The sequence below is a fragment of the Ceratotherium simum genome, chromosome 14 (genome assembly GCF_057802395.1).
Source record: "Ceratotherium simum simum isolate JZ-2026a chromosome 14, ASM5780239v1, whole genome shotgun sequence".
Taxonomy (NCBI): domain Eukaryota; kingdom Metazoa; phylum Chordata; class Mammalia; order Perissodactyla; family Rhinocerotidae; genus Ceratotherium; species Ceratotherium simum.
Genome location: NC_141913.1, coordinates 24,448,572 through 25,025,287, shown reverse-complemented (window position 1 = coordinate 25,025,287; position 576,716 = coordinate 24,448,572). Strand labels below are relative to the sequence as shown.

At 36.3% G+C, this 576,716-nt stretch overlaps 1 protein-coding gene across 2 annotated transcripts; it reads left to right on the top strand.

Annotated features, from left to right (window-relative positions):
• Positions 1-231,727: 231,727 nt before the first annotated feature.
• NOL4 (nucleolar protein 4) lies at positions 231,728-520,042 on the top strand. 2 transcript variants are annotated; one of them, XM_087439118.1, is made up of 10 exons: positions 231,728-231,790; positions 237,014-237,163; positions 256,515-256,626; positions 257,544-257,656; positions 264,070-264,202; positions 343,030-343,313; positions 424,536-424,715; positions 442,813-442,926; positions 476,148-476,328; positions 519,383-520,042. In XM_087439118.1, the coding sequence occupies exons 2-10, from the start codon at positions 237,092-237,094 to the stop codon at positions 519,574-519,576; spliced, it is 1,383 nt and encodes a 460-aa protein (XP_087295244.1). In that variant the 5' UTR covers positions 231,728-231,790; positions 237,014-237,091; the 3' UTR covers positions 519,577-520,042. The 2 variants fall into 2 exon arrangements, with proteins under 2 accessions (XP_087295244.1, XP_014636803.1); XM_014781317.2 differs by lacking the exon at positions 231,728-231,790 and adding an exon at positions 425,439-425,630 and having other exon boundaries at positions 237,016-237,163.
• Positions 520,043-576,716: the final 56,674 nt, after the last annotated feature.

Below are 576,716 nucleotides of genomic sequence, written 5' to 3'. Positions count from 1 at the left end.
TGTGAATACATTGTGCCACTCCATTCTTCCCTGCAAAGTATCTGCTGAAAAATCTACTGATAGTCTTATGTGGGTTCCTTTGTACATAACAAGTTGTTTTTCTCTCACTGCTTTTAAGATTCTCTCTTTATTTCTAATTTTGACATTTTAATTATAGAGTATCTTGATGTGGAGCTCTATGGGTTCATCTTATTTGGAATTCTCTAGGCTTCCTGCATCTGGATGTCTGTTTCTTTCTCTAGGTTAGGGAAGTTTACAGCCATTATTTCTTCAAATAAGTTTCCCGCCCCTTTCTCTCTCTCTTCTCCTTCTGGGACCCCTATAATGTAAATGTTATTCTACTTGATGTCCATAAGTCCCTTAAGCTATCTTCAGTTTTTAAAATTCTTTTTGCTGCTCTGATTGGGTGTTTCTCTGCCCTGTCTTTAAAAACACTGATTCTTTCTTCTGCTTCATCTAGTCTACTGTTGAACCCCTCTAGTGTATTTGTCAATTCAGTTATCGTGTTCTTCAGCTCTGTGACTCCTGTTTGGTATTTTTTTATATTTTCTGTCTGTTTGTTGCAGTTCTCACTGTGTTCATCCATTCTTCCCCAAAGTTCAGTAAGCATCTTTATGGCCATTACTTTGAACTCTTTATCAGGTAAATTACTTATGTCTGTTTCATTAAGATTTTTTTCTGAGGTTTTATCTTGTATTTTCATTTGGAACATATTCTTCTATTTCTTCATTTTTCTTGACTCTTTGTGTTTGTTTCTATGTATTTGATGAAATAGTTTCCTCTCCCAATTTTGAAGGAGTGGCCTCATGTAGGAGATGAACCTTATTGTTCAACCTTGCCCCAGCTCTTGTTTGTCTCTTGAACCTTTGTGATTGTCCCAGTAGCCTGATTTATTTTTAATATCTCTAGTTGTTGAGGGTGTACCAAGACCTGTCAGTGTCCCAAAGGCAGGATCTCATTCAGCACCTAATTTCAGGCTGATTGGAAGCCAGACCCTCAGGCAGCAGCTTTTAAAGTGTGCAAATATATAATACAGTCCTGTGGGACCACAATCAGACCCTGCTGGCCTCCAGACCAAGTGATCTGGAGGTGTTCCCTGTGCCACAGTTTCAAAAATCAGGCCTCCACACAAGTGTATAAGCTCCTTTCTGGGGGGTATTGGTAAGCTGTAGCGAGTCAGAGGGAGAGCACAAAGATGGTGTCCCCTGGCCTACGAGCACCTCATAGCCTCTAGATGTTTGGCAAACCCAAAGCCTGCCCCTAAGGCCAAAACTCCAGGACTAGTAAGTGGGCCTCTTTCACAGAAAGGCAGGGAGTATGTTTCAGTCTGTTGTCTGTGCAGTGCCCCGGGGGTGGTAGCATGCCAAGAATAATCTCTTCAATTGTCTTGGAACCCAAGAATGCAAGCGCCCCTCCCCCCCATCCCCCAGCCACCAGAGCCAGGAGACCAAGGAGCGTTCCTTATACAGCAGCCGTAAAAACTATGGCATCAGACATAAAAACTGGGCCACCAGACATGTGTAAGAGCTCCTCTCCAAGAGATACTGGCACTCTGGGGCACAGTAGAGGGACAGCATGGAGGTAGTGCTCACCTTCCAGGTCTCTGGAGAGGTTTACAGTCAGCCCTTAGATGTGTGTTTAGTTAGAAGCCTGCCCCTTAGGCTGCAGCCATGATGATAAGCTTATAGGCCTCTTTCACAGACAGACTGAGCTCCTGGGTCTGTTGCCTCTTGCGGTGCCCTGAGGGTGGTAGCTGTTTAAGAACTCTTTCTGTGGGTTATAATCTTGTGGAACCTGTGAGCATAAGCTCTGCTGGCCTCCAGAACCAAGTGATGTAAAGGAGTCACCTGGCAGTAACTGCAAAAATTGGGGTGCCAAATAAAGGTATAAGCTCCTTTCTGGGAGATATTGGTAAGCTGGAGCAAGGCAGAGGGAGAGCACAAAGATGGTGTCCACTGGCCTCTGTCCTGAAAGCACCTCCATAGGCCTCTAGGAGTGTGTCAGACCAGGAGCCTCTCCTCTGGCCAATACTGCTGGACAGGCAAATAGGTCTCCTTCTCAGAAAGACTCAAGGTGTGTTTCGGTCTGCTGTCTGTGCAGTGCCCTGAGGGAGTAGTAAGCTGGCAAGAACTCTCCATGTGATACAGTCCCATGGGACCCAGGAACACAAGCCCCTCTGGGTGCCAGAGCCAGGTGCTCAAGGGGTCTCCCCTAGGCTGCCACGGCAAAAACTGGGGCACGAGACATAAAAAAACTGGGGCACCAGATGTGTGTAAAATCTCCCCTCTGAGAGATACTGGCACTGTGGAGCATGGCAGAGGGAGAGCGCAAGGATGATGCTCTCAGCTTTATCTAGGCAGAAGAAGAGAGGGGGATGGTGCATACCCATTGGCTGTAGCAACATAGAGGGAGAGCACAAAAAAGGCGCCCACCAGCACCTCCATCCTGGAGAGTATCTCAGCAGGCCCCTGCCCCTCCAGTGTATGCTTTATGGGTAGCAAATGAATCTCCTTCACATACAGTCTGGGTGTCTTCCAAACTGCTGCCTATGTGCTGGGCCCTGGGGCAAATGAATCCGTGTGTGAGCCCTTCAAGAGGAGTCTCTCAGTTTGCTACAGTCCGCTGGGTCTCAAGGACACAAGGCCTGTTGGTTCTCAAAGCCAGATGTCTGGCAGACTTGTCCTCCAGAGCTGGTCTTAAGAGTGGGAGTGCCTGATGTGGGGTATGAATCATTCAGTCCTCAAGGAGAAGATCTGATTTGTGAGATCCCTCCCAACAGTGGGTCACTGTGCCAGGGGGTGGGATTTTTGGGGAGACCATGTCTCAGCCTCTTTTACCTGCAATGATGTGTCTCTTTTCTCATTTGATGTGAAGGAGCTGTTCAACTAGTTTTCAGGTCTTTTTCAGAAAGAATTGTTCCATATGTAGCTGTAGATTCAGTGTGTTCATGGGAGGAGGTGAGTTTAGGATATTTCTCTATTGCCATCTTGGACTACCTCATCAAAACAATGCTTTTAAATGCATAAAATAAAGTACATAGGATTATAAAGAAAATCAATAATATTAAAAAACAGTTACCAAGAAATTTTTAAAATTTGTGTCGTAGTTATGTATATGCTTCCTGATTAATACATTAAATAAAAAGATCTAACATTGAGTCCAATAACTAATTTCAAAGTATTGATAAACATAAATGATATCTTAAGATCTTAGCAACAGGGTAATAAGATAAGAAAATATGTGTGATTTATACTAGTGACAAAGTTGTAGGTTTTGTAGTTGCAAATATCCCCGTGACTTATTGCTTCCTAGACATCATTGAAGGAAATGCTAAATTTTGGTTCTCCAACTGAAATTAGTTAGTGAGAATGTAGTATATTTTTGTCCCCATCCAAGTTCATGGAACTCCTTTGAGGATAAAGAAACTGACCTGACCATGTGTTCTATAGTGGGATGTCTTTGAACTTTGGAGTGAGGTGAACCCAGTACGAAGTGGGGGAAAAACATGTTTCCCCCTCTAACACCTATTATACACAAGGCACTACGCCAGATTTTTGAATGTACATCATCCCTTTTAATTGTTAAATCAATGTTGCATGTTAGTTATTATTTCCATTTTATAGATTGGGAATTTGAAACCTTGAGAGGCAGAGTGATTTTTCCAAGTTCCTACGGCTATGAGTTTCCAACCTAGGCTATAGATCCAGGCCTGCCCCCATGCCAAAGAACATAGAATTTCATCTAGGAATCACTACGACCTCTGGGAATTTGGATAGAAATCTTACTACCTCCACAAGACTGTAAACTCCTTCATGCCAGGGTTCGAGTTGAAGTTGTCTCAGCATCCTCCACAGGCTTTGCAGTGTCTCACATGTTGCTTTAAGCCTGCTATATTTTGATTTGTAATCATTAAAATAACTGATAGCTTTAGAACACAAAATAAATGTCAAAATATTTTTTTAAATGCCTCAGTTCTTGCCATTTTTATGGAAAAGCAATACGGGAGTTGATGGGTGTGACTACAGGCGAGTCTGATCTCTGGCAAAATCCTGGATAAATTTATACTGTATTAGCTACTGAATAATATTGTGAATTAAAAGCCCGCCTGGAGTGCTTTGCCATGCCAGTGGATATATTCTTGGTTATGAATTATATACAGAAGCTATGCAAGGAACAGCATCCAAATCTCTTAATAATAATCACACCAAAAATAAACAGACTAATTAACATTAACTGTAATGAAAGTACAACTACTGTTCAATGGTCCTGATTACATAGTTTACTTAGTAAAACACAGGCTTAGAAATTTGTTTAACTTAGAGAAGTAATGGTTGTTAACATTAAATCTTCCTTTTTTTCCATTAAAATCTTCTAGCATATTAATTGCATCATCAGCCCATTTATTGATTTTAATGCCTTGCAGTTTGCTAAAAATGAAATTCTCTCTAGTTGCTTTAGGATTCCTAAAATTTAATACACACAGTGATTTGGGGATAGAGAGTTTCCACTGGCCAGTTTTAATTAAAAAATACAATACAATGAAAAATAAAACTCTAGGTTCACCAAATTACTTTTTGTTCAGTAGGGAAAAAATCCTGATAAATCAGACTTTCTTCATTTACTTTACTAATGAGGAAATACAAGCCAAGCGAAATAAATCTCCTTTTGCTGAAATGGCAATTTGTTAGCCCTGGAAGTTTTATTTCTTATTGATTAGGTAATAGATATAAAAAGACTCATTACTTTTGAGTGCTCTGACTTGAAGAATGTTAACACAAGACAACTTCAGAGAGATTTTGAGTAATTCTGGGAGTCCACCTACAAAGGATATGTGTATTCTGTTTTGTTGTTGTTTATTTGTTTTTACTACAGACATTCTGCAAAAAAAGAAGCAAGTACAATAGACAGATATCAAAATTTTCAATCTGTTTTAAAAAAATGCAATTCAGCACTAGAAAATACATTGAAAAACACTTTTTTTCTAGCAATTTAAATTCCTCAAGCTTAATGCTTGGGTTTGTTCCCAAAAAGCACGGCACATCAGATTATTGGAAAAGGTCCAGAATCTTACAGACTTGCAAACAGTCAAGTTTTCAGGTACATCCCTGTGTGAGCAGCAGTTCCCAGACTCTGAAGTAATATTTACACATACAGTGTGGGCACTATCTCTGAACTATTCCTAATGTGACATTTTGAGGAACATCTTTCTATTTTTTGCTATTTGGCAGAGTACGTGACAGAGACCGAAAAGTATTAGTCATTCTTATTTTTATTGTGCGGCTGTGTGATTCAATGGCTTGAAACAAAGCTATCTTTGGCACTGTTTGAAGAGTTCTGACTCTTCTCAGTGGTCTGATGGGACATTAGTGAAGTCAAATCAACTGGTCTTGCCTTTATTGTTTGTTTTCCAGTAGTATTCCATTGTATTACTGTAGGAAATAGGCAAGGCCGGCTGTGGGTTTCAGGGGTTACCAACCAAGGGAACTGACCTCAGTCTTTTTGATTTAGAAACCTGATACTATCAATTTATCCAAGCATCCTCAGGCTAGGGGAGCGGCTAGAATATGGCCTCAGGAGCCAGAGCCTTGTAACTGGGTAAGGGCTCTAGCTCAGGCAGATAATAGCCTCTTCACCTAGATAAATGAATAAATGAGCATACCTAGATAAGCTCTTTGAGCTTCATTTTCTTCAAGTGTGACATGGGGAGAATAAGGCGAACACTATGGGTCAGTGGTGAGGAAAAGTGATAATATGTGAATCTGACTGAATGCCCAACACATAGAAGGTGGTTATAAAGGAGAGCAGGGTGGTAGCAGGGCACAACATAAAGAGACCTGAAATAGACAATTTTAGAAAGAAAAGTCTGACAGAGCAGAGTGAAAGCTGAGGGTGGGGGGTAAATCCTGGAAGCAGAAAGGATTTTCTGCTAGACTCTGAAAGCCTAGGACAGTAACCTAACACAAAAGGCTGATTTATAAAGCGAAGTGCTAACTTGCTTATTTGTGATAAGGTAATGTCATCCTGATAAGTCACGTGTGGTTTACGAATGGAGATGTGTTCTGAGAAATGCATCATTGCATCCTTAGGCGATTTCATTGTTGTGTGAATGATTGATTTCATCCCTGTACGTACACAAACCTAGATGGCATCGCCTACTACACACCTAAGCTCTGTGGTAATAATCTTATTGGACCACTGTTGTACACGCTGTCCACCATTGACCGATACATTATGGTTATGCGGCGCACGACTGTACAGTATTTAGTTCTACTACATGTGATATTGATATTTTCAACCTTTTCTAAAAATCATTCACACAAATTATATGGGGGTACAATATAGTGTTAGTGATTTTTCAACTTAGGATCTACCCACACTTGCACTGTCATTCTGTCTCTTTGGGAAGAGAAAGAGGGATTGTGTTTCATTTGATAGTTAAATGATTTGTGTATTTCTCGAATCTAAAGGGCACTCAGATATTACTGTCATGGGCACTTTATGTAAGTGTAACATAGAAATGATACGTCAAAACAAAGTGAAGAGGGACAGGCCCTCTGGAACTGGATAATTGACATTCATTTTGCATTAGTTTTATTTTCTAGGTGAGTCTGTTTCAAGGGCCCACTCTCCCAGAGAGGGTCCTAGATTGACAAATCCATATTTTCCACTTCTTAGAGTTAACCAGATCAATTATCGTGTCCTGCTGGCAATCAGTACACATCTCCCTTGATCTATGTAAAATCACGAGGCAAGTGTTCTTTCTGGATATAATGGAAGAGTTAGTCTTCATAATCACCTAGCCATTAGCACTGAACTCACCAGCACCTTTCTCTCATATTTGGTCACAGTTAGAAGCACATCCTACTCATTGGCACTGTTTTTCACATGTGGTCCAGGGACCACCTGCTTCAGAATCATTTAAGCTGCTTGTTGAAAAAACTGATTCTGGAGTTCAATTCAGACCTTCAGAATCTCTTGGGATGGGTCCTAGGAACCTGTATAGGATCCACTGCTGATGGTGGTGGTGATGGGAAGGCTCCTAGGATCCTTCCCTCCCTCTACTGCCAAGAGGAGCTCTGAAACTCCCTGCGAGCCCACTGTATGCTGGATGTGGGATTTTTGTAGGAAGAGCATGCTGCTCTCTCCACCTAGGCTTGTGGCTCTCTCTTAGGACACATCTCCCATATGGCACATGTAGTCAATGGGGCAACACACCCATCCACGCTCATTAAGCAGAAGGATCAGAAAACACAACTAGGCCTAAGAAAGAGGAAGGAAGGGAATCTCTAGGCTCACAACTGGCCCAACTCAGGTCACAGGGGTGGGAGATTGGACAGGGTTTAGGAATCCACACTTCAGCAAGTCATAAAAGGGAGCATTTGCTAGAGAAGCAATTTTCAAACTTTTAATCTCAGTACCACTTTACACTCTTAAAAACTACTGAGGATCCGCAGAAGCTTTTGTTGATGTTCAATCTATCAATGTTTGGTGTATTAGAAATTAAAACTGAGGAAGCTTAAAAGTATTAATTAATCCATCAAAAAGACAAACTCATTGTAAGTTAACATAATTAGCACATTTTTACTTGAAAACTGTATTTTTTCAAAATAAAATAAATAATGAGAAGAGACATTATTTTACATTTTTACAAATATCATTAATATCTGGCTTAAGATAAGTCTTATATCTGCTTTTGTAATCGATCTGTTGCAATATGTTGTTTTGTTTGAAGTATATGAAAGAGAATGTGACCTCACATAGACATGTAGTTCAAAAAAGGAGAAATATTTTAATAGCTTTTTAAGATAATTGCAGATATTCTTCGACACGATACCAAAAGTAAACATCATAGTTTTTTTTGTGTGTGTGTGAGGAAGATCTGCCCTGAACTAACATCTGCTAATCCTCCTCTTTTCGCTGAGGAAGACTGGCCCTGGGCCAACATCTGTGCCCATCCTCCTCCACTTTATATGGGACGCCACCACAGCATGGCTTGCCGAGTGATGCATCTGTGTGCGCCCAGGATCCGAACCGGCGAACCCCAGGCCGCCATAGCTAAGCGCGCGCACTTAACCGCTTACGCCACCAGGCCAGCCCCTAAGTGGTAGCTTTTTAAAGCTTGGTCGTAATATGTTATGTCAAACCATATCAATGCAGCCTGCTACACTAAGACTTTGAACGGGTCTTTTACCCGTGTATGATTTTGTAACTTCACACATGGGTATTCAGAAAATGCTAGTTCACCTTAGTATACAGATCTTCTAAATGTTGACATAGTTCATCTTACAATATGAAAAAATTGCTGTATTGGGGCCGGCCCCGTGGCCTAGTGGTTAAGTTCAGCGTGCTCCACTTTGGCAGCCTGGGTTCACGGGTTTGGATCCCAGGCGTGGATCTACACCACTCGTCAGCCATCCTGTGGCGGCAACTCACATACAAAATAGAGGAAGATTGGCACAGATGTAAGCTCAGGGCGAATCTTTCTCAGCAAAAAAAAAAAAAAAAATTGCTGTGTTAATTTCTTAGGGGTGTTATAACAAAGTACCACAAACTGGATGACTTAAAACGACAGAAATTTACTGTCTCACAGGTCTGGAGGCTAGAAGTCAGAAATCAAGTTGTCAGTGGGGCCACATTCCCTCTGAAACCTGTAGGGGAATCTTTCCTTGCCTCTTTCTATCTCTGGTGGTTTGCTGGCAATCTCTGGCATTCCTTGCCTTAGATGCATCACTCCAATCCTATATCTTCATATGGTGTCCTTCCTGTGTGTCTTCACATTGCCTTCCCTCTGTGCATGTCTTTCTCTGTGCCCAAATCTCCCCTTTTGATAAAGATACTGATCACATTGGATTAGAGCCTACCCTAATGACCTTTTTTTAGCTTGATTATTTCTATAAAGGCCCTATTTCCAAAAAAGGCCACATTCTGAGGTACTGGGGGTTAGGACTTCAACATATCTTTTTGGAGGGACATAATTCAAGCCACAACAATTGCAATCATTAACATCACCACTGAACTCATTCCAAGAAATCTGCGATTATTATGAAGTAGTCAAGCTCACAGTGGTGGATACGAGTTTTCCAAAATTCTAATTTTTGCTTGGCAGCTTGCATTTGATCATTGGCATCAAATACTATCAGTTGTTTTTCTTGAAGTGACAGGCTCGCTTTGTTCTTTTTCAAGAAAATGTCTGCCAAATACCTAAGTTTCAATAACCACAGTTTGTCAGTTGTCCTTTCGAATAAAAATGGTGGTCCATAAAAAAGGAGCTAGTTCAGCTTGCAACTCAATCACTTTTCCCTGTGATATCCTTAATGGGTCAGGCTCCTGGTGAAAAACCTATGTGTGATTTTTCAGGCCTGACCATAGGCCATTATAAAGGCTTTACCTGGCAGCTTCACAGGGGAAAGCCACCCTCCCCACACAGAGTGCGTGCACAGCCAGCCAGTGCATTGCAGTCTCTGAAGAGAGTTACAGTCAAGGACACGGGCCCCTCATTCTATCATGCTGTTTGCATAATGCTTACCTTCCTAGCCTGGGCACCTTCATTCTTAGACCTCTTCATCTGGAGCCTTGGGCCAAGGTCTTCCTCAGGGACCTCTGCTTATGAGGGAGGATGGGAAAGCCTTGGAGACACTTTTCCCCACTCTGACTCGGTACCAGTACTTTTCCATTCCAAGCCCGAATGAGCCCTCCCTCCTGACCTCAGAGTCCATATACCTGCCAGAGCCTTTTGTTTGGGGGCCCCCTCAACAGTGAGACACCCCACGTCTGTGCTGATTCACCTGACCCTCCACCTGTGTGCCTTTCCATGGGGGAAAACAGAATGGGGAAGTCAGCAGTTTCTCCTGTTTCAGCCTCTTGCTTATACCATCACGGTAAATGATTAACTCTTTCATTTCCGCTAATTGCTTCAGTGGGCCACTCTGACACATGACAGCTCAGCTCTCTCCCAGCTCAGCTGGATTCCTAACACTCAAAGGGCATTTCCTTGCAACAGCTATCATACTTTGGGTGGTAGCCAATGTACTTTGTGTATGCTTTGCATTTAGTTATACAGAATATTAAAAAACCATGTACTTATGGAATGTTTAATAATATTTTAATATTTTTTACTACACAATCAAGGACATTCTTAAGTGAATTTGACTTTTTTTTTCATTGCGCATGCGTGCAGTGAGGAATACAATGACTGCCGTGTAGCTTGCTGCCACTGCCTTGATTTTTTCTAAGGCACCCAAAGTTTTACCAACCATGGTTTCTGTATCATCAGTACAAATATCAACACAGTGAAAGGCAAACAACACTTTAGTATTATTATGAAAATAGTTTTGACCTCAAGGACCCTCTGGAAGGGTTCCAGGGACCCCCAAGGATCTCTGTACCACACTTTGAGAACTACTGTGTGAGGATTTTCTCTGAGCTCTGTATCCTCCCCCTTGGTAACCTAGCAGGATGGTATTACAGAAGCTGATGGGGGCTTTAAGGATTTGGGAATTCAGGATCTCAGCTATCCTTCCATCTCTGATAGATGGCAGTTTGTCAGACTAAGTGAGTATGTATGTGCTATTCAACTTCAACTGCTAAAGCTAGGCATTTTCAAGTGTACTGAGCAAAATCCCTGAACCAAGAGATGGACTGACATGGATTTGTTTTCTTTGGGCCAAAGCCAAAACAAAAGAAGGTACACTTCCTTTTTCTTGTGGACTAAATTCTCTGTGGAAAGAGCACAGCATCTGCCGCAGGAGAGAGACTCTAGCAAATATCTCATACTGGCAAAGGTAAGGATGCTGGTTTTCCCAGAGATCACTGCAAAATCTTTCAGGGATCTCAAATTTCAGCTAAGTGTTTCCATTTGAAGTGTCTCCACTGCAAAGTCCTTGGGAACCTGTGATGACAGTAGTAGCTAGTGATCTACAATAAATATGTACAATAATTATAGACCTGACAAAGAAATGGGAGGGATTTGGGGTCTAGTATTAATATTTGTAAAACAAAAATATAGTCATTCCACTCCCTTGCTTACAATTCTCCAGGAGTGTTCAAGATGATAATCACACTTAACTGAGAACACAACACAAAGCCTTTAGCTGACTGCCATAGCCCTGATTATCTTTCCAATCTCATCTCTTTTGGGTTCCTGCCCTGGCTTCCCATGTTGCAGCCACCCAGCGCAGGACAAGTGACATTCTCTTGCATTCTTCCATCATTACCTATCCTGCCTTCTGCCTGCGATGGCTTTCTTCCACCTCCCCTGACCTCTTCAATTGACTAAACTCTAAGTCATCCCTCAGGACTCAGCTCATGCCCACTGAAAGTCTTTCTGGTACCTGCCACTTTGATTTTGTAGACATTTTGACATTCCAACTACTTGTGACCCTGGAGTATTTTCCAACACCAACAACCAATTCTATGATTCTCCGGACACCAACTGGGTGTCCTATAATTCAATTCAGTTCTAATTGAACTAGCTACCTGGAGTTAGCATCAGATCCCACAAGTTAAAGGACTCAGTCCCCAAACTGCTCCCACTTCAGACACCAATTGCAAGTCCTGGGCCACCTGTCCTTCTGACTGACCAGCTATAAACTGGGGGTTCCCACAACCTCCTCCTCAGTTTAGGTAATCTGATAAAATGGCTCACGGAACTCAGGAAGGCACTTTACTTACATTTCCTGGTTTATTGTAGAGGATACAAATGAATAGCCAGGTATATAGGGTGAGGTCTGGAAGGGTCCTGAGCACAAGAGCTTCTGTCTCCGTGGAGTTGGGGTGCACCATCCTCCCTACACGTAAATGTGTTCACCAACTCCGAAGCTCTCTGAACCCCATCATTTAGGATTTTTTATGGAGATTTCATTACCTAGGCATGATTGATTAAATTATTGGCCATTGGTGATTAACTCGAGCTCCAGTCCCTCTCCCCTCCTTGGAGGGTGAGGCTTCAAGCTTCTAATCAAGGCTTGGTCTTTCTGGCGACTAGTCTCCATCCTGAAGCTACCTATGGGCTTGCCAAGAGTCACTTCATTAGAGAAAAAGAAACTTTATCGCTCTTATTACTCAGGAAATTCCAAGGGTTTTAGGAATTCTGTTCTAGGAATCAGGGACAAAGACCAAATATCTTTCTATGATACCAAAGACCCTAAAAGTCAAAGCATTATACTTCAGCTGTATCAGTGACTCACTCAATCCCTGTGCTCAACCCATTCCCATATTTCCATATCTCAAATCAGAGCTCAGGCATGCAGTGAGATTTAGACATGAGATGAAGTTCAAGGATATGACAAAGGAGTCTATGGTGTACATTGTTTGATACTTTTGAAAAGGTGAAAATTTAATTAAAAATTTTTGACTTCGAAATGTCCATAGTCTTTAATAGTTGCATCTAAACTTCCTGCTTTATAACATAATCTCATCACCTGGTTTAGTAATCATAGTATGCATCCTGGGCTTACTTCTGTCATAGTGCTTATCATACTGTATTTTAATTGTTTACTTATTTGTTTATTCCACTGTGTTTTAAATTGGAAGTCTTCCCTCTCAATCTCCCCCAGTCTAGGAATAATTCACATTCCCTAATTTCTGCCCTATCCTCTGCTTCATATATAAATCTATCATAGTACCTGTAACATATTATGGTGATTACTTATTTACATGTTTCAAAGTTTGGTTGCTAGACCATAAGCCAGTTGATGATTTGGACCACTATTTATTGGTCTTATGTTCCCAGTGCTTGACATTTTGTCAACATTTGTTAAATGTTGGAATACATGAATTGAGTGTCTGCTTCTCTCATGTCATCACTTCCCACTTGTTTTTCCTGTCACATACTCAAGGAGCTCCCTACATACAATGTTTTATATCTGTACTCCTGGAACATAACTCCCCTCTTTGCTTCTTGGACACATGGACTATTACCTTCTCAAATTCCCTAAGACCTCTGTGCTTCTTGCTTGCTTCATCGCTGATAACTTTCTTTCTCATCGTATTATTCATTCAGCTCAGTTAGTGCATATGCGTTAATTGCCTACTACCAGACCAGTAACAAAGACTCACCAGAATGGGCTTTTCCGCATTGATCTCCTCTGTTGGCTCTGACAGACCCAGGATGTCTCCAGGACTGAGAATCTTGGAGAAGATGGACAGTTGGATGACACTACTGAAATCCTAAATAAATACACAACGGCATCCTCCTGGAGCATCCAGAGGCTATTCTAAGTAAAATTACGTCATTTTCCTTGTCTCTCTAATGGTAGTAAAGATTAGTACCAAATTTAAAAACATCCAAAGGTCATGTAACAACCAAAGTGTATTTTTGATAAAGAATTAGATGGTTCATACAAAATAATCATTGCACTTCTTCAGATAGAGGTTAATTATAAAGTCAAAGGTAGCATTGACTATAAGATTGTGTCTAAATAATATTAATGGATAATTTTCTAAGTGAAGCTTACTCACTTCTTTTGTTCCTTCCATATTTATTTATTATCTTCTACATTCCAGATGTTCTAGCAATCAAGCACTTTTCTTGCCCTCTGGGAGATCACAATGTGTTTGGCTAAATGTACATATATATTTAACTCATTATATTATATTGTGTGATAATTTTGCCATGATATTTATTCATGTATTCATTCAGAATATATTATTTACTATGTGTCAGATACTGTTGTGATATTAATAAACCGTGACTCTTGTACTTAGAAGTTATAAGGTTTTAAAATATTTGATTAGTCATCTCTGTTAAATCTCTTCATTCTTTTTTATTAACAGCTTCAAAAGTAATTAAAAATTTACTGAAATGGTACTTCACTAAGACTTCACCAGAAGTCTTAGTAAATAAGTAATAATAAGTATAAAAGATGAGTGAGATTTCATTAAGAGAAATTTTAGCTCCTCATACATTCTGTAAGGGAGAAAATGGTCTCATTGAAGAATTATTCAATTCTACTGTCTAAAAGGGGACCATGATAACATTGTCTATGAGTCCTAGAAAAAGAAAGTTATTTTAGTTGTAATATAAAACTATATTATATATAGATTTTAAAGATTATAATTCACCATGCTCTCGGCATGAAAATATTTGAGTGATACAAACAGAATTGAGGATGGCTTCAAATCAGATGGAGAAGATAGTGCATGCGTATGGCTATGAACAGTTGTTTCCTTACAGAACAAAATAAAAAGGAGGCTAGTATCTTTTTGATGTATGTACTTATTTCTTGCATCAAAGGAGAGTTCTGGTAGGAAAATAATGGTTATTTTTTCTCCCAGTGAGAAAGGACAGCTTTAAAGTAAAGAAGTGAAAATTGGCTTGATAACTCAGAATAAAAGAGAATTACCTTTGCTTAAAATATTTAGAGTCTCGGAATCAGAAACCTGGAGGCTCTAGTGCCAGCACTGTCTGGTGAAACTGGAGGCATCTGAGCCTTAAATTGGGGGGAACATCTAATGGCATTCTTCATTACAGACAAAGAAAACATAGTAGGTCACACATTGTGTGGAATATTTATTTTTAATTAAATAAGTTATTAGATAATTAAAACTACTCTGAAGTTCAAAGCATAAAATCTGTGAGAGCACCATATTCAGGAAAATAATTTCTCAGAAATGTAAGAAAATAGAACGTTACTTCTAAGGAGATCATTGACACTCTGGAATAAATTGGTCTTAAATGGAAGTCGTTAATCTGAGGTTCAATATTCCCATTTTTATAAACAATAGATTTACCCACTAAAAATCATAATTTTTATGATTTTTCATAATTGTTATAACAAAAGTCAGTGACCAAAAAGGAATATAAAGGTTTCATAGTTTTATGTAAACATTTTGACCTACTTGATTTCAGAAACCAAAGAATAAATTTGCTTTTTAATGTTTTTGGATTTATGCATAATATTGTATTCACTTCTGCCTTCTTAGCTGCTCCAATTCTATTGCCTCTGGGTTTATTAACTGAAAAGATTAAAAAAATAAATTATCATAACTGATAAAATGCTTCCATAGGCAATGTAAGAGAAAAAACTATATTTCTATGGGAACACGGTTCATGCTGACCATGCTAATTACTACTCTGACCAAAATTATGTTTTCCTTGGGTGGGCATATATTTTGTAACAGAGAAAAATAGAAATTTTGGAGGTCTTAGAACTATCCCATTACTTAATTATTCATAGCCATCATAATGGCTTGTATATTTTTCTTTGTCCATTTACTTGAATCAGGATTCAAATAGGTCACATTTTGTGATTGGTTGACAGCCTCTGTAGACTTTCCCGTAGTCTGGATTGTGCAGATTGTATCCTGGTGGAATTGTTCAACGTGTTGCTCTGTGTTCTAAATTTCCTGTAGGTTAAAGTTTGCTCTAGAGGCTTGATCAGATTTGGGTTTGATTGCCTGGACAAGACGGTGAATTCTTCCATCAGGAGGCACTCAATGTCTAGCTCTTTCTCTTTTGGTGATGTCAGTAACCATTGATACTTGGCGCCTAACCCCAATTGCTGGTTCAGAAAATGGACATTCCAAAACTACCAAACTGTCATTTTTTCTGGTCAATTTTTATTTGGGATACTTTTATAAAGATTTGTTCTCTTCATCTCATGTTCCGTTTTGGTATGGTTGATATAGGAAACACAGAATAAATGCTTGGTATGTTCACTTTATCTACCAATATTCAAGTTAATGAATATTGTCCTCCAAAGGTGACCCATTAGATTTTTCTTTATTACCCTTATTAACTCATGAAATTAACCAGGCCTGGTTTCTCAATCCCCAGAAATTATCATTTTTGGAGCTAAACATAGCCCATTTTGGGCCAGTCTGTACCTCTTTAAGCTGACTCCTAAGTCCTATTGACATGACCTTAGTACTCATTGAAAGCTTCCTTGCTATCCGATATGGCAAGGTGCTTCAGATTTATTTTATACAGTACCTACTGCAGATCTGGAATTAGCCATTTCTCTAAGGATCTGTTTCCTTTTAGTGGTAAATATATTTAGAGACCACAATCTGGGTGCTAAGGATACTCATTGCTGCCGGATTCATCACTGTTTTCAATTTTTTTCAGGGATAAAGTGAGAAAATACATACATCCAAAAATATATTATATCTAAGTATAAGTAGATATAAATATAAACATATATGTATACGTCATCATGAATTTTATTGATACATTCAAATTCAAGACTATTGTGTTTTTTGTTGTTACTGTTGTTGTTGTTTGTGTAACATCATCTATCTACACTTTTGCCCCCCACAATAAGAATAAAGAATCCTGGTTTACACCCACACCAGGACTATAACTAGAATATCACATAATTACTCAATTATTTTATTCCACAACTCACATGTAACTGTTTTAGAATAACAATATCAACCTGCCAACTACCAACACTACTGCCAACAATATGATTAATGAAAAGAGTTTAAAAGATTTTTTCTTTTTTCTTTTTAACGTGAAGTAGATATTTTACTTCCTGACAGCCATAATGCCTTCCTTGTCCACGAGTTATTCCTTAAATAAAAACATAGCTTTGAAAAATTATATCCTATTATTTTAACTAAAACAAACAAGTACTTTAACAAAGGATTGAAGTTACTTAGCCTGGAGAAAAGAAAGCAACTATGTGGCTCCATAACTCATGGACTTTTTATTGTTATATGGGGAATTAATTATTGAGACTTGTGACCAGTTCTTCATCATTATGAAGGATAAAAAGAAGGACTGGATTTTGATTTTTAAATGGATGTCTTTTTGTTTAGCTTTTTATTATTTTTTATTTTTTATTGAGGTAACATTGGTTTATAACATTATTTAAATTTTAGGTGTACATCATTATATTTCAATTTTTGTATCACTAGATTGTGTTCACCACCAAAAACCTAGTTTCCATCCGTCACCATACAAATGTGCCTCTTTATCCCTTTTGCCCTTCCCTCACCCCTCTTCCTCCCTGATAACCACCAATCTGTTCTCTGTATCTATGTGTTTGTTTGTTGTTGTTGTTGTTTTATCTTCCACATTTGAGTGAAATCAGATGGTATTTGGCTTTTTCCATCTTATTTCACTTAACATAATATCCTCAAGGTCCATCCATGCTGTTGCAAATTTCATTCTTTTTTTATGGCTGAGTAGTATATTTACCACAGCTTCTTTATCCATTCATCAGTTGATGGGCACTCAGGTTTTTTCCAAGTCTTGGCCATTGTGAATAATGCTGCAATGAACATAGAGATGCATATATCTTTTTAAATTAGTATTTCCATGTTGTCTTGATAAATACCCAGAAGCGGAATCGCTGGGTCATAATATGGTATTTCTACTTTTAATTTTTTGAGGAATCTCCATACTGTTTTCCATAGTGGCTGCACTAGTTTACGTTCCCACCAACAGTGTATGAGGGTTCCCTTTGCTCCACATCCTCTCCAACACTTACTTTTTGTCTTTTTAATAATAGCCATTCTGACAGATGTGAGGTGATATCTCTTTGTGGTTTTGATTTCATTTCCCTAATAATTAGTGATGTTGAACATCATTTCATGTGCCTGTTGGCCATCTGTATATCTTCTTTGGAAAAATGTCTGTTCAGATCCTTTGCCTATGTTTTAATTGGGTTGTTGGTTTTTTTGTTGTTGAGTAGTGTGAGTTCTTTATTTATTTTGGATATTAACCCCTTATTGGATATATGATTTGCAAATATCTTCTCCCAATTGGGGTTTCTTTTGCCATGCAGAAGCTTTTTAGTTTGATGTAGTCCCGTCTGTTTATTCTTTCTTTTGTTTCCCTCGCCTGAGGTGACATACTCAAAAAGATACTGCTAGGACCCGTGTCAAAGAGCGTACCGCCTATGTTTTATTCTAGGAGTTTTATGGTTTCAGGTCTTGCATTCAAGTCTTTAATCCGTATTGAGTTAATTTTTGGGTACGGTGTTAGATAGTGGTCTACTTTCATTCTTTTGCATGTGGCTGTTCAGTTTTCCCCATATCACTTAGTGAAGAGACTTTCCTTTCTCCATTGTATGTTCTTGGCTCCTTTGTCAAAAATTAGCTGTCCAGATTTTGTTTTCTTTTAACAGTTTTTTTTATCCTTAAATTATATCCCAAAAGGCAGTGAAATTACTGTCTTTTAATGTCACTTGGAATAGTTTCTTTCTATGTGCTTATGCCACCAGTTAGATACACATTTATTTTTATTTTCTGTTTTTAAGGATTTTTAGAATTTTAATTTCATCTTATAAGGGACACGTTTAATCCTTACAATTTTTTCAGGGGAGGAGCAAGTTAAAGAAAAAAATCAAGAGTAAAGAAAATCTAGGTTCAGCAAAGTCTAATAGATCATCCAAGTCAAACAGCTAGAATTTGAACCTACATTTCTGCAGAAGTCCAACGTTTTAACACCATATTACCATAATGACTTTTCCATATTAGTCTAAGTGAACTATCAAGTTATAGTCAGTAAGTTAGTTTCTGATTTTGGGTATAGTTATAGTTGAAAGTTTAAGAAAAGGAAAAATGAATTTTTGCTTCCCCTCTAGTGACAAAATATTTTTGTAAAATTATGCAGATTGTTATATTTTCATTGTTCTAATTTTAGATTTATAGTAGACATGCTTCGTAAGAACATGTCTTTACCATATGGAGTTTCTACTGTGCTAGATAACATGCTAGTTATTGGTAGAGAACCATAACTAAGACAATTTCCACTCTCAAGGAGATTGCACTCTAGATGAGAAGACAGAACTATATACAAGCAATTGTAATATAGTACGGTAAATGTCATACTAGAGGTATGTGCTAGGTGCCATAGGTCCATGTAGGCAAGGCCCCTGGTACAGCGGGGGAGGTAAAGTTGAGTAATCTCAAGATGCTTCACTTGGTTGAGTGCTGAAGAAGCAGATACATTTAACTAGGTTGAAGGATGAGAGGAATAAGATATTTTCCACGTAAAAGAGTATAGAGTATTAATATTTCAAAATATTATCTAATGTGGGTTTCTGCCCCTCTGATTCCTTTTCCCCTGAAGCCTTTCCAGCATTAAAATCAGATTTCAAAATAATAAAAACCTTCATGTATTATTGTTCTTAACATTAATGTTAAAAATGAGCTTTGCTAACTTATTAGAATCAGAGTTGAATTATTTTAAAGAAAAGCATTAGTGTCCTATTTTATTTTTAAGATATGTAGAAGGAAGAAAACAGCAGCATTTATTTATAAAGCATGAAATAAAGTAAGATTTGGGAATTATTCATCTAATTTCATCATTTCAGACCAGGCTGGACAGACTACAGTGATAAAATTTATTCTATAATGCCATATTATTCATGTGTCATTGCATAAGAAAGATACACTTGCTTTACTATCTTCTATACATCCTATATGTTTCCTATCATTGTACAAAAGTTCTTACAGAAAGTCTAAAATCATAATTATTTGTTGACATAATTATGTGGGAGTCAAAACCAATACGTCTCAGTGATTTATTAAACTTGTGTTCTAGTAAAGTAACGTTTGTTCATATGCTTGTGTGTATGTAAGTCTTAAAATTCTATGGACTTCAAAATGACATTTTGAATTAATGTAAATATACATATTCTTAAAAAAAAGACTTTAAGGTTTATTACCCAAGAAAAGGAGGAAAGGAACCCAAAAAGAATGAAGAATCAATTTTTTTTTATTTCGAGTTTCATTGTGTATTTTTTGATAAGTCCACAGCAGGCAGTATGTTAAAAGCAATTCTGAATTGCAAGACGTAAGCATTTGAGAAGGAAAAATGCTTTAGAATGCTAATGACTCTTCTTTGCATGTTAAGTATAAAGCTTGGCTGAATCAGGCCATTGAGTTCCATATCTTAAATCACAGAGAAGAGAAAAACGTGTAATGACAAAAAATAGTTTTCTGTTATTCAGAGAGCAGATTAAGATCCTTCTGAACTGGGGTGGAGTCTAAACAACGTTGGTTAGGATAGAAGAACATTTAGATCAGTGCAGAGTTCTGCTACCATCCTCTGGTCTCTTCTTCAGAGGGGGAACCTCGGAGAAGGAGGGGCAATTGAAGTTCTAGATATGTCTGGGGATCTGAATTCTAAGGAGAGGCAATATTGCAGCCTGCCCTAATGCCAGCAGAGTGGGGTGGTGAGGATGAGAGAGGGAGTGCCTCCTCAAGTCTTTCAGCTCCTGTGGGACACAATGGAGATCAAAAGTTCCAATGCGCCAAAGTAGGGTGCAGGAGATAGCTGAGAATTAAGAACTGCCATGCCTCTCAGGGGGTTCCTCTAGCTGAGCTCAAAGGATTAGTAATAAGAGATGAGATAGGGACTGAATCATCAGGAAAGACCAATATGTGCTAGCCTCTAACCCAATTAACACCGTACTTTATCCATGAAAAGAAAAGAGAAGTTCTTAGAGCTGTAAGGTCATCAGCAGAGGAAGCTGAGGGCAACCACTAAGACAAAGAGAGACAATCCCCCCAATAGCAAAGGCTAGCAATAGAGGATGACATGGAACCAGATGCCCCTTTCCAAATATGAGGAGGGCATATATCATTCTGGTGACAAGAAAAAGAGAAAGGCAATGGCTGAGAATTCAAGAATTGTTCTTAAACTTGAAGTCTCCTTCATAGGGTCCTTTGCTTAAAAGTAGGTACTTACCAGAGTTCTGACCCAGCCTTTTTCTCTCCTCACTTGTAAACTCCCCCTGGGTGATCGCATTCAGCACCATCCTGCACTCTCACCATTTCTGCACTAATGCCCAAATCTCTCTCTCTAGACCAGACATATCCTTTTAAATTCAGACCCATGTATACTCAACCTCTCCAAAAGGAAACTCATCTTTTCCTCTAAATCTGTTCCTCATTTCAGTGAAATCCTCTTATACCTAGGTGTCCAGACTTGCGTTATACTCTCTCACTCCATCGTCAGCCAATCAATTACTACTTTGAACATTCTCAAATACTCCCACTCTTGTCCATCCCCTTTGCCACTATCTCAATTCAGGCCAGATCTGAAGTCATGTCTCATCTACATTATTAAACAGTCTAGTTGGTTTTCTTGTCTTAGGCCTTGCTTTTTTCCCCAATATTCCCTAAACCACAATGAGAGTGATATTTTGCAAATTCAATTCTGATTAAGTTACTTGTGACTTATTCTCCATTTTCAACAACTCTGATTGCTCTTAAAACAAACTTTAAATTCTTTAGCTTGATAAAAAAGTCTGTGTGTGATATGGTCCAACTAACTTTCCATTCTTATTTCACTATTCACCACCTTAGGAGCTCCAAGTACATTGAATATCTTTTAGTTCCAGAATCCCTTGGCTTTCTGCACATGCCATTTACATTGCCTAAAGCACTCCCATAACCACCCTTCTCCACACTCACAATTAAGTGCTGCAGTTTCCCATCTCTGAGTCTTCTTTGATGTTTCCCATGCATTTTTTTTTTTTTTTGCATTCTATACTTTCCCATTTTAACACATCAATTTGAATGAGCATACCTAGAATAGAGTCTGGGACATATAATATATATATATAGTTTTCCTAAATGATAGAACAAAGGCAAAAATTATTAGCCCTTGTCTTGGCTAATGGCAGCACCAATCATCCTGAAACCGAATCAGAAACTAAGATCTTGCCTTCCTTTCACCCTTTATATTGAGTTCATCATAAAGTTTTGTTAATTCTGTCTCCCAAGCATTCCCTTTAGATCCCACTATAATTGTTCCAGTTCAGACCTTCATCATTACAGCACTGGCCGTTCAACAGTTCCCTTTATTTCTAACTTTGCTCTTCAAACTACCAGAAATGGAAATCCAATATTATTACTATGCTGTTTTAAACATACCTGCTTCACTAGCTCTCCATCACTTATAGTCTACACGCCTGACATCAAGGAAGGAAGACCTCCATTAATTCTTTTGCTTACCTCATGTCTCACTGCTTCCTCAAGGCTCTCTGCTCCAGTCACACTAAACCAGGACATGACACACTTTCTGTAAAGAGCCAGATAATAAATATTTTAGGCTTTGTGGACAAAAGGTCTTTGTCAAAACTGTTTTACTCTGCCACTGTAGCACAAAAGCAGCCATAGACGATACTTAAAGGAATGGGCGTGGATATAGTCCCATAAAACTTTACTTATGAACACTGAAATTTAAATTTCATATAGTTGTCATGTGCTATAAAATACTGTTCTTCTTTTGGTTTTTTTCTGCCAAACATTTAAAAATGTAAAAAGCATTCTCAGCTCAGAGGCTGCATGAAAACAGGTGGTGAGCCAGATTTGGCCCACGGGCTGTAGTTTGCTGACCCTTGGACTAAGCCACTCTAAGAGCACTGAATGCGCCGTGAGGTTTCCGGCACATGTTTTCTTTCCCTGTTGTTTAGACTGGAGAGCTTTAACCTAAGTGAAACTTAAATAGAAATAGCTTCATCATCCTCTTCTGTGAGGTGTTCCCTAACACTTAAACCCCAAACTGAGGAGATGTTGGTCACATCTTCTTTTATATTCTTGAAGTATCTTGTGGATACTTCTACTACAGCACTTTTCATGCTTTACTGCAACTATTTGTTTAATTGTGTGTTGCCATCACTCAATGAGAGTAATGGATTATGTTTTACCTCTTTTTAAATTTCTGGCTCCTTGGCATATAAAGCCACTTAACGTTTTTGTTCTATGGGGTCATCAAGGAAAAGGACAGCTGGGAGACTAAGTCCTGTTTTGCAGATAATCATCTCATGAGCAGAAAAATTTCAATATGTGCAGTGAGAGAAGTGTTTTGGATGGGAATAGAAAATAATCCAAATGAGAGATAAAATTAGTGACTGGATGAGTGGTATCTAAAATAAAATCGACTAGAATGTACATTAAAATACACATTCCTTTTAAACTACAGGGGAAAAACTCTTTGGAAGTTAAAATAACAACCAAAGTCTCTTCAATTGTGCAAAATTAAGTTGTGGCTCTTTATGTTTTGCTGTGTCTTGCATTTTATATTTCATCAAAAACTCATAGTCAGTTTTTGAAACTTATGTAGGTCACAGAAATAAGAAAGTAAATACAACCACTTTGGTCTAGAGTTAAATTTTTATATTATCAAGTTAGAGAAGTCATTTCTCATTTTATAAATTGAGTTTATTTTAAGTGAAATTGACAAGAGAGACAAGGGCCCGGAGACTTTCGGTGTAATTTTTTAATGGAGATGTTTCTCAATATGTAATTTAGGGTATAATATATGTAATTATGTACGGAATTTTGCAGTCTGTCAGGCAGACTGTCACACAATGTTTGTAAAAATATGTATGCTCAAGGTAGACGCCTGTTATTACACTAGCAAGCAGAGGGGCATGATTTAATGAATGCCAACCTGATGAAAATATTTATAGATAAGTAAAACATCTGAGAGAATTTTTTTCTTGTTAACTACATGTGTAATGTGATAGTTAAACCTTCTCATTATTTATAGTTTTTCTTTTCTCCAAAATTTTAGTGGAAGAAAGTTTTAAAAATGAAATGGATTTTGGCAGAGGGTGGGGCCTGAGATCACTGGGATCTTGTTTTGTATCAGATTGATATCGCCTCACATAGAGAACTACCTTATAAAATATATTCCTCTTCCTAATTTATGAGTTCCCTGAGGGCAAGGAGCTGGTCTTTTTAAATCCCTTGTTCTCCATACCAAATTTCTAACATAGAGTGGAATCTCATTGTAAAAGAGAGGTCAGCAGCAGGTTGGGGGTGACAGTTTATGTTCTAGAGTTTGCATATAAAGCAAAAATTGAACCTGTGAAAATACTCTTAAAAATATCTTATATCTCGGGGCCGGCCCCGTGGCTTAGCGGTTAAGTGCCCGCGCTCCGCTGCTGGCGGCCCGGGTTGGGATCCCGGGCGCACACCGACGCACCGCTTCTCCGGCCATGCTGAGGCTGCGTCCCACATACAGCAACTAGAAGGATGTGCAGCTATGACATACAACTATCTACTGGGGCTTTGGGGAAAATAAATAAATAAATAAAAATTAGAAAACAAATCTTATATCTCTGATAAAAAACAAAAAGCAGACACAACATCTTTCAATAATTCCAGCACAGTCAGCTTTTCCTGCAGCTTTGGAACAGATGATTGGTTGCAGAACAGATGAGGTACTTTGCTTGCATTTTAGGGGCCAAGTTGAACCCCCTAAATGTACCCTGTATGTTTATATGCTATCATGATATTTGATGGTGAATGTATAGAATTGAATTTCTCTAACTTAAATATGTATACAGTGTGACCTTACACGTGATAAAGGCTCAATGAATATTTGTTGAATAATTGATTGAAAAAATTAAAATATTACTTTTTCTAGAAGATAAATATATATTAAACAAAAATCTCTTGATAATTTTGTCAGTCTTCTCTCTAGTTCAGGGCATTAATTTACAAGGTCAGATCATGCTCCGAATAGAAAGGGTTGAGGTATTTGTTGGGAAGCCAGGTGTTATTCTGCAACTCATGAAAGCTAGGAGCTACAGTCCTCTTGAGCTATGACTGTTAATAACAGCTACAAATATGACCTCAGTTCTGCTGGCAGCTTTACAGTTGAGGGGCCACTAAATGTACGTAATTATTTCTGGTCAAACCCCATAGATTATCCCTGCCTTATGGGAAAAAGTGATGTCTTTGCAGTTTTGCTAAGATGTCCATTCCCGTCAAAGGGATCCAGATCTACACTTGTTAAATTAATAGTGCTTGGAAAATCTGACTTTTCATAATCCAGTGCAATATGGTTGGCGTGGTGCCCTTACTCAAAATGGGCTTGTTAAAGAAGTCCAGAGACATAATATGAAATCTTAATAGCTACCAATGCTGTTAATTTCTCTTTGTTATTATTCGGTGATAGAGTTTCCAAACTCATTGAGTTTATTAATGAAGTGACCATTCCCATATGGGCATTCAGGAAACATGATTCATTATTTTATGAGCAGGAGATGAACAAGACTGGCATTGAAGCCAGATGCCTCTGGAAAACTTACGGTTAGGGAAACCAATGGGATTTTTTTTCTCCCTGATGTAAAAGCAGAAAGAAAATCTGAACAAAACTTGTGATAAAGGCAAGAGTAGTCTTAATGGTAATTTTAAAAAGTATGTTTTCCCATGAAAACTTTCTTTTCCACTCTTAAGAGGCTTAGTGGTAATTTTAAAAAGAATGTTTTGCCACAAAAACTTGTTTTCTTGATTACAATGATGGATTCACAAATATGAAGATGGTGGATGTCTAGTCCACTCTTTAGAGGAAAAATAATTCACCACTATAAATAGGAAACTATCATTTTCCTTTTGGGAATTAACATCTTAGCCATGAAGCATGTTTTTATTGTCTCATATGAAGTCCTTCATAAACCTAAGTGGATTTTTTTTTATGGTGGAGATAGTATTTGAAACTGATTAACTTTGAGACAAGGAGATAATAACAATTTATAAGTTATCTCTGCCTTCAGATAAGTTCATCCTTATTAATGCAGAGACAAAGCTACTTGAAAATTCAGCAGAAAAATAATTTATAGTAAAAGGAAATCATTACTTTGAGTGCCATAAATGAGCAAACTCAGATAAGGAAAAAGAAATCTTGTAATTTTGTTGGTTTTTCTTTTGGGCAGATTATTTTCTGGTTAGGGAAATACATCTGTCACATTTAGATATTTTTCTTGAGTTTCATGAAACTAATTTCCATAAAAATAAAAATTTCACTCATATAGCAGGAGAAACAGAGATATACACATAATAAACATCATTCTCTTAATTTTTCAGTGTTATTTATTTTGTAATGGGGAATACAAAACATATAAAACACATAAAAATACTGTACAAATCATAAAGTCATTTCTATAGCTTGCATGAATCCCTTACATACATATTTCTTTTAGGATATGAGAAGATCATTTAGAAAATCAAGATGAAGTCTTTGCTGAACAAATTATGGAATCAATCATCTAGTAATAATGATATTTCATATTTATGTAGTGCTTTACAATTTACAAAGCACTTCCGTCTATATTATATCATCATGGTTTTAAGCAATATCTTTCCTTTAAAAACAAATATGTATACTAAAAGTTATCCAGGTACCACAGGTGGAAGAAATTGAAAGGAGAAAGCCAATGAAAGATGAGGAAATGAATTAGTGAGAAGATAGATGTATTAGAAGCCAACTTGGAGGATTTCAAGGACCAAGTGGTCAATGTTATCCATGTCAATTACAGGGAAGAAATCAATTAAGACTCAGACTGAAATTTGTCCACTAGATTTGGCAATTGGAAGGAAAATGGGAGGAGCATAGAGAGAAATTGTGGGCGGAGGATGTACTGTGAAGCTAATGGAGTCTAAGCATCAGGACCCCTCAGCTGCATATTCTCCTTCATATCCCTCATCTCACGTTTATATTTTGTAATCTGTCCTCTTAAAGTTGGCTTCAAAACTGCGTAAACTTTAGGTCCCCCGAAGCCTGATCCATTCCTGATTTTGGAGATGAAAGGTTGATACAGTGATTTGAAATGTGAATGGCAGAGGAGAGGACGGGATGCTGAGTGTGAGCTATTCTTTCAAGAAGCTTGCCTATAGTCAAGGGAGTTGTGTGTGTATAGAAAGAGCCGGCTGCATGTGTTTGTGTTCAGTACATTAGCACAGGGTCCCATGCTCAGAAGGGTCCTCCACTTGGGGTTTAATGCTCTTCCGTTGCTTGATATTCTTAACAACTTTATCTTTTAATTTGTTTCATAAGTGAGGGTACATCCTGCCATGTCCTGGGGCTGGGGATGGTGACAGCTGTCCTCACCTGGGCTGGCAGTATCATGGAGTATTTGGTGGGTGACCAGCCAGAGGCCATATGTCAGCAGGGACTAGCCTATAGCCCACCTCAGATCCAGGTACTTGGTGCTTCCCAGCATGGAGGTTTAAAGATCAGTGAGTTCCATTCTTTGTGTGGCTTAGAGTGACAGACTCATGGGAAAGGGAGATAACTGGCTAGACTTTCCTAGACTACGTTTCTCCCTGGGATGTAGCACATGGGTCGAGGGTGGTACAAGGGGATCTCGGCAACCATAAGGCTGGAAGGAATGTGAATGTCCCCTGTGGTGCGCCAGGGCCCCCAGGTGCCTGTGAGGGTCTTCGCTCCTGGGCTCTGTGATTGGAGGGATCTCCTCTTCCTCTTCCAACTTTTCTAATTCTGGCTTGTATTTGTCTCCTCTTGCCAGCTCAAGGCAACCTCTGGGAGAAGACATAAAATATGAATTTTATAATTTTGGTGATGGCACATACAAGTTAAATGCTCTGATACTTGCATTTAAAAGTGGAATTGCACAATATAAAGATGAATGGTAAAATTTATGCTAAAAATTTAACATTTTAGTTTTAGTGTATTTGGAATGACATTAAATAGCAAATAAAAAACAGCATGACAATTCGAGAGAGAGAGCAAGCACAGAAGACAGGAAAAATGCTTTACATGTACCTTTAACGGCAATTTTCCTCTCCTTTTTGAACAACAGACTGTATTTTCGCTTTGCATTGGGTCCTATAAATTTTGTAGCTGGCCTTGTGTGTATGTTTAGCAGAAAGAAGAAAGTTGGAGACAAAAGAGAGTTGGGAAAAGCCATCTGCTCCATGTGCTAAATTTGACTTTAATAAATTGGCACCATCACCTCTGATGGAAGGAGAGAGTTTTGCTGAATTTCCTGCTTAAATCACTCAGGTGTGTCTGTTGGTAGAGCCTAGTTCATATGTCTGTGCCCAGCTGCAAGGGACACTGGGAAAGCATGCATTTCACATTTGGTTTCTATAGTGCTAAGCAGTCTGTTTCCTACCAAGGGCCATAAAATTAGGAATTTTCCAAACCTAGGAAATAGTCCAGATGCTGTAGCAGAAACTGCAGATGCCTCACTCATACCTCTTGAACCTTACCACTTCAGTATGCTCTGGCTGACTTTGATGTCCAACTACTAGTGTCTTTGCTGGAAGGCTATTTCCACAGCCAGTAAAGGGGGCTCTGCTCATTCAAAGGACTGGCCAGAAGTGCTGCGGGGAGCTAAGTGTCTCAGAAGAAGGCCTCAGCCAACGACTGATGGGAGCTCTCTCTCTCTCCCCTCTCTTCTTCGGTGGTATAACTATGAGATGTGTGTTTTCTATCACTTCCTAGAATTCCCAAGTGGAAATTACACTCTAATCTCTCACTGTGGCAGTTGGCTTGATAACATACCCTTTATTGGCTGCCTTCCCTTCTCTGATCCAACTGCAGCCCCTGCCCCACTGCCCCCCAGTAATGTTTCCTTTACTTCCCAAATAATCACCTTGTACTTGAATCTTTTCTTCAGGGTCAGCTTCTGAAGGAACTCAAATTAAGACAGATGCCGAATAGCAAAAGAATAACAAATGTCTACTTCTCCTCATGATGTAAGTATGCACTTCTCTGCTTCAATAACAGCTATCTGTGCACATTTCTTTAATAACACTTATCTCTCTGGAGTGTAATATTTGTCCCCCTTGTCGCTTCGTTAGGGCCACAAGATCCAGGGCCATGTACTTGTGGCTGTGTGTACCCGGAATTCATCGCAGAGGCTGCATCTAACGGGTGCCCAAGAGATATCTGCCAACACACAAGTGGACAAACTGATGAATGGTTATGTGTTTGTCCAAATATGATGGTTCATGAAAGAGTTATATGAAAAAAATGTTCATTTTATTACTGTTACCTAAAATCCTGATTGAAGGGATTGTGATTATCTCTGTATTTTCCAATCTGCCCAATTTTATTTTTGGCCTGGTTGCTGTGTGGATGTAGGCATGTGATCAGCACTAATTTGTGTATGTGAGGGTGTGCAAAGAACAATGCCATACTGTGTTTTTTTTATTTGCTTGAAATTACAGAAAAATGTCTCCTAAATCTGTCTTCAACATGACAAACCATATTAAGCAGACCTAAAGCGGGTGGCAGACCTTTTTTCTCTTACCTCATACCTGAAAGTTTTTGAGAGATCCAGGAGGATGTGTATCTTATCAGAGACTCAGCTCAAACATGTTGTTCTATCCCACGAATTTGGACCAAGCATTTTCCATAGAGGTGTCCTTTAACATTTTTCTTACTGAGTTTTCATGCCGAATTTAAAGCTGGTGAAATATGCCAGCTCAGGGCTTCTCAAATCAGAGGATCTCTGTTTCCTAGAGAATAAGTTTGGCTCACAAGAGCTAATGCCACCCACATTCCAGAACCGTACCCGAATGCAGGCTTCAAGCAAATGCCTATGCATACCCTTTACCTTCCTTAAAGAAAAACATTTTTGAAAGTGTATCAATTTGAAGGTCAAATCTCCTCAGTTCTTTATCCTTTCCCTATTATTTTCCTAATTATTCTTTGTCCTCTCCTCGCTTCTCTTTCTTCTCTTCTTAAAACAATGAACAGGAAACCGTGCAGATGGCAGCGTGTGTTAAAGGCACTGAGTAAGTGTCTGTTAACATTGAAGGAAGTGACAATGAGTTTTTCAAGCACTTACATACAGAAAAATTTGCTAAAGCAATAAAAGGAAAATATGCTTCTCGGTGTTCCAAATTAGAGATGATGGCTAGTTTGGATAATGGAACATGAAAATGGTAATGGCCGGATGGGGCAGTAAAATCTCTGGGAGAGTCAAGTGTCCCCCCAAGTAAATATATGAATAGCTAAAACTTCAGTTCTAAAGGAATCAAGAATTTAAAATGAGTTGTGTAATTTTTTGAATTTCTTGCTCTGATTTAATATTTGAACATAGACATATTTTGTTAGCATATTTTTAAAAACATTGGTGACTGTATTTTAATGAAACATTATTTATATTTTTATTTAAAAATCACCAAGTTCCAAAAAAGTTTTAAGACTATATTAGCCTCCTATTACTGTGGTAATAAATTACCAAAAACTTAGTGACTTAACATAACACAAATCATCTTATAATTCTGAAGTTTGGAATGGGTTTCACTGAGCTAAAATCACAGTGTCAGCAAGATTGTGTTTCTTCTGGAGGCTATAGAGGAGAATCCATTTCCTTTTCCAGTTTCTAGAGGCTGTCAGTATTCCTTTAACTCACGGTCCCCATCCTCCATCTTCCAAGCTAGTAATGGTGGGTTGTGTTTTCATATTAAATCTCTCTGACTCTGACTCTTCTGCCTCTGTCCTTCATTTATGAGGACCCTTGTGCTTACATTGAGCCCACCTGGATAATCCAAGATGATCTCCCCAGCTCAAGGGCAGCTGATTAGCAGCCCTAGTTCCATCTACAACCTTAATCCCCCCTTGCTGTGTAACATAACATATTCACAGATTCCAGGATTAGGATGTGGATATCTTTGGGGACTCTTATTATGCCTACCACAACATGATTTATAAAAACGTATAAAAATAGCAAAATAACATATACGACAAAGAAATAAGTGGATAGGGGCATAAAATGGACCCAGAAATTAAGCCAAAAAAAAAAAACAATGCACACCGATGAGGTCCTATACACCTCCAGTGAGTTCCAAGTCACTGATTCTTAAACTCTGGGTTTAAATTATACTTTTGAATGCTATAACTTTTGGTGGCATTCGTGAGGGGATTAAAGGAATCAAAACAAGACTAATCATGTCACCAATAATTCTATCACAATCACTGCCCCAATATACCTCGCCCATTTTTATTAAAGCAACCATAGAGAACTTGATTGCCCTTAAGCAGTCATTGCTTAAGTCGGCTTGCTGTTTATACCTTATTCTCCTATGAAGTAATGAGGCAAAGCTCTTGTATGTTCTGTAAACATCTTCTTTTCGGTGCCAGCCTAATTTTTCTTTATGCCTCTTTCATCTTATTGCAGCAAGATGAACCCCGCTTTATACTCTGTTGAACATTTGCTCAGTTCAATATTCCATTTGATAAACATTTCCACGACAATAGGTATACTCAACTGTAACAAAAAAAAGTCTAAATGCTGGTCAAAATATGGGTGCACACTCACGCTATGCCAGAGGGTCAAAGCACACCAGCTCTAAGCTCTCTGTCATTAAATACAAAGAGATACATACATTAGTGTGCAACTGATCTGTAATATAATTCATAATTAATAGGATGTATAGGATAAAAGCAGATTAAATTCTTAGCAGAAGGCCAACTATTGTTGATAATAGCTAATATTCCTATTGTACTTACTGTATCTCTAATATACCTAGCACTCTTCTATGTGCCTTCACATACTTTACCTGATTTAATCTGTACAATGAGTGGCTTCTATTTCTAGTCCCATTTTACAAACGAGAAATTAAGGCACAGAGAGAAGCTGATCTCCCCAAGCTTCCTCTAATAAGTAGATAAGTAGTAGTCTGGGTTTTGAATCCAGCTACTATGGCTTTGACTCTGTGCTTTTGCCATACAACAGCGTTGCTTCTAAGAACAAAACCAAAAAAATGCATCCCCATGATCCCCATAAAGAAGACATTGTGTCAGGCTTTTTATGACACGTACTGCTTTGCGTAACTCAGTCTACTGGATATGTTTCCCAATGCAAGGGTGAAGTGAAAATGATACCTTTGTTATTGAAGAAGATCTTATATTCTTCCAGTGAGTTCCTTTGCCTAGAATACTCTCCTCTTTTCTCTCCTCCCCTCTTCATTTGTTAACTCCTTCTAATGCAGATCTTAGAACACATCTCACTTCTTTAGGAAACTTCCTGTATTCTCTTGTTTCCATTATTTAATTGCATTTTTCTGTTAAATACTCTAATAAAAATGGTGTTCTTTTCCTTCACAGCACTCAATTCTATTTATAATTAATTTGTGTGAATTTGTTGGTTTGGTTAAATTTGTTTGTAATTTGTTTTGATTAAGATATGTATCTTCCACTAGATTGTAGCGTCCATGAAAGAAGCAACCATGCCTACTGTTTGTTCCCCATTGGGCCCCCAGAACTTGTGTGGTGTCTGTCACACAATAGATGATTAACAAGCATTTGTGAAATGAGTGAATGAAATCTTAGTTTCTGTTTATTTGTCCTTCACTTCATTTTTTTTATTATAAGCAATTTTATCTCTCAAATTATAGGACTAATTAATTTGGCTGAAAAAACGATTTGAAAATATTTATTTATGAAATTCTATATTTATTACATTTAGAAAAACATATTATTTATATAGATAGGAGAGGAAGAATGATGTTGATCTTACTACTGTTCACTGTTCTTTGTACATACTCTCAAACTCCTTGCCTCTCTCTGTATCCTACACCCTTAGCTAAATCAAAGTCCAGTTAAAGCCAATACTTGGCCTCCACTGTGCCTTCCCCTGCAAAGTTGACCGATGCTGAAGGAAAACACAACCATGACAGCTGGTAAAACCTTAAATCTATGACCCCTGACTCTAAGTGCCTCTTTAATATTTTCTGGCGTTTATACCATAGTCCCTTCCCCATTCACTCATATTCTTCTGAAAGCCGATTTCGCCTCTCTATTTGAACATCTAATGCTGCTTCCCTTTTCCTTGTTTTTGACTGATATCCTGGTTCTGATTTTACTTAAAAGAAAACTCCCACACGGTCACACTACCACCTCTGTCCAGCTACGTTTGTTTGTGCTTGTACACTCTGCCTTCCCTCCTGCTACCACAGGTGGACCATCTTTACTCCTCTACCAGATCCGTTTCTCACGAGATCCTTCAAGCTCAGTCCTCCAGCAATTCTCCTTTCTCTCCTGCAACTTCAATTTTTCCCTTTTCTACTGAATCATTTGCTATTTCTTCTGCCTGGACGGTCTTCCTTCTAGTCTTTGCTCAAATGTCACTTTTCTTTTGGGGACTTCTTTCCCAACTTTGTGTATAATTGCACTCCCATACTTTCTATTCCCCCTTTCTACTTTATTTTTCTTTATAGTAGTTATCACTATTTAACAGACTGTGTATTTTACAGATTTGATTATTGTCTGACTCTCTTTTCCTTCACTACTCCAAAATTAAATTCCTCAGGGTGGTGATACTTTATGCCTTATTCACTGCTCTATCCCAGTGCCTAGAACAATGCCTAGCACAAATAGGTGTTCAATATGTACTTGTTTCATGAATGACTGAAGTAAGTCAACAATACTTTGTGTAATCATTTACAATTTTCAAGGTGTTTTTATATTTATTCTTTCATTTTAACACAACCACTCTGTGACTATAAAATGACTGGTATTATTAGTCCCACTTTATAAAAGTAGAATCTGAAGCTTAATGAGTTCCCTGGCTAATATACTGCAAAATTAGTATTAGATCCTTGGTCTTCTGCCTCCTAATTTATTACACTTCCTGTCATTCACTTATTCATCAAATATTTATTGAGTGCCTGCTGTGTACCAGCTTTATGCTGGGGGTATGGAGATGGACAAGATGTGGTCTCGACCTTCAAGGAGCCCAGAGTCTGATAAAGCTCACCACACATTCAGGTTCTAGGATGAAAATCTGAATTGGGGTGAGAGAGGGGAGGCAGAGAGAACACATGGGGAGTGGTGGCCAATTCTACCAGGTGGGATGAAGAAAGAATTGCAGGTTACACTTATGTTGAGTCTTGAAAATGAAGGACTGGTTTGCCAGGTAGGTAGGGGACAGAAAAGAAGTCTAGGCAAAGGAATGAGAATACAGACATGATTCTGCTCATTATGTTAACAGTGACTTTAAAATAGTAAACTGCAATGATTTAAATCTCTTTGGTTTACCTGTGTATAAAAAGTTTTTAAAGGATGGGAAGAAAAAAGAATAACTTTGTAACAAATATTTTAGTAACTATATTGTGAAAAGAAAGTCCATATCGGGATGTGAATAGTACTGATTTTTTTAAATCAAAAACTTTAATTTGAATTAACAGGTGAATAAGTTCTGAGAAAGGAGTTAAGTAGCCCAAGAAGAAGGTATGAGCATGTTGATCTCCGAGGGTGTATTGATTTGAGCACAAACGTGAAATCAACTTTTCTATTAATTTGTCAAAATCTGGCTTTAGCTAGGAGAGTGTAGTTGTGATTATGTTAAGGATCCAGTGTACGAATGGCTGTACAGCGAGGCCTGAAGCCCTGTGGATGGAAATATCTGCCCCCCGATACATCAAATGTTTACTTCTTTACTAGCGAAGTCCTTCCCTGTTTTGGGCCCCTTGGTGATAAATGCTGGCAAGAGCTTTGGGAGTATGGTTAGAGTTACCCAGAAGGGGCGAGGGGAGAAGTAATGCTGGATGAGGGAATAGGAAAAGGGAATGAAGACCTCAAGAAAATTGGAATTTTGGGTTTTAGCAAATGACCAGGATAGACTAAAATTCCAATGTATATATAATTCAAAATGGAGTGACTTTCTCAGTGTTTTTTTGTAAAATTTAATTTTTATTTTCATCACAGTAATACGTATTCAGAGTTGTTATTTTTTTTTAAACAAGCTTATGAAAAACAGCGGTTTGCCTGCCTCGCTCCTCCCCACCCCTAATTCAGGCTTTCTAGAGGCAACCCCTTTCATCTCTTTGAACTGTTCCTTCTGTTTTCCTCCATATTTGTAAATAATACACTCCTGTTGTTATTTCTGTATTTTTCAACCTCAGACATGTTTTATTGACTCCTTCTTTGAAAGAGGAACAATTACCCTCTTACCACTGCACCCCCCACCTACACACAACTTTGTTTTTTCCCATTTTCTAAATACAGTTATTCTGTAATTTGGGGTTAAGTCAATATTGCAGTGTTTACATTATCAGGACTGTGAGTGGGCATTTTTTTGTGTGTGTTCAAGATAGCAGTCTGTGTACACTTAATATTTGTGTTTATTTGGGATTTCAAACAATGATTCAATTTTTAATGTTATAATTTTTAAAATGTTTTACTTTTAGCTTTTAAGTTCGACTTACAAATTTTATTATTCTATTCATAATCTATTAGTATTAATAGTCATTTATAAGGGGGCCTTTTGTTAATGTTTGGTCCCATTTACAAACTTAGTTCATTAAAATCCTGTAAACAGCTTTAAATTTTATTTCTTTTTAAATATTTTTAAGTATTTCATTTTGCTGACTTATAAACCAAACCAAGAACTTAAACAATCCTAATAAATCTAACAAAGTAAACTTATAATTATGGGGATTCTCCAGTTATCTTAAGCATTCCAAAATGGCTGATATATTTTCTAAAATTATTTTATATTTTCCAACTAAAACCCTCAAGACAAAATCAAGTACTCCAGAATATTAGGACTCATCTGTTGGATTAACTAATCTGTTGGAATGCCAAATTCTTAAATACCAAATTAAAACAAATGTATTAATGTATTTGCTATGGGCTAAATTTAATATATTATTTTATACTTTATCCTAAACTTCCCAGAGTTACAAAGACTGTTACACTAAGGAAACAATGACCTCTTCCTAAGCAAATTGGAATTCCCATTTCAGTGGACTGCACTAGCCTAGGCCAAAGACTAAAATTATTATTTTTTTAAGTTAAGCTCTTAAAAATTGGTTGATCTTCTGGTCCATGTGCCTGAGATTCCAGGCTTAATTTTACTTAATTTTTAAATTTAATTGGAGTCTCTGAATCCCTCCATCCCCATCCTTCCACAATCAGTTTGTTTCATCACTTGATTGGATTTCCTGGTTGATAATACTCTAAATTCTTTTAGTATTCTTCAAGTTTGGTAAGGTCACAACATCTACAGATATTTAAATAATATCCAATTTTATTTTACATATTTCTCATGTTTCAATGTCATTCTAAATGACAATCACTGTATAAATATTACTCCAGCTGAACCACATGATGTTCTATCATTACATTTCCTATCTTGAAAATATTCTTTTTCATTGTTATTGCATTTGCTTTATTATTTTGCTCCTAGTATAGTTTATGGATTCTAAGACATGCTCTTTTTTTGTTTTACATATTAACATATCTCACATCAGAATTCTAAAAATGAAAGTTTAGAAATACCTTGATCAATTTTGTTTGTATTTCCTCTTTATATATAGTCAGTGTGATATAAATCCATGTCTACATAAGTCTAAATATTAATAAATATGAATAATACATTAGTCATAGTTAACTAGTAAACCATTTTTTTCTTCACAGTATGTAAGATGATGGTGCATTTTAGAATCTACAATAGCTTAGATTTGATGAAACACACTGTCATTTATTTATCCTAAAACTCTCTGAAAGAAGTATAAAATTCCTTTCAACAGTCCCAAGCACATGAGGTCACACATTGGCATCTCTCCCTATTCTGGTCTGATCTGGCTGTTTCTGAGCTGGCTGCCCAGCTGTTGTGGGATGCCCTTCACCTTTTCCCCTGGAACTCCCTTCTCTCTCCTATCTTAAGTTCTCTATTCCCAGGGTCTCACATCTCCTTTATCCTTGGCTTATTCCCTCATTTAGGAGAGCTCATCCCTGAGATCTTGAATTTCTGGAAAATGTTTTAGTTTAGCCTTATATGTATTATTATTAATTTTTTGGATAATTTCCACTTGTCTGTATTCTCTTTTTAAACAATTTTTATTCTATATTTTTTTCAGAACATTTATCATTCAAATGCTGCTCATCCTAGGTCGATCCTCTATTTTCTTATCGTTTCCTGTTTTCTATTCTCTGCTTTTTTCCTGTTTTCAGATTGATTTTCTCAAATTTACCTTCCAAACCTTCAACTGAATTTTTAATTTCTGCTATTCTATGTTTAATTTCCAATAGTTCTTTCTTGCTTTTCAAATAACGCTTCAAAAGACTGCGTTACTTTCTTGTTCTCTTATCTCTTTTACAACATTAAATTTATGACATGATAGAAGATTTTTCTGCTGCCTGTATTGTTCCTGTTTCATTCAAGTTGCTTTTTTTGTTTGTTTGTTTTGTAGTCGCTCACATTCAATGCTTTCTTCCAAGGTCAGGATTCTGGGCTGGCCAATTTACCCAGAGAGGAATCTTCCAACCTCTGCCTGGGGGCTAAAAGCCCACTACCAGTGATCAGGGAGCTGAATGGGGTAAGGAAGCAGGGGGTGGGGCAGGGGGCTCGGTTAATCTCACTGTTTCATCATGGTGCAGTGCATCACCCTAACCCTACCTCTGGGTCTCAGCCTAGAGCCTCTCAGCTCTGCCTTTCCAGAGAGAAAGCCTTTGTCTTTTAGCCTGGATCATCAAGAAGATACAGCTTGAAGTCAAATGGGTAAAGCCTGTGCTTCTGATGGGATATTTAGATCGAGGAGAAAGGTATAAAATACACTTTAATAAGTGAATGAAATTTTAGAGACAAATATTACTGGAGGATAAACAAGACCCAGTCATGTGTGTCCTCTTTCCTTTCTTCTTTTATTTGCTCAAGTATTTATTTAGTATTTACTTTGCACCTGTAAAAGACAACAGGAATGCAATGATCACCAAGAAGCCAGTCACAATTCCTGTTCTCATGGTGCTTAGATAAGAGAACATTAAAGAAATCATTACATAATTAATCAATTAATTAAATTTGCATGAGTGCTATGGGGTAAAAGTCAGTGCCATGAGAGTACATAAAAGGGAGAATAACATGTTGTGGTGCTTGAGTGTGTGTGTGTAGTACTAAGAGTCAACTAGATAATGTTAGGAAGACGGAGGTGGCGTGGAGGAGGGAAGACATTCCAGGCAGAGGGAATAGGAAGCTTAAAGACCAGCAGTCCAGAGGTTGGAAGAAAGTTGGCTTGTTTAGGAATGGAAAGGAAGCCTGTGTGGCTGGGAAGTAGCGTCAGAGGAGTGGGAGAGGGGCTTGGGGCAGTGTATGCAGGGCCCCCAAAGGCAGGCTAAAGATTCAGGGATGGACTTGTTCCAGTCTGTTTTTAAAAAGATTGCTCTCCTTGCTGATGGAGAATTTATTGAAGGGAGAAAATTTAACTGCTGTGTGGGTGTAAAATTATACAATCTTTCCATAAATGATTTGGGAAAATATATCTAGAGCCTTTAAGCATTCATAGCCATTGGTCTGTTGATACAACTTCTACAATTCTATCTAAAAAGGTAAAAAAAGAAAGACAAAAATTTATATACATATATATATTCATAGTTGTTTACGGAAATGAAAAACTATGTATTGACTATTCACTCTTTTGAGCTATTTAGGTATATTAACTTTTAAATTTCCTAATAATTTTATGAGATAGGTGATAATATTATTCCTATTTACAGAGAAATAATTACATAGAGAAAGCACCGAGGGGTTAAGTAGCTTTTCCAAGGTCACAGAGGTGGTGGGTAGGAGACCTGGGCTCCCAGCCTAGGCCTTTTACCACTGTGTGAAATTATTGACTGGCAACCAGTTAAGCAGCTAGTAGACCAGAGGATGGGATAGTCTGCAAATGTTGAAATGCATTCCTCAAAGAATATTTTTGACTAGGGTAAAATGTTTACAATGTAGTATTCAATGAAAAAAAATCCGACACAAAATTGGCTATGAATGCTTTTGATGATGTAAAATAAAATGTAGATACATGTGTGTCAGGATTATTGATCTATATTAGGTTGTAATTCTCTTGAGTCTTCCTCTTCTCCTTAGATCGTAAAATTCTCTCATTCTTACTCCAATGGCCTTTTTCCAAGCCCATTTCACATGATTGGCATGGATCACCCAAATCAGAAATTGCTCTAAAGACTGTAAATCTCGAAGACGGAAGTTTCAAGCTACTGATGTGCTTCATAAAAAAATATTCACAGGCTTGCTTGAGAAGCAGGTTTTTCTACTCCCTGAAAGAGTTAGAGCTGTGAAGGGGGAGAAGCAGCCTGAGAGAACAAGCAGATGGGAGGAAGGAACTGAAAGACCTCAGTCCTTGGGAAGGAAAATAGAGCCTTCATTCACAACTACCAGGAAAGTGTAGACACCGACTCCATGCCAAGCAGTCTTCTCAGCTAATTCAGGAGTTTCACCAACTACCGGCTTCGTGCCTCAAAGCATCTGTCCTCATCCAATCCATACCTGCAAGCAGTCCCCTAACTGATGGTTCTGGAAACCTGTAGGAGATTTAGCTGTCCAGCAAGGAAGGAGGTGATGGCTGGAATAGACTTTGGGCTGGCACAGCAGCTAATACACCTCTCCTATTACAGAAGCATAGAAACAAACAAGGAGAGGAAATACAGCAGAGTGTCAACCATGCTCATCTATCAGTGGTGTTTATAGGTGATTGTTGTTTTCTTCTTTAAACTTAATTGCATTTTCAAAATATTCTATGATGGATAACATTTAGAATCAGAAAAATTTTTGAAATGAAGGAAGGAAAATTTACAATTTCATCAGGATATGTGCCTGATATATGGCAACTCCATCTCCACGCTGGGTTTGGCTAAGAGAGCACCTGCAGCAGTGCCAAGAGTTCTCTTTGAAAGGCCATCTGGGTTCACCGCAATTTATAAGTAAACAAGTTCAAAGGCTCAGAGTTCTTCACTGTAAAGCACAGGCATAATGATTTTAGCTTGGACCCAAAGGCATAGTCTACAAAGAGAGGAGCAGACTGAGGGGTCCTAATTTCAAGAGAGGATGACGTTAAAATTTTTTTCTGTGTTGTGCTCTGTACTGCTGGCCTAACTTGTGGTCTATAATCTCTTCTAAGTACCATCCTCCAGAGTATTTATCCCAATTGCACTTATACTTATTCATCTGACTAATTGATGCCTGTCTCCTTCAGTAGACTTTAAACTCCACAAGAACAGAAAGTGTGATTTTCTTTTTTACCATTGAAAATCTAATTCAGAGACTATCCTTGGTGCATAGCTGTTGCTCAATAAGCATTGGTTGACTGAATGAAAACCCAGACCCCATTTTTCTATAGGGAAAGGGAGGTTTTCCCCATGATACCTTAGAGATCACCAAAGGTAAAAATAACTCTTGGAATTTCTGATTTGTGATCATGTTCCACATAAAGGTATTGCAAGGCAGGACACTAATTAATTCTCTATATTGTAGGCCAAAGAAGCCTTCCTGGAGGACTTGACACCTAAAATGAGACTTAAAGGATGAAGAAGAATTAGCCAATTAAAGCAGAGTGGATTGTAGGGTACTTAAAGCCTTTGTAGGGTGGGGTGAGAGATTTTGTGGCTAACAAGATATGACCATGTGGTGGCAGTAGTGCATACAAGCTTTATGGGTAACGCTTTGACAGGTTACGGTGCAGAAGTCCCTCACTGCAGGAGTCTATCCAAAGGCTTTGGCCACTAGGATTGCTACTCAGAAGGGGAGGAGGGCAAGAGAACTCAGGGGGGATGGGGGGTGCAGGAGAAGGAGACCAGCGAGTTGGAGAGGGGACTGACTCTGTGCTTAGGTGTTATAGCTCTGCGGTGCAGCAAATCTCCCTCTGTCAAAGAGCTCCAATGGGCAGCCACAGCTTGAGGTCTGTATGGCCTGGGGCCTAACTTATTTTTTGCCAGCAGATGTAGGGTGAGGTCTGTGGGGGTATGCAAAGCAGGCAGCCTCTAAATGGCTAAAAATCTGCTTGTTTGGGCTACTTTAAAAATAAATGGATGTATAAACATTTGAATTTGGCACCGGCTGGCTTTCGAGCTAACAGATCTCAGCCTGCTGTGAAGAAGTAACCCACCCAGGGGCCAACACACGAGGCCGTCTTTGGCTCATTTATACAGCAAGCACTCTGGGCTGCTTGGCTGATGTCAGTAGTTGGAGTTTTTGGTAGAAACGGGGTTGTGGCAGCAGAGCAGGGCGAGGAGTATGCACCAAAGAGCCTTGTGTGTCATGCTGTGACGTTTGAACTCTAGCAATACGGGGATGATAGAAAAAATTTAATAGTTCTTAACTGTCTGTGCTGTTTAAAAAGCTCTTCCTGTGACTAAAATATGTAGCTCTAGTTGAAAATACTGTCCTAGAGTTTTGCTACTCAAAATGTGGTCCATGGACCGGCAGAATTGGCATGGCCTGAGAGCTTGTGGTAAATGCACGATATCAAATCCTGCTGCAGCCCTCCATTTTAAACGAGATACCAGGCGATTCCTGGACACACTGGTCTAGAGTAAATGACCATAGGTTTACCTTTAACCTTCAAATATAGAATTTTTCAGAAGAGGTTCTCTCTGAACCATTTTTAGTTCCTTAAAGTTATATATGCATAATATTTAAGTAGTAGAGTAGTTTTATAAGACTCGTGATAAAAACGCACTAGTATCCCACCCCTTCCCTGCTTCTGGCTTCCCAAAGGCAGTCATTTCCCACTTTTTGGGGGTAATATTTCATACCCATAAAAATTATGTTTATACTTCTATTCTTAAAATTTTAAGGCTTTATCTACTAATTTTTCACTATAAGAGTATTTAGTACTCTTTTATCTCTACCTCCCACCCCACATATTCCAAATTCTCCCTTATCCTCCCTAACTAGAATAATTTGTATTTAAATCAATATTCAGTGTTTATGTCGATATGGCTGTGAAAATCCTATTTACAACTGTAGTTTAGTGTGATTTCATTTTCTTCCTTGGACTTTTTTTTTTTTGCTGAGGAAGATTTGCCCTGAGCCAACATTTGTGCTAATCTTGTTCTATTTTGTATGTGGGTCGCTGCCACAGCATGGCCGCTGATGAGTGGTGTAGGTCCTCATCTGGGAGCCGAACCCTGGCTGCTGAAGTGGAGTGTGCTAAACTTAACTGTTAGACCATGGGGCCGGCCCCTCCTTGCACAACTTTTGTTATTTCCTTGGGGTTTTGTTTTTCCATGAATGATTATTCATTCATCCACTACTCTTTTCATAAGAATAAAAGTCCTCAAACAAATCAGATATTCTCTCTCTTTCCTGCTTTCCTTGCTTAGAGTCATCTGACATGCTCTAAACTGAACTGGTTGCTCTCTAAGCCCACTACACAGCCTTCATCCCAAAGAATCCTCACAACCATCTTGGGAACACTCTCCACTTGTCTCTTATGCTGGGTTCTGTTTCCTGAATTCCGTATCTTCCTTTTCTTTTTTTCATCATTTCAGGGGCTCCTGTCATCCTATTGATGCTTGAGGAATGAAATGTTTGAAATCTCACGTCTTTATCCTACCCTAACACTTAGTTGGTAGTTTAGTCTCCTACATCCCTCTCCCAGAAGCTTTTAGAGTCTTCTCTCTATTATCACTCAAATTCTTGCAATTCCAATCACGTGCCTTGCTGTGGATCTATTTTCATCTATATTATTGGATCCTCAGTGGACCCCAATATTAGTTTCCTAGGTCTTTTATTACAAAGTAAGGGGCTTAAACAACAGAAATTTGTTGTTTCACAGTTTTGGAGGCTAGAAGTCTAAGATCAAGAGGTCAGTAAGGTTGGTTCCTTCTGAGGGCTGTGAGGGAGAATCTGTTCCACGTCTCGCTTCTAGCTTCTGGAGGTTTACTGGTAATCTTTGGCATTCCTTGGCTTGCAGATGATTCATCCAAATTTCTGCCTTCACCTGCAAAGGCCTTCTCCCTGTGTGCATCTACATCTGTGTCCAAATTTCCCCTTTTGTAAGGACACTGGTCATACATTAAGGCCCATCCTAATGACATCATCTTAACTTGATTACATCTGAAAAGGCCCTATTTCCAAATAAAGTCACATTCTCAGGTACTTGGGGTTAGGACTTCAACATCTTTTTGGGGAACACAGTTCAACCCATAACAGCTCTTTTGAACTGAAAATTCAACTATTTTAGTTCTGGAAAATTTTCTTGACTTGTTTCTTTGAAAATGTTCATACCTGTACTTTTGTCCAATTCTCTCTGGAACATCTGTTATTTGGGTCATGGAACTTGTGAGATGAGCCTCTAATTATATTAACTTTCCCCCTATTTTCCATGTCTTTATTTCAAAGTCTGTATCTTCCAATATTTTTATTTAATTTTTCACATTTTTCTATCATATACAAACTCACAATACCCCACCCACCCACACACTGTCTACTTCTGTGTTTATAATTTCCAAGAGCTCTTTTTCATTCTCTGAATATTACTTTTTATAGCACGCTGCTTTTGTTTCAAGATTGTACTATATTGTCTCTTCTCTCTGATTACATTAAAGATATGATTTGATGTTTTCTTTACCTACCATTGTTTGTTTATTCACTTCCTTTTAATTTCTTTCTTTGTTTTGCTGTATTTTCTTGTTTCTTGCTCCTTAACGGTTAGCTCATATTTAGGAGTGGGGAATAAAAAGCTGAATTAATACATTATGTGTGTATTCCAGGCTTGCCAATCAGTGCACTTCAATCTTAGATGGTCTGAGACAGTCTGAGGGTTCAATGAGGAAAGAGAGGAATGGTTTAATATTTCATTTAATTTCTCTGCTTTAAAATCTTCCAGACTTCAGCTGTACCTGGTGTTTGTTCTCTTGTGGTTGCTAGTCCCTAAAGATGCCCCCATCCCTCAATGAACCACACCTCCTGGTAGTCACATTTTTATATAATCCACTTGTCTTGAATCTGGACTGGCCTTGTGACTCTCTTCTGACCAACATAATGTGGAAGAAGTGATGTTACAGGACTTTCAACTCTATGTCATAGGCTCTTTTTAGTTTTCACCTAAGATTTTTAGAATGCTTGCTTTAAAAGAAGCCAACCTCTGTGGAAGAATTTCAGCTGACCAGAGACTGCCAAGCTGTGATGAAGACAAACTAGCTACATGGAGAGGCTGTGTGGAAAGAATAGCATCTGGCCATCCTCTAGCTGTTCCAGTCATCCCAGCCGAAGAGCCAGGCATGTGAGTGAACACTTCATCTTGGACATCCAACCCATTCAAGCCTTCAGAGACTCCAACCCAGCCACCATCTGTCTATAACTGTATTAGAGAGCCCCAGTGATAATTGCCCAACTGAGCCCAGTCACCCCAGAGAACCATGAGGCTGGTTCAAAATAATAGATGATTATTTTATGCCACTATGTTTTGGGAAGTCGTTTTCTACATACTAGTAGATTACAGAAACGTCTCTCGTTCACAGGACTCCTGTTTTATTCCTCTCCAAAGGATACATCTCCAATTTTCTGTTGAGGTGGGGCAGAGGTGGTTGCCTAGACGTGCAAAATAAGGGTGGGGACCTGAGTGTTTACTCCTTAAAGTGGCATTTGAACAATCCCCTGCTTTTCAACCACACCATTACCCTCACACCCATCAATTTCTGAACTGTTTGGAAGTTCTGTTGTTATTTCATGTTACTGCACAACTTCCACCACTGAAGCTTAGAATTCATCTTTCTCAAGTTTTCCAAGCAGCTACTCCATATGCATTTGCTCTCTGGCTTCCAGAATTCTGTTTCAGTTATTCTCCTGTTCTTTTTGTCTCTGTGGTTTTATGGTTTTTAAGGATTACCTTATTTTGGTGGAGTATCTTTAATCAAAAGTCCCTAGAGAAACCATTTTATTAAAGGACGTTACTCAGAGCAGAACATTGTAAACAAAATAAATAGGGCTTTCAAACAGATTAAAACTAATTACTTAAAAAGAGGTAAGTTCAAAGGCCCACTTTATAAAATTTGGGACATCAGCTTCAACTACTGGAGTTCGCTGAAGGTCTAGCCCAGGTCCCTTTTGAAGTCCGTACTTATAAAAGACAATACACAGACAGGCAAAGGATGTGCTTAAAAGCACCCTGCCGGGGATTCTGAATAAATATTACTTAAACTTATGATAAGATTCCAGAGGGATTCAACATGTCTCATCTTTCCCTCAATGCTTCTCTCTCCCCCTAGAATGGTCCTGCTACAGTGCAGTTCTGTGGTGCGCATATACTTAAAGTCATGCTTAGAAGTAATTTGCTACAATAATTTTGCTACTGCTTATTATGGAAGTATTTTTTTTCTGTCATGAGCAACAAAAATAACAATTTCCACCTTCTTTCAAGATGAGTCACATTTTTTGAGAACATAACCAGGTATTCTTAAATTTTAAAAATATCTTATTTTGCTTGTAAAAAGCAATAGGACTGTCCACAAATGGTTCAAGATGGCAGGGAAACTTGGGGAAGTTATGAAGGACAGAATTAGGTAGCAAATGATTTAAAGAACGTCAACCTATTAGGATTTCCCTTTGATTTTTACGTCTGAAAATATAGTTTTAGTTTACTCAAGTCCTTAATATGATTTAATAAGGAACCCTCAAACAAACTTTTACTTCTAAATGTAGTGTAACATGGTTATCATGAGGCTTTAATTTCAACTTAATTATCATAACATGCTTGTAGCTTTTATAAAATCCTCTGGAATCTCTTGGGAATGAAAGTATTACATTCTGCTGCCCCCTGGCAGACATTTTGTTTACTGAATATTGTTAACTGCCCTAAGAAAAATGAAGGCAGGCTAGAGGCTGCCCTGTCTGTACATCTCCATGGAAGATAGAATATTCTTTTAGGTGTTTGTTGTCCTATGAACAAATATTATTGCTGGAATGAAATTTGTTTGAATTAGGACTCTGCTGAGGCAGAACCAGCCCATCTAAATTCTTGGCTTCACAAAGTGGGAACAGCTAACATTAAATGAATGCTACAGAAAATAAGTGCCATAAATAAATAATAAAAGAGAAATACTACCATCACTGTTCTAGGCACTTTATCATAAATTCAACCTGTGAATCATGAAGCTGAATACAGGTAGAGTTGAGGTCCACGTATATTATCCAAGATTCCTGGGATAAAGAGCAGTTTAAACCACAAACATCAAGTATGTACACATGCTAGAAGAGAAGAGAAAACGTGTCAAGCTGGTGAGGAGAGGTACAGATATCATTGTGTGCATCATCTTGCCCATGTGAAATTGCTATTGGGACAGATAAGAAATAATGTGGGATCTGCAGACCGTCTACATGAGAATCAAATCCATGTGATCAGGGATCTGCAGATGGTTTACAAAGCAAAGACAAAATAAAATATAAAGTATTAATGTTTCTTGTTTCCACTTGCCTTTTTTTGCAAGTAGAAGAAGCAATGAGCTACCTTAGTGGTGGCAGAGGAATAGAAATTTTTCAAATTGCCTCGGAGTTGTTTTAACTGACACAATTGTGGGGAATATTTACCAAGAAGTCAAGTGGGAGATAACCTAGTTCTGCCTGAGTCTCACTCTTGTCAGGATGGTTCTGGAGCTGGGGAGGTGAGGTAAGGTTGCAGGAGATCAGAGAGAGCTCTGATTTGAATATCAGCCAGTGACTGCTGTTACCTGCTCTGGTCCATCAGGATTTTTACTGATTTCCAGATAGGAGAGAGTAGTTTTATCTTAGCTTTTGTTTCAGATGATCAGGACCTCTTCCAAACTTATTGAATCAGAATCTCTGGGGGTCAACCAGGGAATCTACATTTTAACATCTTTAGATGATATTTAGGAAAAAGTGAATCTTGGTGAAGCAATAAAATTTGTTATACTGCATATTTTCAACTCTATTGTCTCCTGGAACTTTGATGATAAAGAATATCTGTCTGATACCATATTATAGAGAGTGGCAAATTTCCTCAATTCTTCTTATGCCTCCTTGGACAAATACCAGATATGAATCCCATATGAGTATATTCAATGTAAGATCTGGTTGTGTTAAAAAAAAAAAAGTAATTGGAAATGCTATGTAGAATTATCCCTTTAACGAAAGCCATCTGAGAGATTCAGCTTGAGTTCTCATTCCAGGGCCAACATTACTGCCCTTAGCAATCTTTTTGTTTGTGAAGTTCTATGGACTGCTCTCAGAGTAATGAAAATAGGTTAGAGGGATTAGCACCAAAATTCTCAAATACTTCTTTTTATGTAGCTAGGCCTGAGTTAAAGACTTTCTGCTTTCTTTCCCCGTATAAATATAGGCACACATACCTAAATATGTTTCTGATTTATATGTATTTTGTTATCTGTGCTAATGCTGGTTTGTTTACCCTGGATTGTGTGTTACATTTTTGTTATTTAGGGATTTTTTTTGTTATTTATTATTATGTGTTTCATTTTTCTCTATATTTTGTAATATGTGTCTTGGAGAAGAGATTTATTGAGTAAGGAGGCTAACGAGATTATCTCTGAATGCACATTCCAATTCTCAGACACAATGATTGCATGGTAACTTTCAATTCTTATGAACTAGAGAATACTTCTAGCAATTCTATCGATTCTGAATAAATAGTAAGGATCATCTTTAATAGATCCTTTTTTATTTTTTATTAGTAGGCTTTATTCTGTTATAACAGTTTTAGGTTTACAGAAAACCTGCACAGAAAGTACAGAGAGTTCCCATATGCTCCCTATAGACCCCCTCCTCCCACCTCTCACAGTTTCCCTGTTCTTAACATCTTGCATTAGTGTGGTACGTTTGGTACAATTGATGAAACAACATTGATAGATTGTTATCAATTAAGGCCCGTAGTTTACATTAAGGTTCACTCCTTGTGTTGTACAGTTTTATAGCTTTTGACAAATGTATAATGCCACGTATTCACAACTACAGTATTGTACAGGATAGTTTCATTGCTCTAAAAGTCTCCTGTGCTCCACTTATACATCCATCCCTTCTTCTTTCCTCAAAATCCCTGGCGACCACTGATCTTTTTATTGTCTATATAGTTTTGCCTTTTCTAGGATGTCATATAATTGGAATCACATAGTACTAGCCTTTTTGGACTGGTTTCTTTCACTTAGCAATATGTATTTAAGGTTCCTCCATGTCTTTTCATGGCTTGATAGCTCATTTCTTCTTATCACTGAATAATATACCATTGTATGGAGTACTACAGTCAGTTTATCTATTCACTTTTTGAATGGTATCTTGGTTGCTTCCCATATTCTGGAAGTTATGAATAAAGCTGTTATAACATTATTGTGCAAGGTTTTGTGTGGACATAAACTTACAACTCATTTAGGTAAATACCTAGGAGCACAATTACTGGATTGTATGGAAAGTCTATGTTTAGCTTTGTAAGAAACTACCAAATTATCTTCCAAAGTGGCTGTACCATTTTGCATTCCTACTAGCAATGGATGAGACTTCCTGTTGCTCCACATCCTCATCAGTATTTGGTGTTAGTGTTTTGGATTTTAGCCATTCTAATAAGTGTGTAGAACATCATTCAATAAGTTGTTTTAATTTGCATTTTCCTGATGACATATGATATGGAGCATCTTTTCATATGCTTATTCGCCATCGGTATAACTTCTTTGGTGAGGTATGTGTTCAGGCCTTTTACCATTTTTTAATTGGATTGTTTTCCTTATTTTTGGGTTTTAAAAGTTCTTTATATATTTTGTACATAATTCTTTTAAGAGACATATGTTTTACAAATATTTTCTCCCAGTTTATGGCTTGTTTTTTTCATTCTCTTAACAGTGTCTTTCATAGAGCAGAAGTTTTAAATTTTAATGAAATTCAACTTCTGAGTTATTTCTTTCATGGATTGTTTCTTTGGTGTTGTGTCTAAAAAATCATCTCCATGCCCAAAATTATCTAGATTTTCTCCTATGTTATCTTCTAGGAGTTTTATGGTTTTGCATGTTACATTTACATCTATGATATGTATTGAGTTAGTTTTTGTGAAGAGTGTAAGTTTTGTGTCTAGATTAATTTTTTTTTTTTGCTTGTAGATGTCCAGTTGTTCCAGCCCCAATTTTGTTTTTTTGTGTGTGTGAGGAAGACTAGCCCTGAGCTAACATCTGATGCCAATCCTCCTCTTTTTGCTGAGGAAGATTGGCCCTGGGCTAACATCCACGCCCATCTTCCTCTACTTCATATGGGACGCAGCCACAGCATGGATTGACAAACGGAGCATCGGTGCGCACCCGGGATCCGAAGCTGTGAACCCCAGGCCACAAAAGCGGAGCACACGCACTTAACTGCTATGCCACTGGCCGGCCCCTCAGCCCCAATTTTTAAAAAGACTATTCTTTCTCCATTGAATTGCCTTTGTTCTTTGTCAAAGATCAGTTGACTATTTGTGTGGACCTGTTTCTGGGCTCATCATTTTTTTCCTTTGATCTATTTGTCTATTTTTTTTGCCAATACCACTCCGTCTTAATTACTACAGTAAATCTTGAGGTTGTCTGTTTTCCAACTTTGTTCCACTTTAAAATTGTTTTGGCTATTCTGTGTCTTTTGCCTTTCCATATAAACTTTAGAATCATTTTGTTGATATTCACAAATTAACTTGCTGGGATTTTGATTTGGATTGCATTGAATCTATAGGTCAAGTTGGGGACAACTAACATCGTGGCTATATTGAGTCTTCCTATCTATGAACATGAGATATCTCTTCATTTATTTAGATATTTAATTTCTTTCATCAGTGTATTATAGTTTTCTTTATATAGATTTTTCCATATATTGTGTTAGATTTATCCCTAAGTATCTCATTTTTTTTGTGCTAGTGTAAATGGAGCTGTGTTTTTAAATTCAAATTCCATTTGATCATTGCTGATATATAGAAAAACAATTGACTTTTGTATATTAATCTTCTCTCATGCAACCTTGCTATAATAGCTTATTTGTTCCAGGATTTTTTTATTGTTGGTTCTTGGGGATTTTCTACAAAAGCCATCATGTCACCTGTAAACAAAGCTTTATTTTCTTCTCCCCAATCTGTATGTCTTTTATTTCTTTTCTTGTCATATTTCATTAGCTAGGAATTCCATATAATGCTGAATATGAGTGGTGAGAGGGAACATCATTGCCTTGTTTCTGATTTTAGGGGAAAAGCATCCAGTTTCTCACCATTAAGTCTGATGTTAACTGTAGGTTTTCTGTACATGTTCTTTTTATCAAGTTAAGGAAGTTCTTCTCTATTCCTACTTTGTTCAGACATTTTATTATGAATAGGTGTTGGATTTTTTTCAAATGCTTTAAAAAAAATCTATTGATATGATCACATGATTTTTTCTTTAGTCTGTTGATTACATTAATAATGGATTTTTTTTTTCTGAATGTTGAACAAGCTTTGCATACCTAGAATAAATCCCATTTGGTTATGGTATATAGTTCCTTTTATATATTGTTCGGTTAGATTAGCTAATTTTTTTTAAGGATGTTTGCATCTATGTTTATGAGAGATATTGGTCTTAGTTTTCCTTTTTTGTAATGTCTTTGCCTGGTTTTGGTGTTAGGCTAATGCTGGCCTCATAGAATGAGTTAGGAAGTGTTTCCTCTCCTTCTATTGTCTGGAAGAATATGTGGAGTACTGTTATCATCTCTTCCTTAAATGTTTGGTAGAATTTACCAGTGAAACCATCTGGGCCCTGTGTTCTTAGTTTGGAAAGTTTATTACTTATTGATTCAATTTCTTTAATTGATATAGGTCTGTTCAGATTATTTATTTCTCCTTGTATGAGTTTTGGTAGATTGTGCCTTTCAAGGAGTTGATATGTTTTACCTAAGTTATCAAATTTCTGGACATAGAGTTGTTTATAATATTCTTTTATCATTCTTTTAATGTCCATGAGATCAATAGTGATAGTTTCCCTTTCATTTCTGATATTAGTGATTTGTGTTTTCTCCTTTTTTCCCTGTGGTTAGCCTGGCTAGAGGTTTGTCAATTTTATTGATCTATTCAAAGAACCAGCTTTTGGTTTCATTGATTTTTCTCTCTTGATTTCCTGTTTTCAGTTTTATTTATTTGTGCTCTAATATTTATTACGTCCTTTCTTTTGCTCATTTTGGATTTAATCTACTCTTCTTTTTCTAGTTTCCTAAGGTTAAGTTGGATTATTGATTTTAGATCTTTTTTCTTTAGAAATACATGCATCCAATGCTATAAATTTCTCTCTAAGCAATGGGGGAAGACCTAACCCCACTTTAATCCATTCTCAGATCTCTGGATGGTTTGGGCTGCTCCTCTCCCTGGATCACGGGGAGCAGAAGGTGAGGACCACAGGGGGCTGCCCTGGGGCTTCCCCAGCATGGCCTGAGGTCAGCCCCAGTTCACCTGGACCTAGGGCTCCTTTGAGGAAGACACTGTTAATTGAGCCTGCCAGGAGACTCAACTGTTGGGTTGTGTAGCTAGGCCCAGACCCTTGGCTATGGAGGGCAGTAAGGTATCCAGCTTGTCAAGTGGTCCAGAGATCCCACTGGGGCTTGGTGTGCCTGGCTATGGGCAAGTGTCTGAGTTCCCTGTGTGAGGACTCTTGATAAGTGAAAAACAGCCACCCATGGGTGAGGACTGTGAATGGGTCAAAATATGGTCTATTTTGGTGAATGTTCCATAGGAACTTGAGAAGAATGTATATTCTGCTTTTGTTGGTTGAAGTATTCTGTAAATGTCAATTCAAACCATTTGGTTGACGGTGTCAGCCAGTCTATGTATGCCTTGTATGTGGACATTGTTTATTGTATGTGGACTTTAAACTTAAATTTTTATCAATTTCTCTTTTTTTTTAGTAGTAGATTTTTATTAATTATGACTATCATTTACTTTTACTTCACGTGGTTTCTTTTTTGGTGGGAAACATGCTCAGGAGTTGGTTGCAGTTCTTGTAGAGCTGGCTTCATGGGCATGATACCTGCATGGTCACACGGGGCCCCGTGCTCAGAGGGGCTCTATTGTTCCTGTATTTAAATTATAAATAATTTTATCTTCGAACTTGTGGTTTGTAAGTGAAGTCCAGCAAGACAATGAAGCCTGTCCATGAACAGAGGAGATATGCACAATAGGCATATTTGTGTTTCCTTGCCACTTCATTGCATACAGCCTTCAAGATGCACTGTAAGCACAGAATGCTGGTGGAACCACAGTTGGTGGGATTTTAACAAGACTGAAAGAGAGCACAAGTTAAGCATGTTACATAGAGTAAGCAGGGGCACTGATGGGCGTGAGAGGTCATGCTTTCCTTTGGAATAGGAACTTACTTCAAACAGAAAGAAGGCAATGGCATTCTAAAAACAGATAACCAAGGAACCCTATCATATCCTTTCTTCCTCATGTTATCTTTCATATTAGCCAACCACTTAAAAAGAAAATGATGATATAGAGGGAAAGGCAAACATAGGGCAACCCATTGTTCCATTTCCTTTCAATCCTTCCTTACTCATCAGTAAGCTGAAGGTGGAGAATGTTGGTAGAATATGTATATATCAAGAAGCAAAATAAAAACAATTGAGTTAGTGTTGTCCATCATCTCCAGCATTTTGGTAAGAACAAAATGCATATGCTTGTATGAGCTATAAACATGAATTATGTAATTTCAATGACTTAACATGCAAGTTAAATACCCTTATATTTTCATTTAAAACTGCTATTGAGCAATATAAAGACAACAATAAAATTCACGTTAGTACTTTCAATTTTTATTTAATTAGTTTAGCAATAAATAGCAAATAAAAAGCTCCATGACAAGTTCAGAGAAACACCACGAAAGAAAGGAAAAGTATATTTTAGTACCTTTAACTGCAGCTTATCCCTGCTTTTTGCACAAGGGCCCCACATTTTCATTTTGCACAGGGTTCTACAAATAATGTAACTAGCCCAGAATTTTTGAAAAAAAAGAATTTATTATAAACAACAAAGGAGTTAGTTGTACTGAAATGAAGATTTCCTTAAAACATTTGCTGAAATTAATGACTTAACATGGCAACAATGAAGCCGTGCAAGAAATTACAAAGAAAATGAGATTTATTTGACAATTCAAAATAAAAACTTTTGTACCTAAAGAAAAAATATAAAATGAATGATGAATTGGTAAACTACTTGTAAAAATAACAGGTAAAAGGTTAATAATTTCTATGTAATGAATAAATCAATGTATAAAACATCCTAATAGACAAATTGTGGCAACACTTATCAACAGACAATTCGTAAAAGAAGAAACACAAAATGTTAATCACCACAGGAAAAAATATAACTTTACTAACAATAAAATAGTGAAAAATTTTTTAAATGAGCCTTTTTTATTTTTTGTTTTTGTTTTTATTGACATTGGCTGAAACGCAATGAAATAATCATACACATCCATTACTTGTGGACAAATCCAACTTAGTAAAGACTCATTACAGGACTGTTTTGCAGTGCATATTAGGAGTCATCAAAAACTTGTTATGCTTTGATCTATTAGTTAATTTCTAGGAATTTTATCTAAGCAAATTGTGAAAGATGTGTCTAAAGATTTTTGTGTAAGGCTGCTGATTTTTACTTTTTAATATTACAAATAAAATATGGTGATGGTTTTAAAATATGTGCACAAATTTTTCAACTCTTCCCTCCAAAAGATGAAAGCCAATTCAGTCCCCCTTGAGGACTTAGTGCCACGCTTCTGAGCAGAATATGGTGGAAATGATGATGTGTGACTAGGTTACAAAATGCATCACTGTTGCATTCTTGCTCACAGTCTCGGTTTGTTTTGAGTTGTCTGTGGATGACACTCAAGCAGCCCTGTGGAGAGGCCCGGTTGGCAAAGAACTGAAGTCTCCTGTGAAGAGCCATGTGAGTGAGCCATCTTAGACGGGAATCTCCAGCTCAATGGGTCCTCCAGCAGACTGGATACGACTTGAAATGTCAGTGATAGATAGGAATGCTGTATGGAAACTTTGTCAGGATCCTATAGATGAGTCACAGAGAAGGTTATTGTAACGTTAAAGGGATGCTTTGTCATTTACTAGGACAGAAAATTTTCTCCTATGGAGAAGCATCTTTTGGTTTGCTGCCAGGCTTTAGCAGAGACTGAACACTTGACCACAGGCCACCACGTTCCCATGTAACCTGAGCTGCTCCTCATAAACTGGTGTTGTTTGACCCACCAAGCTATAAATTCTGCACACACAGAAGCACCCCACTATCAAATAGAATGGTATACACTAAATTAGGCTCATGTAGTTCCTGAAGGCACAAGTAAGTTGCACGATGAAGTGGTCCGGATGCCCATGGCCTCTACTTCTACTATGTGTCCTTCTTTCTCTTAATCTTCTCAAGCTGTGGTCTCATAAGGAGTTCCCTATGACCAATCGACTATGGAAGAAAGAAATTGGATCTGGTTTTACAGATGGTTCTGCAAAATATACAGGCACTGCACAAAGGTGAGTGGCTGCAGCATGATAGCCCCACTCCAGGATGGCCCTGAAAGATAGTGATAAAGGGCAGAAATTCAAATTGTTCATTTTTCCTAAAAGGAGAGATGATCAGAGTTGTGGGTATATACTATATCTGGACTGTGGCTAAAGGGTTGGCTCAATAGTCAGGGACTTGGAAAGAACACGATTAGAAAATTGGTGACGAGGAGGCCTGGGGAAGAGGTATGTGGATAGACCTACTTGACTGGGCAACCAACATGAAGATATTTGCATCCCATGGGAATGCTCACCAAAGGGTGATCCCAGCAGAAGGAGACTTTAATAATTAGGTAGATAGGATAACGTGTTTTGTGAATGTCAGTGAGCCTCCTTCCTTAGCCACTCCTGTTGCGCTGCCCATTATGCTCAGGAAAAAAAGGCCATGGTGGCAGGAAGCGAGGTTATGCATGGGCTAAGCGACATGAACTTCCACTCCCCGAGGCCAACCTGGCTACAGCCATTGCTGAGCGTTCAAATTGCCTTCCTTGCTGGCAATGCTTCTGCCAAAAATACTGTCTGTAGACTTACAGAATGCCTTATCCATCATCGTGGCATTCATACAGCATTGCTTATGATGAAGAAAATCACTTCACAGCAAATGAAATTCAGCAATGGGCTCATGCTCATGGAATTCACTGATATTACCATGGTCATCATTGCCCCCAAACAGCTGACTTAGTAGAATGGTGGAATGGCCTTTTAGGGATTCAGTTATGGCACCACCTAGGGTGCAATACCTTATGTGGCTGGGGCAATGTCCTCTAGGATATGGCATATGCTCTAAGTCAGCATCCAGTATTTGGTACTATTTCTCCCATAGCTAGGATTCATAGTTCCAGAAATTATGGAATAGAACTTTGGGCTCTACTTGCTAGAGATTATAATTCCAAAGGGAGGAATGCTTCCATTAGGGGATATAATTCCAATGAATTGGAGTTGCCATCTGACTACTTTGGACATCTCATGCCATTGAACCAACAGGCAAAAAAGGGGAATACTGTACTGGGTAGGGTACTGCACTGGGGAAATTGGTTGCTACTACAGAATGAGGGTAAGAAGGAGTATATTTGAAATACAGAATCCCTGACCCCTGACCTTTTTCTTCCTTTTTAATTTGAATGCAGCTTGCACTGTGAAGATGGTGCTTATGTGTTTTGCTTTATATTTTCTTGCCATTTATTAAGCATACAATTTGCTGAATATGGGACTTCATTCATTCATTTTGCAATTATTGAATTAGTAATGAACAGGGAATTTGGAGTCAGAAGTTACTCAGCACAGTGGAATGAATCAAGTTTTGTTTCCCTAAAACCTCGATTCCTAATTTTATCTTATAAATGGCAATATATTTTCAGAGTAATAAGATAAAGTGATCCATGAACAGTCACTTCTTACCATGGTTGTTTTAATCTTGTACACATTTTTGATCCTTCTTTGTTGCCCTCAGTGCTCCTTTCCTTTATCTCTACCCTAGCAATATGGTTGCTGAACAAATTCTTCAGGCTTTTAAAGGGAGTAGACAAGACTGCTTTTTGTCATGATTAATTTCTGGGATTTATGAGGGAAGCTGCTCACGAAGTGTGGGCAGAAATCATCCACTACCCATATGTTGCTGGCGCAGATAACATGCAAAATCTATGGAGTAAGTCTGCACAATCAAGATTGCATAACTAGTAAGAACACTTCATTTGAAGGTTGGAGGTTTGTTTTATGTCCTCTTAGATTTTTCTTACCAATTATTTAGCCTCCAAAGGAATTACCACCATCTATCTTTCATTGTCTTGGAAAATATTTGTAAAATAATGTCAAATTAGGAAGAATTAAATGGATATGGTGAAAGTAAGTTGGAAAATTTGAATCCAATTCAGTTTTTAGGAAATTCATAATGTAAATCAACTTGAATTAGGTGGTAATTAGATTATAGGGAAATAAACACTATTCATTTTTTGTGGATAGAAATGTTGATAGAGCTTTTATTGACTTCATTCTGAAGTATGAATGCTATTCTGTTATTTATACCCAATCATATCTCTTATGGAAAAAATCTGACCCATGTCCTACAGGTAAAATATTCTATTCCCATTTGGAAGAGGAGACACTACTGAAGTTCAGAGAGCTAAAATGGCATGCTCACACATCACATATGTGATAGGATGGGACCTAGGATCCAGATTATTTCCGCTCATGCCCATGGTTTTGATGGCTAGTCATATTAACACTCAGGGCAGGGGACAAAATGTTTTTCTTTAATGGTTTATCTTGGATTATTTCCTAGGTTCTCACAGTCTGAGTGATTACTGTCACATCTGCCACTTGAGAAGGTACAGAGTAGAGTGACTGTGGATATGAAAGTAGGGACAGATGATGAGGAAGCTTGTTGAGAAATGGATGGAGCCCAAAGAAGGGGAGCTGTTCATCCTAGTGCATAGGTAGTTCTAGACACATTACTATTCTCTTGGGAGAAACCAACGTAGTGGGCACTGAACTAGTTTCTGAAACATGTAAGCCATTCTCAGTTCCTTAGTTGTACCTGAATTTACTACCTGTGTGATTTTGACATGAGAGGCTGTTTTCTTTTGAATCTACAAGACTGTTACCTCGTTCTAAAGAAAGCAAGCATTCAAGTGAGTGATCTTCAGGTAGACGGCTTATATTCTACACACAGAGATCAATAAGACAGGGAAAGACATGAGGCTAGGAGACAGTGTACATAAACTTTACTAACATTATAGATTTCATTTAAACAGAAAACGTTGATTAGTTTAACTTATGAGTAATTTTGCGATACAACATCTAACGAAATCATAATTTTAAACAAATGATTGAATAGAGAAGCAAAATTTAAATATCAATCTCATTATTTGGACCCCTTTGAGAACAATTGTATAGCATGGAGGGAGGTACTATAAAATAGCAGCTCAGGAACTCAGACTCAAGAGTCAAGTGGGTAATGGTTTGAATGTAGGCTCTAGCGCTTGACACCTATGTGGCCTTAGGTAAGTTATTCACCTCTCTAAGCTTCATTTTCCTCATTTGTAAAATGAGAATGATAACTACAACTGCCTCTTAAGGTTGATGTGAAGATTAAATGACAGTTTGCATTAAATATAAGATTTTACTACATTATGTTTACTTTTTGTGGCTAATGGAACATACTATTGGCAAATATTAGTAATATATTTATTCTCTTTGTGACCATAAAACCAAGATCAGATACTATGAATATTTATATCACAGGTGGGAGTGGAATATAGTCAGATGGTTGACTTGATTTAAGTTTGGAAGTTTGCAGGGCAGATACATCTAAACAAGGAGAAAGGGATTGAGCAGGATGGTGAAGAAGTGATTTATATAATGTGCCTAGGGGACTTGGCTGAATGAAGAAGGAAGTGAAGGCTTTAATGGGGTGAGATACAGGGGAATCAGAGAAGTGCGGAGACTGGATCAAACACTGGGTGGAGATTGGAGGTATGATTGGTGAGAGCTGGAAGGACAGGAGATTATGCTCAGCAGGTTGGGTACTAGTGCATACATGTTCTGAGGTGGAGCAGTTGTGCGTCATGACAAAGCCCAAGTCATGCTGAAGGAAAAGGGGGAGGCAGGAATTGGAATTAATTGTGAAGATCAAAGAACCATGAAGCCAGGATGACAGTTGGGTGGTTTATATGTTCATAGAAGTATCCAGAATGATGGCAGAAGATGGTTTGGAAAATGACCAGAAGGTGGATAAATAATATCAATGAGGAAAGATAAAGGGTATAGTAGCCAGGTAACTCAGATCTCCATGGAGGAGGGGTTGTTTCAGGAACTTGACTCAACATTTAGTAGCTAGAAGACAAGTCCTGTCCCCTTGTCCTGAGGCATTTGGGATTTCTGAAAAAGAGTCTAAATTTGAAAGAGGTCAAAATAAAGCAGTATTTTGAAGGGGAAACCAAGTTTAAGATAAGAGTAGGAGGTGAGGAGGGTGAAGGGTGATGATTCTCACCTGATTACATTAGAATCACCTCTTGGGCCTTTTAAAAATCACCTGTGTCTGAGCACTTCCCAAAACCAACTGAGTCTAATTCTCTCAGATTGGGGTTGTCAACTGTATTTTGTAAAAGTTCAAATGTACTAAATGGCATATTTAGGTGAGAAGTTGCTTAGAGCAAGAATGAATCAGGGGAGGCCGGCCCATGGTGTAGCTGTTAAGTTCGCACGCTCTACTTTGGGGCTGGGGTTCGCCAGTTCGGATCCTGGCCGTGGACCTACTCACCGCTCATCAAGCTGTGCTGAGGCGGTGTCCCATACAGAAGAGCTAAAACTGTACAACTACGACACACAGCTATGTACTGGGGCTTTGGGGAAAAAAAAGAAAAAAAGAGGAAGATTGGCAACAGATGTTAGCACAGGGCCAATTGTCCTCAAAATTAAAAAAAAAAAAAAAAAAAAGAATGAATGGGGGAGGAAGAATAGAGCAATGGTGAATGGGAGGAGAAGGAGGCAGATGACCTGAGAGACCAGCATTTGAGGCTGTAATGGGGATGAGAAACATGGAATTAACTGTTCTCTGGATGTGGAATACGACTTTAAGTTCCTCGTGCATTTTAGCTGTCTCTGCACAGCTTCCCTGGAGTTTTCTTTCCTCCCATCGGGAAATTGTGTGTGCGTGGGAGGTGAAGAGGCAACAACGGCTGAGGGTTAATGATTGGGATGGAAGGTCAGAAACTATTCATTTACTTTTATTTCCTTCATGCTCTCGTTCTCTTTCTTTCTCTCTCCCAGTTTCTCTCTCTGAAGCCCAGAGGTGGGTGGAACTTTGCTGCCCCTGTGAAATGTAAGTAGCTCTTTAGCTATGGTGTTCCTGATGGTGGATCCCGCCTCTGCTTGCACTGTTCGCTTTCCTCTCCTACTCAGATACAAAGCCCAGCCTCTTCACCAGTTTTCTCAGAATCTCTTCTCACAAAGCACTGAGCTAGGATTCTAAAACAATAGCATTTGGGTTTAAGGGTGACCTGGATGGCAGATGGAACTCCCAATAGGAGACATTTCAAGGCACCCTCTACTCCCAGAGCCATGGACACACCTCAAACTGAGAGGGAAACAATGCCAGGTGGCTCCCTGGTCACCTGGGACCCTCCCCTGCGTTCAGAGTCCTGGGCACCCACACTCTTCTCTTTGGCAGTAGCTAGTCAAGCTTTTTCATTCATATAGCTATATATATGGCTGTATGTGTGTAGCTCACCTCTCTTAAAAATCTGCCTTGGCCATAAAATTCTTATGCCCTGAATATAATTTTAAAAAGCTAGGCCTTTTATTTTCACAGATAGAATATATATTTTTTTAATTTTAATTTTTCCCCCTGGAGCTACTTTATTTTAAATAAGGCCTAATAAGTACAAGGGTCAAAGTGCCCATATGGCTGTAGCTTTCCGATTACCACCAGGGCCCTACACTGGAAGCTAATTGGAGAGCATGGATTCTGACCAGGTGCCTAGCATTGTTCTGGGGAATCTTTAGACCAATGATGGTGAACACACTTATGCTGGGACCTTGTTTATCAGGGATTTGTTCACGACTCTGAGTCATACCTTCAATAAAACCAATTCCCTAATTCCAAACTGGTGGTTCAAGTTCCCTCATAAACTGGTGTTGCCTCCCTTTATTTATCTTTCTGAATTTGCTTCACTCATGGAGAAAATTCAGGGACTCAAGTGTCTTTGAAGTTTGTGCTTCCCCAATAAAATGTGCACATAGTAATTTGTTCCAACTAAGCCTAAAACTTCCAAACCATATTTAATAGTTCTGTGTGATGGTTTGTAGCAAAAGATCTTGGTTGAAACACATGCGTGGAAGTTTTTTTCCTTTTCTATTTCAGTGTGATCAGAAATTTTAAATGTAAAAATGGTTACTCTCCAAATCACTAAATGCCTGTTGGCATATTCTCAGGACTTACTTCACCCCTTCCCCACCTCCATCCCCACAACTACACTGGGAGTGCTCTGGGCATACAGATCAAAGTGGTACCAGGCCCCCCAAAATGACCTTGGAGATGCCTTTCCATCTTCTATCCCAGATTCTTCTTTTTCCAGGAGTCATTAAATGATCTATTCAACAAATAGTTATTGAACAATTATGTGCATGGACGTGGGAAACCAGGGGTTAAAAAAAAAAGGTACAAATTCCTGCCCTATGGTGCTTATATTCTAGTGGGAAAAGTCAGACAAAGAACAAAATATTTAAGGAAAAATATATATAATATATAGTAAGTTCTTTGGGGAAAAAAATAAAGCAGGGAAAGGGATGAAGAATGTTGATGTGATTTATTTTAAATTACAGTTTAAGCTAGGGTGGTTAGGGAAGACCTCACTCAGAAGGAGACATCTAAGAAAGATTGAGGAAGATGAAAGGGCAAGGCAGGTGGGTATCTGGAGGAAGAACATTCCTGGCACAAGGACCAGCAGGTGCAAAAACTCTCCCTGAGTTTGGAGAATTTCTGGTATCTATGAGGAACAGCAAGGAAGCCAGTGTGTCTACAGTGATGTGAAAAGTGGGTAAATATTAGGAGATGAAGCCAGAGATGTAGTTGGACCATGTTGGGGGTGGGCATAGGGGACAGGGGGGAAATCAGATCATAAGGGACATGTAGGAGATTGTAAATTGCCCCTAGTGAGAGGGGAGGGCAGGGAGCAGAAGAGTAACATGATTTGTATGAGATTCATCAGGCTGCAGGGTTGAGAATAGTCTGCAGGGGGAGTTAGGGCAGAGCAGATCAATTAGGAGGCTATTGCAATAATCCAGAGGAGAGATTTTGGTGTATCGGACTGGGTGGTAGCAGTCAGGGGGGTAAGTGTTGATGAGACTATAGATATATTTTGAACGTAGAGTTGAGAGATGTTTCAGATGTGAAGTATGAGACAAAGAGAGGAATCAAAGATGTCTCCAACGGTTTTGGCTTATAACTGGAGGGATACAATTGTCTGGGACTGAAAAGTACAAAACTGAAGGAGAAATAAGTTTGCTTGGAAGGATGAAGAGCTCAGTTTTAAACATGTATGGAGTTTAAGATGTTATTAGACATCTAAGTGGCTATCTTGAGTAGATAATCAGATTTATGAATCTGGAGTTTAAGGAAGGGGTTTGAACTGAAGATAAAAATTTCCAAGTTTTCAGTGTATATTTTATTTAAAGCCATGAGACTGGATGGCATCAGGAGGTGGATGTTGATAGAAAAGGCATGATTGCCAGTTCAGGAAATGGATTCATCTGCTTAGGAGTAAACTACATCCCTGCCCAGAGGAGTGTGGCTTTGTGCTGGAACCCCCAAAACTCATCAGAATAAACTAATCTGACCTCAGAATCTTTCCCACAATCCTGTCGGAATGGTGGGTCACCAACAGATCTGTCTGTGTGGAGCTACGTCAAGCACAGATCTGTCGTCAGGCATGTCCTATCCCTCCTCCAGTGTGAGGCCAGGAGTACACCTGCATGTCCATAGAGTGTCCCCAGGGTCTCTGCTCACGATTTTTGTGATGCTAACTGTTTGAATAAAAACACAGAGTATCTAGGAGCAAGTACAGGGCAGTCTAAATCCACAGAGAGAAAAACATTTTTACAACACAGTATCAGTGTGTGTAGAGACCTAATTTACATGACTATCCAGAATATTTATTTTCTCACACTAAAACAACTGCATTTAGATTACACTATGTTGAGAATCTTCCTCAAGAAAAATCTGTTGTGCTTGTTTTAGCAAAACTTAAAGGCCCATGGTGGTGGTCTTCCAACAAAATAAGACAGTTTCTCCCATAGATATATTTAAGATAGTCTTAGGAGGCTGAAGTTTGCGAGTTGTTTAGACTGTTCCAGCTTCTTAGAGTTCTATTACATAAATGTGTACACATGTGATAAATAAACATATTCAAACACACACATACACTTCTAAGAAGTATTTGAGGTGCCTCATTTGAACTAAGGCATTTTAGAAAGAGTTGTACCATGGGTAGTGATAGAGAAATATTAGAATTTATGTAAAACTTCCTTTATTTTATATCTGATCTATGTAAAAACTTCTCTTGGATAAATCTAGTGAGGAAAGATTTTAAAATTTTTTATTAATTATGTATCAGTAAAATGCCTTAATTTTCAAATAGGATAATTAAGAGTAGGTAATAGCTGCACAAACTTGATAAGGAGTAAAAATTCTTAGGATGCTTTTAAAGCAAATTATACAAACAGAACACATAGGAAGTCTGAACTAAGAGCACCATAGAAGGAGGTCTATTGGTCACTTCAAAAAGTGTATCACACATGAGTCAGTACAGCGATTCTGTTCTTGAAAAGGTAATTATGGCATTGAAATGCTAAATGAGAATTCAGAATGTAGGAAATACTTGGCACCTTTCCCATTAGGTACTCAAAACTGTCAAAATCTCTACGTGCTCAATTCTGATTCTGTAATTAAATATGGCAATATACATGGAGAGTATTCAGAGGATGCCAACATGAGACAATGTAAACAATAAGGAAGTTAACAGTTGATATTGTTTATCTGAGGGAAGACATGACATAAGAGGTGTAATACAGTCATCAATTTGCTGGAAAAGGAAGTCCTTTGTCAAAAATGAAGCCACAGTATAATGGGAAGGAACACTGAATTTCGGAGCCAAACGAGCATGCAGTAAGATCCTGGCCCAGCTGTTAACTTTATGACTTTGGAAAAGTAATGTAACATCTCCTAGTTTCTTCAGCTGTCAATGGGGATAAAATGCAACCCGTCATGAGTTACTATAAGGATTAGATTAAATTATATAATGTAAGTAAAACACATAGCAAAATGTCTGGTAGAGGGTAATACTAGAAATGACAATGATAAACAAAAACCCTGCCAGTGGTATTGACATTCATTCTGGCTTTACTGGACAGAGGTTAAGAACATGCTTTCTGAAGCTACACTGCCTGGGTTCAGAGTCTAGCTTTATGACTTCCTAGCTGTGGGACTGTGGGCTAGTTATTTAAATTCTCTCATTTTTGTCATTTGTTAACCCAGGATTGTCCATAGAAATTTTGTGAGGATTACATTGGTTAACATGTGTAAAATGTTTAGCTCCAGAGAATATTTTTTTTCTGGCTCTTTCTCTTCCTTTTTCTCTTTCTTTTCCCCTTTCTCCTCCTCCTCCTTCTTCTTATAATTAGTATGATTCAAAGGCAATACTTTTGATAAGTTGTAAATGTGGATATTGAATGCTGCAGATTCATCAATACTGGTCTCATTTGTCTGGCCAGTCCTCCTTTCTTCCCTTCCATTCCACGTGGGGATCCCAAGAGCACTCCATAATAAACCTTCTGCATGCTGATCTCCATCTAGAGGCTACTTTCTGGGGAACACAACACTTGATAATCACCACCGCTATCCTCTCACCAATAATGACATCTGCACAATGATAATGATAACAACTAATATTTAACTATTATACACTGAACACTATGCTAAATGCTTTATGTGTATTATCTAATATAACTTTCAACAGTTAGGTACTATTATTACCTCCATTTTACATATGTGGCAACTGTGGCTCAGAGAGGTTAAGAAATTTTTCTTGGTCACTCAGTTATGAAATGGTGGAGCCAGGATTTGAAACCATGTCGTTCATTTCCAAAGACTGCACAATTTACCATGATACTATGCTGTCATTTAGTAGGTGGTCAATACATTTTTATAGAATATTTTGAGGTGCTTTGGTATTTTCATTGAGTTCTTTCAGAATCCTCTTGTGATAAATGCCAACTCTGAATGGGCCCATTATTGCTGGTAATAAATGCAAACAACTGAGTGAGTGGGTAGTAAAAATGGGAAGAGAAGCAGAGAAATGTCAGGCCAAGACAATTTCTCTAAGGGAAAAACTTTTGCTCAGAAGATAAATATATTAAGGAGTGTTGAATTCACAATAAATATAACAAAATATAAGCAATGTCACAAGTAATTGGGGAGATACCCATTAAAACAACACTGAGATATGATCAGATTCACGCAATTTGTAAAGCACTGATAATGTCAATGTTGACAAAGACATGGGAAACTGGACACCACCAAATGCTGCTGATCAAAGTTGTAATCAGTACTTTGGAGAGCAATCTGACACTATCTAGTAAATTTGAAAATGCATATACTTTACAACTTGAGAGTTAAACTCAAATACCTAGAGAAATTCTTGTACATGTGCATTAAGAGAGAAATATATGGATGCTCCAGCAGGATTTTTCGTGAAAGCAACAATTTCGAAAATATCTATCAGTAAGGAAGGGGATAAATATATTGCGGTGGTATATTTATAATGACAGAATGTTCGTAGAGTATTTAAAATGAATAAATTCAATATATATGTGTCAACATGGATAGATCTTGAAAATATAATGTTGAAAGAGGAAAGCAAGTTTCAGAATATTAAATACAGTATGATATCATTTATGTAAATTTAAAAAATAATCAACATGCATATGTTGTTAATGGATACAGCTGTGGGTTGAAAGTATAAAACTGTAAACTGTTTATATAGCAAATCTATGATAGTGTTTATCTTGGAAAGAAAGAGAGATGATGTGTAGAATGGAACTGGTGAGAGAAATAGAAGAAACTACTTTTCCTTTGAAGTTTTATTTCTCAAAACAAACTGACAATAACAAAAAAGATCTGAGGCAAATATAAAAATAAATCAACATATTCTGTTTGGGGACAATGGATTTTTACCCTTGCACTTTGCTGTATTTTATTTACGTTTTTCATAATGCATAACAGTAAAAGAGAGAACATCTGTGTAATTTTACTAATGAATTACTTGTGAGGCGAAATCATTTAAATAGAATCTAGATATGTAGGTTATTTCTAGATGGTCTTTAAAGTGTAAATATATTTTACACTGAACAAGTAGAGAATTTTCTCTTTCTTTAAAAAAGGAGTTTTTATCTCCTTGGGGGTGACTTGGAGGTGGCCTTTCCTGTGTGGGGAGAATGGAATAGATCATGGTTCCTAAACCTGGCTGATCTTCAGGATCACCTGGGGAGTCCTTGGATATGTCAAAGTGTGAACAACACCCCAGGTTTACGAACCATATTCTCTGGGGGTGGAGCCTAGAGTTTTGTTCCCTTTATTTGTGTAGTCTTTGATAGCTCCCAGGGGAGTCTGGTAATTAGCCTGGCTTGGAAATCTACCTCCAGATGTCCTCTCAAGTTTCTTTCCTCGAGATATTTTTTAAAGATTAATTAGTTCAGTATAGGAGTGGAATGGAGTTGTTTCTCAGAGAGAGACTGGAAGTGGGCGATGGAAAAAGTTTCCAGTTGATAAAGTGAGTGTATCTGCTAACTGTGACCCCACTGGGCATATTCCTCCTTACCCTGTAAGTCAGGCCAGGCTTAAGATGGCTGCTGGTGCTTAAAAGACAGATACTTCCTGTGTCCTCTTTTTTATAAAGTCCAGAATGTTTTTCTCGCTTTGTTGGTTGCTCAGTCGTTTTTTTCCTCTCTTAATCTTCAAGAATGCTACAAACATTGCTACAGTTGAATATCAGTAAGAACATTACAATTTGGGCTGCCAGGAAAATAAACATATTGCAGTGTCTGAAGCTCCTTGTCAGTACAAAAAGTAACTAGCAAGCACAGATCTTTGGTTCTGAATTGCAATGTTCTTGTTCTTCCCTTGCAGGTGCACACAACCTCCATTTGTACCACAAAATAAGAACGGGATAATGATTTGTGCCTGGGAGGCATTTTCTTTTTGAGAGAGGCCTCACTATAAATCCTTCTGTGGGTTATTGGAGGAGTTATGTGTCTTACCGTGTTTGAGACTATAAATATATGGGTCATGAAGGGAGTGCCTCCTGACAGAGACTTCTCATCTGTATCTGCCCTACAGGGCTTTTCTGAGGGCTGGAAAGAGGGAAGACAGAAGAGAAGAAAATATCAGAGAAGAAGTTTCCTTGTGGAAGCGTTGGTGTTTACTACTTTTTTAAAGACTATATCCCAGGAAGTGGCCTAAATTTAGATTTCTAAGTACATTTTCCAACATGAAAAGATAGAAGTAGCAGGTTGCTATTAAGAGTGATCATTCTGATGTTTTTTTATTATGTTTCTTCCAATCTGAGCATGGAGGCTCATTTCTGCTCTGACCTTGTGCCTTTAGCCCATGCTGATCCACACACCTTCCTCTTTGTCAATATCCAATAAAAGCGAACTTAGGGTCCCCACTGTTCATAAAGTTTTGGACCATCTTCCTTCATTTTCACTCTTGTCCTTGTCTTGCTTCTATGTTCACTCAGCTCCTGGCTTTCCAGTTAACAGCCTAATGCTTGGCCTGAGATCTAATACTAGGTTCAACTTTTCCAACTTGACCTTCAAGTCTGCTCTTACCCTCAGTTTTGCCCCCTCTGACCCCATCTGTTCTGTTTCTGGATCCTGCGTACCAACCCAGTGTTGTCTGTGCTCTTGTGACTGACCCCTGAAAAGGAAGCAGACACCCTCCCCACCAGTGGTAAGGGCTGATGGTCTAAGTGAGGGTCTGCATCAGTCCCCCAGTCGTATCTGAGTCTGTGTGGCTAGATTTCTTTGTAAATATTCATTATATATTTGCAGGGCCTTGCTTGTATTCTTATGATGTTGCCATTCTCGGAACATTTCTGAAACACCCCATTTGGGATTGCCTTCTGAACACAATGTCTTATACAACAAGAACTCGGTGTTTGTTGAATGAGTCAATTACAAATTTGTACAAGAAATTCAGTCTTGTTGCTTTATAATAATATTTCTTGTTGGATTTAAAAGAGCAGTTCCCAACTTTTATCAGCCACCTTATTCCTAACACATGTCACTAGATGACTATGGAACATTTAAAAACATAAGCAGCCCTTCACCCCGTGGCTGAGGATTTACCACCATTGGAGACTTTTAAATGCACGTGTCACAGGCTGGTAAGGAATTTCCCATGCAGGTAATTTGAACAAGTTTCAATTAATGGTGGAATTTCTAGAAGAAGTATATAATCTCTAACAATGAATTCTTTAAAAGGGATTATATTCATTTAGTTGATATGTTTGACAGTGTTTTTAAAAATCAGCCATAATATTTTATAGCCACCCTTTTCACATTGAACTTCCTGGAAATAGTGCAGTGTTGGGCCTTTGTTGACTATGGCACCATTTGATTTTATTTTTTGGAAGCCGTCAGAGCTAGAGAACAATTGCCCCCCCAAAGAAATCTCTAATCCTCGTAAAGCTATAATGAGTAACATACTCAAAGAAACCAAGTGGAGAACATTTTACTTTCCTTCTCATTTTCTGTTTTATGGGTTTTACTTGGTACCTCAAATACTTCATTCACTAAGCCACCAACCTTGCCTGAGCACTTTCTCTATTTCAGGCACTGCACTACGGTCATATAGCAATAAACAAAATCATCCCTGTCTACAAGGAACAAACGGTTGCTTTGGGAAGGATAGACACACAAACAAATTTGCAAACAATGGTAGTTACTCTTTAGTGTCTTGTCAAGAATGCTCTAGGATTACAGAAATGATCGATTGATTAGGAGACCAAGATGGAGTGATTACTTCAGAAGAAAAATGGTATTGATGTTGGTCAGAGGTTGGCAAGTTTTTCTGTAGAGGGCCAGAGAGTGAATATTTTAGGCTTTGTGGCCAGACAGTCTCTGTTCTAACTACTAAACTCTGCCATTGTAGTGTGTAAGCAGCCACAGAGCATATGTAAATAGCTGTGTTCTAATAAAACTTTATTTACAAAAACAGGCAAAGCAGCAGACCAGATGTGGTCCATGAGCCGTGGTTTACTGACCCCTGATCTAGGTGATGAGGAATGAGTAAGGTAAAGGTATTTCAGGTACAGAGAAGAGCAAGATAAAAGATCCGAAGCAAGAGAGCATATGTATTCCTGGGTAATAGCAACATGAAGATAGCCAGAATAAAAAATGCTGGAAATGAACTGAGTAAGAGTGACTAAGTCTACATTGAGAAATGCCTCATATGTCAATTTCAGGAGTTGGCTTTTACCCTGTGGGGAGTCACAAAATGAGCTTCTGTCCTGTAAAACTGGTATAAATCAACTTGTTCATCTTCAAAAGTCAGTGATGGAAAGTCTAGCAGAAGAAAAAGCACAAGGCAAATAAAAATTCTTATTTTTAACATTTTTAATCATTAGCAGTGGCTAGATTATTGGGCACATTATAATCTTTTCTCTTCAATTGTGTATAATTTTTCCCACACAGCAATTACCAAGAACCTGATAAAGGCAACATACACATATGTCAGGGATACAGCCCCTCAGCCTGTTCTGTCTTCAACCAACAACTTGTTTTTTCTACTCGCCTAGAAATAATGGAATATTTTGGAGAAAATTACTCCCTCTAATGACTTTTCTATAGAAATTAGAAAAAAAGCTACTGGAAAGAACAGCATTAAGATGAAATGCTAAAATGAGTCAACTACAGAGATGAAAAATTGCCCTGTAGCTTAGCAGATTTTATAATATGACAATTTGTCTTGAAGATAGTTTAAAAAAATAATTCTCCAGGGAAAGAAATATCTCTGAAATCAACTATTACAACCTGTAGTACTAAGAGAATCTTGGAATCTTTTTCTTCCCAGAAATTGGTTGAACTTAATAGCAACAGTTTGTAAAGAGATTTTAAAGCTATTTGATAACATATATATATATATATATATATGTTCTAAAGAGATGATTAAATATCCCTTTTAATAATTTAATAATACTTAATTTTAATAACTATTTTATATAATTTTAATAATTTTTATTTCTATGATTTTAATCAGCTTTCTTTCCATGACTTTCTAACATAAAAGGAATGCCATGCAGACATCAGTAAGAGATCACAGGAGAAGAAAAAGGGAGCTGTGGCCTGTGTCAGAAGACTGGAAGTCTAGTTTCGTCTGAGGGCCTGCTTTCTGGGCCATCTCCCTGAAGCCAGAACACACTGATTCTTTGATTGCAGTGAAATAGGAATCATGAAATACCAAGAAACTCAACCATGGAAGCTGAAGCATCAAGGATTGCTGCAGGCCTGTGAATGGGCCTGTTCAGGTACAACTGGCCGACTGCTGGGGAAGTAGAGAGATGGGGGGCAGGAATGTTCTGACTCCCTTAATAATTTCATCCAGGTGATAAATTAAGAGACCAAAATGACACTTTATAACAACCTTCTTTTTCTTGATTTGGGACACTGATCACAAGAGTTGTCCCTAATCTATATATAGGCTATATAATATCCACAGATTAAGCGGTCATAAGTCTGCAAAGGAAGGGAGATTTTTTTGCAAAGCACATTTAAACACAGTATAAAGTCAAAGAAAAACTTTTAATAATGGATTCTCAGACACTGCATGAGTCTTCTTCATCACAAGCAAGGTCTGTCTTGGAAGGTGCACAAAGACATTAGCACACTACACAAAAGCAACAGTGACAGTAATATTGACACCTTAATCTCCTTAGAAAAGAGAAAAATCATTTCACTGAGATGTTAAGAGGGTCTCGGGTCCATTTTGGGTATTTTCCCGATGTTTCCAATTGAAGTAGGGGGAAATTGAGACTTCAGTCAATATGCAGCATGAAAAACAAAACACAAATGTCTTCAGGTCCGAAACGGCCCTCAGATATTGTGTCTTCTCTGAGAGGTTTATAATCAATTGGCAGGTGACCTCAGACCTTGATGATGAAACTGTGATTGGGGAGCCCACACTGGCAGAATGCCCACAAACTGGAAGACTTCAGACAGATCAGAAGGAGCTCTGTATCATTCAGCAGTGAGACCAGTAAGTAGACCCGGGACGCTATGGCTCACACGCCACACCTTTGGTCTGTGGCAGTGTCCAGTGATGGACTAGTCCTTGAAATGGGACAAAGTGTGTTTGTCATTTGCTATTTTTTTCTTGTCCTCTTGCTGCTATCAGCCTAGTTTTCCTTTTGGGAACTACCCCTTCATTGCTGGTAGTCTTGGTCAGACCATAAGTCAAGGTCCCTGGATAAAAGTTGATCAGAAGCAAAGCTAATGAAACACTCTCTTCCAGAATTTCAACCTAGAGCAGAGTGATATAAGGACACAAAATAACTGGAACTGATCATTCTAATCGAGGAGTGCGGTGACATTTTATTCTATCTGCTCAAAAACAACAACAACAGCAACAACCCCACAACCAAACAAATAAACCAAAAATCCATCAATACCACCAGCATCAACAACACTAAAGTATTAGCTGATAGCCATGAGGACTTTGCATAAATGTGATTATTCCTGAACCAGAGTCTCGGGATGGACGCTAGCTCTAGTCACGTTCTTTCTTTTTGAAAATAATCAAAGCAATAAACTAAAATAACTTCACTTTAAAAATCACATCAATGAAAACTTTGTAGTTAAATATGAGAGTGAGAATCATTCTCACACCTCCTAGGAATATGATGGCTAAAAAAAAAATGAAGCCTCTCAGCAAGCTTTCTAAGACAGGCACGATCTTTAGCATTAAGTTTTCTGGCTTCTGTCACGATGTGTCACTCATTCTTACAAATTTTCTTCTCTTGCAATACTCCCTCAGCCTGCAAACCCACTGCAAGTCCGTGTTGGTTCATAAGGCTCTACCACATGGTGGCGCTCTGGTTGTGCCTGTAGTGAAATCGCTGGTGGTTTCTTTTTAGGAAAAGGGTGGATCAAAACATGAAGTTAAAAAAAAGCCCAAAACACCCACTCCTCAGTTTTTGATGTTCTTGGGAAAAACTATTCTCTCTAGTGTTTCCCCTGTGTTCTCTCTGTATCGTTCTCCCTCGTTAGAGGCCAGCAGGTGCCTGTGACTTTGGCTCATGAGGTTACAGCCACCGGGACCCAAAAGAGAAGACGTGGCAGCACCTGCCTGATTCTGAACAATAGGGGGCTGGTTTAAAGATACTCCCGACCCTTTCTTGTGACTGTTCCTCTCTTTGCCCGTTCAGAGCCCCTGTCATCCTCTCCATAAATGAATCACTGAGGAATTTCCAGCACACCCCAGGTTCCTGACCAATAGCTTGCTCGCTTATTCTAACCAACCTGATTAAAATGTACTAATGTGATCAAGAAAAACAAGGTCTAACGGATGCAGTCCTGGGATGAAGTCATTCAAATTTAAACTCCAAATCTGCACAAAGCACATAGAGCTATGGTGGGGAATGCTGTGGAATAGCAATGTCTCTTGCCTCTGGGGTGCCTGTGTTTTTTCTTGAGAGAAAGTCGCCTATATGAAGAGGAAATTATAAGTTGATTGTTCAAGAAGTATTTTTCGATAAAAGGCTTTCAATTATCTGTTATTTTCTCTGGTTGTGGAAGTGTGTTAGATTTCTATTGCTGTGTAACAAATTTCCATGAACTGAGTGGCTTAAAAAGTACCCACTGATTAGTTCACAGCTCTGTAGGTCAGAAGTCTGGGCACGGCGTGGCTGGGTTCTGTGCTCAAGAGTATCACGAAGTTGAAATCAGGATGCCGACTGGACTGAGTTCTCTTCTGGAAGCTCTGGGGGAAAAAATCTGCCTCTAAGCTCAATGTTTGCTGGCAGGATTCATTTCCTTGTGGTTGTATGACTGAGGTCCACGTTTTCCTAACTGTCAGCCAGGGCCACTCTTAGTTCCTAGAGGCCACTCACAGCTCCTTGCCATGTGGCCCGCCTACGCAATTCACAACATAGATTTTGCTTCTTGCAGGCCAGGCAGAACATGCCTTTCTGACTTCTTCCTCTAAGACCAGCCAGAGAAAAAAAAACTCCACTTTTAAAGGGCTTCTGTGATTGATTAGGTCATACCCACCTAGATAATCTCCCTTTCTTAAGATTGACTGATATGGGTCCTTAATTACATTTGCAAAATATTTTCACAGCCCCATCTAGATTAGTGTTGGATTGAATATCTAGGAGAAGGTGTGTGTACACCGGAGGTTGGCATACTATCTCAAAGAGTTGCTTTCTCATAGCTCCTCTCCCTGGCCCGTGTTCTGATATCACCCTATAGCAAGGCTGGAGGATCTCCCCAGTGTACTCTGCCTTGGGAAGAGTTATGGTGTTAGTCCTTATGTACCCTACTGGGCTGAGTCAGGGGATATAAAAGTTAGAGCTGGAAAAGACCTTAGAGATGGAGTCCAATCCATCCGAGACCAGGAGGGACAGGGTCAGAAACAAGTCAGGGTCGCACAGAGGGTGGTCAGTTGGGCTACGACCAACGTCTTCTGGTTTCCAGCCCTAGCCTTTAGCTTCTTCCAATCAGCCAGTGCTGCTCCATGGAGGGGTTTTCACCAGACTGAGGGGAAATGAGGAAAATAAGAACAATTTAGTAAGTTTTTAAGAATGCTAAATATTTTTTTATTTAAATAACTGTCCTTTGTTATGAAATCATATTGACTATGTTTTTTTTTTTGGTGGCGATGAGGGATGAGCTGACTGAAGCACAGAGAAGTGATTTGTATGGTTATTCATAATTCATATTTTAGTCACAAAGTCAACCTAGGTCTTTTGATTTCCAGATCACGATACAAATATGATATCGTGTTCTTCACAGTGTTGGGGAAATCGTTTAAAAGAAGAAAAAAGGAAAACATTCAGAATGAAAATATTATTTTCATTTTGTGCTTAGTCTGCTTTTCGGTTATTATTGACTATGGTTCTTAAGAAAGTTCATTGCCTTTTAAATTTTCAAATTATTTTCCAACCCCCACCTCCACGTCCCATAGAGTAAACCCTGTAGTGGTGAAGAAATTTAGGCATAGAAGAGTCAGTTATTGTCATGGGCATTGAGATTCCGGAGACTGTCAGGGTGAAGCCACAAAGCCCCTGAATTTCCAATCTGTTCTCTTACCCTAGTTTCCCACAGTTTCAGAATACATTTTGAGCATGAGAATTAGTTTCCTACTGGATTGGTAAGTGTATTTAGAGAGATTATTAAGAATTAGTAATAGGATAAAGAAAATGGATAAATATGTAAAAGCTATCATTTAGTGACTGCTACTATGTGCCACCAGGCACTCTGATATATTTTCTCTAATTCAGTCATCAACCTGCAAGGTAGATATAATCCTCTTCACTCCATATGTGGTTAACAGTTTTCAGAGAGATTAAATAACTTGGCCACGGTCAGATACCTAGGAAACGGCAGAGCTGTATTTTGACCTCAGGACTCTGTAGTCCAGGTTCATTCTGCTTCCGCATGTGTGACCATCAACCAGCCGCTTCTTCGCATGTGCATATCTTTTTACCGCTGCATGAGAATAATGTTTATTATATTCAGAAATGAGAGATTATACTGCAGCCTTGAAGCCCTAGACCTGGAATTGGGAGTGGGGTCTAGACTTGGCACTGTCAGTAACTGTGATGGGCTTGGGAGAGTCTCTTGGTTAAGCTGTCTGAGCCTCAGTTTCCTCGTCTATAAAAAAAGAAGTGATAAGATAAGGTGATTCCCACTGGTGGCTACTGACCTGAAAGGCTGGCTCCCTTACATTTAGATTAACTTGTCTTACTTTAATTGTTTATTCAGTCACTTCCTCCCTCCCACCCTCCCTCCTTCTGCTATTTATTTCCGTGGTTGTTACAATTGCCCTTGCTAATATCAACATTACTGTGGCGACTACCAATATTACTATGTGGCTGATCTCACATTTACCACTATGGTGACTTCCATCACCATATCACTATTAACTTCCAGTGCATACACACTCTTATTTGAATTCCACAATCTCTATGACACAGTTATTATTATCTCCATTTTACAACTGAGAATAAAAATGTTTGAAGAAATTTAAAAATTACTAGGTCACATTACTAATCAGTGGTAGGTGTAGAATTTAAAACTGCCTTCAAAGCCCAAGATCTTTATCATCACTACCAACATGACATTTATTAGAGTCTCCTTATCCAGTGGTTGCTTTAATAGAAAAATAATCTTTTAAACATGACTTAGAAATAAAATGGACTTTCCGGGAAGAGGTACTATGTTTATTCTGTGACTTCTCATGCTTCCTGGCACACAGGCACATACTCCTGGAGTGTGTATACCTGGATTTGAGAAACTGAGGGAAAAGGACCTAGTGCTGGGATTTCATTTATTCAGCAGATCTATACTGGATTCTGCTTTGTGACAGGCACTGTGCTAGCAACTGTGGAGGCAAAGATGAATAAGACACCGTCCCTGCCCAGTGGCAGTGAGGAAATAGACTAGTTTTCCAATAGCTGCTCTACTGGCTTTCCTGGTGGGAGGGGCCACGGAGGAGGATCCCACTTAGCGGTCTCCTGAAAAGGAAGGCTGTGAGAATTCTGCGTCACCTTCCTGTATCTCAGTGAGAGGTGTGCAAAGCAGGGTCCTCAAACCCAGCTACAGATGGACGCTGCCCAGTTCGAGGATAGTGATTTTTCTTTGAAATGGAAAATTTGGCTTTGGGGCCTAATCTGGGAAAGAGGATACGGAGAAAGCAATAGGAATGAACTTTCCCTGAGGCGCTGAGGAGAGCTTGGCTGAAGATGATTATTTTCAGTGATGAAAATGAACATGAGCTCAGAAGCCCAGCGGCCTAAAACAGGGCATAGGAAGACAGATATCTTCTCTCAGTGATGAGCCAAGGAAGTGTATGTGTGTGTGTGTATGTATACATGTGAGTGTGCATGCACATCTGTGAGTGTGTCCCTGTGGGTGTGTGCCTGTGCATGTGTGTCAGGGTATGTGTGTGCACATCTGTGCCTGTCTGTACATGTGTGGTTTGTATGTGTGCATGTTCTCGCACGTACGTGAATGTCTGTGCACGTGTGTCTTGGTGCACGTCTGTGCACTGTGTTCATGTGTGTCTTGTGTGTGCATGTGCGTGTGTGTTTGTGTACATGTGCACATACACTACAGAAGGGAATCTAACAGGATTTATTTCTGTGGATGTAGACAGAGATACCTATTTGCTCTTAGTCCAAAATGGATAGATACTGGAAAATCTATGAATGGATGTGGCTAGAACCCATAAGAGTAGAAGCAGTGCAAATTTTGGAGATTAGCAATATTTTTGATGTCTAATGTTTCCAAAAACAATTTACAAAGCTGATAATTTTAGCCACCAAGATCTACAAGGTATGTGAAGGAGTGATGTGGAGGTCAAAAGGGGTTTATTTCCTGTTATTATTTATGCTTTCCATAATGCAGTCCTCCACATCTCCTCCTGCCCCCTACGTGCCAGAGAAATTGCTTCCTTTGTCTGAACTTGTTTACAGCAGACACCTTGCTACAGCCTGGGTTTTAATTGTCCTTGTGAACACTGAAAACACAATGAAGGGAGAAAAGAACAACAACAAACAGTAGCTATCCACAAACATTTTTAAACAGAACTGAAGGACGTGGTAAATATATTTCAAAATGATTTTAGTTTGATAGGCTGGAAGCCTGGCCTTTTCCCGAAAGGGTTAAGTCCCCGGGGGCGGTGATAATTATGACTATTTGTGTTCATTATACACATAGAGCTGCAAGGATCTGTTGTCTTTCTTCCTGGTATATGGTTTCTCTTCAAGTGGGCTTCTGCTAAAACACAGCTTTTATATTTATTTCCAAAATCAATTTTAGTCCTTTTTCTTCCATTCAAAACCAAAATATTGTATTTCAGGTACTGGTTTGAAAATAGTGAAATTCCAGACCTAGAATGCAACATATTTGTTTATTTGTATCAAGAGTTTATTTTCATCTGTGCGTATGAATGTGATGTTGTGTTAAAGAGAAAGCAGCACCTTTATTTCTTCATCTACAACTGATGAAAAAAACAAAAATGCTAAGTATGAATCTAAGGTTAGAAATTATCAAGCTTTGGACACCTAATTTTTAAAACAGTCTCTGGTTCTCAGAGGGCAGTCTTTGTACACAGCTTTGACGAGACTTCTGCAAGCCCTGCTGTGGCACGATCCAGCTTTTCAGTACGAAGTGGCTCTCTTAGCCACTTAATCAGTAACTCAGATTATCCACTAATTAGGAAGAGTACCGAACACCTCCCACATTCACTTCATCCTTGCGATGGAACAAGTTAACGTAGCTTTGAATCACGTAGCATTTAGTCTGTACTTTGGTAAAAATCAATATATTGGGAAAAGGGAGGGATGCGGAAGATCTTGGCACCCCTGGGTACTGACAACCACACCTTGTGCCTTGGGAAGTCTACGATACACTGGTATTAAAGATTAACTCGGTGTGCAGCGCAGGAAATATCCTGGCCAACCAGGGCGGAGCTAGAGACTGACAGCATGTGCTTGAGGACAAGGGGCTCCAGTGAACACGGCATTGGAATCCCATTGAGGGCCCAGCTGAAAGGTAGGGAGTAAGCAGGGAGAAGAAGTGAAGAAGCGAGGTCAAGAGGGCTCTGAGGAGGTTGGAAGGCTCTGCTCTTACAGCGACATAGGAAAATTTTGTGTAAGCAAAGGAGGAGGAGAGCAAGTTGACCTTCCAAAAGGTATTGCAAGGACAAAAAGATGGGGTGACTTCCACAATAAGGAAGCTATCACAAAGGCAGGGGGCAGAATAAGTCACTTAAAATTACTGACCATCAGCAAAATTGTGGACAATTCATGGCAGTCCAGGCTGGATGAAGTATTCCCTAAGAGGGTGTCGATTTATGGCTGTTGGGCAATTATAAACAGGGAGCATGGGAGGGAATAGCACATTCAAGGAAAATGGGACTAAAACAGTGTTCAGGTTCGTGCCAGCAGGAAAGAGCCTTTCAAATGGGAGCTAGGACTCAGGTTTTCCTTCTAATCCCCATCAGGGTAACTGCTGCCTTCCCTTTGTGAGGAATTGTTTGAGGCCCAAGTCACACTGGTTAAGCCATAGAACTACGTTTCCAGTGGGTGCGTTTAGTATGAAGATATGTGAACATGGGGTGGGGAGCCATGGTGTCCTTAAATCTTGGACCTGGAGAGAACCTTACATATCATCTCATTAAACTCTTAAATCACATGTGGAAACTGAGGCTTAACAAGGTGAAAAGACTTGGCTAAAATGCACTCAATCAGGTAGTGGTGGAGATGGTGTGATAATGGGTCTCCTGGCAGTTGTTCCATTCTCTCTCTTTCCTTTTAAGTTTTCCTTTTCCCCTGCGACAAATACTACATCTCTTTTAGTGATCAATGAAATTAATTCATTTTTAAAAAACAGTCAAGACACCTGTCTAAACACAGAAAATACTCGTCTCCTCTTTTTTCCTCTGGTTCGCAGTTCCCATGCACCACATCATCCAAAATTGGGAGATGGCGTTTTCCCCGTGGAAATGACTCCACCCACACTGTGGTTTTACACAATATGCCAAACAAAGGGCAGTCAGTTGAGGAAAACCTGATCCAACAGGTGCTCCCATAATAATAGACTCATCCAATCTCCAAACCTATTTACTTGAACCTTAATCTGAGACACGACTTTTGAAACCACGTGAAACCACGACTTTTCACCAACTAATTCATTTGTTCTCTATTCACTTGAGAACATCTGAGATGCTACTATGTGCCAAGAAATGTGCCAGAGCAAACTGCAGAGATGCAGTTCCCATCCCAGACACATGACAAAGGAATATGCAGTCTGGTAGGGAGAGAGAGCCATTCATGTAAAACCACCAGTGCGTATCGGGAACACATGGTGATCAGTGCTATGAGCTGATCAATTGTTTCTGCTACAGTATTTTTATTCATGCAATATCAACATATTAACAAGCCCATGGGCTATTGGAAGGCCAGCTAGAAAGCTTAGATCCAAATAAGCAAGCTACCAAGATCATGAGTATAAGAAAGATCTCCTTTATGGCCTCTTTTTATGTGTCTCTACTTAGTGGTTTGACTTGAGCCTGGCATTTTCTACTTTCAAAGCCTCTCAAAGCACTCATACAAGCCAGTCAACTCCACAGTTCTCACAGCTCCCATCGTCCTTGTACTGTTGAAGCACCCCAGCTATTTCAAAAGCCAGTGCTTCCTCTTCCATAGCACTCAGCCCAATCCACCACCTGTGAAAATCTTGGTAATTCTGACGCTGCTTCAAGTCAGGGCATGACACCATCAGTTTACAGATCTAAGCCAGTTCTCAGACCCAGACTGATTGATTGAGCTGGAAGCAGGGTCCCCTTGAGGAAGAAGCTACTGCAATGCTACTGCAAATATATATAGTAATCATTTCCATAATCTTCCCCCCAAAAGGCCTTCAGCCATTTACTTGAGGAAGAGGAAACACTTAGAAATTTTGAGTATTTTTAGATATCACATCTGACCTGACAATCAGAAACCCAACAGTCCAACTTGATTCAGTGGTTAGAGTGATTAGTGACCAGGAGATAAACAAAGTTCTGACCTGAGTCTCTCTGATGTTGGGTTTGTTGTGTTCACGGATCCACTCTGTGGTTTTTTACTCATTCTGAGTGCATAATTGGTGAGGATATTCCTAGCAGCTGGCAGAACCCTCACGTTGGTTCCCTGACCTATGGAGTAATAGCCATTATTATAGGAAAGGCCAAGTGGAAGCCCCTGAAACTGTCTTACTGCTCCCCCAACTCCTAGCCCAGCCAAGATAGTGAATCATACCCTAGGAGGAATTTCAGAGATTAGAGCCAACATTAAAGACTTAAAGGATGCAGGAGTGGCAGTTCCCATTATGTTCTTATTTAATTTAATTGTAATGCCTCTACAAAATTTCTATGCCTTACGGCGCACAATGGTGGATTGCCACAAACTTAATCCAATGGTAGTCCTAATTATAGCTGTTGTGCTGGATATGGAATCTTTACTAGAACAGTCTCTGAAATTACATGTGTGACTATTGAACTGGCATTTTTTTCCCGATCTCATTAGTAAAGAAGATCCAAAGCAGTTCTATTATGTGGGAAGACCATCACCTCTCTAGCCCCAGAGCTCCATTACCTCCCTTGTTCTCTGTTACAATATAATTCTCGTGGACCCTGATCAATTTGATATTCTTAAGAATATCACATCGGTCTATTATATTGATGACAATGTGCTAATTAAACTTGGTGATCGGGAAGTAGCAAGTACTGGGTATTCCCTAGTAAGACACACGTGGGCCAGAAAGTGGGAGAATAACACCATGGAGATTCAGGGACCTGCAATATCCATGAAGATGTTTGGGGTTCAATGGTCTGGGGAATATTGCCATTCCCTCTGAGTAAAAGGACAGTTGTTGCCCATGTACTCCTACCAAAAAGGAGATACAGCTCTTGGTGAGATTTTTTTTTATCATGGAGGCTGCATATACTGTCCTTAGGATTACTGCTGTAACCAACTTATTAGGTGTCTTTGAAGGCTGACACTTTGGAGCAGGGCCCAGAGTAAGAGAGGACTCTGCAACTGGTCCATGTGGCCAACAGAGCCGAGGCTGTGTGCAGGCTCTGTCTAATCCAAAGAGGGGAGTCAAGGCACAGATGCCTGGGATCCTTAGGCAACATCATATAGGCCACACCTTGTGGGTCAGAGAATTACTTACCATCTGAAAAAGCAGCTTCTGGAATGCTACTGGGCTCTAGTATAGAGTGAGTGCCTTACCATGGGACATCAAGTTATTATGTGGCCAAATCTTCCCATCATAAGCTGGGTGTTATTACACCTACCAAGTAAAAAGGTTGAGCAGGTACAATAGTAATCCAACCATATGGTGGAAATAGTACATTTGGGGTTTGGCTTTGTAGGTCTAGAGACATATTAAGTAACATGAACAAGTGGGTTAGAGTCTTGTATCACTTACTTTGGTTGCGCCACTTCCTCTCTGTCTCAACCCACATCTGTGGCCTTATAAGGTGGAGTGGAGGTTCTCTATCACCAACTAACAGAGGAAGAAAAACTGAAACATGGTTCAGAAATGGATTGGCTGTATATGTTGGTGTTAACTGAAAATGGATTGCCACCACACTACTATCCTTCACGGATGGACATATGGGAGTTGACGCAAAGCATAATGACCTCTGAACTTCATGATTATGCCCACCAGAGATAATCTGTGGTAGAGAAGGCACTCACCAAACAGGGAGATGAAAAGGCTTGTCCAATGGCTATCAGCCAGTCTGTCCTTAGCCATCCTAGTGCTTTGTCAATATCATACAAATGGAGTCCAAGTGACAGGGATGGAAGCTACGCACAGGTCCCAAAGCTTGGGCCCCCTCAATAAGACTGATCTAGTTTCAGCTACTGCTGATTGCCCAAGCTGCCAAAAGCAGAGACTGACACTGAACCCTCAGTATGGCACCATTCCTTGATGGCAAGTTGATTACATCAGACTCCTTCAACTCTCAAGGAGCAGTGATTGTCCTTTCCAAGTTGAAAATATGGGTTTGCCTCTACCAGCACCATCATCTGAGAGCTTACTAAATGCCTGATTTAACAATATGAGATGCAACAAAACATTACCTCAGATAGAGGGACATATTTCACAATTAATGAGGGTATCAATGAATGCATTGGTATGAATGCATGACCATAGGATCCAATGGTCCTAAAATATACTGCACGACCTAGAAGTAGACAGCAAAATAGAATGATGGAATGATTTATAAAAGATTCCAGAAAGGCACAAGTTTGGGGACAATGCCCTGCAGGGCTGTAACACTAACCTCCAGGATATGGTATATACATTGAAGCAGCAGCTAACATTAAGGCACTGTGTTCCCAGCAGCTAGAACGTGCAGATCCAAGAACCAAAGGCTGGCAGGAGGATTGGCCTCTCTCACTATCCCCCCAGCTACCCACCTGTGAAATTTGAGCTTTCTGTCCTAGCAACTTTAGGCTCTATTGGAAAAGAATTCCTGTTTCCTTGGGAGAGGGGGATGCTTCCATTAGGGAACACAGTAAAGATTCCGGTGAACTTAAAGCTATAGCTATCACTTGGTCACTTTTGGCTTCTCGTGCTAGTGGATCTTTGGGCAAAGAAAGGAGTTTCCATATTGGTAAGGGTAATTGAACCTGATTACTACGGAGAGTTAAGATTGCTACTAGGCAGTTGCTACTAGGTCTACTTCTGAAACCCAGGGACCTTCCTGGAGCGTACCTTGGTTCTTGCACACACAATGATAAAAGTAATTGGGTGGTGTCAACAATCATGGCCCAACAGGGTAAAGCAACTAAAGGTTCTGACCTCTTGGGAATAAAGATTTGAGTTTTTCCATCAGTCAAGCAATCCGATCTCAAGGAAAATCCAAATGGGCGATGGAGGAGAAAGATATAAATATCAATTATGGCATTGGGATCAGTCACAGCAGTTGGGCCTGAAGCTTTTCCCACTATCAGTGTCTATTAAGTCTTCTGCAGATATTGCAGGTGACCACCATCTTGAAGGTTCTGTGACTGGACTTAATGGAAGGAGCAAGTGTGTCTCAGCAGTGCAAGCGATAGGCTGTCCTAGACACTTCCCATGCCCTGCCTCAGATCCTCTCTGCCCACCTTTTTATCCTAGTTGCTCTTGTGATACCTTTCAGGTGCAAGTATAATCTGACTGCTTAATTCAGCTGGACTGAATATCTCTCACTTTCTGCCGTTGGGTTCTCTGCTGCTACTACCTGGGCGTCTGTGGAATCCTCTCAGCCATCTGACGCTTATGCAAACCTGCGAGTGCAACAGGCGATCTTGAGCCCTGGGTGCAGGAGCTAGTGGATAAACATTTTCCTTTTTCCCTTGAGCAGGCAATTCTGAGTCTCATGCTATAGTTCTTCAGAAGGTCCCCAACAGGATCAAGCCCCACGTGGCCACAGTAGGAACCAGTTCCATACAATCCTTCTGCCTGGCTTTCCTTCTCTCCCTGCTTTCCCCCTGTCTGCACTCTACTCTTGTTCCCTGGGATCAGTTTTCAGAATAAACTACCTGAATGCAAGCTTTTGTCTCAGGCTAGCATTGTGGGGTGACTCAATTATGTGTCCTCTAATTTAACATTTTTCAGTTTGTGTCCCCTTTATGGAGTGTGGGTGTGAGCAGCCATTTGCGTGCTTATATTCGCTTGTCGTTACTGTGTTCAGATTCTCCTGCTCTGGCTGTGCATTTTACTCTACTCCTTTGGGTTTTGCTTTGCCTTGTATGTTCTATTTTTCTCCCCTCTCCTAGATGTTTTTCCTCCCAAGAGGCTTTCCCCCTTTTACTTCCCCAAATGCTGGGCTCTGATATCTGTGTAAAAAGTAGAACCATTTGTGAAGGTATATATGAGAGGAAAGTCCCATGCTTTCCCTTCATTTTCCACCCCTAGAAGTTACTGGAAACTGTGTATCCACTTGAAAAAGAAAAATTATTTGTAGTATATTCAGAGTATTTTAGAATTTATTAATGTACAATATTTGGATAGTCGTATAGACTCGGTGGCACTCCTAATTTAAATAACCAGCTTACCCATGCTGCAGTATGATTAAGTTTTAGAGACACAGCCTAATTCTCTATAAATAATTGTGCTGAATTGATTATTTGGGAAGATTTTATTTTATTCTAGGTGGATTTGCATCTGTTCTAAATCAGTGAGTAACAATTCAAAAGAGCTACCACTTGATTTCCAGTATCAATCAGAATTCAGAAAACCAAAGCCATACATCCCATGTAGCTACTGGTACTGATTAATAAGTTAATAGTTTTATTTAAATAGTTCGTTGGAGAGATAAAAGCATATTTCTCCATTTCTCCTTTAGCAGTATACACGTATCTATAGCGTGTGTAATGGTGTGTGTGGTAGAATCAATCTCATCCAATTAAGCTTCCCTTCAATAGCATCTTTCAAGTGATGAATACCAGAATGTGTTATAAATGGCTGATCAAATTAATGCTGAAAAGTTCTATAAGAATCTAAGTCAAATAGAATAACTTGAGATCAGATTTGAAGTATAAAATTGAAAAAAGTTTCACAAAATGAGCCCCAAAGAGACAGCTCCGAGAGAAAGGTGAGTGGGAAGATCTTATCACAGATATGTTTTAAGCTAGCAGATCACAGATGCATCCAGTATCAGTGGACTTCAGGATATGTCATCGAGTAGAAAACTTGAGGAAGGTAGCACTTTTTCCATTGCCAGTCTGTCAATTGCAAAACAAAATACAAAATGCTATTTATTAAAACATTTTAACCTTCTAACATCTTTACAGTAAAACATCAAAAGCTGTGCTTCTTTAAAGTATCTGCTAAATATTAATCTATTTTCTAAAGAGAATGATAATGCAAAGTAAACCAAAGATTTATACTCCATGTTTTTATTTGTTTGTTAAATTTAATTTTAGGTCAGATATTTGAAATATCTGTTTTTTTCTCATCTCCCTCACAGGTGCACACACACACAAGTGCATGTATATACAATATTTTATAAATAACAATTACAGTTTCAGATTTAACCAAGTATTAGATTACTATTTTCTATGACTTATACCTATAAACATATAGTTAGATTTTTTTATGAGCAGTGTAAAAAAATCCATAAAAATAAATTGAACTTTTCCATCAAAACGTAACACATTTACTGCCACTTAGTAACATTATCAAAAGATTAAAACATTCTCAATGATAGCAAATGTCCCTTTATTTCATTTTATGAATGATAGTAATTACAAATATCCTATATTATTTGAATACCAAACAATCCTCAAAAGATATCTAATTAATGTCCATATATGAAAGGTATAGTGTCAATTTTGATAATTTTTGAGGTCTCATACTTACAATGTTAGATATTTTAAAAAACATTATATTAAAATCAAAGCTTTTAAAATTTGAGTTTCATAAATAAATAAATAGAAACTTTAAGAGAAAATGAAATATTGGTTGTTTGTAGGTCTATCTCTCAGATGAACTTAAGATTTCACTAACTTGAACCATAACCTGTTCGTCTTCATGTTCCCAACAGCCAACCCAGTGTCTGACACAGAGCAGTGTTCAATGAATGCATGTAGAATAAAAGAAAACCTAAGTGTAATAATCTACAAATTATCCTGACTATAAGCACCATTTTTTTAACTTGAGGATAATTATTTATTTTTGAAATCTTCTCCCAAAATATAGAACTTGTTTCTTGGCTCGGATAGGCAATTCATTGTCTTAGGAACATGATTCCATGATGCTTAAATATACAGAAACATAATAATGCCTCATGAATCTAGAAGCCAGTCTTCATGGAAGTTGAAAGCACACGGACGGCCTGAACTGTAGGATCCCAAAAAAGGGAACCCCAACTCCAGCCTCGGGAAGGCGCGGACCCACAGACACAGAAGACCGAGCTTGATGCAAACGCAAGAGGTAAGAGGTTTATTAAGCGGAGCTCCGGGTCGACACGTGTCTCTCGCAGGAGACAGAGGAGTCGACCCCGAACCTTAAGGGGCAAGCTCTTTTATAGGATTCGGAAGCATAAAGCGGGAAAAGGTTGGCGCGGTCTTACATGATTGGCTAATTTAAAACATTTAAACAGTTACATTTTATGGCGCGAATTGCTATGGCGCGAAGCAATTATCAGGTTACACACATGCGTCCCCATCTGGACCCCCTCCACCCCGACCCTCCCAAACTTATCCCTCTGGAGCACTCTCTTGTTCTCAATTTTCCCCAAACAGTTTAGGGCGAGTCTTCTATGAATAGAGTCAGTCAGGATCGATAAACGTTCCCTCCTATACCAGGAATCCTTAGGGCGTGGAGGTGCCTGTCTCTAAGGTATTAACTTTTAAATTTTTAATATAATTTACTTCCTTCAGAACCAGACAAACAGACGCAGGCAGGAAGGACAGCTCCTGGGAAGATATTATTGAAGAGGGTGAAGAAGCTCCAAAGATTGTGTCTGACCTAACGCCACTGGTCCCTTCACTGACCCGAAGGAAACAAGTCTGAGTTTAAAGCCAAGTTGCTGGTGTAAAAGTAAAGGTGATATGAGAAATGGAAGAGATGAAAAAGAAAAAAAAATGAGGATAAAGAGGGGAACAGATAAGCATAGAGTAGAATGAATAGCAGGGAGCTAGTGGCAGTAAAGAAACTGAAAAGAGTTGGAGGCAAGTTCTAATGGCATTCCTGCTTAGCTCTGTTGTTCCCCAGAGCATCGCTGTGCCACAGTAAAGAGGGTAGGACTGAGGAAACACTGTAGGTATGCAGATGGCTTCTTATACCTCAACTGAAAACATTTAGGGAGAAGGCAAGCTAAATTCCATTCATGTTGATTGTCTCAAAGCACATCAATATTCAATGTCATGCCTAAGGCAACCTAACAGCTGTCTGTGGCCCATTCACTATTGTTCAGAGAAGAGTTAACCTTAATAGAGTAGAGTGCTGATGTTAGTAGAGCTATAATCAGGTGTTGCATATAAACTGTCCTACGCAATGATTCAAAACTTCCCCGACTGTCAGCAAACACCTCCCTTTGCACTTGATGCAAATTGAAAAGCAAAGGATTTTATGTGCAAATGCTGCTGGCTGAGCTGTGTGAGATGAAACATTAGAAGGCTAGGTGTAACTGGTTTAAAAAAAAAACAAAAACAGAGAGCCATGAAGTTACAGAACAATTTTGCAGCTTTTCCCTGAAAACAGTCAAGCTCCTTATATAATTTTTTTTTTAATGCTGATGAAATTGGCCTATTTTGGCAAAGCTTGCTAAATTCTAGCCTAGCAGGGGCCAGTAAATCAAGTGCCTGAGGGTATTAGAAGAATAAGGAAAGGCTGACTGCTATTATATGTGCAAATATTTCAGGCTTCAAAAAAATAAAACCTCTGATGATGGAAAAATTTCGCTTCTCTAGAGTTTTCATAGGTGTCACCAATTCTATATTGTTTATGGACTGTAAACTCTTTCACAAAGGGACGTAAGATTGTTCAATTCCCCTTACAATTTTGTCACTTTATTTCCTGATCCCACACCCCAAAGAGTGGACCTGAGTAACCTGTTCCCCCAGAAAAAGGGCAGAGAAGATTGTTCTCGGTGGGGTTTTAAGATTGAAAGTCTTGCATCCTGTGAAGCCATCAGTACCTGACAAACCAGGACTTTTGCTCACCCTAGTTCCTTGGTTTATTTGTCCCCTTTTCCAGGGGCTATTTGCAGATATAAGTCAGAAACCTGAGAAGTAGGGAAATGCAGTTGGTTCAACCTGAGGAGCATAATCTCTGCAAGGAAGGACTGGGTAGCCTTTTGGGTATAGGGTGGTGATTCTCAACCTTGGCTGTGCATTAGAATCACCTGGGGAGCTTTAAGACCTACTAATACCTATGCCCCACCACCAGGAGTCTTGATGTAATTGTTTTTGGGTGTGGGCTAGACAAGTCTCCCAGGTGAGTCCAATGTGTAGCCAAGATTGAGAACCATTGACATAGGGAGGCATTTCATTGTTCTCCCTATTTACCATGTCAAACTTTCAATGTGAATATATTTTGAGTTTATGGAACTGATTCTTATTTAACATGAATTACTGATAGAAGAATATTTAAATTTTACCTTATTTAATATCAATGATCACACAAAGTAGCCTGTAAGAAAGACAACATGAACTAGTTGAACAGAGTTCCCATTCTATTTTCAACAAATGAAAACAAGTATCTATTTAGTTATTAATCTGATTCATTGCAATTGAAAAATTTAAATTATGCATTTTCATGATTAAGCCTTTTAAACAAATGACCTGTTTATATTTCACATCTAGTAGTTAACTTATCTTAATTTTTTGATGAACAGTTTCTGTTCCAATTGACTATTTCCTTCAATAAGTTTCAGTCTTAGCCCACTTATGACTCAACAGAGTTATTGAGTAGGGTAATATTCTAGGTATTTAACAACCAGTAAGATACAGAATGTGACCAGTTACCAAGGGCTCGGTCCTGGCTCTAGATACCTAAGGTACCTACCCTAATGGGGTAGAATTAACTCTTTAATTGCTGAATCAAAATGCAGTTCAGAGGGTCCTCAATCACATCTAAAGGGGTACTTGGGGGGCTTTGGACAATGCTACTTACCAACCAGAGCAAAAGTTTTAAAATATTTAACAATTGATATCATTTGGCCAATTTACACCCTCTGAATCCTAGCCCTAAGCAAGAGTTCATTAAAACCTGTAGTTTAAAATGTCCACAAAGAATCTTGGTAAAGCAGATGTAAGAGAATATCAATCCCACCCCTCACTTGTTTTGTGAAACCATTTTATAGCTCTCGTATTTTGTGATGGGAAAAACATGGACTTTACATTTAGACAGACCTGGATATGAATTCCAGCTTTGTCACTTATTGCTGATAATCTTGGTAAAGTGCCTCTTTGAGCCACAATTTCCATCATTGCTTAGGTTTTGTGAAGATTAAATGGAGGCAGGGGTCTAAGATCTTATTATGTAGCTTATAAGTGTAGCTATATTTATCACAATGGTGAAAATTTTCAGCTTCTGTTGAGATACTTTTATTGCTCACTACACTGCTATTCAGCTCTAATTGCTAGAATGCTACACCTTATTATAGTTGATTGTATTTTTTGTTAAAAGCCTTCACTGTCCTTCCCCAAGGAAGGAACATTTATCTCTATTCAATTGACATCAAGCTTGACCATGGGACTTGCTTTGGCCAATGAAGTATAAACAAAAGAGCCATATATCACTTTCAGAGAGTAGCAGGAAGCACCAAAATTTGATTCTGCCTTGCTGTATTTTTTCTTTACCACAAGACTATTAATGTCTCAGATAGGGACTTCTCAACAGGCCTGGAATGAAGAACACATGGAGCAAATTGACTTACAGTGGATGTATACTGTGAATGAGACGTGTAGTTTTGTTTTTTTAAACGAAGAGATTTAGAGTTTTAGATTACTACAACGTAACATCCTACACTCTCCTATACAAAAATTGGTACCTAGAAGTGGGTGTTGCCATAATAAAAAAACTAAAAGTTGTGACTTTGGTTGCAGGATCTGGCAGTGGGCAGCAAGGAAATTGTGTTTTGAGACTGGAAAGAGGTCAACTCACATTATGCAGAGGCAATGCATTTGGTAAAACAATCCACTGACATAACTTGGAAAACAGATAATATATCAAAAGAGCTTGTGGCTTCAGAAAGGGGTAGGGGGAAAAGATTATTAGTATAGGTAGTGTGCCTTGGTTGCTATTTGCTGCTTTTAAAAGAATCTACAAGAAAGAGATGATCTGTAAAAAGAATTTGCTGCATTGAATGTGCGGGATGAAAGGGAACATGAAGAGGTCATAAATTCTGGAACATCGCTGTGCTAGAAGAGTCAACCTTTTCTCATCTTTAACTGGTAAACCAAAACCATGGGTATGGCTGTCATGCCCTTTATTAAAATCTTTTAATTGATTATAATAGCAACCAATTAATTCTTTCAGTTGGACAAAATGTCTCAGGGCAAAGAGACTGAAGGATTCGCTCTCCCATGAACTAATAGACTTATAATTAAGTCTAGAACATATCTTGAAAAGAGTTGTTGGTGTGGCAACTGGCATGTGGAAGAAAATCAAATAGATCAAAAGCTATATATTTGAACGAGTTTTACTGCCAAAGGAATACCAGCTTGGACAAAAATTGACAGTGGCCAAGACTTAAACTAACCTCAGGCCTCCAATCTTTGTTGGGAACAAAGCAGGCTGAGAAGCTGCTTAGTCCTCACAGATGTGGCCTGTTCAAGTGTGGCCAAGGAGGAAAAGAAAGGGGGACAGAATGAAGAGCTACAGAAAACAGTGGACTGGGGAGCTGCTCCCCAAACCAAACTTAAGGTCTGATCAAGGAATATTTCCCACCCTGAGAATAGGCGGCTCTTGTAACATTGCATCCCAAGATTTCAGAATTACTCTGAACCAAAGACTGCTGTGTGCCTTCCATTTTCCCTCTTTCCAAATGGGAGTGTTGATTGTGGTAATCCTGTCCTGTTTGGTGGGTGGCAGAGGAGGAGAGGGAGAATGGGGCAGATGACATGTCTTGTTAAGTAGGCCTTCAGCTTAAGTAGAACGGGTACATAAGTTGCGGTATAAGGTATTTATTAAAAGGGAATATTTCACAGCAATGGAAAAGAACTATTGCTAAACCCACAACATGGGTAACTCTCGTGGACATAATGTTGTTATATCTAAAAAACCCTAAAACTAGATGCTATGTGATTTCATTTATCTGAAATTTCAAAAATAGGCAAAACTAACATACAGCGATAGAATTCAAATATTGATTTCCTTTGGAGGGTTGTTGACTTGTGGAGGAAGCTGGGAGAGTCACCTGGGTGTGAGGAAAGTTCTATGTATTGATTTGATTGTCTGGGAAACTTTTTATCTCTCCTTCCATTTTGAATGATAACCTTGTTGGGTAGAGTATTCTTGCCTGTAAGTTTTTTCCATTTAGCGCTTTAAATATATCATGCCACTCTCTTCTAGCCTGTAAGGTTTCTGCTGAGAAGTCAGCTGATAGCCTTATGGGGTTTCCTTTGTGTGTAACTTGTCTTTCTCTTGTGGTTTTTAGGATTCTCTCTTTATCTTTAATTCTGGACATTTTAATTATGATGTGTCTTGGTGTGGGCCTCTTTGGGTTTATCTTGTTTGGTGCTCTCTGTGCTTCCTGTACCTGGATGTCTGTTTCCTTCCTTAGGTCAGGGAAGTTTTTAGCAATTATTTCTTCAAATAGATTCTCTGCCCCTTTATCTCACTCTTCTCCTTCTGGGACACCTATAACATGGATGTTAGTGTGCTTGATGTTGTCCCAGAGGTCCCTTAGACTGTCCTCACTCTTTTTAATTCTTTTCTCTTTTACCTGTTCACCTTGGGTAAGTTCTTCTAGTCTTTCGTCCAGCTCGCAGATCCGTTCTTCTGTATCCTCTACTCTGCTTTTGAGTCCCTCTAGCGAATTTTTCATTTCCAGTATCGTATTCTTCATTTCTGATTGGTTCTTTTTTATATCTTCCATTTCTTTGTTGACGTTCTCACTGAGTTCATCCATTCTTCTCCCAAGATCAGTGAGCATCCTTAACACTCTTTGTTTGAACTCTCTGTCGGGTAGGTTGCTCATTTCTGTTTCGCTTAGTTCCTTTTTTGGGGTTTTGTCCTGTTCCCTTACTTGGAACCTATTCCTTTGCCTCTTCATTTTGCCTCTTTCCCTGTGCTTGTGTCTATGTATTAGGTAGGTCGGCTACATCTCCTGCTCTTGGAGAGATGACCTTATATAAATGATGTCTTAGGAGGCCTGGCAGTGTGCTTCCCTCTCCTCTCCAGTTGCAAGTGTTCCAGGAGTGACCCCTATGTGGGCTATGTGTGTCCTTCTGTTGTGGCGGGGTTGTTTTTCCCATAGGTGCCCAGGGAGGCTGAGCTACGCCCCTGGCCAGCTGTTGTAATGCTCAGCTGCGTGTAGTTGTTGTGGGCCCTTCAGTCTCTTTATCGGGTGTGGGGTGTCCCAGCACAGTTGGCTGCAAGGTCTGATAGCACATTCCTGTTGCTGTGTTTCTATTAAGTGAGTAGGCCCCCAGCATGGCAGGTTGTTAGGCTCAGGGGCTTACAATTGCTGTAAGCCTCTAGCCTTTAGGTCCCTTGTCAACTCTTTGAGGATTGCAGCTGGGTGGGGCTGACCTCAGGCAGGAGAGCACCCAATTGTTTCAGGCTTTGGAAGGTGGGGCCAACCCCCTATGTCACTCTTTGAGAAGCACAAGTCTTCTGCAGCTGACAAGCCCCACCGTCTATAGGTCCACACACACAGTCAACACAGTCCTTCCCCATGCGTGCGCCTCAACCTCCTGAAGTCTCTCCAAGGAGGGAGCCCCACACTCTCCACCACTGCCTCATACTCTCCACCCACTCCTTGCACACACCCTGCCCTACAGAGGCAGATCCAGTTACCAGGCTGTGGAGAATCCAGGCAGCTCCCATAGCAGGCCCATAAGTTGCCCAAGGGCTTGTTGTTGGGTGGGGCCAGTCCCTAGGGTGGGCTGCTTGCCCTGGCTGAGCTGGATTCAATCGGTGCTCTAGTGGGTGGGGCAGACCCTGGGCTAGCAGGCCCCAGGGAGAACTCCAATGGCGTCTGTGTCAGCAAGCCCACCCCAGGCCACAACAATGGCCGCCGCCAATGTCCCAGTCCCTGGAGAGGTCTCACCTCTCACTGCGATGCGCTCAGAGCCTATCAGGTGAGTCTCTTTTCCCCAAAGGGCTGTGCATCTTTCTTTCTGGTGATTTTAGGTTGGTTTCCGAAATGGGTGAGTTTGTGTGTGGGCCCTTTAAGAGCAGGTTTTAGTTTCTTTGTGAGCCAGCTTTCCTGAGGGTACTCCCGAATGTTTTAGTAGCAGGCAAAGTCAGATATTATGCCACTCTTCTCGATTGTGCTGGGTCCACAAAATGCCCACAGTGGGGGCGCTCCTGACTCAGGTCCCCGCTCCTCCAGGGAGGGCTGCGGACCTGTGGGTTGCTCCCGGACGGCTGTGAAGCCGGCGTTTTTTCTCTCCAGAAGGGAGTTTCTGCCTCTTCCAGCTGGATTAGGATTGTCCTTTGTTGCAGGAGTTCCTCTTATCCAGTTTTCAGTTCTCTCTCAGGGGTAATTTTTCCATGAGTAGTTGTAAATTGGCTGTGTCTGCGGGAGGAGGTGAGTTCAGAGTCTGCCTACGCCACCATCTTGACTTCCATGTATTGATTTGGATGTGGCTACTTGGGTATAGATGCTTGTACAGTTCATCAAGCTGTATGCTTAATCTGTCTACACTTTATCATATGTAAGTTATATCTCAAAGTTTTTTTTAAACCATGTATATTTTTCTTGCCCCTTTCCCCCTTAAGCCTCATGTCATTTTGAGCTTTAACTTTTCTGAAAGTCTTCTTATAGTTTCTTAAAAACTTTTGATTTTACTTTAGCTTTTTCATGATATTTTCCATGTTATGTTCCTATTTTTTCATATAAGAATTCATCTTAATGTTATGAATGTAACCTGTCTGGTTTACTTAAACATGTATGCTTGTTTTCTTCCATTGGAACTACTCCTTCATGTCAGAATTTCATTTTAGAGATTCTCATCCTTCTTGAACTTTAGTTTCTTTCTCTTTGGCCATGAGATATACATATTTTTCTTTGAATTTTGAACTCTGCTTTCCCAAAACTTTGATTTCAGTGGACCCACAGCCACTATTCTTTCTCTGCACCATCATAAATTCCAAAGTGATATTGTAATTTTCCCGAAGAATTCTCTCACTTTCCCATTAACAGTCAATCCGCTCTCATTGGCTTCATTGTTTGTAGCACTGATAAGGAAATCAAAGGGTAGATCTGGTTCTATGACCTGTCCTATAAGGTAACCTTACAGGGTGGTAGGCTTATGCCATGGGGAAGGTCTATGTGGGTGAATCTTAGGAGCTTCAATACTGGGCATAATAGCCAGTTTTGCACTGAGTACTACATGCTTAAATGAGCATAATATAGAAATGAGAATCATCCTTGATCTCACCTTAAAGAAACACTCTGGATTGGACAGAAATTTGCATCAGCAATAGTGGAGATTACCAGAGCAGGAGGCTTTGTCTCAGCCCTAGTATCTGAGGCAAAATAGAAATCATGATGTTCCAACAGAGTAGCAGCAGCAAAATCCAGGTCTCCATGCATTGTCTGTCTTTCAGCTATGACACAGGGCTCTATCTTTGGTGGTAGAGAAAGCAGGTGAGTGGGAGCACGTTCCGGGGTAACCAGATCCTGGCAATGGTTAAGGAGTCCCTTTCCCCACTTCTCCTGCTGAAGGGTTAGATTTGAGTTCCATTTCCAGGGATGAAGTGAAAGCAAACTGAATTGTTCTTTTGAATACAAGTAAGAGTTCTGAGGGAATTTTGGACATATATGGAGAATTTTAGAAAAAGGGCATATCGAGGAGAGGCTACATTTTCTGCGCAACTGTAAATTGAAACCTCTCAGTTACATAAATAATTTGGGGCATATAAATCTTCTTATAGACTTTCTTGTTACTTCTCCATAGAATTATAAACACCACTTTCTTCACAATGAAAGTCGTGTAGTAGAGTGGTTATGAACCCATACTTTAGAATGAGACAGACCTAGAATCAACACTGGGTTCCAACTATTACAAGCTGGGTGATCTTAGATGAGTTATTTAAAGTCTCAGACTCTCAGTTTCCTTAATTATAAAATAATATGAGTAGATTAAATGAGATAGTTTATATGAAGTATTTAACAGAGTGCCTGATACATATTGGAAGTTCAGTAAGTGGACATTATTATTATTATTCCATGAAATATCTATTATCTTCCATGGTATTTGTTTACTTTTACATGTACATTTTCATCCTCTCACCCTCAAATTTCAATTTAGACATATATCAATAACCTTGATCAAGTTTTTTCCAGTTTTCATGAAACATGCATTGGCTCTTGGCATAAAATAGTTTGAATATTTCCTACATTTTGTGATACAATATGCTTAATTTAAAAAATGTAAGTCAGAAAAAAAACTTAGATTTAAGTTTTGTTTAAAGCTATTTGATAATAAAAAGAATTACTGCTATTAAAAAATAAGACTAGTTCACCAAACCAATTTAAAGTGTTTAGAGTGGTAACAAAAACGAGGAAGATCACTTTCTAAAGAAAGTGATATGTCTTTTATAATTCCTTATATATTTAAACAAATATTCATAGTGGATTTTGGTGTGATTAGATCATTGGTAATATTTTTAAATCAAATATTTATAAATGAAAAGAAAAGGAGACATGTCTTAATGTATTAGATATTTGACACATATTGATAAGTAAATGAGTGAATGAAAGAGTCTATAAATAAATAACTTTTTGTTCAGTAGGTGCAACTTACAAATATAAACCAATTAAATAAAAAGAATAAAACAATGTATATAACCAGGTACTAATGATTAATCTTGGCAATTATTGTTTAAAAATTACAAATGCCACTGTTTTAAAGGACAAACCATATCTATATAATGTAATTGTCTTTCTGACTCTATTAAAAGGGAAAATAATAAACATATACTAAACTATGATTTGGGTAACATTCAGGGCCATGTGTCTCATGAAATCTATTTGCTAAATTTATTGAGATTGGATAAGATTCAATCACTGTCTCAAGAACTGAAATCTGGATGAAAGATAAACGCAAAGATAATAATAAACGTCAATGTTTCAAGGTAAGATGTGATAGCTAATGATATGAGTTTTATGGCCTGTCTTATTTAAAATCTGTATTAATTACAGAAGGAGCAGACAGCGTGTTAATTAAACTTGCAGATGATTCTAAATTAGGAGATGCTACAAATACCACTGAAAACCAAGAAGTAATGGTTGAAGTAAAAGGAATTCATGAACAAAACTGCCATTAAATAATACCGAAAGAAAATAAATCAGTAAGAGTGAAGATTTCAAACTCTACTGCGCTCACTTTCTGCTCTCCTGAGGCAAAAACTAAGTACAAATCTTAAAACAAGCATAAAAACAATTTTTTGAGGCTAATGATTTTTTTCTTTGAAGGAAGATCATACATTATTTTATTTTTTAGAGCTCATCACTGTCAAGTGGATATTTAAAGCTATATTTGGAGAACAACTTAGAGTAGTGAATTTCACTGTGTTTGATTGAGGGGATACTAATTTGAATCTTCTGGTGCATATCCTATACCTCGATACGTAAGTCCTTGTTTTGTTGTCTAAATAGGTACTCCAATTTTCCTAAAAAATGAAACTCTGAACTGCAATCCTTGGGGACTGGGTTTCTACTACTTTTGTTTTTTGCCAACTTATCTGTCTGAACCTTTGCCTATTACCCAATCTCCAACTTGCCTCGTGCTCAAATTATCTTCCTCCTATCTCTGGTTGCTGGGCAATTTCTGGCCCTCTCATCGTTCTGGAGCTCTGTGTAGTCTCAGCATCCTACCTGTCTCATTCAGAGTGTTCAAGTGGACTAAGGCCCCCTCTGATAGCTTACAACTGCCCCTGGTCACGTCTATTTCGAAATTCTATTGTCACCTCAAACTCAATGTGGTTCTAAAGAGAATTCCTTATTTTTCTTTCTGTCCCCTAAAAAAGACCCCTCTCCTGACTTTTCTATCCATGTCAGTGGTGACAGATTTCACCCAGACCAATAGGAATGGAAAATTGTCTTTGGCGTTTTCATATTCATGACGTTCTGTATTCTATTGTCCACCCAGTCTCCTTGCATTTCTCTCCAAATTCATTTTGATCTTCCTCTTTCCTTTCTTACTTTCATTCTTCTTGTCCAGGCCCATATCATTTATATTTCTATGATCATAATAGCCTTTTTGGGGGGGTATAAAATAAAAATAATAAAAGTTGGTTTAATGTTCCTATAAAAGTAAGCACATATAACTAAGAAAAACAGATTTGTACCATCCCACCCTTTCAAAAAAGAATACTCAGATGTTCAGCGACAGGGAAAAAATAAAATGAACAAAACCAGGTCAGTTTATCACTACCCAGACACTACCTGGCGTCTGTAAGCTATAACTGGAAGCGAAGGTCTGGTTCTTGCATGGTTTTGGTCATGCATTATTGCACATTCTTGGGATAAAACCAACCAGCCTAAGGTTATCTAACTAACCTAAAGTTATCACCAAGGAGGGACTGGGCCAGTTCCATGTAGACATATGATAAAGACGTGGTCATAGTGGTGGATGTATTAACTAGTGCTACAGTGGTAATCGTTTTGCAACATATAAGTGTATCATATCAACACATTGTACACCTTAAACTTACACAATGTTATATGTCAATTATATCTCAATGAAGCTGGAGAAAAAAAAGACATGGTCATATAGGAAGGAGATGTGCAGGCACTGAGGGCCCCTCTGGGAGTGTACGCACTGCTGTGAAGTTGGTGGAGATGAGAGCAGAAAGAAGGGAAGCAGTGTTTAGTTTATTTTCATCTTTTAAAATAACAGCTAACATATATTGAACATTTATAATATTTTGAACAAAGCTGCAAACTAATTGTGTACATTTTGTCCTCACAACAACTCCATGGCATAGATGTTTTTATTAACTCCATTTTCATGGTTGATGGAGTTGAGAATCCAAATATATCCCAAATATGGCCCCTTCTCCCTGTCTATCTATGCACCACCATGGCCCAAGCTTTCATCATCTCTCTTTGCAACGTTCTCCTAATCTGTCTCCCCACACCTACTTTTGCCCTCACCAGTCCTTTCCACCAAAGCTTCTAGAATGATCTTCTAAAAATTTATATCATATCACATAATTTCCCTGTTTAAAATCTTTCGGCAATTTCCCATTGCACTTGAGAATAAAATCAAAAGTCCTGAGTAGTTGGTATAAGACTTTGTATGATCTAGTGCTGCCTCTTTTTCTTTCCACATTTCTTGTCACACTTTCCTCCTTTACAATACCTCCACCACAGTGACCTCAGGTCACTTCCTCTAACATCCAAATGATCCCTCCTCAGGGCTTTGCCCGACCTATTCCTTTTGCCTCAAACAATTTTTCCCCAAGCCTTTAGCTGGCTCATTTCTATTCATCCTTCAGGCCTCAGCTTAAACTTTGCTTCCTCAGAATGTCCTCTTTTGTTTTGTTTTTCTTTTTATAAAATGTTTTCCTTATCTGATTTTTAAAGTCTGTTTTTTGAGGTATATTTAAATACAATAAAATTCATTCTTGATGAAATTTGACAAATTTAAACGGTCATATAACCATCAACAATCAGAATATAGAATATTTTAATTGATTTCAAAAGGTTCCCTGTGCCCCTTTGAAATCAATTCCCTTTCCCTACACTTAGCCCTTGGCAACCATTCATTTCTTTCTCTATAGTTTCGCATTTTCCAGGATGTCATATGAATGGAATCATATCGAATATAGCCACTTGTATCTGGCTTCTTTCACTGACATAATTATTTTAAGATTCATCCCTGTTGTTGCGTGTATCTCTCAGAATTTGTTTATCTGTTCACCAGTGGATGTACATTTAGGTTGTTTCTAGGTTTTGGCGATGATGAATAAAACTGCTATAAATAGTTGGCACAAGATTTTGTGTGGCTGTACATTTCATTTCTCTTGAGAGATAACTAGGAGTAAAATTAGTTGGTCAGATGGTAAGTGTACATCTACCTTTATAAGAACTGCCAAACTGTTTTCCAAAGCAGCTGCACCATTTTGCACTCACACAAGAAACATATGATACATCCAGTTGCTCTTGATACTCATCAGCACTTGATATTCTCAGTTTAAAAATTTTAGTAATTTTAATAGGTGTGTGATATATATATATACTTTTAATTTGCATTTCCTTGATGAATAATGTTGAGCGTATTTTCATGTGCGTGTTTGCTATCAATAACTCTTCTTTGATGACCTATGTGTTCTAATCTTTTGCCCACTTTTATTGAGTTGTGAAAGTTCTTTACATATTCTGGATAAAAGTCCTTTATCAGACATACACTTTGCAAATATTTGTCACCAGCCTGCAACTGGTCTTTTTATGTTCTTAAAAGTGTATTTTGAAGAGCAGAAGTTTTTAAGTCTGATAAATTCAATTTATCAATTTTTTCTTTTACGGTTCTTTGGATTAGTGCTTTTGTATCCTTAACTCACCCAAGGCCACAAAAATTTTATGTTATATTTTATTTTCTAAAATTTTATAGGCTTCAGCTTATGATCCATTTCCAACTGATTTTTGTATTTTGAGCTATGGGTGTACATCCATGTTTTTGCACATGAATGTTTATGTTTTGGGTGTAAATAAATATATAACATCTAAATATGCCAGTTTGGGAAACTCTTGACTGAGTTCAGTACAGCCTACATATTATTTTTCCACAGCCAGAAAACATCAAATCTCAGCTATTCTCTCCAGTGCATCTCTATACCAGCCCTCAATTAATCTACCAAAAACACAACTTTATGTTACTTCCTTGCTTAAAAACATTCAGTGAAGAAAACAGATTATTCAATAAACGGTGTTGGCACAATTGGATTTTCATTTGACAAGAAAGTTAATTCAGATCTCTATACCTCCTTATATATACATGCACAATTCCCAGTGGATTTAAAATATAAATATAAAAGATATAAAGTATTAGAAAAATTAATTAGAAAACTGTAGGAGAATACTTTAAATATTTTTGAAATTGAAAGTGCTTTCTATGCAAATATAAAACCCAAAGACAAGGAAATGAAAACATTAACATTTTTGACTGCATAGTATAAAAAGAGCTAATTTATATATGGCAAAATAAACATAAACTAAGTTGAGAGACAGAAGAAATATTGAGAAAGATATTTGCAATATGTAATAGGAATACAGAGCTCCTATCCTTTTAAAAAATGGTTTCTTATAAATCAGTTTTAAAAACAGGCAAACACCTCTGAAGAAAAATGGGCAAAGGGTATAAACTATAATTCACAATAGAGCAAATATCCAATGAAAAAGGAAAGATGCATAGCACTACTAATAACCAAAGAATTATAAATTAAAACAGCAATTAGATATCTTTAAATTATCAGATAAAGATTTAAATATTTTATAATGTTTGATTTTAGTAAATGTTATAGGGAAGCAAAAATCTTACACACATTTGGAATATAAATTGATATACCATTTCTGGAGAGCCATCTGACAAAATACATCAAAACCTGTAACTATGTTTAGACCTTTTGAATTATAAATATGTTCATAGGAATTTCATATAAGAAAACAATTGTACGAGTGTGAAATGGTATATTTATTACAGTCAAAAAATTGAAAATAGCCTAATCATTCACCAAAAAAGTATTGATTAAATAAATTAAGGTACATCAATTCAGCAAAATAATTAGCAGCTCTTAAAACAGGGTAAAGTGTATACACACACACACACACACACACACACACACACCCCATATCATTGAATGAAAAAGCAGGTTATGATGTGGTAGATATAGTATGATCAAACCATTTTATATTTATATATTCATTGTGTGTGTGTGTTAGTGACATTTATCTTTGGGGAGTAGGATTTGGAATGAAAACAAAATTTATATTTAAACAACTTTGATATTATATAAATTCCTCTTATGAGTGCAATGATTTTTGTAACATAAATTAAAGTTATCCATATTAGTTTTAGAAAAATTGAAACAAAAAATATAATCACACAACTCAGGGATGACTACTGTTCCTATTGTGCTGCATTCCCAGCAAAATGTTTTTTTATGCTTACATTTGTGTTTAGACATATTTGAGATCTTATACAGATATTTTATAACTGGTGTTATAGGGTCTCTCATTCATCAATCCATTCATTTGACATGCATCACCTTTGTATGGAAAGCTCTGGTTCATAATGTGGGGAATGCAAGAGAAAGAAAGGAAAATTTTGAAAAGAGAAGAAATCTTCCATCCAAATACTTTTCATTTACTTAATTTATACATTTAGCAAGTATTTATTGAGGGCCTTTATGCGCCAGGCACTGTTCTAGATGTGACAAGCATGTACCAAGCAATCTTCTGTTCTTAATGGAAATAGAAATCATTGAAATCCATTTGACATGTCTTAGTTTTGGAATGAATAAAGACATGTCTGCTCTTCAGATAATCTAACAAGCATTTAGCACACTATGTTAAAATTCTTTAAATGACTCGGGTTTTTGTTCTCTTGAGTTTAAGGTCACAATTATTTAAATTTCTTTCAGCGAACATACGCTTGCAAACCCACGCCAGCTGAATTAATGAGTAGAAGATAAATGTGTCCATTGAAGGAAGAGAAGGGACCAATAAAAAGCCACATGTAGCCAGGAAATGAATTCAATGATCACCTTCATTTCGGGCGCCAAAAAGTGGGATGAAGGCAAAGACCATATGGAAGCAAATTCAGCAATTAATATCAATGATGACACAGTAACTATAAACAGATTCCTTCCTGTTTCTTGCTTTGATATTCTCAATTGCTCCTCTTTCTTGTGTTGGGGAATTGACTTCCCTGATGACAACTGCTGGTGCTGACGGGATGGATGGAGCCAGAGATCTTGGTGACCATGGGAGAGGCCATGGTCCAGCAACCAGGTAGGTCCGGGCAGGGGACTGGGGCAAGGCAATGAGAAAATTAGGCACACCGAATTTCAAAGGAGGGACTGAGGCATCAAAAAATACAGTAGGCTGTCACTATAGATGGGATATAAGATGGGAACTATGTCTCCAGAATAAAGCAAGAGTTTAGTTACTAGAGGAGAGTATGAGGCTAGGGAGATGCTAAGTTCCTGCCTTGACTCCTTTTTGGTTCCTGTTGACAGTCTGGTCCCAGAGCTACAGATGCGACTTCCTCTTCAAGTAGATATTCACCCTACTGAGCTATGGTAGGAAAGCCAAGAACTTGTAGGGAATTGTAAAATCATGGTCCTTATAGTTGCACCTTCTAGATCCTCTGATGACTAACTTGGACCAAATACCTTAGCTTTTGGGGCCTTTTTTCTCCCCACAATGTGGTGTTATTCTGAGGACACCCTTTTCCTTTCTTTCCATTTTCTTTTTAGGTTAAAATGAGAATTTTATTGAAAACATCATGGTGGTTTGTTGTTAGTGCCGTCAAGTCGATTCCAATTCCTAGCCACACTGTGTGCAGCAGAGTTGAACCCTGCCAGGCGTCTTTGTGCCATCCTCTCACCTTCCTGCACTGTATCAGACAATGCTCCACTGCTCGTTCACAGGGTTTTCGTGGCCAATTTTTTCAAAAGTGGGTGACCAGGTCCTTCTTTTTTTTTTTTAAGATTTTATTTATTTATTTTTCCCCCCAAAGCCCCAGTAGATAGCTGTGTGTCATAGCTGCACATCCTTCTAGTTGCTGTATGTGGGACGCGGCCTCAGCATGGCCGGAGAAGCAGCGCGTCGGTGCGAGCCCGGGATCCGAACCCGGGTCGCCAGCAGTGGAGCGCGCTCACTCAACCACCAAGCCACGGGGCCGGCCCCCAGGTCCTTCTTCCTAGTCTGTCTTAGTCTAGAAGATCTGCTGAAACCTGTCCAGCATAGGTAACCCTGCTGGTATGTGAAATACCGGTGGCATAGCTTTCAGCCTCAGAGCAACATGGGAACAGGGTAAAGAACCAGGGCTGTGGTGGCGAGAGCACCAAATCTTAACTGCTAGACCACCAGGGCTGGCGTCATGATGGTAGAGATCATTCATTGTATCTTGGTATTTGTGTCAAACAAAAGTTGACAACTGCTTCCTCTCCATGAAGAGTTTTAGATAATTTTATACTCTGCTTATATACTTAACTATACAGTTAACTAGATAAATTGGATTTAATAGAAAAGGCATTTTATCCTTCCCAAATAGTCTGGATGCAGAGCCACTACCTGCTCAACCCCAGGGTCTCCATTCTCAGCCTGTGGTATGTTGGGGTGCCCTGAAGTTGTACCATGTACTGCCTGCATGACTGTGCGTAGTGATCTTGTAGACTTTTATCATGTTATTGGTCAAATTTAATTTCACAAAGGTCAGAAGACTTAAATTATTTTATATTTGCATGCCTTATCCTTGAAAAGAGAAGATGGCGTTCCTCTTTCCATTTATTCAGTTTATCCTTTGGAATTTCTCAACTGGCGATAAAGAAAAATGCATGTGTTGTAAGTGGAAGGATCTTAATTGAGTGTGTTGGTTTTGTAATAGATGGCTATTTGTAAGTATGCAGAGAGCAAATGCCACCTGGGAAGTAGAAATCACTTTTTCCAGTGCAGTATTTTTAATTATGTCTTTTCACCTGAGCTCCAGGGCAAAAGTTCCATTTTTCTCCCTGCTCCTTATTAACAAAACCCACAAGGACAGGGTTTTCTAATTTCATATTTTTAAGTGAATTTAGCATGCAAAGTATTCTGAAATGACATTAGATATGTAGTTAAGATAATACCTAGGCTCTGGTGTTTCTTTGCTTCATACAAATCTTAACATCCTACCTAGATTAACTGCCCTCGTTCACATAGAAATACTTAACCAGATAATCTGCCTGTTACTGAAAGTGTGTTCAATGGCTTGTTGTGATTCTTGTTTGTATCTGCATACTTTTGAAACATATGGTAACTATCACAGGAACTATATCTATATATATTTATATATATACATATAATGTTTTTTTGGTTTAATTTGTGTTGAGTATGATTTTGTGCACCATGCAGACTTGCAACCATTTTGAAAGTCATTAACCTAAACAAAATTGAATTCACCAGTCTAGGTTCCTTAATAATATCCTGGCTAAGACATTAAATAATAAATGAGAGGAAAATGGAAGTGGCGAGATTCTAAGGAGAGAGCAAGGATTCAGGCCTCCTGAGTTTTTAATCCCCATCCTGCCATTGTTTTCCCCTGTGAACTTGAGTCTGCCATTCTTTGTTTTTGTTTCCTGGCTGTAGCAGGAGAGAAACAGCAAGTCAAGGCAGTGTTGTGGTGAGGGTGAATGAAGGCCTAAAATGTGCTTTGAGAGCCTCAAGTACAACACACTGTACCGCACGTGGAAATTATTATGAGTTCATTCTTCATGCACTTGTAGTCCCTGCCTCTAGGCTCAGACTGCCAGCCAAGGCACCAATTACTGTCGATGGGGCTGTTGGTTCTTGTGATGTGAACACCTGTCCTCCAGCAAATGAACTGAGATAATACATACCAATTTACAATGTGTGTCATATACCCTACAAATTGAATCTCCAAATACACTCTGAGTTGAATAATAAATGACACTGGGTTTAAATGACAGGAAATAGACTCAATACAATTGCTTGGGCATCTGCGTCCACCCAGGCCTTTGTCCACCCAGTCTGCTGCTGAAACGCCAAGCCAGACTTCCCTCTGCATTCTCAGAGCTGACTAAGTGGCCATCTGTATGGGGAAAGTCACTGCAGAATTTCTGGCTTCCCTGGGACAGCCTCGGGCTGATTAATTCAGTCAAGCCAAGGCTTGGCAGACCTGGCCCCATGCTGCTCATCAGATAAGACAAAATTGCAACCGGATACAATTCCAGGGGCCTTCAAATTCATATTTAAAGAAATATTCATTAGGCAAATGGATGAGCTGCCCCATACAAATCATTGCCCTGAAATTTACAGGAGAGAAAATTTCAGAGTGTAAAAGGGAAAGAAACAGTAGTATAGGATAGTGGTTAAGGGAATAAGCTTTAAAGGTCAGAGAGAAGCTGGTGTAAATCTTGGCTCCACTTTTCCTAGCTGTGTGACTTCTGGCAAGTTACAAACTATAATTTCTCTAAATTTCAGTTTCCTCATAGGTCTCTAAGCTAGGACCATACCTAACTTGCTCACCATTATATCCCTGATGCCTGGCACACTATTTGGCATACAGTAGGTGCTGAAAATCAATTGGATGGATGGAGGTTTTTCTGGAGTCATTTTTATTGCTTGTTACAGCTACTGATTTAATAGCCAGGATAGGCGATGATGGTGCACAACGATCTGTGTCAACTCACTCCTGTGCTCTCCTTGTGATCTCTATGGGAACAACCTCTGGGTGAGGGAGAAAAGAAGTTCTTCAGTATCTGGCCTGCTCTGCCTAAGTGCCCAGCCAGGAGGTTAAGCATCATGCTTACACTCATTTTGTGCAAATCAACTCTCCTCTCTCAAAGAATTTATAGTGCACAGCCAGAGCTGCATATTTTGATACATTTCACTTATTCCTATATTTATGGAATTTTGTATATGTAGAATTATGTAGAGTTTCCCCTGGCTTCCTTTCAGTTTAATAACATGACCTTCCAATAAATACGGGCCTATGTATCTCCCACAGCTGTATTTGATGTAGACATATAAGTATGTACAATTTTCCTTTTTTTCCTGCTTTAATTACGTGCTAACCAGTCAGAACTACATTGATCCAGATACTACCTATTTGCTATGGTCATATGCATTTCTAACATCCTGATCAAGGGAAAGGTGGAGAGGAGAATAAAAGCCCAGGGAAACAGAAGCAAGGCTGTGAGGACAGACAAGGGTATTACACTCATGTCAGTGTTATAGAAACAGACGTGCACTGATAATTCTACTCAGGTTTATTTTGTTGTTCTTCCTCAACTAATGCCTGTGTGACCTAAAAAGACAAAGTCTTAGGTGTCTATTTTTAGTTTCTATGTAACTCTATGTAGTGCCTTTGCTTTATTTTGTAGGCTCATCACTTGCAGTGAGGGCTGTTAACACACATGAACTCAGGGAAAAGTGCCTGTGCTGTAACCAATTTCCATCATTGAATTGGTGATGGGCACAAAGGCATGAAAGGAGGCATCTACGGATCTGCTCCAAGGGGCTCTACCTGGACCATGAAGCTGGTAGAGTCTCCCCTCTCTTAGGAAGGCTCCTTGAAGGCATTTGTGTAATGCTCCTCCTCTGTGCTTTCTTCTTATCTAAGTCTTCCTTGCCTCCACCCAGGATAAACCCAAAGAACTTTCTATTTGCCACTTCATTCCAACTTACCTCATCTTTCCCATCACTGCCCTTATCTGAATTCCCTTCCTCTATCTCATTCTTTGATTACTTTAGGACACTGCACAGGAAATCTCACATAGGTAAGTTCTCTCTTGCTTCCCCCCTGTTCTAAGATCTTCTGTATGTCTGAACATCTCTTTAGAACTTGTCTGTCAATCTGTCCCTATTCCACTTTCTCACAGCTCTGCTAAGTGGCAACGGATGGTATTTGGTTACTGTGTTAAATATAGGATAGTGGGAAAGAGGACTCTTTATTGATTAATTCAGGTTTTAAATTCTACCTCTGTTACCCACTAACTGTGTTATCTTAGCAAGTTCTCCATGCCTCCGTTTTCATTTATCATTTTTTTTCACCCTTTCTTAATGCCCTCCAATCTCTAGCCAACACCTACTTTTGGCTGAATCTAGCAGAAAGCCTGCTGATAGAGCATGCTTAGAAACACATCCTGCAGGTCTTGGCCCCCTGTGTTACAGAGGAGAGCAGGGCAAGGTTGAGGCATGGATCAAAAGGCAAACCAGCCCTGGACCAGCACACAGCATTTATCATGTTTGTTTATGGAGTTATCTCCTCTCCAAGAAAGTGAGCTGCCCAGGGTCAGGAACTGCATTTTCTTCTGCTTTGTATCCCCTGCTACTTGCACACTACCTTGAATGAAATGCAAGCTTAATAAATATCTGTTGGGTAGACTTGTTAATGGAGGTTAGGTAATATCCTTCTCAGGCAACACCTTTGCATTTTTAATTAGATAGGTCTGGACCTGTAGGAGTCCATGCTGCCAGAAATGGGTCCTGATGAATGTGTAGTGTGGTGGAGAGAGGATTGGAGAAAGGACCAACTAAGAATTATCCACAATTCTTCAAAAAGCCCTACTAAACTGGACAAAGGACAGGTTAGTTTTGATAGCAAAAAAAGAGTAATGAGGTATTCAAGAACACAAAAGTGAGAGAGGACTGGGCAGGATGGGGCAGTGTCATGGGCCTGGACACAGACATCGTGTAGCATGAGTTCCTGACATTAGAGATCAGTGGGAAAAAGGCACTTCCAGGAAAATGAAGTTACAAACTATGAAGCTGGCTTCAAAGGCAAAAACCACATTCAATTTACTTTGCAACATTGCCTGGATCAACCTCATAACCTACCCCCCACCTGCCCATTTGGTTCATTCTTCTCTGCAGCAGAATATTCTATCCCATGTTTAGAACAGTGCCTGGCATGTGAATATATATTGAGTGAAAATAATGTAGAGGGGAAGGGAATTGTAAGTGTAGAACAATGTCTACATGTAGGTTTACTTTAATCCTGAAGCTGGAGATGTAAGAGCACGTGTAGCTAACAATCCTTCTGAACTATTTTTCCTTTAAGAACAGGTACACTGTGTCTTTGAAGAACCATGGAAAACAGTCCCCAGAACACATTACTTTGGCCTTCCCAGGAATGGTCAATGTAGCTTAGAAAAGGTGAATAGGAAAATTTAGCTTCTCAAAGCCTAGACACATTGTTCTTCATATCTGTGACACATTGCATTATATACAGTATTCCTCACTCATATGTTCTCTTTCCTTTCTGCCAAGTAAACCATATACTTCTCATTCCATTACTTTCAGTTTGGTCATATGATTTGCTTTGGCCAATGGAATGCAAGCAGATGTGACATATTTAACATCTGAACAAAATTTTTGAATTTTCTTATTTAGTTTTGGTTTTGCATCGTTTGTGCCCACCCTATACTTAAGGAGAGCATGACCCAGAGAGTAGTTACTTCCTTGAACTGAGTTCCAAAATGAGAAAACTCACAGAACAGAACTGAGCAGAACCTGTTGGAGCCACAGCTGACTTGCCGACCTCAGGTAATTTGAGCCAGAAATAAGTGTTTGCCATTGTAAGCTAAGAAGGTATAGGTGTTAGTTTTCTATTGTTGCTGTAATGAATTACCATAAATTTAGCAGCTTAAACAACACAAATTTATCTTACAGTTCTGCAGGTGAAGGCCAGTATGAGTCTCACTGGTCTAAAATCAAGGTGTCGGCAGGGCTGTGTCCTTTTCTGGAGGTCCTAGGGGAAAATCTGTTTCCTTGCCTTTTCCAGCTTCTAGCGGCTGCCCACGTTCTTTGGCTCATGGCCCCCTTCAAAGCCAGAAATATTGCATTTCTCTGAACATTCTTCCATAGTTACATCTCCCTCTGTTATCTTTTTCTGCCTTCCTCTTCCATTTTTCAGGACCCTTGTGATTTCACTAGGCTCATCCAGATAATTCAGGATGTCTTTCCATTTTAAAGTTAGCTGATTAGCAACCTTAATTTCCTTTTGTCATGAATCTTAACATATTCTTGAATTCTAGGGATTAAGACGTGGACATCTTTGGGGGCAATTATTCTTCAGTATGGGTATTGCAATTAAGGATGATGCTGCTCAAAAGGGAGAGAACTTGTAATTACTTAGTAAATGAACATAAAACAGCAGCTACCTGTGGTTGTTTGGAGTCATAAGGTAAAATATATAGCAAATGTCATTGAATCTGATGACCTGGCTCCATGCCCCATACTGCATCTACCTGTAGGACCTTGGGCAAGTCATTTGATTTATTTCACTCTTAGTTTCTTCAACTGTAATATGGAAATAGTAAACTCTAGTGCTATGTATCTTTCAGGGTTATTGAATGGATCAAATCAAATAATGTAGTGTAAGGGCATATGCATGTATATATATATATCACTTCATTCTCTGTAATGATATATACACAATAGGGTGTATAGGTTGGTAATAAGGTTATCAGATGTAGCCTTGTCCCAAATTACTCTTTTAAATGGATCATGGCTTCTGTGTCTATGTATGTACATTTGTGAGCTTGTAATTGTCTTGTGAATATAGATTAGGCTAATTCACTTTTCCATTGAAAAAGTAATACAGATTCCAAAAATGCACACTTTCCTCATTTCTTCACCAATGGGAACTGTTAAAAATTATTGAGTAATAAATTGGTAAAATTAAGATACCAATTTCCATTGATTTCAAGTTCTGTGTTTTCAGACACATATGTACATGCCTGTGCGCATTTTTGTTCTACATTGTAAAAATTTTCTTTTATTTAATCTTCCATATCATATCACAGCATGGTCTTGACAATTCTAACTTTTCAGTTATCTAGGTATTTCAATAAGAAACTCACTAATCGAAAGACATGTAAAATTGCTTTGTCCTTTTGCTGGGGTTCAGCTTTGTGCTCATTGCCTGAACATCTTGGCCAGTTCTTAAGGCATCCCTGGCTATGTAGTCAGCTGTCTCTCCCAGTGTCAGCTGGAAGCTCTTCTTCCTCTCTTGGTATCTGTGGAATGGAAGAATTTATCTTATCATTCCACATATGTTCATGAGAGATCAGAATATTAGAGATACCCAAAGAGTTTGTATCTTTCTGTATCTTTTATTCTTTTTGCCTGCTTTTACATATGCTTTAATATTTATATGTTTAATTAAATGCATTCCAGTATGTATGCACTGAAGTATGCACACATGAATATATGTGCTATTATTTCAGATTAAATTATGATGCTTGTCCAGTGACAGATCCATATCTTTAACATACTGTTTTCAAGAGATCACAAATTTGTCAGTTGGAAGCTAAATTTTTTTCAGCAAAGCTATGCGATCAGAGAAAAATATTACTGGTAAAGAATGTTTTCCACATTCAAGATAGGAACCTACAACCATTCCATGGACTTTAAAATTATGCTATGCTGTGCTAAACACAACATAAGGATTAGTCCAAAACATGACACTAATAAACAAAAAGTCTCTAATACTCAAATTAGAACTTTACAAGAGGAATAATAACTAAACATGTATTATATACAGTGTGCCATAACGGTATTAAATGCCCTCAAAAGTAAAAGGATTTGATCTGAGAAAGAGGTCATCTTGAAAATTAATGTCTAATGAAATGAAAGATCTCTATTCCCTTGCCCAGTACTATTCTCTAAAATTAAATATTTTAAAATAGTTTTTGTTTCATAGTTCCTTTCGGTGTTAAATATTATATTCATAGGTTCTATAATGATTCTTCTAGTTCTTGATTTATCATATTAGACAATAGCTGTCTAAAGTAACAGAATAAGGGGCTGGCCCGGCGGCACAAGTGGTTGGGTGCGTGCACTCCGCTGCGGCGGCCCAGGGTTCACCAGTTCGGATCCCGGGCGCGCGCTTGTTGGGCCATGCTGTGGCGGCGTCTCATATAAAGTGGAGGAAGATGGGCATGGATGTTAGCCCAGAGCCAGTCTTCCTCAGCAAAAAGAGGAGGATTGGCAGATGTTAGCTCAGGGCTGATCTTCCTCACAAAAAAAATAAAAAATAAAGTAACAGAATAAGATATTGAATACATTTTAAATAAATTGAAATTACAAGCACACAATAGGAATAGTTGTCTGGGGGAAGAATGGAGAATGTAAGTGGGAGATAAAAAGGAATGCATAATTTAGAGAATGAATAAAACATGAAGAGTACTTAATATGCTATGAATTAAGGACCATGATTAACTTAACCTTCTATAGCAGGGGTTCAAAAAAATATTAATTTGTTTGCAGTTTAGTTTCTTTTGGGGGCAGTGGTTCCATTTTGGATGCAAATTATAATGACCCAAGGAGCTTTTAAAAATGCCCACGCTTGGACCCAACTCCTAAATTTTCAGATTTAATAATTCTGGAGTAGAAACTAGGCATGTGTATTTTTTGTGATTAAATATTATGAAGTGAACATGTCTGTGTACCTATAATCCAAAACATAGAACATTACTAGCATCCCAGATGCTCCTCTCATTTGGACAGTAGTACTTTTAAAATCCCCAATATGATTCTAATGTTTGTACAGAGTTGAGGACCATTCTTTTAGTTCATACTCAGGCTGATGCCTTCTTGTCTTATGCACTCTTTCTCTTGCATTTCTTTTTCTTATTTTGTAATATTCCAAGCGTCATTCATTCATAGTGGGTAGGGATGATTTGTGAACTTTCTTTGTTCTTATATCTTTAAAATGTATTTGTTTTTTCAAATTTGATTGATAGACTAACTACATGCAGAATTATTATTTAAAATCATTTTCCCACTCAAGTTTGATAGCATTTTCCACTGTCTTTGAGCATCCAATTTTGCTGAAATCAGTTTGTTTTCATTTGTTGTACATATCTTTTTTATTATCTTTTCCCTGGAAGATTTCTTGATTTCCTCTTTTTCCTTGAAGACCTCAAATTTCACTAAAATATATCAAAGTGTGGCTTTCTGCTATATACCCAGCTCAACACCTGAGAAGTTCTTTTAATAAAAATTTTTTCTATTATTTCTTTGATTATTTTCTTCCCTTCATTAATCATTAACTCCTCCTGGAATGTTTATTAGATTAACATTGGCATTCTGGAGTTGAACCTCCATGTTGTAAAAAATATGTATGTTTATTTATTTATTTTTACTTATATATAAATAAAATATGTTATATTTTTATTATATTTGTATATAATATATAATTAAATTTGTGTGTATATATCTGTATATATATACATACATACTACATCGTGGGAAATTTCTTAAACATAATTTTTCCAGTACTAAGCTTGGTCTTGCTTGATTATTCTCTTATTCAGTGCATTGACTGATTTATTTTGTAATCACAATTAAAATTTTAATTTCCACTAACTCTCATTCTCTGGTGGTTCCTTTTTTTTTTTTTTTTTATAATAATCTATTCCTGTTTTATAGATACAACATCCTCTTAAACTTCCCTGAGGAAACTAATTGGAATATTATAAACTTTCATTTTGGTTCCTAAATTATTTCTGTTTCCTATAAGGTCAATTTATTCATTTTGGTTTTTGCCACGGATACTATTCATGTTCCTCTAATATGTGGTGATCCTTAGATATAGATTTGCATTTACTGAATGAAGGATTAGAATGATTAATAGAGGTAGGTGTGTTATGTTTTTCTAACAGACCCTCCATTATGAAAGGTGTGTTTTTTATGGGGGAGAAGCTCTGTTTACATGGATAGAATGTGTCAGTTACGTGCTGCTCTCTAGGTTACTGAGCATAGAACAGTCTAGTTGACTGGGGACTTGCATATTTAGACAAAGTAAAGAGGGCTTTATTCTGGGATTAAAACTCTTTAGTGCGTATGGCTCCTGAGTGGAGCTGCTCTCCTTTGCCCTTTCTTACCTCAGCCTCTGCTGGGGTGATCTACATCCCCTGTCTTAGCTTCTTTCTTGGGCTCCTATATGAATGGCAGCTTTACTCCCTAGGCAGATCAACTCCCACTTTTTAGAAAGTTATTTTGCTCTAAGTTGGCTTATTTAATTAAAACATTATTTACAGAGCATTTTAATTAAGTGGTCCATTCCTGCTCTTTACCTTTGCTGAGTTGGAATTTGGAGTTACTCCTTCGTTACCTGAGAAGGACAGAACTTTCATTTAGCATTTAGTGCTGAGGCTTCCTCATCCTGTTTTTCCCTTCAGTCTGATCCTATTTTTAGCTAGAATTCCCTCAAACTTTCTAATATACTGATGGCTCACTTTTTTTTCAGACACTGTGATTTTCATTTATATATATGTATATATATCAGTGGAGAGAGTTGTTTGCTTTACATTTGACATCTTCCACTGAAAGTCCTGATGAGTATATGATAGATTTTCATTGACTAAAAGCAAAATGCATATAGATAGTGGTAAATTATACTACTTCAATGATGAGATTCACTAAGTTTTTGACCTAGAATAGGGCAAGATATTAAGTAACCGAAGAGTTACTTAATAGCATATTTTAAAATCAAGTGCATGAGCAATTAAAGTTAGGTTGTTTTTTTTTTTCTTAAGTATTTTATGCATTCTTGAAGCATATTCATTCACTGTTCTCTGAGTAAGGTCTTTTGGTTTGTTTTTGTCTGAATGTAATCCTTATTTCATCTTCATTGTGTTTTGTTTGCCAAAAGTCTGTATATCAACGTCATTCCTAAATGATGGCCGTGGCTGGACATAAAATTCTGGCTGGCATCTATTTTCTCTTCTTTGAAGATATTCTTTCTGCTATCTTCCAGCTTCCATTTTTGCTTTTGAGAATTTGGCTGTTTCGTTGTTCCTTCATAAAAAAATGTCTTTTCTTCCTGACTGCTTTTAAAGTCTTCACTTTATCTTTATTGATCTGCAGTTCCACTGTAGCTCCTATATTATGTCTACGTGTATATTTCTTTTTAGTAATCCTGTTGGAAATTCACCGGACTTTCTGACCCTGAGAATCAGTGTCTTTATCAGTTCTGGAAAATTCTCAGTCATTATCACTTTGAATATTGCCTTTTTTCTGGTCTCCCTATTTTTCTCTCAGGAACTCTGAATGGACATATGTGACCTTTTTACTTTATACTCAATATCTCTTAACTTCTCTTTCATATTTTCATTTCTCCATAATTTTGTACTGCATTCCAGGTGATTTGTTAAATTAAATATTCTCCTTCATGAATTCTCTCTTCAGCTAATGGTAACTAATTTGTGTTTCGCCCATCTATTGAGTTTCTCATTTTAATGATTGTATTTTTTCATTTTTAGAAGTTTTCTTTAGAAACTTTGAAAAATATACCTGGGCATTTTTGATAATCTCTTGTTCTGTATCATACTTTTGTCTGTTTTTTTTCTTTAAACCTATTTGTTTTATATTCCTTACCTGATAATATCAATATATGTCAACCTTGGGGTATTCTTCTTCAGGCTTTAAAAAATTTTTTCCTGCTAATTCTCTCTCTTTCTGATGGTAGCTACTTTCCTCATTATGGGAATTTTGTGAGACTAAGGTTTAAAAATTATTCCTTCAGAGAAGATTTGTTCCAGTTTCTGCAGGTAAATGTGGACACTAATGACCTAGGATCACTTAATGTTTGACTTATGGATTTTGTGGGCCAGATAGGCAGTGTTAGGTAATTTCTTTCCCAATCTCAAGTAAGTGTACACTTATGCTTGGGAAATTTCAAGGGGAAATTTTCTTTCTCTTTCCAGCTCTATACAGGTTGATGGCCAAACTAGGCAAATATCCTACCATGTCCCTCTGTGGGTTTTCTTTTTCCCTTCTAATTCAATCACAGAGTGCTCTGCCTTTGAGGATCCAAAGCTCTATGTGGTAGTTTCTGGTTCAAACTTCCTTTATGGAGTGTTCCCTAGACAGTAGTTTTGATTGTTCTCCATGCCTCTGGCTCATTAAAGCCCAAGCTATATGTCAACATAATGCTCCCTTACTTCTCTAGATGCCTCTAAAACTCCTATGTCCGTGCCAGTTGAGCCACGCATTTAAAAATTATTTTAAAAATATCCAATGAGCACACCTATGATGAGATTGTGGTTTCTAAATACTATTTTGGAGAAATGGCTGCTCTAGGACAGTCTCAGGGAAAGCACACAGTGAGCCTGATACGTCTTTTTTCTTTTTTTTTTATAATTTTATTTATTTATTTTCCCCCCAAAGCCCCAGTAGATAGCTGTATGTCATAGCTGCACATCCTTCCAGTTGCTGTACGTGGGACGCGGTCTCAGCATGGCCGGAGAAGCGGTGTGTCGGTGCGCGCCCGGGATCCGAACCCGGGCCGCCAGCAGCAGAGTGTGCGCACTTAACCGCTAAGCTACAGGGCCGGCCCCTGATACATCTTCTTATGCTGGAAAACAAGCAAGTCAAAGAATAGAGACATGTCACAGGGACCCAGGAACCAGTTTTCGAACAATTTGAGCATCAAATACAATAATGAATATAATTGACTGTAACCATTGAATCTATAAAAATCTGTGAACCATTGTGTTGTCAGAGAGTGAGAGATACGGTACCAATGAGGAGATTATTACAATACCTCCTTATCCTCAAAATTTGTAATCAAAAGCAAAGTTAAACATTGAGCATAACTCTTGGAGGAAGTGCAGTTCAGCACATGGTAATGAGATAGAACTCTTGTCTCTTTTTTCTCTTTATTATTTAAAAAAATTTTGGGGGGGGTGAGGAAGATTGTCCCTGAGCTCACATCTGTGCCAACCTTCCTCTATTTTGTATATGGGATGCTGCCACAGCATGGCTTGTTGAGTGGTGTGTAGGTCCGTGCCTGGGATCCGAACCCATGAACCCCAGGCCGCCATAGCGGAGTGCGTGAACTCAACCACTACACCACTGGAGCAGCCCCTGTCTCTCTTTTCTAAACAGAAGTTTAAAAATGCCACTTAACGAGAGAGGGAATGATAGAATTAGAAAATGATTGTTTTGTAACTCTTACTAAGATAATTCAGAAAATATCACCACTAGAGGCTAAAATCTTTAGAGGAAATGTTGTTGAAGAACTGGATACTCACTGAGACCAAAGTATCACTCAGAAAATCACTTGCTAATTTCAATAGGCAGGAAAAAAAATACCCTTACAATGGAGAGATCTGGGAGTTCCCATCTTGACCACATGATGAAAAGTAGTCTCAGTAATAGTGGACCACATGACATTGTCTCCCTTTTGATGAAGTATCACAGGACATACAAGGTGTTCTTGCCCAAAGTGCTACACCTGAATCAAATCAAGCCGTTATATTTAACTTCCTGACTGTAGAAAATATAGGGGTTAGAAAAACAGGAAAAATGATATCAGGAGGAAAATGTGGATCCCAGAATGTGGAACCCTGCTTACACTGGCTGTCTTCAAAATGTCAGAAGGCATAGGAAAAAGGAAAGTAGGAAGCTTGAACTTTGGTTGCATCAAAGTTAAAAAAAAAAAAAAACACGCTAAAAATATATTTTGGAGAAAACTGAACATTTGAAATAAAAATCTGACAATTTTAAAATATGATAATGATGTTTGTATTAGAGTTCTCCAGAGAAAAAGAACCAATAGGATATGTGTGTGTGTGTGTGTGTGTGTCTGTGTGTGTGTATATATATATATATATATAAAGAGCTTTATTTTAAGGAATTGGCTCATGTAATTGTGGATGCTTAGTGAGTACAAAATCTGATGGGACAGAGCAACAGACTGGAGACTCAGGAAAGAGTTGCAGTTTGAGTCTAAAGGCAGTCTGCTGGCAAACCAGGAGGAGCTGATCTTACAGTTCAAGTCCAAAGGCCTTCTGCTGGCAGGTCTGCTGCTTCTTGCTCTGGGAGGTCAGCCTTTTGTTTCAGTCAGGACTTCAACTGATTGGGCGAGGCCCACCCACATTACAGAGAGTAATCTACTTTATTCAAAGTCTACTGTTTTTTTTTATGGTATTAGGAGGTAGGACTTTTGGGAAATGATTAGGTGATGAAGATGGAGCCCTCATGGATGGGATTAGTGCCCTTATAAAAGGGACCCTAGAGAGTTCCGTTGCTGTCTTTCTGTCATGTGATACGATGAGAAGATGGCAATCTATGACCTGCAAGAGGGCCCTCACCCAACCACGCTGGCACCCTGATCTCAGACTTCCAGGCTGCAAAACTGTGAGAAATAAATTTCTGTTGTTTATAAGCCACACAGTCTTTGGTAATTTGTTATAGCAGCCCAAATGTACCAAAACACTATAGCAATTATTATTGGAAGATAAGCTGTGTGGTGTAGGAACATGATCCCAAATATATCTGTCATGGGCATCAAATGTGTGCATATACACGCACAGATATGCATGCCTGCAGGCATTGAGTGTTCAGCAAGACATGTTGAAAATGCAGGGGTGTTAGAGAAAAACACAATGGATTTTTTTTTAAATTTTTACTGACATTGAGGCAAAACGTGAGAGGTACATGAAGAATAAGGAGATAGAAATCACATTTGGAGGCAGATTTAAAGAGCTGCATTTTTGAAGAGTAGAAGTTCAACATGCTTGTTTTGATATTCTTACTGAAATAACTTTCTAGCAAAGTGAAGCATTGATCAAGTTGCAAGACACAAATATGGTTTCCCCTATCTTATGGACATGATTACGAGGATTACTGTTGTTGGTTCATGTTCAGTAGGGCGTTCCCATGAAGGGGATTTAGAGGCAGAGAATACGGAAGGAAGATAGGAGATGCAAGTTGAACTGCACAGGCTGAGGCTGGCAAAAGAAGGTTATTTCAGCCCTTGGAGACACTACCTTGCCACCAGGGCACACATCCTGTTGACACCACTTAAAAATCATCCAGTAAATTCTGTCTTCTATTTTATCATATGATTTTTCTGAATCTTATATTGTTTAATCCATTCTATGCTTTTTCTCTATTACTCTTAACAACCATTTATCTTTATTTCTTTTTCTCTTTTGACCCCCTTCACCCATTTTGCCCATCAAAGTCTACTGATTTAAATGTAAATCTCATTCAAAAACACCGTCATAGAAACATCCAGAATAATGTTTGACCAAATATCTGGGTACTGTGGCCCAGCCAAGCAGACACAAAAAATTAACCGTCACAGTGCTATAAAAATGTAGAAGCAAGTTCCTATTCTTAGCATATGCATGCAAAAATATTTAGTGATAAAATGTTATCATGCCTGCAGCGCACTTGCAAATGATTCAGAATATATGTATATATATACGCAAACACATAGACATACACATGTATATATATACATTTATACCTACAAATACATATAAACACACATGGCAAAATTTGAACAATTGTTTATTCTAAACATTGGATATAGCAAGTTAAAGCTTTGGGGAGTTTTTTTAATCTAGACTTGTTAGTTGATTAGTACTTTGGAGTGTTTTCTGGATATGTACTTTAAGATATACCCATAGCACTTAATAAGTAAATATAATTTTATTTTTAATTGTTATTGATAAATAGTCTTGTTTTATTATTTATCCAATTATTTTTAGTAATTTGCTGTGTCCTTCAAAAAATAAATTGTCAAAACCCAGTGTGTGAACTTACCTTTTCACAAAACATTAAGTTAATATTTCCATAATTTAGACTAGTTTATTGGAATATGTTATAACTATATTTTGGAGTACATGATATATGTCAAAGCATGTGTTTATGATTAATTTAATTAATATCAATCTTTCAATAAGTATGTTTCCATTTATTACATTTTGTTAATATATATGTCATTCTTTTATGTATTGTTTAAAAGCAGCAAAATTACACAATATTTAATGTACTTATATTTATTTACCCAGAAATTTAACTCCTTTTATTATAAACAAATGATATTTTATTCCACTTTGGAATATTTTTTCACATGAGAGCCTTTGCTATCTTTTTATTCTTAATTCTCTACTAACAGGGCTATGTAATTATTAAAAATATAGCAATTAATGGAAGAATAATGAGAAAAATGAATAAAAATTATATTTAGAAATTTTCCTAATCATTTGTGTTTTTAGGTATTACTCTACTGAATGTTTATAACTATTATATGAAAATTCTAAGTTCTCTGCTAGAAGTGTAAATTTCGAATATTCTTTTAAATTCCAAATACATGATCATTTCATAAATAGGCAAATATCTTTAATGATAATCCAAAAGCTTAGTTAAGACAAACACAATGAGATTTATTAATGGAGAACCTAAAATAATGAATTTCTGGTTATTTTCTATTTCAAATCTTGCCTGACAATTGATCTTTGACTCTTAGAGATGTTTGATTAAAATCACATTTAATTTGTAAGAGATTAACTTCCTTAAAACAATCAATTTTACTCTACGAGGGACTAATGGAGCACAATAAATCTAAACAGTATATTTTATGTGTCTTATTACTCTTCTTTATAATTCAGCAGATACACTTGGAGCCTTCAAGGGAAAGACATTTCAAACAGCAATGAAGTCATCTCTTTTCTCTAGGAATATCTGGAAAGCAGAATTCTAGGTTAAACACTTTATTCAAATAGATTCTATGTTTCCACTAAAGAAGGAGAATTTTGAGGCAAAAGAAAATTTTAGTTTTACCTCAGGCTTTCAATTTCTCATTGGAACAGTGACCAGTCGTAAGAACTCTCATTTATTAAGAGGTGGGAATGAAATTCATACATTATGATTCACATAATTGTGAAACAGTCAACATTCTTAAGCAAAAATAACTTCACAAATAACTTTTAGAGCAAAACAAAATCAGCTACTAGTCTGGTTTTCCTAGGAGTTTTCAAAAGCCCAATATTGGGGCAATTTTAGGCACTATTTCAAATTCAATATTTATCTTTACTAAGAATTTAGGAACAACAAGATGGTTTAAGTAGTGAGAAAAAGCAGGGATTCTGGAATCAGAAGAGCTGTGTGGTATTAGATAAGCACTCATATCAGTATCCTTATTTCTTAAAAAAGTGACGACGTTTCCTACATGTTGCTTTACAGTTCAACTTGGCAATGACTTACAACTTCATTCAATATAAAAATCCTCAAGTTATCCTTGGCTAATGCATACCTTAATACTGTCCCTGTGGCTTAACAGCTTCCATCTCATTCTCTGCTTTTTCTGCTACACATCTCCTGTCCACCAAGCTCTGATCGTTTTTTTCCTAACAAAACTATTATTCCTAAAATCTTCATTCTGTTATCACAGATGAGCACTTAGTAGCCCTCTACATTTGATTTAATGCTTTTCTTATATAGGTACCACTAGATTTTCCTAAGTCAACCTATGTGTATTACATAGTGACATCCCTAACTTTCCCTTCATGGGCCAATTTTGAACATTTTTATATTAGTTAAGGTATGAATGTTTTATGCTGTCACCTAGTGGTGATTGTGTGTCTACCAACAGCTTAATTTTGGCAGAATTGCCATTGTTATACAAATGTCTGTATAATTATTTGAATACTCTAGTCAATGAATTTTTATTGAGTGGCTAGTATATGTCAAGTTCTGTTCTAGGCACTAGGGCTGCAGTAGAAAAAGGAAATTAAAGAAACAAAGGACAAAATCACTGCCCTTGTGGAGTTTATATGCTATTGCAATTTTTTCTCTTTTCTAAATAAAAATGAGAGAAAAAATGGAAAAATAAAGAAATCTTTAACGATCTTTAATAACATGATCTTTAAAAACTAGGTGTTAAAAGTTGAAATTTTTAGACCTGGATGGATGCTCATTGGGCTGAAGATGTTCAACTATGTGTTAAACAGCCATACAAAATTCTGGAAATATATAGCCATCTAAATGCAAAATATTAAGGACTTTACAATATATTTGTCTAAATGCACTGCACACAAATACTCTATTTTAGACTGTAATTTATTTTCTGCAGAGGTATGTGTTAGCAATTCTGAAACTACTTTACGTGTATTCTGGGACTGAGAAAATAAATATAATGTGGATAATGAGAGCTAGATTTCCTTTTTTTTCTTTTTTTCATGGAAAGTAGTTACAAATAAGAAAAGAATTCTAGTGACAATGAACCATGTGATGTTGGATTAGAAGTGGAGGTATCAGCATTAACTATGCTTTCATATGTATACATATACAAAGCTACATAGATATAGAAATAGACATAGATGCATGATCGATGCGTGCAAGTGTGTAGACATATATTTCTTAGCTCTCTCCATTGAGAGGGCCTACAAGCAAGGACAACTTAGTAGCAATGAGCATACCTAATGCCCAGATCTTAGTTTTTAAATACCATTCTTTAATAAAATAAACCAGTGCTTTTTGGAGAGATGGCTGATTCCAGGGTTGAGATGGAGAAAGTACAAAATGAACCTGGAATAAGGAACGGCATCAGAAAGTAAGCGAGTGCTCAAAAAATGTTGACAGTGTGTTGAAAAGATGCTGGAGCCAACTTGGAGTTCCTAGTGGCAGCATCTGGGGCAGTTTGTGGACGAAAATAAATAATGATAGTGATGGAGTATAACCCATAGGATAAAATAAAGTTTTATGAGCTTATACTGATATAAACATACAATTGAATACAAAATTAAAGGGAGGTAAATGATAGCTCTCCATTACAGTGGGATTCCAATTAACAAATGGAGAAGAAATGAGGGAATTTAAAAAAAAAATCACCACTTGGTTATTACCATGATAATAATTGTTTCAGGCAAGAATCATCAATGGATCCTAAAATTAATGGGACAAGTATCATGGGAAACAGAATGTTTCCATATTTAAAAGTATTCTCCCATAGGATTATTATTAACTATATATAATATATAATATTCTAATTAACTATTATTAATTATATTATTATATTAATATTCTAATTTAACTATTGTGATTAAATATATTATAACTATAAAAATATATTAAAATATAATATAAATAATAAAATAAATTAAATATATTCTAATTAATATAAATACAATTATATATTATATAATATAATAATACATATAATATGTAATAATAATAATATATATTATTAACTATAAAGGAGAAAATAATAACTTTATATGGATAAATCTGACAGATGTCACCTTAACCAAATGATCAAGGATAATAGCACCAGTAATATATTGATATAATGCACTGAGGAGGGCATAATATCATTTCAATAGCATATTTGGCAGAAATGCATAATGTGAATTTAGGCACAAGAAAATTTCAGACAAACCTAAATTAAAGAATGTAAATAACTTGCTGACTGCACACTTCAAAAGTTTCAAGATTATGATGAACAAGGAAACAAAGAACTGTCCAAGATTAGAGGAAATTAAGGAGACATGGCAACTAAATGCAATGTACAATCCTGGGTTAAATCTTGGGTAAGAAGAAGGACGTTAATGGGACAATTGGTGAAATTTGAATAAGGTTTGCAGACTATTTCATAGTAGTTTCAATTTTCTGGTTTTGATCATTTCACTATGGTTATATAAAGTGTTAACTGTTGAGGTAGCTGGACGAAGGGCATATTGAAATTCTTTGTACTATTTTTGCAAGTATAAAATTATTTCAAGATAAAAAGTTTAAAAAAATAAATTAAAAATAATTAAAAAATATTTTATCTTATAAAATGGAACCTTCCCTTCCAATCCCAGTAAGACATAAAACTTGTAAATTTGCCATTCTATTTTCACACATTCAAACCTTGTATGATTTTAGGAATCTCCAGAGTAATAGAATCATTAATAATGACTAATTGAGTATTTTACAACAGGTACAAAGCTAACAGACAATTTAATTAGAAAGTTATAACTGCATTCCAGTTACAATTACAATTATAATTTAGTGTTGATCAGGGGTTTTCAAACTTGAGATAGTATCACAAGCACCTGGAGGACTTTTTGGCCCCACCCTCCTGAGTTTCTGAGTCAGGTTTGGGGTGGGGACTGAGAATTTGCATTTCTAACAACTTTCCAGGTAAGGCTAACGTTGCTAGTCCTGGGAACACACTTTGACAAACACTGTTCTAGACAATAGTTTGAAATTGTAGGATTAATTTATCACTACCTCTCTATTGTTTCTACTGTATATAGTTAAATATAAAGACCAATAAAAATACTCATTTTAACACAGTTGCTCATCTAGAATATAAATATTGCAAAACTTCAAATTATTTTCATGGCAATCTTGAAACCCTAATGCTCAGTGTCAAGGTATTAGTAGGTGGGGCCTTTGGGAGGTGCTTAAGTCATGAGAGTAGAACCTTTATGAATGGGATTAGTGCCATAGAAAAGGGGCTCCAGAGAGATCCCTAGCCTCTTCCACCATGTAAGGTCACAGCGAGAAGGTGCTGGCTATGAACCAGGAGGGCCCTCATGAGGACATAACCATGTTGTCACCTTGATCTTGGAATTCCCAGCTTTAAGAACTATGAGAAATAAAGGTTTGTTGTCTATAAGCTACCCAGTTTGTAGTATTCTGTTATAGCTGCCCAACTGGACTAAGACAAGGTCTGATATGCAAGGTATTTGGAAATCATCACTCTTGTCCTTACAACAAGAAAAAGCTGGAGAAACTAAAAATCAATAACTTTTCTTAGACTCGTCATAGAACTGAGGCTGCAGGACAAACCTCTAGCCTGAAATCTGGAGAGACAGACACATCCAGCCGGATACAACTAAGATTTGCTAATTGGAACAGAAGCCACTGGAACCACAAAGTGGTAGAAACACTTAAATAGTAATTTTGATGAATTGCTGGAGGCTGAGTATGAACTAGTTTGAGAGTGAGAAAGTCATGGGGGCCACAGTCTCAGGTGGTCCTCCACACTCTCCTGGTCTTTCCCTCCAAGAATCTCACCAGGTTCTTAAAATGATGATCTGAGAAAGATATCCTTAATGGTCTGGCAGGGGAGAGTAAGAGTAATCATTGTGAAATATGCCCAAAGCCTTCTTCAAAACCAAGGCCTATTCTCCTGGGTAAAAGATCTTGCCAGAGCTTTATCCCAGCCAGGGGAATGGTAACTCCCTGACTCCAGCTCCCTTTAATCTTCCTATCTCACCTAAAGGGGAAAAATAGTCAATAGGGGTCAGAGCTTCAAGGAAATAGATTGAGAATGCTGCAGCCAGGGAAGGAGAAGGTGGCAAGAGGAAATAAAAGGCTATACCACTGGAAAACACTTTTGATGATCACAGCCTGGAGAGACAAGCTGATATTTAATTTCAAAATTATAATACACCCCCTTGGGGCCGGCCCCATGGCCTAGTGTTTAAGTTCAGCATGCTCCGCTTCAGCGGCCTGGGTTCCGTGCCCAGACAGGGACCTAAACCACTCATCAGTGGCCATGCTGTGGCGGCGACCCACATACAAAATAGAGGAGGACTGGCCCAGATGTTAGCTCAGGGCAAATCATCCTCAAGCACAAAGAGGAAGATTGGTAACAGATGTTACCTCAGGGAGACTATTCCTCAGCAAAAAAAAAAAAAAAAAAAAAAAAAATTATAATATTCCCCCTCACCTACACCTTCTTATCATGCTCAGGGCTCCAATATAATAACAATGATTACAGCTGAGAGAATTGCAAAGACAGACTATCTCGGAGGAGGAGTACTTAAGGAAGACCAAAGTCAAGAGGGAGATAAAAACAAAGATACTTGAGAATAATGGAGCCTCTGACTCCCATAGCTATAGCAAATATTAAACATAGCCTGACTTCTACCCAGATGACCACAAATTCACATGCTAAAGGCCTATTTACCTCAGTTCCCATTACCTGATAAGACATGTCCAACTTTCAACAAAATTTGCAAGACATGCCAAAAGGCAAGAAAAAATGCAATCAGAACAGTTAAAGCAATCATTAGAACCAGACTCAGATATGATCAAGACGTTGGAATAAGCAGACAGGAAATCAGTATACCTATGATGAACGTGTTAAATGCTCTAATGGAAAAAAGTAGAAAACCTGTAAGAAGAGAGATGCAAGCAGAGAGATGGAAACTGTAAGAAAGATGCACAAGGAAATGTTAGAAATAAAAAATTCTGTACCAAAAATGAGTACATCTAATGATCTAATGGCTCATCATGAGACTAGACATGTCAAGGGAAGAATCCTTGATCTTGAAGATATGTCAATAGAATAAACAAACCACAGATCCAGGAAGAAGGAGGCTCAGAGAACACCAAGTAGAATAAACACAGCAAACAAACAAACACACAAAAACACCCATACACAGCTAAGCATATCATATTCAAACATATTAAACCAAAGACAAAGAGAATATCTTGAAAGAAACCAGAGGGGGAAAACACCTTATGTATAGAGTAACAGGGATAAGAATTATAGCAAACACTTGTCAAAAATCAAGCAAGCAGAAGACGATGGAGGGATAAAATTTTTAGTGTTAAAAGAAAAAAATCTACCAACCTAGAATACTATATGCAGCAAAATCGTCGATCAAAAGCAAAAGAGAAAGGTTTTCTCAGATAAACAAGAGCTGAAGGAATTTACTAGTAAATATTCCTTGCAAGAAATGTTCCAAGAAATTCTTCACAGAGAGGGAAAATAATATAGGTCAGAAACTCAGATCACATAAAGAGTCCTGGAGAGGAATAAATGAAGGTAAAATGAAATATTTTCTGCATCTTATTTTTAATTGATCTAAAAGATAACCATTGTTTACAGCACTAATAGTAACAATTTATTGAGTTATAATAGCATATGGATACAGGAAATGAATGACAACAATGGGAGGAAGAAATTGGTCATACTCTGTTATAAGATACCAAGATATTTGCATTGCACATGAAGTGGTATAGTCTTATTTGAAGGTAGACTTAGATTAGTTTAAAATGTATATTGTAAATATTAGGGCCACCATCAAAAAATTTTAAAAGGAGTATAATTGGTACATTGAGAGAGGAGATAAATGGAATCATAAAATGCTCAATTAAAACTAAAGAAGGCAGAAAAAGAGATGGGGGAAGAAACAAAAAACAAATGCAATGAATAGAAAACAAAAACACGGTAGATATTAATCCACCTACATCATTAATCATTTTAAATGGGAATGTCCAAATACACCAATCAAAAGACAAATTGTCAGAGTGCATGAGAAAATAAGACCCAGTTGTATGTTGTCTATAAGAAGCCCACTTTAAATATAAAGGCTCAGATAGATTAAAAGTAAAGGATCAGAAAAAGATACACCATCCTAACACTAACCAAAAGAAAGCTAAAGTACCAATATTAATTTTAGACAAAGTGCATATCAAAGCAAGAAAAATGATCAGACATAAAGAGGGGCATTACAGAATGATAAAGGGGTCAGTTCCCCAAGAACACACAACAATCACTAATATGTGTGCAACTGACAACAGAGTCTCTAAACACATAAAGCTAAAACTGACAGAATTGAAGGAAAAATCACTATTGTAATTGCATACTTCAATATCCCTCTCTCAGTAATTGATGGATAGAGCAGGCATAAATCACTAAGGATATAGAGGACCTGCGCAGCACCGTCAATTATCTGGATCTAAGTGACATTTTTAGAACACTCCAGCCAACAACAGCAGAATGCACATTCTTCACAAGCTCATATGGAACACCTAGCAAGACAGAGCACGTTCTGGACCATGAAACACTCCTTACAAATTTAAAAGTATAGAAATCATACAAAGTATGTCCTCAGACCACATGGAATTAAGTTAGACATCAATAACAGAAAGGTAGCTGGAATGGAAAGATCCATTTTGAGTTAGTTTTTGTGTAAAATGTAAGGTCTGCGTCTAGGTTCAGATTTTTGCATTTGGACATCCAATTGTCCCAGCACCACATCTTGAAAAGACCACCTTTCGCTACTGAATTATCGTTGCACTTTCGCAAAAAACCAGTTGATTATGTTTGTTTGAGTCTGTTTCTGGAATCTCTGTTTTGTTCCATTGATCTATGTGTCTGTTCTTCCAGCAATGGCACGCTGTCTCGATTATTGTACTTTTACAACGTCTTGAAATCAGATAATGTAAGTCCTCCAACTTTGTTCTTCTTCAATATTGTGTTGGTTATTTTAGTTCCTTTGACTTCCAATATACATTTTAGAATCAGCTTGTTGATATCTACAAAATAGCTTGTGGGGATTTTGATTGGGATTGTATAGAATCCATAGATCAAGTTAAAAGGAATTGACATTTTAATAATAGTAAGTCTTTTCCATGAACATGGGATATTGTTCTGTTTTTAATATCTACTTTGATTACTTTCATCAGAGTTTTGTACTTTTCCACATATAGATCTTGTACTTATTTTGTTAGAATTATATACAAATATTTTTATTTTGGTGCTTTCTGTTATTTATTTCTAACTTAATACTTCCAGAGTCTGTGTAGAAATAGCTCTAAATGTCTCATGGAGTGTGAACCACCAGACTGTTTAGAAGGCAGGGGATTCCATCAATTTCAAACTGATGATTTTGTGTATCAGGATCCAGAATACATTCTATAGAGTGACAGCTCAGGACAAGAATGAAAGCAGTAGGGACTGACTGATGTAGAACATTTGGATATGGTTGTTTTATATATGTAGACTGTTTGAGAATAAGTGTGAACTCTATACCCACTTATTCATATGGGAGAATTACACATTAACAATCTCAGGGTACATGCATGGCGGCATATATCTGAAGAATGCCTCTTGTCATTGTTTTAATAAGCTTAAAATCTTCTTTTAGAGAAATTTTTCTTTTCCTTTGGGAACTCACTATATTTGTCAGTAACCTCTGCATTAAGTGACTGAGACATAGATTTTGCCTTTCATTCTGCAAAGGCTTGAAACAGACCTCAAGTGAAAATACTACAGAGTAGCAAGGAGCTGGGGATTTTCCAGCAAGAGTCTTAAAAAGGCAAGTTTGATTGTGACTCAGGCATTGACCTTGCATCATGGTGCCTTGGAATGACCTTCCTTTATCCTGAAGAGAGCCTTTTTAGAATAGGTCATAGACATAGAATATTCATTTTTATGTTTAGTTTTGTTATGATGATGGTGATTTTAAATTTTTCTTCACTTTTATATGTCTACAGTCTTCTCAGGTCTGTGTATGGTTCTAGGATTCTTACAGTGTTCGAAGACAATATAAACAGCATTTATTTTTAAACAACTGTATTGTAATGATGGTGAGCACTGTCAAGACAGCTATGTTATTCTGTCTTTACAAGAGCTGCAGTTTATTGACAAGTGGAGTGATGGAGGTAATTTAGAAGAAGTCCTTAGTTCATTCATTCACAAAGCATAGAGAACATTAGTGCACAAAGCACCTTACTAGTTACTCAAATTTTCCAGCTTGGGCCATTGGGAGCTCTTGCAATTAGCTCCTGTATCCCTCTGACACACCCTATCTTTTTTGTTGTTGTTGTTATTGTTATTTCAGTATTTCTTTTTGCACTTACTTTCTGACACTATAAGATGCTATTGGCTCATTTTTTATATTTCTTGCCCCAGTCCAATAAGCAGCCATTTTTCTAAGAAGCCCTGGTTCCTTCTATTTTAGAAGGTTATTAAAAACCAAGATGTGTGGGGCCGGCCTGGGGGCGCAAGCGGTTAAGTGCGCGCTCGCTGCAATGGCCCGGGGTTCGCCGGTTCTGATCCCGGGAGCACGCTGATGCAATGCTTGGCAAGCCATGCTGTGGCGGCGTCCCATATAAAGTGGAGGAAGATGGGCACGGATGTTAGCCCGGGGCCAGTCTTTCTCAGCAAAACAGAGGAGGATTGGCAGATCTTAGCACAGGGCTGATCTCCTCACACAAAAAAATAATCAAGATGTGGATTTTAGGTATGCTCGTTACTACTGGGGCATTGTTATTCTAGGCCCTCTCAAATAGTAGAGCAAGGAAATACGTATGTGTGTATACTAACTTGTGTATATACATATCTATAAATATTTCCATATGCAAACATCTATACCTATGTTAAGTTAAACATGAGTTCATACTGATGTCTCCAACTTTAATCCAACTAATCGTAACATATAGGTCATTCTAGCCTTCTCCCCTTGCTTATCTGAAAATTCCCACCCCCACTTGAGAGAGCTGGCTCCAACCACCTGAAATCCATTTACTTAATTCTTCAATTCAGGTATAGAATCAGAATTGATTAAACTTCACCCTCAATACGTTTATTGGCTGGATAAATTTTCTTTTGCCTTCAGTTTCATAGACTCCACTCATTTAAAAGGTTACTTAGTTCAGTATCTCTTTCGCTTTCAGTGAGACTATATTCATACACTTGTAACACAAATGTTAGATTTGTTAGTTTTATCATCTTCTGCATTCCATCCTGGGATCCTTTGACTTCCAAAATTATTTAAAATTTGCATACACTAATTAAGATTCACTCTTTGTGTGGCAAAATTCTATGAGTTTTGACAAATGTATAGTGTCTTGTACCCACTATTATACTATCATAGTGAACAGTTTTACCATCCTAAAAAATTCCCTTTTCATCACTTATTCAAACCATCGTCACTCCAAACACCAGGAAACCACTGATCTTTTTACTGTCTCTATCATTTTGCCTGTTCTACAATGTCAATGTCGTATAATTAGGAAGAGGCAGTATGTAATCTTTTCAGACTGACTTTCACTTAGTAATACGCATTTAAGATTTATGTCTTTTTTTAAATTTCTGAACAATATTTCACTGCATACATGTACCACAGTTTGTTTACCCAAGCACCTGTTGAAGGACTCTTGGTTGCTTCCAGTTTTTGGTGATAAAGCTGTTATAATTTTTCACAAGTAGTTTTTTGTGTGGACATAAATTTTCAAATCAGTTGGGTAGAAACCTAAGAGAACAATTGCTGGATTATATGGCAAACCTATTTTGCTTTGTAAGAAAAAGCCAAACTGTGTTTCAAAATGATTGTACCATTTTGCAATCCCATCAGCAATGAATAAGAATTCCTGTTGCTCCACATCCTCCCCAGCAATTAGTATTGCCAGATTTTTTGATTTAGCCATTCTAATAGGTGTGTAGTGATATCTTATTGTGCATCTTTTCATATGTGTATTTGCCATATGTTTACCTTCTTGGGTGAGATGTATGTTTAGATTTTTTGGTCCATTTTTTAATTGGATTGTTTGTTTTCTTATTGTTGCGTCTTAAGAATTCTTTGTATATTTTGGATACAAGTCCTTTATCAGATATGTGTTTTGCAAATAACTTTCTCTCAGTCTGTGGGCTTGTCTTTTCATTCTCTTAACAGTGTTTTTCACAGAGAAGAAGCTTTTATTTTTAATAAAGTCTAAATTACATTTTTCTTTCATGGATTATACTTTTAGTGTTGTATCTGAAAACTCAATGCCTAACTGAACGTCACATAGATTTTCTATGCTTTTTCTAGAAGTTTTATAGTTTTAGATTTTACGTAAAGTTGTACAATATTTTTTGAGTTACTTTTTAAGTAAAATGTAAATTCTGTGTTTAGGTCCTTTTTCTTTTTTTATATGAATGTCCAATTGTTCCAGCACCATTTGCTGAAAAGAATATCTTTTCTCCATTAAATTGCCTTTGTTCTTCTGTCAGTATATTTGCTTCGTTGCATTTCTGGGGTCTCTATTCTGACCGATTGATCTATGTGTCTATTCTTTGGCCAATATCATGCAGTCTTGATTACTTGATAATACTTGATAATAAGTATTAAAATTGAGTCTTGTGTTTCCTACATCTTTGTTCTCCTTCATTATACTGTTGGCTATTCTCAGTCTTTTGCCTTTCTATATAAATTTTACAATCAATTTGTTAATTTCTATAAAATAACTCAGAGTTTTGTACTTTTTTGCATGTTGATCCTGTATATATTTTGTTAGATATATACCTAAGCATTTCGTAGGTTTTTGGTGCTATTATAAATGATATTTTTAAAATTTCAAATTAAAAGTGTTCACTGCTGCTTTACAGGAGCAGTTGGCTTTTGTTTATTGACCTTGTATCTTGTGATCTTGCTATAATTTCTTATTTGTTCGAGGAGTTTTGGTTTGTATATCATTTAGGGTTTTCTACATAGACAATCATGCCATCTATGAAAAAGTTTTATTTCTTCCTTCTCAAACCATGTACCTTATATTTTCTTTTCCTTTTTTTTTTTTTTTTTAAGTCTTATTGCACTAACTGGGACCTATAATACAGTGTTGAATAGGAGTGATGAGTCAGGACATTCTTGCCTTGTGGTTTCATATAAGTTAGGGAAAAAGTGTCCAATTTCTCACCATCAAGTATGTTAGCTTTATGGGTTTTGTAGATGTTCCTTATCAAATTGAGAAAGTTCCATTTATTCCAAGTTACCCGAGAGTTTTTATCATGAATGGGTGTTGGGTTTTGTCAAATGTTTTATTTGTGTTAATTGTTAGCCTCTTGATGTGGTGGATAACAGTAATTGGTTTTCAAATGTTGAATCAGCCTTCTATTTCTGGAATAAATCCCACTTGGTCAGGGTGTATAATTTTTTTTATACATTGTTGTACGTGATTTGCTAACATTTTGTTGAGGATATTTACATCCATGTTTATGAGAGATATTGATCTGTAGTTTTTCTTTCCTGAGATGTCTTTATCTAGTTTTGGTATTAAGGTAATGATGGCCTCATAGAATGAGTTAGGAACTGTTCCCTCTGCTTCTAGTTTTTAGAAGAGATTGTAGAGTTGGGATCATTTCTTCCTTAAATGGTAGAATACAGTAGAATTTACCAGTGAAACCACCTGGGACTGGTGCTTTCTTTTTTGGAAAGTTATTAATTATTGATTCAATTTCTTTAATAGATATAGGTCTATTCAGATTATCTATTTTTCCTTGTGTGAGTTTTGGTAGTTTTTGTTTTTCAAGGAATTAGTCCCTTTTAACTAAGTTATCAAATCTGTGGGCAAAGTGTTGTTCACAGTATTCCCTTATTATCCTTTTAATGTCTGTGTGATAAGTAGTAGTGACCTCTCTTTCATTTCTGAATCTGCTAATTTGTGTCTTCTCTCTACAGTCAGGCGTCACTTAACGATGGGGATACATTCTGAGAGATGCATTGTTAGGTGATTTCATCGCTGTGCAAACATCATAGAGTGTACTTACACAAACCTAGATGGTATAGCCTACCACACACCTAGGCTATATGGTACTAATCTTATGGGACCACCGTCGTATATGCAGTCCATTGTTGACTGAAACGTCACTATGTGACACGTGACTGTATTTTTCTTGGTCAGGCTGCTAGAGGTTTATTGCTTTTATTGCATTTTCCAAAGAATCAGCTTTTGGTTCTGTTGATTTTTCTCTAGTGTTTTCCTATTTTCAATTTCATTGATTTCTGCCCTAATTTTGTATTATGTCCTTTCTTCTTCTTGTTTTGGCTTAATTTGTTCTTCTTTCTTAGTTTGCTAAGGTGGAAAGTAGGTTACTGACTTTAGATTTTTCTTCTTTTCTAATATATGTATTTAATGCTATAAATTTCCCTCTAGGCACTGCTTTTGCTGCAGTCCACAAATTTTGACAAGACGTAATTTTATTTCCATTTAGTACAAAATATTTTTTAAATTTATCCCAAGAATTTTTCTTTAACTCATGTGTTATTTAAGTGTTTTGTTTCATCTCTTAGGGATTTTTCCAGCTATCTTTCTGTTATCAATTTCTAATTTAATTCCATATGGTCTGAGGAGATAGTTTTGTATAATTACCATTCTTATAAATTTGGTTTTGTTGTTGGGCCCAGAATGTGGTATATCTTGATAACTGTTCCGTGTGAGCTTGAGATGAATGCGCATTCTACTGTTGTTGGATGAAATGTTCTATAAATGTCACTTAGGTCAAGTTGATTGATAATGCTGTTCAGGCCATCTATATGTTCACTGATTTTATGCCTGCTTTATCTATCAATACTGGCAGAGAGATGTTGAATTCTCAACTATAACAGTGGATTTCTTTACTTCTCCTTGCAATTCTATCAGTTTTTGCTTGACATATTTTGATGTTAGGTTCATATGCATTAAGGATTGTTATGTGTAGTTGGAGAACTGATCACTTTTTCATTATATATATCCCCCTTATCCCTGATGATTTTTATTGTTCTGAAGTCTGCTTGTTTGAAATTAACATAGAAGATCAGCTTTCTTTTGATTATGTTAACATGGTACATCTTTCTTCATTCCTTTACTTTTAATCAATATGAATTCTTATATTTAAACTCAGTTTCTTGTATACAACATATAGTTGAGTGTTATTTTGTTTTTCACTCTGACAACCTCTGTCTTTTAATCGGCATATTTAGACCATTCACATTTAAAGTGATTATATTGATATCATTGGATTAATATCTATCAGGTTTGTACCTGTTTTTTCATTTGTTGTGTTTGTTCTTTGTTTCTTTTTATCCCCTTTTCTCTGTCTTGTCTGGTTTTAATTAAGCATTTTCTATGATTCCATTTTACCTCTTCTCTTAGCACGTGAATTATACTTTAAAAATATTGTTAGTGATTACTCTAGAGTTTCCATGTTTATTGCTTCTTAAAAGTAAACTTCTTAATTGAAGATTAACATACATGGGGAAAAGTACACTAATAATAAGTATATAACGCAATGGATTTTCACAAAGTGAACCATTTGTGTAATTAGTACATAGATCAGGAAACAATGTTACTAGCATTTTAGAAACCCTCTTAGTGTCCTCTACCAGTCACTACAACCAAAGTAACCACTATCTTGACTTCCACTACTATAGGTTAGTTTTATCTGTTTTTGAATAAAAATCTTTGAAGGTTTAGTCTTGTTCTTGTTACTTGTGCTGGCTTTTATAGATGATAGTTGGCTTTCTTGTTTTTGGACATTTCTAATTGTATGTTCATATTTAGTTGATCTTAATCTGAGACAGGCCTGATTTCTCAAATTGTGGATGTTTCCCTTTAGAGGGAATTTATGTTTACTTGTACTATAAGCGGGATGGCAAGGCCAACCTCATGATTATTTTAGCATCCTTCTAGCATCTCTGGCTTAATACAGGCGTTTCAGGCACAGCTGCAGCACTGTGCTGCTTCTCTAATGCTCGGTCTTCCTACGGTGATGTTGATACTGACTTTGCTCAGAAGACAATCTGCCCCTTGGGTGTGTTTACTGCTCACTGATTAGTTTTCAATAAACTCTTTTTTGAGGAGGAGTGAGATGCTTTCTCCACATTCTGTGATCCCAGTCATGCAATCAAATCTACTCATTATGCATCCTTGAGTTGTTTTCTTGAAGAAGGGCCTTTTAGAGTCTCTAGTCAGCCGTCGCACTAGAAGCAGATATTCATATTAATTTTATTCTTAAAATGTATGAATCAATACTATGCTTTACCTTGATGGGTATTAACAGGAAAGTGAGCCAATATCATCACTACGTATTTCTTAATTAACTGATTGATACTTATAAATGACATAGTTTTCTGTTATTTCAGAAAATAATGGTCATGTGAATATTTTGAAACAATTTTAAAAAGTATAAGGCATGACATTACTTCATTTTATTTGGGATCAGTAAATTTAATACTCCAACAAAATGGTATGCTCAGATGATTTTATTTGAGTCAAAGAAATCTTGGAATTTCAAGGACTATTGCTGTTTCACAATTCACATGTATTTGTTTTTCTACAAGAACACATATGCACATAAATATACCCAGAAACAGGGGCCGGCCCAGTGGCGCAGCGGTTAAGTGCGCGCGCTGTGCTGCGGCCATCTGAGGGTTTGCAGGTTCAGATTCTGGGCGCACACCAACGCACTGCTTGTCAAGCCATGCTGTGGCAACGTCCCATATAAAGTAGAGGAAGATGGGCACAGATGTTAGCCCAGGGCCAATCTTCCTCAGCAAAAAGATGAGGATTGGCATCAGATGTTAGCTCAGGGCTGATCTTCCTCACACACACACAAAATATATACCCAGAAACATAGCTGTCTTTGTACACCATTTTCTACCACTGATCCTCAAGGAGCTGCTCCATCTTCCCCTTGTATGTGGCAGTTTGTTCCAATTATCACACTGAATTATAAATTAATGGCTAAAATGACACTTAAAGGTTTGATTGGCTCATGGCTTCATTGTATCTAGTGAGGTTGTTCTTAATAAATTATGTTGTATGATATGTTGAGCAATTTGTATGTCATGCACAAATGTGTAAAACTCTGCTTTGAAGATTAGGTCAATCACAATTCATAATTTATTAAGATAAATGGAAGTGTATGCCCCCGTGTTGGTGCTCTGCTTTTCCAGGCTAGCAGGATCACCAAAGTGGACAGTTTAAATTGAATTGCCAAAGAGGTATTTTTGCATATAAAACAGACATTTCATTTTTTCAAGTTATCTCTCATTTTCAAAACTCAATATAAACCATAAAAAGAACTTAAATTTTTGGAACCTCTAAAATGGTTACTCTGCTTTGTGATCAAGAAGCCTAATTTAAAGAGTTTCCTAAAGACTTAGGAGATGTTCATTTTAGAAGAGAAAAGAAAAGAGAAATCTAAATCTTTTTTTCTGCCTTGCTTTTCAATGCCTATTGGTATAGTCCCAGGGAAACTAGAGGTAGTTATTTCTTCAGCTTCCCTTTTTGCAAAGGACAGTACTTGAGCATGGTTACAGCTATTTCACAGATTCTGATGTTTGAACTCAGATATCTCCCCTGTGAAAACTATTTCTAGAGTCTGTGGTTTTAGCCAAGAAATCTCTGTGTCTGTTCTTGTCACTTTTATCCTGCAAGTTAAAAAAATGTCCTAAAATGACTAATAATGTATTATAAATAAGATAGAAGAGCTAGATGATGGTAATATATTAATTGGTTCACTCAACAGAAGTCAGAGTAAAAACTGGGAATATGGTAAAGTATAATGGGAATTGGGAAGAAGTAGGTTGCTCACTCTTCCCAAAAGAGTTTTAATTTTCCACGACAAAATAACTATTCTAAAAATAATGTAGAAATTCTACAATAGTACTGTCCACTGAGTTGAAGATGAATATATGGATTACTGTTTTAAGACATATATTTTGGAAGAAAAGATAAGCCATATGGCTAGTGGGACATAAAGCAATATTTGGGGCCAGAAAAAAATGTATTTTCTTCTCTGTTACAAGGGACATGAACATCAGACTGTTAACTTTGGACTTTATCATAGTTATAACAGCTAGATGAAAATGTTGGGTGGATGAATGTTGAATGAATCCATATGTGGCTGTCAAAATGCAGGAACTGGCTGTGCCATGGACTTGCTCATCCAGAGATGTTAGAGGTAGGAATTGAAGAGAAATTCAGCAAATCCACTAGACTGTAAAATCTAATTTGTTCTTAATTTGCACACATAAGTATTTAGGGAAATTAACTTCTGACCAATGCATCATATTTAACAACTGTAATACCAAACAGAAATATCAGTCAATTTGGGGCCAAACAACAAATATTAAATTCTAATCATTTTTCTCTTGGTTAGAAAATGGAATAAAGATACTGATACTATAGCTTACAAATAAAAACAATTGTTTTTCTGTGTCTTAGTAATGACAGCCATAAAGATCGGGACAATATTTAAACTCTCTCAAAAGCATTTCTTTTCTGAACCAAAGGATAGCTACAGCATACTAAAGATAGGCTCTTTTCAAAATTATTTGAGAGAAGAGTCGATAGAATGGAAGTCAACTAATAAAACCAGATTTGTGACACTTTATATGTAGTCCCAAATTTCCCTATCTGCACAAGCTATACATTTCTGCTTTAAGTTTGTTTATTCTGTTTCATTTTAAAAAGTTATGATGCTATATGGTAATCAAGTTGCTGATTGAGTTGGCCATTTGCTTCCTTTACAAATTCCTTTTCCTTGGAAGAGTTATTAATAGACTGTTAAGAATCTTAATGCATAAGGATGTTCAGAACTCTCAGGTTTTGAAGTAACAAGTACCATCCATCACAATCTCTAGTCTAGCTAAAGGGCTCAAATTCTCTTACTGACTCAACTAATAGATACAGTTCTATGGGATACCTTCAATGACAGATTTGCTCACAGGCCATCCTCAAATTTTAGATTCCTATTTTAGCACATCTCCAGGACCTGATCTAATTTAGAATAGGTCTAACCAACACTTTCAATCTTTCCTTTTTAAATTTTAAATGGTTTTAAGGCCACATAAATTTTGGAACTCACTAACAGCCTAGTCAAGGATTGATCCAAATGGCCTTGCTATTTTTCTCAGGCTTTCCCATTATCAGTGCTATAACAATAGAAGCCAACTTCTGCTGTTCAGTATTTGACATTCTATTTTAGACATAGGGTATTAGTGTATACAAAATCAATACCAAAAGATGGAGGCCTTCCCTTTTAGGAGATGGGGGACTGTGGGTAGAGGTAATATCATTCATTCCTTCAGCTTTAACTTTCCTGTATTTATATCTCCAGCCCAGACTTTTCTCTGTAGTTCAAGCTTCTATATTCAAATGTGTACATGAACAACTCTCCTCGTATTTCAAATTTAACTTCTCTGAAATTAAATTCTTTCTTCCTGCCTCTCTACCCCAACCTACTTCTTCTCCTACCTCAGCCTCCAACTCTCAATCTGTTCCTGCCTCAAACTCCCCTCTCTAAGTCAATGGCCTCATTAGCCATACTCTAAAGCCAGAAGCCATATGGTCATCCTTGATTCAATCTTTTCCCTCACCTGCCACATGCAATTCATCAGTAAGCCCTCTTGTATCTTTGAAACATGTCTTCAATCCAACACTTCTCTCCCTCTACCTTTACCGTTACCTTTCTAATCCATCACCATAATATGTCACCTAAGCTACTACAACTACTACAAGTTTCCTAACTGGTCTTCCTTCCATGCTTGCCTCCTTCCAATCCTTTCTCCTCGAAGTGGCCAGTGAAACATAAAAATGAGCCTCATATTACTTGATTCTCCCGCTTTATTCATTTTCTACTTGACCGATAATAAAATGCAAACTCCTTATCATGGCGAGCACTGTCCCACAAGATCCGCCTGCAGAAGACTACTCAGACCTCATAGCCTACCGCTCTCTTTCAAGTTGAACAAGCTCCAATTGCACTGGTCTTCTTTCTGTTCTTCAAACAGGCTGAGAATTCTCGCTCGAGAACCTTTATGCTGTGCCTATAGTTCCCCTTCCTGGCTCTCCATCTGGCTGACTCCTTTTCATCCTTCAGGTCTCACGATAAATGTTGCATTCTCAGAGAGATCTTCCCTGAGTCGATAAGTCCCTCCACTCTGCCATTGCTTTTTATTATAGCACAGTTTTTTTCCCTCCTAGCACTGATCTCAGGCGCTAATTACTTATTTCTTTATTTATTATCTGTTTTCCTTAGAAAAATTTAAGTTCCATTAGATGAAGACCATATATATGTACATCTATCTTGTTGACTACTTTAACCCTAAAGTCTATCAGAGTAACTGGCGCTCAGTAAATATTTGTTGAATGAAATCATAATTATATGGATGAATGAAGAAAGTCTTGTTTATTCTTTGAATCTTTATTTTATGATTACAGATTTTGGTTTGCACTGTAACATTTTGCTGATGAATATGTAATGTCGCATGAATATTTGTGATTGATACTAAAATGCAAGATTTTCCATATTTTTTTAATGTCATATACAAACTGACCATGAGGTTAGAAGAAATTTTACTTTCATAACAAAATCATATTAGTTATAGCTCAAAATTTAGATTATCTTTCATTAAAATATAATTTTCTGATATAAAAGTTTCTGACTTCCTCTCCCTATAAATAGCAGGCAGGACCCTGGGCTGGGGTTAGGGATTGATGCTCAGATATGGGGGTGAAGAGTTACTTTTTGGAGAGACATGCTCTGTAAAGAGGCAATTCTAAAGAAAGAGTCTTGAGGGAAACGCCAGACTAAACTCTAGGCAGCCTGTTCAAATGAATCATAAAGCTGAAGGAGAGTATGACCCTCTAGGTGGAGCTGGGAAGACCTGACTTTTGAGAAGTTAAAAGTAGAGGATAGAAATGAATCCAGAGCGAGTTGCTGAAGCAGATTTTAGATTTTGTCAGGTGCCATGCTCTTAGATAGGAAAGATACGGTAAAAGATGTTGACTCAGCCCTCACAATTAACAATGAGAACCAGTATAGAGCAGAGCACACTTGGGGTTCTACTGGAGACAGGAGAATCCACAGACTTCTGTGAAGCTTGGCCCTTAAAATCCTAGGACTCTCGATTTTTTTAGTCCAGTGTGAATATTTTTTCAGTAATTAGTATTTCCCTCTTCCTTCTTTTTAGATCTTGTATGATCCCTTAGTTGTTGTGTTTTTCTTTGTTTTTTGTTTTTTTTTTTTGCTTGTATACCAAATCTAGTTAATACAGCTGGGGGTTGATGACATATTCACTTGTATTCTATGAGTTCTTTATGTCTAAAGTATTCTAATTTCCATACATTAGAGTGTCAAGTATAATAAATATAATGAACACATGTATATGGTAAGGTCCAGGCATTTCCTTAAGTGGGGACCCACTTCATCCAAATACCACCTACAAAAGCCAACAGGGATGGTCAAGGATTGTGCCTGCCTGTTTCTTCCTTTCTTCCCTTCCTCTTTTTCTCCTTCCTTTATTAATTAACTCAACATACATTTATTAAACACTTATTATATGCATTGTTCATTGTGCTGGAGTTAATTGGAAAACAAGAAAATACAAACTCTCAAGAGTCTTCCAATCAAGATTCTATTTGAACAAAAAAAATATACTCACATGAATGTATAAATATAGTACAAGGAGCGATGCAGTTCTTATGATCTAAAACAATGTTTTCCAAACTGTAGGTTGCCAGTCATCCTTTGCTGGATCATAAAATAAATTTATCAAGTTAGAACCATACTTTACCTAATAATAATAATAATAAAATAAATAGGAGAAAAATGGTAAATATCAATGTGTATTACATGTAATAAAAAACATTTTTTCATAAAATTTTTGGAGAACAGATGTATGTATTTACCGTATGCTAAAGTAAAATGCCCGTTTTACTATGAGGCAAAGTTAAAAAAGAGTTTGAAAGACACTATCCAGAGGAGTTTAGAGAGACATTGTTTTAACTTGAGTAGTCAAGGAAGAAAGGTTATAATAGATCTGAAGGTACTTGAATTAGGCTTAAAAAGGAGATGGGTTGACTTTTCAGATGAAAGAGCTACCAAAAAGAATTCCGAAATTGTGAATTAAGTTATAACCATAAGAGAAAGTAAACTCCATAGAACCAAGTTACTCTTGAATGAATAACTACCCTGGGACCAACTATACCTCCAGAATCTTCTAGGAAATAAGACCAATATATAACAAAATCTGAATTTCCCAACTTGGAATCATCCTCTCTCTCTGATATCACAGGGAAACTTTTAACAGACTTGTTACTATGAGATGTACCACACTTTGACAGGTGATTCAAAATATTTTTCTTCCAATTGCTTGTTCCAAATATTTATGTATTTAAGATATGAAAATTTTTAGAAATGTGAAAGGCCTACAGATAAATACCTAATTCAATGAATTGAAAGAGATTTTCTCTCCCCTTCCCCCCACTTATATTAGATCCACTTGTGACTTCCCTTGGACAGTGGACTCGCTGAGCTCTACTGGTCTAATATTTGTTGGACAAAAATTCAAGGACTCAGGACAACTGATTTATTTTAGCTTTTTTGGGGGGGGATACAAAAGAAGGAAATAAAAAGAATAAAAGCAGTCAGGGTGGCCTCTAGAGAAGGGGAGCTGTTGTTGCAGGAATCTTGCAAGTTAATGAGAATTCACCCGGGACTAGAGAGCGACTGAGGGGAGAAAGGAGGAGATGGGGAGGGGGAGCATAAAAACTCTTCCTTTGCAGCTGGCCCTCTCCCTCATTTGTTGCTCCAATAAGCAGTAATTAGGTCCTGAGCTAATGGTGTCAGCTGATCTGCTGTTTTTAGGCTAGACCCAGAGGAATCTCCATGGAAACCCTGCTGGAGTCGTCCCCCCACCTGGATGCTGAGTGCTCCTTTCCGCCACCTGGCTGCCGCCCGGCCCGCTGCTAGCTCCTCCTGCCTCTAACCTGCAGCCTGCAGCATGCGCACTGCCCCCGGGATCCCTAAATGGGACAATTCTGCCCGTGACGTCAGCGCCCAGCCGTCTCCACAGAAACTTTTGTCCCATTGGCCAATCAGAGAGCTTGGAAGGGGCCGGGGAGGGTGGGGGTGGGAGGAGAGGGGAGTGGGAGGGGTGGGGGTGAGGGGAGAGGCGAGAGGTTTAGTGTGTGGAGCTGCTCGCGCTCCGCCCGGGCTGTCAGTCCCAGCTCCAGCCGCCGCGAGACCTTCCCGGAGACGCGCGCACACACACAGCGCACCCCCCCACACCCTCGCTCCCTGGCTCACACACGCGCACACACTCAGCCTGGCCGAGCAGGAGCCACTGACCATTTTGCAAGTGCCGGGACCAGCTGCGGCGCAGTGGGTACAAACACTCCGCTTTCCTATTCCGGGCTTTCGTCTTGGAGACGACGACCAGGGGCGAAGGTGGGCTAGGACGCGGACCAGGCCGGGCACTGGTCGGGCCGCCTTCCTGGCAAAGCCGCCTCCCGGGACGGGCGCGGGCCTCCGCAGAGAGTAGAATAAAGAGGAGCGGCCGCAATCGCAGCGCGAGGAGGATGGGAACTCCCCTATTTCCAGCTCTGTAACAAACGGATGGAAATCCTGAATGAAGGAACCGCTGATTTCATTTGCTTTAGAAAATCGTCCAGAGGAACTCATATTTGGCTACTCTGAGCAGTGGAGGGGGTGTCCATGACGTGGCAGGGGGAAAATAGACATCCGAAACCTCCCATGTGAACTGCAAACTGTAACCAAGCAAGGGGAAAATGATCTCTCTATATATTTTAATTTCATGCAAAGGGTTTTAAGCATCTGTATCATAAACTTACTTCTATGCCTTGTACCCAGTTCCGCAGAAACCAGAGGAGTCCTGTCTGGGGACCCCATCATTATCCTGGAGACCTGCCGCAAGCGGCCTGCCTTCGTTTACCCACAGCCCCCCGGAACGGATACCTGTTTGGGGTACCACAGCCTATCCTATAGAACTATGGCCAAATCTCCATGAATGCTTTGCTAATTCTGGGACTTAACTCCTGGAACCTACCTCCGGGGCTGGAATTTAGCCTAAATGCGTCTGAAGAAATGACATTTTAAGCGTTTTTCAAATACCTTTTTAAAAAATTCCTGTGTAGCAGGATTTGATAGGCTGAACAACATGACAGGTAAGAACTTTCTCTCTTTCTAGTCCTTTAACGCCCCACGCAGGGAAGGCCGAAGCGGAACAAGACCCTGGAGGAAGGAGAGCCCAGGGACTCGAGTGCCCTTCGGGGCTTGCAGACGCTGGGCCGAGCGGTTGCTTTCGAGAGAGGCGCAGCCCTCGCTCCTGGCCCGCGGGGCCAGCGGCTGGGGAAGCTTCTGGGGAGCGCGCGGGGAGGCGGCGCTGCGCTCCACCTGCCCTGCTCCGGACACAGCCCCGGGGCGAGGCGTCCAGGGACCACCCCAAGTCAATATTCGGATTTTTAATAAACCAAGGAATGGGATTTTAATTATTCAAAACCCAGCTCCTCTGGGCCAGATGCTGTTGGGATAGTCCTAGTCACACAATATTAAAGAGACCCATCACTAAGAGGACGAGAAAAGCGTCCGAGATATCCGTTGCAATTAGGATTGAACCAGAGACTTGGTAGCACAGGGCATTGATTGCTGGTGCCCAACCGGACCCTCCTCCCCTCTCCCCATTCCTCCCCCCACCCGAGGCTGGCTCCGGCGGCGGCCGGGACCTCGCGTCCCTGCATCGTGGCCAGGGCTGCGTTTTTCATGAGCCCGGGGTGAACAGGTGCGAAGTGCGCTGGGAGCATCCGGCCGACGGCCGGGCGCGGGGAACATGGAGAGCGAGCGCGACATGTACCGCCAGTTCCAGGACTGGTGCCTCAGGACTTACGGGGACTCAGGCAAGACCAAGACGGTGACCCGTAAAAAATACGAGCGGATCGTCCAGCTCCTCAACGGCTCCGAGTCGAGCTCCACGGACAACGCCAAATTTAAATTCTGGGTCAAATCGAAGGGCTTCCAGCTGGGCCAGCCGGACGAGGTCCGCGGGGGCGGCGGCGGCGCCAAGCAAGTGCTCTATGTGCCGGTCAAGACTACGGTGAGTGACTCGCCTTCTTCTGTTATTTGTCTGCCGTTGCAGCCCGGCGGGGAGGGGAGAGCGAGGGGGGAGAAAGGGGGAGCCGTGAGCCACTGTTGGCTCGTGTGCCCCCCACCCTTCTCAACCCCCTCCCCAAGTCGTCCCCACTCGCATTAGCCAGGCGCGTTTCCCCCACCGTGGAATCTTTGTGGTCCTTTATTTTAAAGCGCATCTCCGGAGCCTGCTGCCCTTCTCGCCTCCTGGCTCCCGGACCCGCTGCTGGAGCTTCCCTCCCCGGGCCGGGCGGCGTCCCGCGTCCTCGGGCTGGGCCATTGTCCCATGTCCTTCGTTGAGCGCCTGGCGCGTGTCCCGCCGCCGCCGCCGCGCATAAAGGCCACGCTGGAACCCCAGCCGCACGCTCTGATAATAGACGATTCTGATCAATAGTCTACAGTGTCTCCCTATTGGCACAAAGCCCGAATGTGGCGCTAGCCACGGGGATGTGGGGTTTTTCCCCGGACGCTATCAGGTTTATTGTTAGACCGCCGCCTGGGAGACCCGGGGCTGTCCGATCGCCTCGGTCATTCCCAGAGATCTTGCCACGACTATTTAGATTGTAGATAAGGTCCTGGAGATTCCTCCTCCCCGCCCCCCATTCCCTCCTTCGCTTCCCCCTTTCACAAATAAAGCCACAGCTACATGATGAACAACAAAGAGAGATGGATTTGGGCGCAATCAAAGGGTGTATGTATTTGCTCCTCGTTCTGGGATGGCTCTAGTCCCATGGCCACAGAGCTCTAAGCCCAGGCGCTGCAAGGTATCGCATTGAGAGCCCAGTATATCTCAGCCTCAACGGCAGAAGCCTGTGAGGCTGGGGAGAGGCAGCGGTGTCAATTTCCTTTTTAAGAAGATGGGAACTGTGGGCTACAAGTAGGATTGCAGATCAGATCCATAAGACCTCATTCTTCATCACGCTACGGTGGGTACTTGCCTGGAGTAGGGGCAGGGGAGGGTATCTGGCATCCTTTGCATTTTTGCCTCGATTTGGGGTTTCTTGAGCATTTGCTCCTTTTCCACCCTCCCTTACTGGCAACTGTTTCCCGTGCAGAATTTCTGGAGGATGCTAGAAAGGAGATGTCTTGAAAGCTATTCTTCTATCTCAAACGGAGGTATATTAAATTGGAAATATGTGCACGAAAGGTATTTTCAAAGGATTACTTGGAGGACTCTTAGGTTTGGAAAACAGTTTGTGGTTTCCCGAGATTTGTTGTTTGCAGGAAGTATATTTCTTTTGGAATTTATATGGAAAATGGGAAATGGAAATAAATGTAAAATGGAAACACATAAAAGTTGTTTTAGAAAAAATGTGCCCTTGAAAGGTTTCTAAGAGGTAGATCTATAAATGCAGGCTTCTCCTTTAACATGTGGCGTTGCTATGAAACGCTGTTGCTGTTGCTCTTTATGAAATAAAGACAATGGTGAGATTACTGTCTTGTTTAACTAAATAATGAAGACTAGGTGGGCATGGATTAGAACTGAGGTATATTTACACCTGGATGAGCCAGAAATCTGTTGTAGAGAATGAAGGGCTTTGATTCATTCGTATTCTTAGACAAAGTAAATTAGAATTCAAAACATTAGAATGTATTTTCCTTTGGGCAATACTGGGCTAATTGAATGAATAGAATACTCATTTAAGATATATTTACCTAAATATTTAATAATATTGTATATGTTAAAAAAATTGCTACCTGGGAAGTTTGTTTTTCTTTCCGTTTATGTTAGACTTAAGTCCCTCTGTTATCTGTCTAATAGGATAGCTTCACATGTGTATTGGTCCAATGAGTTTATAATTCCATGGATTTGGTTACATCCGCTATTTGTATAAACAGATGTGCCCTTTTAAAACAATTAAAAATTCTAAATAACATAAATTCTGAAGTGGTTAGAAAGGCACTAAGATAAACATGGATGCCAGTAATTCAAACCAGCATTCACATGTTCAGATACCCATATGTTCATTCAAAAATTAATGCAGAGTTGTTAAAGAATCACTGCTAGAACATCTAATCTAGAATAACAACTCCAGGGTTAACAATAAAGTAACATGTTTCTCTTTTCAGTAAAGATTCTGTATATTTATGGGAGAAAATGTAATTCATCAGGTGATATTCTTAGATAACGGTTTCCATGTAGTATTTAAGAGCTCTGCTTTTCATTCAAGCCTGTTTTGAAATGTTGAAGAGGTTTTTAATTCATGAACTCTTCTGTTGCTCTTTATGAAATTTTTATGCTGCTCCTCTCTTAGAATTGTAGGCTCCTCCTTCTCTGAGAGACAGCCAATCATCGTTTCAACGACTTGAAAAATAAATAAAAGATCTCCTTTTATCATGTGTTTCCCCACATCTCAAATGATTTCTTCCTTAAAAATATGTGGATTTTTCTTTATCGTAGCAGGAGTACGATCACCAGAAAGACAAAAAATATATTTTCTTTTACTTCAAAGGCATATATTGGTTGCAATAAGGTACTGTATTTTAATGGTATTTTCAAGTAGACTAAGAATCATTCTAGCTATTTGAGGTTGGAAGGTTTGCAGCTGGCTGTGCTGTCAGTGAGAGAGATTTGCTCCCGATGCTGCATTAACCCACTGCTGCTGATAATTAGACATCATTACACTGCAAAAAGGGAAGGAGAGAAGGGGAGAGGACAGGCTGGGGCTAATTAACTACTTGTGCTTAATGAAAGAAAGGGAGACTGATAGCAACTGGGAGGTCATACTACAACAGGGTAGACACACCATGTAGACTTAATTGAAACAGGACTTTTAGTCTGAAGAAGCTTGGTTCTACCTCTTATTTTCCTAAAAGAATAGATGTAGCTTTGCAAATATTCTTTCCCTAAAACCTAAAGTTAACTGATGATGATATCAAGCAAGTGACAAGTGACTTAAAATAAAAATGTAAAATACTGGAAAAGATACACACGCCTTCTAATATTTGTCCTGGCGATGCCTAAAGCAGAGGGGACATATCTGTCACTATTTAGATTACTCTGTGGCTGAGGAGATACTGTTTGCTCACCAAGCAACTTCATCCTGCAACTCAGCCATTTTAGGTCTAGAGTGGGACCTGTGCGTGTGTGCCTGAGCTCACATGCACACACGTGTATGTGCCCACACATATGCAGTTTGTCAAACATCTAAGTTTTTCTAAGTTTTTTTCCCACTACCACGATTATTTTTCTCTGTTCTTTCATTAAAGGTGTCAGGAATTTAGAAGAATGAAATGATGAATAATTTAAAGCAGTTCTGAAAAAGATACAGCAAATGTCTGACACTAACCATAAATGTTTCAGCAGTGATCATTTGAATTTAGTGTGATTATGGTTACTCTATTTTACATCTTTGAGAGTTCTTGTTTAGTTTGTTTTCAGAAGCTTTTGATCCTGACTGACATTTTGTTTTCTGGCAACAATTAGTTGAAACATCACACGTACAATTTAAAATACCCAAACACATGATTTCATTTGATATTATGAGAGGTAAACTTAGAAAATAACCAGAAAATTCATTAAACCTTTCCATCAGTAATATGATTAGTGTATTATTGTGTATTTTTAAACAGCCCACTACATCACATAAAATATCAGGAAATTTGGTAAAGTAACATTTTTATTTGTCTTTCAGTCTTAAGAAAATAAGGTAATGACTATCTCAACTGTATAATCAAATAGTATGAGTTATGCTTTTCTTGCCTTGTATCTGTAGAAACAGACATTGAGGTCTAATTTTTGCCTTTGGTGTATTTTTTTTCCTTATATTTATTCCACTAGGGAGCATAAAATAGATTTTCATCAAGAAAGGAAAATGTATTATCTATAGTTATGTCATTTAAAAATGATGATTTATTCATTTCTGCAATCTGTAGCCTCAGATTTCATATTGTTCTTGCTGTGTATACTACTAATTGATTACTGCACAGTGATTAGAATGAATATTCATAGGCTGGTTCACAAATAGTTACTGTTTTTTTTTTTGCTTCTCTGACTATGGTTTTAGTTATAAATTCTTTATGCCACATCAGAGTGAAGGAAATAATGCCTCATAAGGAGCGTGTATACATTTCCACTTGGTCTTAACTTCATGCCTGAGGCACACATCACATATATTAGGCCTTGATCTGGAATTTGCTACAGAAATTCCAGAAAACAAAGCTGAGCAACATGCCAGCTATATGTTATGATACTTTGTATCTCTGACACAGAGACAAATTATAATAGTAGTCACTGAGGTATAAGCAAATTTTTGCTTTATCTCCTATACTTCTGCAGTGGGCATTTGTTTTTCTCTTCATTCAAGTATTTTGGGAGACTCTATGGCATAGGTTTTTGGGGTCAAATAGATCCCAAGTATGGATCTCAGCAATGTGGCTTATTAGTTGACTTTAGTGGTTCCTCGTGAGTTGTTGTCAGGAATAATATCTGTGGCAAGTCCCTAGCACAATACCCATGTAAGGCTCTCAGGGAAGCGTGGGTACCTTTACTAGAGGTCAGTCGGGCATGGGTATTAAAGGGTAAGGGGCTTGTGGAGATAACTCCCCTGAATTTAGGAGGAAATGTGAAGACTATCCCACACGTATGTCCTAACATACCAACTCAACTTTTCCACAGGTTCTTCCTTGTCTTATTAGTAACCACATTCGGGGCGAGGGGCAAGATACACCACTCACATATACTCCCTCTGTAAACCTGAGCCAGCTGAGACGCTACTTCTCAAGATTTTATGCTCTAGACTTTCTGCATAGGAGAGGGAAAGATGAAGGAAAAAAACAGATTTCGCAGCAGAACTTCTGAGAGTTGCAATCCCATGTCAAGACCATAAAGACCTTTCCCTAATAGCTGTTGTATTTGCTAAGACTTTTTGTATCTGACTGGGAAAGATTGAAAAGGATCTGTTTTAGGTTATATCCATTTTCACAATTCTGGGATAACAAGATAAAATAAACTTCATGGACAGCATAGATGGCAGGAGACATGGCATAGTGGGCAGGGTATAGATTTTAGAGCAAGATATAAATCTTAGATTTGACACTTACTGGAATTGGAAGTTAGAGAAAGTTTCTTGACTAAAGATTCAGTTACCTCTTTGTAAATATCAGTAATAATACTTGCCTAACTAGTTTTGGATAAGAATTAATAATAATAATCATAAATTCATAGTTCATAAGCATATAGCATATGTAGCATATGCCTGGCACATAGTAAATGCTAGAAAAATAGGAAGAACACCATGATGTAATTATAATTAGGTATATGTTATGAACTCACAATCACACTGCAACAATGAGTTAAAATACAAGATACATATACATGTTTGTATTATTCAGATATTTATTCTGCTTATTCTATTTTTAGAAAATAAAAATGACTTTATTTTTGTAAAAGTGATATATTCTCATTATTTAAAAAATCTAAGTGTAAAGGAAAGAACAAAGTTAAAAATTCACACTAAATCCCCATCTGGATATAACCACCACTAGCTAATTACAAGCATCGTTATAGAGTCTCTTTACGCATATATATCAAAAGAAGATTAGATATAATGATTGATATAATGATTGATATGGACAGGTAGAAATAATTTTCTAAAACTGAAACGATAATTATATGCTAATTTAAGTAGGAAGAATAAAATATAATATTACCAAAATGTAACAAAAGAAAAAGAAATGTGTGAAATTCAAAAAATTGCTAATAGATGAATACTTCTGCTCAGAGGTATTTATTCTTGAAGTTAATAAAAAGATTAAGAAAAACATTAGGAGACAGAATTACATTTATTTTTTCAAGTACAGGTTTCAATTTTATACAATCATTTACTTTCTCCAGCGGTAGATGAGGAGAAGCCTATTTCACTTCTCACCTCCTTGTTATTTTCTGTTTATATTATATTACATTTATTATAATTATATATTTTATTGTATTTAATATTATATCATATTACATATTATAATTGTTTTTATTATCAAGGTTTTTCATATTTATAGTATATAATTTGGTTGTCACAATTGTTTTTCCTTTGTCATATTTAAATGCTTATCTATTCTTTTACCTGGTTTTATTTACTTTTGAATTTTTTTATTTGATTCATCACTTAGTGAGCTATAATTCCTGATCATCCTTTTTTTTCTTCCTGAAGAAGGGTTCATGTGTTCTATTCTTTGAAGTTTGTATGCAATTGAAAATATTTATCCTTTTCCTTTGTTTGCCTTTAATTTAGTCTTTCCACCAGAACATTGTAAATGTTGTGTTTCCTCTGTGAAATTCTAAGGTACAACTGTTTTTCCAAATTTCATGAATTGCTTACTTTTTTATCCTTGAAATTAAATAATTTCACTAAGATATGTTTCAAATTCCTTTTCTCATCGAGTAATTGCACTCATGTCCATGGCTTCAGGTGTGTCTATGTTCTTGTGACTTAATGCATATCTTCTGAGGTTCAGATCTATACTTTGGGGTTTCTACCAGACATTTCCACCAAGATATCTCAAAGTACTTCAAACTGAACATATCCCAAAATGAATTTTTCTTCTCTCATTCCCCCACCCTAGGTCCTCCAAGCTGACAACCCTTTTTTTTTTAAATTTCCTTTCTCCATGGATGGTAATACAATTTGCTCACCTATCCAAGCCAAAAATCTGTGTGACATGCTAGATTTCTCCCTTTTTCTCCCTCCTTATAGTCAATACTCAACAGAATACTATTGATTCTACCAACTTAGTATCTTAAATTCATCATATTCTTACCATATCATACCATACAATATGCCCATTGCTTGATAATTTGGTAATTTTCCCAAAACCTGTTTTGAAAAAAGGGATTTGTTCTCCAATGACTGGCATAATGTGTGATGCATCTTTGCTGCTCAGTATTAATGGAATAAATGAAAATTTCTTCCCAGGCTGACGCCACATGATGAGACCTTCTTATTCACAACCACGCAACAGCTAGTTTCATAACCATATTGGGCATTAAATACACATACACACACATATATATATATATAATTATTTAAGTTGAAGTTAAAAAAATAACAAAATTTACCATCTTAACAATTTTTAAGTGTACAGCTCAATAGTATTAAGTATATACACATTGTTGTACAACAGATCTCAGAACTTTTTCATATTGTATAACTGAAACTCTGTACCCATTAGACAACAACTACCCCCCTCCCTCCAGCCCCTGGTAACCACCACTCTACTTTCTGTTTCTATGAATATGACTGCTTTAGATACCTCATATAAGTAGAATCATACAGTATTTGTCTTTTTGTGACTGTCTTATTTTGCTTAGCATAATGTCCTCAAGATTCATCCATGTTATAGTGTGTGACAGGATTTCCTTCCTTTTTAAGGCTGAATAATATGTCATTGTATGTATATATCACATTTTGTTTATCCATTCATCTGTTGATGGACATATGGGTTGCTTCCACCTCTTGGCTATTGTGAATAGTGCTGCTATGAACATGGGTGTGCAGATACCCCTTCAAGACTCTGTTTTTAATTCTTTTGGATATATACCCACAAGAGGGGTTGCTGGATCATGTGGTAGTTCTATTTTTAATTTTTTGAGGACCTGCAATACTGTTTTCCATAGCAGTTGCAACATTTTATAGACCCACCAACACTGCACAAGGGTGAGCATGACTTTGCCTGTTATCTAGAGCTCTTCAATGAGCGTACTTCTTCTTTAGGCAATTGCAAGTATTGAATGTAACACAATAATATTAATGCCTTACATTTATCAAGTTCTTACTATAGGTTAAGGATTAGGCTAATCACTTAAAAAAAAATGCTCCCTTTAATGTTCATAATAGTCCTATGGTGTTCATGCTTTTCATTACACACTTGAGAAAGTTGTGATTTAAGTTAAGGTGACTTTCTAAAGTCACACAGCTTCAAAGTTTTAGAATTGGGATGAGAAACCATTTCAGCTGGATTTCAAAGTCCTTGCTTTGGTCTCCAGACTTTTTAAATAATGCACTCCAATTGTTTAAAAAAATTTAGAATTCTCCAAATATGTGTGTTTTTTATAAATTACATAGATATACTACTGTATCAACACTTAGCACATTATAAAACATATTCGAAAATATAAATATATAGGGCTGAGATTAAAATACATATAAGTTTTAATATTTTCTTCTTGACCTCAATAGGTCATCTCATGCATTCCCTGGGGTCTGTATATACCAATTTGGAGACAGTTACTCTAATCCATAGTACAATATTGCCTCACAGTAGAACGTTGTGGTTAAGACCTTACACTTCAGCTAAAATATCACCTCCACTTTTACAGGGGTTGCCTCTGTACTTGACTAACGTGACATTAAAATAATATCTTAGACATACACAAATCCATAACATTCATAAAACAATTATCCATGTTTGGTGTTGGTATGAGGGGAGAGATTCTTTTTTTCTTCGGTGAGGAAGATTGTCACTGAGCTAACATCTGTGCCAATCTTCCTCTATTTTGTATGTGGGGCACTGCCACAGCATGACTTGGTGAGCAATGTGTAGGTCCGCACTGGGATCTGAACCTCTGAACACTGGGCTGCCGAAGCAGAGCATGCAAACTTAACCACTACGCCACTGGGCTGGCCCCAAGAGATTATTTCATCAAAGTCATGTTCAAGAGATGGTGCACAGTCAAGGACAGCTGAAGTGCAGGGTACAGTGGCAGATGAAGTTGGAAAAGTAGGCTGGGGTCAAATTATGGGAAGCCTCTACTGCAATGTTACAAAGTCTGGACTTCATTCTGTAGGGAACGGCAGCTACCAAAAGTGTTTGAGCAGGGATGTCATGATTTAGGTCATGTAGATAGGGGCTTGATGTCTCACAGTGGTTTATGTTGCAGAATATAAATCAGATGAGTAAATAATAAAAGTTAAATGGTTTCTTTGACTCAACATATTTGAAATATGATAGTTATAAATAAATATTATACAGGTATTAAAATCAAATTATTAAGCAGTAAATCAAGATAATTCAATAGCTTGATGTTGCTGTGTAATTGAATCATGCTGTACAAATCTCAGACTTTATTAATTCCAATAAAATATTAAAAATAGGATTCTCTGAAACAGAAGAAAGAATAGATTTAAAGGTACTTAAAAGGAATATGGATCAAGTCGTCTTATAATAAACAGGTTTTTTTGTTTTTGCAATTGAGGGGAAATAATTGTTCACCTCTTAGTTGTTACTATATCCGCAACTACAAAGACTTCCCAGGAAATCCTTCTAAAAACTCAAGTGGCGATTTCTATATGGAATACTATTCAAGCACAGACCTTTTTAAAGTAAAGTTAATGTTTTAAATATTTTTTAAAACATGGAGTTTATGCTTTAAGGCAATATTCTTTTTTTTTTTGTGTGAGGAAGACCAGCCCTGAGCTAACATCCGGTGCCAATCTTCCTCTTTTTTGCTGAGGAAGACTGGCCCTGGGCTAACATCCGTGCCCATCTTCCCTCACTTTAATATGGGACGCTGCCACAGCATGGCTTAACAAGCAGTGCGTGGGTGCGTGCCTGGGATCCGAATCAGCGAACCCCGGGCCACTGCAGAGGAGCACGTACACTTAACTGCTTGTGCCACCAGGCCGGCCCCCTAAGGCAATATTCTTAATCTTACTCCATGTTGTTTCTTGCTCATTCTTCTTTGATTTTACACCCACATACCTGTCTCTGCCGCTAAGGGTCTTCCCTATGATTCTTCAATTCTTGTACACTGTGGTAGGCAGGAATCTAAGATGACTCCCAAATGACCCTCACGCTTGTTTAATCTCCTCCCCTTTGAATGTGGGTAAACCTGTGACTCTGATGAGCTATCACTCCCATAGTTATGTTATATGGTACAGTTGACTTTAAGAAAGGTGGCTCTTTCAGATGGGTCTGACTTAATCACGTTAGCCTTTTGAAAGCAGAGAGATTTTTCCCCCTGGCTCTAGAGGAAGAAGTAGAGAGTTTCATAGCCTGGGATGGATTCAGTGCAAGGGAGGTTCTCTATTGCTGAGATGGAGGGGGTAATGTGGTAAAGAGCTGACAGCAACCTCTAGAAGCTGAGAGCATGCTTTGCCAACAGCTAGCAAAACAGTGGGGCCTAAGTCCTACAACCACAAGGGAGTGAATTCTACCCTCAACCAAAGGAAGCTTGGAAGTGGATCTTTCCCTAGTTGAATTTCCAAATGAGAATGCAGCTGGCCAACACCTTGATTTCAGCTTTATGAGAACCTGAGCAAAGGACTCAGTTAAAATGTGCTGGACTTCTGACCCGCAGAAACTGTGAGATAATAAGAGTGTGAAGTTTTAAGCCACTCTATTGCAGTTATACAGCAAAAGAAAACTAATATATAGTTCTTTGGTGTAAATTTTCCCAAAAGAGTTTGTGCAGTTAAAACAAGTCAACTTTTAAAAAGCATATTTGGCTAAGATTATTTGTGGTTTAAGATACAGCTGGGAATAATTTAAATATTCTTTCCACCTAATACCTAATGTGTTGCCGTTTTTATAGTTTTTGATGAAATGGTACATAATTTAGTAAAATATATAATTACTAACAGATCATTTGAAATAGTTAATGATGGCTTGCATTAGGAATATGCATTAGGAATATCTATTACTTTGTTTTTTTCTTAATTACTTTTTTTTTTGGCGGAGGAAGAGTCACCCTGAACTAACATCTGTTGCCAATCTTCCTCTTTATGCTTGAGGAGAATTCGCCCTGAGCTAACATCTGAGCCAATCTTCCTCTATTTTGCGTGTGGGTCACCACCACAGCATGGCCACTGACGAGTGGTGTAGGTCTGTGTCTGGGATCCAAACCCGGGCTGCCAAAGTGGAGTGCGCTAATCACTAGACCCCGGGGCTAGCCCCTTAATGTTTTTATTTTTAAACATTTTTATATCATTATAATCCATCTATCTCCTCAATAGAATACAAGATGCCTTACTGTTTTAGGTTTCTCGTGGGAGGTTGGAGACAGAGGAGTACACATATCAAGAGATTATTGTTCGTATAATTATATTAATGTATGTTTAAATATTTTTGAAAACAATATGTAGAAGCAAATATAACAAAATATAACATATCATTCTCATTTATTACACATAATAATTCTATTATTTTATTTTATTTTATTTTTTGTGTGTGTGAGGAAGATTAGCCCTGAGCTAACATCTGTTGCCAATGCTCCTCTTTTTGCTGAGAGAGATTAGCCCTGGGCTATCATCTGTGCCCATCTCCCTCTACTTTATATGTGGGACGCTTGCTGAACCTGTGAACCCCGGGCCACCGAAGCGGAGCACGCAAACTTAACCACTACGCCACTGGGCCGGCCCCTATGTAATTTTATTTTTAAATAATTATTTTAATATAATATATGTATTTTAAAGAAGACCTGCCTAACATTTAAGAGTAGAATATAGAAAATAACATTAATAGGTAGATCTTCTCTTGTTAATATATGAGTGGGAACTGGAAATCATTTTCCCCTCTCTGTGTTGAAAAGAAAATCTTTATTTTGATTTTCTTCTTCTCTCTCTCTCTGAGGTTTTTTCAATAGGCTCTTATGTTCTACTCTTCCTAATTTTAATCAAGTATTCATTTGTGGTAGTTATTCTCACAGTTACAGATTTTTCAAGTGTTTGGAGCTGGTAGAAAATGGAAGGGTGAGAAAGAAATTCAGAATATAAGGAAATTGGAAGCTTAATTTTGGTAATAAGAAGGAATAACCTGTCTTAGAGGCAGAGAGCTGGTGTTTTGTTGTTAGTAGTTATTTTTATTCCTTTTTTTGTTATAATGTGTTTTCAGAAAATATTATTTGAATATTTGGATCTGATCATTATGTATAAAGGTAGTAGTCATTGAAATAAGACTGGCTAATATTTTTAAAGTTTTTTTTTTTTTTTTTGGTGGGGTGCCAGGGTTATGGGGTATGGGGTAGGATACTTACAGGTGGACCTAACTGCAGTTGCCAGATGGCTGGAGGGCTTTAGAGGTTTAATCTAGGGACATGGCGCAAAGCTAAGTGGCACATATGAGCATCTAATGTCTAGCTTGGTCATATTAGCACCATGCTCTAACCAATTGACCTAATTAGATGAGATTTTCAAATCTAATATCAAAGGTTTGTTTGAATTTCAGATGTGGGTCATTGTTAGTAGTCTCTGCTTACATGCTCATTAGGGTTTATCTGAGGTCAGGAAAGGAGTTTTCTGTTTGTTTTAATTCATTTTTCTCTATAAAAGCTACCATTACAAAACAATTGATTTGATGATGTGTTTGGTCTCACTAATTTGAAATATGTTAATTTAGAATTAGCATTCATTTGAATAGGGGTAGGGTGACATTTACGTTGAACTACCTATTAAAGGAGGATTTATCTACAAATTCATAATTAATAAGATAGCAGAGGGGGCATGCTTATCTACTATAATGAGAAAAAACTTTTTCTTAAACCAGTTCTATCCTCATATAAACAATTCATATGTTCCTTCCATTCTGAATGCCTCTCTACTTAATAAAATAGGTGTTATGAATAAGTGCCCTTTAGATAATTTGCATTACTCTGTTTGTTGTTGATATATAGAGTATAATAGTAATATGTCCCCTAGAATTTTCAAATAAGGGGAATAAGATCACCCTATAGAATTTAAACTTTAAAATCACAGTTAATCAGCACACGATATTCTGTCACTTTAAAATCACAGAATGGCTACCAAGCTGTACAACTAGATGGTATTTTGCTTGAAAATATAATAAAAGAGCTCTTAAGAGAGCTTCATAACTAATGAATTAATCACAACTCTCTCTTCCCTCTACAACCCACTGATTTCCAGAGTGTGGACAGAGTCATTCACAGTCGCCTACCCTGTAGTTACTTGTGCTTTGTGCATATAAAATTGAGTTGTATGCACTTTATTGGTTATGCTTTTCCCACATCCTTTTTTGCTAGTTTCATTTATTATTATAATTGTGATTTAAATATTTCATAAACTGATGAAATAAGTGCAAGAACTTAAATTCATTGCTTTGTAAAGACTCAAAGTAAACGTGAATCAGTAAAATCAACTGGGAAAAATAGAGAAAAAATAAGGAAACTTAGGTTTCTGCCCTGCCTAGATTGCAAGTAAACTAACTTCTCATTCTACTTTAAAGTAACTGACACTGGAAATCATAGGCAATGCACTATTGAAGGCTTACATGCTTGGAATGTCAATCAGTAGGCCCATAATTAAAGAAAAGATCTTTGTCCTGTCACAAAAGTTTAGCAAATAATTATATGTTAGTATGCATTAAATGAAAATTTGATGTTAAGGTGTGTATGTATCATCTTCTATGCCTTTCAACTTTAACTTTTTTTTGTATACTGAACAACTTTGCAATGGGTAATAAGAGCTTCATGTATTAATATAGAAAGAAAGTTATAGGAAGTGGTGTTTGGTCAGCCGTAGAAATATGAGTTAAAGATACACATATTGGCAGTACTGATAAAATAATATACTCTCATGATGAAAGAAGAACATAGCATTTCCTGAAGGTATTGCTATTATGGACAAAAATGTTTCCACCCAGGTGATGTCATAACTTAATTACCTGGTATTATTATATCCTCTTTAAATCTACATTTAACAGGCCACGTTTCAATTATTTGGGTTCCTACATGGCTTGACTAAAGAGAGAGAATATACTGTCAAACTGTTGCCAATGTTGGGAATATTTAAGTTATATTTCTCAGTATAAGTTAAGTAATTTTAGGTTTTATATTATAATCTCTTGTGAGTCCTGGTTGAGTTCAGAGTCTCTAGGTCTAATCAATTAGTATACACTGATGAGACCTCCAACAAAACATTGGAGAACTATTGAGAAGGGGAGGGGAAAATGGATGCCAGGGAGGCAACAAAATGGGATCCACTCTAATCTGACTTGCTTAGAATTCTCCTTTCCAGGCAATCATTCTCTCTTGGTTTCTAGTTCCCTTATATCCTGGTTGCTCTCTACTGAATTGATTATTTTCTGAAATATGGTCCTTGGCTTACTTTTTAGAGTTATACTAATAGTTTAATATAATTTCAAGTTGTGCTTTTTCATTTAAAATTATCATCATTAACATTTTCCCAATGTTACTACATAATCTTTTTCTTTTTTTGCGTTTTTATTTTTCAATTACTTTATTGAGGTTCTAATGGTTTATAACACCGTGTAATTTCAGGTGTAAATTATTATTTTTCAGTTTCTGTATAGACTGCATCATGCTCACCACCAATAGTCTAATTTTTATCTGCCACCATATATATGTGCCCCTTTACCCCTTTCTCCCACCACCCAACCCCCTTCCACTCTGGTAACCACTAATCTGTTCCTTTTACCCATGTGTTTTTCTTCCACATATGAGTGAAATCATGTGAAATTTTCAAATTTTGCTATGCTCCTTTGAGTCTACTCCACATATGGGTTGCTCAGGAGTTAACCTGGGCCTTGTGCAGTGGTTTATACATACTTCAGTTCTCAAAGACTTGGCCATGGTGCTTTGCATATGTTCCTCACATTCATAGCTTGACAATGAATTCCGTTCACACAAAGATTCAGGTGATCTCCTCTCTGATATTTCCCTTACACTCTCTCATTCCCATTATCCCCCTTTTTTTCTGATTCCTCTAGCATGACCTAGATCGTTGCTGCCTTGGAGGGGAAGGGATCCGCTCACCTCCTTCCACTGCTTCCAGGAGATCTAGTACCCCCACCCTCAGCTATATGGCTGATGGATCTCCAGATGTCCTATTGTGCTTTGCAGGGAATCATCTGTTGGTTAATGAATGTCCATTTGGTTGTAACTTAGTGGGGAGACACTGTTGGAACAACTCTCTCTGCCATGATGCTGACATCCTACATAGTCTTGATAACTATTTTCGTGGCTTCACAAATACCTAATCAACTATTTGTACCATAATTTTCTTTACCATTTCCACATGATGTCATTTTATTTTATTTTTTCTGTTTTAAGCTCTCCTTCTCACTGAATTATGATAATTACCTTTGTATTTTAAAAATGTGTGTGTGTTTGTGTGTTAGGATTGATTGTTTTGGATCTCATTCAAGGACTTTACATGAATCTTCTTAGATTCCAAGAGCTTTTTTGAATCTTGTTCCTGTCTCCTAGCTCAGGGCATCTCATATTTTAATGTGCTTACCAGTTACCTGGAGATCTTGTTAAAATGGAGAGTCTGGGTTATGGCAGGGCTCATGATTCTTTATTTCTAAAAAGCTGCCATATGGTCTTCTGGTGCTGGCCAAAATGGCGTAAGCCCATTGTGGACTATCTTTTCCACTGATTACACTAAAAACGCTGAAGAGAATACAAAACACAACTACCTGAGAACTCTGAATAACAAACAAGGAAAGGCAGAATGGCGATGGAAATCAACTACAAGCACAAAGTACAAGAGGTGAGTTTTCTGTTATTTTTTTTGCTTCTTTTATCTCCTAGATTTAATTGAAGGGTACTCTCAGTCATGGAACTAAATGGTGAGAGCAGACAATACAGATTCTGAGGAAAACTTCCTTTTGTCCAGAGGACCAGAAAAAAGGGCCCCTGCCACCTGGAGAATGTGAGGAAATCACTTTTTTTCTCTTACTTTCACTGAAAGCCTTACCATGAGGGCAGCCCCAGTCATGGAGCTGCACTGCTGCTGTGTAGTGGCAAGGCTGGCAGAGAGGAACCTCAAAGTCGGAGTGGAAAACCTGTCTCTTTGGCCAGAGGAAGAGGGAAAAAGGGCTCCTGTGGTCCTAAGAGTGTGTGTGAGATCCCATTACTACTTTCTCTCTCCCTTTTTTCTTAATACATTTTCCTGAAGATGGCCCCAGTCTCATGGAATTGTGCAAAATGCAGAAGGCTAACTCTGCGAGGAACTGACATTTTTCATGCTAGAGGAATCAGAAAAAAAGGGGGATAATGGGAATGAGAGAGTGTAAGGGAAATATCAGAGAGGAGATCACCTGAATCTTTGTGTGAACAGAATTCATTGTCAAGCTATGAATGTGAGGAACATATGCAAAGCACCATGGCCAAGTCTTTGAGAACTGAAGTATGTATAAACCACTGCACAAGGCCCATGTTAACTCCTGAGCAACCCATATGCGGAGTAGACTCAAAGGAGCATAGCAAAATTTGAAAGCTGAACTGATATTGGTCTAAGTGGTGAGAAGGCAAGACAGAACTCATGATCTAAATCTAATAGTGTTTACTGCATGCTACAATACTTTCTAGAAGATTTTAACAGGACCCAGAGTCTCACAACATAATACTAAAAATGTATTTGGCATATAAAAACAATGAAAATTCAACAAATTTTAAGAGGAAAAAATCAACAGATGCCAACTCTGAGTTGAGCCAGATGTTGGATATTATGAATTTTAAAGCAGCTATTATAACCATGCTCTGTGCAGAAAATACAAACACTCTTGAAATGAATGGAAAAACAGACTTTCTCAGCAGAGGAAGAGGAACTACAAAAAAAAAGGATAGAATGAAAATATTTGAACTGAGAAATACAATAAATGATAACAATTCTCTGGGTGGGCCTAAGAGTAGAATGGAGATGGCAGATGAGTCAGTGAGTTTAAAGACAGATCAATAGAAATTATCCTATCTGAAAAACAGAGTGGAAAAAGATTGAAAAAAATAAACATGGACTCAGAGATCTGTGGGACAATATCAAAAAATCTAACATTTGTGCCACTGAGATTATAGAAGAAAAGAAAAGAACTGGTGTAAAAAAAAAAAAAAGTAGAAAATAAAAGGAAAAATAATGGCTGAAAGTTTCCCAAATTTGATGACAGACCAATTCAAGATGCTCACTGAAACCCAAACAAAATAAACTCAAAAAAATTATTATATAACACATAATAGTGAAACTACTGAATGAAAATAATCTTGAAAGCAACCAGAGAAAAACAACACATTATATGTAAGTAAACAATAATTTAGACAACTGCAGACTTCTCATCAGAAACCATGGAGGGAACTAGACAACGGTACAATTTTTTTAAAGTGTTGAAAGAAAATAATTGTGTATACAGTGAAACTATCCTTCAGGAAATGTGATATAAAGACATTCTCAGATGAAGAAAAACTATGAATTATTTTCCAGCAGACCGGCTCTAAAATAAATGCTAATGGAAGTTCTTCAGGATGAAGAGAAGTGATACTAGAAGGAAATTTGGAACTTCAGGAATAAAGGAAGATCAACAGCAATAGTAAATAGACTAGTTTCCATCCTCTAAATTCTTTAAAATATGTATGACTGTTGAATGCAAAAATTATAGTGTTGTCTGATGGGATTTTAAATCTATATAGATGTGATATATATATCTGTATATAACATACAAAGGATGTTCTCTGACCACAAAGGATTTAAACTACAAATCAGTAAGAGAAAGTTATCTGGTAATTCTGCAAGTATTTAAAGATTGAACAACATACTTCAAGATAATCTGTGGGTGAAAGAGGAAATCCCAAAGGAAACTAGATAATATTTTGAACTGAATGAAAATGGTAATGTAGCATATCAAAATGTAGGGGATGCACCTAAAGCAAGGCTTTAAGGAAAATATATGGTAGTAAATACTTATATTACAAAAGATGAAATATCTCAAATCAATAATCTAAGCTTCTAAGGAACTATGAAAAGAACAGCAAATGAAATCCAGTGAAAGCAGAAACTTAATTTTAGTTAATTCCTGGTAATCTCAGTAAGTCTGAAGTGCCCCTTTGGCTGGGGTTCTAAGGATTGAGGATGGTTCATATAGTGTCACAATCTCAGAGTGGGGAGGTAACTGGACCTTGGTCATCTGCTGATGGTACTGGCATCTTCTGAGATGAACATTTCCCCATACAATTTGCTCCTATCATGTAGATTGGTAATGTGGTACACCTTGCTTTTGCATATAGGGAATATACAAGTATGGGACCCTATTAGGTATTTTGATATCCTTATTGATGTCATGGGATGAATTTACCTACTTTCCTGTGGGGGCCTGGGAGACTGTCTCACACTAAGATGCATTGGCATTCAGCTATCTCTATTCTATTGCTCATGAACTATGTCAGATGCAGAAAAATTTTAAAAACATGCCACCCACGTGTTACACTTGGGGTTTCAGAAATTCCCAAAGCTACCTGGGTTTAGCTTCCCAGAACTCTTAGAGTTAGACTTCAGGGAGGTGTAGAGAGCAGTGCTACTTCTCAGGCACTCGTGAATACGTAGGTTACGTTTTCTTCCTTCCATGTCTTTCTTCACTCACTGAGAGAATTCTTATCTCTTTGGAAGTGTGAAAACTGTTTATTAGTTCCTCAACATTTATTCAGGTCTATTTCTTATGGCATAAACATTATGTGATGAGTTCCCCAGTCTCTAGGTTTTTGAAGCTCAAAAGCTCATGCTCTTGCAACTCCAAGTAAATTTTTGAAACTTAAAATCCAAAACTTGAACATTTTTAAACAATGTGTGCCATCATAACAACCTTCCCCAGGGCAGTGATGATGGCAGTTCCCCCTAACAACTTGGTTTGGGGAAAGGTCTAGGATACACATAGAAATGAAAATGAAAGAAATAAGTTAACACTTCAAAATTCTCCCAACGTATATGAAATGGGGAGAGTAAATGATATCTATTTCACATAGTTATTGTGATGATTAAATGAGTCAATACATATGCTTCATGTATCAGTTTCTGACAATTAAGAATTTAAATATCAATTTTTCCCTTTTTTTGGTCATTGTCACCTCTTTCTTTTCCTCAATAAATACAATTGGTATAAAAATATGAATTCTGAACTATCATCTATGTTTACAGAGTCTATAAAGATGTCTTATTTTCCTTCACACATTCTTTTTCCTATCCATTATCCAGGATAGATTTTCACCAAAACACATTTTAAGAGTCTCTTCATGTAAACCAAATGATTGTTTTGGAATACAGTATATTTAAAATTATAAAAATCCAAGTATTAGGGAATCTCAGAATATTGAAATAAAAATGAATGACATAAGTTAAATATTATAAAAAGTTTTATTGTAAAGATTGCCTTAGAGACCAGTGGCTTTAAAAAGCTTATTACAGGGCCGGCCCCGTGGCTTAGCGGTTAAGTGCGCGTGCTCCGCTACTGGCGGCCTGGGTTCGGATCCCAGGCGCACACCGAGGCACCGCTTCTCCGGCCATGCTGAGGCCATGTCCCACATACAGCAACTAGAAGGACGTGCAACTATGACGTACAACTATCCACTGGGGCTTTTGGGGGGAAAAAAAGGAGGAGGATTGGCAATAGATGTTAGCTCAGAGCCGGTCTTCTTCAGCAAAAAGAGGAGGATTAGCATGGATGTTAGCTTAGGGCTGATCTTCCTCGCAAAAAAAAAAAAAAGCTTATTACAGACCACAAGAATTAATCACTGGCTGAGATTATTTGCAATAAAGGGTCTAGAACTCACTATCAAAGGGTACAGATTCCCCTCTTATTGCAGAGACTATCTATAACAATCAGATCATGGGAGATGCATCATGTATGCCATTGTGAGCAATAGGGTGCTGTATATGTGTATTTTGTATGCACATATTTAGGATTTGTTGAGAATTATTTTAGGGGCAAATAGCATTTTTAATGAGTCAGAACTATGCAGGGTGGCATCAGATGAGGGAGGATATAATGAGAGAGGTATATATCATCTATGCTGGGTGGCATCAGATGAGGGAGGATATAATGAGAGAGGTATATATCATCTATGCTGCTTTATTGGCACTTGTCACATTGTGTTCATTTTTTAAACAAGTAGACGTTCATTTTTCTCTCATTCAAAAAAGGCTAAAGATGCTTAGTCTAGGGATGATGTGGCCGAGTCCCAGTGTTACAAGGCAATAAGGCTTCTTCTATTTTTCTATTTACCATCTTTAGTATATAGCTTTCATCCTCATTTGCTGGAGCTGGTCTAGTTCTGGTAGAAATGCTGCTTTCCAGGCAGAAAGGTGTGTGTGTGTGAGACAGACAGACATACAGACAGAATGGAGGTAATGCTCCAGCTCTCTAATCCTCCATTGTGAATTGAAATTTTTATTGAGGTAATTGTAGATTCACACACAGGTTAAGAAATATTACAGAGAGACCCCTGGAACCCACTTCCCACCAATGGTTAACATTTTGCAAAACTGTAATATAACATCACAGCCAGGATAATTATATTGATACAATCCACCAATCTTATTTAAATTTCTCCAGTTTTATTTGTACTCATTTGTGTGTTCATGTGTGTATTAAGTTCTACACAATTTCGTTATGTGTGTGGGTTTGTGTATCCTTTACCATACTCAAGATACTTAACAGTTCCAGCAACACAAGGATCCCTCAATCTACCCTTTTATAACCACACCCACCTCTCTCCTGTCCCCTTCACTGCCCCCATGACCCCAAACCCTAACCACTGACAATCACTGATCTATACTACATTTCTAAAACTTATAATTTCAAAATGAAGTCATACAGTATATAACCTTTAGGGACTGGCTTTTATTCACTCAGTATAACACCCTGGGGATTTATTTATCCAAGTTGCTGTGTGTACTAATAGTTTGTATCTTTTTATTGCAAAGTAGTACTCCATGGCGTGGTTGTACCACTGTTTGTTTAATCATTAATCTGTTGAAGGATATCTGGTCTGATTTCACTTTGGGGCTATTACACGTAAAGCTGCTATAAATATTCGGGTACAGGTTTTTGTGTCAACGTAAGTTTTCATGTCTCTGGGGTAAATGCCGAGAGTGCAGTTCATGTGTTGCAGAGTAATTGCATGTTTGGGTTGTTTAACTGCCAAACTGTTTTCCAGAATGTCTTTACTATTTTACTCTTCTACTAGCTATGTATGCATGATACAGTATCCTATACTATCCATTTTTTAATGTAATGGTAATAATGACTTCTACAATAACAACATGAGAAAGTCATTCTTTCTCTTTGAGCAAATATCCAGTTGGTGTTTGAGGATAACTGTCCCTGACACAGATATGACCATAGAGAGGTATCGTTGTAATATTTTCTCAATTTTTATTTTGGAAAAATCATGGATATTTACTGAGTTTATTCATCTCCAGCATCAATAGCTATTACCTAGAAGGCTGGACTTCATTTCCTTTGAAAAGTTTCCTAATAGTGCTCTCCTCTATAGTCAAGGTTAGAAAAATGGACATGAATAATCGAATAATCACCCAGCAAGCAACTATCTTCGTAAAATGGAAGCTGTAGAAACAAATACTTTCAATGCTAATGTTTATAGGCAATGAAAGGAAGGATTCAATTTTTAACTCTAGGACAAAGACACTGAAGTGAATAATCTAGATTACAATAAATTATGTAAACCTGCAATTTATTACTTAAATAATTTTGGTCTAATGGGCTAAGTGAGATGTGCCAAAATTTGTCCCTCAGACTTCAGTACCTTAACAGCAGCAACACTTACATTAGTCTTAGAATCCCTGGAACTCTGTGTGGTGTCTAACTTATAGTAAGTGCTTGATAAATATTTAATTAAAGAATAAAATTGTAGAAAAAGTGATATTTTGACTTCTTTTTAGGTCAATTCAAGTTGAAATCAACTTTGTTGGTCCTAAATCTCTAATTGATTACTAGACTTAGGACAAGTATAATTTAATAATATTGCTTACTTTAACTTTTTTAATGCTCCAAAAATGTAAAATGAGCAAATATGTTTATTGATAATAAAGAGATATTTATACAAATCTATGTAATGAGAAAATTTTCCATATGGATTAAAAGTAGATCTAGATGGGAGGATAGGTAGTTTATTTCTTGACCAGAACAACATTAATATAGAATGTTGGTATTCTCATGGCACTGAATATAAGATTTGCATTTTGTGCTACAGATATATTTAATTATATATTTAAATAGAAAATTCACAAGTATTTTTAAAACGTAATTCTGGCCTTGAAAGAATTTTGAAAAATTCCAAGAGATTGTTACTGAACTGAGAACACTGATGAAAGTTTTTGAACTCAGAAATTTATTGGATGTGGCCCAATAGTCACTTGGGTGGGCTAACAGGTAGAACTGTGAAAGAAAGACACAGTATTTTATATTTAATGGAGAAAGAATGCTGAGGAAAAGTACCAAATAATTAGGAGTTATTTGGTATACTTTATACTACTATCTCTGTGCAATTCTTAGATGGGATTATTTTGCTTTTCTGTTCCTTGGGATATAAAATTTCTACCATTAATTCATGGTGGCCGCAATGGTAGTGGTTAAGAACATGAACTGTAAAGGCAGGCAACTGCCTGGGTTTGATTTCCAGCTGTATTACACATTTGCTGTGTGACTTTTGGTAAGTTACTTAATATCTCTGTGCTTTACTTTGTTCATGTATAAACTGAAGATAACTTACCTCATGGGATTTTTAAGAAGATTAAATGAATTAATATTTGTAAAACACTTAGAGAAATGCCTGGTACATGGTACATGTTACAGAGGTAATTGCTAAGTAAAAATTGTGTGTTTGAAAATGATAATATAAAAAGCCAATAGAATATCATTTTCCCCTCTCGGTCTTTGTCTGTGTGTGTGTTATGTGTGTGTATCTGTCTCTATTTCTCATCTGTGTCTCTCTTTCTCTCAGTCTCTCTCTATCTCTATCTTATCATACAAAACATCAACCTTATATGTAGGTTGAAACTTAAAAGGGAAGTATATCATTAAAATTAATTTGTTCAGGACAAAAATTTGTTTTTGATCAGATGCTGATCTTCAGTTTTGAAATTTCCTCTACACCATAAGGAACTGTTCTGTTGGTTAGGACCATTCTGGATAAAAAAATTTCCCTCTCCTTATGGAACTCATCTTGTCATAGAACTCTCACATTGAATACTTGCACTGAATTAGCCAGTTTACTCATTCCAACAATGTTTTTCATTCCTCTCAACTGGTCAGCTCTCTCCTATTGGCAGCTGACTTTTGGTACCACAGTGGCACCGCCTGAGTGTCTGACCTGAGCGGATTAGGATCCATTGTGTATAATCCATCAATATATTGCTTTCTCAGAGAGGTTCCTGGAGACTTTCTCATTTCATGCGTTAGTAAATTTAAAAAATTTTAAACATGGGACCAAAACAAATTTGCCAAATTTTTGTTTTGCTGTATAAGGATATAAGAACATAAAAAAAACAAGGGGTCGCAGAGCCGGCCTGGTGGCATAGTGGTTAAGTTCTGGTGGTCTGGTTCAGATCCGGGGCACAGACCTACACGCTGCTCATCAAGCCATGCTGTGGCAGCGTCCTGCATACAAAGTAGAGGAAGATTGGCACAGACATGAGCTCAGGGCCAATCTTCCTCACCAAAAAACCCCCAAAAAACAAAAAGAAACCCTCTGTCATCTATTATACCAACATTTTAAGAAAGAAAAGACATTTTAACCTAACAATGACAACAACAAAAACTAGGAAGAATTTAATGTGAGAATCAAGAACAGCTCTTTAAATTGAATAAATTTAACTTTATGAAACTCAGTTTTTATTTTATTTTCATTATTTTTCCTCAAATAGTGAGAACTGCATCAGATTGGCCCCAGGACTGGGACAACCCCATCTTTTTATAGATACACATTTGTTTGGTTTGTTTCTAAGGATCTATTGGTTATAGAAGAAAGCCCATGAAGTGCTGCCAGATCCACATGGCTCTGTAGTCCAATTTATAACATGGTGAAAGGTATGACTTAAAATGAAGTTTCTAAAGAGCACTTCCTCACAGTAGTGGTTTTCTTTTCCTCTGATGAAAAGTAACACATTAATTTCCCTGTCAACTCTTATTTTGCTTATTGCTGTGATCACACTCTGTAGATGGTGCCGGGAGCCGAAAAACAACGTAACAATTACTAAAATGAAAACTGAAGTAAAAAGTAGAAATTACAAAAGTCATGGTAAATACATGCCATTTTTTCCCCTCAATTTAAGATTGCTCTTGTTGGTATCCAGTTATGGGAATAGGCTGGAAAGAGTGAGTTGACACCAGCCACTATTTACATTGTGTATTGACAGCAATCTTCCCATCCCTCTCTAAATTGTACTAGTTTTATGTGATTGTAGGAAGGCTTCTCACCTCCCAGAGTTATCTGATGTCACTGATTTTTTTCTTTACTTTATGCTATAATAAAGAACGTTCCAGAATATTTAAGTCTTCTATTCTCCAACACCAACATTAACCTATGCCACTGATTTCTACACTTGTGTCATGATAATTAGAACTATAAATTTACATAATTGTAAAGGATTCAACTTCTCATATTATGTAAAAATTTTATGTGGGTTTTATGGATTGGGCTAGTAGAGAGCGTAGTAAAAACTACATTTAATGCTGTAGATATAAAGATAAGTCTAGATTTTTTCCCTTAAGGATGTCGATTTTTGTGTGTGAACACGTAAACATGATTACGCTACCTTTCAAATTCTTTTTAGATCACTCTTGCCCCTCTTTTCATTTAAAGCTATCATCCTATTTTAATCAGATTTCATCTATTCAAAGTACTAATTAAGCTAGAGTTTAGACTTTAACAGCTGTCTGTGGGCCAGAAGATATGGCTGTGGGACCACATAAGGCATGAAGCTGGAATTGAGACCCTTCCTCAAAGAATTTTATTCTCAGTGAAGGATGGACTAGAATATAACAAGGAAACTTCTCCATCTCGGGCTTGGCTCTGGAAAGGAAAGAAAATTTACCATGAGATTTTTTAACCATAGACTCCTGTGTATCTTGATTTGGAGTTCAAATATCTGGCAGCAATGTGGTCTTGGAGATCTCAAGCTAAGAAATTAACCTAAGTGAATCAAGGTTGGTGGCACCTGAGGGTGACTGGCAGAAACTGATGCACATTCTCTTTAGAATGATGTACCTTCCACACAGGCCTCCCAGGGTTCTGACAGAGCAAACTCAACTGTACTTGAATTTGCCAAAATTACAGATTGTGAAATAAGCACCCATAACTAAGAGTCAGCAGGAACTGTAAAGAGAATAAGTAGATTTTCAAGAACTTAAGATATTAGAATTGTTGTGTTCAGCATATATGGTGAATATGTTGTAAATGCCTTTCAAAATATAGAATCAAAATATTAGAAACAAATGAGCTATTTATTGAAAAAAGACAGGAAGATTTCTAAAAGAACCAGATACTTCTAAAAATGAAAAAAAAATTTCATCAAGATCTATACCAGTTTCCTAGGGTTACCATAATAAAGTGCCAAAAACTTGATGGCTTAAAACAATAAAAATTTGTTGTCTCACAGTTTTGGAGGCTAGAAGTCCAAAATAAAGGTGTTAGCAGAGTTGCTGCCTTCTGAGGGCTGGGAGGAAGAATCTGTTCCATGCCTCTCTCCTAGCTTCTGCTGGTTTGCTGATAATCTTTGGTGTTCCTTGGCTGTGGCAGCATGACTCCAGGCTTCACCTGGCATTCTCCCAGGGTCGGTGGAGAAGTTAAACAGTGGATTAGACACAATTTAATAGAGAATTTATGAACAGAAAGATAAATGTAGGTAATTTCTTTAGATTTAATAGATAGACATTGTGATAGAAAATAGGATAGATAAGTTAAGACAGAAAATAGAATGAGAAGGTCAAAAAAACATTTAATTAGAGTTCAATAGGTAGAGTATAGAAGATAAGGAAGATGAGCTTTTTAACTATATATTTGCTTAGAATTACCAAGAATCTTTGAAAGAGATGACACTACAAGTTCAGGAAATACAGTAAATATCAAGCAAGATAAAAAAGAAATCCGTAACTAGACATATAGTAGTGAAATATCAGAAAACCATAGACAGAGAAAAACTTTACAAGCAGACAAAAAAAAAATACTATTTAGAACAATTAAGTAAACAGATGGCTTACTTCTCAAGAGCAATAATGGAAACCAAATGACTTCAAAATGCTGAGAAGAAATAAGGTGGTATAATGAGACATTTTCATATACAAGGTGAGAGACTTTACCATTAATAGATCCTTGGCAAAGAAATTTGAAATGATATGTTTTAGGAAGAGGGCATACAGAGATCTCAAAAGGAATGATCAGGATGTCAGAAGAAATGGTGAACATAAAAATGAGAAAACATGAGGGCATACTAAATATTATTATAAGATGATAATATTAATATGTAATACTGGGAAATAAAGAAAAAGTGGAGCAAAGTTCTGAACAAAAAATTTTAAGTGGAAGATGATTGATGAGATTTAAAGCAATTTAAGCTTGTGTTGATTAAAAGGAGGGCTGGAATATTGTTTAGGTTTGGACTTTATTAAATATGCATTTTAAAATTATAAAGTTAATCACTACAAGAATAGAAATAAATGTTCAATTGTGTTAGACAAACAAAAGTGGAATATGAAAAATCACTTCAGTATGTTGCAAAAATAGTATAGAGGGAGAAAAAAGAAACGTATGTAAGGGAGAAAGAATAGCACAAAATGAACTCATAGAATTAAATCCATATATATCATTGAATGCAGTAAGATAGACTAAACTTTTTGATTAAAAAGGGAAAAATAGCATGTTACATTAAAAAAATCTAAGTTCAGCTAATATGGTCTTTACAAGGATACACCAAATTATAAGATTGTAAGTTAAAATTAAAAGATTACAACAAATATTAACATAGGTAAGTGTATATTTATGTCAGACTAAATAGAATTTCATTGTTAGTAACAATATTACCATGGATAAGAGTTATTATATAAACATAAAAGGAAAATATAATTCTAAACTTGTATGCTACAATAATGTAACCTTTATTATATATAAAGCAAAATTTGACAAAATTACATGGAACAATTGACAAAGCCACTATAATAGTTGGAAGTTTATCATGTATCTCCCATTTAATTTTTGTCTGATTTGGCTATCCTTTACCAAGTAAATAGAAGATTTAATATAGCAGTAAACAAGCTCAGTGTAATAAATATATATTTAGCCCATACCTAGCAGTTACAGCATTCATGTTGTTTTCAAGAATATATAAATCATTTGTAAAAATTGGACATGCATTATATTATAAGAACAGATATCAATAAATTTCTAAAACTTGGATTCGTACATTTCATTTTGACCAAAATTAAGTTAAAAATTAAAAGTTAATTATTTATTTATTTTTATCAAGGTAACATTGGTTTATAACATTACATAAATTTCAAGTGTACATCGTTATGTTTCAGTTTCTGTGTAGATTACATCACATTCACCACGCAAAGACTGATTACAATCCACCACTATACACATGTGCTTAATCATCCCTTTTGCTCTCCTCCCTCCCTCCTTCCCCTCTGGCAACCACCAATCCAATGTGTCTCAATGTGATTGTTTGTTATTGTTTTTATCTTCTACTTATGAGTGAGATCATACGGTATTTGACTTTCTCTCTCAGACTTATTTCGCTTATCATGATACCCTCAAGGTCCATCCATGTTGTCACAAATGGCTGGATTTCATCGTTTCTTATGGCTGAGTAGTATTCCGTTGTGTATGTATACCACATCTTTGTCCATTCGTCCCTTGATGGGCACCTAGGTTGCTTCCAAGTCTTGGCTATTGTGAATAATGCTGCAATGAACACAGGGGTGCATGTATCTTTACTCATTTGTGTTTTCATGTTCTTTGGATAAATACCCAACAATGGAATAGCTGGATTTTATGGTAGTTCTATTCTTAATTTTTTGAGGAATCTCCATGCTGCTTTCCATAGTGGCGGCATCTGTTTGCACTCCCACCAACAGTGTATTCGAGTTCCCCTCTCTCTGCATCCTCTCCAACCCTTGTTTCCTGTCTTGTTAATTATAGCCATTCTGACAGGTGTGAGATGCTATCTCATTGTAGTTTTGATTTGCATTTCCTGATAGTTAATGATGTTGGACATCTTTTCATGTGCCTGTTGGCCTTCTGTATATCTTCTTTGGAGCAATGCTGTTCAAATCTTCAGCCCATTTTTTACTTGTTAGTTTTTATTGTTAGTTTTTTTGTTATTGAGATGTATGAGTTCTTTATATATTTTGGATATTAACTCTTTATCAGATATATGGTTTGCAAATATCGTCTCCCAATTGTTAAGTTGTCTTTTCATTTTGTTGGTGGTTTCCTTTGCTGTACAGAAGTTTTTTAGTCTGATGTAGTCCAGTTTATTTATTTTTTCTATTGTTTCCCTTGCCTGGTCAGACGTGGTACTTGAAAATATGCTGCTAAGACCGATGTCGAAGAGTGTACTGTCTATGTTTTTTTCTAGAAGTTTTATGGTTTCAGGTCTTACACTCAAGTCTTTAATCCATTTTGAGTTAATTTTTGTGTATGGTGCAAGATAATGGTCTACTTTCATTCCTTTGCTTGTGGCTGTCCAGTTTTCCCAACACCATTTATTGAAGAGACATTCATTTCTTCATTGTATGTTCTCGGCTCTCTTGTCGAAAATTGGCTGTCCATAGATGTGTGGGTTTATTTCTGGGCTCTTGATTCTGTTCCATTGATCTGTGTGTCTGTTTTTCTGCCAGTGCCATGCTGTTTTGGTTACTATAGCTTTGTAGTACATTTTGAAATCAGGGTGTGTGATACCTCCAGCTTTGTTCTTTTTTCTTGGGATTCTTTTGGCTGTTCGGGGTCTTTTATTGTTCCATATAAATTTTAGGATTCTTTGTTCTATTTTTGTGAAAAATTTTGTTGGAACTTTGATAGAGATTGCATTGAATCTGTAGATTGCTTTAGGAAGTATGGACATTTTAACTATGTTAATTCTTCCAATTTCAAGAGCATGGAATATCTTTCCATTTCTTTGTGTCTTCTTCAGTTCTTTCAACAGTGTTTTATTGTTTTCAGTGTGTAGGTCTTTCACCTCTTTGAATAAGTTTATTCCTAGGTATTTTATTCTTTTTGTTGAATTGTAAATGGGATTATATTCTTAATTTCTCTTTCTGCTACTTCATTGAGAGTGTATAGAAATGCAACTGGTTTTTGTAAGTTGATTTTGTATCCTGTAACTTGATCATATTCGTTTATTACTTCTAAAAGTTTTTTTTGGTGGATTCTTTAGGGTTTTCTCTATGTAACATCATGTCATCTTCAAATAGTGACAGTTTCACTTCTTCTTTTCCAATTTGGATCCCTTTTATTTCTTTTTCTTGCCTGATGGCCCTGGCTATAATTTCCAATACTATGCTAAGTAAAAGTGGCAAAAGTGGGCATCCTTGTCTGGTTCCTGTTCTTAGAGGAATAGCTTTCAGTTTTTCTCCATTGAGGATGATGTTGGCGGTGGGTTTGTCATATGTGGCCATTATTATGTTGAGGTACTTTCCTTTTATACCAATTTTATTCAGAATTTTAATCATAAATTGATGCTGTATCTTTTCAAATGCTTTCTCTGCATCTATTGGGCTGATCATGTGATTTTTATTCTTCATTTTGTTTATGTGGTATATCATGTTGATTGATTTGCAGATGTTGAATCATCCTGCATGCATCCTGCATCCCTGGAATAAATCCCACTTGATCATGGTGGATGATCTTCTTAGTGTATTGTTGTATTCAATTTGCTAGTATTTTGTTGAGGACTTTTGCATTGATGTTCATCTGTGATATTGGCCTGTAATTTTCTTTTTTTGTTTTGTCCTTGTCTGGTGATATCAAAGTAGTTTTGGCTTCACAGAATGCATTAGGAAGCTTCCCCTCCTCCTCAATTTTTTGAAAGAGTTTGAGAAGGGTAGGTATTAAGTCTTCATCGAATGTTTAGTAGAATTCACCAGGGAAGCTGTCTGGTCCTGGACTTTTATTTTTTGGGAGACTTTTGATTACTGTTTTGATCTCCTTAACTGGTGATTCATCTATTCAAATGCTCTATTTCTTCTTGATTCAGTTTTGAAAGGTTGTATGAGTCTAAGAATTTATCCGTTTCTTCTGGATTATCCAATTTGTTGGCATATAGCTTTTTGTAGTATTCTGTTATAATCTTTTGTAATTCTGAGGTGTCTGTTATAATTTCTCCTCTTTCATTTTCAGAGAACCAGCTCTTCATTTCACTGATTTGTTTTCTATTTTTTTTTTAGTCTCTATTTCTTTTATTTCTGCTCTGATTTTTGTTATTTCCTTCCTTCTACTGATTTTGGGCTTTGTTTGTTCTTCTTTTTCCAGTTCCTTTAGGTACACTGTTAGATTGTTTATTCGAGATTTTTCTTGTTTGTTGAAGTAGGCCTGTGTTGCTATAAACTTTCCTCTTAGAACAATTTTGCTGTATCCCATAAATTTTGGCTTGTCGTATTTTCATTTTCCTCTGTCTCTAGGTATTTTTTGATTTCTCCTTTGATTTCTTCATTGACCCAATTGTTGCTCAGTAGCATTTTGTTTAACCTCCACATATTTTTGGCTTTTCTGATTTTCTTCCTATAGTTGATTTCTAGTTTTGTACCGTTATGGTCAGAAAAGATGCTTGTTATTATTTCAGTATTTCTAAATTTATTGAGACTTGTTTTGTGGCATAATATGTGATCTATCCTGGAGAATGTTCCATGTGCATTCAAAAAGAATGTGTATCTCGTGGTTTTGGGATGGAATGTTCTGTATATATCTACTGAGTCCATCTGGTCTAATGTGTCATTTAAGGCCATTTTTTTCTTATTGATCTTATGTTTGGATGATCTATCCATTGGCGTAAATGGAGTGTTAAAATCCCCTACTATTATTGTGTTGCTGTCTATTTCTCCTTTTATGCCTGTAATAATTGCTTTATTTATTTAGTTGCCCCTATGTTGGGTGCATAGATATTTACAAGTGTTGTATCCTCTTGTTGGATTGTTCCCTTTATTATTATGTAGCACCCTTCTTTGTCTCTTGTTACAGTTTTTGTTTTAAAGTCTATTTTGTCTGATATAAGTATTGCTACCCCAGCTTTCTTTTCATTACCATTTCCATGGAATATCATTTTCCATCCCTTCACTTTCAGTTTGTGAGTGTTTTTAGGTCTGAAGTGTGTCTCTTGTATGCAGCATATATATGAGTTTAAAAGTGAATTATTAAAAAATATAATTGGAAGTTTTAAAAGAACACTTTTAAATAACTCATGTATCAAAGAAAAAATCAAAATGGAAATTGGAAAATATTTTAAACTAAATGATAGGAAATTACATCAGAATTTTTCTGATGCAGCCAAATTGGTATTTGTCACTTTAATGCTTCTGTTTATGGAGAGTGAAGACTAAAAATCAATGAGATATCCTGTTAAATTTAAGAAGTTAGAAAATAATAATTAATCCAATGGAAGTAAACAATAAAAGAGTAGAAACTAATAAATTCTTTCAAAACTTTCAGATATTTTTCCACCGATTTCTGGCCTACATGCTTTCTGATGAGAAATCTACAATAATCTAAGTTGTTATTATTCTGTATAAAATGTATTGTTTTTTTATTTACTTTGAAGATGATCTTTTTATCTTTGGTTTTCAGCAGTTTTGCTCTGATATGATCACGTGGGGTTTTTCTTTGGGATTTGATGGGCTTCTTGACACATAAAGTTTTGTGTAGATTTAAGTCTTTCACCAAATTTGAGACGTTTTTGCCCATTATTTCTTCAAATATTTTCTCTGCCCCATTCTCTGTCTCCATTTCTTCTGAGACTTCAGTTACCCATATGATAGAACTTTTGATGTTTTCCCATAAATCTTTGAAGCTGTGTTCATATTTTTCAATCCATTTTCTCTCTCTTCAAATTAGGTGATTTCTATTGATCTGTCTATTCCTGTCCTTAAAATCATGATGCTCTCTCCCCTACAAAGCCTTTTGCATATGTTGTTCCCTCTGCCAGGAAATCAAACCACCTTCCCACAACCCCCTTCACCTCATTAACTCCTATACATTCCTCAGCTCTCATCTCAAGCAATGCCTTTTTCAGAGCTAAGATAGGTTTCTGTCTCACTAGCATTCCTTCTTAGGACTTATCTCACTTTATGATAATACATGTGCTAGTGTGATAATTTATTTAAAGCTTGTCATTGCTATGAGATAAGTTTCATGGAACAGGCAGAACTTAAGTTTTCCCCTACTATTGTATAGCCCTAGGCACAAGGCAAGCATACAATAAATGTTGAGTAAAAACTTACGGCTTTGTTCTTTTATAGTATTATCACCCCACACACATGTGTTTATTGTAGACAGGTGAACTATTAATTTGCTTCTATTTTGACCTCACCTTGCTGAACTATAAAATGAAGGGATTGGATCAAATTTTACCTATCAATCAGTTTAACTCTGAAATGCCATTTGTCATCTACTCTTGGTTTAGAAGGATGAACTTTCAAGAAAAAGGATAAAGATCATAGTTTTCAGGTTTCTTTCCATTTTCTTCATTGTAAAGGCACAATGAAATGGAATAGTATATTGACTATCACTGAAACTTGCTTAATTCCCATGTTATATACTGGTATTTCATGAGTTAGTGCTCTTTTGTATTGTTTTCTCCATCTGAGTAATGGATCTGTACAAATCCATCATTACATTCTCCAGTCCTAAAAAACAATGGAACTCAAAACCTTAGCTATGTCTACTCCTTAAGGATGTTTGAGAGACTGCAGGGGCATCAGAAATTCAGCTGCAAAAGCTCTAAAATATGTGCCTATAATATAATTTAACAAAACCTTCTTAAAGAACGTTATCAGAAATATCTAAGGGGTTACAATACTATGTTTTTGTACCATATATAATTAAACTACAATCATTCAGTTTAAAGGAAATAGTCATTTGTTGAATAGTATTTAGTTTCTTGAACGTTTAAGCGTGGCTTCTCTACATGGAGAAAGGCAAAAGTTGATGGAAAGTAAGTTAAACTATTGCAAGAGAAAGTCCCTTCCAGCTGGATTCTATAAATGCCAAGTAATCTTTCTATTGTATGAAAATTTGCTGCAAATTCATGTTTTGCAGTTAACCAAGTGTGAATAAATTTTGTCAGAAATATATGCTTGAGGGCCCTCAAATCCCTGCTGGGGACATCTAATCAAAATTCATGTTCTACTGACAATAGTTCAGTAATATCAACTTCACTTCTAGGACAGGCCATTTACTTTATTATTTACTGAATTATGTTGTAGGCTAAAATAATCTTGTGATTCTGACTCTGCACAGTTTAAAATGTCGTCAATGTGTGTGGTTTCCAGTCTCAAATGGCTCTGATCAGCAATTTCCATAAGATGTTGTGATGTTTTCAGACTTTGATTAAAACAAGATGATAGAGTCTTTATAATCTAGTTCACTGTCTTTAGTATTCTATGAGGGAAAGTCTGTGCACACATTTAAGCAGCCATCTTCTCCCAGCTTTAAGATATCATGAACCATGGGCTGGCCTCGTGGCATAGCGGTTAAGTGCACGCGCTCCGCTGCTGGCTGCCCAGGTTTGGATCCCGGGCGCACACTGACGCACCGCTTGTCAGGCCATGCTGTGGCGGTGTCCCATATAAAGTGGAGGAAGATGGGCACGGATGTTAGCTCAGGGCCAGTCTTCCTCAGCAAAAAGAGGAGGATTGGCAGATGTTAGCTCAGGGCTAATCTTCCTCACCAAAAAACAAACAAACAAACAAACAAAAAGGTTTCATGAACCAGATACAATAGTACAAATAAATTTCTCTGTGTCCTCAAGGAATATGAGGGAAACAAAATGTTCAGCTTGGACATTCCTAAAGGTAATCTATTACTTAAAAATTAACGCATTTTTCAATCAAAAGAAGAAAGAGAAGGTGCATGCATATAGTGATCCAATTTTTTTGTCAAAAAATGGTATTTTGTTACCTTTTTTTAGGTCTTTATGAATACAAATACTTCCTGCATGGTCTTCTGTGGTTATCTATTTTTTTTAAGGAAGAAGTTCAATACAAATTACCTTGGAAAGTAGAAAAATGAGTTTTTATATACTGGAAAGAAATTTTTTAAAATAAAAGATTGATCCACTTGTATACCTGATGCCAATGTCGTGATATTTCACCTTACTGAAGCAATGCTAGTAGAGAATTCCAGACAAGATGAAACTTATTAGGGTCTCAGATATCTTGACCATTGCTAATGGAAAATAAAATGCATACGACCATTTGTAAAACTGGTAGAACTGGCCTCAATGCAACGGCAACATAAAAGCTTATTCTGGCACACATAGGGACATCGCTTTTATTGAAGTTAAATAACATTCTTTTTGAGAAAAGTAACATTTGTTTTACAAACACTAAGAAAAAATAAAGGAAAATATGGCAGAATGATTTTAAAAAGTCACCATCTATCAATACACACATAAAATTTACACAAACTGAGTTTGGCCTTCTCATTATTTTGCATTCGTAGAATCATCAAGATTTGCAACTTCTGTTTTTGCTTAGCTGCTTGGGTTTCTATGTTGACAAATATTAATTTTGTTGTTTGTAACTCATCCTTAGATTCTTTTTATTCATTTCAATTTTGAGAAAGTAATTAGAGCATATACAGGTGATGCCAATTGTCAGTAGTAAAATCGATAAAACGTGTATTTGAGAAAAAGGATGCAATCATGCTTTAGTGTTTCATGAAAACTACCTCAATAATTTCTGATTAAGTTTCATTTTCAATTTTATTTGTAAATGATTTAACATGAGGCTGCAATTACAAGATTCTGGGAAGTCATTTGAAAATGCTTTTTCACTGTAAACTTTTCATCAATTTGAATTAATTGGGTTAGAGTCAGTTAAATATCTGTATGTTAAATCTTAGCACTTTAAAAGATATTTGCATTTAGGTGAGCAGTTTCTATATTAAATTACATGGAAAAGTGATCCATAACCCTATCATCCAAAAACTGCTGAAGAGGAGAGAGCTAACATAGTAGCTCTTGGAAAGTGAATAAGGTGAAACAAAATGTGTACCATCTTTTTTTTTTTTTTTTGGTGAGGAAGATTAGCCCTGAGCTAACATCTGTCACCAATCCTCCTCTTTTTGCTGAGGAAGATTGGCCCTGGGCTAACATCTGTGCCCATCTTCCTCTACTTTATATGGGATGCCTACCACAGCATGGCTTGATGAGCGGTACGTGGGTCCGCACCCAGGATCACAACCAGTGAACCCCGGGCCACTGAAGGGGATCATGCGAACTTAACTACTATACCACCCAGCCAGCCCTAGTACCATCTTTTTTGTTTGTTTGTTTGTTTATTGCAGTAACATTGGTTTATAACATTGTATAAATTTCAGGTGTACATCATTATACTTCTTTTAATATTTGAATTTTGCCCAAAGCGTTTAGTGATGCTAGGAATGGTTACATTTTTTTTCCCAACTAACTTAAGATAAATACATAAGTCCAACAAAAAATTTTGCTGCTTCTCTTTTCTTCTTTCTTCTTCTTTTCCTTTCTTTACTAAAAAGAGTAAGTTTCAAAGAGCTTCAAACCTTGACAGCTCTTTGTTCTTGCAGATGCCAACATAGGCTTCTTAATCTTTTAAGGTAAAAAATCTAGCCAGGATTTAAGAGCATTAACATACAATCTGGTCATAGTGGAGAGATATACATATGATGTCTTAGCACATCATAATAAACAACATCTCCCTTATGCAAACTAATAATTGCAGGAGAAAGGTGCACACGTGTGTGTGTGTGTGTGTGCACGAGAGAGAAGAAGGGAGAGAGAGAGGAGGGGATAGGTAGCTAGGTAGATGAATTTTGAACAATGTAGGGATGTGTCAGACATAGATAATTCCCCCAACCTCTGTGCTTCTCCTGGCCCTTCTCCGCTGGCAGAGCCTTCTTCCCTTTTTAAAGGTTGGATATGCTTATATACTTGCTTTCCTAGCTTCCCTTGCAGCTAGGACATTGGAATATAAACTCAATCTGGCCAATGGAACCTAAGGGAAAGTCTTTTGTGAGACTTCAGGAAAGTTAATTCTCCAGAAAGTTAATTCTCCATTAATTCTCCATAAATGAAAAGAATAAAACACTCTTCTTTGCTGGATGTGGTGGTGTGTACACATGAAGCCTGGGACTTCTGAAGCCATCTTGCAATCACCAGAGAGAGCTGACATGGGGAGAAGAGGGAGGAGACCAATGGAAAGTACTTACTTGGGCCATAATGATACCTTCTTGACTCAGAATCAAATCTGAAACAACACTGCCTCTGGAAATTTTTATGTGCAAAATATTAAATGTACAAACAATTTTGAGGTAGCTATTCTGTTAATTACAGCAAAATCATATTAACTGACACAAGTGATTGATTGTTATCTCATTAGATATATAATGTGTGTTTGCATATATGTATTTGTGTGTGCATGTGTGTGTGTATATTTTTCTTCAGTATGACATAAGACACTTTCTAAACATTTAGACTAATTGGAATGAAGAAAATGCAACTTAACTACTATTTTTGAACTGACAATATGTTCTAAAATGATGAAGTTATTGGAATTGGGTGGAGATCCATTCAAGTATTTATGGAATTTTCTTGCTCTGTCATGTATGTCTAGGACCTTGTGAAACTGTATGCCATAGTTATATAGCCATATTTTTAAGAAAACACAACTAAAGTTGGGTTCTCGTTTCTGTGCTGTGATTTAAAACTAAAGTTTATTAGCTTATTCAGTTACTTTTGAGCAATATCTTCATAACTTTTAAATAACATGGGATACTTATGACTCATGGGTTCCAAAGGGCTTCTTTGGCTCTGTGAGCCTATTTTTGTAATTGTCTATGAAACAGTTTTGCATTGTGTACCAGACCTTTGTATAAAATACCATTTATAATTGTTTTAAATACAAAGTAATTCTTGCTATATACTGATATGAATTATATTATGTTACTTCTTCAGAGTGGGAAATAAATATACACCCATAATAAAATGCAAAATAACTTTAAAATTATTGTTAAAACATAGTTATATTATAAAAATATTGTTTAAATTTTAAACTATCAAACCCTAAAATTCCATTCACTATTTCTGTATGTTAACACTGTCTTTGGACCCTTTCCTTCACCCATTCCACTCAGTTTATGTGTATATACCACAAGGAGGATGACTCTTTATAAACTGATAAATCCTACCAACAATTCAAAGCACACATTTTACTCATGATGACTGGATAAATCTACCTTCATATATAAAGGACAGCACATTCGTTCACATAAATATTGAATATAGAAATATAATAGAATTTTACTAAATTTGTAGTTATTTGACAATTATTTATAGAAGAGTATTAGAGAGGTACAGAAAATCATTTATAATATTTGTCCAGTTGCCTTACATTTTAAGAGACTATTTTAACTTATATTCCAAGCTTTTATTTGCATGTGATTTATTATAGATGGCCTCTAGCCATCCCTATCAAGAGATAAGCATTCTCAGCTCTTGTAAATTATGGTGAATGAATATCAATCAATCTGTTTTGCCTCTTTATGTAGACAATAATTCCAGACAGAAGTCTGCTGTTTATAAATCTGAATTCCTGCCAAAACAGAGATGTTGAAATTCATCTGGCTACCCTCTGTATGCGGTGGATCGTTTATATATACGTGTGCATGTGTGTGTGTGTGTGTGTATATATATATATGTGTATATATATATACACACACACCTTTCTTTACTATTTAAATTGTAATTTAAAAAAACAGTTCTGGGGCCGGCCCCATGGCTTAGCGGTTAAGTGCCCGCGCTCCACTACTAGTAGCCCGGGTTCGGATCCTGGGCGTGCACCGACGCACTGCTTCTCAGGCCATGCTGAGGCGGCGTCCCACATACAGCAACTAGAAGGATGTGCAATTATGACATACAACTATCTACTGGGGCTTTAGGGAAATAAAAGGAGGAGGATTGGCAATAGATGTTAGCTCAGAGCTGGTCTTCCTCAGCAAAAAGAGGAGGATTAGCATGAATGTTAGCTCAGGGCTGATCTTCCTCACAAAACAAACAAAAACAAAACAAAACTAAAAAACAGTTGTCCAGTATGTAGTTTGGATGGGAAACCTGATGAGGTCGTAGCAACCAGCAAAAAGATGGTTACAAGTGGATCTCCAAGTCCAAATGTCAATGTGAGTCTTCTAGACTCAAATATCTCACAGCCATATGGAAATTAAAATATATATATTTATTTTGCTCATGAGGAATGGAAATATAGTAAATATTTTGAAATCAGTTTAAAGGACTTTAGCCTTAATCTTTTCAGATTGATTTATTGCTAAACTAGAATAACATTAATTTAAAACATACTGAATGGTGTATGAGCCTGAAATATTTTATTAGATACGGGGGAAAGAAATGTATATCTTGGTAATCATTAACTTTATCATTAATAGAAACTGTCTGAGTTTGCTCACCAATATATTACTTGTTCTAGAATAGTGCCTAGTAAATAATAAACATTCAATAAATGTTTGCTGAGTTAATTAACTTTGAAAGTCAAATTGCCATTACTCTAGGTTCTGGGAGGTCCTGGATAGGAATTAACATATGGGAAATATAGCTTAGTTTTCCTTTAATCTCTCTTAGTCTATACAAATGAAGCACCAGTAGTAGCACATTAAGTCCATGTGTCTTGGGCTCACAAATGTATTTCATTATAAGAAAGAGTATCATCTGCGAACAAATAATATACAAATATATATTTTCAAATATACAAAATTACTACAATTCCAGCCATGACCAACTCTGGCATTATGTTTTAGACTCCTCTGAGACTGAATTCATCCTTCCAACCGAGACAATCCTTTTAAATTTCTTTAATTTTTTTACTCCAGTCCTAGCATTTATTTAATAATTATTTTAAGGCATTATATTACATTCAGTAGATGACAAAAAGATGAATAACTTTGGCTACCCTTCAGAAGTCCATAATTAATATGGAGATATAATGTGCACAAAAATTGTTACAATACTCAACATCATACGTTATTAAGGAATTTCAAATTAATACAACGAGATACCACTATACCCTGTTAGAATTGCGTAAATCCAAAACACTGACAGCATCAAATACTAGTGAGGATATGGAGCAAGAGGAACTCTCATAAATTATTGGTGGGAATGCAAAATGGTGCAGCCACTTTGGAAGACAGTTTGGCAGTTTCTTACAAAACTAAATATACTCTTACCATACAATCCAGTAATTGTGCATCTTGATATTTACCCAAATGAGTTGAAAATTTATGTCTGCGCAAAAACTGGCACACGGATGTTTACGCCAGCTTATTCATAATTCCCAAAACTTGGAAGCAACCAATATGTCCTTCAGCAGGTGAATGGTTAATAAACTGTTGTACACCCTGACAATGGAATGTTATTTAGAGCTATAAAGAAATGAGGTGTCAAGCTATGAAATGACCTAGGGGACTTGAATGCACATTACTTAAGTGAAAGAAGCCAATCTGAAAAGGCTACATAATGTATAATTCCAACAATATGATATTCTGGAAGATGCAAAATTATAGAGACAATAAAGGATCAGTGGTTTCTAGGGGTTAAAGAAGAGAGAGGGATGAATATGCGAAGCACAGAGGATTTTTAGGGCAGTGAAGCTATTCTGTGTGATACTATAATGATGGATATATGTCGTTATACATTTGTCCAAACCCATAGAGTGTACAACACCCAGAGTGAACCCTAATGTAAACTATGGACTCTGAGTGACAATGTAGTTTCATCAGTTGTAACAAATGTACCACTCTGGTGTGGGATGTTGATAGTGGGTGAAGTTGTGCATATGTGGGGGCAGGGAGTATATGGGAAATCTTTGTACATTCCACTCAATTTTTCTGTGAACCTAAAACTGCTCTAAAATATAAATTATTTTTTTAAGTAGCTATATTATGAAGAAAGTTTTGCAGTGTCCTGAGAGAAGCAAAAGTCACGTGCTTTGAGAATTTATAGAAGGTAGTTATTAGTTATGGTTAAGGAAAATTTTGTTAAAGATGTAACCATGATATATAGATAATATTTTACTAGGGGTAAGAGTTAAATATCGCATGCAGAGAGGAATGGGAAGAGAAAAAACTTTGGCAGGTATACTACTTGCAAAACCTTTTGCTGTGGAATGGCACATAGTTTCATTGGACTGAAAGCAGAGAACACTTAGAGTAATGGAGGCTAAGATTTGAAAGATGGACTTGTGTAATTTTACAGCTAGCTAGAATGTTTGATATGCTCATTCCTCATTGTATAGATGAAGGCTTAGAGGTTGGATAACACAATGAGTAATGGATAAGTTTGCTCACCTAATTCCTAGTCCAAATTTTTGTTATTTTATACTTCAGCAACTATAGAAGATCCTTGAATTTTAAAATAAGGAGTTTAGACTTTATTCAATTAGCCATTGGTGATTTTTTTTAATATCAGAGAGTGGCAAAATAGAACATGATCTTAATATCATTAATATGGTGGAAATGAGCAGAATGGATTATAGACAAAGTGGGGAGACTCAAGCACTGAGAACATTGTCATTTTCGTAGGGCAGACGTGAGCAAGGTAGTTGCAAAAGAATGGAAAGAGAGGCTTGGCTTGAATTTGGGCTTGAAAAATCAATTTTCTGTCATAGTCATTGTGCCATGGACCAATCTTTATAATTTTATTTTATTTATTTTTCCCCCAAAGCCCCAGTAGATAGTTGTATGTCATAGCTGCACATCCTTCTAGTTGCTGTATGTGGGACGCGGCCTCAGCATGGCCGGCAAAGCGGTGCATCGGTACGCGCCCAGGATCCGAACCCGGGCCGCCAGCAGCGGAGCGCATGCACTTAATCGCTAAGCCACGGGGCCGGCCCTGGACCAATCTTTAAATACTGATTGTGCAAAAGGAGCGGGGCATGGAGTTTGGGGTTGAAGTATCTACTGTTTTACTATACAGCTTTGGATTACATTAGCTCTTAAAATAAGCCCATATTACAATTGTAATTTAAACGTGATTATAAAAAAATAAACCTGTTTTTAAAAGGATAATAGGGCTTTAATACTGACAGTAGGTAAGGGAGAAAGAAGAAATAAAGACTCAGTAGTTGAGCCTGGATTACTAGTGCAGTAGTGTTACAAGTGGCAGGGGAAATGTGAGGCAGATTTGTGTCTGCTATTAGGTAGTACATAATAATTAGTTTGTTTTGGAAATATTAAACTTGAAGATTTTTACCACGTAAGTGAAAATTTTCTAGCAGGGAAGTAGGGTTAGAAATTCAGGGAGGCCAACCTGGACTGGCAAGTCATGCTATAAAAGTTGTCTCCTTCGAGTCAAAAGGATGTTAAGTGGAGTGAAGAGGAGACAAATAAATATACACAGTTAAGGACTGTGAACTTTTATTGGGCATATATTAGTTCTCAACTGGTCTAGGTGTGTGATAGTCAAAGGAATGGGTGAAAATCTTTGCCTTCAGATAGCTAACTAACAGACTAGCGAGTGTTTGACAAAATCTTTGACCTACTTTACAATCTGGCTGAGTATCAAATGGTCCACAGGCAGTTTAGCTGTTCCAGAGGAAAAAGGAATGAAACATTTGTTGAAATACATTTAATAAATGTGAAATGCAAGATTAATTATGATATCATCATCAGATTACATTCTCAATAATGGTTCATGGATATTATATCCTTGGTTGCTCAGGTACTATGAGGGAAGTATTCGTCACTTGGTCTTGGCTAACATTCGGTTAACAGGGAGCAGGTCAGGTTGCTTTCATGCTACTGTTTATATTTGTGAACTATGCATATTATTGTATTGAATTCTATCCTGAATTCACAAAAGTGGACCAGGGAAATAAAATGATTTGTTGAAGTGTAAAAGTAATGTAATTCACAAGTGAACAGAATAGAGAACACGGGTGTATACATGTCACAATAAATGGATTTGCAAGGGTAGTATTTCCACCCAGCTACCCCAAAAGAAAAGTTACATAGAAAACATGATGATGAATATCTATAAATTGGATTTTGACTGTGTTCCCTTGCATATTGGCAATAATCAAACTATCAAACAGTGCTTGACATCATGAAAGTTTTTGCTTAAATTTCCAAAAAAGAAAGCATAGTGATCTCTCTATAAAGCAACCAAAACTATCTTTCAGAGAAAGAGTAAAATAACACATTCCATAGTAAGATGGATCATTTCGTCAGGAAAGGCCAAAAAGATTCCAAAAGTAAAGTGACATTTTCCAGAACTGAAGATGTCTTTGCCAAAACAAGCATGATTATTTCTGATAATGTCGTAAAGCTAGTTATAAGCCTAATAACTAATGTGAAGTAAGGGAAAAATATTTTCCTTTTCAAAGAACTGTTAGTTGTCACATCATATTAGGTATACAGTGTAAAATAAAAATTGCCATCACATATATGTTCTAGAAAGATAAATGATATTACGGATCTTTTGAGGTAGAGTAAGAGGAGCTCATGACAATTGGTTTTATCTCCATAGTGAAGTAGCAGATTGGGTCATGATTTGAGTGGTTTAATGATGTTCTTAGGAAGAGAAATTATTTTCAGGCGTTATTCAAGAATTGATAGACACAGACCATAAATCTATTCTAAAAAGTTAAAGAAAACATGAAATTACTTGGAGATATGAAGGGAACTTCATGGGAAACAAGAAATTTTCATGGAACATGATTGAAGAGAGTAGAGTTGGGCCTGACAGGAGCTAGAAAGCTTGTCTTTCTTCCCCTTTGTGGGATTGTATGGTAGCTTGGAATTGCTTCCCTCTGCATAAATGTTCCATTCTTCTCTCTGAAGATTACCTTTTTTTTAGGAAAAAAAGTAAGACTTCACTAGTTATATTCTGTGCCTTCGGGTTGCACATGTACTGTCTTGCCATGGCACCAATTCTTGGCTGCCTCAGTCTTTTGTCTCAATTTAAAATTCCTGGGAAGGGGAACTTTGGTCCAGTTAGGGGCAGTTATGTGGTAAGGAGGCCATCTTTTGCAGATTATCAGTGGTTCTCTGTGAATCAGAGGTGAGCAATCACACATCTCTAATATAGACAAAAGATGAAAATAATAATGGTAAGAATTTGTGAGGACCACTTGAAATTCTTTTGCATGAATTCATAAACGATGCTAGAAGATATGATTTAATAACTTTCTTATAGTAAGTATATGACCCCAAAAACCAAGAGAGAAAATTTTGGGAGTGTAGAAAGGCAATTCTCCATGGGTTGCTAGCGTTTCTGCATGTCTTGTGAGCAGAGGCACTGATTGCTAATCAGGCCTATCTTCAAAAAATATTTGTAGAGTGAACTGCCTTGGAGGATAGAGGTAGTGTTTTCCTTTGGAGCAAAGGATAGGTGTGCTCACTGTTCAGTATAATAAAATTATCTTCCTCCAGGGCAAAGTCTGGTCAGGCTTACTGCCCATTAAAAAGATTCAGGTTCCCTGAGCTCGGAGTTTCTTTCCTGTAACACACCTCACTATATGTGCACGTGTCATCTGGCCTTCTTGCTGTTGCTCTGTGAGAATTGGAGCTTGGGGAACTTATGCAAATGCTCATACTCTGGCTACTGCGATTTCTATAAGCAACCAAGGCCTTTTGTCTCTGATGCAGGAGTCTTGTGTCTTCTGCCACCATCCATCAAACTGTGGCAGGCTAAATTGTTAGTTTGCAAGTAGGGCAAAATCTCAGATCCTTCACAGTTCTTGACAGCAAGTTATCCAGATTTTAAGATAGACATTGTTTTAGTGGTTGACCATTGGGTCCTAGGGTAGGGAGGCAAGTGAAACTGAAAAGTGGGCTGAGAATTGGATAAATAACAGAGGGTGACGTAACTGAAAGCCTTTAACTAGGGACAAAATAGAGAGTGAGCGTAGTGAGAGAGTGGTTGAGATAGGAGGCAAGAAAATTTTGAACCTCTAACCTGCAATACTGTTTAGCCTTCACAGAGGTTTCTACTCACTACTGTTGAATTCTAACTTCTGGTTTCCCTAATTGCAGTCTCACCAATTTATTATTTCTATGTCTTCACTTCCTTTTTTATACAAACACTTGGTTTCCAGTGATTTATTTTCATAAATTGTTTGATAGTGGACAGTTTGATTACTCCCGTATGTCCCATAAGTAATCCGTGTGTCAGCTAGAGGTTCCTTTCCCCTTCACATCTAAATGAGATTGATTTGAGCCTTCATTTTGAAATTTGAAAAGTCAAATGCTCTCCCCCAAACTTCTGTGAATTCATGAGGGGCTTTTGTTTCCATGTTACTTTTGGATCTGAATCCCTACCTTCTCAGAATTCTCGCTATTCACTCAGTCCTTTCCTTGAACTCTGTACTGTCACTCGCCCCACTCGATGTTCTCTGTCTTTGTTGTGAGTTTTACTGACATTTTGGGGGAAATGTCTAAGTCATGCAAACACTTTACAAGTATTAGTTATCCTTGTGTAAATGCTCTTTGACTGCTCTTCATGTTGCTTGTCCATCTTCCATTATATTACTATCTTTTTCACTGAAATGTCCTTCTTAGAAATGTAATTATAATATGCTATTATACATATAATATTATATATATTGTATATACATAAATATATACAATATAGATACAATAATATATATGATATTGTATAATATTATAACATCATGGTTACAATAATAGTAATGATATAAATCATTTTCTTATTCAGAGCAATTCAGCACTTACTCAAAATTAGCACTGAGCCTCCCTTTGTAGTTACAAGAACTCAGTTGAAGCTTTGAAGTTACTTTGCAGGGCCGATATGTTCAATGTTTAGACAAAAAACACTTCTCTCCATGCCTACCGTGTGTACGGAAATCTATGTGTCCGTATGTGCGTTGGGATGGAGTTCCTTTGTGCAGTTACATGTATTTAATCCTCTTCATCCCTTATCAGTTGCATATTTTGTTTTTATTCCTAAGGTATTCTTTATTTTTATTTATATTTTTTATTTACATAGAGTAAAATTCTCTTTGTGATATACAGTTCTATGGGTTTTGACAAATGCATAGAGTCATGTATCCACCACCACAACCATAATATAGAACAGTTCCGTGATCTCCGAAATTCCCTCATTCTTTTCCTTTTTAGAAAGCTCCTCCTGCCCCCTCACCGCCCACACATAGCTGGTAACCATTGGTCAGTTCTCTGTTCCTATAGCTTTGCATTTTATAGGATGTTATATGAGTGGAATCACACAACATGTAGACTTTTGCCTCTGGCTTCTTTCATTTAGCAAACTGAAGTTGAGATTTATTCCTGGTGTGTGAATCAATACTTTATTCCTTTAAATCGCTGAGTACTATTCCTTTGAGCAAATATACCATAATTTATCCATTTACTTTTTGAAGGACTTCTGAGTGGTTTCCACTTTTCGTGATTATGAATAGAGTTGCTATGAACATTTGCATGCAGGTTTTTGTTAGAATATGCTTTCATTTTCTTTGATAAGTATCTGGGAATGAGAATGCAACGTCACATGATAGATGTGTGTTTGACTTTATAAGAAATTGCCAAACCATTTTGTAAAGTAGCAGTACCACGTACATTCTGGCTAGCAAAGTACAGAGTGCCAGGTGCTCCTCTCCTCACTACTGCTTGACATTATCAGGATTCTTTTTGTTTTTTTTGGCCATTCTAATAGCTGTGTAGTAGTGTCTCATTGTATTAATTTCCTTTTCTCTTAATGAGTTATGATATTGAACATCTTTTCCTATGTTTCTTTGCATTCACATTATCTTCTTTGGTGAAGTGTTAGTTTAGATCATTTGCTCATTTATTAAATTGGCTTATTTGTTTGCTTATTATTGAGTTTTGAGTGTTCTTTGTATATTCTAGATACACGTCTTTTGTCAAAAATGTGATTTGCAAATATTTTCTCCCAGTCTGTGTCTTATCTTTACACTTTTTTTTTTTTGCTAAGGAAGATTTGCCCTGAGCTAACATCTGTTGCCAACCTTCCTTTTTTTTTTTTTTTTTTTTTAAATATGAGCTGACCACAGCATGGCCACTGACAGACCAGTGGCGTGGTTCCATGCCTGGGAACCAAAACTGAGCTGCCAAAGTGGAGCACGCTGAACTTTAACCACTAGGACATCGGGGCTGGCCCTTATCTTTACACATTTTTAAACAATATATTTCACAGAGCAGAAGTTTTTCTATTTTGTGCAATTTATCAGTTTTTCTTTCATGGATCATATTTTGGTGTCATGCTGAAGGACTCTTTGCTTAAACCAAATTTAGTCTCTTTTTTAAGACTTTCCTTTTTTGAGACAGTTTAGGTTTAAAACAAAATTGAGAAGTACATACAGAGATTTCACATATACCCTGCCCCCACACATGCATAGCCTACCACATTATCAACATCACTTACCAGAATGGTACATTTTTTTTTACCAAGGGTGAACCTACATTGACACATCATAATTACCCAAGGTCCGTAGTTTACATTAGGGTTTACTCTTGGTCTTGTACATTCTATGGGTTTGGATAAAAGTATAATGACATGTATCTACCATTACAATATCAGAGTATTTTCACTGCCTTAAAAATCCCCTGTAATCTATTCTTCTCTTCCTTCTGCAACCCCTGGCATCCACTGATCTTTTTATTGTCTATATAGTTTTGCTGTTTCTAGAATGTCATATAGTTGGAATCATATACATTACGTAGCCTTTTCAGATTGGCTTCTTTCACTTAGTAATATGCATTTAAGGTCTTCCCCCTATGTCTTTTCATGGCTGGATAGCTCATTTCTTTTTAGGGCCGAATAGTATTCCATTGTCTGGATGTACCACAGTTTATTTATCCATTCACCTACTGAAGGACATCTTGGTTGTTTCCAAGTTTTGGCAGTTACACTACTATAAACATCCATGTGCGGGTTTTTGTGTGGTCATAAGTTTTCACTGCTTTGGTTAAATATCAAGGAGTGCAATTGCTGGACCATCTGGTAAGAGTATGTTTAGTTTTGTAAGAAAAAGCCAAACTGTCTTCCAAAGTGGCTGCCGTTTTGCATTCTCAGGAGCAATGAATGAGAGTTCCTGTGGCTCCTCATCCTGCCCAGCATTTGCTTTAATCAGTATTCTGAGTCCCGGCCATTCTAATAAGTGCATAGTGATATCTCATTGTTGTTTTAATTTGCATTTCTCTGATGACAGATGATGTGGAGCCCCTTTTCATATACTTATTTGCCGTATATACATCTTTTTAGGTGAGGTGTCTGTTAAGGTCTTTTGCTACGTTTTAATCAAGTTGTTTCTTTTCTTATCATTGAGTTTTAAGAGTTCTTTGTATATTTGGGATAACAGTCCTTTTTCAGATATGTCTTTTGCAAATATTTTCTCCAAGTCTGTGGCTTGTCTTCTAATTCTCTTGAAATTGTCTTTTACAGAGCAGAAGTTTTTGGTTTTAATCTAGCTCAGTTTATCAATTATTTCCTTCATGGAGAGTGCCTATTGTGTTCTATCTAAAAAGGCATCACCATACCCAAGGTCATTTGGTTTTCTCCTATGTTATCTTCTAGGAGTTTTATAGTTTTGTGTTTTACATTTAGGTTTATAATCCATTTTGAGTTAATTTTTATGAAAGGTGTCAAGTCTGTGTCCAGATTCTTTTTTTGTGTGTGTGGATATCCAGTTGTTCCAGCACCTTTTGTTGAGAAGACTGTCTGTTCTCCATTGTATTGCTGTTGCTCCTTTGTCAAAGATCAGTTGAGTGTATTTATGGGGGCCTATTTCTGGGCTCTATATTATGTTCCATTGATCTGTTTGTCTGTTTTTTCACCAATACCACAATGTCTTGATTACTGTAGCTTTATAGTAAGTCTTGAAGTCAGGTAGCATCATTCCCACAACTTTGTTCTTCTCCTTCCATATTGTGTTGGAAATCCTGTTCTTTTGCCTCTCCATATAAACTTTAGAATCATTTTGTCAATATCCATAAAATAACTTACTGGGATTTTTAATTGGAGTTGCATTGAATCTATAGATCAAGTTGAGAACTGACATCTTGACAATATTGAGTCATTCTATCCATGATCATGGAATTTCTCTCCATTTATTTAGTTCTTTGATTTTATTCATCAGAGTTTTATAGTTTTCTTCAGATAGATCTTGTACATATTTTGTTAGATTTATGCCTAAGTATTTAATTTTGAGGGGTGCTAATGTAAATGATATTATATCTTTGATTTCAAATTCTACTTCTTCGTTATTAGTATGTAGAAAATCAATTGACTTTTGTATGTTAATCTTGTATCCTGCAACCTTGCCATAATTGCTTGTAAGGTCCAGGAGTTTTTTTGTTGATTCTTTTGGCTTTTCTACATAGATGATCATGTCTTTGTGAACAAAGACAATTTTGTTTTCTTTCCCAATCTGTATACCTTTTATTTCCTTTTCTTGCCATATAGCATTAGCAAGGACTTCCAGTACAGTGTTGAAAAGGAGTGGTGAGAGGGGAAATCCTTGCCTTGTTCCTGTTCTTACTGGGAAAGCTTTGCGTTTCTTTTATTTATTTATTTATTTATTTATTTATTTATTTATTTATTTATTTATTTATTTTCCCCCAAAGCCCCAGTAGATAGTTGTATGTCATAGTTGCACATCCTTCTAGTTGCTGTATGTGGGACGTGGCCTCAGCATGGCCGGAGACGCAGTGCGTCGGTGTGCGCCTGGGATCTGAACCCGGGCCACCAGCAGCAAAGCATGTGCACTTAACCGCTAAGCCACGGGGCCGGCCCTGCATTTCTCACCATTAAGTATGATATTGGCTGTAGGTTTTTTGTGGATAGTCTTTATCAAATTGAGAAAGTTCCCCTCTATTCCTAGTTTACTGAGAGTTTTTACCATTAATGTGTGTTGGTTTTTGTCAAATGCTCTTTCTGCATCTGTTGATATGATCATGTTTTTTTTTTTTAATTTGTTGACATGATGTATTACATTAATTTATTTTCAAATGTTGAACCAGCTTTGCATATCTGGGTCAAATCCCACTTGGCTGTAGTGTGTGAACAGATATTCTTCTGTGTTTTCTAGTCAAATATTTTATAGTTTCTATATTTGGCTATTGTGAATAATGCTGCAGTGAATACAGGAGTGCAGATATCTCTTTGACATCCTGTTTTCATTTCCTTTGAAAATATTCACAGAAGTGGGATTGCTGGAATCAGGTGATAGTTCTATTTTTAATTTTCTGAGGAATATCCATATTGTTTTCCATAGTGGGTACACCAATTTACTTTCCCACCAACAGTGGACACGGGTTCCCTTTTCTCCACATCCTTGCCAGTACTTATCTCTTGTCTTTTGATGATAGCCATTCTAACAGGTGTGAGGTGATACCTCATTGTGGTTCTGATTTGCATTTCCCTGATAGTTAGTGATGCTGAGTACCTTTTCATGTATCGGTTGGCCATCTGGATGTCTTTTTTGGACAAATGTCTATTCAGATCCTCTGCCCATTTTTTAATGATTTTTTTTTTTTGCTATTGAGTTTTATGAGTTCTTTATATATTTTGTATATTAACCCCTTATCAAATGTATGGTTTGCAACTATTTTTGACCATTCTGTAGGTTGCCTTTTCATTTTGTTGATGTTTTCCTTTTCCATGGAGAAGCTTTTTAGTTTGATGTAGTCCTACTTGTTTATTTTTGCTTTTGGTGTCAAATCCAAAAAATCATTGCCAAGACCAATGTCAAGGACCACTATGTTTTGTATTAGGAGTTTTATGGTTTCAGGTCTTACGTTCAAGTCTTTAGTCCATTTTGAGTTGATTTTTGTGTGTGGTATAAGATAGGAGTTTAAATCTTCTTTATTTCAACAATATTTTGAAGTTTTGAGTGTACAGTATTTCTTCTGTTAAATTTATTCCTAAGTATTTTATTCTTTTTGATAATATTGTAAAGAAAATTATTTTCTTAATTTCATTTCAGATTTTCATTGCTAGTGTAAAACATTCAACTGACTTTCCTATATTGATTTTTTATCCTGCAATCTTGCTAAACCGTTTATTAATTCTATTAGCTTTTCAGTGGTTTTTTTAGGATATTCTCTATACATGATCATGTCATCTGCAAATGTAGTTTCCCCTATTTTTTTCCAATATGGATGTTTTTTGTTACTTTTTCTTACCTAATTTCTTTGGCTGGAACCTCCACTACAATGTTGAATGGAGTGGCAGGAGCATACACCCTTGTCTTCTTCCCGAGCATAGGGGGATATTAAGCATAATGTTAACTGTTGTTTTTTTGTAGATGTCCTTTATCAGGTTGAGGAAATTTCCTTCTATCCCTAGTTTATCGAGCTTTTTTGTCATGAAAGGGTGTTGAATTTTTGTCAAATGCTTTCCATCTATTTACATGATCATATGTTCTCCCTCTATTTTATTAATATGATTAATATCTTATTACAATTTTATCAATATTAACATTGATTAATTTTTATATGCGGAATCAGCTTTATATTCCTGTGTTGAATCCCACATGGCCATAGTATATAATTTTTTTATATGCTGCTGGATTTGGCTTGCTAGTATTTTGTTGGAGATTTTTTGTATCTCTATTCATAAGGGATATTGATTGGTAGTTTTGTTTTCTTGTGATGTGATTGCATGATTTTTGTGTCAGGGTAGTACTGACCTTGAAGAATAAGTTGGAATAAGTATCTCCTCTTCTTCTATATTTGGAAGAGTATAAGAAGAGATGGTATTAATTCTTTAAACATTTGGTAGAATTTACCAGTGAAGCCATATGGTCCTGGGCTCTTTTTTGTGGGAATTTTTAAAGAATTATTATTCAATCTTTTTATTTCAGATTTTCTACTTTTTCTTCAGTCAGTTTTGGTAGTTTGTGTTTTTCTAGTAATTTATCCACTTTCAACTATATTATCTAATTTTTTTTATAAACAGCTATTCATAGTATCCTCTTATAATCCTTTTTAATTATGTAGGTTGGTAGTAATGTTCCCTTTTTAATTCCTCATTTTAATAATTTGAGTCTTCTCTTTGTACTTGATCAGTTTAGCCAAAGATTTATCAGTGTTTTTGGTCTTTTCAATGAACCAACATTTGGTTTCATTGATGTTCTGTCTTGTTTTTCTATTCTCTATTTCATTTATTTTTGCTTGTCTTGCATTTAGTTTGCTTTTGTTTTTCTAGTTACTTATGGTAGAAGATTAGGTTGTTTCTTTGAGATCTTTCTTGTTTTATATGTAGAAATTTACCATAATAAAATTTCCTCAAAGCACTTCTTTCACTGTATCTCATAAGTTTTGACATGTTTTCATTTTTGTTCATCTCAAAGTATTAACTCAGTGGTTACTGATGAGTGTGTTGTTTTATTTTCCACATATTTGTGAGTTTTCCAAATTTCTTTGTTATTGATTTCTAATTTCTTTATATTGTAGTTGTAGAACATACCTTGTATGATCTCAATCATTTTTAACTTATTGAGACTTATTTTATGGCCTAGCATATGACCTATAATGGAGAATGTTGCACACGCACTTGAGAAGAATATGTATTTCTGCTTTTGTTGGGTAGGGTGCCCTGTAGATGTCTGTTAGGTTAGTTGGTTTATCATGTTGTTCAAGTTGTCTATTTCTTTGCTCATCTTCTGTCTAGTTGTTTAATCCATTATTGAAAGTTGAGTGTTTAAGTTTCTAACTATTATTTTTGAACTATTACACCCTTCAATTCTGTCAGTTTTTTCTTCTTATATTTTGTAGCTCTGTTGTTTGGCATATATCTGATAATAATTGTTATATGTTCTTGAAAGATTGACACTTTTATCATTATAAAATATCCATCTTTGCCACTAGTAATAATTTTTATCTTAAAGTCTATTTGGTCTAATATTGGTATAGCCTCTTAACCTCTCTTTTGCTTTCTCTTTGCATGGTATATCTTTTTCATCCTTTCACCTTCAACATTTTTATGTCTGAATACAAAATGTGTCTCTTATAGATATGTTTTTGGATGATTTTTTAAATCCATTTTGCCAAAATCTGTCTTTTAATTATTGTGTTTAATCCATTTACATTTTAATGTCATTACTGATAAGGAAGGACTTATTTCTACTATTTTGCTATTTGTTTACTGTATGTCATGTCTTTTTTGTTTCTCAGTTTCTTCTTTACTGTCTTCATTTGTGTTCAATAGTTGTTTTCTTGTGTACCAGTTAATTTCCTTTTTCTTTCTTTTACTGTATATTTTTGAGTTTTTTTCTTAGTGGTTGCTGTAGGGATTTCCATCAATTTCTTAATATATAACAATATAGTTAGGATTTTTATCAACACAATTTCAATATCACACTAAATCTTTGCTGCTAAAGAGTCCCACCCTTATTCCGTTATTGCCACAGATTGCATCTTTATACATTGTGTGTCCATCAACATATATTTATAATTATTGCTTTATGCAATTTTATTTTAAATTAGGTAGGAGAAAAACGAATTATGAACAAAAAATACATTGTTTTATATTTACCTCTCTTTTTATATCTATCTGTGTACTTACCTTTACCAGAGCTTTTTACTTCTTTACGTGGATTCAAGTTACTGTCTAGTTTCCTCTGATTTCAGCCTGAAGAACTCTCTTCAGTTTTTATTTTAGGTTAGATACACTAGGAACAAATTCTTTGAGTTTTGATTTATCTAGGAATGTTTTAATTTCTCTGTCTTTTGAAGAATAATTTTGCTGGGTATAGAATCCTGGTTGACAGGTTTTTTGTTTTTTATTTTTTTCTTTAGCACTTTGAATATGTGGTTTTTGGCCTTCCTGCTTTCTGGTCACTGCTTTCTGGCCTCCCTGGTTTCTGATTAGAAATCAACTATTTATCTTACTGAGGATTCGTTGTTTATGATGAGTTGCTTCTCTCTTGTTGCTTTCAATATTCTGTTTGTCTTTGCTGCCTACAGTTTAATGAGGTATCTTGGTGTCTTAGTCTGCTTGGGCCACCATAACAAAATACCATAGACTGGGTGGCTTTGACAACAAAAATTATTTTCTCATAGTTCTGGAGACTAGAAGTCTAAGACCAAAGTACCACCATGGTCAGTTTCTGGTGAGAGCTCTCTTCATAGCTTGTAGATGGCCACCTTCTCACTGTGTCCTCATATGGTGGGAAAAGAAAGCACAAACTCTCTGATGTCTCTTCTCATAAGGGCACTAATCTCATCATGAAATTCTCACCCTCATGACCTTGTGTGACCCTAATCATCTTCTAAAGGCCCATCTCCAAATACTGTCACTTTGGATGTTAGAGCTTCAACATGTGAATTTTGGACAGGCACAATTCAGTCCATAACACCAGGTGTGGATCTGTCTGAATTTAACCTATTTGGAGTTCAGTGAGATTTCTGGATGTGTAGATTTCTTTTTTTTTTTTCCCCATCAAATTTGGGAAGTTTTTTCTATTATTTTTCAAGTATTCTTTCTGTCTCTTTCTCACTTCTCTCAATCTGGGATTCTCAGTATGCATTTGTTTGTATGCTTGATGGTGTCCCACAGATCTCTAAGGCTCTGTTCAGTTTTCTTCATTGTTTTTTTCTTCTATTCCTCAGAATGGATAATCTCAATTAACTTTATGTTCATTGATTCTTTCTTCTGCCTGCTCAAATAGCTTCTGCCTTTTTTTCTTCTGCTTTCTTCTGTCAAGCGCCTCTAGTGAATTGTTCTTTTCAGTGATTCTACTTTTCAAATCCAGAATTTCTTTTTGGTTGCTTCTTAAAAAAATAATTTCTATCTCATTATTGATAATTACATTTGATGTGATGTTCTCATACTTTTCTTTGGTTCTTTATATGTGATTTTCTTTAGCTCTTTGTACATATTTAAAATAGGTGACTTAAAGTCTTTTTCTAGTAAATCCAACAACTGGATTTCCTCTGAGACAGTTTCTATTGATTGCTTTTACTTGTGTATAGGTAATACTTTCTGGTTTCTTTGAATATATTATTCAATTTCTTATTGAAAAATGGACATTTTCAATAACATTGTATGGAAAATCTGGAAATGAGATTTTCTTCCCTTTCTGGAGTTTATTGTTGCTACTTGTTATAGTTGTCTTTGGTTTAGTGAATTTTCTGAATTAAATCTGTAAAGTCTGTATTGCTTGTCATGTGTAGCTACTGAAGTTTTTTCTCACCTTAATAGTCTAATGATGGTGCAGTGATTTCCTTAAATTCCAGGAACAAATACATCTCCCAGTATCTGCTAAGGGGATCTCTGTATTAGGGCAAACCTTTGACACTCAGCCAGGTAACTGACAACACTTCCCTAGCCTTTACTTACTGCTTGTGCAGAGCCTCAAGGTCAGTTAAAGGTGAGACCTTTGGGCCTTCATAGGCCTTCCCTGAGCACGCACACATTTCTATGCATGTGTGTCCTTCTGGATTCCTAGGGATTATGTTGGAGGCTTTCAAAAGCTTGTAGACATCTCATGTCATAGTTTTTACTTTTAAGCTTTCTTTAGCCTATTGTTGGACTCAAATGTTATCCACTGTCTGAGGCAGCTGCAAAGCAAAACATTTTCCTGTAGTTGTTTTCCATTAATGCTCCCAGGCAGAAGGCTTTTCACATTGGGTGAGTTCTGAGTCAGGTCACCTTCAGACAGCCTGCTAAGTGAGGTCTTCCAGGGAACCACTAGACAGGTAAAATAATGTGACTGTTCTTTGGGACTGAGGCTTTGAAAAAGCTCCAGTTCCATTCTCTTCCCTCTGGTGGCTACCAGGCTGCACTAATAATGTGGGCTGCTGTTTTTTAAGGTTATGGAAGAGTAACATATTAGGAGGTGGAGCTAGAGCAAGTTAATAAATTTCCCTGTTCTTTCCTATATTCAGCTCTTTTTCTTTAATAAATACTTGCTGGGTTTTGTGAGCTTTTGATGAGTTTCCAGTGTTTTGGAAAAGTTGATTCTGACAATTTTTGCCAGTTCTTTCGTGGCTTTTAGGAAGAGTGGATTTTCAGAGGTCTTTACTCTGCCATTTTAGCTAATGTCACTTCCATACACTGAATTTGAATAGTTCGGTTTAAGCTTCATGCCAGAATTTTTGGGTGTTAGGCTAGCACTTTAGTCCAGGATCACTCTCTAAAGGGGCAAGCAAATTGGTAGGACACCATTCACTGCACAATGCAAGGCAATTTGCCAACCGTTATCCCCTTTTCTGATTGTTACATGGTGGTGTACTGTTCAGCTGCTCTGATTCATTCTATGAGGTCATGTATTTCTCAAGGGATTTTTAAACATTAATTGAAATAGTTAATTAAAAGCATCAATTGACATTAAAGGGAGGTTCCCAAATGAGAAAATAACGAACAATTATTATGATGAAGTTAAAATAAATATTACCATTTACATTGAAAAAGATGAACATATCATCCATGTCGAGAGGATGCTTTTCCTTAGTAAAAGCACATTCAGACAACACATGGCTCTGCCAAGATTTGATTTTGATACATCTGTAACATCTGTGAGTGTGGCAAAGATTTGCCATTCAAGAATTCATATAATACTCTGAATACAGATCAAGATATGTGGAGCCCCAGAGCAGGTTAGTAGTTTGTTAAAGTGCCCCTTAAACTGATATTCTTTACATGTTGTCAGCATTTATTTGGTGGATACAGGAAGAAGTGGATTTTCTATTTACAAAATGTTTACTTCTTTATTTTTATATAAAAAATTAAAAATAACATTTTAACTGATTTACAAGTATGATGATTACTTATTTTAATCAGCATTTAAAACGATGATTCAAAATTATATTAGTCAATAGGTTAATATTAATTAATATATTGATGTAGTTATTCAAAAATATTTTTTGATATTCATTTGCTATTATAATGTTGGGTGGTAACATAGAAGAGATATATTTTGATAATTTCAGATATGTAACAGAACCTCACTTAGGTTGTTAAAAGTATATTTTGTAATAATTTGATTATGTTTATATGTGTGTGTATGCATGTGTACATAGATACACATGCACATATATATGTATATACAATGTGTATACACACAGATATACACATACATATATACATACATATATGTAAACTCCTAGGTTAGAAATTATTGAAGTGTTTTAAAAAAATTTTTTTTTAAATTGTTTTGTCTCAAGGAGTACCCTATCCAAATTGAAAGAGAAGATGTATGTACTTGAAGTAACATGGGAACAATAATAAAGTATGAATCAAAGAAATGACAAGGGATATTAAAGTTGCATATTCTTAAACTTATCAACAGGCTGAGACCTTTGATTCTGGAAGGAAGGTCAGGGTTGAGGGTAGCATGAATAAAATGCAATTTGGATGATTAATAACTCTTGAGTATTTTCTATATTGCAAAATGCGATAACGCTCCATTCTTTTTATAAATTCTACCTAAGTTGTGTTGATTGCACAATGTCCAGCAGAGAAAACGTATATGGTTTTGATATATGATATGGTTATGATACTTGATTCTCTATCTGGCTTTGACACTTCTCCTTAAGGGCTTACTCAGTGCTTGAATTAGTAACCTGTTCAGATGTTTCAAACTACATAAACAGGATAGGACATTAGCTGGAAATGTAGCAAGAATAACAACCATTTTAGTTGCTATAAAGGTGGTAAGCTTTCTCATCAGTGCTTATTGACAGTTTGTGGGCTGCCATATTAAGCTATAGATAGACAATCTTGGAATTTTTCTTTTAATTATTTAGTATGTAGACTATACATTTTTCATCAAGTTTGTAATTGACAAAAGTTATTTTCACTTTAATATTTTCCCAGTGAGATTATTCTATTTTTCCTACTTAGAGTACTTAAAAATAGCTTGAAATGTTAGAAAGTACAAAACCTAACTTCCTTTATTCAACAAAAATATTTGAGCACAGTGGTAGACAGAATAATGGCCTCCAAAAAATGTCCTCATCCTAATCTCCAGAACCTGTGAATATATTACCTTGCATGGCAAAATGGACTTTCAAGATGTGATTAAGTTTAGGATCTTGAGATAGGAAGATTATCCTGAAATTTCTGGGTGATCTCAATGTAATCTCAAGAGTCCTTATAAGAGGGAGGCAAAAAAGCTATAGTCAAAGAAGGAGACATGAGGACAGAAGCAGAGATTGGAGTGATGCACTTTGAAGATAGAATAGGCCATGGACCAAGGAATGCAGGTGGCTTCTAGAAGCTGAAAAAGGCAAGGAAATGATTCTCCCTTAGAGCCTCAGAAAGGATCTGTAGAAAGTTGGTGGTAGGGTGAAGTGGAAGAAAAAACATGTACAAAGGCTAAGAAGCAAGAGAAAGTAGATTGAGAATGAAAAAAGAATTGCATGGCTGGAGAGTGGAATAAGACAGGGAGACTTGTGAGAGACAAGGTTAAAGAATTCACAGGGCCAAGCCATGAATGGTTTGGCCATTCATATTGGGAAGTATGTATTTTACTTAGGTGTCTATTAAGTATAAAATGTAGTAAAATGTTGTCTTTTTTCCTGTCGAGGAAGTTTCTTCAATTTCTACTTCTCCGAGAGTTTTTAACATTTTAATGGATGTTGGATTTTGTCAAATGCTTTTTCTGTGTTATTGAGTTGAGCATAAGGTTTTTCATTTTTAGTTTGTTAATATGGTGAATGGCATTAATTGATTTTCAAATGTTAAACCAACCTTGCATTTCAGTGATAACCCACATCCCCACAGTGTTTGCCTGGTATATCTTTTTCCATCCTTTTACTTGTAAACTATTTGTGACTTGAAGTATAAAGTGCATCTTGTGAGTAGCATATAATGGGTCTTGCTCTTTCAATCTACTGTCTGCCTTTCATTTGGGTGTTCACTACAACATTTATATTTAATGTAGTTAGGGTTAAGTTTACCATCTTGCTGTTTGTTTTCTCCTTGTTCAATTTGTTCTTTTTCTGCATTTCCTGAACTAATTACGTATTAGTGGTTGCTTTAGAGTTTAGAGTATACATCTTTAACTTATCAAAGTCTACCTTCAAGAATTATACCACTTGTCTAGTTCAAGAAACTCATAATAGTATACTTTTACTTCCCCCTCCTGACTTTTATGCTATTGTTGTTATATACTTTTCCTGTAGATATGTGATAAATCGCATAATACATTATTTTGTTCAGATATCAGTTATCTTTAAATTATATTTACATAATAAGAAAAATATTCTAATATATTTACCCATGTGGTTACCATTTCTGGTGCTCTTCATTCCTTTTTAGAGATCCATATTTCCATCTGGTATCATTTCCATCTGCCCGAAAGACATTTCTGCCTGAAGGATACTAACATTTCTTGTAGTATAGGTCTGTTAGTAATGAATTCTTTTGGCTTTGTATGTCTGACAGTATATTTTTCCTTCATTTTTAAATACATTGTGATTATTGGTACCTGTCTATATATTTTAACATCTCATTCATTGTTTTCTATTTCCCTTGCTTTTTTAATGTTCCCTTTTTCACTACCTTGACATTTTAAATTATTTTTTTATTCACCTTTCACCTTTACTCATTTGGAATTTATACACTGGATTTATCTTAGTGATTTCCATTTCCATTTGACCATGCATAATTATTACATTCCTCATTTTTACCTTCCAGCTAATCATTTGCCTCCTACTGTATTGTCATGAATTACAATCTTTTGTTATCAAGGGTTTAATTTAGTATTTTTTTTCTTTTGAACCCTAGAATGTAGACAATATTATTGTTCTTCTTTTATATAACTATTTCTTTAAAATATATATAACGTATAACATATAAATATTATTTATTTTTATTTCATAGATCCAGTTGTTTTTAGACACATCTTCAAATTCACTACTTTCTTCCCGTATTTCTTTTTCTACTCTGTTGGGCTTTTACTCTGGAGGCATTTTGTTCTTCTCTGAAATTAGTGCTTTAGAAGTTCCTTTAGTTAAAGTTAGTGGTGGCGAAGTTTCTTAATTTTATAGCTGAAAATATTTTTATTTAGACCTGTTATTTTAACTTTTTGAACCCTTTTTAAAACATTTTATTTTCTGTATTCCATTATATCTCCTATCGAGAAAGGTGCTGTCAGTTCTATTGTCCTCTCTTTGTAAATGATCTCTTTTTCTTGACAGTCTTTAAATTTTTCTCTTTATCTTTGGTGTTCTGCAGATTCACAACCATGTGTATCGGTGGAAATTTTAAAGTAATTAACCTTTTTGATATAATAATATATTTCTTGAATTTCTGAATGCATGACTTTTATCATGAATTTGAGGAAGTTTCTTTTATAATTTTCTTAAATTAGAAGGAAAGAAATGATATAAAAGTGAATAGGCATATTTGGAAAAGACAAGAAAAAAAACAAATTTAGAAAGTAGGAACTCAAAGGTTTCAATAGAAATTTAGATAACATTGAAAAAAGAATGGGTGAACTGAAATCTGGATGTGAAGATATTGCCCCAAATATAGTCATTTTCTGTCCTTTCCCTCCAATTGCTTGCCCTCACAAATCAGCTTCATGTACTCTACTCTGCCAGAATCCAAGGTCTAGTCTCTCCTCCTTTCCTCTCCCTCTGTTCCCCAGAAGCTGTAGGTTCCTGGTACAGTAATGGCTCCCAGATTAGCCTAAGCTTTAGTTTTCTATTACAGCTTACTCCTCTGGTTTCATTTTACCATTTCTTTTACATTTTAATTTTTGGGTCCTTGAGGATTTCCATAGATATACGTGAGCTCAATAATACATTTAAAATATTGTTCTCCCTCTCTCTCTTTCTCTCTCTCTCCCTGCCTATACTACCTAAATAATAAGTCTCAGATTTTCAATTTAGAAAGATACTTTAGGCTACTCTGAGAAGAACGAATTGTGGGAGTCAAAAATGAAACAGGGAGAACAAGTAGTAAATCGAATAAGTAATCCAAGCTAGAGATACAGGCAAGTATCAACAGTTTAATAGTTATGCTTAGTAACTGGATATGTGGGAGGTGTAAGAAACCAAAGATGACTTATTTTAAAGCTTAACAGATCTTGGTATATCAATTATTCCATATCTGTTGGAGTAACAGCTTGATTGTTATAAAGTTATAAGCTTTAGTTAATACCCTTCTATTGCTTTAGTGGACATTATTGCATTGATAGACATTTATTATCAGCTCAAGTTCAAATGATGTACCTCTGACAATGAGACTTTGGGGAAATTGAGATGGACAAATTTTTGTGTAATTCACTTTCTGTGAAAGATAAACATCTTTCAATTCCTCCCTGCTCACTTATGACAGAATCTGTTTATTTACTTCAAATCTGGGTGCAAGTTTCATCTCCTAAACTGGCAGACCCTGTTGAAGTGGGCATTACAAGGTGACTATTTTTATGTTGTGTCCTTTCATTGTTTTATTAGTGCCTTTCTATCCAAACACTTTAACACCAGATAAGTTCTGGTGTGGTTATATTCTGATAGAGCAGTGCATAAAAACTGTCTGGAGGTTTGACAGTCTTCCAATAATGTTAATGAATATTTTAAATGTAACAATTTCTTGTAATATAACATTGCTTAGTAAGTAAGCTGGGGATTTACAAAGAAATGTCTCTGGCTCTGTATTCAGTTTTCAGAATCTATGAAACGTTACCAACTTTTGGAAAGACATATTTTGTAAATTTTTATTCAGTTGGCTTTTTTTTCTACTACATAGTACAACCTAAAGATTTTAAACATTGCAAAAATGTAAAATTGTTAGTCACAACTAACAGATTAAAATAAACATATGTCTATGCAGAAATACAAGTATAGTGATGTACACCTGAAATTTATACAATGTTATAAACCAATGTTACCACAATAAAAATAATAATTAAAAAAATAAATAAGATAAAATGAACATGCTTTTGAAAGTGTAGATATTTACTGAGCCAGCCCTGGTGGCCTAATGGTTAAGTTCAGCATGCTCCGCTTTGATGGCCCGGCTTCTGTTCCTGGGCGTGGACCTACACTACTCATCTGTCAGTGGCCATGCTTTGGTGGTGGCTCACATACAAAAAAAGAGAGGAGGATTGGCAGCGGATGTTAGCTCAGGGCAAATCTTCCCCAGTGGAAATAAAAAAAAGTGTAGACATTTACCAATTTTTAAAATATATATTAATGTTTATTATTATTATTCAGTTAATACTTATTATAGAGTTCTTGAAAAGTAAAGAAAAGCAAAAGAAAGAAAAAAATCACTTCTGATTCAATTATCTAGAGACATCTATTAACAAAAATTACATATTAAGTATATATATTTCCTTAAAATCATTTCTTAACATACTTCTGTTTCCAGTTTCCTCAATTCTAGTGTATACTAATATTAAATGATCAGATAATTATTCACTTTGAAAGCTTCAGTTAGCATCTCTGTGTTATGTTCTATATTTTAATGCCCCAATATATATTGTACCTTGAGGAAATGGAACAGTACTTGAATATGCAAACACTGAGAGCTGGCTGAAAGCATGCCAGACCTGCTGAGAGCTTCTAATGCCACGTGAAATAATAAAGAGTGAGAAGGTAGGCTAACCTTTTCAAATGGCAAAAGAAGCAGTCCAGAAGGCTAAAAGCTTTTCTACTTACTTCCCATTCAATCAAACTACACACTGGAATGAGGGGTGCTCTGATCATGAGCCTTCTTCTGTGAGATTCTGATGACATAAACTGAGATATTAAACATCACTCCATATACATTCTATGACATATACAATGTGTCTCCCAATTGAAATATACATTTGCCTTTAATCAATGTGGGCAAAAAAGGAGCAAATTTGGCACTTGAGGGCCTGGATAATATCCTTAGGGAGAGAACAGAAACATCTTCTGCCAGTTTGGCAGTTCGGAAGATGATTCAATTAAAGATATATTGTCCTTATTAATCTCCTACTCACTGAATCACAAAGTTAAATTCTTTAGAAAAATCATCTTTGGAAATAACTGCCTTATAAATTTGAGTATTTCAGTGCAAAGACACGAAGACATACCTGAATTAACAATCAGATAACACTTCAGTTTGCATTTTAAGGCATATATCTAATTTGAAAACTCTAATTCAAAGTTCCTTTATGTTTTAGCATCCAATATATACATACATATATATATAGCAAATCACTTCAAAATTCCTTAAGCAAACTATTAAACTTAATTTTATTTGACAAACGCTTTTCCTTTCCCTACGTATTTTCTCCAGTTAAAGATTATCTTTGCCATAAGTGCTAGGTAACCAACAATTATCTAACAATACACTAATTCATCAAGCATCTCCATAAATGTTTGGAAAAATCAATGATATGGTGTATATTCAATACAACACATGTATTGCTTATGAATTTATTAATTTTCAAATTTTGTGAATCTTATTAAAAAAGTAATAATAAAAGCTTTTATTATGAAAAGTCCTAGATATAGTGAGAAAATATTAATTATTGCTCAGGAAGAGAACAGATCCATATTGTAAACTATAGAAAAACTGTCCTCAAAATTTCAACTAGAGAATGAAAAGTAGTTTCTTTGGCTTTTTCTTTGTCTACATCTAAACAATAGTGTTTATTTCTTTCAAAACTGTGGCGCCTTTTGATGCATTTGAAAGCAGGGCAACAGTCCCCACTGACTTAGCTGCCAGAAGAGACACCCCTCTCCACCTGTGCCCGTTTTGCTCCAGTGAATAAACCCATGATTCAGTTCTTTTAGGCTCTGAGCAAAATCAGTTTCTTTATGCAATTTTGATCGTCGTCAGGGGTGCCTCTACTGGACACGGTTTACCTGGCTGAGGTCCGCAGGCCACCGCCTGCTGACAACCCCCCCCCCGCCCCCGCCTCCGTCCCCGGCGTCCCTCGTCTCCCATGGGAGGCCTGGGTGAGCAGAGCTGCAGACTCTGTGGGAAGCCTGGGGTGCTCTACGGCCCCTGGCTGCACTAGCCGCCTTCTCCTGCGTGGCTCCAAGAGCCTCTATCCTTCACTTCCCAAACGCCAGGGAAGGGCAGAGAAAAGGGAGAGGACCCCGCGTCCTAGTCCTTGGAGAGAACCCTAGGTGGGCGTGAAGGGCTGGCGGAGGGTGTTGCCGAGTGGGCGGACGTGGAGGGGATCGGAGGAAGAGAGCCCACAGCCAGCGGGCTTCGATGTAGCATGGATTGGGGTGGGGCAAGCTTCTCTCGGGCTCTCGGACTTTTGGAAGGTGACAGGCATAAACACAGCATGACTGCGACTCCCAGGCGCTGTCCCGGTGAGGTGAGGAGAGAGCAGACTCCAGGTGCCCAGAGAGGGCAGGGCGGCTACTGGGTCCGGGCTGGGCTCTCCAGCCCGCGTCGCCTACTCCTCCGAGTGCCCCACATGGCCCAGCCCAGCTTGAACAGGACTCAGACCTCCTCCAGGCCTTCACACTCCGGGCACTGGGGGCGGGGAACGCGGGAGAGAAAAGGGCCTCGGCCTTCCTCCCCCAGCTGTTGCCAAGGCAACTGTGCTGTTGGCGCGGACGCTGGGGAGGCTGGAGCGCGGCTCCCCCTCGCGGAGCGGAGCGGCGAGCGTGCGTGGTTGGAGGCAGCTGAGAGCGAGCGCAAGGTCGAGGGAGGCGAGGCCCGGGCTTGCGGGGGGCGGGGCCGCCTGTCTCACCTCCATCCCTGCAGCGTTGCCATGGAGACCGCCAGGGCACCCTCACCTGTACCGGCTGCTACCGCTGCTGCCGCCTAAGTAGAAGAAACAGCAGCGGAGCCCTCTTTTGCCCCAGCAGTCTCTTCCAGGAACTCTAACCCAGCAGCTGCCACCGCTCGCCTCCCACAAACAGGAAATGAGAGGGCAGACTTCCAAAATTCGCCCCGGGTTCCTCCACCATGCCTTTCTTTATTCGGCTTTCCACCCAGAATTTTGTCTCAGCATCTTCCACAATAAACGGTCTGGAGGATGAAAAAGTGGCTCCCTTTATGCTGTCTGCCACACACCTCTTCTGTTAACAGCTATTTAGTTGCACAGAACACTGTCCTGGGCCAAATCTAATTATCAACAGAAAGAGATTTTAAGTTTTCTTAAGTTACAGTAGATATGTGAAATTCCTAGTTCATTTATAGGATATAGATAATATTTATAGGAATATCCGCTTGCTGAAATTAACCACTTTTTGACAAATGAGTGGAAAAATTATGTGTCCAAATATGTTGGGGGGCATAACAGAGAAAGAATGAGCTGTTCAGAAGCCCCTTCACTGTTTTTTCCAGTTTTATATGCCAATCCAGTGCTAAAATCTTTCTTTTCTGGGCTCTATTCCATCCATGTTTTAGATCAGTTTTTGGCTTTGCAAAAGGGGTTATTTTAGCATGGGTCTGCCTTTGAACTGGGGCGGGGGCGGGGGATAAATTAAATACCCTAGAATACCAACACTTAGCTCAGGTTCAAGATTTAGTGCATGGATGCATCTCTACTGACTACTGACATGAATGCACTTAGCGAGAAGGACTCTCCCTGATTAGAGCAAGTGGAGCATCTGTGATCTTGAATTGCCAGCCATACCCTGGCAGGCTCTGTGAACTGCTGTTGGTCACAACCCCTTGCTTCTCAAATTTCTTTCCTGTTTAATGTGTATGTGGTACAGCTTTCATTCTCTGAAAGCACCCTGGTAGCTTTTGCTACTGGTAATCATGAGTTTCCTAACATAGTTCTGCAATTTTGAATAGACCAGCCTTTTTCAACTGACTTTAATACTACTTCTTTAGAAAATCCCCACAATGCCAGCTAACTATTTCTTTCCTAAAGGTGATAGGGGAGATACTTAATAATTTCATTTTGTCATACTTTCTGTGTCATGGGGATTTCAAAGGTACTAAAAGAGATTTTTATATAGTCCAAGCCCTGAGTAAATCTATGAATTTGAAACACCTTTGTTTAGTGTCCTAATCTACTTGGTTGCAACCCCTCCCAGAGGTCCGCAAGGTTTCCTAGATACCAAATCTGATTCCTCCCTTTCATTTATCATCCTACTTCTCCTAAGAATTTGACCCTCTTGATCTAATCTCTCCTTTTCCTTGAAAAATCTCTCCCCATCTTCTCCTGGCTCTTCTCTGACCTCTTTGAAGGCTCTTCCTCAGTGTTTCACGTTTTCCTTTTCCTTTTTTTTTCTTTTTAATATTGTGCGTTGGTCTTCTGCTTTGTCTATTCTGCATATTTTTCTGGGCCTTCTCATCCACATCCATAGCTCCGTCTGCCCTATTATTCTTTTGTCTTCTAAATCTATTATCTTGTGCAGACTTTTCTCCGAACTCTAAACTCCTATTTCTAGATATTTCATGGATATTTCTACTTGTCTTTCCTGCAGACATCTCAAATTCCACCTGTCCCTCACTGAGCTATGTTCCTCTGCAAAATTTGCCTTTCCTACTATATTTCATATCTCAGTTAATGACCTTATTATCCCTCCAGTTACCCAAGATAAGAAACATGGAGCTATTTATTGATTCATTCGTCTAATCAAATTTCTTATTGGTATCTAGCATGTGCCAGGCAAACACTGTCATGAAGCTTAATTCTAGTGGAAAAGACAGATTAATATGTTTATAATAAGTAATAAAATTATGGCTTTTTGGAAAGACTACTACAGAAGTAACTGGGGTGCTGTGGAATAAAGAAAAGTTCTATGTATTAAGTTGAGATGAAGGATGAGAAGTCAAACATGTAAGTTGCTGGAGAAAGAATAGGTCAGGCAGAGAGTACAGCACTACAAAGTTCCCGTGGTGGAGAAGGGCTTGTTGTGTTCAAGGAATTGACATAAAAGCCAATGTGCATGGTGAGAAGAGGCAAGTGGGGTGCAGTGAGAGTGGAAAGGGAGGCAGGGGACAGATTTTGTGGAACTTTGTGGGTCCTGATGAGGAGTTTGGATTTTATTTTAAGTGCAGTAGAAAGTCACTGAATGCTTTTAAGAAGAGGGGCATGAACTGTTTTGTTTTAAAAGCTCATTCTGGCTGTGGGGTGGAGAATGAATTGGAGTGGGTGACAGTTTGGAGGTAGAGAGGAAATTAAAGACTGTGGAAGTGTTCCGGATTAGTGATAACAGGGTGTGGAAGTGGAGAGGGTGATAAGTGAACAAACATGAGGTATTTCCAGTGGTCTTTTTTCTTTATCACCTTGACTGGGTCTAAATCTCATTTCTGTCCTTAGAGTGCACCATGCCATATGCGGCTTTCCATCTGGGTCCTTACTACTAAATCCTAGTTGTTATGATTCTTATTCTTTTATGGCCCCTTAACTGTCAACGATAGGTACATGGTAGCTGACAAGGAGAACGTAGAGAACAGTAGATAAGAAAGCTGGCCCTAGAGTCAAGCTGCCTTGGCTCATCTCCAAGCACCATGACTTACTAGCTGTGTCACTTTGGGCAAGTTACTTAACCTTTCTGTTTCATCTTTTCCAGCTATAGAATAGGAATAATAGTAATAATACTTATTTACAGGACTTTAGAGGGATTAAATAATGCATATAATACACAGTGCATGCTAACTGTTCATTAAATATTAGATGATGATGTTGGTGCTGATGGTAATGATAGAGGACTTGAGATCTCACTCTGAGAAGCATTTTAATGTAGCCACTTGGGGGAAGTTCTTAGGAAAGAGTTTTCTGTTCCATTCTGATTTTTTAATTTGGCTTTCTTTAAGCCTATGTTTTGTCATTTTATTTTTCCTTGTTTGAGTGATCTGTAAGAAAAATGAATATGGAGTTGTATTAAATAAATAAATGGTTGAATTAATCCTTTATAAAGTGTCTCTTTCATCTTTTTCCTTTCTTTTCTGTTTCTGCCGCCCTCTATCTAAATTAGGCCCTCATTACCTCCTCCAGGAATATATATACATTGTCTTTTTTACATCTCTATGCTCAACTTTTACATACTCATGGCAGATTAATTTTCTCAAAGTATGGAGCTATTCATGTCACTCTTAATTCAAAAAATTCAAAAGCTGTTCATTGAGAATAAAGTTACAAACTGGCAAAGGATTCATATTCAGACTATATATATGTAATTATAAATTAAAAAGACAGACCACCCCATAAAAAATTGGACAAGCGAGTAGGAGAGATACTCAACAAAAGTGGCTCTCCAAATGACTAATAAAGGTAAGAGAGGATCCTCATTCTCAATAGTCATCAGAGAAATGAAAATTAAAACCACTGCAAAGTCCTCAGAGAAATGAAAATCACACCTACCAGAATGGCTACAGTGAAAAAGAATGACTTTCCCAAGTGTTGGTGAGAATGTAGAACAAGTAGAATGCTTATATACTGCTAGAAGGACAATAAATTGATTGAGCTACTTGAGAAAAACTGCTTAGCATGATCTACAAAAGTTGAACCATATGTATACTCCATGAAGCAATTCTACTCCTTGGGTATATACTCAAAAGAAATTAGTGATGGGTGCACCAAAACAACATGAAGGAAACTATTAAAGCAATATTATTAATAGCTGAAGACTGGAAACAACTTTAATGTTTATTTTGAGGACAGTGGTTAAATAAATTATGGCACATTCTCTAATGGAATACTATGCATCAGTCATATATAAAAAATACTGCTTCGCACTACAACATGTATGAATCCCACGAAAATGATGGCATAACAACATAGGCAGCCCTAAGCTATGTTGAGAAGTTAAGGTCGTGACTATCGTTGGGGAGGTGAGCAAGGTTAGTGATTGGGAAGAAGCATGAGGGAGTACTGCTACTCTTACATTTCTTGACCTGAGTGAGCCATACATGAGTGTGTTTAATTTCCGTAAATTCATCAGGCTGTACCTTTATGATTTGTACATTTTTGATTCTACATTTCAATAAAAATATTTACTTTTAAAAAGGCTTCTCATTAACTACTGTATTAGGTCACTCTTCAGATTAGCATTCAAGTCTCCCCCAATTGGGTTGTAGCCTACTTTTCCAGGCCTTTCCTCTTACATCTTTACACATGTCGTATGTTTCCATCAGATTTGACCAGTAAATTAGGCAGAGGCTTCCACTTGTCCTTCTTATTCATTATTTTCTTCCTTTTAGAAATAGACCCCTCTGAATTTCAGCTGGACGCCTGACTGCCTTTCACCAGTCTACCGACTACATTTTGTAGCTTTCCTTGCCTCTAGGTGTGGTCCTGTGATTAGGTTTGGACCGATGGTACATAAGCAGACATGAAGAGTGCAACTAATTTCCTATACGTTCTCTTTCACTTTTATTTATTTATTTATTTATTTATTTTCCTCCCAAAGCCCCAGTAGATAGTTGTATGTCATAGCTGCACATCCTTCTAGTTGCTGTATGTGGGACGAGGCCTCAGCATGGCCGGAGAAGCAGTGCGTCGGTGCACGCCCGGGATCCGAACCCGGGCCGCTAGCAGCGGAGCGCGCGCACTTAACCGCTAAGCCACGGGGTCGGCCCTCTCTTTCACTTTTAATTGGTGGGAAATAGCAATGTCTGGAGAATCCTCAGCAGCCACATGTTTCTGATGGCAGAGCTACCATGCTGGCTCTGACCTGCTGGACTGTTAGATGGAGAGAGAAATACTTTTCTATCATATTTAATCTACAATATTTTTAGATCTCTTTATTACAATATAGTCTCAGTATTAACATACTTAATGTTTCATAAATATTGTGATTCATACGTGCCCCTGTGCATTTAGTGAGGCTACTCACTGTTCTGGAAATGCCCTGACCCTAGGTTTCTACTCATCTCCAGGCTGTGCCGTATTCATTATTTTATCTCTTGCAGAGCTTTCCATTTCCTATATATGTGACCATGGGGAATGTATTAATTTATCTGTACCTCAGGTTCCTTACCTGTGAAATGGGAATAATAAATGATTATAATGAAGATTAAAAGATATAATACATGTAAAGTGTTTAGCAGAGTCTGGGGTGCATATTAAGCACTCAACAAATATAAGTGTATTTTCACACAATAGTTTTAATATACATTCATAACATTATAGTAAGCAAAAGCACAACACAGAAGATCAACGTATGCTGGTAGGAGATATCCAAGTTAAGGGCATTTAAAAGACTGCCTCAGGGGCCGGCCCTGTGGCTTAGCGGTTAAGTGTGCGCGCTCCACTACTGGCGGCCCGGGGTTGGGATCCCAGGCATGCACCAACACACCGCTTGTCCTGCCATGCTGAGACGGTGTCCCACATACAGCAACTAGAGGGATGTGCAACTGGGACAAACAGCTATCTACTGGGGCTTTGGGGAGAAAAAGGAGGAGGATTGGCAATAGATGTTAGCTCAGGGCTGGTTTTCCTCAGCAAAAAGAAGGAGGATTAGCATGGATGTTAGCTCAGGGCTGATCTTCCTCACAAATAAATAAATAAATAAATAAAATAAGAAATAAAATAAAATAAAAGACTAGCTCATCTTGTTTTATGACTCCAAGCCTTCTAGAAATTTGTGACTATTTCATAAATATTAGAAATAATGCAATGTGAAATTCTACTCAGTTATATATCCAAAAGAAATGAGTGTGTGGGTATACCAAAAATATGAACAAAATGTTCACAGCAGCATTATTATTAATAGACAAATGAAAACAACTGAGTTGTTTTCTAGATATATGAGCAAAGCTAACTCTTAATTTTGACCTATTTCTTTTAACTGTCCCATGCTTCTTTTTCCTCTTAAATATTGGGAGTAATAATTCCTGATTATTGACTCCTTAAGAATATGGCTTATCTATTAAAAATTGCTAAAAAATCTCTAACATGTTACAAATAAATTATACTTCTATTTTAGTATTTCCTGTCTAGAATTGTCTAGCAATTTTCTTATATCTAAAGTACTTCCTTTAGGTTCCCTTAATAAGGGTGGTAAATGCTTTTGGTTTTTGTTTTTCTGAAAATTCTCTCATTCTTGAGTGATAATTTACCTGATTATACAATTCTACATTGCTATGTATTTGCCCTTAGAGCCATGAAGCTATTTTTCTACTGTCTTATGACTTTGTGACTATTGAGAAGTTTGCAGTCAGACAAATAGTTGGTCCTTAAGAGTGATCTGTCTTATCTTTCTGGCTGCTTGTTAATATGGTCAGTCTGTGGTTATCTGCAGTTTTACTATAATATATTCTTGCGGATTTTTTTTAAAACAAAATTATCCTGTTTGGGATTCATTGTATTTCTTAAATCTGAGGACTAATAACTCTATCAGGTTTCCTCCATTGTTTCCATAAAGGTGAGACTTTTCTTTTTTCCCAACCAAGAGACAAATGAAAGTAAGACATTACCTTGTCAATTCTATTTACAAATGGGCAGGCTATTTTTCTACTCCATCCTTTCACTATATGTGTTGACTTTTTTTTTGAGGATCCTGTTTTTATGTGGAGGTTTCTGTTTCAAGTCTTCTGGCCCATTGCTCACATGACCCTAGAAATTCGCCTCACTTTGAGAGCTCTGCATTTTAAACCATGCTTGCTATTAACCCATCCTAGTTATTTTATGATGGAAAGTCTCTCTCTTTTTAAAAAGAATATTAATGGAAGTGAATATTTTATCTCCTTAGAAGACCTGTATCTTTCAATAGGAATTGTCCTAAAAATATGGAGAAATATTTTTAGAAATACATGCAATTAAAAAGAGGTATAATAGATTTTTTTGGTATATTTTAATTTTATGTGAATTTTCAACTGATTTTTTATTTAATTGACCAAGTTTACTTTACAAAAAATGCCTTGAGCTGGTTTTGGTCTGCTTGAATACCTTTTGACTATGGTCACACAGGAAAACAAGGCTTTCGCTCTCAAAAGTTGTCCATGGCCTTTTACTTTTTTTAATAGACTTTATATTTTAGATCAATTTTAGATTCATGGCAATATTGAGCAAAAACTACAGAAATTTCCCATATGCCCCTTGCCCTCACACATGTATAGCCTTCCCTGTTATCAGCACCTCAGACTAGAGTGGTGCATTTGTTACAATTGATGAACCTACATTGACATCTCATTATCATCCAAAGTCCATAGTTTACATTAGGATTCACTCTTGGTGTATGTTCTGTGGGTTTTGACAAATGTATAATGACATGTGTCCACCATAACAAAATCATAGACAATTGTTTCGCTGTCCTAAAAATCCTCTCTGTTTCACCTTTTCATTCCTCTTCCCTCCTAACCCCTGGCAGCCACTGATGCTTTTACCATCTCCACAGTTTTGCATTTTCCAGGATGCCATATAGTTGGAGTCAAACAGTGTGTGACCTTTTCAGATTGGCTTATTTCACTTAGTAATATGCATTTAGGTTCCTCCATGTCTTTTTTATGACTCGATAGCTCATTAATTTGAGCACTGGGTGTACTACAATTAATTATCTGTTTACCTACTGTAGGGCATCTTGGTTGCTTCCAAGTTTTGGACATTATGAATAAAACCGTTATAAACATCAATGTGCAAGTTTTCGTGTGGACATATGTTTTCAACTTTTTTGGGTAAATACCAAGGAGCGCAATTGCTGGATCATATGGTAAGAGTATGTTTAGTTTGTAAAATATTGCCAGACTGTCTTCCAAAGTGGCTGTACCATTTTGCATTCCCACTAGCAAAGAATGAAAGTTCCTGTTGCTCCACATCCTTGTCAACATTTGGTGTTGTCAGTGTTCTGGATTTTGGCCATTCTAATAAGTGTGTAGTGGTATCTCCTTGTTTTAATGTGCATTTTCCTGATGGCCTCTGATGTGAAACATCTTTTCATATGCCTCCTTTCCATCTGTACATCTTAATTGATGAGGTGTCTGTTCAGAACTTTTGCCCATTTTTTAATTGGGTTGTTCATTTTTCTTATTGTTGGATTTTAAGAGTTCTTTGTATATTTTGGGTAACAATCTTTTATCAGATATGTCTTTTGCAAATATTTTCTCCCTATCTGTGACTTGTCTTCTCAATCTATTGACAATGTCTTTACAGAGAAAATGTTTTTAATTTTAATGAAGTCGAGTTTATGAATTATATCTTTCATCCATAGTACCCTTGGTGTTGTACCACAAAATCATTGGATGCCTAAGATCATCTAGATTTTTTCCCCATATTATCTTCTAGTAGTTTTCATAGTTTTGAGTTTTATATTTAGGTCTATGATCTATTTTGAGTTAATTTTTGTGAAGAGTGTAAGGTCTGTATCTAGATTCACTTTTTTTTTTTTTTGCATGCCAATGTCCAGTTATTCCAGTGCCATTTGTTGAAAAGCCTATCTTTCCTCCATTGTATTGCCTTTGCTCCTTTGTCAAAGATTAGTTTGACTATATTTATGTGGGTCTATTTCTGCACTTTATATTCTGTTCCATTGATCTATTTGTCTATTCTTTTGCCAATATGATACTGTCTTGGTTACTGTAGCTTTTTCATAAGTCTTGAAGTCAGATAGTGTAGAATACTGTGTTGACTCTTCTTTCCCATTTTTTCCCACTTTTTTTAGGGAACTATCTCCCAAACTCTGTCTCTTTATGTAAAAGGCTTAGTCAGATATTTGAAGGACACACATTATCCATAATAAAGTAACAACTAACCTTTGTTGAATGCTTATTAAATTTCATTCAAAGTTCCAGTAATTGTCAAATCAAGCCAAACAGATAAGTGCGCTATAAGTATCTTCATATTTCAGATGAGGAAACCAAGCCCCAGAGAAATGTTAAAGAATTGCCCAAGGAAACTCAGGAAGTAAGTGGTGGAATATGGTATCACTCCCCAATACCTAGAGCATGAGCCAACTGTTTGGCAAAGAGATTCTACAACTTATCCAGGTTATAGAGACACAAATTATACTCTAATTGAACATTTACTGATCAAATACTATGTACCAAGGACCACTCTAGGTATTAAAATTTCAAAATATTTATCACCTAGCATCTTCTCTTGATGAACTCATTGTGCAGAGTAAGGATCTTATAGTGAAGAGATAATTTAAAATACAACATAGTAGCTTTTTTCATAATACTAGCACCAAACTGGAATCAACCTAGATGCCCATCAGCTGGAAAATGGACAAATTGTGGCTTAGTCATGCAATGGAATATTATTCAGAAATAAAAAGAATGGACTCCCAATGCACACAAAAACGTGAATAAATGTCTAGGTTATTATGCTAAATGAAAGAAATGAGACACAAACAAGTACACAAGTATATACTCAATAATCCCACTTATATAAACATTTGGAATAGGCAAATTCTAACCTCTAGTGATTGAAATCATCAGTCATTGCTTTGAAAGGGTTGACTAAGAAGGAGTATGAAAGGACTGTCTAGGGTGATGGAAATGTTTGTTGTTTGATGCATTTACCTAAACTGGCTGAACAGTATACTTCAGATCTGAGCATTACACTGTATATAAATTCTAAAAAAGAAAAAAATGAGGAAAAAAAACAAAAAAGCATATTAAATGCTAAAAATGGGGATTAGCAAAGGGAGGTAGAAGCACAGGGGACTAAATGACTAACTTAGCTTTGAGGATTCAAGGAAAGCTTCATGGAAGACTGGACATGTGAGTTGGGTTTTGAAGGGAAAATAAGAATTTGCCAGTTGAAGACAGACATTCTAGGAAGGAAGCAGAGAATATTTATTTATTAATTCCTGACTTTATTCATTTATCTGCTCAAAAATTACAGTCCGTTTATTCTCTGCTAGGTATGATTCTAGGTCCTTGTGATATAGTAGTGAAAAAAGAAGTATGCAGTCTTTGTCCTCAGAAAGCTTAGATTCTAATGGAGAAGTCATGCCTTTTATGAAATTTTCGGGGAAAGTTGAAAAGTTCATTGTGCTTAGAATGTGTTGGAATGGTGAAAGATCAAGTAGGTAGTGGTAAGTAATTTGGAGCCAGATTAAGAAAATTTAAATGTATAATAAATTAAGGAGTTTGAATTTTACCTTCTAGGCATGAGAGTCTAGTAGAAATTTATGAATCATAAGTTGATGTAGTTATAATTTTTTAAGGAAGATTATTTTGGCAACTTGAGGACAGATTGGAACAGGGAGAAATTAATGGAAAAGTGATAAAGAGAATGCTGTTTCCATAGTCTAAGCCAAGGTTGGCAGAAACTCACTACATGTACCACCTCATATTTTTGAGCCCATAGTAGACACAGGTTAGCCCATGCTAGCCTGTAAAGGTACTCTTCCCATCAAGCCAAAACAAGGCTTTACATACTAGATAGCAACTATCAAAGATTATTTGGCACATGTAATGAAACCTATTTGCAATTCCTGGTCTAGGCTCCAAAAGTAATTTCCTTGGCTAGCAAATCAGGAGTCCAGCAGAAAACGGGGAGGGAGTGGATTGGAGAGCCTGTCCAGAGGTAGAATTTTTTGATTACTGGATAAGAGAACAGTTCAGAATTTTAGATTGCAAATCTAGGTGACAATACCATTAACCATAATAATAATAACCACCACCACCACACAGGGCATAGAATGTGTTTGGATTCTTGGGGAAGTGTGATAAAGTTTTGACAAAGATCTCACGTAGACATCTCATGAGTTAAATCTTCACGTTTACGTCCCAGTGAAACTGTTGTAGCTCTTCTAATCAATTTAGAAGGGAAGAATCTTTCTTTGTAGGCTTTAATTCCTTGCCTTGTAATTAGGTCAAAAATTACTACTTTGTGGCCATATCTACCTCACTCAGTTACTACTCTCAGAGTTTTCCTAAAATCAAGCCTTTCTTTTTTTCTGGGATTATGACTCACCAAATTAGTTTCTTAACTTTAGTAAAGGCTTTAAATTATTTTTTTTACCCTGTTAGCATCTTCTCCCAAATATACTCATGCATTATAGGCTATTGGCCATGGACACCATACATCTTTTAACCTGCTAATTTTTTTATCATTTGCAATGAATATTAGCATCTCATTTTTATTTGCCTCGCTCTGGTACTAAAGGTATAAAAGGAACTTTACCCCTCTTTTAGGTAATGATTATGTCTGTTAGTTAAGGGAAAACGCAAGAAGATGTAGTTGAAATTTTCCATCATAGCCAAATACTGAATTATCCACAATGATGAAAGAAAGAGATAGCTCAAATAATTAAATCTTCAGATAAATTTATATTAAATCAGTTTTCAAGTAGAGAAATTTAGTTTTTACCTTTTTCTTGGTTACTGCATTACCATTAATAGATGTTAGTGCAGTGAAATAATGAAAAAGCAGGGAATCATGCAGCCTAAATAATAACTGGTTAATCAGTACCTCAAAATCGAAAGTTACTTGTAGTTCAAGGGCAGCAACAGCACGTGTCAGGGAAGTGGTGGAAAGTCACTCCCGTAAGACACTATCTGACAAGTGAAGCTCATTTTGCCAGCATCTGAACATATGGCAAAGCAGTGTTTTTCCAGACTTTTTTGTGCGGGCAGGGGTTGGCTTCCTAGTAACTTGGACTTTTGTTTGTGCTACAGAGAGGATGAATATTCTCCATAAATAATTATGATTATCTTCTCATTGAAGAAACATAAACTTGGAATTCAATACTGTTTTCTTGCATAAATCATCAATTTTAGAAAGAAGTAAAATTAAATTTTCTCTGTTTTTGCAAACGAATTGCTGGTACAAAATTAATAGATTTTGTAGAGGTTTGCCTTTCACAAAAACATCTTTTTTTAGGTTGAAATACTTCATTTTTCTCTTTATGCTACTTTTGCTTTGTACTATTTTTTTCTTTTCCCAGAAATATTGTTCATTTGAAATTCTGCAAGTTATTTTGTTGTTTTCCTTTTTAAAAATACAGTCAGTAACTCAAATAATTTAGAAGATGTTAAAGAATGCTGCAGATTAAAAGTTCTTAATTTGGTTTATAAACATACTATTTTACATATAATTAGGGTGAATTTCTTTAATAATCAATACATAAAATCAAAGATATTTTTAGCTGATGGTTTCTTACCAATGATTTACTTTACCAGTTGTTTTGTTGTTGTTGTTTATTTTTTTATTTATTTATATTTTTGGTGAGGAAGATCAGCCCTGAGCTAACACCCACTGCCAATCTTCCTCTTTTTGCTGAGGAAGATTGTCCCTGAGCTGACATCTGTGCCCATCTTCCTCTATTTTGTATGTGGGTTGCCATCACAGCATGGCTTGATGAGCAGTGTGTAGGTCTGCGCCTGGGATCTGGGCCTGTGAACCCCCCGGGCCAGCGAAGAAGCGGAGTGTGTGAACTTAACCACTACACCACCCAGCTGGCCCCTCTTGTTTATTTTTAAATATATGAGTGAACTGAAGCCCTGAGGGCCAAATGGCTGGATCTTCCCTAAAGTTGAAAAGAGAATTTAGGGCTGCAGATGGCCACTGTGAAAATTAGCATATTCTGCTTAAATGAGAGTGGAAATGTGTATTTTCATGTTTCTTTCCTCTTTGTAAGAGTGACTGCTTGAATTTGGAGCACTGGGTTTGTATCCTGGCACAATCTAGTGATTTGAGAAAGTTACTTATCTTCTCTGTGCCCAGCTTCCTGTGTGTAACTGGGAATAGCAACAGTATCTGCCCCCAGAGAGTGGCTACGAGGGTAAAGCGGCACGTGTGCGCCACATCAGCAGGGGCTGCCTGGGCACAGGGCAGGCTTAGTGCACAGGAGCAGCTGTTGTGGCTGCTCATTTCCTCCTCCTTTGGCTCCAGAGCTTCTCTTTCATCTGTCAACTACTCGCTTTCATTTTACTCTTTACTTCCCATCCCTCCCCCCACCCCTTTTTTTGTCCCATTCATTTCTCTGCCTCTTAAATCCAGTTATTGATTTCTTCAACTCACCCTCACATTTAAACAGTCACCAACAGTGGCTGAATTTTACCTTCCCAAATTTTCTCTCAACTGTCCCTTCCTTTCCCCTTCTTCGGTTAATCTGGATATACTTTGCATTGTACCGTTACAGTAGTTGTTTTAAGGGACTGATCTGATTTTGGAATTTTCATGTTAAAAAATCCTTGGAGGTTTTTCCACTGTGTGTAAAATAATATATTACTGCTGAATCTGACATCCACAACCACATTCGGTCTTCCCCTTCATTCTGTTTGATTCTCATCTGTAACTAACTCCTCTCCTGATTTCTGAACAATGGCTGCACGTTAGAATCACTGAGGAAGATATTAAAAAAACCCCATAGCCACGTGTACCCCTGACCTATTAAATCACTTTCTCTGGAGGAAGAACCTAGGTACCAGAAATTTAAGGTTCACTAGGTGATTCCAATGCGCAGCCAAAACTTGAGAATCAGTCTTGGAGCATATTGGCTTTATCATACTCGACTTATTACCATCTATTTTGACATACCCATTAAACTTCCAGTGGTAGACTGAAAGCTCCTTCAGGAAGGTAAACATATCTTATGTCTTTTTATTTTGAATTAGCCAAAGTAATCTATCACGGTATCTTGCACACCGTAAGCCCTGCCAACACCTACACCTGCTCATACTGCCCGCTCCCAGGCTTCCTGATTGCATCTCTCTTGCAGAACTATGTTCCAAGACATCTGGGTGTCCTTAGGTAGTTGCGGTAAGCTATGTTTTGGATATTATTCAGTCTTCACAGACTGAATCCTCCTCTTCTTTCATCCCTCATTGCTGTATCTCAGCATAGGACAACTGATCTGCCAATGGAAAGTGAGTTTATGGAGTCAACCGAATAGAATAGGAGCAAGAGTACCTTTCAGTTTAGGTAGCAAGGTACTGGTGAAAATTAGATTATTTACAGGTGGTCTTTGAATTCTTGAGGTTAGGACTCTTCAAAGTTGAATGCTGGGAATTTATATTTATTTCACTATCTCCTTTTTTCTTTATTGTGTTGTTTATAAACTGATAGCCCTTCCTACTGCTTTTATTTCAAAGTATTTCACTAAAATTGCTATCCTATCAACTAGTTTATCATGATGATTTTGCCAGTAAAGATGTCTGATAACAATTAGACTGAGGAAGGCAAGGTGATAACTCTTTTCATTCCTTGATTACTAGATGGTAAATGTGTGATATTGGCCTTTGAATATCTATTTTGAATAGAATTGTAATTGATAATTCAATAGTTTGAATTATCTATTATAATTTAAATAAAAATTATTTCAGTAGATGTTATATTTAATATATCAAAAATTTGACTTTCAAATATTTTTTTGAGTGGAAAATTCTCACAAACTATCTTGTTTTGGTATGAATATGCTTGAATGACACACATGCTAGTGTCAATATCTATCCATTTTACCATATTATCTCCTAAGCAAATATAATCTCCTGTGGAGAATGGGAGTCAGGAAGGATTGCAAGAGAGAGATCTACCCCCAATGGTTTTGTCTGGCTTCATAAAGTAATTAGGAATGAGGAATTTCAAAAGAAGTTAAATTTGAAACTTAGGAATAGTATCTTCAAATAGATCTTGTAAGGCCGAGAAGAGACATGTAAAGCTTCATGATAGTCCTTTAATATGAATGACATTTTGATTTCGTTATAATGATGTTAGTGTCTCTAAGCTTGGTGTCTTTCATTTATCAATTTCTTATATTTGCCTTAAATTTTTATATGTATATGTATCATCTCACCAATTGGTAATTAGTAAGCCAGGAGGAAGTTAAGTAACAGTGACTCATTTTTGAGCTTATATATAATACAATAAGGGCATTAAATAAGTCAATTTTTTTGAGCACATACTTGTCATCACATACTTAATTTACAAATTTGATTAGTTTTGCTATCCTATTAGCCTTAATATAAAGTTTTTCCAGCAGTAGCTATATTTTTTATAGTAGCCTGAAGTGTCATGTTAGATCAATTAGTTTTTTGAGTTCTTGGTATCTAAGGTTTTTTATGTCAGTGGTTGACCACAGGACATATGCTATAAAATATTCACTTAATTCATTAAATATGTCATTCACTCCTCTTTTTTTTTTATTTTTTTTTAGGTGTGGTTTTTATTTATTTATTTATTTATTTTAATTTTTTTGTTTATTGCAGTAACATTGGTTTATGATATTGTAAAAATTTCAGGTGTACATCATTGTACTTCTATTTCTGCATAGATTACATCATGTTCACCACCAAAATACTAATTACAACCCATCACCACACACATGTACCGAATTATCCCTTTCACCCTCCTCCCTCCCCCCTTCCCCTCTGGTAACCACCAATCCAATCTCTGTCCCTATGTGTTTGTTTACTGTTGTTATTATCTACTACTTAATGAAGGAAATCATATGGTATTTGACCTTCTCCCTCTGACTTATTTCACTTTGCATTATACCCTCAATGTCCATCCATGTTGTCACAAATGACTGGATTTCATCGTTTCTTATGGCTGAGTAGTATTCCATGGTGTATATATACCACATCTTCTTTATCCATTCGTCCCTTGATGGGCACTTAGGTTGCTTCCAAGTCTTGGCTATTGTGAATAATGCTGCAATGAACACAGGGGTGCATGTACCTTTACAAATTGGTGTTTTCAAGTTCTTTGGATAAATACCCAACAGTGGAATAGCTGGATCATATGGTAGTTCTATCGTTGATTTTTTGAGGAATCTCCATACTGTTTTCCATAGTGGCTGCACCAGTTTGCGCTCCCCATCTTGAAAGACATAAAAACAATAGTATCCTGGAGATGGCTTGTACTAGCTCATGAGAGCTAATCGTTAAATTTTTAGGAATTTTACAAGCCATTTGTGAAACAGCGATTATTAAAAATTAAATGATGTAGACTTATTAAGTAATTTACATTAAGAGGTGGTGAATAATCAAAACTTATCATTGCCTAATTATTTTATTGTGATATACTATTATCTATACTCTTGAGGTGGTTATTCTGGTCTATAATATCAGTGCAGTGAAAATACCACATAATGGCGCTCTATTGTGCATCTCTTCTCAGCTCTGGGTTCAGTGACTTCACATTGTTATCTTGAAGTACATCATGGTGGAAGTACTTACACAACAGAAATGAGCAAATTCCACAAATCAGGGCTGGATTTATTGCTTTGTTTATTGTCATAGTGCTGAAGCTGAAAGAAGTTTCAATTTAATGAATACAATTTATACAAGGGAAAAATAGTACAACGGTAGATTACATACCATATTAAATTACAAAAAAAACTTACTGGGGAAGTAGTCTGCAATGAAATTCCCTTTGACACATCATAGTTCAATTGAAACAATAGGCTGGTTTGCTGGACACAAGTTCAGCAAAAGTCAATGAAAGCAGTCTGTGACACTTAATCGTCTATATGGAATTTACAATAAAAAATATTATATATTTTATTATTATTCATCAATTGTATGCTACACATCCTTTATATAAATGAAATTTAGAAATACCTTATGTATTTATGTATTTTTCCAAGAGACAGTGGTTAAACATTTACTGGCACACCACTGTAAGCCTGGTGATTGAACTGCTTCCGTTTCCACTCTACGTCCATGGGTTGTGGACTGCTTGAACTTGTATTGTATGAGCTCCTCTTTTTATTTTTTTGCATCTTTGAATTCCAAATCCAAAAGTATTGGAGACCACATAGTTTAACAGCTTTATTGGATATAACACACACCACACAATCTATCCATTTCAAGTGTACAATTCAGTGTTTTTAGTATATTCACAGGATGTAAAACCGTCACCATTATCTAATTTTAGAACATTTTTGTCCCTTCTGAAAGACATTTTGTACTCATTAGCAGTCAATCACCATTCACCCCTCCTCCCTAGTCCTAAGTAATCAATAATCTACTTTACATCTATGTAAATTTGCCTTTTCTGGACATTTCATATAAAAGAAATCATACAATATGTATTTTTTTGTGTCTGGCTTCTTTCACTTAGCTTTAATGTCTTCAAGATTCATCCATGGCACAGCATGAAGCAATATTTCATCCCTTTTTGTGGCAGAATAATACTCCTTTGTATTGTTATACCACATTTTGTTTATATATTCATCAGTTTAGGAATATTTGAAGTTTCCACTTTTTTGGCTATTATAAATATGTTGCTATATTTTGTACAATTTATTTTGTGTGGATATATGTTTTCATTTCTCTTGAATATATATACATAGGTATGGGCTTGCTAAATCATCTGGTAAGTCTATGTTTAATTTTTCAAGTTACCATCAAACTGTTTCCAAAGCAACTGCATCATTTTGCGTTCCTACCAGTAACGCATGAGGGTTCTAATTTTTCCATATTTTCACCTATACTTGTCATTTTTGATTGTAGCAATCCTAGTGAACATGAAGTAGTATCTCATTGAAGTTTAGATTTATGGTTCCCTGATTACTAATGATGTTGATCATCTTTTTTTGTGCTCATTTGCCATTTGAACATCTTCTCTGGAATAATGTCTATTCAAAATTTTTACCAATTTTTTTTTGTTTCAGGTATAACATAATGATTCAATATATGTATATATTGCAAAAAGATCAACACAATAAGTCTGGTTAACATCCATCACCATATATAGTTACAAATTTTTCTCTTCTGATGAGAAATTTTAAGATCTATTCTCTCATCAACTTTCAATTATACAATGCAGTATTATTATCTATAGTAACTGTGCTGTATATTACATCCCTAAGACTTATTTATTTTATAACTAGAAGTTTGTACCTTTTGACCACTTTCACCCATTTCACCCACCCCTTACCTCCTGCCTCTGGCAACAACCAATCTGTTCTCTGTATCTATGAGTTTGTTTTTTTTGTTTGTTTGTTTGTTTGTTTTAGAGTCCACATAGAAGTGAGATCATAGAGTATTTGTCTTTCTCTGTCTGACTTATTTCACTTAGCATAATTCCCTCAAGGTCCATGTTGTTGCAAATGGCAAGATTTCCTTCTTTTTTATGGCTGAATAATATTCCATAATATATATGTCTATATTTTGTATAGATATATAGACATATAGATACATATATAATATATAGATATATAGATGTATATATATACACATAGATATAGATAGATAGATGTATATATATATACATAGATATATATATATCACATTTTCTTTATGCATTTATCCATTGATGGAAACTTAGGTTTCTTCCATGTCTTGGCTATTGTAAATAATAATGCAGTGAACATGGAGATGCAGATATCTTTTTGAGTTAGTGTTTTCATTTCCTTTGGATAAACATCCAGAAGTGGAACTGCTGGATCATATTATAGTTCTATTTTTAGTTTTCTGAGAAACCTCCATACTGTTTTCCGTAGTGGCTGCACCAATTTACATTCCCATCAACAGTGCACAAGGGTTCCGTTTTTTCCACATCCTCACCAACACTTGTTATTTCTTGTCTTTTTGATAATAGCCATTCTAACAGGTGTGAGGTGGTATCTCATTGTGGTTTTGATTGGCATTTCCCTGATGATTATGATGTTGAGGACCTTTTCATGTACCTGTTGGCCATTTGGATGTCTTCTATGGGAAAATTTCTATTCAGATCCTTTGCTTGTTTTTTAATTAGATTGTTTGATTTTTACTATTGAGTTGTACGTGTTCTTTATATATTTTGGATTTTAAACCCTTATCAGATATATGATTTTCAAATATTTTCTCCCATTTCTGTTGGTTGTCATTTCACTTTTTTGATAGTATCATTTACAGCATAGAAAATCTTAATTTTGATGTAGTTCGATTTATCATGGTTTTTTTTTTGCTTTTACTTTTGGCGTCATACCTAGGAAGACCTGGTCTTATCCAAGGTTAAAAACATTTACTCATATGTTTTCTTGTAAGAATTGTACGTTTTAGCTCCTATGTTTAGATCTATGATCCATTTTGACTTAATTTTCCTGTATAGTGTGAGGTAGGGATTCTACTTCATTCTTTTGCATGTGGGTATCCAGTTCTCCCAGCACCATTTGTTGAAGAGACTGTTCTTTCTGCACTGCATTGTCTTGACACTCCCGTTGAAAATTAATTGAAAATAAGCGTAAGGGTACATCTCTGGAATCTCAATTCTATCCCGTTGATCTATATATCTATTCTCGTGACAGTACCATGCTGTCTTTATTATGTTAGATTTATAGTAAGTTTCGAAATCAAGAAGTATGAGATCTCCAAATTCCTTCTTTTAAAAGATTATTTTGGCTATTCTCAGTGCCTTGCATTTACATACGAATTTTAACTTGTCAATTTCTGCAAAAAAGCTAGCTAGGTTTTTAGTAGGGATTCATTGAATCTGCAAATCTTTTTTTTGAGTATTGCCATCTTAACAATATTAAAACTTCTGATCCATGAACATAGGGGGCCTTTCCATTTATCTAGATCATTTTAAATTTCATATAGCAATGTTTTGTAGCTTTCAATGTACAAGTCTTGCACTTCCTTTGATAACTTTGTATTGAAATGTATACCTAGTATTCTATCCTTTTAGATGCCATTGTAAATGAAATTATGTTTCCAAATTCATTTTGGATTGTTCATTGCTAATGAACAGAAACACAATTGATTTTGAACCTTAACCTTGCTGAACTCATTTATTAGTTCTAACAGTTTTTTAGTGGATTCCATAGGATTTTCTATATACAAGATCATGTCTTCTGCAAATAATTTGAGATAGTTTTACTTCCTCCTTTCTAATCTAGGTGTCTTTTCTTTCTTTTTTTTGCCTAATTGCCCTGACTAGAACCTTCAGTAAAATGTTAAATAGAATTGGCTAGAGCAGACATTTTTTTTTTTTTTTTTTGCTCCTGTTCTTAGGAGTAAAGCATTCAGTCTTTCACCATTAAATAGGATATTAGTTGTGGGGTTTTCGTAGATGCCTTTTGTCGGATTTGGGAAATTTTTTCTATTCTTAGTTTACTAAGAGTTTTATCAGGAAAGTATGTTGGCTTTTGTCCAATGCTTTTTATTCATCTGTTGAGGTGATCATGTGCTTTTTGTCCCTTATTCTTTAATATGGTATATTATATTAATTCATTTTTTTATGTTAAACCAACCTGGCATACCTGGGATTATCCTACTTGGTTATTGTATAATAATTTATATATATTATTAGATTTGGTTTGCCAGTATTTTGTTGAAGCTTTTTATATCTACATTCATAAAATATATCAGTTTGTAGTTTTCCTTTTTTGTGATGTATTTGGTTTCATGTAAGGGTAATCCTGGCCTCATAGAATGATTTGGGAAGTGTTTCCTCTATTTTTCTAGGTGAGTTTGTGATGAACTGGCCTTACTTCTTTGAATATTTGGTCCAGTGAAACACTTTGGGCCCAGGATTGTTTGGGGGGAAAGTTTCTCTAAGTACTAACTTTATCTCTTTACTTGTGACAAATCTATTCAAATTTTCTATTTTTTTTAGTCAACTTCAGTAATCTGTATCTTTCTAGAAATTGTTCATTTTATATGGTTATCTAATTGGTAAGTACACAGTTGTTTATAGTATTTTTTATAATTCTTTTTGATTTTTGTAAGGTCAGTAGTGATGCTCCTTTCATTCCTGGTTTTATTAACTTGAGTCTTCCCTCTTTTTATCTTGGTCAGTAAAGCTAAAGTTCTGTCATTATAAAAAGTATTTTTAAAGACTGCCCTTTGGTTTTGCTGATTTTGTCAATTGTTTTCTATTCTCTATTTAATTTATTTCTCCTCTTTTAAAATATTTCCTCCCTTCTGCTTGGTTTTAGTTTATTCTTTTTCTAGTTACTTAAGGTAGAAAGGTAGGTATGTGATTTGAGAACTTTCTTATTTTTTAAAATAGGCAATTTCAGTTATAATTTCTCTTTAAGTATGAGTTTTTGGCATTTCGTGTTTCTGTTTCTATTCATCTCAAATTATATTCTAATTTTCCTTTTGTTTTTTTTTTTTTTTCAGCTTTAATTTTTTGTTTATTGCGGTAACGTTGGTTTATAACATTGTAAAAATTTCAGGTGTACATCATTGTACTTCTATTTCTGCATGGACTACATCATGTTCACCACCAAAATACTAATTACAACCCATCACCACACACATGTACCGAATTATCCCTTTCACCCTCCTCCCTCCCCCCTTCCCCTCTGGTAACCACCAATCCAATCTCTGTCCCTATGTGTTTGTTTATTGTTGTTATTATCTACTACTTAATGAAGGAAATCATACGGTATTGGACCTTCTTCCTCTGACTTATTTCACTTTGCATTATACCCTCAATGTCCATCCATGTTGTCACAAATGACTGGATTTCATCGTTTCTTATGGCTGAGTAGTATTCCATGGTGTATATATACCACAGCTTCTTTATCCATTCGTCCCTTGATGGGCACTTAGGTTGCTTCCAAGTCTTGGCTATCGTGAATAAGGCTGCAATGAACACAGGGGTGCATGTACCTTTACAAATTGGTGTTTTCAAGTTCTTTGGATAAATACCCAACAGTGGAATAGCTGGATCATATGGTAGTTCTATCGTTGATTTTTTGAGGAATCTCCATACTGTTTTCCATAGTGGCTGCACCAGTTTGCACTCCCACCAGCAGTGTATGAGAGTTCCCTTCTCTCCACATCCTCTCCAACACATGTTGTTTCCTGTCTTGTTAATTATAGCCATTCTGACGGGCGTGAGGTGATATCTCATTGTAGTTTTGATTTGCATTTCCCTGATAGTGATTTTGAACATCTTTTCATGTGTCTGTTGGCCATCTGTATATCTTCTTTGGAGAAATGTCTGTTCAGGTCTTTTGCCCATTTTTTAATTGGGTTGGTAGTTTTTTTTTGTTGAGATGCATGAGTACTTTATATATTTTGGAGATTAAGCCCTTATCAGATGTATGGTTTGCAAATATCTTCTCCCAATTGTTAGGTTGTCTTTTCGTTTTGTTGATGGTTTCCTTTGCTGTGCAGAAGCTTTTTAGTTTGATGTAGTCCCATTTGTTTATTTTTTCTATTGTTTCTCTTGCCCGGTCAGATGTGGTGTTTGAAAAGATGTTGCTAAGACCGATGTCGAAGAGCGTACTGCCTATGTTTTCTTCTAGAAGTTTCACAGTTTCAGGTCTTACATTCAAGTCTTTAATCCATTTGGAGTTAATTTTTGTGTATGGTGTAAGGTAAGGGTCTACTTTCATTTTTTTGCATATGGCTATCCAGTTTTCCCAACACCATTTGTTGAAGAGACTTTCTTTTCCCCAATCTATGTTCTTGGCTCCTTTGTCAAAGATTAGCTGTCCATAGATGTGTGGGTTTATTTCTGGGCTTTCGATTCTATTCCATTGATCTGTGTGTCTGTTTTTGTGCCAGTACCATGCTGTTTTGGTTACTATAGCTTTGTAGTATATTTTGAAATCAGGGAGTGTGATACCTCCAGCATTGTTCTTTTTTCTCAGGATTCCTTTAGCTATTTGGGGTCTTCTGCTGTTCCATATAAATTTTAGGATTCTTTGTTCTATTTCTGTGAAAAATGTTGTTGGAACTTTGATAGGGATTGCATTGAATCTATAGATGGCTTTAGGAAGTATGGACATCTTAACTATGTTAATTCTTCCAATCCAAGAGCACGGAATATCTTTCCATTTCTTTGTGTCTTCTTCAATTTCTTTCAGAAATGTTTTATAGTTTTCGGTGTACAGCTCTTTCACCTCTTTGGTTAAGTTTATTCCTAGGTATTTTATTCTTTTTGTTGCAATTGTAAATGGGATGGTATTCTTAATTTCTCTTTCTGCTACTTCGTTGTTGGTGTACAGAAATGCAACTGATTTTTGTATGTTGATTTTGTATCCTGCAACTTTACCATATTTGTTTATTACTTCTAAAAGTTTTCTGGTGGATTCTTTAGGGTTTTCTATATATAAAATCATGTCATCTGCAAATAGTGAGAGTTTGACTTCTTCCTTTCCAATTTGGATCCCTTTTATTTCTTTCTCTTGCCTGATTGCTCTGGCTAGGACTTCCAATACTATGTTAAATAGGAGTGGTGACAGTGGGCATCCTTGTCTGGTTCCTGTTCTTAGAGGGATAGCTTTCAGTTTTTCACCATTGAGGATGATATTAGCTGTGGGTTTCTCATATATGGTCTTTATTATGTTGAGGTACTTTCCTTCTATACCCATTTTATTCAGAGTTTTTATCATAAATGGATGCTGTATCTTGTCAAATGCTTTCTCTGCGTCTATTGAGATGATCATGTGATTTTTGTTCTTCATTTTATTAATGTGGTGTATTACGTTGATTGATTTGCGAATGTTAAACCATCCCTGCATACCTGGAATAAATCCCACTTGATCATGGTGTATAATCTTTTAACGTATTGTTGTATGCGATTTGCTAGTATTTTGTTGAGAATTTTCGCATCGATGTTCATCAGTGATATTGGCCTGTAATTTTCTTTTTTGTGTTGTCCTTGTCTGGTTTTGGTATCAGGGTAATGTCGGCTTCAGAGAATGAGTTAGGAGCTTCCCCCTCCTCAATTTTTGGAAGAGTTTGAGAAGGATAGGTATTAAGTCTTCTTTGAATGTTTGGTAGAATTCACCAGGGAAGCCGTCTGGTCCTGGACTTTTATTTTTGGGGAGGTTTTTGATTACTGTTTCTATCTCCTTACTGGTGATTGGTCTATTCAAATTCTCTACTTCTTCTTGATCCAGTTTTGGAAGGTTGTATGATTCTAAGAATTTATCCATTTCTTCCAGATTGTCGAATTGGTTGGCATATAGTTTTTCATAGTATTCTCTTATAATCTTTTGTATTTCTGAGGTGTCTGTTGTAACCTCTCCTCTTTCATTTCTGATTTTACTTATTTGTGCCTTCTCTTTTTTTCTTGGTGAGTCTAGCTAAAGGTTTGTCTATTTTGTTGATCTTTTCAAAGAACCAGCTCTTGGTTTTATTAATTTTTTCTATTGTTTTTGGTCTCTATTTCATTTATTTCTGCTCTGATTTTTATTATTTCCCTTCTTCTACTGATTTTGGGCTTTGTTTGTTCTTCTTTTTCCAGTTCCTTTAGGTGCATTTTTAGATTGTTTATTTGAGATTTTTCTTGTTTGTTGAGATAGGCCTGTATTGCTATAAACTTCCCTCTTAGAACCGCTTTTGCTGTATCCCATAAATTCTGGCATGTCGTATTTTCATTTTCATTTGTCTCCAGGTATTTTTTGACTTCTTCTTTGATTTCTTCGTTAACCCAGTCGTAGTTCAGTAGCATTTTGTTTAATCTCCACGTATTTGTGGCTTTTCTGATTTTCTTCCTATAGTTGATTTCTAGTTTCATACCGTTGTGGTCAGAAAAGATGCTTGGTATTATTTCAATCTTCTTAAATTTATGGAGACTTGTTTTGTGGCCTAATATGTGATCAATCCTGGAGAATGTTCCATGTGCATTTGAAAAGAACGTGTATTCTTCGGTTTTTGGATGGAATGCTCTGTATATATCTACTAGGTCCATCTGTTCTAGTGTGTCGTTTAAGGCCAATGTTTCCTTATTGATCTTCTGTTTGGATGATCTATCCATTGGTGTAAGTGGAGTGTTAAAGTCCCCTACTATTATTGTGTTACTGTCTATTTCTGTTTTTATGTCTGTTAATAATTGCTTTATATATTTAGGTGCACCTACATTGGGTGCGTAGATATTTACAAGTGTTATATCCTCTTGTTGGATTTTTCCCTTGATCATTATGTAGTGCCCTTCTTTGTCTCTTTTTACAGTTTTTGTTTTAAAGTCTATTTTGTCTGATATGAGTACTGCTACCCCAGCTTTCTTTTCATTGCCATTTGCGTGGAGTATCTTTTTCCATCCCTTCACTTTCAGTTTGTGAGTGTCTTTAGGTCTGAAGTGTGTCTCTTGTATGCAGCATATATATGGGTCTTGTTTTTTTATCCAGTCAGCCACCCTATGCCTTTTAATTGGAGCATTTAGTCCATTGACGTTTAAAGTAGCTATTGATAAGTATGTACTTACTGCCATTTTTTAACTTTTTTTTTTTTTCCTCAGTGTTTTAGTAGTCCTTCTCTGTTCCTTACTTCTTCTATACAGAATTGATGGTCACTTTAGTTTGACCTCTGTCTGAAACCTGTACTCTTTAACTACCCTCCTGCCTCCTTTTATGTTTTTGATATCATATCTAACCTCTTTTTTGTGCATTTGTGTCCATTACGTTCTAATCGTGGAAATAGATAATTTTTCCTATTTGTGGTCTTCTCTTTTCGCCTTAAATCAGTCCCTTTAACATTTCTTGTAACACTGGTTTCTTGGTGACAAACTCCTTTAATTTTTGCTTATCTGGGAAAATTTTGATCTCTCCTTCCATTTTGAACGATAACCTTGCTGGGTAGAGTATTCTTGGCTGTAAGTTTTTTCCTTTTAGCACTTTAAATATATCGTGCCATTCTCTTCTAGCCTGTAAGGTTTCTGCTGAGAAGTCAGCTGATAGCCTTATGGGGTTTCCTTTGTAAGTAACTTGACATTCTCTTGCGGCTTTTAGGATTCTCTCTTTATCTTTAATTCTGGACATTTTGATTATGATGTGTCTTGGTGTGGGCCTCTTTGGGTTTATCTTGTTTGGGGCCCTCTGTGCCTCCTGTACCTGGATGTCTGTTTCCTTCCTTAGGTTAGGGAAGTTTTCATCTATTATTTCTTGAAATAGATTCGCTGCCCCTTTGTCTCACTCTTCTCCTTCCGGGATACCTATAACACGGATGTTAGTGCGCTTGATGTTGTCCCAGAGGTCCCTTAGACTGTCCTCACTCTTTTTAATTCTTTTCTCTTTTACCTCTTCAGCTTGGGTAATTTCTTCTAGTCTTTCGTCCAGCTCACAGATCCGTTCTTCTGTATCCTCTACTCTGCTTTTGAGTCCCTCTAATGAATTTTTCATTTCCAGTATTGTATTCTTCATTTCTGATTGGTTCTTTTTTATATCTTCCATTTCTTTGTTGACATTCTCACTGAGTTCATCTATTCTTCTCCCCAGATCAGTGAGCATCCTTAACACTCTTAGTTTGAACTCTCTGTCGGGTAGATTGCTCATTTCTGTTTCACTTAGTTCCTTTTCTGGGGTTTTGTCCTGTTCCCTTACTTGGAATGTATTCTTTTGCCTCCTCATTTTGCCTCTTTCCCTGTGCTTGTGTCTACGTATTAGGTAGGTCAGCTACGTCTCCTGCTCTTTGATAGGTGACCTTATGTAAGTGATGCCTTAGGAGGCTTCCAGTATGCTTCCCTCAGTTCTCAATGTTCCAGGGGTGGCCCCTATGTGGGCTACGTGTATCCTTCTATTGTGGCCTGTTAGCTCTCCCTATAGGCGCCCAGGGAGGCTGAGTTATGCTCCTGGCCAGCTTTTGTAATGCTCAGCTGCTTGTAGTTGTTGTGGGCCCTTCAGTCTCTTTATCAGGTGTGGGGAGCCCCAGCACAGTTGGCTGTAAGTTCTAATACCACATTTGTGTTGCAGTATTTCTTTTAAGTGAGTAGGCCCCCAGTGTGGCAGGTTGTTAGGCTCAGGGCCTTACAATTGCTGTAAACCTCTAGCCTATTAGGTCTCTTGTCAGCTCTCTGAGGATTGCAGCTGGGTGGGGCTGCCCTCAGGCAAAGGAGCACCCAATTGTTTCAGGCTTTGGAAGATGGGGCAAACCTCCTATGTGGGTCTTTGAGAAGCACAAGTCTTCTGCAGCTGACAAGCCCTGTTGCCCACAGGTCCACACACATAGTCAACACAGTCCTGCCCCGTGTGAGCATCCCGACCTCCCCAAGCGGACCCAGTCTCTCCAAGGCGGGAGCCCCACACACTCCGCCACCACCCCACACTCTCCACCCGCTCCTTGTGCACACCCTGCCCAGCTCAAGTCAGCTCAGTTGCCAGGCTGCAGAGCATCCAGTCACCAATCTATGCAGGCCCACACGTTGCCTGAGGGCTTGTTGTTGGGTGGGGCCCGTCTCTAGGGTGGGCTACCTGCCCTGGCTGAGCTGGATTAAATCGGTGCTCTAGCGGGTGGAGCAGACCCTGGGCTAGCAGGTCTCAGGGAGAACTCCAATGGCGTCTGTGTCAGCACGCTCACACCAGGCCACAACAATGGCCGCCGCCAATGTCCCAGTCCCTGGAGAGGTCTCACCCCTCACCGAGATGCACTCAGGGCCTATTAGGTGAGTCTCTTGTCACCGAAGCACTGTGCACCTTTCTTTCTGGTGATTTTAGGATGCTTTCTGGAACGGGTGAGTTTGTGCGCTGGCCCTTTAAGAGCCAGTTTTAGTTTCTTTGTGAACCGGGTTTTCTGGGGGTGCTACTCAATGCCTTAGTAGCAGCAAAGTCAGATATTATGCCACTGGTGTCGATTGTGCTGGGTCCACAAAATGCCCACAGCGGGGGCGCTCCCCGACTCAGGGTCCCGCGCCTCCAGGGAGGCTGCGTACCTGTGAGCTGCTCCCGGCGGCTGTGAAGCTGGCGGCTTGTGAAGGCGGCGTTTTTCCTCTCCAGAAGGGAGTCTCTGCCTCTTCTACCCCAGTTAGGATTGTCCGTTGTTGCAGGAGTTCCTCTCATCCAGTTTTCAGTTCTGTCTCAGGGGTAATTTTTCCACGAGTAGTTGTAAATTGGCTGTGTCCACGGGAGGAGGTGAGTTCAGAGTCTGCCTACGCCGCCATCTTGACTCCGCCCCAATCTCCTTTTGATTTTTGTGACCCATTTGTTTTTAGAAGTGTGTTGTTTAATTTCTTCATCTTGATAGATTTCCTAAATTTTTCTTTTGTCATTGATTTATAATCAATTGCATTTTGATCAGAAAGCATATAAAACATGTTTTCAATCCCTTACATTTTATTGAGACCTGTTTTCTGTTCTCACATATGGTCTGTCATGGAGAATGTTCTGTTACTGTTGTGTGGAGTGTTCTATGTATGTCTATTAGGTTTATTTTTTACAATGTTGTTCAAGTTTTCTATTTCCTTGTTTCTCTTCTGCCTTATTCTATTTTTGAAAGTGAGGGTTTAAAGTTGCCAACTATTATTGTCGAATTGTCTATTTTTCCTATTAATTCTGTCAGTTTTTGCTTAATCAATGTGTGTGTGTGTTTATGCTACTTAGAATTCTGTTATTTGGTGCATATGTGTTTATAATTATTCTGTCTTGCTGGTGAATTAACCCTTTTATTATTATGAAATGTCTCTATTGTTAATAACATTTGTTTTTTGTTCAAAGTCTGTGTTCTTTAATAATAATATAGCTATTCCAGCTCCCTTATTTTTTTTTGTTCTCCTTCAACATATTTGCATCTTTGAACCCAAATTGTGTCTCCTCTAGATAGCATACAGTAGGTTGTTGTTTACAACCAATGTGGTGATCTCTGCCTTTTGCTTGAGTTGCTTATTCCATCCATATTTAATGTTATTATTGATATAATTGGATTTACATTGGTGATTTTGCTTTATCATCTGTATAGTCTCATCTCTTTTTCCCTCAATTCTTCCTTTATTGGCTTATTTTCTATTAAGTACATATTTTGTTATAAAATCTTAATTCCTTTAATGATTTTAAATGATAGTTTTTTGAACTTTTTTTGGTTGCTTTCAAGATTACAGTATACATTTTAATGTATCAGAATCTACATCAGATATATACCTACAATTATAATCTAATAAAGAAACGTTACTCCTATATAGCTCCATTTTCCCACTTTTTTATTCTATTACTGTTACACATATAATATCTAGATATGTTGCAAACCCAACAATACGTTGTTATAATTATTACTTTGTGTAATCTTGTATATTTCAAAGAGCTGAGAGAAGAAAGTAGAAAAGTATATATTTATAGCGTTTTTAATATTAACCTTATTTAACCTTTTTGTTCTCATACTTTCTATCTATGGATGAGTCATTCTGTGTTATTTCCTTACTCCAAACTCCAGTATAGCTTTCTTCCTGCCTCTTTTGTGCTGTTATTATCAAATATATTACATTTCTGTATGTTATTATACCAATGATACAATTATTTACATACTGTTCTAAGCAGTTCTCTTTTAAATCAGCCAAGAAAAGAATAAATAAGTAATTATGCTGTCTTTGGCTTGCTTATTTGTTTATTTATTTACCTTAACTTTACTGGAACTCTTAGTATTTTCATGTGGATGTAAATTACTGTCTGATATCAGTTACCACTTATTTTCATCCTGGAAAAGTTTTCCTTTAGTATAAGGCATGTCTCCAAGCATTGAATTCTCTGTTTTATTTATCTGGGAATGTCTTTAATTCATCTTATTTTTTTGAAAGGTAGTTTTTCTGGATATAAAATTCTTGTTTAATACCTTTTTATATTTAGCACTTTGAATATGTCATGCTATTGCCTTCTGGCCTCTGTTGTTTCTTTTGAAAAGTCAGTTTTTAGTCTTATTGGGGTTCCTGTATATGTGATGAGTCATATATCTCTTGCTGCTTTCAGGATTTTCTTGTTGTCTTTGATATTCAACATTTCCACTATAATGTGTCTATTTGTGAATTTCTTTGTGTTTATGGTACTTGGAGATTGTTAAGCTCCAAGCTTATTGAATATATTTCTTACATTTCCTGAAGGGCCTCATTACTCCTTATTTTCTTACTATGAACATTTGGCTCATTTACGTTGTAGGCCTAACCCCTTAAGGCATTTTTGAGTTTTAGTAAGATTGTGGACATGAATTGAGTTTGAATCACAGTTCCAAGAAAGTAGGTCCACATAATAGAAGGATAATAGATTATTTCCCTTCCTCGATATATGTGATTTCAATATTGTCTTGATTGGCACTGATCTTATGATTTCTTGAAAGAATATTAACTGTTAACCAATGATAGTAAAACATCTCCAGTTTACTCTCCCATAGCACAACTTGTACCTTCTGTACTCTAATGCATGCTACCTATACTTGGTTGAATAATGGCTACCTAAAGATTTCAAGTCCCAATCCCTAGAATTTGTAAATGTTAACTTGTTTGAAAAAAAGGATTTTTTAGATGTAATTAAATTAAGGATTTTGAAATTAGGAGATTACCCTGGATTATCTTGTTGGTCCCCTAAGTGCCATCATATAAGATGTCTTATAAGAGAGAAACGCGCAGAGGAGAGACTTACCAAGGAAGAGAAGGCAATGTGATATGGCCTCAAGCCACGGAATGCTGACAACCACCAGAAGCTGAAGAGGCATAGAATGAATTCTCCCCTGAGTTTGCAGAGGGAGTGCAGCTCTGCTGACATCTTTGATTTGGACTTCTGGCTTCCAGGACTATGAGAGAATAAATTTCTCTTGTTTTAAGCTACCCGTTTTGTGGCAATTTGGTACAGAAGCCACAGGAAATTAACGTAGGACTCTAAAAATGATTTATTTGATATTTATTTTTCTATACCAGGCTGTAAACTTCACAAAGAACTGTATTATCTGTTTCATACACCTTGATAACTCCCGCACCTAGCAGAGGGCTTGGCAATATTTGGTCTTTGTGGGATACTTGTTGAAGGAATGAATAAATAGGCTGTGATTTCTACATCACTCATAGTTTACTAAATGTACAAAACTACTGTATTTCTGGTTATTCAGCAAAGGAACTGAGAGAAAACTGTACATATTTTATGACTGGGAGAAAAGAAGGCAAAGTTTTCTGGGTGGTTTTGCTGGAAGGTAGTTAGATTTTGGATTTCCAACCTGGGAAAAGCAGATGTTCTCTGAGGAGTACAGGGTAGGCCTGGGTGGTGGGGGGACGTCTGAAGTGGTACTTCCCAGCCACTGTCCTCTAAGCTGCAGCAATTTTCCAGGCTGGCCACCGCCTTGCTTCACGCAGCTTCTCTGCACTCTCACTACACATTGGTCTTGCATCACAAGGCAATGAAGGATTATCCAGATGCGGCCAGTATAGAAGAAGAGATGGCTCAAGATGTTAAAGGAGAGAAGTGAGAAAGGTCTGAAACCTAATGAGGAACCGCATGCATTGTGGTTAGTTTGTGGAGAATGGAGATAATGATGAAGGAGCACTTTAGATGTAACAATGGTGAAACACCTTACTGTTTGGCCTTTTTACAACTCATATATATATAGTTATTTAAATATGCTGCTTTAGACACTACTACTACTTCTGAGGCCTATTATAAATTAGGAAAAAACAAATAAAATTCTAAGTAAAAGCACCATGTGACTTGCTTTCAGTTTTGCAGTGAGTTCAGTCTTCGGGACTACTGTTCAGAGGCTTTTGCCTTTTGACTCATTGACTGCATAAAGATTTTGCTTAGATTACTCACCCTCTTGTGCTGTATACCAGCATTAATGGCTATGTCATGTTACTTCAGGTTATGCCTCAGGGTCCAAATAAGAACATTGTGTGTGTGTGTGCATGCACGTTCATGTTTATGTTTGCACACAGGAAACCCTTTAACGTAAGATTAAATTTCTTGTCTCATTTCAAACATTTTTCGTTCTCTATTATCTCTGGGAACTTTTGGCTCTTTGCTACATTTCCCACCACCATGGCTTATGCCCTGCTTGAACTTCCCACCCACAACAAATTCTATTTCTTCCAAGAAGCTACTTCAGCAAGAGATGATATCTTTATTCTCTGAAGTCATCTAATACATTGCTTATATTTTTATCGTGATCATCAAAATGACAAAAGACACCATTTATATGCCAACCATTGGGTTACATCCATTCCATATGTTATTTCATTTAATTCTTACAATTCTGTGAAGTGGGCTCTGTTATCTCTGTTTTCCAGCTGAGAAAACTGAAATTTAGAGAAGTTTAAGTGATCTGCACAAAATACACAACTTCTAAGTGGAAGATCCAGTTCACACCTAGATAATTTCTAGATCTCACATTTTTAACTTTTAACATACTGTCCGTTAGTCTAATACTGATAGCACAGCAGATGCATTTCCTTTCCTAGATTATACGATATTTAAGGATAGAGATTCCATATTATTTCTTTTATTTCTCTAGTAACAACTTCCAGTACCCAGCAACTCAACAAATATTGATTGGATGAATGAATCCATATCTAAAATGAAATTATTATATTAAAAAATTACTAAGCCTTAAGATATATTTTAGAATAATTTAAGAAAGGTATATTGATGGCTACAAATAAGTCATTATAAAGCTTTTAAAGCTTTAAAAAGGTATTTATAGGTAATTGTGATTAACTATGCCAAATATCTTTTTTCCTGTTTCTTCAAGTTCTATATGTAAATAATGTATAAAATAATGAGATATTCATTCACGATTTTTTGAAGTTTCCTATCTAGATGATTTAGTTCGGTTTATCAAAATGTTTTTAATCTACTTTATGTGTTAACTTTATGTGTAAAATGCACGTTTCTTTATTAATTTTGTGCCCTTTTGGTTTTGTTTCCAGGATGGCGTAGGAGTAGATGAGAAGCTGTCTTTGCGGCGGGTAGCTGTGGTTGAAGATTTCTTTGACATTATCTATTCGATGCATGTGGAAACAGGGCCGAATGGAGAACAAATTCGGAAACATGCTGGACAAAAGAGAACTTACAAAGCAGTAAGTTAAAAAAAAAAAAAAAAAAGAAAAAAAAGAAAAGGCATGCATTTTGAAATCTGATATTATATATGCTTGTTAAAAGTGTTAAATAAATATTCTATCTTCAGCATAAATTAGACCATCCCATGGTCACACCCAACATTTAAACTATTATTATTACTGATTCTATTTTGTTCGGATGTTCACTAAGTCTATTGCATATAATTTAAATGTCTCTAGCATTCTCATTTTGTTTTCTTTAAATATACATAAAATGTGGTAGTCCCAGTCAAATGCCCACAAATGGGAAGATGTATATGTGTTATATATTCAATTTATAATATATATTCAAATCATAATATGTGAATTATGGACTGGAACGTATGAACTTTTGTACTACCACTATTGTCTTCACATTCCTTCCCCATCAAATCATGTTAATATGTTCAGGTATTTCCTGTTTAAAACTTATAGTCACGTGGATAAGAAAATTTTATGTACTTTTTTTATGGCACCTTATGTAAATACATTTGTCCTGAAAGGTATGCATTTCTTAATTTTCCAGAGTAAGCTATTAAAATATATGTGTTATTTTCATAGATCTAATGCCCTTGAACATTTAAAAATGAAAATATATAATGTGTTTGTCCTAAATTATGTGGAAAACAGTTTTAATTATCTGTTACATATTGAAATATATATATTGTCAAAATGGAGTTATATTATTTCTAAAGTTTCTAATTATACTTACAGTTTGCTCTAGACACTTTAATCTAGCTTTTTATTTAATTAAAAATTTTATGAAATCATCTTACTATAGATATTTCATCCTTTCTAGGAAAACTGAACAGTAAATTATTCTTTTCCAATATGAGCAAAGTGTACATCAGAAGTACTTTATCAGAAATCAGAATAATATCCTTTTTTAAAATTCTTATTGAACTTTGCTTTTGGCTACCTTTATATTAACTGTTTTCAGCTGTATTGATATACAATATCAGTCTGGATCCATTTTTTTTTCAGATACAGAAAAATGTGTGAAATGCTCAAAGTTTCAAATACAGGTACATATGTTTGAAAATTAGCTACTGAGCATAAGAAATAGCTTCTTTTCCATAACTATTTTTTGCTATATTTCCAGGGTCATATTGAATCTTTGTAGTTGCATAATAACCCCTAATACATGTTGTATTTATCTCTCCTTCTCTATGGTTTTGTTTCTTGGCTGTTTCCAAATTGCATGGTTTGTGGGCAGGCACTACTGTAAATTTCCTTACATAATTCTGCCACATAAACTTTCTTTTGACTTACATTTCCTAGGAGACATTCTTATCATGGCTAATGACAATGACCTAGCTTTTTAAGACATTTTTATGTAGACTAATATTAATGAACATACTCATTTTGCTTGTCTCCTAAGCCACAGTTGTATCTCTGGATATTAATAGGAAAAAAAATTGTATATTGATCTACTAATATCACTAACTGTGTACTCTGATGATAATTCATTTTCATGAAATAGCTACCTGAACTTGATAGGACTTTGTAAGGTAGGACTACATAAGTTCAGTTTTATTAAATGAAAACAAACAAACAAACAAAAAACAGGTGGCTTCATTGTTAGTAATAGTGTGGCAGCCAAATAGGTTTAGGTGCCAAAAGCAATTTAAAATGATGTAATCTTTGAAATGCACTTATTAGAGACCTTTAATTAAAATGGAAACATGACATAGACCCAAATCTCTCACCCTGTGTTTTCTTACGTGAAATGTAGAGAATCTGATCCATTGCCACTATGCATGTTAAACACTTCCAGTAAATTGATAAACATGTTTCCAACGTATATCGTTTTGCACTGACATTATGAAGACATTTTCTGCATTTTGGGGTACGAATACCAACTTTGAACATACAAGTAGTGTCTGAAACATCATTCATTCCCTCTGGAAACATCCTATTTTAAGATCCTTCTCTTTCCCAAGTTTATTTTTTATTCCCACACAAAGTGTTCTAACCTTTTCCTAATATCGTGAAGGTTCTTTTTGGCCTAACCTTTGCCTTCTGGTATCTCTCAATTGAATCCTAATTAGGAAAATCTCCATTTTATGGAGTAGTAATACATCATAGAAAAAAAAGGAATTACTGCAATGCCAGCAAAATTGTGTCCGTGACTCTACAATGAATTTAAGTCTAACGTTAAAAATTAATATAAATGTTCAATTGATGGGGCATAAAACTAAAGCCAATTTGAAGTGGAATGGTTTAGTGGTATTAGGACCCTAGACTGTGGGGTCAGAGTTTAGTTTTCAATACTAATGCTGGAATTGGCTTGTCATTGGTAGAATTAGCTAGATACCTATTGCAATTATAATGGTTCCCATTAAGTTTCAGATGTTTTCCTACTTCTAACACATTAGCTCATAGAGCATGCATGATTATGTTTATTGACCTTCTTTTTCTCCCTTTTCCTACATGGCCAAGAAACCATACTTATACAACTAATCATTAAAGCGTGTCATATCGTCTTAATAATATTATCAATAGATTTAGTGGTCATTTTATTTACTTTGCCTTTTTTGCAAATCGTTCTATGTTTTCACTCTGCAGGAAATGGTGGTCCTTTAATATTGGATTAACTTTTGAATGCTACTTGTTTTTACCTATCTGCAGTATATCATTCCTTGAAATATCTAGGCATTATACAACTTAAATTTTATTGCAATTTGATCTAACTATAGATAAAATTGGAGGGTGTTTATTCTATTGCTCATGAGTTCTTTAAAAAATCCACATAAAATGACACATTTTAGGAATATGTAAAGGCTGTCATAATTATCATTTTCAACTATTGTTGAATCTTAGTGTCTTTTAGGTCTTTTCTTTTTTCGTATTCGTCCCTGTCTATATATTAACTGTTACTGGTGCATTGAATGTGTTTCCTTCAATATGTTTGACTACGGTAAACTCTTGATTATCTATATTAACAGAGTGGAGAAAAGGTGTGGGTCATTCAATTATCACTTATGTTTGAACTTACAATATACTTTTGTACTGAAAATTGAAGGCAGGTATGCTTCGCAATTTGGAAATTCACTTCAAAATTAATGATGTAACATTATAAAAACTAATGCAGGGTGTTGTCTTGTCCGCCAGTCCTTAACTCTTCTCAGCTTCTGCCTGAACTCCACCTTCAGGGAAGACACCACTCTACTCTGGTTGTCTTTATCACTTTGTGTTCTATCACAGGCTAAGCACAGCTGCCTTCTCAGAAACGTTTCTTAAATCAGGGTCCGATTAAAGGATTAAGTTTCAAAGCTCCTTCTTGCTACATGTAAAATTAGAGTAACTGGTGGAAATCCAGGAACTCAGGGGGAAAGTCAGTGTTTTCAATAGAGAGAACAGTCTGCATATATATATGTGTATATGTACACACACACACACACACACACAACTTGTAGTGTGATACAGTAAACTTACATGTATTACTCACATGTATAGCTGCCAATAATTACATTCATTTAATTCAGAATGGAGAGCATATGCTATAGCTGAAAGAAAATAGGCTAGAAGCCAGACAAACTCAGTTTCAAATATCAAACCTAGCACTTCCTATCTGTGCCACTTTTGGCAAATCATTTACTTTTTTTCTCTTCCTGGTTAGAGGGAGATAACGATATACATGGTGTGATAAGATAAATGAGTTAAGATGCGTAAAGTGCTTGGCATATGATAAACTTTTGAATAATGTTATTTCTCCTTCTTTATCCAGTCACTACTCATGCTCCAGGTAGAAAGACGAGCAGGACAATTAACATAGTTCTGTCATTACCCTCATTATAATTATGGATATAATTTCCTCTGCCTGTCCCGATGCCTCCGTGTTGGGAGATAGGAATAGTAATAACTTATGCATTCTTTTATGTGCATCCTGTAGATGTCCCTATCCCTGGAAGTCCACAGTGTAACTTTGATTCAAGGTTTGACTGGGCTGACGGAAGATGAGAAAGCAGGCCAGAGTTCCTATGTTTAGGAGCTCCCTGCTCGATGAAGTTTATGAGAATTTCAGTTATTTCATTTGTTTTTCCCAAAGTTTAAGTCTGTTAATTTAATTTCAAACTAATTTTCTGAAAAATTGAAAAACTGACTTTCTTTAAAGAATTTGCTTTCAATAGGAATCGAATAGTCCTTTCCAGGGACATACTGTAGAAAAATAACATATCATGCAGAACTTCTACATTCCTACTCTGAAAATTAAAAAGGACAGTCTTTATTCTATCAGATTTAGGACACTTAACCTTAAAACTTATAGTTAGCATCATTTTTGTCCTCTTCCTTTTATAAATGCTTACTGGTTTAGCATCTGTATCTCTAAATAGGATATTTTATCTTGCACCAGTTTCTGCTAGTTTGTTACGTAAAAATTCCCAGAATTCTTGTCAACTTATAATGAGACTAATGAGCAAAATTTCTAGCCATGTGGTGTGAAAAAGTAGCACTAAACTAAAATTCAAGAGTTCCAAACAATTCATTTAACCTCTTTTTGGCTTGGGCCACAGTTATGAGGGAGCTGTATTTCCGTTTTCTTCAAACTCCGAAGGAATAATACCAATGATAATGGTGTGTATGGGGCCATTACTGTGCTAAGGGACACAGTAAAGATAGTAACCAAAGTGAGTAAATTGGTTGGCAACAGAAATGTTCAAACATAGTGAATGCATCCTGCTCTTATAAAAGCAGATTGGCTGATAAGCATAGCATAGAGGTAGAACATTTTCTCTCCATTATTATCTAGAGAGTTCTCCTAAAAAATAATGATGATGATGATAAGAACAATAATGAAAAAGATCTGTAGTCATTGGATTTCATATTTCTAGGATTTTAAAATAGCAATCAAAGAAGAAAGGCCATAAAAATGACTCTCAAGTGCCAGCAGATTTTTACTGCTCTCCATTTTTGTTACAAATTTTGCAGTAATCTGAACCATGTTGTGAACAGGCGGCTCCTTAAGTTATAATATGACTTACACTGCGGCACAACAGATGTGACTACACCTTGCTGCGTTTATTCTTGACTTGCACATGATGACTTTGCTACATATGCTGTTTGTTTATTTATTGTTTTTCTTCTGCATCTTTGTCGTAAACAAACGATCAAGTGAAGATCATTGTTGTCTGTCTTATAGTCCTATACTCTGAGACATCATTTTATAGATTTTGCTGGACCTTACACTGTTGAAATAGGGGGCTATGTATATAATTCTTTGATTATTGCCAGGAAGGCTTTGCTCTCCAAATATATTTCCCTTTCCTGTCACAGTGCCTCAAGTTTTACAATTAGAATTTAATTTATTTGGGTTTTATTTGGGTTCTTGATCCCTGTATCTTTATATGGACTTCAAATATCTTGAGCAAGAGAAGCTAGAGGCTAAATTAGGCTGCTAGCAGTCATTGACACTTTGTGTGACCATTTTACAGATTTGCTTCTGCCTCCCATTTCTAGCTGGCTTGAACTCAACACTAGGGAAGTATACTGGAAGAGAATGTGGGATATGCCCTAGATAAACCTACTGACATCCCAAGTAACATAGGATCTGCCTGGCTTTTGTGCAAATCCTAGTGTGGCATCATGCATAATAGCCTTTGGCATGTGTCTGATATTTAGAAGTTGAGAATTCACATCATCAAGACGAGGATGAAAAACCTCTACTAACCTCATTTGAAAATATTTTCCAAAAAGGGGGGTACTAGTTCTTTTAATGAGATATTTTTAAAAGATGAGAGTATTATTTTGAAATAGATGGAAAGTATTAGATTAAAAACTGTAAAGTTTAAATAGATTTCCCACTAGAAGTACTATCTAGTCATGATTCACTAACAGAATATAAAAATGTCATGTGCCTGTGTGCCTTCTCACTTCCTCTTACTATTTTGAATTCTTCTCTTTTCTGCCACAGATCCAGGTGCATGCATAGGGTGTTACTGAAGCTAAAGGTCGGGTAAAACATTCTCTGGCGCTTAGAAATTCATTTTATGCCTATAAGCCATCTTTGTTGACCTAATGTAAAAAAAGTCAAAGCAAATTAATACAGCAAATAAGCAAGTGTGGGTCCCTGCCTTTTTTATGCAGATGACATTTTTTGTTTCCTGTTATTATTACAAACTAGAGTGGTTTAAATAAACAACTCTTCTTAATATCAAATAGAGATAGAAAAACTTAAAATTATTCCAAATTCAAATGTTTTTTGTAGACATTCTTTAATAGTAAACTCAGTGATTATGTTAAACAATAAGTCAGTGATCTACAAGTATATTTTATAACTAGTTTATCTTGGAGAGTTTAGGGGTACAAAACATTACTCAATTATAGATATTTTTGCTACTTTTGTTAGGTTCCTCTTGTTCATGTGTGTTTTTTTTTTTTATGGCTAAAGTAGATGTTAAAAAAAATCATAGAGTCCCTGATGGTGGGGGACCGTGTCTGTTTCTCATACGACTGTGTGTAAGCACAGTTTAGCCATCCTAAATCCTATTTAATCCTGTTAAATAACAATCCTAAAACAGAAGAATAATGTACTTCAATTCATAAAAATTTATTTATTTCTCATACAGGTGTAGTTAGAATGATCTCACATGAGCAGAGTAATAGTGCAAATCCTTTATACTCAGAAGCGGTCTTTTTGGTAGTGGAGACCATCAAAAGACATAAGAACTCACCCAAACCAGTTTATCATCAACTAATGTCACAAGCCCTGTCATTAACAATTTTTATATTAAACAATAATGTCCCAATGAATAGATATATTCCTTGAAAGGGAATTAACCTTTTGGAGAAACTGCTTTAACTCTTTATGTCCAGCCTAATAAATTGCTACTTCAGTGCACCCTTGTGGTGAAACTGAGGCAATGCAGCTTTTAAAACTACTCAGGAAGATTAATGCCTACTAGTGGGTGATCCTCACTCAGAAGCAGAGGTGTAGGTATTCCTGGGTACTGGGATGGTGTAATAGATAAAACCTGCTGAATTTCTTAAAGTGTATGTATATGTGAACCTGTATAAATACCTATATATGTATTTAACTGGGATAAAATATAATAGGAAGGAGGAATAGGAAGTGGGTGATTGGCATAAGATAGTAGAAAGAAAATGGTGCCAGCTTTGATGTCTGTAGATTTGGGTTTAAGTCTTGATTAGGTGAATTCTGTATGTATGATTTTGGTGTGTATTATTTGTAGGGCTGCTTTGAGGCTCAGAAGTAATATATGTAAAAGTTTTAGCATAATAATTGCTTCAAACATGTTGTTATTATATTGGGGTGAATAGAAACATGATGATTTTTAAGAGTATGGAGCTGTTTGTGGGCTAACAGATACTGTAAATAGGTTTTTTCTATTAACTAGATATTGAAAAGTCTTTCATTCTTTGTATCATCCGTGCTCCTCAGTAACCTATGGGTAATGCTCACCCGTGTCTTCATTCATGACTTTCCCAGAATTGAGATTATTATTCACTAGCTTTATCAACAGCAATTTTAGTCATTTTTTGATAAATAAAAAGAAAATGGCCTTTACCTATTTTTTATCTGTTTATCTGCTCTACTCCTCATCCACCCGTCCACTCTCATTTTTCTGGGAATATTTTCTCCCAATCAACACACATCACAGCCATATTTGAACACGGCTCTGCTCCTTGACCATAGTAATCAGAAAAGAGGTGAATCCTGAAAGAAACGGACACAGTGACCCAGCTGCTGCTGCTGAGGATTTGGAATTTGGACCAAGAAATTTCTATCCTGGTGTGCTTTTTCTCTTCAGTAGAGAACATGTAAACATGATATCTTTTGTTATATGTATCCATTAGTTGTGTAATTATTTGTATAGTCTAAAGCAATATTTCTCAATCAGGTACTATTGGCTTTCGGGGCAGACAGTTGGCATTGCCCCAAGTACTCCAAGCCATTTAATATCCTTAACCCCTGAGTGTTAAGTTCCGGCAACACAAGCCCCAGTTATTGTGATAATCAAAATGCATCCCTGCTCTCTGTTTTCCAAAGTCGCCTCTAGAGCACAGTAAACACCCCAAATGGAGAGACATTTTCTAAAGGAAATATGTGACAAGTTCTCCACTTGGTATCTCAGAAAAATGTTTTCATTATTTGCCAGTTGTTGAGCAAGTCCAGAATTCAGACAATGAATTCTGCATCCATGGCACATTATTTTTATCTCACAGGCTCTGCACTTTGCCTGCACGAATATACGACGGCTGTGCAATTTACTGGACTCCCTAGTAAAGTCGAGCCTTCTCTGTTTTCTTCCATTTCCCCTACGATGGCTAATTCTTGCCTGCTTTGAGTGACTGCGGCAACAGTATTCTTGGCTACCTGTTTCAAAAGAAGTGCTGTCTCCCCGCTGACTAGCAGTGAGTAGTAAAGATAAACTTTTGCAGAGGGAGTTGCACTAGGAGCCAGGGAGAGCTTGAATGGGCCAATGAATTCTAGACCAGGAAGGTTGATTTCTCCTTGTTCTCCCCAGCAAAAACACTAATATATTACAGTATACACACTCTTCAGGAAAAATCAAGAAAGAAAGTAAATTCCCTGCACTTCCCATGTGTAATTGTGTACTTTATTGTAGCTCTTTGTGCCACAAGTAATTGTATCAACATTTGCTTTGTTGAGTCGTTTTATTTACATGCAATATTTAGGAATTCTCTTTATTTTGCTATTAGAAAACATGTATGAAGAAAAACTTTTCAGTGCCCATCTGCTCATTTTTTTCATCTAATATACGAATTCTCTGTTATGACAATCTGCTCCTTAACAGCCAAATATTCTAACATAGGAAGCAACACGAAAATAGCACCCACAACTTTAGAGATCTATCTCCAGTTTATTTGACTGTCTATCTCTTTGATAGTGTTGCATTTGCTCAGTTGATGACTATTTTAATTATTGTATAATACAGCTTCAAATTAAAGATGTTCATCATCATAAAAAAGATAAAAAAGAATAAAGTTATTTTTTGTAAAGCAATATAGCTAAATTTGAACTGTAATCAATGAAGCAAAAACTATTTCCAATAACAATTAATTAATTATAATTAAATTAAATCACATTCTATTTCTTGTTTGCCTACACCTTGGTCTACTAATGTGTGATGATGTCATGCCCAGTTCATCTACTGTTGCCCTGGAATGCTGGTACCTCTCTCTCTTTTCCTCCTCTAGTTTCTCTCCATCAGGTAGTAGATTTTGGTGCCTTCGCCCAAGACAAGTGTCTTTGCCTTTCGCCTTGTGCTTGTGCCATTTCCTTGTCCCTGGAGGATGGTGACTTATGTCACTGCACCACATTCACTTTTCATTCCTCTCACCCTACATTTGAAGCATGTGCATCAAATTTCTAAATTGCTGTTAGCTGTCTGGAATTTGACCTGAACTGTCTAAAAATATTCCCGCCTGCTTTAGACTGCCTTTGGATTTGCCAACCTTCATTTTAAATGTGACTGCATACCCACTATCTTCTCTCAATACTACAACAAATATCTTTGGATTGGTAGACTGCATTCCCCTGCTTTAGTCCAGTGTTTTTTACTTTACATATCACAACCCACTAGTGAGTTGTTAAATCCTTTTATTTGGTTGTGATCACTTTTAAAAAATGAAATAGAAGAGGATAGAAATGAGTAGCTTTATTTTATGAATGTGTATATGTGCTAGCTTCTGATGTGAAATATATTTATACCTGTATTATTGGTCTAAAAAGTTGGAAAACATTGCTTTAAATGGGCACTGTGATTTCAAATTGCCTGCAGACTTCCCAATAACCACTTCTACCTACCCTGGCTCTCGATTCTGCTCTTGATATAGTCTTAGGTTTTCCTGACATAACAATTTGTTCTAAATTTAAAATTATCTTCAGGCTGTAACCTATATTTTCATTCATCTTAGATATATGTACCCTGTAAGGTTGCCAGATTTAACAAATAAGATACAGGAGTCCCAGTTATATTTGATTTGCAGATAAACAATAATTTTTAATATAAGTTAGTGCCAATATCGCACATCTACCTGAAATTCAAATTTAGTTGGGTGTGCTATATTTTATCCAGCAACCTTAATTCTATTTAAAAATCAACCCAAGATATTCCTGAATGGGCCAGGCCAGCCCCGTTTCTAAATGAAAAAGGCCAGGGGAGCTGATGGATAGGTGTGAAGATAGAACGTAGAAAATGATCAGAGAAGAAAGGAGGCAAAGAGATAGTGGACAGTGATATGAACTGAAAACGGCATACTGGAGTAAACCATCACAGCACCAGTCATGGCGGAACAAGCAATACTGCAGGACTGATAGGCACTCAAAATGTGAGACTCCTCCGCCAGGGGGCAGTAGTGAGTTTGGGGCAAATCTAACAGCGTCCTGGTTTTGGTACTGGAGACATTATTAAGGTGCAGGAATTTGGTTGGTCATTTAACAGATGTTTAGAGGTCAGACAGATATCACATAGCACAAAGTCTTTCTGAAGTAGTAGTTGGAGTTCTGAAGCAAAAATTGCTGAGGTCTGGAGTGAATGTAGATTTGATTAGGCAGGCCAAACGTCTGGCTTTTTGTCTAATTGATATTACTATGAATGCGCTTTTCACGTAAGAGTATTTATGTTGAGTCCTGATCAAAGTACTTTTCAGAGTCACTTCAAATTAATCAAACAATTACCAATAAGTTATTCTAATAGTTTGATGTATCTAGTCACATTAGTGGTATAGAACCATATCTAGCAGTATTCAGGAATAATTTTAGTGTCTATGCTTTCAATAGATATTTGTTGAATAAATAAGTGTTTAGTTTAAAAATGTCTTCATCTTTGCACGACTGTTTCTGTATGCACCTCCACAAATTAATAATTTACTCTGTAGAAGAAAAATGATGTTCACTGCTCATCTTTTCTCATACATGAAATGGGTAAAAGAGAACCCATATAAATATAAGGGCAAACCATTAGCTGGACATTTCACTTTTGTAATACATCTAGAAAAATGTCTGGGCCAAATGTTACAGTGTTTGCAAATTTATATATATTTTTCTAGATGTGTTGTAAAACATATATGTAATATTTCTTAATTTCTCCTAATACATATATAAAATCTCCTCATTTCCTCCCTTCAAATATATTCAATGATATACAATGTGTAAACCAGATAAAGGTAGCATGGCTCTTGTTGAATTGGAGATGTTGCCCAGAAGTAAGACTTCCCTTCCTCAGATAGGAGTCTTTCTGGACTATGGTGTGCTCTGTATTTATGAATCAGGACATATGGGGTCTTTAATAACATTTGAATGTATAGGCTCTGTTCAATTATATTTTAATTCTAACAAAATTTTTAATTTTTTAAATAAATTTTGTTTTTCAAACTTTTAACAGTATTTAGGGATAATGATGGTGCCTATGCACTCGATAGTTGTTGAATAAATAAAGGTTTTTAAAAATAAATTTCCTATAGCTTCATTATCCAGTTATTATTATATTAAATATCACAATACTAAATATGGTAAAATAAACAAATTTCACTAGGAGATTATTTCTAATTTCTTATTTCATAATATCAAAAGTGTTCATAAGAGAAAATGTCAAAAATTTGGCTCCAAGGGCAAATTCTTCCATGAGTGTACTGCATGATATTTGGCAAAAAAAAACCTGATTTTAATGTTATTATTCCAGTTAAAAAAGGTATTATTGCTATCGTCTAAATTCATTTTATAAAGCAAAGGTGGAGACAGTAATTTAAAGAGTAGTGTGATCAGACCAATTTTATTTTGCCCTAACACCCATTATCTGAAATGGAGCACCCTACATCCCAAAGCATCAAGCTGTGCAGTAATGTAACGTATAATGAATTTCAATGATTTTGGTTGATAAATCTTTTGACTTTAGCTTTTCTGTTGTGTTTTGCTTTAAAAAGTGATTGCTAAGTGATTGCTAATGCTCAGGAGTCACCAGTGTCACGTGATGTCTCTATTTCGGCTCATGCGGTAGGTTCAAATCTTAAACCAAGAATGGCTTCTCTACTGGTGAATTTCTTTTAGCAATTAGAAGTCTTACTCACTTAGAAATAGGCTACATATACTCCTTCTTGTACATTCCATTAGAAGCGGAAGTCCTGTGCATTTAGTTCCTGGCTGTTAAAATACTATGGTGTTGTCGCAAAGCCATCACGTTAGCCATCAGTTCTGCTGGAACAAAACAGATGGCCTGTTTATTTCCTCCAGGTGGAGCTCTGTATTGTTGCTGCACCGTCTGACGTGTTTCTTGTGGAACTTTGTAATCTGCTTGACTGCCTCTTGTATTCAGAAGGGTCACCACACACCGGTTAGAGCATTTTATACTTACAAAGAACCTCACACCAGGGAACATTATAAACATCTTAGCATAATTAACCTATGCTGTGAGGTTAATATTCCAACCCTTTATGGATGAGACAGTCTCTCTGTCTTTCTCTTTTAATGCTGGTAATCAGGAGACGCTATAAAATATGGCGAATAAAGGGATAGGCTCTGAAACCAGAATATGACATGAGCCCTGTCTCTTCTACTCATTTGACAAATTACACAACCTCTCGGAAGCATACTTTCTGCATCTGTTAAACAGAGATGATAATGGTGATGATAGAAATCTATTCGTGGTGTTGCTGTGAGGATTAAATGATAAAATCCATGTAATCCTTACTTAGCGTAATCCATTTATTAAGCATTCAATTAATGGAAAACTTAAGCATACATATATTGTTTAGGAAGCATTTTCTTCTGTGTAAAATATCCAAAGCAAGTAATAGTTGTCATATAATTTATGAGCATCTTAATTTCGAGAATTGTTGATTCTCTATCATTTCAGGAACCAGAGAAGTGCAGGTTTATGTACAAGCTGAGTAAATTTAGAGTGCCTTTCTATTGAAAATGCTCAGAAATTAAACAGTTAAAATTAGACAGGAAGGATGCTTGGGACTGATGAAGAAAGACATAGGACAAATAGCCCTGTTTTAAAATTCTCTGTTGTCAATTTTGCTGTCAATTAACCAAACTTTATGGCTTGAGTTAATGAGATAAACTTGCATCATGTAATTGAGAGACACAGTCTGAAAAAGTACAGCAAAACAATTTCTTATTACATTGTTTTGATTAACTTTTTAATTTCTTTTAAACTTTATATTACTCCGTGTATTCAAATCCAAGTAGGAAAGATTTATTTCTGAAGATAAAACTCTGCTATTCAAAAGCAAATATAAGAAAACTTCAGGAATCATATATTACCAAATGCACAAGATGAGATCTGCAAATTAATTTAACTATGGTTGACTTTTTACTTCAGTTCTTTTGGATAACTGACATTTTTACCATAACTGAGCTGTGTTGAGGGGAAGGTGAGTGGCACTTGAGAACTGCCAGAATTTGGCTTTATAGTTGTAGGGTTTTTAAAAAGTACTGTTTGTTCTTTCTTCAGAAAGCCAAGAACATTGGCAAGGTAAAATGCTCATCCTCCTTTCAATTATAATATTTGTCAGTAAACTTTTCAGAAGTGTGTTCTCAATAGTTTTTTTTTTTTTTAACCCACACGTGGAAGATCAGTAGCAGAGCCCCTTATGGGACTTGATCATTAGGCCTTCTTCACGTGGATCAGTTTGTCACTAGATTACTAACGTCATACTATCTTTGCCGTAAACGCCGATTTTATTGTTTAGTCCATCAAAGCATGCTGCAGTTCAATTATTGTTATGTAAAAGTATTACCATATTTTTTTGATGGGAGAGGTCATTTGTACTTCTAATTTATGATAATAAGTTGATTTATTATTTTCTGCATTACTGATTAATTCCAGTCTTAATGGACTTAGAATGTAATATTTTCATTGAAACAATATCAATGTTGTCCAATACACAGATAAATTATGATCTTTAGACTGAATAGACATTTTTCCAAAGAAGATATACAGATGGCCAATAGGTACATAAAAAGATGCTCAATATCACTAATCATCAGGGAAATGCAAATCAAAACCACAATGAAGTATCACCGCATACCTGTCAGAATGGTGATCATCAAAAACACAACAAATAACAAGTGTTAGCAAAGATGTGGAGAAAGGGAACTCTCGTGTGCTGATGGTGGGAATGTGAATTGGTGCAGCTACTATGGAAAACAGAATGGATATTCCTCAAAAAATTAAAAATAGAGCTACCACATGATCCAGCAATCCCACTTCTGGGTATTTACCTGAAGAAAACAGAAACACTAATTGGAAAAGATATGTGGACCCCTATGTTCATTGCAGCATTATTTACAATAGCTAAGATATGGAAGCAACCTAAGTGTCAATCAACGGATGAATAAATAAAGAAGATGTGGTATATATATATAGTAGAATATTACTCAGCCATAAAAAAGGAATGAAATCTTGCCATTTGTGTCAACATGGATGGACCTAGAGGGTGTTATGCTAAGTGAAATAAGTCTGACAGAGAAAGACACATACCATATGATTTCACTTATATGTGGAATCCGAAAAACAAAACAAGTGAACAAACAAAACAATACAGAAACAGAATCATAGATACAGAGAACAGAGAACATCTGGTGGTTAACAGCGGGGTGGGGCCTGGGGGGTTGGATGAAATAGGTGAAGGAGATTAAGAGACACAGACTTCCAGTTATAAAATAAATAAGTCACAGTGATATAATATACAGCATAGGGAATATAGTCAATAATATTGTAATAACTTTGTATGGTGACAGATTGTTACTAGACTTATTGAGGTGATCATTTCATAATGTGTATAAATGTTGAGTTACTATGTTACACACCTGAGAATAACATAGTGTTGTATGTCAACTATACTTCAATTAAAAAAAAGTCTTTAGAAGTGGTAAGTAGTGAAAAAATTGTCATGCCACAACATCGCCACCCCTCAACCCTAGTTAATTCAAAGTTAAAAGATAACGACAACAACAACAACAAATCTTCAGCCATAGCTCAATTTTAAGGAAGTTTCACAAGTGCTGACTTTGTCCTGTTGTAACACTTTGATACTTTGGGGTTTTTTTTAAATACAAAATTTTAAAAAATCTATTTGGATGTTCCTGCTTTCCTTGGACCCTAAGCATTTGTCTGTTGGATAAGCCCACCATGGTGCATTCAACTTAGAGAAATAGACCAGGATTTGGGAGATCCAGGTTTGCGCTCCAGCTCTTTGCTCTGCCCTCTACTGTGTAACAATGGCAATTCATTTCATCTCTTAGACCAGTTGATCCATTTATCAAAACGTTATCGTAAAATCTGTTTTAGCCACTGTCTAAAATAATGGCTGCAGAAACCCAATGGAAAGTATAAAGCATTATATAAATGCAAAGAAAAAAGTCTAGATTTATAGAAAATAACATTTCTAATAAAGAGATGCCTCAGATTATTTACCTGATAAATAATGTTAGGTCATTAGTTTGTATGGTTTATTATGGCTACGTTCTATCTTTCTTTGCATGCTTATTTCTGTTGTAAGCAGTATATGTGGCTTGTCAAGTGGCAGTTGTCTTTTTAGTGTTTAGTTCAGAGGGAGCAAGACTAACCCATTCATGTTATTTTTTGCTTCTTATTACTAATAAGATGCAGTGTTTCTGTGTCCATAAGCAAAAGGAAATACTCTCTATCTTTCCCATATATAAAGGTATTTCTAAGAATACATTTTCAAGTGAAGTATTATCCTTACCAGTATTCTAAAAAATGTTCTGTACTGTATATTCAAAGTCTAATTTCTATCCTAGAAATAGAGAAGTGATTAGATTTGAAAAGTAGGTCAAGGAAATAGACATATATGAATGACTATAGCATTTTATCTAATTAATTTTAGTGCTAGTAGAATGGTATTTCAAGTATCTGAATCAAAATATTTTTCAATTTCTGGTCCTTACTTCTAGGTTTTATTTGCAACTGCTGTTACATATTGCATAAAGGATGTTAGGGCTTTGATGAAGGGAGAGCCAAGAAGAACACGTCTCTGAGCTTTATCACCATTGATGAACATCTATTTAAAGTTGATTTAGCATCTCAAACGTTCACGGAAACAGGGCCTTTCATTAGTACGGGGGCCATAGAGGCATCTAGCCCAGGCCTCAAGTTCAAAAGAGGCTTCACATAGGCTTTTAGTGTTATCTCTGAACAGGGTTACCAAAGAGTACTGGCAGGAGCAAAAGACAGAATTTCATCACAGGGATTTAACTGTGAAATGTAAGTGTTCAAAGATGCCCTAATTTAAGAACTTTTTAAGGACGTTTCTTCATTTTTTAAAATCTTCTGAGAACCTCAGCAAAGAAGATTGCATAGAACTCCTAATTTCAAAGAGGCCTGGGAGGAAAGATTCTAGATAAGGAAAAAGGAATGATTTTCCCTCTTCACCTCCATGGCAGGAGAAATATTGTTTCAGAGATGAGTATGAGACTTGGAGAGCCTGTTCTGAGGCTCTCTTCCTCCTGTGCCTAAGAGGATGCCGGGGTCCCCGAGCCCCAGTGAGCACGAGATGGGGAAGAAAAGATCTGAGGAGAGTGGGATGCCTCGGCACTTCTCCTCATAAAATGTCTGAACACCAAGAAAAGTCCCCCCAAATGAGTGCTTTTACCCACTTATGTCACACAGAGTGACACACCAAGGCTATGCCAGAATAACACCACAGAGAATAATGTGATAAAATACTTCCTAAAAAATCTTTTCTAAGATACAAAATGGGACTTTATATTTTTTTCACGCACACATGAAAACAAACGTATTTGTAACCATTACAAGTACTTGTTTTTCAGAGTAAAACTATAAAAGAAATGTAATATGGTTAATAATGATTCCAAGAAAAATTTATTTGGAGCTAAATAGTGCTAGGACAAGTAATACAATTGAGTCAGGTCAATAATAAATCTGTCTAGAAGAGATTCCTACACAAGTGCTTTATTAGCATTGAGAAAAGGGCAGATTGTGGTGAGCATCAGGGCCACAGAAGTAACACAATGCTCTTTTATATAAGTAGAGAAAAGATTTAATAGAAATCCTGAATGAAAATCAATGGAGCATCCTTCTCAAATCCTATTTGTTAATGAATTTACTGGTCAGCCACATTAGTTCCAATGGACTATATTTCCATGTGAGTTAAGGAAAAAAAATATCAGGACTGGGCATGCATCATACACTTTTTTTACTTCTGAATTATTTTAAAAATGGTTTTCAGAGAGTCAGAAAAAAATGATCTCTAATCAGATAAATAGATCAGGTGAAGGTGTTAGTTCCCTCTGTAAAAAAATGAATAGGAATCAAATTGTGTGTGCGTGTGTGTGTGTGTGTATAGAGAGAGAAAGAGCATAAGAGAAAGTGAATGAGAATTTAAATTGTATATAGTACATATTTCCTTATTTAATAACTAATATAAAATAGTTTGATGAAATACAAATTTTTCTGTTTTTCTCCCACAATTCTTTGTATAGTATGAGAAAGTATTTTTTTTAAAGCTGGACAACATCTTAATTTACAAATGATAGTTATATTAAAAATAAGAATTTCAGGGGCTGGCCCCGTGGCATAAGTTCGGCGCATTCCACTTCGGTGGCCCAGGTTCATGAGTTCAGATCCTGGGCACAAACCACCACTCGTCAGCTATGCTGTGGCAGTGACCCACATACAAAGTAGAGGAAGACTGGCACAGATGTTAGCTGAGAGCTAATCTTCCTCAAGGAAAAAGTAGGAAGATTGGCAACAGATGTTAGCTCAGGGCAAATCTTCCTAAGCAAAAAAAAATAAATAAAAATCAGAATTTCATGCTTCAAATCCTAGTAGAGTTAAATTTTCATCACCTGTATGTGGATCATCCGTGGTAGATTTTAGTTGTAGACTTGTTCCTTCTCTTTGGTATCCTTTTGGTTTCTTTTCCCTCAGAGTCACTAGGATAGGCTAAGGGATGCAAACTGAATTTTGTTTTTCCTCTCCAAAGCCCCAGTGCATGGTTCTATATCCTAGTTGTAAGTCGTTCTAGTTCTTCTATGTGAGCTGCCACCACAGCATGACAACTGACAGATGAGTGGTGTGGTTCCACGCCCAGGAAGTGAACCCAGGCCGCTGAAGCAGTGAGCACCGAACTTTAACCACTAGGCCATCAGGGCTGGCTCCATGTAAACCAATTTTAATATTAAATTGGGGGGAAAATATGCTTTACAGTTTTGGATCTTAGCATGTGGGTTTCCTCAGTGCTGTGCTCCTTCTACGGCATGGGTCAGCAAAAGTTGACCCCATCATCATTAAAGGATTGGTGTAGCTTTGTACTCAGTTATACACTAGGTGCTTAGTTTCTTTCTTTTCTACAAACTTAAAATGCATAGTGTTCATAATGGCCATGCACACACCTGAGAAATTGTCTGTGGCATTTATGTCTAATTTACAACTCATTTATTCTCCTTATATTTCATGTACCAGTGTTAGTGCTGTGGTGGAAAACTAATGCCCTGCATCAGACTTTTTAGCAGCACTGTCTGAGTCAGTGTCAGCTTTTATTTAGAGATATTTAACAATCTATCAGTTTCATTTCTGAAATTATTAACTTTGATGAGAGAAATACCCTGGTTTTTGAAAAGTTAATATTTAAAGTATCACTGACAGGGGTATTGACTTCTAACTTGATTCTAGATCATGGTTCTGAAAGGAGAAGCTCTGTATAGGGTACGGGGAAAGCTTGCTCTGACAAGTGAGCTATTATGGATATAAATTATGAAAAACTGACATACAATGAATGAAATAAGTGGCCAAAATGCATTTCCAGTGTGTCATTTTCTGTGGAAGGGATGATTCACTGCAGTAAATATATACATGAGTTCTCTTAGAATTATCTTTTATTTTCACTTAAAATTTTTTGGAAAAGCAATAATGAAAAATTCTCATTAATGCAAAATCCAAAGTTTGTTTCTACTTGGGGCTAAATTTTAAAAAATATGTGTAATTTGGATAAAATTTTTATGATGCTAGCAGTAAGTTTAAAAAACAATGTTGGCAATTTTTAATAAGGAAAATTTACTAGACTATCTGTACACTGTGATTACTTTTCCTAAAAGAAATGCAGAAATATAAACAGATATCCATCCAGATGTGGTTGATTTTTTTCTCCACATCACAGTATTAGCTCTTATTAACAGACACGCAATCAAGTTGGATAGATATTTCTTGAAATGATGCATGGTATGCAATGCATGCTTTCATTGTGCTTCCTGCCATTATGGAATAATGCGTCTTATTTGGAAATACAATGATCATTTCTGTTGAATCATGCTCAGTCAGCTTCTGTAATAACACCTCTATTTTGTGAATCATTTCAGATTTCAGAGAGCTATGCCTTCCTACCAAGAGAAGCGGTGACACGATTTCTAATGAGCTGCTCAGAGTGCCAGAAAAGAATGCATTTAAACCCAGATGGAACAGATCATAAAGGTAGCTGCAGTGTCAAATAGTGAGATTTAAAGTAATTTTATTCATAATGGCAATTTATATCTCACATTTTTATAAGAATGCGGTAGACTGAAACAGTTCAACAAGTCAGATCATCTCATTTATTCAAGTAGGAGGCAGTGAATTTTGAATATCCACTTACAGAGTAATTCAGTGTCCATGCTCAGAAGAAAGTTTCAACTATGGCAAATAACTTTTTTTCTTGTAATAATGTTTTAATTTTCCTTTATCGTGTGTATTTCATGGTATTTTAGATATATTCAGTGAGGAAATTGATGTTCTATCAAGTGTCCTTTTAAATCTACCAGTTTCTTATATCTGAAAGTGATGAATAGTAGTATGGAGTTCCCTCACTGAAATTTTCACATAAAAATTACTATTTGGCTTTACCTTTCATTGAGAATTATCTAGATTATTTTCCTCATCTATGAATTTCTCTCAGAGATTAAATTAATCTCAAAGACACATTTAGGCTATCGCATTCCCATTTGTTGGAGGATGAGTAGACTGGCATGACATAAAAAGAAAAAAAAAAGAGCAAATTTCCTTTTGCACTCAAATGGTATTTATAGAAAGTAAGTGTGCAGCAAGGGAGAAAAATACAAAACTACAAATAATTGTGTTTAATCACTGTATCAGCCTCACTCACTGTTACCGTGATAGCAAAAAGCTCCCCTGTAGTTAGAAATAACTGATTTTTCCGTAGGGCTAATTCGTCCCAATATACCTCTGTATAATCTTACCAGTTATTTTTTTCTACAATCCATCTATAATGTTACCAATTTCCTAAACACTCAGCATCTAGAATCTTATTTCAGTTTGAACAAATTGGATCATTCTGAAATTACAGGTAGACTGCAGTATCACTTTCATTACCCATTAAAAATGTTTTATTACAGATAATGGAAAACCTCCCACTTTGGTGACCAGCATGATTGACTACAACATGCCGATTACCATGGCCTATATGAAACACATGAAACTGCAGCTGCTGAACTCACAGCAAGATGAGGTAAAATGGAAACATCTACGTCTGTATCACTTACGAGTCGCAGTGCAGTCTGATAACCATGACTATTGTATTAAGCATGACGGCATTTTGAAGACGGTAATTTATATTTTAATGAAAGGGGTGTCACCAGGATTGCACAGATGGAGAAACAGACAGAAACTTCTAGTCTTTGATAGAGATTCCATGCCTTAACACATCTGTCTTAGTGCTATGTGGGAATTTGTTCATTCCGAGGAAAGATTCATTTTCCTTAATTGACCACCATTGAGCTAGCTTTGGTGAAGTGCTAGAAATAGTTCAGAGGAAAGTATGCCAAATGAGAGAGTATCCAAGGAAAGTATCCAAGCCTTTGGTATTAAGGCTACTTTGCCTAGAAATCAGAAAAGTCCATTTAATAGGTATTTCAAGTATAATCATTTCTCCACCATCCAAATCTTGTGTATATTTTAAGGTTATTTTTCAGTTAACCATTATTCTGTATATTTGTCTACTTCTCTGCATTTTCTAGAGACAATTTGTGGTGATTCTTCTTAATTAGAGGTTTTTTGATGTTTCAAATTATTCTATTTAATTTTTATAATAAGAATCTGTCAGTGTGCTTGCTGGTATGTATTAGACACAAAATGCACATTTGTTGAATATTTTTCTCTAAGATGCTAATTAACTCCCCAGTTTGGTTGAATTATCTCAAAGGCAGGGACCAAGTTATATATGTATCCTGCGTATATTCTCCCAAAGGCTTATAACAACAGGAGTTTAGTAAATCCTTGTTAATGAGTTAGTAGACGTTAATTGATAGACACATTCAGATTACCTATATTAGGAATAGTTTCTCAGGCTAATAACTCCTCTCTTTCTTGAAATTTCTCTAGAACAGGAAATGTGGTTAAATATTTATTTTTCAAATATAGTATTATTGGTGAAGTATTATTAAATTCTTTTAAAATTACTTTGTTGAGCTAACTTTATAAAACAAATTTTTTGTTTCTCTCTTTATTTGAGCAGGTTTAATCTCAAAACTATATTTATAAAGTTGTTTTATCTCAAAAGACTTTATTAGACTCTATAAGAAGATCTGTGTTAGTGCAGCGGCAGTATCAGATTCCATATTACCAGATGGCTACATGTAAATGATTAAATAAGTAGTAATAAAATTGTTGGGTTAAAGACATGAAAGACAATTAGAAAATATTAGTGTCTATCCGTTCCTGAGAATGAAAAAATTTTTCCCCTGATTCATTACGTAAATGAAGAAAAGTTTTACAAAACCTCATAAACTAGTTAGAGCTGTCAAATTATTTGTAGGAAGCTCATTTAGATGTTGATATGTTTATTTCTAGGCCAAAAAGTAAGAAGATTGACTTTGTGCCAACAATATAGCCCACATATGCTGAATCCTTCTGGCTTCTAAAAAATCATAAGTATTTCACGCAAAGGAAATAGGTCCTTTAAAATATATAGCTGGATTAGGAAAATAACACTTATCCTGACATTTTGAAAACACTAAAATTGGATGTACACTGCCTTAAACATATTCAGATAAATGACTACTTAGATTATTTACAGAATTTTAGAAATTGTGACTATTGAAAGATAGGAAAGTGATTAAGTAAAGGAAGTCATGTTGAAATGGAATTCAAGTAAGATATTCCTTTGCAATTAGGAATTCAAATTGTTATATTTGAATTTTAATGTGTTAATTCAATTAGTTCAACCAATATTTATTGAGTACCATCTATGTAACTGGCACTCTCATAGATAATGGAGATAAACAGTGAATAAATTGACAAAAATCTTGCCTTTATTAAGCTTATCTTCCACTGTGGGGAAACAGACAATAAGGGAAGTAAATAATGAAAGTGTGTATATAAGAAGATGCTAAATGCTATTAAGAGAAATAAAGAAGGCCAGGAATGAGAATCTTTTTAGGATTACAAAATATTGTATCCAACGTAAGATCAACTGACCTTATAAACTGTTGATGAGCATTTAAAGTGGAACAAACTTGGGCCAGCCCCGTGGCATAGCCGTTAAGTACGGGCACTGCGCTGCTGGCGGCCCGGGTTCGGATCTCGGGTGCGCACCGATGCACTGCTTGTCAGGCCATGCTGTGGCGGCGTCCCATATAAAGTGGAGGAAGATAGGCACAGATGTTAGCCCAGGGCCGGTCTTCCTCAGCAAAAAGAGGAGGATTGGCATGTATGTTAGCTCAGGGCTGATCTTCCTCACAAAAAAAAAAAAAAAGTGGCACAGACTTTCTGCAAGAGAGTTTGGCAATAATTATTATAAACTTTTAAAAGTTATTTATATGCTTTGACCAGAAATTTATACTAAGGTATGTGATGTATGAAACAATTTATGTATTAGGATGTTTACTGCGTTGCTAATAGTGAATGACTGAAAATATTTTCAAGGTCCAATAGTGAGGAATTGTCGAATTTGCACTGTCCAATATAGTAGCCACTAGCTACATGTAGATATTTAAATTTAATTGAAATTTAATTCAAATTGACTAAAATTAAATTTTCAGTTCTTCAGTCGCACTAACCACATTTCAAGTGCTCAATAGCCGAGTACAGCTGGTAGTCATCTTACTGAATAGGGAATGTTAGAGAAACATTTCATCATTGCAGAAGGTTTTCTTGAAGGCCACTGGCTGAATAACCAGCATTAGAGACATGCGTGGAGCTTACTGAACAGCATGGTGAAGGACTCCCACCCCAACATTCTAATTCTAGATCCGATGTGTGGGACCTGGTGATCTGCATTTTTAACAAGATCTATGCTCATGCACACTAAGGTTTGAGGTGGTCCATTTCATAGAAATGCTAATAATACAGGTTTTAAGTTTATTTGAGCATAAGGTAAGTGAAAAACAGGACAAAGATAAGATTGGTGGGGGTGGTATTCAAGCAGTCTTATGGGAAATCCCTAAATGTTTGACTCAGTAGCTTACACATTACTTGATAGACTTGGATTGACTTGGATATAGCTGCAAATGTATGAGCAGAGAAGCGGCATGTCCTGGAATGGGAAGATTAATTTGGCAGTAGTTGATGAACAGGACTGATGGGAAGAAATTGGAGGTGGGTGGATAACTAGGAGACTGTTATTATGTCATTCAGGATTTGGGAAAATGAGATCTTGAACCAATCAGGACAATAGCAATGGAAATCAGGAGATATATGGTAGAGACTCTTTAGAGGTAAAATCTGGAACTTGAAAACTAAAATGAAATATGGAACAGGTCAGGAATCTGAATTTCAAGCAACTTCTCAAAATAGAAATAAAATCTCAATACTAAAGTTTAAAAAAATGACTAAATGCCATTGTAAAAAGGGAAATAATAAGTGCCATTTTTTTGTGTGTGTGAGGAAGATCAGCCCTGAGCTAACATCCATGCCAATCCTCCTCATTTTGCTGAAGGAGACTGGCCCTGGGCTAACATCTGTGCCCATCTTCCTCCACTTTATACAGGACGCCGCCACAGCATGGCCTGACAAGCAGTGCAGTGGTAATAAGTGCCATTTTTAAAAGGAAAAAGACTGGGAAGAAAATTATTTTTTACAGTAAAATATTTGTTCTAATTTTTAAAAATTAAATTTCAAGGAAGCAGAATTCTATGTTTGTTGGCCATGGCTTTCATTATCATGAGATGTTAGTAACATAAGGAATAAGTTTACATTGTAGGATGTGGAGATTCTTTTCCTGGTTGTCATATGAAAAAAAATACTCACAGGGGGAAGGATTTAGATGAATGACCTAAAGATGAACATGAATAAAATACTTAATATCATATCAATCAAGTCTTCTGATTCTCTACCCTCAGAAATCTTCAGTAATTTCTTCCTAGAGGGATTAGCATTATCTCTATGTTGATAATAAAAAATTACAATATTATATTTTATACACTTTCACCATTTTTTATTAAAAGATAATTAATCAGTTAATAATTAGAATGGAACTTACGGAATGAATACATGAACTTAATTTCAGTAAAGCCCTTTATAAATGTAAGCAATTGGATAATTCATATTCTAATAAGGAGTAGAATTGTGAAAAGTGAATTATATTTCATAGGAAATCATGGAGGAAAATATTTAAAATAGTCACAATCAATCAGCCACTTGTGATGATAAATACTTTAAAATGGTGATTTTTAAAAAATAAAATACAAAAGAAATACAGAACAACTACATTTGGTTACATAACCATTTTAATTTCTTGTCCACATTTCTTAAAAATTATGCTGACAAGAGTGGAGATAAAATGTGTATTGATGATCCATAATGTGCTATAACAGCTTACATAACCATTCCATGGAACAGAGACTGTGACCTGACTCTTTGTATCTAGCTTTTCCTTAAACACACACACACATATTATCACGTACACGTATGTTTTACACACAAACACACACACACATATGTATATATCTCAGATGGTTATATATAAATATTAATATACATATATATATACACACACACGTACTATGGAAATGCTATTTTACTCGATTACATATAGTTAGCTATTTGTAGTACATATAATAAATGCTTATTATAAAGATGGTGTTTATGTAGAATACAGAGCTACTTTATAAACACACATTGGTCATCTTTACCATTCTATTTAAATTTATTTTTGTATGTTTCATATAATATAATAAATATGAACCTTATTATATACTGTAGAATTTGTTATATATTCTACATAGCAGTATCAAACAGTTTGGTGCTTATTATGTATCTAATATTGTTCTAACTACTTTAAATATATTATACCCCCTCAATCCTTATAGAGCCCCATGAGACTGGTATTATTATTATTCCTATTATATAGATGAGGAAATTGAGACACAGAAAGGTTAGGTAACTTGCTTAAGGTAACACATCTGTCAAGTGACAGAGCATGGATCTGAACGAGGCAGTCTGGCTCTAGAGAAAGTGCACTAAAATACTATGATGTCACAGACACTATATATAGTGTATATAATGGATATCTATGTCATCCAACTATGTGTGCATATGTATGTAATTAGGTATAGGGTACACATTGATAATATTAATGTGCACATTGAATTCTGTTATTTGTTTTTTCTCTTTTTAACATATATATTTTTTTCAGATGCCTCGGATTTTCTTAGAATTTAGAATTGGAGAATACATAATGTACCGTGAGAGGGCATGCCGCTGGGAGAAGTCTGTGTGGCTGATTGCCCAGAGGCTTCGCAGGGTGGCATTTCCTTCTGAATTAATGAACAGCTATTTTCTCAAGCCTAGGTGACTTCATATAAATCCCAGTTCTGGTGTATAATAGTGGGATAAATCATTTAACTGCGCTGTGCTTCAATTTCTCAATTGGTAAAATTGGATGAATCCTAGTACCTCACTCATAGATTGAGATGAAGATGAAGTGAGTGAACGAATAAAGAACAGTGTCTGCAACATAAATAATGGCACTACTACCACTGCCACTGCTAATTATTATATTAATGTTAAACTCGCAGATCAAACATTTACAAATTAAATGGTTTTGACTAAACCTGGTGATTTCAATTAAATATTTACAATATTTTACACAAGTTTCTCAGGACTTCTTGCCTATATAAGTACACCATTTGTCTGAAAATCAGTTCTGCGAATGGAGTTTGCTTCAATGAAATGCCTACAGCAAAATATCTTAGATTTGGTTTAAGCTGATATTAGACAGGTTTTGATGAATTAGCCATTTGGCAAATTGGCCTTTTGGTAATTTATCCATTTGGTGAACTGGTTTTTGGTAAGTGGATCTTGCACGCTTGTACTTAGAACTCCTTTTTGCAGTAGCAGTGCAATTTACATTCACTTGTAAGGAAAGAAAGGATGTGCTAAGATTACCTTGCTCTGCAACAAATGTGGACTTTGAATCTAGTGATGTAAGTTTTATTATTAGGATCTGTCCTATTTGCCAATGAAAATTTTTGATTAAGCTTTTCTTATTGCATTCTAAGATTTTTGCTTATAATATTTTATTAGGTCATTTATTTTTAGGATCAAAATATATATTTCTTTTTAAGCTATGTTTTGTGATTGACTCTTTTAGGAAGTTTTTACAAGTAAAAAAAAAAAAAAAGTCCATTCTTTTCATTTCCAGGGTACTTCCCCAACTACATCCTCCCTAAAGATATTATTTTACCTTTTAAAGCTGCCTATACATAGATAACCTTGTTTGAATCTACAAGTCTTGAAATTCCTTAAAGAGAGACATTATTCCATTACGTGTTATTTTGAGTATCTATTAATGTGGAACATTTTACTCAGTTCTGTAAAAGCTTCCTTACTGGCTAAACTCCAATTGACCCTATAGATAAAATGGTCACTATTTGAATGTATTATATTTTATGATGCTTGATGATATTTTAAAACCATTTTCAGGATGAAAGTTCAATAGAAAGTGATGAATTTGATATGAGCGATTCCACACGGATGTCAGCTGTGAACTCTGATCTTAGCTCCAATCTGGAGGAAAGAATGCAGAGTCCCCAGGCTCTTCCTGGACAACAAGATGGTAAGCCTTTCAAATTGAACAAACAAACAAATAAACAAAACAAAACAACAAAAATCCGAGTCAGAATTTATTAAAACAACCACCACCTCTTACTCTGGTGTCAATTTTTATCTGTTTCTATGGTGATTTTTTCTGTGTACTCAGGTTACATTATCCACTTCATTATTTTTGGATTAAAATACTTTGCTCAAAACTATGGTAATAGACTGATTTATAAACAAATGTCAGTTATAAAAATCCAAGCTTGCCCATGTTTTGCTCCCTGAACTTAAAATGCTTGGTATCAATGTAGTTTGGGTTTCTGTGATAATGTTTTCTAGCTTTGGTTTCTTGGGCCATCATTCTTCTGACTGAATTAAGAGTTTAAATATGATCAAGAGAGTAATTTAGATGTTTTTCTTTTACTAAAAGACAAAATTCTAGCTACAAAAAATTGATATAAAAGCAGTTTTACCAGAGTGATTTTGCTGGATAAGATTTTTGCTGGGATTTTGAGCCACTTATTCAGCTATAAAGGAAAGAAAGATCATGATCTCCTATTGGGTCTATTGAAGATTCCTGAATCATCCCATTGTTCTTGATAGGAAGAAAACTGGATATGCAGAGAAAGTAGACTTCGTGGTTAACGCTTTAGGTCTAATATTTTCAGAGATTTTTAAAAACCGTCTTTGTCGATTTTTGTCTTTCTACGTATAAAATTTTGTACGCAAGTAAATGTACCTTACTTGGGTAATTGTGGATGAAAATTAAGGGTTATAAATAGAAAGAAATTGGCCAATTTTATTCAACATTAGTTTATTATTTTTGTAATTAACCAAGTTTATGTGAACTTTTTGACTGTAGTATAGTTTTGTGCCTATGTCTGTGTTGATGGGGAAATAAAAATCTTTCCTTGCTCGATAGTAAAAACTGGTTGCAAAAGCTTGCTACTTTTCTATCTGCTATTAGTGTTCTGCTTCTGTTGTCAAAGTGTAAGAAATCCCTAGTTTTAAGCATATAAAAATCCATAAAAAGGCAGGGAGGTTTCTTTCTCACACTTCAGATGAGTCTGAAAGATGTTGGTGTCCTTGTTGACATGAATTATGAGGAAGGAGGAGTGCATTGATCAGTGATTTTAAAATCATATCTTACTCACAACATAGTAGAATAGCTATTGCAGTGGAAAGGACTTTTATTTGGGAAATTTCTGAGAATGAGATTCTTCTGGTTTAGATATAAATTATCTTTTTTATTCTAAAATATGAGTAGGCAGCTTCAGATTTTGATTTTTTTAGTGGAAATTGTATAGCACCAGGATCATAGAATAACTATATATATAGTTATATGTATATATTTATACAGTTTTATATATGTATTATATTTGTCCACATATTTTGCCTGTTTATACCATCATCTTTTTTAGTCTATCATTTTGGAGAATGTAAATGCCAAGAGGATACCTCTCATGATGCAAATTCATGTTTTTCTTGATTGAAGTTGCTGCTTGTGGATCTTTAGCTAGGGGACAGCTGATGTGATATAAATCTATATTGATTTTAATAAAATGCAGTGGAATCACTTCAAATATTACTTAATTGGAGGAGAAAGCACTTTCTCATCATTTTTGATGTATGCCTCAGGGATAAGTACATGTCTATTTATTCCTTCTCCAACCTAGGTCTAAGCCCTCCCTTACGTGTTAAATGCCTTTTCCTCACACTTCTCATTGAGTTTTCTCTTGTAATTATCTCTTCTTTCTGCTGCATCATAGGTTTTCCCCAGGATCAGCACACAAACATGATAGAGTAAATATCCTCTTTAGAAAACCTCCGTTGATTCCACTGTGCCCCTCCGTTCATTGCTCCATTTCTCTGCATGACTCCCTTAACATACTCTACATGGAAACTCGTTGAAGGAGTTGTCCATCATCTCCGCTTCCTCACCTCTGCTCTTTTTGGCTCATCGCAGGTAGGCTTTCATCCTCGCCAGTCCGCTTCACTTGCTCTTGTGAATATTACCGACAGTCTTTATATTGCCTAATTCACTGGTCCAACCTTACTCCTTATCTCCCTCAACAGTGACATTGAAGGACAGCACACCCTTTGTTTTCTGGGTTCAGTCATCTCTATGGGTTCATTTTCCATATCCCATTCTGTAGATGTTGGAGTGCTCCAGGGTGCAGCTTTTAATTCTCTTCTCCTCTACACTCAATCTCTAGATGATCACATTGAATCATGTGGTATTCCATGCCATCTGTACCCTGACGAATCCCATACTTACTTCTCCAAGCCTTGATGTCTTTCCTGAGCTCAGGACTGTCTCCTCCTGTCCATTACCTAAATTGTAACATTCTTCAGAGGACTTACGACTGTATGAAACTGTATTATTTTTCTTATTTATTAGCTGTTCCTTTTTAGAATGCAGAACCATATTAACTAATGTATCTTCCTAAACTTTTGGTTTTCCTTTCAGTTGCTCCATTTGAGATAATTCTTAAATGCTCCATTGTCTAAATGATTAAATTACAACTTTTCACCAAATCATGATTTGTCACGTCTGTTTTACATAATTTTGTGTGTGTGTGTGTGAGGAAGATCAGCCCTGAGCTAACATCCATGCCAATCCTCCTCTTTTTGCTGAGGAAGACCGGCTCTGAGCTAACATCTATTGCCAATCCTCCTCCTTTTTTTCCCCAAAGCCCCAGTAGATAGTTGTATGTCATAGTTGCACATCCTTCTAGTTGCTGTATGTGGGATGCGGCCTCAGCATGGCAAGAGAAGTGGTGCGTCTGTGCGCGCCCGGGATCCGAACCTGGGCCGCCAGTAGCGGAGCGCACGCACTCAACCGCCAAGCCATGGGGCCGGTCCTACATAATTTTTGTGCTTCCTTTTCTTTCTCCTTTCCCCTGACAATAGCACTCTCCTAGGTAACCCGTAGTAACAAAGTACTGTATCATTCCTTATTTTTCTCTGTACTTACACACACATGCACATAAACACACGTACATATAGTAGTCTCCCCTTATCTGCTGGGGATATGTTCCAAGATCCCTAGTGGACACCTGAAACCACAAATAGTACCAAATTCTATATATACTATGTTTTTTCCTATACATACATACCTGTGATAAAGTTTAATTTATAAATTTGGTGTGGTAAAAGATTAACAACAATAGCTAATAATAGAATAGTACAATTATAACAATACACTGTAATAAAAGTTACTGTAGATCTTAGCTATCTCAGCATATGATTTCTTTTCTTTCCTTATTAAGTCAAAAACTTTCACCTTTTCACTTAAAGGAAGCACTCTATGGCTTCTCTTTGGCATATCCGAATTGGCAGCATCACCACTCTTGTGCTTTGGGGCCATTAGTAAGTAAAATAAAGGGTACTAGAATACAAGCCCGGCAATACCACAACAGTTGATTTGATCACCAAGAGGGCTACTAAGTGACTAATGGGCAGGTAGCATATACAGTGTGGATATGCTGGACAAAGGGATGATTCACATCCCCAGTGGGACAGAGTAGGACACAGTTTAAAACTTATGAGTTATTTGTAGAACTTTTCATTTAACATTTTCAGACTACAGTTGACCGTGGGTAATTGAGACCATGGAAAGTGAAACTGTGGATAAGAGGGGACTACTGTACTCAAATTTGTCATCGTTATTTTATAAAAATAGGTTCATATAATTTACAATCTTCTGTATCTTGCTTTTCTCACCCAACATTATCTTCCTTTTAGAGCTTCCTGTATGCTAAGAGATGTGTGTATAATGGTGAGCAAAAAAGACCTTTATATAACACATAATCTAAGGGAATAAAAGTATACATAATACTTTCACTTTTGGTTACAGTTCATCTGACCAGTGTGGGAAAATTCTTGCCTCTGTAAAAATAATAATTCATAGTAGTAAAATTTTTAGCTTGTGCCTATCTTTCTTAAATCAGTGGGTGCTAGACTTATGTTGAGTCTAGGGGTGTTATTAATATTTGGGAGTAGTCAGAAGATTAGAATTTATGATGTAACAAATCCAATTTTGGAGGGGCAACTCAAATGCAGCGTCAAACTATAGTATCTAGTCCAGGGTTTCTTAACCTGGGCATTGTTAATACATCATTCTTTGTTGTTGGGGAATATCCTGTGCATTGTAGGATGTTTAGCTGCATCGCTGGCCTCTGCCCACTACATGCCAGTATTACACCCCCAACCCAGTTGTGACAATCAAAAATGTCTCCAGACATTGCAAATGTCCATGGGGGCTATAATCTCGCCAAATTGGGAACAACTGGTGTAGGCAGAGAAGGAAGGTCTGGATAAGAATCCAGTAAGATGAAAATTGAAGAGACCCAATGGGGAGAAGTTTAGAAGTGGAGGTTGGAAAAAAGTCTAGAAAGCACTCCTCAATTGATTAGTGCAACTAAGGAACTAATTTTAATTTTAATTTGGTTTAAATTAAATCAATATTAATGATTTAATGTTAATGATAATTTAAATTTAAATAGCCACACGTGGCTGGCAGCTATGGTATTCGACAGTGTAGGTCTAGAGTATTATTTTATTTTAACTTGCAAGTTAAATTCCTTTCTCTGCAGCCATGGATTTGATGTGTCTGAAGTCTTTGGAGAAACTGTAGGAGAAACTCGTATTTTAACAATTAGCTGAAATTTCAGTTTAATATTTGTAAGACGTGAACAATATAAAATTTTTCAAATTAAAATGTACTGTTTTCATTAACACTATGTAATTAATTTCAGATATTATTGTAAAGAAATTGAAATAGCATATTGTGATTTTTAGGAATCCTTCCCAATAATTATAATACAAGTAGGAATAACAATGGCTTTATTGGAAACCACATAAAAAGGAGAGAAAAAAGCTATTTTTCAGTTTTCATCTCACTGTGGTTATAGAAGATTTGCAATCTATTCAATACCAAAGGAAAGAAAGAATATAAAATATTTATCATTTTGGAGATATATACATATTGTATATGTCAGAGAAAGGGAGGGAAAGAAGGGGAATGTCTTGCCATCAGGCTAGACAATTGGGTAAAGGCCAAGAAGACACAAATTGGAATGAAGAATTTAGAAAAGAGAAGAATGCTTCAAGATTGATGTATAACATTTAGTTTCTGTTGCTTAAGTTTTATAATGCTTCCCTAACTCAATAAAAACATAAAGTTAAAAAATGCACAGAAACTATGAATCTTTGCATAGGATGTATTTTACCCTCATTTTAAAAAATTGAGAAATAATTGACATATAACATTACATTAGTTTCAGGTGTACAACAGAATGATTCAATATATGTATATATTGCAAAATGATTACCACAATAAGTCTAGTTAACATCCATCATCACACACAGTTATGAATTGTTTTTCTTGTGAAGAGAACTTTCAAGATCTACTCTCTTAACAACTTTGAAATATATAATACAGTATTATTAACTATAGTCACATGCTACACGTTACATCCACGGGACTTATTTATTTTATAACTGGAGGTTTGTACCATTTGACCACATCCACCCATTTTTGAGTAAAATATATGGGGCTATTTAGAACTTTTTTGCAGACTTAAAATAATCCTTTAGGTTAAAGTCATTTAAAGGTTATATAATCATTTGATTTACTCGTAAAAGCGTGAGGTCCTTGAAGCTGTTGTGGAATGTAAGGAGCATATTGTGAAAGAGGCTCTGCAATGCAGTGGCTGTGGTTTACAGAATTCCAAATAGCATTCCTGGATCAAAAAGCTGAAAGGTGCTCTGTTCTTGAATGTTCCTCAGTTTGTAAGTGTTCTTCTTGTTCTGCCGTCCATTTAAATGGATTACAAGAAGAAATGTTGTCACTTACGCTTCTGTCCTTGAATTTCAGATTGTAGAAATTAGTGGGAGCATGGATTAGCTCAAAAAAGTATTCTTTTTTCTTAATTATTTACTTTATTCCTAATTTATACGTTCTAAAAGCAGCTGATCAATCTGTTTTTTTGTTATATGAAGTTATTAAAGGATGTCTGGCACAAGGAAAGTGTCAGACTTAGACTTAATGTTTCAGTTCAAAGTAAACATTCAACTTCATTTGATAGAGGAATACTTCTCTAAGAAACATTTTAATTGCTTTTCTGAGTTATTACTGTATTGTAAACTTTAAATTTTTGTAAGGGAATATTTACACTTCATTAAACTCAAAAAGATTGTTAGATAACAGCAAAGGACTTCTATATTTTTAAACCACAAAAATTGTTATAATTTTCCCTTTTTGCCTTTTTTTAAGACTATGTGAGTACAAAGGGAAGTTGAGGCATAGCCTCCACTCTGCACATCAGCTTAATCAGCTTTAAAAGTGAAGGATTGCAGTAGAAAAATAAAAATGTACACATTTCCCTTTAGCTCTCATTTTCTATGATTTTGGTTGTGACGTCACAGAATAAATTGCTGTGAGGAGAGTGTATTCAATATCCCTTGATTGTCTCTCTCGGCTTAATGGAGTAATGTAGAGATTTTTTTAGCCATAGTTTTTTTTTGCGGTGTTTGGTAATTCATTAATGTCAAATGATGGTTTGTTTATACATTGAAACCTTAACAAACAGTGTTTTGTGTGCCAGGCAAAGGGATGCGGTAATGTCTAGAAACAAGAAAAGAGGGAAAACAACTTGTGAGTTAAGAATTCTCTGAAAGAGTTCATTGACATTTACTTCAGCTTCTACCCGTGATGGACTTTTAAAACATATATCCAAGGGAACTTTTTCATTCAAAGAGGTATTTGATAATTCTATCAGCATTTAGAAATGCATAGTTAATTTGCCAGAATTTGAAAATGTCCCCCTTTCCACATATTTGTATTCTAGAAATATTTTGATATACTTCAATTGGTCTGGCCATATTTAATAAACAAGAAAAAGAATTGAATTGGAATTTAGTGGCTAACCTGCATACAAATATTAAACTACAGTGGGTATATATATATAGGTCGATGGATAGATCTTATAAAATCTTGCTTAATTATAGTAAACTTTGAAGAACTTTGTCTTACTTCACTACTAAAAACAGACAAATATTTTTTACTATAAATATCAATTGTAAAAATTAAATAATAATTTATATAAAGTATAAATAGTTTATAGGTTAATTAAATAATAGGTAAATATTCTGCATTCTAATGATTTGAATTGCTTACCTTTGAGTAAAATCATAATTTTACCTTGAAAATGTTGTGGCTCTCAGGATTAGAAGGTCAGAAGACAGTTTCCAAAACTTGGAAAAATATCTTGTTTTGAATCTCTTTGGGGAAAAAAAATTGAATCCCACTGATGTCCACTTAGTCCTTCAAAGCCTAGTTTAGTTAAACTAGAACAAATATCCCCTTCTAGAATCTAGAGTTAGATTCCTACTTCCAGGGATGCGTGGATATTTTGTATGATAACATATTAGCTTAAAATACTTTCTCCGTATAATAATCATAGTATACTGATTTTGAAAGCAGTGTTATTAAGAAATCCATTGAAAAAAACATCTCTGTGTTAAATATTTTTCCAAGATTCTTTGAGCCCCTTTGGCTTATGTAGGATTTTGATCCTTGCTTCCCACTAAGACTTACATGACATAGCAATCACCCAAAATAGGAAGCATATTCAGGGCCTAGGTGGCCCAAAGGAGGCAAATGTCCCTTCAGAGATATAATTCTAAAAAGTATCTTACTTGGAGCCTTAAGTATACTTAGGCAAGAGTAAGTGGTGGGAGTATTCATTTTTCATTATTCATTCAACAAATATCTATAGAACCCTAGAATGAACTACACAATGAGGTTACAAGCATGAACATGACATATTAGGTTGAACCATATGAAATCCCCATGTTGGTTCAACCTAATAGTTCAAGCTTTAAAATAAAACAGAACATGAAGAATATGAAAGCAAAATGTTTTTGAAATTGAGATGTATTTCTGTTTCAGAACAATGTTGCATGCACATGTACATCATGTATGTCTTGATATGTACTCTTGTAAAATGACCATAGTCCTGTTCTGAGTGGAAAGAGAGAAGGGAGTAAATTTAAAAATAGTGATTTAGTTGTGAGATAAATAAGTGGGTAAAGAGAGATGGTAGTGGAAATTTCACTTTCTCTTCTGTCATAATTTAGATCATATGCTGAACTGGCAGCATAGACTCCTACTTGGGGAACTTATTAAAATAATACAGATTCATGGGGCCCACTTCAGATAGGGTGACGAAGATAACCACGTGGGGAAAAGTGTGGAGCCAACATTCCAGACCATACTTTTGAAGATACTGCTAACATTTCTACCTGGCAGTTTTGGAGTGTCATGATGACAACAGTCCAAAGGGTGTTGAGTCCTGTGGGTGTAGTTCATGCTCAAATGCTGTTTTCAGCCAGTGTTACCTTCTGAATTACCTTCTGAGTGATGATTGATATACAAATTTATATGGGTTTCAGTTAACACTGTTTTCTTAATTATGACAATTGCTGTCAACTGAAGTTCTTTAATACTTTTCAAACGCCCCTCAACTAGTTTAATAAATTTTACAGTCTGCAGTCTTATCTATCTGAATATTGCACACGTTGCATTTAATTTAAAAATACACACACACAGACACACATAAAATACTCTTTTACTGCTCTGTGAATATGTGAATACAATTTTAGTAAAAATATGTTTGTGACTAAAATTGCATCTAATATAGCTGAATAGGATAGTTTCAAGTAATTATTAAAGCATATAAACCGGTAATAAAAACAACTACTATTTACCGTTTAATTTAGTTGGAAAATCTAATAAAACATGTTTTTAATAAAAATGATGTAAAACTATACTTAATAGGAAATTAAATTTAGTGGTTAATTTTTTGTGATGGTGAGTTTTAATTAGAAAAGCTATTAAACATTTTTTAGGCTGCACACCAAATTCCCTACTGAGGTTATGTTGTCTTGTGTAAGTCATTTTCTTTGTTCCACAACTTTGTTTTCTTTTAACGGTTTCTAATTGCTTAGGAAATTTTGCATAAAGCAAAAATGGCCAAAAGAATGTTGATTTTTTTTTTACATACGTGTAATAAGATATTTAACTTCCAAAATTGAATCTGTTCTAACAGTGTAAGTTGCATATACTTCTAGATTTAGAATACCTGAAAATGATACAGTACTGCTGCTTTTTCTTAATTCAGGTTGTTCGAATGGTAGATGAAAAAATAATTTGCATGATGAATTTATTGAATTAATTATTCTGGGTTGAAGGAGTTGAGCTGATGAAGCTTTTAGAAAGCTTTCTCTTCATACCAGTTGCTCTATAAATAATTATATCATAGTTTGCAGAAATATAAAATATCTTTGTAAGTAATGTAAAGAAAATTATAATTAATTAGAAAAAATGTTACTATGAATCAGAGGAAAATTTTGATTGCTAGATTCTTTTGTAATATTATGTATGCCTGTGTGTGTGTGTGTGTGTGTGTATTTAATCATTTGAAATTGCTTCTAACTAGTAATTCTCTATTTCCAAAAGCAGAAGAAGAAATAGCAATGTGGCTTACATATAAAGCATAAGTATGGGGAAAAAATGATGCGTAGTTATGCATTTTTTTAAAGTGCTTTTGTAGGGAATATTATTTTCTTCTTGCATTTAGTGTCATATTATTTGCAAGTTCAGTTTTCTCTTAAGTTAAATTTCTGCTTTTTGGTACTTGTACTATATAAGTTGTTTTTCATATGAGTGCTTGTTTAGAAATTTAGTTTATTGATTTCAGTCTGAAGCCCCCGGAGACCAATCCAATCTTAGCTAGGTCCTGGCTATTTTCCTCTGGAAAATTAAGGGAAATTGGCTTGGTTCCACACTTACCTTGGAGAGTCTAATCTGATCAGGGAAGGATGTCAGATTAATTTGGAATTTTACTTCTAGGTTAGTTCTTTGTTTGAAGTGTTGCTCTTGTAGTTTGTCCTTATCTTCCTGGCAATGTTCACTGGTCCATGAATGATGACATGGATCCAATGTTCAATGTTGCAGCACCTCCAGGAAATGCCAAAATTCTGTTGGAACCAAGTGGAAGATACTAGACCCTTTAGTCCTTGAATTTTGAGTTTTGTTTGTCTGATAATGCATAAATAAAGTCAAGAATCCACATGATACTGGAGACATATTAGAAAGTATATATCTTTTATGCATTTATTCAAATAAACCTTGAACCTATAAATGCATGTATCCAGTATATTAAAGAAACAGAACCACTTGAATTTTTCCAATTTGCAAGTCTTGAGCAACTAACTTTTTTTCTAACTGTTTTGTTTTTACTATCACCTGGCTAGCCTTCATAAGCTCTCACTATAAAGTCAACACCATGCTGCGTTTCTTTACAACTTTCTTGTTGCTAGAATGGGTCAGCTAGCTATTACTTTTTTAGAAAACAGCTTTGGCCTTTAGGCAAAAATAATTTCACTGTTAAAGGGTTTTGAAGCTGCTGTTGTATGAGAGTTGTACAGAGAGATAAAGCAGCTATAAAATGGGGCTAAATTGACCATAAAAATCTTTATTTACTAGCTTTACAAAGATCATAATTAGATGGTGGGTTGATAAAAGCAAAGAATAGTCGAAGGATATTGAAGAAAGCAGTGAAAGGATATTTCATTATATTCATTATAAATTTATAGTATAATTGTTTTCTTATCAGTCTCATTTATTTATTTGACCAGGAGCACCTTGGGGCAGGAAACAGAATGTATCTTACGCATCCTTGCACACTGCCTTTGGAGCCAAACACAGTGTTTGACATATAGTAGAATGTAGTTTTTGAATTGAAATAGCATTTTGAAATTTCTTCCCCATCTGCTTACTCCTGTAGCGCAAGTGCACTCAACCCATAGATAGGTAGTTGATTTCCTTGCCCATGAGTGAGTATTCTGTCCTTTTTACATCTTACTTTGGAGTTCCTGATGCCTATGCTGCCTCCCTAGTCCACCACCCAAATCTGCTCAGGAGCAATGAAACAATAAAGTAGCTTTGAGATCCTAAAGGGAATTCATTAAGAAGGCAGCATGAAGAAACTCTTAATTTTAAATCTTGAGACTTTTTTGTTTAATCCCAGATCTACCAAGAACTAGTTTTGCAGCCTTATTAAAGAATTATTAACATCTTTCGGTAACCATTTCTACATCTGTAAATGAGAAGCTTAGATAACCTCTCTCTAAGATTCATTCTAGCTCCAGAACACTCTGAGTGTTCATCCTTTAGGATTCTCTTTCTCATCTATAGCATTTTCTGTTGTTTTCATCCTGACAAAACACTTTCCTTTACAAAATGAATGGGACTCCATCATTTTCTGTGTATCTCTAAACTGATTTGTGTTTTCTCAGACTAGAGAAAGGGATTAAAGAATGATGGAGACACCCCTATCCTTCTCCCAGCTAGCCTCTCCCATCTTTAAAGAGCCATTTTAATTCCAAGATACACATATGAGGAGTACTTAGAAACCCATGGTGATAACTGAAGGAATAGACTTCCCACTCTCCCAGTTTTTCCCTCCAGTTGTGAATTATCCAGAGTCATTCTCTGTCTTGTTTTTGCTGTTAATCTTCCATGCCTTTGGTAAGAAACTATAGTCAACACAAAGGCTCATAGGTATTGCCAAAATGTGAAATTAACACTCCCGTCTTTTTCCTCTTCATTATGAACATCATTCATAAGGACACTTATCCCTATTCCTTCCTGAATGTGTGTGTGTACATAAGCACGTACATGTATATATGTCTGGGTATGTGTGTATGTGGAGAGGAAGGGAAGAAGGAATGGAGGGAAGGAGGAAGGGAGGAAGAGAGAGAGAGTTTTAGTACTTTCAACAATAATGATTGTTTTCCTTCAAGTGCTTTTCATAAAATTTATCCTGAGGTCCTGAGATACTGGAGGGTTTCTTAGGATTTCCTTCAACAGCAACATCATTAAAGCTTTGGCAAACTCAAATGTCTGTGTACATTTCAGAATTTTGAGTTTTTTGGCAGTCAAATATTAATCAGCCTATCTCTCAGTATGGGGATTTATTTCACTAACTTACCATTCTTTCTATAACATAACAACGTCTTGGAGAATAGTTCCTAGCATCATAAGAATAAAAAATACAGCTCATCACTGCTTAGCACTGTCTTTATTCAAATCTATGATAAAGCAATCAAGCAAAATCAGATTAGCATTAAGGGTACGGGGAAGTTTAATACACTAAACATTGATGCCAGTGTTCTAAATTGGTCTCAGTGAGGACATGCTTCCTCTCTTAATGCAAGTCAGCAACATCAGTGGTTTGTTTGTCTAAAATGTCATGTACATAATTCTATTTTAGCATTGATGAAAAACATCTAAACTCTCATCTGGATTCAACCATCTAATATCAAATTGTTTTAGATATATCCAATGGAAAGTGAGGATAGATGATGACAAGAAGTAAAATGTCTTGACTGCTTACTGTACATCAGGCATTGTCCCAAGAATTATCTTTTCAGGTTTTCACAACAATCCTATGAGGTAGAGACTCATCTTTTTATGGCTAGATGAGGAAACGGAGGCTAAGTAACTAGTCTATCATTACCCAGTTACTAAATGGTAGTAACAGGCTTGGAATACAAGCATTCTGGATCTGCAGCCTATGTCTTTAAAGATGAGTTTCAAACAAACACATGGATAAGGAGAACAGATTGGTGATTACCAGAGGGGAAGGGAATGGGGGGAGGGACAAAGCAGGAAGGGGCACACATGTATGGTGATGGATAAAAACTAGACTATTGGTGGGCCGGCCCGGTGGTTTAGCGGTTAAATGCACGCGCTCCGCTACTGGCGGCCCGGGTTCGGATCCCGGGCGCGCACCGAAGCACAGCTTCTCTGGCCATGCTGAGGCCACATCCCACATACAGCAACTAGAAGGATGTGCAACTATGACATACAACTATCTACTGGGGCTTTGGGGCAAAAAAAAAAGGAGGAGGATTGGCAATAGATGTTAGCTCAGAGCTGGTCTTCCTCAGCAAAAAGAGGAGGATTAGCATGGATGTTAGCTCAGGGCTGATCTCCCTCACAAAAAAAAACACAAACAAACAAACAACAAAAAAAGACTAGACTATGGGTGGTAAACATAATGCCGTCTATACAGAAACTGAAACATAATAATGTATGCCTGAAATTAACACAATGTTATAAGCCAATATGACCTCAATAAAATAATTTTTTAAAAAAGAAAATATGTGACAATAGTAGCAGTGGTTAGTTTTTTGTGGGGTTCAATTATGGATGATTTTCATTTTCTTTTTGCCCTTTTCTGTAATTTACAGATTTTCACAATAAATATGTATTATTTCTGCAAAAAAAAGATGAGCTTCTAAGTTGCCCCAAGCCCACCTCTGTAACCATTGCATTTATTATATTCTGTAACTTATGCTTGCTTACACACGTTATTTTATGCCATGCATGCTCAACCATCCCATCATGTTCTTAGTTTCTGAACAGAGAATTAATATTCTGGCTAATATTTTAGTATTGCCTGTGCTTTTCAATCTATCCATAATAGCTCCTTGTAGATGTTTCCCCATACTTTCCTATTTTCATGCATGTATCTTCTCTGTTTCTGCATTGTTATAAAGAAATTAAAATATTATTTCTAGCCATTGAAATCTATTGGTTTCATCTAGCTTTCTAAAGCAGGAGTAGCAAACTTAAATTCTGTTTATTTCAATAATATCCCTTGACAATAATTGCCCTGTGTTTAAAATTCATATTTCCTTTTATCTGTTAAATATGTAATTGACTTTGGACAATTTCTTTCATTTCCCTCTATTCTTCCCTTGTAAGGAAACGACAATAAGAAATCGTGATTGACCTCCTCTACTGCATTCATTATTTTGAATCTTCTCATTTTATTTCACTGTGCTTTATTCTAAATAATAAGACCAAGCTTTGGCAGAAGGGGAAAAAAACCACTTTTCATTCATGACTATCCACTCATGCCAATAATGATTTATCTTATCTCATAAGCGTTTTTAGGGTAACATTTCAGCTTTGCTTTGTGTGAAATAACAATAAAGTGTACACTTTTTTTTGATAAAGAGTACCATTTTCCTACAAAAAGCATCCAGATGAATGGGATGTTTTAAAAATATCAATCATACAAGTCACGTCTTAAAATAACATACTTTATATAACAATAATAGTCATGTTAACCTAATAAAAGCATTTAAAAAAGGGTGTTAAAGGGTGCATAATGTGGAAATTATCCAGATTAAGTTAAGTAGACTTATATAATGATGGGATAGTCAGCCCTACCCAAATGTTAGCAAACTCTCAAAATAAAACAAAACATCAAACTTCAAAAGATGCATTTATTATTTATTATTATATTATTTATTACTATAAATTGAAATTACTTGCATCTGTGAAAAGAACAAAACTAGACCAATAAAATTTATTAAGTACTTGTGAGATGTTGTGGCTTTGAGAACTTATAGTTAGTGAGTTGAGAGGTTAATAATAGAACCAATTACCACTTGGTCATATTTTTTGTCTAACGATTGTGAATATCCGTACATATTTTATAGAGCTTGTCAGCCAATCTGTAAATAGGCCAGCTTCTGCATTTGCATCTATAGATAAGGGCTTATTCCTACGTTCTTAAAAAGAAGACTACAAAATGTTATTCTGGGTATGAAAATTTTATAAATAAGTTCTAGATAGACTAGGTATTTTGACTTTCTCTTGAAAAAACGTTTCTTACCCCATCACGGTGATATTTTAATAATAACGATCATGCAGTTTAAGAATTAAAATAGTCTCTTGGGTCACATATTATTCTCATTTCAAAATTAAACCTTGTCTTCGTTTTCTTTCCATGAAACCATGCTGCTATTTGCTACTAAAAATAATATTTTACCTTGTTAAGCAAGTGTTTACTAAGAATTCTTTATAATGCAGATTCCAGACTATTATTAAAGATGACAATGGACAGGGATTTGGTACAATGGACAGCAGTGGACCAGGGTTCACAAGACCAAAGTTTGGATCCCAGTTCTGTGACATAACCTGTGTGTCCTGATGCATCTCATCTCACGTACAATTAGCCTGAGTCCTGTATTTTCAATTAGGGGTGACATTTGCCTTATTAATGACACAGAGTCTATGATAGGAACCAATAAGATAATATAGTCATTTACAACAAATGTTTATTGACCACCTACTATGTGCCAGAACAATATGAAGTGCTGGGAATTCAGCAGTGTGCAAAACATAAAAGGGGTCTATACTATTAATGTTGACATATAGTCTAGTGGGGTGGGGACACAAGACTGAATTTATAATTACAAATTGTGACAACCACTATGAGGGGAAGGAGTATATTCTCTCGTGAAGAAGTATGGCAGTGGCACTGATTTAACCTGGCCATGGAGGAGTTGGAAGTACCTCTCAGAAGTGACCCAGAAGATGAAAAATAGTTGGCAAATGAAAAAGGGACAAGAGCACTTCAGGCAGAAGCAACAGCATGTGCAAAGGCCATGTGCTTTGTAAACTGTTAAGGTGTAATGGGGCAATATCTTGATGTTAAACTAAATGTGCTTGGTTTCTCAAATCCTTTTACTTCTGCTCACCAAATCTCCTTGCAAGCAGAATTGGAGGCTTCCCAAATGAACTGCGCTTAGGCTAAGCATAGTACAGAAAGAATAAAGAATCAATTGCTTGGCTTTTGAGTGCTTAAGTAGATATTTTAAAATTAATAGCATAGATATACATCTTTAAAACCATGGCTTTTACTGGCAAGATCCAAACATAGAATAGAATTCTAAGAAATTGGCTTTAAATAGGAGCAAAAGCCTAGAGGTCTGAATGAATAAATTATAGAACAGACAAGAATGCATAATTACATAAGAACTTTTTTTTCCCTCCCAAAAGAAGTTAACAATCCAACTGTATGTGGGAAAGAGCAATTTAGAGAGATGTACTGCCAGGTTCTCTGGGAAAAGCCTAGTGGCCCTGGTCAGGGTGGCAGGGTAACTGAAATACGCTTGAAGGATAAAAGAACAGCTATTGTGAGTCTCATTACCCAGGGTATAGTCAGGAAGACTGCAAACCTCACAGAGAGATGCCCTGTGTCCAACACGGCACCTGGAGTGCAGTAGCAATAGCGTGAGGTACTTAGATCATAGATTAAAGGAAAGTCTCACCAACACATACACCAGCTTGAGATCAGGTGGCAGGAAGAAGCGGCTGAGAGGTCTACAAGGTTGAAGAATCTGCAAGGTTGGGATGAAAAAGTCCTGAATCTATCATTTGGAAGCCCTGGCAAAGTCATAGTCATCATCAGCGAATTCAACAAGGGTAAACATCTGATGAGAAAGTTACCCTTCCATGGAGGACAGTGAGGACAAAATAAGCTGGCCTCCGTCTCCTTCTCACCTCCCCTTCCCAAGCTTCATGTGACTTTATGACATTGAGGCTCCTAGGGAGATAGGGAAGGAGTGGTGCTGGTTAGAATCCTGACTAGTTTACAAGACAGACTGCGTAGTTATGCAAAGACTGAGTTTTCGCTAGAAGTGACTTAACTACCTTCATTTGGCATATATTCCCCTCCCTGACCAGAAGTGTGGCAAATAAATTGAATTCAATTAAAAAGGAAAATGCCCTCTTTTTGTACACTCGAGGTGGTGACCATGTCAATTTATGCTAGTCCTACATACGATGCAAATGTCAGAGTAATCATTGTTAAATTTGGAGAAAGAGCCAGAAGTTAACATTTCCAAGTTATCTTCACAGTTACTTTAAATTTATCATCCTGATCAATTTTCCTCTTTTTTTAATACCTTGTGGGAAATTGGATACCAGGTTCATTTTGTACCTGCGTTCTTTTATCAGTGGTTGCTAGGCATTTTAGAAATCCTCCTCCAGATCAAAACTTATTTTAAAACTATGCTATGTATTTTGATCCCATATGAGTGATTATTGAATTACTGCTTTTCATATTGGCTTGTTGTTATATACGCATAGTTGTCTTGAACATGACTTATTAAATGTTTTGTCTTCTCCTACACTTACCTTTCTAAAATGAATTATTTGATAATATGTAGCAAAGGAACATGTTCTCACTTGTGGGAGGTAATTGGTTTGTTCAAATGTGGCATTGAGGGTGTGTGTCATTGTCTCCTGGGAATTGTTCTATGTCAGCAACATCTAGTGTCACCGAAGACTATTGCTGCTTGAAGATATCCTTTGCATTTTACCAATTTTATGTATTAATAAAGGGCAAAAGACATCATTAATAAGAATGACTTATATTTATAAGAAGGGAATTAACTCCACCTGAGACATTTCACTTTCAATTAGAATCCAATTTACATCCATCTAATGTGAATTTCTGTGACCTGACCAATGCTGAGAGGTTTATGACCACCATCTTCCAAAATCGACATTCACTTCATTCTAATATAAAGAGAAAACATGTATTTATTTTCTCCATGGCAAGTAAAATTATGTATTAATTGTTTACGTATTTAAATTCATATTAAAACATCTTGGCTTCAAGAAAATGCTAAAATATTTCAATTATCTGAGATGAGAAGAAATAGCACACAAATATGCACTGGATTCCTCTTTTCATAGAAATTATTTTACAATGGGCAAAGTAAATCTTTGGATTTAAAAATCTGTAAAGGCATTTTTCAAGTGTAAAAATAATAAAGTATTTTTATTTGGTAGTTTGTGGTCAACCTATTTAGGAAGTTATCTTCATTTTTTTGTTTTGTTTTTCCAAAGACATGAATAGATAATTGCTACTATTTGCACTATTGCCGTGGAAGGTAATATCCTGGAACACTTGCACACTTTTTGTTTTATGCTGAAAAAGGCAGTAATGGAAAATAGTGAAATCATCAATTACTTTTATAACCACTAGAGGTCTACTGATATCGAATTTCTGCCAACATCCTTCATTTCTACAAATATTTAAAATTAACTATTTCATATGAATTAAAGTAAATTTTCTCTTCTTTGTTTTATGTATCTTTTATTCCATGGACTTCAATTCCACTTAAAATTAAGAGTAGTTGGCAGTTTGGGGATTTTGGGGGGGGTTTGTTGGTTTTTTTCGTTTTTGTTTATTTTCCTCTCAAGTTGTGTTTATGTACTATATCATGACTCCTAACTTTTCCGAAAACTTACTTTTTAAGTGGTTGGTGGACATTGGGGACTTTATTTAAATACACGCAAACACATATATGCATGTTTGTGTATGTGTATGTGATAACGTTAATTAAAAAGAAATATCTGTCTGGCTTTTTATTCAGTAGCCTATGTGAATTCCATTTGATTCTAAAACAAGTATGTACTGCCTGGTGTTACACATTTTCACATTGATGTGTGAATGCACCTTCAGGGAGTTTGCAATGTGTATACAAATCAACCATAAGCAGAGTTCGCCATTCAAGGACTCATGTTGTAGTCAGTCACATTGCTAAAAGTAGATGCTTTCTATTTTGTTAGAAATAATAAATATTACTAGCCACCATTTTGTAGAAAATCTGTGTGTAAGAACCCTGGAAGCATTAAATGTTACTGTGCTATTCAGTAGGATCTGCCATTTTACATTCTCTTGTATAAAAGAAGGTAGCAATTTAAATCTGTGTGAAAGAATTAAGTAGCCCATCTTTGAACTCTGGTGCTTAGGAGGAGTGCACTAAATGCTATTCAGGTGACTTTTCTGTCTTCCTGTAGTGGAGTTCAGGTGACATTTGAAGAACTAAGAAACACCTTGTAGTCCAAGAGTCTCCTGCGTCTACAGTACTTTGGACAGTCCCAGCTTGCAAAGCTTAGTAGGAATGTTACTTCCATCATTCTCTCCTTCCAATCCAGCTCCAGCCCCATTTTCTTGCAAAAGTGAAAGTGAAATTACAAATGTGGTGTCATCTTGTTGGAAAAAGGAGAAGGGAAAATGTGTAGGTTCTGGCATCCCTTTTCCCATTAGCCAAAATAATTATGAATACATCTGCAATAAAGAGAAAACAATCTGAATTTAAGGAAATATCACATCTATATTTTTGGAGCATTTAGTGAACTGGCCATGATTTTTTAATTTTCAGACATCACTCTGTCTAGGAAGCAGGGACAAGGTTATGAAAGCAGCAAAGGGGTGAGTAGCATTCAATCCCATTAGGCAGCACTAATTATTTATTGCCACATGTTGCTAGATAATCATATTTTACACTATCTAGGATGACCTTTTGAATAGGCAGAAATGGATACTGGTGATGTAAGGGATTTGGAGCATGCCAGAAATGCCTCCCCTTGGCTTCTGTGTGTGGGGAGTGAACTTCATAGATGAACTTCATCTATGAAATGATGGAAGTTTGTGCGCTCTACAAAGGCTGCTGGCCACAGGGTGAGTGAAGGCTGATTCCAGGTCATGTTCGGCTCTGCCAAGCCGAATGTGCTGGTGCAAGGCTGCATCTGCACAGAGGAGTGGGCATTTTTTTATAATTCATCTGAAAAGCACCTTTTGCAAGTAGCCAGCCTTTCTGTAGTTTGCTCAAGGCATCCCACGTGCCACTATCTGCCCCCTACTAGATGATCTCCCTCAATCACCTATCATGGTATATAAAATTTTACCATTATACCTTTGGTCTCTGAAGGTTCTTATATTTTCTCCCTTATCAAAATTAAAATATCATACACCCCTCAAAATAAAATCTTTGCACCTATGAATGAATACCTAAATTTAAATGACCAACTACTAATTGGGAAGGCTCTGCAGGAACTTAAATGCTGTTTTGGGCATTTGTAGAATATATATAAACTAAAACACTAAATCCTGTATATGAACGGAAGTATGGACCATTAAAACTGCTTTCTTTAGAAAGAAAATCAAAAATATGTTTCTCTTTTAAGAAAGAAAAAATTTTTTATTAAAATTGTTTAATAACTAAGAGGGTAGTATCTGAAAAAGTATCTATGTGTTTATTATACTGTTTTCTACTCTTTTCTTAATTCTTGGTACCTGAGAAAAATCAGTCTTTCTTGGGCTGTGAAACTTGTACTCCCCCATCCCCCATTATAGAATACACTTTATTGACTCTTCATGCTTGAGTTAGTGTCATAATTTATGAACTATTGCTTATAAAATTAGATAAGTCACAAAACAATGACTACTGTAAAAACTATTAATTCAAAATTTTATCAGTTGAGGTGAATAAAACTATATAATAATCTGGGTTTCTTATGGTTTCGTAAGGTACATTATTTTCAAAGCTATGAAAAACACCATGCATTCTGTTGGGTAAGAGGAACATGACCACTTGTTATTTTCCTGCTGCAAAAATTAAAAAATAAAGTGATTTTACCAGTGTGTTTTTTCTGAAAACTAAATACAAATCTTTATGTTTTGCTTCTTATTTTTTAAGACTTGTTTTTGGATCAGTTTTAGGTTTAAACAAAATTAAGTGATTTCCCATATACCCCTTGCCCCCACACATGCATAGCCTACACATTTTTAAAATCGCTCACCAAAATGGTACATTTTTTACTAAGGATGAAACTACATTGACTCATCATAATCACCCAAAGTCCATAGTTTACCTTAGGGTTCATTCTTGGTAGTATATATTCTATGGTTTTGGATAAGTGTATAAAGACATATATCCATCATTATAGTATCATACAGAGTATTTTCACTGCCCTAAAAATCCTCTATGCTTTGCTTATTCATCTTTCTCCCTCCTCACCGTTGGAATCCACTGATCTTTTTCTTGTCTCCACAGTTTTGCCTTTTCCAGAATGTCATATAGTTGGAATCAAACAGTATGAAGCCTTTTCAGATTGGCTTCTTTCACTTACCAATATGCATGTAAGGTTCCTCAATGTCTTTTATTGTGTGAGGAAGATTAGCCCTGAGATAACATCCAATGCCAATCCTCCTCCTTTTGCTGAGGATGATTGGCCCTGGGCTAACATCCGTGCCTTTCTTCCTCTACTTTATATGGGACACCAACACAGCATGGCTTGACAAGCAGTGCGTTGGTACCCGCCTGGGATCCAAACCTGCGAACCCCGGGCCGCTGAAACGGAGCACACGCACTTAACCACTACGCCACTGGGCTAGCCCCCCTCCACGTCTTCTCATGGCTTGATAGCTCATTTATTTTTAGCACTGAATATTATTCCATTGTCTAAATGTACCTTAGTTTATATATCCATCCACCTCTTGAAGGGCACCTAGGTTGCTTCTAAGTTTTGGCAATTATGAACAAAGCTGCTATAAACATCTATGTGCAGGTTTTTGCGTGGACATAAATTTTCAGCTCCTTTTGGTAAGTGCTAAGGAATGTGATTGCTGGATTATACGGTAAGAATATGTTTAGTTTTTAAGAAACTGCCAAACTGTCTTTCAAAGCGGCTGTACCATTTTTCATTTCCACCAGCAATGAGAGTTCCTCTTGCTCCGTATCCTCACCTGCATTTGGTGATGTTGGTGTTCCACATTTTGGGCATTCTAATAGGTGTGTAGTGGCATCTCATTGTTTTAAGTTGCATTTCCCTGATGACATATGGTTTGGGGCACCTTTTCATATGTTTATTTGCCATCTGTATATCTTCTTTGCTGAGGCATATGTTAAGATGTTTAGGCCATTTTTTAATTGAATTTTCTTATTATTGAATTTTAAGAGTTCTTTGTATATTTTGGATAACAGTTCTTTATCAGAGTGTCTTTTGCAAATATTTTCTCCCAGTCTATGGCTTGTCTTCTAATTCTCTTGATATTGTCTTTTGCAGAGAAAAAATTTTTCATTTTAACAAAGTCCAGCTTATCAATGATTTCTTTCATGGATCATGATTTTGATGTTATATCTAAAAAGTCATCACCATGTTTAAGGTCATCTAGGTTATCTTCTAGGTGTTTTCTAGTTTTATTTTACATTTAAGCCTGTGATCCATTTTGAGTTAATTTTTGTGAAGAGTGTAAGATCTGTGTCTAGATTAATTTTTTTTACATGTAAGTGTCCAGTTATTCCAACACTACTTGTTGAAGAGATCATCTTTGCTTCATTGTACTGCCTTTACTTCTTTGTCAAAGATCAGTTGACTATGTTTATGTGGGCCCATTTCTGGACTCTCTATTCTCTTCCATTGATCTATTTATTTATTCTTGGCCAATACCACACTATCTTGATTACTATAAGTTTATAGTAAGTCTTTAAGTTGGGTAGTGTTAGTTCTCCAAATTTATTCTTCTCCTTCAATATTGTGTTAGCTATTCTGAGTCTTTTGCCTCTCTACGTAAACTTTAGAGCAATTTTTCAATATCCATAAAATAAATCTCTGGGATTTTGATTGAGATTACATTGAATCTATAGATCAATTTGGGAAAACTGACATCTTGATAATATTGAGTCTTCTTATCCATGAACATGGAATGTTGCTCCATTTATTTAGCTCTTTGATTTTGTTCATCAGAGTTTTGTAGTTTTCCTTACATAGATATTGTACATATTTTGTTAGATTTATATCTCAGTATTTCATTTTGGGGTGTAGATGTTATGTTTTTAATTTAAAATTTCATTTGTTCATTATTGATATGTGGGAAAGCAAGTGACTTTTGTATGTTAACCTTGTATCCTACAAACTTGCTATAATCACTTATTAGTTTCAGGAGCTTTTTGTTGATTCTTCAGATTTTCTATGTACATGATCATGTCATCTGTAAACAAAGAGAGTTTTATGTCTTCCTTCCCAATGTGTATACATTTTATTTCCTTTTCTTGCCTTATTGCATTAGCTAGGACTTCTAGTACAATGTTGAAAAGGAGAGATGAGAGGGGACATCCTTGCATTGCACCTGATCTTATGCAAAAGCATTGAGTTTTACACCATTATGTATGAAGTTAGCTGTGGGTTTTTTGTAGATAGACTTTATCAAGTTGAGAAAGTGTTCCTCTATTCCTAGTTTACTTAGAGTTTGTATCATGAATAGGTTTAGATTTTGTCAAGTGCTTTTTCTGCTTCTACAAATATGATCATGTGATTTTTCTTTTTTATTCTGTTGATGTGTTGGATTATGTTATTGACTTTGAAATGTAGAATCAGCTTTGCATACTAGGGGTAAATCCCACTTGGTCAGGGTGTATAATTCTTTTTATACTTTTTTGGATTCTATTTGCTAATATTAATATTTTGTGGCATCTATGTCCATGAGAGATACTGGTCTGTAGTTTTCATGTAATGTCTTTGTCTGGTTTTGGTATAAGAATAATGGTGACCTCATAGAATGAATTAAGAAGTATTCCCTCTGTTTCTGTCCTGTGAAAGAGATTGTAGAGAGTTGTTATAATTTCTTCCTTAAATGTTTAGTAGAATTCACCAGCAAATCCATCTGGTCCTGGTCTTTCTGTTTTAGAAGGTTATTAATTATTGATTCAATTTCATTAATGGAAATAGGCCTATTTAGATAGTCTGTGTCTTCTTGTGTGAGTTTTGGCAGCTTGTGTCTTTCAAGGAATAGGTGCATTTCATCTATATTATCAAATTTGTGGACATAGAGTTGTTCATAGTATTGCTTTACTATCCTTCTAATGTCCAATGGGATATATAGTGGAAGATATAGTGGTATCCCCTCTTTCATTATTGCTATTAGTAATATGTGTCCTCTCTCTTTTTTTCTTAGTTACCCTGGTTAGAGGCTTATGACCGTATTGATCTTTACAAAGAATCATCTTCTGATTTCACAGATTTTCTCTATTGACTTCATGTTTTCAATTTCACTGATTTCTGCTGTAACTGTTATTTCTTTTCATCTGCTGACTTTGGATTTAATTTGCACTTTCTTTTTATAGTTTTCTAAGGTAGAAACTTATATTATTGATTTTAGATCTTTCTTCTTTTCTAATACATTTAGTGCTATAAATTTGAGTCTAAGCACTGCTTTCACTGCATCCCACAAATTTTGATAAATTGTGTTTTAATTTTCATTTAGTTCAAAATATTTTTAAATTTCTCTTATTTTCTTTGATCCATGTGTTATTTATAAGTGTGTTGCTTAACCTCCACGTATTTGAGGATTTTCTAGTAATTCTTCTGTTATTGATTTCTAATTTAATTCCATTGTGGTGAGAGCAAACATTGTATAATTTCTATTCTTTTAAATGTGCTAAGGTGTGTTTTATGGTCAAGAATGCAGTTTATCTTGGTGAATGTTCCATGTGAGCATGAGAAGAGTGCGTATTCTGCTGTTGTTGGATGAAGTAGTCTATAAATGTGAATTATAACCAGTTGATTGATGGTGTTGTTGAGTTCAACTATGTCCTTACTGATTTTCTGGCTGCTGGATCTGTCCATTTCTGAGAGAGGAATGTTGAAATCTCCAACTATGATAGTGGATTCATCTATTTCTCCTTGTAGTTCTATCAATTTTCCCCTCACATAGTTTGGCACTCTGTTTTTAAGCACATACACATTAAGAATTGTTATCTCTTCTTAAGAATTGACCTCTTTATCATTATATAATGTCCTTCTTTATCCCTGATAACTTTCCTTGCTTTGAACTCTGTTCTGTCTGAAATTAATATAGCTGCTCTGCTTACTTTTGATTATTATTAGCATGGTAAATTTTTCTCCAACCATTTACTTTTAATCTATACGTGTCTTTTTATTTACAGTAGGTTTCTTATAGACAATATACAATTAGGTTATGTTTTTTATTCATTCTGACAATCTTGGTCTTTTAATTGGTGCTTTTAGACCATTGACATTCCAAGTGATTATTGATATTGTTGGATTAATATCTACCTTATTTGTTACTATTTTCTATTTGTTGCCAATGTTTTTGGTTCCCTTTTTATCTTCCACTCTTTTTCTGCCTTTTGTAGTTTTAATTGAGCATTTTAAGATTCCACTTTCTCTCCTTTCTTAGTATATCAGTTATACTTCCTTTTTTACTCTTTTTAGTAGTTTCCCTACAGTGTGCAATATACATTTACAGTTAATCCAAGTCCACTTTCAAATAACACTATACCACTTCAAAAGTAGTGTGAGTACGTTATAATAACAAAATAATCTTAATTCCTCCCTCTTGTCTCTTGTATCATTGCTGTCATTCATTTTACTTGTATATAAGCATATATATATTTGAATTAAATATGAAGCCAGTACTTGAGGTTTACTGTAAATATTGAATAAGATTACTTTTCAACCTTGTTATGAAAAGAAGTTAATCTTTTCAATTTGTTGTTTTCCTGTGTAACCTGAGGAGTAACTCAAGGGTCACAAGGATTTATGAGCTTGTTTTATAGAATAAAGAGAATCCCTTCAAGGATTACCAGATAACCAGCCCCCTGCTGCCACTGACACCCAGAAGTCAGATTGCCCAGGGGCTTATCTGGAGTGAAAGAAACACCACGGGTTACCCATTTGTTTCTTCAAAACTCCTCCTGCCACACCACTTAGCTCTATAAAACCCTCTTCTTTCTTCTCTTATTAAGGTGGATTTGAGAGAACCCATGCTCCTGCCTGTCTTGGCCAATTCAAATAAACCTTTCTCCATCTCTAAGCACCGATGTCTCAGTGTTTGGCTTACTGCTCATCAGGCACTTACACTTGAGATTAAGAGGTTCAGTAACACACACATTGTAGGAATTATTGTTTTGTCCAAACTGTTATCTGTTAGATCAATTAAGAATAAGAAAAATAAAATGTTTATTTTACCTTATTCCTTTTTTTGATGCCTTTCCTTTCTTTATGTAGACCAAAGTTTCAGACCTATATTATTTACCTTCTCTCTAAAGAACTTCTTTTAACATTTCTTACAAGGCTTGTCTACTGGCAACATATTCCCTCAATTTTTGTTTGTCTGAGAAAGTCTTTATTTCTCCACTTTTGAAGGATACTCACAGAGTACAGAATTCTAGGTTGGTGGTTTTTTTCTCTCAACACATTAAATATTTCACTTCACTCTCTTCTTGCTTTCATCGTTTCTGAGAAGGTGGATATAATTCTTATCTTTGTTCCTCTATAGATAAGGTGTTTTTTTCCTCTGGCTTCCTTCAGGATTTTTTTTTTTTTTTTTTTTTGGTGAGGAAGATTTACCCTGAGCTAGCATCCATTGGCAATCTTCCTCTTTTTTTGCTTGAGGAGAATTAGCCCTGAGCTAACATCTGTGCCCACTTCCTCTATTTTGTATGTGGGATGCCTCCACAGCATGGCTGATGAGTGGAGTAGGTCCGCATCTGCGATCCGAACCCACAAACCCAGGCCGCTGAAGTGGAGCACATGGACCTTTAACCACTTGGCCACAGGGCTGTCCCCTTCCTTCAGGATTTTATCTTTGGTTTTCTATTATTTGAAAATGATATGCCTAGGTGTAGTTTTTGTTTGTTTGTTTGTTTTTTAGCATTTATCTTGCTTGTTGTTCTCTGAGCTTCCTGGATTTGTGGTTTGGTGTTTGACATAAATTTGGGGAAATTTTATCATTCCTGTTTCAAATATTTCTTCTTTCCTTCCTCTCTTCTCCTTCTGGTATTTCCATTCTGGTACATTACACTTTTTGTAGTTGTCTCACAATCCTTGGGAACAATTCTGTTCTGGATTTTTTTTTTGGTCTTTGCTCTCTTTGCTTTTTGGTGTTCAAGGATTCTATTGATATATCATCTAGCTCAGAGATTCTTTCATCAGCTGTATCCAGTCTACTAATAGGCCCATGTAATATGTTCTTCATTTATGTTATAGTTTTTCTTTTTTTTAATCTCTAGCCCTTTTTTTTGGTTCTTAGTATTTCCATCTCTCTGCTTACATTTTTTATCTGTTCTTGCACCTGTCTACTTTGTTAATTAGAGCCCTTATTATATTAATTATAGTTGTTTTACATACCTGGTCTTATCATTCCATTCATTATCATTATCATTCCAACGTCCCTGACATGTCCAGTTCTGATGCTTGTTTCTGTCTCTTTAAATTGTGTTTTTTGCCTTTTGGTATGCCTTGTAATTTTTTCTTGATAGCCAGACATGATATACTAGGTAAATAAAAGGAACTGTTGTAAATAGGCTTTAGTGAAATGGTGGTGAGGTGGGGGAGATGGGGGCGTAAGCATTCTATAGTCCTATAGTTAGATCTCAGTCTTTTAGTGACCCTGTGCCTCTGGACTGTGACCTACATAAGTGTTTCTCAGTTTTCTTTTCCCTCCCTAGGTGGAACAACATAGCTAGAAGGGCTTGGATTTGAGGATTTCCCTAACCTGGATCAGTTAGGCTCTGATAGTACTCCAGCAGATTTTGCTCTGGCTAATTCATTTTCTTTGAGGGCAGGCCTTTTTTAGAACAGAGTACTCTGGTTTATTTCAAAATGGTTCCTTTCCCCCTCCCCCTGCCAGATGCCCCAGGGGATTTTTCTCTGATATTTACTGTGGGAATCTGGTTGAGCTCCTGGGGGTAAATCTCACAATATTCTGGGGGCCCCCTTGTGTCTGGAGCCCCCTAGAGTTTTTCACTCTCAAAGTTGTCTACACTGAGCCTCCAGCAGCTCATTATTTATAGTTCACATCTTCCAACCCAGGCACTGGTTCCCATGGAGGTTTTCTCTTATGAGTCTGCTCTAGCAAGCTAAGACTCACTATATTCGCCTGTCTGACTCTCCAATCTTGGGTGCTGTTGTTTGCCCTGTGTCCTCCCCTCTCTTATGGATCCAAGAAGATTTGCTGATTTTTCAGCCTGTTCGACTTTTTACTTATTATTAGGACAGAGTGGCAACTTCCAAGCTCTTTACATATAGAACTGGAAACCGGAAGCCATTCCACTTTGTTTTATTCCCTTGGACCTGATATAAAAAAAAGACAAGAGTCATGAGATGACAAGACATAAAGTCAACCCTCCAAAAAGTAAAAACAACAAATAAAACCAGAGAACTAATATGAGGAAACTTTTCAAACTAATATGTAATTAAAAGAATGGAAACTAGTAAAAGAATCATTATTTCCCCATCAAATTGGAAAAGATTTTTAAAAGATAATGGAATTGTTATGATACAGATATTGTTATGGTAAAGCAAACACTCCCATATCACATTGATGAAAATGTAAATTGGTGCATTCTTTCTAGGAAGCAATTTGCCAGTATGTTTCAAGAAACTGTAAAATATTTATATTTCTGAATTATACTTCCATTTCCAGGAATTACTCTTAGAAACATATTCTAAACAGTAATTATAGGTGTGGATACATATATAGTATATAGCAACAGAGATGTTCACTGACACATTATCATAACAACAAAATAAGTAATCATAAATGATCCACAAAATGGGCTAGTTAAATATAATACCTGTTTCTTTATTGATGTATCTCAAGTGCCTAGAAAAGTGCCTGGTCATATTAAATGCTCATAAATATTTGCTTAATTAATGAAAATTCTTAAGAATAGAATATTGTATCATCATTAAAAATATTAGTTTTGAAGAATAGTCAATGATATGGGAAAATATTAATGATATAATTTTAAGTGACAAATAAGGTTGTAAAATTGTATATACACACCATTTTTCTAACTTAGTGAAAATGTATTTTTTTTGTTTGTGTGTTTATTACACAATATTATACAATACCACAACAATAAGAAGAGTGGTTTTCTCTAAGTTATATTAAATGTGATTTTTTTAGATTTTTTATCTTTTTCAAATATTCTATAATGAATTTATATTATTTTAATTTCTAATAAATTAATGCATATGAATAGTCTAAAATCTCAAATATTACAATAGCATATGCAAAAAATATCAATCCCTTGCCTATTCTCCCCTTTTCTTGCTCCACAAAGGCAACTACTTTCAAATATTATAGCTGTTTCTTTTTCTTTTCTAACACATTTCTAAATAACTGCTGCTTCTTGCTATTTCTTGATTTTTTTTTACATTTTAGACATTATATATTGGTCTTCTGTAGTACTCATCCATCCTTTCTCCTTTGTCCTCCCAATTTAGTTATATCACATTTTTTGGTTAAATAATATTTAATTTTACATTATTCTGTAAATAGTGTCAATAGATGACTACCGCCCCTTCCTATAGACTTTTTCTATTGTTTCTTTCCTGGTGGAAATAAATGCCTAATTTTTTATTTGATTATATTTCTATGTCCTTATTATTTTGTAGCTCCATTATTTAACTCATTGAGGGTGATTTAGATTTACTGTTTCTTTTTACTACAGTTGTGTTTTTAAGGAATGTGTCTATTTCATCTAATTTGTTGAATTTATTGGCTTGAAATGTTCAGAATATCACCTTATTATCCTTTTTATGTCTGTAGAATCTATAGTGATGTCACTTCTCATTCTTAATAGTGGTAATTCATGTATTTTTATTTTTGTTGTTTTCATGAACAGTTATTTTAAAGAATTATAAATTTTATTAATATTGTCAAAAAACCAAGGTCTAGCTGTATTGCTTAGTCTCTATATTTTGTATGTTTTCTATTTAAATGATGACTACTCTTAATTTTTGATAATTTACTTCATTCTCTTTAGTTTGCATTTGTTTTTCTTTTCCTAGTTTTTTAATTTAAACTCTTCATTGCTAATATGAACATTTAAAACTATATATTTATATCTAAGTGCTGCTTTAGCTTTTTCACATGTGTTTTGATACATTTCATTTTCATATTAATTAAAATGAAAATATTTAAAAATTTTCCTTGTGATTTCTTGTTTGATTCATGGATGATTTAGAAGCGAGTGTTCAATTTCCAAATCTGGGGGGATTTTCTTTTAGATTTTTAAATTGTCTTCTGTATGATTTCAGTATTTTCAAATTTCTTGAGGAAATTGTTCCGTAGTCCAGTATATGATCTGACTTGATGAACAGTTTCACATGCACCTGAAAATAAGAATATTCTGTAGTTGTTTTGTGTGGTGTTCCATATATGTCAATTAAGCCAACTTGGTTGATAGTGTCATCCAACTCCATACCCTTACTGGTTTTTGTCTACCTGTTCCTTTAATTGCTCAGAAATATATGTTAAAATCTCCAACATAATTTTACATTTATCTACTTCTCCCTTTAATTCTGTCAATTTTTGCTTCATGTATTTTGAAGCTGTGTTATTAGATGCATACACATTTAGAGGATATCTTCTTGATAAATTGACCCTTTTGTCTTTATGAAATATGCCTTTATGTGTCTAGTAACATATTTTTGTCTTGAAATCAATACTTTGTCTAGTGCTAATGTAGCCACACCAAATTTCTTATGATTAAAGTTTGAATCGTGTGCCCTTTTCCTTCATTTTACTTTTGACCTATCTGTTTCTTTATATTTAAAATACAGCTCTGTATGACACCATATAGATGGGTGCCCTCCACCACCCCTCTCTATATATAGATAGGTAGATAGATAGATGGATAGACAGACAGATAGACAGGTCGAGCTCTCCAGTCTGACAATCTCTACCTTTTAATTGGAGTCTTTTTAGCTCTATTTTTTAGGGGGACTGTCTAGGAATCTCAGTATGTATTTATTATAGCACACTTTGAATTCATACTTTACGGTTTTTTTTGGTGAGGAAGATTGGCCCTGAGCTAACATCCATTGCCAATCTTCCTCTTTTTGCTGAGGAGGATTAGCCCTGAGCCAACATCCATGCCCATCTTCCTCCATTTTGTATATGGGATGCCGCTATGGCATGGCCCAATGAGTGGTGCGTAGGTCCGTGCCCAGGATCCAAACCTGCTAAACCTGGGCCACCGAAGTGGAGCGTGTGATCCCAACCACTACGCCGCCAGGCTGGCCCCTTACCATTTTATTTTTAATGTAAGAATCTTAAAATTACATATTTCCAGTTGCTCCCTTTTTGGTTCTATCATTTTCATATGTTTCACTTCATAATTTATAAACTCCAGGTTTATATTAGTATTTTTGCTTTTAATAGCCTTTTACAGAGAGTAAGAAAGATTAAAAAACAGTCTTTTATGTTTCATATATATTTATAATTTCTTTCACTTTTAAGGTGAATTTTCATATGGAATTATTTACCTTCCACTGAAGGATTTACTTTATCATTTTTGTTGTGCAGATTCTGCTAGTCACAAATTGTCTCAGCTGTTGTTTATTGGCTATATCTTTATTTTGCATTCATTTTTCAGGGACTTTTTTACTGATTGTAGAATTCTAGGTTATGAATGTTTTTGCCTGCAACACTTTAAAGATTGTGTTTTTCTATTCTGGGTTGAATTGTTTATTATGTGTAGTAAGCAATCATTCTTGTTCTTCCGTACATTACGTGGAAATAAATGAAGACCAACCAAATGAGAACAAGCAAAGGCTATTTATGCAGAGCTTGCTATAACAAGAGTCAGCTGCCATCAGTTATGTTTGGCAGAGACTCAAAGGCAAGCAGAGGAGTGGGCAAGTTTTATAATGAAGAAAAGGAAAGTCTGCAGGTAAGCCCTGATTGGAAGCTGTTGGCATGGGGAAGCTGGAGGTGGGCTAACTAGAAGCAATACATTCTATGCAATTAGTTAGGGGTACATAGAGCTTTCTCTGGTTGGTCCTAAATTGGCCGCAGGGACAAAAATTAGAGAAGCTCTCAGTTATTAATCAAGTCCTGGCCATTTTGACCAATAGTTAGAGGGGTTATTGTGCAGCTTCTTAGGCTGGGTGCCAAATGTCTGACTTCCCACAAGTCTGACTTATAGAAAGGAGACTGACTTCCTGGGCTAGTTACTGTATAAAATGGATTGGTTTCCTGGGATGGTTGCTACAGATTGTGGGTCAGACTTCTATTTTTGTATTTGGTCTGGCCATTGTCCATTTGTATATTCTTTCTCTCAGTTATGTGTATTTTGTCTCTATCTTCTTTTAAGATTTTCTTTTATTTTTGGTTTTCAGCAGTTTGCCTATGATATGCGCGGGTGTGTGTGTGTGTGTGTATGTGTATACAGTCATGCATCACTTAACGACAGGGATATGTTCTGAGAAATGTGTCGTTGGGTGATTTCATCATTGTGCAAACATCATAGAGTGTACTTACACAAACCTAAGTGGTATACCTACTACACACCATCATATATGTGGTCCGTCATTGACTGAAACGTCATTACGCAGTGCATGACTGTATAAATTCTGATTAGGCTTTGTTGAGCTTCTTAGATGTGTGGGTAGAGATTTTTCATCAATCATTCAGACTTTTTTCTTTTTCAAAAATATTTTCAGTCCCATTTTCTCTTTTCTCTCCTTTTGAGATTCCAATTGCATAATTGTATGTATATTATTGATATTAGGTCACAGATTACTGACAGTCATTTTATCTAACTATCCTTTTCTCTCTATGCTTTAGTTTAGATAATTTCTTTTCACTTAACTTCAAATTCACTTATCCTTTCTTTACCCATGTCCAATCTTCTGTAAACTCATCCAGTGAACTTTAATTTCAGACACTGTATTCTCCAATTCCATAATTTCCATTTGATGCCTTTTTAGAGCTTCCAATTTTCCACTAAACTACACTATCACTTTCCTCAATATATCAATCTTTTGCTATAAATTGTTTAACTTATTAATAATGATTATTTTAAAGCTCACGCATGCTAATTTCATTACTGAATTATCTATGGATCTTCTATTTACTTTGCTTTCCCTTTATGATGGATAATATTGTCCTTCACATATCTTATAAAGTTTTGTTGTATTCTGGACATTGTTATAAAAGAATGGTTGAAGTATAGTATTTTATTGTTTTGATTTATTTCCCAGGTAATAAAGCTCTTTCCCCTGTCTGATGGTTAGGATAAGGGGTTAAACATTCCAAATTCCTCTTATGGCTGGGCCATAGTTTTACTTATATTGAATTCATCTTTGATTTGTCAAAACCCCTAACTTCCCAGGCTACCACCCCCTTTTTTAAAATATTGTCAGTATTTGGGCTGAGAGGGGGTTGTATTGCAGTTCCAAGTGTGTTTGTTCACTATTTGATTCAAATTGAAAAGGATTGTGGAATCCAATTACTGCAAGAATGCTTAGAATAAGCAATTTCTCTTTGCATTCTTTTTCCTCCACGGCTGCTTTCTTGGGAAAATTTGGAGAGGGGAGGAAGGAGAATTAACATACTAAGATATTTGTTTTTTCATTTGGGGCTATTTTCAGTTTTTCAACCATTCTGCTAGACTAAACTGTCATCTAATCTTGGCTGATTTCTCCTCATCCCTGCAAAGCCTCTCCATCTGTAGCAGCCCTGCTCCTCCATTGTCCGTACACATTCACGCTCTCTAGCTGCTATGGAAGCTACAGTGCCTCTTTGCTCACGTCCTAGTTTTCCTCCTATTGTACTGGCTTTTCCTTCTCACTTTGTTTGTTAATTTTTCATCATTTCTCCTATCTCTTAACTTTGCAATGCCTTGTGGCTTAGTCTTCAAATATTCTCTCTTTTATATGTGCAGTCATTCCCTTGGTGATATTGTCTAGACTTGCATCTTTACATATCATCTATGCAGTGATGACTCATAGTTATATCTCCAAACTAGACTTCTACCTTTAATCCCAGACTTGTATTCCCAACTGCCTATTGGACATTTCCATTTGGCCATGAAATAAATATCTTAATACATCCAAAACTGAACTTCTCTTGATAAAATAATTAATAAATAAGTAAAATAAAACCCACTCTACGTGCAATCTTTTCCACCTCAATGGCAACTCCATCCTCCTAGTTGCTCAGACCAAAACATTTGGAGTTATCTATGACTTCCTTTCTCTAATACTCAGCGTTCTATCAATCAGAAAATTCTACTGGTTCTTCCTTTAATTTGTGTTTTGTAAATCTACATAGATATTTAAAACCTCTCAAAGTGTTACAACTGTGTGTCACTTAATGCTAAAAGTTTGAAGTTTCTGCATGGAAATTTCCTCAAATATTCAACCAAAGTCCTGAGTTAAATCAAGGAAACAAATGTTCTGAAAATTCTTGGAAATTAATTATTTAGCACTTCTTATAATTTCCTATCAGAAGTCCTTAGCCTCTATTTCCCTATAATCAGACTATATAGTTAAAAGATTAGATAAAATTTTGAAATAGTTATTGTACTATATAGTAGAAGGAAACATTGGTTTGTGTGAATCTTCTAATTAAAAAATAAAATGCAGAATCATTATAATTTCAGTGCATTTCATAATATAATGGTATAGCAATAAATTGTAGAAAATATATATTTTTTTGAGGGGGAACTCATTTCCATGCTGAAATCCTTGTTAGTATCACAAATGATAAAAGTCATGCATTTTAGTTTTTAAAAAGAAAGAAAAGGAACTCTTTTCTTTTGACGAAACTATTGGTTATTCTCTTTTAGAGTGCCTAATCTTTAACTTTTTTGATCTCTGGATTTTAGAATGCATTGTGATATCATTTTAACTTCAATGGGCGCGTAGAGAGAATGCATTCAACTGAAAGAGTAATAGAAGCTAGTTTATGTGAGGTTTAATAAACTGTTATTGGCTCTTCGTTACTTTAATGTTTTAACTTCCAAATAAAATTAATAAATACCAAGTGTCAAAGATACATAATCAAATGGAATTATGAGATGATGGGTGATATTTGAGAGAATAAACTAAATTATGTTTGTGTGTCTCTGTGTGTGTATTCTTTTTTCAAGCATTTGGTCTCCATCTAACACCTCTTAAAACTGCATTGAGTTAGATTTCTGTGCTAGTTTCTAATAAGATTGCACTCCTTTCTCTTCTAAAGAATACAGTGATATCCTTATTTGGATAACCCTCGTTATTCAAGTTAATTACCTATTTTAGTGAGCTGGTTTAATAAAACCAAAGAATTTTCTACAAGGATTGTGTTATCTAATACATGAGTAAATATTGTATAATTTTTTATATTTTGGCATAGTATAATACATTTATAAATTACATATATGCCAAAAATACCATGTGGAATAAAATTTATAATGTTGGAAATTTTTATGCATTAGAATGAACACGGTAAGATGCTTTGGATAGACAATCTGGAATATGCTTGGAAGATTTGTAAGACTTGAATCAACGTCTTCAATTCTGGGGAAAATCAATAATACATAAAGGCAATCTATAGAAATTTACATAATGATCAATGTATATCATGATTAATAATACTATTGAATTATATGTCACAATTCACAAGTGGTATATGTATTACATCTACTAGTGTTAATACTACTACATATTTGTTTAGCATTTTAAAATTTCAAAGGGCAATTTTCATAACAATAATGATACCAGGATCAGGAATTGTATATTTCATAATTTGAAATGCATGCTAATCTTTCAGGATAAAATATACTCTGGCATGTGATTCTCAAAGATAGTTTCTCTTTGTGAATGATTAGATGTCAGACTCCGTAATTTCACTGACACCACTTCAGATGAACTTCTGAATGGCGGTCATAGGGGCCAAGGCCTTTACGATATCATAATATTTGTGGAGGGAGGTAAAGGACAGGTGCCTTGGGGTGAGATACAGTCTGTACGATACGAAACAAAGAGTGTAATCACAATGATATTATTTGCACAAGATGTTAATGAGAATCCTTTGTCGTAGCCTTCATCTTTCTTTATTCCTTGACCTGTTTCATTAAAATTTCAACACATAAGAGAAGTTGGCTAAGGATAGACTGTTTAGTACTGCTTCACTGTCCTTGGACTCATTCGATCCTTCAATAATGCTCATCTTGCACTAATATAAGAGTAAATATGTTTTGTGTTTCATAGGTGACAGTGTGCTGATTGTATTCTGTAGGTTGTACTTGACTTCATATGATAGTCTTTGTATCTCATAATTGTTAATTCTTTCTAAACACAGGAACCATTCAATCACACCAGTCAATGTATGGCAAGGAAGAAAAAATATCATTTTCCAACTACATGAATAGAATTAATTGTTTCCTGTACATTAGTTTAACCATAATAAAAGCTCTTTTCTAGAACTGCTTTTAAGTAGCAAGGCAATCTCACCTTGAGAGAAAATAATTGAGCTTTAGTGTAACATCCAGTGATATGCTATTGATATAGCTAGTTTATATATCTATTAATCATCATCATATAATAATAAATGAAGCGGCACATAATGTCTGGAAGCAATAATGTTTGTTTACATTTTTGTTTCACTTGATGGTTTATAAAGTGCTTTTGTAGACGTTGTTTTATTTGGGCATAAAGGTAGACTGAAGGATTAGTTTTCTCATATGCCCACTTAAGAGATACAAAAGCTCTTGAAGAGATGACTTGTGTCCAGTAACACACTATAAGTGCAAGAGCAAAGACCTCAGTGTACTTCTTCACTTTCATACCCAATCCTTTTTTCTTCTACAGCATAACTTCTATTGTCAATTAAAGATTGCCAAATTTTGCTATAAATAATTCCACTTGTGATATCTTACACATATGTAAGGTGGAGTGCCAATGGGAGGAAAAAGTATGACAGTTCATGGGTAAAGTGTAGGACATTGAGTAACAGGATGATAAAGACTGAAAGTACCACTTAATGTATTTTGGGAATGCAAAATATTTACCCAATTCTTACCCCTTTAAGGAAGTCATTTCCCTGAAACCTTTGGCTGGTGGTTTTACATTGCTGCGCTAATGTCAAGGTTGCTGTGTTTTCAGCTCTATTACCCACAGTCTGATCACCTCTGTTGGGTGCAATCAAGATATGACTAGAGTTTCCCTTCCCTATTCATTTCATTTGAGTTCAGTTGTTCATCTTTTGTCTATGCCTCACCCAGGAATATGACTGATTGAGGAATGAGTGAGAAGGTAAAAGTTATCAAAGGGAAATGACTCTTCCTCACCTATTTAGAAGCAGGACTTCAGTACTAATAGAAAAGGCAATATAGCATCAATAAATAACTTCTCTTTGTAATTCTGTGATATGAATTTGATTGAATGATTAGTGGCATTTTACATGACAAATTTAACAATGTCTAACCAGTTCTGTAAATTAGCAATCTTTTTGGTTTGTGATTTGCATTTACTTCAAATATTCCAAACATTTTACTCCGGATGTAGTTAATTTCATATATGAATATGCACTATGGCTTTCTACTTGCTAGTATCAAAGTCCAAATTACTTCTTTCTATGATATAATATTGACATATTTTCCATCCACCCACCTATTTTAATTTTGATATATAAAAAGTATGTTGGAGGGCCCAGTCCCAGTGGCCTAGTGGTTAAATTCAGTGTGCTCCACTTTCAGCGGCCCAGGTTCAGTTCCCAGGTGTGGACCTACACCACTCTTCAGCAGCCATGCTGTGGCAGCGACCCACATACAAAAAATAGAGGAAGACTGGCAACAGATGTTAGCTCAGGATGAATCTTCTTCAGCAAAAAAAAAAAAAAAAAATGTTGGATATTTGAGTGAAATTGAATATATTAGTACTATTTTTTAAAAATCAGATGTTCTCTCCTTTGACACATTCTAGATACAAACCAGATTAAATTTATCTCTTAGAAATTTTGAACACTTCAAATAAGGAATGGGATGGAAACAGCATACTACTCCAGCATATTACACATTTATGAAGAAAGGATCATGCTTTACACCCTTAGTTAATTTATAATACTGTACCAGATGTGGAGTAATAGGCTTCTTTAGGAAGGGATTCAAATCTGTTGAGTTGCTTCCCCTCCTTGCCCCTTAGATGAGGCTCATATGTTTAACTGAGATTTAAGGTCCGTCACCCAGTGCTATATTTCTGTACTTCTCTAAAGTATTTAACTGTTATCTGGTGTTATCTCTCTTCTATGAGACATCTACAGCTCTTTTTCTTCTTTTGTTCCTTCAAATGAATCTTTCTGTTACTCATTAATATTCCAGCCTTTGATATTTGCCATTTCTTATTTTATTTCCCCATTTTCTTCTCTTGCCTATTTTCCTTACCTCACCCAGTCTTGTCCTTATCTCACTTTTTTCCATGCCCCCTGCTTTATTTTCTTTCCTATCACGACAGACTGAATGTCTTTTCTGGTGTGTATTATTTTAAATAATATACACAATTAGTTCCTTTGGTAAATGAAAAAAGAGTTAATTCCTAATAACATATCTCGAGGGGTTGTAGCAACTACGATAAACAATGTTAACTGTCTACTGACTGTTCACTCTTTTTAACAGGTATTTAAGACATGGTCCCTTTACCTCAATGAATTTGTAATACATATTACTGGTTAAAAATATTACATGATATATAAATAAAATAAACTGTAGATGTTATAATAAACTGGCTATACTTTCTTTCTTTTCGTTTATATGTGGTTCATATGAGTTATTATTCCACTAATGTAGAGCTGATGAAAACAACAAATTTATCCTCCCTAAGCCAACTTTATAATCAACCCAATAGTGTAACTCCAGCAGTGCTGGATCTATGACTTAAAAGAATATGTTTAGCCAGACCACTATTTTACCTTCTTGTGGGAACATTTTAATGCCCTGGCCACCATCCCATAAAGTCGTTTTGTGCACATGGTATTCTTCCAAAACGCTCTTAAGCTGTCTCAATTTAGAACCACTATAATGAACAGTATAAGAGACCAATAGAGCTATTCTCCCCCCGTATAGCTAAGTCTACAGAATTAGAATGTTGGTAATAATACCTCATTTCATTTTTCTTATTCACCATATCTTGAAGAGTACCATTAAGAAGTGTTTATTATCTTAATAGTAAACATTATTGTTAAAAGAATGATATATAAGATTAGTGTTTATTCACTCAACACTAATTCAGTAAACATTTTTCAAATATCTGTTATGAACTAGTGGCTAAGCTAAATACATGTATCTGCTCCTAGTTCTTAATTATATTCTCACTAACATTTTTGTATCTTACAATACATTTAAGTGACTGCTACATGATAATATAAAGCTGTTTTTGCTTTATGAGACAGCTTAAGGTTTCTTTCGGTACAAAACTCAGGCCTTTTAGGGCATGTCAGTCTCGCGCATTCCTCTAAGTTAATTTGAATTTCTGTTTTCTGAAGAAAAAATACTGAATGTCTGAGAAATACCCTTGCAGTGCACACTGCAAGGCAGAATGTGATGTCTTTCTGCATCTACATAGCACCTTTATTCTGAGGAGGTCAGAGTGTTTCATATACATTATCTCATTTCCACCAGATTTTCCTTCTGCAGTAATTGCCAAAACACACAGAAGTAAAATTTCTTGTCTCAGGTCGTGTAGTCCTCCTCCTTAGGCACTAAATATATACCTTCTCTATGTCCTGGTTTTTCTCTACAGTGTAGCTCACAAATATGTCCATTTCCTCCTAATTAAGTCAACCAACAAATATTGTGCATCTGCTATTACTAGGCATTCTTCTAGGTACTTGGGATAAATCGGTAAACCAAACAGGAGGAAAAAACCCTTTATCTTCCAGGCACTTATATTTTAACGGGAGAAAGTAGACAAGATGGGGGAGACAGACAATAAACACTGTAAGTTAGTAACATATAGTGCTTTGGCGAGAGATAAAAGCAAAGGAAAAATAAAGTAGTGAGGGGCAAGTTAGGCAGTAAGATGGGGACATGTAAATAGATTAATCTAATTGGTGCAGAAATAATTTAAGTTCCCAACTATGTAAAGCAGTATCACTAAAAATTGGTTCAGAATTGAGAGTTTATATATATACATTTTTTTCTTTTTGCTGAGGAAGATTAGCCCTGAGCTAACATCTCTGCCCATCTTCCTCTATTTTGTATATGGGATGCCACCACCACATGGCTCGATGAGCCATGCATTGGCCTGGGATCCGAACCTGCTCACCCTGGTCCACTGTCGAAGCAGAGCACACAAACTTAACTGCTATGCCATCAGGCTGGCCCCAGAATTGAAAGTTTAAAAACAGGGTTGTTTGGAGGTTTTTTGGCACAAATTGAGGGGAATTGAATTTATTAATTCAATTTAGTAAACATTCCTTGAGAACCATTCTGTACAAAGTACTGTTCTGGTGGTTGTGAGTACAAGGGTTGGTATGGTGTGAATTCTGCTCTCAAGCTGCTCGGAGACTGGGGGACAAGATATCTGGTTAGCGATCCCTGCATAAAAATACCACCTCAAAGCACAATCGTTTAAAACAATAACCATTTTGTTATCTCTTGATTCTGTGGGTTAACAGAGCTTAGCTGGTAGTGCTACTTCTCCTGATGTTGGCTAGGACAGTAGTCCTCTGAGGGCTTGATTGGCCTGGACCATCAGAGGCGGCTCACTCACATGCTTGATGCCTTGGTGGGGGAAGGCTGGAAGGCTCATCTCAGCTGGACATTGGGTCACTGGGACAGCTGGGTCTGTTTCTTTCACTCCATGTGACAGAGCCTCTTCTCTTTGTAGCCTCTCCACGTAGTTCTGCACGTAGTTTCTCCACATGATTCTTCCAACAGGTAGTGAGACTTCTTACCTGGGGGCTCAGGGGTCCGTAAACTGCAAAAAGTCAAAACTGATGGACCTTCTTAAGGGTTAGGTCCAGACTTACACAGGGTTGCTTCCTCTACGTTCTGCTAGTTAAAGTGAGCCCCAGGCCAGCCCAGATTCAGAGAGGGCATTTCACACGGGGAAAACTACAGGATGCACAGATCATTCTGGGCTATTTTAGGAGATTATCAATTCCAGAAGACACTGCTTATGATATGCACAGGGTACTGAGGCAGGGCATCTGTCAGTCTGGAGGTACACAGGAGAGGCTTCCAAGAACAGAAGGTTGCTGAGCTAGATCTTAAAGGAAAAAATCAGAATTAGCCAGTGATTGAGGAACAGAAGGATATGCCAGGCACAGAGAGAGAGAGAGGGAAGATGAGACATATACGAAACATGGTGTCAGAGAAGAGTGTGATATGTTCTGAGAACTTCCAGTTATTTAATATGATAATGTAGCACAGCCTCTTTTGGTAAATGCTGGGAAAGAAGGCTGAAGAGGAAGAGAGGGCTTTGAACCAGGGGTATTTTATAAACTGAGGACAGCATTCCATCTCAGGGAATTGCTATGAGGATTAAATTATATCAAGTATCTGGCATATATGTTTACAAGGTATGTATATATAAGTGTGTGTGTGTATATATATGTATGTATATGTATATTGTAAATATACTAGGTGATTTCTAACACTTGTTTTGCCATGATAAAGGGTTTGAACTTTACCCCGAATTTGATGGGAACCCAAGTAGTCTGAGAGAATCACCTTGCTGTATGGAATTTACAATAGAGAATATTGTATATTTTATTATTATTATTTATAAAGTGTATATTACACATCCTATATATCAGTGAAATTTATAATATATGAACACTTTTTTTTTTTGAGAACTGTTTGTTAAACATTTACCAGCATACCACAGGTATTAAGTCATTTTCCTGTTGCCTATATGTTCCTAACACTCTTTTCTCTACTTTTCATGCATTTAACTCAATGTTTCAACCTGGATATTCTCAACTGATCTATATTCCAATTCACTAATCCTCTCTACTTTTTTCTCCAACTATTATCAATTGTAAAGCCTGTCTATTAAATGTCTAATTTTAATTATCCAATATTTAAAATTCTTGAATTTCCTTTTGATTCCCTTTTATAAATTTCATCTCTGGTGAAATTCCTTTCTCTTTTTATCTATCCTCTTAAATATAATAATCACAGTTATTTTAAAATCTGTTTCTGATAACTCCAGTAATTGGATTATCTGTGTGTCTCTTTCTGTTGTCTGTTTTTCTATAATCTGCTTTTTCTCTTGATCCTGTTTCTTGGTATGCCCTGTAATTTTTTTAATTAAATTCTGGATATTGTATATGAAAAATAGTAGAGGGTTTCGGGAAAGTTGTCTGGCTCAGGGAGAGTCTCCCTTATCCCCCTGTAGGCAGGTAAGGAGGTACAGATCATTTGAATGAAATCAAGTATGGAACTGATTTGATGCTGGATTTTAGTTCTTATAATAAGCTTCCTTCTTCCTCTGGTTTTCCTGCGCTCGTAGGGTCTAACCTTCCAGAGGTCCCAACTGATAGCCTGGATTGTTTTCCAAAGCCCTTCCTCCCTATAGGTCCTTGGCTTTTCAGTCCAGAACTGGAACTACAGCATACACTGCTCTGTTTGTGGGTTTTTTGTTTTGTTTTGTTTTTGAAGCAGTTTTCTGCTTCTCTTCCTTGCCTTTTGCTCTGTGCAACTTAAGAATAGACAGATGTCTCGAGGGCAAAACCATGAGCTGTGGTCTCATTCCATACCCTCTCCTTGGGATCTGGACTTCTCATATCCTGGCTACCTTTTTCAATCCTTTTTTTTTTTTTTTTTACAGCATTATGAGATTTCCAAAAGTTCTGTTCTTTTCTCTGCCTCTTAGCAATGTAGGCTCTTATTCTCAGTCTCTCTCTTCACATGAAAATCAGCATTTGCCCTGAGGGAAAAAGCTGCTTAAAGAATGTTGGTTCACAGTTCTCTGATTTCCTTCTCTCAGAGATCTTGGGCTCTAAAATCCTGCTTGCTTGTTAGCTGTGTGATGCCTTCAAACAGATTTCAAGAATACAATTTTAAAAATTAGCTGTTCTGGTGATTCTCAGTGGTAGCCTTGGCCTGCTCCAGTCTATTCCATTATGGCTACATCTACAAGCTCCCTTGATGATTTCTTATGCCTACCTCCCTGCACCGGGACGAAGTTCTCTCCTAGGTCCTCTCTTAGCATTCTGTGTATAATTTTGTCACGATAATTATCTCTCTGAATGGTAAAGGCTGGTGTACTTGTCTGTCTCTACTGCTAGACCATAAAATTAGAAGGGAGACTGTCATTTTTCTTTGTATTCCCAAAACCTGGCACATGATTGCTGCTAAATAAATGATCGTTTAACAAATAATTAAAAAGTGGATGTGGGTATATATCTGTAGATTTCTGGACCACTCAAGATGTCATTATCTGACAGGTATTTCAGAGTTTCTTTTCCTGTATGCTTGTTGGTTTAAAATCTCTTAATTTCTTCCAATACTTTTAGAACTTTAATCTTTTTAAAAGTTTAAACCATCTGGAATTTATTTTGTTGTATAAAGTAAAATAGAGTTATAATTATGTTTCTTTAGTTATTTTTTATCTTAGATAAAAAAGACTATTCAAAGTAAGGGGAAATTACCTTTATTGGTCAACATATATTACTTCAGTTGCTAGAATAACATGTTTTTAATTGACTGCAATATTTTGAACATTGTAAACCCATAATAATTAGTTCATTGATTTATATTTCTCTTTTGACATGTTTTAGTATTTTTAGATGTTATTTATTTACTTTGTTTTAGGTATTAAAATCATATAGATGATGTGAAAAAATACTATGTAATGCACAAACAAGAACTTTTACATATTTATTTTTAAACTTCCTAGTTGAAATTTGACCACTCCCTTTATGAAGTCTTCCCAAATTCCTTAGAGAAGAGTTAGCCATTCGCTCTCATACTTGCCCATGGGCCTTTGTTGCTCTTTTGTGGCTGCTATCAATTTGCATTATATATATCTGTTTAAAACTAAAATCCCGTCCTTGTTTCCACTGTACTTCTTCTTTCCCAATCTGCTTTATGTTCCTCTCAATCAGTTATACTGTTCTTAACGTATACTCACATTCCTGGCCCTCAGTACACACACACGCACACACGCACACACACATACACTGCAGAGGTAAACTTCTTGAGAGGAGACGTCTCTCTCTGTTTGGTTTGCTGTTGTGTCCCCAGCACCTAGAACTGTACCTGCCACATAGAGTATGTGCTGAACGAACATCTGCTTCCTACCGTAGATTGTACACTCAATGAGACAGGGACAGTAATTGATGTCTTAGTATCTCAACACCTAGCATAATCTCTATTAAAGCAGATGCTAAATATTTTTGTAATAAGTGAAAACTCATTCTCTTGTAAGACTAAAAGGGATTATGTTATTCATATTCAAAGATTATCCTACCCATGTAGTCTATAACTATAATTTAGCAAACAGTTCTTATAATAGAATTAGTACCCAAGAGAGCTACATATTTAAAACTTCATTCATTCCTTGGATACATTTTTTACTTATTTATTGAACTTTGTAAACCCATAATAATTAGTTATATAGACAGATTTATATTTCTCTTGTGATATATTTTATAATCCTTAGTTATTATATACTCACTTTGCTTTATTATATATTAAAGTCATATAGGTGATATGAAAAATACTTTTGTACATTTATTGAGTACATATCCTAGTGCAGACATTGTGTTAGGAATAGGAGGAACAAAGACGAATAATATTTAGTCCCAGTTTTCAAAATCCTAAATAACACCTAACATTTACATACTATTTTCTATATGCTAGGCACTATTATAAGAACTTTATATATATTTACTCCTTGAACTCTTGTAAGAATCCCATGAGATAAGTACTGTTGTTTTCCCAATTTTGAAAGTGAGGAAACTGAGGCACAGAGATTAGTAATGTAGTTTGTCAGTAGAGTCTGTGCTCAGTGTCCTGCTAAAGTCTAGAGACTGTACCTAAGCCTTTCTACAAAAGGTGGTTTCTTAGATAAAATGATATTGACCACCCTTTGCTCCCCTGGCCGTGGGCTCCAGTCTCTCACACTCTTTCCTTGGAAGTGCCTTGGCATTCACCTTCAAAACTGGTTTTGAGAAAAATGCTCTTTCCCCTACTGTCCCTATCCTTGTTTTGCTTAAGACAAACATATTACTGTAGTTTAACAGATGTACGGATTATTATCTTGAAAAATAGGAGCTCAGAAAAATAATACATAGGAGATAATTATAAAAATCATAAATTTCTAACGGTTGTGATTTCGGCATTTATATTACCTTAGCTGGTTATAAATTAGTTTCAAAATTCAAGTCTAAGTTGGGGCACTCTCAGCATGACCTACTGAAAAAGCTTTTTTAAAATAAATAATATTGTTTTTTGCGGCGAGGGGAGCTGGAAATATATAATATGGTTGATCTTCAGGTAGTTAGTCTTAAAGGAATAGCAGATGGTAAACATTAGCTATTAGAGCAGGAAGTTATTTCTTCAACATATTTTTTTAGCTAAGAGATTCTTTAGAAATAAGTAATTCTGGTTGGTTGATTTTAAAAGTAAACCATATGTTGTTTACACGTTTTGGCATTAATCCAGTTTCCCTGAAGATGATAGTGAAAAAGGAAAAAAAAAAAAAAAACCCTTTTACTTATTAGACGATAATGAACATAATGAAAGCAGGTGCCACAACTTTTTGAATTATGAGAATGTATCTTCAGAACAAGCTCTGGAAATAGGATCATGAGGGAAAAATGTTCTACATGCACCTATGAAGTGAGTACATACGTGTCCTGGAGGTGTATACCAAGGCACACATTAAACAAATTTAACTGCTGTTTTTTACTATAATAGAAACCAAAAACACAAATCAAAATAAGTTTTTAAATGACCTGTCCATTTTATGTGAATTATTAAATGTAAATGCATGCTTTACTTACAATATTGACATACTAGTTAATTCTAATTCTAATACTTTTCACACACATTAGAGCAATAAGCAAGAAGTAGCTAAAGATAGCCCAGTGATTTTCCTAGAGGCCAATAGGACATCGAATCCACCTAACCCATAGATCCCTCACTTTTGAGTGACAGCAGCATCTATAACGTCCTGTCCCCCCCTGCACTTTGAAGAGTAATTGTATGTAGATGATGCAGATTATATTGCTGCAGACACAACGGAGAGTAATTACAACCTAGTGTGGGGGAAGGGTGGTGTGTAGGAAGAGCTGCTCCTGACATAAAGGGTTGAGAAATGGGAGAGATAATGGGGAAATCAAGGCGTACGGAGGACACTTTGGATGACTCCCTGGGTGCAAACCTCACTCACAGAGGTTTAGTAAACTGAGCCTCTGCTGCTGAGAGGGGAAAACTTTCCCGGCTGTGTGGGCTGTGTGTCCTTTTCCTCCAATGAAAGAAATGGATGCTTTTGAATTCACGGGAATGTTTCTGAAGAAAAGTGAATGTTCCAAATAGTACACAGTTAGGACCATTAAAATGTATCATCAACTATTTAAAATATGTGATAGTGTATGTGTTAATTATTTTCCAAAGAATGTAACCGCTGTGTTTGAAAATAATACATGAAATCTGCCCTCATACAATATGACCTGATACTAGATTTCTTCTGTTGTTGCATAGGCACTGCGATTCCACTGATGATTATTTTTCTAAATGATTTACGCTTATGGCGATTATTCTCCAGCTAATACATGTATGCAAAATGTGGCTGCAGGGATTGCTTTTGTTAGCATATCCCCTCCCCCACCCTGAAACCTCAAGGCTCTAGAGAGTGATGCTGGAGAGAGAAAATGGATGTGTGTGTGCGTGTGTGTGTCTAACCTTCAAGTTGATACAATGGTGATGATATACAAACAAACAAAGATAAAGCTTTCCCCTGGATAATGCTATTTTTAACATATTAATATCATTTGAGAAAAACTTAGAGTAAGCAGAATGCTTTAAATTTAAGTGAGGGTAGTGTTTTAAAACAGCTATACAGAGCGTTTACAACTGGAAATTTAATATAACTGAGAATAGCACTTTTATTAAATAATTCTGTGATCTTCCAGCCATGTTCTTAACCAGTGATCTCCCCGTAGCAAAATGCATAGATAATCAACAAGCCAGTCTGTCAGTAAACTTGTTGGGGGATTAAATCCTAAAGGAAGGAGCCCATAGCCCTGGAGGAAAACTGAGTGCATGTTTCCCTGAGTCTTTGAAGGCTCATCTCGGTAGTCCCACTGCTAGAATGTGCTCTGTTGTCATAGCAACACCATCTCCTGCTTCATACAGGAAAGATTAGCTCTTACTGTGCAGAGGAGAGAATTTAGGGGAAGTCAGACTAATCCCTGGGTGCACTTCGAGAGAAAGGTTGGACCTCGCCTGAGGGATGCTGTCTCTGCAAAGATAGAATTGGCCTGCCACAGACACTGGTATTTAAGTTGAAGAGCAGAATTCACAGTAAGTGTCAGTTCCTCCAGAGTAGAATATTGATGAATGAGGTTTGTCTAAGTCTTGTTGAAGACTGTCCCATGCACCAGTAGAATGACAGCAGGAGACTGATGAGACTGCCAATGTTTTCCTAGTTTAGGTGGTATTTAAGGGGGTGACCACATCAGAAACTTGAGGAAAAATTTTAGATGCTTTTGAAACATCCATCTCAAATCTTGGAAGCATGTCAAAATTAGATAAGCGAAAAGAAAAAAATGTGTTATATGCTTTTGGCACTTAATTTATTTACCCTAGATTTTGTGCATTTAAATTTAAAATTCCATAGAGAGAGAGAAAAATAAAAAATAAAAATCTCATGAAAAAAATCTATATGTCTAAGCAGGTGTGTTTCTTCAACACCAAAAGTGATGAGATTTCATTTTAGGATTGCAAATGTTCTTTTTCAATTATGTATACATTTTTTGAAAATCCTTTTAGAAGCATACAAGTGGTATACTTCTTTTAAGGTAGTTGTAGTATGATAACAAGATATTCTTTGGGGAAGATTAATCTATTTAGCTCTTCTATTTGGTGCTGCTGCTTCAACTTGTCAGCATAAAGCATGTGCAATATATAAATCTTTCGGGATTTTCTGTTGCTTGCCTCAAATGGATTTTGTTCTGGAGGGCTGTCTATGTGGGTTTATTTGGTTTTTCTCCCCTTAATTTGTATTTGCACAGTTCTTTCCACAATTACTAAGAATTGCATGTTTTTTAGCTTAGGAGCTGGAAACCTTGTTATGGATTTGAAATGTTTGATATTGATATCTATCGTGGAGCTGTCTAGTCTTTCAAAAACTTAATTACTTCAAAGTACACTTTAATCCGTATCCAAAAATAAAAAAGAATTTTTCAAGAATATGTAGATTTTGCATACTATATTACTAATATGTAAACTGTGTGGGTTTTGACTATCAGTGTGTATTACCCTGGAAGTATATATTTTTATATTTAAAGTATTCATGGTGAAAATTGTATCATGCTGCAATCATCATGCTTTTCAATTGTTTTGATCATGGCCATATATATATATTGTGTAGTTAGAAACTGGGTTTTGTTTCCCATGTACAAAATCCTAGGCGACTAATGTACTACCAGACTACAACTAACAGCATAGTCTATGCTAAATATAGCCGTTATCATAAAAAAATATTTAATTGCCACTTGAAGTGTGCTGCTTTAATTTATCAGAATGGAAGAGATTTGGTATTGCTGTAAAAGCAGAGGACAGATCACACCTATACTCCTTTTCTCTGAAACTTAATGCTAAAACAGACCATAGGTCTTCGACTTGAACGAACAATTGTATTAAAAGGCTACATAAAATTACTCTCCTTGTATGTCAGGAAATACACACAAAACCATAAGGGCCATACGTGGCTTAACAGCATTCAGGTTGTAACTATGCAGAAGCCTGATGCTCTTAAGAAAATGGAGACAAAGCAGGGAGTCAGGAGCCCCTTTCAGTAAATGATTGCAAATTATTCCAACAACCTCTTTTCGTTGATTTCTATCAATAGTCCAGGGTAGGACCCTTAAAAATCGCAAAGAGAAAGAGGCAAATCTGCTGTTTCTCTCCAGCCTCCCCACCTCCCCCCAAAACAAACTAGAGTAACTTATCTCTCTTCATTCATAGACCTTGGGCAAAAATGAGGAAACCAATGACCTTATTCTAAAACGAGAGAAACTTAGGGTTTGCTACATGATGCTAAGCTCAGACTTAATAAAACAGCACTGGGAAAGAAGAAGTATGGCTAAGAAAAAATGGGCACCATTTACTGAGATAACAGAATAAAGTATATAAATAGTCAATAAATAATAATTGAAAAGTAATTAAGTCAGGGATATAGCCTATTCACCACCTTCACCAAAGTTTTTGAGAGGTATTCCTAGTCAGTTTTAAAAAAAAACAACTTGTTGGGGCCAGCCCGGTGGTGTAGTAGTTAAGTTCACGTGCTCCACTTTGGCAGCCCAGGGTTCGCAGGTTCGGATCCCTGGTACAGACCTACGCACTGCTTATCAAGCCATGCTGTGGCAGGTGGCCCACATATAAAGTAGAGGAGGATGGGTATGGACGTTAGCCCAGGGCCAATCTTCCTCAGCAAAAAGAGGAGGATTGGCAATGAATATTAGCTCAGGGCTAATCTTCATTACAAAAAAAAAAAAAAAACCACCAACTTTTTATATCACTTAGAATTTTCCATTTCCTGTCTTCTGTATTTATTTCTTTTGGAAATACAGTAGTGATTGAACTGTAGCCAAATGCTGTAAATTGAAGACTGTTGGGAATTTGTTCCCTCCCTGAGGCAAGTTTGGTTTGGGCTCCTTCTACTCTGTCAAGGTCTTGCTTGGTGAGGAACAGGTCATCCTCTAAAACCTAATTATCCCTTGAAAGTCGTTGCTTCAGGAATCTTTGGAAGAGGAAGTTGCTCCTTTCTTAAATTGTCTCAGAGGTTTGAAATGTGGTTTGGAAAGTCCAGAAGGCAGTTTAAGAGAAAAAATCTTGAGGACATCAAGGTCTTCTGAAAGCTCTGGGGTTAGTAGGTATAAATGGTCTGAGCTTTTGCATGAGGAACCAACAGAAAAGAGAAATAAGCAATGGCACAGGAAAATCACAACAAAAATTTCTGCTATGGAACACTCAATAAATAAACCCACACAAGAGGCATTAATACACAATTTTATAATGGTCAGTTATGTAAACTGAGGATAGCTTCTGAAACTACCCAGCATGGTTGATGGTTGCCATGTGTATTATAGTAAATATTGAAAATAAAAATCTTCAGCACAAAAAGCTAATACTCTGATACGAACACTTTTTGTATTTGCTTTAAAAATCAAATTAAAGTTCAATTTGACTATTTATGTAAGATTTAATTCTATGACACATTGTTAGGTTAGAAAGGCAACTTTAGAGAACTGTAATATAGCAATGATTCCTCTTCTCTTTTTTAAATTTTGGGATTTATGATGATGTTAAAATTTTCTTTTTATATTCTGTAAGTTTGATTTTGTATGTCTCAGGACAGATATGCAAGATGCTAAATTTATCTGTTTTCCTAGGGTTGCATTTAAGCAAGTGGGTAGCGTGGTGTATAGGGAAGCCAGTTGCTGAAATTAGGTTGTAGAAAGATCAGAAGGTCAGTTTGGGCTATATGCTTTTGATGACATATACTTTTGAGGGCAGATGGGGGCCAATGGGCATTTGTGAACCAGGAGTGAGAAATAGGAACAGTGCTCTGTGAAGATGTATCCTACAAATGGGGAGTAGGATGAATAGGTGGTATGGGCAATAGTTAGGGGAAGTGGTTAGGACTGAGAGCCTATACTAGCATAGAAGCACTGAAACTTGAAAGTAAGGAATAGATGAAAAAGAAATCATAGACAGATAATCTGTGGAATCTCATGCATTAATTTATTCAACCAAGGTTTACTTGGCTTCTGCCAAGTGACAAGCGACAAGACAGATGATAAGAATTACAGAGCAAAATGCTATAGTTCAGGCTTTCATGAAAACATTCAGTCTGGCAGGAATGACTGATAGAATATCAAAATATCTTGTAGTAAGCAGTACAATAAAGTAAGCACAGAGGCTAGACTTGGCCAATGATTGGATAGCATTAAAGAAAGAACCTACAAATCTGGAAACCCGTGGGTGCCATTACTAGACATAGGGACAGTCAACAGGAAGGGGAGGTTTGTGAGGAAAGCAGTGGTGGCAGTGGAAGGAAGCAGCAATGAATTTGATTTTAGACATCTTAAGTTTGATCTTTAAGCCTTAAAAAACAAATACTGCATTTAATTATTATAGACAATGTACTCATAATGTAGTTTACTTTAGGTCACATTATTACATGAAATTTCATAGCATCTTTGGCATTTGTTTTACTACTCTCTCTATTTTGTTTCCTCTTTAATATTTTTTTATAGAAATTAGAGTATGTGGAAACTTGATGTGTATTTTCCTTTGAAGTACGACTTTTAGTATGATCAAAAAGAAGTTTATCTTTCATTCCTGGAGTCTGACAATTCTAAAATTTAATAATTTGTAACCAGGGAAATTTTGTACTTGCTCTGAGCATTAATGTATCATAAAAATAAGTATAATACAAAGGAAAAAAGTACATATCCAGCTGAATTTTTGAGAAAACCACTTTTATAGGACTTAGCCAATTAGCTAGGGACAAAGTATGTTATTGTCTTTTTGATCTAGATAACTGGCATAGTTTTCTATCACTGTAGTCCTGAAATGATAATAATTGTACTAATTACAATAACAATCTCAACAATTAACATTTTTTGGCACTTTACAATTTTTTTTTCAATTATTTTCTTGAGATCATAATGGTTTATAACATTGTATAATTTCAGGTGTACATTATTATTTATCAATTTCTGTATAGACTGCATCATGCTCACCACTAGTAGTCTAATTTTTATCCATCACCACACGTATGTGCCCCTTTACCCCTTTTGCCTACCCCCAGCCCCCTTCCCCTCTGATAACCACTAATCTGTTCTTTTTATCCATGTGTTTGTTATCTTCCACATATGAGTGAAATTATGTGGTGTTTGTCTTTCTCTGTCTGGCTTATTTCGCTTAACATCAGACCCTCAGGGTCCATCCATGTTGTTGCAAATGGGATGATTTTGTCTTGTTTTATGGCTGAGTAGTATTCCATTGTATACGTATACTACATCTTCTTTATCTATTCATCCATAGTAGGGCACTTGGGTTGCATCCACGTCTTGGCTATTGTGAATAATTCTGCAATGAACATAGGGGTGCATAAATCTCTTTGGATTGTTGATTTCAAAAGCTACAGTAATCAAAACAGCATGGTGCTGGCACAAAAACAGACACACAGATCAATGGAACAGAATTGAAAGCCCAGAAGTAAAACCACACGTCTATGTACAGTTAATCTTTGACAGAGGAGCGAAGAACATACAATGGAGAAAGGAAAGTCTCTTCAATAAATGATATTGTGAAAACTGGACAGCTGCATGCAAAAGAATGAAAGTAGACCATTGTCTTGCACCATACACAAAAATAAACTCAAAATGGATTAAAGACTTGAATGTAAGACCTGAAACCATAAAACTCCTAGAAGAAAATATAGACAGTATACTTCTTGACATCTTTTTGAACATCATGTCTACTCAGGCAAGGGAAGCAAAAGAAAAAATTAACAAATGGGACTACATCAGACCAAAAAGCTTCCACAAAGCAAAAGAAACCATGAACAAAACAAAAAGACAACCCACCAACTGGGAGAAAATGTTTGCAAATCATATATCCAACAAGGGGTTGATTTCCAAAATATATAAAGAACTTGTACAACTCAACAACAAGAAAACAAAAAACCTGATAAAAAAATAGGCAGAGGATATGAACAGATGTTTTTACAAAGAAGATATACAGATGGCCAACAGACACGTGGAAAGATGTTCAATATCACTAGTTATTAAGGAAATGCAATTTTTAATTGTTGGGGAAATAAGACAATCCTGTCAAAAAAAGATCCCTCTGTACCTATATAGAAGAAAGAGAGAAAACACAATTTATTATAGAGTAGGGACATAAGGTGACACGAAAGTGACTACAAAGTCTGGACAGAATTTCACACATATTGATACAGTGAAATAGAAGAAAGAACTATTACAACTTCTCTAGCTCCTTGAGAGATAAATAGATGCACCTGTGATTGTCTCCTGTTTATTTGGTGAGAGAAAGCCCTGAGCTAATTCCAGAGGTAGACATTTGCAGTTTGAAGGGTCAGAATTCCCAATCTTGCATTGAAAAATCAAAAAGTTGGTCCTCTTATCACACCTGTATATTTTCAAGAATACACCCTAAAGAAAGGGTGGTGGGGAGGCAGCTGCCTCTCTCCTCAGAGAAAATTCATCCTTTTATCCTTACACAATGCACCTTTTTACACACAGTATCTCATTTAATTATCACAACAATACTGCCAGACATATATAATTGCTGTTATGTCCTGGTTTTATGAATGAGGAAACTGATGCTTAGAAAAGTCAAGGAATATTTTGAAAGTTATATAACTATTAGTAGAGGATTATTCCAGCTCACTCGGCAGCTCACATTCTCATTTCTTAAATGAGGCACTGTAGAAACTCATTTTTGGATGCTACATGGAGGGGTAATGATAAGGAAACAATCATTTTTATTGTTCTTGCCTTGGGTATCTATGTTCAATATGCCCTGTGTTATAAATAAGCAGGCCATTGGACACAGTCTGGTCCAATTTTTCTGTATAATAATTAGTTCATGGAATTGTTCTGAGAATTAAAGGTGATAACGAATATGAAGAAACTTGCACTGCACTAGGTGCTTAATAAACTATAGCAGCCGCTTACTATCACGAAAACTTATTCTTCTCCAGGAAGAGGAAAATGATGAGGACAATTGGAGATTTAATAGAAAGAACACTGTCCTGAGATTCAGAAGATTATTCATCCATCCATTCATTTAGTCATTCATCATTCATTCAAAAGCATTTAAAACTCTTACTTTGGCCTCCTTCTGCATAGGCACACTGAAGGAAAATGAGAAAACCAGAGGCTACATCTCCCCTCAAAGCTACTAATCCCTTCCTTGATATGGGCCAGGTATGGGGCTAGATGCTTAGCAAACATTAACTCATTTAATCGTATCAATTGTCCTGTAATGTTAATACTGTACCTGTCCCTGCTGTCCCTAGGAGGAAACTAAGTCTCAGAGAGATTATGTCCAAACCACCCAACTTGTAAGTGACAGACCTGAGTTTGAAGCTATGTTTCTCTGACTGCAAAGCCCATTCCCTTAACCACAAAGTTATTCTGCCTATTGTACCAAGTGTGAAAAGTGCTATGATGAAGGTAGGTACAGGATACAGTGCTGACAGGAAAGAGTGTGATGACAAGGTGGGGGGGGTCTTCTAGGAAGATCTTAGCAGATACCATTTTTCTTTAGCAGATACAATTTTTCTGTATAATAACTGTTTCCTGAAATTGTTTTGGGAATTAAAGGAGATAACAAATCAAAGAAACTTACACTGCACTAGGTGGATTAATATATGGTAGCAGCCACTTACTATCACTCATCTACCAATTTAAGTCTCAATTACTGCTCAGAGTTTTCTTTCCTTTTCTTTCTTTCTTTCCTTTCTTATTTCTTTGATTGTTTCATAAATACTTTGTCTGTGAAATTACATGCTACCTCTCATTCACTTTGCCTAAAAATTTGGGAGATGATTAATTAAAGATCCACAGACAACTTTTCCAACCTTTGATCTTCCATGTGAATCCATTGGGGTTCATAATAATTGGGTTAGGAAATGGTGGACATATTCCTCTGAACTTGAGAAAATACCATCATGTTTTCTAGCCCAATTTTTCTTTTTATTTACAGGAAGGAGCTTGGTGGGAGGGATGTCTCGACAGTTTCTCATTTTTGAATGTGAGGATACCATTATTGGCTAGAGAACTTGCCTCTTTCTGTATGCAGCCTCCATTTCTAGGTTTCATTGAATGTGTGGTAAAGAAGGGTAAGAAAATTAGAGCCAGAGAAAGGAAAGGACAAAGTTGATAAGTCTTCAAAGGAGTCAGTGAGTCAATATCTGAGTCAAACCATCAAAATATATTAAAGGATGTTCAAACTTTGTGATCTGTAGGAAAAGGTTCTCACTTTTTCGTCCTGAATGCATACTATGTGTAATTTTGTATTAAAGAGTGTAGAATCAAGAGCAGCCTGATTCTATACTTTTAAATCACGTGCAAAACTTCATGCAACAGAAAACTCTTTGAAACCTATCAGTTTATCTTTATAACAGAATCTCTTATATTTCATACCTTATAGTAAAAGCTATAGGATAAAGTTTAGCCCTGTATAATAAATATTAAGAACAGCAATCCACATTACAATACAGCTAATACAATGATTTATGGAACGAACCTAAGGTGAATTTTAAAAGGAGAATAAGAAATTAACTGTGATTGACACTGCCTATACCTTCCAACCTTGTCTAATAATGGTCACCTCAATTAGTAGAAAGAAAAAAAAAAAAGAAAAATCACACATAATGCTTTTCTAATGCTTGGAAAGAAGTTTAGAAATTTAGAAAATCCCAGAAGCCATGACTTTATTAGAGAATGCTGCACATGTGTATCCTTTCTCTAGAAATTGCTTTAAGCAAGTAAGAAATTTAAGGGTGATAAAGTTTTTTTCTTTTTCTTTTTACTTTAGCTAATAAGGTCCCAAGGGATGACTATTACCCATATCAGGAAGGCAACATGTGCCTCTCTTAATACCTGCCAAATAGAGAATAACAGGAGTATTCTTTGCCTTCAGTTCTTTCCTCTGGTTGCCATTCTTCACGGTGGGGACTGGAAAAGAAAGAGGTCCAAGAATATGATTTTTTTTCTGCCCATTTTTTGTTACAAATCCTCACAGCATGGTTCCCAAGTTCTTCTCTTAAGGTTTCTTAGAGATTAAAATTTTAACCTGTTAATATAGTATTGTTTCTTCTTGACCCCAAGACTTGGTTTTCTTGGTGGCCCATCCTTTCTTAAAATTTATATTGTAGCTTTTAACTGGTAGAGAGAAATAGCAGTTCTGGGACCAGCATGACACTGTTAGTAACTCATTTCTTTTAAATATTCTAAATATTTGGGTTTGGGGGAATTATCAATTAGAAGCAAATTATGTGTTGTTGGACCTGTGATCGAAAATTAAATTTATAATCTGACAAATATTTTCATTATGCTTTTCCATCCTAGAATATTTTTGGTTATCAGATAAAATATCTGCAATGAGGTATGTGATCCTTGCCAACTTAACATGTTCTCTGCACCCATCTCTAACCTTTCAGAGACTTAATGGATCTCTTACTGATTTTACAATAACAGCACAAAATTTCAGTAGAGTAGTTAAATATAAAATATACTTCTGACCACTCTTATATGAACAATTTTGGCACAGAAGTACCCTGAATTCTGGACTGTATCACTGTCACCAGTGCATGTCTCACATGGTTTTTTATTGTGTATCCATTCCATGATACCTGAATTAGAAATATAAGGAGATTCCATTAAATGACACAATATACTCATTTTCATTGCCCTGCAGCATAGGGAAGTGAGGAGCGTACAGACTGGCATTAGATGTATTTCCCTTAGAATCTCAGCCAGACATCTCCATTTAGCTTCCTCATCTGTCTGCTAACGGGCTAAGAATCTGCCTTGCATGTCATTGTATTCCAAAGTTCAATGGATAAACTAAGAAAAGATATATACACATTTGCTTTAAAATATATATTCATGGTTAAAACATTTAGAGTTACTAGAATCGCTTCTATCACCAATATATTGTTAATAAAATATTACCTATTCATTTAAATATGTATTCATGAGAAAAATTTCATTTCCAAAGTATGAAAATGTATAAAGAAAAGGAAAGGTCCCCCTATTCTCCACTAACAATCCAATGTACTCCTAATGAATAATTTCTGTTAACAGTTTGATATGTACTTTTCCAGCAAGATCGATAGATAAATGATAGATGGATGGATATCCCTTTTTAAAAAAAAAAACCGTCACCAAGATTTTGAATGTAGGTGTTTTTCATTTTTCTCATTATTTTGAATCAGTTGTTGGAAAGAACATTTTGACAGTGATTTGCTGAAGTTGTCATTATTTATATTTTTTTTATTCTAGCTGTTACTACAAAAGACCTAACAATTTAAGACTAAAGAAAAGTGGAATGGGATTGACCACACACTTATCTTTTGGGAACCATTGATTAATTGTGACAAGGTCTCTGCTGGAATGGCAATTAAATACACATCTTCACATTATAGATACAGAAATGCAGGCTAAGCCAAATTAAAGACTACCTCTTAAAATATTGGTCTGCGAATGTCTGCACAGCAGAAATGTGTAAATTAGAGATTCACGAATGCCTGCTAGAAAAAGTGAAAACAAAAGTGCTTACAGCTCACTAATTAATGCTGCATGTCCAATTGGATTGCAGACAAAAAGAGCCACCCAGGCCTACGGGGAAAAGCAATGGCCTGGGAGTCAAGAGAACCGAGTCCTGTTCTATTCTGCTACTCAGTTTGGGACCATCAGTAAACAAGCCTGTGCTTCGTCTTCAGTGTAACCATTTAAAACTGGGGCTCATATTCACCACTCTGTTAACTTCTCAGAATTGTGGTGGCGGGAAAATGGGGAAAAAATAAATAGACCAAATTCTAGAAAAACCATGACTTATTGCTGAACTGTTAATGTTCTGATGTCTATATTGTTTAGATATTTAACAAATTTTTAATGAGTTTTTACTAGGTCAGGCTCTTCAAGGCGCAGTTAGTAGACCAGTGCTGGTCCTCAGAACTGTTACTGGTCCATGGCGAGATAAGTACAGGATATGAAACAGAGCAATTTTCTGTCTGTAGAATTTAATAATAAATAAATGGGCTTGTACTTTGTTATGTTCCAAGGGTTTTTTTTGTTGTTTTTTTTTTTTTTTTAATTTTACACTCTTTGTCCACGACAGATTGGAAATAAAAACTCAATTCTTCATCACCGGGTTTGGGAAGCACTGCACTCAGGGAACTAGAGCTGTGCTAGATACAAGAGGAGGCAAAAACTGACAGGCCCTGCTCTCTGGGAGCCTGGGGTCCCAGGGGAGACCCAGATACTAATCAGATAACCACATCTAAGTGATTAGTTATTCAAACTGAAATAAGTGCTCCTCTCAACCATTTCCTCCTCTCCCCTTTACCTTCCTACCCCATGCTACCTTCTCTCCTTCCCTCTCCTGTCTTCCCCTTCCCTGCCCCCTCTGCACCCATTCACCTCTCCTCCCTTCTCGCTCCCTTCCCCTGCCAGGACTTGCTCTCCCAACTGTCCCCCTAAATCTTACATTTGCTTTTCGCCTACTTTGGTTTATATATCTGAGAAACTTTATCAATCTATACAATAGAATAATTATCTTATTTTCAATCATAGTCAACAAAGACAGAACTATTCCAATATTCTAATTTTTGAAGAGTATTATGTTCTGTCTCATTATCAAAGTGTATGTGCCTACATCTCTACACCTTTCTTCCTCCCTCCTTTCCTTCCTTCCTTTCATCCATCTATTGGGCAATTTAGTTAGAATGTATCGAGCTGCTATTATGTGACAAGCATTGTGCCTTACACCCCACTATATCCCTGCCTCCCATACCCTCTTCCTCCCCCTAAAAGGAAAAATAAGCAAAAGTAATAAGAGAATTGGAAATTGGGATTCTATAAATATTTAAGCTGGGTGTGCCCTATCTTAGGATGAGTTGTTCTTGCCTGTATACTTTAAAAAAAGAGATAATATTAAGATAAAGCTTGTAGAAAGAAGTTGAAATTCAACGTTTTTATTACTAAGAATATAAAAACAATTGGCATGATTCCTTTTTGTAAATGCCAGAAAATGTGGGCAAACTAAAATCTTACTTAAACCTTTGCTTTCCTTTGCCTTTAAGATAGGAAAATAGTTTATTTTCTGAGACATGAAATCACTCAATCATAGTACATTTTGCACTACTTAATAACAGTTGTAAATAATAGCTGAAGTGATTCGTTTGTGAATAAATGTGAAATTTTATCCTGTTTAATTCATTAATTTATTTTAGGTTGTTTTGTCACTTTATTTTCTATTGCAGATTGGTTGGTATACCTTGATGGTTCTAAGGAGAAGGAACATTTTTGGGGAAAATATATTTAAATAGAGTAAGATATAAAAAAATTCCATGTCTTGGTTTTGTATAGTCCAGAAAATAATGCTCAATTCATATCTACAAAGCATCTGAGCATTTTGTCAGAAAAATAGAGATAGAGGATAATATCCTATAAACAGAAAGTGTCCCAATGCCTTCAGAGACAATCGTGCATGGCATGGCTTCTTTTCATGACTAGTGTTTGCAGCATCACCAAAAGAAGTGGGTGATGTGAGATCATCTCTTAGGAAGTATGTGGTGGAGGGGAAAGAAAAGAGCCCTGGAGTCAGCTGCCCTGAGTGTGAATTGGACCTCGGCACCTATGGGACCTTGAAGAAATTATTCAATCAAGATCCTAGAATATGCCCCTGTGACATTTAATTAGCTGGGCCTGCTTTGAGGATTAGAGTTAATGAATTAAGTACACAGCACATAACTTTTAATTATTTTTTATGGCATATAGTAGGCACTAATTAAACAGTAAATTTTTTGGCATCAGTTCCTTCAAATAATGAAAGCAGAAGAGAGGTGTCAGTTTTTGTAAGAATGATGTCAGGTAAGGGAGACAGTGATTTAAGGAACCTGAGAATAGGAAGTGTAGAACACTGAGGCCATGAATTAAACTTGACCTCACTGAGTTATATACAGGATTATTACATAATTTGTTGTCCAAACCGGAAGACATTGGAGAGTTAAAGGGGCACAGTTAATAATTATGGTGACACCAAGACTGTTTGAGGCCAACGAGCCACGTAGTCCCTCTGTTGTAGACCTCTTCTCTGAGTCCATCTGTACCCCTCCTCTGGCTGTCTCTGCTGAATTTGGTTTGCACATGGCCCCTTGTAACCTCTCCAGCCCAATGCTCCCTTTGGTTCTTGCTTCAGCTGTAACTAGTAACCAAGTTAGGAGTTTGGGCTTCTGAGATTTTATTATACACGTGGATTGTCTGGGAGTCTTGTTAAAATGCAAATTCTGCTTCAGTAGGTCTGGGATAAGGCCTGAGATTTGGTATTTCTAACAAGTTGACAGGTGATTTTGATACTGCTCATCATTAGCCCACATGTTGAGGAGAAAAGTGTTAGCTCAAATTCCAAGAGATGAAATATTTTTTAACTAATTCACCTTTCTGGTTTGACCACAGTTGTGGCTTTGACCTCTTATGGTTTGATGGTCCTTTGGTCAGTTGCTGCCTTGGCAGTTTTGACCTGGGGAGATCATATGACTACCAAGCCAGTAGACTGTTGACAGGTTAATTTACTCTATAGGGGAGTATAGAGAGGAGATCCATACACTAAAATGATATATTCAATGTAATGAGTTGTCCTGTTTAGTTTTTTTTCACGGAGAACCACTGAGGAAGGAGCTTAGAAAGGTGCCATCTGTAGTGAACAGCCCTCTAAACCAGGCTATTCCAAGCTCAATAAATGTTTCCTCTCTAACTTATGTCAAGAAACAAGGGCTTTTAAACCAGAATCCACTGCACTTTATCCAAAGAAAGATTTTATAGATGGCCATGGTTATGTACCATTGGTATAGCAGCATGAAACATGGGGGATAGGGAGTGTATTTCGGGCAGCTCTTGGCTAATTAGAAATAATCACACTGTAAGAGCTCTTATCTTGGTATTATTCAGAGAGTTTAAATTGATACAGTCAGTACAGAAACTTAGAGAAACTATTTTTTTAATGATCAACCAAGACAGATTTTGTAATTTTGATTTGAAGATAATTCAGTGATTTATTCTGATAGAAACAGTATTAATGAAAATGAGCATATGTATCACTGCTATAAAAAGAATATTCATTACCTGGGAATCTTTTCAATTCTTAGTTTTTTTTTATTTTTCTCAAACTCACTCTGACATTACTTTTTACCAGTCCTGTTTTACTGTGATAAATAAAACATAAGCAAAAAATCAAAATGATTTCTCTTCTTCCAGTGACTTTTTAAAAACATTATATTTCTACTTGGTTACTTGCTATATATACTACTTGATGCAAAGGAATATTAAAGGAAGGTCCTCACTCTCAATGAATATTTGGGAAAATATGACATACATGTGAGAAAAATTAGTGTAAAGTATAAAAGGTTTTGAACTATGAAAAGCAAGAACTTAGAAAATGGGATTAATGTGGTCTGGAATCATCAATTTAATTCTTTAGGCACTTGCTGAATATCTGCTACACACAAATCATAATGCTAGCTTCAGAGTATACAGAAAAGAAAGAAAGCCTCGCCTCTGTCCTCTCATTGTTTATAATTTAGTACATTTGGTCATCAGAGGAAGAGGAAGAGGATATGTCCTTGGAGGATATTTCTCTGACTTCAGTACTTCCTACACTAATGCTCAACAGTTGTCATTTTGTCACTTTATTTCTGACACCTCCCAGGACATTTCTTACTAAGCCCAAGATTCCTGGCTCCAGTACCCTCACCAAATACCGGTTCTCCTGCCTACGTGATGGCTCTCTGAGAGCTTGTTCCAAGCCACCTTCGTCCCTATCTGCCTCCCACTCCTTCTCCTCTTCCACCTTAGCTTGCTTTCTTTATATTCTACTATTTCCATACTCAAACCATTTCTAAAGCCTACCTTTCTCGAGAGACAGTATAGCATAGTGCTTTCCAAGAGCTAGAAGTGACTCCTGCCATTACATGCCAACTTTCCCATTCATTAACTGTGCCACCTTTGGTTAATCACAGGATATTTTCAAAACACAATGTTTTCACATTGGTAAAATGGGGCAAATAATGCCTATCTGTTTTACTTCACTGGGTCCCTATGAAGTATAAGATCGATTTTGAAAATCACTTTTTTTTCCTGGTTTGGACTATGTCTTCCAAAATGAAGCATTTGACCTCAGCAGAGAGAGAACGTGACCCTGGCTGGTTGTTGGGGCCCCCAGAGGTCGGTCTGGAACTCTGGTTCTCACTTTTGGTTTGAGAGATGAATCTGTTAGGCTCCACCCCAGAGAGCATGACCTATGTGACCATCTAACAACTTTTTTAAAAAAAGAAGTTGACCTTATTTCAAACAGTGTTCCATGGACATTGGTAGGGATGGGTCTGTGAAAGCCTGTACTCTAGAAGGAGAATTTGGAGCAGGACAGCTGCCCTGACATTGCCCAGGCTGCTCAATTAGAGTCAACCTAATTCCTCAGCCGTCCACGATTTGTTCGAGTTTGCTTGGTTTCAGACTAGGTGCTGACTTTGAGAGCTTTCATAGTTCCCTTGAACCATGATCCTCCTTTTTCCCCAAATCAGTGCTAGGACTAACCCATTGGTTATTTAATTTAGGATTAACAAAATTAAATCCTCAAACTGATTCAAGTGTACTGAGTTTGGGTGTGAAATAGAAATGTAAAATGTGGAAGCAACCCTTCTATCTTTATTATTTACTAATTAGTACAACCAAAGCAAGTACTATTTCTGTTGTTGAAAATGTCTCACCATTTTATCTCTGGGTGGTGACAAATGTCTGAACGCTTTATGCGTACTCTAGGATTCTGCTATTATTAGAGTATTTTATTATAAAAGTACCTGACTTACACTTTACTCTCTACATTGCAAGCATAGTGCTTGCTATTTTTGCAGAGCACTTTATTTTAGAGCTGGGCAGGTAGGTCTTTCTCCCCTTCCGCCTATTTCTTTTGTATTTACTCACAGTCCTTTTCAACCTGGCACTGTACACACACCTTATGCACTTGCTGAATACTCATTCATATGAGTAGTCATCTAGGTTTCATGCCCTTTCCCATTAGTGTGGCCATTGGCCCTTGTATCCCCCTCACTGAGGCTCTGGTGATCCAGTGTGGTGGGGGAGAAGGGTGTGCAAACGTAAGTGGTATCAGGGCTTTACCCAGTCGGGGTGGCTGCGGGGCCCCGGGCTCCACTGTCCTTTGAATAGATCTTAACTGTTCTGAGGGTGACACCTTTATTGTTTTTTTTAATTGAGATATTATTGGCGTAAAACGTTATATTAGCTTCAGGTATATGACATAATGATTCAATATATGTATATACTGCAAAATGATCACTACAGTAAGTCTGGTTACATCCATCCCTGTGCATAATTAAAAAATTTTTTCATGTGATGAGATGAAAATCACTTTTTAAATGAAAAGTAACATATGTTACTGTTCTCCTTCAGCAATAGGACTTGAATTTTCTGTGTCCTCCAAATACTGGTGTTAAAGTTGGTTTTCTTTGATCTCATATATTTGTAAATTGTGTGTCATTTCTTCTCCTCCTATTTATTCAAAGCTTTAGCAAGGTTCCTAAAATGATATCATTTGATATCACTCAGGCTTGAATGTCAAATACAGTTATCTTTGGTGATAAATATTATGTAATTGGTCTGCCTGTACTCTTATAATCATGGTGATATTGAAAGTTCATCTGCGTTTATGAAAACGTCGTGGCTATTCAGTTTATGCTAATTGCAAGCAGGGAAGGCAGAAGGCCTTTATTACTGTGCATGGAAGGTGGTAGCAGGTTATTCACTGTGATTCCCAATTTTATGAAGTTCTCATAAATGGGTACCTCAGGTGATGCCTGTCAATTTAGTAGTGTCTCTAATAGCCTCCTGAATCTAAAGTCAACTAGTTTTTTTCCCCTACATAGCATACCCACTGTCTTTTTCAGGCTTTTCTCCTCACAATACCTAACCATGTGTTCCCTGCTAAGGTGTGACAGTATGATTTAGCCAAAAATTTGGTCTGGAATTAGGAAACCAGTTTCTAATCCTCTGTTTGTCACTGTCAATGTGACTTGAGCAAGTTCTTCATTTTATCTTTATCAAGCTCTTCAAAATAGGAGAACTGACAGTGCTATCTTATTCCCAGGTCTGATTTGAATATTGTAAAGGTAATGACTACCAAAATGATTTGTACAATTAATATGTTTAATGATTCAAAGCAATTGATATTACTCAGCTGAATCTATTATAGGCCGTTTTGTTTAAATAAATCAGAATAATTTAGTCTTTGTTAGAAGATACTAGCACTTTAACAAGTGTCTAAATAATAATGCCTTATAATTTGCCACCAAAACTCTTATTGACTTTGATTCCTTTAAGATGGCTGATATACTTGATTCCTTTAAGATGGCCATTAATCCCGCTGTTACTGACCGTGATGGATTTCAACCCCAGAGGTAGAAATAGTAAAGAAAGCTTGGTGAAAATCTCTTGGATATCAAATAATGAATTGATATTAAGAAGGAAAAAAAAACAAGAAAATATTGACTATGATAACATTAAATATGCTAGAAAACAGAAGTCTTAAAGCCAAAGTTAGGTAAATTGTATCACTTGCAATCCAATCTGGAAAATGGAGCCCATTCCGTCATTCATCAGAAAAACTTAATGCAAGGCACTTTTACAATGGCACTGGAAGAACTCAAAAGGCAAACAGAGGATAGCAAAGCAATGCAGGAATTAATAACGGAAGGAAGCCACTGCTACAGCTAGAGGTGGAAAAGCTGGGGAGGAGTTCGTGTTATTAGAGCCCAAGAGCCAGAGCTATCTGGTGGGAATCAGAGTCACAGAAGGTGCTTCCTGGCAGAAGCTAGGACATGGAGAAGATGCACCCCAAGCTGGAGACAGAGAGGTCACCTGAATCAGACAGGATGTATGTGTGGGGTGGGGATGGGGATACCCAGGCATTTTCTCTTTTATCCTCAGTCTCTGCCAGCGTCTCCATTGTTTGAGTCATAAGACAATAGGCAAGGGAACCTGGTAAATGGTTTGCAAAGAAAAGGAGAGTGGATCTGACAGCAAACCAGCAAAGGACCAGTGTATATAGGAAGGAGTGTGTGGCAGGGAGCTCCTCAGAGCACTTATTTTAGGATTTACTTATTCTTTAAGTCCAAAAGTGGCTCAGGTTTCTGGCCGTTTCAGAATTCTGGGGATGAGAGCTTCAACTTCCCCCTTGTGTAGTCCTGGCTCACCCACTACAGTAGGGAGAGGAACTTTTGTGGGGATACGAGGGTTTAGGAAAAAACATCATGGACCATGCACTCTAATTATTAGCCTCTACCTGCCTCTAAAAACCTGGGAATTAAATAGGTCTAATGTGATTGCAGGATTTCTCCCTCTATACACACTCCCAAAACACAATCCTCTTCTTCACCTGCTTGGTAATGGCTGAAAATACCAGGAGAAAAAGCCTTTCATTCCACCATTAGAGATAAAAGGTTTAAATTACAAGTGCCTAGCTGAAATAACACTTTTCTGTGGGAGAATTTCAGTCAAAGGATAATCAATCAATCAATCTGTCAATCTATTCCTCAGTAAAATAACTTACAGAAAGCCAGTGTGCACACAAATCGTTGGGGGATTTGCCATGAAGACAGGAAAGAGAACATGAGGGACCCAGAAGACAAACTTTGAAGATTTTGACAATTTTTCCTAGAATGATACTCTTTACCTACTATATGAGCAGAGCCAATAGTGATTTCAGCACCTGTGAACACGTAGATGGTACGCATTTCTGCTTTATGGGCAGAGTAAAGATTCTCGATTTTGCAAATATACACTTGACCTCGGTAAAGACCTTCTTTCCTAGGAGTTTGTTAATTAAGGTAATCAAGGTGATCCTTTTCCCCAAAATAACGTCTTCAGTACACATTTACGTAAGCTCTTTGGGCAAAATCATATCCTTTCATGAGTCTTTTAAAAAGTGGGGCCACACAGGCTCTTGGTTATTAGTTTTGATCAAGGGAGAGAATATTTGGCTTGCTGGCTTCTTTGTCTGAAAATTTCTTAGAGATTTATTAAATGGGATTAAAATATCCTCAGATTCAGCCTTACTGAACTCGTATTTGAGGGCTGTGAGTCATATTTAATTCTCCTGGTACCAACAGTTGCCTCCTACCATTGCATATTCAGCCAGTTAGTTGCTGAATCTCATCTAAATTAATTTCTCACCTGTGGCCTCAAAACTCCTGTAGGAGAAATGCTTCTAGATTCCCCGCCCCTGACCAAGATAATTAAACCAGGATTTCTCGGTTTTGTTGGGCTAGAGGTTTTTAGTGCCCAAGTGGATCTGTGTTTTTAATAGTCTTCCCAGGAAATTCTGAAGCAATTAAAGTTTGAGAACCACTGATACACACCTATCATTTGAAATATACTTGAATTATTTTGAGTGGTATTACCTATCCTAAGACACCTTTTTCATTTTATATTGCTGTGTAACAAAATCTCACAAGTTTAATAGCTAAAAACAACACCCATATCTCTCAGTTCTGTAGGTCAGAAGTCCAGGCAGGCTCGACTGGGTTTTATGCTCAGGGTATCACAATGCCAAAATCAAGGGGTCAGCCTGTCTAGCCTCTTATCTGGAGACTTTGGGAGAGAATCCACTCTGAGCTTATTCAGGTTGTTGGCAGAGTTTAGATCCTTGCAGTTGCAAGACTGAGTTCCTGTTTCCTTGCCAGCTGTCAGCAGGGGCCTCTATCAGCTCCTTAAGACTGCCTACATTCCTTCTTATGTGACCTCCTCCATCTTCAAGCCATCAATGGGACACTGAAAATCCTTTGTGCTTTGAATCTCTCTGACTTCCTCTTCTGCCACTAACCACAAAGAGAAAGCTCTGTGCTTTTAAGTGTTCATGTAATTAGATCAGACCCACCCAGATAATCTCCCTATTTAAGATCCACTGTAACTCACGAAATACCATAATCACAAGAGTGCTATCTCAGCATATTTACAGGTGCTGGGGCACTTTTAGATTCTTCCTACCACAGTGGCTAATGCAGTAATACATAGGATAAGTAGTTCAAAAACATATATAAGGACATAAAAAGACTCACAGTCTATTTTTTAAACAGACACTAAACAGATATGTGATTGTGATTTCCTGTGATTGTCCATTTCAAAAAATAGTTATTGAATATTCACCAAGTGCCAATTACAAATCAATAAAGAAATAAGAACTGGGACTTGCCCTTCAATAGCTTACATTTCATACTTAAACAGCTCTAGAGACAGAGACACTTATTTGATCTTTTGATAATTTTGTCAGAATGATTTCCCATACATAGTACAAAAAACTGATTCTCTGTAAGTTCTAATCTTTGATCTTCTGATAGGTAATAAAAACACATTAAAATCTTCAAATATTTGATTCAATTATATCTCTCCCCATAGTCTTTGAAAGTGCTCTCTTTTCAGGTTAAGCATCCCCTAGTTCTTTGCCTATATTTTATTGTATGATTTCAAGTCCCTTCAAAACATGTTATATTTTTAGCTGGAAATAGTCAAGTCACTTAACATTTCTGTTTCTCGGTTTTTTCTAAAGTAAAGCAAATGTTATGCATTAGTTAAAGTTGCTTTTTCGAGTTAGAAAATTGTCTTTGGCTAAATTAAGTGAAAACAATACAAAAAATGAGAATCTATTGGAGGGGCACTGGAGTTTCTCAAAGAATTCATAAAGGAGTTTGTCGCCCAATAATCTGGAAAGGTCAGAACTAAAGGCAGCCCCAATTTTAGAAAAATGATGGGAACTCCAGTGATAGTAATTTTTATACTTTCTTTCTAGAGGTTAACATAAAAAGACCTAGTTCAGATGACTCCCTTTTCCTCTGAATCACAGCTCCAAATGTTTTTCCAAGGTAGGAAGAGATTATGCTTCCTGGAGCCTATACTTGTATATTAGGAGGGGATTGTGTGCACTAGGTTTCCATCCCTATGGGTGCCTAGTACATACCATCATTTGGCTGCTAAAACACACCCTCCACACACACCATCACACATTCTACATCACACAACTTTTTCATACATCCAAAGATAATTCTACTGAATACTTAACACCTATTTCATATAAACTACAAACAACCCCAAATGGAACTAAATCTAAGTCTTGTTCAGCTATTGCACCCAGCGGTGTCATTGAGGAGCTCCACTTTTCTGAGGCCAGATCACCAAGTGATCTTCATTCCTCTTCTAGTTCTGTAACAATTGAAATTATGCCATTAATGGACTAATTAGTATATTTATCTACCAGCACAACACCCTGTATACAATAGTGGAAATAAAACTTAAGGAAATGAGAAATGTGTTTTTAATCTTCAGATACTTGACAGCAAACAAAAATATCCAGATAAATATTGTACTCCTAGTTTCCACATCTGGTTCCAAAGCCATAGCTAGTATTTATGACTAAGTAGCTCCGCTACTCATTCTATATTTTCTTTTCTTTAGCTAGCAATTAAACTACTCCAGGTATTTGCCAGGTGAAATGTCATGTCAGGGAATGAGATTTTGTCTCTGCTTATAAGGATTGCCTTGACAATATTTTCCTTTCTACAGAGTAGATTGCGAAATGCTTCAGGTGCTCCTGCAGGCCCACTTCCCAACCTGTTTTGCTTTTTGGACATCTTTCATTCCCATGGTACTCAGGATCAATGATCGCAGGCAACACATAGCTCTTCTTTTTATCTATTCCCATAGTGGCCTATGTGGTGTGAAATGGTCAGTTGTCTATCTCATTTCTTGAAAGTATCCTTCCTATAGGCCAACAGAACCTACACTTGTAGACAAGAATTGTGAGAAGTGTCATTCCATATTGTGGCTAAGAGAGAGGCAGCCCCAAGTATCAGTAGCTGGTTTAGAGCATATATCACATCCTGAAAGGCAGCCCCTCAGGCTCAGATACTATCTCTCAGTGGCACCATAGCTGAGTTTTTAATCATTCATTCCATTATTTTATAAGGTCTGTAGTTTGTCAGTGATGGAGTGGATAATAAGGGCGATAACTCAAAGGGAAATCCTCCAACTGCTTCATTTCTTTTACTATATGATGTGATTTCCTTGATTAAAATTAATGTTGTATAGGGCCAAAAGAGTAGTATATAAAACATTCTGAGGTTCATATGTGGTGGTGTTGGAGGAAGAATGGGCAAGAAATGCAAGCCAAAAATGCAAGAAACCAAGTCAAAAATAAATGTCCATTCTACTGAGGACAAGTACGTTTCCCATCTAATTAAAGGCATCTAATACAATTGCTCTGCCATAGAGAAGTTGGCAACCTCCTTAAAGTTTTGTACTTTATCAAGATCTTAAATTGGGCACTTTGTTGGCAAACTGGGTACTCAGATCAATGTGGTAAATGAAGCCCCCAGTTCCTGCCCATGTAGATCCTCCACTCCTGCTTTAATTGCCAGTCTCTTCATGATCCCACTGAGCAAACCTGGGTTTGACAGGTAGGATGATTGATATCCACAGGAAAAGTCACACTGTGTACCTGATTTTTAAGGTTGGCTTCTATACTACCAGTTTTTTGATGGACGTTCACAGGGATATGAATATTTTTAAGCCCTTAGCCTATTATGAAAGATCTATCAACATCATCCTTCCTCCATTTTCTGTTAAAAAATCCTCCAAAGTGTCCCTTTTCAAGTTTCTATACCACATGGCTGCTGCTAAATAAATGGTGTAAAAAATAACCTCGGACTTCATTCTAAGGAGAATATACAACCAGACTTACTGCTCAAAGTCCTGTCCATTTAGTGGATTTCCTTCTCCAGTTGGGCCTATCCATAAAAGCAACTCTACCATTGCAGAGTTTCACAGAGTCATGGAAACCAAGCTGAAATTTTTCATTCTCAATCAAGTTTTCATAAAGAATTTCTTTTAAGACAGTAGAGGGAGATTTAGGAAGCAACTGTTGTGTGGCCGGTTTTGAGCAACTGCTCATACACCATTAGGGCCTGAACAGACTCTTTTCTACATATCGCACTTCCACTTGATGAAGGAGGACACCGAGCATGCCTCAGTATAATGTTTAATGGACCATTTACTCGGTTCATGATGGCCACCTGGATAAAGTGTCAAGAGTCACTATCAAAAGGCAAAGTCACCCAAGGAAGAATACAGTGACCCAAGGACCTTACACTGAAACCCTAGTTATTCTGACGAATTCTTCTGTTGGGGATCGCCCTAGGCTCCATGCACAATCCTGGTCTGGTACCTACACTTGTAGACAGGAATTGTAAGAAGTGTCACTTCTACCTCTGAAAAACCTTGGTACCTAGAGTACCATCTGATCTACTTTGTCTTCATGAAGGTCAAGTGGAAAAGCCACTTCCACTGCAATCTAAACCGGATGAAATTTACTAGGTGATGTGCCTTCCTAGTGGTAAAGAGGTCAAGTTTTAAGAGCTTATTCTTCACTTTGGAGTGGATATATAGATATGTTCCAGAACACTAGATTTCCCCCTCACTGAGAATGCAGGCCCCTATATTTTAAAGTTATCTTCTATCCCTTATCATCATATGTCTCACAAAGGCAGACAAAATTATACCATTTTTGCTCCCCTCTGCTTTCAGTATGGTTTCATCATATGTGGAACCATGGTGGTGTCTGGTAGAATATGGTTGGGCAGTTCAAGTCCCTGTGAACTAGATTGTGATACGGAACCAGAGAACTTATATGATCCTGGGACATGACAGTGAGTGAAAGTAAATGACTTGCTGTGGTCTAGTTAGACAGGAACTCAGAAAAATGCATTAGGCAGAACAATAGCTGGTTTGTTCAAATAAGTAAAGGAATCAGAGGATCCAAAACAGGCCATCAAAAACATTAACAGACAAAACAGAAGCATGGCTGCTGGTAACTTATCACTGTGAATCAAGAGCAGTTCCCACAGAGGGAGGTCTCTGTGAGACGGATAGCTGCCCCAACTGTGCTTGCTGCAAGGATAAATTTGAAGATAGCCAAGGTCTATCCAGCTCAGTGACACTTGTTTCAAACAATAAGCTTGTTATAATTGGGTCTTCTTTTTTTCATTTCCTTTCAGCTTTTCAGGATAAAGTATTTCCTGAATTATTATTGCCAAGGCAAAAAACCTCTTGAGTTGTTTGGCTAACTACCAAGTTAGGGGACACTCCTTTTGGATCACATTATTTTTAGCTTCAATTAGAACATTTCTTTTCAGAGTGCTTTACCCTGAATCTGTGACATTTTTTTGATTTAACTTCGTTATCAGTTTTAAATAATTCATGATAAATCCCTGAGCCTTTTCTTCTATAAATTGTCAAATCATTTTCTAATAGAATGACTTTATTATAATACTATATGACATTGTTTCTTGTTTCTATTGCCCATTAAATGTTTTTTCTGGGACATTTCTCTCCAGAGGTTAGCTGTCAACTTTCTTTAAAAACACTGAACTGCTATATAATGATTGTCTTAGATTCAATTTAAATTTAATGAGATTTTATCATTGTATATACTGCTTGCTGTATGAGATAGAACATCAAAACCCCACAGTATTAATTGTTTTGGTTTTAACTGGTTGTAGCAGTAAATAGCCTCATGAGTGAGTTGCCAATACATGAATGCCTCACACAGCTGCATTAGTGTATTATATTATCTGTGACATTGTCTTATTTATCAATTAATTTATATATATAATGTTAACTTTGTGGAAAGCATAAGCTAGATATATATATATATATATATATACACACACACACACAGATGTATGTATACATATTTCTTACCTCTAACTGAAATTTAACATTTCACTGTATTATGAATGTAGGAAGTAAAACTTGGTATTCACAGTAACTTGACTTCATTAACAAAAGAAATCACTGGTATTTTCAAATCACACTTTAAAAATATCAAAAATGTTAATGTATATCACTTCTATTACATATCTAGTTCTTTGAATCCCTAAACAAGCTAATGGGTAAGCATGAAACTAGTAGTTCGTAATTTATTTAGGCAATTAAGAAACCATTGATAAATTATTGCATTAACGGCATTTTAAAAAATGAATCATGTTAGAATTAGGAGAAAGTTTCGTTGTCAGTCAGTTGACAGTGGCTCAGAAGAAGGAACAGAGATAGACTTTTCTCAGACCAGAGTCACATAATCAGTGGGCTTCTCCAAGTACCTGCTCTGGGCTAACAATTAATGATTTTACAAGTGATCCAGGAATATACAGTAAAATACCCACAACTCTCTAAAATATACAATTCCCTGTCTTAGTATAAAGAATGTACTCAATTTCCTGTCCTCTTCCACCTCTCTCTTGCCTTTACTACTTTTTCTTTATCCAAAGGGGGTATATTCCAAGACCCCCAGTGGATGCCAGAAACCACGGATAGTGCCAAACTCTGTATATACTATGTTTTTTCCTATACTTACATACCTATGATAAAGTCTAATTTATAAATTAGGCACAATAAGAGATTAACAACCATAACTAATAATAAAATAGGACAATTATAACAATATACTGTAATAAAAATTGCCCTAGATCTTAGCAACCTCAGCATACATTTGTTTTTTCTTTCCTTATTAAGTCAAGAACTTTCACCTTTTCGCTTCAAGGAAGCACTTTATGAATTCTTTTTGGCATATCCGAATTGCCAGCATCACTACTCTGTGGGGCCGTTATTCAGTAAAGTAAGAGTTGTTTGGATACAAGCACTGCAATACCAAAACAGTCAATTGGATAACCAAGATGGCTACTAAGTGACTAATGGGTGGGTAGTATATACAGCATAGATACACTGGACAAAGAGATAATTCACATCCCAGGTGGGACAGAGTGGGATGGCATGAGGTTTTATCATGCTACTCAGAACAGCACACACAATTAAAACTTATGAATTGTTTATTTCTGGAATTTTCTGTTTAATATTTTGCGACTGTGGTTGACTGTGGGTAACCGAAACCACGGGAAGTGAAACCATGGATAAGGGGGGACTACTGTACACTCTCCTGAACTGGAATAACCTCCACCATCACCATCATACATCTACATATCTCTCACCTTCTTCAAATTGCAACTCTTGTAAAAGGCCTTCTCTGGTACGGTCCTCATCCCCAGTGATGTATAGGTAAATTCTTTCTCTGAAGAACCTTGTTTATTCATTGTGCCTTACATGAAACTCTTATGGGACAGTTTTTACCTTTCATTGTAATTCCTCTGTTACAGTCTAAGTTAAGAACAAATTCCATATGGAGTCTCTGGGCTCCCAGTGCCAAGAAGAGTGTCCATACACCATAGGTATTTGGTTAAAATTTTTAAACAAAATAATATAAAGAGTATACATTACCTCCTCATTGATGGCTCAGAATTAGTTTTATTTAATAAGTGTTCTGAGCTTTAGTTATATGCTTTGAAATATCCAGCTTATTCTGTGCCTTCTCTATACTACTCCTTAAACAAGAGCTCATTTTTCTAATGACAAAGGCTGAATTAGAAACTACCAAACAAGGATAACACCCTTCTGTAGAATTAATTTAGTGGAAAACTGAATCTCCTTGTTACTTTCTTACACTCAATAAAATCAGTTTTGTCATTTAAAATCAACGTCCTTTAACCTTTTAGCAGTAGTCATACATACATGTATATACACACATGCATTTATTTATATCAGTAAGCTTCTCCTTAGTGTGAATATTTTGACTTCAAAATGTAGCATCATTCTTTTGTACCTGTTTAAGATAGCATTACTAAATAGTATATAATTCAGATTATATTTTGCAAGTACAAACAAAAATAGAAGATTTCATTTTTGATTATTTATTTTTTTGAAGGTTTTGGCAGTGCTGAGGACTTGGAAGTGCAGGGCTTTTGTAATTAGCAATTGAAGTTTTTGCATAAAAGAAAACAAAAGATAGAACAGGGCTGTTAAGTTTTAAAAACTTAATTATAGAGTTTAAGTAAAATAGAAATCAAAGAGCGGCCGGCCCCGTGGCATAGCAGTTAAGCGCGTGCACTCCGCTGCTGGCGGCCCTGGGTTCGGAACCCCGGGCGCACACCGATGCACTGCTTATCAAGCCATGCTGTGGTGGTGTCCCACATAAAGTGGAGGAAGATGGGCATGAACGTTAGTTCAGGGCCAGTCTTCCTCAGCAAAAAGAGGAGGATTGGCATGGATGTTAGCTCAGGGCTGATCTTCCTCACAAAAAAAAAAAAAGGAAATGAAAGAATGGAAAGATCCTCAGAAGAATTTGAAGAGAGGAAATAAGAAAGAATTTCTAGGTGGCAAATACTGATGGGCAAAAGGGTGATAAAGGCAGGAATGAGTCAGAGAGCTGGGCTTGGGGAGGGACAAATTCAGTTTAGATGAGATTGCCTGCTTTGCGTTGTAGACTAGAGGAAGCTATGGTGTAAGACGGAAGGTATAGTCTAGCAACAGAGAAGCTCCCATTTTTTTATAGGGGCCCCTAAGCTGGGAGAAGACAGAGCAGAGATTAGGAGTGATAAAGTGATCAAGGGGATTTACACCTAAACTCTACTTTGCAAATAGATTTTGAAGGATTTTTAAAAATTTTTCTATTCTTTTGGATATTAAGGTACTGATCTTTTGGAGCAAGGTTATTTACAACTATATTTTGGATTTAAGAGTTAGTTTTGTGGTGAGATATGAAAGGGAGGTTTCCTAAGGAGGCATCAAAGGACAAGAGGTGGAAGACTGTGGTACGTTTTGGGGAAAACAATAAAAAGCTTTTTGGAGCCTATAAGCACCTGACCTGGATTTTAGGACTAAATTTCCAAATACTAACTTTAAAATGAGGATGATATATGTTTTTTCCTATTTATTTTGCCCAAGGCACTTGGCCTAAAGGCCATAATGAAGAGCTACTAAAAGTAACTGAAAAAGAAAGTAGGTCAGGTGTTTTGGGAGATTTCAGATATATACACATCCCATATGTTTATATATAGAGAGATATAGATATACTTATACATATGTGTGTGTGTATATACTTAAAAACCTACACACACATACAATGTACATGCTGTTATAGGTTAATTCTCTTTATATAGAGAGAGCTAACCATTGAATCTAGTGCCTATGAAACTACTTCACACAAAATACTGGTGGGGATGTTAGAAAAAATTTAAACAAATAGTATTTCTAGCATCTGTACTAACTGGTGGAGGGAATGGGGAGTAGGGAAGGAAAAAGAAGAAAATGAATAGCTTGCCACTACGGGTTAGTGTTACTACACCTTATAGACAAGAGGTGCAGCCAAGCTACCGTGAATGGCCCTCTCCACCACACTAAACCCTCCAATTATAACTAACCTCAGAACAAATGCAACACAAACGTCCAACTGCCCTCCTGTTGTCACTAGATTCCACACTACCTGTCATCACATTCCACATTCTCCTCTGTTGCTAAGTACCCTGGGCACTCAATTCCAAAGCACCAGGTGCTGTCTTTCCTTGGGACTCAAATACAGAGTCTTTGGTTCCAATGCTGTGGTACCCAGGCTGAAACTTGAGAGAAGCACCATCGCTCTGGGCCTGAGAACCTAAAGGCCATACCTACAGATCTAAACTCTATACCTTCTGTGTGGCAGCTCGGTACCCACACGCTAGCAGCCACTCAGAATGGAGCAAACTATGTTGGGTAAGGAAGCAATACTTGACAGCGATAAACTGATGTGAATTGGTTACGATAAACAGGAGCCTGAGATTTGTGGTTTTAAATTCTGAAAAAGTATCTTTAAGAGAGAATAAAAACCGTTAACATGGTTACAAGAAACTAGATAAAAAATGGTTAATTTACTCTCAGTTTAATGTCTTCTCACTTCTTTGTACTGAATTTTTCTAATATAGACATCAAAACTGTTTTAAATTTTGATTTATAAAATAGTGGCATGTGATGTTATTGGTTCTTTTACCATTTAAATGATAAAATATGTGAATATATGTTTTATACAAATGAGTAAAACATTCACTTGGTCTTCATAAAACATACTGATTTACTCAGGAATGAAATATGTAAAGCTGTTGAATTTAGTTACCTTGGTAACATCTGGAGTGAACTACTCTGTCTAAAAATATAGTCTCCTTTATTATTTACACTGTGTACCAAAATTATAAATACATGACTTTTATTAAAGATTCTTCTGATAAATGATAATGTTTATCTTACTTGGAAAATGAATGAATGGTACACTATTTACTAAATATGTATGATGATTTCAGATTAAAGAAATAGATATAGCATGTTTAATTTCTAACTATAATAGATAGTGGGTATATTTTACGTGAACATAGATTTGGTTTTAAAATGTAATATATCTTTAGGGTTATTTATTCTTTTGACATATTGATAAAATTTCTTACATGAAATGTTTAGTATTTTTTAAAAAATGATTCTAGTACACAAATGTTAAATCACATTTTTCTTCATGAATTAAATATTTGGACTTGAACATGTCCATTATGCTTTTCTTTGGACTTTCTTGGAAAGAAATAACTTAAATAATCAGAAATGACCTTTCATGCTTTAGCATAAGGATTTGACTTAGTATGAAAGACCAGGCACAATTTCCCAAATTATTTATATAAATCATTCCCCTAATTCAGAATTTCAAAAACCCTGTGCATTTCATTGTTAAAAGAATGTTTCTGATTTCTCAATAGCTATGGAAAGTGGTATGTCGTGTTATTTATGGCCAGTTTCCTAAATTCTCCTATGTACTTTTTTTCTTCACATGAAGTCTTTTCTTGAATGAGTGTATAAAAAGACTAATTTAATAGTAGAATCTTGCCATTTGAACACATTTTAACTTGTTCACAAGATAGCTTTAAAAATTTGTTTAAAAGTATTATTTTACTGAAAATTAAACTGAATGCCTTTGTTTTCATTTTTTACTGGAGCTAGAGACCTGGGCTTCATCCTGGGCCCTTGTTTATCCTACTATCAGTCTTTCTTGTTCTGTTCTTGTGGTTTTTCTAGTCCTCTCTCTTTCTGCACTGCTACTGCTTCAGTTTGGGCTTTCAACAACGCTCATGTACATGACTTCTATATCTCTTAGCTGGTCTCCCCAACTTCCATTTTGTCACCTGCATTCCATTCTTCTCATCAGCGTCAGAGTAATCTCTTTAAAACATAATTTTTTTCACATCCCTTCCCATAATAAATTAAAATTGCTCCTATTTGCTGTCAAGGTAAAATCCAAGCTCTTTGATACACAAAACATTTCCCAACGCGTTCTCTTCCTCCCTTTCTGGATTTCTCTTTCTTCATTCTCTCTTTCGCACTCGCCACTCTAATCTTACACCTCACGTGCCCTGAGTATTCTTTCCTCTGGGATTTTGCACCTGCTCATCTCTAGGTGGGGAACACTCTCCCCCAACTTCTTCACTTGGTTAAGGCTGAATCATCTGTTAGAATTCTGCTCATATGCCACCTTTTTTAGGAAACCTTCTCTGATGTCTTTATACCTTGTTTTGGATCATAGCATTTTTTACTCTGCTGTTACATGTTTATTTTTCTGTCTCTTAATTATCTGTGAACTCATTGAGGGCAGAATCTCTACAGGCCAAATATTTAATCCCCTTTTGGCCAAGAATAGGCACTCAATAAACGTTTGTTGAATAAATGAATGAACAGGTGAGTTATACTACTCCTTCAGAATTTAAATACTATTTCCATAAATGTAATTGATTAAAAGGCATTAAATATTTCATTGCACCCTATAAAAAGAAAATAAATGTACCTGAGAATATTCAGAAATCATAAAAAATCACAAATCACAAATATTGAATATTATTACTTTAGCTCACTCATATTTATGTGGTTTCATCAATAGCCCTGCGCTAGGAAACAGTTGAACACCTTTGTCCATCATAGTCCTTTAAAATTAACAGCAAATCCTTATCATATATGTAAAGATGAAATGAAGAGAAATAGACTTTTATAGTTTTATGTAAACTTGGTTTCTTGCTCTCAGTAAATTGTCATTGATAGATATCCTTTTTTTCTAAACAAGCTTATTATTTATTTTAAAGCCAGAAAATTTTGTTTAACCATGCTTTTTCTTCTGTTTTATTTTTTTCTATAGTTATCTCATTTTTGTTATTAGAAAAATTATATATATATTTAATTATATATCATAAATTATATAAAATTTAAAATGTATTATAGACTATACAATATTTTATATTCTAAATTATATAATATTTTAGAATATATTATATATAGTAGATAATAAGGAATGTTAAAAATCCAGTGCCACATAGTTTAGAAGAAATGAATATTAACATTTTAGACGACATCTTTTCAGTCTTTTCCCTCTGTTTTTATGTGTTTTCTTTTTACAAAATTGGGATCATATTGACCACACTCTTTTGCAGCTAGCTTTTTCCACTTAATACTTCATGACTCACATTTCCTCATATCTTTAAAATAAAATATTGAATAACTTCATAATGTTCTAATCATTTCAACATGTGTTATGCCAATCTTCTATTTTTAATAATTTATGTCATTTTCTAAATTTTTGCTCTTATAGACAACACTGGCATAAATGTCTTTTTACCTACACAGAGATGCACACAAGGCTTAAATTCCTTGGTCTTAAAAGTCCCAGGAGCATAATGACTGGAGCAAAGTTTATGAGCACTTTTCAAGTTTTAATGCATATTAAACACTCATAACGTTTATACCAATGTATACCCCACTAACAGGATGGATGATGCTTTTATCAGAGAATATTCACCAAATCTGGATATTTTCACTGGAAAAGCAAAAAGTATTTGCACAATAATTGACAATTATCTTATTCTCTTTGTTTAAATTTACTTTGAGATTGCACTGTTTTCTCTCTTTTTTTTTTTTTGGTGAGGAAGATCAGCCCTGAACTAATCCGATGCCAATCCTCCTCTTTTTGCCGAGGTAGATTCCTAACATCCGTGCTCATCTTCCTCTACTTTATATGGGACACCGCCACAGCATGGCTCGACAAGCAGTGCATCAGTGTGCCCCGGGATCCGAACCTGCGAACCCTCGGGCCGCCGAAGTGGAGCATGTGCACTTAACCGCTTCGCCACCGGGCTGGCCCCTATCTTTTCCTTATTTTATTTTACTGCTTCTTGTGTTTAAATGTCCTTACAAGGTTAAAAAAAAAAAAAAAAACAATGGCTGTTTCACAAGTTTATTGGTAAGGATAAATTACACATTATTTGTAATGTTGGTTAGCACAATGCCCAGCACATAATAAGAGCTCAATAAATGCTAGTTGAAGTAGAAAAATAGCATATTAGTAAATCAAAATACAAATTTTTCTTTCCAACAGATGATTCCGCTGCAGAGAGCTTTAATGGCAATGAGACTCTGGGGCACAGTTCACTTGCTTCAAGGGGAACACACAGCAGGGAGATGGGCGACTCCAATGGTGATGGCAAAACGGAGCTGGAGCAGGACGAGCAGCCACTGAACCTGAGTGACAGTCCCCTCTCAGCACAGCTGACTTCAGAATACAGAATAGACGACCACGGCAGTAATGGAAAAAACAAATATAAGAATCTTCTAATTTCGGACCTTAAGATGGAACAAGAGGCAAGAGAAAATGGAAGCAAGGTAAGGTCACATTACTGTTTTCAGAGAATATTTAAATTGGTCATGAAGGTCACAAAGAAATACATAGTTATACAAGAGATGAAGATTATTGTCACTAAAAATATTTTAAACAAATCCCAAGAATATGTTACCAAGAAACTTATAACCATAAATATTGCATGTCCACATAATATAAACAGAATAAATTTCAGGAATAACAGCATCCGTAATGGATCGTGTCTCAGAAAAAGCTGTTGGTGTGTTTTTATACACGAATCACTTGATTTAATGTTTCTTGTTTATCTTCTTATGGATCCAACTCTGAGAGTTTGTTGAGATCAGATGTGAAAGTTTACCTCTTAGAACACAATTTTAGACTATAAAAAGATCACTATCTAGTTTCTCCTAGATTGGATAGGTGTATATAGCAATAAAGTTTCAATTAAATTCAAGTTTGCTGTAGAGACCTGGGGACTTCAGTCAGTAATTTACTCCATGTACCCAGAAGAAATGTTTCAGTGTTCTAGATAAAACATGTGGATTAAATAACTACTTGAACAAATAATTTATCACAAACTGTATTATACAAAAGACAGAAATGCATTTCAGACATATTATCTAAATTTTTAAATTCTTATTATTAGAATAAGTTACAATCCTCCCCATTCCCAATTGATTTATTTTTTAAAAATTAAGCTTACATTTCTACCAGTTTGAAATAATGCATGCTGGTGACTTTGTGCTATAATTTTTGAAGGTATACTTTTGAACACATGAGGATTTTTATGGAATATGTACTTTGACTCCCTCCTCCGCCCCACTTCTAAGTTAGATTTGTAGAACTGGTCTTTTGACATAGATCCTGAAAGCAAAATGTCTTAATGTGTATTAATTTCTGAATTTGCTGAGGCACTATGCTACCTAAATTGGCTCTATTTAAATCCTCTTGCTTGCCTGAGGGTGTGTTGTTTTATCCGCTTTTAAGCAAGTCACTAGACATTATCAGACACTTAAGCACTTCTGCCTGAGGGAGGCTGCTACAACTTTTGCTGTGGTAAATGTGCAAATATTCTCTTAGTTGGTTTAAAGCTGAATCACACAAACACAAATGACTTTGTATTCACTAACATGATCTGAATCACTGTGTTACATTTTACAGAACAAAGTAACCCTTATGTTTTCCTGCCATCCACATAATCCCATCCTGCCATGTATCTGTTGAATATTTTTCTAAAATTATCCAGTGGTTTGCTCTTTTCTTTATCCCCTTGTTCAACATTACTATAGGAACCATGCTCATTAAAACATATTCTTGCATACATTAAACAGAATGAAGTTACTTTTCTACCTCTATTAAAATGGAGTTATAAAATCACAGCTATTTCAGCTGTGTGTGATGAGTAAGATGAGAAATGGACCTGCAGAGGAGACACCACCCCTGAGGAACTGAAAGTTTAGGGGTTTGGTAAAGAAGAACAGTTCACACAGCCAACTGAGGAGTAACCAGAGAGGCAGAAAAAAAATCAGAAGGGTATAGTGTATGGAAGCTAAGTAAAGTCCACCTTTCAAGAAGGCAGGAGTGGTCAGCTCTGATGGACAATGCTGAGATATCAAATAAGATGAAGATAGAAAATAATTGAGTTTGTGAGAATAGTTTTTGTAGCACGTTGGGAGCAGAATCCAGAAGGACTGTGTTCATTCCTTCAAAAAGGACATATTAGGGCCAGCCCGGTGGCGTAGCGGTTAAGTGCGCCTGCTCTGCTGCGGCGGCCCAGGTTCTCAGGTTCAGATCCCTGGCGTGCTCCAGCGCACTGCTTGTCAAGCCATGTTGTGGTGGTGTCCTATATAAAGTGGAGGAAGATGGGCATGGATGTTAGCCTAGGGCCAATCTTCCTCAGCAAAGAGAGGAGGAGGATTGGCATCAGATGTTAGCTCAGGGCTAATCTCCCTCCCAAGAGAAAAAAAAATGACATTAAAGCCTTGTCACACTTGCACCAATGGAGTAGGTAGCAGAGACAACTCAAAGAGAGGAGTCTTTATTCATAACTTGATAAATAGTTTTGGTAAAGAGGAAACATATACATAGAAAAGTTTCTAAGTGCAAGTATAGGCAAGTATCTATTCCTGTGTTAATACACTGAGAGTTCAAAGTAAGAAAATACTATTTCTATTGAAGTAATAAAGAGGGCTTCCTAGCGGAGATGAGTCTTGAACTTTGAAGGAAATGTAAGATTACCATTTTTTCAGAAGGGAGTCCTTTTAGACATCCTGAAGGGCCTGGAATGCAGACAGGGAAGATCAGTTGATTTCATAGGGTGGGGAACCGTTGACCGTTTAGAGCTAGGTATGACTTCATAACATAGTATTTGAGGAAGAGCCTGATATCGTTATGCAAGATAGATTATTTGCCACCAATTAATTTGTTCACTGAATATTTACTGAGAGATTCCTACATGCAAGGCACTGTTGTAGAAGCAAAAATATGGAAATGAACAAAGCAGAGTCCCTGCCCCTCAAAAGCTTATAGTCTAGCAGGAAAGAGAGGCAAACCTGTGATTCCATAAGAAATCTGATGGGCATATGGCAGGGTGAAATGAGAGCACAGGGGTGGGGCATCTATGGGACTATAATGATTCTTAAGGAAGACTTTATGGAGAGACTGATGCCAGGGATGACTGACGCCCAGTGAAGGGCAAATAGAGGTTATTCAGATGGGGAGGATTATTTATGGTAGAGCACATTTTGAGGCATAGAGCTATGAGATAGCATACTTGGCATGGAGATTTGCAAGGAACTTAGCATGGCAACAGCAGAGAACACATGTGGAGGAATGGAGTATAAAGAAATTCCGTCAATAAAGGCTTTGTGGGCCATTTTAAGGACTTTGGATCCCATAGGTAGAATTTAGCCTCATAAAGTTATGGTCAGCTTGGAATTTTAGAAAGATTATTCTGGCAGAATTGTAGTGGATAAATAGGATAGGGACTAGGAAAAAAAGAAAACTGGTTAGAGAGTTATTGTTGCAATTTAGGAAGAAAATGCAGAAACGTAGTTAAAAAAATAATGAATGTGTTACTTTTGTTCTTTTGATATTGTTTTGTAGGACCACCATATATAGCTCCATAGGTTGTAAATTGCCAAACTCCTGGGAATGTCTTTCACATAGACTACAATATGAATAGCCTCTTTATCACTATACATCCCATTAGGATATAAATTCTATGAGTATAAGAATGATGTCTACCTTACCTACTGCAGTATGTCCAGCACCTGGCTTAATATCTGGTACATAGTAGTTTCTCAAATATTTTCAAGAAATGAAGTTTTATCAAATGTGAAAAGTGAAGCAGAGAACAACATTCTAGAATGACTCTAGGATTTTTGGCTTGGCTGCCTGAGTGGATAGTGATTCCATTTAGCAAGATTCAGAATGAGAAACATTTGCAGAAGCAGATTTTGACATGTAAAGTTTATGGTGCCTATGCGGTATTCATTGGATATATTTAATAGGCATTGGGGGCATATATGTCAACTCAAAAGAAACATCTAGGTTGGAGAGATAGACATTTGAAAGATTTCAGAGAAGAAGTGCTACTTGAAGCTGTGGTAGTTGTTAAGATCACCTCGGAACATGGACTGAGGGGAGAAGAGAGTCATCCTGCAGAATTTCGGCCAATCAGGAACAAGTAGCATAAAAGGAGTTTGTGGAGGAAAAAGAACTAAAGGAGACGGGCTGGCCCCATGGCCTAGTGGTTAAGTTCAGCACACTCTGCTTCAGCGGCCCAGGTGCAGTTCCTGGGCATGGACCTACACCACTCATCAGCAGCCATGACGTGGCAGTGACCCGCATACAAAGTAGAGGAAGATTGGCACAGATGTTAGTTCAGGGCGAATCTTCCTCAAGCAAAAAGAGGAAGACTGGCAACAGATATTAGCTCAGGGAGAATCTTCCTCAGCAAGAAAATAAATAAATAAATAAACCTGAAGGAGAAAATGAAGGCAACAAATGAGAAAACGAGATATTTTAAAAGCCAAAGTGTATGTCATTTCAAAATTGATGTAAGTGGTTAAATGGAGTAATCCTTAGATGAAGTGACATAGGTTTAAACTTGAACAGTGGTTAGGAGAGGTCATACTAAGAGTTGGATTCAAAGCACATGGCAGAAGAAGAATTAGCAGAATTAGTGCAGAATTGGATTGGAGACAGTTATAGGGGCTGGGTTGGAAAGCCGAATTATTTTAATTGTAAAGGAGACTGCATCTGGAATTTTGTTTTAGGGATTCTTCTTGCAATCTGAATCCATAAGCAGAGTGCTCTAGGGTTCTTGGCTTTGGATCAATACTTGCTTTACCCCAAGGCTATCAGCTGAACTTCACATTAAAGGTTTAACACTCATCTGTTCAACGTCTACCTTTTGTAGTCCTTAGGAATGTTCCATCACTTCTGTGCAAATTTATAAAATGACACTCCTTCCAATTTCTTATTCCAGTATTTTTGAGGCTAGCCCCTGCTCTACCTTGGAGGAATATAAAAGCTTAATTATATAGTATCTCTAAGAAGCTTAGATTCCTGTGAGTTTGATATTGACCTATTTCACAATTTTATTATGAATAAAATCAAAAATGATTATAAAGCATTTTAAAAACTGAACAGTAAATAGAAATGCTTAAAAAGAATAGCTGAGCTGGACTATGCCATTTACTGATTGCTTATTATTATGCAAATTCACTCATTAGAATAGCAGGGAATGATATTAACCAATCTAAAGAATAAATATATTGCATTGAAAGAATTTAGGTGCTATTTATTTTCTACTTGCAGATGGCCCCATTTTTAGAGGACAACTAGTAACATTACTTTCAGAACAAAAGTAGAAATATTGACTAAGAGCTTGGAAAATAAGACTCATGAAGAAGTGTTAAAGGACCAGTTTTATATTCAAAAAAAAAAAAAAGGCAAAGTAGACACAAATCAGGGTATAGATGTGTTTAAAATTATTTATAAGTGAGAATAAAAACAAAACTAGAACTCTCATGGAGGGAAATACATAACTTAAAAATACTGTATCATTGATTTTTTCTTTTTGATTTTCTCTTTTTCTTTTAGTATTTATGTGACCCAGCTGCATTTTACTTAATATGGTAAAATATTCTGAATCAACCTCCCAAAAGAATAATGTTTTAAGTAATAACTGTGGTAGGAGAGTGATTATTGTTTGAAGGTTAATGTGTCACTGTAGTTACTGCATATTTGGTTTTTGACTCAGTTCCCGAAACCCTTCAAGCTTCACTTTGTTTAAATAATATTTTTTTCCCCAATATGGTCCATGTGATATTTTTTTCAATTAATCTTTCCTTTAAATTTTTACCAAAATGGATATTACCATTCAGATTAAAGTTTGTAAAATATTTATCATAATTACTACTAATCATTGCTAGGTAATTTTACTTAGATGATGAAAGGAAGCAGCACATTTTTCATATCTCTTTGAAATATTTAGGTGTAAAAAGATTGCCTTTTAAAACATAAAGAGCAATGGATTCACTTTTGGAACAATATCACCTTGGTCTTTGTTAAGTGCATATTCCAGCTCATTATTGTTTTAATTTGATGATTTTTAATGTCTAGCTTCTTGGTGTTATACAGAGATTTTAGCCTAAATCCTGTTCAGCATAGAAACAATAGTATATATTTAACAAACGTGCCTAATATATACTAGGCACTGTCCTGGGTGCTAGGACAAAGGAAAAAAAAAGGTCTCTATCATTAAGAACTCACATTTTGGCCAGAAAGATAGACACATAAGTAAATAAGTGTATTCTAATATGGAAATCAATTTCTATGTGGGAGGGCCTTGTAAGCCAACTAACCGTGCCTTGGAAAGTTTCAGAGTTAATGGATGAGTAGCAGATAGACACTTGGCAAAAGGGAGTGGGGAATTCTTAATGAACAGAATATTAAGGTAAGGCCTAAAAATGTTGAGAATGGATGTGGTGAGAGATAAGTCTGGAGAGGTAGTTCAGAGTGTCAGACTAGGGTACGCTATGACGGGGAATGACTTTAGGACGTAGGCTAGGAAAAATAGCATAGTTAGATTGTGTTTTGGGGTAGATCATTGTGGCATCTTTGTTACAAGATGGCTTTAAGTGGTATAAAAAGGGAGGAGGCTGCTATCAGAGGATGAGGTCCTGTCATAGTGAGGTGGTAGTAGGGATGCAAAGGAGAGCATAGATTTAAGAAATATTTAGAATGTTAAATGGGCAGAATTGAGAGTTTGATTAGGTAGGTGATGGAGGGTTTGAAAGAAACTAATAGCCACAGGATAAAGGATATATCAGTCGTGATATTGGGATGAATAATATAGACACTTGTGTAATGCTTTGGTCTTCATAACTCAAGCCAACTCAATGTGGTAAGGAAAGCAAGTGTAATTACCAGCCTCATTTAAACATACGGACATAAAATCTAGTGGATGTTAAGCTATTTAACTGATATTAATTGTATAATTAATTAAGTGATAGAGCCTGGTCTTGAACCCAGGTCTCTTGACTCTGCAGCCTATATGCTTTCCATTACACCCACACTGGCTGATGTTGTATGAGACTAGTCATTTCTGTGGACCACATGGTGACCGTGATGGGCAAACTATCCAGAGAGGCAGAGATCTAATACAATTAGTGGGTAGTTCCTTGATTAATGGCAAATGCTTGCAGTGGCATTTCTTATACAAATATTTGTTTTGCTCTTCTATATGAATTATTTTACAGAATGAAAATAATATAGTAGATGCCTCTATTGAAAAACCAAGAATGTATGTAAAATATCGATTTATTGCTTTAGTGCATAAATGTAAACAAATGGGCAGTTGAGTTAGAGTGGGTCTTTAAAACACCCTGGGGAAAATTTTAAACTTACATTTTATTAACTACCAATTTTAAATAGCATCTTCATGTGATATATATACACCTATATATTTACATATGCATTATATATAGATAGGGAGAGTGTGTATATATAAAACACACACATATACGTAGTAGTGTATTTTACACTTAAAAGTTACATAGACTTCAGTTCTGCTCATTATTGGATATGTTTTTCCTTCTGTCCTTAGATTATTTTTTTAATCAAAAAATATACAACAAGGGTATAGTATGATATGATTTTTTTGTAGTGTCTATCATATTTGTGATCTAAATTTGTGTGTATAGTGTGTATAATGCTTTTGTGAAAAAACACCTGTCTTGCTCAGGGACTATAAAATTAACTACACTAGAGATTAGTCAGTCTTCAGTATCTACATGTTCAGCATCTGCAGATTCAACCAACCGTAGATGGAAAGGCCTTCGATGGTTGTGTCTGTACTGAATATATACAGACTTTTTTTCCTTGTCATTATTCCCTAAACAATACAGTATAATAACTATTTATGTGGTATTTACATTGTATTAGGTATTATAAGTAATCCATAGATGATTTAAAGTGATGGGAGGATGTGCCTAGGTTATATGCAAATACTACCCCATTTTATATAAGGAACTTGAACATCCGTGGATTTTGGTATCCATGTGGGGTCCTGGAACCAACTCCCAGCAGATACTGAGGGACAACTGTAGTATAATTTTAAAAATCAAGAACTGCTTCATTTTACAGATGAAGACATTGAGACCCACCCAAGTGACTCCTAACACTGAAATCAGTGTTTTTTTTTTAATCATTCTGTTGTTGTGGTTACCACTATGTATGCTCATATTCTTTGTATGTTATTACAGGAAGAGGGAGGGTAAAGTGATCATTTATGAGTGCCTACTATGCATGTTCCAGTTTATGTTAGTTAGTTTCACGTTTGTTATCTCAGGAGATTGGAGAAGGCGAGGGGCCTCTATAGTTTATATCCTGAAATGTGCAAAGTGAAATTGATTTTAATTCTCCACATGCAGCAAAATATACATTTTCAGTTCCTTTTTAAACATGTAAGAGTTCAGTTGGGTCAATACAAAATCTCAGCTGGTCCTCCAGCCATCAATGCTGTGCATCCATAAGTAATCTAGTTAGAGTTATAGGTCATATCATTGACCAAAATACAAAACAAAGAAAATTGACCAATTATTATCTTTGTCTTTATTCGATGGTTCATCAATAGCTCAAAAAGAAATAGGAGTTTTATTTTGTATGTTTTTGTGTTCCATGTTTTTGGGACTTTTTGTTTTGTTTTGTTTGTGTATGTGTTTTTGTCTGTTTTACATTTCTGTTCTGTCATTTGGAATAAGATCAAATGGTTAAAAATATCATTCAGTCTGTAAGTGTCTTGAGAATGGTAGAGGAGCTCTAAGAGAAAGAATTATAGTTGAAATACCCAGAAGTGATTTGTACATGTCTCAAGATGATTGATATTACCAGGACTCATTGAAATGCTCTGATATTGACCCAAATTTGGGAAAAGAAGAAAAATTAATACCAGAGACAGAGAGCTATATATTCTAATTTGTCTCAATATAATAGTTTATATTATTTTTCTTAATATTAAATATTTGATGAGTCTTAAAGTATATCCCTAAAAGCAATTATCTGTAGCCTTGTTATTGGTATGTTTTATATATATATGAAATGGAGATCTTGGGGTTAGCTGGAGTCAAGAGTATAACTTGGATGACAGAGTTAAAAAAAATATTAAGTCATAAACTTGGTCCCAGAAATAATAATGAAAGGTAACATTTTTTGAGTTCTTACCATGTGCCAGGCACTATTCTGAGAACTAACTCATGTAATCCTCATAATAATCCAATATAATTAGGTTCTGTTATTATTCCCATTTTTACAGATAGGAAAACTAAGACCCAAAGACATTACAAATATGACTACGTTAAGAATTTCTAGAATTTGGATTTAAACCCCAAATCACTTGGCCCATGTTTCAAACATGACAATACAAGTTGAGATCATGGGGTAGGACCTGAAAATGAACAGCAGCAAATTCGGCTTGATGCTGAGACCTCCAGCTGCTATTTTATGGCTCATAGTTATTCCCTGATCAGGAAGCGACACTTATGAGCTCTGTGACATTGAGCAAGTCTTTATCTTTTAAGCCTGGATAATTCATCAGTAAAATGAGGATACTAATACTTAACCTATAGGCAACTGTGCAGATTAAATAAGACTGTGTGCATTTTTCATATAAGTACACAATAAATGGAGTTGCTGTGGGGGTTGTTATTGGCTCCAGAATTCGGGGTTTAGCTGACTCTTGCAAAAATGTTCTCAATTTATAAATATTTATTTGAGAAGCTGAATATCCATTTTTAATAGCCTACAAATTACTTACTAAGATTGGCAATTTAGAGAAGCATATTAATTTATTTCAACTAGTAAAAACTACTTTCTTTTTCTTCCTCCCTTCGTCCTTTCTTCCTTCCTTATTTCCTTTTAGTTACACCTATTTTCCAGGAATCTGGAACATATAATACATTCTCAGAGGCATTTTGTAGGCATTTATTCTAGGGCCTATTTCCGTGAATATATAACATGTACTTATAGGAATAGACCCTAGGACACCTTGCAGTTTCTGCTTGTTAAAATCTTTCCTGAACCTGTTGGAATCTGTCCAATTCAAATGTCACTTCCTTCATAACACCTGTCTTGATCATCTCAATGAGGAAAAAAAAAAAAATCTCTTCTTTTCTGAACTTCTAGAGGGAAAGACCTATGAGGAATGAGGACAAGGTGGCGCGGTGGTGGATTGTACAAGTGGTGGATTGTATCACACACTAGAGTGGTTTACATGCATAGGTCTTGCTCCCTACAAAATGTTTGTTGAAACAGAAAGACGCAGCGATGTGGAAATATGTTGTATTGATCTTATCCTACCCACTTTCTCACACCAGCAGTTTCCTCCCATTGCCACCTGGCTTCCCCAGACTTCCGCTATACAGCTGACTCTGACCTTAATCTGGAATATGAGTATATCTTATTCCCGGTAAGATGTATACAGTCTTATCTTTCTGGGCCGGAGGTTCTCCTTTGAATATTTCACCATAAACAGTGACTCAATTGGGTATGACACCAAAAACACAAACAACAAAAGCAAAAATCAACAAATGAGACTACATCAAACTTAAAAGCTTCTGCACAGCAAGAGAAACAATCAAATGAAAAGGCAACCTCCAGAATGGGAGAAAATTTTTGCAAATTATATATTGGATAAAGGGTTAATATACAAAATATATAAAAAATTCATACAATTCAACAGCTAAAAAACAATCTGATTAAAACGTGGGCAGAGGACCTAAATAGACATTTTTCGAAAGAAGTCATGCAAGTGGCCAACAGATACGTGAAAAGATGCTCAATATCACTAATCATCAGGGAAATGCAAAACAAAACCACAATGATATATCTCTTCACACATGTTAGAATGGCTATCATCATGAAGACAAAAGATAACAAGTGTTGGCAAGGATGTGGAGAAAAGGGAACACTTGTATCCTGTTGGTGGAAATGTAAATTGGTTCAGCCATTGTGGAAAACAACGTGGAGTCTCCTCAAAAAATTAAAAATAGATCTACCATATGATCCAGCAATTCCACTCTGGGTACATACCCAAATGAAATGAAAGCAGGATATTGAAGAGAGATATGCACTCTCATGTTTATTGCAGCATTATTCACAATAGCCAAGATATGGAAACAACCTAAGTGCCCATCACTGGATGAATGGTTAAATAGGATGTGAGATATATATGTGTGTGTGTGTGTGTGTATATATATATATATTATTCAGCCATGAGAAAGAAGGACATCTTGCCATTTGCAAAAACGTGGATGAATCTTGAGGACATTATGCCAAGTGAGATAAGTCAGACAGGGAAAGACAAATACTGTGTGATATCACTTATATGTGGAATCTTAAAAAGCCAAACTCATAAAAACAGAGTAAAATGGTAGTTACCAAGGAACTGGGGTGAGGAGATAGGACAGATGTTGTTTAAGGGTACAAACTTGCAACAAGTAATAAATAAGTTCTAGAGATCTATTGCACAGTAGGGTGAATATAGCCAACAATATTGTATTATAATCATCAAACTTGCTAAGAGACTAGATCTTAATTATTCCAACCACTAAAAAGAAATGGTAATTATGTGATGTGATAGAGGTGCTATAACAGCAATCATATTACAATATATAAATATATCAAATTTATGTTGTACACTTTAAATTGACACAATGTTATATATCAAATATATTTCAATTAAAAACAAAAAAACAGTGACTCGAAGTAAATTTCCAATACGGTGGCTGAGGAGGATAGCATCACAGCAGGCTGGTAAAGGAATATTTGCGGGTTTATGAGATTTTGTGTTGTAATTCTCAAATGTGCAAACTTAATATAAAAGATAGTAAGTGTTTTCCTATTGGTTTCACTTTGGTGTTTAAGACAAAGTTTTTAAAGACATTTCTTTTAGAGAAGTTTTAGGTTCACAGCAAAATTGAGAGGAAGGTACAAGACTTCCCATATACCCTTGCCCCCACACATACCTAGCCTCTCCCATTATTAATATCCCCCACCAGAGTAGTAGTACATTTGTTAAGATTGGTGAACCTATATTGATACATCATAATCACCCAAAGTCCATAGTTTACCTCAGGGTTCACTGTTGGTGTTGTACATTCTATGGATTTGGACAAATGTATAACGACATGTATCCATCATTATAGTGTCATGCAGAATGTTTTCACTGCCCTTAACCATCCTCTCTGCTCCTCCTATTGATCCCTCCCCTACTTAAGACAAATTTCTAAAACAAAAATTAACCTGTGATATTTATTTCTACATTTTCATTAACTAAGGTATCCCTGGTGGTTAGCCTTCTTATCAGAGATGCCTCTATAATGCTGAAATAACTCAATGAAACTAGTATTATTTGGGGGAAATTGTCTTTGAGTCAAAATTGTTCAAGTCATCAAATATTCCTCAGTTCCTATATAGTCAGGGTGCCCTACCAGGGACTGTGGGGGCTATAAAATTGCTTCTGAAGGAGCTGGCACATAAACAAAAATATAAGGTAAAAATATATGAATGTCAATCCTTATGTGCAAAACTGTTCTGTGAAAACACAAAGTAGGAAATTGAAGAATGTTTCATGGTGGAAAGAGCATTTATATGAACACAATCTTTGGGACATTCAGAAGGACAATCATAACAACATCATAAGGACAGTTATAATGAGAGAAGTTTGAGGAGGTGAAAAGAAAGAGGAGAATAAAGTCAGAAAAGCATGAATGCACCAAAGAGATCTGAGAGCAACTAAGCATGGGTTTGGGTGGACTGAGGAGTGTGTATAAGTGAGTTGGGGGGATATTTTCCAGGTCCAGTCCTGATGTACTGCTTGGTTTTTGTCCCTGAACGTGAGGAACCGTAGAAGGATATGAGCAAAAGAGTGATGCAGTGAGCATGAGCCTTGGGCAGGAGGATGGATGTCTCAGCACTACATGGAATGCTTTGAGGATGCAAGAGACAGGAGGTAGAGAGAACCTTTCCAGGGGAGAGGTACAAGGGACCTTGCCAGGGCAGAAGCAGTGCCAGCCTGCTTTGAGCTTATGGAGTTTCAGATGCTAGAGGGTCAGCTACATGTGATTGGCTGGCAGGTGGAAATGTGAGGCCAATAGTAAAGAGAAAGACTAGGGAAGAAAGAAGTAGAGGTCATCTGCAGAGTGTCAAGAGGCCAGACAGGAAGCTGCCAGTCAACAGACCTGAGCCTTTCTCAATTGCATGAAAGAAGAGAAAACAGTGAGGAGGGATCGAGATGAAGCTGACAGAGAGCCAGAAAATGCAGAAAGCCTGGCATGTCCAGTCCTGGAGTACAAGAAAGAGAGGCAGTGGATCGTTTTGAAAGAGGGATCACTTTGGGAAATGGAGAAGAAGGAAAGGAGCCACTGACTTGATGTCCCTGGAGGCCTTCTAGAGGGCAGTTTCAGCTGAGTGGTGAGAACAAAGGCAGATCTCAAAGAACTGAGGCACAAGTCAATATATGGTTTCCTCAGAAAAAGGCATGTATAGTGAAAGGGTTCATTGGATTTTTGTAATTTTAAGTTATGTTTGGTTAGAGTCGTAGTATGATTATAAAAAATGAAGTATAAGTTTAAGTTAATATTTTAATACAGTGTCTTAACATTGACTTTTCAACTGAATTCAACAAAAAGTTTTGAGCACCAATTATTTACTAAGCACTGAGAATGAAGAAATGAAAAAGACATAGGTTTGTGCTCCAGTGTCATCAGGAAAACAGGCACGACGTTAAAGACATTACAATATGACGGTCTGCTAAGTGGAATCACTGAAGGTTGAAAATAAGCCACATGTGTAAGAGAATGATTCATTCTATTGAGAAGAGTGGTGGGAGTGAAGTTTGGGGTGGTCAGGAAAGATTTTCCTGAAAATATCTCACCTTACCTGGGTTTTAAAAGAAAAATAGTTTCCAGCCAGAAAAGGGAAGAAAGATGATTCAGATTTCTGCAATTAACTGAACTGTGTAGGCTTCGACAAATTACTTAATCTTTCTTTAACTCAATTTACTTACCCATAAAATGAGGGAATAATTTTTATTGCTAAGGATTCGTCATTTAGTCATCAACATATATTTACTATTTATGATGTGCCAAGCTCTGGGTTAAATGCTAGGGATATGGTAAATGTGATGAAAATCAAATGAAAAAATAACTGTAAAATGTTTAGTGTAAACTTAGGACAAAATAAAAATGAGTTGTCGTTATTTGCATTATGACTGTAAATGAACGAAAAAATGCAGTAGGTTAAGCAGATAAGCATCCAGTCCTGCTAAAGAATGGGATGAGTGGGGAGTGTGTATGAGAGTGATGGTTGGTGGGCCATGCTCAGGACCAGAGGAGAGGCAGGAGCCAGAGGAGATGAGGCAGGAGCCAGATCAGGAAGGGTCTCATATGCGTGCTGAAGGGTTTGGACTTTATCTTATAGGGAAAAAGGAACAAGAAAAGGATTTGTCTGCAGGGGGGAAGATGTGATTCCTTTTGCATTTTAGAAAGCCAAATAGTATGCTCTTCTAATTCACTAAGGTGTTTAATATGATCAAAGGACTAGATTTGCCAAAGTGATAAGGTAAATTTTATTTCATCCCTCAGACAAGTATGTATTGAGGATCTGAAACCGGCAAACAGTTAGTCATTGATGGTTAAGTACCTAGTGAATATGGGGGATTGGAATTGGCCCCCTCAAAATGTGTCTCTGCCTGGGGGACACTTTGGCCCCCACTCCCACTGACTGACCAGGGGAGTTTGGGTTGGGAGGCCTGCCCCCAGAACAGGCCATCACCAGAGACATCTCCGGGTATCTGGGTGGGTCCGTGCTAAGCCCATTCTTAGTTCTGGTTACCCTTTATAAGAGGCATTTATATTTGTAAAGAAAATCTCCATTTATAAAAGTATCTTCTTCCCTGTACCAGGAAGAAGGGGGAGATGGCCTTATCTAGAAACTTATCAGAACGGAAGGCGAGGACTTAACTCTGCATGGTAAACTTACCCATTGATAACTGTGCTGTTTAGGCAATATGCTGTCTGATTCCCACTAGGTTTCTATAGATAACATCTCCCTGGAGCCGGGGTAGCCATGGTGATGGGTGTTTGAGCTATTTTTTTCAGGAATTGAACTTCTTGTCCACTTCAGGCCAGATTGAGACCACCAACACATCAACTGGGCGCACGCAGACACGTGTCCAATAAGAGACCTTTTGATGGCAAGAGGTTGGAATTCCACCATCAGGGCATGCTAACGCCACCATTCTGTGAACATGGCTCATACAAAGAGGCATGAAGCCTGACTGTGCTTGTGCAGATCATCAATTACCCCATCTCTCCTCACCTCCAATCATTTTAGACCGCCTTGCCCCCTACCCCATAAATATCCCTGAGTTCCTATTTTTGGGGAAGCGGATTTGAATTCATTCTCCCCATTCCACACTTAGCTGCCTTGTGATTAATAAACCCTCTCTCTCTCTGCAATCTCATCGTCTCAGTGACTGGCTTTCTGGGTGGCGGGCAAAAGCGGACGTCGTGCAGTAAGAGATCTACTCTGTGCCAAGTGTCATGCTGGGCTCTGTGGATACAGAGATGAGTGAAATGCCATCTCTGTTCTAAAAAGCCCAGTCCATTGAGTGAGGCAGTTACATAAATAGGTAATTGACAATAATAAAACACATGCAATAATAAAGATATGCATTGGGCAGCATACTTACGTGAAAGAGTTTCAGAACACTGGAAATCATCAATAAAAGCCAAAAGATAATTATATACTTAAACACTTATCCTTAAGAAAGTCACAGAAAGGGTGCATTTCAGAACTAAATGCCAAAAGCAAAATTTAAAATAAAAGTATGTCTGCACCTCCTGCAAAAATATTATTATGCAAGGACGCAGAGAATGAGCATGACTGAGTTTTCCTGGCACCCCTCTTTTTGAAAAATGGGGATAATGTTTACTCCTATAATAATTCATACAAGTTTGAAAAACATAATGAAAGGATGTCTACATTAGGAAGGACTGATCCTAAGTTTTTACCTTAAACATAAAGCATGATCATTTAGACATTAACTTTAGGAAAGTGAGAGTGACTTCTTAACGAAACTTTCATTAGTCTACAATGATCCCAAGTCATGTAGTAACTTTCTTTAATGAGTGACAAAGTAAATGGGGATTCAATTTGCTATTTAATATTCATATTGGAAGTTCTTATTTAACACTTACCTTGGAGGCTTATATTTAATAATACATATTTGATTCTAAGTGTTTTACATTTTGTGCGTCATTTTTTGTTTGTTTGTTTCTTTTGAGGAAGATCAGCCCTGAGCTAACATTCATGTCAATCCTTCTCTTTTTGCTGAGGAAGACTGGCCCTGAGCTAACATCTATTGCCAATCCTCCTCATTTTTTCCCTTTTTCTCCCCAAAGCCCCAGTAGATAGTTGTATGTCACAGTTGCACATCCTTCTAGTTTCTGTATGTGGGACGCCACCTCAGCATGGCCGGACAAGCGGTGCGTTGGTGCGCGCACAGGATCTGAACCCGGGCCACCAGTAGCGGAGCGCGTGCACTTAACCGCTAAGCCACCGGGCCGGCCCCTTGTGTATCATTTAACAAATATTTATTGAGCCCCTCCTGTGAGCCAAGTATTGTGTTGGCAGCTAGAAATATAAGGGTGAACACAGAGTGGTCCTTGTTTCTCAGAGGCTAGTTGGGTCAGGCTGTTCACTAGAGATAAGTTGGAGGTGAAACAGGAGGACCTGGTGTGGTAGGAGCACTAAGAGAGGCATTGATTTGGATTTGGGGAATCAGGGCCTGCTTTGCAAAAGAAATAACATCTAGCTAGGGAACTGAAGAATGAGTAGGAGCTAGACAAGAGAGAAGCCTTGTAGTCTATGCTAAAGGACTGGTTCCAGGCAGAGGCAAGACTTGGAGGCAAGACATAGCATGGCATGTTTGGGGAATTAAAAGAACTTTAGTATGGTAGGAGCTTGGGTTCTAGGGGACACACTGGCAAAGGTGAGTCTGGGAAAGTAAACAGAGCCACATCTCAAAAGTCCTTGTAAATTGTGTTTATGAATTTGGACATTGTCACTGTAGGAGTCATTAATCAGGGTAGTGACATGCTAAGATTTTCATTTTTAGAATATTTTAGACTATTGAGTCTGGAACTGGATAAAGTCAAGACTATCTTAAATACCTTTGAAATAATCCAACCAAGGTATTTAGGTGACCTGGTTTCTAGCATGGGGACCTGGGAAGATGGTAGAGCAAATCACTGAAGTAGGTGTCTGTGTGGATGACACTCTCCCTCACAAAGCTGTTTTGACACCCAGTTTTGGGATACTTGTCTCTCCTAGTCCGTGCTTCCATAGCACTCTCTATTCCTGTTACTCCTGTACCTAAATATTATGTTTAATTTCAACTTAGTGCGTAGCACTCTCTCTAAAATGAAACCTGAGTTTTAGCCTTTTAGAAATACTGCCTTTGAACATGCACTTCCTTCACCCAGAATATTTGCTGTATCTGCTTTCCTCATCCAACCTCCCCCCTACCCCACCACCACACACACACACATCTTTGGCCTGGTATGCATCCATTACAACTTGGTTCAGGTCTGTGAAATCTTCCCTGATGTAATGAGTATTACCTTCCCTTGTCTCTTAGAACTGGTATATAGTTCTATATCGTTTACATTAGGTTCTTAATGTTTGTTTATATGTTTTTCTTCTATATTGGGCCAGGGAAGAAACATATATTATCCATCTCTGGAGTATTAGCATTTAGCACAATTTCTAACAAGTGTTTATTGAATCAGTTAGACTAGCTGGAAGATGGTAACGGGTATGTTGTTCTTAGCTAATGTTGTAGATATGAGAGGAAAAAAAAGATGAGGACAATTAGGTAGTTTGGGGTTATCTGGTAGAAAGAATGTGTAGTCAGAGATTAAAGAATTTAGTTATCGTTTACAGTGCTAAAGAAGTAGTGCTTGGAAATGCTAATATTCTCAGGTATATTTAGGAAGAATTCAAGTAAAGAAAAGTTGTATTGAATTGTACTCTACTATACTAAAAATGATTCAACTTTGTGAACCATTTACCTTGTAGTCACTAGGAATAACTGAATTAAAATAATTCTTCTTTGTGCTGAGATTCTTGGTATACACAAGATATATTATGTTGTCCTAATTTATAAAATCTAGGAATATGTTTTCCCTAAAATTTAGATTATCGTTTTTCTGTGAGGACTTCACATTTCAGAATTTAAACCCTTTACATTGTGTTTTAGCTATACTTTCTATATTCAGGTTTATAGTTCATTACTTTTAGGAAATAAATTCAGTATCAAATCACCATCTCTCTCAAAGTCATTGTTGAATTTTAAGAACTTCTTTGTTATGACAGCATTGTCACTATTCCTGAGTAGACAAAGTAGAAATTAGCATTCTATGATGTCTGCAGAACAGTTTCCAGACACTGAGAATGATATAGATATTATCTTTCCCCCAAGAAGGAGCACACACTGTCAAGTGCTCACACTGTCTTGAATTTTAACCCCTTGGGATTCTTTGATTTAATTTGGAGACCATCACCAGATGTCTAGTGTGCTGGGGACGTTGAGATCTTGATCCAATTACAGTAACAAATCTCTCCCTCTTTTCTGTCATCAAGACTGAGATGGACTGACATGTTCAACAAAAATTTTGCCAAAGTTTAAGGAAAAATAAAGAAATAATTATGGGAAAAAAAGGACTAATATAAAAACCAACACAGACTTCAATCGCTTTACTCCATGATAACTGTAGTTATAGTGTAAATATCTAGAAGGCAAGAATAATATTTTGTTCGTAGTTGAATCCTAAGTACCCAACACACTGTTTAGATCAAGGTAAAATGTACTATATGCTCTAAACAAATTCTGGAATTGAATCCTTCTACAGTAATTACCAAAGAACTGATTGTATTTTGTAGATACTTGTGCTTGTTTTCTTGCTCTTTCAGCCACTGACCAGCTCTTGAGCAGGCTGGTTAGGGGCCACATTATATTTTTGAAATTGCATTACTCATGGACAGTCGGAATAAATATCAAATGCCTGGTCATGTCTCCAAAACTATTTCTTATCTATCTAATCTACATTTCTTGGCTGAGAGATGTTCCCACTTGATATGACAATTGAATAATCTTTATCTTAGGAGTGGGGAACAGCTTTCAGCTTTTATTTCAGTTGCAAATACTCGGTAGTGACTGCTTGGTCTGGAGATATGTTTTGCTCAGGCTAAGTAGGAAAAACAGTCAATTAGAAGGTACATCCTGAGCATGGGTTAGGAGAGTAGTGGCTCTTCGCCAGTCCTGAGATAACTGTCCAGCTCAATTTATCAGCATCACTTGCCTCTGAAACATTTGGTCTCAGATCACACAGGTACATCCCTCTCACCCCACTCAAGATAATTGTCAGTAATCATTTACCTATGATAGTATGTTCATAATAACACTAGTCAATAAGAATTTTATATGCACATTCAGAATCGCCTTAGACAATTCTTAGTCATTATATTTTTCATAATATATTTCTTAGTGTGTCATATTCAAGATAAAGATGTAAAAACTCTTGTGATTATATGGATATACCAAGATAAAAGAAAAATTTAGCATTTTCTGAATCTATTTCTAAAAAAAATGATGGAGTTTGTGTACCTATTTAAATTCTCTGTATTTAAACAAATAAAAACGATGGAGTTGGAGTAGGTATTCTCTACAACTCACAAATCCACTGTACAAAATCCACTTTATGGTTTCTAAAGGCATTAGCAACCATTTCAAGAAAACTGTAATTGTCTTCTCTCTCCATAATCTTTTATGTTCCACTCAGGAACTATACGTATACCATGATGAAAAATGTAAGCGAAGCACGTGGAAGGGGCAGAAAGGGTGAGGAGGAAAATGAATACTTGTCAAGGGCTAACTATATGATAGGCATAGTGCTATGCATTCTAGTAAAATCGTGGAAGTTTTCTTTCTAAAGATCCTCTGCAGCACATCTCCCATTCGTCTTTCATTCATTCAATTGGCAAGCAAGCAAATGTTTATTAAACACTTATCATATGGAGATACTGACCCTGCATGCATTTTTAAGTGTGTCTTATCAATAAAGCATGAGTTCTTTAAGTTTGATATATTTGAAAAGCGATGTTGAAAATTATACCACACATGTGCTAGTCTCCTTGTTTCTCACATAATATTTTTCTCCTTTCCAAGTCAATTTATTCAGGATTATGTAATATGAAACTAACTTTTTCTCCACAAATTATGAAATAAAGGAAATAAATATAAGAAAAGCATTGAACTTTCTTTCCCTGCCCACCACTATTATTCCTCTGTTACCCACATTTTCTCCTTCTTTTGTTAGATTTCAAATAAACAATCTAACTTTATACCCCAAGGAACTAGAAAAAGAAGAACAAATTAAGTCCAAAGTTAGCAGAAGAAAGGAAATAACAAAGATCAGAGCAGAAATAAATGAAATAGAGACCAGAAAAACAATAGAAAAGATTAATAAAACTGAGAGCTTTTTTTGGAAAAAATAAATAAAATTGACAAACCTTTATCTATCTAACTAAAAAAAAAGCAGAGAGAAGACTCAAATAAATAAAATCAGAAATGAAAGAGGAGACATTACAACTTATACTACAGCATTTCCCTGATACCAAACCCAGAGAAGGATACCACAAGAAAAGGAAACTAAAGGCAAATATCCTTAATGAATGTAGATTCAAAAATTCTCAACAAAATATTAACAAACTGAATTCAATGGCACATTAAAAGGATTATACACCATGATCAAGTGGGATATATATCCCTGAGATCGAAGGTTGGTTCAACATATGCAAATCAATAAATGTGATACATCCCATTAGCAGAATGAAAAATCAAAATCATATGATCATCTCAATAGATGCAGAAAAAACATTGGACAAAATACAATAAACTTTCAAGATAAAAACACTCAACAAATTGGGAATAGGAAGAATGTACCTGAGCACAATAAAGGCCATATATGATGATGCCACAGCTCACATCATACTCAAGGGTAAAAGGTTGAAAGCTTTTCCCCTAAGATCAGAACAATACAAGGGTACCCACTCTCACCTTTCCTATTCAACATAGTACTGGAACTCCTAGCCAGAGCAATCAGGCAAGAAAAAGAAATAAGAGGCATCCAAATCAGAAAGGAAAAAGTAAAATTGTCTTTGTTTGCAGGTGATATGATCTTAGATATAGAAAATCCTAAATACTCCACCAAAAAACTGTTAGAACTAATCAATGAATTCAGGCAAGTTGCAGATACAAAATCAACATGCAGAAATCAGTTGCATTTCTATACACTAACAAGAAAATACCTGAAAAAGAAATAAAATGATCCCGTTTACAATAGCATCAAAAACAATAAGATGCTTAGGAATATATTTAACCATGGAGGTGAAAGATCTGTACACTGAAAACTATATGACTTTGATGAAAGAAATGGAAGAAGACACAAATAAATGGAAAGATATCCTGTATTCATGGATCAGAAGAATTGATATCACTAAAATGACTGTATTACCCAAAGCCATCTGTAGATTCAGTGTAATCCCTAACTAAATTCCAGTGGCATTTTTCACAGAAATAGGAAAAGCTATCTTAAAATTTGTATGGAACCACAAAAGACTTTGAATAGCCAAAGCAACTCTGAGAAAGAAGAACAAAGCTGGAGGCATCACTCTTCCTATACTCCAAAGCTATAGTAATCAAAACAGTATTGTTTTGATATGTATGCCATATTATGGTATTGGCATAAAAATAGACATACAGATCAATGGAATAGAATCAAGAGCCCAGAAATAAACTCCTGCATATACAGTCAACTAATATTTAACAAGAAAGCCAAGAATACTCGATGGGGCAATTATAGTCTCTTCAAGTTTATTAAAGTGCTGGGAAAACTGGATAATCACATGCAGAGGAATGAAAGTGGACCCTTATCCTATACCACTCACAAAAACTTCCTCCAAATGACTAGACTTAAACATGAGATAAGAAACTATAAAACTTCTAGAAGAAAACATAGAGAAAAAGCTCCTTGGTATTGGTCTTGGCAACAATTTTTTGGGTATGACACAAAAAGCACAAGCAACAAAAGGAAAAATCAATAAGTAGTACTACATCAAACTAAAATGTTTATTCACAGCAAAAGAAACAATCAACAAAATGAAAAGGCAATCTATAGAATGGGAGAAAATATTTGCCAATCATATATTTGATAGGAAGTTAATATCCAAAATATATAAGGAACTCATACAACTCAATAGCAAAACAAAAAACAAAACAAAACAAAACAAAAACGACTAATAAGCAGAGGAAATCAATAGACATTTTTCCAAAGATAAACAAATAGCCAATGGATACATGAAAAGATGCTCAATGTCACTAATCATCAGGAAAATTCAAATCAAAACCACAAAGAGATATCACCCCTCACATGCTAGAATGCCTATCAACAAAAGGACAAGACATAACAAGTGTTGGTGAAGATGTGGAGAAAAGGAAACCCTGGTGCATTGTTGGTAGGAATGTAAATTGATACAAGCACTATGGAAAAAGTATGGGGGTTCCTCAAAAAGTTAAAAATAGAACTATTGTGTGGTCCAGCAATCTCACTTCTGGGTATATATCTAAAGGAGATGAAATCAGGATCTTGAAGAGATATCTGCACTACCATGTTCACTGCAGCATTATTCACAACAGAAAGGTATGGAAACAACCTAAGTGTCCATCTATGGATGAATGGATAAAGAATATGTGGTATGTATGTATGTACAGTATATGTATGTGTATATATATATATAATTCAGCCATGAGAAAGAAGGAAATTCTGCCACTTGCAACAAATACTGTATGATATCACTTATATGTGGAATCTAAAAAGCCGAACTCATAGAAACAGGGAATAGAATGGTGGTTACCAGGGACTGGGATTGAGGGAAATGAGGCGATGTTGGTCAAAGGGTACAAACGTTCAGTTATAAGATGAATAAGTTCTGGGGATCTAATATATAGCACAGTGATTATAGTTAACAATACTGTATTATATGCTTGAAAATTGCTAAGAGAGTAAATCTTAAATGTTCTCATCACAAAAAAGAAATTGTAATCATGTGAGATGATGGACATGTTAACTAACCCTGCTGTGGTAATCACGTTGCAATATATGTGTATCAAATCATAACATTGTACACCTTAAATTTACAAAATGTGATATGTCAATTATATCTCAATATAGCAGGAAAAAAAGAGAAACCCCATACCCTTTAAATATGACTCCCCATGTCCTCATGCCCCTGAGCCCTCAGCCACCACTAAACTACTTTCTGGCTCTATAGATTTTCCTATTCTGGACTTTTCATATAAATGGAATCATATAACATGTAGTCTTTTGTGATTGGCTTCTTTCATTTAGTATATTTTTAGGGTTTATCCTTGTTCTGGCGTGTATTAATTCTTTATTCTTTCTTATGACCAAAGAATATTCCATTGTATGGATACACATTACCACATTTTGCTTATCCATTCATCAATTGATGGACATCTGGATATTCTTTTTTTTGTCTGTTATGAATAATGCTGCTCTGAATATTTGTGTACTTGTTTTTGTGTGGACATATGGTTTCATTTCTTTTGGGTATATACTTGAGAATGGAATAGCTGGTTCATTTGATAACTCGGTGATTAACCATTGGAGTACTGCCAGACTGTTTTCTATAGTGTATACCATTTTACACTTCCAACAGCAGTGTATGAGGGTTCTGATTCCTCCACATCCTCACCAAGACTTGTTATCAGACTTTTTGTTTTTTTGTTTTGTTTTGTTTAATTTTTTGTTTATTGCAGTAACATTGGTTTATGACATTGTAAAAATTTCAGGTGTACATCATTGTACTTCTATTTCTGCATAGATTACATCATGTTCACCACCCAAATACTAATTACAACCCATCACCACACACATGTACCGAATTATCCCTTTCACCCTCCTCCCTCCCCCCTTCCCCTCTGGTAACCACCAATCCAATCTCTGTCCCTATGTGTTTGTTTATTGTTGTTATTATCTACTACTTAATGAAAGAAATCATACGGTATTTGACCTTCTCCCTCTGACTTATTTCACTTTGCATAGTACCCTCAATGTCCATCCATGTTGTCACAAATGGCTGGATTTCATCGTTTCTTATGGCTGAGTAGTATTCCATTGTGTATATATACCACATCTTCTTTATCCATTTGTCCCTTGATGCCACTTAGGTTGCTTCCAAGTCTTGGCTATTGTGAATAACGCTGCAATGAACACAGGGGTGCATGTACCTTTACAAATTGGTGTTTTCCAGTTCTTTGGATAAATACCCAACAGTGGAATAGCTGGATTATATGGTAGTTCTAGCCTTGATTTTTTGAGGAATCTCCATACTGTTTTCCATAGTGGCTGCACCAGTTTGCACTCCCACCAGCAGTGTATGAGAGTTCCCTTCTCTCCACATCCTCTCCAACACATGTTGTTTCCTGTCTTGTTAATTATAGCCATTCTGACGGGCGTGAGGTGATATCTCATTGTAGTTTTGATTTGCGTTTCCCTGATAGTTAGTGATTTTGAACATCTTTTCATGTGTCTGTTGGCCTTCTGTATTTCTTCTTTGGAGAAATGTCTGTTCAGGTCTTTTGCCCATTTTTTAATTGGGTTGGTAGTTTTTTTGTTGTTGAGATGCATGAGTTCTTTATATATTTTGGAGATTAAGCCCTTATCAGAAGTATGGTTTGCAAATATCTTCTCCCAATTGTTAGGTTGTCTTTTCATTTTGTTGATGGTTTCCTTTGCTGTGCAGAAGCTTTTTAGTTTGATGTAGTCCCATTTGTTTATTTTTTCTATTGTTTCTCTTGCCCAGTCAGACGTGGTGTTTGAAAAGATGTTGCTAAGACCGATGTCGAATAGCGTACTGCCTATGTTTTCTTCTAGAAGTTTCACAGTTTCAGGTCTTACATTCAAGTCTTTAATCCATTTGGAGTTAATTTTTGTGTATGGTGTAAGGTAAGGGTCTACTTTCATTTTTTTGTATATGGCTATCCAGTTTTCCCAACACCATTTGTTGAAGAGACTTTCTTTACCCCATTGTATGTTCTTGGCTCCTTTGTCAAAGATTAGCTCTCCATAGATGTGTGGGTTTATTTCCGGGCTTTCAATTCTATTCCATTGATCTGTGTGTCTGTTTTTGTGCCAGTACCATGCTGTTTTGGTTACTATAGCTTTGTAGTATGTTTTGAAATCAGGGAGTGTGATACCTCCAGCTTTGTTCTTTTTTCTCAGGATTCCTTTAGCTATTCGGGGTCTTTTGTTGTTCCATATAAATTTTAGGATTCTTTCTTCTATTTCTGTGAAAAATGTTGTTGGAACTTTGATAGGGATTGCATTGAATCTACAGATGGCTTTAGGAAGTATGGACATCTTAACTATGTTAATTCTTCCAATCCAAGAGCATGGAATATCTTTCCATTTCTTTGTGTCTTCTTCAATTTCTTTCAGCAATGTTTTATAGTTTTCGGTGTACAGACCTTTCACCTCTTTGGTTAAGTTTATTCCTAGGTATTTTATTCTTTTTGTTGCAATTGTAAATGGGATGGTATTCTTAATTTCTCTTTCTGCTACTTCATTGTTAGTGTACAGAAATGCAACTGATTTTTGTATGTTGATTTTGTATCCTGCAACTTTACCATATTCGTTTATTACTTCTAAAAGTTTTCTGGTGGATTCTTTAGGGTTTTCTATATATAAAATCATGTCATCTGCAAATAGTGAGAGTTTCACTTCTTCCTTTCCAATTTGGATCCCTTTTATTTCTTTCTCTTGCCTGATTGCTCTGGCTAGGACTTCCAGTACTACGTTAAATAGGAGTGGTGACAGTGGGCATCCTTGTCTGGTTCCTGTTCTTAGAGGGATGGCTTTCAGTTTTTCACCATTGAAGATGATATTAGCTGTGGGTTTCTCATATATGGTCTTTATTAGGTTGAGATACTTTCCTTCTATAGCCATTTTATTCAGAGTTTTTATCATAAATGGATGCTGTATCTTGTCAAATGCTTTCTCTGCATCTATTGAGATGATCATGTGATTTTTATTCTTCATTTTATTAATGTGGTGTATTACGTTGATTGATTTGCGAATGTTAAACCATCCCTGCATCCCTGGAATAAATCCCACTTGATCATGGTGTATAATCTTTTTAACATATTGTTGTATGCAATTTGCTAGTATTTTGTTGAGGATTTTTGCATCGATATTCATCAGTGATATTGGCCTGTAATTTTCTTTTTTGTGTTGTCCTTGTCTGGTTTTGGTATCAGGGTAATGTCAGCTTCGTAGAATGAGTTAGGGAGCTTCCCCCCCTCCTCAATTTTTTGGAAGAGTTTGAGAAGGATAGGTATTAAGTCTTCTTTGAACGTTTGGTAGAATTCACCAGGGAAGCCGTCTGGTCCTGGACTTTTATTTTTGGGGAGGTTTGTGATTACTGTTTCAATCTCCTTACTGGTGATTGGTCTATTCAAATTCTCTACTTCTTCTTGATCCAGTTTTGGAAGGTTGTATGATTCTAAGAATTTATCCATTTCTTCCAGATTGTCGAATTGGTTGGCATATAGCTTTTCATAGTATTCTCTTATAATCTTTTGTTTTTCCGAGGTGTCTGTTGTAACCTCTCCTCTTTCATTTCTGATTTTACTTATTTGTGCCTTCTCTCTTTTTTTCTTGGTGAATCTAGCTAAAGATTTGTCAATTTTGTTGATCTTTTCAAGAACCAACTCTTGGTTTTATTAATTTTTTCTATTGTTTTTTTGGTCTCTATTTCATTTATTTCTGCTCTGATTTTTATTATTTCCCTTCTTCTACTGATTTTGGGCTTTGTTTGTTCTTCTTTTTCCAGTTCCTTTAGGTGCATTGTTAGATTGTTTATTTGAGATTTTTCTTGTTTGTTGAGATAGGCCTGTATCGCTATAAACTTCCCTCTTAGAACTGCTTTTGCTGTATCCCATAAATTCTGGCATGTCGTATTTTCATTTTCATTTGTCTCCAGGTATTTTTTGATTTCTTCTTTGATTTCTTTGTTAACCCAGTCGTTGTTCAGTAGCATTTTGTTTAATCTCCACGTATTTGTGGCTTTTCTGATTTTCTTCCTATACTTGATTTCTAGTTTCATACCGTTGTGGTCAGAAAAGATGCTTGGTATTATTTTAATCTTCTTAAATTTATGGATACTTGTTTTGTGGCCTAATATGTGATCAATCCTGGAGAATGTTCCATGTGCATTTGAAAAGAACGTGTATTCTTCGGTTTTTGGATGAAATGCTCTGTATATATCTACTAGGTCCATCTGTTCTAGTGTGTCGTTTAAGGCCAATGTTTGCTTATTGATCTTCTGTTTGGATGATCTATCCGTTGGTGTAAGTGGAGTGTTAAAGTCCCCTACTATTATTGTGTTACTGTCTATTTCTGTTTTTATGTCTGCTAATAATTGCTTTATATATTTAGGTGCACCTACATTGGCTGCGTAGATATTTACCAGACTTTTTGATTCTAGCCATCTTAGTGGGTTGAAATGGTATCTCATTATGTTTTGATTTGCGTTTCCCTGATGACTAATGATGCCAAGCATCTTTTCATTGGTTATTTGAATATCTTTTTTGGAGAAATGTCTATTCGGATCCTTTGTCTATTTTTAAAGTTGGGTTGTCTTTTTATTAAAAAGTTCTTTGGATATTCTAGATACAAGTCCCTTCTTATATATATGATTTGCAAATATTTTCTCCCATTCTGTAGGTGATGTTTTCACTTTCTTGATAGTAACCTTTGAATCACAAAAGATTTAATTTTGATGAAATCTAATTTCTTTTTTTTTCTTTATTGCTCATGCTTCTCACGTCATACCTATGAATCCATTGCCAAATCCAAGGTCATGAAAATTTACCCCTATGTTTTCCTCTGAGTTTTATAGTCTTAGCTCTTACCTCCAGTTGTCTCAGCACTATTTGTTGAAAAGACTGTTTTGGCGCCCTTGTTGAAAACAGTTGACAATAAACACATGGGTTTATTTCTGGACTCTCAATTCTATTCCATTCATCTCTATGTCTATCCTATGCCATTACTAAATTTTCTTGATTACCACAGCTTGGTAGCAAATCTTGAACCTGGGAAGAGTGAGTCTTCCTACTTTGTTCTTCTTTTTCAAAATTGATTTAGCTACTCTGGGTTCCTTGCAATTCTGTATAAATTTTAGATTCAGCATGTTAATTTATTTTAAAAAAAGTCAGCTGGGATTCTGATAACAATTTTCTTGAATTTGAAGATCAATATGGAGAGTATTACCATTTTAACAATATTGTCTTCTTATCCTTGAACAGGGTATTTTTTAATTTTATTTATCTCTCTCATAGTTTAGAGAGTTTATAGATTTCAGAATATAAATTTTGCACACTTTTGTTAAATGTATTCCTAAGTATTTTATTCTTTTTGATGCTTTTATAAATGGAATTAAAAAAATTATATTTGGATTGTTCGTTGAAAATGTACAGAAATACTATTGATTTTTGTGTATGGATCTTATATCTTGCAACCTTGTTGAGCTCAGTTATTAGTTCTAATAGTGTTTTAGGAAATTCCTTAGGAATTTCTACATAAGAGATAATTTCAACTGTGAATAGAGATAGTTTTACTTCTTCCTTTCTAATCTAGGTGCCATTATTTCTTTTTATTATAAAATTGCTGTGGCTAGAACCAACAGTATAATTTTGAATAGAAGTAGTAATAATGTACATCTTGTTTTGGTCCTGATCTTTGGTGAAAGCATCCAGTCTTTCACCATTAAGTTAGATGTTAGCTGTGGGTTTTTGTAGATATCTTTTCTGAGATTGGTGTAGTTCTCTTCTATTCCCAGTTTGTTGAGTTTTTCTCATGAAAGAGTGCTGGATATTTTCAAACGCTTTTTTGAGTGTCTATTGAGATGATCACATGGTCTTGTTTCTTATTCTATTGATGTGATTAATTGCTTTTCAGATGTTAAGCCAACTTTGTATTCCTGAGGTAAATCCCAGTAGATCATGGTGTATAATTTTATTTACATGTGGCTGGACTTGGTTTGCTAGTATTTTGTTGAGGATGTTTGCATCTATACTCATGAGAGATATCAGTTGTAGTTTTCATTTCTTGTGGTGTCTTTGCCTGGTGTTTGTATCAGGGTAATATTGATCTCATGGAAAGAGTTGGGAAGTGTTTCTCTTCTTCTATTACTTAGAAGAGTTTGTGAAAACTTGGTATTGATTCCTCTTCAAATGTTTGGTAGAATTCAGTAGTGAAGCCATCTGAGCATGGGCTTTCCTTTATGGTAGTTTTTGATTACTAATTCAATATCTTTACTTTTCATAAGTCTATTCAGATTGCTTATTCTTGAGTCAGTTTCAGTAGTTAATGTATTTCTAGGAATTTGTCCATTTCATCTGTGTTATTAATGTATTGGCATACCATTATTCATTGTATTGATTATAATAATTTTTATTTCTGTAAGGTCAGTAGTGGTGGCCCCTGTTGCATTTATGTTTGTCATTTGAGTCTTCTCTCTCTTTTTTCTTTGTCATTCTAGCTAACAGATTGTCAATTATGTAGATCTTTTCAAAAGAGCCAGCTTTTGGTTTTATTCACCTTGTCTATTGTTTTTCTATTCTCTATTTCATTAACTAAGATTAGACTCTGCTCTAATTTTTGTTATTTACTTCCTTTTCTTTGCATTAGGTTTTGTCCTTTTTCCAGTGTTTTAAGGTAGATTAGGTTATTTATTTGAGATCTTTATTCTTTTATTAATATAATCACTTATAGCTGTAAATTTCTCTCTAAGCGCTACTTTAGCTCCATTTCATAAGTTTTAGTATGTTGTGTCTTCATTAATGTTCACCTCAAAGTATTTTATAATTTCCCTTTTGATTTCTTCTTTGACCAATTGGTTATTTAGGAGTATATTGCTTAATTTCCATGTGTTTGTGAGTTTGACAGATTTCTTTCTTTTATTGATTTCTAATTTTATTCACTTAAGGTCAGAGAATGCTCTTTTACCATTTCAATCTATTTACATTTATAAAGATTTGCTTTATGGCCTAGTATATGGTCTATTCGTGAGAATGATCCACATGTACTTGAGAAGCATGTATATACTGCTGTTGTTTGGTGGAGTATTCTATTGAAGTCTGTTAGATCTAGCTGATTTATATTGTTGTACTAGTCCTCTATTTCCTGGTTGATTTTCTGCTTAGTTATTCTATTCATTATTGGAAGTGAGATATTGAAGTCTCTAACTATGATCCAAGTAGTTGTCTATATCTCCCTTCATTGCTGTCAATTTTTCCTTCATATATGTTTGTGCTCTGTTATTAGGCTCATATAGTTTAAGATTGTTATATCTTCCCGATGGATTGACCCTTCTATCATTATAAAATGTGTCTCATTAAATCTAGTAGCACTTTTTGTTTTAAAGTATATTTTGTCTGATGTTAGTATACCCACTCCAGTTTTTTGGTGATGGCTGTTTACATGATATATCATTTTCCATTTTTTTTACTTTTAATCTTTTTCTATCTTTGAATCTAATGTGTCTCTTTAAACAGCATATAGTTATATCTGGTTTCGTTTTGTTTTCTATCCAGTCTGATAATCTCTGTCTTTTGATTGGGTTGTTTAAAACATTCACATTTAATGTTATTATTGATATTGTTGAATTTACGTCTTCAATTTTACTTTTTGTTTTCTATGTGTCTCATCTTTTTTTGTTCCTCTATTTATCCTTTATTGTTTTCTTTTGCATTGAATAAAAATTTTTATGGTAGTATTTTAATTTCTTTAATGATTATTTTTGCCATCTTTTGGAGTTATTTTCTTAGTGGTTGCTCCAGGTCTTACCATATATCTTAACTTATCAGCATCAGCTTCATATTTATATTAACTTAATTCCAGTGAGACATACAAACAGTACTCCTATATACCTGTATTCTCTTTTCCTCTTTTTTTGTGATATTATTGTTATACACATTATGACTATAAATATTATAATACATTGTTATAATTATTACCTTATATGATTTTATCCCTTTTAAAGAATATGAGAGAAGAAAGGAGAGCCAGTATATATTTATAGTTTTTCTTATATTAACCTTATTTATCATTTCTGATTCTCTTCCTTTGTTCCTCTGGTTTCAAGTCCAGTGTCAAGCCTGGTATTGTTTTTCTTATTTTATTCATTTACATTGTCTTTTATAATTACATAATTACCTTTACAGGTAGTTTTTGTTTTTTGTGTATGGATTTGACTTACCATCTGGGATGATTTGTTTTCAGCCTAATGAACTTCCTTTAGTGCTTTTCGTAAGTCAGGTCTGCTAACAACAAATTCTGTTTTTGTTTATCTGACAATGTCTTTATTTCACTTTCATTTTTGAAAGAAAGCTTTGATGGACATAGGATTCTTGATTGACAGTTGTTTTCTTTGAGCACGTTGCATGTTATTCCACTGCCTTCCAGACCCCATTGTTTCTGATAAGAAGTCAGCTGTTAATTTTATTGGGGTTCTACTGTAAGTTACAAGTTGTTTTTCTCTTGCTGCTTTCAAGATTTTCTCCTTGTTTTTGTCTTTTAGCTTTTATACTATATTGTGTCTGTTTGTGAAACTCTTTGCATTTATCCTATTTAGAGTTTGTTGAGCTTCCCAAATGTGTAGGTTGGTGAGGAATTTTCATTTGTGGAATTTGCAGACATTAGTCATTGAATATTTTTCTGCTTTCTTTCTCTCTCTCCTCTCTTTCCTGTACTCCCATTACATGTTTGTTGCTGCATTCAACATTATCCCACATTTCTCTAAGACTATTCATGTTTCTTTCTTCTTATTCCTTTTTGTTCTTCAGATTGTGTAATTCTTATCAATCTATCTTCAAGTTTGCTAATCCTTTCTTTTGCCAAGTCAAAACTATGGTTGATCCCCTCTAGTAAATTTTTCATTTGGTTATTGTATGTTCCAACTCCAGAATTTCCATTTCATTGTTTTATATATTTCCTATCTCTTTACTCCTATTCTCTATTTGACATGATGTTGTCATAAGACCTTCCTTTATTCTTTAATCATGATTTCCTTTAGTTCTTTGAACATTTTTGTAATGGCTCCTTTGAAGTCTTTTTCTGCTAAATTCAACATCTGGTCACTCTTACAGTTTCTGTTGTCTCTTTATTTCTGTGTATGGGTCACACTTTCCTGGTTTTTGCATATATTGGAATATTTTGTTGGAAAATTGCCATTTTAGATACATATTATAGCAACTCTGAGTGAGGTGCTACCAATCTATCAATCTCCTTCCACTTGCCATGGGCTTGTTATTGTTATTTGCTTGTTTATTTGGTTAGCAACTTGTTGGGTTATTTTAGTGAAGTCTATTCACCCTCTCCATTATATAATGTTAAGCCTCTGATGTTACTCTTCAGGGGGATGAAGCCTTGGGTATGCCAACAGTCACCCTGGATGAGAGTGGTTTTGTCAGGGCTCTCTTTGACTGTCTCTTTCCCTGGTCACATCCAGTTGTTATTCACCACTAATTGCTGGATAATATTTCTATTATTTTAAACAATGCACTGGGACATGATTCCTCCACAGACTAATACAATCAAATTCAGGCTCTTCTGAAGGAATAGTTCCCAATGTCAGTATTTGAGATTTGTTCTGACCCCAGAAGGGCTCATCCCAGCTGTCTCTTTCCCCAGTTCTCTCCTGTAAACTAGCCAGCCTACAATTTAGTCTATATTTTCAATTAATGTACCAATCTCCTTCCTACTGCCTTTTTTTTAGAGTTTCTTAGGCTTGAACTTCTCTCTTTTCTGTTGCAGATAAAGTTAGTTCCTTTGGGAAGAGATTAGGAGCTATCTATTTTAGGCTAGCTACCATGCTCAGGACAAATCTCTGGAGCTGGAGTTGAAAACAATCGTGCACTTCTTTTAGAGTGACATCCTGCCTTAGATGCTAAGACCTAGTTGTGGGTCAGCAGCCTCAGGTCTCCTTGGCTTTCCTTTTCCAGGATGTACCTACTGCCTTATGGTCTGAGTCAAGGGCAGTCAGGGCCCCAGTACTCTATCCTGCCATGCTCAAGGTAGAGCCTCCATTCAATGAATGGGGGCTGGTTGGAAGAAAAGAGCTCCCACCTTAACTGAACTTGCCCCGAATTTAGCCTCTGTAACAGGGAACTGAGAGTAGGATGAGAAATGGTGACATCCTGCCCCTCCTGGGAGAATAGCCTTCTTACTGGGAGCTAGAAGGAGAGGGAAACCTGTGGTTTTGGCTGCATCAATCTGGAATGGAATTTCTGTCTCACTGAGCTGGAAGAGGGCAGTATGGGAGTGGTCTTGGTTTAACTATCACAGACTGTAATTGTTTTTACAAAACTTTAGATATTTTTGAATAGATGTTTCTTTATGTGCTATATGCCCTTAGGACAGTTTCCAGAGATTTAAGTGTTTTTTAGTTTATAATTTTCACCAATTTTGCTGGGGTGTGTGTTCATAGAGCTCTTCATGCTGTCATGCCAGAAGTTTATCTGGCCTGTCAACTCTTGAGAAGTGAAACCAAGTAATTTTGAAATATTTCCAGGATCTTTAGGATTGGGTGTTATAGAAATAAGCCTAGTATGAAAAATATAAATTTTCCCTCTTTCATATACATATGCCATTGGAACACAACCAAGCTTTAAAAGTTTACTTACAAGAATGATAAAAAAAAAAAGTCCAAAAGAAATAAAAATAATAGGAGACTGAAATACAAAAACAAAAGGAACATGAGTTTTCTTGATACTATTTTGCTGAAAAAACAAACTTCATAGCCACATCCCTGTTCAGTGCTCAGAGGTTGCTTTTATTTACTTCAAAGATTCCTTATTTTGCTGAAGAAATGCATATGATTATTGAGCTTATCTTTCTCCTCTCATTTTTCTTTATAGTTTTATTTTTTTATTCATTTTGAAATAAATTATTTTTCATTCCTATGAACTCTCATTATATATCTTAGATTAAGTCTGTATATGACTAAGATGCAGTACAGATGGGATGGAAGAACTAGGTCAAAACTGCACTTCAGAGAAAGGCAACATTTCTACTCATCACCTATGTGGATCCCTTTTGTAGAGAAAGAGCATTGGTTTCTATCAGGAATATTTTGTATGGATAATCGTATTCATTTATAAGGAATGAAAACCAAAAATCTAAACAAATAAGAGTTTAAGTGACATTATTAAACTGTTGAATGCATTTTTAGGGGACTATCTCAATTTATCCTACACCACCACAAATTTTGGACTTAAAAAAAAGAGATTAGGAGTTAAGACATTTAAAAGGCATTTTATTTAACTATAAATCATAAATTAAGGTTTTGCAAGTGCTAAGCACAATTTCAAAGCAAGTAGATCAGAATGGAGAGAAAATAGATTTCCATAGTACAGAAACTATTCTCATGTTGATCTTAGAGTATCTGTCATTAACATTCTCTTATTAACATTTATAGAAGATTTATGCATGCACTGATGGGAGAATTAACCTCTGAATCTGTAATGTCAAGTGTTTTCCATAAAAAGCTTACAGATATCTGCTTGAAGAATTTGGCTGTTTACAATTAGAGATGACACTACTAATTTTACAAAAATGATTTTATTAATTTTACTTGCAGATGTATCAAATGTGCAAAAATCTAGGACTTAATTTTGTCTCAGTTTGTGTCTCCATAGTTACCTATCCATTTATGGTATAGAATTCAGTTTAGCTAGAGCAGCTCTGTCTAATAGAAATTTCTGCAATGGCAGAAATGTCCTGCACTGTCCAGTATGGTAACCATTGGCCACATGTGGCTATTGAACATAGGAAATATGGATAGTACCACTAAGGAACTAAATTTTTAATTATACTTAATTTAAATTTAAATAGACACATGTGCCTAGAAGCTATTGTATTGAACACCACAGAGCTAAGGTAATTAGTTAACAGTAATTCTGCCCCATTGGTTCATTTATTCTGTCCTTACATACCTTTACCCTCCTTCCACATACACACAGATACTCACCACCACCCATAATTGTTAAAAAAAAAAAATGCTGTGTTATTATTTCTGTTTAAAAATAATAAGGTAAGGGCCGGCCCCGTGGCTTGGTGGTTAAGTGAGCGCGCTCCACTGCTGGCGACCCGGGTTCGGATGCCGGGCTCCCACCGGCGCGCTGCTTCTCTGGCCATGCTGAGGCCGCGTCCCACATACAGCAACTAGAAGGATGTGCAGCTATGACACACAACTATCTACTGGGGCTTTGGGGAAAAATAAATAAAAATAAAATCTTAAAAAAAAAAAATAATAATAATAATAAGGTAAGATTAATAGTTGTATTCTAGAGAAACAAGTGTACCAGATAATCTAATGGCTGGCAAAAGAGTGGTTGTTAAGGAGTAGAGATAAAACTACTAAGTTAATATTTGTTATTTTCACCATCATCTTTTGAAGCAAACTAAAATTTGAAATGGAAATATGCATTAATTTGTAAATAAAGTTTCACTCAGGTACATGAAAGGTTGAAGAAATGTGGAGTAATGTAATAGGTTATCACACAGTATATGTAAATAAACAGGTGAAAGTTTTGTTCATATAAAAATTGTTATCGTTAGTTGTTAAATAATCATTCTCTTTCACGCTGCAATAGGTACTGGAGACTCAAAGATGAAACTGGTTTTGCTCAAAAAGCACTCCAGTGTAGAGGGGAGGCAGACAAGTAGAGATCATAAAGAGAAAATGTGTTAATGTTTGTGATATGGAATACACAGGAGAGATGCCTAACCCATTTGAAAAAGGCAGATGGGAATCAGTGAAGACTTGCTTGTGGAGAATGTTGAAATAGGAGTAAGAGTTCATCAGTTGACAAAGCTAAAGAAGTAGCATGTATAAAGAAGAGGAAAGGAAGAGGACATGGTAAGAACAGGATAATGCAACCGCGTCAGTACAGCTGGGCCACAGGCCTCTTAGATTGAGGCAGGGGAGGTGAGCATAGAGGCAAAAAATGAGGCTTCACAAGAAGATAGGTTCATCATTGTAGGAATATTGGATTTTATCCTGACAGTAGTGGGTACTCAAAGGATTAAAAACAAGGGTATCAGTTTTATTTTTTGAAAAGTAGTCATAGTCTTACAGTTGTGTGGAAACTGGATTGAAGTTGGGCAAAACTAGGGTAGTAAGATCAGTGATAAGATTTAGAGGCCAATAAGAAATCCTGCACAAGCCAAGAGAAGGATGGATGCAGGGGAAATAAGTTCTGTGTGTAGATAGGAAGGCAGGATGTTCAGGAATTTTAATTGTGAGGGATATGGGGAAAGAAAAGTAGGTAATAGGACTGGGGACTCAAAGAGGGTGGGGAAATTTTGACTCTGATAGTATAGGAATTGGAACAGATAGATGAGTAGGGACATATACAAGCATGGCTGGGCAACACGAGACCTAGCTGAGATTGGCAACCACAACTTTGAGGGGATATCATATTTCACAGTTGTGTAACTTTCTCAGATTGTGTGGCAGGGTCAATGAGTGATATAGGGGAGGTGTTTTCTGTATTGGATTCAGCTAAAGATCAAGGGATAGGTTAGTTGCGGATATTGGTATGGGAATGCTTAGAGTTATGATTAACCTTTTATGTTGAATGAGAAAGTAATGAAAATGGGCAGGGACTAGTAAATTAGGAGAAATTTTGATCAAAGGATTGAAAAACTTCACGAAGACAGGTAACAGACAGTGGGTGTAAGACAGTGAAAAAGTTGTAAAGATAGTAAGTTGTAATCAAGAATTGAAAATTGAGATTTTTATCTTCCAAAAGAATCATTTCTTTTGATAGTCAGATCTAGGATGTGATCTTACGTGTATGTAGCTGAAATGACATGAAAATGAATGTCATTGGAATGGAGGAGTACACAGTGTTGTGGGACTGGGATGATGAATACATCATCTTTAAGAACATTGAAGTCACTCAGGAAAATGATGCCATTCAGGGTGGAAAGGAAGACTGGGCCAAGTGATAAATACATTATTAAATACGTGGAAGTGAGCACCAGGTAAAAGATAACAAATGAAGAGGGACCAGAGGCTGTTATCATTGGACAAGACGACGTCAAAGTGACAGTTTGTTTTCACAAAACAGAAGAATAATAAATGGTTGCAAGGGGCAGTGTGGATCTAGGAGTAGAGCGGCTCGTTCTGTGCTTCCTCAGGTAATGGTCAGTCATATGCAGCCACCAGAGGAGACACAGAAGAGGCTCATGAAAACGAAGTTTATTATACTCACAGGTCCTAGAAACCGGAGGCATGGCATGCCGGGCAGGGTCACATGAGGAAGCACCAGCATTGATCAGGAGGAAGAAGGGGCAGGGAGTGAGGGGCAAGCCTAGGCCATGGCATTTATTGGCATTTCTGTGGGAAACGCAAGGCAGGGAAGAGTAAACAATTTAGGGTTGTCTAATTTGAATAATTTCGACAGACTCTAAGCTATAGTAGTAGTCCTTAGTTGCCTGGTACCTGGCTCTGGGGTGATTAAGTCAGGGGAATATTGTTCCCTGGAGTGTATGAACCAAGTAGAGGAGGTATGACTCTGGGTTGGTTAGTTTGCATATCAAAGGCATGGCCCAGGCTGAGCTCTTTGGTATCTCTAAGAGTTGGGTAGCCTGGGGAGGAGCAGTCTCTCCCCACTGAGAAAGGTTTTTACATGTCAAAATATCAGAATATACAGGAAATAAAATATATAAACAATACATAGACCAATGTCTAGGCCTTGGTGATGTGTAGGAATTAGACCAATGTGCAGTATAAATTGGAAAACTCCACAAATAAGGCAGTGGTCTCAGGGAGGACTGTGTTTAACATATGGTGGGGAGACGGAGGAAGCATGTTCTCTTCTGCAAAAGTTAAAGTAACAGAAGAGCGTGCTTGCCATGGAATGGGCAGTTTCAGAGATGGAGGAGTGTAAACTATGTGCAAGATGCATAGTGTAGTAGGATATTTAAGAGAATGGAAGAAAAGTTTACATTTTGGGTAGTGGCTAGGAATGATTAGAAGTGAGATACGAAAAATTAGCTGGCTTTTATTTTCCAAAAGGAATCATTTTATAAAATTGTTTTGATGTTACTAAACTGATCATTTCAACCTCCCATCACTGTTACAATAACTTATTTGATTTTTCTCGTGATACATACCAATGTCTGAAATTATCCTGGTTAATTGTCTCCTGATTATATTCCTTCCCTAGTAGAAGATGGGCTCTCATGAGAGTAGGATCTTGTGTTTTACCTGGTTACTACACCTCCAGTCCTCAAAATAGTGCCTGGTACATAATAAGTGCTCAATAAATATTTGGTAAACAAAATAATTAATTCATTTACATTTTGCTATGTTAGCATAAGTGAGAGAAAACAGAGGCTAAAAGGGTTTTACCTAACTTGTTGGACATTATACATGACGTATTGTACATCATAATCATGCCATAACTATAGTGAGGTATCGATAAAGAAGTACCCCTAACATAGCTATAATACTTTTATTTTATCAAACACTTATATAGTGCTTCTATAGGCCAGGAATTGTTCTCATAGCTTTACTAATATTAACTCATTAATTATTAATGATGAATTGTTATACCGCCCTAGTAATTCCCTAAGTAATTTGCTTTGGGTTTTATAAAAATCTGGCTTCAACCATTGAAATATGCATACGAATGTCATCTACCATCTGTGTCTCTACAGAAAATAAATATTATAAGATTGAGTGAATATCCTTAGTAGCTCTTTGCCGGGGCAGGCACTATTTATGAAAACACATTCTTTTTGTTTGATGCCATACAATAACCATTAAATGGTTAATGTATTAAAAGTTATTTATCTATTGATTTGGCTTCTAGCAAACTATCTTCATTGTCTTGTTTAAAGATATTGTGTGTTATGAATTTTTAGTATTTTTCCTACCCAGCTGGTTCATAATTATTAACAGATGCTATCATTCATCTCACCAAGATACAATGGTGAATTGCAGCAAATCCCTTTAATATCAGTACTCAGTCTATATTTTAGGCCTTGATTCAGGATGACTTTTGCCATTGATTTTAAACATCTATTTTAAATAATTCTGATGGACTTTTCCAAGTTGTACTTGGTGTCATTGTCCACAGAATGAGAAGATGATATGTATAGTATAGGGATTTTCAAAGTGGTTTTTTTCTTTAGCCTTTAGCGGAATTCCAGTATATAAAATGTATGTATTAGGTGGTGTAGATGTCTTCTTTTCCTTTCCCATAAGATGCATTTGTAGCTACCTTGGTTGGAGGTAGGTGTGTGAATCTGAGTAATCATTCTTACCCACTCTTCAGCTGGATCATAATCGACATCATCCATACTAGTGGTTCCTCATAGCCCAAAAGTCTGTAGTTATCCTTGGGTGGATGCTTCTTGCGTTTAGGTAGTCCACAATGAGTCTGCTACCCATGATGACAATGACTATGAAAGAGGGCTGCCCCCTACCGGTTCCCAATACCGTCTGTCTTGCCTTTTCTAAAGTAAGCAAGGTTTCACTGTCTGGACCACTTCCTGTGATTATCGTTCTCTAAAGAAGTGATCAAGACTCAAGTACCTTCTTATGCTTGAACATTTCATACTTCTGGCATCCTCTGAAACTCTGAGGCTCTCCACCTCTATCAGATTTCTTGGGCACTACCAACGAGGAGAGAGGAGACGTCTAATGATAGCCTGCATGGGATAGGGAAAGTTGGAAGAATGATATTGACAGTATCTATTTTATTTCTCTGGTTAAAGTTTTATTTTCCTCAAAAATATAAAATCACTCAGACCTTGCTCCATGACACTAGTTTTTTCCCAAAAACCACCTTATGGTCTGCAGCAGAATTTTATATTTCATTAACAACATTTGGACCTTATTTTCTGACCTGGAAACCCAAGTCTTAATTTGCTAAATTAGCCTTTGCATCATCCTATGTTGCCTGACCTCCTCCAGAAAAAGGCAAGAAATGAAGAGTTTCTTCTTGTTTTTTGGGTAGAGTGGGGAGACTTTAACTTTACTCTGCTTCACTGATAAAAGCAGAAATCTTCTGGTTTTAGTATGCTTTGGGGCATCGGGGCAGTTCCAAGCCTCCCCAACTCAGCCTACCCATTGGTGCCCACCCACTATAACACCCTTCCCTCTAGGTGGCCCCTGGTGAACAGATGGCTGGATGGAGATCACCAGTCTACTGGGGAAAGCACAGTATTTGGATTCAGGAGACCTGGGAATGAGTCCTGGCTCTGCTACGTGTGTCACTTTGGGTTAATTATCAAAATTCTCTTAGCGTCATATAACTCATTTATAAAATGGCAGTAATGATTCTTTCCTCCAGTTTTTTGTTTTTTATTTTTTGTAATGAGGATCCTAAAGCCAAACATACTTCGTTCTTGGGATCATAGCTGCAGAGGATCATAACAGGTAATAAATATGTTCTTCTTTTTCACCTTAAGATAATGAAATCAGGTTAGGCTTTTTTATTGGTTAAACCATAACAGCTCTGAGCCCCTACTTGGCCAGATTTACAGGGAGTGTAATTTTTTTATCCTCCTCTCCCCCCCAACCCCCAGGGAGTTCCTAGAAACTGAAGAATATTTTCCAATCATCCTGGTTGTCATTTTTCATTCTCCCATGACATGCTTCTCAGAAGCTTTCATGGTCACTTCCAACCACTGAATGACTGACTTCTCCAGGTTTCAATCACAGTCATGGTCATTTCAACTTCCCCAAAGCTAAAATGAAGCTCTGATATTGTTTTTCAGTCTTCTTCTCTATGACTTTTGACAAACATATATACCTGTATAAGCACCCAAATAATCAATATATTGAAAAGGTTCATTGACCAAAGAATTTCTCCCCCAATTTCCACTTTCTTCTTTGTAGTAATGCCTACCCTACTGGCAACCACTAATCTGATTTCTGTCTCTATAGTTCTGCCTTTTTCAGAATGTCATATCAACTGAGTCACATAGTGGGTAGCCTTGAGTCTGGCTTCTCTCACCTAGCAAAATACACTTGATATTTATACTTGTAGTTCCATGTCTTAATAGTTTCTTTCTTTTTATTGTTGATTAATGTTCCATTGTATGGATATACAATAATTCAATATTTGTTTATTCACCAGTTGAAGGACATTTATGTTTTCTCTAGTTTTTGGTGATATGAATAAAGTCACTATAAACATTATAGAACAGGTGTTTGTGTAAATATGTTTGCATTTCTTTGGGGTAAATGACTAGGTGTGGTATTGAAGGATCATATAATAAGTATATGTTTATATTTAAAGGAAACTGCCAAACTGATTGCTAAAGTGGCTGTACTATTTTGCATTCCTGCCAATAATGTATGAGACTTCCAGTGGCTCTGTATCCTCACTAGCCATTGGTATTGTCAATTTTGTTTGTTTTGGTCATTCTAATAGATGTGATGGTATCTCACTGTAGTTTATCCTTAAAATAACTTTCTGAGGTTTTGATTGGGATTGTGTTAAAGCTATAGATCAGGTTGGGAGAACTGACATCTTGACAATATTGAGTCTTCTTATCTATAAACATGGAATATCTCCATTTATTTAGTTCCTCTTTGATTTCATTCATCAGAGATTTCTAGTTTTCCTCACTTAGGTCTTATACATATTTTGTTAGATTTTTACCTAAGTATTTCATTTATTTGGGTGCTAATATAAATGGTATTGTATTTTTAATTTTAAATTCTACTTGTTCACTGTTGGTATATAGGAAATCACTTGACTTTTGTATATTAACCTCGTAACCTGTTACCTTGCTATAATCACTTCTTAGTTCCAGGAGTTGTTTTGTCAGTTCTTTCAGATTTTCTACATAGATAATCACGTCATTTGCAAACAATGACAGTTTTATATCTTCCTTCCCAAAGTATATACCTTTCGTTTGCTTTTCTTGTCTCATTGCATTAGCAAGGACTTCTAGTACAATGTTAAAAAAGAATAGTGAGAAGGGACATCCTTGCCGTGTACCTGATCTTAGTGAGAAAGCTTCAAGTTTCTCGTCATTAAGTAAGATGTCAGCTGTAGGATTTTTGTAGAGTGTCTTATCAAGTTGAGAAAGTTCCCCTCTGTTCCTAGTTTCCTGAGAATTTTTATCTTACTTGGATTATGTCAAATGCTTTTTCTGCATATATTGGTATGATCATGTGATTTTTCTTTTTTCTTCTGCTGATGTGGTAGATCACATTAATTGATTTCTGAATGTTGAACCCATCTTGCAACTTGGGAAAACTCTCACTTTGTTGTTGTGTATAATTCTTTTTATACTCTTTGGATTCTATTTGCTAATATTTGGTTGAGGATTTTTGTTTTCTGTGTTCATAAGAGATAATGGTCTATACTTTCCTTTTCTTATAATGTCTTTGTCTGGTTTTGGTATTAGGATAATGCAGACTTCATAGAATGAGTTAGGAAGTATTCTCTCTGCTTCTATTCTCTGGAAGTAAATGTAAAGAACTGATACAATTTCTTCCTTAAATGTTGGTAGAATTCACTAGTGAACCTATCTAGGCATATACTTTCTGTTTTGGAAAGTTATTAATTATTGATTCAATTTCTTTAACAGATAGAGGCCTATTTAAATCATCTATTTCTTCTTGTGAGTTTTGTCGAATTGTATCTTTCAAGGAATTGGTCCATTTCGTCTAGGTTATCAAATTTGTGGGCATAGAGTTGTTCACAGTATTCCTTTCTTATCTTTTTAATGTCCATGAGATCTGTAACAATGTCCTCTCTTTAATTTCTGATATTAGTAACTTGTGTCCTCCTCCTTTATTTCTTCTTTAGCCCAGCTAAAGGCATGTTGATTTTATTGATCTTTTCAAAGAGCCATCTTTTGGTTTTGTTAATTTTCTCTGTTGTTTTCCTGTTTTCAATTTCATTGATTTCTGCTCTAATTTTTGTTATTTCTTTTTTTTTTTCTGGGTACTTTGGATTTAATATTCACTTCTTTTTCTAGTGTCCTAAGGTTGAAACTTAGATTATTGATTTTAGACCTTTCTTCATTTCTGATATATGCATTTAATACTATAAATTTCTCTCTAAGGACTGTTTTCACTGAATCCCACACATTTTGATAAATTGTGTTGTTGTTTTCAAAATCTTTTTTAAGCTTTCTTGAGATATCTTCTTTGACCCATGTGTTATTTAGAAATGTGTTGTTTAACCTCCATGTATTTGGATATTTTCTGTTATTGATTTCTAGTTTAATTCCATTGTGGTCTGGGAGCAGACATTGTATGATTTCTATTTTTTAAAATGTGTTAAGGTATGTTTTATGACCCAGAATGTGGTCTATATTGGTGAATATTCTATGTGAGCTTGAGAAAAATGTATATTTTGTTGTTGTTGCATGAAGTAGTCTATTTATGTCAATTATATCCAGTTGATTGATGGTGGTGTTGAGTTCAACTATGTCCTTACTGACTTTTCTGACTGTTAGATCTGTCTGTTTCTGAGAGACAGGTGTTGAAATCTCCAACTATGATAGTGGATTCACTTACTTCTTCTTATAGTTCTATCAGCTTTTGCCTCACGTAGTTTAAAAGTCTGTTAAGTGCATACATGTTAAGAATTGTTATGTCTTCTTGGAGAATTGACCTCTTATCATTATGTAATGTCCTTCTTTATCCCTGATTACTTTCCTTACTTTGAAGTCTGCTTTGTCTGAAATTAATATAGCTACTCCTGCTTTCTTTTGATCATTACTAGCATGGTATATTTTTTCTCCATCCATTTACTTTTAATTTCTATCTCTTTATATTTAAAGTGGGTTTTTTGTAAACAAGACATAGTTGGGTCATGTTTTTGACCCAATGTCTGTCTTTTAGTTGGTATATTTAGACCTGTCTTGACATGAGTACAGCCATGTTTGGCTGGTCCATGAACCTACAGCCACCAGCACACAAAGAAATATAAAGCAGCCTTTGGTGTGATGGGAACTGGCCCTTCTCCCACAGAGATAGTTGCAATTTGTAAGATTACAAGACTCTTTGGGCGTCATAGCCTGGGATGGACTGGCCATCCGTGCTAGGCTAGGGTAATAACAAAGGAGCTCAATGCACGTACACAACTGATAACGACTTGTGCATTAGAACACCAAATGCTTACTCTGGAAAGTACTCATACTATATGAGCTGCTGGAGATTGGGGCCTGATGAGAGTCTCACCTGTGGGGAAGACGCCTTGCACAGGACCTCTTTCGATAGGAACTCCCGCCTAGCCATGTCAATTAAAGGGACTCTCCCCAGTGTAAGGGCATGGATGTTGTAAGTACCCAATCTGATGTTTCTGTCTCCATCGATCTGATGTTTCTCCTTGTCGATCGATCTGATGTTATTTCCTCTCTTGATCGGTCTGATGTTTCTCCTTTTCAATTGATCTGATGTTGTTTCCTCTTTTTATTGACCTGTTTGGATGTTATAAGTACCCAGTTTGATGTTTCTTTGTATATAGCTACTTCCTGTATTCTCCATATCTATTTGCTAACTTGTGCTTTACCCATCCCTATATAATAAAGTGTGCACTCAGTCCATTTGTTTGGGTTGGAAAGTTCCTTTTTATGTCTCTGATCAAATCCATCAAACCTCTTACAACAAGGCCAGAAACATTCAACATGGCTATTGATATAGTTGGATTAATGTCTACCATATTCACTGCTGTTTTCTATTTGTTGTTCTTTGGTCCTATTTTTGCCTTCCATTCTTTTGTGCCTTTTGTGGTTTTAGTTGAGCATTTTTTGTGGTTCCATTTTCTCTCCTTGCTTAGTATATCAATATACTTCTTCCTTTTCTTTTTTTTTTTTGTAACTTTTTTAGTGATTGTCCTAGAGTTCACAATATACATTTACAACTTATCCAAGTCCACTTTCAAATAACACTGTACCACCTCACAAGTAGTGTGAGTACCTTATAATAACAAAATATCCTAATTCCTTCCTCCGTGCCTTCTACGTTGCTGTCATTAATTTCGCTCATATATAAGCATACATAAACATATATATATACACACACACATAAGATATATACATAAGCATACATAATTGAATACATTGTTGATATTATTTTGAACAAACTGTTATAGGTTAGATCAATTAAGAATAAAAAAAAGTTTTTATTTTGCCTTTATTTATTTCTTCCTCAGTGTTCTTCCTTTCTTTATGTAGATCTAAGTTTCTGACCTGTATTGTTTTCCGTCCTAGTAAAGAACTTCTTTTAACATTTCTTGCCATAACATCTAATGGCAACAAATTTACTCAATTTTTATTTGTCTGAGAAAATCTTTATTTCTCCTTCACTTTTGAGGGATAATTTTGCAACATACAGAATTTGACGAGTTGATGGGGTTTTTTCTCTTAACATTAAATATTTCACTTTGCTCTTTTCTTGCGTTCATGGTTTCTTGGAAGTCAGATGTATTCTTATCTTTGTTCCTGTATAGGTAAGATGTTTTTTTTCCTCTGGCTTCTTTCAGGATATTTTCTTTATCTTTCATTTTATGTAATTTGAAAATGATATGCCTGGGTATAGTTTTTGGGGGGCACTTATTCTCCTTGGTGTTCTCTGAGCTTCCTGGATCTGTGGTTTGGTGTCTGACAATAATTTGGGGGAAATTATTGTTTCAAATATTTCTTCTGTTCCTTTCTCACTTTCTTCCCTGTTATTCCTATTATGTGTATGTTATACCTTTGGTAGTTTTCTCATAGTCCTTAGACATTCTGTTCTTTTTTTTTTTTTTTTTTAGTCATTGTTTTCTTTGCTTTTCTGTTTTGGAGGATTCTATTGTTATATTCTCTAGCACAAAGATTTTTTCCTCAGCTGTGTCCAGTCTACTAATAAGCCTATAAAGACATTCTTTATTTCTGTTATAGCTTTTTTATTTCTAGCATTTATTTTTGGTCTTTTTCCTTAGGATTTCCATCTCTCTGCTCCATTGCCCATCTTTTCTCACATGCTGTTGTCAAAAGTTCAGAAATAGCAGAAGTAAAACCAATGAATCACTGAAGTAGTAATTAGTAAAAGTTTGTTGTGCACACACCAAAAAGATCATTCACAAGCCAGGAGCATTCAAACCAAACATGGAATGAGGTTTAGGAGTATATTATAAAGTAGCTTATATACTGAGAAGGTAGTGACTGCTTATTGTTCACAGTGATTGGTTATAATATTAGAATTTTCTTAAATGATAGGGAATTGGTTGGTGGTATTCATATCAGTTTTGGGAAACAGTTTAAGTACTGTTTATGATTTCCAAAGGCATAAGCAGGAAATGACCCAAGTCAAGTTAGCCTTGCAAAATAAGCTAAATTAAGTTTTGTTTGTATGACCCAACTGGTTTTCTCTGCCCAGGGAATTTTCAAGGCTGGTCTTTCTCTTTGATTTTAGCACTGTCTACTTTATCCATTAGAGTCCTTACCATATTAATCATATATTTTTTTTAAATTCCCAGTCTATAATTTCAACATCCCTGCCATGTCTGATTCTGGTGCTGCTCCATCTCTTCAAATTGTTTTTGGCCTTTTGAGTTGCCTTATATTTTTTTCTTGATAGCTGGATTCAATGTACTAGATGAAAGGAACTATTGCAAATAGCCCTTTACTGATGTGGTGGTGAGGTATGAAGGGAGGGGAAGCATTCCATAGTCCTATGATGAGGTCTCAGTCTTTTAGTGAGCCTGTGCCACTAGATTGTGAACTTCACAAGTGTTTCTCAATGTTTTCCTCTCCTCTTAGACGGGACAGGGGGACAGGTTGGTTTAAGTGGACTGGAGTTGAGTATTTTCCTTCCCCAGCTCACTTAGGCTCTGATAAAACTTCAGCAGGTTAGTCTCTGGTTAATTAGTTTCTCCTAGTGGCAGGCCTATTTAAGAAGAATGGAGTGCTCTGGCTTATTTCAAAATGGTCCTTTTGCCCCTCCCTCTGCCAGAAGCAGGAGAAGATTTTTCTCTGATATTTACTGTGGGAATCTTGATCAAGCTCCTGGAGGTAATTTGCACAATATTGTGGGGGCCTCCCTATAACTGAGTTCCCCTAGAATTTTTATCTCTCCGAGTTGTCAACACTGAGACTCCAGCAATTCATCTGTTACTGTTCAGGTTTTCCTACCCCAGCGCCAGTTCCCGCAGAGGTTTCTGTTTGTGCGAGTCTGCTCTGGTAAGCTGTGAGTCCCTGTATTCACCTGTCTGTCTCTCCAATCTTGGGGGCATCATATGCTCTGTGTCCTGCCCTTTCTTATGGAATCAAGAAGAGTTGTTGATATATATATCAAGTATATGAACTTATAACTAATGAGTTTATCATAATGATTTCCTAAAACATAAAACATATTTACCCCCCCAAACATCACTTAATCTCATTATGTTTTTTGCTTGTTTTTCCTAGTCAAAAAACAAAAAAGTAAACTTGTGTGACTATTCCTCTTTTCTTTAAGACATAGAGTAGATTGGATGTTAATACTATGCTGAAATCCTTTGAGTCAGAATATTAGTATCATGTTAGCTATAATACAACCAAGGCTGGAGGATAATTTGAAGAGTTATACTAGGATTTTATGAATTAAGGATTCTGTAGAATCCTACAGAAACATTCTGTAGAATGTTAAGTAACAGCCAACAATTTGTAGATATTTTAATCCCTATCAAACTCGCTGTAAAGATCAATATCCTTTTATTGAACAAGAAAGTGTTCCTCATCAGCATAAAAAACAGCTTAGCTTTTACTTTCTAAATAATAATGGTAAGTGTCCTTATACAGTTCATCAGTCATATTATAAAGTACTCTGTCTGTAAGCGATGAACTTTTGGGGAAAAACTTAACTATTTCAGAGCAATAAGATGTAATTTAGTTACTAACTGCCACAGGACAATACTTATACCAAGAGTTTCCTTTTAAACTTTGGTCTTATAAAAGGAAGAGTCAGAGAGGAGAGATTAGGTCCAATATTAATTCTGTTGCAGGAGGATTGTGTCTTTATTTAAACCTATAAGGAATCTATGCAATGGAAATAATAAATAAACTTGGTGGTTAATTCTGAGTTTCAAACTCAATTTTATTTTTAAAAATACTTGTTTCCTTAAAAAATTAAGTACATGATTTAGTTCTTTATTTAGCAGAATGCTGTTTGGACTACCCTGTTTCATGTAAATTGACACCATTACATTATATATTTAAAGCTCCTCCCAGTTGTAAAATAAAACAATATTATTTGGTCTTGTCCCAAAGTTATTAAAAAAAGAGCATTAGCAGACTTTAAATCAACACATCGAATAGCTACAATTACTGTTTTTAACAAATATCCCTTTCAAACTGATAAATATAAGGGAATATAGCATAGCCTGTGCTATAAATTACTTACAGCCCAACCTAAATAGAAATATATTTCATATCAGGCATACTTGTTTTTCTTTATTGGTTTATTTAATTTTGGCTTAAGAATAAAGCAATGAATTGTGGTTGATTTGATTAAAGGCTTATAAGCAATTCCAGTGATGGTTGTTTGTTCATCTACACATCTATACTCTAAGTTTTTTATCTGTAAAATCAAAGTGGTTAGTAACCATTGGCTGTTTGACTATCTGCTCAAGTCTACAATGATGAGGCAATCAATTTAGAGAGATTAAGGAAGGCAGAACTTTGTCTTCCTTTAAAATCTCTTTCTGTATATTTCATACCTTACCCAACATACACCAAAGATAGATTATGGTTAGAATTTTACCTAAAATCTATTGAACATACAATCTTTGCTGCAAAACTGAAATGGTTGATGGCGTTTTATTTCATCCAATATTGTGTCATTTAGCATGTTTCTCTGTAATAAAAAATATTAAAGAAGACTAAGACATGAGGGTTTTTAAATATTGGTCTAGAGGAAAAACAAATTAGACTGTCTAAAATGAGATTTTTGAGGATCAGGCATTACTGTGAGTAATAAACCATTGATAAACTACAGTGATGGCCATGAAAGCTTTTTTCTCAATAGAAGACATAAAATAAATTTTTATAGCATTTTAAAATACACACAGAAATACTAAAACTTGAGTAATCAAAATGTTGGAAGGTACAATATTTAAGCACTCACAGTTAAGTGCCTATGAGAGTTTTATTTTCCACATCTGTCAGAGGGCATGTGCTGCCTCGGTAAACACTTTCAGATGCCTGAATTCCCCAGCTGTCAAAAACATTGCTCTCAAAAATGATCTTATGTGAGGTTTTACAACTGGTGTAACCATTTAGGATTGATTATTTAATTTTTAAAAGAATTTTTTAAACTAATCTTTAAAGTATTTAATCATATGATAGCCTATACTTTAGTGGCTAGTTTGATGCATTATAGCATTTCTCTCTTTGGGAAATAATTTTCAAGCAGTTTTTGTTCTTAAACACCATCTCATTTAGTGCTCATTGAAATCCTGTGAAGTAGGTAGTTTCATCCTACGTTTTTAGTGAGGAACCTGAGACTTAGAGAGGTGAATAAATCTCCAAAGTAGCAAATGGAGGAGGGAGAACTGAATTGCTTAAGTTTAAGAGCCCTTGGACAAATGCTGACAATTTGTAAAACCTTGAGGCCGTGTTACATCTCTACAGAGTTGATAAAAGAATAGAAATCACTAGGTATTGTCTTGTTGTTTTTGTGTGTGTGTGTTTGTTTTAATGACAAATTAACCAGCATTGGGAAGCTTGCAAATTTGCATATGCCAAACCAGGAGAATATTTCTATGTAAATCTGGTGTGATGTTTATTTGGAGGTGTATTTCCCTGTATATTTGCGCCCAGGGTAGGATAAGAGTGAAAACTGGATCAAGACAGAGCTTGCGTTACATGTCTTCCTAATTTATTGTGTATTCTGAATTGATTGTGATCTAATTTGTTGGTGAAAAAAGTAATATATCCCTTGTGTCGCTGTTGTTGAACAAATATGGCCCTATCACAAGAAAAAAATTTTGGTCTGCCTCATATATAAGGTATGAGGACCCGGTTTCCTATGACCCTGGAACATATTTTTTCAGAGACTATGTCTTAGTTAATACCCAGATGATTTCTTTATTCTGACTCAAATCATGTGCAAGCAAGAAAGAAATTAAATAAATTTATTTTTTATAAGTTAGTCACTAGCTTTTTACTGTAGTTTATTTTCTTCTATTGTTAACTATTGATTTGAGCTAGTTGAAATTGCCAATATTTGACTTCTTTTGACTGATAAGAAATGGCAACTTCATGTGATTCAATCTAACATAAATGAGAATGGGCAGCTCAACTATTGGCTTAGCTTCATGTTAAAGAGCATTGAGAGAAAGGAAGTGAAAAAGAAAGCAAGCCAAAGATCTGGTGAGCAGTTGGAAAGCAACAGTGGTTGTATATCAAAAACATTGTTTTTTGTGTTGTTTGTTTTTAAAAAAAAATACTTTATTTTTAGAGCAGTTTTAGGTTTAGAGCAAAATTGAGCAGAAAGTACAAAAAGATCCCATATACGCACTGTATCCACACACACACAACTTCCTCCACTGTCAATATCACTCACCAGAGTGGTACAATTGTTACGACTGATGAACCTACATTGACACGTCATTATCACACAAAAGTCCATAGTTTACATTAGGGTTAAATCTTGGTGTTGTACATTCTATAGGTTTGGACAAATTTTTAATGACATGTATCCACCATTATAGTAACATACAGAGTAGTTTCACTGCCCTAAAAAATCCTCTGTGCTCTGCCTGTTTATCCCTCTCTCCCCACTGACTCCTAACAACCGTTGTTCTTTTTTCTGTCTTCATAGTTTTGCCTTTTCCAGAAGGTCATGTAGTTGGAATCACACAGTATAGCCTTTTCAGACTGTTTTCTGTCACTTAGTAATGTGCATTTAAGGTTCCTCCGTGTCTTTTCCTGGCTTGATAGCTCCTTTATTTTTAGCACTGAATAATATTCCATTGTCTGGATCAACCACAGTTTATCATTTTACCTACTGAAAGACATAAGGTTTGCTTCTAGTTTTGGCAATTGTGAATAATGCTCCTATAATAATTGGTGTGCAGTTTTTTTGTGGAAATAAGTTTTCAACTCATTTGGGTAAATACCAAGGAGTGTGATTGCTGGATCATATGGTAAGAGTATGTTTAGTTTTGTAAGAAACTGCAAACCGTCTTCCAAAGCAGCTCTACCATTTGCTTTCCTACCAGCAATAAATGCGAGTCCTCTTGTTCCACAGCTCTGTCAGCATTTGGTGTTATCAATGTTTTGGATTTTCACAATTCCAATAGGTATGCAGTGGTGTTTCATTTTTGTTTTAATTTGCAGTTTCCTAATGGCATATGATGTTGAACATCTTTTCACATGCTTATTTGTTATCTGTATGTCTTCTTTGGTGAGGTACTGTTCAGATGTTGTGGCCATAGTTTTTTATTGTGGTAACATTGGTTTATAACATTATATAGATTTCAAGTGTACATTATTATATTCCAATTTCTCTGTACATTACATCACGTTCACCAACCAAAGACTAATTACAATCCATCAACATACACATGTGCCTAATCACTTCTTTCACTCTCCTCCCTCCCCCCTTCTCCTCTGGTAACCACCAATGCAATTTCTGTCTCTATGTGTTTATTTGTTGTTGTTGTTATCTTCTATTTATGAGTGAGATCATACGGTAATTGACTTTCTTCTTCTGACTTATTTTGCTTAGCGTAATACCCACAATGTCCATCCATGTTGTCACAAATGGCCAGATTTCATCCTGTTTTATGGCTGAGTAGTATTCCATTGTGTATACATACCACATCTTCTTTATCCATTTGTGCCTTGAAAGGCACCTAGGTTGCTTCCAAGTCTTGGCTATTGTGAATAATGCTGCAATGAACATAAGATTGCATATATATCTTTATGCATTCATATTTTCATGTTCTCTGGATAAATAACCAGCAGTGGAATGACTGGATCGTATGGTAGTTCTATTTTTAATTTTTGAGGACGCTCCATACTGTTTTCCATAGTGGTTGCACCAGTTTGCACTCTCACCAGCAGTGTATGTGAGTTCCCTTTTCTCCATATCCTCTCCAACACTTGTTATTTCCTGTCTTGTTAATTATAACCACTCTGATGGGAGTGAGGTGATATCTCATTGTAGTTTTGATTTGCATTTCCCTGATAGTTAATGATGTTGGACATCTTTTCATGTGCCTGTTGGCCATCTGTATATTTTCTTTGGAGAAATGCTGTTCAGATCTTTAGCCCATTTTTTAACTGGGTCGTTAGTTTTTTTGTTGTTGAGATGTATGAGTTCTTTATATATTTTGGAGATTAACCCCTTATCAGATATATGGTTTGCAAATACCTTCTCCCAATTGTTAGGTTGTCTTTCGTTTTGTTGATGGTTTCCTTTGCTGTGCAGAGGCTTTTTAGTGTGATGTAGTCCCATTTGTTTATTTTTTCTATTGTTTTCCTTGCCCAGTCAGACCTGATACTTAAAAATATGCTGCTAAGACCAATGTCAAAGAGTGTACTGCCTATGTTTTCTTCTAGAAGTTATACGGTTTCAGGTCTTACATTCAAGTCTTTAATCCATTTTGAGTTAATTTTTGTGCACAGTGTAAGATAATGGTCTGCTTTCATTCTTTTGCATGTGGCTGTCCAGTTTTCCTAACACTATTTATTGAAGAGACTTTCCTTTCTCCATTGTACGTTCTTGGCTCTCTTATTGAAAATTAGCTGTCCATAGATGTGTGGGTTTATTTCTGGTCTCTTGATTCTGTTCCATTGGTCTGTGTGTCTGTTTTTATGCCAGTACCATGCTGTTTTGATTACTATAGATTTGTAGTATATTTTGAAGTCAGGGAGTGTGATACCTCCAGCTTTGTTCTTTTTTCTCAGGATTCTTTTGGCTATTCAGGGTCTTTTGTTGTTCCATATAAATTTTAGGATTCTTGGTTCTATTTCTATGAAAAATGTCATTGGAACTTGGATAGAGATTGCATTGAATCTGTAGATTGCTTTATAAAGTATGGACATTTTAACTATGTTAATTCTTCTAATCCAAGAGCACGGAATATCTTTCCATTTCTTCGTGTCTTCTATTTCTTTCAACAATGTTTTATAATTTTCAGTGTACAAGTCTTTCACCTCTTTGGTTAAGTTTATTGCTAGGTATTTTATTATTTTTCTTGCAATTATAAATGGGATTGTATGCTTAATTTCTCTTTCTGCTACTTCATTGTTAGTGTATAGAAACGCAACTGATTTTTGTATGTTAATATTGTATCCTGAAACTTTACTATATTCATTTATTATTTCTAAAAATTTTGGGTGGATTCTTTAGGGTTTTGTGTGTGTGTGTGTGTGAGGAAGATCAGCCCTGAGCTAACATCCATGCCAATCCTCCTCTTTTTGCTGAAGAAGACCGGCCCTGAGCTAACATCTATTGCCAATCCTCCTCCTTTTTTTTTCCCCCCTTTTTCTCCCCAAAGCCCTAGTAGATAGTTGTATGTCATAGTTGCACATCCTGCTAGTTGCTGTATGTGGGATGCCGCCTCAGCATGGCCAGATAAGCGGTGCATCGGTGCACGCTTGGGATCCGAACCTGGACCGCCAGTAGCGGAGCACATGCACTTAACCACTAAGCCATGGGGCCGGCCCCTCTTTAGGGTTTTTTGTATATACAATCATGTCATCTGCAAATAGTGACAGTTTCACTTCTTCCTTTCCAATTTGGATACATTTTATTTCTTTTTCTTGCCTGATTGCTCTGGCTAGGACTTCAATACTATGTTAAATAAGAGTGGTGAAAGTGGGCATCCTTGTTGGGATCTTATTCTTAGAAGGATAGCTTTCAGTTTTTCTCCATTGACTATGGTATTAGCTGTGGTTTTGTCATATATGGCATTTATTATGTTGAGGTACTTTCCTTCTATACCCATTTCATTCAGAATTTTTATCTGAAATGTGTGCTGTATCTTGTCAAATGTTTTCTCTGCATCAATTGAGATGATCACATGATTTTTATTTTTGATTTTGTTAATGTGGTGTATCACATTGATTGATTTGCAGATGTTGAACCATCCCTGCCTCACTGGAATAAATCCCACTTGATCATGGTGGATGATCTTTGTAATGTACTGTTGTATTTGATTTGCTAGTATTTTGTTGAGGATTTTTGCATCGATGTTCATCGGTGGTATCGTCCTATAATCTTCTTTTTTTGTGATGACCTTGTCTGGTTTTGATATCAGGGTACTGTTGGCCTTGTAGAATGAGTTAGGAAGTTTCCCCTCCTCTTCAATTTTTTGGAAGAGTTTGAAAAGGATAGATAAGTCTTCTTTGAATGTTTGGTAGAATTTACCAGGGAAGCCGTCTGGTCCTGGACTTCTATTTTTGAGGAGGTTTTTGCTTACTGTTGCGATCTCCTTACTAGTGATAGGTCTATTCAAATTCTCTATTTCTTCTTGATTCAATTTTGGAAAGTTGTATGATTCTAAACATTTATCACTTCTTCTAGATTATCCAATTTGTTGGTGTATAGCCTTTCATAGTATTCTCCTGTAATCTTTTGTATTTCTGAGGTGTCCGTTGTAAATTCTCCCCTCCTTTTCTGATTTTCTTTATTTGAGGCTTCTCCCTTTTTCTCTTGGTGAGTCTATCCAAAGCTTTGTCAATTTTTTTTCTTTTTTTTTTCGTTTTTTTTGCTGAGGAAGATTGGCCCTGGGCTAACATCTGTGCCCATCTTACTCTACTTAATATGTGGGACGTCTGCCACAGCATGGCTTGACAGGTGGTGCATAGTTCTGCGCCGGGGATCTGAACTTGCGAACCCCTGACCACTGAAACAGAGCGTGCAAACTTGACCACTACACCACGGGGCCAGCCCCCAAAGGTTTGTCAATTTTGTTTATCTTTTCAAAGAACCAGCTCTTAGTTTCATTGATTTTTTTCTATTGTTTCTTTAGTCTCTATTTCATTTATGTCTGCTCTGATTTTTATTATTTCCTTGCTTCTACTGATTTTGGGCTTTATTTGTTCTTCTTTTTCCAGTTCCTTTAAGTGCACTGTTAGATTGTTTATTTGTGATTTTTCTTATTTGTTGAGTTAGGCCTGTGTTACTATAAACTTCCCTCTTAGACCCGCTTTTGCTGTATCCCATAAATTTTGTCATGTTGTATTTTCATTTTCATTTGTCTCCAGGTATTTTTTTATTTTTCCTTTGATTTCTTCATTGACCCAATCATTGCTCAGTAGCATTTTGTTTAATCTCCACATATTTGTGGCTTTTCTGATTTTCTTCCTATAGTTGATTTCTAGTTTTGTACCGTTGTGGTCAGAAAAGATGCTTGGTTTTATTTCAGTCTTCCTAAATTTATTGAGACTTGTTTTGTGGCCTAATATATGATCTATCCTGGAGAATGTTCCATGTGCATTCAAAAAGAATGTGTATTCTTTGGCTTTTGGACGGAATGTTCTGTGTATATCTACTAAGTCCATCTGTTCTAGTGTGTCATTTAAGGCCAATGTTTCCTTATTGATCTTCTGTTTGGATGATCTATCCGTTGGTGTAAGTGGAGTGTTAAAGTCCCCTACTATTATTGTGTTACTGTCTATTTCTCCTTTTATGTCTGTTAATAATGGCTTTATGTATTTGGCTGTTCCTATTTTGGGTACATAGAATTTACATGTGTTATATCCTCTTGTTGGATTGTTCCCCTTATCATTATGTAGTGCCCTTCTTTGTCTCTTGTTACAGTTTTTGTTTTAATGTCTATTTTGTCTGATATGAGTATTGCTACCCCAGCTTTCCTTTCATTGCCATTTGCATGGAGTATCTTTTTCCATCCTTTCACTTTCAGTTTGTGAGTGTCTTTAGGTCTGAAGTGTGTCTCTTGTATGCAGCATATCTATAGGTCTTGTTTTTTCATCCAATCAGCCACCCTGTGTCTTTTAATTGGAGCATTTGGTCCATTGACACTTAAAGTAGCTATTGATAGGTATGTACTTATTGCCATTTTGTTACTTTTTTTCTGGGTGTTTAAGTAGTTCTTCTCTGTTTTTCTCTTCTCTTGCTCTCTTCACTTGTTGTTTGATGGCTTTCTTTAATGGTATGTTTGGGTTTGTTTCTCTTAATTTTTTGTGTATTTATTTTAGCCTTCTGGTTTGTGATTACTATGAGGTTCATATATAATAGCCCACATATATAGCAATCTATATTAAGTTGATGGTCTCTCTAGTTTGATCTCTTGTTAAAAGATCTACTCTTTTATTCCCCTCCTCCCACATTTTATGTTTTTGATATCATATCTCACCTCTTTGTGTGTGTGTATCTGTTACCCTCTTATCATGGAAATAGTTAATGTTAGTACTTTTGTCTTTTGACCTTCATATTAGCTTCATAAGTGGTTGATCTGCTACCTTTATTGTATAGTTGCCTTTACCAGTGATTATATGACTTTTTGGGGTTTTTTTTGGATAATTTTCTTATTCCTATTTGTGGTCTTCTCTTTCCCACTTAAATAAGTCCCTTTAGCATTTCTTGTAAAGTTGGTTTCTTTGTGTGTGTGTGTGTGTGTGTGTGTGTGAAAGATTAGCCCAGAGCTAACATCTGATGCCATTCCTCCTCTTTTTGCTGAGGAAGATTGGCCCTGGGCTAACATCCATGCCCATCTTCCTCTACTTTATATGGGATGCCACCACAGCATGGCTTGATAAGCGGTGCATCAGTGCATGCCCAGGCTCTGAACCTGCAAACCCTGGGCTGCCAAGTGGAGCACATGCACTTAACCTCTATGCCACTGGGCTGGCCCCCTGTAAAGTTGGTTTCTTGGTGATAATCTCCTTTAGTTTTTCTCATCTGGGAAACTCTTTATCTCTCCTTCCATTCTGAATGATAACCTTGCTGGGTAGAGTATTCTTGGCTGTAGGTTTTTTCCTTTCAGCACTTTAAATATATCATGCCACTCCCTTCTAGCCTGTAAGGTTTCTGCTGAGAGGTCAGCTGATAGCCTTATGTGGTTTCCTTTGTATGTAACTTGTTGCCTTTCTCTTGAGGCTTTTAGGATTCTCTCTTTATCTTTAATTGTTGACATTTTATTTATAATGTGTCTTGGTCTGGGCCTCTTTGGGTTTATCTTGCTTGGTGCTCTCTGTGCTTTCTGTACCTGGATGTCTGTTTCCTTTCTTAGGTTAGGAAAGTTTTCAGCTATTGTTTCTTCAAATAGATTCTCTGCCCCTTTGTCTCTCTCTCCTCCTTCTGGGACACCTATAACACGGACATTAATGCAGTTCATGTTGTCCCAGATGTCCCTTAGACTGTCCTCGTTCTTTTTAATTATTTTTTCTTTTATCTTGGGTGATTTCCTCTAGGCTTTCATTCAGCTCACTGATCCATTTTTCTGTATCGTCTACTCTGCTATTGAGTCCCTCTAGTGAATTTTTCATTTCCAGTATTGTGTTCTTCATTTCTGATTGGTTCTTTTTCATTTTTCCAATTGTTTGCTAAAGTTCTCACTGAGTTCATCCGTTCTTCTCCCAAGATCAGTGAGCAGCCTTATGACTCTTTGTTTGAACTTTTTGTCAGGTAGATTGTTTATTTCTGTTTCATTTAGTTCTTTTTCTGAGGTTTTGTCCCTTTCCCTTATTTGGAATGTATTCCTTTGTCTCCTCATTTTGCCTCTTTCTCTGTGCTTGTATCTATCTATTACATAGGTCAGCTACGTCTCCTGATCTTGGAGAAGTAGCCTTATGTAAGAGATGCCTTATGAGGCCCAGCAGTGTGCTTCCCTCTTGTCACCAGTTCCAAATGTTCCAGGAGTGTCCCCTGTGTGGGCCACATGTGTCCTTCTGTTGTGGCAGGGTTGCTTTTGCTGCAGGTGCTTGGGGAGGCTAGGCTGTCCCCTAGGCTGGCCGGTTGTAATGCTCTGCTGCCTGTGTCTGCTGTGGTCCTTTCAGTCACTTTATCCAGCATGGGGAGCCCCAGCACAGTTGGCTGCAAGGTCTAATAGTACAGTCCTGTTGCTTTTTTTCTCTGAAGTCAGTAGGCCCCCAGCATGGCTGATTGCTAGGCTCAGGAGCTTACAATTGCTATAGGCCTCTAGCCTGCAAGGCTATTGTCAGCTCTCTCAGGGTTGCAGCTGAGTGGGGCTGGCCCCAGGCATGGGAGAACCCAATTGTTTCAGGCCTCGGAAGGTGCGGCTGATTCCCTATGTAGCTGAGAAGCACAAGTCTGCTGCAGCTGACAAGCCCCACTGCCCACAAGGCCACACACCCCGTCAACACAGTCCTGCCCTCTGCACTTGCCCCATCCCACTGAAGTGGATTCAGTTACCTTACTGCAGAGTCCCCACACACTTCCACAATGTAGGCCAGCCCCTTGTGCATTCCCGACCTCACAGAGGTGGACCCATTCACCAGGTTGCAGAGGTCCCAGGTGCCCCACCTATGTGGGCCCCCAAGTTGCCTGAGGGCTTCCTGTTGGGTGGGGCCAGTCCCTTGGGTGGGCTGCCTGCCCTGGCTGAGCTGTATTAAACAGTGCTCTAGTGGGTGGGGCAGACCCCTGCACTAACAGGCCAGGGGAAGATCTCCAATGGCGTCTGCCAGCATCTGTGTCAGCACTCCTGAACCAGGTCACAATAATGGCTGCCGCCAATATCTCAGTCCCTGGGGAGGTCTCACCTCTCACCGAGATGCACCCAGAGCCTATCAGGTGAGTCTCTTTTCACCAAAAGACTGTGCACCTTTCCGTCTGGTGATTTTAGGTTGCTTGTTGCTTTCTGAAATGGGTGAATTTGTGTGTGGGCCCTTTAAGAGCAGGCTTTTGTTTCCCCTTGTGTCTGATAACTTTTCTGGGGGTATTCCCTGTTATAGTTAATAACTAGCAAAGCCAGGTATTTTGACACTTGTCTCAGTTGTGCTGAGTCCAAAAGCTGCTTATTGTGGTAATGCTCCTCTGCTCAGATCCCCCACTCCTCCAGGGAAGGCTTTGTACCTTAAGGTTGCTCCTGGCTGGCCGTGAAGCATTGCAGCTAGAAGGTGGCTTTTTTCTCCTCTTCCACCTCTTCCACAGTTAGCACTGTCCCTTGTGGGGGTTCTTTTTATCCCATTTATATGTCTCTCTTAGGGGTAATTCTTCCAAGAGTAGTGGTAAAGTCATTGTGTCCGTGGGAAGAGATGAGTTCAGAGTCTGCCTGTGCTGCCATCTTGACACCATCTCTTGTGGCCATTCTTTAATTTGGTTTAATTTAGGTTTCTTATGTTGAGTTTTAAAAGCTCTTTGTATATTTTGTATAACAATCTTTATCAAATGTGTCTTTTGCAAATATTTTCTCCCAGTCTGTGGTTTGCCTGCTCACATTCTTGACAGTCTTTCACAGAGCAGACCATTTTAATTTTAGTGAAGTCTTGTTTATCAATTTTTCTTTATAGAATTGTATCTTTGTTGTCGTATCTAAAAAGTCATGGCAATGCCAAAGGCCATCTAGATTTTCTCCTATATTACCTTCTAATAGTTTTATAGTTTTGTGTTTTATATTTAGATCTGTAATCCACTTTGAGTTAAGGTTCGTAAGTGTATAGGGCCTGTGTCTAACTTCATTTATTTGGGTGTAGGTGTCTAGCTATTCTAGTCCCATTTGTTGAAAAAACTATCTTTTCTCCATTATATTGTCTTTACTTCTTTGTCAAAGATCAGTTGACTATATTTATGTGGGCCTATTTCTGGACTCTCTATCTGTTCCATTGATCTATTTATTCTTTCACCAGTACCACACTGTCTTGACTGTAGCTTTAGAGTAAATATTGAAGTCAGGGAGTGTCAGTCCTTGACTTTGTTCTTCTTTAATATTGAGTTGTCTCTTCTGGGTCGCTTGCCTTTCAATAAAACCTTTAGAATCAGTTTGTTGATATTCACAAAATAACTTATTGGGATTTTGATTGGGACTGCATTGAATCTCTAAATCAGTTTGGGAAGAACTGACTTTTTGACAATATTGAATCTTATCAATGAAGATGTAATATCTCTCAATTTTATTTAGTTCATTTCTTTCATGAGAGTTTTGTAGTTTTTCTCATATAGATCTTATACATATTGTTATATTTGTAGCTAAGTATTTCATTTATGTGAGTGCTAATGTAAATGGTATTGTGTGGTAATTTCAAATTCCACTTGTTCATTGCTTGTATATAGGAAACAATTGACTTTGTACATTAACCTTGTATCTTGTAGTCTTACTATAATCATTTATTGGTGCCAGGGGTTTTGGGTGAATTCTTTCAGATTTTTTGCATAGACAATCATGTCATCTGTGAACAAATCCAGTTTTATTTCTTCTTTCCCAATATGTTTAACTTTTATTTCCTTTTCTTGTCTTATTACATTAGCTAGGATCGCCAGTATGATATTGAAAAGGAGTGGTGAAAGGGGATATCCTTGTCTTATTCCTGATTTTATTGGGAAAGCTTCTAGTTTCTCACCATTAAGTATGACAATGTTAGCTTTAGGATTTTTGTAGGTGTTCTTTATCAAGCTGAGGAAGTTTCCCTCCATTCCTAGTTTGCTGAATGTATATATCATGAATGGGTGGATTTTTTTCCTTATAAATTTTTATTTATCTATTTTTTTATTAAGGTAAAATTGGTATATAACATTATATAAGTTTCAGGTGTACAACATTATAGTTCGATATCTGTATACACTACAAAGTGATCACCACCAAAAGTCTAGTTACCATCCATCACCATAAAATTGACCTCCTTCACTCATTTTGCCCAACCCCCAGCCCACTTGTCATCTGGTAACCACAAATCTGTTCTCTGTAACTATAGTTTGTTTTTGTTTTGTTTTGTTTTCTTTCTTTGATTTTAGATTTCACAATATGAGTGAAATCATACAATATTTGTCTTTCTCCATCTGACATATTTCATTTAGCATGGTATCCTCAAGGTCCACCCATGTTGTTGCAAATGGCAAGATTTTATCCTTTTTATGGCTGAATAGTATTCCACTGAGTGTATATACCACATCTTCTTTATCCATTAATCCATCAATTGACATATAGGTTGTTTCCATATTTTGGCTATTTTAAAGAATGCTCCAATGAAGGTAGGGGTCATATATCTTTTCAAATTAGTATTTTTGTATTCTTTGGATAAATACCCAGAAGTGGAATAGCCAGATCATATGGTAGTTCTATTTTTAATTTTTTGAGGAATCTTCACACTGGTTTTTATATATTGGATGTACAACTATACTCTCGCCAACAATGCACAAGTGTTCCCTTTACTCCACATCCTCTCCAACACTTGTTATTTCTTTCTTTTTGATAATAACCATTCTAACAGCTGTGAAGTGGTATCTCATTGTGGTTTGATTTGCATTTTCCTAGTAATTAGTGACATTGAACATTTTTCCATGTGCCCTTTGGCCATCTGCATATCTTTTTTGGAAAAATGTCTATTTAGTTCCTCTGCCCATTTTATAATCAGGTTGTTTGTTTTTTGTTGATGAGTTGTATAAATTATTTCTATATTTTGGATATTAACCCCTTGTCAGATAAATGATTTGCAAATATCTTGTCCCATTTAGTAGGTTGCTTTTTTGTTTTGATGATGGGTATTTTTTTTTTTTTTTTTTTTTGCTGTGCAAAACCTTTTTAGTTTGTTGTAATCCCATTTGTTTATTTTTCCTTTTGTTTCCTTGGCCTTTGGAATCAGATCCACAAAAATATCACTAATATCTGTGTCAAGGAGCTTACCACCTATATTTTCTTCTAGGAATTTAGTGGTTTTAGGTCTTACATTCAAGTCTTTAATCCATTTTGAGTTAATTTTTGTGTTTGGTGTAAGATAGTAGTCTAGTTTCATTCTTTTGCATGTGACTGTCCAGTTTTCCAAACACTATTTTTGAAGAGACTGTCCTTTCTCCATTGCATGTTCTTAGTTCTTTTGTCATAAATTAGTTGTCAATATATGTATGGGTTTATTTCTGGACTCTCAATTCTGGTCCGTTGATCTATATGTCTGTTTTTATGCCAGTAGCATATGGTTTTGATTATTATAGCTATGTAGTATAGTTTGAAATCAGGAAGCATGATACCTCCAGCTTCATTCTTCTTTCTCAAGATTGCTTTGGCTATTCAGGGTCTATTGTTGTTCTGTAAAATTTTAGAATTATTTTTTCTAGTTCTGTGAAAAATATCATTGGAATTTTGATAGGGATTGCATTGGATCTGTAGATTGCTTTGGGGGTAGTGTGGACATTTTACCAATATTAATTCTTCCAATCCATGAGTACAGAATATCTTTCTATTTATTTGTGTCTTTAATTTCTTTCATCAGTGCCTTATAGTTTTCAGTGTGTAGGTCTTTCACTTTCTTGGTTAAATTTGTTCCTCGGTATTTTACTTTTTTTGATGCAGTTGTAAATGGATTGTTTTCTTGATTTCCTTTTCTGATATTTTGTTATTAGTATAGAAAGACCACACATTTCTGTGTATTGATTTTTGTATCCTGCAACTTTACTGAATTCATTTATTAGTTCTAATAGTTTTTTGGTGTAGTTTTTAGGGTTTTCTCTATATAGTATCATGCCATCTGCAAATAGTGACTGTCTTACTTCTTCCTTTCTTATTTGGATGCCGTTTATTATTTTTTTTTCTTGCCTAATTGCTCTGGCTAGTCCCGCTAGGACTACTAATACTATGTTGAATAAAAGTGACAAGAGTGGACCTCCTTGTCTTGTTCCTAATCTTGCAAGAAATGCTTTCAGCTTTTCACCATTGAGTTTGATGTTAGCTATGAGTTTGTCATATATGACCTTTATGTTGCAGTACATTTCCTCTATACCCACTTAGTTGAGAGTTTTTATCATAAATGGATTTGAATTTTGGCAGATACTTTTTATGCATCTATTGAGATGAGCATATGATTTTTATTCTTCATTTTGTTAATGTCGTATATCATGTTGATTGATTTGTGAATGTTGAAACATCCTTGCATCCCTGGAATTAAACCCACTTGATTAGGGTATATAATCCTTTTAATGTATTGTTGAGTTTGGTTTGCTAATATTTTGTTGAGGATTTTTGCATCTCTGTTCATCAGGGATATTGGCCTGTAATTTTCTTTTTTTTGTGATGTCCTTTGGTTTTGGTATCAGGGTAGTGCTAGCCTCATATAATGAGTTTGGAAGCTTTTAGCCCTCTTCAATTTTTTGGAAAAGTTAGAGAAGGATAGATATTAAATCATTGAATGTTTGGTAGAATTCAACAATGAAGCTTTCTGGTCCTGGACTTTTGTTTTTGACTTGAGGTCTTTGATTACTGAGTCAATCTCCTTACTAGTAATTGGTCTATTCAGATTTTCTATTTCTTCATGATTCATTCTTAGAAGGAATTTATCCATTTCTTCTAGTTTGTTCAACTGGTAGGGGTATAATTGTTCATAGTAACCTCTTATGATCCTTTGTATTTCTGTGGTAACAGTTGTAACTTTTCCTTTTTCATTTCTGATTTTATTTGTTTGAACTCTCTCTTTTTTTCTTGGTGAGTCTAGCTAAAAGTTTGTCAATTTTGTTTATCTTTTCAAAGAATCAGCTTTTAGTTTCATTGATTTTTCTATTGTCTTTTTAGTCACTATTTCATTTATTTCCACTCAGATCTTTATTATTTTCTTTCTTCTACTAACTTTGGGCTTCATTTGTTCATTTTTTTATAGTTCCTTTAGGTGTAAAGTTAAACTCTCTATTTGAGATTTTTTTTTGTTTCTTGAGGTGGGTGTGTGAACTATAGGAACTATGAACTTCCCTCTTAGAGCTGCTTTTGTTGCATCCCATAGATTTTGGTATGTCATATTTCTGTTTTCATTTGTCTTTAGGTATGTTTTATTTCTCCTTTGATTTTTTTCCTGTGGCCTAGTAGTTGTTCAGTAACATGATTAATCTCCATGTGTTTGTAGTTTTTCCAATTTTCCTCTTGTAATTGATTTCTAATTTCATACCATTGTCATCAGAAAAGATGCTTGATATTATTTCAATCTTCTTGAATTTATTAAGACTTCTTTTGTGGCATAATATGTGATCTATCCTGGAAAATGTTCCATGTGCACTTGAGAAGAATGTGTATTCTGTTGTTTTGGATGGTATGTTCTTAATATCTTTTAAGTCCATCTGGTCTAATGTGTTGTTTAAGGTGAATGTTTCCTTATTGATTTTCTGTCTGGATGATTTATCCATTTATGAAAGTGGGGTGTCAAAGTCCCTTACTGTTATTGTATTGCTTCTATTTCTCCCTTTAGGTCTGTAAATATTTGCTTTATATATTTTGGTGTTCCTATGTTGGGTGCATATATATTTACATTTGTATATATTTTTGCTGAATTAAACCCTTTATCATTTTGTAGTGTCCCTCTTTGTCTTTTATTACCATCTTTGTTTTAAAGTCTATTTTGTCTGATATAAATATAGCTGCACCAGCTTTCTGTTTCCTTTTGCATAGAATAACTTTTTCAGTCCCTTCACTTTCAGTCTGTGTATGTCCTTACTTCTGAAGTGAGTCTCTTGTAGGCAATAAATAGATGAGTTTGTTTTTTTATCCATTCAGTCACTCTGTGTCTTCTGATTGGAGAATTTAGTCCATTTACATGTAAAGTAATTATTCATAGGTATGTACTTATTGCCATTTTGCTCATTGTTTTCTGGCTATTTTTGTAGTTCCTCTCTGTTTGTTTCTTCTTCTCTCTTTTCTTGTGGTTTGATCACTTTCTGTAGTGTTATGTGTAGATTCCTTTCTCATTTCTTCTGTGTATTTACTATATGTTTTTGCTTTGTGGTTACCATGAGGTTCACGTATTTCCTCCCATGTAAGTTACAGTTTATTTTGAGTTGATAGCAACTTAAATTTTAACATATTCCAATACTCTACATTTGTACTCTCCCCCATGTTTTATGTTTTTGATGTCCCTTTTTACATCTTTTAATTTTATGTATCCTTTAACTAATTATTGTAGTTTTAGTTAATTTTAGTGCTTTTGTCTTTTAACTTTTGTTTAACCTATGTCACTTGTTTCATTTGTGATATTAGTAATTTGTGTTTTCTCTCTTTTTTCTTTATTAGCTTGATTAGAGGCTTATACATTTTACTGATCTTTTCAGAGAACCAGCTTTTGGTTTCATTGATTTTTCTGTTTTTTCCCTATTTTCAATTTTATTGATTTCTGGTCTAAATTTTATTATTTCTTTTCTTCTGGTTACTTTGGATATAATTTGCCTTTCTATTTTGAGTTTCCTCAGGTGGAAGCTTGGATTACTGATTTTATATCTTTATTCTTTTCTAATATATATGTTCAATGCAATAAAATTTCCTCTAAGCACTGCTTTTGCTACATCCCACAAATTTTATTATTTCATTTTCATTTAATTCAAAGTATTTTTAAATTTCTTTTTGAGATTTTTTCTTTGACCTATGTGTTATTTAGAAGTGTATTGTTTAATCTCCAAGTGTTTAGGTATTTTCCAGCTATCTGTTATTGATTTCTAGTTTAATTCTTTTGAGATCTGAGATCATACGTTATATGATTTCTATTCTTTTAAATTTGGTAAGGTACTTTTTATGGCCTAGAATGTGATCTGTCACATTTGTTTTTGATTCTTTCTCAGAGAGAATCATCTCTTGGCTTATATTATCTGTCTTTTCTTGCATGTTGTCTACTTTTTCCATTAGAGCCATAGCATATTAATCATAGTTGTTTTAAATTTATGGTCTGATAACTCGAACATCCCTGCCATATCTAAGCCTGGTTTAAATACTTGTTCTGTCTCTTCAAACTATGTTTTTTGCCTTTTAGAATGCCTCATAATTTTTTTATTGAAATATGGACATGATGTACTGGGTAAAAGGAACTATAGGAAATAGGCTTTTAGTAATATAGTGGTAAGGTATGTGGGAAGAAGAAGTGTACTATAGTCCCATGGTTAGGTCTTATTCCTTTGGTGAGCCTATGCCCCTGAGCTGTGAACTTTGCAAGTCCTTCTCAGCTTTTTCCTTTTTATTTATTTATTGCTGGGAAAAACTCACTCTGAGCTAACATCTGTTGCCAATATTCCTCTCTCTCTTTTTTTTTTCTCCCTAAGGCCTCAGTACATAGTTGTATATTCTAGTTATAAGTCCTTCTAGTTCTTCTATGTGAGCCACCACCACAGCATGGCTACTGACAGATGAGTGGTGTGGTTCTGTGCCCTGGAACTGAACCCGGGCCACTGAAGCAGAGCATGCTGAACTTTAACCACTAGGCCATCAGGGATGGCTCTCCTTTTTATTTTTCACCCCCTTAGGTGGTACTGGATGGTGGGGCCTGGAATTAGGCATTTCCTTTCCCCCATGTGGAAGGCTAGAGTAGCCTAGAGTTGGGTATTTCTCTTCCCCCAAGTTAGATAGATTCTGATAAAACCCCAGTAGGCTCTGGTAAAACAGTTTCTCTTGAGAGCAGGCCTTGTTAAGAAGACCAGAATGTTCTGGCTTATTTCAAAATGATTACTTTTCCCCTCCCCCTCCAGGAAGCCCAACTTTTTTTTTTTCTTGATCTTCACTATAATAACCTGGTGAAACTCCTGGAGGTAAAACACAAATTGTGTGGAACCCCCTTTGACTAGGTCCCCCTGGAGTTTTTCATCTCTCAGATTTGTCCACATAGAACCTCCAGAAATTCATCAATTACAGTTCAGGTTTTTCTACCTCAATACTGGTTCCTGTGGACATAGGTTTCTGATCCAGTAAGTTATGATTCTGTCTATCCATCTGTTTACATCTCTGATTTGGGGGGCCACAGTTTGCCCTGTGACCTCACTTCTCTGACAGATCTAAAATGAGTTATTGAATTTTCTGTTTGTTCACCTTTTTACTTGTTAGAACTAAGGGATACCTTCTAAGCTCCTTACATATTCGACCAGAAACCACCCAAAACATTGTTTTTGTTTGACCATACAATAGCTGTTTGAAATTTTTGAGATATTTAAATAATTATAATTCATTAAAACTGCTTCATGAACAGGCAGCTTAGAAACAATATCTAATTTAAACACTGAATGCTTAACTGTATTATGATCCCACAGTTTCTTTTCCAGAAGTCTAAAACCCAAAAGGCTCTCAAAAAAATTTTTTTTGCATAAATTTGTGACAAACTCATTTTTGGCAAAACCTGACCTGAACCAACATGAAGCTACTTATGATCTTTATTTATCTAGTAAATATTCATGTGATTTTCTGGAGAAATATGAATATATTTTTATAGTGTGCTTGTGGGATATTTTAAACTATATGGTTTATACTCTGCATGCTATATCTAAATTTTAAAAATTCTAAATCGCTAACATATCTAGGACCAAGGGTTTCCAATAAAAGATTATGAACCTGTTATAATATTTTTTAAATCTCAGATTTCAAGATATTTCTTTAATAAATAGTATGTTATTGTGTAACTACCTAGACATAGAGTAATTACAGTACAGTTAGGGCATTTAATGGATGAGTAAAAAGGGTGTACAGATAATTTTATTTAAGGATAAGATTGTGTCTGGCATATTGTTTGAGCATGAATAAACCTGAAATGTCAATAACATAACTGATAAAGAATACTCTCATTAATTACTTATCAGTGTTCTTCTTGCCCTCTTATTTACTGATTTTACATCCAAAGGGAAATGTGAGGTTGATTTTGTTTTTAATTTTGTCCCAGAGACCTGAGAACAAGCATGCTATAATGTCTGAGTCTTGCTTTTCAGATTTTACATTTATAATCTAAACGTTCACGTGCTTTACATATCAAAAAGCATTACTCTGCAATCAACCATTTCCCACATACCTACCTTCAAAACTAAATATCAAAAGAAAACATTCTCATGTGTCTGTAAGCTTTTATTTAATCTAAATTCGTAGTTTGGATTCTCTCTTTTCACTCCATAATTAAAAACCAATATTTTCCAAACAATAATCCACAACTTCTGTTAAGCACTTGTTATGCCCCTAGCACAAAGTGTTTACAGAGCACATTTAAATTAATACTTAATTAACAAACCCAGAATATCTTGGATGCTTACTATCTATCAATAACTCGTGCAGTCAAAATTCCTCAAGGAATTTCATAAGTTCTCAAGGGAGCTTAATTTCTTGTTGCAGGGACAGATAAGAAAACAAATTTAGCAGACAATTCTTTTTCTTTCCCGTGAGGAAGATTTATCAGTAGAGACCCGACTGAGTACGACATTGACTAGCTCTTTTCTCGATACCCAAAGTCTCCCATTTGGCCAGAATTTGGCCATTTTTAAATTCTATTCTGCCTTCACAACATCCTTTGTATGTACAGGTATTATTCACTTTGATATATGCATATGGAGTCTCTAGCAAAGATAGAGAAATATAGTGGAATAAATATTAGTTTTGGAGTCAGAAAATATGAGTAGACCATCACTAGGAAGATAGGTGGAGACTGATGTGGGAGATATTGGCCAGTTGCTCACCAATCCAGTTTTCTCTTCTTCCTAAACAGCATTTCCAAGCTGTCCTTGCCCCTGTAATTGAGTTCTGGGCACTGGAAAATGAGTGAAGATAAAACGCACCATTCCAGGATTGACTCACAGCAACTTCCCATGTATGATCCTCCTTTCCTTCTCTGCTGGCTGGGCACAGAGGACTCCAAGGCCCTAGATTTCCACAGATGGAAGAAGCCTAGGTCCCTAGATTACCACATGTGAAGTCTCCTGCCAGTCAGGGAAACTATTTTGGACTCCATCCGAATGAGATATGAATTGTGTTTAGTCACTGAGATTTGGAGGATTTCATCATTTAAAACAGCTAGCATTATATTGACCAATGCAGTTATGAATATGTAATTAATTTAAGGATAGATTTATGTCTGTCACATAGTGGCAAAGTAATAAATCTTACACCAGAAGTTATATCAGTTAAATCTTGTATTCTATAACATAGTAGATATGGGTGGGCAGGCATTGAAGCCAGATTGCAAGGGTTCAAATCACAACTCCACCATTTACTCTCATTCTCAGTGGTAAAATGAGCATAATAGTGTTTACCTCATGGGGTCCTTGTGAGAGTGAATTAATATGTGTAAAGTATTAAATACAGAGTTAGAACATAATAAGCATAGTATAAGTGTTAGTTATCATTATTGTTGTTATCATTATTATTATTGATGATGATGTTGCTATCATTTATTACTAGCCTTATTTTAAAAATAAGACAAAACAATATTTGATCTGCAAGTTAAGAGCATTGTTAATAATAGTTACCAGACTTCGCAATTCCACCTGGCAAACATTAATTGTTTATAGTGTCTGAAGCCTAGGCTGATGAAATTATTACCAAATATTGCTTAAATATTTATATGACCCCACGCTCTTGGGAATAAAAATGGAAATAGTGCCTCAAAACCACTACAATATTATAATCTTTTGAATTGTTGGTGATGGAATCAATGATTGGGAGCTCAATTCACTTTTAAGGGTCACTTTCAACTCAAATTTAACTCTAAAAATAAAAAATTGTTCTTCTAAAAACATATGAGATAATATTACAGTAAAATCAGGGTTTGGGGGAAAATACATTCACAATATGTATAAATTTTTCATCTTTTTAAAAGTACTTGAACAAAATCTAGTTGATATTCACAATAGATGTTCTGAGCTCTGGGTGATAGATTAATAGCTTTGATAATTGTTTTTGAAACTTTGAAAGAAGAGTTAATTAAACCAGGGATTCACATTTTTACTTACTGGGTCACAAGTCTTCTCTACTATCAGTATATTTTAACCTTATAATAAAAGATAAAATCGGTATCCCTGACAAAATCTATCTCTAGAAGCTTTAAGAACATATACTTTGTTAGATTCTTCCTCTTAAATGTGATATGATCATAGAAGCTTGAGGTTGAAAGAAATCTGAAGTGTCATTCCTAGCACATATTTCTGTCATCGTTTGTATAATAAAAATAAAAGCCTTGACAAATTGGTTAAAATATATATTAAATTCTCTCAGGAGCAATTCTTTCACATAGAAGCATCTAGTAACTTCAGATAAAATGCATTGCTTTTGACTTATGGCTTCTGTTTCTAAATGGAATCTGCAGAATGATGGGGCAATTTTTTTCTCAGGTAGAAAAACTTCAGTAACCATCTAGCCCACTAGGCACGTGTGCCAGGAGACAGTCATGAGAATCAATTGTTCTAAACCCATTTTAGAATGCAGACCTTTACTCTCCTCCCCACTCCCTGCTCCATCAGAGTTTATATAGCCTGACCGATATTTCTCTTCTTTTTTGCATTGAAATGTGTGCTAATATCTAAGATTATTTGTTATCTGTTTAGTGTTGAATCTCTGTATGATTTCATTGTATGAAATCATTCATGTTTCTGAGGCCTTCCATCCTCAAAAAACTGCTTCTCATACATGATTTTCTATCATTAATACATCAAATTATATTCATCGGAATAAAAAGTTTAATGTTTAAAATAGCGGGAAGGATAGCTGTCCTCTCTACCTCTGCCTCACAATGTAAAATTGGTACCCAAACAGTACCAACTACAGAGGAGGCCCACTTTAATTGAGAGAAAATGAGACATGCTTGGTATGAGGGTATTTTTTCTTTTTCCATATCTATTAATTTCTTCCCCAATTGCCTTTTAATAAACCCACAGTATTGTGAGTAAGGAAGCGAGAGTTGTGAAAACTCGTACATGATAGTTAATCAAGGTAAAGAAAAACAAGAGACATTCTTTACCTTATGTTTGGATTTCTTTCCTTACACAAATTGTGTTTTTCAAATTAAAATATTTTATGTGTTTTTTAATTGTGGTAAAAAACACATAACATAAGATTTACTGTCTTAACCATTTTTATGTGTACAGTTCAGTGATATTAAATACATTTGAAATGTTGTACAGACATCACCACCATCCATCTCCATAACTCTTTTCGTCTTGTTAAACTGAAACTCTGTACACATTAAATGATAAATCCCCATTCCTCTCTTCCCTCGTCTCCTGGCAACCACCATTCTACTTTCTGCATGATTTTGACTACTCTAAGTACATACTATAAGTGGAATCATACCGTATTTGTCACTTAGCATGATGTCCTCAAGGTTCATCCATTGGTAGCATGTATCAGGATTTCCTTCCTTTTTAAGGCTGAATAATATTCCATTGTATGTATATACCACATTTTGTTTATCCATTCATCCATCGATGGACATTTGGGTTTCTTCCAACTTTTGGCTATTGTGAATAGTGCTGCTATGAACATGAGTGTGCAAATATCTCTTCAAGACCCTGCTTTTAATTCTTTTGGATATATACCCAGAAGTCGGATTTGGGGATTATATGGTAGATTCTATTTTTAATTTTTTGAGGAACTGAAATGATGTTTTCCATAGCACTTGCACCATTTACAATCCTGCCAACAGTGTACAAGTGTTCATATTTCTCTGTATAACCACCAACACTTATTTTCTGACTTTTTGATAGTAGCCATCCTAAATAGGTGTGAGGTGATATTATGGTTTTGATGTGCATTTCTCTGATGATTAGTGATGTTGAGCGTCTTTTCATATACTTGGCCATTTGTATGTCATTTTTGGACAAATGTCTATTCAAGTCATTTGCCCACTTTTTAATCAGCTTATTTTATTTTTTATTGTTGTTAAATTGTAGGTGTTCTTAATATATTCGCATTGTATTTTTAAAACTTGCAGTGTATCATGAATGATGTAATCTGTGGACTAAAAAAAAATCTTTTTCAATTCAAATGTCAATTTTCTCATCAAAGAGTTTGGTTTTTGTAGCATTCAGTGATTTTAGTTGGAGATGACTGGCTAATTGCAGCAGAAAGAAAATATTTATATAAAGCAGTCTCTGGGAGGGGTGGAGAATCAGGCTTGGAATCTTCATATACAGGAACAATTCCCTAACTTGCATTGCAGAAGTCACCTGATGGAAATATCTCAAGACTGAGCACAGGCAATTGCCCCCAGAACCATGGATACTACTGCCCCTGGAGCTGCCCTCTGGCCATCACCTTGGCCAGAATGGATTCCAAATTGCCTCTATTTCTTTACATTACTACCTTGTACTTAAAGTTTGTGGTGGGTGAATCCAGTCGGTGGAGTCTGGGCTGGGTCAAGGGTCCCCCCAACCACAATGCAGGCATTTTAAGCTTCTGTGTTAGGAGGTGGGCTCTGCTCACAAATAGAGGGATTCCTCAGAAATAGGTAAAAGTGGCAAATGTCTACCGTTTTATTTCCTTACTTCAGCCAATATCACATACTTACACTTACACTTTCCCTACTTCATAAATGCAACTCTTACTAGTAAACTGAACACATGCCCTTCTACAAAAAGAAGTCAACTCAAAATTTCATTGTTGTCATAACCAGTTTCAATTCTAGAATCTCTGAAGAATGTTCGTTTTTCTTCTCATTTCATCATGATCCCATCTTATAATGTATAGATTAAACTATTGTCTAAAGTTCAGAAATAGCAGAAGTAAACCCAACGAACACCAAAGTAGTAATTAGTAAAAATTTATTCTGCGCACACTAAAAAGATACTTCATGAACCAGGAGCATTCAAACCAAACATAGAATGAGGCTCAGGGGTATATTGTAAAGCAGCTTATATAATAAGAAAGCAGGGACTGTTTATTCTTCACAGTGATTGGTTATAGAATTAGAATTTTCTTAAATGATAATGACAGGGAATTTTTTAGTGAATACTTCCTTTCAATTTTCGGGAACAGTTTAAGTTTTGCTTATGATGTTCAGAGACATAAACAAGAAATGACCCAGGTCAAGCTAGCCTTGCAAAATAAGCTAAATTAAGCTTTGCTTGTATGACTAAACTGGTTGTGTCTGTTCAGGGAATTTTCAAGGCTGGTCTCAGTTTGTTTTTGATTTTACCACTATAAAGTTACCACAGAAATGCCTTCTATAAAACAATGGAGGAAAAGAAGAGATTCAGCATCATTTCTGGGTGCATTTGAGTTACTACTAGCCATGCCAGCATAGGAAGAGCTCCCAGGAATGATCTTAAAACCAGTGTCCTGGCATCACATCACAAGGTGTTTACAGTCCCAGATCCTGATGTGAACATGTGCTGTTGTTCTTGGCACCAGAACTCTATGGGAAATGGAGACGGGAGAGACAAAAATTGAACTGTTGTCACAGCTTGGAATGTTGAACATTCTTCTAATCATCCTATATGTAAAATAAAAAAAGGAATATTTGCTTCTTACTGATACCTAGTCAAAATTAAAGATCTGTCCTTTGAAGAATATACTCAATAAGCATACTATATTTTTTTTTCCTTTTTTATGGAAATCCCACAAAGTAGACTTTATCCTTTTGTTTGTATGACATAAACCTGTAGCAGATCTGAAAATAGCTAATACATCTACATGTGAAGACACTTGTTTTATGCATCTCACCTATCAAATTGCATATTTGCATATTGCTTCAAGCATACAATCAGTCCGGATGAGGCCTGGAAGTTCCAGAAGAAATGGCATGCAAAGTTGCCACTGACAGGATGAAATGGCTTGAAAAAAGAAATTTTCCAGTAACAAAACTTCTATGTAGATTCATCAAGAACTCAATGTGTATGGTATGAGGACAATGTGATAATACAGTTATGTAGCTGAAAATAACATAGAACTGATTTAGAAATGTATAGGCCTTAATTTTAGATTAATTTTATATATTTCTTCAGAATTCTTGCTCATTCCACAATTCAGATATAAAGGGAAGAAGGTATCCTATAGGAAGCCAAAAACAAAAAGAGAAAGATTGGCAGGAGCTTCAAAATGTCAACATGTCAAAAACTATTGTGAAAAATAAAAAACTCTGATCGTCAAAATCATGAAGATAAGGAAAAGAATGATGACAACCAAGAGAGTGTAGATGATGGAAATGACAACAGGAGATAAAGATGATGATGAGATTCCAGATCCTTTCTAACAGGAAACAACAGAACAAAGGAAAGATTAAAATAATACTTAAGAAAAACACAATTTGTTGTGTCAACAGAACAAACAGAAATGTCAGCAGCAGTTTCATTTTGACTTTGATAAGAACTGTGATATCTCATTATGGCCTTTTAGGATGAATTGATTTCATTCAATACTGTTTAATAAAAAAAAGAGGGGGTTGTGTTTTTACCCAAAATGTTGATCAAATATTATTTGCAGAGAGTCAACAGAACACTATTGAAAAAAATAAATTCTTTGCAAACATTATTTTATGGAAGAAATAAAAAGAGATTGTCAAACTGATATGAGATGCTGCCCCTTCTGTCATGTGAAGACACAGGGAAAAGATGGCCATCTGTGAACCAGGAAGGAAGTTCTCATTAGACATCAAATCTGCTGGTATCTTGATCTTGGACATCCCGCCTTGCAGAACTGTGAGAAATGAATGTTTGTTGCTTAAGCCACTCAGTCTATGGTATTTTTGTTATTGCAGCCCCAAAGGACTAAGACCAGCATCTGCATCATTTGGGCATTTGTTAGAAATCAGAATTCTTGGGCCCCACTCCAGACCTACTGAATGGGGTCCAGTAGTCTGTGTTTTAACAAATCTTTGGGAAGATTCTGATGCATGCCAAAGTGAGAGAACCACTGTGCTAGCCACCCAACGTCTTGAAGAACAGGCTTGAAAAACTGTTTAATATCGTTTTGCAGAGGCAAAAAGTAGCTGTGGTTTTAAAATTATTAAGTGAGAGAGATTTATTTTCAGAGGTTATGATGAAATGGAATGATTTTCAAATAACAAATTTCATGAGAATCTTCAAAGTAATTGTTAAATTTGATGCATTTTTGGAAAGACGTTTGGAAAATGTCAAAATGAAATGTCAAATGTGACATTTATCCAAAACTGTTTAAGAAGAATTAATCTAAATCATGGGAAAACATATACACAATAGTAGACCAGTAAACCAGATCACAAATACCACTCCATGGTTATTCAAATGGATAATTGCAGATTCACATGCAGCAGTAAATAATAATACAGAAATATTTTGTGTACCCTTCACACAGTGGAATGTGACATTTCGACCGCCATGTACAAAGATATTTTGGATCTTTTGGATAAAAAAAGTGAAAAATTACAGACTCCTAATTTGGAAATATATGAAGGCTATATCATTTTGTTGCTTTTATATTTATTTAATAAAAGATTGAGAGAAAACTCAGATAAAATATTAATGGAATAGGAAAAAATCAATAAAAATGAGAAGTGAAATCAATAGACATTATTCTGACACTGAGAAGTAAGTCACTTGTAATAAGATTTTTCAGAACCTACTAAAGGCAGTATTTCTTTAGGAGGAAGAAAAATGCAATTAACGAAGAGGAATGAATTCTATTAACATGTTGAGAGAAGATTTAAATTTTATATTGTATTTGACAGAAAATACTGATATCAATGAAGAAAACACGAAACTCATAAATGCCACTTTAATGAAGACATCAATCACTTCTCAGGAAAACTTGAAATGCCCTAAAAATTCGTGGTTCAGATATGAAAGGAACTTGATTAAGGGTTTCCCCAAACTGAAAACAATCTAACAATTTGCATGATATTAGCAATAATTAATTTGAAGAGCAAAGGAAAGTTTCTAAGCTATCAACAGTAAAAGACACATTTCCATCAGACAGGCTAAAGACTGAATCATTTTTCTATTCCTTCTATAGAATATGATAATACAAATCATCATCGTATGAAGAAGCAATCAAAGAGCATGCAGCCAAGAAATGTGGAAAGAAAACAATATTATAGAGATGGGCCAGGGAGTTATTTAATTTTCAAAATATTATTTTTCTGCGTTTTTGTGATGTTTGTAGAATTTATAAGCTTTTTAGAGCATTGTAATTTATTGTGATTTTTCTCATTTTAAATAAATATTCACTTTTGTATCTAATTTTTCAAATGAGCCCCCTCTCCAAATTTTGTAACTTTGAGGCCTCAAAAAACTTGGGTCCATTCAATCCTATGAGCCAAGAATAATGCGCTTAGCATGAAATGCTTCTTTAAATGAATAAATTATTGTCATGTAAAAATATTCAAAACGGAGAAGATATCAAACTAATTGCAAATTTTAAAATTTATTTTGAAAGTTTAAAATGTGTTTTAAAATGGAGAATATAATATATAAAACTACTAATACTCATCACCCAAATTCCATGTCATTTCCTCCCTTCTTACCTCAATTTGTGTCTCTAACAAATGTGGACATTTTCTTATATAAATATTTACTTAACCAAATGTTAGGTCATTACATCTAACAAAATGAATAAGAATTCAGTGTTATCATCTAATAGCCTCATCCATAGTCAAATATTCCCAATTTCTCAAAAATGTCTTTTTGCATTGGGTCTGTTTAAATCATGATATAAGCAAAGTCAACACATTTAATTTTATTACATCTCTTGAATCTCTTGTAATATGTCACATTTTTTTCCTGTGACACTAACTTAGTGCAGAACCAAAGTCCATTGTCCTGTACAATGTCTCATATTCTGGATTTGTCTGTATGCTTTCTCTGGTGTCATTTAACTTGTTATTCTATGTGCCTTATTTCCTATAAGTGGAAGTTAGCTCCATACTAGTGGTTCTCACACTTGCACATGCATTAGAATCCCCTGAAGGGCGTGTTAAAGCACAGATTGCTGGGTCTAGCCCCAAAGTATCTAATTCAGTTGGGTCTGGGATGGGCGCCAACCGTTTGCTTTTCTAATAAGTTCACATGAGATGCAGTAACTGCTGGTCTACAGGCACACTTTGAGAACCATTGCTTCTAGACTTAGGTTTGATTAGATTCAAATTCTTTTTTTTTTTTTTTTTTTTTTGGTGAACTTGCTTCTTACGTGATGCTGTATGCTTCATTTTGCATCACATCAGAAGGCACACAGTGTCTGGTCATCACACTTTTAATGATGCTAAGATTGCCTAGTAGATTCAGTAATGAATAACTGATATTTTAAAAAGTAACTGGTAAGATAAATTTTTAAATTTTGATTTAAAAAATTAAGTCAAATCATCTTCTGTACAACTCTAACATGTAAGCAGTCACTCATTCAGAAAACATTTGTTTTATTCTCACTATGTGTTTGACATTGTGCAAAGTTATAAAGATGGAAAAGGCATGGTCTCTAAGTGACCCCAATCCCAAGTAACTCTTAGTGGACGTGGAAGATGGACATATAAGCTAATCTTGTGTAATACTTTATCATCAGTGCTGTGACGGAGATATGTACAGAATATTAGGAAAGTATGGAGGCCTAGCACTGAATTCATGTGGTTCTTCCCTTATTTAGGGCATAGTGAAGAAATAAAAGTTTTGTCATCATGCATATATCAGAAATAGCCCCCAGCCCCAGCTGCATCTCATATCAAGCACTGTGGTATTGCTGTCTGAGCCATCCTATGCTCTGACCACAGAGTAAGCAAACAGATTTAGCTTCCTCCCTGTGGGGATTTTTCTAGGTCCAGTGATAGCAGTTCTTTTAGGGTAGGAAAATGTGAGAAAGGGAAGTGCAAATGTATTTTCGGGAGGAGCTTTGCCAAGGAAGGCCACATGTTATATCAAGAGGAACAAATGGAATATATAACTAAGGCAAAAATCTACCCTTATCCCTATAAACCAGCATCTCTGTTTTAAGAATAAGCAGGTATACATCTTCCATAGGGCCGAAGTTGTGATTCTTTAATATCTTTGCATTTTTTTAACATCTGATTTGAACTTTTTAGATTTATGTCAGAAATATGAAAATAATTGCTCCTGAAATGGTGGCTTCTTAGGGTATGGGCATCCAAAATTCTTGCTAAGGAGAGACAGGTTTATGGGGCAATGACTGCTGTATTTTATGTGGGTTATTAGGAGGCCTATAGTAATTTTTATTGCTTGATTTTACATTATCACCCCATTACCCACATCCCTCTGTTTTTTGAAAGGACTTAATTTTCTGGAGCACTGTTAAGTTCACAGCAAAATTGAGAGGAAGGTATAGAGATTTCCCGTATCGCTTTTGCCCTTATACGTTCACAGCCTCCCGTATTATCAACATCACTCACCAGAGTGGTACGTTTGTTACAATTGATGAACCTATATTGACAAATTATAATTACCCAAAGTCCATAGTTTACATTAGGGTTCACTCATCATGTTGTACATTCTATGGGATTGGACAAATGTATAATGACATGTATCTATCATTATAATATCACACAGAGTGTTTTCATTGTCCTCAAAATCCTTTGTGCTCCACCTATTCATCTATCCTCACTCCCCACACCTGGCAACCACTGATCCTTTTACTGTCTATAGTTTTACCTTTTCCAGAATGTCATATAGTTGGAATCATACATTGTATAGCCTTTTCAGATTGGCTTCTTTCACTTAGTAACATGCATTTAAGGTTCCTCCATGTCTTTTCCTGGCTTGATAACTCATATCTTTTTAGTGTTAATATTCTGTTATCTGGATGTACCACAGTTTATCCATTCACCTACTGAAAAACATCTTGGTTGCTTCCAAGTTTTGGCAATTATGAATAAGGCTACTATAAACATCAATGTGTGCACATTTTTGGGTAGACATAAGTTTTTAAGTCCTTAGGTAAATACCATGGAGCATGATTGCCGTATGGCATGGTAAGAGTATGTTTAGTTTTATAAGAAAAAGCCAAACTGTCTTCCAAAAGTGGCTCTATGATTTTGCGTTCCCACCAGCAAGGAATGAGAATTCTTGTTGCTTCACATCCTTGTCAGCATTTGGTGTTGTCAGTGTTTCAGATTTTGGCCATTCTAATAGGTGTGTGGTAGTATCTCATTGATGTTTTAATTTGCATTTTCCTGACAACTTAAGATGTGTAGCATCTTTTCATATGCTTATTTACCATCTGTCTATCTTCTTTGGTGAGGTATCTCTTAAGGTCTTTGGCCCATTTTTTAATCAGGTTGTTTGTTTCCTTGTTGAGTTTTTAGTGTTCTTTGCATATTTTGGATAACAAGCCTTTATCAGATATGTCTTTTGTTAATATTTTCTCTCAGTCTGTGGCTTGTCTTTATTCTCCCATTTTTTGAAACGAAATATTTTTGTAGAAAAAGAGAAAGTACAAACATCTTGAATGCCAACTCTGTAGACAGCATTTCTTGGATGCTGTGAGGGAAAAGGTAGAAGGATCTGTGTTGATGCCTTGAAGGAAAATGCAAATTAACATGAAAAGTAGAGTGCAATGGTAGTGTTTAATTCTGTGTCAAATGCCATAGTATATTCAGAGTTCGCAGTTTAGCTAAAGATTGAGGTAGACAGAGGTAGAAGAGGAATCTTTGTAGAAATTGAACTTAAATCTGATTGGCCTTGAAAGCTAGTTGGATCTTCAACAATAAGAGGGCAAGAAATGACACTCCAGCTGAGAAACAGAATTCAGAGTTACACAAATTTCACTTTATATTGTAGAGGAAAAAAACATTTATTATGCATTAGATTTACATTCTGAATATTCTCAGAGCTATAAGATTGGACTTTCTTTACCTTGAGTGACTGAGGCTATAAATCCTTCATGGTTCTAAGTGGTTCTGTTTGTAGCAGACAGCTGAGTTGTGTGTCTCACACAGTATGTAGGAAGAACAAATTAGCCCAGCATATTTGCATTCAGATAAATGTATTATAACATTTTTCAAATATTGAAGGTTTCCATTTAAAAAATATATTACATATGGTATATTTTTCAAACCTATGGAATATTTGCCTTATATTTTATTAGGTAATTCTACCTTGTTAACAACTTGAACTGTAAAAATATGCTGGTAGTTAAATTTGAGTTCACTTTTAATGTCAGTGATCAATTCTAGATTTATTATCACTCCTCTGATTATACAGTTATAACATATTAGTGTGATCCTTAGAGCATGCTACACATATGTTGTTGCACGGAGGCACTTTTGAACACTACTGACTTGAAATTTCCTGTTGTAAAGGTCTTTCAAAAGCATTTTACTTTGTTGATTGATCTGAGGATAGCTGCTGCTGTTTACAGATATTATTATCTATTTAGCTGGGGCTTCCCAAGTATCTAAATTAGCATGTGTGAAATCTGCATATTAAGCTGGACTTGTAATGATTGATTTCTGTACCACTCCAGACTCGATTACAAGTGACCAAAACTCAGATTTAAGCAAAAATAAGTAAATAAAAGAGTGGGGAGGGTGAAGATTTATGGTATCACACAGCTGAAGGGTCCCTGGGTTAATTTCAGGCACAGTTGAATCTAGATGCTCAGATGATGTTATCAGAACTGTTTCTATTCTGCTTAGCTCTGCTGGATTCAACTTGATTTCAGTTACAGGCAAACTTTCTTCACCTAGAAGTCAAGTTGAGGCACACGCCTAGGGTAAAGAAGGTTGATGCCCACAAGATTGGCACTTTCACCTGGTGAAGCGAGGGCTGTTTCTGAAAGGAAAAGACACTGGGCTGACAAAGAAGTAGGAGATACCACAGCAGGACCCATGGTTGGTCTTGGACATAATTATCAAAGTTTGTGAAAATTGTCTTCATTAGCATTCATCTTTTATGCCTTAGGAAGCACTAAGCTTAATAGATAATTAAGAGGAAACCTGGTTCCTTTTTCCTAAACCGAAATCATATGTCATTTTAAGACTCATAGACAATTCATAAAACTGATTTTAAAGCATGTTATCTTATAAGTAACACCCCCAGTCTCAATAATATTTTGTATGGCCCTTGTTGGGCAAGTCAATTAAACATATTCACCCCTCAATTTCCTTGTCTGTTTAAAGAATACTAATGCAGTTAGACTGACTAAGCTCAGAGGTCATTTCTATTTCTAAGAATATGTGATTTGATGATTCTCTTGCAAAATTGATTACAGGTTGGTTTTTCTTTTGGAATATGGATCTTGAGTGGAAACAGTAATTGCTCTCGAAAAGCTAAATGCAATAAAACTTTCTGCAGTGATAGGAATGTTCCATGTGGCTGTGGAGCACTTGAAATGTGACTGGTGTGACTGAGGAAATGAGTTTTTAATTTAATTTAATTTTGATTAATTTTGGTTTAAATTAATTTTAAACCAAACTCATTTAAACAAGATTTTTGAGAAACACTTGAATTAAAAATAAAACAAAATGGGGGCTTGCCCAGTGGCGTAGTGGTTAAGTTTGGTGCACTCCACTTCGGCGGCGTGTGTTCATGGATTCAGATCCTGGGCGCAGACTACACCACTTGTCAGCCATGCTGTGGCAGCGACCCATATAAAGTAGAGGAAGATGGGCATGGATGTTAGCCCAGGGCCAGTCTTCCTCAGCAAAAAGAGGAGGATTGGCAGATGTTAGCTCAGGGCTGATCTTCCTCACGCACACAAAAAAAAATGCATGAGCTTGTGCAATCAATTTCAAAGTAGCAATTTCTCCCTTTCTTTTCAGTCTCCTGCACATAGCTACTCAAGCTATGACTCTGGCAAAAATGAGAGTGTAGACCGAGGTGCTGAGGACCTATCTCTGAACAGGGGAGATGAGGATGAAGATGACCACGATGACCATGACGATTCTGAGAAAGTTAACGAGACAGATGGCGTTGAGGCAGAGCGGTTGAAAGCTTTTAATGTGAGTCCTGCCACACTCCCAGTGTGGCTTAATTTTTACCTCTTCACTTTCATGTTGTTGCTTGTTGGTAAATGTGGATATTTTAGAGACACGTTAGTTTAATTTACAGAAGGATTTAAAAAGTACGTGAAACACTCTTTGCCAACCAGACACCAGAATTGCTGTGTTTTGTTTAGAATTTTAAAGCCAAATGTGAGCTGAAAACTGGAGTTGTGTTGTGTGAGTATGCATGTTTACCTAGTGGATGACGGGGGCCTTAGCTTATTCCTTGGAAGAGTACGCCTGTCGTCAGTTATTTCCTTTGCTTTCCCAGTTTATGTAATTATGCATGACAAAAGAGTCAATTGTTTGTTTTCAGAGATTAGCACACTGTGCAGTGTAGCAATGTAGCAGTCATGTTTATCATTAATAGAGAATTTTATGGGCTGCTTAATTGTCACAGTCTACTGTTATTTCCTGATTTTTTTCTACACGATAGTCTATACTTTTGTCTGTCTGTGTCTGTCTGCCTTTCTCTCTCTCTTTTTCTCTCTCTATTTTTTATCCAACCATTTAGAAAGTCTTTAAAGGGTGTTTGCTTAAAATTTCTGGCTTTCCATTGCAAAGTTCTCCAGTGCATAAACCAGAAAAGAGTATTTTCCTATCGGTAATCAAGACAGGAAGCTAGGAACAGCAGAGAGCAGCCCTCCAAACCCTTCTCCTCTGTCTCCCTCTTGCCAACAGATGTTTGTCAGGCTGTTTGTAGATGAAAACTTGGACCGAATGGTCCCAATCTCTAAGCAGCCCAAAGAAAAGATCCAGGCTATCATTGACTCATGCAGGCGACAATTCCCTGAGTATCAAGAGCGTGCCAGAAAACGTATACGTACTTACCTCAAGTCCTGCAGGCGGATGAAAAGAAGTGGTTTTGAGATGGTGAGTTTTGAATTAAAACACAGCCCTAGATTCCATCAAAATCCCACATGTAAATCATGACACTATTTTTTTTTTTCATCTTAGTGTCTTTTTTATTTTTTCCATAATGTCAGGTCAAAGGGGTTTTTGTTTGCTTGTTTGTTTTTCTCCCCTTCTCCTTTTCATCTTCCTGAAGTATTTATTCTCTTTGTTTATTCAATAAAGAATACCTTGTGAGACCAGTGCTCATAGGCCCACAGGGTACCATGTCACAGAAAATGAGGGTGATATGAGTAAAAACCAATGAGAACCAGCATCTCATTCATGTTTGTTTTCTTTCTGTCACTACTGAAGTGGATATAAGGTTAATCAAGTCTTGAACTGAAGCACCAGTTGTCGCTCTGGATGGCATGTGAGAATGGCTTTCTCTAGAGCGAAAGGAAATGGGTGGATCTAGCTAAGTAATACCGTTTTCATACCAACGCTTAACAAATAGTGAGTCTTGAAAATAAAGATCAGGGAATGAAAATCCTCACGTGAAAAATAAGGCTGTGTCGTACTCAGTATATTCGTGTGCTCGTCGACGGTAACATGAGCTTTTATATTCTGCTGGGCTTTATAGATGGAAGAGATTATGCCAACGTTAAATTACTTATGAGTGGAAATCAGATATTGATGATTTTTGAACTTTATTCTATTTCACCTTGCTCTAATTGTTACACCTAGAAATAGTGCATACATTTACCATATTTTTTTCTTTGTTTTTTATGTATGTGAGCATAAATATATTAGAAATTTTCTGAAACCATTTTTTTTTCTTAGCTCCATAAAAGCCAAGACTATTAGTGTTTGTGATCTGTGCCTCTAATTTGTTAGGTGTGATGGGGTAGGAGTTGGGGTAGATAAGAGAAGTTTCAGAGGATGCCATATACAAGAAATAATTTTTCAGATGTAAATGAAATGACAAAAGAAACAAATCCCTGTCTACTATCGATTTTCCTACATTGGCTTTCCTACATTGGTAAAAATATCTTTGATATTTTTTAAAAGAAAAATGACTATTCTTGTAGAGAGGCAGTGTGCCTAGATGGTAACAAGCACAAAGTTCAGTCCAGAGAGCCTGGTTTGGACTTCCAGATCCACTACATTGTAACTGTATGACCTGGGCAAGGTACTTCAACTGTCTGTGCTCAGGTACCTTCTCTGGAGATGATATTAACTCCTAATTTATAAAGCTGTTAGAATTATATAAGTTGTTACATGTAAACCTCTGCAAGCCGTTTCTGACACATAGTAACCACTCAATAAATCATAACCGAAAATATTATTAACCAAATATTAACCGAACATTATAAATAAAATCTTAATTGAAAATATTATTAATCAAAAATTATTATTAATCGGGGCTGGCCTGGTGGCGCAGTGGTTGGGTGCGCACGCTTCCTTTCAGCGGCCCGGGTTCGCAGGTTCGGATCCCGGGCTCACACTGACGCACTACTTGTCGAGCCATGCTGTGGCCGCATCCCATAGAAAGTAGAGGAAGATGGGCACGGATGTTAGCCCATGGCCCGTTTTCCTCAGCAAAAGAGAGGAGGCTTGGCATCGGGTGTTAGCTCAGGGCTGATCTTCCTCACAAAAAAAAAAAAAAAAAAAACTATTATTAATCAAATCAAATCATCTGGAAAAAGCTTTCCAAAATGTTTGTATTATATAATCACAGAACACTCCATTTAAGTATTTGCTTACTTCTCAGAATAACTACATTGAAGTTGGAGTTCGTGGTGCAGTTATTTTAAAATAAAAATGGCATAGCTGTGCTTGATCAAACTAAATTAGACAATAGAGGTGGTATGGTGAAGAGAGGAGGAGAGATTGTTTGAGTAAAGCTATTTTCCTCATTACTGAATTATTTAAAAATTATTATCATCTACTCTATAGGAGAGAGGTGATAAAAAGGATATCTAAACAGATATAAAAGCCCAGAATCCTGGCATTGACCTCTGGTTCAGAACCACTTAGCAGTTGATGTCAAATTCCAATTGAAACTAAGTATATCTCATTCAGAGTACGATGCACAGTATACACTTTTCTCTTTCAGTAACAATAAAGATAATAATATGATATATCAAGATTTTTATTTTACCAGCATCTGGCATTACTATTTCTTCCTAATCTTTTAATGTCATTTAGAAATCCTTCTCTTTGGTAAAATTTATCTTATTTTCAATGGTATAAATTTTTCTTATTAATTCTTTAAGAGAAAAAATCATTCTCTTATAGAATTCTTAATTTCTCTGAGGCATATTTGAGACATTCACAGGTTTTTTTATTAATTATATTTACTTACTTCAGTATGGACATCTATTCATTGTAAACTTTGTGCTGTGTATAGAAAAGGTCCCAAAGCTGACTGAATCAAAGTCAAGTAGTTTTACAAACTGATCTTGAAGGAAATATGCTATAAAGAAATGCTACTATTTTTGACTTTTAATAATTTTCATTCATTCATTTTCTGTTCATTTATTGAATATATGTATAATGTACAAAACATTATACAAAGTAATAATGAGAAATATAAGAGATGTCTGACCTGTTAATTAGGAAAATATACATTGTTCCCTGATCATCATGATTCATTGATTGACAAGTTGTGGGAAGTAAAATGCTTAAGTAATAACGTGTAACAATATAATAATATAATGTTAAATGAAGAACATGAATGAAAGTTGATATTGTAGTTTAGTCTATTTTTTTAATACATTACTCAGTAATGTACTACTGGAAATAATAAATTAAATCCACCATCTGGTTGACATTTGGAATTTTGATTTGTTTTATGTATCACTTCATTGTCACAGTGTCAGGAGGATTATGTGTCATTTTCAATACTCATCCTTATCTAGAACAGACAGGAAAAGGCACGACTAGGACAGATAGTAATTACAGCTAAGTATTGTACACGAATATTTTTTGCCCTCATAATTTTAAAATTTTGTATAAGATAATATCCACAGGTGGTTTTCTGGGTTTTTTTTTTTTCTTTCTGGTGAGAAAGATTAGCCCTGAGCTAACATCTGTGCCAATCCTCCTCTACTTTATATGGGTTGCCGCCACAGCGTGGTGTAGGTCTGTGCCCAGGATCCAAACCCGAGGACGTGGGCCACCAAAGCGGAACTCACCAAAATTAACCACTACACTACGGGGCTGGCCCCTCCACAGGTTTTTTTTTAATTGAAACAACATTAAACAAAAATTCTTTCTTCTAATGTGTTTTGTGTAAGTAGACATGAAGAAACTGTATCATTTTCATTATGTGATTGTTTTTATATGCAAATCATTCTGTAATACTTAAGTCAACAAAGCAACCTAAAGAAGTTTTTAATATGTTTGTAAAATGAAATTGTTAAGTGTAGCATTATTTGGTAGGAGATTCCATATTATACAATGAAATGGCATTCAACAGGCTTAGCTCTTCCAATTACTTTGGGTGTCTAGGCCAGGAGACTCCTTAAGTAGAATGAAACACAAAATATTGAATTTCATGTTTCCTGCTGACTTTGATTAAAAAATTCAAAGAGATAATCCCATAGAAGTGGTTTATCAGAGCATATGTTACTACTATACTTGAGAGTCTTGTCATTCACTTTGACTAATTTTCTGCTGCTGTTAATACAAAATCTATTCATGTTTAATTATTCTACACTATCCCTTAAGAATTTACATGCCAACACAAATACTTTTAATTGACTTCATTTTAATTAAATTCATACAAATATTAGAGTATGTATTTATGCATTGTTATTTCACTGGAATTATCAAGACCCCACAGGTCTTGATTGCTTAAGCAGCCAAAATTTCTGTCATCACTACAAATAGTCTCTATAATACGTGAAGTATAGTAACCATATTATGATACTTTTCTACACATTTTCACCAATTCACTGTTACCAGTCATCTCAAATTATAAAATGCTCAGTGTTGAATATAAAAGGGCATATTTTATGAAAAATAAATCTAGTAAGTTTGATCCAGAGTACTGTCTTAGTTTTCATTAGATTTGAAGAATCGAGTGAGTTAAGCAGCCATTAAATTAATCCTTAGACAAAAATACATCAAATTGTTATTGATTCTATTGTGTGGCCTTGACTCTCAAACTACTTCAGCCACTTTTTCTAAGAATATCTGTTAATTGTTCCAGAAAAGAAATGTATTTCTCCAAGGTGTCCTGATCCTAAATTCAAGAGCACCTACCATAGATAAGATCATAAAAGCAAACCTTTATGAACAAGGTAGGGTTAGCCCTTACCTGAGTATCATCTGTGTTACGTGATATGATTTCTTTTTGTTTTCTGAGTTTGCATTATTAGAGACTTTTTCCAACATGCTGCACAGGCTTATATGTATTTTTATAAAACTCAAATGAAAATACTTATGGGAGATAGTCCAAGAGATTTTCAGTCCATTATTCCCTCCTGCATCTCCAATTTTGTCACTGTACCAAGTTAGATCAAGTAGCCTAGATATTTGAATTCAATAAACTCAGCCTCTTAAAAAATTACCTATTTACTTGCTTTTTAATATTATGTAATTTACTGTGTTTGAAGAAATAACTTACGTGCAATTTTTTGTAAAATTTTGCCAAAGACCTTGTCCACTAGGCTACTTAATGTCCACTATAAATGATCTCATTTCATAAACTTCTTTTAGAATGCAATGCAGGAAAAAAATTTGTTTCTCCTGTGGAAATAGAGTGCTTTTACGTTTTCTCATCACTAGAAAACTGTAACTTAATAGGTTCACTTTTGTGCCTCACTGCCATATAAGTTCAGAGCCAAAGACTTTCTGAGGTCCCAATTATCTTTCTGTTTAATTTATTTTAGTGCACGTATTTTCTTGGTGGATCTGATATCTATTTTAGGGGAAAAAGTAAGATATAAATTTAAAAACAAATATGTAAATAATCTAATTATGGAAACACCATACTCTCATACCATTTTATAAGCCCTTATTCATAGCACTTCTTTTTAATTACATTTTATAATACCCTCTTCAATAATTTTGATATCTGACCTTCTGATTTCACAGTTCTTTCATCAGAAAATAAATAGTTAATGTTTAGGAAATAGTACTTTTTTTTTTTCCGAGGAAGATCAGCCCTGAGCTAACATCCATGCCAATCCTCCTCCTTTTTTGCTGAGGAAGACCGACCCTGAGCTAACATCTATTGCCAATCCTCCTCCTTTTGTTTCCCAAAGCCCCAGCAGGTAGTTGTATGTCATAGTTGCACATCCTTCTAGTTGCTGTATGTGGGACACAGCCTCAGCATGGCCGGAGAAGCGGTGCATCGGTGCGCACCCGGGATCGGAACCCGGGCCGCCAGTAGCGGAGTGCACGCACCCAACTGCTAAGCCACGGGGCTGGCCCCAAGATATGGTACATTTTTGAGGAAATTTGACAATCGTATCATTTGCCTCTACTTGTCTAATGCAGCCTAAAGTAGAGGGATGAGAATTTGTTTTTAAATCACAGCTTCCCTGATATCATAAGCATTGCAAAAGCTACAGTGACACTTCTATTCATTCTATAGCAAACAGAAATATTATAAAAAATGAATTAAAGTGCTTCTTTAAACTAAAAATTTGATCAAATATACCCAGCCCTTCACACAAGATCTTAATTAATAACTGTATAATACCTGTGCAGCCATATTATTCACATTATTCTTCACACAACATGAACACAACTGTGCAGGTTTCTCTCTTTGTGACCAATCAACTTAATTAATGCTAATTAGAAAACACACTTTGTCTGAATTCCCCACCTGCTATTTGTACCAATTTTTGCCCTTTCTTACAGATGTCATCTACCATCCCCTAGGATACCCTCATACCATCCTCTAAGTTCTTTACTCACAGTATTTCTTTTTAATTATCTCCTATAATACCTGACTTAATAATTTTGAAATCAGACCTTCTGAACACACACTTGTTTCATTTTCTCAATTTCCTTGATCTATATCTTTTTTTGTGTGTGTGTGAGGAAGATAGACCCTGAGCTAACATCTGTTGCCAATCTTCCTCATTTTTGCTTGAGGAAGATTGTCACTGAGCTAACATCTGTGCCCATCTTCCTCCATTTTGTATGTGGGACACTGCCGCAGCATGGCCTGATGAGCAATGCGTAGGTCCACGCCCAGGATCCGAACCCATGAACCCTGGGCCGCCAGAGCAGAGCACGCAAACTTAACCGCTACCCACTGTGCCGGCCAGATCTATATCTTTATTTCACTTTAGCCGTTACTAGCACAGATATATCTTAGTCTTAGTCATCACAAGCCATATTTAAAATGCTCACAATCATTTAAGATTTTTTTGAGTCTTCCCTGCTCTCTTTACAGAGGAAGTGTCCTGGCCTTATTTGTCCAGGACAACCCTGTTGCCTCTGCCCCCCTATCATTCGACCACCTCCAGGACGTTGCTTCATCAACCATCCCAACTCTTTCATAGTTTGATTTTCCTTCTTCACTGAAAGAGAGGAATATTTCTTCCCTTCTGCCTTAAAAAAAAGTCCCAAGATTCCAAGGAAATATTTAATCTCTTAATTCCTCTTCTACAATCTGAGTCCATCTTTCTTTGCCAGACTTCTTGAAAGATTATTTTATACTCACAGATCACACCTACTACCACCAACTCCCTTGATAGTCCTTCACGTTCAGACTCTGGTTCCCACCACTGTATTGAATTAGTTCTTATGAAGATCACGCAACTATCTTTGCACCAAATCTAAAAATTGCATCCTCAACTAAATCACCCCCATTTTCTTGAGACTCTTATTGTTTCTATCACTCCTCATTTACCTTTTCTTGCTTTGGGGCACTTTCTAAGGTTCTTTGCTTAACCATGTACTGCATCTGTATTACCCACAGATGCAGAGGTCTGCCGTTATACAGTACTCTACTCTCAAAGTAGAATTCCAGTCATCTACAAGGCTTTCATAGTTCATTCCAAATGTCAGACAGACACTAGACAACTGTATTGTTATAGCCTCGCTGAACTCTTTACATTCTCCATCACCCATTTTCTTCAGTGATCTTCCACCTCATCTACCAAATCACTGGTAACTTCCTCTTGACTTGCCTATTTCTGGTAATAGCACCTTTACTGTCATTCACACCATTATTCATAAACTTAGAATGAGATTTGACTCTTTCTTACACTTATGGCTTACATTCTACCACTCACCAAATTCTATTTATTCTTCCTTTGCTATGATTTTCAAATCAGTCCCATACTTTTGGATTTTATCTGCTAACATTTTAGTTCTAGCCCTTCATACCTTATATCTATACTCTTGTGTAATCCTTCTAACTCAACTCCCTCTTTCCATCTCATACTCCCTCCTACTCTCTATTCCTAGGCAGAGACAGAACTAGGGTTTGTGCCTGAAGATTATAAAATTTGAGGCCTTTTTTCAAAAGAAAAGTATTACAAAATTGTGAGTGAAAAATTAGGTAGAAAGATGAATATTTATTTACCGTTAGAAAAGATAACGCATACTAAAAATTTTAAAGAACAGAAGTCGTGAAGATTCAAGCTCTTTTCTTCTGACCTCTCTAGACAATTTTCAGATACACCTACATATACAGACTTCCTGATTTTAACTTGGCTTCCCCTCCCTACCTGACAACATCCAGAAACTTCAGGAGTCCCATCCAGTTGTGGGACTCTGGTACTTAAAATTCATTAGTTTTACAATAAATCTGCCTTTGCTCCTGGAGTAGTCTTCCCCAGTTCTGGCTTTGAGAGTGCCAAACTTTTACCATTTCTGAACAAATTCTAAATTTCTTTCCATAATATGTTAGAGTATGACCTTGTGAAACTGAGAAACCAAGGCTCAAATCCTGGCTTAGTTCAATTCCTGTACAATTTTATGTGGTGTTTCTGAGTCTCCATTTTCTATAGGAGAGGCCCATTGGAGTATTACATGTGATAATGTATATCAAATGTTTAGCATATAATCTGGCCCCTTTCTATCCTTTTTTCTAATATGCTCAATTATTTCCTTTAACACCTTAGGCCATCATAGGGTACTACTGCTCTTTCTCTCAATATGTGCTCTCTTGGTCCACTGATTTTTCCTGATTCTGGGATTATGGGTACTATTCTCTCATTATTTCTGAATGTATTAAATTTGAAGAGTAACTAAAGTGCAAAGAATATAGCCAACAGTTACTCATCATTGGATCTTTTAGTTTTAGTAAAATGTTGACCTGAGCCTCATGGAATACCCCCTACATGCCCCACCCATATTCCCTCTACAAATATATACAAGTCCTGAATAAAATATAACAACTTTTTAAAAACATAGCTAATCTCAAAAGGAAGAAAAAGATATTCCCATGACATGAAATTAGTAGAAAACTCATAGCCAGAGTTGTAAGCATTTAATAGGATAATAGACTAGGAAGACAGAAAAAGTGAATGTACGCCTGAACAGATCAGGGCTGGGGTCTGAATGCCCCCACTCAAGTTCAGGAGACATGAATTTTGGTTTGTGATTAGGCAGGAACATGAACTGAGAACTGTATATAAAGCTGGGACCCTGGAAGGGCTACTCTTCCATTAAAAGGCAATTGGAAACATCCAATTATAACTTTGAGAAATAAAATGACAGGCATTATAAGCATTGAGATTAAAACTTTACTAGATGAGTTAAATAGAAGATAAGATTCAGCCAAAGGGAAAATTGATAAACTGGAACATAGCACTATAGAAATTACACACAGAAAGAAAAAAGAGAAGGGAAATATGCCAAAGAACTTAACTTGGAGAATAGAATGAGCAAGATGGAACTAATAGACATTCCAAAGGAGAAATTAGAACAAGAACAACATCAAGCAGATGAGGAGGGAGAATTTTTCAGAGTTGATTAGATCATGAATCCTAATAACAGAGAAATAGACCAGTCCTGAGCACTATAAATAAAAACAAATCCCTACCTACATACATCATAGTAAAACTACAGCAAACCTAAGGAATTCTTAAATGTCACCATGAAGAAAGAAGAAATTAAAATAGAAAAACAGACTGAAGATACTTCTTGTGCTCGAAGTGGATGTCAGAAGACAACCTTCAAAGTAACAAGAAAAACAGTCTTCAAATTTTTTAGAGAAACTACTTTTAATCTACAAATCAATGCCCAGCTAAACTCTACTTCCAGAGTGAGACAGAAAGAGATATTTCAGACAACTCCTGAGGTTACCACTCACAGGCCATCTCTGGATGAACTAAAATGCCCTCGAAGAAAGAAACTGAACCCAGAAGGAAACGATGGAAAACTAGCAGCATGGTAAGCAAATCTGAAGAAAAGCACCCTGATGCTATAGTCAGTGGATCTTGGTTCTTACTCGTGCTTTACCAGTTACTACTTGTGGAACTGTATCCCTGAGATTTAGTTTGCTCGTGGGAAAAATGGAAACAAATAGCACTTATCTTACACATGAAAATCAACAGCACTTGAAATAACAAATGTAAAAACTCCTACCTAGCATGTGCCTGAGATCTGAGGAATAGGATAAAATGCAAGCTAATCTGAAGTTGCATTCCATGGCTCCCTTTACTGGGAAACTTGCTGTCTCAATCTGTTGAACTACTTGGAGGACTCAATCAAATATGTCTTTATTTATTTAATCTTCCAGGGAAGAGTAGCCTTAAATCTCTCTTTCTTCTGTGTGCAAATTGTACTTTGTGGTACATCTTTTGTAGTTTTATTTTATCCTGTCTTATATTACTGTTATTTATATCTGGGCCTTAGCTCCCTAATAAGAAGTTATGTTCCTTGAGTACTATGCTTCTTAACTTGTTCATCTCTGTATCACTCACTATGTCTTATATAGTAGAATTAGTTGCTCATGAAAGCTGCTCAATACATGTTCAATTGAATTGAATTGAAATTGTTGAATGAAAGATGAGTGAATGAATGGATATTTACTAATGTGTTACTTTATGGTAGAAATTAGTTGGAAGAGAAGCTGATTTTTATTGTGTGCTATGTGTTTCGTAGTATTCTGCAATTAATATTTCTGTTTTAAAAGCTACTGATAACTGAAAATCTAGCCTAATGTATTTTAAATCTTTAGGGAGATTCTTTTTCAAGACAGTTATATAACATTTAATTTTAACTCTCTTTTTAACTCTTGAAACACTATATTTTAAATATTTTCATCTATTTGGCAATTAATGTGAATAGGTAGTGATAGTAATAGTATGAATAGAATTTGTGTATAGTTTTAGCTGTCATAAGTAAACTATTAGGGAAAAAGATGCCATGATCCACAATAATCATAAGTAGATATAATCACTAATTTTCAGAATTAAAAGATGTTTGCTAGTGGAGATTTAAATAAGTAGTCAGTTATAAATGTAATAAATGTCATTTTAGTTGATAATTTAGTTTATCTTGTCTTGATCAGAGACATTGTGAGATGACATTAGCTAAACTGAGCTTCTATGTATCAACTATAAGACTTATTAATTCCTCATGTATTTGTGAAAGATCATTACTAAAGGTCAATAATGTTCTAAAATTAAGGCCAAAGTATAGACCATTAATTCATAATAAAATAGATATAATCAAAGCCTAGATGAAGGTTAATTAACATTTTTGTTAAAAACATTTTCAAACTCCTTTTAAATTAGTCAAGAGAATTTTCTCAAGAAACTGGAAAGTCCAAGCATTGACACATAGCTGGATCCATGAGCTCAAATGTCAGGGATTTTCCAGTCTCCCATTTCTCAACTATGCCTCTCTTGTGTTGATTTACCTCTCAGACAGGTCCTTGCTACCTGTTGGGAAATGTTGCCATCAGCAGCCCTAAGCCTCTATTCTTAAAATTCACAATCCAAGAGGAATCTTCCAGCTCCAGGTCCCTGTACCCATGAAAGGACTTTGACTGGCCCTGTTTGAATCATATGTCCATCTCTTGGATCAGTCACTGGGAACAAAGGAATGAGCTCCCATGATTGTTCCGGCCTAAGTCATGTGGCCAGAGTGAGGTCAATGTGGCACTTTGCGTGTTATTTCCATGAAAACCATATAGGATGGGATAAGGACAGTTGTCCTCATCCACAAACCTTATCTGAAATCTTGGGTCATCTGTGGTTCAGAATTCAGAACTTTTCAGATTTTAGGAACGTGATAGAGTACACAATCTGTTTATTACATAACACCCACAGCAGGGTCTGGGAAAATATCACATATACAAATATATTATTATTTCTACCACAAAACATATAAATATTCACAGAAAGTATGAAAAAGAAAGACTGTAACTATTCTCATGTCAGTTTTTTTCTGCCAACTGAGTTTGGCCCCAAGTTTTTGAAAAATCTTTTCCTTGATACAATGTTAAGATTTCAGAATCGCCAAGAAAAGGTTATGAGTCTGTAATAAACATATTTTATTGCATGTATTATATCCCATGTGCTAAGCATTGTATTAGCCTGTAAAGTCAAGTCTATAATGGCAGAAACTATTGATTTCATTTATCTCCATGTCTTTGGACTTGGCACAGTTCTTGACATATCGAAAGTGCTCATTAAATATATATGTTGAATAAATAAGTGAAGATATCCGTGATTTTGTGTACGTTACTTCATGGAATTCTAACAACTGCCCCATGATATAGAGATTATTTTTCCTATTCATAACTTACTGACGTAACCTCAGTTTTGCCATTTATAAAAATAGAAATTATGATACCAGGCAGGATGAGTGAGGCCCAGAGAGATTAAATAGCAAAAGCAGTCAGACAGAGTGCAAGTAGCTGATTAGATAACAATATCCAGGTCAGTCTGACTTAGTTGCTAAACTATTACTTTATTCCACTGATGTCTACAAATGATGCTACCTGGTTAATAGACAGGATTCTTTACGAGCTGCAACTTTCTACACAGCTTGTAACAATTATCTCTTTAGAAGTAAATATACCATTTTGGGGAGGTAGAATATGCATATCATCTAAACTGCAGAATTCTTAAAGTCTTTATTTTATAAAGTAACAAGATTAAGAAAATTAATTTTTTTAGGACCCTACCTAAACTCTGACTGCTGAACCATTTGCTTTAATTATTTTGAAAGAGCTCTTTCTACTTAAAATCTTGGGTGGATGTCACAGTTGCTCCCCATCTGGCCTTGTCTAATACTTGATTAAGTTATACTTAAAAACTGGAGTCCAGAGAGCGTTGCCATATAAACCCATGAACAGAACCTTACATTCTTGATTTCTTTTTACTTTTTTATAATGTAAAAAAACCTGCAGCATCTTAAATGTACAGCAGAAGTTCGGAGGACTCTAACATTGTTTAGTTTATAGTTTTAAGACCAAAAAATGGAATAGTTTGTTGGTGTGGTGGTAAATTTTACATGAATATATAAGGAAAGGCACATTTACATTGTGCCAACAGCAATCACATCTTAAGTCCCCAATTAAAATGTGACTTTTTAAACTCCAAAAGCTCCATGTGACAGTTTAGCCATCTGTTTAATGAAACAACCACCACTGATTTGGGCATGGATAATTATTATGATAAGAACAGTGCAGGGAGAAGATCAGCTCATCCCAGTTGAGAGTGACAGTTAATTATGAAAAGATAATTAGTGAGAGCTGGTTAGCATTATCTCATATCCAGGGAAAGAAATAGGTAACAAATCTTCTCAATCTTGCTATAAATCATTTAGAGTGTATGATTATATACAATTTAGATTCATTATTTTAAAATCTTCTTCTAAGATATATACCAAATTGTATATTTACTGAGCTAGATTCCACCAGAAAGAGAAGTGTTATTTTTCATAAATTACTTATTGAATTCTTTGCATTTGATTTTTTTGTCAAAATGTTCTTATCTCAAATTATTACATGGAAGCTTCTGTGTTTTATGGCCACTCTTAGAGGATCTTCAGCACTCGTCCCTGGGGAATCCATGACTACAGCCCTTCACACACTCTGCTCATTATCTACCAGGAAGGCCCCAACACAGTGATGTTAGCATAAGCACTTGGCTATCAAATGTGGTGAAAGAAAGGAGAATTCTGAAAAAGATGGTTCTCAGAACTCACACTAAATAATAGTTTTAAATTTCTCTATGTTAAAATTGCTTTTATAAGGAGCAAAATTTATTAATTTCCTTCTCCCTATCTTGATATAAGTACTTTTGAGCTATGAAATAGATGAAAGCCAAACTATGGAAGAAAAATAAGCAAAAGTCTTTTATATTTAGTATCTCATGACCAGCCACAGCATAATTGAGCTCTGTGTGTATTGAGGAGCGTTGGCATTTGGTATTGGCTCATCAACATTAGAACCAAGGAGATTTTTAGCAGGATTGCCTCACGGGAGAGAAAGAACTTCTCTACTTGGTTCCTCATTCTCATTTTGGAATGAAACTAAGCTTTCTTATGTTTCGTATACAGTAATTTCTTGACACTTCTGGTTACTCCAACATGAAAATCTTGTGAATTTAGATTGCATCAGTTTAGAACATATGACAGAACTTAGATATGTTACATTTCATCTTTGTGCTATTAGTGAAAAACGTTTTAAAGAGTTAATAGGAAAATATATTAGGAGAATTTCAATCACTTTAAGAGAAGGATTTCAGGGAGATCCTAATCTATTCTTTGCTCAAATGCAAAATGGAGTTAGCTGTACATGGATTCCTCTGCAGGAATGTGTAGTATTTAAGAGCTCTAGCTTTATTTAATCCCACTGAGGCCTTAGCTGTAAAATGAGAATAAATCTTTACTAGGGATTATTATTCCCAGTTTATCATAAGACTAGATTTGAATCCAGGTATTTCCACATACATAGCTGTCTGGTCTTGGGCAGGTTATATAACCTCGCAGAACTTCAATTTATTTTTCTCTAAAATATGAGGAATATAAGTACTCAAGAGTTGTTTGGAAGACTAAATTAAATGATAAATCTAAGCTTCTTGAATTTATGCCTCTACATCCTATGCATTCAATATGAGTTAGGTATTATTAATGTTTATCTTAAAATCAAATTAGGACAGTACTGGTTTTCTACTTGGAAGTATATATTTTGTTATATATTTGAGATATAGTAAATTCTTTGAAAATATATATATATATTTCTTAACCTGTATTATAGATTTTATTAATTCATTCTGCCCTTCTCTCCAATGAGCTTGGATCCGTTATTATGATTGTAATACATACATGTAAAGGGCTATCTTTGTTCTGCTTATTTTTTAGTTGAGCACAATAGTTTGCGTGTAAGGATTTTTTTCTAGAATATTTTATCTTAATGATAAATTATGTAAAAGTAGTAAGTGTACAACAGAACTTAGGAGAGTGAAAGAGTCGAGAATTAGGAGACACGGACCCTGAGTCCTCTATCTAACTCAATTTGTCCTTCGGCGAATTAATTGATCTATCTGGGTTACAGTTTCTTCAAACTTCAGAGAAGAAATTTGTACTGAATGATTTCTATGGCCATTTACAGTTATCAAATTATGATTCTGCAATAAACTCAGAACAACTCCGTTTTCAAAATTACATTGTTTAACTGCTGGCAATGTCTAATCATATGTCTTTGCTTCTATTTATTTTTCCTGCTTAATAGGAAAGAGTGTATGCTTGCTTTATCTTGAAGTTGATTTTTTTCCAAAATCTTGAAATATTTGGTTATCCAGTGACTTAAAAAATATCTAGCTCCACTCAGCCAGGACATTATTCTAGTTTCTGAGAACACTAATTTAATATATCAGGGGAACCCCCAACTCTCTCTATCATTTTCTCTGAAAAGAAAATTATATAAATTATCCTGCATAACAACTTTTACTGTTCTAGTAAAAGTCATTTCCCATTTTGCTTTTAAAAATTAAAAAAGAATTTGAAAGGAAATGCTACTGATTTTAATTGAAGGGATATTTTACCTTGTGTTCTTCGTCAACATACTTTTATGTGTTTTAGGAACTTGTGTGTTTATTACTACAATTTAATCAGCTTAATAAAAATTTCTTATTATATATTTTATATAAAATTCCAAAATTACGTATTCTTACTTTTGAATGGAGATACTTGATAAAGAGAGAAAAATAAAGTTAATGAATAGCAGAAATATGTCTCTCTGAATTTCATGTGGCCATCAAAAATTGGAATCAAAAAGGGAGGCTGCTAATGTTTTAGTTAAACACTGTTTATTCAGTTCCTGGAACCAGATGAAGGGTCAAATAATAAAGTTAGTAAAGGTGTGATCTCTCACTTCTGTTTGACAATGATAGCTACAATCAAATAAATAACGTTTCGTTTGTCTTAATGGAATGTTCTTATTCCAATTCTTCCTATAACACTTTTGCCTAGAAACATAATTCAATTGAGAAGAACATCAAGGGTACCTAATTTCCATGTGGTTTAGATGAAAATTTTGAGCCATGCTGTGGCCATCTTTTAATAAGACACTGATTTTGTAGCTTAATATATTTTTGGTTCTGGGCTAGATGGTCTTATCCGTACTGTATTTCTGTGAAATACAGAATGAAATGAAGAAGCAGTAGGAGTTTTGAAATTATATTTACATCTCTATGATACTTTTTTCTTTTTTTAGATTTACCTCTTTTGACCCTCTTCTCTGTTCCCAGTACACAGTCCTGGCTTTCTAATTTCTTTCTCAAAACGCTTCTGCTGCCTTTTGCCTGCTACCTCGGGGGCCATTCTCTTCTCTCTCTTTTGCAAAAATAGCATTCCAAACATTCTAAAGCTTTATTGTCAAAGTTGTCTAGCCATCATTTCAGACATCTCACAAGGTTAGCAGGTGGAGACTGTACCCTATCCCTTTCTACCTTTTGCCTGCAGAGGGTACTTTGGAGGTGGAAGTATCAGGAAGGCTGTTGAGATAGTTGCAGAAATCACTCCCTAGTTCAAGCAAGGGCAGAGCCTGGTCTCTTTCTACACTACACAAATTCCACTGAAGAGTGTCCATTAAAACACGTGGTCTGAATTTAGCTATTCTAGAATGTTGTTTGAGACATAAACCCTATGCTTCAATTTGTTAAAGCACATTTTACATGCCAGAGTTAACAACATGTATCAAGTACTATAAAGGCATGTTCACATTCGTTTACAAAAATAAAAACAATTCAAAGGTCTGTATTAGTTCAGAGACTTCTAATAAATGACATCCATACATATTTTAGATTGAGGCTTTGAAAGCCCTAAGGTGGCATGCCGCTATAAATGCTAGATTCCCAAAAGATATTTTATTTCATAATTTCATATTTTTCTGTCTTATCTGGTTTAATTTTCATGTTATTTCTTATCTATCATTTGCTTATCTTTATTAAAAAGACTGTTCAATATTAAGTACTTCATCTTTCAGTTAGATGACTTTGCATGTAATTATGGGAAAAGAGAATGGAAAACTTTTCTGATTATCACAAATGATATGGAGAGTTGCAAACAATTTGTAGTTAATTAGAAGCTTAGTTGGGGGGTTAATTAATTTCCTTGTGGGCTCATAGAAGATGGATTTTCAACATGTACTTGTTTAATATTAGCTCATATTTATAAATAAAACATGCAGGCACACACACATCTCACATCTAAAACATCAAACTTTTCTTATATCAAAATTGTTCTAGGACTGACTTTTTAGTTTGTATTTAAACTAAAGTATTTTTCAAAGGATTTTAATCACATCAATTGTGTCACAATTTATTCTGTAAATATTCATAATATTTCATATTAAGATTATTTGACATGGTCTGAGTGTCTGTCAGTTTTTCCAACTATGTTTCAGCCCTGTCACTTGTTTTTGTTTTGTTTTCTTGTGCATTGTCATGTTATAAAAGAATTAAAGGATTTGTTTTATTTGCAAAACCCAGTCAGCAATTTTGCCACTGCCTGTTCAAACTCCAGCTTAATGGCCCAGACTAAATACTTGTGACAATGGAGCTGTGAGAATGAATGATGGTTCTGTGTAGCAACTACAGCTTTAACCTCTAACTAGGTTTCATTTTTCATCTTTGCAATTGCCATTGCCTCTTTTTATTGAAATGAGTCAGTTGAAGTAAATGGATACTCCTGCACATCCTGTAAGCTCTTCTGAGAGTAGCATTGGTCTGTTAATGATACTGTTAATAATTTTTTCATATTTTCTCTCTCTCTCTTTTTTTTTTAGTCTCGACCTATTCCTTCCCACCTTACTTCAGCAGTTGCAGAAAGTATCTTGGCTTCAGCCTGTGAGAGTGAGAGTAGAAATGCTGCCAAGAGGATGCGTCTGGATAGACAACAGGTACTGAGGAGCCTTGGGGTCTGGTGGACACCAGTTATAGCAAATATGGTTAATTTAGTCAGATTTATGTAGAAGAGCAAAAACTTGTGAATGGATTTTGAAGTACACAAATATATAGTTTTTGTGTCTGTGTGATATGAATTTAAACTTGAAAATGCATGTTCATGTGATCAATGGAGATCCAACAACAGAAATTTTCTGTGGTGAAAAAATAGACAATTTTAAAATTAATGAGTTATAATTCTGTTCAGTATCAACTTGAAGCCTAATTACTTATCTAAATCAGGTTCCAACTGATCATTTACAATAGTTTTGTAAATTTACCTGATCGCTTCTGATAGTGACCTGACTGTGTTCATTTTGAATGAAAATGAACCTCTCTTTAATTTCCTCTGGTCTACTGCTAAATGTCAACAGATTGTGCTGGGAATGCTGAAAGCACACCATGACTTTGAAATCTGGAAAGCCAAAAAATGGGGATATAAAATAATGAAAATCTGTGTCCTGGGTTTGCTTCTTCATTAATGAATCATTTACTGTTTTCCCATGAAGTATCATCTTTCTAGGTCTCTTTTCTAAGGATGTATGTCCATGTGGTGTGGATGTGTCTATTTTTTGTGCCTTGTTCACTGATGTTTCACTCACTTTTTCCCTTGGTTTATCTGCATCTGTCTGTCTCCTCTTCTCATGTCTGGAATGTCTTTCTCTGTTTTCTTTTTCCCTCTAGCCCTCTTTCTTAATATCCATAATAAATAACTATATTATAAGATATAATATTAAACATTATACATAAAAGTATGCTGTTTTCTGACTTTTAAATTATTTTTACAACAAATGATCTAGGTACTTCCTGTTTCTAATTGAGGTTGGGATGAGAAGATTAAATTGTTAGTCCACTTTTGTTTTTCCTGTGAGCCAATGAGCTTCAAAGAAAATTTTTAAAAAGTTCTTCCATTCCAGGCTTAGAATATTTAAAAATATTTCAGAATTGCATTATTTTTTTATTTTATGTATTTATTATTAATATGGTATGTGCTAATAATGCTAAACAATGCAAAAGATGAAGCCTTTAGCTAAATAAACAACATAGTATTAGCCTCAGGTAAAATGTATATGAAAATGCTGATTTTGAATTTGCTAATCATTCTTTGCCAACAGTATTCATTCACATACACATGTCCTCAGTTGAGACTTTTATAATTACTATAACTCTAAAATTTATCTTGCTTAAAATGAGTTACAGCACTATATACAATACTGTCTATCATAGTGATTCAGATTGCACATTCTGGAGTTAAATACATCTGGTTTTGATTCTCATCTCTACTCTTGGTAATCCTGTGACCTTCAGAGAGCTATTCCACTTCTCTGTGCCTCAGTTTCTTCGTATGCAAGATAACAATAATAACAGTACTAATCCCACAGGGTTGTTGTAAGAACTCTAAATGACAGATTTATGTTATGTACTTAGCATTTTTCCTGGCACATAGTAAACATCAATAAATTCAGCCTAGAAAAGAAGATTTAAACTGATGTTCTATCTTTTCTGTTATTGCATCGGTATCAGTAAAACTAGAAAGAAGCATCAATAGTACTATCTCAGATATAGATATTTTGAAGTCAGACTAAGTCATTTTGAGAAAAGATCGTAATTCTAGAAATTGGAATGGTAGAATTCTGGGATTGAATGGGCTCTCCTGGTTGCTTCCATATATCCCCGCATAGTATCGGTCATATATAGAGTTGCTACAAAAATTAAATGACCGATTCATGTTATGTACTACCTATGATATCACTCTACAATATCCCCAGAGCTGGTCATCCACCAATATTTGGTCCAATTACTTAACCACTGTTGGCCTAATCTGTAAAATACAGGATACGACTATCAAATTCATAGATTTATTTTGAGGATTTAATAAAGCAATACATATAAAAGCATAGTGCATTTAATAAGTTTATATATTGTTAAAGATATATTCACATGGGCCGGCCCCGTGGCTTAGCGGTTAAGTGCGCGCGCTCCGCTGCTGGCGGCCCGGGTTCGGATCCCGGGCGCGCACCGACACACCACTTCTCTGGCCACGCTAAGGCCGTGTCCCACATACAGCAACTAGAAGGATGTGCAGCTATGACATACAACTATCTACTGGGGCTTTGGGGGGAAAAATATAAATAAAATCTTAAAAAAAAAACAATGATATATTCACAATTGCTTGAATACCTCCAGTGGTAGGAAAATCTCACCTCCAGTACTAAAGGTCTACTATTTACCAAAACACTTATCCTATGGTCAGAGAGCTATAATCATTTTGACGGTCTTTAATTTGAGCTCAAATTTACTTCCTTCATGAGCTTCTACTCATTGAAGAAAAACTGCTAGCAATAATGAAGAGTGTGACTTTTCACCACTGCCCTGGGAGTAGGGACTGGAATGGGTGGGGCCCAGTGGTCCTTGACCCTTCTCCCCATATTAACTGTTTCCTATTTCTGTGTCCTCATAGATAGTGTTCATTTATTGCAAGGCTCTGTCACCAGGGAATGCAGGATATCCAATATCACCCCCACATAAGAATGTTCTTTCCAGGTCCTAAAAGAGTTCAGTGGGATTGGGATTTGTGGGGGGATCTGGAAGAAATGATTTAAAAAAACTCATTCTATGATTTATTGGAAACCTAATAGGCACTTTATAGACTTTTTTTTCATTTAGTATTCTCAACAACTCCATGAGGACAAGTATTATTATTCTCATTTACATATGAGGAAACTGAGGCTCAGAGAAGTGGGATGATTTGTACAAGGTCACCCAGCTACACGGGCAAATCAAGGTATGTTTGTATTATGTGAGTCTGACACTCATGATCTCTCCATGATCCCATACCTTTTCATTGGTTATGTTCACTGAAGGAAAACCCATGTTCCGGGAACAAATTCTTTGGACTCATAACATCTGTGCCTCTGCTCATAATGTTTTTGACGGTGCAGTTTTTTTGTTGGATAACTATCTCTTTTATTCACAAAGATTTTTGCACTCTTCCATAACTAGCAAACCAGGTTTCCCCAGTAAGTAAGTTATTCCAAGCAGGACATTTTTGTCTTAATATGAGCTTGAAAAAGGTTACAAACTTCTCAAAGTGCTTCACTTCATCCGGGGAATGGGTTTTGCACTATGAACACTGGTTTAGTGTATAGTTAATATTTTAAAATATATTAAACATAGCTATTTAAAAATATCTAAACTATCTGTTCTTACTGTGAATTCTATAGATTCCATTTGGCATGCCACACAAAGGCTTCTAGCAAATGATTTTGCACTTCCAACCAAAGCATGAAGATGGGGGGAGCCCTCTCTTAATTAGATCTAAACCCTCTTTTTGCCCAAGTAGAGAGAGCCAGAGTTCTTTTGGGCGTTGGCAATAAGATTATCCTTTTCTGTGAGCATTCTTAACCCAACTCACAGTTCCTAGAATTTGCCAGTGACTCACAGATTCTTCATTATGCCCCTGCCTTTCTGTAGGTACATGAAAATTCAAAAACTGGACAGTTAAAATCTGGATTCTATTAAGCCACACATCTGACTGCTTGCTGCCCATGATTAGCCACGCGTAGAGCTGTAGTTATGTATGTTCTTCAAAGTTTATGAAGCTCGATGCATTAATTGGATTTTATAAAGCTCTTCGAGCTATGAACATGAAAGGCATTATGGATGTGTTAAATACTTTATTTGATATGGCCACCTTGCACCAGAAGCCAGAAGAGGCTTGTTATTACGCAGCCTCAGCCCTGAAGCAAACCAGTGGCAAGGACAGAAGCCTACTGCTTCATCGGGAATCAGATTTCACAGAGCTGGGGTCCATCCCCACTGCATTATAGAATATATTCAGCATTTCTTTTCTTTTAACATAATTTTTATGTTATGTAGGAAACTCTTCCTCATTTTGATGATTCAAAAAGATGAGCAAAGTCAGACTTCACTTTTATAGTTCTATGACATAGCACAAATTAAAAGATTTGTCTTTGCCTCTATCTTTATTATTTGGATATTATTTCATTACTGTGTCCTTAAAAACAAAGATATCTCAATGTTCTTGGTTATAATTCATCTAAGTAGAGAGACAGAGGCAGAAAGTGAGAGATTAGAACCAGCTACTTGCTGGTGATTTCTCTCCCATCGGTGTGTATTTTTTGTTTTTGAGGAATGACATACATTTTATTCCTAGGCTTGCTGAAGTTTCTGAATAAGGTGAGGGTTTCTGTGATTTCTTTTCTCTGTTCAGTGCTTTCAGTTAAATTAGTGTGTAGTTCTATAGAAGAGATCACATAACACCAATGGCCAAGGGTTTCCCCAGCAGCAACACAACAGACACAGCCCTCATGAAGGACAGCACAGCGTGAGTGCTGGGTGACAGTTTTTGCAGCCACTAGGACAGACGGGAGATCAATGGTAGGCTGTGAGACACCTTTGACTCTATTGAAAAGAGCACTTTGGGGGCAAGGGGAAATGGCATGTTAGTTGCTGTGATATAATAAAAGATGGGAAAGCAGGGTAAAAAAGTACTGAAAACTGATGTATTGCTAAGTTAAAAAAGAAAATCTCTGTTAGTAAACCAGCATGAAACCACTGGCCCAGGACCGAAACATGTTTGGTAAACTCATTGTTCCTGCTACTCTGTTATCTTAGTAGCAGTGAATTCACTGCAACGTGTATCTCGTTATGATTTTTCCTTGATCTGTTAGGGTACTAATGAGTGGGTATATCATTAAAAGATATGCAATTGTAAGTACAAAGGTTTAAAATATAGCCACATAAGTGTCATGGCAATTTTCATATAGACTTTTTATTTTGTTATGGATATTTGTGTTTTTTGTTTGTGTGTGTGTGTGTATGTGTGTGAGGAAGATTGGCCCTGAGCTAACATCTGTTGTCAATCTTCTTCTTTTTTTTCACTTGAGGAAGATTGTCCCTGAGCTAACATCTGTGGCAGTCTTCCTCTATTTTGTATATGGAACGCCGCCACAGCATGGCTTGATGAGCGCTGTGTAGGTCAGTGCCCGGGATCTAAACACTTGAACCTAGGGCCGCCAACGTGGAGCACGTGGACTTAATCACTATGCCACTGGGCCAGCCCCTGCTACGGATATTTGAAAACTATCTACAGCACCATGGTCAAGACATCGTTTTTGAGCCAGGCAGCTTTTCTTTCATATTTCATTCTAGATTTGTGTGTGCTTTTGGTAACATTTATAATCTTTAACAAATACATAACTAAAAGCAACATTTTAAATAGAGTTTTATGCTTAAATTTAAACAATATGATAGTAACTGAGATATGGCTTGAAAGCTATTTCTGTGGCCTTCCAGCCAACACTTCCTTGCCCCTGTCCTCAATCATCCTCAGCTTTTATCCTACTCCTAGCATTGTCCTTTCTTATATACAATATTTTGGAGAAAAGCCTCTATCTTTGCATCTTTCAAAATATGTTTCAGCATGGCCATTTCATCCAAAGGAGAAAATATATTCTATGAGAAAAACAAAGCACCATCTAGGGCAGTTCTTGGAATACACTGTATTTCCTTTGTAACATGTATAATTCTAAATGATTTGAGAGACAGAATATGCTTCCCAAGTCATCTAACTTGTAACGAACCTTATTTTCCTCATTAATAATAATATTAATTGGAATCATTTAATTCCAGAATCATTTATGGATGCAGCACTATGCAAGGTGTTTTTCAAGCCTATTTTATGTGATTGTCATGGCTTTTAATGAAGTGGAGAAACTGAGGCTTAGAGCTCTTAGGTTACAGAGTTGCTCTGAGAAATGAAGGAGATTTTGACAGACAGAAAAGCAAGAAGATGATATTCCAGACACATAGAGCATTTCCAAACACATAAAGCATTTCCAAACATGAAAAGTTCTTGAGTGTTAAAAACAGTAGCCTCCTGTGAGGGAAACTTGAGTTTCTTGGGAAAAAAATGAAAGGACTGGGGATTGGACATGAAGGTTTAAAGTAGACTATGCAGGGGTTTTATATGCAGTTAAGTTAGTTGGACTTAAGTACATGCCAGAGAGAGGTGGGAAGGAGAGAGACATGCCCAATTTTTAGGAAGCTTCAGAACCCTATAGACAACTAAGTGTAAATGAGACTAGGGGCAAAGGTGAGGTCCTGATTCAGCAAGGAATTACTTCCTCTACTACCTATCATTTCAGATTTGCTATTTAAATCTGACAATATTTAAATTTGAGCATATGCCAAAAAGTAATTATGAAGATTAATCTGCTACAAAATAATCAAAAATGAGTAATTTGGGAATATGTACTCTTCCACGCCACAACATTAGCTCAGCTAACGAGGAATCAAAGTTTAATGTTTTCCTATAGGTTTAGCTTATATAACTGTGTACAAAGATTATTACTCTTTCTATCTTAAAGATTTCTTTTATCATTTTCTATCTTTTCATGGTGTCTCCAACAACTGACATTATGGTTTTCATCAAACAATGAATTTTTACCTTCTTTTCTTAAATTGAGAGTAAGGTTATTTCTGTATAAAATTTTTCCTTAGTGTACATATTTTCCTTATATAGTGATGTATCAATTTATTTCTTAGTCCTGATGTAGAGTATATTTTATTGGTCCCTCAATAGTACTATGAAGCATGTAAATCAAACGTTTTCTCTCTTTTATGGATGGGGACTCTGAAGCTGAGAAACTTTCTTTCTGGCAACATCTGTGGGTTTTGGGGGGAAGCTGGGAAACAAGCCTCAACTTCTGATTTTTTGTCTTTCTGTTACACATTCTACTTCACTATTTGGTTTTCTGGCTTCATTGGGAATTCTCCCACATTTGTATAGAAATGATTTTTTTTTAATTTTTAGGTACATCTTCAGCTTAGGATGTTATTAATTTCAAGTGAATAAACATCAGGATATGAGTAGGTGGTTTGAATTCATACAGAGAAATTCAACATAATATGTTGATACACTTTTCGGTGCCAATGTCGGGGGGGAACATATGGTTTACTAGGTTCTCCATGAAAACAGCATTTTTATTAATATTATTTATTTTAAAACCAATTATTTTTAGGCTTAGCAGATAAATGAAGAGCTTGACATATTTGGTTCATGCCAAACATATTCATTTTTATAATTTATTTCTCATAATTTGTTCATTCCTTGTCCTGTCTTTTCTCTTTAATCTAACCACTCTAAAACCCATTAGTTACTGTGAAACCACAATATTGTGTGTATAGGGGAAATTTAGCCATAGTCACAAATTTATTATGAAATTAGATAATATAATAGCTTGACAAATTAGGCTATTCTTCCTAAGGAGATTTATGATGTTTGACATGACTCATGTGGTAAATATAATGGACCAGTGGCCTCAAGAAACACACTGTTGTCCTCTCAGTTACTCAGCACTTTGGGAAAGGAGGGTCTCTGCAGAGCTGGGTATTCCAGGTAGCTAGGCTTGGCCTTCATTAAAAATGATTTTACTTTCATTTATAGAGGAAATCTTTCTAAAATATCAGTGCATCTTTCTTTCATGACAAAAGTCTTCTGATCATAAATTTTAAATATGGATTTAGTTATTAATCTTTACTAAGGATTATGCAGTGCTAACATTAGAGCTCTTGCTACAGGCACAGGTATTGCAGAGCAGGTGATGGAACAGGTGATCCTATAAAGTCTGTCCTAGAGAACAACCCTGAGGCAGGTCAGCTTGCTTTCTTGGTAATTTACCTGTTTCTCATAATGGTAAAGGGAGCCTGACTTTCTGATGGGCCTGCCAGCAAAGTTGATCTGTACTGAACAATCTCTTATAAGTTTCTCACCTGCCGGAAGAAGCCCCATCTGTGCTGTGCTGTCAGTGTTCTTTGCCTTGTCAACAATATTTGAAAAAAAAACAAAAAACTTTTTTTGCTTCAACAACCCATGGCTTCTAGATGTCTATGGGGCAGTCTCTGTTTGTTCTTATTTACACCCTGTTAATGGGATATAAGGAGGACTATCTCTCACTGTTTTAGGAGTTTATACAAAGCTATTTCTAAGAGCTTGTACCTACACTCTTTCATCAAGAGAAAAATGACGCTTATATAAATCAAAAACCAAGTCACATTTATTTCTAAGCTCCTTTCAGTGTTTTAACTTGAACACAGTAAGATCAAAATAGCATTTTAAGTGATACAATTAAATTGAAAATCCGGTGAGATTCCTACATTAGGATCAAACTTTTCATTGAATCTAGTAACATTCCATTTTCTTGGTTTTGGTGCTAGTTTTGTTATTTAAGAAGACATAACAGTGCATTCTGCTCCTAATACCCAAGGACACTCAGGGAACTCTCAGCACATGACAGGAATATCACTTTTTTCACCCCTGAGGTTTATGATTAGCCTCCTATTCCCAAGTCCCCATATGAAAATCTAAATGAGATTTAATAGAAGTCATGGTTCTGAGGTCTGGAAAGAGGGCAGAGAACAAAAGTACAAAAAGAGGTCATAGCTTTAACTGTAAATTAAGTAATAAAATAGGTAGATGTAAGTGAAAGGTTTATCTGAATCCCAGAGGCATTATGATTTCCATCAGAAAACAGCAATTGGGGGCCGGCCCAGTGGTATAGTGATTAAGTTTGCTCGCTTGGGCAGCCCAGGGTTCGCAAGTTTGGATCCTGGGCATGGACCTACTCACCACTTATCAAGCTATGCTGTGGCAGGCGTCCCACATATAAAGTAGAGGAAGACAGGCACGGATGTTAGCCCAGGGCCAATCTTCCTCAGCAAAAAGAGGAGGATTGGCAACAGAGGTTAGCTTAGGACTAATCTTCCTCATCAAAAAAAAAAAAAAAACCAGCAATTAAAGCAAAGCTTTTTACTATACCAACGTCTTTCCTGTGGGTTATTTCTTTATCTTTGCTACATGACTGCTTTCAGGTGGGGTGACCTGAGATGTTAGAGGAAGAAGGTAGCCTTTGATTTAGGCCTTTGGAAAACAAACAGTCTGTAGAATCAGAAGCAGTGGGATGTTTTAAATACATACGTGGGCATATACACAAAGTGGCTATACTTGGGGATCACTAATACACAACTTTTCAAAAGAAGAGCCTATTTTTCAAAATATTAAATTATCATTTTTACTATGGGACATATCAAACTCGTTTTAAAAAGGTACAGCTACAGAGACCTTATACACTACTTGGTTCAATAAATTTATTTTACAAAAGAAACAGGCCTGGAAAAGTTAATTTTCAGTTTAGATTTTCTTTCCTTTTTCCTTTGTTCTTCCTTTCTTTCTTCAGTGATTTTTCTATATTTCACTAGAAACCACTATTTCTCTTTAAAAAGAAGAAAAAAAGACCAATATAGCACAAAGAATTTAGCTCCCTTTTGATTTCAGGGTAATGTTCTGAGTAATGAAAATCAGAATGCTTCATAAATTTCAACTCCTAATGCCATCATACATTCATAGCATGCAAGAATTTGAATACTTATTTTGGATACAGAACTGAGAAGGTCACATTAGTTTAATTCAATTGCATTTTTCTATCATTTATTATTGCCTATGAAGCAAGTTTGAGAAGCCCAATGAGGCTATCAAGCTTTGTATGTCTCCACACGTGTGAGGAAAATTTCCTTTCTAGGGAACTGCCCAGTTATCCGTGTATTTTCTTTAATTCTTTATATAGGTTAATGTCTTTAACTACCATTTATTTGCTAATTCTTACTCTAAGAACAAAATTTGTTGAAACCATTTCAAATACCCAGATTCAGTTTTAAATTCCAAGTTCGTCACCATTCAAAGTATGATCTCAACTGTGTTTGGGAAATAAATCAGGACACATATGGGAAACACATCATATTATAGTAATATTATAGTAATGTTTGTGTGTTCTCTTATACCTTAATGTTAAATTTACATAAATGTTCTCATTTAATTTTTTCCCCAAACTCAGTGAGGTATACATCATTACGACTATTATTCATGACTAAAAATCACACAAATAGGAAATGCAGTTCCTCATTGTTGGTCCTGTTTTCTTTCCATATCAATGACATTTTGGGGATTCAGAGGTATATGAATGTAGAGCAGGATTCTTAATCCTCTAAGCACCCCCTCTTTCCACCAGTATGTCTTTGCCCTGGCTATTTGTCAGTTCTAATTCCACTTCTATGTTTATTTGTACCCCCTTCTCAAAGTACATCTGCTTTAAGAAGCACGTCCTGGATCAAATCTCAGCCCACAAAACTAAGTCCCTTCCCCACTTCTCTGTGTAGCAACAACTATCAGCACAACAAGTATTGGTATTTGAGTATATACCCAGCTAACAGTGTAATGGCCTCCAGGTGTCTTTTGGAATATTGACTCTACGATTTTGTATCACTCTGTAGGATTAAAACAGCTTTGGCTTTTTATCACTTTGAGCCTCAAAGATACCTCATTATATACTGTGAGGATGGTAAGCACTAAATAAATATCTCTATGTGGCTTGATGTGGATGGCAAAAGGTTCAGGTTTAGGGAAGGAAAGAGCCTTTTAAGGAGACACTTGCTAATGTAATGGGAATACTCAAGCCTGAGAATGGTAATATGTGGCTAAATAGAGCAGTGATCACTGGAATTAATACTGCAATTTAGAATGTTTTCTGACAGCCTAGGAAACACAATTTTAGCACCAAATAGGGAAAATCACAAACACGCTATGATAGGAACCAAGGGTGTAGGCTGGGGAGAGGATAAGGAATATCTCAACATTTAGTTCTTTGGGCAATGTTGCTTTTCACCGTTCAGTGAGAAAAAGAAGGCAGCTGTTAGGTTTCTGATGAAGCAATTATAGTGAGACACAGATGCTGGAAGCTGACCTGACATTTGCCCCTGGATAGTTGTCATAGCAGCGGGCTGAATAGAGCAGTTTGATACAAGTGCTACTGCAGGCTCTGTAGGAAGTTCTGCCCTAAATGCGACATATTTGAACATTAATATATAAGTATGTATATCGTTCCTTAGTGGTGGCCACTCTCTCCTTTATTCGGTGCCTATCTAATTTTTAAGTACTCATCTCATAAGAACTCTACGTTTAAAGGCAATGATGACTACGTGCCTTTGGACGATTTGCAGCGCCATCCACCATAAGTAGATACTGTGTATCTAGAGTATTGTTCCTTGGGGAGAAGATATTTTAAACAGTGTTGCTAACAAAAGAAAGGTTTAGATGCTGTGAACTGGATGTAGCTTTTTTTTTTTAACTATGTATGCTGTGTCTACACTCAGCAAATAATTTTTGTCCTTATTTACTCTTTGCGTATTCCCAAATATATGCATGCACCTCTGTATCTGTGTCTTATACACAAAGGGTACCTTTTTAGATTTATATATAAAAAAATGTACATATACGTAAATACATTATGTCCACATAAAGGAGAGGGTATCTGTCAATATGTTAAAAAAGGCTTTAGGATCTTTACTGGGGTACTCATTTGAGTTTTTAAAATATTACTTTTGGTTTAGGAGGCTAAATTTGGCATTAATGTGGACATATCCCCCCCCAAACTGAAGTCTTAATAACAACATTAAGTTATATATCATTATATAATCATATTTTATAAAGTTATATTTCATGCATGCATAATCTGTAAACACTGAGATAAACTGCATAATTTTTGAGCAAAAAAAATGATTTCTAGTCCAATGATAAGTAAGATGTATGACAATATTGGATGATTCTGCCTAAAACAAACAAGAAAGAATAAAAATCTTAATACCATGTATGATCAACAAAGAACCTGATATTCTAAATCACGACCTTAGAGAATTTCTAAATATTTTCTAAACCATGATGTTATGGAATTATGGAATAGAGATCAGGAAAAGATCATAAAAGATTAGTATACCCACATCCATGAGGGTGTTTTTTTTCTTTCTTTCTCAATCAATATACATTTCCACCTTTAGGAGAAACTGAAAACTACATTTTTTCAATGTTTTTCAGTTGATGAAAATATAAATAAAGCTAATGACAAAGAAAAAGTACAAATATAATTTTAATAGTAATATTTTGTTTTTTGTAAAGCTTGAGGGAAATTAATATAATATATTGACTCTATAGTAATTTCAAACCAGCATGTCAGAAATTATAAAATAACGCACATATATAATAAACTGAATACATAATAAACTAAATTTAAGATTTAGAATCAAAATTGCATTTGTCTTTGTTATGAATCATATTGGAAATTAGAGGAGTTTTCCAAAAAGCTTGGAAGCACAATTTGGACATAAGAATATGTAAACATTAAAATTTAGTTCACTATTGTAATGAACTTACCTTTAAGAATGTATTTAAACACATAAAATAAATTCACTTCAATGGCACAAAAATTGAGGATATATCCATATAATCTAAACCCATATATTGTATATGAAGAGAGACACTCTCTATATTATTTCCCCTGGGAAAAAGTTAAGGCAGATTTGTCTGCTCCCTTAGGCCATTTAAAGATCTCTGTATTGCAGTCTGCAGCCTGAAAGACTAAGCGCTAAATATGAGAGTATCCACTGAGTCCATGTTTAGGGATAAGGAAACCTGGTTGACTTTTTTTCTCTGAGACAACTTGAATTAGAAATTTTCAAAGCATTTCATTCATTAAGTAATCCATGAAACCCCAGACCAAAAGCTTAACTTTATTTTTCAGTTTAGAAATGTCCCAGGAGAGAATGGTCTGGCATTCAGTGACTGCTGAAGGCAACTGAAGGAGGGCAGTGCCAAGAACTGGGAGATCTAACACAGACATTTCTTACTTGAAAGTGTTAGAAAATTTAGTCAAAATGGTTTAAGCAAAAGCTCAGGTAACTAAAAATTCTAGCAGTAGGGTCAGCTTTATATGCAGTTGATTGTCTTCTAGATAAATAGGATCTCTCTGAGAGATCTCTTGGCTCTGCTCCATCTTTGTTGTTTCATTCTCGGATAGGTTATCCCTCGTGGTAGCAATACGGCTGCAGCAGCTCGTTTTCCAATTTCCCCATCGACTATGACTGGGTTACACATTCATCCCTGAAGCAACTGCTCAGGCCAGGAGAACAGAAGATGATACATAGGTCGCTTGCTCAGTTTTGGAGCCATGGGTGTAGTCAGCTCTGCAAACCACATGGGATAAGAGTGGGAGAGGAAAATCAGATATGGTTACTAAAAAGGGGAGGGGGAGGACATGAATGCTGAAAGGCCAAATAGTGAGTTGAATTAGTTTCCTGGGGCTGCCATCACAAAGTACCCCTGACTTGGTGGCTTAAAACAACAGAAATTTATTCTCTCACAACTCTGGAGGCTAGAAGTCCAAAATCAAGGCATTGCAAGGTCCATGCTCCCTCCAAAGCCTCTAGGGGAGGATCCTTCCTTGCCTCTTTCAGCTTCTGGTAGCCTCAGGCATCCCTTGGCTTGTAGCAGCAACCACTGTCCCCATCTTCACATGGCCATCTTCCCTCTGTGTCTGTGTCTCTTCTCTTCTTATGAGAACACCAATCATACTAGGTTAGGGCCCACCCTAATTCCCTATGGTCTCATCTTAACTGGATTACATCTGCAAAGACCCTATTTCCAAATAAGGTCACATTTGCAGGTATCGAGGGTTAGGATTTCAGCATATGTTTTAGGGGAACACAATTCAACCCATAACAGTCCATCCTCTGCCCTCCTCACCAAATTCATGTCTTTGCCCCTTGCAAAATACATTCACCCATCCTAACTTCATCAGAAGTCTTAACCCATTCCAGCATCAACTCTAAATCCAAAATTTCACCTCAATATAATCAACTCAAAAAGTCTCAAGTCTTATTTTCTAAATCCTCCAAGTCCAGAATGGGTGAGACTCTGAGTATGGTCCATCCTGGGACAAAATTCCTCTCCATCTGGGGACCTGTGAAACCTGGAAAACAAGTTATATGCTTCCAAAATACAACAATGGGACAGGCATAGGATAGACATTCTCATTCCAAAAGGGAGAAATGGTAAGGAAAAAAGGGATTACAGGTCCCAAGCAAGTCCAAAACCCAGTAAGGTGAATTCCATTAGATTTCAAGGCCTGAGAATAATCATCTGTGGCTCCATGCTCTGTCCTGGGAGCTGACCTGGACGGCAGCCCCACCCTCTTGGCCCTCCTGGCAGTGGCCCTCCCCTCTCAGCCTGAAGGCCTCAGTCAGTTCTGCCTTCCCTGGTCTCCGCATCTTGAGCATTGCCCTAAGAGTCATTCTTCTTTTATCCCATCCCATTTTCTGTCTCTTTCAGTTCAGGCTGGCAGTTTTTCTGCTGTTATAAAATTCTCAAAACTTTTGTCAGTTTTCCGTGTATGTGGAGGTGATCTGCACTATTTGACCTGAGGGTTCTTCACCCATCCTTCCTGGATAACCTCGTCTCTATCTCTAGCCCTGCTGAGATGGTTGATTGGACCCACAAGTCACACACCTAATCTCTTCAGCATAGGGTTGTGCAGCCACACCCTGTTTCCAAAGCACATTATCTGGAAAATTTCCCAAATCATCAATGCTGATTCTTTGCATTAGCAAATTCAACCCATAACATGGGCTAGCTCCAATTTTTACATTCCATTTTTTGAAGCATGTATGTATGGCTTTATGCCATGAGTTACACCTAGTAAGAATTTACCAACAGAACTATTGAAGGCATAGAATTCAAAGTATATCTATAAATGCAAACTATATAACTACTTCCAAAGCTATTTATTTATTTATTTTTTTGTGTGTGTGTGTGTGTGTGTGTGTGTGTGTGTGTGTGTGTGTGAGGAAGATCAGCCCTGAGCTAATATCCGTGCTAATCCTCCTCTTTTTGCTGAGGAAGACAGGCTCTGAGCTAACATCTATTGCCAATCCTCCTCCTTTTTTTTTTTTTCCCCACAAAGCCCCAGTAGATAGTAGTATACCATAGTTGCACATCCTTCTAGTTGCTGTATGTGGGACGCGGCCTCAGCATGGCTGGAGAAGCGGTGCGTCAGTGCGCGCCCAGGATCCGAACCCGGGTTGCCAGGAGTGGAACGCGTGCACTTAACTGCTAAGCCACAGGGCCGGCCCCCTCCAATGCTATTTAAATGGAAAAAAGACATTAATAAATTATCTTTGAGTTTTGTTTATTTAAAGATTTGAAGTAGGGCCAATAGCTCTATTCATTTTATTTATTTTTTTAAATTACATGACTTTTATCATCAGGAGACTGGCATAAATTCTGTCTCTCCTACATAGTGTATATAATGTAAACTCTCCTACGAAATGAAATTTATATCAAAATATGAAGAAACGCTAGTCATCTGAAATCAGTGATAGATCTAGAGAGTACAAACATTGGAAATAGAATTTTTAAAAAAGAAGGTGAATATTAGCCCTATTACCTATTGACATACGCTTTGCTCTTTCATGAATATGAAAAATATATATACTCAATTATGTTGTTACTGTCAAACAGATAATAAGTACTTTACACACCTCCACACACCCACAAAATCTTTTTTTTTAAAAACAATCTTAATCTTTTACTTTTTCCTAAATATTTTGCTTAGTTGTAATACATATTAAGTATAAGATGGGAATACTATATAGATTTAAAAAGGTTTTTTCTGCTCTAGAGACAAAGCTCTTACAGAATCCAGTTATTCATGCAAACATACCCTGTGCATATCCCCTAATCGAGGCCATCTGTAATTAGAGTACTAAGTGCTTCTTAATGATGAGGAGGAAACCAATTATTAATGAGCTGCTTCTTGACAAGTACTGTCCATTCATTAGCTGTAAAGTGCTGATCAAGCTTTAAATGTGTATCATCTGTTCTAAAATCAAACCAAAATTAACATATATATGTATAGCTGTCTTTTGTTTCTTTGCTTACCTTATTGCTTTTCTCTGAAAATGAAAGCACTGTAGAAAATTCAGCAGCAATTTATTAATTATGGAGGCGCCCACTTGAAGCCGGTTCTGAAAAGTTGTATGCATCTTAGCATGAAGGCAAACACATTAACAGCCCAAATTCACCCAAGTGCAAGACCGAGGAGATAAACTTCAGGGTTGCCTGGCTTCACATTCCTTCCTTTAATTCCTTAAAAGGAGGGGGAAAGGGCCTGCATCTCGCCTCTTTGTGACCTGTCAGGCCCCAGTGTTCTTCAAACCTCAGATAGGAAGTAAATGTACTGGATGCTTTAGTATCAAGTAACTCAAGAGCCCCTGTTCACGAAGCACAGATGAGGAACCTGAGGCTGAGCTGTTGCTGTGGCCACAAGGCCCAATGCAAAGATGAATCACACTCATTAGGTCTTACAAGGCTTTCCAGGAATAATTCAGTATACTCTGGCGTTGTAACACAAGACTTGATTCAACAAGTCAGAGAAGCACTGCTCTAGTATTCTGAAAAGAAATAGATAAATAAAAATAAAAATGAATCATTCATTTCTCAGTACATTAAACCTACATATCTCAAAAGTATCTGGGAGGGTTGGCAGACTACAAAAGTGTTTTATTTGGCCTGAACGTTGCTATAAGCTGTTTGCATTTGAACATTTCAATAGGGCATGTGCTCTTGAATCTACCACTGTCCCCACAACTTCCTATTGTCCTACAGCCAGACCTCTTCACTCACTTGTATACCTTGCTTGGCCCCTAGAGGCAGCTGAGTTTGCCACCTGTAGGATATCAAGACTTTTGATGTACCTGGTATTAGCCGAGTCTTTTCTCACTCAAACATACGTGCCAATATTTTTGCTTTAAAAATTAAAGCTTTGCTAATCCTTTGAAAACAATAATTAGGATGAGAGATAAGATAGATAGTCTTTAGATGTTTTACCCATTCCAACTTATACAAATGCACAGATACTATCTCCTTTAGACGTTTCTAGAGTAGGACAAAAAATTATGTTAAAAGAATAGGAATAAGAATGCTATTTAAATTTGACTCTTCTCATTTTCTATATTTTAGCATGGAAGAATATGTGGTTTTCCCTTTGAGAGGATACTTGCTACATTAGAAATGATATATATATAGTGAGAATATGTGAAGAATACGTAAATACATATCAGTAAGAATATACAAATATAGGGCCGGCCCCATGGCTTAGCGGTTAAGTGCGCGCGCTCCGCTGCTGGCGGCCCGGGTTCGGATCCCGGGCGAGCACCAACACACCGCTTCTCCGGCCATGCTGAGGCCGCGTCCCACATACAGCAACTAGAATGGATGTGCAACTACGACATACAACTATCTACTGGGGCCTTGGGGGAAAAATAAATAAATAAAATCTTTAAAAAAAAAAAAAAAAGAATATACAAATATAAATCAAACTTAAGCAGAATTACAAATCTTGTCCTTAGCCAATCACTGAATTAAGATTTACTTTCTTTTTTAAATTCTAACTTTTTGTGTGATTTCTGTGAGCTCCTTAAAGTGGCATCCTTGCTTGGTGCAATACATGAGAGAGGAAACAATTGAGCAGACTTTTCTTTTTCACGCTTTTAGCATGAGTCTATCAGTATTGGTTTTGAACTGAGTTGCCAGTCATTTCTGGCAAGTTCAGGGGGGAGGATAAGCCTCTGGGTCCCAAAATAGGTGAACACATCATTTATGTTTGGTCATAGCAAAGACATGTTTAGTTTAAAAATGGGGCCAGAATCCCTAAGCTAGAATTATTAGACATTTATAAAGCAAACAAAAAAATAGTCATTTAAAATGAAGGATGCCTGGCATTAAGCATCCTGAAAGCCCAGAGTTCATGAAGCACTTTTAAAGCAGTTGAGGGAGTGAGAGAGCCTAGTAAAGAGAAGGCAGCCTTTAGCATGCAACCCCAAAGAGGCACACATCTTAGAACAAAGTCCTCATTTTTAATTTTAATTTTTTTTTTCTGTGAGGAAGATCGGCCCTGAGCTAACATCTGCCAATCCTCCTCTTTTTGCTGAGGAAGACTGGCCCTGAGCTAACATCCGTGCCCATTTTCCTCCACTTTATATGGGATGTCGCCACAGCATGGCTTGCCAAGTGGTGCGTCGGTGCGTGCCCGGGATCCGAACCGGTGAACCCCGGGCCGCCACAGAGGAGCTCACACACTTAACCGCTTGTGCCACCAGGCCAGCCCCTTTAATTTTAATTTTTAATCATATTTTTTTGATGATGGTGTTAAATGCGTTACCTATACAGCATTTTACTCCACAGTACTCAAAGAGCTTTACAGGGCAGGTAGAACTGTGCCCCTTTGTCCACCCAAATGCACCAGAACAAAAAAGAGTGGAGGGCTGAGCCCTGCATTTTACTGCAACTCTGGGTGAGTTGCTGACCGAAGTGGAGCGTTCTTACGCACTGTCCACCGGTTTGCACAGAGGACTGCACCCCATCATTCCCTTCGCAAAGGCCCACAAAAGGCATAGGAAGGGGAAAGAAAGTTGGAGTTCATTTGCATAGCTTAGGCTCCTGGAAATTAAAAAGTATTAATCACCTTGCTGATTTTGTACTGAAATGAAAAAACCGCTTATCAGCAAATCCAGCCTCCTGCACAGTGCCTGGGTTAAAACAAACAGAGCAAATCCCATCAAAAGGAAGTTTTGAAGTGGAGATAATGGTGAATTCGTGAAGAAATATCCTGTGCTGTTCCATTATTTTTCACTTTGCTTAATTTTATTTTCAAGGCTATTTTAGAATAAAAACACCCCTTCCTTCATAAGTGAGTGATGTTTGTACTTGAAGCTATAGTTTTTGGGCAGTTGGCAAATTTTAAAAGATTAAAAAACAAGTTTGAATATTGCCTATAAACATCTGAATATATACCTAAAAATAGATATATTTAGTACTAGGCATGCCAAAAAAAATCTTAATATTTAGCCTCCATTGAAGTAAACATTGTTTATTAGGTAAACAGATATGAAAATGGAATGATTCTTATTCAGAAAATTTCTCAATTCTATTGTCACATTGCTTCACATTAAAATAAATAAGCATTGGATGTTAAAACAATATAGCTAGTCTTTTTTTTATTTTTGCCTTTTGTGTCCCAATTGCCTAACAAAACTAACTTACGCTGTGGAGCAGAGTGGGTAAGATGTGCTTTTGTTACCAATTTCATTCCACCTATTCTAGCCACCTATAAACCCGTTCCCAGCAGTGTTTGACAGAGTAAGCCTGATCAAGATAACTCCCTGGTGAACAAACAAGTGAACGTTACTCTTTGTCTTCTCTGGTGAAACACCTCCACTTCCTTTAACTTGATTATGAAGTTTTGAGATCTCCCAGCAACTGGTTTTTCTCACTTGGACGGGTTCAGTTTATGATGGCCATAGTGTGGCAGGAAGGTTTGCCTTGCTCAGCAGAGCACATTGGTTAAACCTGCCAATTCTGGACTCAGATCTCAGTTCCTACACTTACAGCTGTGTGAACTTGGATAAGTCATTTAGCCTTTGTGCCTCCATTTTTTCAATCTATAAAATGAGACTTTAGTAATATCTAACTCCTTGAGATGTTGTGTGGATTAAGATAATATGATGGTCAATTAGCACAGTTCCTGGCATATGGTAAATTTTCAATAAATATTAGGTGATAATATAACATTTCTCTCTTTTTATTTTTCTGTTAGCATTATTCTTTATTCAAGGAATAATTAAGTGCCAGCAGCTCAGCATTCTACACTTTATATACTGTTATTAATTCAACCTAACATGGCATTAGATATTTTTTGTCTAATTCATCTATACATTAGGTCCTTTATTATATGCATTCCTAATATTAATTATACTCTTTTGTTAGACTTAAATCAGTTATAATTAATTAATTCTAAGGTGTTATTTGGTTCCCCTGCTGACATGTAAGTTCACTGGAAGCAGACATTCTGCCTGTATCATTCACTTCAACTGCATTTTCATGCCCATTGTATGTGCTCAATAAATATTTTAATTATTTAGTTCATTATAATTGTACATTTTTTCAGAGGTGCTAATGTTATGACATTTCTTCATCAATTTGTGTATATAGGTAATATTTTAGACTTAAGTGTAAGGCTATACTTTTGGCCCTGTTAAATTCATTTCATAAAATGTCAGCCTGTAATGAAATTGTTCAAATCCTTTGCTGTTGACTTTGCATATTGTTTAGTCTTTCCTCTCCTCCTTCACATGCTGTTTCTTGTTATCACTCAAATCATTCAGTATTCTATCAACGTACTTATGTGTCTCAATTTAAATATTGAATGGCATAGGGCTTAGGGCAAAACCCTGTGGCATGCCTTCTAAAGACCTTTCTTCTAGTTGGCACCAATCCATTCATCAGTCTTTGGATATGGTCATTCTGTTAGATGTAGACCTTCCTCATGATGCTGTCTTTCAGCACACTCTGCTTTATTTTGTCACATGCCTTGTTCTGTGTCTAGAAAATCATCATGATCCACTTTTTAAATAGTTCTTTCACAAAGAAAATGAGGTAAGTTTAGCATGAGTTGTTTCTTACCACTTTTAACTAGTTTTAAAGTGTTTAATTTGTAAACTTTAATGCCATTATGATAGAAAAGTGTGATCTTTCTATTTACCTATTTTAATTTTACTTTTCTATCAAAAAGAACTTTCAGATGGAGTTCACCATCTCATGTATTAAAACCGTTTCAAATGACAAAAATCTGAGAAAGAAGAGACAATGTAGCTATCCAAATCCTAAATATATTGCATTACTTCGCAAAGTTTCACTACCTGTAATCTAAGACATATATTAAAGTTGTAAAGTATACATGTCTTTTGACATGGAAAATTGAATCCTTGCCTTTATCTCTACTTCCTTCCAAACCCCACTAAAATAATTGTGAGTGAGTATAACGAGTTTAGAGCTACAAGGAGATAAAGAATGAGAGAAGATTCAAGAAAGGATGAGAGATTCCATCTCATTTTTGGAAAATGGTAATCTGACCTCCAAGTGACTATAGGGATAACAATAAGAAGCCATTCAATCCTGTAGACCCTGGAAAGTCTGAGAACTGAGGACACCAGGTATTACAGAAAGTGTTGTTGAATGAATGTGATAATAGGAGAATTGGTTCAGTGTGTCCTGAAGTTATTAGACTCCAGGTCCCCTACCCAATTCTGTATTACCAGGAGACCTCCTCCTCTTCCCACCCAAGTAGGAGATGAAAGGTTTATTTTGTAAAGAAATAGAGGCAAAAGGCTCTAAACCCAGAGATACTGGTATAGTAACAGAAATAATATACTGAAAATGGGCAGAATAAATTCTTCAAACTGAAGGTTATATATCTCTGCTGCAGGCATTTTTCGCTTTTTTAGCTTCAAGAATGGAGACAATTATTTCCTCCATTCAGGAGACTAGAATTCTCTCAAAAACTGAGGAGCCAGAGAGGAAAGGAATTATGGACACTGGCACTCAAATATCACAAGCAAAGCAAAGAACAGAAAAAAAATTTGAAGCAAAACATAGTCACGTTCTTGGAGAGATTCAATAAAAAGGTATTTCCTTGAAATACGAAATGAATGCATGAAAAAGAACAATAAACAAAATCAAGCTCTTGAAATATAAAAAAATATATACGATAGTCAAAAAAAATTTTTAAGGACTGAAAGATCATTTGGGAAATTACTCAGAAGCTTTAAAATATTAGACAAAAAAATTAGAAAGTGAAATATAAAGGTTAAAAAAAAGAGGATAAATCTAGGAGGGCCAACATCTCGCTGATTAGAGTTACAGAAAAAGAGAAAATAGAGAGGAAGAAATTATCCAAAAAGAACTATTTTTCAGAACTGAAGAACATGCATTACCAGAATGAAAGAGCCCATAAAGTTATCAAGACAGGAAATGCAATAAAAGACGTGTCAATCATATTATCATGAAAGTTCCAGAACACAGGAGATAAGGAGAAAAATCTTAAACATTCCAGGGAGGGAGAAAAAAACGTCACATATAAAGAATCAGAAAGCGAAAAGGCATCAACCAGCAAAAACTACCCTCAACACCAAAATATATGGGAGCAAAATCTGGAAAATTCTAAAGAAAATTCTATATCCAGCCAAATAATCAATCAAACATATGGAAAAAAATAATTTAAAATAACTTTCTGGCATATATCTTCCATATAGTCTTTCTCAGAAAGTTATTGGAGAATGTTCTCCACTGGAACAAGAACATAACAAGGAGGAAGTCACTGAATCCAATAAGAGGAGATAGAAAATGGAACGGAGGTGGAAGGACCTCTAAGATGACACTGTGGCAGGCCTAGGGAATCATCTCTCCATATTGGAATAAGAGGATAAAGAGTTCCAGGAGAGAGATGTGTGGGGGAAATATGGAATTGATGGAACACCTGATAGATTTGATGATATGGAAAATATTCCAAAGGGTTCTATATTTGTGTTAGAAAATTTGAGAAAAATTAGTAATAGTGGCTTGGAATACTAGCCAGTTAGAAAAAGTGGCTTGGAATAAAAACACCACCAAAAAAAAGCTTTAATAAATAAGTGTACTCATTGTTCACTGATTGGCCCACCAGTGAACAGCATGGTGTCATTCTGGGTCACAGCAGGTGAGAGAGAACATATTCAAAAGAGTAATTAAAGACTGTTTAATAAGGGGACTATTTACATGAGTGTGAGACGGGATAAGGAAATCAAGAAGAGATGGTGAAGCATCCTCGGACTAGCAAGCGAGAGGAGCCTGGAGAAGCAATGGTAGGGAACTGTTAGCAGAACCAGATAGGAACTGAAGCCCTGGGAGAGGGGCTGTCTGATAGGATCCAGGTTCTGCAGTAGAGAAACACAGCTGCTGCCAGACCAGGCATGGCAGGAAGGGGCCTGGGGATAAATACCCCAAGCACTCTCATCTCTCAACCTCTAAACTCCTGTCGGGGCTTCCCATTGACAAAACCCTAGCAGCCAGACAGCAAGCGAGCCCAGCTGATTAAGTTCGTAGTGGTTGTACTTCCAGGAAACCAAGTTAGAGAGTGCATCTGGAGGGGAAAATTGAGAATATTCAGTGCACTAGCAAAAATGTGTTGTTGCAATTTCTTGTTGTAAGGCAAATTCTAGTCTAAGCTATGTGAATGCTTACATGACACAAACCAAACCCCGGGATCATAGTCAGAGATCTTTGGGTATGAAGAATTTCATATCAAGTGTAGAATAGATTTCTGTGCGGTGTTCACACACATGCACACACGCAATTCCCCTGTATCTTCATGACTTCCTCTTTTTTATTCTTCCATTTTTTGGCTTATTGGCTTATGTATTATGGCTTATGTATGGAAATAAAATTATAAACTGTATATCTGATGTATGAAGAAATATGCCAAGTAATATTTCTATTCTTACTATGTGCGCTACACCCACAGTCAACATGGTAAATCAGAACACTTTGCATAACTAAGTTATAAGTAACAGAAGCAGTATTATTAAGGAAAGGAACATTAACAAAAACCATAGTATTTTACTTATATATGCACATAACATACATAACACCCATACATAGTCAGGCTTAAGCAATGTGTTTTAAATTCATCACTAGATTATTTATTTTTAGATCATTTCATGTTGTCTCATGCATGTTCCCTTTAAAATTTAATTTCACATTAATATAAAAGCATTGTCACTCAGTGATTCCGGCATCACCATTTTGATGGCTTTCCTAGTTACCTTAGGTTGACTTTTCATAATTAATATACTTGAAATAACAAAATGGATGGGTAATTTTTACACCCAGTTTAAATTAAATTATAATAACCTGTAAGCTTTTATTCCAACATGTAGGAATTAAAGTCTCAATTATCTGGCTCCTTCAAGATATACAATTCACATGGAATTATGTTTACCATATGATTGAACATAATGTTCATCAAAAGTAGCTATGAAGGAATCCATTATGTAGAGTGACATTAGGAAGGGATTGTTCTTCATTCTGCTCATTCAACCATGCTGGCACACCTGTGTCTAATTTTGAAACCATCTATGATTACCTCCCAACATCAGTGTTGAAATGGCCTCATTAGTCAAGTTTCTCTACTTGCTCAAAAAGAAATATGAAAATTATCTGCCACAGCCAGGTTTTTTTTTTAAACTTTAATTGTATTTTTCAAATCTCTGTTTCCCCGTTGAGCCTAATTTTCTTAAGCCAGTAGTGAAAACTCCCAGGACCATACTTAGAAGATTTAGGGTAACTGACATCTGGAATAAATAAATAGTAACTGAGAGGTCACTTTTAAAGTACTTGGCTTGAATTTTGTTGACTTATGCTTATGGAGCCATTTGTGACAATGTATCCAACCATAGTTTTAACATAAACTGTAGCCTAATCTTGTACTTTGGGAAAACATATCCACAAAAATGAAAAGAAAGTTAGTTTCTCTTAAGTTATCTTTTAAAGTGGGATGCCTTATTTTTATCTGTTTTGAACTAAAATGTTACAGTCAAAACAGTATTAATACCTATGAGTTTATTTTAGCATTAACCAATAATAAATACCTATTATTATATGTGGAAAAAAATAAATATGTAGCCTTATTATCAAACTAGAATCTTAACTACCAGAAGCTAATTAAATCCCTTTATAAAGCCCGTTTTATGTATTACATATTTGATTACATTGTAGATAAAATAATGCACGTCTTTGCGCTGCCCACCATCATAATCTAGATAGCCATTATGCAGGTATTAGCCTTACTCTTCTGACATCACTGTGTTAATAGGATTCTTATGTAGCAGCTAATGGTTAACTGATCTAAAAAAGATCTTATTGACCTTCATTGTGCTTCTCAAAGTTTAATGCTAAAAATATTTGTTCTGAATTTTTGTTATAACTGTAATATTTATTTGTTCTGAATTTTGATTACAGCTATAACTTTTATAGCTAAAGATTCTAATGTAGCATGTTTAGATTCTTGCTTTAAGGGAAATTTCTAATTGTTAGAATACAATTGTGTTGGCACTCTTTTTAGACTTCTCATCTTCAGTAGGATATTGGGTTCGAGGTCTTTTAATCTATAGCAATCTCAGAACTAAAGAGCTAATTTATATTCAGTTGAAGTGTTTGTTCTTTCCTAGGATATCTTTTACTCTCGACTTGCTTTTCTTGCATTATTTCATAAAGATAATTGTATACAGGAGAAGAGATATAAACATTTCAAATAAATAGGCCCTGCCTCTTTCATTTGAGAGTGTCTGAAGGATAGATTAAAGATTTAGGGTGAAAAATATTTTGTTAATCTAGAATTTAGGTTAGTAAGGATGTGAAAAGGAAAATATGATTTTTTTCTCCTAATTTTTGATGAACACCGTATCTAAGTCTGCCTTATCTAACTAACACTTTTTGGTTTCATACAGAAAGTTTTAAAAAAGTTTTAAGAAAGAATTTAGTTTGTTATTCAATATTACACAAGTGTGTTAAAATTTTGGAAATAAGATTAAAAATTAAATGGCATGCCATTATCAGAGGATATAACATACAATAATTATGAGAAACTTTCTGTATATTGGTGCACATCTGGGACAATTTGCGTGGCTCAGAATATTACACTGGTAAGATTTTTTGTTTTTTTCAGTTTTAAGTTATGACCAGAGTATTAGAGTGCATGAAAGGACGTGACAGAAAATGTGGCTGGCGAGATTGTTCTCAAACTCTGAAGAGCTTTGGATGCCAGGAGCTTTCTTGTTCTGGAAAAAAGAAATCTGAAAAGTTTTTAAACAGAAATCAACATGATAAGTGATTTAAAAAGATATATTTGAGCAGATGTGGATGAAGAGGGAAACACTGGTCAGGAGGTTATAGCAATAACCCAGATGAGATATTGTGGGGTTCCGAATTATGTATTAGCAATAAATGTTTCTAAGATATATGCCAATGAAGGTCGTTTCCAAGATGGAGCTTGGATATTGTTTGACTGAGGGAAGCTGGTGTAAGAGTAGAAACAAATCTTGGCATCATGCATTAACTAGAACAAGAAACACTAGTGATACAACAGGTGTTGTGTTGTTTTTTAATTCAAATTTTTGGCAAGGGGTGGTGGAGGAAAGAGAAAATTAATGTCAAACTGTTAAATTCGAGATAACTGAACATTAAGAAATTCAGGGGGCCGGCTGGGTGGTGCAGGCAGTTGGGGGTGTGCACTCCGCTGCGGCGGCCTGGGGTTCGCCAGTTTGGATCCCAGGCGCGCACCAACGCACTGCTTGTCAGGCCATGCTGTGGTGGCATCCCATAGAAAGTAAAGGAAGATGGGCACAGATGTTAGCCCAGGGCCAGTCTTCCTCAGCAAAAAAAGAGGAGGATTGGCAGATGCTAGCTCAGGGCTGATCTTCCTCACAAAAAAAGAAAAAAATAAGAAATTCAGGCATGAGCCTCAGAGGCAAGGCTGAGACTGGAGATAAGAATTTGAGAGTGACAGTTATACAGGTAATATCTGAAAGCATGCCTGCCATAGAATCATCAAGTAGAGCATTGCAACCATCTTACCAGAAGAGAATATTGTATTAAAGGTGGTTAAGAAAAAAAGATTTAAGGTTTTTTTAAATCAATGGAGCCCAATTACAAAAAAAGGGATGGTTTCACAGATGTTTTGAGTTGTCTTGAATGTAGATTTTTTTTTTTAATGAAAGAAAAAAATTTAGGAGAAACAAAAATATTATGATTATATGATTAGGGCAAATTATTTATTATTCCTAAAATGTATTAAAACTTAACATTGGGGCCGGCTGGGTGGCGTAGCGGTTAAGTGCGCCCGCTCTGCTGTGGAGGCCCAGGGTTCAGATCCCAGGTGCGCACTGACACACTGCTTGTCAAGCCATGCTGTGGCGGCATGCCATATAAAGTAGAGGAAGATGGGCACAGATGTTAGCCCAGGGCCAATCTTCCTCAGCAAAAGGAGGAGGATTGGCAGATGTTAGCTCAGGGCTGATCGTCCTCACAAAACCAAAACAAAACAAAACAAAAAAAACCTCAATGTTAAAGATACCAATTTGGTATTGCTTTGTTAAAATTCAAAGATTTTTCTGAGGTAAAAAATACTATGATACACATATAAAATCAATGACCAAATAATTTTATCTGCAATCAGATTTTAGGACTTACTTTAAAATTTTCATTTTGGTTATATTAACAAAGGAACTCGAAATTGTTAGAAACCTGTGGAAAAATACATTATTTTTTTAATTCGATTTTTTTGGTCCATAACTAAATGGCAAAGTGTTACGTTTAAAATTGCAATTTAAAAATGCTAAATCTCTGCTTTTATTTTTAGTACTAAAACTTTATGGCCATCAGAAAGAATTCTAGAGTAGATGACTTTGCAGAGTACTTGGTTACTTCTTGCCAGCCATGTATCCATTCACATTGGGTTGGGGACTGTATATATTTTGTATTTCCCTTTAAGCCCATAGTTCTGAAACCTTTACTATTGATAAATCATGTGAGCATATGTGTGTGTGTGTGTAAATAGAGTTTGTTAATGTGATAACCTGTTCTTCGAAGAGTTTGGTAAAACTCTGGGTAACAGCCATCCTGCTGTGATTTTGGTTTCTAAAGTCAAAGTCAAAAACAAACTCAATCTAGCTTCTCTGTTATTTCAAATCTTATCATTAGGCTACTTAAAATTAGTTGAAACATGTCTTTCCTTATTATCTGTCTTAGTGGGTTTGGAAACATCTTTGTGAAGAACAATTTTCTGTGTTGGCATCTTAATCATTGCTATGGCCAGCAAGTGGAGGAGACTGCAGGGAGAGCTCTTAACTATATGAAAGAAATTACTTGCTGAGTATTGTTATATATGTGAGTGTGTGTGTGTTTTGATGGCATCACAAATCACTTCTCATCATCCCAAGTAATAAGCACATTTACTTTAAGTGCAGACAGTTTTTTTTTCTTAGCAGGAAAGCATTTTAAGTGGGAGCTCTGGTTCTCTCAGATCTTCTGTGAATTTCCCTGGAAACTCTTAGCAAGGTACTTAGTTCTGGAACACTTGCTATCAAGTGGAAGAAGAGACACTTTTAGAAGGTAGAGATGTTTTCTAGTAATTTATATGTGAAATAATTTGTACTCCCTCACCCCATCTGTACTAATAGAGCAAAGGAGAAATTTAGATCAGTACCTTAAGTAAAAATGCCATATAGACTATATATGTCATATAGACTACAAAGAACATGTAAAAAGAGGAGAAATCCAGTAACAATCTTATAGAAATTTCAGACAAATTGACACCTGAATTATCCATGTGTGTACTATTTTGCAGTGATAAGCTTGTTTGAGGTCTATGCAAGTGTCTTTACCTTAAAAAGGTGGATCATTAGTACCCTGACCATCTCAATGATGAAATAAAAATGAAATTCGATATTGATGTGATGATGCCTTGCAAACTCCAAGTGCTATCACAATGTAAGGTAAAGGGCAAACAGAAGAAAGGTATCTGAATTATTGAATCTAGCAGTCAATTTTGTTGGAGTTTTCTAATTATCTTTATAGACAGAGAAAAGTTGGTGAAAATATACAGCATATTTAATAGATGGTAGAGGATGTTTAGTCTAAGAAAAAGTGGAATTCTTGGGAGATATAGTAAAGGCAATGTATAACATTTTCCTTGCCAATTTATTTGAAACCTACTGTCAAAAAGTTGAGTGGAAACAATCAAATTTCATTTAACAAAACATGTCTATCTAAGGTACTTGTGTAAAGGATTCCTTAGGCATCTGCAGTGAGTTAGGAATTCAAACTGCGTGGCCCAAGTACTAGATTACGTTCAGCAAACTCAAGTTTGTCTCTGTCCAGTTTCTATGGATACAGTATGAAAGAGCACAAACCAGTCTGTTCAATTAGTGTGTCAATGGGAGGGTCATGAGTAGACAATGTCTGCTCTTCAAAACCATTCTCAATCTTGCCCTCCATCTATAAGTAATCACCCATCTTATTATAAGCCCATTTTTTAAAAATATGAAATACATATATACATCAAGGAAATACTTATCAATAAGGCCAGAGCCTAATTATAGAAGTCACCGTGTTTCTTTAATCTGTTCTATATTTTTAATCAAAGAAATCTAAATCAAAACAACTCTCCATTATGTAGTATACTGCTGGTGGTCATTTAATCATTGATGCTATCTTATTTTTATGGAATTTTTTAAAGAAAATTTGAAATATGTCTCATAAAGTCTAGGATCGGATTTTTTCTGTTTTTTGATGAATAAAATTTATTTCATTGCCTAGATATGCAGTCTGTAACATATTAATATTATCCTCTTTTGAAAATAATCTTCACAGCAACCCGGGGGCAAACTGTCAGCTTGGAGAACTTTGGGAGCTAATGATTACTAAAAGTTGCTTACAGAGATAAAATGTGATATCCAGCGGTTATTTTTCTATGTCATTAAAATCTATGCTTCTTTGAAACAAATAATAATAATCATTCAAGAGATAAACATGAATTAACTTTATATTAAACTTTTGCCCAAAAGACACAACAGACTAGATTTTATTAGAATTTTCATATGTTGTATTTCTCAACATATAGTGGACTACCAAGCACATTAATAATGCAAATGTGGGTTTGAATACAAATGACTCCCTACAAGGCCTGTTTTGATTATTAATGGAATTAATTATCTGCCTGCTCAGCGCAGTTACTGTGGTTTGGAGTAATAGTTAATAACAAAAGACTGAGGCAAATTTTAAAAATAGCATGTTTAATAATACAAATTAATTTTATCATACAAAGAATCAAAGAGAAAATATTGTGGAGACAATGCTTTCTCCTTTCTCTCTTTTTATTCATCATTAAGAAACTTTTCTCCTGTGAGTGTATTTTATTGCCATTTTTAAAACACAGAAAAATATCTGGTATGTTTCAGAAGAGCCACCAATTTTCCCAAACTAGAAACTCAAATTTTATCATGTTGCCCAAGTTATTTTCAGACAAGAAACTGGAAAGTTACACTAAGGCTGGAATTGTTTGATTTCAGTCCCTTCCCAAGGACCTCAAAATTGCTTTGAAGTATATAATATTCTGTCTTCTTTCCGAGTTTCAATAGCTACATGTCTTAACAGAAAGAATACTTCACAGCCTAGTGGTTTTCATAATGCTTTAGATGCGGTGATTTTAGAGGTGTGGAGTAGAGCAAAGCAGAGCTGCTAGTCTGGGTAAAGAGGAAGGACACAGTGTGAAATCATATCTGTATGCTCTTGCCCCATAATCTCAGGAAGACTCTGAGACATTTTCCCCAAAGCCTTACAGTTCCATAGAGAGTAGTTTGAAATCTACTACTTTATAGAAAATACAAGTTGTGTGCATGAAAAAAGTTAATCCATGTAAACATCACAGATTCATCTATCAATTTTCTGATAAACTGAATGAATATATAAGACATGTCTATATTCTAGTCTGGAGGAATATATATATATTATATATATGATGATATATATGAATATACATTATATATATGATGATGATATATAATATATATATCTATTTATGATCATCTCAGTCCCCAGGGAGGGAGGAGCTTGGCACTCCTAGATGAGACACCATTTCATTGTACCTTATCAAAGACTTTTGGATTCTGCATGAGGTGTAGTCATTATTGGTTTGACCATTTTCCACTCACACTATCATTGTAACATGCCATTTAAAAGAGAGTTGGTTACAGATTCTAAGATTCTAATAATGGATGTGTTTCTGCTCCACTAATATTGCTTTATTAATAATTCTTGTTCACAATGGCATGGTAATTAGTATGATTATTTACTTCAGACCTATTTATTATGGCATGTACTTCCAGCAACAAAAGATTCCTGGAAATAGCATCGTCAATACTGTAGATTATTTAAGCTCCCTTACTATCTGTAATATGAAATGTCATCATAGTACCAAAAAAATATATATATATATCTATATATATATATATTGCTGTGTCTTTAGAAAAGGCCCTATTACCAGTGGTAAATTTGGTGAAGGCCTGATATCTTCTTTATTAGAGAACCACAGTCTAAAACCCACCATCTCTGGGTACTTACTACTAGCAAAGAGTAAGTTTCAGAATTAAAAGAAAGAAAAATCTGGAACTTGCTGACTTCCCAGTCCAAATAGTAGAGCTAGTGATACCAGCAAACTTTGATTCTATCTGGGTCTCTTCCTTAGTGCAGTTTCTCCCAGGAAAAGTGTTATTCTAAACTAATTCACCCGGGCAAACCTGGTGGCCTAGTGGTTAAGTTCAGCACGCTCCACTTTGGCAGCCCAGGGTTCAGTTCCCAGGCGTGGACCTACACCACTCTTCTATCAGTGGCCATGCTGTAGTGGTGGCTCACATACAAAATAGAGGAAGATTGGCAACAGATGTTAGCTCAGGGCAAATCTTCCTCAACAAAAAAAAAAAAAAAAAAAAAAAGGATAAAATAAAATAATTCACCCACCTAGGAATTTCTAAGGTTTAAATGGCAAGAGGGAATTACAATCAGACATTCCAGTTCATGCACCACTTTAGGTCAGTTCATGTTTTTTTCAAAAGCAATGCTGGGAAAATTATTTTCTTATTTTCAGTTCAATTTACATCGAAGAATTTTGTTGTCTATCTCATAATCTTACTTACCTAGAAATGAAAAGATGAAAAGCTCATAGATCTTGTATCTGAAGTCTACACTGGGTGTGATGGTCAGAGTTGAATAGATCAATTAGAGTTGAAAAGATCAGGAGAACAAGAGCAAAATGATAAATTCATAATTCTGATAGGGTGATGCTTTGATTGATTAGAATCCTTCTGAATATAACAATATTACTGGGTCCATAGAGCAACTTATTCCATGTTTCCTCTTTTCCTAGTACTTGGTGGCACAAAAAATGTATTTGCAAGTTACTTGCTTCCCTAAACATGTACTCTAAACTTAGGAGCTGCAAAATACTTCTGAATATGACAAAAACACTCCTAAGAATTCAGTAGAAATCTGTTTATAATTACTACTTATTTAAAAAAAGAAAGAAGAAAAGATGAATAATGCAGTAGGAAAGTGATGTCATATATGTTGTATATATTTTAGACTTTATAAATTCACAGCTGAAGGGAAATTCATTCAATCTGTTTTACTATTGAAAATATATACAATTTATTGCAAATTTTAATTTCAATGTCCTTACTACTTGACATGGCTGAAGTTTTAAAGCACAGATTGTAGACATTAGTGTAGCTTAAGAAAGGAAAAACCTGAAAGGCCTGGGTTTGTTTAGATCTTTGCCAGGCGGTTGTGATGCATGTAATGGGCCTAATGTGGAGTCCGCACGCAATAAATTATGCTATAACCATAACATAAAAAGAGAGAGAGGCAGGGAGGGACGGAGGGAGGTAAAGAGAGAGAGAAAGAAAGAAAGAAAAAGAGAAAGGGAGGGAAGGAGAGAAGGAGGGAAAGGAGGGAGGGAGGGAAGGAGGAAGGAAGGAAGGAGCAGGCTGCAAAAAAGATTGCAAGAAAGCCAAATTCAGCAAAGAAGTTTTTTTACAAATTATAATTTCTCTTCATGTATTACTTTAAGCCTAGCTAGTTCTTTTTTTTAAATATTTTAAAATTCACTCTTCCAACAAGTTCCAAATGTACAGTACAATATTGTTAACCACACGCACATTGTTGTGCAACAGACTCCCCTATACCACCGTCCCCTGTCCCCCATCCTGCATGACTGAAACTCTACACCCAGTGAGCAACTCCCCCCACCTCCTCCCCCAGCCCCTTGCAACTGCCGTTCTACTGTCTGTTTCCATGTGTTTGACTACTTTAGATACCTCACATAAGTGGAATCATGCAATATTTCCCTTTTTGTGAATGACTTATTTCACTTAGCATTATGCCCTCAAGTTTCATGCATGTTGTAGGATATGATAGGATTTCCTTCTTTTAAGGCTGAATAATATTCCATTATGTTTATCTACCATTTTTTCTTTATCTATTCATCTGTCAATGGACATTTAGGTTTCTTCCACCTCTTGGCTATTGTGAACAACTCTCTTCACATAATTTTAAATTCAGTTGGAAATTGTAAATTGCTTCATCTCCAATTTGTCTTACGTTGTTACTTTGCTTTCCTTTTTTCATTTTTAGCAAAGTTGTTGAAAATGTGCATATGTGCTGACTTAATGTTGACTATAGATTTTTTTCTTATTCAATGCAGACATGTAGGTGACAATAAGATAGTCCTGTTCAAGGTGAAATAGTACAAGTGATTTGATAAATAATGGAATGCTGTTGTCATTGCAGGATGAGTCTGCTCCAGCTGAGAAACAGTGTAAACCAGAGGCGGTCCAGGCCACTTACTCGACCTCAGCTGTTTCGGGCTCACAGGAAGTGTTATACATTAACGGAAATGGGACCTACAGTTACCATAGTTACAGAGGCTTAGGAGGGGGACTGCTGAATCTGAATGATGCTTCCAGTAGTGGTGAGTCTTTGTTTTATATTGTGTTTTTTTGTGTGTCCATTTGGGAGTAGTAAAGTCTCTGAACCTGAGAGAAGAAAATGAATATACTGTCATAAGAAATAGTGCCAATCTGCTAAAAACAGGACCATTTAATATATAATGTCCATCTCCCACCAAGAATATCTCCCTATTCTGTTGCTGTTTCTGAAAGTAGCAGCATTATTATGCAACTGAATGATTGCTGTTTTATGCTCAAAATAACCTCAACTAGAGAAATACACAAATTTTTTACCAAATAGTTATACATTCTTCTCCCAAAGCTGTAATGTACTATTCATCAAGAATAATAACACATTATTTCAATGTTCAAAGAGGTTTTCAATTTGGAAAATTTGAAGTACCAGGAACTTTATTGACTTCGTGAAACATACACAGTCAATACACCTAAGAACATACAAACTGAAACAACACATGGCTCTCCAGCCAATAGTTTGTCAGTGACAGTGGCGTGCTCCACCAGCAATGAGTGGTGTACTAGGCCAGCTCATACTGGGTAAACTTTTAGGAATTTCTTGAACTTGTATACCAAAATGAATTCCAAATGTGTAATATAAAGCCATACAAATATTAGATATAAAATACATGGGTGAATTTCTTATAATTGAGTTGTAGGAAAAGCTTTCCTAAACTCTACTTAAAATCCAGGGAAAAATAAGTTTCATCACACACACACACAAATAGCTTTTGCAAGATGAAAAACATGATAAGCAAGGTAAAAAAAATAAATGATAAACTGGAAAAATTATTAGCTACCTATACTACAAGAGTTAATAGGCCAATACATGAAGTTCTTCTAAAAAGAAAGAAATACCCAAAACTATATGTTAAAAAAAATAAGGCCAGAAATATGAACACACAATTCCCAGAGAAGACAATGCAAATGTCTCTTAAATATAAAGTTACTCAACCCCATTCTTTCTTTCTTTCTCCCTATCTATCTATCTATCTATCTATCTATCTATCTATCTATCTGAATCCAAATATTTACACAATATTCTTTTGACAAGGCTGTGGGGGAAATGAGTACTCTCATGCATTTCTTGTAGAAATGCAAAAGATTGGAGTGGGATTTGACAATATCTAGAAAAATTAAATATGCATTTACCATTTGACCCAGCAATGCTTTTAGAAATCTCTTATTAGGAATTTGTCTCAAAGGCACAGTGGATAAAATACAAAAAGACATACGCACAAGGCTATTCATTGCAGTATTATTTATAAATGCAAAAAAAAAAGGATTACCAATAAAAATGTCCATGGATAGATGGCTAGTTGATTCAATTATAGTGCATCCAAATAAGAGAGTAACATGCAGCAATAAAAAGTAATAAAAAATGTCTTTATATACTCCATGTGATGAAAAGTAGTTATGGCATGCTACCATTCATTAAAGAATGATTTATATAATTTAAAAAGAAGTTTACATAGAGGCAGGTATAGGGGAGATCAGTATGGGGAAAGAAATGTAAGCCAGAATTCTCTGAGTATACTTGGTTTTGATATTTTGTTTAGTAAATTTAACTTTGGAACAATTTACATATTTACATAATTATGAAACAAACTGATTTTAGGAATTCCTAATATTGAAAGAAAAATGATGCAAATGAACTTTGTTTAATAAGTGGTTGGCATAGCCCCATTGAGAGGAACTCAAAAATTATAGCTCTACTCCACAGCATGCAAGCCTATCATAAAAATCTTAAACTATTTTCAGTAATCATATTATTATTTTGGGACTGTTCTCTGTGTATTGTGGTTTAAAGCAAATTTGTAATTATGTTGGTGCAGTACAAGCTGGGATTTTTAGCAGGGGTCAAAGTAGATACAGATGTTAAAAGTCAATAAGTTTAAGCAAAAACTCCATAATCTTGTATTTGAATTGGTAGTATCATGAGAACTCAATGTATCTTTTGTTTTAAAAATCACTTTTCCTATCCTTTTCCACCAAACATGGCTGAAAACAAAGACCAATTTGAATTTGAAAATTTGAATTAGGATTGGTGGGCTTTTAATATATTTGGGAGGGAATTGCATTATTAGTGTCAAATGAGTATATATTCTAGAAAATCATTTACCTTTACAGTCCTGGAAATATGCTCTGAGTGTGTTCAGGAATGACTCTACTGGAAGGCTGGGGCTCTTTGATCTGCTTTAAAATTAAAGGTCCTATACTGTATGATTTCCCTCATTAAGTAGTAGATAATAACAACAATAAACAAACACATAGAGACAGAGATTGGATTGGTGGTTACCAGAGGGAAAGGAGGGAGGGAGGAGGGCAAAAGGGATAATTCAGCATGTGTGTGGTGATGGGTTGTAATTAGTATTTGGGTGGTGAACATGATGTAATCTATGCAGAAATAGATGTATAATGATCTACACCTGAAATTTATACAATGTTATAAACCAATGTTACTGCAATAAACAAACAAACAAAAAATTAAAGGTCCTCTAAGGACGAGATCGCTGAGCTTTAACCTGTATCAATTGCCCTCCAGCTCAAAAGAGCGGATCCTCAAGTGGAAGGAAAAAAAGAAAGCAGCTTATTTTGGAAAGAAATTAAGTTTCAAGTGTATATTCAGTTTTTCAAAAGCTAGCGAGCTTTCTCAGCTGTTTTCAAGTCTTATTTTTATTTGGACAGCAAATCAGCAGGAAAGAGCAAGTCCGAGACCAGAAAAGGAAAACAAACAAAGCTAAGCATTTTTTTTAGCTCATAAAGCTGGAAACTCTTAACACTTCTGTTTTAATATTTTACATAAGATGTAAGAACTGACAGGTAGTTCAGAACTTAACCACCAAATCAAAAATTTGGGGGAAAAAAGTATATTCACCAAAGATTTTATTGACACAAACTTTTTGTGTTATAGATTAAAAAGATCATTTATTAAATTATTTAACATCAATTAATAACAACAACTTACTGAGTCCTTGTGGTACGTCATTGAAGTCTCTGTTTAATCCTTACACAGTCCTATGAGATATGTTCTGCAATTTGGGGGAAAATTTTTATAAAATTGAACTTGCCCCCACTTGAAAAAATAATGCCTAGGCACCACTTCCTTTTTTTCTAGCATGATTAAAACTTATTTTGTGAGGCTCAGAGAGGTTGAGTGACTTGCCCAAAGTCCTTCCTTAATAAAGGAAGGAGCCAGGATTTGAACACAGGCATTCTTACATCAGAGACCACATTTTAAACTACTGAGCTAACAATCTGTGTAAAGGAAGCAAGTGCTGAAGTAAATGATAGCCCCTGGTAAGCACTAATTTACTTTCAGTCTCCAGAAACTCTCCTGTTCTGGACATTTCATATAAATGAATGACCCATACAATATGTGGTTCTTTCACTTAGCATGATGTTTTCAAGGTTCATCTGTGTTATAACATCTATCAATAGTTCATTCTTTCTCATTACCAAATAATGTTCTGTTCTGTGGATATGCCATATTTTGTTTACCCATTCATCAATTGATGGGCACTTGGGTTTTTTCCACTCTTGGGTTACTATGAATGATGCTGCTATAAACATTTATATACAAGTTTGTGTATATATGTTATCAATTCTTTGGGGTATATGCCTAGGAGGGGAATTGCTGGTTCGTACATATGGTAACTCTGTTTAACATTTTGAGGAAATAACAGACTGAACATGGGATGTCTTTCTACTTATTTTAATCTTTTTAAATTTCTCTCACTATGTCTTGTAGTATTTACAGTACAAGCTTGCATTTCTTTTGTTAATTCTATTGCTAAGTATCTCTCTTTGTGATGCTATTGTAGACGGAATGTTTTTCTTAAAACATTATTCTATATTTTTCTATTTTTTAGAAGAGTTTGTCAAGTAGTGGTATTCTTTAAATGTTAAGTAGAATTCAGGAGTGACGCTATCTGTGCCTGTACTTATCTGGCAGGTTTTTGATTACTAACTCAATCTCTTTACTTGTTATAGGTCTACTAATATTGTCTATTTCTTCTTGAGTCAGTTTAGGTAGCTTGTGCATTTTCAGGAATTTGTCCATTTCGGCTAAATTATCTAATTTATTGACACATTTGTTCGTAGTATTCTTCCTTCATAATCTTTTTTATTTTTGTAAGGTCAATAGTGATGCTACCTCTGTCATTTCTGATGCTGATCATTTGAGTGTTTTCTCCTCTCTTGGTGATTCTAGCTAAAGGTTTGTCAATTTTCTTGATCTTTTGAAAGAGCAAGCTTTTGGTTTCATTGGCTTTCTGTACTGTTTTTCTATTCTCTATTTCATTGATTTCTACTCCAATATTTATTATTACCTTCATTTTGCTTACCTTTAGTTTGCTCTTATTTTCTAGTGCCTTAAGCTGAAAAGTTAAGATATTTATTTTGAAGTCTTTTTTTTTCTTTATGTATAGGCATTTATAGCTATAAATTTCCTTCTAAGCACTGCTTTATCTGCATCACATAAGTTCTAGTATGTTGTGTTTTTGTTTTCATTCACCTCAAAGTATTTTCTAATTTCCTTTGTCATTTCTTGTTTGACCCATTGGTTATTTAGGTGTATGTTGCATAACTGCCATGTATTTGTGAATTTCCCCCAATTTTTTTCTGTTAATGATTTCTAATTTTATTCCATTGTATCAACCTACTTTATATAATTTCAATCCTTTCAAGTTTATTGAAGCTTGCTTTATGACCTAGATTATGGTCTATTCTGGAGAGTGTTCCATGTGTACCTGAGAAAAATGTGTATTCAGCTCTTAGTGGTGTGTTATTTCAAAGATGTGTATTAGGCCTAGTTGGTTGATAGTATGGTTCAAGTCTTCTATATTCGTATTGATCATCTGCCTCATTTTTATATCCGTTATTGAAAGAAGGGTATTGAAGTCTTCAACTACTATTGTTGGTTTACTTTTGCCTTCTGACTGTTTTGTTTCATTTATTTTGGGACTCTGTTGTTATGTGCATATATTGTTTATATTGTTATGTTTTCTTGATGGATTGACTCTTTTATCATTGTAAGATATCCCTCTTTATCACTAGTAACTTTTTTAAGTCAATTTTGCCTAATATTAACTATTCCTGTAATATCAGAAAAAGAATGGTAACTTGGATTATTGTGGTGGTAAGGAAAATGAAGAGAAGTGGGCAAACCGTTGGACTTGGAAGTGACATATAGAAGAATATAGAACAAAGTGGATATTACTCACCTCTACTCAAATACAAGCAAAATAATTTATCTTTGCTCCATAAATGGCTAAGTAATTTTGGGAGCCCAATGCCAAATGAAATTCTTTATTTAAATATTATGAATTAAAAAGTAAGAATTTCAGGAAAAAAAAGTTAAAAAATGGCAGGAAGTACATACTTATCAATAGCTACTTTAAACATCAATGGACTAAATGCCCCAATTAAAAGGCATAGAGTGGCTGATTGGATAAAACAACAAGACCCATATATATGCTGCATACAAGAGACATACTTCAGACCTAAAGATACTCACAAACTGAAAGTGAAGGGATGGAAAAAGATACTCCACGCAAATGGCAATGAAAAGAAAGCTGGGGTAGCAATACTCATATCAGACAAAATAGACTTTAAAACAAAAACTGTAAAAAGAGACAAAGAAGGGCATTACATAATGATCAAGGGAACAATCCAACAAGGGGATATAACACTTGTAAATATCTACGCACCCAATGTAGGGGCACCTAAATATATAAAGCAATTATTAACAGACATAAAAACAGAAATAGACAGTAACACAATAATAGTAGGGGACTTTAACACTCCGTTTACACCAACAGATAGATCATCCAAACAGAAGATCAATAAGGAAACATTGGCCTTAAATGACACACTAGAACAGATGGACCTAGTAGATATATACAGAGCATTCCATCCAAAAACCAAAGAATACACATTCTTTTCAAATGCACATGGAACATTCTCCAGGATTGATCACATGTGAGGCCACAAAACAAGTCTCCATAAATTTAAGAAGATTGAAATAATACCAAGCATCCTTTCTGACCACAACAGTATGAAACTAGAAATCAACTATAAGAAGAAAATCAGAAAAGCCACAAATACAGGGAGATTAAACAAAATGCTACTGAACAACAACTGGGTCAATGAAGAAATCAAAGAAGAAATCAAAAAATACCTGGAGACAAATGAAAATGAAAATACGACATGCCAGAATTTGTGGGATACAGCAAAAGCAGTTCTAAGAGGGAAGTTTATAGCAATACAGGCCTATCTCAACAAACAAGAAAAATCTCAAATAAACAATCTAACAATGCACCTAAAGGAACTGGAAAAAGAAGAACAAACAAAGCCCAAAATCATTAGAAGAAGGGAAATAATAAAAATCAGAGCAGAAATAAATAAAATAGAGGCTAAAAAACAATAGAAAAAAATTAATAAAACCAAGAGCTGGTTCTTTGAAAAGATAAACAAAATTGACAAACCTTTAGCTAGACTCACCAAGAAAAAAAGAGAGAAGACACAAATAAGTAAAATCAGAAATGAAAGAGGAGAAATTACAACAGACACCTCAGAAATACAAGATTGTAAGAGAATACTATGAAAAGCTATATGCCAACCAATTCGACAATCTGGAAGAAATGGATAAATTCTTAGAATCATACAACCTTCCAAAACTGGATCAAGAAGAAGTAGAGAATTTGAATAGACCAATCACCAGTAAGGAGATCGAAACAGTAATCAAAAACCTCCCCAAAAATAATAGTCCAGGACCAGACGGCTTCCCTGGTGAATTCTACCAAACAAAGAAGACTTAATACCTATCCTTCTCAAACTCTCCCAAAAAATTGAGGAGGGGGAGAAGCTCCCTAACTCATTCTACGAAGCCAACATTACCCTGATAGCAAAACCAGACAAGGACAATACAAAAAAGGAAAATTACAGGCCAATATCACTGATGAACATCGATGCAAAAATGCTCAACAAAATACTAGCAAATCGCGTACAACAATACGTTAAAAAGATTATACACCATGATCAAGTGGGATTTATTCCAGGGATGCAGGGATGGTTCAACATTCGCAAATCAATCAATGTAATACACCACATTAATAAAATGAAGAATAAAAATCACATGATCATCTCAATAGATGCAGAGAAAGCATTTGACAAGATACAGCATCCATTTATGATAAAAACTCTGAATAAAATGGGTATAGAAGGAAAGTACCTCAACATAATAAAGGCCATATATGACAAATCCACAGCTAACATCATCCTCAATGGTGAAAAACTGAAACCTATCCCTCTAAGAGGAACCAGAAAAGGATTCCCACTGTCACTACTCCTATTTAACATAGTACTGGAAGTCCTAGCCAGAACAATCAGGTAAGAAAAAGACATAAAAGGGATCCAAATTGGAAAGGAAGAAGTGAAACTGTCACTATTTGCAGATGACATGATTTTATATATAGAAAACCCTGAAGAATCCATCAGAAAACTTTTAGAAGTAATACACGAATACAGCAAAGTTGCAGGATACAAAATCAACATACAAAAATCAGTTGCATTTCTATACACTAACAACGAAGTAGCAGAAAGAGAAATTAAGAATACAATCCCATTTACAATTGCAACAAAAAGAATAAAATACCTAGGAATAAACTTAACCAAAGAGGTGAAAGATTGTACACCAAAAACTATAAAACATTGCTGAAAGAAATTGAAGACGACACAAAGAAATGGAAAGATATTCCGTGCTCTTGGATTGGAAGAATTAACATAGTTAAGATGTCCATACTTCCTAAAGCCGTCTATAGATTCAATGCAATCCCTACCAAAGTTCCAACAACATTTTTCACAGACATAGAAGAAAGAATCCTAAAATTTATATGGAACAACAAAAGACCCCGAATAGCTAAAGCAATCCTGAGAAAAAAGAACAAAGCTGGAGGTATCACACTCCCTGATTTCAAAATATACTACAAAGTTATAGTAACCAAAACATCATGATACTGGCACAAAAACAGACACACAGATCAATGGAATAGAATCAAAAGCCCAGAAATAAACCCACACATCTATGGACAGCTAATCTTTGACAAAGGAGTCAATCACATACCGTGGAGAAAAGAAAGTCTCTTCAACAAATGGTGTTGGGAAAACTGGATTGCCACATGCAAAAAAATGAAAGTAGACCCTTACCTTACACCATACACAAAAATTAACTCCAAATGGATTAAAGACTTGAATGTAAGACCTGAAACTATGAAACTTCTAGAAGAAAACATAGACAGTACACTCTTCAACATCAGTCTTAGCAACATATTTTCAAGCACCATGTCTGACCGGGCAAGAGAAACAATAGAAAAAATAAACAAATGGGACTACATCAAACTAAAAATCTTCTGCACAGCAAAGGAAACCATCAACAAAACAAAAAGACAACCTAACAATTGGGAGAAGATATTTGCAAACCATACATCTGATAAGGGCTTAATCTCCAAAATATATAAAGAACTCACGCATCTCAACAACAAAAAAACTACCAATCCAATTAAAAAATGGGCAAAAGACCTGAACAGACATTTCTCCAAAGAAGATATACAGATGGCCAACAGACACATGAAAAGATGTTCAAAATCACTAACTATCAGGGAAATGCAAATCAAAACTACAATGAGATATCACCTCACCCCCGTCAGAATGGCTATAATTAACAAGACAGGAAACAACATGTGTTGGAGAGGATGTGGAGAGAAGGGAACTCTCATACACTGCTGGTGGGAGTGCAAACTGGTGCGGCCACTATGGAAAACAGTATGGAGATTCCTCAAAAAATCAAGGATAGAACTACCATATCATCCAGCTATTCCACTGTTGGGTATTTATCCAAAGAACTGGAAAACACCAATGCGTAAAGATACATGCACCCCTGTGTTCACTGCAGCGTTATTCACAATAACCAAGACTTGGAAGCAACCTAAGTGCCCATCTAGAGACGAATGGATAAAGAAGATGTGGTATATATACACAATGGAATACTACTCAGCCATAAGAAATGATGAAATCCAGCCATTTGTGACAACATGGATGGACATTGAGGGTATTATGCAAAGTGAAATAAGTCAGAGGGAGAAGGTCAAATACCATATGATTTCCTTCATTAAGTAGTAGATAATAACAACAATAAACAAACACATAGAGACAGAGATTGGATTGGTGGTTACCAGAGGGGAAGGGGGGAGGGAGGAGGGCGAAAGGGATAATTCAGCACATGTGTGTGGTGACGGGTTGTAATTAGTATTTAGGTGGTGAACATGATGTAATCCATGCAGAAATAGAAGTATAATGATGTACACCTGTAATTTATACAATGTTATAAACCAATGTTACTGCAATAAACAAAAAATAAAAAAAATTAAAAGTAAGAATTTCAAGATGGTGACAACAGAGCATTAAAAGCATGGGACTTTTCTGAGCACAGGGTCCTGAGGGACTACGTATGTTTAGTGCCCCACCTTACTCTGTTGATTTATTTAGCAAGTTGGAGGAAGCATTGTGTTTTCATGAAAAAGGCAGAAAACTACTAGTGGGAAGAAAGATAATATATACAAAGAAGGAAAAGACTGAAGATACAAGTGAGAATATTTTGAGAGTTTTTTGAGAAAAGAAGAGAGAACTTTGGGACAACTGCCAATCATGAGTAAAAACTGAGAGGGAATTTAAAGGAAAAATTTTACTATAAATTATTAATGAGCAGGGCTCCAAAAATTTTTCTTGCCCTTCAACCCATTTTCCACAGAGCAACTAAAGTAATCTTTAAGAAAAAAAAATAAAACCTGCTCACATCACTTCATTATCTAAAACCCTTCTATGGGCTCTCGTTGTTCTTAGGAAAATGACATTATCCAGCCCTTCATCCCTCAATGTCCACCCACCTGAAGTTTTCTTGGACCTGCCTTTTTTGCCCCCACATCATTTATTGCTCATCTTTTAAATCCTGGACTCCAAGTCTAGGTCAAATATAGTCATAAGTCTCATAGCATCTGGAATTTGTCCTTTGAATCATGTACCACAATGCGCACACACACACGTGTATATATAAGTATATATAAGTATATACACACACACATAATCAGAATATATTTGTATCCATTCCTCAATCATATTGTTCAGTGGTACTCAAAAGTCATATACGAAATCTGGTATAGATTCCAGGTGTGGATACATATAAGTGGTTGAAAGCAGTTTTTATAAATTTGCAGTCTGAATGTACTATGGTACTATGGTGAGGTCCCTCTTGTCTGTTAAGTCTTTCCCTCAAAATCTTCACTATCATAGAATAATAGAGTCTAAAGGGACTTGAAAAATAATTTGATAGCAACCTCTTTATTTTTTAAAGGCTATAAAGGGGGGCTGGCCTGGTGGTGTAGTGGTTAAGTTCACGCGCTCTGCTTCAGTGGCCCAGGGTTCACAGGTTCGGATCCTCGGCCCTGGACCAACATACCACTCATCAAGCCATGCTGTGGCAGCGTCCCACATAAAATAGAGGAATACTGGCACAGATCTTATCTCAGGGACAATCTTCCTCACCAAAAAATAAAAGGCTAGAAAGAAAGAAATAGGCCAGGAAAGTTAGGTGACTTGCTCAAGGTCACATAGGTTGACTTTTTGAGTGTCTAGTTAATACATCTTTTGGCTTTCCGAGTGATGAGATAAAGATCTCTTAAGGACACAGCAAAAAATAACTTGGAACAATTCAGACTGTGTACTGCTGAGGAGAAACAGGAGTAGCAGAATAACCAGGATGGCATGCAGCAAGTTAAAAATGATGTGGCTTTCTTTGGGCATTGGCTTTGGGCTGAGTGTAACTGAGTTTAAAAAAAAAAAAAAAAGGCAAAAGACTAGTCTTGGCAGATAACAGCTCTAGACTTAAACCAAAGAGAATTTCTCTAGCTCACTTTTGACAAAGGGCTCTAGCTATAGTAATGGTAGCAAGGGAAATGGTTAATTCCATGTTGTGAAGGAGCTCTAAATAACTGGTCTCCTCAAAAACACATGCTACCTGTAATAGTGGTATTGGCTACTGCTGTTTTGATTTTGTTTGTTTTTGCTTGTTTTAATCACAGAAAGGCAGGATTGATCAGGCCCATGATTTCCTTTATTTGGGGACTTTCTTCATAAATTCTGAGAATGCCAAACATCCTGACTTTTAAAAATGGTATTATCTTTAGTTTGTCCCTTCATTTTTAAGACATCAGAATAGTCATTCCCTGTAACAGATTTAGAGCTGTAGAGAAAGAAACTACATACATATACATAAATCATGAGAGCTAAAAAGGACATAGCAGATTAGCATTATGAGATGCCAACATCATATCTGATGGCTGACATCTCTAGTTAATCTAGTTTGAGAATTCTTGATTTTAGGATTTGTAGAGATCTTCTGAAAAGTGTGGAAGGAAGCAGCAACTTACAAGAGACCAAGCTGAATTAGCTACACATCTGACTTAATTTATAAAGCAGATGAAGACAATCAGAATTCAAACCATTAACAGAGAAACGGAGAAGTATGATGTGGGTTGGCAGCATAAATAGGAGGGCAAAGATTGAAGGAGATACAATGTTTGTAGCACCTTTTAAACTAATATAAGAACACCAGGCCTGGGCCTGGCCTGGTGGTGTAGTGGTTAAGTTCACATGCTCTGCTTCGGCAGCCCGGGGTTCACAGATTCGAATCCCGGGCATGCACCGACGTCCTACTCATCAAGCCATGCTGTGGTAGTGTCCCACATACAAAATGGAGGAAGATGGGCACAGATGTTAGCTCAGGGTCAATCTTCCTCACCAAAAAAAAAAAAATGAACCCGGCAGATTGTACTATGTTCAAGAAGAATGTGAAAGCAGAAGAAAAAGGACACCTTAATAACAGCATTTGAATTTAATTTAACACATATTTTTGGGCTCTCATGTTCAAATCTCTGTAATAGGTACTTAGTCTGTTTGGGCTGCTGTAACAAAAATACCATAGACTGGGTGGCTTAAACAACAAACATTTATTTCTCACAGTTCTAGAGGCTCGAAAGTCCAAGATCAAGGTGCCAGGAGATTTGGTGTCTGGCGAGAGCCTGCTTCTTGGTTCATAGATGGGCCGTCTTTTCACTATGTCTCCACAAGGTGGAAGGAAAGAGGGAGCTCTCTGAGGTCTCTCTCATAAGGGTACAAATCCCATTCATGAGGGCTCTACCCTCATGACCTAATCACCTCCCAAAGGCTCTACCTCCAAATACTGTCACATTGGGGCTTAGATTTCAATATATGAACTATGAGAAGAATGCAAACATTCAGTCTATAGCAGGTACTTTAAGAGAAATAAAGTTGACTAAGGCAGAATCACTGACCTCAAGAAACTTAGAGATCAAAAAGAGATAAAATATTCTTCCTCTTTTGTCTAAACATCAAAATCCATTAAGACTCTGTGAAATAGTGCTTCCTCTGTGAAACCTTACTCCATCTTGCCACCCTTCCACTCTTTGGGAGATTATCACTCTCCTGCATGTGCCTTTATTCTAGCACTTATCTCACTGAGTTGTGACATACGTTTTCAAATATTTTTCCCTAAATAGATACACACTCATTGAAAGCAGGAATTCTGTCTTGTTCACTATTACATCCCCTGAATAAGTCAGACATATAGTAAGTGCTCAACCATATTATCTTAATGAATGAATAAATTTTTAAAAATAGAATACTTAGTGCCAAAAGTCAAAAAGGTGCAAAGAGAATTATGTTTATTGGATGGCAGGAGTGAAGGATTTATCTTAGATAAAGCAAAGGCATCAGAGGCAAGAAGAAAGATTAAACTGAATTTGAGCATTCTGTAGGTGAAAGAGGAAGGCTCCAAAGAGTTTTATAAATTCCTGCTTAATTCTGAATACAGTAGCAATGGGAAAAGCTTGCCCTTGTTGGAGACTTCATAGCATGGAAAGGGTGCCCTTCAAATCCTTCATTAGCCAACCTCCATTTGTTTAGAGCTGGCATGAGTCTGCATCCAACAATCCAAATTCTCAAGTTGGCGTGTTATCAAAATGACAGCAGTTACAATTTGTATAGAGAATTTATTCAAATTATCCAACTAAAATGAGAAGCAAGCAGCCAATCCTCCCGTTATTATCACATCCGATTACATGGGACTTTGGAATGCTTCCTTTCTACCGGGAAGTTCACATTGAGCTGTCTAAAGAGGGCAATTGTGGTTCACTGCAGTTATCCATTGGATCTCTTGAGTCTAAATTATATGCATAACGCATAAGTTAACTACTGATGTTTCCTCTCCCCAAACTCCATCGAGCAGACTTTTCAATTTGTTTTTCAACTCTGATATAAACTGGGCTGATATACAGAACAAAATCTAACAAAACAAAATTGTAGTAATAAGGACCATAACAACTGACATTTGTGTGGCAATTTCTAGTTTGCCAGAATCTTTACATCCATTATCTTCCTTGATATCACCTCACGAATATTCAGGATTGTTGACTATAAAGATGCTTTGGATCAGGGCCTACAATTGAGTCTAAAGAAGGTTGGCCATAAGATTCACCACCACACTAGAGCTGGTTCGTAGTGGTACGACTGGCTCTGTATGTGGATAGTGCTGTCCCTAGGCATCGACATTCTGAAACATCCCTTCTCATCTGAAATTTCTGAAAGGAGTGCTTCTGTTCACTTACTGTCTTCACTTCTCATCTACCATTCACTCTTCAATCTGCTATAACTGGCTTCTCCCCACCATTTTGCTGAAACTGGTCAGGTTAAGTTTATCAGTGATTCCACTTACTGCCAAACTAAAGATAATTTATGCCCTTTATCTTACCAGATTTCTTGGGTATATTTGAATCTGTTGGTGATTAGAGCCTTGAAACATCCACTCTCTTGGTTTCCGTGATAATACACTCTCATGTCACCTTGTTCTCCTTAGATAATGCTTCTCCTGCCGCCTTCCTGGGCTTTTTCTCTTTACTCATGCCCCTCCATGCTGGGAGTCTCCTAGCATCCTGCCCTTGTCTCTTTAATCCTCTTGTTCTGCACCCTGCTCAAAGGAGAGCACACTAGCTCTCATGGTTTCAACTGCACAATATACCGAAAGCTGCATATCTCCCTCATGTTTTGTCCTGAGCTTCAGATTTTATATCCAGTTGCTTAGCAGATAGCTTGATCTAGATATCCCAAAAAACCTCATATTTAATTATTTAAAAATATATTCTTCATCCCCATACATCCTATCGCCTGTCTCTGGGGTTATCTCATGCAGGAATGCCCTCCCCTGCACCTGATTCATATCAACTATTACGTTCTCTGTGATAATTTTCTGGTTGCCTCACCCATTGAGATTTCTTCCTATATGTTCCCATGACACCCTAGGCATATCTCTTATTTAACCTGTCTGTTATGTGCTCTTTTCTATACCAAACTGTGTACAATTTGAGGGCAGGCGAGGTGACTTTTTTATCACCAGTGTTAGTAGGTAATTGGCTTTATATTAGTGCTCAATGAATATTAAATGGATAGATGAATGACTCAATGAAAGAAATCATTCCAATAAAATGTTGTGCCTCTTTGGAGAAATTATCTAAATCCAGTTGAGCATGGGATAATCAGTTGAAGCTGAAGATGACTTCTTAAAGTTTGTTCTCTCTCTTAATACCCTGAAGAGCACAATATTGGAAGAAAAGTATTTTATATCAAAAATGTCAGACAAATATTTTGAAATACTCACATAAATTCTGTTTTAAAATGTGTTCAGTTTAAGTCTGCTGATTCAGGAAAGAAATGTTGACCATAGCTACCCAGGGAACTGGGAAGGTTCACTTTTTACCTTTACCTTACCCTCTTAATAACTTGTTCTGGCTCACCAGCCATATGCAAGATGTGTGGGGAGGGAACCATTGTCATCCTGCTCCAGGAGACCAGCTGGGTGTTTCTGTTGTGTGAAAAATACACAAAGCCTATTATGTAAAACTGTGTAGATAATGATTTTATACAGTAGAGCCTAAAAGTGATTCACAGAAGTTAAGCAATCCCCTCTAGTTTATTCGTGTGCCCTTTACACAAGGGGAAGAGCCACATGATGATAACATAATATGTGCAAAAAGGTGACTGTGTGATCTAACTGAAGTCAGCGTAATTGGGATTATGCAGTTGTTATATCTCAATAGAGTTCCAATAAACCTGAGTTGTCAAATCATATTCTACAGCATGTGGTGGAAACTTCATTTGTATCTAGAGATTTTTTCCATCACTGTGTCCTACTTGTGACTATGCTTAGTAAGCCCATTTCTCCCACGTGTGTTTCTTTGATGGCCTGACTTAGGATATTTTCCTACTTTAAACTCTACCCATTTGTATCCTTATTTTGATTGTTTTCCCTTTCTTTCAAATATAAGTTTATTGACATCTGTGCTATCCAATATGATAGTCACTAGTCACATGTATGTTGCTATTGAAATTGAAATTAATTAAAATTAAATAAAATCTAAAATTCAGTTCCTCAGTCACACTGGGACACATGTCAAGTGTTCAATTGCCAAAGTGGTGAGTGGCCACTGTACTGAACAGCACAGAAGAACATTTCCATCACCACAGAAATTTCTGTTGGACAGTACTGATTCTAGACTCTATTCTTCTCACACATTATATTGGTCTGTGGATGGTTTTATTACTGCAGAAAACCTTTTCTACATTTATTCCATCAGGCTCTTTGCATTCAATTATGTATGTATCATTCACTCCTCAATGAAATAAGTGAGTTCAGTAAATAACCTTTTGGAAACTTTAATGGTGATTCTTTAAGAATGGGTATTTAAGAATGGGTATTTAAAAATGGGTATTTAAGAATACCCATTAAAAGTATTAAAAGTAATACTTTTAATTCAAGCTACTCGGCATTTAAATAACTTTCAGTTATTTCAGGGTTCTGAGAAGAATAGAAAACCTCTTTGGCGTAGGCTGGGATGACTTTAAAACTAGAAACAAAACAAATTTTAAAAGAATTTCATTGTGACAGAATTTGAAATTGTGTGATGTTTAGAGAAAGCAAGCCCAAACTCAAAATATTTGAAATGTGACCAAAATTTTGCCGCTGAATTCATTTCTTCAAGCTTTTCCATGTGTATTATGATAATAACCTAGAGCTCAACTGAGACTGTGAGTGATTTACACACATATGTATCGGGATACATAGAGTTTCAGAAAGATGATGCTTATTTATAAATTTTAATGATCAGAAATTATGTTAATCATCTGCTGGAAAATTGAAAAGAAAATGATATGAATTAACTGCAAAATAAAATGAAGCAACTTGCAGTTTATCCGATTGAGCCCTCAGATCTTTCACCAGGTTTCTGTAGGTCAGGGAGCCTCGGGGAAAGGGCTCTGAAAAGAGAAGTGAATGGCACCTGTGTTTTCCTGGGACTACCCAGCACTTGTAATTGGTTTTACAGTTCAATATTGATCAGGCTTTTCTGGCAGCAGCCTCCTAAAAGCCTGTTCTCTATAGTAAAATAGATCTTTACATACTCTTAAGATCCTCGGGAGGATTTTGTGTTTGTACCTACTCACCGAAGGGAAAGAATGAAAAAGAAGACTCCATTAGTATTCTGAGACCTTTCTTCTTGAGCCTGCTGGTATACCAATCAGGGGCTTTCCAGGTGGCATGAGTTCGTTATGGTTGGCTTCGGTTGTTTTCCTTATTCAACCTCCTTTGAACTTTGACATGTGCTCTGGGAATCTATCTGAACAAACCAGTTAAATTTTACTGGCCTTGCCAGCCCTCTGCTAGTCAGGAAGAAGCTCTCTTGGGGAGTTCAGAATGTTCTACTTTTTTAGGAAGTCAGAAATATCACTCTCTAAGTGGAAATTGAATTAGCCATTTTCTACATTCCTCTTTCCTGGGTTCAGGTACTGAGGCGTCTTCCTGAAATAGGCACCAAGCTGCTTCCCTAGCCTCACTAGAGACCTTGGGTCTGTCTGCCTGAATCTCTCCAAGAGGGCAGCAAGGCCAAAGTTGCCTTATTTTTTTCCTTCATGTTAAAAATTTCAAATGCCAAATATGATTACAATTGTAATGCTAATATTTCCTTTTATGATTTCAAGGTACATGTCACTTTAAGTGACATTTGGCTCTTGACTAACACATGAATGCTTTTTCTGAAAGCTCTCCTCCATCCATGTACAGTTGCTAGAACTGGTGAAAGTATATGTGTTTGAATATGAATCCACACAGTGCAACTCTGCCTCCTGAGTTGGTGTTTGGTCCACTCACTCAAATTCAGAATTAACAAATGATTACAAAATTAAATGTGTGATGACTAACATTCTGGGCAATATCTCAACGGTCACAGGGAGAAACAAATTATTTCTGGTAATTTAAACCCATTAGGGAATATAATCCTCTTGAGTACTCTGAATGTATCTAAAGGGAGCTTGTACACTATTCTCAATTCAGGAATTTTTTCCTCGTTCCTGTTACTGGCAATATAAATTATTCTCTCTGTATTGTTCCTTGGGGCAATGTTCTAGCAATAATCATGTTTTCTTAACACTTTGTTCCTGAAAACATATTTATAAACACAGTTTGTCTATAATTATGAGGAAGGTCATAATATGTTTATTTTTGGGTGTGATCTTTCAAAGCAGATGTGTTTTTGTGTGTTTATAATATACTTACCTCTTTCATATCCCCATCTTTCATATCCTCATCTCCCATGGACTATTCTTCTCCCACCACTCTGTCCAGCTATGGTCTGTTTCTGTGATTTCTTCTGTTTCTGGTAAAATTTCTTCTGCTTTCTATGCAACTTAAAAATAAAGGTGAGAGGGGCTGGTCTGGTGGCTCAGCCGTTAAGTGTGTGTGCTCTGCTGCAGCGGCCCGGGGTTCACAGGTGCGGATCCCGGGCACATACCGACGCACCACTTGTCAAGCCATGCTGTGGCAGCGTCCCATATAAAGTTGAGGAAGATGGGCACGGATGTTAGCCCAGGGCCAATCTTCCTCAGAATAAAGAGGAGGGTTGGCATTGGATGTTAGCTCAGAGCTGGTCGTCCTCACAAAAATAAATGAATAAATAAAGGTGAGAAATTGAAGGAGGGCATTAACCTCCATGGAAATCCATCAACCCTGTTTCCCTTCACGTACAAGAAAATATTTTATCTAGGTTCACGAAGATGATTGCGCTTAACTTTTAAATCTCTTGATTTTTGACAAAGCAAAGTAAATATTTGAAAAGAAATCATTGAGGGAAGGCAGGCAAAAACTATCTCCAAACACTGCTTCTTAAAATTCTGTGTCTCTTGAATCTATATTTTTACCTCCAAAGTTTATTGACTAAAAGGATAATAATGAGAATCTTTCAGCATAAATACTTTGTATTTCACATGAGTCATTGTTTCCTTCATAGTTTTGGGTAATTGTAAATGTGGACAAATTTTTTAAATTTGTTTTTATTGCAATATAATTAGCATATAACATTGTGTAAGTTTAAAGAGTATGTGTTGATTTGATACATTTATATGTTGCAATATGATTACCACCGTGGCCTTAGCTAACACCTCTATCATGTCGCATAATTATTTCTTTTTTGTGGTAGAAACAATTAAGATCTAGTCTCTTAGCCTTTTGAAAGTTTATAGTACAGGATTGTTGTCTATAATCACCATGTTGTGCATTAGATCTCCAGGATTTATTTATCTACTAGTTGCAAGTTTGTACCCTTAAACAACATATCCTTAGTTCCCCCACACCCCCAGCCCCTGGTAACCACCATTCTACAATATGTTTTTATGAGTTTGGCTTTTTTAGATTCCACATATAAGTGATATCATTCAGTATTTGCCTTTCTCTGACATCTCACTTAGCATAATGGCCTCAAGGTCCATCCATGTGGTTGCAAATGGCAAGAGTTCTTTCTTTCTCATGGCTGAATATTCCATTGTGTGTGTGTATGTGTGTGTGTGTGTGTGTGTATGAACCAATTTACATTCCCACCAACAGTGTACAAGGGTTTCCTTATCTCCACATTCTTACAACATGTTATCTCTTGTCTTCTTGATGAGAGCCTTTCTAAGAGGTGTGAGGTGGTATCTCATTGTGGTTTTGATTTGCATTTCCCTGATGATTAGTGATGTTGAGCATCTTTTCATGTACCTGTTGGACATTTGGATGTCTTCTTTGAAAAACTGTATATTTAGTTCCTCTGCCCATTTTTAAATCAGATTGTATGTTTTTTGTTATTGAGTTGTATGAGTTCTTTATGTATTTTCGATATTAACCACTTATTGTGTATGTGGTTTGCAAATATTTTCCCCCATTCTGTAGTTTGTCTTTTCATTTTGTTGATGGTTTCTTTTGTTCCACAGAAGCTTTGTAGTTTGATGTAGGTCCCACTTGTTGATTTTTGCTTTTGTTGCTTGTGCTTTTTGGTGTCATACCCAAAAAATTATTGCTCAAACCAATGTCAAGGAGCTTCTTCCCTATGTTTACTTTTAGAAGATTTATGGTATCAGGTCTTATGTTTCAGTCTTTAATCCATTTCAGGTTAATTTATGTGAGTTATGTAAGATAGAGTTTCAATTTCATTTTTCTGCATGTGGTTATCCAGTTCTCCCAACACCATTTGTTGAAGACACTATCTTTTCCCCATTGAGTGTTCTTGGCTCCCTTGTCAAATATTAATTGACGGTATATACAAGGGTTTATTTCTGGACTCTCAATTCTGTTCCATTTGTCTGTTTTTATGCCAGTACCATACTGTTTTAATTACTATAGCTTTGTAGTATAATTTGAAATCAAGATGTGCAATACCTCCAGCTTTGTTCTTTCTCATGATTGCTGTGGCTATTCAGCGTCTTTTTGTGGTTCCATACAAATTTTAGGATTGTTCTTCTATTTCTGTAAAAAACGATTGGACTTTTGATAGGCATTTTGTTGAATCTATAGATAGCTTTGGGTAGAATGGATATTTTAACAATATTAATTCTTCTGATCCATAAAGATGGGATATCTTTCCATTTGTTTATCTTCAATTTTTTCCATCAAGATCTCGTAGTTTTCATTGTACAGATCTTTCACTTGGTTAATTTATACCTAGGTATTGGTTTTTATGCTATTGTGAATGGGATAGTTTTATTTCTGTTTCAGATGTTTCATTGTTAGTGTATAGAAATATTTTTTTTTGGTGAGGAAGATCAGCTCTAACATCTGTTGTCCATCTTCCTGTATTTGCTTGAGGAAGATTGTCCCTGAGCTAACATCTGTGCCAATCTTCCTGTATTTTGTATGTGGGATGCCACCACAGCATGGCTTGATGAGTGGTGTGTAGGTCCATGCCTGGGATCTGAACCAGTGAATCTCAGGCCACCAAAGCAGAGCACATGGACTTAACCACTATGCCACGGGACCAGCCCCCACAACTTTTGTCATTTAAATAAATTCGACTGAAAAAAATCAATGGTTTCACATTTCTTATAGAATTCAAATTTATTACCAAAAAAAAAGAAACACAACTGATTTCTGGATGTTGATTTTATATCTTGCAACTTTACTGAATTTGTTGATTAGTTCCAACAGTTTTTTGACGAAGTTTTTAGAAATTTCTATATATAAGGTTATATCATCTGCAAATAATGACAGTTGTTCTTCTTCCTTTCTGATTTGGATGCTTTTTATTCTTTGTCTTGCCTAATAGCTCTAGCTAGGATTTCCAGTATTATGTTTAATAAGAGTAGTGAGAGTGGGTACCCTTGTCTTGTTCCTGATCTTAGTGGAAAAGCTTTCAATTTTTCACTATTGAGTATAATGTTACTTGTGTCCTATATGGTGTTTATTATGTTGAAGTATGTTCTTTCTATAACCAATTTGTTGAGAGTTTTTATCATGAAAATATGTTTTTTTCTGCATCTATTGATATGATATGATTGTTTTCTGTCACTCTATTAATGTGGTATATCACATTTATTGATTGGCATATGTTGCACCATCCTTGCATCCCAGGGATAAGTCCCACTTGGACATGATGTATATAATCCTTTTACTGTATTGCTGAATTGAGTTTACTAATATTTTTTTGAGAATTTTACATCTATATTCATCAGAGATAATGGACTATAGTTTTCTTTTCTTGTAGTGTCTTTATCTGGCATTGGTATCAGCCTAATGTTTGCCTCATAAAATGAGTTTGAAGTGTTCCCTCCTCTTCAATTTTTTGGAAAGGTTTGAGAAGGATTGGCATTAATTCTTCTTTAAACATGTAGTATAATTTGCCTGTGAACCCATCTGGTCCTGGTGTTTTCTGTGTTGAGAGGTTTTTAATTAGTGATTCAATCTCCTTACTCATTATTGGTCTATTCAGATTTTCTGTTTCTTCCTGTTTCAATCTTGGCGGGTTGTATGTTCCTACGAACTTATCCATTTCTTCTAGATTGTCCATGTTGTTGGCATATAATTCTTCATAGCAGTCTCTTATGAGCCTATGTATTTCTGTCGTATTAGTTATAACATCTCCTCTTTCATTTCTGATTTTGTGTCTTCTCTCTTTTTTTTCTTATTCTAACAAAGGTTTGTCAATTTTGTTTATCTTTTCAAAATAAAACAGCTGTTAGTTTCATTGAGCTGTTTTTCTATTATCTTTTTAGTCCCTATTTCATTCATGTTCACTCTGATTTTTGTTATTTCCTTCCTGTTGCTAACTTTGTACTTAGTTTGTTCTTCTTTTTCTAGTTCCTTGAGGTGTAAAGTTAGGTTGTTTATTTGAGATCTATTATCTTAACACATGCATTTATCACTATAAACTTCCTCCTCAGAACTGCTTTTGCTGCATCCCATATGATTTGGTATGTTGTGTTTCCTTTTTCATTTGTTTTGATATGTTTTGTTTTGTTTTGTTTTTGCTGAGGGAGATTTGCCCTGAGCTAACACCTGTTGCCAATCTTCCTCTTTTTGTATGTGAGCTGCCACCACAGTATGGTCACTGACAGATAAGTGGTGTAGGTCTATGTCTGGGAACCGAACCCGGGCCACCAAAGTGGGGCACACTGAACTTAACCACTAGGACACCGGGGCTGGCCCTGACATATATATATATATTTTTCCCTTTTAATTTCTTCTTTGACTCATTGATTGTTCAGGGGTATGTTGTTGAATTTCTACATATTTGGAGATTTTCCAACTTTCCTCTTGTTGTTGATTTCTAGTTTCATATTGTTGTGATCAGAAAAGATACTTCATATCATTTCAATCTTCTTAAATATACTAAGGCTTGTTTTGTGCCCTATCGTATGATCTATCCCAGAGAATATTCTGAGTGCACTTGAGAAAAATGTGTATTCTGCTGGTGTTGGTTGGAATGTTTTATAAATGTCTGTTAGGTCCATTTGTTCTAATGTATGGTTGAAGTCCAATGTTTTCTTGTTGATCATCTGTCTAGAGGATCTATCCATTGCCAAAAGTGGGGTATTGAAGACTCCTGCTATTATTGTGTTGTTGTCTATTTCTCTCTTCAGATCCGTTAGTATTTGCTTAATATATTTAAGTGTGCCAATGTTGGGTGCATATATATTTATGATTGTTATATTTCTTCAGGAGTCGACTCTTTTATCATCATATAATGACCTTCTTTGTCTCTTGTTACAGTTTTTGGCTTAAAGTCTATTTTCTCTGATATAAGTATCCCTAACTCCATTTTCTTTTGGTTCTACTTGCATGGAATATCTTTTTCCATTCCTTCACTTTGAGCCTATGTGTATAGATAGCGTGTAGTTGGGTCTTGCTTTTTTATCCATCTAGCCACAGTGTGGTATTTGATTAGTGAATTAAATCCATTTACATTTAGAGTTATCATTGGTAAGGACTTACTAATACCATCTTATTAATTGCTTTCTGGTTGTTTTCTATTTCAACTGTTTCTTTTTGTCTTTTTCTGCTACCTTTGTAAATTGGTGATTTTCTGTGGTGGTATGCTCTGTTTCCCCTTTCTTCATCTTTTGTGACTCTACTCTAGGTTTTTGCTTTGTGGTTACCCTGAGGCTTATATAAAACATCTCATGGATAAAAACAGCCCATTTTAAGCTGATAGCAACTTAACTTCAATCACCTACAAAAGTTTCACCCTTTTACTCCCCCCTTTATATTTTTGATGTTATTATTTACCTCTATATTTTGTATTCATTGAGTTATAGTAGCTATAATTATGTTTAAATTAAATGGTTGACACACCATCCTATTACAGAATTAGAATTTCCTAAATCTGACTGTATATTTACCTTCGTGTTACTAGCATGTTGTATACTTTCATATATTTTCAAGTCACTGACTAGCCTTTTTTCTTTTCAGCTTGAAGACCTGATTTCAGCATTTCTTACATGGCAGGTCTAGTGGTGATGAACTCATTCAGCTTTTGTCTGTCTGAGAAAATCTTTATTTTTCCTTCCTGTCTCAAGTATAACTTTGCCAGAAAAAAGTATTCTTGGTTGGCAATTTTTTTCTTTCAACACTTTGAATATGTCATTCCATTCTCTCCTGGCCTGAGAAATCTACTGATAGCCTAGTCAAGGTTCCTTTGTAGTTTACAATCTTTTTTCCCTGGCTGCTTTTAGGATTCTTCTTTATCATTGATTTTTGCCAGTTTCATTATAATGTATCTTTGAGAAGGTCTTTTTGCATTGAGATAAGCGAGTGATCTGTTATCTTCGTGAAGTTGGATGCTCAAGTCTCTCCCCAGGTTTGAGAAATTCTCAGCTGTTATTTCTTTAAATAAACCTTCTGCCTTCTTCTCCCTCCCTTCTCCTTATGGAATCCTAATTATTCCAATACAGTCATGTGCCACATAACAATGTTTTGCTTGGCGATGGACTACATATATGACAGTGGTCCCATAATATTAGTAGCATAGAGCCTAGGTGTATAGTAGTATAACATCTAGGTTTGTGTAACTACACTCTGTGATGTTTGCACAACAACAAAATCACCTAACAACACATTTCTCAAAATGTATTCCTATTGTTAAACGATGCTTAACTATATCTGTTTTGATGGAATTCCATAGATCACATAGGCTTTCTTCACTCTTTTTTCATTCTTTTTTCTTTGTTCTGCTCTGATTGGGTTATTTAAAAATTTCCATCCTCTAATTCACTTATTCTGTCTTCTTTTTGCTCTACTCAGCTACAGATGTTTTCTATTGTGATTTGCATTTCATTCATTGAATTCTTCAACTCCAGAATTTCTGTTTGGTTCTTCTTTATGATTTCTGTCTCTTTGGTAAATACGTCATTTTGTTCATGTATTTTTTTTCTGATTTCGTTGAATTGTCTTTCTGGGTTTTCTTGTAGTTCACTGAGTTTTTTCAAAACAGCTATTTTGAATAGTTTATCAGCTAGATCACAAAATTCTATGCCTCAGAGTTTGGTTATTGGAGAATTATTGTTATCGTTTGGTGATGACCTGTTTCCTTTATTTTTCATATTCCTTATAGTTTTGCATTGCTGCTTTCACATTTGAAGTAGCAGATACCTCCTTAAAACTTTACTAGTTGTCTTAAGGTGGAGTATACTATTAATTGGTGCTGTTATATTTGGGGTTCTCTTTGCCTTCTGAGTTTTCCAGAAGGTGGCGCTATAGCTCAAGTTTGCGGTCTCTCCCTTGCGCACAGATCCTGATCTGTTTTTCTGATAGCAATTCATTTACTGGACTTGCTCTCTCCACTGTACTCAGGAACATGCACGAGGAGCAGGCTGCATAGTGGGAGGAGGTGTGGGTTTAGTACTCGGGGTGTTGAGGGTGCCAATGGACCCAGTGGGGAGATACTTGGGTGAGGTACTCTCAGAGGCTCATGGGCTGACTTCTTGTGAAAGTACTGAGTGCAGTCAGCAGGAACTGCATCCCTTTAATGCCTTTTGATATTTTTATCTGCCTCTTTCCCATTCTTCTCCTTTGCCCCCATTATGGAGGTCCTGCCTCAGTCCTCTGGGTGTTGCTGGAGAGAAGAGGTTTCTCTAACAGCGTCCTGTACAACTGGGATAGCCAGGCACTCACTGCTATTTTTGTCCACTAGAGAGGTCGCCACCACTGGATAATTTAGTCCTGTGCAGTGTTGCCTTGGTGGGGGTGGTGGAACACAGGGAAAATTCCTCTTACCATCTCCACTATGATCAAACTCATACTTCTTATTTTGCTTCAATGACATGTTAGAATCTCCCCTTGGGAAGGCAAGATTTCTGCAAATTCTCTTTTCTGTGGGTGTCTGCCCAGATCAGCACGCTCCAGGTTTTTTCCCAGCCTCAGTGAGAGGAGTTGGGGCAGGATCGCTGGCTCTGCTGGTTCCACAGCTCATACCAAAGTCTGTCTGCCTATCACTGGATGCACAGGGTGGCAAGACTCCTCCTGAGTCCCCTGGCATATAGTGCTGGATCCTACATTCCCTACAAAGGTGCTTCTGTTCATGGATGGGTGTCTAATGCATTGTTCACAAAGGGGGACAGAAAGGAGGAGCAGCTTAAGCTGCCATGATGCTGACGTCACTCCTGGATATTCTTTTTAAACATACAGAATAGCCATGCTTACTGACCTTAGCTTCATTTTAATGATTCAATAGAGTTGATTTAGTTATAGTTTAATATTTGCTAGACTTCTATCATTTATTTTTTCACAAAGTTAGTATTTTTTCTCTTCTTCTTAATCTTTAATTATTAGACTCTAAGAGAAAAATGGATACTGCAGAGGTAGCAGGATCTACCCATCCCATTTTCACTCACACTTCCAAGACAAAAAGTGTAAAAGTTACCTTGGATATATACCATTTAAACATCTTCTTAAAATAAGTATTGATTAAAATTTGTTGAGACTCTTTGCACCAAAATCATAGAAAGATGTGAGGATTTTTAAAACAAATCAGGCAAAATTATCTCATCTGTACTTTGTTCTATAAATATAAAACTTATAAACTCATATATATAGGATCCTACAATTATCTTTTATCCTTAATATGATTTCAATAACTATTATTTCTTATAGTGAACTTTGAGGGATTTAAAACATGTGAATAGAAATGATGTCAGACACCTACATATTGTTTGAGTTACTGATAGTGATGAGAATATTGGAAAGCTGCTAAAAAAGAAAAAAGTTCTCGAATTTTGTCCTTTAAAACAGTGACACAAATTAACTATTCTACCATATTTTAAGCAATTTTTACTAAAAATTACTGCCTAACATAATGACCAAGCTGAGAGCCAGTTTTAGATTTTTGTATTATTGCAATATTACAATATTATAGTTATTAAATATCAATTTGATTGTTATTTATTAGTAATCCCAATTCTAGAGGGGTTATTACTTCACTAATTCACATATGTCTTACCTCATGAGCCATCAGTATTTCTGCTATGGTTGTTGTTATCCTAAGTTTTTTAATCACTGTGGTATAAACACTGTGTGTGGGTGTGTGTTTAATATCTGAGAATTTAAAATAATTCATATTGCCATTGAGCATATAGAATAAAAAGCAACTCTTATTTGTAAAACAGGCATCTATCTTATGGGAAACATGTCTTAGATGACTATCGTAAAACATTAAAGGTAATTTAGAATACCCACTATTGGGATCAGAGGGGAAATTATCTTGAATAACATATATGAATGTGATGGTTATTTTTATTTGTCAACTTGATTGACGATGGGGTGCCCAGACCTGTAGCCAAACATTATTCTGGGTATGTCTGGGAAAGTATTTCTGAATGAGATTAACATTTGACTTTGTAGGCTAAGTAAAGCAGATTGCCCTCCCTAATGTTGGCCTCATCCTATCGAATGAAGACCTGAATAGAACAAAAAGGCTAAGAAAGGAACTCCTTGTGCCTAACTGATGTCCCAGTGAGTGGGACATCAGTCTTTTCCTGCTTTGGGACTTGAACTGAGATGTCAGCAATTCTTGGGTTGAGCCTGCCAATTTTTGGACTAGATCTACACCATCAGCTTTCCTGGGTTCTAGCTTGCCAACTGCAGATCTTGGGACTTCCCAGCCTCCAGAATCAAGTGAGCCAGTTCCTTATTACATATATATAATTTACATATACATACACACACACACACTGTTGGTTCTGTTTCTCTGGAGAACCTTGACTAAACCGAATCATATCAACTTGAATAAATCCTTAGACTTTAACATAAATAATCCCTGAATCCTTTATTATCACTAAGAACTTAAGGTAAAGGTATGATCCCAGTTAGGAAAAGATCTTATTGGACCATTTAACATTCATAATTTTATTTCCCCTGCTCCAATAATATGACAAATAGACAAAAGTAGTGGTATTATTCAGTAATATTGGGAATCTCAAAGAAGGTAAATGATTTGCCTAAATTCATATAGCTAGAAATTTTCTGCATTAGGATTGAACCCAGGTTTTCCACTTGCTAGTCTTATAATTTTATTGCTATATGCTACATCTTTTTAAGTGTATAATAAATGAGATTTCATCATTTGAAGATGAAATCTGGTCCAAGTCCATATACATTAGGTTTTTACTATTTACTTGAGTTATCAGTGCTTTAACCCAGGTAGAGCTTCCATCTAATTTACATCTTTCAAGTGGTTCCGGTTATTCCTTGAAATAGATTGAATAAATACACATAAACAGATACATTCTACAACTGACATTTAAAAATTGTGGCTTACTGATTTTTTGTTCTCTTAAAAATGGAACAAAATAAAAGTGTAAAGGAATAAATCAAATATTTAGTCTTTCCTGAGGGCATTTGGGAGGTTTTTATCTTATCATGCCCCTTGTTTACTACGCTTCCTACTAATCCTTGGAAATTCCTGAAAAGTTAAGACTTGGACATTGGCGAGAAGAAGCAGAATCCAAGGGTCTAAGCAATTTTGATATTTTTGACCTCATGAGCTCCCTGAAAAATACAAAAATAAAAAAATTTAAACCCAAAGCATCCATTTATTGATTTATTTATTTTGGTTTTTAGGGATTGCTTCCTGTTACTTAAAATATATATACATAAATATATAAACCCCTAAATAATACAATATTCATTATGTCTTCATGTAGTATGTTTGATTCCACTGAAGTTAGAAAGTAACTCTTCTCTTTCTCTGCTACAATATTTGTGTCTTTTTCCACAAGCCAAAAATAGGCACAAAACAGAAGCATGCTAAGAGTCTTTCCCTTCGCAAATTTCTCAGTCTCTGCTAGGACAGTGACTCATACTTTTAGGTCATCCTACACTTTATCAGAGTGATTAGTCAGGTCTCTACAAAATATTGAATTTGAAGTTCAAGTGGAAAGGCCAAACACTGAATAAACTCAGGCAGTTTAGAGCTGCGTACCAGGAATTAGCAAAGATAAGTGGAGGAAAGATTAGAAAAGCCAAAAAGAAAAATAACTGAGTCTTTTCGAATTAATTGTGTAGAAAAACTCATTGAGATGAGAACAAAAATGCTGAGATATCCAACTGCAATTTTTCTCTTTGGTCTTTTTAAAAAAAAAAAAAAAGAAAACAGGGTGCATTTGGGTGGGAAAAATGAAATAAAACAAGTGGATTAAGACAATGGAAAAAAAGGTGAAATATAGGAAGACCTGGTGAAGGGGAAATTTAATATATGAATTTTTAAAGGCAGGTCCAAGAGAATTGCATTTTGAAGTATACAAAGACTCAGTTAAATTTGTCTCAGAACAATCATATATAATTTTTTTTAATGTATGGCATATTGACAATTACAGTTGAAAATAAACAATCAAAACTGCCTTCAAATCAGCATGGGAGATATATTATGATGGAGATCCAGTTCCACCTGTAATTGCTGTCAGTGTTTGATCCTTAGTTTTGCTAGACAAAAGACATAATTTGGGAAGAGAAGAGGGGTGATCCATATACTCTTCTTTTCTCCCTTGCATAATGCTTTAAATAGCTACTTGGCCTTGACAGTGATATATATCTTGCTTTTTGTGGTTTCTTAGATATCTACAGAATTTGTATCTCAGAAACTTGATACGTGCTTTATAGATAAACACCCTGTTCCCTGGGAATCTAATGTTGATTAATTAGTGTTTATTAAGTAGAGAAGAGTAAATTTGACAAGGTCAAGAGGAGTTAAGTACTTGAAAGCACAATCATAGTAGACTTACATTTAGACCTAATTGGTTGAAAATGGCTTCAGTTTGATACAGACTCCAGAGGAGACAAACAGTTCCCACTGAACTATAGCATCTGACCTTCTCTCTTAACACCTCATCTAGTTCTGTTGTAATCCATTATTTGTTAAAGGACAGATTCTTAGGTAGATGCATAAATAAAATATAGCTCCATTTTGATAAGAAAGACCTATACAAAACAATCTTTTAGAAGTATTTAAAGGAAATTTTAATACATATGTGAGTGTGTGTGTAACACACTAATATGTCAAAACTTGGCTTTAAGACAAGAGCTTTGGAGCATAAAAGATTTGTTACCTAATAATGAAGGGAACATTTCACCAGAAAGTGGCAATTGTCTAGGAACTATATGCCCCAATAACATAACCTCAAAATTAATTAAAAAATTAACAAAATTACAAGAAGAAATTCACACATCCACAATCATAGCCATAGACTTTTAATACACTTCTCTCAGAAAGTGGTGGCTAGAAAAGGAAATCATTTTGGTTTGAAAAAAATAGTTAAAATTTAATTTAATGACTATATCTGGAACTTGCCTCCAACTAACTGATATACATTCTTTCAGACATATTGACCACTTAAGCAAATGGTGACAAAGAAGCATTGTGTTCAGAAATATTTATAATTAATGAACATGAAAACAGTAGATATTGAATTTGCTAGATGGAACTAAAGTGGTATTTTAGCACACACAGAAAAAAATAGAAAATTAATAAGCTACACATTTATTAATTTATTATTAATAAGTTAGAAACAGAACAGAGAAAATATAGACTATAGAAGAAAATAAATGTAGAAAAATGATAGAAAACAAAGAAGCAATAGAAAAGACCAACAAAATCAAAAGCAGAATCTTTGAAAGAGCTTAAAAAATATCTGGCAAGATATTTGGCAGAGAAAGGAAGGATAAAATAAGAACAACAAAAAAGAAATAAAAGAAAAAATTAAAATATTCTTTATGCTAGTCTTATATCTCTAAATTTAAGTATATTGTGTTTTACAAAAATAATTGACCAATATTGACTCAAAAAAGGAATAATATCCCAAATGAACCTATAATGATTAAATAAATTGAATCAGTATTACAAAAATCCATGAAAAAAATCAGACTCAGATGGTTTTACAAATGAGTTTTACCAATACTTCAAGAACTAGATAGGGCCAGCTCTGTGGCTTAGCGGTTAAGTGTGCTCGCTCCGCTGCTGGCGGCCTGGGTTTGGATCCCGGGTGCACACCGACGCACCACTTCTCTGGCCATGCTGAGGCCGTGTCCCACATACAGCAACTAGAAGGATGTGCAACTATGACATACAACTATCTACTGGGGGGGGCTCTGGGGGAAAAAAAAAAGGAGGAGGATTGACAATGGATGTTAGCTCAGGGCCGGTCTTCCTCAGCAAAAAGAGGAGGATTAGCACGGATGTTAGCTCAGGGCTGATCTTCCTCACAAAAAAAAAAAAAAAAAAAAGAACTAGATAATCTTCATTTTAGAAAAACATTTCTAAAAAAGGGGAAAAGAAAAAGAAATGGAAAGCACCCCAATACATTTTGTGATGCTACTATAATCCTATCATCAAGAACAGTATTAAAAAAGGGATTTCTGGCTTCCCATATAGTACTCTGCTTCCTTTAAGCAAAAGCTGGAATGGTTTAAAAAAAAAAAAAGGCGAGATATAGATAAGTCTTAAATAAGCATTGTTAAGCTGGGTAGTAGAATATAATAAGTATCATAAAAGGGGTGTATGCAGAATGCATTTATTTGGAAGCACAGAGAAGGGTAAAGAAATGCTGGCAGAGCCAGAGAGGAAGTGACATTTGAGCTGATTAAAAGAAGAGATGGAATTTGCCAGGCAGAGAAGAAAAAACAGTCATACTAAACCTAAGTAAAGGCATGGCATTTTCAGAGTCTGTTACATAGTTAAACTTTCTCCTGTAGGTCTTAGAAGCAAACAGCAGAAAAACTACCTATTATTATTTGGGTCCAGGGTTGACAACTATGACGGCAATGTGGAAGATGGTTTCGAGGAGGGAGATTCTAAAATTCTGGAGATCTGTGATGATACTGTGGTTGTCTAGGCAAGAGGCACAAAGAATCTGTTGAGCTACGTGGGGAAGAGAACAAACAGCCATGGAAGAAGTTGCCTATTTGCTGCAGCAGTGAGAGATGGGGAGCAGTTGAAGATAACTCTCAAGTTTCTGGCTTCAGCAACTGGGTGGATGGTACTACCCTTCTCCAAGCTAAAGAACATAAGAGAAGCAAGTCCGTGGACAATGGAGATAATATATCCATTTCTTTTATTTTTCTATCTACATCTAGGGAAAAGAGGATTTCCCTACAATTATTACGTACAGTTTAGAAAGCTGACTTTTATCCGTAATATAAAATTTTAATTTTGCCTCCTCTTTTTAAAAATTTTTAATTGCTGCATAAAGCCATTGTTCAATAATTTTAAAAAAAAAAAAGAACAGTATTAAAAAGGCAAATTATATTGCAACCCCTTGTGAATATAAATGTACTCATTCGCATGTTGAATCTAGTAATGTGTAACCCAGGCCCTGTGCTGGATGCTTTGCATACGTTAGCTAATTTAGCCAAGATGCTGAAGAATAATAGTTAATTTTTTTCACCCTTTGGCAGAAAAGTATGAAAATATTAATAAAATACCTTTATTAAACATCTGATGAAAATATAAAATGTAAATGAGCCTGCAACTGAAGTAAATTTCCGGGTGGCTCATGTATTAGTCAAGAAGGGAAAGTCACTTTACTTACTGATGGTGAGTTTATTTAATTGTATCTGATTGCAGCAGCTGAAGAAATGTGTCCAGAGAAAATAAACTTGTTTGACTATTAACATTATGGCAAAAACAGTGCTTAAAGGATTGAAGAGATTGAGATATTGGTAAGAGTCAATGAAAAAGGCAACTGATTTCAAGTGGTTTTCCTCATCTTTTAATAGTATGAGATATTATTGATACTGCTCTGTTGTTATTTATTTGAGGAATCAATGATGAGTTTGAAGTGACAGAAGAATTAGCACCTATGAAGTGTATGAATGGAATCAATATTTTCAAAATTAAGAAAAGCTAATTCAGTAAAACCTGAAGTGGAATCTGCTAAGACGTGTCAAGCAGAAAGAGGTTTATTTGGACAAGTTTACAAATTTGTTAAAACATAAGGCATATGGTTATTCTTTCAACTATTCCTCAGCAGGTACATTGTGGAAAACATTTGAATCTATCATGCGTTACTGAAACAGCAGGGTCGACTTTAAACTTCATTTGTTCTCATCCATTTAATCGCCAGTTCTGTGAAATTCTGTCTGAAATAGAATCAGAATATCCTACCTTGTCTGACCACACAGCTGTTGAATGGCTTAGTGGTAAAGTTTTATTGCAGATTTTTTCAGGTCAAAGCTAAGATTGAAATTTTTCTGAAAAACAACAACTGCCCTCAAGTTTTATCATCAAATACTGAATGGCTATGGAAATAGCTTTTCCCAAAGAATTCCCAATGATTCCTGATGAATTCAGTCTAAAATTATAAGGCAAAACGGTGCTTATATATGACGCTTATATTGTGGTAAAGCCATTTTGCTGACGCCCAACATTGTTTGAGTCACAAGTAATGGCTAGCTGCTTTATAAACTTTCCATTTAAAACAAGAAGTTAAATCTCCATTCCCACACAGATTTCCAGTGAATATACTTACTGAACACACACTACAGGCTCAGCAATGTTTTTTGGACTTTGATGCAAGTGCAAAGTAAATTCCCATATTTCAAAGTTCTTTCACTGTTCAATTAAAGAGCTTCCAGCTTAACTTTCAATTGGAAGTAATTAATCTGCAATGTGTTGACATGCTTAAAGGCAAGGTTCAAGAGAAGAATCTAATAGGATTCTATAAATGCTTTCCAAGTTATGAATATACTCAATCAAAATCATATTCTTGTTGACTGATATCAGTAGTTGGAAATACCTATCTGCATAAAAAAGGCAGTTTCAAAGATGACATACATAAAATCTCTGTACATATCCACATTAATAGATAAACTATTGCAATTGATTTTGATGACAGGGAACATTAAATTTGAACCCCATTAAGCAAAATGTTATCCCCTCTCCTAAGAAAAAGAATTTCATTCTCATGAGTGGACCTGTATTCCAAATATATATATTAATGTGTATATATACATTATGTTTCAATTGTTATTGTATTTTGAGTTTGTCCATAAAACTTCTGTAAAAATTTATAATAGCCATTCTAACAGATGTGAGATGATATCTCATTGTGATTTTGACTTACATTTCCCTGATGATTAATGATATTGAGTACCTTTTCCTGTACCTGTTGGCCATCTGTACATCTTCTTTAGAAAAATGTCTATTCAGATCCTCTTCTCATTTTTGATAAGATTGTTTTTTTCCTATTGAGTTGTATGAGTTTTTTATATATTATGTTAACCCCTTATCAGATACATTATTTGCAAATATTTTCTCCCATTCAGTAGGTTGCTTTTTCATTTTGTTGATGGTTGCTTTTGCTGTATAGAAGCTTTTTAGCTTGATATAGTCCCACTTGTTTATTTCTGCTCTTGGTGTCAAATCCAAAAAATCATCACCAAGACCAATGTCATAGAACTTACCGCTTACGTTTTCTGCTAGTAGTTTTATGGTTTCAGGTCTTACATTCAAGTCCTTAATCTTTGACTTGGTTTTTGTGTATGGTGTAAGAAAGTGATCCAGTTTCATTCTTTTCATGTGGCTGTCCAGTTTTTCCAAGACCATTTGTTGAAGAAACTATCCTTTCCCCATTGTACATTCTTGACTTCTTTGTCATAAATGGACCATATGTACATGAGTTTATTTCTGCGTTCTCTATTCTGTTCCCTTGATCTATGTGTCTGTTTTTATGCCAATAGCATCCAAAATAGGATGCTATTACTATATGATTACTATAGCTTCATAATATAGTTTGAAATCAGAGAGTGTGATGCCTCCAGCTTTGTGCTTCTTTCTCAAGATTGCTTTGGCTATTCGAGGTCTTATGTGGTTCCGTACAAATTTTAGGATTGTTTGTTTTATTTCTGTGAAAAATAACATTGGAATTTTGATAGGGATTGCACTGTATCTGTAGATTGCTTTGGGTAGTATGAACATTTTAACAATAGTAATTATTCCATTCCATGAGCATGGAATATCTTTCCATTTATTGGTGTCTTCAATTTTTTTCATTAATGTCTTACAGTTTTCAGTGTACAGGTCTTTCACTTCTTTGGTTAAATTTATTCCTAGGTATTTTATTCTTGTTGATATAATTGTAATGGGACTATTTTTTAAATTTCTCTGATAGTTCATTATTAGCGTTCATTATTAGAAATGCAACAGATTTCTGTATATTGATTTTGTATCCTGCAACTGTACTAAATTTGCTTATTAGCTCTAACAGTTTTTTTGGTGGAGTCTTTATGGTTTTCTATATGTAATATCATGTCTTCTGCAAATAGAGACAGCTTTACTTCTTCCTTTATGATTTGGATGCCTTTTATTTCCTTTTCTTGCCTAATTGCTCTGGCTTGGACTTCTAATACTATGTTGAATAAAAGTGTCGAGAGTGGGCATCCTTCTCTTGTTTCTGATCTTAGAGGAAGAGCTTTCAGCTTTTCACCATTGGGTATGATGTTAGCTGTGGGCTTGTCATATATGGCCATTATTATGTTGAGGTATTTTCCCTCTATTCCCACTTTGTTGCAAGTTTTTATCATAAATTGCTGTTGAATTTTGTCAAATGGTATTTCTGCATCTAGGAAGATGATCATATAGTTTTTTTTTTTTTTTTTGAGGAAGATTGGCCCTGAGCTAACATCTGTTGCCAATCTCCCTCTTTTTCTTTTTCTCCTCAAAGCCACAGTACATAGTTGTATATCCTAGTTGTAGGTCCTTCTAGTTCTTAGATGTGGGATGCTGCCTCAGCATGGCTTGATGAGCGGTGAGTAGGCCCACACCCAGGATCCGAACCGGGAAACCCCAGGCCACCAAAGCAGAATGCGTGAACTTAACTGCTACACCACCAGGCTGGCCCCATGATAATCATATAGTTTTATGCTTCATTTTGTTAATGTGGTTTATCACATTGATTGATTTGTGGATGTTGAACCATCCTTGCATCCCTATAATAAATTCCACTTGATCATGGTGTATGATCTTTTTAATGTATTGCTGAATTTGGTTTGCTAATATTTTGTTGAGGATTTTTGAATCCATTTTAATCAGGGATATTGGCCTATCATTTTCTTTTCTTGTGGTGTCCTTGTTTGGTTTTGGTATCTAAGCATACCACTACAGAAAATCATGAAATCACAAATGAAGAGAGCAAGAGAAGCAGAGAGAAACAGAGGAATTACAATCATCTGGAAAACCATTAACAAAATGGCAATAAGTACATGCCTATAAATAATTACTTTAAGTGTAAATGGACTAAATTCTCTAATCAAATGACATAGAGTGACTGAACAGATTAACAAAAACACACCCCTCTATATGCTGCCTACAAGAGACTCACTTCATATTTAAGGACACACACAAAGTGAAGGGATGGAAAAAGGTAGTCCATGAAAACAAAAACCAAAAGAAAGCTAGGGTAGCTATATTTATATCAGACAAAATAGACTTTAAGACAAATAATGTAGTAAGAGACAAAGAAAGTCATTACATAATGATAAAGGGGTCAATTCAACAAGAGAATATAACATTTGCAAAATTTATGTACCCAATGTAGGAGCATCTAAATATATAAATCAAATATTAACAGACATAAAGGGAGAAATAGACAACAATATAATAATCGTAGGGGACTGTAATACTCCACTTACATCAATGGATAGATCATCCAGACAGAAAATCAATAAGGAAACATGGGCCTTAAATGTTAGACCAGATGGACTTAACAGATATATACAGAACATTCCATCCAAAAGCAACAGAATACACATTCTTCTCAAATGTACTTGGAACATTCTCCAGGACAGATCATATGTTAGGCCACAAAACAAGTCTTAATAAATTTAAGAAGACTGAAATCATATCAAGCATCTTTTCTGACCACAATAGTATGAAACTAGAAATCAATTACAAGAAAACTGGAATATTCACAAATATATACAGATTAAACAACATGCTACTGAATAACCATTGGGTCAAAGAAGAAATCAAAAAAATAGCTTGAGACAAATGAAAATGTAAGTATAACATACCAAAATTTATGGGATGCAGCAAAAGCACTTCTAAGAGCAGTTCACAGCAATAAATGCCTCCATTGAGAAACAAGAAAGATTTCAAATAAACAATTTTACACCTCAAAGAACTAGAAAAAGAAGAACAAAGAAAGCCCAAAGTTAGTAGAAGGAAGGAAATAACAAAGATCAGAGCAGAAATAAGTGAAATAGAGACTAAAAAGACAATAGAAAAGATCAATGAAACTAAGAGCTGTTTTTTTGAAAACACAAAGTGACAAACCTTTAGCTAGACTCACCAAGAAAAAAAAGGAGAGAACTCAAATAAACTCAGAAATGAAAAAGGAGGCATTACAATTGTTACCACAGAAATACAAAGGATTATAAAAGACTACTATGAACAATTATACGCCAACAATTTGGACAACCTAGGAGAAATGGATAAATTCATAGAAACATAAAACCTATAAAAACAAAATCATGAAGAAATAGGACCAACTACTAGTAAGGAGATTGAATCAGTAAGCAAAAATCTTCCAAAAGAGAAAACTCCAGGACCACACAACTTCACTGGTAAATTCTACCCAAAATTTAAAGAAGAATTAATGCCAATTCTTCTCAAACTCTTCCAAAAAAATAGAAGGGGGAATACTTCCAAACTCATTTTACAAGGCTAGCATTACTCCAATACCAGATCAGACTCGTCATATCTCAACTACCCAAGCTGATAATCAGAGGACCTGGTTTCAAAGAATAACGCAAGGATGTTCAAGTAGAATCTGCAAACATTTCATCATTGTGTCTGGTATTGCTTTTTTTGTCATTCATGGACTGATGGCCATTTATGAAAGATGCTTGGAATCAGAGGAAATAACTACTACCCAACTAGAATAATAATTGGGGCATGTAATTAACCAGGATCAAATTGAGGGTCTGGCAATGGAGGAACAAACAGACACTCACCTATGATTTTATATTAAATCTGGACATCTTTAGGCCTTTGGGTCTTTTAAAGTCTCGAACATTTTTAAATAGAAATAAATTCTGGCTTTAAAAAGAAAAACTACCCCCTAGCTTGATCCCCACTTAGCTCTACCCAGCACTCCTCAGTATCTCCATGCACTACACCCTTGTCTGTTTCCACATATTTCCTTGCTCTTCCTGTGGGTACATTCATTTTCCCCTGCCCAATTACTCAAATTTCCTCTGAGCTGGGCCACAGTGGTGCAGGAGGAAGGACCAGGAACCCTGTGTGACTTTGGGTAAGTCAGTGAACCTGTTTAAAACTCAGTTTCCCCAAATGCAAAATGGGGCCAGTCATCCTGCTCTGCTGTCCCCACCAGACTTTTGAGAGCCTCTGAGGGGGACAGTGTGAGTAATGGGAGAGATTGCTCTCCTAGCAATGGGAGAGATGCTGGGAGATGGTGTCACTGCTCATTCCCCCACAACTGTAGCCCTTGCTGCCCCCATTCCTCTGAGCCCCCACAGCGCTTATCTGTACCACCAACTTTGGTGTTTATTAAACATGGTCTCATTACTTTTGTGTGTGTGTGTGAGGAAGATCAGCCCTGAGCTAACATCCATGCCAATCCTCCTCTTTTTGCTGAGGAAGACTGGCCCTGGTCTAACATCCGTGCCCATCTTCCTCTACTTTTTATGGGACGCCGCCACAGCATGGCCTGACAAGTGGCACGTCGGTGAGCCCCCAGGATCCCAACCCGGGCTGCCAGCAGCAGAGCACGCGCACTTAACCACTATGCCACGGAGTCGGCCAAAGCCTCTTCCCACTGCAACACTAAACCAAACAAATCATTTAGAAGTCGCCATAAGAGCAGATATTTTTTCTTAAAAAAAAAAAAGGAAAAACAGTAAAATCCATAGGAAATTGTTAGCAGCCTCTGTTTACATTTTATCCTTAATCAGACACATTTGAATACCCCCCTACCATATGATCCAACAATTCCATTTCTGGGTATTTATCCAAAGAAAACGAAAACACTAACTCAAAAAGATATCTGCACACCCATGTTCATTGCAGCATTATTTACAATAGCCAAGACATGGAACTGAAATGTCCATTGATGGATGAATGGATAAAGAAAATGTGGCATATATATACAGAATTGAATATTATTCAACCATTAAAAAGAAGGAAATCTTACCATTTGCAAAAACTTGGACAGACCGTGAGGACATTATGCTAAGTGAAATAAGTCAGACAGAGAAAGACAAACTATGTGATTTCACTTATATTTGAAATCTAAAAAAACAACAAAATTAATCTCATAGATACAAAGAACAGAGCAGTAGTTGCCAGGGGTGGGAGTTGGGCAAAATGGGTGAAGGTCGTCAGAAGGTACAAACTTCCAATTATAAAATAAATAACTCATGGGGATGTAATGTACAGCATGGTGACTACAGTTAGTAATACACATTGTATGTCTGAAAGTTGCTAAGAGAATAGACCTTAGAAGTTCTCATCACAAGAAAAAAAATTTGTTAACTATGTGTGGTGATAGATGTTAACTAGACTTACTATGATTATCATTTCACAATATATATAAACATCAAATCATTACATTGTATACCTAAAACTAGTATAATGTTATATGTCGACTATATCCCAATAAAAAAATTGTGAAAATTTACTTTCTTTTTATATAAGTACCTAGATGCCTCGTGATCTGCAACGACTAAAATATTTACGATCTGGCCCTGTGTATAACAGGTTTACCAACCCTTATTTTAAAGCATGAATCTGAAAATGTCACCCACTTATTTAAAATTGTTAATGAAATGCCAGTTATCCAAACATTTCAGAGTGCATGACTCGGGATTGGCGATTCTAGGTGAAGAAGGGAAAGTAGGAGAAGGTTGCATGCAGCTAGAACCGATTTTATGCCCAGCTCAAGACTCCTTGTAATATGTAGTAGTAAAACAAACATGACTAGTTAGGAGAAGGACAATAACTTTTTCTCTTTTTTAGCAACAATTCGTGTAGAAAGTACTAGTATATGCAATTCTACTTAGATTTTTTTTTCACAATTTTGGATGATGACTTTTATGGCAATAATATTCCCATATATTAGAGGTAACATTACTTGAATAAGTTGTATTAAATCCATTGTGTTCTATGTCTAATTAGTTTTCTTTTAACCATAATTGGGTATTATTAATGACATCACTTATTCTCCATTTCTTAAGTGTCTGCTGCAGAAAGCAGCTGGCACTTCTCGTTTATTTATTACACAAATATTTGAGCCTTATTTTGTGCCATGCACCATCACAGATACCTAGAACGATGTGGTGAATAAGACCCCAAGGGTGCCTGCCTTCATGGGTCTTGCACTCTTGCCCCCAGTATATATAATAAAAATGGTTATCAAAGTCTTTATTTATTTATTTATTTTTGTGAGGAAGATCGGCCCTGTGCTAACATCTGCCAATCCTCCGCTTGTTTTGCTGAGGAAGACTGGCCCTGGGCTAACATCCATGCGCATCTTCCTCCACTTTATATGGGATGCCGCCACAGCATGGCTTGCCAAGCGGTGCGTCAGTGTGCGCCCGGGATCCGAACCGGCAAACCCCGGGCCGCCACAGCGGAGCGCATGCACCCAACCACTTGCGCCACCGGGCTGGCCCCCAAAGTCTTTAAAAAAAGAATTTACTCTGCGTAGAACAAATTTTGCCCTATATCAGAGGATAAATGACACCAACGTAAGACCACAAAGTGAATCTAATTAAAACAGGGACCAAAAATGTACCATAAATAGGGGGAAAGTATTCAATTAATACTTTAAAAAAGAAAAAGAATTATGGATCTACATTTTCACTTAATTAGTATTCACTTATAATTTAAATGTTCCCCCAAACCTTAAAAAAATAAATCAAGGGTTTGTTTCGATGGGTCTTAATTTTTCTAAGAATATTGTATGTTAGCATGAAATATCTTTTCTCTTTTATTTGACTTCGCAGAATAAACATAAAGTCAGTCTGCATCATTTTGGTTAAAATGTAGATACTTATATAAAAATGTCCTAGTCAAGTTTCTTGAATATATGCCTTAACATCTGATATTCAAATCATTTTCTCTTGAAGCATTTATTGGCTTTATCCTTGCTTGTTTTCTTGTTAACTGGTCCTGCTCTTCCAAACCATACTTTTCAGTGGCCTTGTCTGTCATTTGAGCAGGTCTCCAAGAATACTTTCCTGAATTTCATTGAATTCAGCATCTTCATAAAATTTGATATTTTTACTTTATAATTGATATGCATTCTAATTACATCATTGGGTTAAGCTAAACTAGTCAAGTATGACATTGACTCAATGAGGCAGAAATGAATACTAATGACAAATAAGAAGGGGCTGTTTGAGTCGTCACTGGTTAAATAATTTGTTCATTTGTGAATATTTTAATTTTTTTGCTTCCCTACACAACCTGATAACTTTGAAGATTTGAATAATAAACACTCAGCAAAAAGAATTCCTTGTAGTTTTGATTTATATACTCAATCCTGGATCTTGTGGATCCAAAGGAAACCAAGATAATGAAGTCAACTTTCTTCCAGAAAAACAAGTAACAGAGGGGTGAATGGCTTCTAAATTACTGAGCTATCCAGAGCTTACCTATGTTAATAATGATCTGAAAGAAGTGAAAGCCGTGACTTAGTTTGGAAGCTTATATCCTTGAGCCAGAGGTGAAGAGTTAGTCCATAAACTGCAGTATTAGAATAACATCACAATTTCTTCACCCCACAAAGAATTGGAGCACTAGCCCCACCCTTCCTCAATTCCAGTTGAGGATGCCAGTCAGCAACTTGGCTTGGCAGCAAAACCATCACCAAGTGTTACACCTTCTAATGAAATAATGATAGTTAGCCAACCAGACACTAAATATCTACATAACTGAAAGGAAAATCCTTTCCATTTTCTTTCGTAAAGATTTGTACTGGTACTCTTGAATGTAAAGGAGAAAGACAAAATTTGAAGTGGGTTCATCCAGAGACCAGAACTCCTGTTATGTCATGATGCGTTTTTAACCCACTCAGAACTTCCCAAATAAACTAGTTGCTGTTAATGATTTGCTTGAATACTTGTTCAGTGATTCTTGTTTGCATGTGTAACATCTCGGCATCTCTCTCTGTGTTTGTCTGTATCGTGATTTTGTAAACAACAGAACAAATGGAAGCTAATGCCTGCTAGGAAATCAAAGTTTTGAAAAGCCGTGGCAGAAGTGGAAATAGATTTCTCTCAGATGTCAGAGTTCTTGTGTGCTTTTCTTATCTCTGTCCTAATTAAATTCCAAGTGAAGCTATTTCCCTCTCATGGGACATCTGCCTCCTAGCTGACAGAGTCCTTTTCTCCCTTAGGGGTAGAGCGGGTTGAATCTTGACCTGTCTCCATCATGCCTCAAGGAGAACTACAAGGATAAAATAACATCCTTTATTTTAGTTAGTGAAATGAATATTATCTGAAAAATTATAATACGTTTAGGAAAAATCTGTTAAAATACTTACAAGTTATAGAATCATTACAGTTTTTGAGCATGCCTTCAGTTATGTGCTTAGTAATATTTTATTCAAGGATCTTAAATTTATTACTGCAAATTTAATAATTATACCAATTGCTTAATGATATGTAAGAACTATAAAAGTGAACACAGGTATATAATAAAGCCTTATTAATAATCCAAGAATAATTGATACAAAGCATATTAACACAAATATCTGAATTTAAAAAACTTTATAAAGTTATTTAAAAATCTTTAAGTAAAAATTTACAAACTGTTGTCAAAAAGCAGACTATATGATTTGGTTTAAATATATGCAAGAAAAAAAGTATTGACACATGAAAGTTTTGCGCAAATAAATATAGAAGCGGCTTTAACAACACCTAAAGCAGTATTCCAAGTCTGGCTTCTTTGTGGTATTGTTTGTACTAATCATTTCCTTATTGCACATTTCTCAAACAAACCAGTCTAATATGTCCACATTTTTAAACACTAATCAGCCTGGTGGAAAAAAGCATTGCCTGAAATGAAAAAAATATTCAACTCATGTCCTTATTGTGCCACTTAAAAGTTGTTGAACTCTAAACATGGCGTTGAACTCCCCTGTCCTCAGTCTCCTTTGTTCTCAATTGAGGAGTTTGTAATCTAGAGTTTCATTAGTGTTACAACCTAGGATTTTTTGATTTCTGCATTGGTGGGGTCTAAGTTATTTGTGAACGAATGAATGTTGCAAGTAAAAAATGTTTATAATTCCCATCACTTTACACTATTACAGAGAATCTTCTACAACATGTGGAAAGTGGATTGAAAATTGAATTTTCCAAAAAAGATATGTTAAGAGAAGGTCTTCACTGTCTTTCCACAATACGGGGTGATTGCCAGAGGCTGGACAAAGAGTCCAAGAGAGTACCTGGCCACTCATTTTGCATCATGTTGCTTGTTAGTCTTCCTGAGAACAGATGTATTTGATTAAAGATATCAGTAGCTTCTCATGAAAGAATACATGAATTAAGTCAGCAGTACTTTATGTAGTGCTCATGTTCAAGGTACTAGAACAAAAATCGTTCGTGTCTAATTTTGTGATTATTTTTTCTAGGACCCACCGATCTCAGCATGAAGAGGCAGTTGGCAACCAGCTCAGGATCCTCCAGCAGTTCAAGCTCCAGACCTCAGCTGAGTCCAACTGAAATCAATGCCGTGAGACAGCTCGTTGCAGGATATCGAGAATCAGCTGCATTTTTATTACGTTCTGCAGATGAACTGGAAAATCTCATTTTACAACAGAACTGAGTCAAATGACGATCCTATTCACTGAGGTCTAAATTTGCAGTTTCCACGAATGACATTTTGATTTCCCAGCAGAGATGCTTCTGGTCTTACTGCACAGTCTTAAGAGAAATACTTCCATTATGCCGCATCGTCCTTGATCCATAGAGTGATGTGTTAAGGTGCTTCAAAGGAACGCTGACCTCTGAAGTACTTGTGATACTTTAATGTATCAGCCTACTGCTTTTCGTTTTAGTGTGTCAGCATAAATATCTGGGGCAAAAAAGGCTGTATATTCCTAATTCAAGGATCAAAAGCAGAAGAAGCTTGTGGTATAAAAAATAGTTCAAGATCCAACTGAAATAAATATTAGTGGAATTTGCTACTGACTCATTGGACTGAAAGCTGAGTATCTGGCAAAAAAAGAAATAAAAAGCCAAAATTTCTTGTTGCTACAGGATATAACAATGAAAAGGATCTTGTATTTTAAAAAAATATGTAATTTTTATAAAAAAACTTGTTTTTCATTCAAAATTGTCATTTTTACTTTGGTAACTTTTTCATAGGTCCTAAGGGAAAACTGTTTTGAGAAACTACTGTAAGTACCTTTTCCACCTCCCTTTGCCTTCTCCTCTTTCCAAATTCTTTCTACAAAAATAACACATGATGCTGGAAAAAAAAAAGAATCCTTGCCTACATTCTTTAAATCGTCACATCAGGAACCTCTTCCAAGAGAAGTCTGCATTTTGTACTCGTGCTGATCTCAAGCATCCCACTCAATACTGCATCTTTACCACAGGGGTTTTCACCACAGAATTGTTTAATATTAATAAAGACATATCACTGAAAAAAAAATCATACCTTGGTTTCTTACAGCTGCTCACCCCGGATTGCCGCTGCTGTCTGAGAGGCATTTCCTCTAGCAGCCACTGGATGCAGATAACTGAATGTTAAAGGGTTGCAAGTGACAATCTGAAAATTTGCACTCTTGTGTGTAGTCTTCTTTTCTCTCTTTCAGAAGTAGTTTCCAGAAAGACCATTACCTCTCCTGATATGATTTGTATAATTTACAGTTCTAGGCAAAAATGTAAAGAACTCGCAGTGGACGCAGCTGCAACTTACAATGAACTGTCCTTTCCTGTCCCCTACACTTCACCCTTCTTTCTTATTTTGTAGTGTTGGGTACACATGAATGGTGTTTTCTTTGTGCACTGAGGCAAGCCTATTTTTAAAACTTTTAGGGAGAAGTATATCAGTTTAAGCTTCTTGTACAATTTTTTTCTGTTGTTTAGCTTTGGTTGGATTTCAAATTCTTTGTGCATTCCTGAATTTGCCTTATTTCATGTAAAGTCATGTCATTCAGTTTTTGATAATGAGTTTTAAGGCATCAGTGATATTTCTTATCTACTTGTTACATATAGTTTTTCAAGTAATGACTGTGATTGTGACCAAGTAATGTGCACTTTTTCTTGTAACTGTGGACATTGCTATGCTTTTTTCTTCTAGTGTTTCTAGAATTACTGTTCCTTACAGTTACGTAAACAAAAAACAAAAACAAAACAAAAAAAAGAACTTTTGTGATACTGTTGGTGAATATAATGTGAAAATCTTATTGAAATATGAGTATTTTGGAAATACATAGATGCACAAACATCTTTTAAGGTGTGGATTTAGAGTTTGCTTATTTAAATGAAAATTCAAAAATTGAGGGCTGGTATAATTTTTTCTGTTTTGTTGGGTTTAATAAACAGATTTCTGTGTTAAAATGATTGTGAAACCTTATCAACTTTCTGAATGATATAATACTGAACTTTCAGCAGTTTGCTTTTAAAACATGAAATGTTATTTTGTACCTACATTTAGCACAAAATTGACAGTCCAAACTTGTATCTCAAGAATATCCCAATATGCCCCAGTATCTCGACATTCAGTCTAATAAATAATTTATCCCAAGAGATGTCAAGTAAATTAGAAAAACCAAGGCTATTTCATTGGATTATTTAAATCTGAGTTAAGAATTTATTATCTTTTATTCCTCATTTTGACATGAGTGACCTTGCTTTTTTAGTCACTCTTGATTTAACATTTTGGGGGAAACACATACCTATTTTAAGTGCCTGTTTTATGCTTTGGGTTTTGTTGTACAAGTATTTAAGGCTTTGACACGGTTGCTATTTCACAAAATAACACTCAGATTTGAGTTCAGCATATACATAAAAATCCTTCATAGTGATAATACAGCAAATGGAGTGGAGAAGGTAAGTTCCAGCAAGGTGCTCTGTTTTTCATTTCATTTTCATCTTTAAAACTCCCATGCCCACACACCAAGGACTAAATTCCCTAATGTCTTCTGCTTTTTGTACATTTATCTAAAAGACTGAGGGTCCTAGGACTTCCATCCTTTCCCTGGGAGAGCCCAGAGGCTAAAATAAAGTACCATTTTGTTTTTCTTTTCTTTTATGACTTGTACCTGAAAACACCCTCGTCCTTTTTCACACTGTCACGGGAGAATAAAGAGATCACATCCCCTTTATAAAGTGTTTTGGAGAAATTAGGTACAGGTTCATATTCTCATTCAAATGAGGTGATAGAAAACTGTCATAAATACAGGGATCAAATAGAAGTTTCTGTCACTTCTGCCAGTCAGCTTTCCATACAAGGGCAGTTTTTTGTCACATATGTATTACTTTATCACACTTAATAAGAAAACATGCCTTGAAATAACCACAGAGAATACAAACACAAGCAGTTCTGAATTTTCTTAAATTGTGCAGTTCAAGTAACAACACTTGGTAAAAAGCACATTCAGATATAAGGTTAGCCACCATTTACTGATTACTTACACAAGGAAAGGCATTTTCTTTCCTTTCCTTCTCACAGTAACCCTAAGGATATCTGGACAGTCACTGTCCATGTCACAAAGGAGGCTCACACAGGTGAAGTAACTTGACAGGAGCACAGAGACAGTGAGAGCTGAAGCCATCGTTTGAACCCAGGCACGCCTGACACGGGAGCCCCCCCATTGATCATTGTGGTCTGCTGCCTCCTGGATACCAAATAATTATATTCTGCACTGTGACTTGGAACCAGGCCTTTATATTAAAGTTCAGCAGTTTTATTTGTGTAGCTAAATAGTAGTTATTAAAAATTCACTTGACATCAAATAAAGCATTTGACTAAGGACTGAGAGTTTTACCCTGCTTATAGGGGTTTAATTTTCTTTAAGTTATGTTCTCTACAAATATAAGGAGCAATAGTAAAACTCCCCACTAATGAAAAATCAAATACATAAAGCTTGAAGGGAAGGCAGGGACTCTTGAACAATGATGGGTGCCGTAGTAAATCTAGTGAGCAGTGAGCGAGGGGATTACCCAGCTGAACGCATAAAGGTAAGTTCATTCACCTGGGATTTTAGTCTTTGACACTGTCCAGGTACAGGTGCTATCCTGCTGTTGTAGTTAATCCTGACACCATTAACACATAGCATTCAAAGATTAATCTTTGTATGCCAAAAATATTTTCTAATTTCATATGGTTCAGGTTTTAACCTTTAGTTCATAGAAAAAAAATCCAAAAATAAAGCAGGTAAATATTAACATATCGTTTATCTCTTAAAGTGCATTTGGGATGCAGAAATCGGGCAAAGGAAGGATTGAGTGCAAGCTAACCTACAGGAGCCTTACAATATTAATTATAGCTCATTAAGATGCTACTAGTAGAGTAATCTAGCTCCAGCTTTAAGGTCAAGCACATTCAACAATTTTATCTTCTGATTACAAAAGAAATTTGGGAAATATAAATAATAATAATAATCCCAGCATTCATAGAGACCCATGAATAACATTTTATAGTATATCATTCAGATTTTATCTAAACTAGTATATAAATATTTTTCTGTTTGATTTTACTGTATATGGTGTTTCCTCATCTGCTTTCCTAACCTAACAATATACCATGAATATTTTCCACATCATTAGGTATTCTTAAGTATTATTTTTAATGACTGCGTGGTATTACACTGTATGACTGTACCTGTATTAGTTTTCTACTGCTGATAAAACAAATTACCACAGACAGCACACATTTATTACAGTCCTATAGGCTGGAAGTCTCACTGGGCTAAAATCTAGGTTTTGGCAGGATTGTGTTTCTCTCTGGAGGCTCTTGGGGAGAATCTGTTTCTTTGCCTACTCTAGCTTCTTGAGGCATTCCTTGACTGGTGGCCCCTTCTTCCACCTTCAAATCTCTCTAATTCTGACCTCTTCTCTGCTTCCTCCCCACCCCCCCACATTTAAGGACTCTTGTGAGTTCATTGGGCCCACATGAATAAAAGAGAATAATCTCTTTACATTAAGGTCAGTTAATTAGCAACCTTATTATCATCTCCAAACTTAATTCCTTAATTTTACATATAACAAAACAAAACATATTGACAGGTTCTGATGATTAGGATCTGAACATCTCGGGGGGGCATTATTCTGCCTACCACAGTACCTTAATTTCCTTTTTTTTTGGTGAGGAAAACTGGCCCTGAGCTAACATCTGTTGCCAATATTCCTCTCTTTGCTGAGGAAGATCAGCCCTGAGCTAGCATCTGTGCCAATCTTCCTCCATTTTGTATGTGGGATGCCTCCACAGCATGGCTTGATGAGCAGTGCATCAGTCCGTGCCCAGGACTGGAACTGGCGAACACCGGGCCACTTGAAGCAGAGCTCATGAATTTAACCACTATGCCACCAGGCCAGCCCCCTCGTTTTTTTTTTTTCTTTTAAATACTTCTCTGTACCTAGGTATATTTGTCCATTCACCTGTAGTAAAGATCCTAAGTCAGTCGCACAAACATTTTACAAATAATTGTCAGCTGCTATACTCGCACTTTTTCTTCTGCATAAAGGATATTGTCTTTTGCAAATTATTTTAATGGCATTTTTCTCAAATGCATCACATTCAAATTAGGTGTAATTAACAAATGTGGTAAAAGTACAACTAAATCTTTCAATAGAAATAAAAGAAAAATACCTCTGGACAATTGCATCCACTTTGATTTCTTAGAAGGTGGTTCTGCCCAAGAAATTCCCTGAGATACGTCTGAGAAAGCTCCAACTTATTAGGCCAGAAGGGGTGTGTGAGGATCCAAAGCTTAATTAAATTATGTAAGCAATCCAACCACATTCATAAAACTTCTTTTTTTGTGTGTGAGGAAGATCAGCCCTGAGCTAACATCCATGCCAATCCTCCTCTTTTTGCTGAGGAAGACCGGCCCTGAGCTAACATCTATTGCCAATCCTCCTCCTTTTTTTTCCCTTTTTCTCCCGGAAGCCCCAGTAGATAGTTGTATGTCATAGTTGCACATCCTTCTAGTTGCTGTATGTGGGACGCTGCCTCAGCATGGCCCGACAAGCGGTGTGTCGGTGTGTGCCTGGGATCCGAACCCGGGCCACCAGTAGCAGAGCTTGCGCACGTTAATAACAGTTAAGCCACAGGGCCGGCCCCCCATAAAACTTCTAATGGTACTTACCAGCGGCATTTTATTTACTCTGAACAATCAAAAAATATGTTTAACATTAGATGTTATTAGATGACATACCTTTTAAAAGGGAGAGCTTGGCAATAATCTATTGAATTTAGGATAATCAATTGAGTTTAAAAATTAAACCTCTTTGCCTCTCTTTGCTAGAACGACTGTATTTTTATTTACATATTAAAAATTTTATTTCCCCTCACTTACTATGTTTTTTCTCCTTTCAAAGGCTATCCACTGAATGAAGAGAAGATCAAAGATAATTCAGGACCATTTTTAATGCTATGAGAGGAAAAATACAATAAAAGCATAGACCATGGAGAGCAAGTGCGATTACTAAAAGTGTGGGACTGGCACCAGTTTTTTTCCCTTGAAAGTTCTGATTTCTTATATTCTTTGTTTATTGGAGAATGGATTACATGGTGCTGCCCATGAGGAATGTCCTACTCCATTGCAGGGACAGAGCAAGTGGCCAGAGGGTCCACAATAGATTATTTATTCTTAATTTCTTTGCTGGTGGAAGGATTCCGAGGTCTGTCATGAACTAAACCCCATGGAGCAGTAAGCCTCTTAGCTCGTTTTAATTTTCATTCATTTTAACCAATGTGTATTCTTTGACCTGGTATGTGCTGGGCTTTGTACTCTAATATAGAAAAACTACTGTTCCTGCTTCAAGGGGTCACATCTAGCGATGAGAGGGACAGAGGGACAGATGGTTATAATACAAAAGGATAAAGAGTAACAGTGCAACATGTAATAATATAAACATGCCAGATGGGTCAGAGGAGGGCACAGACTGCCTTGATGGTAGAGGGGTGGGCTGGGGCCAGCTGGTCACAAAGATTGGGGCTGCAGGGAATACCTGGCAAAATTGTTGAGTGTGTTTTGGGATGACAGAAGAAAAAAGAAAGACGTGTCAGTGACGGGCTTGTCAACTACAGAAGATGACACAAGGAGAGGATAGAGGAGACATGGAATAGCATGGTGTGCACAGTAACTCAAGCAATTTAGTGTTGCTGGAGGGCAGAGTCTGAGAGTGAGGAGAGATTCTTGGAGAGGAATAAAGGAGCCCTGTCATGCAGGGCCTGACTCGCCCTGCTAAGGAGCTTGGCTGTGTCCTGCAGAGGATGAAGAGACGCTGGTGTATTAGTGGAGTGGTAAGTGTGTGTTGGCTCCCCTTTTGACTGTTTTGCATGAACTTCTGGGGAAGGAGATGAAATAATGCTGGATCATAGGACTTTCCTTCCCAAAAGTAAATTAAATAAAACTCCTAATAGTAAAAAACAAAAGTTATTACATAAGCAGCATACTAACAAGGAACGGATGGCTTTGTCCTATAACCATTGAAATGTGGGAGCCAGGAAAGTTCAGTAAATGTCACAAATAAACGTGACTTCTTCCTCAGGAAACAGACCCAAGGAAAAACAGATGAGTGGAAGGGAATGTTGAAAAATCCCACTATTAACTCCCTAGTTTGAAGGAAGGGAGAATAAGGGGTAGATGGACCACCTGGGAAAATACGTACACAGCCCTTCAAGAACACAAGTGCCTCCCTGCCCTCACACAAGCCTCCAGAAGTAGAAACGCTATCAGGACTTGCCATTTTGTGTGTTCTCTGGTGGAAAAGAAAGGCTGAGGAGTAAAGGCAGGAAGATGGTGATACCAAGGGCCAGTTTTCCACAAAAATAAACAGAGATTTCAGCTGGCACCCCTCTTCCTGTCCTGCCCTCTTTCTCTTCTCTTTACCTATTCCCCACCTCTGACTACTAACACAAAACTTATGAGCTGCTCATCTTATTTGATTCTCTCTTCTGAGAGGGAAACAGGCAAAGCTGCTGGAGGAAAGGGTAAGGCATTAGGGGAAATGAATTATTGGGTCTCATTGCCTGTCAAAAGCAAAGTTTCAAAGAGTCTTCCCTGAAGTTGGGGAATTTAGGAATCTTTAGACTAATTTCCTGCCCCCCATTATGGAGCGCACATGTCCTGTCTAAGTGGAGTGAATTATGAAACTGGCCCACGAATGACATTGCAGAAGAAAATGATCACAGACTGGTGCCCCGATCTCAATGGCCAGTGACATCTCCCAGGCCCCAGCTCTCCACGCCCTCAGGCAAAATAAAAGCAGAAAGAACTGGAATACCCAATCCTCCAGGTAAGAGGGAAGAGCAGAGGTATGAGTTTCAAATAGGAGGAAAGAGATGTCAGGGAGAATTTAATCATACTTCATTAGGATAAATAATAAGTTAAACGATGAGCATATCCCATAAATATGAATAAAACGTAAAGAAACAGCATGGCAGCTATATATCCAACCACCAGCAAAGAATGGAAGGAAGGCAGGCAGGCAAAAGTTTATAAAAGTTAAAAAAATTTTGAAATAAAATATCTCCCAATAAAATATTTCTTTCCACCATGAATGCTTTGCTTGCAACAATCAACTATGAAACCCAGGAAATAATTTTTCGCCTCATTTGACAACCCTAAATTGTGATGTCACCTATGACAAACCTTTCATTATATGGAAACTTGCATCAATAGCTAATAAAAACAGAAAAGGCTATTACTGCATACATTTTCTATCCACTATAGAAATGAATAGGACAGCTGCCTTGTACACCACCCCAGACCAAGGAGAACGCGTCGCACCTCTGGAGACTAGAAAAGAGAACGTCAGGGTTTCTCTAGTGGGCCTGGCATTGCAGAAGGACTTGTTTAGCACTGAACCTGTAACCTCCTAACATGGTATCTGTGTTGAGTTTTTGTTTTTTTACTGGTGAAGTGAAAATTCCTCATGAGTTGTGTGTTTCCTTTGGAAGACGTGATGATGTGACATTGAATACATCACTCATGCTCTGTGCATCCCATGTAGCGAGTGGAGTAATGCTGGACCTTAGATCTGTTCCACTCCTAAATCAACTATTCTCCTCTTCATTTTTACACAGCTCAGCTACACATATTGCCAACGCCAAAGGTCAAATTCAGATTTCTACATACAATCTTTGAATTAAATAGGAAGTCATACTCCCTACTGGTGCCTTCGATGCTGCGTTTGGATAGGATTTCTTTCTCGCAGGATTTTTCCCTCCACGGGACTTAATTGGTGGGTCTTTCTTCCCAAAACTACTTAGAGTCTGGGAGTCTTTCCTCACAGCCACCCACCCCTCACCTGCTCTTGGGCCCTGGGGAAGTGGCTGCAGAGGGTTTTAGCCACAGTAACCCCCTGTCCAGACTGGATGAGGCTGAAGCCTGGAGGGTAAGAAGAAACAGCTGGAAGTGGAGAAGACCTTTGTGAATTGGGGATTTGCCCACCTATAAAGCAAAACCCGTGTACGAGGCATCTTGCTCGGTGGCCAGTCCTTCGGACCGGCAGTATTTTCTCCACATTAATCTAAACATCGCTGCTGGTGTTGTGACAGAAAAGGCCAGCTCTGCTGACATTTGAAATGAATCCTAAATATACAGACAGTTATGAATGCCCAGAAAGGAAAGCCCAGCTCAGCTTGGCAAACTAACATTGCACAATCTTTTATCGTCCTCTTCATCATCTCACCAAGCCCCTTCCAATGCCTCACTGAATATCAAGCAGACTATAAGAATCCGTGCAGGTATTCTTAATATATTACATATTACTAGCGGATAATATTTATGTTTAAAAAAATCAGTTTTAGTGTACAATTTTGAGAGCTTTATATTAGAAAGCACTGTCATATATGTGGATTTATTTGATTCACATCACATGGAAGACACAAAGTTTTATAATCAGTTTCTGAAACTGAAGCTCAGAGTTTTGGGACTTCTAACTGTTACGGCCAAGACTAGAAGCCAGGTCTTCTAATTCTGAATCCTGGCTTTTCCTTGCCCCCCGCCCTATTATATCACCTTGCATTTCAAGAGTTGTTTGTTTCACGTGTTACAAGCATACGTTATCTATGTTTTCCTACTCATTTACGGTACTCATCCTTTGACACATTTATAACCTTGGAGACATTTAAACCAGAATATCTTTTGATTTTCTCTCCCTTTTCGCCTGTAGGTTTTTTGTCTTTTTTCTAATAAAAATTCATTAGGAAAGTCATTCAACCAGAATGTATGAAATGCCTCTAACCTGCAGAACCCCAGGCTGCTTGGGAGTCAGAGGTGGGAGATTTATATAGAAAAGAAATACATGCTTACGAAGGGTTTGCAAGTCATCAGTGAGGGTTCTGGCACCAGGCCCTATGCTGACAGCCACTGGACTAGAGCCGTTTGTCCATGTGTAAAATGAGAATAAGCTTTTTCACAAATATAAACATGGCAAAAAATATGAAAACAGGACCGGTTTTGAGGTACATACTAAATAAAATTTAGAATCTCAGAGTGCTACTCCTTTTTGTATTTCTATTCGAAGCCCTCGACAATGTTTAATTTTAGAAAATAAGAACAATTCTTGCTAGACCAGCATAACCAAATGAAAACTAACAACATAAGACTTGTCTCAGTATTTGACAGGAAACATGCTTCTCAGCTCTACTTTGCACTCCTAGGCAGCAGAGTAACATTCATAGACCTTCCAAAGGGTACTTACACCAAGTCCCTCTTTGGTCTCCATGTACACTAAAAGCATATAGAGTCAGAAAATAAGGCACATTTGAGCCAGACCTAATTTTCAATCTGTTTGCTCACTCTGTTTTGGACATAGTTATTTAGCAGTTGGGTATTTGAAAAAACACTTATCACACATAAAGTTTCAATTCACATTTAAACTCCATGTGGATTGTTTCCTAATTCGAATAAGACTATGATCCAGAGAGGCCCCAAACCCACATCCTTTATCTATAAAGACACCACATTGGTCATGAGGAATCCTCTCCCTCTCCTGTGGGATTCCCTCCATGTCCCAACCCCTTCCATGTTGAAATAATGCCAACGACTAATACTCTCTGAGCTCTTACTATGAGACAGGAACTAAGAGTTTCCCATATATTAGTGCTCAATCCTACTGTGAATTCAATGATGCATGTACTATTATTATCCCACTTTTGTCCATCAGGAAACTGAGGCACCAGCAGCTTAACAACTCGTCCATTGCGATGCACGACTAGGTGGTGAAGATGTGATTTGAGTTATCGCTGTTCAGCTCCAGAGCCCACGGTTTTGGCCACTGTGTTGAAATGCCTTGCCATGTATTCCATATTTCTATAAGAAGCTCTCACCAAACACAATAAAACTTAGCTCTTGTTACTTTTTTTAAATGAATAAGTAGGATCAGTGCAGGATTGACTATTTTTCTGCAGTACCAGATCAAGAGCAAGATGCCCTGGTCCGTAAGAGCTAGCATGCCTGGAGCAGTGCCGTGGGTCAATTCTGTGCTAGCAGGTATAATTTCTTGCCCCTTTATTATATACATGAGGGAAGTAGTATTATCTTCATTTTATAGTTAAGAAACCTAAAGCATAGAATGGCTTTTCCAATGCCATTCAGCTAAAGAGTGGCAGAATCTTAACTATCATGCTACCCCGCCTCTCTAACAATATTTCACATCAGTGAAAAATCCTATGATTTACATAAAGCATTGACTTATGACAAGAAAATAAAATGAGCTATCAACACAAATGCATCTGCCAAATTCCTCATCCCTTTAACTCTCTAATTCCAAAAATTATGCCCTTTTTTATGCCACAAATACCATCTTTATGCCATTCTATCTCTCTGACCCCAAACAATTCTTTACCCTAGAGCAGTGTTTCTCAGAAAATGACAGCCGATTTAGTTTTGACTAATCCTTTAATTACCTTTTTGTGGGGAGAGGACAGAGGGAAGTGTGCAAGATTTGTATGTGTTAATTGTGAAAATGTTTACACTTTCTCTTGTGATTGGTATATAACACCCACTGCTTCTCCAGCCACAAATAGGTGGCACTTAACACTGGGCCAGTCTCTGTGGGCTGGGCCAAGCCTCAAGGGCAAATTAGGCTAAGGCAGCCCACCAGACTGCATACGTTTTATGCATGCTTCCACTTCTCTTTCTTCCCAACTCCCTCTCATCACCCTCAGTTCCCCACTGTGCTTCCCTGGGTGCCAAATTTACCAGTGAAGGCGATGAGAGGTATGTCTATGGTGGCAGAATTGCCTGGTGAGGAGAGAGAAAAAAGAGGAGGAAAAAAGACGTTTTTTTCTCCTTCAGAGAAGGAGCCCGCCTTTATGCCAGTCCCTATCTCTCGAAAGCCAAACAATTCTTTACCCTAGAGCAGTATTCCTCAGAAAGCCAGCTGAATGAGCTAGGGTGTGTTAAAGTAGTTAAATAAGGAGGCCCCTAGACTGCTGTGGCTCTAATGCCACGGCAGCCACATAAGCAAACCAAAATCCAAGCTTGTAAATACCTCGAGTTTACAAAATCAAAACAGTAAGGGCAACCAATCACAAACAGCCACCTAGGCTTTAAGCTATAGCCAATCAAATAATTCCCTTTCTTTGCCTCCACACTTTCTCTATATAAGTCTTTTTCCTGGTTCCTGTTGGTGGAGCGCTCCTAACTACTTCTTGTCTGGTGCTGCCCATCCAATTGCTTTTTGCCCAAATAAACTCTTTAATAAGTTTATCTCAGTTTATCTTTTATCAGTTTCCATTTGTTAATAATCTAGACTCCTGAGCACCACCATAGCTCTATCTGAACAGAATAGGGCAGGGCGGGGGCGAGTGGGGTGACAGTGTAGGTAGGGCACAACGATTTGCCATTTTTGCAAGCTCTCCCAGGTGATTCTGATGCAGCTTGATAGTTTCAAGACCTCTAACTGAGACCGTAGAAAGGGAAGAGATGGGCCAGTAAGTGGGCATGTTTGAAGGAAAATAAAGTGACACCCTGAGAGCCCAGAGTTAAGAAAAGTTTTTAGAAAGTTATGCTGTTGAGAAGCTCTGAACCCCACGGACACTTTCCCCACAAATAAATCACCTCTCTCTCATCCTCGAGACTCTACCCCTTAGCAGCTGTGCTCTGACAGACGAATGGCCCCGGGCCATGAACTTCTGATTTGGGTGGTTAGGAGAGTCTCTACTTCTCCAACAGGGTGGAGACAAGCTTCTGGCAGACTGAGAAAGATCACTGAATGCTTTTTATCGCAGAATTAGTGCTACATTTGGTGATTGGGTTCAGTCATAATACACTCCAATTACTGATACTTTTATCAATGCAGTTATAACTATACATACATTCCAGAACAGGAGTCATAAAATTATAGCCAGTGGGTCAAATCTGGCCTGCTCACCATTTTTGTAAATGAAGTTTTATTGGAACAGAGCCACATTCGTTCACTTACACGTTGTCTGTGGCTGTTTTCACACTACCAAGTAGATGCGGCAGAGACTATGTGGCCCACAAAGCCAAAAATATTTACTATCTGACCCTTTACAGACAATGTTTGTCAACCCCTGGTCTAGAAAATTATAGATTATAGGCATCTACTCCTACTCTATGCCAGGCACTCTACTAGGCCCCCTTTGAAAATTATCTTTAATGTTCCCAATAACCTTGCTAGTTATATTTTGATCATGATATTGTGGGAGAGGAAAGAGTCTTAGAGAGGTCAAATGATGTGTCTAAAGTAGATTGCTAGTTAGTATCACAGCCAGAATTCAAACACTGTTTTGTTTTTTTCTGACTCCAAGTCTTTTGTGAGCTGTTTTAGGAACATAATCACCGTGTTATATTTTTAGTAGGAGAAGTAGTTCTCAGTGGCAAACCATGGACCTAAAAATGAGCTATCAGAAAGCAGCCCATACAGAATTTGGGGACTGCCTCTTAGTCCCCAGAGAGGTCTTCCTGACCACCTGGCTACCCTCGCACTCTATTTCATTTTCTTTCCAACAATTACGAGTGCCTACAATTATTTTATTTAGCTGGTAACTTCTGTGTGTATCTTCTGCCTCCTTTCAGCAGGGTGCAGGCTCCTAGCAGGCAGAGCTTGTTCCATTTACTTCTACAACCACATCCTAGAAGAAGGCCAGGCACAAGTGTTGCCACTCAGCAAATATTTGATATGTGGCTTCCTCTTAGTTAATAATAAACGTTTATATAGTCATCTCATCCTAAAATACAACATCTGGATAGACACTGCGGTGTATAGTAAATTTCTATTTCCTTGTTTACCAACAATGGAAAATACTTTCTTGAAATCCATGGAAGCATGTAGGTACTCTGGAGGAGAGCTGAGCTAGGTGTTGATGTGTTACCATACAGAATTTTGCAAATTATCACAGTCTCTCTTTTGGGGACTTAATAGAATTAATCAGAATGTATACATCAGGAAAAAAAAATAACAGCTTTTTAATTAAACAGTAACTCCAAATGAACATGGTACTGCTCCTCATTTAACCCCTTAGAAGTTTGTGAGTTCACAGATTGCTACATCCTGCCCCCTACTGGAAGAGAGAGTAATGGCAAACAGTACTAGCCAAAAAGCACTTCCAGCTTTTTTTAATCTGGAAACATTTTTTTCTTTGCTAGAATAAATTACATGCTCAATTGCTTTTCCCCTCTTTATTCCTTTCTATTTCCAAAATAAATAGACAGTGAAGCAAGGGGAACATAAGATGGCAACCAGTGAAATAGGAAAAACATGTCCTACAAATAGGACATGTTTTAAAACAAAATAAACAAATAAATAGACAGTGAAGCAAGGGGAACATAAGATGGCAACCAGTGAAATAGGAAAAACATGTCCTACAAATAGGACATGTTTTAAAAACAAAAATAATCTTTTATTTCTGTAGAACTATTTTTAAAAAGTGTGAGCTGTTTAAAAAGTGTGAGCTGTTTAATAATTATCTCTCTATATAAACTATCACCATCTGGCATTCTCTCGAGGAATGTAACTGTAAGGGCTAAGTTAAATTTTTAAAAATTAAACCTTTTCAAAATATTAGAGGCAGTGTACATTCATATTCACTTATATTAACTCGTATTTATCTCAGTTTCTCTTTAACTCTTAATGGAGTAAATTTCATGTATAATATGATAAATAATTTGATAATATACAAATACAGTCCCTGATTTTAAAAATATATATCTTATAAGATACTAAGTTTTTTTATAGACAAGACTGATGAATTACACCTAACTGATTTTTTCTGGCCAAATCTGTCAGTTCCAGTTTCATAGCTCACCCTACCAAACCCCATGTCTATGTGGAGATAAAGCAAGCCATCTCTAACCCATAACCCTAAGTGCATCCACATGACAACACCATCCTATGAACCAGCATTCTAACTTCTACAGGTACAGGATCTTAATCAATCATCTACACTATATATTTTTAAGCACTGGCTAAATAAGCCAACTATGCATTGACTTCAAGCAAACACTGCCAAAATTTTGCTTAAAACATCTGATATATGAGTAAGATAGTCTAAGACACAAATTCCTTGTAGTCTCTCCTAGTACCTTTAAACCCCAATCTGTGCTAAACTGTGACATTATAAAGCACAGTGACTATGGCTCTTATAGCATAATGCTGTTCTCCTCACTTTAAGATAGTGACATAAGTTGCCAGGGAGAATGTATTGTTTCTTTTGCAAAACGGGAATCAAATTTTTGCTTTTCATTTTTTTGTTACATTACCCAGTCTAAGGCTACACAAATAGATTTTCTTAAATCAGGGCAAGGAAAAGCTTTTACCTCTTGTTGGACTCTGATTAGAGAGTTAGAAGAACCATCGTAGTCAAGAGCATGAACTCCGGAGTCAGACTGCCTAAGTTCAGATTCCGACTCTCTCATGTACTAGCTATGTTACTTCAGGCAAGTTATTTTACCTTCCTTTGCCTCAGTTTACTCATCTGTAAAATATGGGTGTCAATAATACCTGCCTCAAAGGGCAGTTGTGGAAGTAAAAGAAACTTACACATAAAAAGACCCCCGGAACCAGACCGCATAGTCAGCATTCAAGACATGTCAGCGGCAACTCAAATTTGTTTCTGCATCTGACCCAGTTGACAAAGAGGCTCAGAACTAAATGTTCTACTCTTTTGCTGTAACTAACTCATCCCAAACACCTGCTTCTTGTGTCTCCCTCTTCTTTAATTTACTTATTATAATCGCTCTGTTTTGTATCACTTTTATTAATATAAACTGACTTTAAATATTTTAAGGAAATGAACAAGAGTCAAATTATAAATAAGGCAGACTAAATTAAACTTGGCCTTTTCAGCCAATTATTTCAGACCAGGTTACTTAATTTTCTGCTTTGTAAAATACTCTTAAATTAGGTCACATCAATTTCAGCAAGTCCATCTTAGAATATGATTATCTTCCATGTGCAGGAAATCCAGAATTTAAAAATCTTGTCTTCATACGAGGACACTTTGACGGCACACATTGCTATAATGGTTTAATAAATTCACATAAAGAGATACCCCTTAAAATGTCAAATGTGCTGATGGGTTTCCATGCTCATTGACACTCACATGGATAAAGAATGGAGCCAAAAGCAGTTATAGTCTACTGGCCCTGAGCTTGGAAAAAATTGAAATCAAACTTCCAGCAGAGTCCAACTCCAGTGAAAGAGTGTAAGAGGGAACTCAGTATGGAGTGCAACTTCATCAGAACAGATTGATCTGGTTTGCATGAGACTCTTACAGCCCTCGTGGGAAAAATGTGGATAAAACTCATTGAAATGGATAGGTGTTCTCAGGACTTAAGCTCTCAAACTTAAGTGAGGAACAAAGGCTGTCTTTACCTCCTGGGGAGTGCCCCTCCAGATAAATGGGGATCATTCCTCAAGGGATCTACTCTGGGTACCTAATCGCTGGGGATGGAATGTTTGGGCTGCATAACAAGAAGCATTAGTTTTATTGTTCTCTAATCAGCCTTAAGGAAGTGTCTCAAGCTTCAAAAGGAAAGTGCCTGAAAATGAACAAGTTGAAAAAGAGTTGAAGCACAAGAGGTATCATCAGAAACTGATGGAACAAGTGTCCCATTGGGTACACTGGGGGTGGTGATGGCAATAGAGTTACTAATAAAGGAAGAAAATAGCAAGAAACACGCGTTATCATTGGTGACTATCAGCCAACTAAGTGCGGCCAAGGGAACCATTCAGGAATGTCCAAGGTGATGGTTAAGGAACTTTTTTAGGAGTGGAAAGAAAGAGAAAGTGTTGAGATTCCAGTGGTTTCACTTTTGGGAGTTTAGAGCCAAAAACTAATATCCTTGTTGCCCTTGTTATTTTTCTCTCTTAGGCAGTGAAAGCTGGAGAGTAAGTGTTATGTACAGTATAAATAAGATCTGGGTAGTGCCTTCCAGGACTCATTGTTAGAAGACATAGACTTGAAATCTGAAGTCAGCTGTTCCCATTAGCAAATGGTATTTGTGCCCCACATGACACTGAAACAGATTTCAGTACCTCTTCTCACAACCCAGAAGGAATCCTGTGGCACCAAAAGTGCTATTTATAAAGTACATTACAAATGATCTCATATGGAAGATGGAGATGGGGAAGGTAACATCACAAAATTATGAGCAAAATATTTAAAATTTTAACCAGATGAGTCTGTTTTCTAAAATTCACTCTTTCCCATAGTACCAACAATGTGTTCCTTCTCTGCCCAGCCTCATTAACTTTTGACTTTTCCCTCCTAGATTCCCCCCACTCGTCTACCAACCAAACTCAAATATCTCCACCACTTATTAGACAAAGCAATTCAATACCTCCAATTCTGCATATCATCATCATCACCATCACGATCTTCATGGCCATGACCACAGCAAACATTATTGTGTACTTATGCGCCCAACACTCTAAGGATTGACACATTTCATCCTCACAGAGACGTAGTGGGTTAGGTTTTATTATTATCCTTTGCATTTTTATAGTTGAGGAAACCAAGGCATAGAGGTGAGGTAACTTGATAAAAATTACACAAGTCTTATAGTCTGAGATGGAGCAAGGCTTTCAGATGAAGGCAGCTGAAACTCCAGTCTCTGCTCTTAGCCATGGACATTGCTTCTCACCCTACAGCCCCCATACTACTCAGCAAACACAGGCTCGCCGGTTAACAGGATACATCTGCCCATCAGAAGCAACAAAAATTTATAAATTCATTTTTTGTGCTACAGAAAGTTAAATAAAATACACAGAGCATGTGAACCTGCCAAAAAGAAAGACTCTTCAGCACAGTCATTACGTAGGAAGTGAGCTGAGTTTTAAGAGATGCATAGAAGTTCAACAAACACAATATGGCATTGTAGCTACAGGCAATGTGGAAATGCGTGGTTTATGCAGGAACTGGTGAGACTTTGGATTGGAGGACATTATTTGAGGAAGACGCGAGAGAGGCAGCTAGAAAAAAAAGATTTGAGGCAAGGTAATAAACTGGCTTTGAAGGCCAAAATAAGTATATGTGATTACTTTTAGGTAGTAGGAATTCAGAAATTTTTAGCAGGGAAATTATATAATCAGATTCATATTTTGGAAAATTCTCTGAATGCACAATGGAGGAGAAATTGAAGGGGGTCAAAAAGTGTGTGGAAGGGGTAGGACTAGATGCAAAGATACTAGTTAGGCTACTATGCTTGTTAAAACAACAGCCTTAATTTCCTTCTCAATTCCAAATGCCCCAAAATATATGCAGCATTCCTTTTTTTGGTAAAGGTAAGTGATTGCAACAACCATTTTCTTTAGACTTTTTTCTTTTAATCCACTTTTTCTCCTGTGTTCTAGAAGAGCGAAAGCACTCAAAACCAATTTATTATCTTGCCTCAAATCTATTTTCCTCTGCTTCAGAGTTCTAGAACGAGGTTCATTCATTCATTGATTAAACAAATTGTTGCTGGGTATCTACTACCCAGTAGGCATATAAATCTATTCCTAATTTTTCTCTGCTTTAAGATAGATTGTTACCTTTTAGGGAAGGTTGGCTTGTTGAGACCTTGAGATAAATTTGTAACACAAGATAGGAAGATGAATTGCCTACTTTCATGTGATAAGGCCAGATCTCCAGCTAGATCATGATTGGGAGGATTTCTCACCTCTATTTTCCAATGTCTTTGATCTTTGCTGAATGTTGAAATATTTAAGAAGTCTCCAGCAGATTAGAGGTAATTTGACCTTTGCCACAGAGAAGCAGACTGGAAACTTGGGAAAGAGGTCACTAGGGGGTAATCCTAAACTTAAATGAAGTAATCTGTATCTTATACACCTGATAATCTCTCTGTGATGATCATTTCCCTTTGTCATCCTCAAGTGTTTTGAAATACCTTGTTTAGAAGTTCCAGCAGTCTCTGTTAAATAAGGATACAAGTAGTCTTATTTCCACACGTAGGCCCCATCATTGAAGAGGAGTGCCCCCTTAAGGCCAGTGGGATAAAGACAATTACTTTAAAAAGTGAATTTTATAGAACAAAAATCAAGAACAGGATCTTCCAGTTTTAGCTCCGACATGTAAAGAGCTTAGAAGTCGTTTCTCCCGCACTAATAAAAAGAAAAAGCGGAACAAAGTGAAAATCAATGACTTGTCCTGGACCCATCAGAGAACTGAAGACTTAGGGCAAACTGCCACTCAGTAATGTAGAAAGAGAGACAAAAATAGAGAGCCATAGCCTAGTTCTGTTTATCTGGAACAGCAGCCACTAGCATAAACCGGCAGAAATACTTAAATGGTAATTTTGACAAATTTCTGGAGACTGAGTGTATACTAGCATGACAGTGAGAAACTCCTGGGGATTGTGTTCTTAGGAGAGGGCCCAAAATCAGGGATTTTATCTCCAGGAGCCCCATCTGGCTGTCACAGTGATGATCCAAGCAAGATCCCCTCATAGCTTAGAAAGAGAAGAGTAATCATTGTGAAATAAGGAACATTCTCCATAGCAACAACCTCCTCTTCATGGGAAAAGACTTTACCAGACAGAGCCTTATCCCAACTGGGAGAAAGGCATTCCTCCCACTCTGCCTCCCCCCAATCCTTCCTGTCTCAACTATGAGGGGGGATGCTATATTTCCATAGAAACTCTTGTGAAGGTCGAAGCCCAGAGACAAAAGACCACTGAAAGACTGAGATTTAACCATAACATTATAGAATGCTCCCCCTCCCACACACCTTACCACCACAACGGGGTTTCAGTACAATAACAGTGGATTACAGCTAAACAAACGGGAATGCGGACTCTCTAAGAAGGAGAACCTAAGATAGCCAAAATCAAAAGGAAAGGACAAAAACAAAACTAAAGGTGCTAGGTGAATTTGAAGCCTCTGAAACTTACAGGTACAACAAACATTAAATACAGCCCAGTGCCTAGAGACTTAAACATAAATCCTCACACTAAAAGCCTATTTACTTCAGTTCCCATTATCCAGTAGAAGAGTCTGTCTTTCAACAAAAAATTACAAAGCATGCAAAACTGCGAGAAAAAAAAAACCAATCTGACGAAATAAAGCAAGCATCAGCTCCAGACTCATAGGCACAGATGATAAAATTATCAGACAGGGAATTTAAAATAACTATGATTGATATGTTAAGGACTCTAATGGATAAAGAAGACAACAGGAAAAAACAGATAGGTAATGTTAACAGAGAGATGGAAACTCTAGGAAGGAATAAAAATTAATGCTAGAAATCAAAAACACTCACAGAAATGGAACACATTTTGCTAGGCCCATTGGTAGACTGGACACAGATGAGGAATAAAACAGTGAGTTTGAAGATAGGACAATAGAACCTTCTCAAACTGAAATGCAAACAGGAAAAAAGAATAAAAATTTTTAAAAACAAAATATCTAAGAAATGTGGGACAATTTAAAAGGTGTAGCATGTACATAATTGGAATATCAAAAGGAGAGGAAAAGAGAATGAATCAGAAGAAATATGTGTATTAACAACAGCTTGAAACTTTCCAAAATTAATGAATAAACAAAACCACAAATAGAGGTAACTTAGATACAAAAATACAGAAACTGCAGGTTTATCAAGCAGATAGACACTAAAAACAAAACAAAACAAAACTGCAAGGGACTTCTGGTTCACACTCCAGCATGTAAGAAGCTTAGAAGTTGCCACTCCATCCTAACAACAAGGAAAAAGCTGAACAACCTGAAAAAACAAATCTTCTTAGATCCTTAAGGGAAGTGAGGTCAAAGGGTAAACCAGTCCCCAAAATGTCAGGCACCAAACCAGCAATGAATACAGAAAATTACAACTTACTGGAGCAGAACCCTATGAGCAAAAACCTAGGCAGGAACTAGCACTGGGGTAGGAAAACTTGAACTATAATTAATAAATTCCTAGAGGCTCAGTGTGGACAAGTCTGAGAATTAAAAACTCCAGGGGGATCCGGTCATAGGAGACCTCCCACATTCTTTTGTGAGTTATATCTCCAGGAGACCTATCAGGTCCTCATGATAAATTTCATAGAAAAATCTCCTCGTGCTTCCAGGAAGAGGAGAGGGAAAGAAACCATTCTGAAATACACTAGAGCATTCTGTTCTTTTTAATAAGATGTGCCCTCAAGAGAAACTATTTCACCAAAGCCTAGCCTGCTGAGGTTTTATCAGAGCCTATACAACCTGGGGGAAGGGAAATACCCAATTCCAGCCCACTGCAGCCATCCTGTCCCACCTAAGGGGGAACAGATCCGAGAAACACATGTGAAGTTCATAATCCAGAGGCACAAGCTCACTAAAAGAGTGATACCTAATCATAAGACTAGAGAATGTTTCCTCTCCCTCCACACCTTACTACCACACTACCAAAGGCCTATTTATAGTAGTTTCTTTTACCCAGTTGATCAGGTCTGGCTATCAAGAAACAATTACAAGATACTAAAAGGCAAAAGACACAGTTTGAAGAAACAGTGCAAGCATCAGAATGAGACATGGCAGGGCTGTTGGAATTATCAGACTGCAAATTTAAAACAACTATGATTAATATGCTAAGGGCTCTAATGGATAAAGTAGGCAACATGCAAGAACAAATGACCAGTGTAAGCAGAGAGATGAAAATCCTGAGAAAACACCAAAAAGAATTGCTAGAGACAAAAACACTGTAACAGAAATGAAGAATGCCTTTGATGGACTTAGTAGTATACTGGACATGTCTGAGGAAAGAATCTCTGAGCCTGAGGATTTCAATAGAAACTTTGAAAACCAAGAACCAAAGAGAATAAAGACCGAAAAAAAGCAGAACAGAATATCCAAGGATTGTGGGACAACTACACAGTTGTAACATACACATAATGGTAATACCAGAGAAGAAGACAGACAGAAAGGAACAGAAGCAATATTTGAAACAATAATGACTGAGAATTTCCCCAAATTAATGTAAGACATCACATAAAACACAGATCCAGGAAACTCAGACACCAAGCAAGATAAATGCCAAAAAATGCTATATATATAATCTTTAAACTACAGAAAATCAAAGATTAAAAAACAAATCCTGAAAGAAACTAGAGGTGAAAAAAAACCACCTTATCTATAGAGGAGCAAAGATAAGGATTACATCCAACTTCTCAAAAGCCACACAAGGAAAAAGAGAATGGATTGAAATATGTAAAGTGTTGAAAGAAAAAAGTCACCAGCCTATAATTCTGTACCCTACAAAATTATTCTTCAGAAGTGGAGAAATAAGGACTTTCTTAGACAAACAAAAATTGATACAATTTGTAGCCAGTAGACACGCCTTGTAAGAATTGTTAAAAGAAATTCTTTAGGGAGAAGGAAAATGATATAGAGGAAAACTTGGATCTATATAAAGAAAAGAGCATCAAAGAAACAATAAGTGAAAGAAAAATTAAAAGTTTTTATTTTTCTTATTCCTAATTGATCTGATAAGTTTGTTCAAAATATCATAGCAACAATGTATTCAATTACATACACTTATGTATAAGTGAAATAAATAATAGAAATGATACAAAGGATGAGAGGGAGGAATTAGGATTATTTTGTTATTACAAGGTACTCAGATTACCTGTGAAGTGGTACAGTGTTATGTGAAAGTAGACTTGGATTCGTTGCAAATGTATATTACAAACTCTATGGCAAACACTAAAAATATTTTTAAAACAAAGAAGTATAACTGGAATGCTAAGAAAGTAGAGAAGATGGAAACATAAAATGCTCAGTAAAAAACCACAAAAGGTAGAAAAAGAATGGAAGACAGAAACAGGAACAAAGAACAAGAGCAACAAATAGAAAACAGGAACAAATATGGTAGATATTAACCCAATATCTATATCAATAATCACTTTGACTGCCAATGGTCTAAATGCACCATTAAAAGGCAGTGATTGCCAGAGTGGCCCAAAAAACATGACCCAACTATGTGTTGTCTATAAGAAACACACTTTAAATATAAAAACACAAATTGATTCAAAGTAAAAGGATGGGGAAAGATATATCATGCTAACACTAATCAAAAGAAAGCAGGAGTAGCTATATTAACTTCAGGCAGAGCAGATTCAGAGCAAAGAAAGTTATTAAAGATACAAATGGGCATTACATAATGGTAAAGAGATCAATTCCCCAAGAAGACAGAACAATCCTTAATGTGTATGTGCCTAAAAAGAGAGCATCAAATCTATGTGAGGCAAAAAGTAATAGAACTGCAAGAAGAAACAGATGAATCTACTACCACAGTTGGAGACTTCAACACCTCTCTCTCAGAAATGGACAGATCCAGCAGGCAGAAAATCGGTAAGGACACAGTGGAGCTCTACAGCACCATCAATCAACTGTATTGATATAATTGACATCTACAGACTACTTCATCCAACAACAGCAGAATACACATTCTTCTCAACCTCATGTGAAACATTCACAAAAACAGACCACATTCTGGGCCATAAAACACATCTTAACAAATTTAAAAGAATAGAAGTCTTAATATGTATGCTCTCAGATTACAATGGAATTAAACTAGAAACCAATAATAGAAAGACAGCTAGAAAATCCCTAAATACTTAAGAGATTAAACAATACAGTTCTAAATAACTCATAGGTCAAATAAGAAATCTCAAGATACTAAAAAATACTTTGAACTAAACGAAAATGAAAACAATTTATCAAAACTTGTGGGATGCAGTGAAAGAAGTGTTTAGAGTGAGACTTATAGCATTAAGTGTATATGTTAGAAAAGAAAAAGATACAAATAATCTAGGATTGCATCTTCAGAAACTAGAAAAAGATCACATTAAATCCAAAGTAAGCAGAAGAAATAATAAAAATTAGAGCCAAAACCAATTAAATTGAAAATAAAAAATCAATAGAGAAAAATTAACAAAACCAAAAGATGGTTCTTCAAAATGATCAATAAAATTGATAAGCTTCTACCAAGGTAGAAGCTCATTTGAATTAAGAATTAATTAATAATTAAGACAAAAATAGAAGACACAAATTGCTAATATCACAAATGAAAGAAAGAACATTGCTAGAGATCCCAAGGACATCAAAAGGATAAAAAAGAAATACTGTTAACAACTCTATGCCCACAAATTTTGATAACCAATGAAATGAACAAATTCTTTCAAAGGCAAAATCTGCCAAAACTCACATAAGAAGAAATAGATGATCTGAATAGGTGTATATCTAATAAAGAAATTGAATTGATAATAACCTTCCATAACAGAAAAATCAAGGCCAATATGGGTTCACTAATGAATTCTACCAAACATTTAAGGAAGAAATTATACAAATTCTCTACAATCTCTTTGAGAAGATAGAAGCATAGGGAATACTTCCTAACTCACTCTATGAGTCCAGCATTATCCTAATACCAAAACCAGATAAAGACATTACAGAAAAGAAAACTACAGACCAATATCTCTCATGAATACAGATACAAAAATCTTCAACAAAACATTAGCAAATCAAATCCAACAATGTATAAGAAGAATTATACACCACTATTAAGTACAATTTTGTCCAGGTATGCAAGCCTGGTTCAACATTCGAAAATTAGTTAATGTAATCCATCACATCAACAGACTATAAAGAAGAAAAATCACATTATCATATCAATAGACACAGAAAAAGCATTAGACAAAACTCAACACCCATTCATGATAAAAACTCTCAGTAAACTGGGAATAGAGGGGAACTTTCTCAACTTGACAAGGACTATCCACAAAAATACTACAGCTAACCTCACATTTAATGGTGAGAAACTTGTAGCTTTCTCATAAGATAAGGTAAAAGGCAAGGATGTCGCCTCTCACCACTCCTTTTCAACGTCATACTGGAGGTCTTTGCTAATGCAATAAGGCAAGAAAAGGTATACAAAGTGGGAAGGAAGACATAAAACTGTCTTTGCACATGACATAATTGTCTATTTAAGAAATCTGAAAAAATCAACAGAACTAATACTGGAACTAGTACATGATTATAGCAAATTTTCAGAATAGAAGATTAATAAACAAAAGTCAATGAACAAGTGGAATTTGAAAATAAAAACACAATACCATATACATTAGCATCCCCCAAACTGAAATATTTGGGCATAAATCTAACAAAATATGTTCAAGTTCTACATCAGGAAACCTACAAAACTCTGATTAAAGAAATCAAAGAAGAATTAAATAAATGGAGAGATACTCCATGCTAATGGAAAAGAAGACTCGATATTGTCAATATGTCAGTTCTTCCCAGCTTGATCTACAGATTGATTGCCATTTCAATCAAAATCCCAGCAAGTTATTTTGTGGATATCAACAAAAGTTGATATCTAAAGTTATCATCGAAAGGCAAAAGACAGAATAGTTAACACAATATTAAAGAAGAGGAACAATGTTGGAAGAATGACACCACTTGAATTTAAGACTTATTATAAAGCTATAGTATTCAAGACAGTGTGGTATTGGCAAAAGAACAGACACATAAATGAAATAGAATTGAGAGCCCAGAAACAGATCCTCATAAATATAGTCAACTGAACTTTGACAAAGAATTAAAGGCAATACAACGGCAAAAAGATTGTCTTTTCAACAAATGCTGCTGGAACAACTGGACATCTACATGTAAAAAAATGAATCCAGCACAGATCTTACAACCTTCACAAACATTAACTTAAAATGGATCACAGACCTAAATTATATAAAATGAAAAACTATACAACTCCTAGGAGGTAACATAGGAGAAAATCCAGATATGACCTTGTGCATGGTAATGACTTTTTAGATACAAAACTAGACACAATACATGAAAGAAATAATTGAGAAGCTGGACTTTATTAAAAATTAAAAACTTTTGCTATGTGAAAGACATTGTCGAGAGACTGAAAAGACAAGCCATGAACTGGAAGAAAATATTTGCAAATGACATATCTGATTAAGGACTGTTATCCAAAATATACAAAAAAACTCTTAAAACTCAATAAGAATACAAAGAGCCCAATTAAAAAATGAGCCAAACACCTTAACAGACGTCTCATCAACAAAAATACACAGATGGCATATAAGCATATGAAAAGATGCTTCACATCATGTCATCAGAAAAATGCAAATTAAAACAATGATACCACTATACACCTATTAGAATGGCCAAAATTTGGAACACTGTCAACACCAAATGCTGATGAGGAAGAGGAGCAAAAAGAACTCTCATTTACTGCTGGTGGGAATGCAAAATGGTACAGGCACTTGGGAAGACAGTTTGGCAGTTTCTTACAAAACTAAACGTACTCTTACCATGAGATCCAGCAATCACGCTCCTTGGTATTCACCCAAAGAAGTTGAAAGAGTATGTCCACACAAAAACCTGCACTCAGATGTTTATAGCGGCCTCATTCATAATTGCCAAAACTTACCAAGATGTCCTTCAGTAGGTGTTTCTCCATTGATAAACATATTTTGGTACATCCAGATAAAGGAATATTATTCAGCACTAAAAGGAAATAAGTCTTCAAGCCATGAAAAGACATGGAGCAAACTTAAATGCATATTACTAAATGAAAGAAGCCAATCTGAAAAGGCTGCATACTGTACGATTACAACTATATGACCCTCTGAAAAAGGCAAAACTATGCAGACAGTAAAAAGATCAGCGGTTGCCAGGGATTAGGGGGAAGAGAGGGATGAATAGGTGAAGCACAGAGGATTTTTAGGGATTTTTAGCAGGGAAATTACTCTATATGATACTATAATAGTGGATACCTGTCATTATAAATTTTTCCAAACCCATAGAACATACAACACCAAGTGAACTCTAATGTAACTTATGGACTCTGGGTGATAATGATGTGTCAATGTAGGTTCATCAGTTGTAACAAATGCACCACCACATGGGGATTGTGGATATGGAAGAGGCTATATATGTGTGTGGGGACAAGTGATAAATGAGAAATCTCTGTATCTTCCACATAAAATTGCTGTGACCATAAAACTGCTGCAAAAAGTAAACTCTAATAAAACAAAACAAAAATAACTACAGGTAGGCATACATATTCAAAATGATGAAAACCAAAGACAGAGAGAAATTCTTAAAAGAGGCCAGGGGGTGCAGAAGCACTTTATATACAGAAGAACAAGAATAAAAACTAAAGCAGACTTCTCATCAGAAGGCATGCAAACAAGAAGACAGCAGGTAAAATATTTAAAGCTTTGAAACAAAACAAATGCAACCTATAATTTTATATCCAGCAAAATTTTTCTTCTACAATGAAAGAGAAATAAGGACTTTTTTTTTTCTATGAGGAAGATCAGCCCTGAGCTAACATTCATGCCCATCTTCCTCTACTTTATATGGGACGCCGCCACAGCATGGCTTGACAAGCGGTGTGTCGGTGCACGCCAGGGATCTGAACCTGCGAACCCTGGATCACCAAAGCGGAGTGCACACATACAACCACTTGTGACACTGGGCTGGCCCCAGTAAAGACTTTTTCAGGGAAAAAAACCCCAAAAACTCATGCAAGTCACTCCAGCCAACCAGTCTTTAAGAAATGTTAAAAGAAGTTCTTCAAGGAGAGGGAAATTATATAGGTCAGAAATTTAGATCTAGATAAAGAAAGGAAGAGTACTGGGGGAGGAATACACAAAAGTAAAGTAGATTTTTTTCTTCTTAGTCTAAAAGATAACAATTTGTTTAAAATAGTAATAGTAGGGCCAGCCCCAGTGGCCTAGTGGTTACGTTTGGCGCACTCCTCTTCAGCACCCCGGGTTCCATTCCTGGGTGCAGACCTACACTACTCATCAGTGGCCATGCTCTGGCAGTGTCCCACATACAAAATAGAGGAAGACTGATGACAGATGTCAGCTCAAGGTGAATCTTCCTCAGCAAAAAAAAAATAAGTAAATAAATATATAATAAAAAGTAATACTGTTATCAGGTCTTCACAACATATGGATAAGTGAAATGAATGACAACAAGGTTGTAGGTCTAGAGGGTGGAATTAAGAATAGTGTTATAAGATTTCTGCACTGCATGAGAAGTGATAGAGTGTATCTGAATGTGGACTTAGATTAGTTAAAAATGTCACAATTTGGAATAGTTCTATGGAATTCTTTATTGTGTTTAACCATATCATCTAGTACTTTGTTCTTTACAATAAAAAGTGCCCTATGAACACCTATGGGTGACAGCTCTCAGTATCAGATATAATTTTGCTTCCCATAGGAACTGATTTTGATATAAATTATGGATCCTCTAAATCATATACATTTTGATGTTTCTCTCTTTCATATTTACCAGGAAAGCCAAAGCACTTTATGGCATGCCTTTTGGGCACTAAACCACACTATCCTGAATTCATCTTACATAAATTCCTTGTGCCTCATTTTTCCTTCGTTTTCTTTTTCCACTATTTTTTCCATGCTATACTCTTTGGATCTTTGCAAAGAAACTTAAAACCTTTTAAAATAAGATGAAGTAAAACAAATAAATAATCAGTACTGTTCTAAGTGTACCTCTGAGGAATATTAGAACAAATTATAGCTATCATTTTGTTGTTGTTAGTGCCATCAAGTCCATTCTGACTCCTACCAACCCTGTGTGCAGCAGAGCGGAACCCTGCCTGGTCTTTCCGTGCCATCCTTTCACCTTCCAGTGCTGCATCAAACAATGCTCCATGGCTATTCACAGGGTTTTCATGGCCAGCGTTTTGGAAGTGGGTGGCCAGGTCCTTCTCCCTAGTCTATCACTTAGAGTGAACCAAATGGCATTTATCCTTTTAATCACTGAAGAATTTATTATTTTTGTAGTTGCTTTATTGCCTTTGAACCACATTAAGGGAGCAATAATGTCACTATGGCCTTGTCATCTTTTGATATAGTTTTCTTGTGTCACACAGTCATTACATTACTTGTCACTCTTTGAAAAGTATTAATTAGTTGCCAGCAAAATAACAAGGATTATTATTGTGACATGGTTTATACTTGTCATTTCATGGAAACATATAATCCTAGACTTGGAATCTATTTCAAAGGATCATTTGTTCTAGTCCTTTCTATCAGCTGATAATTATTTGCAAAGCTCCCAATTACAAAAACCCTCAGGTTCTCCTAGAGCTTTCAAAAGATCTTCACATTGTCGTCTTCCAATAAACTCAGACTGAATATTGAATATTTTAATTTACAAAAAAATCTTTCCTTGGGGCCGGCCCAGTGGCATAGTGGTTAAGTGCACATGCTCCACTGCGGTGACCCAGGGCTGGCGGGTTCGGATCCCAGGTGCACACTGCTTGTCAAGCCACTCTGTGGCAGCATCCCATATAAAGTAGAGGAAGAAGTGCAGGGGTGTTAGCCCAGGGCCAATCTTCCTCAGCTAAAAAAGAGGAGGATTGGCATCAGATGTTAGCTCAGGGCTAGTCTTCCTCACACACACAAAAAAAATCTTTCCTTATCTACAGTAAACGTTTTAGTGTTCCTCGAAAAAATTTAATACCATGATCAGTAAACATTTTCTATTTTTGAGAAATGGCTATTAGAACTCTTAGTTGAGGGCAAAGAGAAAAGAAAGTACCCCGCATTTTAAAGAGAGCTATAAAAGTTGAGGTCAGATTACTCTTGGCCCCCTGGGTTTACCAGGAGGCAGCCTCAAAAGGCTCTGGCACCACTGTACCATCGTTCAAGGTCCCTCTCAACTTAACTAGGCTATACAAGAAGAAGAGAGCTTGAACAGAAAGAGACAAATCTTCGGTCCTGAATCATTGGCCTGTGGGAAAGGGTTGTGCTGCCTGCATTTCTTGCACTTGTCCTCTGCTACAAACCATGTGAGAGGAGCTGTCTGAAATAATCATTCATAAAGCTGGAGGATGCCTGCGAGAAAGGGAAGATGAAATCCCATTCCCTACTTGGATATGTGCTCAAGAAACCATCAATTGTATCATCTCAAAGTGACAGACAGGGACTCCTGGATTACCCCCGGGGGCTCATCCTAGCTTGCTTTGAGAACAGTGTGAGCTCATTTTTGTATTCCCCTCCTCGTCAAAAGTTAAAAATCCCATGAAGTTAAGTACAAAATCATTTACTAGTAAAATGTATTTTATAGATTTGAAGAGATAGAAGAGGGCAAACTGCTAATTTCAAGGAGAGGCAATATGGTGAAGAGTGTTTCCCCTGTTATGAAATCTTTGGGTTTCATTTTCACAAATCATATTGTGGGACTATTGTTCCATGGAGTACATGTTGGAAAATGTTGCATTAGACATTAAAATCAGAAACAAGAGAAGAACGCTCATCCACATCTCACCATTGCTATTTAATATTGCTTCAAATTTTAATCAATGAAATAGGACCAATGAAACAAAAACTTTAAAAGCATAATTATTGGAAAGGAGATAAAATTATCATAACTTGCAGATGATGTGATCATATAGTTAGACAACTCATGATGATAAATTGCAAAACTTAGAATTAAGAAGAGAATGCAATAAACTGTGCAGGTACAAGAAAAATGCTCAACTTTTAACTTTTTTACATAAAAGCAATAAAAAATTAGAGACTATAATAGAGAAAATATTTATTTAACATCGATAGAAAAATAAATAAAATAATTTAGACTATTTCAAAGAAAAATGTAAGGAACCCTTATGAAGAAGGCTGTGTAATCTTGCTAAATGTTTAAACAAAAGAAAAAATATTTCACATTACTGATAGAAAGATAATATAAAATGATAAGTCTTTCCAAATCGATTTATAGGTTTAATGCAATTAAGATAAAAATTTACTGAGAATTTTTTGGTAACTTGATGAAATTATTTTAAAGTTGCTATAGTTGAAGAAAGAAATAAGAGAAACTAAGAAATTTTTCCCAAAAAAAGTGAACCTTTCACTATCAAATATGGGTACAGATCACAATCCTTCATTTATTATAGTGTGGTATTGGCAAAAGAGTCAATAGGCAGATTAATGAGATAAAATATATGAGGCTCTGAAAGAGTAATAAATGTAATAACTTCATAAATAAAGGAATCATCACAAATCGATGGTGAAATAATTATTCAATAGGCGATGTTGAGAGAACTGACTAAATATGTGAAATAATCAAGTAGAGATCATTCCTCATATGATGCAACAAAATAAATTCCACAGAGTTTAAGGAAAGTATTTTAAAAAGTGGAAAAAAAAAAAGTATACAAATTTTAGGAGAACATATGTGACACTTTTTGGATGGGGTGGGCACTTTTTTACTTAAGACTTGTATACAGATGAGGAATCCAATCAGCCTATATTAAAAAACAGCATGATGGTGGGGCTGGCCCCGTGGCATAGCAATTGAGTTTGCTCGCACCACTTTGGCGGCCTGGGGTTTGCGGGATTGGATCCCAGGCGTGGACCTACACACTGCTCATCAAGCCATGCTGTGGCAGCATCCCATATACAAAATAGAGGAAGATGGGCACAGATGTTAGCTCAGGGCCAATCATCCTCACTAAAAAAAAAAAGCAACGCTATATTTTAGGTCTACTACGGAAATCTGCATATATATCCATGAACAGGAAATGAAATTTAGCTGGTCCTCACACGGAAAATAATTGGAAACTAAACAATCAGGTTCCGTGTCTTACCTCTCTCCCTTTAAGAGTTACACAAATTTTTACCCTGGTGCTCTCTGTGTATCTGCTGCTTTTCTCTCCTTCTAGACCAGCTTCCTTGTAGCTCTAATCCACTAATAATTTTAGTGGACTTCCTCCATATACAACATATCTATTAGCTCAAGTTCCTGCAAATAACCTGCAAAAACTCAGTGAGCTTCTGTTTCATATTTCCAGAAAGGGGTAATATGACATATTTTTTGAGCCTAGTCACACTAATCCAGAGGGTGACTCATCATTTCTCATGTAAAGCACAGCACTTCTGAGAGCGAAAGCATGCTCAATTAGCGATTAGGGCTCAGCTGGGGCTGTTCCAGGCCAAAGGGGGCTAATGTTTCCCCTAGCCTAGGTCATGAGCCAGCTAAAGTTGGGCCTTCTGCTAGTCTGGTGGCATCCCCGCCAACCCAGCTGCAGCCAGGTATGACAGGGTAATTCAGGCTGCTGCCAACCAGGCTTCAGGCTGGGGCAGGGTCTATGCGAAGCGTGTGTGAGCGGAATATGTACTGTAGAACATGTCCACTCTAACAGGACTTTTTAAGAATGAAAACTATGAAAGAAAGAATAAAGAAAAAGACGGACTTAGCAAAAAATCTCCTCACAAAAAAGTCATAAAAAATATTAAAAGGCAAATGATAAATGAAAAATATATGCAACAAATATTAACCCCTGTTTTATCATATCTCCAATGCTGCTGCTTCTCACCCAGCCTATTGCTTTCCTGGCCAAAAGCCTGACCTTGTAACACAAAGTCGGCCACAGAAGTTTGTTTTTTTTTAATTACTATTTTATCATTTCTTATTTTGTTAATAAAATATTAATGCATTTTATTTACTTATTCACATATTTGTAAATACAATTCACAGTACTGTTCTTCTCAGACACAACACCTAAATGAATCTGATGGTTAAAATCCGGTAGGAGTAACACATAGTTGTTTGGGACTAAATTCAGTTTGCAGAAGTTAAAAGAAGATTGTATTAAAATTCTATCCCTATGATTCAATTACAGTCATTAACAAGACTAACTGTAGAGAAAACTGTCTCCTTTTAGAGAGGCAAGTCCTGCTTGTATCAGATAGAAGAGGAGTGTGCGTGGTGAAGAGTCTGACTCCGCCTTTGGAAGGCAGCCAGAAGCATCCATGTACAACATATGAAAGATCTGGTTTTATGACAGTCCAATATACAAGATTTCAGGCCATCCATGGTCACTCAGTGCACTTAGGACCACACAGTCCCATTTGAAGTGTCTTTGTCACATCTGTGATGGGACAGGGAAACCAGCTTTTCCCTCTGCAACCAGGGAGCCCCGGGCAAGGGGATGAATCTCTACCTTCCCTCCACCCCCAATCAAGAGCCAAATTCTTCCTGCTTTGATGTTTGGAGCAGAAGGAAAGAAGAAACAGAAATAACTAGAGGGTAAGAGGAGCAAGAAGGATGGAAGAAATCAAAAGTTCCTACAGAGCTCCCTGCTTCTCTGGCCCTCAGAGAGTGGGGGGAAGCCTTGGTGGGTCACAGAAGTTTTAATTAGCAGAACAACAGTACTTGTATTTACAAACCAGCTTAGATTAAAAAGGACTGTTTGAGAAAAATAGAAATTAAAAAAGCGTCCATGGTTGAATTCATTTCCAACTCCTGACCCTGGGGAGAATTACAATCAGTGCTTCTAATTACGATCACAATTGTAATTTAAAGGTAATAATTTTCAGGGGATCCCTTTGCTACTTGTTGCTGTTTACGACAGCCATTTCACATAAGCTTATTTAGAAGCAAAAGAGGATTTGGTAGACATTACTTTTCTAATTGTTCATTCTAGGACATTTAGAATTTTAGGATTAGAATTTTTTTTTAAACACTATTTCCACTCTGATCATTTATCCCTCCCTCACCCCTGTTGTGATTATCTACAAACCTCTGGTCTGCCTCCTTTATGGTAGACTAAGGCACCTGGTTTTACATCTTCCTTTACACCCTCACGTTCTGTCATCTTCAGCGGCATTAACATCAACATGGACTACCCACTCAGTGTCCTGGATGCTCAGGTCACTGTGGTTCTTGACTTCCTCATGCCCAGTGACTGTCTCTCCTCCACCCAAGCCTCCAGCAATCATGGACACAGGCTAGTTCTTACCTGTCAGTGCTCGAAAATCACAAATTCAAGTGTCCTGCTCCCTCACCCAGTCTCCTGTCTTTCCAACAGGTCACCACCCACTCCATCCACCTGATATTCCTCTCTTGTGCAGCTACTCAAACTGTAGCCATTATTTGATCTCATTAGGACTTCCACTCCGTTGACCTCTTGGCTTTTTTCCAAACCTTGTTACTCATCCTTTTATTTTTGGAGCTGAGATCTCTTCGTTGATCATTTGAATAAATTCTCGCCAATAACAAAATAACCTAATCTACTGATCCATCTGTCTTTTTGTCATCATGGCCATTGGGCAAAATTCCAACCCTAGGGGAATATATCTATATAGTTTCTTTGCGGCTACGTCAATGAAGCCAACAGCTGGTGGAGAAAGGCACATGCAATGGAAGACTAGCTCCACAACAAATTCATGAATGCTGGCCTCAAATGGGGCTCAAAACTGCAAGGGAGAAAATTTCTATTATGAGCTCACTCTATTCTCCACAATGACAATTTTCAAACCTTCTCATAATTAAAAAAAAATCCAGTTGCCCCACATTTATATATTCATTCTCATATTCTCTCCATCCCACCTCCCTGTTTCTCTCTTCAAAGTCTTCCAATTCTATCTCCAGTGTTCTAACAGAATGCACATACTTCTTTCATTGCACTTGTTATAGTTATAAATTACAAGTTATAGGAACATATAAATTACATTAATTTAATTAATATTCATTATAAATTATATGAATTATTATCAATTATAGTGTATAATTTATATGCATTCCATGAGAATTTTTAACTGATAAAAATCTCACTCACTAGATTGTACATGAGGCAAGGCCACACCTGATTGTGTACCACTCTATCTCTACCAATTGTTGTAGCATTTGACAGTAGTAGATACTCCAAAAATTTATATTAACAGTATAAATAAACACATAAATAAACCTCAGTAAACACATTAAATTTCTTTAAAAATAGCTTCAAATACTCCTTATGCAGTGACAAGAACCGTGCTGACAACTGGACGCTCTTCGGTATATGTCTAGTGTAACTCGCATGGGCTGTGATTCCCCTTCTTCAGCACATTCATGTGACTTCTGTTCTCAATAGTCACTGCTTTCATGTACCCTTTGTCCATTATTTTATTTCTTGCCTTATAATGAGAAAATATTAGGAAGTACATTTTTTACCTTGATTAAATTCTATACATACATTATTTAAAAACATTTTTTGGCAGTTGACATATGTTACGCACTGCACTAGTTGCTGGGAAGTGGCTTGAGATAGATGTAAAATAAGACACAAAATCTACTACTCAAGTCTCACAGTCTAGTGGGAGAGACACTTCTACAAAGGTCTGTCAGAATTAGATTTCACTTCAAATGACAGAAAACCCAAAATAACAGAGACTCAAATAAGATAGAAATTTATTGACTTCTTAAATATAAGGAGTGCAATATAACTATGGGAGTCCCATGAAAATTAAGACCACAGGCTCTTTTGTCCTCATAGCCCACTATGGCTACTCCTGTTCCAGCCATTGCATCTACATTCTGAATAGCAGCAAGAAGGAAAGGGAAGGAAAAGGGTACACATCCCTCCTTTTATGACATTTTCTGGATCTTTGACACACCAATTCTCTCATTTCCCAACAAAACTTATCCACAAAGCTGCTCCTAGTAGTTTAAAAGGTGCTCCTGGGCCACTAAAACATGAGAAGTTCTAATACTGAGGAAAAAGGTGAGAATAGATACTGGGAAACATTCTCTACAATAAGAAACTCTAATATAAAGAAAAGAATAATAAATAACAAACTAGAAGTATAAACAAAATGTAATGAGTGAACTAGAGAGAGAAAGTAATTCTTTCTAACTTGGTAAATATTTCACCATTGTGAAAAATTGGTTCTTGATATATAAAAAATATCTTAACAAACAGATTAAAAAAGAGAGAAGGGCAAGGAGGGGGCATAACCAAGGTATGAAATGCAGAAAATACTGAGCAGCAAGGAGACAGACGAGTAGTCCAGTGGCCAGAACCCTGGACACGGAGAATGCAGCAGGCGGAGTGGAATGTGATGGAGATAGAAGGATGAACAGGTAGGTTGCATTTAAGATATTGAGGGCTGTGAATGACGGACTGAATACATTGGCATTAATTAACATTCAAGAAAGTTTAACCATTGCTATTATTATTCATATATTTTGCTATTAATATTTTTCTATTTCTTATCACTCCTCTATTGTGGAAACTTGTAACTAGTACTTTCAATGTTAAATATTGCAGAGAGTGGAGATTTTTCCAGGTATAGCACCTTGAACCATTATTGTTACTTTATAAAAGAAACGAAGTCACAGAATGGAAACAGTTATCACTAGGGTTCATTCTGTTGGGTTGATATTATATTCCTCAGAGACACAGGCACCATGAGAACCTGTGTAACAAATATGAAATGTGTTCTTAGGATGAATCAGCTTTTTAAAGCAGAGCAACTGATTTTGCCTCCTCCATTCAGACCCAAGAGCCTTCAGCTCCTGCAGCCAGATGAGGAACAGGCCCTTTCTCTGGGTATGGGGAGGGGGAGGGGCTGGGGGGAGGGTAAGAAAAGATCAACAGCTGCTTCTTGTCAACCTAGAGGATCAGCTTGTGAAAGCAGCCATGTGAGAAAGGGCTCTCGTAAACTGCAATCATTGGCTGCGGACACGCATTATTAGAAGAGCAGCGGGAGGGGATTTTTCTTCCTGACGCATGAATATCTGGATCTGGGGCTCTTGTTACAGCTCTGTCACCGGGATGAGCTCAGATTGGAAAAGTAAAACCAAAACATTCACGCCTCTGATATTTATGTTGTCAGTCATTTTTCTGCTCCCTGTAATTACACAAGACATGACTAATGGCAGCTTTACTTTCTGACTCATTCAGCAGTGAAGACATTTGACCATATTTTGTCCTGGACTATGAAAATCGTGTGAGGTCACATGACCTACATAACAACTTTACTACAATATCCTAGAGAGAAAGATGCTGTTATAGAAAGAGCAAAAAGCTTTGCTTATAAGGATCAGAGGTACAAAAACATATCCACCATGGAAAATGGAGGGCCATTGAGATATGCGCCATGTAACAGAGGTCCATAAATGAGGACATTGGATTTTTTCATTTTATTTTTTTTTATAAGGTGGGAATTTTCACCTTAGTGAATTCAGTCAATTAATTCCTGAGCCTGGCTTTTTAAATTAATTTAAAAACACACATTTCTAATCCAGTCCCCTAATGAGAAAATAACGTCTCTACAGGTAGAGAGTAATTCAGGTGTAACCCAGCTTCACTAGGCCTCACCAGCTGCAGATTTGAGAGGTGATGTTATGACGACTTGAGCTGATAGCTGCCTCACCACAGCACCACACTGACAACCCCCAGACTCCTCACTTGTTTCTGGGAGCCCCAGGATGTCTCTCACCTGCTCCTGGAATGGACAGTTCCCCACTGCCCATCTCAAGTGCTTGCTGGCGGCAAGCCCGGTGACAGAGGTGCTCACTCTCTGGGACGGTAGCACAGCCATGCTCCGTGGCAGGTTCTGCTGGCCTGAAGCCGCAGAATATCCGAGGCGTGCATTGCTTTGCTTTCACTCTTCGTTGTCCCAGAGCCACACTACATTCCACAACGTTGGAGAGTGTGAGCCTCTCCACAACTCCTGTTGCACTGTTGTCTACTAGAATCTGAAGCAGCACAATTTACGCCAAAATGTCATCGGTAAAAAGTCTCTTAAGTTTTTTTTGTCGGTTGGTTGGTTGGTTTTTGTAGCCTTTCTCTCTCTAGGGCTCAGTCTCTGTGGGCTCAGTTAGGAAACAGAAATCCTAGAGGTCTCTGATTCCCCAGCTGTCCCCTTTCCGACTCCTGGCACTGAGCATAAGTGTCGTCAGATCCAGCGTGCATATACTTCCTGGGAGGGGCCAGAGAGCTGCAATGTAGGGTCAGTTAAGATCACACCTCCCATGCTAATTAATGCAGTATTTCCAGAAGCACTCAATCTTAGAAGACAAATGTTTTAAAAATTTAATGCCTTTCTGGGGAGTTAAAAAGAAATCTACCTTTTCCAATTTCATTATCAAGAAAATCAGAGTGACAGTCACCCTGGGCTGCTCCCCCAGGCTCCAGCAACCAATGGAGGTCTGTACTGTAGGCTCTGATAGTGGACCCCTCATAAGACTGTCATTTTCTATGTCTAGGGTGCAGCCTCCCAATGATTTCAGTGTTTGTGTCTATTACATGACACCAGAATTGTGTCAGGTCTGTATGGGGGCTGGGGAAAAAAAATCTACACTGGTTATCTGGGCTGCCAACCAAAATTGCTTACGTCTAGTATATCACCCCCTACACACACACACACACACACAAATCCCTCAGCTTCTCCCTTCCATGCCCCAACTCTTACAGGGAACTCTCAAACTCTCCGTCCACCTACCAACCTGCTCAAAAAATAATATAAGAAATATTGGCACAAGAACTCAACATTATTAGTCATTTGGGTAATGTAAATTGAAACCACATGGGATACCACTACCTGCCCATTGTGGTTTCAAAATGGCTAAAATTATACGGGAAAAAAAGTGAAAATACCAAGTGCTAGTGAGAGTGCAAAGCAACTGAAGTCTCCTACACTGCTGGTAGGAAGGCAGAATGGTACAGCGACTCTGGAAAGCAGTTTGGTGGTTTCAGATAAAGTTAAACAGACATTTGCCATATGACTCAGCAACTCAACTCCTGGGTATTTTACTGAAGAGAATGAAAACTTAGCTTCACTCAAAACTCTGTATATGAATGTTTATTACAGCTTTATTCATAATTGCCAGATCTGGAAATAATTCAGATACTCTTAAATCTGAGAATGGATAAACAAATTGCAGTGTATCATATCAATAGAATACTACTCAGCAATAAAAAAAGAGCAAATCATTGGTTCATATGGCAACATAGATGACCCCTAAATGCATTTTACTAAGTAAAAGAAGCCAGATCCAAAAGTCTACATATTCTATGATTCCTTTTATATGACAAGGCAGAACTTTAAGGATGGAAACAAATCATTAGTTGTGAGGGATGGGGGTTTGTGTTGACTACAAAGGGGCAGCACAGAGAATTTTGGGGGGGTTATAGAACTGTTCTGTATCATATATTTGTCCCACTCATTGAACTATGCTCCACAAAGAGTGACTTTGTAAGTAAGTTTTTTTCAGAAATTAGACTGTTTCCAGTTCCTCACGTGAGGAGCTTGGAAGTTGCCACTCCATCATAACAACAATTAAAAAGCTGAACAGACTGAAAAATCAACTATTCTTGGATCCCTAGGAGAGGGGAGCACACAGGGCAAACTGCTGGTCCAAGATTGGAGCGTCAGACAGGGGAACACAGAAAATAACAACTTACCAGAGCCGGGACTGACAAGCAGAATCCACTGTGGGAACCAGTGCAGGGGTAGGAAAACCTGAACTGTAACTGGCGAATTGCTGGAGGCTCAGTGTAGACAAGTCTGAGAGTTACAAACTCCAAGGTGACCCAGTCATAGCCCCTCCCCTCCCTCCTTCCCCCATATGTGAAATTTACATCCAGGAGCTCAATCAGATTCCCACAGTAAATATCAGAGAAAAATCACCTCCTGCTTCTGGCAGAGGGAGGGGAAAAGGAACCATTTTGAAATATGCCAGAGCACTCTGTTCTTCTTAAACAAGCCTGCCATCAGGAGAAACTAATTAACCAGAGATTAACCTCCTGGGATTTTATCAGAGCCTAACTGAGCTGGGGAAGGGAAATACTCAACTCTAGCCCACTCAAGCCAACCTGTCCCCATGTCCCACCTAAGTGGGGAGGAAAAAACTGAGAAACACTTGTGAAATTCACAGTCCAGAGGAACAGACTGACTAAAAGACTGAGACCTAATCATAGGACTGTAGAACACTCCCCCTCCCTACACACCTCAAACTATATTACTAAAAGCCTGTTTACAGCACTTCCTTTTACCCAGTACATCATGTCTGGCTATCAAGAAAAAATTAAAAGGAATACCAAAAGGCCAAAAAGACAATTTGTAGAGACAGAGCAGCAGCAGAATCAGACATGGCTGAGATGTTGGAATTATCAGACTGAGAATTTGAAAAAAACTATGATTGATATGCTAAGGGTTCTAATGGATAAAAAGATAGCATGAAAAAACAGATGGGCAATATAAGTAGAGAGATGGAAATCCTAAGAAAAAAAAATAAAAAGAAATGCTAGAGATATAAAAGCTGTAACAGAAATAAAGAATGCCTTTATAGGCTTATTAGTAGACTGGACACAGCTAAGGAAAGAATCTTTGAGCTAGAGGATATACAATAGAATTTTCAAAAACAGAAAAGCAAAGAGAATAATGACTAAAAAAAAAAGAACAGAATATCCAAGGACTGTGGGAAAACTACAAAAGGTGTAAAGTACACATAATAAGAATAACAAAGAAGAAAAAGAAAAGGAAACAGAAGAAATATTTGAAACAATAATGACTCAGAGTTTCCCCCAAATTAATGTCACACACCAAACCACAGATCCAGGAAGCTCACAGAACACCAAGCAGGATAAATGCCCCCCAAAAACTACACCCAGACATATCATTTTCAAATTACAGAAAATCAAAGATAAAGGAAAAATCCTAAGAGAAGCCAGAGGAAAAAAAATGCCTATATGGGAACAAAGACAAGAATTAAATCCATTTCTCAGAAACCATGCATACAAGATGAGAATGGAGGGAAATAAAAAAAAAAAAAAAAAACTCCACCAACCTAAATTCTATACCCTACAAAATTATCCTTCAAAAGTGAAGGAGAAATAAAGATTTTCTCAGACAAACAAAAATTGAGGGACTCTGTTGCCAGTAGACTTGCTTTGCAGGAAATGTTAAAAGAAGTTCTTTAGAAAGAAGGAAAATAATATAGGTCAAAAACTTGGATCTACATAAATAAATGAAGAGCATTGAGGAAGGAATATAGGAAGGCAAAATAAAAACTTTTATTTTCTTATTCTTAGTTGACCTAATATATAATAGTTGGTACAAAATAATAATAGCAACAATGTATTTAATTATGTATGTTTATATATATATTATGTGTATATATATATATACACACTTATGTATGATTATATATAAGTTAAATGAATGACAGCAATAATACAAGTTTTGGGAGGAAGAAATTAGGATATTTTGTTATAAGGTATTCACACTATTTGTGAAGTGGTACAGTATTATTTGAAAGTGGACTTGGATTAGTTATAAATGTATATTGCAATCTCTGAGGCAACAACTGAAAAAAGTTTAAAAATAAAAAGTAGTATAACTGATATGCTAAGAAAGGAGACAAAATGGAATCATATAAAATGCTCACTTAAAACCACAAAAGGCAGGGGACGGCCCGGTGGCATAGTGGTTAAGTTCACACACTCTGCTTCATGGCCCGGGGTTCACAGGTTTGGATCCTGGGTGCAGACCTACACACTGCTTATCAAGCCATAGTGTGGCAGGTGTCCCACATATCAAGTAGAGGAAGATAGGCACAGATGTTAGCCCAGGGCCAATCTTCCTCAGCAAAAAGAGGAGGATTGGCAACAGATGTTAGCTCAAGGCCAATCTTCCTCACCAAAAAAAAAAACCCACAAAAGGCAGAAAAAGAGAGGAAGACAAAAATACAAACAAAGAATTGTCAGAGCAGACTGAAAAACATGGCCCAACTCTGTCTTGTTTACAAGAAATCCACTTTAAATGTAAAGATGTATGGAGATTAAAAGTAAATGGAAGGAGAAAATATACCATGCTTGCAAAAATCAAAAGAAAGCAGGAGTAGTATATTAATTTCAGATAAAGCAGACTTCAAAGTAAGGAAAGGAATCAGAGATAAAGAAGAATATTACATTATGATAAGAGGTCAATTCTCCGAGAAGACATAACAATTCTTAACGTGTATGCACCTAAATAGACTATTAAACTACATAAGGCAAAAACTGATTGAATTGCAAGCAGAAATAGATAAATCCACTATCATAGCTGGAGACTTCAACACCCCTCTGTCAGAAATAGACAGATCCAGCAGGCAGAAAATCAGTAAGAACACAGTTGATTTCAACAACATCATCAATCAACCGGATATAATTGACATCTATAGACTACTTCATGCAGCAACAGCAGAATATACATTTTTCTCAAGCTCAAGTGGAATGTTCACCAATCTAGACCACATTCTGGACCTAAAACACACCTTAACATATTTTTTTGTGTGTGTCAGGAGATCAGCCCTGTGCTAACATCTGCCAATTCTCCTCCTTTTTTTTTTGCTGAGGAAGACTGGCCCTGGGCTAACATCCTTGCCCATCTTCCTCCACTTTATATGGGATGCTGCCACAGCATGGCTTGCCAAGCAGTGCGTTGGTGCGTGCCCGGGATCCGAACTGGTGAACCCCGGGCCACCGCAGCAGAGTGCGCACACTTAACCGCTTAACGCCACCAGGCCGGCCCCACACCTTAACATATTTGAAAGATAGAAATCATACAATGTCTGCTCTCAGATCATGATGGAGTTAAACTAGAAATCAGTAACAGAAAGATAACTAGAAAATCTCAAAATATGTGGAGATTAAACAACACACTTCTAAAGAACACATGGGTCAAAGAAGATATCAGTAAAACTTTAAAAATATGTTGAAAATGCAGACAACTTATCAAAATTTGTGAGATGCAGAGAAAGCAGTGCTTAGGGGGAAATTTACAGCATTGAATGTAAATAATAGAAAAGAAGAGAATCTAAAATCAATAATCTAAGCTTCCACCTTAGGAAACTAGGGAAAAAAGGCTAATTGAATCCAAAGGAAGCAGAAGAAAAGAAATAATAAGAATTAGTGCAAAAATCAATGAAATTGAAAACAGCCAAAGCCGGTTCTTTGTAAAGATCAATAAAATTAATAAGTCTCTAGACAGGCTAATTCGGAAAAAAGAGAGGACACAAATTACTATACTAGAAATGAAAAAGGGGATATCACTACTGATCCCCTGGAAATTAAAACAATAATGAAGGAATACGATGAACAACTCTATGCCCACAAATTTGATAACCTAGATGAAATGGAACAAGTCCTTGAAAGACACAAGCTGCCAAAACTTACACAATAAATAGATGATCTGAATAGGTCTATATCTAATTAGAAATTGAATTAATAATTAATAATAACATGACTGCACTAAGGGGAGGGTGAAGAAAATAACTAACCTACTAACATAGAAAAACAATACTTTGACCAGATGCTTTCCAGAAAGGCTAAAGACAAAAAGATCTGTGTAGAACTACTGTACTTTAGTTAGCAAATATGTTTCTCACAGGGATATGGGTTAGAAATTCTGGAGATACTTTGTGTATATACTAGAGCTGAATAAACAAACATATTGTAGATAATGAGAGCCAAGCTTCTCACCGTTATAGAAAGAAGTTACAAATAAGGAAAAGGGAAAGCCTAGGATGAACTTTGTGGTGTTAGACTGGAATCAAAAGTACCATTGTGATTTCTAAAAAATATATACAAATAGATACAGAAATATAGATGTGTTTGTGTGCATGGGTTAAATACACCTACATATGTTTATGACAGGTCTAGATGTAATGACACTCTGGTAGCAATGAGCACATCTAGGAGCCGAGATCTTGGTGTGTAAATGTTGTTCTCCAGTAAAAGGAACCAGGGCTCCTTGAAAAGGTAGTTGATTCCAGGGGAGCAGGGAAAATAAGATGAGCCTGGACACTGTGTAGTGCCAGAAAGTAAAGAATTTCTCAAATAAGATGGGGACAGGTTGAACAGGTTGAGCCAACCTGAAAGATCTCCCAATGGCCAAAGCCATAGTAATTTGAGCAAATAATAACTAACTATAATATTGGATTATAACACATAGAATAAAATAAATGCCCATGAGTCCATACTGACAAATGTAAATTAGTGAATAAATTATGAATTTATGGAGGAGAATTCTTCCTTCTAGAATTCCAATTAATAAATGTTGAAGGAATAAGAGAAAATCACCACTAAAATGCCACAGTAATAACTATTCCAGGCAAGATCCACCAATGTGGCAAAAGTTTGAACAGAAAGGATATTTGTACAGCGGCAAACTGGGAAGTTGAAACCTGACACAACTTTGATCTAGTGATCAATGTTAACATCACCGTTGGTAAGGGTAAGACATATCAAACTCAAAGCCCTGTGAGCACTGAGAAAGTGACATCGCTTTTGTGATATTCTTGCCAAAAATGCATAACCTCAATCTAATCATTAGAAAACATGAGACAAACTCAAATTGAGGTACATTCTATAAAAAAAAAACTGACCAATATTTTTCAAAGATATCCAAGAAAGATTGAAAAACCATCACAGACTAGAGAAACCTAAGTAGTTATAACAACTAAATGCAATGTGGGCTCCTGGATTGGATACTGGACAAGAAAAAGCACGTTAGTGAAGAAACTGGTAAATCCAAATTAAGTCTTTAGTTTACAGTATTATACCAATGTTCATTTCTTAGTTTTGATAATTGTGCTATATAGTTCTGCAAGATATTAACATTAGGGAAAACTGTTTGAAGAGTATACGGGAACTCTACTATTTTGCAACTTTTTTCTAAGTCTAGAATTACTTCAAAATATAGTTTTTTAAAAAAAAAATCTCTTTAGAAACATGTGAGAGTTCAGGGAAAATATGGGTTCAATTAATAAACTCCCAAAACTTTTTATCCCCAGCTCAGGCTCAAAGATACATAAATATTATATTACCAGAATAAACATATTACAACTGTATTAAGGTTGTGCAGGAAATGACGTTCTGCCTCACAACATATTGATGTATGTTTTATATTTGTATAACTGAGGGTAAGTTCCTGGAGTTTCCTTAACACAAAAGAAAAGTCTACCCCAAATGTGAGTTGAAGGCTCTGTTTCTAGAGAAGAACCGCTGGCAACTTGTAAATGACAGTTTTTTCCCACTTAACTCTCATCAAGGTTCCACATCATATATCTGGATTCCTCCAGGGCAACCTGTTAACAATAATATAATTTGGGACGTCACTATATGCTATGTATATTGTATCAAAAAAAGACTGCTTTCTGTGTGGGTAATTATAGAGCCTTATGTATCTCTGCAATGAAAATGAGATTTTATGATAAATGCCAAAGCCTTCATTTCAAAAATTGAATGGGATGATACTTAACATTCGGCTAGCTAAATTTAGGGCAATAAAATAAAAGTCCAATCAACAATACTCTCTGGCTTTGGGCCCACTTCATTTCATTTGATTGTGAATAGAATACATTTCCATTCACAACAATCACTTGCCTTCTAGCACTCGGTTATTCTGAGAGAGGCAACATGTCGATAACCATATTTGGTCCACGATAGCTGCTTTTTTACATGAAGCCTCTATTTATGTCTATTATTGCCAGCTCAAGTTGGCCACATGCTTGTTGACAGTTTACTAGAACAATCAGTCAAGACGTGTTTCTCTTCCTTGGTTTGCCCAGCATGCGATTTATACCCAGGCAGCTCCTCCCTGTCTTTTTGAAGTAATGTTTCTTCTGGTCCTAATACAGTACTAGAGACAGCATTAGAGATTCAGAATTCTTTGTACATTATTGTTGCAAGTAGAAGAATCTAAGAATGTGAATGTTTTTGGTTATTCTCAGTTTTCCACCTTTTCTGAACCATTTACTCTTTTTCTGCCTTACTCCGTGAAGATTGGGGGTTCCTACTTTCTGGCTTCCACATGGGTTGACTAATGCTAATGTGTGGCAAAGGAAGAGATTGAGAGGTAGAAAGAGAGAGGTCATGGCATTTTTCCTTGTCTTTCTACCTGCCTTGCAACACTTCTGGAAGTGGTTGCATCCCTCATGAGAATACGTATGTATCCTAAATGTGGATTTGCCTTCCCTTTACAACATGCTGTTGCCAAACCATGTACTTGGAATGGCTGAATGCATTCTTTACTGCCGTAGTATCCCACACTACGGCATTTGTCTTACTATTGACCACATCATACTGAAGCAGCTAGTGTTTGGATTTTGGGGGGGATGTTCTTTATCAAGTTGAGGCAGTTTCCTTCTACTCTTAGTTTGCTCAGAATTTTCATCATGAATGGATATTGAATTTTGTCAAATTTTTTTCCTGCATCTGTTGATATGAACATTACAATTTTTTGCTTTAGCCTCTTGATGTGGTGGATTACATCAATTCATTTTCAAATGTTGAACCAGCCTTGCATACCTGGACCAAATCCCACTTGGTAGTGGTATATATTGTTAGATTTGATTTGCTAATATTTTGCTAAGGAATTTTACGCCTATGTTCATGAGAGGTATGGCCTGTAATTTTCCTTTCTTGCGATGTCTTTGTCTGTTTAGGGTATTAGGGTAATGCTGGCCTCATAGAATGAGTTAGGAAGTATTCCCTTTGCTTCTATCTTCTGGAAAAGATTGTAGAGAACTGGTATAATTTCTTCCTTAAATGTTTGGTAGAATTGGTATGATTTCTTCCTTAAATGTTTGGTTCACCAGGGTAACAATATGGGCCTGGTGTTTTCTGTTTTTGAAGGTTATTAATTATAGATTAAATGTCTTTAATTGGTATAGAGCTATTCAGATTACCTATTTCTCCTTGTGTGAGTTTTGGTAGATTGTGTCTTTCAAGGAATTGGTTCATTTCATCTAGGTTTCAAATTTGTGGGCATAGGGCCAGCCCCGTGGCTTAGTGCTTGGGTGCGAGCACTCCGCTGCTGGCGGCCCGGGTTCGGATCCTGGGCGTGCACCAATGCACGGCTTCTCCAGCCATGCTGAGGCCGCGTCCCACATATAGCAACTAGCAGGATATGCAACTATGACATACAACTATCTACTAGGGCTTTGGGGGAAAAATAAATAAATTAATTAATTTGTGGGCATAGAATTGTTCATAGTATTTTAATGTTCATGTAATCAGTAGTGATGGCCCCTTTTTCATTTCTGATATTAGGAATTTATGTCTTCTCTCTTTTTTTTCTTAGTTAACCTGGATAGAAGTTTGTCAATTGTATTGATCTTTTCAAAGAACCAACTCTTGGTTTCATTGATTTTTCTCTATTGATTTCCTATTTTCAATTTCATTGATTTCTGCTTTTATTTATATTATTTATTTTCATTATTTATTTTCTTATGCTTACTTTGGGTTTAATTTAGTCTTCTTTTTCTAGCTTCCTATAATGGAAGCTTAGATATTTGATTTTAGATTTTTGTTCTTTTCCAACATATGTATTTAAAGTTATAAATTTCCCTTGAAGGACTTTGCTTTTGCTGCATCCCAAAAATTTTGATAATTTGTATTTTCATTTTCATTTAGTTTAAATATTTTAAAATTTCTCTTGAGACTTATTCTTTGACCCAGGTGTTATTTAGAAGTGTATTGTTTAATCTCCAAATATTTGAGGGCTTTTCAGCTATCTTTCTTTTATTGATATCTAGTTTGATTGTAATGTGGCTTGAGAGCCTACTTTGAATGATTTATACATTTTAAATCCGTTAAGTTGTGTTTTATGGCCCAGAATGTGGTCTTTCTTGGCAAATGTTCTGAGTGAGCGTGAGAAGAACTTGTATTCTGTTGTTGGGTGAAGTATTTTATGATGTCAATTACATCAAGTTAATTGATGTTGTTCAGTTAAACTAGGTCCTTACTGATTTTCTGACTGCTAGATCTCTCAGTTACTGATAGAGGGGCTCTGATGTCTCCAAATATAATACTGGATTCACTGATTTCTCTTTGCACTTCCATCAGTTTTTGCCCCACATATTTTGAGGCTCTGTTGGAGCATGCACATTAGGGATTGTTATGTCTTCTTGGAGAACTGACTCATTTATCATTATGTAATGCCCTTCTTTATTCCTGATAATTCCACCTGCTCTGAAGTCTGCTTTGCATGAAATTAATATAGTTACTCCAGCATTCTTTTGATTAGTGTTAGCATGTATATCTCTTTCTACCCCTTTACTTTTAATCTGTCTTTATATTTAAAGTGGGTTTTTTATAGATAACATTTAGTTAGGTCTTATTTATTTATCTACTCTGTCTCTGTCTTTTAATTGGTATATTTAGACCATTGACATTTAAAGTGATTATTGATATAGTTGAATTAATATCTACCATATTTGCTACAGTGTTCTATTTGTTGCCCTTGTTATTTGTTTCTTTTCTCTCTCTTTTTTTTTTTTTTTCCTGGCCTTCCGTTCTTTTTGTGCCTTTTCTGGTGTTAAATCTATCATTTTCTATAATTCTATTTTTTTCTCTTCTTTTAGCAGATCAATTACATGATTTTTTTCCTTTTATTAGTGGCTGCCCTTTAGTTTGCAAATACATTTCCAAATCCTCTTTCAAGTAACACTATACTATGTCACAAGTAGTGTGAGTACCTTATAACAACAAAATATTCCTCATACCCCTCTCCCATTCCTTTAGCGTTGCTGTCATTAATTTCACTTATTCATAAACTATATATTGTTGTTATTATTTTTTTGAACAGAGTGTTGTCTGTTAGATCAATTAAGATGAAGAAAAATAGATTATATTTTCATTTATTTCTTCTCCAATACTCTTCCTTTCTTTATGTAGGTCTGAGTTTCTGATCTAAATCATTTTCCTTCTTTCTGAAGAATTTCTTTTAACATTTCTTGCAAGGCAGGTCTACAGGCAATAAATTCGCTCAATTTTTGTTTGTCCAAGATAGTTTTCTTTCTCCTTCACTTTTGAAGGATAAATTCTAGGTTGGTGGTTTTGTTTATTTCAACACTTTAAATATTTCACTCCACTCTCTTCTTGCTAGCATGGTTTCCCAAGCAAAGTGTGATGTAATTCTTATCCCTTCTCCTCTATATGTAAGATGTCTCCCCTCCACAATTTCTGTCAAGATTTTTGCTTTGTCCTTGCTTTTCTACAGGTTGAATATGATATGCCTAGGTGTAGTTTTTGGTATTTATCCTGCTTGTTGTTCTTTGAGCTTCCTGGATCTGTGGTTTGGTGTCTATTATTAATTTTTGAAAAATTTCAGACATTATTGCCTCAAATATTTCTTCACTTCCTTTTCTTTTTCTTTTTCTTGTAGTCCCATTTGTAATTGTCCCACAGTTCTTGGATATTCTGTTCTGTCCTTTTTATTTTACTTTTTCTCTCCGCATTTCAGTTTTGGAAGTTTCTGTTGACATTTATCAAGCTCAAGGAATTTTTTCTTGGCCATATTAAGTCTATTAATGAGTCCATCAAAGGCATTCTTCATTTCTGTTGCAGTGATTTGTTTTCTAGCATTTCCTTTTGATTCTTTCTTATAGTTTCCATTTCTCTGCTTACATTACCCTTCTGTTTTTGCATGTTGTCCACTTTTCCATTAGAGCCCTTATCATATTGATGGTAGTTGTTCTAAATTCCTGGTCTGATAATTCCAAAATCTCTGCCATATCTGAATCTAGTTCCAATGCTTTCTCTATTTCTTCAAACTGTGTTTTTGCCTTTTAATGTGCCTTGTAGTTTTTTGTTGGAAGCCAGACATGATGTACTTAGTAAAAGGATCTGAGTTACATAGTTTCTAGTGTGAGGTTTTATGTGTATCTGGTGAAGAGTTAGTCTGTTTACTGTTTGCTGCAGCTGTGGGTGTCAGAGGCTAAAATTTTTTCTGGTGTCCTTCTTTTTGTCTCTGCCGCTGTTTTTGGATTTTCCTAGAGACTTCCTAAATAAAGTCTGAGACATGCAGTTCTTTCTGTTGTATTTCTGTGTTATTAACAGGAGTCCTGTTGATGAAGTGTAAGATGTAGGGGGAGGGCACCATTCCATAGTCTTATAATTAGGTCTCAGTCATTTAGTGAACCTTACTCCCTGGTCTGTGACCTCTACCAGTGTTTCTCAGTTGTTTTCCCCCTTAGGTGAGACAGAAAGGCTGGAGGGTGTTGGAGTAGGATGTTTCCATTGCCTCAGGTTAGTTAGGCTCTGGTAAAACACCAGTTGGCTAGGCTTTGATAAAATAGTTTCCCTTAATGGTAGGTTTTATTAAGAAGGACAAAATGCTTTGGACATATTTCAATATGGCTATTTTTCCCCTCTCTGTGCCATAAGCAAAGGGAATTTTTTCTGATCTTTACTGTGAGAACCTGGTAGGGTTCCTGGAGGTAAGACTCACAAAATATAGGGCCCCCAGAGCCTGGGTGCCCTGGAGTCTTTAACTCACAGATATGTCTATTCTCAGCCTCCAGCAATTTGTCAATTGCAGCTTAGGTTTTCCTGCCCTGGTACTTATTTCTGAGAATGCTTCTGCTCCAGGAAACTGTGATATTCTGTATCCACCTGTCGGTCTCTTCAGTTTTGGTGTCAGCAGTTTGTCTTATGACCTAAATTCTCTGATGAATCTAAGAAGAGTTATTGATTTTCAATGTGTTCAGCTTTTGTGAGGATGGGGGTGATGACTTCCAAGCTCCTCACATGCTGGACCAGAAATCAGAAGTTCTCAACATGTTATTTTTAGTTATGAAAAATTGAAAACACACAAATGTCTATTACCAGGAGATTGAATAAATACATTGTGTTATAGTTATATAATAAATTATTTTACATCAATAAATATTAAAAATTAATGAACTGGAACTTTCTATCTCAATACTGATGAATATCATAAACATTTTGTTGAAGGAAAAAATCAAATTTATTTTTATTCTATTTATATAAAATTTAGAAACATGCAGAAAAAACATTATGCACTGTTTAGGTATACATAAATATGTAATAAAATGCAGAAAGAAATGCAAATGTATAGTAAATTCCAAATTGAAGTTTGGAGTTACCAGAGGAGGGGAGGGGGCAAGGAGGGAGCAGAACAGGATCAGGGAGGGTTACACAAAGAGCTTCTACGATATTGGTAATATGTCATTTCTTAAACTGGACACTGATTTCATAAGCAGTAATCTTTATGTCTTTTATCTTAAATATTGCAAAACACATGAACATCCATACTTTGTAATACCATAGAGCTATCAAAATGAATGAAGTAGAATTATGTATACAGACTTGGAAAGATACCCAAACATCTTTTTAAAATAAATCAGGGGTCTGGCCTGGTGGCGTAGTGGTTAAGTTCATGCGCTCCACTTTGGCAGCCCCGGGTTCATGGGTTCGAATCCCAGGCATGGACCTATGCACTGCTTATCAAGCCAGGCTGTGGCAGGCGTCTCACACATAAAGTAGAGGAAGGTGGGCACAGATGTTAGCCTACGGCCAATCTTCCTCAGCAAAAAGAGGAGCATTGGCAACAGATATTAGCTCAGGGCTAATCTTCCTCACATACACAAAAAAAGCAAGTCAGGAGCCGGCCCCATGGCCTAGTGGTTAAGTTCGACATGCTCCACTTCGGTAGTCCAGGTTTGGTTCCTGGGAGTGAACCTACACCACTCATTGGCAGCCATGCTGTGGCAGCAACCCACATACAAAACAGAGGAAGACTGGCACAGACGTTAGCTCAAGGAGAATCTTCCTCAAGCAAAAAAATAAAAAATAAAAAAGCAAGTCATACCACCATATGAATGCAATGAGCATGCTTGAATATGAGTATATGTGGATCTAATACACATGAAAGTTTACATATGAAACTTTTAGTGATGTTTATCTCTGAGATGGACAATTTGCTTTTGGAAGAGAAGAAATGGAAAAGTCTTATGTTGGAATTTGCCTATTTTTGCATTGTTTGATTCTTTTATATTCTTTTATTCTTTAAAAAGAATGCATTTACTACTTCTATAATAGAACAAAATGGCATTGTTCCTCTCTACTAAAATGCTTTAACTTTATATATGTTAATAATATAAGTGAGAGGAAGAAGCTAATGAGGAGGAAGGATGAGAAGAGAAAGTGAGAAGATTAAGCAGGGAAAGACTCAAAGTTCCAAAATGAAACACTGACATTAAGGTGAGGAAGCCCCTCTTATCCTTTAAAATTCATTACAGTAGACTTGTCAAGGTGGAGGGGACTCAAGAATCTGTGAGAAATAAATAGAGTAGTGGATGAAATGATGGTTTAGCAACCCTGGGACCTGAATTCTTTGGAAAATAAATTCCTGGAATAGTATTATAGTGCCCTTACTAAAAGCCTAGTGATTTTCTTTTCTATGTATATTTACATGGTATAATCATGAATATCACCCAATGAACACCTGGTTCGAAGAGACTCCCAAAGGAGGGAGTCTGCCATCTGAAAAAGGTTTGTTCCTTTGTAGCTGGTCAATAAATCTCAAGAGGAACTTCCTAATTGTTTCCTTGTGATCCAAAATTGTCAGCTCTTGGAACTGATTCTGTACTTTGGTTTTGTCTAGGAAAAGGACAGAGATTTCCTCACATAGTTGGTTGTGCTCTTGAGTGACTGCATAATATTTAAAATTTTACAAGGGCTTAATAGTCCCATTTTGGAGATAGAAATTATAACCTTAAAATTTTGGTCCAATGTTGTTAAAATTAAAATAAACTACAGGTCACAAAAATATTTCATAAACTTGGAGGAAAGAATATTATTTGTCAATACTTTGACATTTCAAAGTCTTATGATGATAGGGTTAGAATATTTATGTTCAGTGATCATAGATTCAAAGTAAACCAAGTTCACAGTAAGAGAGAAGTCAGAAGGGAGAAAAGGTTCTATTTACATTTCTGAAGGCTCTGTCTCTCCCTATGTCTTAATTATGATTCTGAAAAAGGAGCAGTAATCTTCAGGAGATATTCAGAGGGAATTGCAAGCTAGTTTGATGTTTTTCCTGGGACATTAAATAGTTCTTTCATCTCCCAAGAACAGAACACTCAAACTTCATGAGCCATGCAAAACACTGTATTTTTAATTTAGTCTGTAGAATATATTTGTTACAGAAAGTGGAGTATTTTCATTTAAATTAAAACGAACTGACCAGCCTTGTGTATCAACAGGTAGATTACATGGTCTGTTCTGTAAGTTAGAAAAACGCTCAGACCTCTGGGTCTAGTTTTCTCCTATAGATTACAAATAAAGTACAACAGTGCCTCTAGCAGACCACAACCGTTATGTCAAGGCAAAGTTCTTTGACAATCATACACAAAATCACCCTTTGTGTGTGTGTTGGCATAATTTTAATCATTTCTTTCTTCTGTAAATCAAAACTACTTAAGCAAACTTGGGTGGTAATTTTTTTATGATGAGGTAACATATCCATTCTAATTGGCTGTTCTTTTCCACCCCTGTCCATAAGTCTTTAATCATTAATATCATTCTTTTCAATATGATAATCACTTTTCTCAGCATCCATTTCCATTTTTTATTGACTGACATGGAGAGTCCATAAATATTAAGGCATTAGCATCCTAATATAAATTCAAATTTCATCTTCATTGATTATTACATTAAAAGAAAACAATTATGAGATTATACATTTGCAACATGAAGTTTCCACATTTTTACCTAAGAAGGAGATAAAACGTTCTAGAGGTTAGAAAGTAAACAAGAAAGAAAAGGGCTGTGTGTTGCGCATTTTGTAGAAGTTACATCTTCAAAGAAAATTACCTATTAAAAGAAAATAAATGAGTTAAAATTTAATCTTAATAGCTAATAACAATAATTAGCAATTAATGTTTATTTACTGAGAACCAGGCTCTATTTTAAATACTTTACTTGCATCATCTATTTAATCTTTTCAGTAATTTTATGAGGTATAAAATTTCATTTCATTTTATTAAGGACGAAACTGATAAACAGGGATGGTATCTCCCCCAAAGCACACAGCTGGAATTGCAAGAAATCAATGCCAGTCAGTTTGGCTCAAGTTTGCCTTTTTAATCTCACCATTCCTGCCTCCAACACCTTTTCACATCAAGTGTACCGAAGTGTTCACACCCAGTGTCCTTATTTATCTGAATCGGTGCCAGTAAAACAACAACAACAATAAAACAACCTAAAATTGTAATATAAACATCAAAAACAAACATATGCCACACCTACAGTATTGAGGCTTTCTAAAACGTAAACAAAGAACAATTTCTCCTTTATTTTTAGTATTTGTAAATATAACCTTAGGTTTTTCATCAATATTTTTTTCATATTTTTTCTCTGACATACATGTTCTATATTTGCTTTACAATCTTTGTGTTCACTCATACTTCATTATTCTTTTTCCTCCTATCTCCCTACCTAGAAAATGACTTCTACTCTTTAATGTTATTTCCCATAAAAACATGATGCTGCTTTTCCCATAAGATCAACTGTCCCATATCTCCATTTGATAACATTAACTATTATAGTATCCATGATGGGGTATATCTTTGGATTCTCACAGGAGAGAATTTTCTTTCCCTGTGTGAATTCTATCTGCTTCTACTCCACATCCTTTTATTCTTCTCTTCCTGCACTCAGCAACGGCAAAAGATCGGTTTTATTTTATATAAAATGTATATTTGCCACCTGGTGCTTTTTCTGATTTAAAAAATCAACTTCTCAACATGGTTTAAAAGAATTTTTGATGGAGGCAATGTACATTCTTAGCAGAAACTTGGAAATAGTGGCACATTTTTTCTCAAGTGTAATAACCTCTAGAGTATTCTGTGACAGTTTTTAAATGCTACCTTAATCACAGTGGTGAACATTAATTTGTTGGGAAGTTGAAGGTCATGCAAAGCTTGATATACTTAATAACACTAACTTTAAGTTTTACGAGCATTAAATCAGAGGGGGTTATGAACTATTTCCTTGAAAGATGGGGAGGAGAGCATCAAAGACTCACATTTCACCCAAAAGCCTTTTCTGCAGAAAGTAATGTCATACGCTGAATGGTCCCCTACAACTATAAATGCCAAGATGTGGCCAGTTTCCACCTCGGTGAATATGAACCAACAAGAGTGCTCTTAGAATGAACTTTATCTACTAAGAAACTTCAGCCAGATTTGAATTTAAACAATGGAAGAAAATCACAATTGCTCTAGTGCTTCATGTATGTCCAGAACTACCCTAGATGTTTTCATATATTGTCATTTAATTGAAATTCCTTCAATAGCCTTCCGTCAAAGGTGTTGGTATTGTTATCTCCATTTTCACAGATAAGGGGACAGAGGCTCAAAATTCTTGATTTAGTTGGCTAGTAGCCAAACTAGGATTCAAACCACTGTTCTAGCCAACATTCAGCCTCTCCTAAAGGAAAGACATGTGAGTTTCATTAAGGATTGACACAGAAGGGCCAGCCATTAAGTACTCGCATGCAAACCAGAAATGCCTTTGCTTCCCAAATATCCCCTCTCTCTCTGCTGATCCTTAACATTTCAGAATTAGATATTTGGGGTTTTTTTCCACCCTTGACTTAATATTTATTACTTTCTCCTAAAATACAAATGTTCTAGGAACAGATAACAGAATATTCTGTATCAGTCATTGATGCTGTCGTGTGAATGAGTTTTTAAACTTCTTTCTGGAAGGCAACTTTTAGTAGACGAAAATAAGTGGAAAGAGGGGGTGCATGAGGGATAGGTTGAAGATACACTTCAAATACGACAAACCTGTTAGTTCTGTTTGGCTACCTCATCTGTGGGCAGAATATCAGGCACTTTTTCAATGAAAAATTAGAAATACAAAGGGTACAGCTCTAAGAAAGCATCATTAGACTTCTTTTTTGAATCTATTGAGTTCCCACGGCTCTAAAATTGATGGAAGAACTTTTTCCTGTTGATGGCTAAGACTTGTCAAGCATGTTCTAAAAGGAAGTCTATATGTGTCTCCTGAGTTCATCTGGGATTATTTTACCAAAGAGAGAATAGTTTTGATCTAACCTTTGGAAAAATCTCTAGATTTCTATTTCTTCTATAAGGAGTTTTCACTATCTGTGAAAAGGAAACTAAAGACCCCCAAGTTACATATATGTTCCAAAAAACCAATAAATCCAAAAGCTGTAATGATTCTTTTCACTTATTTATTTCAAGTATGAGTATTAGGTCCTTTTCCTATGTCATCTATTCCAAGAGGAAAACTGTAACTAACTAAAGGGAAAGACAGTGAGGAGCTTTTCAGCACTGAGAGAAAATTGTTTGATAGTATTTATTGTTTCATAAATCAGTTTGGTAATGATAACTAATAATTAATGTGTTGTGTCTCTAGATAACACATTTTTTTTTTCCTATCTGGGGTGTTTTCTATGCTCTCCAAACACAGCTGATAAATGTAAAGTTCTAAAATCTTTGTAATATCTAAAATATGCTTGTCTGCAGTGGTAAGCAAGAAAGTGCTTACATATCATATCTCTTCAGCCCTTGGTGGAGGGCGTTGTAGCTATGCTTCCTGCTCCATCAGCTAAACCCACAAAAGATTAAACGCTATGTACATAATAGCCAGCGAGCACAGGTCTCTCTTGGAGGCTGGCAGGTGTTTCCATGAAATTTTGCCCCACCTGTCATAGCACATAGGGAAGCTAGCGCCTGGCAACCTAATAAACAGCACACTCTTTAATTGCTTTGAAACAGCACAAGCAGCAGCTGCGGCTGCCAATATTGTTAAGTAAACAACAGGTTTTGCACCTGCTGGAGCAAAAGCCTAACCTTACTATTGGCCAATCAGGTGACACCTGGGTGACTCAGGCAGCCTGTCCTAATGCAAGTGGCCTAAGCGATTAGTAGCAGTCTATCAGTATTGATTCCTTCCTCAGATATGTGATATTTGCCCCCTGGTTGCCTCTGGAGGGTATTTAATTCAGCCCCTTCATATGAAAATCGGAACAATTAAATTTGCCTTATGAACAATTTCTTTTAGTTCTTCTTCCCTCCCTCCTCTGTCTTAAGGATCATAGTGAAAAAAGACAACTTAGCTCTAATTTTCCATTTTCTGTGTTATCAACATATCTATTCAGAGATTTAGAATGGAGGATGGGAGTGGGACAAACTCTCATTCTACCAGTGACCACTCAAAGATCCAAGCTTTCAGCCTCCATGACCAGAAAAATGAGGTTGCAAAAAATTATATTTGTACACAAATAGTCCAGCTGGCTTTTTCATAAAAGATAATTTTCAGTGTTTTATGGGCCTGTCTAGGTATCTCCTTATCGTGAGGCGAGAGCAGGCACCTCAGTTTTTATCTGCTGAAGAAAGAGTGAAGTCACATTGAACTCTGCCTCTCACTTGATATGCACCCTCACCTTGCACATACACTATTCTGAGATTTTTAGCAAGCTCTATTCCAAGGCTCAGTAAGAACACAATTCAGGCTTTAGGGAATATAGGCCAGAAAAATGGAGACACTAAGGGCATGAAGAAACACAACCCCAAGGTGTTCATGGGAAATTTCCCCCTGTTCACAATTTCTGCAAGCTGTTGTCTCTCTTAATAGATGAAACATTGGATTGATTGAAACACACATGCACATCACTACTTTCAGCTGGAGAAAGAGAAACTGCATAAAGTTAATTCATGGAGTAAATCACTTGATATTCTCCA

Excerpts from the sequence above, each read along its gene's own strand:
- NOL4 (XM_014781317.2), top strand. The coding sequence starts at position 237,092 with ATGCATGTGGAAACAGGGCCGAATGGAGAACAAATTCGGAAACATGCT. Across the intron at positions 424,716-425,438 it reads AGCGGTTGAAAGCTTTTAAT|ATGTTTGTCAGGCTGTTTGT; the intron begins GTGAGTCCTGCC and ends TCTTGCCAACAG. Across the intron at positions 476,329-519,382 it reads GAATGATGCTTCCAGTAGTG|GACCCACCGATCTCAGCATG; the intron begins GTGAGTCTTTGT and ends TATTTTTTCTAG.